The sequence below is a fragment of the Scleropages formosus genome, chromosome 22, assembly GCF_900964775.1.
Source record: "Scleropages formosus chromosome 22, fSclFor1.1, whole genome shotgun sequence".
Lineage (NCBI taxonomy): Eukaryota > Metazoa > Chordata > Actinopteri > Osteoglossiformes > Osteoglossidae > Scleropages > Scleropages formosus.
The window spans coordinates 12,425,543-12,934,415 of NC_041827.1; the positions used below are offsets into that span (position 1 = coordinate 12,425,543).

Consider the following 508,873-nt stretch of genomic DNA (forward strand, 5'->3'; position numbering starts at 1 on the left):
TTCCCAATACAACTTTTACCTCAATTCAAGAGCTGCAAAATAGTATCAAAGTAGCAACAGCAAAACATTTCTAAAGGAGTGACATATACATAAACATATATGCATTCATATATATATATATATATATTCATATAGAGAGAGACATACAGAGAGAAAGAGAGTCCGTTTCTACTTCATTGCTAAACACATTGTCACATGTGATTCATGCACCCAGTATCTCAGTATGTGTTATTTTTATAATGTACTGGATACTGGAGAGTCGACTTCTTATAGTAAATTCAATACATAATGTAAAACACCTAAGGCCAGAATAGGATTGTCTCTTCTGTTTTTTTTTTCTTTCCATTTTTTCCTTCTGTATTAGGAATATATATTAATTTTCGTATCAAATATCAATTTTTATTCGTGCTTCTCTCTGCATTTTTTAGCTCTGAAAATAATTCAAAATTCGAGATCAGTATTGTCAGCTTGACAGTCTAAGCCTGGGACCGGCTTTCTCATTCAGCTAAGTAAGTACGCCTGTGTCAGCTCTGCCTGCAGTGCTTTTGGTGAGGTGGGAATTTACATCATCACTCTTCTAGTCCCCCCTCTGCATCACAACACACTCCTGACCCACAGCTTAGTCTCACTCCTCTGACTCTCTCTTTGCTTAACCCTTCTCTCGAAAAATTCCAGTAATTTTCTTCTTCGCCAAACAGAAAGGCTTGTGTAACTGAACCACGAGGTTAACATCAGTTCTTTTGGCTGAACAGCTGAACAACTGTTTATACTCTTTTGCTCAGTATACGACTTCCCAGCCAATAAATGGTAGAAGGAAGGCAATCACAAAGATTTTCACAAAGGAAATACTTCTCATATCACTAAATGTTTCATCCAAACATGGAAATACAAGGTTGATAGTAGTTTAAAATACACACAACAGACTGCAAACAATAAGAAATTCTTCTGTGGAGAGTTAAGGACATGCTGCGGACTTTCGTTAAACTGCTTTTGTTATTTAGCTTTATATTTATGAACATGGAAATCTCCCATAATGCAATGTTGTAATAATGTTATTCATCATCATATTATTTTATTCAGCTGGGTACTGCAGCAATTCATGGAAGACACCTGGATTAAGGGCACTAAAACGATAGCAAAATAAATCAGATTTTGACACTTTAAATCAGCTGGTAGATGACTAGAGTCTGGCTGAAGGAACAAAATACAACAGGATGGGTTAAAACTTTCTAGCCTGGGCCTTTGTATTTGCCATGTCCCTTAATTATGAGTGTGACGCCTTACTAGTTTATATGAATCAGGCCCCGTTTGACAAGTTCCATGCTTTCCTGGACCGTGAAAAATATAGTGGCCTAACTAAAAATTCATCAAGACTGGCTTGTAAGTGCATACTGTTATATGTCTTCTAGTGTACGCACCGCAAAAGAAAAACATTTACAAAATGTAAACCATGGCATTTTTAATTATTGGATTTCATGACAATACTGCTTTGTAAAAAGTAAAAAAAAAAAAAAGAAATTAAAAGAAAAATTACAAAATTGCATCTCTCTTCAATTAAATGATATCAGCTTTGGATTACAAGGCTTACTTCCCTTGTGAAAGAGTTTTCTTTTTTATGTGTGTTTTCTAACAGTGCTGTTGAGGACTGTTATAATCTGAATGGTGTATGGTGAACAATGATCTGACAGGAACAAAGGAGCAGGTAAAAGAAAGATGTAGGGAGGCAGCAGTGAAAATAACACCACCATAACAATCCTCTGTGTTCCTGAGAGGAGCTACAATCATCCCTTGTGTATGAGCAAAGTTCTCAAGGAATCTATGATTATGCTAAGGGGTTGTTCAGACTTTCAAATTTGAGAAATGCACCTGGACCTCTGTTGCAGAGTACCTAGTAAGAGTGTCCTCCTTTTCCATGGGCAGTTTAACACAGTTGGTTCCAAATTGTCTCCGTCAAAAGCAGAATCCGCATTCCCAATTTATTAACAAACGTCTTTTTAAGCCGATCAGTTAAATAGGACCTAATCTGACGGAAAACTGACATGCTCAACCTTAGGTAGGTGTTTACGAATAAATAAAAAGAAACCTTAATTCCATAGCAAAAATGAATATGCTTACTTCCCAGTGTATCTCTTTTAAGCAACATGTGTCCTTCAGAGGATTGTGTATTTCTAGAGCATGCAAAAATAATTTGTTTTTCCTTCATTTTTTATTAATTGTTCCGATCCTACTGAAGTGGAGAATTATAATTACATGAACACTGACTCACAGGCTAATCAAACTTTAACCTTGTAATCAAGGTTATATGAATTCAGTTATAATTACTTAATTATTAGATATTTTAAAAGCAATGTCAGTAACGGATGATAAAAAATAAATTGTAAAATGAATATTAGAAGTTAGTTTTATTTTTATTGCATTATTATGGCACTTATTAAATATTAACTTGTGATGAAAATTACTCAATTAATCAATTGACTGAGTGTATGAGGACATTACAGTGTACTACGGCTATCTGGTTTTAGAAGGGTTTAGGCCCCTGAAGAGCCGTGATTAAACCGAATAAATTTAACACAAAATGCAAATAAAGACTGTTTAAATGATCTACACCTGAAAACATGCATAGATAAAAAAGACACATTTGCTTCACAGGTAAATATTTAATATGTAAGAATGGGTAATATGTAAATGTAATTAGCTGAATCCACTTCAAGTCATGCCCTCCTGGAGAGAGATTCCTCTGAGCCAGTTTGCACAGACAATGGTAACTGGAAAGCACAGCAATGCCCATGAAAGAATGAACTTTAGCCGGGTTCAAGCTCCATGGAGCTTGTAACCGCAATGAAAGCTCTTCTGGAGGATGTGCTCAGGCTTCACAAAGAGCATCATCCCTCTTTTAGAGGACTGCTACAGCCGCAGTGACTGGATCTGTATTTTCTGGGTACCATAAATGCTGTGTCCAATTGATATGACAAGGCTGTTATCTCATCAGACAGCAAATTCACTACAGTTCAGAAATTCCTGTCACTGATCTCCTTCTCATGTGCATTCTGCAAATGAGGAAAAGAATCACAGTTCAACGTGAACCTCCGCACCATATCTCTTCAACACCAGCTTCTACAGGTACAGCGTCAATTCACTGTGTATATGCCAACAAAATCCATAAAGGCAGATCTACGAACAAATCCTCTTTTTTTGCTTTCATAAGAAATCAGACAGTGACAGAAAAGGGTGTAAGCATGTAGTGATATTATGAAATCTGGTTCACCTCCATCATGATGTGTTCTGAATCCCACAAACAATGACTTCACCTGCCTTCACTTCTTCTCTGGTGTTAACAAAAAATGCCTATGCGCACATCATAATTTTAGTCCTGGAAGCGCAATTTTAGGGTCAGGGGACCCCCAGCTGCTGGCTGCCAGCCAAATGATGATGATAATGATGATAATGCTGGCATTGGGTCACATGGAAATAACAATCTGAACTATTCCTTTTGTTTTAAATGGACTTGTTTTCCCAACTCCAGATTTTCTTCCACTCTCCTGCTTCGTTCTGACCTCAATGACTTTTACACACCCAGACACACCCCTCCTACTTCACACATACACACAATTCCCTACCCTTCCTGACCCGTCCCTTTTTTTCTTTTTTCATTTCTCTTTCAAAAGAGCAATGTCAACATGTCGACCTCTCTACACCCTGACCTTCCAAAGAGGAAGAATGTGATTGGAATCTGAAACTTGTCTGGACAGAGGTAAGCCAACCCACAAAAGAGCTGGAAAACAAAGAACAAAACTTTTCCTTCTGGTACATCTCTCACTTACATGGCAAATATTTGTGGACAGGAGAATGGAATGTCATCACAGCTATAAACAAGGGAAAAGGAAGTCAGACTGAGTTTGTGTTCTGCTGTCAGAAAGACGAGAAAAAAAAAGCAAAAAGTCTGACATACTGATTATATTTTTAGAACACCAGTGTGGTCCTTTGGGTGTTTAATGTCTCATTTCATGCACTTTGGGTAAATTATTCAAATAACCTTATGTTTAAGTCAAAGTATCAGAATAAAGGCGCAGTGAAATCATTGCATACATCCTAGAACATGCAGTATTTGCTTGTGAAATAATCAGTACATTGGTAACTGTACAGCACGAATGCTCTCCTTGATTCGGTACCATTTTTTATTGTTTAAATGAAGCATTGTAATATTAAAGGATCCACTTTCAAATTTTTATATTTTGCTGCTGTATTAAATGTAAAAAATGTGATGAAAACTGGATAAGATACATATTACGTTTTTGCATCATGCTTCAGAAAGTGTCATTTTTTGCTAAATTGATGTTACAGCTCTCTATCAATCTTTATTACAGTCCGCAGCTTTTAAAACTTCCTTAATATTTAGACTAATAGCGTTGTATAATTCAGTGAATCAGGGCAAATATGTCACAGAAATAAGAAAATTCCTAACTGTCTAATGGCATGAATAACCCTACCTGCCAGTCTATGCTGCTGTAGTGCAAGGAGGGGAAGAAAAAACTTTGTCAGATACAAAAACAAACTGTGCTAATAAATCTGCTTGAAATTTTTGATGTATAATTAATCAGACTCAGTCTGGAGGAAACATGCTTTTATATTATGCTTCAGTTTTTTGGAACTAATGAGTGAAAACCACCACAACCAGAAAAAAAAGAAAAAAAAAAAACAAACAGTCTGAAAACAGTATTTTTCTGGAATGTGCCATGACACGCCTGGCAGGCCCAAGAAGAGAGGGAGAGAGAAGGAAACAGGGAAAGAGGGGCAGAGAGAGAAAGAGAAAGAGAGAGAAAAAAGAGAGATGTCCATCTGCTGAACAGGGGGGTCAAGGTTCCTGGGTTTTGATAGAGTGCCCCTCCACACTCCCATCCAGATCATTCCCGCTCCTGTCAAAGGCCCCGCTGTGCGTCAGCCCAGGAATCACGCTTCAGTCCTCCTCCAGATCTGTATCACGGCCACCGTACACTGCTGCTCGCCTGAGTGACACACAGCTTTGCGAGGCAAATGAACCAAATGAACACCCGCGGCTGAGACACACAGCACTGCAGTCCCCCACACGTACGTGGCAACAGGTGTACTCTCAAGCAAAGGAAAGGGCAGGTGTTAAAGCATCACATGCACAAGCAACTTCGTATGGAGATGATAAGTGCAGTACACGTATGAAAAACAGGGATACAATAAATTCAACACACCCAGTCAAAATGATTTTGTAACAATAAGGTACTTGATTATGTCAGAATAACTGCCGAAGACTAATTGCATGCTGCAATTTGCACACTGGTGTTGCTATAAACATAGAAGACTCATGATGTCACGAAGCATAATTAAAGATTTTTTTATATATATATTTACAGTTTGAGTTTACAACATGTGTTTGCGTTACTTTATATAGTAATTATCTGTATCAGTACTGAGGCTATGAGTAAAATTGCAGCTCCCCCATTCTCTTAACACAGCTGCTGTTCTTTCCATTTAGAAGAACTGCATTATCTCATCATAATGTCAGCGCTGCATGGGAGGAAGTGTGACACTTTCTTAATCAAAACAAACTGTTAATCAAACATTGCAAAGGCAGGCCAAGAATGTTTTTATACAACACATTATACATTTTAATTTTCTTGGTGCAAATATATTTTGAGGCCAGACAATAAAATCCCGAGTAGAAAAATCATTAACAACCTTTGATGAGTAACTGGCTCTTGAAATGAAAAATAACAAATAGTTTCAGGTGTAATTTATATATATACTTTATGTTATTTTTTCCTCCGTTTTCATTTTATTAACTGTTTCATAGTCTAGCAATTCTGTATGCTCTCTAAAGCTATTAATAACAAGGCCATGCTGAAAAATGCTTAAAAAACAAGAGCGGCGGATGAGCTGTATCGTGACATTCTGAGACAGACAAACAAAATTGTGTGACAAAATGTGCTGATATCTCTTACCAGAGGTTGAGACACAAGACAATATGATGTCTTTCAGTCTGATGTCCTACCAATGACAGCCACAAGGAATTACATTTCCTTTTGTTGACATCACACAACATCAAGAGGTTGGTCAGTGACAGCCCCTTCGCTTCTCTTTATAGCTAGAACACTCTATGACCACAGACAGAGGAAAATACAAGAGTTTTAAGTGGCAGTTTAAGTGACTGCCCTCTTATAAAGCACCTGGTGTTGCGGCCAGAAGATGTCAACCTAAAGGCCCAAGAGAGGAACTCTTCCTGGACCCTTTGTGAAAAATATTTACATGAATTGCATTGTACCCCAGCAAATCATTAGTCATTGAGTAACTAAACTACATGAGGGGCAGCAGGTACAGTATTGGTTAGAAAGAGATGTGTTGAGATTCTTGAGACTCTTCCTGAGTGCTGAGAAATATTCAACAGTTCTGAGAGAGAGGAGGAGCTCATTCCACCACATGGAAGAGAAAACTAAGAACCTCCAGCTTTTGATTTTGAGCTTCTTGAATGTGGAACCATCAAATTGTCAGAAGATGATGTCCACATTGGGTTGATTGGGACTTAGGGAGTGATCAGGTCCTGTAGGTATCAGGGAACAGATCTACTGAAGTTCTCATAGAGCATAACCAGAGCAACCAGAACTACTTTCTCGTTAATGAAGGTTATGTTATGATAAAGTCATCTTTATTTTTTCCATTACAACATTTATCATTAAATATAATTCAGTTTGTCTTTGACTGTTAAAACAATGGCACCCTGGTTTATGAACAGTAGCAAGATGAGAGGAACTTGATTCACAATTAATGCCATTATGCTGGTAGGCAATGGACCATAAATCAAATCAACCCACATAATTTACCACCGAGATGAGCCATGAAGAGGAAACACGTTGTTCTGACCAAAAGTACCGCACCTTATTAGGCTGGCAATATACCATAAATTTAATTTTATACTAATGAGGCTTTTGCTTAGGCTTTGCAGAGTTGAATATATACTGGACTTTCTGTGAGGCACGGGCAAAATATTTTTTCCTCTGTACAATTGGCCGGTCACTTTAGGATACAGTATAAAGGAAAATGGATAAAGAGAAGCAAGGTGGTGTGCATAGTGACTGGGTGACAGATCTTATTCCCTCTATGGCCTGAGGTGTTGATAATAGAACAAAGGATTTCTCACAGTAATTTACACACTGGATACAAAGCGGGAGCAATCCAGAGGATGCGAATGTGGAGACCTGCATGGCAAATACTGTTAGTCATGATGGCTTATTTCTTTTATAAGCGCCTCCTGGAACTTTAACTACACTCTTGAAGCCATAAAAGGGTTTTTATAGGCTCAGCTATCCCATAAAAGGTAAACATCTGGATGATCCTCATATACTACATAGTAAGGAGGCATGAGGGACACAGGTCTCCTACAGTGGCCGTAGTGTCTGGTCCAGAAAAAAACAAACATTCGCCCAAATTTTGTCAGTCTTAATATACATACAATATAAGCCATACAATTGTAATAAAACTAGATTTATTTATGGCTCTTTTCAAGCAGTTATGTTTATGTGTATGGTATAGATTTTCATATAAAACATATGGGGGTTGTCAGGTTGTCATTTAAGAGGACTAAGTTTGAATAAATGCTATAATTTCCAAGAAGGAACACTATATCGTACCATAAAAGCGAATACATTATTTTTCCTCAGTGTCGTACCTCAGCTGAATCAATCATATGTGAGCACTGTCAGAGAGATGAATATAGAAAAAATGACTGTGACCTCCATCAGAAGACAAGCACAAGGGTTTTGTGTTGAAAATAAACCCACTGCAAACTAACACAGACATAAAGGCACATAGGTTTAGCATGCTGAGTCAGAATCACAGCAAGACAGTCTCAGCATCAGATCAATGGCATGAGTGTAAAATTGTATTCAAAAATAATCAATAGCTGCCCGAAGCCCTTCCATTCTTCTTTTTGTGATAACAGAAAGCGAATGATTCTATACCTATATTAATATTTAATTTCTGTTTTGAATATCTTAAATACCATGCACAGGAGCAATCTGGTCAATCGGGACTTTTCTGGTGTTTCAGACTGGCAAGTTGCTGTTGATCTGGGTGAGGCCCTGACGTTTCCTGTTCACACTGCCACCACAGATGAACGACCAGATCCGATTGTGTGGGCAGACTCCATCAAGCATGTGCTTCTGGTTGAACTTGCAGTGCCCTGGGAGGAGAACATTGAAGACGCATTTGAGCGCAAGAAGGCAAGGAATGAGCAGCTCCGCATGACATGTGAGGATGATGGCTGGTCTGCTTCTGTGTGGCCAGTGGAGGTTGGATGTCGCAGCCTTATTGGCAGATTCATGACTTCTTTCCTCTCCCAATTGGGTCTCGGTGGTCGTACCATGAGAGTTGCCTCTACGTGTCTTCAAACTGCTGCTGAGAAAGCATCGAGCTGGAAATGGTGAAAGTCAAGAAAGCCACTGAAAGAAGTGACCTGATGTCCATGATGTGGCCATCAACATCAAATACCCTCCAGCGGCATTATGCTGCTGGTGGTGCCAGGGATGGCAGTACCACCAATAGCCACCGAAACTATGTTATCATCTCTGGTTGATGGCTGATGAGGGGGTGTCGAGTAGCAACTGGCTGTATGTATCTCTCAATACCGTACATGTTACTACCATTGTCAAATCACGTGTCAGTGTGTGCCATTCTCTGTTCAGTGATTGTCCTTGTTACATGAAGTTGTGAGGCACATGACATTGTATGTTCTCAGTTTATTGGCATGTCTCATTACCGTTCATACACGCTAAAGAAGGCCTCAGGCCAAAACGCATTTCTCCTTAAATTTCATCTGTTGTAATTCGATACTTAATAAACGTGGTCACAGAGGTGAGTGTCGCTCTATGTATACTTTACTAAGATTTCAACAAAGAAATGTTACTTTTAAAATCATTATAATCTTTGTTATTATAGCATGTTATAATAACAGATTATAACATGCGCCAATGTTATTGAGACACAAAGGCATAATAACATACAACAATACAAGTACTTAAAGCAGGCACATTTTTCTGTGGGAAAGCATGTATCATATATGCAAGCGTTTAAAAAGTTAAAAGGCTGCGAATTGTTCGTGTCCCGCATTAGCATCCACCAGAACCTAACGTGCTAGAAGACTTTCCCCTGAGTTCCAGTGAGAGAGTTTGCAGAAGGTTTTTATTCATCTCTTGGCGAGAGAGAGGGAGGAAGCCTGTTACTTCCCTCCTCCGTGCTCCCGAACAGTGTAACGTTACTGTTCCCGGGAGGCCTGGGGGCTACTGACCTGACAGTGTTATGGCCTCTTGCCCCGGTAGCTGACAGTCTGCAACAGCTTTCGCTGCGCACAGCCACTCTGGTGACCACGGTAGGACGTGTGTGTGTGTGTGTGTGTGTCAGAGGGAGAGGAAAGGGGCGGGTGACTACTTTGAGTCCAAAGGCACGACGAGCTTCCCGCTGCTTGACTGACGGCGACAGGCCCGCACCTCGGCGCCAGCCACAACCCTGCAAAGAGGGCATGCGAGGCGACCGGCTCCACGGTTGTCACTCGAATGTACAAACACAAACCAAACATCACAGGCCTTTCGCAGCCATAGAGGTGGCACTAGTAACCGCTTGCTGTTTTCCATTAAAAAGTAGCATGACTCGACTGGTGATAAACAGCGAGCACATGAAAAGGAAATGGAAATGAATGTACATGGTTTATATGAAAAATCATCAAGCAGCTATGTTTGAAACATCAAATAATTAAGCAGAAGGAGAACAAAGGTTGAGGCGGCATCAAAAGCCTTTCCTTATCCATGCAGTCAATATTACTTATCAGATCTCATTATCGCACAGACAGGCATAGAAAGATATGGGGGTGAGGCGTAAATAGGGAATTGCACAAGTTCTACATTATGCTGACAGTGTTTGATTCCATAACGCCTTCCTCCCCTGCAGAATGGCACTCTGCGGCAGTAAGTGAAACTTAATAAAATCTCAGAAAAATCTGACGACAAAGATAATTATGCACAAGCATTATTATTCCGGTGTCGACTCACCCATACGTGTCCACTTCGCACACGGTATGAAAAATGCTGTTGTGTTATTTAGTTAAAATTAAATGGAGGCTGACCGAAGCTGTATTTGGCACTATTTTGCAACTGTGCAGTTAATTGCCCTATGTAGTGTTGATGTGCAACTGCCCGTCCCCTGTGCCAAAAAGTGACAGCAGGTAATCAAGTATAATTACACCACTGTGATATGCAAGAAGCTCCTTGGGCAAACAGACATCTCCACAGGTCACTGGTGCTCCAGGACTGCATCGCCACAGAACCTTGCTGGCTCCAAAAATATGCTTTAAGAAGTCCATCGGGACATGTTTGAAAACAATTATTTCCATTCATTTGTTTTCGTTAACCGCCTATCCTGCTCAGGGTCACGATGGTCCAGAGCCTATTCCAGAACCACTGGGCACAAGGCTGGGGGGAGTACACACCAGACAGAATACCAGTCCATCACAGGGTAGCATCACAGGCACACTTTGACACACTACAGGCAGTTTAGCAGCTGAATATCGTTGGAAAGTAGGAGGAAACCTGAGTACCCAGAGGAAACCTACGCAGATATGACGAGGACATATAGATTTACACATGGACTGCAGAGCGTTTAAACCTACACCCAAACAGCCCAGGTGCCGTAAGGCATCAGCACTACCCACTGCACCACTGTGCCACCCTTGAAAATAATAAATTTAACCTTCATCTTTTTTTAAGCCGAGCAATCTTAAACGCCCTTAGAAGTACAAAAAATTAGTTATTAGACGACACTAACACACAATTCAGATTTAGCACCTTGCTCAAGGGTACTAAAGCAGGATGTGGGATTCAAACCTTCATCCTTAAAGAGAAGAGAAGGCAGCTCTTATCGCTAGACAACTTGCTGTCCCTGTTATTACTACAGCCTTGGAAGGGTGATTAAAGCACTCTGCTGCACTTCAGTGTTAACAAAAGACGAGTTTGTGAAGAGTCAGAAGTCATAGGTCTGACCACAGCTAAAGAAAAATTTGACTGATTAAGATGAATTATCTTCTGTTAAATCAGAGCAAAAGGAATTTTTAACAAAGGTTTAATCCAATGGCCGTTTTTTCATCACTGCAGTTTGTTTAACCAGTCATTACAGAAGAATCTTGAAATAGGCAAATATATATTAAAAACTAAATATATTCAATGACTACCATGTAAAATTATTTCTTAAAAATTACTCTGGAAGGTTTAAATTAAAAATGAAATTAGGTGGAGATAGTCCTTTACAAAAGTAATTTGGGTAATCCTCATTACAGCAATATTTACCCGATTTGATTAATATGAAGTGCTCAGTGCAAGTAATTTCTCCTTTATGCATAGAAGTGTCAACATTAATTTGTGTTTACACTCGGTGTTCATGGACAGCACAGTGACACTGAGTTGAGAAGCTGTCATTTAGCGTGTCCTTTACTGCATCATCACCACAGCACATACTTTCGATGGCAAGAAAAGCTGGGGAAAAAAAATGTCTGAGTCCTCTTTGTTTCTTTCCAACAAGAGAGGAAATTCCTGAAGTGACTGACTGATTTGACCTGCCAAAGTGTTCCCATGAATCCACCCTCCTCATCTCTCTATCTTCCTGTAGCTGCATACAAGACCATCAATGGTTTTCCTTCACAATACCTATAGGACCTCCACCTCTGGCTGACTGTGACTCCACACACAACAGGTTTAAAATCAAAAGCTCAAAGGTTCTTAATTCTGGCTCCAGTTTGGTGTGAAGAACTCCCACTCTCACTCAGACCTGCTGAATCCCTATCTGCACTCAAGAAGGGTCTCAAAACACGATTCTTTTTGATTCTTTCGGACCCAGTATTCCCTTGATCTCCTATCTGCTCCATAATTCTTCTCTACTTGCTCCCTACCCGTTCTACATACAGCTATTCATGTAATGTATGCAATTCATGTAAATTATCATTTATCCAAAGCTTCAGAATGCAGCAGTTAGGGAAGGGCACTATGACTCCTCTCAGTCTCACCTTTATGTAGTCCAATGACTTTGTGTCAGCAACAGTAGCTAAATCACCAGGGATTTCAACATGAACTGGGCCTTGGTCTGCTTTATACACAGGTGACAGCACTGAGATCCTCAATGATTAGGTACAGGGATCACACTTTCTCAAACGAGGAAAGGGAGGATCCAGATTATTCAGGACAAGGATTGCTTAATAGCAACAGCTCAATGCATAGTTTCCATCGCTGTGTTCTCTCTGTCCTCGCGTCAATGGGAAATCAATGCGCAAACAGGAAAAGTGTCAGAAGAAAGCTATCTCCACATCTAGAACCAGCATGCCTGGAATTCCAAGGGCAGCAAAAGTTCAGTGCAGGAGACTGATTATTGATTTTGCACAATATACTGTAAAAATGATCAGTCTCTAAGAGAACTGGTTACAAAAGTGAGTAATTTGCCTTTACCTGCCCTTTCATATTTCTGAAGCTTTTGAATCGGTATCCTCTTGAATTTTGGCAGACACCATATACCTTAAAGGAGTCGCACAAAAGTGCAATATTAATTTTGCGTGGTGTTAAGAAGCACACACAGTGCTCATAAACATGGCTGATAGACATGTAGGTTCCCTAAGCTAAGCAGAGAGAGCAAGGCTGGAACAATTGATTGTTGTGCTGGGTTGATTTACCCTCACTCTTACCTTGCACTCATCCTATCACTTTGTCACATGTTAACAATATTATTAGGAATCTACTATTTGTCTAATGGTGGACTAATGAAAGAAGTGTGGAAAATGGAGCGTACTTGAACGTTTTGAGTTTGAACTCAATTTAATGACAGCGACATACAAACTTACAAATATTGTGTACAGCCGAGACATCAACAAGCTACCGAAGCAAAGCAGTAAGGACAGAGTGCACATTTATCCAACTGAAGTGGGCTGTCAGGATTTTGTGGTTGACCCTACAACCAAGTCCCTAAAAGGCTTTGGGGTCCATGGTCTAATAAGGGCAGGCAGATTGAAAACTACAAAATCTCCTTGAAGTTGCAATGGACAGGATCTCTTTGGGGTTTATGCACACAAATCAAAAGACCATAAAACAAAAGATAGCTGTTTAGGACTATCTTACAATGGAGACAGAGGGGGTGTGTTCCTCAGCTACAAGAATTATCATGCTGCCCTCTTGAGGTGCCATGCACTACGTGATGAAATGCTAAGGATGGGAACTGTTCACCTGAGGAACCCCATGATGCAAGTCCCAATCTTAAAAGATGGATGCATTCCAAAAAACAGTAATACATTTCAGTAAACCACATGAAGCCAAAAGATATGTGCATTATCACCTGGAACCAGTCCGACTGTCTCAGATGCTAAGGGATCATAGTTTGCTGTAAGAATAAATCTGCATATATAAGTAAAAAGCTGAATTAAATTAAGAGATTTAACTGATTTCCCCTGTTGTTCTGGATTGAATTTCCTTTGAATAATAACTACATGCCTTTTTCAATTTTTACTTTGGCTATGGTTTTACTTTTGTACTTATTCATTTAACAAACGCATTTCTCCAAAGCAATGAACACGGATTAATTACAGTCCTTCTTGAAAAGAACTTACAGTGCTAGATACACTACACTAAACTCCTTACAATGTCATCTGAACACTATAGCAATGTAACACGTATATACACAAAGGCCATTTAGAGTCATCAGTTCACCTGAAACATTTCTTTAGACTGTGGGAGGAAACCTGAGCACCTATGAAAATACATGAGCATGCATGCAAACTCCGCACATGCTGACTTAGGAATCAAACCAATGTCCAACCGCATGAACTGTGAGACACTTGTACAACCTAATGTACTGCCTTACCACCCTGACTTATTGATTATTCATTAATTGAATATTAATTATTTGTTGGATCAGCTCTCCAGTGGCAGTTTGCAGCAGCACATACTGTTAGAATGTGAGAGTGGAATGGGACTGGTACAAAATGATTTATTATATAGTGTACCCAAGTAACAACCAGTGTGGAAGAATACAACTGAATTCATCAGCTTGTGACTTGAGCATTCAGACTGTTTTTGCTTTGTAATATTTTGTAATATTAACCAATTAATGTGGCGCATGCCCCTCTGAAGAGTAGCTTCAAGAGCATTAAGTGTGCCCTGGCTATCAATGAATATTAATGGCTCAAGATGTCAAGGAAGAAAAATTTTCATGCCAATTTAAACAAGCCAGTTGCTGTTTACTAATTATACACAGTCAAAATGCAAAACCATTAAAAATTAAAAACTGCAAATCAAACAATACCCTAAGCAAAAAGAAAAATATATATATAAAAAGCTACGTGCACTATGATTAAGAATAACCACAGGGAACCACAGTCTGAACCTCACTTCCTGCTGGGCAATAATTGAAAAGTTCACCAAAGAATCAGTCAGACATACACAGGCGCATTCTAAACACAGATAACATGTTTTCACCCCAGTTAACACCATCTTACTGTTATAATTGTAAAAGGATTTTTACACACCGCTCAATGCAATGCAGTTTGACACTCCATCCACATTTGTACCTACAGCTTTGAATAACCTTTTTTATTTAAAAAGGAATCACAAAAAAATATGCATTTACATTGTCCCAGTCCAATTATCTGTTGGTTTGACATAACTGCAGTAAATGCCAAAATGGATGTATGGACAGGTTTTCCACCGCCATCATATAGTTGGCAGCACTTGCACATGAGGGAGAGGGGAGATAACAATCATAGCCAGACATGATGCCCTTGGGTTGGATGTTGGAGGGTGTGTCAAATGTGTTTAATAAGTCAAACACTAACAAGTTTAATGCCCCAGCAGCACATGAGAAAAACAGAACTATGTGAACAGTCACAACGACAGTTAAAGAAAATGTCAAAAACCGACAAATGCCTCTCAAGCCTACAATTAACATATGGTGACAAGACCGTTTCCTGTTTATTCGACTGGCCACACATTGGAGCATTAAGCACATCCACCCATGCTCGACCACGGGAGGAAATTAGAATGATCAAATCGGCATGACTGAAACTGTGATTAGCCAAATCCTGAGCAGTCCCTAGAGAGTGTGAGGAAATATTGCGAGCAGGCAAACAGACACTTTACAAACAAGGTTGACAAAGCCAGTAACACCAAATAGGCTGGAACTGATGGGGTAGCAGGGGCCACTAAATAAGTATACACAGTCAAAAAAAAGATTTTAACAAATGTAGCCCATCTGTGCTCATCTCATAGCACTCACCACTGCTGCCTATCTTTTCCTAAAAGCATCCTAATATAATACCACTAATATTTTCTCATTTTCGTTATATGGTGAGCTTCATTTGACTATGGAAGTGCCAGATAAACAGAAATAATAAATGCTACCATCATACCATCATCTTGTAATCCATTAAATATGGTCAAACAGCATATTAATCCTCTCTACACTATTATAACGGGTGGGAATGAAGGAAGTTTCTAGTAATATGCTTTACGTAACATTCCGTATTATGATATTGTGATATTTCATATATAGGGGTTTTTCCATATTGACAATGGTTTTACATTAAGCTCATTATAATTATTCATCCATTTGTACGGCTGCGTAATTTTTATTATATCAATGCTGGGTGAGTACCTTCCTTAAGGGTGCTACAACAGGAATCGCATTTTAACCTGGCTCTTCAGACTTCATTTACGTGTCCATTTATGCATTTGACAGACATTTTTCTGCAAAGCAACGTACAACTTAAAGGAAAGGTGTAGCTCTAACTAATTCTAACCACAGTACAGTACCTGCTGACCAAGCTGTTGTCTTATACACTCACTCATTTTCTTTAACCATTTCTCCAAGTTAAGGTTGCAGCCATCTGGAGCCAATCTTGAAGGCACATGGAGCAAGGCTAAGCACAGTACACCTTGCATGGAATGCGAGTCCATCGCATTGTCTTCACATCAGCACACATGCATTTCACACATTCGTGCACTATGGGCAATTTAGACTCACCGGTTCACTGGAAACACATCGTTGAACTGTGGGATGAAATAGTAGCATCTGAAGGAAACCCATGGGAACATGGAAAGAAAATGAAAGCTCCACAAAGACTGGATAGGGGTCAAATTTATGTCCTGTGTGTTATTAACCTGTGTAGACACACACACATTACCTGAAACCTCTTGTCCCAAGCAGGGTCGCAGGAGAACCGGAGCCTAACCCGGCAACACAGGGCGTAAGGCTGGAGGGGGAGGGGACACACCCAGGAGGGGATGCCAGTCCATTGCAGGGCACCCAGAGTGGGACTCGAATCCCAGATCCACTGGAGAGCAGGACCCGGTCAAACCCACCTCGCTACCACACCACCCTGATCTGTGTAAAGCTATGTGTTATTATTATTGTTGTTGTTGGTGGTGATAATGGTTCTCATGGTGTTGATGATGGTGTTATTTGCATGTGTGTTTGCATTCCTCTAATGAAAGGTTAACCAGAAAATCTGTGACAAAGGCATGTTGCATGACTGCTGCAACAACATTGTAGAATAGCCAACAATATGAAAGGGGAGATGCACAAGCACTGTAGACACAAAATTAAAAACCATGCAAAGGATCATATTTACGAAAGCAAATCTTATCGAAAAAACCAGGAGGCATACAAATCAGACCTTAAAACTGCAGATTAGTTTTTTGTTTGTTTGTTTTCTGACAAGATTTGTGCATATTTATGGGTTTCATCTCTTCTAAATTGTTAAAGCAGAGTTAACAGCTATTTTTTTTTAATTTATTCAGAACAATAACTGTAAAATTGCATCATTGTCATTTAAAAATCTTGAATTGAGTACAGGGACTGGGTCCAAACTGCATGTTTTTATTATAATCCAGTATAATTTTCACGAGAATAAAATGATCTCACATGCAAAGAACACTGAAATGTGGTGAAAGGCTGTGGAAAAGCAATTAGGTTATTCAATTCTAGAACTAAGCGCCATGGAGGCGCAGTGGGAAGTGCTGATGTCTCACAGACCCTGGTCTGTGGGTTTGGATGTGTGTGTTCAAATCAGGTGTAGTCTGTGCGGAGTTTGCATGTTCTCTCTGTATTCATGTGAGTTTCCTCCAGCAATCCACAACAAATGTGTTTCAGGTGAATTGTTGGTTGATCATACTGTGTGTATGTGTGTTGCCCTGTAATGGTCTGGTTACCATGAATAATCGAATGAATGAATTGTAGAAGTCATCCATATGTATTCTCTATAATTTATTGACGTCTAGAGGCACAGAAGCAAACTACAAATTTGACAGTGAGCCCAGGGCCATTAGGACAGTTGAGTCAGAAAATCCTTTGATTCCACTATCCACATCCAGAGCATAAATATATTATTCCTTAGTGCTTCTTAAAACTCTCGTTGGTGTGCATTCCCATAAAATAGCAAGCTGACAAAGGAATGCAATTAACTGCACCAGACGCGCAGTGAACTGCGGAGTATTTCTCATTGTGATGATTACAGCGGTGAACAACAGAACAGCAGCAAAAGGTGGGCGCATTACTACCAGCTGTTATTCTTAGAAGGAGGAGTCCGGGAATTGGCTAATGTCTGAATCAAACTTTGCGGGAGGGAAGAGAAGCAGAGATGAATCAAAGAGAAAGGCTGCCTTAATTTCTGGCAAGGAACTACCGTTGTACTCGGCACTTTCTCCGAGGGAGACAATAGCTAATTAGTGTAATCGCCGACAGCTGGTTGTCGTTAGTTGATTGCTTCCTGTCCGGGCGCGGTGGTGATAGTGAGCGAAGACCACGAGAGGGGGCCAGCAGTCTAATCCTCGAGGCCATGCCTTGGCTGCTGTGACTGACCAGCCCACTCCACCCCACCCCACATCCTGCCATGTTACCGACAAATTCTATTACTATCAATTATTTCTCCAGCGCAGCCATTCATCGTGTTTGTCTTTGTCTGTCTGCGGAAGGAATGCAAAGGGTCATCAATAACACTAGAATGACTTCAACATTAAAGAAACAAGCTGGGTAAATAACTGTCCTTATGTGTATTTTATTCAGTCCACTCCATTATTGACATTTGTTGGTTTTCCGAAGTATACTTTAGACTATGAATATAAACAGAATGGGGCTGTGTGGCAGTAATTTAGCATATGTTTCATACAAAATAGTATCTGTTCACTCAGATTTATATCTGAATTTCCACCTGAATCTAAATGATTCCTGTACTGTGTTCATTTTCAAAGAATGCACAACAAGGTCCAAACTCGACAAGTTCGCACTTGGTTGTCAATGGCTCAGCCACTTGTGCCTCTGTCTCTGGCTCCTTTCCATTTGCACCCCAATGAAACCACTTCATGATATCCATCATGACACCCATGAGCTACCCAGCCAAACTAGTTTAATCTATATAGTTAATGGGGTTATATTTCATCTTTCTCGCAAGCAGTGTCACCTGGTGAGGATGACAACAAAAATTCCTTTGTATTCCAAAGCGCTTTTGACTTGCCTTTAAAAGCAATGGTGAAGCTAGTTGAAAAAAAAATAAGCACTTCATATAAAAATAACAAAAACCCGAAGCAACTATTGTGAATAAAAAATAAAGTGGTAATGACTTTACTTAGCTATTATAACTGCATAAGAAACTTCTGTATATCACTGGTACTGGTATTCTAAACAGACTATTTTTGTATATTGACTGGTCTAAAGAAAACATTATTTAACTTCTGATATTTCTGAACATATTATTAGCGATATAACAGTGTACGAAATGACAGTATATGCAAGTACTTCAGCAAATTGTTTAGATAACACATTTTATCATGAGCTCTGTTTATTGCATCATGCCAAAAACTATTCTGGAAGTAGCTGCTTGGTGGTACATAATACACACATATTTAGGATATGTGATGTACAGTATAATAGTTAATTGACATTCAAATACACCCTGTAACATCCAATACTGTAACAACACATAAATATTGGAGTGTGCACAGCCTATGCTGGAGATCAGCAGGTTCCTCCCACACCTCCTTCTAGGGGAAGGCCCTGAGCAGCATGGGACTCTAATATAAACTACAAACAAGACTGGTGAAAGCTATTAAAATGCAAGAACTATCCAGTGTGAGTAAAGCAACAACAGAAAATGATGAAGTGAATTTTATAATCAATGTAAGAGCACAAAAGAGTGAAGTCAGCTTTTGGAAGCCCCTCAAAGTGGAAAAGACATCATCAACTGCAAGATTTGATGAACACTGAAAGGGATTATATCCTACATAAATAAAATTAATACTGAAAGTCCCTTTAAAATGGTTTGCATAAATCAAAGCTATTGGTGAGCAAAGAGCTGTTCCTCAAATATGCAGGTAATACTTTTCTGTAAAAAAGAACATATAATATACCTAGTAGTATTTAATGTTTAGCATTTAAATTCTCTAGGTTGCTCCAGAAAAAAATGTTGTTTCAGAAAATATATCTAGTCAGTGAAGTTTCTATGTTAATCTGGTGTTATTTAGCTCCTAATATCAATCCTTTTCCCACATACATGCACAGAATCTCAAAAAGTGTAATAAAATAAAAAATCAGGAAGGATTCCAATTTTCCTTTAAAGAATTCTCTTAACAAATTAACTTTCATCAGTCCCCCATGCATCCCCTAGACCTAGTCTACAACCTGAAAGTCAGAGATACTGTTGGTGAATGTTATCGGTCAATCATGCAAGTATCGTGGTTCTTTTTGGATATGCAGATAAATCAACGACACTCAATAAATATGTTGGGCTGTATCCTAATGCATATTTTTTGGGTTATAGAGATGACCCTGCATGATACTTTAGACTACTATATCTTGAAAACAAGATACTACAGTGATTGGTTCAATAAAAAGAGCACAGGGAAATGACCTAGCACATGAGGGTAAAGCATTATTTTATACTGGGTTCAGACTAAATAAGCTGCCCGGAAACAACACAGCATTTGTTGCATCAAATACGACCCAGCCTGGGGTTACTTTTAGTCATGTTTTTTTTTTCTTTTTTTTTTTTTTTACAAAGCCAAATGCCTTCCCAGGCTAATCGTGGGAGAGTCAAACTCCACCCACAGCTGCAAACCGCCATTGATTACCTTTGCGGAGAAGAAGCAGCAAAAGATACTGGTATTACTTCATTTTGTCATTTATGACAATAACAGTGTATAATCTGTCCTTTTATGTCACGGGTGATAAATTTATATACCATGACAAATAAATGTGTACACATTCAAAAGGTCGTTAGTTACATTACAGTCTAGAGACTTTGGCTTGTGGAAGCTTCTAAATTTTAATTTATGGATGGCTCAAGGAACTAAATGTCTTCAGTCACTAACTGGTAAAGGATGCAGGGAGTAAGGAGAGGGGTAGCTCAGGATCATTTTCACTTGGCAACCAGCCCTACAGAAAAAGAAAACCCGTTGACATAGGTTTATCTCCCAAGATGTATATCTTTTTAAATCCACACATCAGAATTATGCTCAATCTTCCAGTTCAAGAGTATCTGTGAGCTGTCATTAGTCCACTGCCACCCAATACAGTCCCCGGGTTTGATTAATTTAAAACCATTCATAGATCAATAAGTAGACTTGAAGGACGGTAACCGTTAAGCAAGATTCAAGTGCCAAGAAGGTGCCAAAAAGTACCCTGGGAATAAGAAGGAAAGATAACTTTGTTAAAGGGCTATGTAGAGCATGACTAAATACTCAAAAACATGGTGCACTGATGAAATTTCAGCTGTGGTGTGCAACAGGGGCAGTGTAAAAATGCTGTCGAAAACAGTGAAATGACAACTTGATGGGGTGTGACATTTACATGTAGTATTAAAACCGCATGTAAAATCTTGGCAACAATTGTTTCAGTAATCCAAGCAGTCCAGATAATGGATTGCTGAACAATGGAGGACCTGACAAGTCATCCTTCATTGCATACATGATAAATGGACACATGCACTTGTGATGACAGTCCAAGTATCTCAAAATCCAATAAAGTAAGTTTCTGACCATTCAATAATCACGTTGTGTTTTGCTTCCTTGGGTTCATTCACTAGATGGCTGTTGCTGAGCAGTACTGTATTTGCGTAACCTCGTGAAGACCTTATCCATGAGATAGTACCAGTTTTAGCCATATCGTGACTCACACTTAAAAACTTTATTTTAGGTCTTTGGTTTTAACACTGAGCTAAACTTTTTCCTTCCCAAATTCCCAGCCTAAGTTGTCTCAACTGTCAGAATTTCTGTTTGAATAAATTTCTATGTCCTCTAGCTGTTGAACAGAGCCTGCTTCCACTTGGACAAAGCAGCACAGTAGGTATAATGTTCCTTGACTTCTCCAGTGTATTCAATACCATGCAGCCTGGGATGCTGGAGGATTAGCTTCGGCCAATGCATGTAGAGCCATTCATCCATTGTGTCTGGACTTTGGGCTACTTGACAGGTGGGCCACAGTTTATGTGCCTGTAGGGCTGTGTGTTAGACATGACCATGAGAAGCATAAGGGTTTTCCAAGGAACAGAGTTGGGTCTCTTCCTGTTTACTCTGTACGCCTTTGGCTTCAGGTATGATATGAAATAGCATCATCTTCAGAAGTTCTGAAATGATACAGCAATAGTTTTTTTTTTTTGGGGGGGAGCAAGAGGCCGGAGGATGAGTACAGAGGTTTGGTGTAGGATTTTGTTCAGACCCATCTGTCACACTGTATTCTGGAATAGTGGCAGTTACTTCTTAACCAGGAGTAGAAGTGTCAGAATGTCAAATACCATGGAGTGTGTCAGATGATGCACATGGAGACTTATGCTGACCTCACCCTCTCCTCTGTCTGTATGCATCCTCTTTCACTCAAATCTGTCAACAACTGCCAAAAGTCCCCCCAGCGGTGAACCTCAACCTCATACTCCACTGTCGTCCTTTGACTGACACTGACAATCTGAGCAATGCATCCAAACAGCTAGTCAGTGAAGCACATCTAGGCTTCAGTTATCATCCTTCACATACCTAGGTTGCAAGGAAAGGATAGATTGCTTCTGGAAATTTATTTTTTGGCTTTGTAACCTGACTGTAGGGTAGCATGGCTATACTTGAATAGATGGACTTAACAAGAAACATAAAACTGTATGTGTTTTATTTTAAGAATCTACAGTGCATTGAGTGGGCTACTGTCCAGTTGTATAGGGTTACACAGAGATTCAAGAGATTACAATTATTCTAAGTGCTCTATATTTTCAGGTGATTAGCCTGAGGTTGTTTTTTTCCCACAAGTTTGCATGTCAAGATACTGACGGTATCAAAATTTATCAAGGCCTGAATTTTAAAGTTCAACATCAACGACGACATGAAGCCGAACATTTTTACATACTAACTCAAATGCAGCGCATATCTAAAGTTAGTTGGTTCAATGTGAAAAATGACAAACCCATTTCTCTTCTTGTTTTCCGACTGCTGACTCAAGGGTAAGGAAAATATTCATTAAAACGAGGTGACAAATTAGAACCCTGGGGAGTGATTTATATTTGAATTTTTAAAGCCAGGTGTACAGCCTGAAAGGATGATAAAGTGACGCACATCAAAGCTGATATTTAATGTCCTGTGACCTTCATGAAATAGTTGTATAGTTAAAGCTTTGAAAAAGTCATTTCGTGTTCATAAAACCTTAAGAACTAAGGTAAAGACTACAGTACTGTAAAGAATTCCCTTTTTTCTTACCAATAGCTTGAGGATAGTATAGTTCATAAAACCATGCTAAATTTGTGTAGCTGCTTTGCTGCTACACAATACTTCTACCTAATATAATTTATTTACATGCGTATGATATGAAAACAGACTTGAAATATACTAAACTGTAAAGGTATGGGATTGAAAACATCAAAAAGAAAAAGGGAAACTGCAACTCCCCTTTATGATATCCAACTGTATCTTTCAACAATTTTTTTAAAAAAAATATACAGGTGTTATAACAATTGCATTACCAAATAAAAATGTTGCATGTTAAAATCATGACAATATCAGGAGGCGGCCAAAAGGACAGAAAAGACATAATCCTGAGTTTCACGTGGACAACAAGGAGAGAATTTTCATAACCCATGAATCATGACTGAATTTTAAGAAATTGAGTTGATCATTCAATTTTGAAGTAGCAGTGAATAAACTCCTTTAGGCAAGGTTGAGTGTTATGTTCACTGGGATGACGGAGTGATTAATTTTTTAGTACTAATTGATAAATATCTGTGTGAGTTCAAACCAACTATAGGTAACATACGCTTTAACTCAAATTAATTGGTCAAAATTTATATGTACATTTATTCATTGAGCAGACACTTTTCTCCAAAGCAGCATGTAATTTAGAGCTCCGTGAAGCTCTCAGTAAACAAATTTCATCGACAGATGGAAAAAGATGCAAACTTAATTTATAAACAGTTAATCCAATATCACTGTTTTTTGTCACATACATTACACATCATAAAACTAATGGGAGTATTTTTTACATTTAAGTAGTTTAGGTATTCGGAGAATATAGGAGATTAGAAGGGTATTGTCAAGGTCAACATTATTGTCATTCTGCCTATATGTGAGTTATGCTTACAAGAGAACGAAATTCCATATCTCTTTGGACCTCTGTGCCTCAGAGAACATACAGTGGAGTAAAAAAGATAAACACAACAGACACAGATGTGTGTGAATCGTGTTCTGGCGATATACTATATGAACATTCTTACCTTGATTAGCTCTGGTTAGACTACAGTGCCGTTTCAAGGGGTTGAATTGTAACAACACTGCAAAAAGCCTTGGACAAAGTAATATCAATTAAGTCTCTGGAATCTATTGTAATAAGATCTCTGGAGAATTTCGGTCGACTCTGACAACGTTGTAGTCACTTTTAATATATCAAATATCGTTTAAGCTCTCAAACATTGTTCCTGAAAGTTTCTTGTCTGTTGGAGCTAAAGATAAAATTTAAACATTCAAGCATAATTTCTATCTCTGACTTCTCTGTTATGCTGTATGGGCCATAGGAGCTCAATTTTAGCATCGCCAATATATTTAAGCGATAAATGGCAGGGAGATGTAAGAGATACTTATGCACATCAGATTCCAGAATTATTGTCGTATCAGACATTCTGCGAAGCAGCACATAAGTTTTTGATGTTTGATTCAACAACTATCCTACAGGAGGAGACCAAGGCTGTTTACACTCATACATGTAATTGCAATCCTGTCAAACCTGTTCCCCATTAATGCTTAAGAAATTCTAAGTAGTATTTGGCACAAAGCAATAACTCTTCATCCTAGTAGGCACCCTCTCCTATCATCTGCTGCCATATTGAAGCCTAAGGAGGGCTAAGTCTCCACACATGTTTAGCATTTTCCTATTTCTGTGTTTCGTTCCTCTGCCGAGCTTGAACAACCACGCGGGAGAATTATATGCTATGCTATAGACAACCTGGTGACTTCCCCCACTGCCGGCCTTTCCGACAGCAGTTGTGCTGAGCCTCTTGAAAGGCCCCTACAGGACGGGCAGCACATGTTCCATCATGTTGGATCTTTAAGCCATTCAGGTGGTACTCTGGTATTCAGCCATGCAGTGAGGAAAGGGAATGATTCATCCTCAACACAGCCCAGACAGCCTAATTTACACCTGAAATGAATGCAGGTCCAGAAAACAAACATAAAACACACAAAGCAGGTCCAGATTATGCTGCTATGCCATGGTCATTTGTGTAAACGGGTAATAAAGAACACAGCAAGACAGGTTAATAGAAAATCTCGGTGTCTCCGGACTATTTTATAATTAAATAAGACATCAGTGGAATTAAATTTCAGTTTGCATAAAATTTTTTTCAGTAAAAGATTTATGAACGTTAGTACATGCAGAAAGAATGCAGTGGGAATGAAATTAAAAGTGCACAGTTTTTTTCCCCCCCCCCCTCAAATTCCTTTTGTGGTGGAGACTTCACACCTCAAGACATTCAACTAATGCTACTGAAATGTAAATTGTATCAGATTTCAAATTATCAGTTAGAACCTCCTGGGGGTGCAGTGGTGCAGCAGGCTTGGCCTGTGCCTGCTCTCTGGTGGGCCTGGGGTTCAAGTCCTCCTTGGGGTGCCTGGCGGCAGACTGGTTTCCTGTCCTGGGTGTATGCCTTGTGCTGCTGGGTTAGGCTCTGGCTTGCCGCAACCTCACTGAGGACAAGCAGCTTCAGTCAATTTGTGTGTGATTTAGAATCTTCAGAAGATTAAATTTAAATCCATATTATTACTGCTGTTGTAAGATTTCTGAACAATCTATTTCCCTGCATACAGTCAATGTGAGTGGTTATTTGCGTATAACATACTCATGGCTTCTCATCAATGGATCGTGCAGGTTTCTTTTTTTTTTGCTTTTTATCAATATTTTTATGGTGTCACATTTCAGTCATTGTCCCTACCTTGATTCATTAGTTATTTTTTATTTTTGTACAACCTTAACATAATTAGGGCTACCCCTGTGGTATGATTACCATTTCACCGTCGCTCTCGACCATTGGTCCAATGATATCTGTTGCACGGTCGCGGTACTGAATTTAAGTCACTCCTTAAGAAAGCTACACGCAGGCTGAGGAAGGAACCATGCTGAAATGTGGCTGTATTGTACAAATTGGTATTTACATTTACTCATTTAACTGATGCCATTCTCCAAAGTGACTTACAATGTCAAGGTTACATTCATAATTGTTCACTCACTTATATAACCGGATAATTTTACCGGAGCATTTTAGAATAAGTACCTTGTTCAAGGGCACTACAGCCAGAGGTGGGGATCAAACATGCAACCTTTGGATCCAAAGGCAGTAACTCACACCATTATTGTGCTACCAGCTCTGAGCGTTGTATTTATACAGCATCTGTTTCACTGTGCTCGAGCATGCTCTTCCGACCAACTTGCCGAAGATTTTTGGGATTCATACCTTTTGATAAGTCCAATTCATACACTATTTAAAACTTATTATGTTAGGTTTCATTCAGTAGCCACTTAAAGTACAATGATTCTGTCTATATTTTTTGTCTTCTTGAGGAAATAAATTCAATTCCAGGTCTGTGAGTACCAGTGGCATTGCTGTGATTTGCACACCCCTGGAATATGTCCAGTGTACCAAGAAATAATAAAAATCTCCCCACAAAAATCTTTATTAATATAAATGTTACTTGGTTTCAGGCAAAATAAATTAAGTGAGGTTTGTCTGACGGACTAAGCTGTCCCAGTATGACTACTTACGTGCACTTCTAGAAACACAGACACACACGTGGCGGAGCTGCATTCTCACCATATTGTCGACAAGGTCGCAATACCGCGTTTGTTGGTGTACGCACAAACACAGGGTTAGGCCATGTTGTTACTTTTAACAGATTCCATTATTTCATTATTGAGTGATTCTGGTAAAAAGTCCAATAACCACGTGCAATTGTAACACTTACCTTTGTTTCCGCTGTTTTGCCAAACTGTGTCTGCAGCCTCCTAAGGATTGTGTCCTCACTGCCAAACAGAAGCCATCCATTTGGACTTGCTTTATAGTGCATCATGGGAAGTGTTCACACTTTACTGGGAATGTACCATTATGGCAGGAGTGTTCGAATGTATTGGAAAATGTGGTATGAAGTGAGTATCTGATTAAGTTGTATGTGTTGAATGAAAACTTATATGTATTGTGGTTTTTCCTGTGTATTTGATGTTATTTTATATTTGGCGGGGGGATGAGTTGTTGTACAGCTCCTGTACATTGTATTGTACTATGTTTTATGTGATTTGTTTGTACTTGTAAATATTGTAAATAGCCTGAACTTCTCACAGCAACACTAAAGGTTCTCACTGGCACTGCCCTTCTGTGTCTGCAACTTTGCCATCTAGGCAGGGGTTTGAAACTGGCCTCAGTCTGTGTCAAATTTCCATGTTCTCTCTGTCTGCTTCGGTTTTGTCCCACAGTCCAAAGACATGTTTCAGCTGAATTGTGACCTTAAATTGCTTGTAACATGTGCATGTGTGAGTGAATGAGTATGTGGCTCTTCTGCAATGGCATATGGGGTTAAATAATGAAAAATCTGAAAATTCCATAAAAACTGCAGAAAAACACACACGGTCTGAAACCCTTTGTCCCAAGTGGGGTTGTGGCGAGCTGGAGCCTAACCCGACAACACAGGGCGCAAGGCTGGATGGGGAGGGGACACACCGGTCCGTTGCAAGGCACCCCAAGTAGGACTCAAACCCCAGACCAGTCAGAGAGAGGGACCCAGCTAAGCCTGCTGCCCCACTTTGCTCCCCACTTTATACTATAATAACTTCAAATTCTGTAATCTAATATTTAAAGTAACAAATATGACACCTAGAAACTAACAAGGCCCAGATATTTACTCCAAATTATGGCCATTTTTTTCCACAGTTGTTTAGAATGCTTTTTTTATCTATGTAATTAGGATCCTAATGTGATAATGATAGGTGTGAAATTATTCTCTGATAATTTTCTTGTCTCCACTGAGGAAGCACTGTTGGGGGTACAGATGTCTTTATATAAAATGTAACCTGTGCATTCTGGTGAATATTCTAACTGACCCTGATAAGTAGTAAGAGCCCATCATGTAATCCATGGACAAAATAGAAAATATAATTTTCCAAATAATTTGAATAAGCAGTGTTTCATGTAGCAGATGTTACAGATTACGTATCCGATGTGGGACTGACAGGGATGTTACACACGTTAGTAGATAATAATAGTATAAAGTCTTCTGGCAGATTTCAGGGTAGAACGAAAATTCATTCCTCCCCGTATGTCTGATGAGTTGTACTGAGTGAATGTCTTGCAAACTGACCACAAGTTCCTTTAAACTGACAAATAAACCAGGGAACAGTGACTTGTGAGAGGTAAGCATAATATTATATTTATTGTTTCCATTGCACGGGGGTGCGGTGGCGCAGTGGGTTGGACCACAGTCCTACTCTCCAGTGGGTCTGGGGTTCGAGTCCCACTTGGGGTGCCTTGCAGCGGACTGGCGTCCCGTCCTGGGTGTGTCCCCTCCCCCTCCGGCCTTACGCCCTGTGTTGCCGGGTTAGGCTCCGGTTCCCCGTGACCCCGTAAGGGACAAGCGGTTCTGAAAATGTGTGTGTGTGTGTGTGTTTCCATTGCCTTGCATTTCCATCAGTCTTAAAAATTACATATTAATTCATTTAATTAATTTATGATTCATGTGGTGTTGATGGAAATGTTACGCAGCTAAAACTGTTTCTGAAATGAAATCACTGACTACTGTGTAGGAACAATGTTGTAAAGCTGATCTAATGTGAGGCCAGGATATCCGAAAAAATCACACCATACTATGGTGTAACAGTTTAAAACGTGTCAAATAACTCTGAGTAGACATGGTAAAATGCAAGTTTACATAATCTTCTGTAATATTGTGTTTTTTTTTTAGAACCCATGATTTAGTTTTTAGGGTTTTGGATCCATATTTGATCGTTTTATTTTAGAATGTCAGGAGATGGTTTCCAAGGATTTCATCCTGCTTCTCACTGCCTGGGGGGGAGCATCTGCAGCCTCCCGCAGTTCCCCAATTTAAAGTGGATGGGGAGGAATAGAAGAAGGGAGTGTCCGAGGAGATTAGGATGGCATGCCTGGAGAGACAAGGTGAGAATGAAGCCTCGATGGTGGGAAGGCATCATCATGTGACACTGAAAAACCAGCTCAGTGGCACCTGGCGGGTTTGTCGAGAAGGCTGAAATAGGCCTCGGTATGAAAACGTTCCATCAATGTCAACCACAGAGTTTGCCCATAGCATGGGGGCTTCCCTATTTATTGTTATTTACTTCCCATTATTTTTGTTTCAAGGTGAGATTTAAATCCTAGTTTGCACAAAAAAAATTCCTCCAAAGTAAAAACTTTTGAGAACCGCATGTTAAAAGGTCAGAGTGTAACAATGGTCTTTCACTTTCGGATCTCGAACAATAAGACGGAAGGAGATGAGGATCTTCCTCACCCCTTTTGTATTATTTGTTGGTCTGTAGGTGCGGTGCAGCACATTGTTAAAGGCTCAGTTGTCGTAAATGCTGTGTCAGAAACAGGGAAGGACTGGTCAGATAACTAAGCTAAAGAATCCATTTTCCCAACAATACAAAGACTTGTTGAACAATTCCTAGCTTTAACTCCTTGTCGGTTAAAGATTTTTTTTTTTTTTTAAGCCTACGGTCAATACTGTGCCTGAACAAGTTCCCCTGATGTGTTCAATGGCTGGCCTTTCGGAAGGCGTGAAAGCTGTCCTGTTAAGAGCAGCTGTGCGACAGTTCACCTACCCGTCCCGTTTCAAACGTCAGAACCCAACCACGGGAATCAAAGGTTACGTGTTGTCTTTCTGTGACAGTGGCACCACACATGGACCGGCCACACGGAGGGAGAGCCCATGCTGGTGGCTTTACACCACAGATCAGACAAAATGGCAAAATGCCTGCAGCAAAAGTAGAGTCCACAGAGGATGCTCAACAATATCGCCATCGCCAAAAAGTGTCGGCACACGTCATGAGCAGATATCCAGTGTTCATTTTCATATTTCAACACTGAGGATCCAAAAAAAAAACCCCTTTTTTTTTTACTGCGTTGCTTTCATGCATCTTTAAAATGTGACGATTTGCAGGAATGAAAACTCCCTTCATACATCTAGCTGCTTAATTTTTGTTGAATAAAAGTGTTTTATTTCTTCCTCAGCAGTACTGTCATGATGATAGCTTAGCAGAGCATAGAAAAGACTTGAACTTCAAAACATAAAATATTGAAGGGCATCATGCACAATTTGGTTGAAAATTGCCTAAGTCTTTCATCTGTGCTGCATTTGATCTAGGCTAATTTGGCTTTAAACCCTGAATTAATATGACAACCGTGCTCACTCTGCCCCTTCTTATCAAAATCCACTGTTCCATATTATTATGTGATAGCAAAATGCTCTTTTTCTGGGCAATGTAGCTTATAGAATTTCTCCTTGTCCTTTGCTTGTAAATAAACAGGGCTTTGTATTAAAACCATAAATTGTGCATTGTATAGAACTGGAATGCATGCCATGCAGCTCGGTATCAACGGCTCCTAATCATTAATATCAGCAGCAAGCACACAAACCCTTTATCATGAACACACTGCCCAGGAGGTGGTTATACATATTTATTGCTGTGTTTTTAGACCAAATCTCTAGCAGCCATCAGAGAATGTGAAGATTAAAAGACCTGCATGCTTTTCCAACAAAGGATTTGAATCTTGACAAGGGTAAGACGAGGCATGTTTTGGATTTATCTTCAAGACATGAACTTTTCTAAGCTCACAACTTTGTGAATGATATGGCATAACAATAAAAAATGTAAGACATAACATCTTACATTGAATGTATGTTTTAATTTTGAATTGTACCAAAGCTCTGAAAAATTCTGAATATTTCTAGTAAATATTTCTGAAGTAATCGATGCTGTGTAAGTTTCTTTGAAAAGTATGTTAAAACAGTTTTAGAAAGATTGACATTGTTCTACATCATAATGCATAATTACATGCAATCATAGTTTGTGACAGGCAGTTTGTACTGACTTGAAAAAAAATCCCTCTATGGTGGCCTTCATAGCAGTGCATTTGTTCACATTTCCAGTCTTTCATAATTTCATCCTTTTAATGTAAAATGTCAAGGAAAAACATTATAATTTCAGATATTCAGTGCTCTATCAGTTATTTTTATTGTTCTTTTTTCAGTTTTCAAACTGCTGTGCTTGCAATGTCATATGACAAAAGATAATATTACAATTTGAAGGAACAAAACAATATAGTATACAGTACATACCATGTAGCAGCACTGCCGAAGTGTCACTGTCACATTACACTGAGTGGTGGAGGTAAAACTGGCTTAAATTTCTTGTAGATTTCTGAATGCACAAATCCGACAATTGCTTTTCTGTGAAAATATTCTTTTCAGTTTCTTTCAAAGAAGTGCAGTTCAGTTTCTTTAACAGAATCCTTTTAATGAATTTCATTGTGTTACGCTCTATGTCCCTTTACTTTTGCAAGTACAATAAATTCAGCACAAATTTTTATTTTAAGATGCATATTTTAATAATTAATCCCAAATTGATTTAAACAGTATTGCATTGAGCATTTCCAAATATTAAATAATAGGCAATTTTAGGTGTTGTTTTCAAAATTATCTATATTTTTTTAAAATGTTTAAGTGGTTTCCGTTTTTAATATTTTCCAATTTCAGTGTTACCATTTTAATAGGTTTTGTTTTATTGTTACGAGATGTTAAATTACTAGACACATACGGATATTTTGTTACATGCATATGTCAGTACAGTAAAATAAATCTGTAACAATTTAAATTTGGTCAATTAATTCTGTTATAAAATATTCCAGTGATGAAAAAAGTCTAGTGGAAAAAATTAACTGTCAGTGTCACAGCCATTAGCGTTTCTAAAATAAAACAGCACTCTTCCAACAGTGAAGAGTCTTATAATTAGCTTTCTTGTATTGTTATGAGTCAAGGCTGCGTTGTCCAATGTCCATGACCTCTACTTGATTAAAGGTTTTCACTCTTTCTTTTTCTCTTTCTTCGTTCTTTTAGCTTCTGCTAACATTGAACACTGAAAGGATTTTACCTGATCATGAAAATATGCAAACTCACAATGAAATATTGTGTACATACTATTAATTACCATTAACTGAACAAGAAAGAGTAATTTCTTCCAGCGAAACAATTTGTTAGAAGGGCAGATGTCTAATGCTGTATACAGCTTCAAATAGGTTGTTTTTGGAAAAGTATTGAAATCGTAAAAACATATAGTCTTTACCTTTTCTGTATCTTTAATCTTTCACAACTTATCGAAGAGGTTACGTTCAGCCTTTGTGTTTAAAAGTTGTTTATTATCAGTGCTGACATAAATCCCTATTTCAGATATAAATGGATGACATTTACAAAGTTTACTTGTTTCTGCCAAGTAGGGTATTTTGAGCACATTACTGAAAATTGGGGGGGAAACAATGCAGCTGAGCTCCATTGTTTCCCCTCCAGAAAAATGCTATGTTTAGTCACTACTATAAAGACCAAAATTTTTTGACACAGGAAAAACTGTGAAAACACCTCGAATATTTTGAGGTAGTCTATAAATCAGCAATGACTATGACCAGGCTAGTAATCCATAGCTTTCATGGATGTGTAAGCTATATAAAAACATTTTGCTGATTTACCATAGATGTGTTATATGTTTTACTTATTAAACTCTGTTATAAGTAAAATATAAGGCTTCAAGATCTTTCAAGCTAAAAAGTAATTAATTCGAGTGATTGTAACATCTATTCCTTCAAATTTCCTTAAATCAGGAACAGCAAATTTTACGTTAACTGTAACTGCCTAATGTACCTGTACTCTACGTTAAAATGAACATGCACAAGGATCAGATGATATGTTATATATGTCATGTAATATACGATTTCTATAGCTCTGATTCACATATTCTTTCCATAAAGACCAAAGTCTACATATGCTTTGAAATGTATTTTTTCCTGCCCATATTTAATTAATCTAAGCTGTCTGGAGGTTTAGTTTAGCTTTAGAAAAAACAGAATGTGTTCACAGGTCTTAGCTTAGCTCTTCAAGTTTCTCAGTGCCTCTGCTATTCAAATACATAGACCAGCCCTGTTGTCGACATGTGTACCAATCCCCACAAGTAATTACATGTTGAACGTTGCTTATTCTACTCTGGTTATCCCATTTCACATCACCTTGAGTCCAATTACAGTAAATTGCATTTCTTATTTTTGAATTTTCAATGTCTCATTAATGCTTACAAGAAAATTTCATGTCTTTCTCAACTGCTTCTATAGAGGTTTCAACAGCACTAGGGAATTTCAAAACATGTTTTGTCAGTTTTTGTAACACAATTATTACGAGTTCCTTTACAAAGCAGGTTCTTTTTTTTGGATAAAAAAATGTTTTAACTTCTCTGCATGTATATTCTGATGAAAGCACCTGAAAAATTAGTGTGTGTATACACACACACATTATCTGAACCGCTTGTCCCATATGGGGTTGCGGGGAGCCGGAGCCTAACCCGGCAACACAGGGCACAAGGCTGGAGGGGGAGGGCACACACCCAGGAGAGGACATCAGTTCATCACAAGGCACCCCAAGGGGGACTCAAACCCCAGACCCACCAGAGAGCAGGACCCAGTCCAACCTACTGCCCCACCGCACCCCTTTGAAAAATTACTAAAAATGTTTTAACAACACCTGCTAGATGCATAGTATTTATCTTTAAACAATTTTAGTAATGACACAGTTCTGTACACGCTAGCTATTCACACTGAACAGATACATGATGATGACTAAACAAGTATCTGTAAACGAATTTGTGCCTAATGTTGTTTGCAACAATAACCTACATAAGTCTAAGCAATGCATCAGCAAAATAAGGCATTTTACAGTGCAGGCTTTTCATTACTGCTGACTAAAAACAATATTTACAATTAATTATTATAATTATAATAAAAAAATTATTATTCGTATTACAGAAAGTAATTTGCAACATAAATTCTACAGTGCAATCAAAGTGTGAATCTAAAGATGAAACAATTGAACGTGTTTCTATGATACTTTTGGAGACAATGCAGATGGGGACTACAAAAGATGAGAGCACAGACTCCTGTTCACAAATCCCACACTGGAAATCTTTTTTCATGAATAGTTCAGATCCTGCAATTGGCTTTCAGGACCTGGTAGACCCTGATTAAATGTGATGAAAGCACCCGAAACACCTCATTCACCAATTTGTGTTCTTGCTGCCCCATCAACAATAAAGGCTAGTGTTGTACGTCAGGCAGGGATTCAAACCCCTATCCCTCCCACAGAACACATAATCATCACCACTAGGACAATGCAAAAGCTTTTTGAAGTTTAGTTCTGCTGTTTCCTCTCATGTGTGCCTGCTTCCTCAACCAAGTGTGAGAGTGACAGGAGTTTGCATGGCAGCGAGTGGACAGCTGAGATATTGTCTCCATTTCACCTTCAAACAGACTGGCAACAACCATCACCCATGGCCATTCACACTGCTTTTTGGATTGAAAATACCCCTCTCAGAATACTCCAAATGCTCTATATTAATCATTGCTGGATAAATGAGGCAGTTTCCCAGGTGCACTGAATAATGGAGTCAATGGCAGTGGCATCCCTGGGTTGGAAATATACAGAGTTGACTTATCTAGCAATCCTCTTCATACACAGGGAGCACAAAAATGAATAAGTCATATATTGTGTGCCCAGTAAGACTTAATCAGTGTTTTCCTTTAACTGCTGAAGTATAATGAAAATTTCCACAAAAAAAACACCTTCAGCTCCCGAACTATTTTAAAATACATTGGGTCAGAAGTGAATGTCCAGTTTTGGGATGTTCTGGTCGCTTTGAATGACGGTATACAGAAAAGCCACTTTCACCTTTAAGACATAAAAGTTGTATGACTTATTGTCAGCTCGGTCAAAGGTGTCTGTAGCAGGGAATCTGGAATCGATTTTTGGGTTGATGTAGTTGGCAGGCCATTAAGCATGGCTACCAAGACGGGGATCCTGCCATAAAGAGCTGGCATCAATTTGCAAGTGTTACAGCACAACAGGTACCCATAAACCATTAGAGCCTATTGTGTTACACTCAGCAAGTAAGAAGATGAAGGCAGAAGCAACGAGCCCAACACTGTGGAAGAAAGACAAAGAGCATAAAAAATATAACTCCAGAGGGATGGATCCACATGGGTGTGCATAGGACCAGGGCTGTAGGCAAATGTGCCTTTAGGAAGAAGATGTGTTTGGCTTGTCTGTGAGGATTAACAACACTGTCTACCACCCCTCACTTTTAATTAGAACCAGAGCATGCTTGGAGATATATATATATATATATATATATATATATATATATATATATATGTGTGTGTGTGTGTGTGTGTGTATATAGAGAGAGAGAGCGAGAGAGAGAAAGCTAGTGTATCTATGCATCTATATGTCTATATGCATATATATGTTTATTCATTTAGTTGTCACTTTCCACTGTGTATGATTGAAAGAATTAACTTCAGATTTATTTTAAAGTGATAGTCATGTTAATACATGCCTGGTAATATTTTAAGAATACAGCTAGGCAATAATTTTAAGCAATTGTGTGATTTGCTTACATTGTTTTCTGTCTTTCTGTTTCTAATATATTAGCTGTTAATTTTTCAATGGAAAATATTTTACAGTATGATTTTGTACTCTAGAAAATTCTGCATCATTACAAGTCATTTTGGTCTTTTACTTTACATAAATATTACTTTTGAAATAAAATGGTAAAGGAGACTCAGGTTAACAGCTATTCTTTGTATACCAAAGTGTACCTGATTGTATAGTAAAGTCTGAACAGGTTCTGACCTGTGTTCGTAAAGGCTTTCAAATTCCTTTCTAAGGCTGTTTACTTACTTTCTAAATGTAATACAATGTCCACTATTTGTTGTATGTTGCTAGTTCTAATGCCAACCCAATGTACATAACTTCGTTTTAGAGTTAGTTTTATGGTTAGGGTCAGATCAATCCAGGGGGTTCACTTCATTTCATTTGTAACATAACCAGTAAATGGAGCAATCTCCCTCACACATGCAAAGGATCTTAGCTAATTGTGCAAATTCAAATAAACTCTCAAGCTTACTGCTTTTCTCACAATCACTTCTTTGGATGCAGTGGTGCTACAGGCTGTATTTGTCCTTGGTCATATTCTTTTTGTCCTTGCATTCTATTACCTGTTCATCAGTGCTGGTTTTTCCATTAGGCACTGCAAGCACAGTGCCTAGGGCCTACCTACAAAATTTGTTGGGCTTATGAACGAGGGGAAAAAAAATTAAAAAGCAAAAAAAAACAAGGAAAAACAAGCAAAAAAAGAAAAAAAGTTTATAACCCGGAAATCTAATGGAAATAAAACTTCAAAATTACATTTCAGAAACATAATTTTAGAATTTCTAGGCATTTCCCAGTTTCTTTCTGCAGCTTCTCCATCAATCATTGGGTTCAGCATTAGAACAGTTAAAGTGCATCATGTCAATTGACGTAATTCAATTGGCCCCTCTTTTTGCACATTTTGAAAAAATGTGCCTAGGGCTCATGAACACCAAAACCAAGCTCTGCTGTTCATGAATCTTCACTTTCCTGTGCCTTAATTCTGAGCTTTACTGATGGGCATGGGAAGAAACAGCACAGGGTCGTTGTTGAATTGATTTATAGCTCTCAAACTATTGCTTTGTAGCCAAAAAAGGTCCTGTCTCTGCTCCACATACGCCTTCAACAGGAATGATGCATTTACGCACATATAATAAATGTATCAGCTCTGTTATTTCTTCTTGCACTTTCTAAACATTTTTATGCTGACAATATTTTAGGATGTCGTTATTTCATTTATCTCTTTATGCTTTACAGGTATTTGAACTTGTTGTAAGATATAACAAATATTTGTCCCTAGTCCTCTGCAATGTCACAGCAATTTTCCAGGTTTCAAAAGGTGTTCCACATGGCTTGTGGTTTGGAGTCTCATCATTTCTGATTGTTATTGTTGTACTTATTGTTAGCTCATCCCTGTTCATGTATTGTACCAATGGCAATAAATTCTGGTTCTTGCACCCCTCTGAGTATGCTGGCTTTTTGTGCAATTTAGCATTTAATTGAATAAATCACCATTAGAAACTCAGGCCACCATGGTGGTTTAGCAGGTACAACTAATGCCTCACAGCTGCTGGGATCTAGGTTTAAATCTAGCTGAGTCTGGTGAATTGCTGACTGTATATTGTGTGTGTGTGTGTGTGTGTGTGTGTGTGTGTGTGGGTGGGTGTGATTCCCATGTGGTAGACTTGCATCACATCCAGGGTGTCTCATACCCTCTGCCTCTGCAGTGGGTCCAGAACACAGTAACCATTTACTGGACAAGCAGTTATTGATGTTTCAATGAACTGAAGTTTAAAAATTCTACAAAAATGCTTCAGCTGATCAGAAAGAGAAATAAATTTGTGTTCAACTAAAAGATGGAACGATCTAAACAAGATAACTACAAAAACATCTATGCAAAATTAAAGTGATGATTTATTGTGATCACTGATTAAGAAATAACTTATTTTTCACACTTTATGGAGCTTATCATTACTTCTCATTTTCTCACTGCTGGTCTTCTAAAATAAACTAACTGTTTTAAATTGGACATGATTTTAATCTTGCCATTTATTCAAAGAAAAATTCAGGTGAGGCTAATTAATTATAAGGTCCTTTTCAACACAACTCGGCACACATGTGGCAGTGCAAATATCAGCACTGAGAACAATTATATTATTGAACGATTTATCAGTAATACAGAAGCCAGTCTAAGCTTCATATGTCTATTGCATTGAGATATTTACCTACCTACATCTGCAGGTTACCATCTCTTTTAAAACACTATATGCGGACACCAGTCAATAGCACTTTAAATGTAAATCGCATTGAGCTGTAAGATGTTATATCCGACTCCTGCATTCACAGTGAACTTAAAATACAAAAAAGCAATCACTTGTCTACAACAAAATAATCAACATGTGCTACTTCTTGCTGATATCAGTATTGCATTTCACAGTAGCCAGGGTAGTGTTGACATCTCAAAAAAGAAAACATCAGGAAGGTGTACTGCATGTTTTTTATGCCCTCGTAAAATTAAATGAGTTGGGGATTCAGACATAGCAATACAAGAAATGTTCCTTCTCCTCGGCCTTTCACTGTATACACAAGGAGCGTCAAAGTTAACACACAAATTAAAAATGCCCATATATTCTAAGTGGATGATCTTCAGTGGACTTGTGTGACCTGAATTTGTGACTGGTCTAGAAAACAGGTTTTTAACCCTTGTCCTGGTGGAGATCTGTGCATGATGGTTTTTGCTCCGTGTGAACCTTGTGACAACATGCTGTGCCTAAAGACAGAATAATTAGTGATCTCAAAGTTGCTCATTCAAGTCCCAGACCTTGCTATTCCAGTTGTGCTGTTGATCAAGGTTCCCACCCTGCTCTACCAATGGGCAAATAGCAGTTTCTCTGGGTAATAGATCAGCTCTGTGCTTACTCTGGTATGACCCAACCGGTTTGTTTTCTCAAATCAAGTTCAGTTTTGATCGGTGATGGCATTTTGAATAATCAATTGCTGAAATGCTAATAACAATTAAATATATAACATATTCTACACCCTGTAATAATGTTCATTTACACTGTACTTTTTAACGAGAAAAAAGACTTATCTGTGATATTCTCACCATTACAGTGATTTCCTTAATTACAAAAGTTTTGTTTTGTACTATTAAAAATAATGGTGATCCCTTAGTGAATGCGATTCAATGGTTTAACATTAAAAGTTAACTTTGTATTAATTTTACTACCCTATGCACATACAAACACACACATGCATGCATACCCATACACATGAGAGACTGGCCTTTAATAGAGTTGTGGCACATCCTGCATGGTACCACCAGTAACCAAAGTGTACCAAACAGCGCTGACAGATAGAGCTCTGTACTTGAATCCTTTTCCACCACCGAAGCAGCATATTTTTGCAGTATGATAATGTCATGGTAGTCTTAGATCTCCTGCAGTCCCACAGCTGAGGATCTGGCACCGCCACTAGCCAGACAATCAGCATGAGGTCGATAAATAACCGTTATACCAGGCGCTGGGGTGACAGTAAGCAACACACATGGGGCACAAGAGGGAAATGGAGCTGAAAAGACAAAAAAAAATTGCAGAGAAAAAGGAAAGAAAAAAAAATCTCAGGAGATGATCGAGTTGGTAAACAGGCAAGAAGAACTCATCCCAAAGTTAGACATCAATAATCCACACAGTGGCCCCTCTGCTGAATCTGTGAGCTCAGAATAATAAAATAAACTGATTTTTAAGAGCTGTGGAGCAAATGCTCTACTTTCAGCAGCACCCCAATGAGCACTGCTGTAGAAGCAGAGCGAAGGAAAAGTCTTTTGTTGAACAAGAAAGTTTTATCCAGATTACAACACAGCACATTTGTGTGACTGGATTTCTCTTCTTACTATGGTAATTCCAATTAAGTATCATGCCTAATTGAAGAGCAGCAAGATATCGTACTTTCCACACTGGAATTATAGTAGTTCTGATATACTCGTTTAGAACCTTTCTAGAAACTTTCAGTCTGATAATTCCACAGTTTCTATGCCACCTGCTGCCTGTTCTGAATTAGGAAATAGTTGTGCAAGTAGGCTGTGTGACATTGCACAGACAAATAAACAAATAACAAATACAAAACGGACTGTGCACGATTGCGCTTTTCGGGCAACGAGCAAGTTTTTCATGTATTTTTACAGATTTGTTTTAGATTTTGTTACTGAACAAGTCCTGCCTCCCTGTTTAAGGTGCGAAGCGTCTGTTTGGGTCTTGAATTCAGACAAACGCTGCATTAACCAAGACCCCGTTTCAAAGCGGACTCCAAGGAATTAGGACGTAAAGATTTAGGTCACCTGTAATTTGACCTTAATGCATTCATGGGTGAAAGACAGTGGAGGCACCTGAGCTCTGGGTGAATAATTGATGTTAATTTAAAATAATAAAAGAAGAAGAAAAAGAGAAGTGCTTCCAGTGAGAGGAGGAGGAAAGCCACATCCAGCATGAAATACTGGCTCTTGCCCAAAAGGTTGCTGAAATTCCAGAGAGATTTATCGATGCAGATAGCGTTATCTCGTCTCCAGAGCGAAAGCTTCTGACAATGCTTAAGCTTTGTCGTTTGATCAGTGGGGTTTAGTTGGACCAGTGGTTATTCCCTCAGTTACGCTGATTTAAAGCGACCTGTGATTCAACACACATACACGATGTCCTCAGCGAGGACGTGTTATTCCCGGGAATCTGTCTTCTGCTTTTCATAGTCCATCACTCAATCCAGACTGTGAGTTAGTCCCTTGGAGGCAGATTACGTTCAGTCTCTTCTTAACATATAATAACTGAGCAGCGTGCACTCAAAGTACACAAACCCAGCTGATGTTCTTCTGAAGTTACAGTTTTGCATGTGAAACATGTGCCCCAAGGATGAGAAATATTATATTGTGAGTCTTTTACACGTCAGTGAAAATAATTTAAGCGGCATTCATCGTCACGTCGGCACAGCACGGACTTGGTACTGATGAGGCAAGTAGTTAATTTTAGCCAGAATGCCTTGTTATGGAATTCACTTTGAATCTGACAACCTAATGTTATGGAATGAGACAGAAATACAGAGAATGTAATGCTCTGACATGCAGGCAAAAACCTACTTTTCTGAAATACATTTTAATTATCCTAACTTGTTAAGCCTCTTGCAGGAACGGTTCATGATTAACATCCCTAGCAATTTCATACTTTTTTCACTATGATTGTCACATAATAACACTGTTTGGGCAATTACTGCTCCTTTCATGGGGGAATTACTTTTGCATTTCATTAAAAAAAAAAAAAAAAACTGCAAGTATAATTGCATGTCTTTCTTATCCCATTTGCCATTTGTATGTGAAGTACAGGGCATTTTCTCATTCTTCCATATTTCCTTCTCCCTAAAAAAATTAAATATCTGAAATGCAAACAGCCGAAGACAAAATGAGTCTGCTAGCGCAATATCACAAACCACACAGAGTCACCGTCTCTCTGTGCACTTAATGACAGTTTGGAGAAGAAAATCCAGTCCCACCCATTATTACGCTGTCAGTTCTCTGTGGCCAGAAGTTGTTTATGCGACTGAGTTGTCATAACATGTGCTTTGCTTTCAGCTGTTCACACAACGCATAACATCAGACAGTTTGTCCAACTTTCTGCAATATGTAACGGGATAATTGGGTATGTGGATATGGATGAGCACATAGATTAATTAATGGCAACTCGGTAAAAACGTAGCCATCAATACTACGTCGGATTATGTCCCTTCTGTTTTAAAAGCAGCAAGCTATGTAAACTAGGGATCCAAAGTTTAGAACTGCTGAAGTTACCATTTGCGGAAAGAGATATTTTTAAAATAACGGAGTGTGCTAAATTTAAACTGATATATTGCGTATCATTACAATTATCACGCATTATTACAATTATTATATTATTTTTACGTTCTGATTGTTGCTAAATGTATAATCATTACCAGGTATTAAATGAGAATATAATGAAAATGCATCGGATAGCAATCTGTATCGTAAATGTTTCTCAGAAGTCTTTCAATGCCAATACTATAATGAGATGAAATATGATAACATATCACAGATGAGTCTAAAACAAGAGCTGTACTTTTGGGCTTCCTGTGGAACTGAAGAGGGGCTTTGTGGGGAAAGGCATCGCATAAAATGTATAATTGCAGAGCTCCCCCTGGGGTTGCCTGAAAAAAATTGCAGGATTACGCCCATCGTCTCACAAACCTTTGCGGCAATGTTCTAGGAAGTCGGCCGTTTCCTTGCCTAACCTTCCATCTGTTAGACGTTACATGCGCGGATGAATTGCAATGAAGCTTCGGAGTGCTGTTGCCCTGGCAGCCTTGTTTCTGAAGTAGCCGAGGCACCGCCGAGACTCAAACACACTGTGTGCGCTGCGCAAACAAGACACGGGAGGTCTTCTTCTTCTTCTTCATCTTCTTCTTCTTCTTCTCCCGTCCGCGTCTTTCGCTTCGTTCATGTACCTGCGGAGCCGCTGTCTGCCTTTCAGAAGGAGCAAAGGCAGCCTAAGTGTTTGCTCCATTTCAAAGCAGGAGAACGCACAGTGACTCACAGGACCTGCCCACGTTGGGTGACAAAAAGTCTGTTCAAAAGGAAGAGCGTATGAAATATGCCAAAGAAATATCCTTTCTAGAGACAGAAATGCCTCTGTTGCTTTGACTGTACATTCAGCGGGAAGTTACTGCTCGGTACTTGGAGCCCTGTCTGAAGCGAGACACGGAATACTGATGCAAAAGAGGTGAGCAAGTCCATTTAAATGTTCACATTGACCAGAGGAGCAGCATTGCAATTAGCGTATTAATTCTTCAGTTGCTGCTTCTCCTTTATTATTTCTGAAATGTACACAGTTGGCCCCCTGCTGACAAACATAGTAAGGAATTGTTCGCCGAGATCGACTTTTCCGATAAACATTTGCTGTTTATTTCTTTGTGAAAGACAATTGTCGTACCAACTGGAACCGAGCATGAATGCACCGCTCAGCACGCTACATACACACATCATCCGAAACTGCTTGTCACATACAGGGTCGTGGGGAACCAGAGCGAGGGGCAAGACGGGGACGAGACACGCCCAGGACGGGACGCCAGTCCATCACGAGGCACCCCGAGCAGGACTCGAACCCCAGACCCGCTGCCGAGCAGGACCCAGTCCAACCCGCTGTGCCACCTCACCCCCTGCCTCAAGGCGCTAAAAGGAAGCAAATTGCCGACAGTCATTTCTCAGCGGTGTGGAAAGCGGAGAAGAAGCAAAAAGAAGGAGAACGAGCTGTGGATGATTCTATACCTTCTACATCTAGCAGTTTTGAGTTTCGAGCCCATCGGTGGAACGCTGCCTCCCTGCCATCCTCCGCATTCACGAAATACCTCCAGCTCTAAATGAATGCACAGTTGTTGTCTGAGCTTCAAGGTAAACAGTATACAACTTACACTGTTTTTTTAAACTTCCAATAATTATGAACTCATTTCTCATTATTACACTTGTATTCGGTGTAACTGAGGTTTCTCTGAGATGCCAGCGAGCACTAATACTCTGAGGTAGGTTTTTGCTGCATTTTATTTTCATTTTAACTTTATTTTGCATTTTATTTTGCAGCACAGTCCAGTTGCACAGGAAAGTACACGAGGCTTCCCAGCTCACCACTGGAAGGGGTTGTCTCCCCCTCACCTGCACAGGCATTCTGTTACTTTCCGAAAAATCCTGTTGCTCCCATTCACCCCATGGAGCTGTCTGGGCTGCTGATAATTAAATAGCATTTATTCATTTTAGCAGATGCTTTTCTCCAAAGGTAAACAGAAGTGCATTTCGCAGCAGACAGCGATGCGGATAGAGAAAAAACGATTCTCGCAGCACAGTCATTTTCTCCAATGGCACCATTTTTGGCACCACATATTACACGGGTACCTGCATATTGAACTGATAATAAGCCCAGGGCCCACTCAGTGTTGCATTTGAGTAGCAAGCTTTTTGAATAATGAACCAGCTCTTGATCCCAATTAAGTTCACAAGTAGGGTACCAGCTGTATACTGTATATACATGGGTGTATAATCACTAACTACAAAGAACCAACATGGAAAGAAAATATTTCCAATGCAAAGTGTGTAATGCAAAATAAAAAATTACATAGTTTTCTATGTCTCACAAACAGAGCCTGCTGAGGGTTCATTGCCACAGGCACCATTATCTCAATAGAGGGAATACAGATTCTCTGTTGCCATAGGCTGTATTTCGATTTTGGTTTGTTGTTATATATAAATGCTTGACAAACTAAAACACCATGTTAAATTTTCTGTTAAAGTAGAGAAAAATATACTGTACATTTTAATATAAGAAGCAGAAAACATGTTGAATCTTCTTTTGCAGAGGTAATTAATATAAACGATTTTATCGAAAACAGTGGCTTCAGACTGCATTTTAATTTTATGCTTTGTAATTAATATACAGGGGAAGCTTTGGCATTTGTGAGTTTTACATTAAGTTTAAGTAGACTATTCACAACATCCAGAATACAGAGTGATGTGAATGGTAAACCACTGACTGTTCAGATAATTTTCAGCACTCTAATAATTTTTTTTCCTTTTGGGAAATTAGCATTAGGCATTTTTGAGGTTCCGTTATAGAGGCATTGTTTACATGCACCATGAAATGCAGCCCACAGTGAATATTCATATATTGTATAGTCATGCTAATAAGAGAATTCCAGACATAATTCTGAAGCTCTAATGGTGTAGACTGCCTTGAAAAATGCTGGCTCTAGCGTTATATGGCACATTATCTTTCCGCTGTTGTTATTTCTATATTTATTTACTCCTTGTAAGCCCATAAACCATGAATATAACCAAAGGTAAAGCAAAAGAAATCCAGCCATTAGATCTATGGCCCAACATTGCTGGCAGTGGTCCAGTGGACAGGGAAAAGCAGAGATTTAACCCTGCTTTTGATCTGCTATTTAGCAGCTTAGATTTAAAATGCACTGAATTATTCAAAAGTATGATTTCTGTGAAAGAAGACAAAAGCACAAGGGTGTTAATGCCTTCCTGGGGAATGCCATGGGGTTATAAATACATTAAAACGCTACAATGTTATCATTAGTGTATGATTTATAATTCAGTCCAAACCCAGAATACACAACAGTGCGGGATTGTGATGCATTTTAAAGAGAACAGCCCAGGTTCGACTCCCTCTCCTACTTTGATAACCTCCCAGAAACCTGCCAATCCTCTAAAGTACTGTTCCTGTCTTTTTGTTGGTAATGCAACTGTCCAGGGAGATTTCTTACCACACATGGCTGTTTCCTCCATATTGCTCCAAGAATAAGACCGGGCTGGGTTAAAGCGCATAATAAGCATGAATGATTCAGTGGTTATTTTACTATTTGAGTCACAGCGTTGTGGTTAAGCAGTGCGCTTTGAATCTGTTTCTACAAGAACTGGGAAACTGTCTTTGCTGGAGATGTGGGAAAAGATTTTAATGCACAAAGAGGGAGCCATATAGCGCGGTGGTTCGAACTGGCGCCTTGGACTTGAGCACCTAGGCTGAGACCTCCCGTTGTAGTACCCTTGGGCAAGGTACTTACCCTGAATTGCTCCAGTAAAAGTGACCTTGTTAATAAATGGGTGAGATCATTATAAACAGTTTAACATTGTGAGTCACTTTTTTAGGAAAATGGCGAGTTACATAAATAAATGTAAATATTGCTCATTGCTGTTGAACCCAGGCAATAGAGAGGGCTAAAATGTAAGAGCGGCCCTCCAGGGTGTGAAAGCAGGTTGTAACAGAGTTGCTCATCTGGGAACGCGGTACAACATTAACTGGGTCAATATCAAAATAATTACAAGTATAAGTGAGCAGTTGTGGGGGAGGGAAGCCGGGAAGTAATCATCACACCAACAATTCCCAGATTAGAGTAAACCTGCGTGCTCCCAGCAAGGCTGCAGTAGCCAAGTTAATACTGATAATTAAGTTCCAGAAGAATGAATCTTCCACAGGAAAGAGCTCCTAGACTCCCTCGTGACGCTGGGAAGGTAATTATAACCTGTAAATCAGAACCTCTCTCTCACTGTCTCCCTCCATATGTGTGTTCTCCTTTTTTTGTTCTCCCGCTTAATGACTCTTAAAAACGACCGAATGATAAGTCATCAAAGCATGTAAATAACTGTGAATGAAAGGGACTGATATCAAATTGTCCTTGTGTAGCCACCTGTACCAGCGCCTGCCGAGGGTAATATCACCAGTGTTCCACTGCGTAATTTATTCTCTTGAATAAAAAATGATGGATCCACACAGCTGTAATTATAAAGAATGCATCGAGCATGTTTTCATTTGCAGCCATAGATGAAGATGGAAGGTGTTATTTTTAGACGTTACATACACAGTGGATGCATTACTTTTTTACATCGCCATTAAAATATGAATTATAGCAGCATTGCATATTGAAATCGTTTGCGATAGGCCTGAAGTATCGCTGCTAAGACGTCGTGAGTTTGCCAAAGTAACCTAGTTTCAGAACGAAGAAGTTACCGTAAAACCGGTTTTTCCCTTTGAAAAATTTGTTTGGTTTTTGATCTTTATTATCCATAAGTCACAGCAGTGTGTGTATTATTTCTATTACTTCTTGTATTTGAATTCTGTAGTTCCATAGTAAGTATCTGCAGTCTGATTAAAAGCGAGACAAGAGCTTAATCTCTTTCACTGTTTATCGAGACGCAGTTCGGATTTACAGTATCTGCAACCAAAACATCTTTGATCTTCTTCTCCAGCTGCATTACTGCAAAAAAGGTGAGGAATGTATGAGTCTAGTGAGAAATATTAATGCGTTGGAAGCATCACCAGCTCCAGTGTCCTGCGGCCAGTTTTACCGAAATTCACTCACCGGATAATTGTCCCGGTCCCCAGGTGGTCTGCGAGAAGAGAAGGAACTAAAGAAGCAGAGTGGCATACGCTGTATTTCATGCCAGGAACCCACAGGGTATATGTTCAAATACTTTATAAAAATATGAAGATACACTAGTGGTATGAAGGCAAAACAATGTGTCATTGGCACGTAATGGCACCATTTTCAAATTGTGAGGGGAGGGGTGTGCTGTGTGGACGAAAAAGTCAAGTGCTGCGACCAGTGGCCAAAGAACAAAGTAAATGTGCAGTACATCTTAATGTATTATTTACATAATGTGGTATTACTCAGACATACAATGCCCTGTGCAGATAAATGTACATTTGACACATTAGGCCATTTGTCTGCACTTCTTCTTCGATGATGATGATGATGATTTTTTTTATTAACAAGAATAAAAAGGATGAATAAATCATTATGTCATTGCACCTTTCAGTAAAATATTTCTTAACTCAAATCCCATAAGAGACCAAAGAACTTCATCTCAGTACCTTTCATGGAACATGTGCAGTTCCTGTGCATCCTTTATTACACGCTTATTATTATTACTGTCCATCCATCCATCTAATTTTAATAATTGCTTCCCCTGAGCAGGATCATGGTGAACAGGAGCCTATCCCTGAAGCACTGGGCACAAACCTGAGATTCGGGACATCAGTCCATTACAGGGTATATACTGTATGTATGATTATTTGCAGTATATATACTAAATAAACTATGTACTCTCTCTCTCTTTCATTCTCTCTCACTTTCCCTATGTATATATATATATATATATATATATATATGTATATACATGTATTTATATATGCAGATATGTATAATTTTACCATGCTATTATGTCCTTCAAAGTATCTTGACCACATTCTCTCACCTTCAGGAGCACAACCATAGTACCAGATATTCTCCTCTTCTTATTGTGCAAAGCATCCCTTGGTTGCCATCTCATTCCCCAGCTTCATGTATCACAGTATGCAGACAGCTCTTCCTTCCCTGAGAAACACACACACACACCTTCTTTTGCATCAGCACATGCATGACTGAAAACTGCACTCGCGTTTAAACCACCATTTGCAGCTAAACATGTCCCAAGAACATTTACAAGATACTTCTCATGTCTGTGTGTGCTTCACCCATGAAGTCACCTCAACATGAGCATCACAACAGCATTGAAGCCTAAACCCACTACGTACCGTGGTGTCATCTGCAACGGGCATCTCAGTCTCTCCTAGAACACAGCATCAATAACCCAGGCACCACTCGGAGGACCAGCTACTGCATTCCTACACTGGTCACCCAGCTGCCTTTCGAGGCCATGATTACCACTGTTGTGAACAAGTGCATCCCCCACATGGCCGCAACACCAGCATGTGCTGTCACATTATTCCAGCGAATCCAGAACGTAACCACACAACTTGTCTTCAAACTGCCTACACTCACTGCACCGGCTGTGCTGCAGTTAAATAAAGCAGGAAAGTCTAGGACATATTCATCACTACCCTCACACACACACTTACTTCTGTATTACTTCTGAATTATGGCAGCCCTCATTTTGTTAGTGTGGATTCAACAGTACGGTATTTTAGTTTTAAATAGGGATTTCCTAGGATGGGTTTATGATGCTTTATTTAAATATAGGGGCATTTGATTGTGGGGGGCGTGGTGGCGCAGTGGGTTGGACCAAGTCCTGCTCTCCGGTGGGTCTGAGGTTTGAGTCCCGCTTGGGGTGCCTTGCGACGGACCGGCGTCCCGTCCTGGGTGTGTCCCCTCCCCCTCCAGCCTTACACCCTCTGTTGCCGGGTTAGGCTCCGGCTCCCCGCGACCCCGCGTGGGACAAGTGGTTCAGACAATGTGTATGTGTGCATTTGATTGTATTTACCATGGCTGTTTTGTGACTTCTCACTCACTATGTCACTTTTCGTAACCACTCCTCCCGGTCAGGGTCACTGCAGCCCAGACTTTATTCTGTAATGAATGGGTGGAAGGCTGGGGGGGGGGGGGTACACCCTAGACGGAACCCCAGTCCATTGTAGGGTAGACATGCTCCGAAACACTCAGCCACCCACTGACACACCACAGAAAATTCTGAGTGGCCAGTTCTCCTGATATGCATGTCTTTGGACTGTGGGAGGAAACCAGAGCACACGGAGGAAAGCCACAGAGACAGGGGGAGACATGAAAACTCCCACTAGACTGAGCTGAACTGAACCATACACCCAAACAGTTTTGGCACTGTGAGATGGCAATGCCACCCGCTGCGCCACCATGCCACTGTTTTGTGACTTCTGCTATTATATCATAATGCGAAAACTATACCTGTGTGCTGTAAAATTTTAAATTTACCCACCTATCCATCTATTTATCCATCCACATATGGTGTCGCCCTGTCTATTGATCAAAGAATCATGCATGGTGGCAATGTGAAAGTCGGTAATAAACCCGTAGTATCAGAGCTGACCTCCGGCGCACCAAGAGGTTGCTGATGTTTTCCGCTCGTTCTCGGCCACACGCCAGGCTTTGCTCTACTCCTGGCTGCTCACGCTAACACGAAGCCGCCTGCTCGCTCCTCTTCGCACAAGGAAACAATAAAAATGGCTTCAGGTTGAATTGAGGTGAGTGGCTATTTTCATCCATTTCGCCATTCTTGCCCATTACTGGGGAAAAGTCTCCACTCTGCCATTACTTTGACTCAAACTAGCTGTTAATGTCAGCTTTGTGAATAATTAAACACTCGGTAAATGCCTGTGTCTGCATAAAACCGTCATTTGCATTCTCGGGTGGTGCCTATGTTTTTATTGGCAAACATCCAGTGTGTGCATTAATACTTGTGCAAATCAGGCCGGCCTGCGAACTTTCATCAGAGTCAATACACACACATTAAAGATGGTCGTGTAAGGCGAGTGAAATGCACCATTGCTAGTCTGACACTGTGTTTCCTTTTGTCTGACAATTACCATGAAATGTCCCTCACTTAGGCTTCGTGCAAGATGCAGATGCGCTTCAGTCCTGTACTTTATATGGAAAAATGACACCATATGCGTTCGCAACACTTTGCACGGCATACGTTCCGTCTTGGTATATTTTTACGCCTGTTTATTTAGCTGATGGTTTTCTCCACAGCGGCTTACACCACTTTACCCGTTTGCACAGCTGGGCACGTTTATCCGCAGTAATTGAAGGTAAGTAACTTGATCAAGGGTGCGACTGCAGGAGATGGGATTTGAACCTGTGTCCTTCAGGTACACAGACGGCAGGTGGAATCAATGTTATACCTGCTGCCATACACAGCACTTTATACTTTATGTGCGCTATATATACTACTTATATAAAGTGTGTACTTCATTAAGCATAAGCAGAACGCACGACTTTGTGTTTGATGCAGAAAAATTGCGGAAGCAAAGGCACACACACCGACCCCGCCCCACCCCCCACCACTCTCTTGTGGAGAGGAATTTTCTGCATTCTCACTTCCCACGCTGGAGCTCACGTGTCCCGGCCTGCCATCTTGAGAACATGATTAAAGCACCCCCCCCCCATGGGGGGCAGAAGGGAATGGGGGTGGTTCCCCTGCATCTGGCACACTCTAATGGCCCACGACAGCCAGGGGACCTGTCGCCTCAAGGCCTCGAACCATCCCAGCGTTGCTCGGTGGCACCGGAGGTTCCCACCTCGCCCCAGATCCAGCGGCTGGCTGGGGATGGCTTTTCTGTCAACCCGAAGCTGGCGCAGTTCCACACGGGTGCCCATCACTGTATCATCCATATCCCTCAAGTATTTAAGTATGCTGGCAGCTAAACTTTTAATCTCTTCCCTTATTAAAATATCATAAAGTACTCGATGAAAAGTTTGATGGGCGTTTTGAAATCTATTGCTGTTGTTTAATTTTGCATCCTATCATGCAGCTATTAATTTTGCGCTCGTTCATTAGATGTAAAAATGCAAATTTGACTTCCAGGGATGTACAGTGGTTTTCAGCGTTACATTTCCCTCGATGCTTAATGAAGGTTTAAAGAAGTAGACAGCTATTGTTCTCTGCTAAGTAACTTTGCCCTGGATAATCAGGTTCTGCAAAACCCCTTGCGACGGAGGTGTGCGAAGGTTCTTGCAAATGAGTCTTTGTTCTTTTGAAATTTAAAATCCATAATCCATAATATAGTCACATTAAACTTTTTTGGTTTAAATGCAAAATTGGTCAAATCCACAGAAAGCAGGTATTTTGTATATTCACTGCTTAAAAATGCTGTTATATAATACAACTGAACATTAATAATAAGGATGAAAATATTGTTAATTATTATTGTCTTGGCCGGCAGTGTGACATGAGGGCTTCTTCTGTGTGCTCCAGTTTCTTCCCACATTTCTGCTTCTTTCATGATTGCAAGTTGTGTTTTGTGTACAACTGTCAGTGGATGTGTGTGTGTGTGTGTGTGTGTGTGTGTGTGTGTGTGTGTGTGTGTGCGTGCGCGCGCACTGGACGTTGAACAAGTGGTTAAACAAACAATAAATGCACTGGACAAGAGGTTACTAATAATAACCAGATGGGTGTTATTGCCTTTCTTAATTTGATGAAAGTAGTCGACAGAAATTCTTCCATCCATCCAGTTTCAGGAACCACTTCTCCTGAGCAGGGTCAAAGTGAGCCAGAGCCTATACTGGCAAAAATAATTTATTAATTATCCCTTTTTAAAGGCATAGTTTGTAATATCACACAAAAAAAATAGAAAATATATGTCAGAAAACATATCAGTAAATCGGTGCCAAATGTCAAGTACAGAGCTTTGATAAAATGATTGTTTATCCTGTAAACTGTAGCCAGTACAACTGCATTGCAAAATGAGAAATGATGTGACACACTAGTCTATATAGTATTATTCCATCATATTGTATCATTATAACAATCAACAATGTTGATGAGTTTTGACATTTTTCTTACTTTACTATGGTATCTTTTGATGTCAATTCAGTAAAAGTACTATTTAAACCTTTTTTAAAACTCAATAAAAAAGTACAGAACCTGGAACTCTTGTGATATTGCACTTGCATGGTCGTCCTACTTAACAGAGTGACTCTCTTCATGAAATGCCTTTAATGTAATGAGCCTTTAATGTAATCCTTCTCATAATCATGCGTAATATGCGAAAGTATGCATTATAAACCCATTAAACACTGTAGCAACCATTGTGGCAGTTTTGAAGGAAAAGATATCTGTGCAACAAATATGTGTGTGTGTGTGTGTGTGTGTGTGTGTGTGTGTTCATATATGTCTTTTTTACTACAACTTTAACGTAGTTACTCCAGTACACAACAGAAATTCATACCAGAGCACTATGCTTATTGAATCTATACAAGCATTAACTATTATTAAAATTTCAGAATGACTAAAATCAGTGTGAGAAACCATATCTGTAATAGTTCTGCTATAATTCATATCATAAATCAAAGTGTACTATTTGTCCAATGGAATGCCTAATTTCTAAGCATTGTTTCTGGCCGCTGAGAGCAACATGAAAAAGCTTAGGCCTCCCCCTAGTGTTCACTGATTTTGAACACCAATGTGTTGCTCTGTGAAGTGTTGGTTACTGGGTGGTGTCTCTGTTTTTCGGTTCCAATCTGTCCCCCGAGAGACAAATCTTGCCCACCCTCCTATTTTTATTACAGAAAAGTGCTATTAATGAGGGGGGACGCAGTAGCGCAGCGGGTCTGGGGTTCGAGTCCCGCTTTTGGGGTGCCCTGCGAGGGACTGACGTCCCGTCCTGGGTGTGTCCCCTCCCCCCGCACCCTGCGTTGCCGAGTTAGGCTCTGGCTCGCCGCGACCCCGTTCGGGACAAGCGGTTTCGGTGTGTGCTATTAATGACAGTCAGACAGCCTTCATGGTGAACCCCACCATCCTAAAACATGCTGCCATTTACCTGTGATCCACTTCCAGATCCCTCCTTTATATTACATTATTATGTAACTAATTTGGCCTCACATGTCACATGGCTCCAGCCCTCTGCACACATGGAATATTTTATTGTAGCTGTTAATCTCCAAGTGTGGTTTTCAGCCTTTCTGTTTCCTTACATTGCTTGCGGTTGTGGTCTGCATCAAGTTTGCTTCTGCTTCACCAAGTAACAAATGGCTCAAGATCTCAACACCTTCTCAGTGTCGCCAGGTCTTAAAACTCTTCCAGACCATTCCAGTCAGCACCTTCTGGGCCTTCTGTGCTTCCTGGTCTCTGGGGTTCATCCTTCATCCTTCATCCTTCCAGGTCTTGTCTGGAACTGCAGTTCCTTACTACAGTATTTTAGTCACAAACCTACTCAGTTCTCCAAGTGCCCCTCCCACGTAGAATCCAATTGGAATCCAATTGGAGTTCCACTGAATTTGAAATATCCAGCACTTAATGCAGTGTTACTGAGCCGCTCAATCATGCAGGCTTGTAAATGTAGGTGGCCGTGGACTGAATGCATCATCAGTTTTTTACATCCACTACCACTGAGAGGGCCTTCAACGTGGCCTAGGCATTTCATAATTTACACCATGGTATCAAATATTAAAGACAAAAGTCCTGTTTACTCTAAATTAGAAGTGTTCACATCTTGGGATATACAAAGCCCAGTAATTTCAATGTCAAGTTCCAATTCATTTTCATCCAGATACGTAAAGCTTGGGTTAAACCTGCATTCCTGAGGCCAGTGAGAGAGAAAAAGCACTTCCTCTAGTGTTGTTTGGAAGTCATTTTGTCCTCAGTATGTGAAATTAAATCTTTCACTTTCACATACCTCTTTAGTTACTGTTTTGTTTGAAATTACACTTCTGTTGTCTAGCCTTAACATTCAAATATTGCACACAGATATTAAATGCACAGGACTATTATTTGCTCCTGCACTCTAGTATTTTTTTATAGTATGTTGTGTTTTCAGTCTTTTTATCTCTTGTTTTGCTTACATGGAGAAATAGTTTTTTCATATATAGTTATGCTTTTATAAGAAATCATAAAAGCTAGTTATACTTTGCATTGATTCATTTAACCGATACTTTGCTCCAGAGTGTTTTATAATGTTATGCTGCTTACAATGATTTACCCATTTATACAGCTGGCTAAATTGGGGTAAATGCCTTGCTCAGGGGCATTGCAGCAGAAGGCGTGACCTTCAGATCTGAAGGCAGATGCTCTAACTACTATGCTGCCAGCTACCCATTGTAATAGATTAGTAATGATAGTGCTTATTGGTAGCTAACAAGATAAAGATTGTAAGGTGTAGATCATACTGGTCAAATTTACTGTTGAACTTTGCAAAACGCAGTGCAAAATCATTTAAAACAACAAGGAAAGCTATACAAGTAGCTGAGTCCAGCCGAAATTGTTTCTAACTGTGAAACATTTGAAAATGAACAGAGACGGTTTGCAACACTGAAAGACCAACAATGAGTTTATTTTCTTTAAAACATGTTTTTGGGAATGCGCTTTTCGAGCTCATGCTGCAGGTTCGAGGACTGTTGCTCACATGTCCTGAGCCTCTGGCCTTGTCCTCCTCCCAGCTGTCACTGTCCATCAGCATGGTTCACATGGTTGGAGTTTCTTACGCTGGTACTTTGTAAGACACTCAAAGTTCTCACCTCCATAAAAAATGCTGCTGTATAAATTGATATGATAATACGTGTAGGCTAAGTAAGTCACACTGGATAAGGGTCACTTCGATAAGTACACAGGACATTAAACTGCATTACGGCTTAATGCCACAGCAGAGCTTTCGCAGCCGTGCCCCCCAACGCCTCCCGGCACTTTTATCCGCAGTGCTCTGTGTACTTCGTCTAAGGTATTCAGACCACAGCACTCAGCCCGTCCTGAATTATTCAGTTTCCTGCATGCGCTTAGAAGAAGGTGGTGTCTGCTAAGCCCCTGTGGCTCATAAATGCACCCAAGCAGAGTGTCAGCAGGACTTGGTCCATGTAAAACATTTCACCGATGCACTAATTACGACTCCATTAATGCAGAACTCGGCTGTGGTTGTAGCACTCAGGTACTTTAACCGTGACGGTTAAGGATATTCTAAGGATTCGTCAAGGAATCAATGTACATTTTGTGCACCGACCTGCGCTGCTTTAGTCTACATCTACGTGTGTTTCCCCTTCCACATTTAGAGACACAAAACCAAAAACTGCCTTATACTTGTGTTGTAGCACAAGTCACTATTATCTCATCATGAGACAGAAGTCGTCAGCTGAAATCAGTGGTTGTGAAGAATTACATTTGACTCCAAATGATGATTCGCATAACACAAAATGCTCACTTGCTGACTTATTCGGGTACTTACATTATCTCTTGTTTGTTTACTTTGCACACGTATGTACACATATGTTTACATTTACATTCATTTATTTAGCAGATACTTTTCTCCAAAGCGACTTCCAGTGAACTCTATGTAGTGTTATCAACCCACGCACCTTATTCACCAAGGTGACTTACACTGCTAGATACACTACTTACAATGGGTCACTCATCCAAACATCAGTGGAGCACACTCTCACTGTCACTCACACACTATATGTTGTAGGTGAGTACGTATGTATATTATACATTGTAAGCTGGTGCAATAAAAGTGAATTTTCCTTTATTATTAATAAAGTTACGGGCTGTTCGTTCCCTGTATGACCGGAGCAGGAGCTTGGTTCGCATTGCCGGCAGTAAGTCAGACCTGTTCCCGGTGCATGTTGGACTCTGCCAGGGCTGCCCTTTGTCACCGATTCTGTTCATTATCTTCATGGACAGAATTTCTAGGCGCAGCCAGGGAACGGAGAGTGTCTGTTTTGGTGGCCGCAGGATCTCGTCTCTGCTTTTTGCGGACGATGTGGTCCTGTTGGCTTCATCGAATCAAGACCTACTTAGGGATAGGGTGAGGAGCTCAGTCACCCGGAAGGAGCTCGGAGTAGAGCCGCTGCTCCTCCGCATCGAGAGGAGCCAGTTGATGTGGCTCGGGCATCTGTTCCGGATGCCTCCTGGACGCCTCCCTGGGGAGGTGTTCCGGGCTTGTCCCACTGGGAGGAGGCCTCGGGGCAGACCCAGGACACGTTGGAGAGACTGTCTCCCGGCTGGCCTGGGAACGCCTTGGGGTTTCCCCAGAGGAACTGGAGGAGGTGTGCGGGGAGAGGGAGGTCTGGAGTACTCTGCTCGGACTGCTGCCCCCGCGACCCGGCCCCGGATAGCGGAGGAAGATGGAATGGAATGGAATTAATAAAGTTTCATTCATTCATGCATTCATTCATTCCCTTGTATCAAACCAATGCCGCACATCTTCTAGTCACCAACAGAGGGCCTCATTTGACAACATATATAGTCTGGAGAGGTATAGTACACTGTTTTTACTGATAGAATTGTAAAAATGGGTCTTTAATTTACCAGCCTGTGATTCCAGTCATATGTTTCCCAATCAATGCCTTGTTCCACTATGTTTTAAGATGAGTTGCTGAGACTGTTGGGGAGGGGGGGGTGTTGACTTCAGTGGAGGTGACAGGGTTTCCTTTGACAGTTTATGATTAACGTCGTGGCCTCAGGACTGAAACCTTACTCTGTGTCTGCAAGCCAGCTATTCACACATGGGCCAGCTGTTGTCCGGTCTGTCACTGGAGCCACTGTATTAGAGAGTAAAGAGTTACATAGCCCTCGCCAGGACCACACAATAGCAGTGACCGTTTAAAAATAGAATTCTGACTTTTTTGTCTCCTGGGAGAAGTCAGACATTGTGTGTTTGTTGACCCTTTTACTGATTCCGTGAAAAAGGCCTGTCCTCTTCTCAAGCCATAGCCTGAAATGGGAAAGATCTCCATCTGTATGACAGTATGTCCATGGAGATCATAAAGCTAATTCATCAGATATGGTTATGGATTCTTTTTCTTTTGCAGTCAGACTATTCATTACTGATTTTCAGTGCTGTTAATATCCTGTTCATACCGGTTTGAGGTCAAAACGACCTTGTAATTCATTAGCCGTGACTGAGTAGCTCATTGTATGAATCCCAACATTCGAATAAAGTTAAATGAAAAGGGTGCTGTTATAAACTCTATGATGAAGTTGTAAATGCCACTTTGAATTTGGGCTCTTACCGTAGTCACCAAATTACCATTATTGTGCACCTCTCTAGCCGCTCCTCTCATTTCATGACCTCAGTCAAGTGGCCGCAGGGGTCTGGATGCAAATGAGGCTGAGGTCCGAAACTGAGAGGTGAACAAGTGGCACTTACCCGCTCAGAAGCATTCAGGCCCACTGTTTAGAGTGAAACTGAAACCACTTTTGTGGTCTCTTTGACACCAAGTTCTGGTTAAGGCCACCCTTGGAAAATTGGCCTCCTTCAGCCCTGTAAATTGGCTGCTGAAACCATGTAGTCTGTGGATTGTAGCTTTGTTCCGCTGGATGACACTCCTCCCAGCCAGTAAAATGCTGCATCTGGGAATACAGACAATAGTTCTTCCATCGCATTGAATGAAAGGACCGAGAGCATGCCAGAAATGTTCTCTTCACACCGCCGCATTCTTAGAGTATACACCCAGGAGCTGGCATTTAGGGTAGCTGTCGTTCTACGTACACCATCCCATTTGTCAAGTACATGGCGGCATGGTGAAGGACACTGATGAGAGTTGCTGAAGTCTCTTTTTGGAGCCATTCTGACTTACAACAGCGTTGCAAACACCAATCAGATTATATTTATATTTGAAGAAAGGACTTCTGGGAAGAGCTTTACATATCTAACATGCCACTCATGCATATTGTATGGGTCACTGTGTACTTCGCATACACCTCGAGTGGCCCTTGTACCATTTTGTACCCTGTTTTGCCCAATACCTTTAGGTGTGAGGTTTGTTTTGAGTGAAAAAAGAGGCAGCGCAATTTTGTATCTCTGAAAATCAGAGTTACACGATTGTTTCATGATGGCCTTAGATGATTGTTGGATGAATTGGTTAATATGTTTAAAACATGACCGGCTTTGAAGTTATTCATACATAAAATACACAGCCCGGGGACACGATCACTGATACTGCAGTCTGAATTATACATAACAGAATCAGAGACCTTCATATCTATATTAAGAGGCACTACACATTGCAAGGAAGACGAAGGCGGTCATTTCTAAATTTTCACTAGATGGCAGCAAATAACAACAGAAAATAAAAACCGACCGACTAGTGTTCTCATGCACTTCTCATAAGAACAGGGGCCTCAGCAGAAAAACTTGTTCAAAATGTCATATTGTTACAGGAAAAGTTTCAGAAACTTGAAATATTTATCTGAAATATTTAAAGCAATAGTATGAGACAATGGTTTAAAGGTTTTCAAGGGCACGTGTGCTTTGCTACAAGTTTTATGTCAAATAAACAGTTTTGTCACTGAATCCCCCACCAGAAGGCTAAAAGTGAGCATACACAGAATATAAAATATTAGAGAATATATATATATAAAATTACTCTTTTATTACTATTATTGGGTGTGTATAGGCCGTACTGCACCAATACAAAGTACTTTGATAGTAGTCCAAGAGAAGGCAAACCTTAGGACATAAGAGAAAAACCTTAAGGCATGAACTTCGGATTGGTAACAACCTTAAACACTACAGTACCTGATTCCTTGTTACTTGTAGCACAAAATTTGGCCTGTTACTGAACAGAGAGCGATGTGTTCAGTTGTGCTGCTTTTTCAGTGAAGTTCCATTATTTAATGACATTATTAGTGCAATTATAACCTGAGCCACAATAAATATAATTACACCGAAGTAGGGCAGGGGGGCGCAGCGGGCTTGGCCGGGTCCTGCTCTCTGGTGGGTCTGGGGTTCGAGTTCTGCTTGGGGTGCCTTGCAACAGACTGGTGTCCAGTCCTGGGTGCGTCCCCTCCCCCACCAGCCTTGCGCCGTGTGTTGCCGGGTTAGGCTCCGGCTCACCGCGACCCCGCTCGGGACAAGCGGTTTCAGTCTGTGTGTGTGTGTGTGTGTGTGTGTGTGTGTGTGTGAAGTAGGGCAGGCCGTTATGAGGAAAAAAAGGTGGTGCTGAGATAATTTCAAGCACCAATACAAACTCATTACTACTACTACACTGAGCAAACTTAATGGATATTAAAGATAACACTACAGTGGTTTGGCATAACTAATAATTACACTAATTTGTGGGCTGTTAAATGCTATCAAAGCCTACAATCTGACTGATCCATTATCCCATTCTCAATCAGCACCTGCTGAAAACTGGAACCAGCTGCAGTTTATCATTGTAGTTTTTCAGTTATCAATTATCAGCGCAACTAACACGAATTAATGGCACTGTGTGCCTTATGGGGCTGGTGTTTTCCAGTAAGTGCCTGGCTGCTGGCTGACACCACATGGTCCATCAACCCAAAAAGATGACATGGAGCACCCTTGTAGGTTCTTCATCAGTAAGGTGAAGTGTGGGAGTTTGGTGCAATGCCTGTCAGGCAACAGGCCGAGATAGGACACTTCTACACAGGTTAGAGCAGCCTGATGAAAAATTGTTCTTGGTACATGGAATGTCACTCAAACCTGGGTGTTGCACAGTGGTTTTTGTCCCAGTGGATGAGATAGTCCTTTCAATGTGGCTGGAAGACACATGGAGAACGCTCTGATGGTTGGTTGTGCTTATGAACCAAACAGTTACGCATAGGATTAAGTCTTTCTTGATGCAGTGGATACGGTGTTTGCAAAATTACCACTTACAGAATGTGTAGTCTGTTGGGAGATTTCAATGCACACATGGGTGTAAAAACCTGGAGGGGTCTAACTGCTGGCCTGAGTTGAACCAAACTGGTCAGTTGTTATTGGACTTCTGGATGAATCACAGATCGGCCACAACAAACATTGCACTACGTCTGAGTGCAAAGTAGATCACAAGGTCGATGATCAGCTTTCTAGTTGCATCATCTTACCTTGAGTCTTATATCATGGACACTTGGGTGAAGAGGGATGCTCTGCTGTCAAATGATCATCTAATCATTAGCTGGATCAGACAGCTGAAGAGACCATGGAAAAACCAAGAATACCCAAGCAAGTAGTAAGATGCCCTGGGAATGCCTCATGGAAATCCCAGGTCTCATTGAGTTCAACTGAAGTTCCACTTCCACCTCTGGAAATGCAGAGATGTAAGCTGGAGACAGGAAGTCTGAATAGATCAAGTTCAAGACTGCTTTTATGCAGGCCACTGCAAAGACCTGTAGGTTTAAGGTGGTCATTACCTATCACGGTGGTAAACCAAAAACCTGTTTGAAGACATAATCTGTAAAAGAAGGTGAAAAAAAAATTTTGGTAGGAGGGTATCAGGATTTGTCTATCCTGTGTTTTATGCACTTACTTGAACGATGAACCGAACCTCAGTGCAGCAAGTGGTAGGCAACAAACTAGGTTTACTTGAGTCACATGTCTGCAGCTGTGCCTTTCTCTTAATGTAATGCATAAATTGTACTTTTGCTGAGATGTACGTCGCTTTGGACAAAAACATCTGCTAAATGAATAAATGTAAATGTAAATGTAAATTTCTGATTAAAGAAGGACTATGAGGCATTATTAGCATGAGAAACTTCAGCAGGCAGCTTCAGAAAGCCATGGCATAAGCAAAAGCCAAGATATACCAGAGTTTGGTAAGGCTGTTCAAAGTAACTTTCAGATATCCCTGGAAAGACTTGGGTAAGATATTTGCAGGAACTGGAAAGGAAACAAGAATCTTGTCCAAGCTAAATTTCAGCAAGGTTAAGGCTGTAGTGGTGGATGAGATTTCTCAAGAAATGCAGAAAGTACTAGATGTTGGTGGGGTTTCTTGGATAAAATGCCACTTTAACACTATACGGAGAGCTAGGACGTTATCAACTGACTAGTAAAAATTCTTGAGAAAGTAACACCATGGGATATCTTCTAATTATCGAGAGATCACACTTCTCGTAGGTCTGTGAACAGTCTACAGCACGCATGTAGTGCTGGAAAAGATGGTACTGCCAAGCCAAGTCTCAGATTAAGTAGGAACAGTGCAGATTTCATTCTGTCTGTGGAACAGTAGACTACCACTTTTAAAAGGATACTGAAGGAGCCATGGGAATTTCAAGACCTGTTTACATGACATGTGCCAACCTGGAGAAGGCCTGCAATTGTGTGTTTGGCTTAAAGTATAGGAGGTGCTGCAGGTACATATGTGTGCCAGGACCTCTCCTTCATGCCATTTGTTCCCTGTATCGGCAAAGCAAGCATTGTTTCCATATTGTTGGAATTCGATATAGGTTTTCGACTCCAGCAAGAGTGTGTCTCATCTCCTTTTGTGGCATTACTGTACAGTATATCAAGGCACAGTCATGATTTGAACATCATTGCTGTTTTCGGATAATGTGATCATTTTAGCCTCAACATATCACTAAATTATGAGCGTGTACTAGCACAGTTCACAACTAAGTGCAATACACTCGGGATGAAGTTTAGTACTGGATGCCATTTAGAAGTAGAAAACACCAAAGTATTGCTATTACATATATGACTTCTTAAACAATGTGATTAGATTTTTTTTTCTTAATTATGGAACAATCTGATTACTTTGACCAAAACTACCCATGGTTTCCTGCACAGTGCATTTATTGCTACATACTGTGTGTGTACTTAAAAATAGTACATATCAGTCTTCAGATATTAATTTGTGGCTATATGTGGCCTGTTGGAAATGAAGAATTTTGTGTTTTTCTGTCTAGATTGTGTTGGTTGTTATTATTATTATTATTATTATTATTATTATTATTATTATTATTATATCAAGTGTAAACTCACTCAGTCGTTATGGTGTGGCATAAAGTCAGCATTATTGTAATTTCTAGTGAGTTGTCCATAAACACATTCTTCCTCAGTCACAAATGCCCTTAAGTTACGAGACCAGCACAGTAGACTAGTCTCTCGTCGCCCACGTCACACACACTCAGACTCACTCACTCACTGTGTGTTCACACACCGCAAACGCACACTTCTCACACTCCTTTCTACCTGAGTGTGTCGGTGACACACACGCAGCGGTCGAGCCGGCAGCAGTCGCACACACACACTCCTCTCTCGCCGCCGCCGGGCTGCGAGGCAGAGGGGAAAAAAAAAAAAAAAAAAGTGGCGGCATTTTAGAGCTCAAATATTAATGGCCTTCGTGCCAGCGCTCGCGCTCGCGCACGCGGCGGAGCTCGTGAAGTAAAGGAGGCGCCCCGCCGCCGCCGCCGCCGGGGCTCTTAAATTTCCCGGCCCGGGTCCGGAACCGGAGGAACGCGACGAAGCAGGGGCAGCCGTGAGAAAACAGTGAGTGGTGGAGGAATAAGGAGAAAATTGTGAAGAAGAAGACGGAGGAAGCGGGGCTCATCGCTGGAAGGTGCGCTTTGTTTGCACTGAGCCTCTCATTTCACTGCTGTAACAGGATACCCGCGCTCTCTCTCTCTCTCTCTCTCTCTCTCTCTCTCTCTCTCCCCTCTCTCTCTCTCTGGTTTATTGTTACACACACCCACAGCACCACCAGGATTACTCCTTACAGTAAAAGCCTCTTACTGACAATGTGGACACCAGCTGAGGATATATAACTCTATATCTGCTTTTTTTTTCCTCCTGGCTTCTCCGACCTCCATGTAAACAGGTAAGACCGCATCATTCATTGAAACAAAACAGTCACAGTGTTTCTTAGTAACGCCGCGGATGGAAAATGATAGAGAGTAACGTGCGTGTCGGGTACGTACAACATATTTCCCAAACGATCGTGAGTCCCCAAACACGTTTGTGTATGCAGAGTCTCATATTGTCATATCGATGCTGTGTAGTTTTATTATTGTTATTACTAGTATAATTATTTTTTATCCTCCGAATATATACGCTCAGCGAGGTGCACGAGCCGGAGGTTTTACCGCTGAACTTTGATTGAACAAGTGCTGGTGAGGGACGAATACTTATGACTATATTTTAATACAGTACACCGACCGACACACTCAGTCAGTGTGTGTGTGTGTGTGTGTGTGTGTGAGTGTGAGTGTGAGTGTGATGTGTAGCGGCGCTCTCCTCTCATACTCATATAGGAGCGCACCGGGGGACCGGCCGCTTTATCGCTCACTGTTTTATTTCATGTACACTCACTCAGTGTCGTTATGTCATTATGTTTAGATGATGGGTGTTTACATATACACACACACACACACACACACACACACACACACACACACACAGAGTCACAAAGAGTCACAGTATACTTTGCATGGGCTTAACAAATAGAGTGATGTGTGTGTGTGTGTGTGTGTGTGTGTGCAGGGGGGAGCTTAAGATGAGTTCAGCTTCCGCAGACATATGGCCCCATGTCGACAGATGTTGTCGGAAAACAGTGGTTTATCGGGACCACTGGTCACTTTGTGCCTTTGTGTTAATGACATCGTGTGTGCATGTGTGTGTGTGTGTGTGCGTGCGCTTGGTCCGATTCGGACTCCGAATTACTCTGGAAAATCCAATTTCATTATGAGGTCCGAAATCCCTCCTAGATTAAGGTGACCAAGGGCCGAACTGAGAGGAAACACACTAGTACTTCTAGGGACATCATAGCTGTTAACGAAACTGATGTAATAATAATAATAATAATAATAATAAATTTAATTCAGTGTGTGCGTAAAACTCCTCAACCGTAAGAGATCACACAACTGAGTCTGAATGATCAATGTGAAGTTATTAAAGATCCATAATTAGTTGGGTGTTTTCACCAGTTCTTTGGAGCGTTCATTAATAAAGGATGCTTTAAAAAACTGCGGCATCTTTTCCCACCAATAATGTAAGTTGTTTTCGAAAACAGTCTCAGTTAACAGCATCTATTTCACACAGCCATAATATACCTCTAAAATATTATTATGTATCATATAATATTATAAATGAGGAAAGGAAAATAAAGGAAGGTGATAAAGGCAAGGAAAATAAACCTTTTTAATGGCATTATGTGATCCGCTCATAGATACCGTGTCTTGTGATGCTTTACAACTGCTTTTAAACCCTCAGGCACAATCACATCAAGTCATATGATTAAAAACCAGTGATTAAAAACCGCTAATCGTATAACTATAAATGGAGATTGTTAGTACATGGGAGGTTACACTGTGCTTTCCCTCTGAGGATTCTCATCATGTGGTTATTTCCCAAGGTGTGTTTTGTGTTACAGCACAGATCTTGGTCCCTTGGTGACATTATGGACTTGTATAGGACCGTGTCTGATACTGTATCGTGCTGGTCATGGGAGTCCTGATTCTGATCAGAATAAAGGCCTCATAATTACATTTCTTGAGGTGTTTGCAGTGAGAATAGTTATGCTCTCAAGATTAATTTTAAAATCACATGTATTTGTCTCTGTAATACTGTGAAGTAAATAAGTGTTACCTTTATTGTCCCAAATTAATTTTCTTTGTAATTTAAATTACTTGTATCCCAAGTTCTACCAAATTAATCTCTAACAGGACAATTATTCTGTCCTCTGTATGTGGGGGAGAAAGACAATGAGGGACCATGAATTCTAAATTAATAAAATTCACTCTACATGAGAAATAGGACTGGAGATACACTCACATCCCAGCGGTTTCAACTGCCACGCATAAAGCGAAAAACGCCAGGCAAACAACAAAGAACCTGCTCTTGCGATGTCAAAACAGAGATTAAAATGAAAGTTTAATCTTTTTTTTCCTTTGCATACTTACATTTCAAAGTACTGCCCTATTTTTAGCACAACAGAGAAACAAAGAAAGGGCTTCTGGGTTGCAGTTAGCTGTAAGGAATGCACTTATTCACATTCTGATAAGGATGTAGTTGATTCTTAAAAAGTTATTTTAGCATGCGTTAGTCTTGAGTACATATATTTGTAACAGAGTGTGTGTAAAAGTAACGCTATTTTTTCTTTATGTTCTGTAGTTATATATACAGTATGCATAGTTCATTAACTTCTGTTTATCTGTCACAAAGTGACTAAGAATTTTCGCTTTACACACTAAGCTACTTTACTCATGTAAAAAGTCATTTCAATATGAGAAATTGAGGATACCTACCTTGCTTTAAGGTACTACAGCATGAGCAGGGATTTGAACCCGGGGCCTTTCCGAGGTAGTGGCTCTGACATGTACATTACCTTGTGCCCCCTAAGAGCAAGAGCCCAGGACACTCTCCGCCGACCCAGGCGCTGCGCTCATGAAGCTGCTACGATGTGTGCCGTATTGGCCTTCCAATGAACGTCCTTGTTCTGCGATGCAAGTGGAACTTTATTTAATTTCCTTCCACTGCTTGATTGGTCGGGTACAGAACGATGGTGCAGAACATTTAGGAAAGTTCATATTGTTATTGTATTTGCAAAAAAATACACTGACAGAGAAATTGCAAACTTCGCACTAAGTAACGCAAAAGTACTCCTCAGCTCGGCGCAGTTAGATTCCTTCTTTTCACTGGAAGAAGGGCTCCGTTTCAATGCAGGAAAAGAACTGACAAAAAAAGTCCTCTACATTGATTTACCGTTCTGCTTTAGGCTCTAGTTCTGAGAAGAATTGTTATTTAATATAGGCATCCGGCACGGTACACCGGCTGTCTTGTCCTGTTCTTGGTGAACATAAGAGGAAGACACATTGGTTGCCCCTTCCTTTGGCCTAGCAGCTGTAAACCATTCTTTTTCCTTTCATGATTTCAGTTAAAGAAGTCGATGTTGGGGAAAAAGCACAGTTTGTTTACTGTGCATGTACACTCGGCACTATTTGCACACAACATTTATTATAGATGCTGTCTTGCAGCGGAGAAATGTCACCGACGGTTCCATACCGTTCACTGTATCACGTTGTCTAGTTATTGCGCCCGCCCTCCTTGCCCATTACCAGCATGTTGTCATTTAATAGGAGAGGTTTTTTTGTCTGTTAACTCTATATATAGAGCTGATTTCCATGAGTTTTTTTTTTAGTCACTTTTTTGTCTACTTCACTTGGAAATACTTAGCCATCATTGTCTGTTCCCCGTCTCCTCACATCTCGCAACACTCAACGCTCGCCACCCTCCACCCATGTTGGCACGCGCGCTTCTGCTGCTTCTGTTATCCTTTGAAACATTTTCTAGGTGTTGTAGCTGAATGCTTTAAATTGCAATGCTCAGCACCATTGCGTCCGCTGTCGCGCGTCTGACTCATCCTAGCCCTGCCAGGTATTGTTCAAAGCACCCTGGATAAAGTTACGCCAGATGACAACGTCTCAAAAGGGTGTGGAGGAGAGCAAGAGAAAGGGGAGTAGATTTGGATTTGTCTCACAAAGCAGTCACTGCGCAACATAATAACAACGGATAGTTCCTCCGGTGCAATATGTATGTTATTGTAGCGAGAACAGCATCATAAGAAAGGATGTTTCGCACAGTGTATTGTGATGTTCCAAATATTACTCTTTGTCATCAAGCTCAGCTCAGGACATCGTAATTAACATTTCCAATCACTTCCACTTTATCGCCCTCAGTTAAGAAAGCATTTTTAGGCTCCGATAATGCTGTGTAAAAATATTTAGTCGCGTGAAGGGCGACTATTTATTGACAATCAAAAATGCTTTTAGTTTCTCTAGGATTACGTCTGGTTTCGAGTCACTGGTGTCTTTGACTTTGGAGTTTTACGGGTTCTCTTGACTGAAATTGTGACACCTGTTAATTACTGACACTTTTTTCCCCGCTGAGCGCTCCCCTAAATTAACACCACTCTGTTTTTAATTACTTCATAGATAATTCACAGTTCAGACCTTAACTGTGCTGCCGTTCAGCTGAAATCAAAGCCTGACTTGAGAGATGTCCACAGAGAGACAAGGGGACTCTAATTTGCAAAAGGTTTCACCATGACATCACTGCATTAGAAGAACAGACCCTTTCAGATGCATTGCTTCAGAGAATACGACAATTGTTTTATGTCCGCAAAAGTCTTAATGAAGGACTGTCCGCGTTGTATTTATTCATTGACTGTAATAACACGATCTGTTTCTTCTACTCGATGCATACAGTTGCCAAACTCTTTTCTTTCAGTCTAAAAGCAAATTGCTGTAGTCCTGCCTCTGTACCACTGGAGAGTCCAGAGTTCGTTGAAATGAAAGGTCACTTTGTGGGTTTTTTTTTTTTTTTTTACAAAAAAACTGGAGTTACTTTTCATGCAGTTAAGCAAGGTGTCTCAAAGTCCCTACAATTCACAACCTGCTCCCACCTCTACTAATACTGTGGACACTTGGGCCAGAAGCAGGTCTAGTGGCTAGTATTGTAGCCTTTCGGTCGGAAGGTCTCGGCTTTAAATCCCCCTCCTGCTGTAGCACCATTGATTGACGTACTTACCCTGAATTACTCCGGTAACAACGCACTGCTCTGTAAATGGGCACGTTTGGTAAGTAGGTTAGTGTACAGACATAACAATGTAAGTTGCACGACAAATAAATAAGTAGACGAATGAAGGCTGATGTGTTTCATTATCTGAAAAATATGTGTGTTGTACAATAACCACTCCTTTCTTACTGGGTACTCATTTTTAACAATTAACAGGAATTACATTTCTAAATAGGGGTTATGAGGAAATGTGAGGAATTATGAGGAAATGTTGACGTTTCTGCATGAAAGTGAATTACCAATTCGAGAGCTAAAACAGTAGGAGCAAGAGTTTCTTTTTTTTTTTTGATGACGGAAGCAAGCTGCATATAGTTGTTTTGTGAAGATAATGCATGGTTTAATGTTTTCAGATGCAGAATGACAGATTCCTACTGCATTTGTGAAACTGGAAAGGACAGGTAATCTGTTTTCTAGCAGGTGTCTGATACCCTTGTCAGTACAATTAAATCTAAATGCCATTGTATAAGAAAATTTGGTTTTTCAATGAAGAGTTTTTATACTCTAGAAAGTCTTTTTAGGCTGTAAGACAGGATATGATTTAAAAGTGCTTTTCAAACTCTGGAAAATGAATGTGCTTTTAGGTGAATTACGTACAATTAAATATAATTTCAGGTATTCAAATCAGGATTCTCAATTTTTCCTTCATTCTGTCCAGATATGAAATAAAGCAAAGTGCAGTGTTTTATCCATAAGTATATTTTAAGGTATTATATTAAATTTTGGAGTTTATGTAAGGGTTGTCCTGGTGTACTGTGGTAAATAAAGCAAATCCACTAATAGAGGCATTGCTATTTTGAAAATAATATGAAAACAATGCATCCATTCACAGGTAATTAGAGCTGGAACTTTTTGATCTTATTAAAAACTTTTTTTGTTCATTTAATACAGAGTGCTGTACTGGGAGACAGAGACACCCACCAAAATCCCTCAGCCCAGCATTATGGGCTAAAACCAGCAGGCCTGCAATCCTCCGCCTAATCGAGTTTAGCGTGAGCAATGTTCCTTCGTCTCTAATATGGAGTTTTTCCGAGGATGTAGGTCAAATGGCGTCTCTCGTTAATAGGGGGAAAAGCATGGTGGTTGGGTCCTCACGAAAGTGGGTTAGCAGCTGATGAAAAACAAAAGCGAGTCTTGTCCTGATACCCATTTGCCTGACTTAGGCATGACTGCACAATCGCTTCAGAAGGGTACCATAGAGGACAGGCGAGATTTGTGTCACACGGAGCTGTAGGGCTCCTAGAACAATGATCACAATTATTCTGATCATCTTCAGTAACCCTGCGGTCTCTCGTGACATATTTGCTTTTCTTGAAGATAGTGCGATTTAAGCTGCAATGTTTATGTGCAACATTGCCTTACTGTACAGATGAAATACAGGACCTCTGGCACGTTTTAGACATTCATGACCAATGAATGATTTGCGCCCACAGTCGCATCTGTTCCTCTCCAGGCTTGGCTGTTCACGTGACATGGATAAATCCCCAATGTTTGGGCAGTGACACAATTGCAGTAGAGGTCACAGCACAACAATGTCATTGGGGAACAATAACAAAAACATTGATTTATTTTAATTTGAGAAGAGGCTGGATTGAGACTAACTGCAGTTGGCAAGAGAACTAAAATGTCACTGGAACTTTTTGTGTCTTCCAGACTTCATTATTGCGTGTGTGTGTGTGTGTGTGTGTGTGTGTGTGCATGCCTGCGTTTTTTTTCATTTATCATGTCTGAGAGTCTTAGTACATCACTTTTACTGTTTTGCTGTTGCCATGTTGGCCATTCTATTTTTAATTTCTACTCTTATTCATATTTCTACTTGGCTCATTGTCTACCAGCAAAGCCTCTTTGTTTTCTAGTATCAAAGTTCTCTTGAATTTCTTGAATCTTTAATTGAAGTTATATTATTACAACCTTTTTATTATCTGCATAGCAAAGCAAATAGATGTTATTCCCTGGCTTGCTACACTTTTCTACCCTTAATTTATTGCAGATTTAGCATGTGTGGTTAATGACCTGTACCTGCAACCTCTGTGTTCAAGTCCCACGAATTGGAGTTATCTCTTGTGTGGCTTTATAATGACAGTAATTTCAGTAATCTGTTTAAAAAAAGTCTGTTTACTAGTATTTACTAGTATCCGTAAGGCTACTAGTACTTTGTAAAAGGCGGTTTTGATGACTTGTTCGTAAATTGCATTTTCATTTACAAAATATTTCGTTCTTTAACTCATTAATTTTTCAGTGATTACGGGAAGTGTTCTTTGCTGTTGTCCAAATGTAGCGTGCAGTACCGAGTTGTAGCAGCAGTGTTTACGCGACCTTGGGAACGGCTCGGTTCTGTATATGAAGTAATAACACACAGGGTTGAGACGCCGCGGACGTGAAGAATGTTCTCCGCTCCTGTGGACACGGAGGTCGGGCGTGGGCGCGTGCGCATCTTTATTCATTGATGCGCTGGTGGAATGCGCGCGTCAACAGAGCAGCACTGTTTTTGCCTCTGCGCCTGTTTCATTCGGGGACAAGGGACCGCTTTGTATCGCGGTCACGGGGTTCGGTGGACACAACAGAAGACCGCACAGAATTGGCGGAGTGGACCAGAGACAGAGAGTGGGAAATGTCAGCCATCCCAGGCCGCCAGCCTCCAGATCATCAGTAGGATCCAGGGGGGCGGGGTGCTGTTGGGAGAGGGCTAGAAAAAGGGAGGGAGAGATCGAGAGAGAGAGAGAGAGAGAGAGAGAGAGAGAGAGAGAGAGAGAGAGAGAGGGAGAGGGAGGGAGCACAGCACAGCAGCTGCCAAGGCAGAAGCAGTGACTCACATCCCGTATTTAATTTCCTAATGCGCTCCTGGAAGCGCAGATCTAATAAGAGGGAGAAGGGTCCTTTCGATAATGAAAACTAGCCAGCATCCATGATGGTGAAAGGAGGTGGTGGTCAGTGGGGGTTGGGCTCGGGTCTGTACATTCTCATAAATTACCAAGTCAGGGACTGACACTAACATTTCCAAAGACTCGGGCAAAGCCAATAAGCCCACCCGTCATTTACGCCGCAAAGATTGCACGGCTGCAGACTGAGACGAACGGGTGTAAGTCGAAGAAAATCTCTAGCTGGAAAGACTGCTGAATAGCTGTCTTGGTCGTCCAGAGGAGCATCTATCATTGCGACTTTCGAGCAGAATTTCTCCATGGTTACTTGTGCCCTGCGCAGATGTCCGCGACTGTGACGACACAGCCAATCCCTTAGTTTACGAGGCTACGAGGACAGCCGTGTCATTGTTAATTAGGCACGGCATAGGACCCTAGAACTGAACGCTCCTTTTCAAAGATATAATCATGTTCCCTTGTGACGCTTGCGGCGGTTTCTCCTCTCCCCGGCGTGTTGAAATGTCTCTGGTAACAGAACGCCGTTTCTCCGAAAAGAATTGATTGGGCTGACCCAGTTCTGATCACACATGTACACATGCGGGGAACAAAGTGTCACTTTGCGCACGTTACTGGGCCTCTAGCAGTTCCAGTACTACTTGTGTTACTTTGGAGGGAGCGAATGTCCCGCAGCTTCTGACTGGCTGCTAAATGAAACTTTATGCAAGAGGAAAAAAGTGCCAAAGTTGCATTAAAATCTTCCCAAATGTTGTTCTCTGCAGTAAATTCTGTAGCGTTGGGTCAGCTTTAAGAGAGTTTTAACCCTTGCCTTGTGTTATAGTGAAATGTGACCCTTGTACAACTTGTATGTATCATAAATACGGTGCCTTTCGTTGCCGCACAGATCCATGACATCCTTCACACACACACACACACACACACACACACACACACACGCACTGACTGAAACCGCTTGTCCCAACTGGGGCTCGCAGCATGCCAGAGCCTAACCCAGCAACACAGGGCACAAGGCCGGGGACACACCCAGGACAGGATACCAGTCCCCCACAGGACACCCCAAGCGGGACTCGAACCCCAACCCCACCAGAGAGCAGGAACCCGGCCAAACCCACTGTGCCACCGCGCTCCCCGCATACAATTAATGATCACCAGTTTCATTGAATTGTATGTGTTTCATTCATGTTTCATACATCTGCTGTGTGTCTGGGCAGATCTGGTCGGCCATAGGATGTGAATGGGTGAAAATATAAAAAAGAACAAAGAGCATAAAAATGACCGAATCAGGAGTTCACGCACGAGTGGTATCATTTCGGCTACAGTAGCTCTATAGACCGCAAATTCCAAAAAGAAGTGCAGAACTTGTGACAATCACTAGTAATGAAGTTCCTTAAAAGGTATAACAAAACAATTAGGTGATAATCTACGTTTAAACACTGGTTTGCAAAAAATTGTAACGGAGCACCCAATTTTGTGCAGGATAACCCAAAATAGAAAGCTTTCTCAACCACAATCCAAGGGTTAAATCAAGTTAACATACTCTGACATCTTACAGGGCCAGTTCAACGGTGTTGATTTTACTCTGCGGAAATCCTTAGGGATTTAACGGAGTTTGGGGAACAAGCCGTTAAGAGCTTGGCTGGATGAGAGCGAGTCCTTGTGTATGTGCATGTCTACAGTTATTCATCTAGCAGACCTTTCTTCCAAAGCAATGTAAAATTATTATTAATAATCAGCTGACACCTTACAAGGCTTCATATACAGGACTAACTACCTACCTTACAGAACACTTTTATACAGCAGGATAATGTAATACAGCTGCTCACTCATACAAACACACACTATGGGCTATCGCCAGTCCACTTGAAACACACGTCTTCGGACTCTGTGAGGAAACCAGAGCATCCTCAGGAAACCTTCAAAGGGAGAGGACATGCAGACTCCACATAGATTGAGCCAGGTTTGAGCCGATGTCCAAACTCACTGCCCAGATGCTACCTGCTTGGCCACCATGCTGTGTTTTGTGTAAGCATTACCCTTATCCCATTAATACCCCTATACTTACATGTGAGGGTGAATAAATGAGCTGACGTGTACTGTATGTCACCGTGTGGCTTTTCCGTGCAATCAGAAACATTGGCTTTCACGTCACCACCTGACCTTGCAAAGATCGACTTCATCTCTTCCCCTGGAACAAGTGAGGTCACACCAGCACATGGATGATCTCCTGCGTCATGAAGCAGGGTCCAATGAGCAGAGGCTGTGGCAGAGATCTGGGCAAAGTTTCCAGCCTGCCTAGACCCTGTCGGGTTTGCCTGCATTTTGATGGGAGGGAACTGGAAGTTCAGCTCTCTCACCTCCCCGGTTCCTCTTTAAAACCTGCGTTAGCAACAAACCGAGCATTGCCTCTGTGACGTGGGGGAGTTTCTCAGCTCTAAAACAAGTCCCGTTTCCTAATACGGGATAATCTTTTATCCCTGCCCCTATTCCAGCAAAACAGTTCCTAAATACTTACTGTTTTGGGCCGTGTCTGGCGGGGGCTGAGCTGGGGGTTCACGCTACCCTTTGCACCAGGCCTTTGCCTCTCATAAAGCACTGCAATGAGCATAATAAATATATTTATGCCCTTTAATGCAGGTTGCCTTAATCGTTCTGCATCACTGTGTTTTTGTTTGTGGTTCTGGAGGTTTTTATCTCCCTTCTGCTGTGGAGTGCCTAAAATATTTAACAAGGCTTGTGCTATTTTTGGATTTCTGCTCAGTATTTTTTTTTTTTTTAGCTTATGTTGCAATAGCTTCCTTTTGCTGCACACCATGCCACAATCCATTTGCGTGTCCTTTATCACGCCAGTAAATGTATGGAAGTAAAGTACATTCACAGCCCTAGTTTACCTGTTTAATTACTGTGGAGGTGTGAGAATACATGCAAATGTGAGGGTATTTGTGCATTCAGGCCCGGGATGAGCATTCAGCCCGATGACCCATATGGCAATCACTTTTGTTATATTGCATAGTTTTTCCCCCATCCTTCTTTCCTCCTGCTCTGCAGCTGTCTGTCAACGTGACAGACAGCTGGCTTCTGAAACCAGCTGCGGTGAAACCTGGCGCCGTCTCAAAGAAATGCCTGTTTAAGCATTGTTAGTCCGAGGTATGTGGCACGGCTGTACAAATCTGACGAGAGACGCCTGGCATGGACTTTGAGACAAAAGGTTGAGTGCTGGAAGCTGGGAAATCACAGGGAAGCAGGACATGAAGTGGAAATGTACCTGTTTGTGAGGAACCCCTGGGAGCTGAGCTGAAGATCGTTGTCCTCGGTTCCTGGTGTGTAGATGTGCGCTCTACGCTGACACTCGTCTGCCCCGAAGCTGTGTGAGATACAGCCCAGATGTTGTGAAATCTGGGTACTTCTTAATCCCAGACCCAGTCTCTTTTATATCATTGATTACATTCCTAAGCAATAGTTGGGGGTCTGTAGATTACAACCAGGCTGTGTTTGTGAGTAGAGGTGTTATGAGTAGAGGTTATTTATTCAAAGTAACTTACAGTCTGTGGTTTTGCATTCAAAGCTGTTTATTTACCCATTTAAACAGCTGGATATTTTTTTACTGAAGCTATCTAGGGTAAATGCCTTGTTCAAGGATACTACAGCAGGTGGGATTAAAACCTGCATGCTTAAAAAGCAGGATGACAGCTCTGACCATTGTACTACCTGAGTGCAACTCTACCAAGAGTACTGACCCATAGGCTTACCACGCATGTGTGAGAGAGGTAGGCTTTGGTCCACTTTGTGCTTCAGTTTCCTGGTTTTTACTGATGGAAACATTGTTTAGGAAACATGATATTATTCTGTGACTTCGGTTCAGCAAAAAATGCATTGTTTCTTTGTCAGATGGTTAACCAAATATTAGATTATTCAAGCATTCTTAATTCATTGTCTTGATCTGCAAACTTTTCAGTGCCAATCCTTAGTCTAAATTTACACAGAGGAAGGCACACAGAGCACTTATATTTACAACAAATGAATGGGATTGGCACGTTGACGTTTTTCAAAAATGGAAGTATTCTTGACAGTTGGTTTAGAGCAGATGGATCTTCACAACAGGATTTGTAGTCAAGGTCAGTAACAGATGTGATTTTTGTGATGGCAGTATCTTTATTATTCTTCTTTACTCGTGTAATCAACATCTCTGCTCAGAGTTACAGGTACACTCATTTACAGGTCCTGGTGTTTTAATGATACCTTCGAGGCAAAGGTTTTCCTATTTCTGTGAAACCGTAAAGCTTTCTTTTTGACATCGAGAGGCTCTACATCTTGATTAAAGACTAAGAGGATTGTGATGTGAAGTCCTCACACAGTGTTATGAAGAAGGAAATCAACAAATATGAGACGTTTCATTGTGTTGACATTTATGAATGAAATTAGATGAAGGCAAGGCTTGTTGATTACTACCCGTAGTTCAGCGTGATGTGTCAATATCGAGATGAATAACTACCTGCTTTAGGAGAAGTCAAGAAGTATTAGTGCAATCTCTTGGCAACACTTTTTTATTCTGTGCAGTGGGCACCATGGGGTGGCTAGATTGCCTCATCTAAGATCAATCAAAGCTGCTGGAGATATTCTATCAGAAATTAAATTCGATGCCCATTAGTTTTGACATTAATGAGACAGAAATATCGTTTTTCCTTTGCTGTGAAACTGCCTACACACCACATTGCAATATTAAGAGTATTAGAAAGGGAAATTGCACCCTGTTGACTCTGCACATGATAGGCCCAATAATTTGCTGTTTAACTCTTTCTTGGAAGGTTATGCTTAGGCACCAAGAAGGCAACTCAGTGATAAATATAGGCCCAGATCTGTGTAACAAAGGGGAAGGACCACAACTGAATTGCAGATGAAGAACTTGACCCAAATGCCTTTTAGCCAATGACTCACCTTAAAAAGACAAACACAGACAATTGGTGTCACTGTGACCATTTCCTTAGTACAGATTGAAGTTGTTTGTTTGATAGCACAGAAGTAAGCTTTCTTGACCTGATGGCCAAATTTTTACTTTTTCAACATAGTTTCATATTTCAGATGAGAATAGTAGCAACAAATAAGACTGCAAAAAAAACAATATCACTTTTTTTGTTTTGCTATATATCACATAGCCCTGTGGCTCTTGTCTGTACCTGTCGTGCTTCCTCCCTGCTTGTCTCACTCTTAGCCCTCAGGATGTCTAAACTTGTTTGTGAGCAAACTTTGCCATATTGCTACGGCTTATTGTAAAGCTTTTAAAACTTGACTATGATGTAAAAATGGATGGTAATCATAATTTGACCAGCCTCAATGCCAAAGCAAGTTTTTTTTTTTTCTCTTTCTCTTCATTAATTTACAGGTGTGTTCTCCGAAACTGTTCCACAGACTACACTAAACTTGTGATTTTGGGTTTTTCATGATTGAAATCCTGAACATGTGGGATGGTATGCATATGGAGTGTGTGGTGAAAGCAGGTGAGAGCTTGCTGCCAGTGGGGGAGGAGGGTTCCAGTAAGCAGAGAGAGAAGAAAAAGAGCTGGGTCCGGAACTGCTGGGCTGTTAGGAGTTATCGATCAGGCCCCACTCTCTTCCTCCCATGGCTCCTCTCTGGTGGGGTCTCAAGTTCTCTGGCTCGTTATTCAGTGGAAAAAGAGAGGGGGGTGGGAGCTAATACAGCGGATGGAAATGGGTGTCCTTCTCCCGACGAGAAAGGTCATAGGGCTCCAGCGATATGACTACAGACTGGGAGCATGCATATGTGTGCACAGACACACATACACAGGCACACACCCTAACTAGAATGCATCCTTGTCCTGGGTTTGATGCACTGCATCAGAGTCCAACACCCTCAAGGGTAGAAGCTTTTATCGTGTAATTACCCAGTCTGGGGGGATTTGTCACTTGAAACCAGCTAATTATTGCTCTCTGAGGAGTTCTGTTAAGGTAGCTTGTCATCATGTTCCTCACTTAGTTTTTATGGCAAGGGTAGAATGTCAGTAGGTGTCTGGAAGGCCTTTCGTCACACTGTATGTAGGAGAGTTCTGTCCCTTTTACACGTCGTATCTCACAGGGCTTCTTGAGCCAAATAACAATATGCTGAGAGTCAGCTACCCATACACCCGTCAGCTTTGTGCTTTTCAGTCAGCCCGTATGGATGCTCACATGCTGCTGTCATCGGATTCCTGGCCAGAAAATGACTCATGTTCAAGAAGTAATTGAAAAACCTTTTTGAAAAGCCAAAGCCAACCGTTGTTATAGACATCCTACCAAAGCATTTACAAACAATATTTAAAGTGTAACACATCTTCTAACGTCCTCTCTAACATGTAATGGAGGTAGGCATCAATAATGCTTTTATTGTATACTGTACTTAGAGAATAAATTATTTCACAGGTATGAGCCACAAGAGTCTTGCGATAGAGTTAGACTGCTTTTCAGAAGCTATTAAGATATCCATTGCGGTGTGGTTCTTCAAATGATAACTTAGTTTGTGTTGCGGTAGGAAAAGGACCTTTGAGGCCAGCCAGCTTTGAGCCAGCTTCAACACAGCTACGTCTTTGGGTGCTAGATCTGTGTTTACCTGATCTGAGCAGTGCTAGACAATGCAGAACTTGAACAACAGCATGCTAACCCAAAGTGTATGAAAGTGTTTTTTACAGCCTGAGAAAGATCAGAAGCGATAGCTGTTCTGATGTCTCTTCGCTTAGTTGTAGGCATGGAGAGCAGGCACTGCGAAAGTCTCAGGAGATGAAAAAGGGCTGAGGGGCCAAACCAAGCAGAATTATTTTACTTTATCTTAAGTTCAAGGCACTAACATGATAACAAACTTCCCATAATGTGCTAATGTTGTGTCACCCCATAAACTATTTGTGTCCTTTTGCAGTCCCCAGCACATTGTCCATGTACTATACTTACTGTTGCTTGGTTATTTATGAAATTGACATGCATGTCAGAGAGTCATAAGAAAAATTCCACTCCAGTCACTGCAGAAGACAGGAGGTCCCCCCCATCCTGTGTTATTCTAGTGAACAGAGTTATTTTTACATGTGGTGATGAATCCTCTCCACTGGGACAATGGTCTAGGACACGAAGACATGGAGCTCAGGGGCTTTGATCAGTCTGTGCTCCGCCAGGTCTCTGGTTACCAGCTAGTTTGTTTTAAAAGACACAATGCTTATGTGTCTCTAAAAATTACGCTATTTCATAATGAACATGTTTTGTGGGTTTTTTTTTTTTTTTTTTTCCATTTCTGCATTTTCTTTAATATGGTTGTAGTGCCGTTTTTCAAATTCATTGCTTGAGATATCAAGGAAACGTTTTGTAACTGGCAAACTAAAATATATATTTCTTATACGCATATGCTTGGTTTAATTCTTTAATTGCCATCTTAGATTGTTACTGAGAGTTTTTCCGATTTGTTATTTATTCAGTTAGCACACACCTTCGTTGAAACAAAGTTATATTTTTAAGGTACAATCATTACATTTTACATTTATACAGCACTTTTATTTTTAGCAGTTATAACCTCTCCAGCAGCTATTCTTTGTTTCAGTACACAGTATAATAAATTTAAATTGGTGTACATGTTTCTGGTCAGGAGGGGTGCGGTGGCACAGTGGGTTTGGCCTTTGCGCGCTGTGTGGTGGGTCCGGGGTTTGAGTCCTGCTTGGGGTGCCTTGCGATGGACTGACATCCTATCTAGGGTGTACAGTATCCGCTCCCCATTCAGCCTTGCGCCCCGTGTTTCCAGGATAGGCTCTGGCTCTCCACAACCCCGCTCAGGACAAGTGGTTGTTGACATTGGTGGGTTGGTTTTTGGTCAGTGGTCAGATTTTCTTTGGCCAGTAGTGCATCTGATTGTTTCTGTTCTACATTTTTTGTCTAATTTATTGAAATACATTTACATTCCTCCTGTGTAAACTTGCAAAGCATCTCAGTAGACTACATATGCCTTCAGTGAATAAAAGAGTTGGTGCCGCATGGGGTCAAGTTACCTCAACAGATGAACAGCACATAAGGTACTTAGGTTGGAGCTAGGGATCAATATGTGCTGAGAGGGTTAATGGCGAGAGGAGCAATTGGCGGCTTCTCTTGACAGCTGCACTCTTAGAATTTACTGCTGGAGTAAACGCTGCAGTCGCAGGCGACAGACTACAGGGTGGGGCGTCTCCCCTGGGAGGGGTATGGATGGATGACAGTGTGGGGGCAACACCGCCTGGCTTAACACCCCAGGAGCTTCAAGAGCACTACAAGGAGCCAACTTCTCTTCCTGCCGATGCAGGCAAATTTGGCTAGTAAACCACAGAGACACGGTGATCACTTCCAGCTCTGTACCTCTGGGCCACACCTTGTCCTTGGAGTGCCTGATTTGTTCACGTACATGGATTCGGGTGCGTACCTGGGTTCGGAACCGCTCGAAACGAAGCTGACATCTTTCGACTCAACAACAAGTCCTGCCTCTGCAAGCTGCCATTGGAGGTGGCAGAGAAAAATGAACTGGGGTGGCTGGTTTCAACCCAAGAGCTCGCAAATAGCTGCTCAGGTGGCACAACCCATCTGCAAACACAGCAAGATGTAATTCATTCGAAAGTCTGAATGCGCACTAATGAGGACGAGCTATTCAGCTCCTTGGAGCACACATTTCCTAATGGCTCAGGATTTCTGACAAAGCATCAAATCACAATTAGAGACATTTCTCCAAACAAGCTTTGTTCCAGTCACTGAGTGTGCTAGTAATTAAATGAGCTAAAGTAATTATCATTAAATATTGTGTGTATTCTCTCATCTAACTTGTTAGCATTGGGCTTTTTTTGTCTTTTCTGTTGAATGTGATGCGTTGTTCTTACAAATTGTTGCTAGAGTACAATAAATGCCCCTTATTTCAGTCATCTGCAGAAATTCTGAAGCGACGAAGAAAACCTGTTTGTTCCCACCACCGTTTGCCCACCAAGTAATAAGAAGCACACTAACATTTTCATAACATAATTTGCATAGAGTAAGTGAAGCATCCTCTATTTCGACAATGTAATTTCGAGGCAAGATTTATAATACTATATTGAAAAGCTGCTTGCATTGTAATCCAGATAAATAGGTGGGTCACCTTCACTTAATTAACTACACCTCTCCAGCGCACTCCAAGCGACTGTTCGTACACTCTTGCTGTGCTCTGACAAAAATAAAGACACGTGTGTGTGTGTAGACAGACGCAGCGGCTCCCATCGAAACACACAGCCGTTCATTAAACCAGATGATTTCTGTGTGGCTCATCTGACAAAAAAACGAATTCTTTCTCCTAGGCTTAGAGCAACGTGATAAATCGGTGTGGGGGCATTGAAGCGCTGCCACCTAGCAATGTCACCAAGGGGAAATGTCTCTGTGCGTAAGCTTCTGGATTGGGGCAAGCCATGAGACAATGAAATAATGATCACATAGTTATAGAGATTTGTTGGGAGGCTTCTTCTGTGCTCTGGGAAAATAAAACTTTCTGAGCCTCCAGATCCTGTTGAAACACACTGTACTGCAGGTTTTGCTTTTGTTTTTATCTCAGTCCAACTTAAGAAAGGGTAACCTGTGGAGAATAAAAGCGTAAAGGACCTTCATATTCAGTGTCAAGCTCTGGGAAATCTGAAATACGAAAAAAACAAAAAGAGAACTATATCTAATAATCTAAAGAGACCCCGTCAAGGGGTTTCTGACCCTCTCAAGAAGGGTTCAATCATTGATGATCAGTTTAAAGTGATTAAGATATAGCCTATGTACTACTATTTCAACATCTCAGTTTAACCCTTTTCCTAGTAACATTTTGCACAGTGAAAGAAGTCACAGATAAATCTGAGTCTGCCTTAGTTATGGAGGTGAAGTGGATCTTAAAAAATTCCTTTAATGACGACAAATCATGTAGTATAACGAGAAATCCAATCATATGTGTAAAATGCAGTTTTACATGACAGACTTTTTAGGTGAGATTTCAGATAGCTCTGAAAGACACAGATTCGTGTCACTGGTACAACAATTGGTCTCCCAAACCCCCAGGAGGCTGCCTGGGCATCTTCTTTCTCCTATTGATGCAGTTGTTCTGCTCCTAACAGCTGAGCGCTTCCGCAAAGATCAGAGGCACATGCCTGCCTCGCGCCGCTATTGCAGCTGACAGACCCACGCCGTCCCCAGGCCCCATCCTCAGGCCCCTGGGCTCAGCTCTCCACCCCCAGATTTTCTAAGCTCTCATTGGGCTCAGACAAAAGAATCTGTCCCTATGTGGTCAGTAGCATTTGCTGCTGTTATAGGGCCCCAGCCAGTACAAGATATCAAGTCAAGCATTGCCAATGCATTTCCATCACAAAACTGCCACAGAAAGCTTCTCAGAAGCACAAGGACTTCTAATGCAAATATCTTGAATATCTAAAGCCTTCTGCTCAGGAATTAGAAAATCATAAAGCTTTTTGCTCTCTAATTTAAAAGAATAAAGCTTTCTGAATAAGATATTTCACATGTATTTAGGTCATTGCATGTCATATGAGAGCTTAAAAAATTTTAAATATTGTTTCTGCTTTTTGTAAAGAAAAAAGTCCTTTTGAAAACTGTTGAAAATTATTTATTCAGCAGTGATTTCTCAGCGCCTATATAATGCAGTAGTAAGTAGAAAAGGAAATGTGCAGAGAACCAAGGGATGACAGTTTTTTTTTTCCATTTGTAATTTAAAAAAAAAAATCTTTGTAGTTAAGATGGATAGGGCACATTAATGACAAAATAACAAAATAAAACAATGGCCAAGTTTGGATTCTATTTTATTAAACGTTTGAGGTTGCTTGAGTCCCTTTTTCCATCTGTTGGGATATTATTTTGAACATTACCAAGATTCCAGTAGAAATTTTTATAAAAAATTACTTCTCCAGTCTGTTTTTACTGCTTATTAATGTTTTGTTACAAATGTTGTACAATAATTTTTCTAGGAAAAAATCTCACCCAGAAGACATTTTGAATAATATGTGCTTTTATGGTGAGCAGAATTTGTTTCACTTTGTTAATCACATTTTTGCAGCTACATTTAATCAGTGGAATTATTGGTCCCATTAAGTTACTGAGGTCCTTTGCAAAAGTAGTTAGCTGATGTTTCACTCAGGGACTGAGAAATATTCATAAATCAAATATACATATATATATATTTCAGATACATTCAATTTTTAAATATTTATTTATTCATTTAGCTGGCAACTTTGACCAAGGTGACTTACAAGGTGTGAATAATAAACTTACTCCAAGGAGAAGAAAGAACCTTCGAAAATATATGGAACCCCATCAATACAAATTCATCACTTTGTAGAGGGAAGGTATGAAAATTTGTTGTTAAAAAAATTGTTAACATGTGTTCACCCAGACATGAAGAGGCTCCTTCAACCTAAACCTACCAGTCTAAGAACATAACAGCCAGGAGTGAACTCTTTTTGGAATTGAGTCCCACATCATTTCACTGCAAAATGTTCAAGATAGCTTACTGTATAGCACTTTAGTGGTGAGCAAACACTTAACCAAACCACCACATATTGACGGAAAATTCCAGATGGAATTTTCCAGCCATTCTGAATTCCTGAATCGTTTGCCGGAATTAAATGACCATTTGTGTTGAAGACAGAAATTTCTGGGGAAAAAAAAAAAAATTTAATGGGAAAATAAAGTTAATGAGAAGAATTGTTTGGCTACTTGTGCTTATCCTTTGAGCCCTACGTGAGTTTGTCTGTCACCACGCATGTTAGGTAATACCCACCACTTTTTGAAAAGCAAGCCAGGGCCTAGAAGATCTGAAGACAAGAAAGGGTATTTCCTCCTCAACGCATCATTCGGTGGAGCGATCACTACGGCACTGCAGATGAGACAGCCGGAGCTGTAGCTAGAGGGGGAAACAGGACTCGTGAGCAAGGCAGAGAAAATCAAGTTTCTTGCCGCAAACTCAGTGCTTATCGTCAGACTCAGGAGGTGTAATCAGGCCACTGGTTTTGTGAAGCTGTCTAATTACATAAAATATTCTCTTTCAGGTCATTAACCTCACTTGCTGGATAGAAAGTCAGCCTGTGTGTAACATCAGTATACAATTTCAGTACACACTTGGGTGTGGACAGGCGCAGCTCTGTTCAGTCTCGTTTTATGCATTGTATAACATGTTACAAATATACGTGTACGTTTTCATGAGCTTGAATGCATGCTTTGGTCAAGGAATGTGCTCACGCGTGCTGGCTTTTTCCCGGAAATGGGGCCATATGCTAGCTACACAGCCAAACAAGAGTGCAATTTCAGTTTCAGGGCAGGTACAGCAGACACCTTGTACTTTAACCTTATTTTCACTGCCCTGTTAATCCCTCTCCAATCTGATTGAGTCACGTCTTCATCAAGGTCACTAGTAGCCAAGTAATTCCTAAGCCTTTGGACAGAATGCTAATTTAAGCAGAGCTACAAAGAAGGTTTCTGTTCATCTGCAGGGCTCTCGTGCTTTTCATTCTATGGAAGGAGAAGCCCAGAGAGGCACAGCCCCTTCTAAATGGTATAGGACAGATGTCTTATAAGTGAACCAAAGAAGCAACGCATCAACATCTCTCAGGGATGTTTATTCCCACTCTGGATCTGGTCCTAATTAGTTTAAGTAGCCTATAATGATTGTTGTTTTGTATTTTCCTTTGTTTCCCAACTCTGTGTAATTTTCTGTCTATGGTTTGAGAATGCCTAACAGGTCTTCCACGAAGTAGCGCATTGCCTGGTCTCAGAATCACGATGGTCATGAGAATGTGTCGGAATGTCGCTGCAAAAAAATGCTCAGCATTGCGGGTAAGATATCACAACGTGCTTGTATAACTGTACGATGAATTATTCAGCACACTGATGTCAGCTGAGCAAGAATGGCTGCTAGAAGGAATAACGGGGATGGCAGAATGAGTGGAACAGTCCCTACTTCCCAGTCCCTCCTTTGTTTTGTCACTTCAAGTTTCTCCTAAAAGTGGACGTGAAGATCACTTTGAGGATGCTGGCTTGTTAATGTCTTTGGTTGTATGATCTATCTGGGATTATTCTTTTGAAAATAAGTATTTGAATTATATATTCAAATATTCTGCGGTTGCTGAGGCTGAATATTCTAATTGTCCCCGAGCAATTTCTTTCTGTGTAATCAAGGAGTCATTGCGGAGATCCGCACTCACTCAGTGAAGGCCTTAATCTTGAATCTGGACTCCAGCTTCAAAATTTTAATCTTTTAATAAGGGAAAAACATGAAAAATTTTGGAAACTAACCAAATTAATGTATTATTATCTCTCACTTTAATATTTAAATGATCCATCTTGGATCTCATCCGAAGAATAAACAAATTATATGAGTTACATTATCATGTGATTCATGGCTTCGGACAGAAAACCTTGGCATTCTTTCGTTAATTTCACGAATATATTTTCCCACTCTCCTGAGGTCTGAACAAACTGAAGACGGAAACACTAACGCTGTACTGACGGTACCTTTGAATGCTGCAGTTAATTTCAGGAATAATGAGTCTAATATGATAAAGATAGGAACTACAATAACCGAAACAACATATTTTGATTATATGGAGGTTGTAGTGGTTATGAAGTATGTTCTGTAGTGAGTATTAAGCATGTTGTAGAAACTTCTCCATTTCTATGTGTGACTGAGCATTGTGTTTGGACAGGGCAGTGTCATACTTAGTTCACACTGGACACAGTTTCCATCTGCAGAGCTGCTTTGCATGCACTCTTGACACCAGACTGAAGGCACAGATTCTGCATCCAGCCCCTGGCAAATCCACAGTCCTAGGCATAAATCTCTGGTGGTCATGAGGCCCCTCTGAAGCACCCAAGGTCACCAGAGCCATTTATGTCTCTGTATTTGAGCACACACGTCAGTCAGCACACAAAAGCTTTACAAAGGCCTCTGGTCAGTATTTAGCATTCATTGTGGGGAAAGAAACCACCGGTCAGTTTCCCACTTCAAGCTGCTGACTTAGTCAGTCCATCGCAGTACTGTAGTTCTCTGGAAATTATAAAGATGTACAGTATATGCTGAAATTTTCACGTCAGAACTGCACTGATGATGGAAAACTACTTTTTTTTTAGAAACTGCGGCAGTGTTCCAAGTATCTGCCTATTTTGTCTTTTGTTTTTTTTTTTATTTGCTCATCAGATTCATCAGCAAGTTTTACAAGTGAAAGATGAAAGAATAATTGTGAAATCTGGTTTGTAAATATATAAAAAAAAAAAAAAGACTTTGTTTTCATCTCCCAGTAGTTTTGACAGTTTTAGTAAGTTAAAAAAAAGAAAAAGAAAAACTTCAACGTGTATTGCACTAAATCATGTCTTCTGCAATATTGATTTTATAGTAATAATCATTTACTAGAAGAATGAATGTGAAATTCGCCAATCTTGGTGGCAGCTTTTAAAAGAGTCTTACTCGGAGGCGCTGGGGAGCTGTCGCTGACTTAAGCAGGGATTCCCATTTTTCATACAGTAGCAGCACTGTCAAGTGCATCACAACTGCTCTAATCAGCATAATTACAGTCATTGTGCCTGCTGTTTTCGTGACCGAGGCAGACAGAGGGAACAGGCAGAGGCGTCCCCGCCCGATCCCGTCCTTCCTGTCCCAGCTCCATCAGATCAGCAGCAGGTTAAGGCCCTGCTGCTCTGGCTTTAAATAGAGAACACTGTCACCCCTCCACCCGCCACCCTGCCCGGGCTGGACACGTGTCCTTCCAAGCGGCTCCCGGGTGTCTTCGGGCACCATTACATCACCACATGGGAGCATCACACATCAGAGCTCAGCACCCTGGGATCATACCCTGCTTGCAGTGCTTTGGAGGGACACCCCTGAGTCTGCTTAATAACTAAAATTTAATATAGACTTGACAAGACGTATTTTGTAGATATTTCTTAAATGTAATACAATTTCTGTATTAAATAGCCCAGATTTTTTTCCTTAGACTGTTCCCGAGGATGTAATAGAGACTGAGCCATTAGTGGCAATGAGGTCTGGGCGCTCCGTCCTCTGGGAGACGGGCCCCAGAGAGCTGCCATGAATCAGTCACGCGGGGGGTCAGCGAAGCCGGTTGTAGCAGGATTCTTAACAGAAATTCCGACCCCATCCCACGAAGCTTTTCAGCATGTTTAAATTATTCATATCCTCGATGACAAAGTGCCTGGGGCAATAATAAACATTCTGATCTGCATCTTAAATGGACATGTGAACCAGTGCATCTCCTCTGACTGAGAAATTAATCCTGTCCAGTTAAAAAAGAGATGACCAATATCTCAGTGATTTTGTGTCTTAAAACCATAACAGTTTGCCACTTAGCAGGGGGTTAGGCATCCACATGCTGTCGGGATGGCGAGGATGCAGCATGGCGCGAAATCAAGAGCGTGCAGCTCTTCTGCAGGAGTCTCCCAGAATTCTTCCAAAGGTTGCACGTCACATCTCGCGGGTTTAATTCGGGCAGAAAGAGCAGTCGTGGCCACAGTCCAGCGGATGTGCCGCTACGCTTCGGTCCTGTCGCGGGGATAGCTACTAACTGGAAGGGTCTTTGTCCACTGAATTACCTGCCAGAATTGGGTCGAACACATAACACAGTCGCTGGGGTCAAATATATTCCGAGAGAGTTAATTTTTTTCCAGGAGAAAGTTTGTTTTGACACTGCAGTCACACAAACCGGTTTAATGCTGAGTGTACGCTGCAGAGATGCTTTTCAAATTTGCCGGAGCTCGGAGCGGTTACTTGTAAAAAGAATCACCTGCATATTTTAAGGTGACAGGTCTGCTGAGAATAGATCTCTAAATAGGGTTGTATATGTCAATCTTGTATGTATCTGTGTACAGTATATGATTTCCCCTTATGTGCTTCCTCTTATTTGACACGTTTACAAGCCGCATGCTCTGATATAACCAGTTTCCCCGTCTGTCAATCTGACTATGCAATTTTTCGCCACCTCACATGCAAATAGAAACGTACTGCTTTAATCATAGCGCAGCCTGGCCCTTGCAATATACACCGTAATGATAATGCATAGTAATGCACCTGTTCTGGGTATCTATTTACTAGCAGTAGCTGCCCACACATACTGTGGAGGTATAGGTGGAATGCACTTGGCTCCAGAGCAGGAAGAGGCCTGACATATTACACTATGGGGCCTTGACAGATAGAGTGTGATATTTGAGCCACGTATTGGGAACAAGTGGAAAACACAGACCGTGTAACTCGTGCCTTCTTTGCGTGTGGCATGAATGCTGATGCACGTGTTCAGAAGGAATTAATGAATCTCGAAGCTGGTGTTTTTCCCCAAGTTAGACATTTGCTCCACATCCTGCTTGAGGCTTTCGCTCACGTCTACGTCGGGTCCATGTGCGCGTCCAGAATACAGTTACCGCACCGAATAAATCGATGAGTGTCCAAAAGATCATATGTACAGCTTACCGATTATTTGTTCCCTGTACACACGAACACGTTGTGCATGTATAGGTGCATCACCCTTATCCTCCCTTCTAGCAGTTCCACCTTGAGATGCAAAGCAGTATTCTTTATGTATTTCTATAAGTGTCATCGAAGCAAACATTTTACAAGTAGTTTTCATTTTAATTTGGTAACAGCAGGGAGGTCTTTGATGGGCGGGTCCAGCACCATGTCCGTCTTCTTGGCTTAATTTTGACTTCATATTGTGAAGGATTCTCCCGGGCGCTCGGAGCAATGCTGCCATCCATTACACAGAGCCTGACAACATATGTGCTCTGTCACCGCAGGAAACGGGAAAGTAATTTACCCTCTGCCAATTGTTCTTCATTAGACTGAGTGCGGTAGCCTGCCACTTAGAGGCAGAGAGTGGGAGTTTTCGTGCTGGGGCACGTCAGGGTGCGTCGGACTGTTACCGCGCTGGTCCAGGAGCCGCTGCTCACTGCTCACTCCGGTGCCTCAAGCGTAGCCAAATTAATGGAGCTCTGAACCGCAGAAGGAACCGATGGCCGTCGCGTTGGCTGGGGTCTTGTACAATTGGCCGCGACAAAGTCGAGCGGCACGATATTTTCAGGAAACCCAAAAGACTAAACACCGACTCCGTAGCTTGTTCAGATTTTGTCACACAAATTGATTTCATATACAGGCACACACTTCTGACCTACTTTGGGTGCAGAACTTTTGCAGGGATATCACAGGAGAAAATACCCCTTCGCTGTTCACACACACCCACACCTCTAATTACACAGGCTTGACAATTGCGCCTTTAATTAAATTGTCAGTGCCATTTGAAACAAAGGAGCTGGAATCTGGGTTTTGTTACAGACCTTGTCTAAACATTTGCCTCCAGATACATTCTTGACGGTTTGAGCACATGCTTTATTTGCATGCAGACATGTTGCTCCCTGTGCTATTTGTGGTGTCCTCTGGATTGTTCAAAGTGTTCTTTGCGAGTGGCACATTCATCTAGAAAGCTTATTTAATTCACCCTGCAGCTTCTAACAGACTTGCCAAAGAATTTAAAAATGATTATGCCGCCTTGTTTTGGAAAAGCTTGACACTGCAAATTAAATCAATGCACAGAAGCACTGACTCAGTTTTGTACTGTGCAGTTTCTTGACAAATAGCACAATATTTAACAATATTTTAACAGTATTCGTCATAGTTACCATAACGGAACAATTATAGCGTTTGGCTTACAGCGGGGTTCCGCTGTGACTCCCCTTTCTTAAGTTAGCTTTCTTGTAAGTGTAGAATGCTCTCATGCGGAATGTGTCGATAACCCTGTAATATAATATACCAATAAAGTGTGCTATTACTCATCACCCTAACCTACAATATTAGGGTTGTATGCCAAGCTACTTACAATGATTTACCAGTGTACCTGGCTCGGTAATTTCTATTGTATCTGTTCAGAGTAAGTACCTTGGTGAAGAGTATTACAGCGGGAGTCGGGATTCGAATCCAGCTCCATCAGTTCCAGTGCAACTATTGTAGCAACTATTGCACATGCTGAAAGTGTGTTTTAACATTTGTTTTATCTCAGTTTCAGAAAAGTATCCAGTCATCCAAACAGAATAATAACAGCCAAACACAGATGGAAACAAAGCTTGGCATTACCAAAATGAACATTGGGACCAAAGTAATAACGAACTGCTCAGTCCTAATATGGTTGTGCTGATTTGTGCTTTAGAAAACTATCGTCCTGCTCGCTCATTGCTTGGGTCCTAAGACTTCACATCCAGCTGTCACTAAACAAAAATACAATAACGGGACTTACGGGCCTATCGTCAACTCGTATGTGTTGCAAGTTGAGGGTCGACTGTGTATTGAAGGATATAAAAATCGTGATAGCAGATACATGGAAAGATAGTTTGGCTGTAGGTATCTCACATCTGAGAGTCATGCACGGATGCAATCTCAAGAAAAGGGCCGAATCACAATTTACGTTTTTTTTCCGTGACAGCTTCTACCGGCTTCTTGCTTGCTGAGGATCAAAACCTTTTAGAAGCAACCCAGCAAGTCTGCTGAGAACCCGAGATGTCTTTGATGCAAACAGACACACATGCAAGGAGCCTGCAATTACCTTGCTGCCAGAGAGCAAGCAGCTATTCCCTGAACCCTGTGCTTCCCGACTTCCGTGTTGCTATTTCAAGTTCAGAAGCGGAGTGAAAGGAGATGCAGCGAAAGTAAACTCAAGAGGGGGCCACGGTGCTCCTTCAAACAAGCTCCACTTGGGAGATAGTCTGCTGTCCTTCACTGGGGACACCTGACCGTCTAGAACAGGGGTATCAAACCGGACCTGGTGTATAGCGGTTTTTGCTCCTTCTCTGCCTCAATTAATCAATGAGTGCAATGAGTTTGGTATTTTAGTTTCTTAGTGTAAATGACAAAAACCATTGGATAATTAGAGGTCTTGGTTCTCAGTAACTAGTCTCGCTGTTGCTTTTCTCCAAAGTGACTTACAATGTTAAACTACCTGTAATGATTTACCCATTTACACAGCACGGTCATATTTTCCATAATACCTTTCTCAGAAGCACTACAGCAGGAGGTGGGATTCAGAACTGCAACCATCAAAAAAGGCCGCGCTAACCACTATGTTACCTGCTGCTCCGGTGTTTTTCAAGAAATAGAACGTATGATTATGTTCCGATGAAACACTACTAATTCGGCCAGCTAAGAAAGAGAATACGTTTGGAATAAAAACCCGACCTTTCTTAGAATGAGTCTGAGAGCTATGGTCTGGTTGCAGGAGCTTAACTATGAATGGCCTTGACCTTGGCCTGTGTGTCCGAGGAGGACTCTTGCGTAATGTTTCACCATGCACTTCTTCCCTCTTGTGTTTTCTCACAGCTGTGACGGGAAACGAGGACCCTCTTCCCTTCGAGTTCTATCCGCTGACAAGCGCCTTTCATGCGTCTCCCTGGGACAGACTCCCACGTCAGAATGAACTGTGAGCAGGACTTTGGAGAAGGGGGCATGAACGTGACGCTCACACTCAGATTGCTCATGCACGGCAAGGTGGGTCCACCTGGGAAAAACCTGGTTGGAAGGGAGCAGAGGATCAGCACTGGGTGACAGTAACACAGCCAGGGCTGCACTTTGGGTCTTACGGGCTTGACAGGCAGCCCCCAGATCTGAATTCAGGCTCATCGCGGTCACAAGAGATGTTGTGGCTCATTCATAAGAACAGAATTCACATTGTGCCAAGGCTTCATCTAAAGCCACAGGGAGCGTCTGGAGGAGCCAGAGATCAATATGATGACATTTGCTTTGTTTTCTTCTGCAGGAGGTGGGCAGCATCATTGGCAAGGTGAGCATCCTTCTGTTTACTATTGCCGCTTTTTTGTTTATTTCTGTATTACAGCAACAGTTATATGCATGAAGCTCGGAGGTTTACTTAACAGAGACAAATGTTGAAATAGGATACTACATGCCACTTAATCATATTTATGTAATATGGAAACTGGAAAAAGGAATGAATCACATACTGAAGTATGCTAAAGAAATTGTTTTAAAAATGCTTCTGTAATAACACACTATAACATTGTGTCCATTGGGTGATTTATGCACTTTGCAAACATTTGCCTCACAGTAGGGCAGTAGGAATCGTTATTATACATGGAACCAAAAGCAAACTATGGCCTTCCACAAAACTACCATCTCCAAAGCCTGGGTGTGGTTCTTCTGGTCCGTTTTTGAGTCCGCACTGGCACACGAGCGCACTAAGTTAGAGCCTGGTATGGGAAGCAGAGGAGTCTCCAGGGCTATCCTGCTAACATGGCCCTGAACCCTCAGCACACTTTCGAAACTGCAAATGTTTCATTTCACAGCAACAATGCTAATTAGCCTCATTGCCACGGTAAAAATATGAGCATCCTTTTATGGCTTTGTAGATAGCACACATTAAAGGTTTTACTACATTCAACTCACGGCGCTGGTTTCAGCACAGCTAAATGGTATGTCATAGCTTATAATTTAAAGATGCAGTTGAACATTGGAAAGTACATCACTCAAAAGGAAAACACACATTCCAAGGTTGCTGTGTTGCTGTGTTATACTAAGGCACTCACAGCATTGCACTGACTGCTTAATGATTGTTTCTTCTCTCAAATGAATCTGTTGTCAGTTTAATCGCAATAAATACAAACAATTGTGCAGTGTTGTCTTCTAGTATAAGTCTGGGCCTTATGTCAGGGACAGTAAATAGTGTAGTGGTTCAAGCTGCTCCCTCTGAAGTTGGCAGGTTTGAATCCCTACTCATGTTGTAGTGCCTTTGAGTAAGGTACTTACCCTGAATTACACACACACACACACACACACATTTTCAGAGCCGCTTGTCCCATACGGGGTCACGGGGAACCGGAGCCTACCCGGCAACACACAGGGCGTAAGGCCGGAGGGGGAGGGGACACACCCAGGACGGGACGCCAGTCCGTTGCAAGGCACCCCAAGCGGGATTCGAACCCCAGACCCACTGGAGAGCAGGACTGTGGTCCAACCCACTGCGCCACCGCACCCCCTACCCTGAATTACTCCAGTAAAAATTTATGGAAAGGGTAAATAATTGCAAGTATGTATCTTTGAAAAAAGCATCAGGTAAATTAATACATTTAAATGTCTTGTCATACTGGGCTAAGTCTTACCATCATGTGTATAAGATGCTATAGTACTACCTGCATGGCTTTGGCGCTTTATTCCTTGCTCTTGAGGAGTTTTGTGGGAGGTTATGGAGGGTGATGTTTTGGACCTCCTGACCTTCTGCACCCACCACAGTCTCTGCACTCAGTCATTGCCATATAATAAGGAGACTAAAGGTGAGCAATGAAAGCAAGCAACCCTTTGGGAGCATGTACCATTCCACGTGTGAATGCTATCCCAGGCCATCAGAACATGCCCCTCCTCCCCGATGCGGAGCATGCAGAGGGGACTGTAGAGCTGGCATACCCACCACACAGATACATCCCCACTGCACCATCAGAATATTACCTGCTAAGTGATTCCTGGACAACCTCAGAACAAAAACTAGGCCCAGCTAGTTCCAGAGGGATCCATTCATGCAACAGCCATATTGTGATGGTTGGGAATTAATATTCATCCGAAGCATGCTGGCACATATCCAAACCTTTTTTAATTAGAGCGAGATGCTGAAAGGAAGTCTCTCAGACAAAGCAACTGAAGAGAAATCAACTTGTTCCTCTTTTTTTTTCAGAAAGGAGAGACGGTGAAAAGGATACGAGAAGAGGCAAGTGCCTTGGTTGTCTTTCATTCTGCTCACTCATCACACTCATCAGCATCACAGTGCTACTCATCCAATGGCCTGATTAAGTACCATGCTAACTCTTCGCATCCCACAAATACAAAGCCTCTCATCCACCACGCGTAGCTGGGTTCTACAAATTTGATCAAATGAAATGCGATAGGTTTATACAAATAACGGCATTGATAGGCTTTACTAATAGGGCTTTAAATATATAAAAGGCCCAATCAGTAAAGGTGTCAGCTATATATGAAATGTGTTCCCCTGAATTGGGTCAAATTATGACATTTGCTTTTATGAAAGCACCAACTAACGAAAGAATGGATTAACAGTACGTGTAAATATTTGTGGTGTCAATCTGAATATGTTGCATAAGAGGTGACTTCCCCCCACATTTCTGAAAGAGATTGTTGCTGAACTTTGTAGTTCTGGCCAATCCATTGATCCCTACTGTATGTATGGGATTAGGCTGGAGTCTTCGTAACGCTAGCGGCTGTGGAAAGGAGCAGGGCTAAACATAGCTTTCCCATTTTCACATCCTCATCACGGAAAGAAAGCTGCTTCTTGCCTGTTATAAAATTTGAATGCGGAGAGGAATCTCTCTGGAGAAGGTTTTGGAGTTTCTGAAGAAGAAGTATGTTTCTTCTACTGATCACAAATGAGCGACAGAGAGGTCATGTGGTTTGTTAAAAATTTAAAGGTGCTTTGAAATCTTGTTTCTCATGGCAACTGTATTGCAATCACCTTTATTCACATGGAAAATGTAAAAATAACAAAATATATATAAAAAAATTGTTGAAAATCTGTTCTATTACTTCTGTACTCCACAGATTAGCTTAACAATCTGTTAATATGCCTCTTTTTTCAAACTTTTTAACCATACCCTACAGCTGTTACTGTTTTTCAGCACTGTTAAGTATGTGACATTAATGATGAGTTGAGCTGAGCAGAAGGGTGAATCAGAGGACATGTCCATCCCTGGTTCCTCTTTGGGGCTGGACTTCTGCTGTGCTCATCTTTTGGGACACACAATTTATAGAAATACTCAGTGAGTCAGCAGGGTGCAGGGGACACTCACCGCCACTCTGTCCTCCGGGTGCAATGTGTTCCTAGAACACACGGAGGCTTCATTTGTCTCGACTCAACATAAATGCAGAAACAGTGTGACTGTGCCAACCGCTTTGTCTAATTCTGCTTTTCCAGAGGTCCGAGGTGCGAATCATTGTGTCCCTGTTTCACCCTCACAGAGCAGTGCGCGCATCAACATATCGGAAGGCTCCTGTCCAGAGCGGATCATTACCATCACAGGCCCCACGGAGTGCGTCTTCAGAGCCTTCACTATGATCACGTTAAAACTGGAAGAGGTAACCTGACCCAACCCTTTCTCCAGCCAAGGACCTGCTCCACACAAGCAGATGCACACATAAACACACAAATTCTCATCCTCAGACACATTCCCCGCTGCAAACACAGACCCCACCACGTGACAGTTACCACTGCAAACATGGAATTAGTTATCATTTATGTAGCTCTTTTTTAGGTAAAATGAAAGCACAGAAACCACTCCATATGGTCTACACCTGCCATTGAAATTTTCCCATTAAGTCATACATCACCATTATTCCATTAGTGGTATTTGATCAATGTAAAGTAAATGAAATTGTAACTGCTGTCTCCTTCTGGTTTTACAAGTAGGCAATTAAGCATTAAACATCTGTTAGGGTTTTCTGCCCCAGCCCCCTCTTCCTCCAAAACCTGGTGCCTTTCTTACTTGTATAGTTGTCATAGTAACCCCTGGGTTAGCATGCAGTGCTGCCTTTCCCAAGCATGTGTATGTCTTTAACTACTTAAATCGATAAGAAGCTCTATCAGGGGTTGACCAGATATAAAAATTATTCCATTCTGACAAAATTTGTAATAGCTCAGATCTAAAACACAACACTGCAAAGCAAACATGCTTTGACCTACAGTCTGCGTATTCTGTTAAATGTTGTTTTTTTTCTTTTTAAATCTTCTTAAAGGATGCAGTAAATACCTTATATGAGCCATATTCAGTAACTGAGAAACCTATATGCTCAATATACTTGACAATAATTGCCAAAATATTTTGCTTAATTTTTTTAACAGGCATGGCTGGTACCCTAGTGGTTAGAGCTACTGCCTTTAGACCCAAAGGTTGCAGGCTCAATCCCCACCTCTGGCTATTGTACAATTGAGCAAGGTACTTACCCTAAATTACCCAGTGGTAAAAATGGGTAAATAACTGTAAGCTTGTAATAAATGTAACTTTAACATTGCAAGTTGCTTTGGAGAAAAGCATCAGCTAAATTAATAAATGTAATAGGTCACTGAAAACAACATAACTCATTTTAAGTTACGGCAATTGTTGATGTTTTATTATTCTCCACTGAAGAAATACAGATTAGAAAGGAATATCTTTGTGTATGAGCAGCACTTGAAACCCACTGAAGCCTTTCCAGTGATTTGCTGAGAAAACTACTGGATGGAAGGGATTATGCTGTTCATAGCTATTAAGACGAAATGCATATTTTCAAATTAAATCTACAAGGTGATGTTCAAAGCATTCTGATCCTGATGAGGAAAGACGTGCTTCTTTTGAAATGAGATTTTTATAAAGAGCAAATCCAACTGAAGAAGAAAATGCAGAACGTTTATCTTGAGCTTATTTCCAACCATCGTTTTAAAAATAATGGACACATTTCTGCAGTGTTTTGAGGGGTTGCTGGGTTCTTTCAGTACGTTGAAACACCTACTAGGAAACCCTTCAATGATTTTGAAAATAAATGCCTGCTTTGCGAGGAAAAATATCATCTATTACATTTTGGTTGGCTTTTGGAGACAATTATTCACCCCGCATATTCAGATCTCTATCTATGGGCAGCAAGGCTGCACATGCTATTTACATTTCAAACACTGCAAGATTTTCACTAATTGATTGCTCAAGTCAGCAGCCACGATTGAACCTAATATTTATTACCAGGTTTAATTAAAGAAAAAGCCAATCTGAAATTGCAGCCTTGGCCACACCAGCAGGAATGAAGCCCTTTCCCTCATCCTCTGTGACAGGACTCTGAGTAAATTTAATTTTAAAGGGATATGAGCTGGTTTAGACTGGTCTGACAGAGGTGTGTCTGGCAATGATGTAGAATCTAGCCTGCAGGAAGCACTGCAGATACTCCCTGAGGATATAGTGAGTAATGGAAGTCAATATTGTCTATAATGCCTGTGAAACAATAGTATGACTTTTTATGTTAGTGCGTCCTTGCTAATGGCTGTATAAATTAATCAAATCTGTGTAAAAATGTCCTGTGCTCTAGACACCACAAAGCACTTTCTTTTCTTTGTATCCATCAGGATCTCAGCGCTTTGGTCGCCAATGGTACTATGACGAGCAAGCCGCCTGTCACCCTGCGGCTCGTCGTTCCTGCCAGCCAGTGCGGTTCCCTTATCGGCAAGGGCGGCTCCAAAATCAAGGAGATCCGAGAGGTGAGGAGCAGGCCTCACACTGCTGATGCAGTGCAGTTTCATGTAACACACTGGATTGTAGGTCAGGGATCGTTGATACATGGTGGTTGTAGCCATGGGCAACGAAATCATGGATCTGTACACTGGATATGTGACTGTATTAAGTGCCTTCGATGAAAAGTTGTGTTGTGCCTTTCCTTCTTGCAGAGCACAGGGGCACAAGTACAGGTAGCAGGAGATCTATTGCCCAACTCTACGGAGCGAGGGGTAACGATATCTGGGACACATGAAGCCATCATCCAGTGCGTCAAGCTCATTTGCACCGTTATCCTTGAGGTATCCGCTACCCTCTATCCATTTTGCTAACCCCTAGCTCTCATCACTGAAAAAAAAAAAATGTCAATTATTGCTTTTGTCATTGTCAAAGATTTTTTTTTTTTTCTCAGTACCTGAAATAACCACAATTATCAACCTCTGAAGGAGAAAAATACTAAAAATGATAAGTTGTTTTAGATCAAATCAAAGTATTAGTAATAGAAACAAAGAAGAATAAATTGAGTTTGCCTACAGTGCCCATGACAGATGAATGTGATTTTCTGTCTTTTCCCCTAATGGGTCTTCCACCTGTCTTGTATACATGGATGTCTGCAGAATCTCCTCCGACCCAGGAAGGACTAAGCTGTGTTCTCTGATGCATACTGTAGTCCTGACAGTCAAATTGGTAGTTTGTTACTTTGAGTCACATGACTCTGCACAAGAAAGAATCCATCAGTTGCAGGAAAAGTGCAGAAACCTCTTGAGAAGCTGAGATACTGTGCCAAAGCACAGGGAAGTTGGGTGCATTCCACTACTGTGGAAATATCCAGATATTGTCAGGTCATGGTACAACTTGGCCCGACACTCATTCTGGATGAGGACTTAAAACAGGCTAAGTCACCACTTATAAGATATATAGGCTTCTCTTCCGTAGTGAACATACGCTACTGAAAAGCTGCTTGTAAAGAGAATTTTCATAAAAGCAATTTGATTATGAACTACAAAGGTTTGACTCATTTTTTCACCAAACATAAAATTCCTGCATTGTCTTTTAAACATATAGAACATTTATTTCAAACCAAGTCCTTTAAATATAGGGTTAAGATTCAGAGTTACATGTTAATACTATAACCTTCTCCCCGAAAAGTGGAAGGAAAATTAACTATGGTCATACCACATTTGTGTTCTCCGTTTTTGCATCTTTCTCCCCTTTATCTCTCATCATTTGTTGGTTTTCTGTTTTTTTTTTTTTTTCTTTTTTCATTTTATTCTGCTGTTCTTGAGCTGCACAGTGACAGATCAGGTTGCAGGTCTGAACCAGGCTGAGTTTGTGTGGGATTTTCATTTTGTCCCCATGTTCACTTGGATTTTCTTCGAGTGCTGTTTTTCCCTCCTAAGGTCTAAAGATGTGTTCCTAGTGAATTGATGGGTCTAAATTGCCATAATGTATGTATTTTTGAGTGAATGAATGTGTGCACATGTGCGTGCATGTGATTAAACCGCAATGGACTGCCATCCAGTCCAGAGTGAGCCCCACCCTATACTTCCATTACAGGCTCTGGACGACTGACCCTGAATTGAACATGCCATTATTAATCATAGATGGAATATTTTATTCTGTTATTGTTGTAGTTTTTAAATAGTTTTGTTTTAATTTTTATTGTTTTATTGTTTTGTTCTTTTTGTCGTTTTTTTAATGCTGATATTCATGGTAAATTGCTTTCAAGTTACAACCCATATAATTTTTCTTCTTTATAGCAAAGCGCCTTGAGGAACTGCTTTTAAATGCGCTATATATAATAAAGATATTATTATTATAACTACTAAACTAGGCAATATTTGTAAAATAATTATTGTCATAGATCATAATGCTTGTCAGCACTTTTTCATAGTTTTTTTTAAAGTAGAATTTGCAATAAATTCTAAATCAAATCAAATTGTGTCACATATTCAGTTGTTATTATGCACTAGAATTTAGCTGAACACTTTTATCCAAGGCTACGCATGATTACAAGTCATTTGTAATGACACTGCCTTTCAAGAGAATTATTTGCATTTAATCACTTTTTCAACTGTAACCCTTTGCCTTTTAAGCTTTTAGAACTTTGCTTCCTGTGTCATTATTACTAGAAATGATAAAAAGTCATGAGATATGTAAGATACGTTACTAGCTGCCTGAATATAAGACAAATGACGTGGGCAGGGGAAACCACACCCATTCTTGGGGGGGGTCTACTTTCCTTATCATATTCTTGATCAGATTTTTACGGTATAGATTTAATTTCTTTGCAACTCAGAATTTTCATAAATGGAGCCTTTTGTTGTATGAAGGAAGCCTGTATTTTTAGCATGAAATTAAATCCTTCTGTAGTGTCACTAGACACTTGAGCTGTTGAGAGATGTGTTGTAGCTCACTTTGTACATATTGTTTCTTAGACAGCAGAACTCCTGGTGGTATGCAGTTCATCCAGCAATTAGTGAGGTTTAAATTGAATTTCTAACCGGAGGGGTATTCTTTATCATCTTGAGTATATAAATTAAATAAAGTTCCAGATTAAACCTTATTTTAAAAGGAAGATCTCAATTTGTCTGTAATAGGCAGAGAGTAGCTTTTAAGTAAGCTGTTCAGCTGTTCAGGCAAATATTGTTTCTTTGCTGATTTTTATTTATCATTCATTTTAAGTGAATCGTAGTGCTTAGGGTAAGGGTTAGGTTAGTTTAGTTTATTTATTTATTATTTAGCTGAGCACCTTCTATGACCTGTGTTGTTTTTTCAGGAATGTATCCTGAAAAGTGACAAGTGAACCGTTATTATTGACCAGTATTTACCTGAAGTCCATCCAAGTCAATTTACAATGCTAAATACAGTAAATGACTTACATAGCATTATTCCATTGCTGTGCGTAGCAGAGCAATGTAACACACCAAAAAGTAATTTAGAGTAACCAGTTTACCTGAAGCACATCTTTCTGGACTATGGAAGGAAACCCATATGAACACAGGAAGAACATGCAAACTCTACTCAGACTGAGCTGGAGCTTAAGATGACACTCCTAGTATGTACACCACCATGCTGCTCTTGCATTTATTCATTAAGGTGATGCTTTTCTCCAAAGCAACTTATAGTGTTAAGGCTACAACTATTTACCCATTTGTAGAGCTGGGTAATTTTACTGGAGCAATTTAGGGTAAGTACCTTGCTCTAGGATATTACAGCCAGAGGTGGGGATCGATTCTCCGACCTTTGGATCCAGAGAGAGCAGCTCTAACCACTATGCTACCAGCTGTCCCTGAGCTGTACTCTTATCAAGAACAGCATTAATATTTACTCTAAAGAGAAGTTGTGCTGCAAAATAGGCTTTTCATATTTTACTCTTTCACTGTTTTCATTTTTTCAATAGAGCCCGATTCAAAGCCATGTCCAAATACGCATCCCAGGAGCCGTGAGACACCAGCACTACCCACTGAGCCAGTGTGTCACTTAGTCTCGCATATGACTCATTCCTTCTCTAAACTTTTTGTTTTTCTACCAGTAGAAACAACACATTCATATTCATCATCTCGGCTCATTCTCAGGTATTTGCTGTGCTTCTGTTGCACCCTCTACACTTTGAACACCTATTCTTGTTTGTGTCTCTCCAGTCTCCTCCTAAGGGTGCTACTATTCCATATCGCCCCAGTCCTTCGCCAGGAGCTGTCCTTCTCTCTGGAAGTCAGGTGAGTACGGAGAACTTCTCCCGACATACGGTCGTTTCCCCTGGAGTTCAAGTAGCAGCATAACACAAGGGTCTCCTTGATTTGCCCTGAAATTCATCTAAAAGATCAAACAGTGCTTGCTCCCCTTATGTCTATAGTTAGGCATGCTGCTCTTTGACTCCAACAGGGTTAGACACATGTGAAGACCTGGTAAATCCAAGATCAATGACATTCGTGAATATTCAGAATCATCGCGTTTCATTTGCACTGTTGTAATTAGGCATACTGTCGCACGCTGCAATTGCCGAGGTGAATGTTTAAAGTACTGGCTACATGTGATATTGTTTCATGACTTGGAACAGCTCAAAACATTACTAATGTGAATTTTTTCACTCAGTCACAGATCATCGTAAAGCTAAAATCTTTCTGAAATAGATGTAAAATGTTAAAGGGCAGATGCAATGCAAACCGCGTCGTTGAAGAGTTAAAATGAAGCCGTGGTTTGTTCTGTTTCTGTTCCCTGTGTGCCTTTCAAGGTTTTCGAAGCTTCTGAGTTTGGGTCACACCCTCTTTTCTCAGTGGCTCAAGGAGGTCTGGATCTGCAACAAGTAAGTATAAATTTAAGGACAGGAGTCATGCCCAGTGTTTCTCTTTTTAACACAACCTTCCCTGCATCTCACCTACGCAGAGGTAGGGCGGGGTGATGGGGATGGAAATTTTTAGTCACGATCGTAGTGGTGCGTTGCATCCGGACAACACCTTGAGCCAGAGAGAAATAGGGACAAAGAGAGAAATCGTGGATATGCAGTAGAGTGACAGATAACAAAAAATAAACAATCTCTATGTGAATAAACAATTAAACACGCCGTGCACAATCCCTCGTTTTACCCATTTTTACCAGTGTCCAAAAATGGCAAGCTCTCTGATCTAATAAACTAAACATGGTGCTGTGATTCATCGCAGCCTGATCTCTCCGGCCTTCCGGCACATCTGCGCCTCCCATTGCACTATGGCAAAATGGGACAGGCACGCAGCACGAGCACCTAAACGGGAGAATGCGGCCAACGTCTGTCCTGCAGATCGGTCGGTGGCGACTGTCGGCATCCTCACAATTGGGTTTAGATAAGTGCTGTCTGGCAGGAGCCTGGGGACTGTCAGCATTGCAGCCGCTCCCACTAATGAAGGCTCGGCATGGGAGCACGGGGGCAGAGATTACGCGGCGTTAAGTGCTTCTGCAAGGCGATTAATGCTTTTATGCATTATTTACGAGCGTGCAGAGGACGGACAGGAGGAGGGAGGAAATGAATGTAAGAAAGCAAATAAATAAGGTTTGGACGAAACCTCCTGCTCCCCACCCTACTTCCAGGGCTGAGGAAATTGAGCCCCACTATTCTTGCTGGAGAGACAGAGCAACGAACCGGCCGAAAGCTGCTGGGGTCCGTAGACCACCTCTAGAGAGGAGCGGCTCGAGTGTTGACAAGGAGTAGTGTCCACCACTCCCTTAGATCTCTGGCCAGCTGCATTCATGAAGTACACCTAAATAGCAGCCACAGCGTTCGGAACTGCTGGGAGTAATGCTGCTCTAGTGTTCAATGTGTCTTAAAGATATCTTTATGAAAGTGGCCTCTGAGCACTATGTATGGCATCTGTTAGCCCGACACGGAATGGTCAGAAGTACGTCGTCTATCATCTGAGTTAAAGTCTGTGTAAAACTTTTTTCTTTCTAATTTGAGAGGCCAAAACCTGTTATTCCTGGAAAAACCCTTTATTTGAAACCTGTTTTATTGTTCTCTTTCTTGCAGGCCTATACTTTACAGAACCAATTTGGCATTCCACATTCAGAGGTGAGGTGCTTTGTTTATTTTTTTCCCCGCTTGCTAACTAAAAATATGTTCCGCGATCATAATTACATGGTGACTCATGGACTCATGGACATTATATGTGCATATGTTGGTCAGTGTGGACTGTGCGCTCTGTTCTCAGCTGGCCAAGCTTCACCAGTTGTCTATTCAACAAGGCCTGGCGCCCATCGCCCAGCCCACCACCGCTGTCCTACCTGGTATGTATTCATACATGGACATGCCCTCACACACGTACACACTCGCACTCACAAGGCACCGGTCTGTAGGAGAGTTGACCCATGTGCCACCTTCACCTGGTCTGTAAAACCACTTTGTTAAACTTGTCCTGAGGTTTTCTGTGTTTATTTGTACTCTTACCACCCGCAAACATCCCGGGGAACTCATTCAGTCAAAAAGAAGGCTTTGTTATGGCTTCCTAAAATAGACATGAAAAGCGCCTTCATCTGGTTGGACACGCAGCAGCCAAAGTCAGGACTGACAGCTTCTTCATTGGCAATGATGCCGTATCGTCTTCCAGAATGGGCTCCTGTACGCGGAAGGGCACCTTCGGCTGCGTGTAAAAGTAAGAGATAGAGGAAATCCTATGAGTCCTCCATCAGCCCGAGGCCCGAGTCCCGCACCTGTTCTTTCTGAGGCATATGGTCGGGGTAGATTAGCCCGACAAGGAAAAGACAGCGCTTTCAGTGGATTTCGCAGCAAACACAACAGCATTTAAAGTCAACTTAGAACTTTACAGGGAGCGAAAAGAGGGACTTCTGCAGTGGATTTGTAATGTTTTCCCTTAGTCATTTCCCATTTATGATGCCTCTAGCAGTCTTGTTCAAAAAATGTATTTATAAATTAGCTGGCGTTCAGGGTTGAATACAAAAGGGAAAAAAAAAAAAAAAAACAACAGTATACGAATAAACACTGAGTTGAAAACGTTTTTAATGCTTTTAAGAGTTTTCCACCCCTGCATATGTATTTATACCATACTCCAAAGGCTTTTAAAAGTTTAAAGCCACAGCATATAATAGAAATGTAAGATGGCTACTGTAGCTAGAGCAGGGACACCGGATATGGATGGGAAATCTGATTATATTGCAGTTAAAAGCCCATCAGTCACGGGCGCATTTCCGTCTGTTTAAACGGCCCTGTCTCTTCCCAAAGCTGAGCAGCATCCCCGCTGCGAGCCGAGCGGACGTGTGCAGGCTGTCGGTGTCACTGGCATTGGGGAAAACAGGTGATAGCATCCAGGTCGTGCTGACAGACACCATGAAATATTGAACGGAGACAAAGGAAAAGGCGCACGAGCGGAGATCACAAGGAGCGATCGCACGGACACGCCGTTCACAGAATGCGCCGCGTCCCGCTTCGGAACCGATTTTGTTTACGGGCGAAAGGAAGCGTTCATTCTTAAAACGCTCAGACCCCACGCTGTCGTGCTGCGGACGTTGTTCATTTGCCTCCTCCTGTGGGATTCTTGCTTCTCTAACTCATCTTTGTCTCTTTAGGGATCGAGTCCAATTCCCAGACTACATCCCAGGAACTTCTCATTCCAAATGACGTAAGCACACACTCTTGCCCGCTTTCATTCGTGGACGGTGAGGATAGTACGTGTCGCGACCAGGCAGCACACCGAAGCCAACATGCACAAGACAGCAGGTGGAGCAGATGAAGGGGTGAATGTTTCTTTAGATCACAAGGAAGAGATAGATGGCGCATAGAGCCCGCATTGCAGCCCAGGACGCCGGGGGATTTAACGCAGGGCCTCGCCACCCAGACATTTCACTACCGCCGCCCGTTCAGCAGTCTCACAGGGGCCTCTGTGAGTCGCCATTAAATCCCCTCGTGATGTCTGACATGCTTAGTGCGTCTCTGCTGTCAAAACAGTGCAGTAAATAAAGAGGGCAAGAGCCTTTCAGCGTGCCTCTCCGCACAATACGGCCCTAGCACTCGGAGGGCGGCTTAGCATGCAACAGATGCTTTTAACGCGGGGCTGCCCAAGTCCCCCGGCTTGCCGAAATCCCTGACGCTCATATCAGTCTCCCGGCTTGCAGCCAGGCTGTTACATTAGTCCTGCTCCCTGCACTACTTGTTAAATAATTTATATGTTGTTCATAATATTAAAAAGTGTTTGCTTCAAAGGCTCCACTCGATAGAAAATTGTATAAAATTTTGAGTAACTGTCAATAACCCTCAACATCTTTATAAAATGCATTCATTTCAGGGGAAATAGTGGATCGGAATCATAGCAATTTTGAAATTAGTTTATAAAATGTAATATAATTTCTAGAATTTAGTGGAAAAATTAATGTTGATTATTACTTAAATGTTCATTTGTTAATATGAATTCTTATATAAATATGCATTTATGTAATAATTTCAAAGAAATTATTTACAGTACATTGTGTATACGGTAATAGGTATCACTTACCATTAACGCAACTGCACACAGGAATCGAACTAATAGAATTAAGTCCTTGTGTCTATGTTAATACGTTAATAAATGTATGCAATATGTGCTGTAATGTTATACACACAAAATGTGCTCTTGACCCAGAATCATGTATTGCTGCCTTACAATGTTAAATGTATGGTGGTTAATACCTTACTGTCTTCGTTTTGTTGATGTTTATGGTCACTACCAAAGAATCTAAGCAGAGTCAAGCTGTAATAGCTGCCTTGCCTGGACAGTGCATCTCATAGGAAACATCATGGTGTGAAACACCCGAACCAGCGGCCTGGTAGACTGGTCAGAGGCAAGACAGAGATTCAGCAAACGTTTGCCTGGAAAAGCTGGATCGGGGAGAAATAGTGACGTCTATCGCCTGCAAGGCTTTTCAAATCACAACTGCAACAGGGAATCCCAAAAATAGACCAGTTACTATATCAGCAGGCTGCAGTTTTCTTTTTTTTTCTGCAGAGAATAAATGGATGATGACATATCCATCAGAATTGGTTTTAATTCAAGATATTATTTCAGCTATGAAAATACGACGCAATAATATGGATGTTAATTAATCAGAAATAAAAAAAAAACAGAGATGATGTAAATTGCGTATGGGGCAGAAGCAGGTCTTAGGGCGAGTGTGGATGGGTGGTGCTGGGGGGCAGTTTGTGGTCTTCCTCATTTTGGCTCCCTGATCTGGCAATATTTTGCAAGCATTTTGGCCCTAAATAATCAGCAGTGCCATTAATAGCCTGCGGAGCGGAGCGCGGCGGTGTGACGAATCGGGCGCTGTGCAGGCGGGTGACTTGTGAGGAAAGGAATGCCGTGCCCGGTGAAGCACAGGGAGGCACAGAAAGTGGAGGGGCGGAGTGCCGATGGGTGTTGGTTGGTGAACAAAAGCGGCTGTGTCCATCAGCCACATGCCGAGCTGCCAACACATCCATGTTGGAGTGGCTGCCTTATTGTCCATGAGAGCGCCTACACCTTTGGATGGATGACCTCACGCCAGGCCCCCTGGGTCAAGGTCCTGACATCAGCCTTTTATGTCCATCGCTGCTTGTGCACGGGGGACAGAGAGCCGTTATAATCTAGACAAAACAAGACGTAATCCACACAAAACAACAGGAGTCACGATTCAGCATAATTAATGGATTCTATAGATGTTTGTTGTTGTTGTCTGTTCTCATTAATCTTGACTGCTTAATTACGGAGAGAAACGTTATTTGCAAGGAGAACTGATGAAGAAACATGCACAATACGTATACATCAAAAACCCTTTGAACATTTTCAAATTGTGGAGTAGCACTAGAGAGAAACGAGTGAGTTCTCTACGGCCAGTTTTTTCTTCGGGGCGTTCGCCATCAACTAGCTGAAATGAGCCTTTCCTAAAATGAAGACATCCCTTCTGAAGTTACCCATATCTGGCAATCAATAACCACTTAGCCACACAGATTGATGAGAAGGAAATGCACACGTGTACATCTCATTTTACAGAATCTGGTAAATTTGAAACTGACAAGGGAATTTCGAAAGAGATATTTGCTAGCCCTTATAGAACGACTGACCTCTGGTGTGCCTTTATGGGACAAGTGGCGTAATGTATCCATCATCAGCATCCTTTATAGTGCAGGGCTGAGGTGGTATGGAGCCTATCCTGGAAGCACAGGGTGTGAGGCAGGGTGCACCCTGGAGAGGATAGCAGTCCATCGCATGCAAGAGGACACACGGAATACCGGCTCCTTCTGTTAAGATCATTGGCATTGTTGATTTATTAATAGTTGCATTTTCTTTAGTTATCTGTCTCCTAAAGTTTCTGTGCCTTGCAGAGCGGAAGTGACCTGCATTTCCATGCCTAGCTCCTAGCTGACTGTAAAGCGCACCAAAAGAGCACAGGCGTCCAGGGCTGCCTTCATTTAGATGTCTTTCATCGTTAAATTGGAGTTTGTGGAGACAAAGCATTTTATTTTTCAGTCATTTTAAACTCTTAATTTTTAATAATCCTTGAAGTTAAAGAGTGTCAAAAGTATTTTATAGGTATTATAGCTTTATCCAAGACTTTTACAAAACTTAGCCTGTAAATAAATCTGGGACATCGGTATTATCATCTTTGATAGTGTAGATAATAAAGATTAGTGTCCAGACACTGTACAAACTTGTTATATGAAGTGGTCGATTGTCAGGATTAGGTAATAAGAGGTTCTGGAAATAGCAAATGTTCTGTTTTCAGTCACTTAAAATTAATGTTTATTGTTATTTGATAATAAAAACTGCTGTTACAGCTTTTACTGATCTTAAATTAGTGGTAATGATTTACGAACAAATTTCCAGTCCCGATTGTGTCTTTAAGCTGAGGGACCAGCGCATACAACTTTTAAAATTGTTCTGCATATAAGACACATGTTGGCTGCATACAGAAGAATTTCTCTTCTGTTGAAGTATCAGACTAGTGAGCTAACAGCCATAGGAATGAAAATGAATGTATCTCTTCATTTATGTTAATCAGCTATTCATGATTCATAAATATTTAGATAAGACAGATTGACTAATGAGACATGTTGCAGCTTTTTCTTCAGTTATCAGCGTGGCTCTCGTTCTTCCTCTTTCGCAGCTTATAGGCTCAATCATCGGCAGACAGGGCACCAAAATCAACGAAATCCGGCAGGTCTCAGGGGCACAGATCAAGATTGGCAGCCAGCTAGACAGCACCAGTGACCGGCACGTCACCATAACCGGCTCCCCCATAAGCATCAACCTCGCTCAGTACCTCATCACCTCCTGGTAAGCTTCAGAACCGAGGGTGAAAAGAAGCGGGTCCCTCCGCGGAGTTTCGGCAGCAGCCAGGGACCACGGGATTTCACAGTCTGCAAAACCACCTTTATTAGTAGGACTTGGATGGAGGAGAAATCAGTTCCCTTCAGACAATAATTAGATAAGTATGTTGTTAAATTTCCATCAGCAGGAAATGCCAAGGTCCATTGAACCTTGAGGCTACAATTTTCTTCCATAAAAGAAAAACATTGAATCCCTCAAAAGCTTTACAGCAGAAAACAGATACATTTTTGTTGCTATATAGGTTAACTGCTTTGTGTTTTATTTTCACTTGTGACTAGTAAATCAGGTAAGCTCAAAACAAATTCTGTTTTCTGTTCACTATCTCTTGATATTTATTTTATTTGGGGAACTGTACTTCCATGCCATTTGTAAGAGGAATTTGTACAATTAAATATTTATTATACCACTATTTATTATAGCACAACTGTCACATTGTCGGTGGTTTGGAGGCAAAGCACTAGATTAATCGTTGTTTTAGTTTGTTGTGCAATATACTGAATTTTTTGCACTAATAACTTTCAAGGAGCGCTGTATCAATAACTGCCTCTCAGTGAAGTGTTATTAGTTTATATATTTATATATGCATATTATATATGGTATGAAACAGGATTATTAACTTGCTGAAAAACAGATTTGTAAGCATGCCACCACAAGGTCAAATGTTCTTGATTTAGATTCTGATTTTTTAAGACACTAAAGTTGATCAGATTTTGCGTTTACCAACCTTATATGTTTATTTGTGGGGGACGGGTTAGGAATCGGCTTTTGAACGTCATTTGAAGTTCACATGGACTAATGTTCATGCACTAATCATAAACTTAATGGAAAGCCCTTCTGCACAACACATATTAGGTGTGGTGAAATGTAGTAATAAGTTCATGTTTAGAAAAATTAATGTATTGAATTTTGACATTTCACAGGAATTAACAGTACTACATTACATTTAGCTGATGCTTTTCTCCAAAGTGACTTACAATGTTAAGGTTACAATTATTCACCCATTTATACAGCTGGGTAATTTTACTGGAGCAATTCAGGGTAAGTACTTTGCTCCATGGTACTACAGCCACAGGTGAGGCTTGACCCTACAATCTTTGGGTCCAAAGGCAGTAACTCTAACCACTACACTACCAGCTGTCCCCGTTAATTATCCACTGCACTTCACCAGACCTGTGAATTAATGTAAATTGAACATATATTTTTATTCCTCATTCTGCAAAGTGTAAATGTTTGGTAGCTAACAGTGCGATGCTTTTTAATGAGGACTTTCGCACCCTTTTTTGATGTGAGCACATTCCTTCGTACAGCCAGCTAAATGGGGACCTCCTCGTCACTTCAATTAAAAGACCGTTATCCAATCGTAATTTCAATTAGAACCGTATTACCCAGATAGCACTGCATTAAGAGCAAGTCTCTCACAGGACGACTGATAAAGCAAAACTCTTGATGTCCTGCTAAACGTGCCTCCCATCAACACGTTGTCCATGAAAAACGAGCCATATGAAAGTGTCTTTTTGAAACGTTTCCATGAGACACGTTGCCTTCAGAATGAACCCCACTGCTCCGCAGCGGTCAGGAAATTTGCTGCACTTCAATGTCATGGGAACTGCTCTGCGTACAGTCATACCCACCATATGAAGAGATGTTTACATTATGTTTGACAGTTTAAAACTATTTATATAGATTTTAGAACTTAAAAAATTCAAAGTAATTTAAAATAATTTTGTTTCCTCTCCCTAAATCCCCACCCGAGCCATCTCCCTGAATTAAACAGCACCTTCCCCATGAGTGCCAAGGCCCACCCTCAAATAATCTGTTGCAACCTCCAGCAAAACACACCTCTCTTATGATTTTTTTGTTTCTGTTTTTACTTTATTTTATTTTTTTTATTTTATAATTTAATTTCTCTCAATTTCTTTCTTTAACATGTCTTTTATTTAACCTTCTAACCCTTTTCCATCCGGACCCCTTTCCCTTCCCTCTTCCTCCACCTCCTACTCCTCCTCCTCCTCGTCTCCCTTCCCCTTGTGCAGTTTAGAGACCGCCAAATCCACCGCCCAGTCCTCCTCCATGTCGACCCCTGTTGACCTCAACATGAGCTTCACCCAGCCCGCCTCCCCTGCCTCGTCCTCTGCCGCAGCCCTGGCAGCGATGGGCGGCCTGCCCCACGCTCCCGTGCTGGGTGCCCCCTATGCCCTCCCCCTCTCCAGCCTCCTGGGAATGAAATCCGTCCCCTTCCTAGCACTGTCCACCCCCGCTGCCACGGCCGCCGCGGCAGCCGCCGCGGCTGCCCCCGCTCACGGGACACTGGCCTCCTACACTGCCAAAATCTCCTCCGCCAATGGGATCAAGAAGCCCGAGAGACAGAAGTTCGCACCCTACTGATGCCCCGTTGCCCCAAACTCCTGGCCTGTCTGGAGACAAGATGGGGAAGGGCCTCTTTTTGTGTTCTACCCCCCTGCCTGATGTAGCTGTATAGTAAGAGACTGTATAACAACTTTTTTGCTTTGTTTTGTAGCTTTTCCATTAACCACGAAGAAACCAGGATGACGTTGGCTTATATAGATAGCTATATTTATGTTATTTGCCAAGTTAGCCTCTTAAGCCATAGACTGTTTCCTCCACCTATTTGCCCCCTAGCCTTTCTTCCATCTCCTGTCCACTTTTATTTATTAACAGTAAAAAAGTTTAAACTCCCTGAGTTTATAAAATTAAACACTGGTGACCGATGCTAAACTCTGTGTATCAGCTTTTATACAATGATGTCTGTGTATGCTCCTGTATACAACTTCCTGAGGGTTTTTTTTTTTTAATATATGAATTATGTATAAAAGAGCAAATGTTTTTAAAAAGACAACTGAAACCTCTCTTTGTGCTATGTTTTTATGTAGTTTTGTCACATTTATTTGAAAACTGTAATTTATTATATTTATTGTGATTATTTCTTTTATTATTAATATTCATTTTCTGAATAGACACCAGGTAAATACACACACCATTTTGTTTTTTTTTGTTGTTTTTTTTTCCTGTCCTGCTCGGAATCATGATTAAAGAAAGTTTTTGCTTCTGAATGAGTACACATGCAGTGCTTCCTAACAGCAGCAGTGAGTTTAAAGAAATATATTAAAAAAATAAAGATTTCTTTTAACGAGTAAAAGTGTGTTTGGCACTTCTGAACTGTAACCAGAACTTTTAAAAGAAAAATCTGAATAAAAAAATACTAAAGCCTTGTTTTTTTTTTCTTTCTTTTAATATGACTACGGCAGCAAGCATTTTGAATGAAATAACTCTCGAGAAATACCCTCACAACAAATATAGCTACTACCACTATGCATGGTAACAGCTCCTCCAGTGTCACGGAAAAACGCTGCATGTCGACTCGTCTATACCTATACCGGGCTCACTTTGCTGATAAATTTATCAAGCAGCTACCAATGGCATAATAAATTGGGAACAAAAGGATCCACATTGTCATATGAGCAAAATTCAATCTAAGAAATCAATAAACAGAAATCTTCAGTACTTAATGCAATGCGCTCTAATTTGCTGTTGTGTAGTCTTTTTCTTTTTATACTGAAGTCACATGTTTTACGTAAAACCAGACCTTTCCAGGTGAATATGTGCATCGTTTGGAAAATACAAATAATTCCAGTGTACTGAGGTGTGTGTGCAGACCTTGAGTTGTTGTTCTATTTCTTGCCAGCTTTCACTTTAAGAATTTGCATTGCGTTTAATGTCTATGCAAAATATCTGTCTGTGGTTCATAATAGTGTTTGAAGTTATGCAATGTTGGTAGCTTTGTAGCTACTTATGGGGAAGGGCTATCGAGGCTAGTATTAAAGTGTTGTAAACAGGTGTAAACAATGCTCCTGCTTTGTGAACCAAACGATGACTAGATATCTATTCTCAATGTCAGGTACTTCACATAAAACTTACTAACTGGAAGAATCACGTATGCTTGTTACACAATATAAAAATTATATTTTGCAGCGAAGGCCAGAAGTTACAATACAATCACAGTTTTCCGGCAGAACATTTGTGTCCACATCATTTTGTCGGTCTTTATTTCTTTTCATCATTGCCATTGAAAGAAATAAAAAAAAAAACATTATTGTATTACAAACTGAATGTGTCACATTTGTCAACATCAGACTGAAACAGTAATTGAAAATAGTATTTGACCCTTAACTAATTTTTGGTATGTTGGCATTTACACATCGCAAAGCAACCATGAAGTGGCTTTTAATGTGAATTAAGTTATTTACTCATTTAAATTTGATTATGAATATGATTCATTTTTTACCTAATTTGCCCAGCAAATAAAAGGCATTAAAAGCATACGTAATAAAAAGCTCTATCGGTAAACAATTAAGCACCGTAAGAGGGATCTGGTTGCTCAGACATAAGAGAGAAGGACCAGGTGTAGAGCACTTCCACCAACGGGCAGAACCCTCCAGCAATTACCGGCCGGGCATCGCTCCGGCCCCACTCTCCAAACCCTATGTAAGCCAACTATGTATGAGTGCGCTTCAGCAGCTGTCCAAACACAAACACGTTCTTCTAGGTGTCTACTCTGGGGTGGGCCGTGGCCTATATGGAGAACATTCCCGAAGGTCACACGCCCTCACCCATCAAAAGGAGACATGCAAATATCCTGAGAGCAATAAAAAATTATTTTGACTGACATCACTGTCACACCATGAAAAAAATTATGACTCGTGATTGGTGCTCTATCAATAGCCAGCTATGCAGAGCAGAGTCACAGTGGTCCAGAGTGTATCGCAGAAACAGTGGGTATGAGGCAAGGTACAACCTCCAAGGGGAAAGAGTGTATTAGAAGGCACTCATGTACACATACACATACACATACACACACAAAGGGCAATGCGGAGTGATCACCTGAAACAAACATCTTTGGAGTGGGGGCGGAATCCCACGAATTAACTGAATCTCAGCTGAATCGACACCCCGGGAGCGTTGCGGCAGATGTCCTGCCAGCTGCTGCGTACTCCCTAAAACATAAGCACACATAAATAAATCCAAATTAATAATTTTACATTTATATAAAGACAAGCAATGTAACTGTCACAACCATTTCAGGTCCAGGTTTTGGATATTAAAATACCTGTATAAAAATATATACCTTAGAGTTTGATAAGACTATAAAAACAATGGTATAGATTAGTATAACAATACAATCATAGAACAGTAGCAGAACAAAAGTGATGCGAGGGAAAATCTCACATCGGAGAAACAAAAGAAAAGCAGTAAGAGGAGGCCACAAGCTGTGCTTTCAGAAACACACACGCTGTTATGAATTACAGTAACTCCATTAGTCCAGTGGAGGAAAGCTGTACCACACATTACACTGCGGTACGGGACTATGCGGCGCAGACCTATGTGTTTTGCAATTCAATGTGAGATTAAACGAATGTATAAAGACACAGGGAAAACGCTCAAGATCAAAGTTCCTCCAATTCATTTTGCGGTGATGGCTTAAAGTCGAATAAGATTTATTTCAAAATGACAATCCCAGCAGCTGTTCGCCAGAGAACATTTTATATGATCAGACAAAAGGGGTGTTATTGAGCTGAGTGTCAAACGAGGGAAAACGTACAGTATGTTCTGAGATTCTTAATACCGTTATATTGCTAATGTATCCTTCATTTGTTGGGGTTGGAATAAGAGCAAGAATGTGTGCTAGTTAATAAAATAGAAACAGGGTGGTAGGCTGTGTATTGATTAATGCATTTCTTGAAAAATTTCTAAATTAATTTGCATATTTAGAAATGCTAGCCCATTGGTGGAGAGGGATTTCTTTGGTCCTGACTGGCAAACCCCAGGTCTGGCACTCAGATTTGCATGGTAACCCCCTGTTAGTCGCCAATAGCGATCAAGTTTACAACCACAGAATAAAAGCAAATCCAAGCAGGAAAAAAAAAAAATATTTGCATCCATTTTCAGCAGAAACTATACTTTGTTGCATGGGCTTGCATAAGCAGAATAAACACATTTCTAGATCAAAGTGTGTTGCGAAACAAAGTTGGTTAAAAATTCAGGTTGAGTTCTTCAGTCAGTACGAAAACCCTGTTACTTGGATATCTCAGATTGTGCAAAAGCCTTAATAGGATTTATACTGTATGTATGACGACACTTTTGTATGTATAATAACACATTGGCATAGGTTCAAATCTCACTCAGTTTGTTTGGAGTTTGCACGTTCTCCCGTGTGCATGTTTCCTCACACAATTCAATGACACGTGTTTTAGGTGAGCTGGTGACTGTAAAATGCCCTCAGTGTGTCACTGTGTGAGTGTGTGGCTACCCTGAGATGGACAGGTATCCCACCTGGGCTGTAGCCCTCCTGGGGTTGTACCCAGTAATTTTGGGATAGTAACCGGACCCCTGCTGCTCTAACATAACCAAAAAGCTAGGTAGTGTAGTGGCTAGAGCTGCTGCCTTTAGACCCGAAGAGCACAGGTCTGATCTGTGGCTGTAGTACCCTTAAGCAAGGTACTTACCCCAAACTGCTCTACTAAAACTACCCAGCTGTAATAATGGGCAAATAATTGTAAGTTGTTTTTTGGGGGAAAAAAGCATCAGCTCACTAATTAAATGTGAAGTGAGGGAGTGACCTAGGGTACCAGGTGCTTACAGTACTTATACAGTCAGTGATGTAAGATATGTCTTACAATCTGAAGATCCTCGGTTCGAATCCCACTTTTGCAGCAGTAACCATGTTCATACACCCCGCTGTATAAAGGGAGAAATCTTTCTAAAGTTGACTATATACCTCCTTGGACAGAAGTGTCAGCTAAATAAAGGTTTCTATACACTAACACTCTATAAATATATCCATTTTTTAAATACTTCAGATATTGACAGTTTGCTAAATGACCTAATGATCATAATGGCATTAACACAATAATTAGTCTGACAGATAATATGCATCATCACTGTACTCAGAATGGCTTAGACTGAATAGAAAAGGCTCTTTAAGATGTAAGATTTATTACTTTCTATGTTCTATAACATGCTATACCTTGAAAGTAATTAAGGTGGAAGCATCAGACCTGTGAGGAATCTGCTTGGATGCATAATTGTACACTTTGAGCAATGTAACCTCCAAAGGAAAAGACCTCTGAAAAGAACTGGAAGGAAAACCTACCTAGTGTCCGTCTGGAGCTCCGCTGTGTCTGTACTGTACTACTGTACATGCATGTTCACCTCGCTGGCTGAGCTGGTTCCCAGTAAGACCCGTGTCTTTCGCAGGCAGGGAGGCCCACGGCTGTTCCAGTTCTGTTTCGTCCTTCTTTGTTTTATTTTTAATTAAGTGTTTCATTTTAATGAGCTACCTGCTGGAAATGTGATTAATGTCATGCAAAAGATAAGTCTGTTTTTACAAAAAAAAAAAAAAAAAAAACGAGAAAAAAACAAAAAGGACTGCTTTCAAAAACGAAAAGTGTACTTAATTAGATTTTTACCATTAAAAATTCTTAACGAAATATGCTAGGCTAAACGATGCTGTTTGAAGTAACGCATAAAGAACAGCGATAATGTGAATGAAAGATCTATGTGCATAATACGCTGTGGTTATTAAAAAAATGCGTTTTTGCATTTTCCTTATACGAGCATTACATCGGAGGCAGAAAACACCTAGGGCAAAGTTTTATTTCCTAACAAATATCTTTTTTCTATAATATATTGTGTAGGAACCTTAGCAGAACCAGTTGTGAACTGGGGTAGCAGGTGGTGGGGTGGTTAGAATCCCAGGTTTGAATCCCACCTCCACTTGGGGTACCCTTGATCACGGTACCCTGCTGTATAAATGGGAGAAACATAGTTAGTAGCATGTAGAAAAATTGTCACATAGGAGACCAAATGATAGTTTAGAAGTGTTTTTAAGTATTTTTCATTAGATGGCTGTCTCCTGACCACTTTGCCTGTAACTGGCAAAGTAGTTAAAAACAAAGAAGGACAAAAGCCTCGTTGTCCGCCTCAGTAACCGTCCAGACTTCAAGAAGAGCAGGAATTTAATGCAACATTTGTTTTTGGCACAAACCACAAATGGATTTATTTTGGGCCGATCAAAGCTGTTTATTTCCCGCAATGTTGGTTCGGTCGTTTTTTAATTTTACATCTGATTTATAGCGCCAGAAGAGCGGGGTGTTTTTGTGCTCGATTCAGGATGCATATTCAAACCTGATTAAGGGTTACAAAAAATATATTCAGGCCTCGTTTTAACCTCCTTGGAGCAACTTAACCCAGTTCAAGTAATAGTGCACCCCAGGCTAAAAGGCACAGAAATGCAGTTTTCACTTGAGGCTTTTCAATCTTATGCAATGTATCTGAGCCGCATGCAAGCCTGTACATATTTTTCCTTTAATTGCTTCAGCCCAAATACAACAATTTGTTAGGGGATTAACATTTATCATAAAAGCCATCTTAATAAAAGAGACAAATTACTAAATCCATTTCAAAGCAGCTACGCCCTCTTTGTAAATTCTCTCCAAACGTCCTCAAACATGACCAAATATGTAGATTTTGCGTGAGCAACATTCATTTGTCATCTGTGTGGCAGTGAAGATGACGATCCACATAGGCCTATCCATCTTTAACGATGGGTTCAGAACGTACAGTAAACACGTCCTTAGCGTACAGACAAGTGCTCACTGTCTCCTCATATTTTACTATTCTTTTTTGGGTTCTTGAAGAACATTACAAAACGATGGCAATTGTGATTATACCGCTTTCCTCATTCGCATATCATTAATTCTGTCCATTGCTATCATGGAAAGACCTTTCACTGTATTCTACCTGAGACTGTAGGCCTACCCCAGAAGGAAGAGATGGGAATGAAGAAGAACAAGGGCAGTATTGACAATTCAACAATTGAAACTGCCTCACTCCTCATTCCGGCCATTTGGTGGTAACGCACACCAGATATCTAAAACCAGACATCTGAAGGTTCTTGGGTCAAGTTCCTGTGTGGTGGAATAAGGTCCCTCTCTCCCTCAGAGCTACTGAATCCCTCTCAACTTTGAAAGGGCTCAAAACAGATCTCGTTTGGATTCACTTCTGTCCTGATAGCCCATGTGTTGCATAAAGCTTCAATGCATCATCTGAGAATAATAATAAAAATACTAATACATTATTTATTCATTTGGGGGTGTGGTGGCGGAGTGGGTTGGACCATAGTCCTGCTCTCCGGTGGGTCTGGGGTTTGAGTCCCCCTGGGGGTGCCTTGCGACGGACTGGCGCCCCGTCCTGGGTGTGTCCCCTCCCCCTCTGGCCTTACGCCCTGTATTACTGGGTTGGCTCCGGTTCCCTGCGACCCCCATATGGGACAAGCGTTTCTGAAAATGTGTGTGTATTTATTCATTTAGCACTTTTCTCCAAAGTGACACATCTCAGAGAAAAATACAATAAGTGCACAAACAATAGTAGTAGTAATAATAAAAGTAACAATAATTCTATTAATCGTATATGTAGCTACTCGTGTAATGTGTACCTCGGAAAAACAGCGGTATAGATTTCTCTCTCTCTGTTGTTGAAATGCACTTTTGTTTACTCTGAGTTGCATATTGCTTTGGAGGAGAGCACCTGTGAGATGAATGAATGTAAATATAAGGTGTCTGAAGTCTTGGGGTCTTCCCTCTGCGATGCCATCTGCTCATGGCTTTGCCTGAAAGGTGCTTAGGCAAACACACACACAAATCATTTTCTGCCTTTCCAGATGTAGTATTTTCTCCACTTCCATTCAGTCCCACACGACAGTCCAGGTCCAGCCTTGTCCTCTCACATCAAAGGTCTTTACTCTTCCAGCGCAGGCTGATCTGCATGTAACACACATACAGCACATTAGATCACTGCATCACAAATGGGTAGGACAGCTACAATGGCCTAATGCTCCATCTACGTTGACCATGCAGGGGAGGGAATTTTCATCGATTTTCCTCTTAATGGATATTATTGGAGACTTGATGATTCTGCATTAATATTTCATTTCCATTTCCCCCATTTCCGGGGGATGTAAGAGCTGGTGCCGGCTTACAGTGGGCAGCTTCCAGTAAGCCAACTGGAGTTGCCCAGGACACTGAACACCACCCAGCGAGACCTCGTCTCAGGGCATCATTAATCTTGCAAGTTTATGAGAGCAACAATTAGGCGTCTGCATCACTTTAATCAAATATGCAGGATGGAAAGTGAACCGAGGGTATGCGTCCGATCAATAACACTGAAAGCGTGGTGCACCTTCCAACTGAAAGGATACATAAAGCAGGATATTTGTCCTCAGTCCAGCAACAAATGTTTACAAACTATAAAAATGTATGAAAATGGATATTTTTCTAATCTACAGTTACAAAGGAGCTGTAGCAGTTTTTTCTGCCTTAACCAGCTTATTATTACTGTTTATTATTCTTCATATAGCTGACAACTCTGTCCAAGGCAGCTTATAAGCCAAGATATATCCTCTTGAGACTCAACTATTTGTTTTTGTCCACTGCACAGGACACGTCTTCTAAACTGCATATATTACAATGCCAAGTCTTAACACACCTTAAAAAGGACAGTCTTGTGAGGAGCTTGAGAAGCTCTCCAGAAATCTATCCAAAAAATCTTTTGCTGGGTCTCAGGTTATACAAGACAAAACACTGTAACATCCTAAGAACAAAGCCTTAATGAGTTAAAAATGTACCATATAATGGTCATGACCTGTTGTACTGTTAATGCCGGTCATTCCGCTGCCGCTGACACGCCTTTTCTTGTTTGCATGTCAAAGTCACCACTGACCAGATTTTCTTATCGAGGCACAGGATTCTGTAACATGGCAAGGATAACACCATTTACTGGCTTCACTTAACCAACTTTTAAAAGAATATTTCTAAAATACCTACTGTGAAAGCACTGCCAATTCCTCCTTTTATGTACTTGTCATTATTACAGCCAAAAACACTGCAAACAATTTGCAACAATGATATCAAATGGTATTACCATTTTGTTTGCACAGATGGATTTATAATAATTAGAAGAACACAAAGCATACCTTGCTATTTTTTCAGTCATTTAAAGTTGGTTTCATCATTCTGGTACAAAAGAGAGGAATAGAAAGTGCACCACTTTCCCTTTATTACAACCAGTGGGAATATGTTCCCCTTGTGGCAATTACCCATTGCTTTGAATCTACATAAATGTATCAAATTCAGCAAATTGGACCTAAAAAGCAAAGATTTAAAAAAAAAAAAAAAAACAGTGGCACTCAAGGAGTGAATTACCAAGAGATGGTGGAGAGGCTGCAGTCTTCATAGCATTACTTAGATAAAGGTATGAAGGTGGGAAATATACAGCAAAGAGATGTAGGACAAGCCTGAAAACAAGGCCAGAAGCCTTCGTGAGAGTATCTCTTCCTGTTTTGATGTCACACACCAGAAGCTCACGCTTTTTAGCAGAGCTGTTTATTTCCTCGTGCCACCCCCACCCCTCAAGGACAGACATGCACAAATCCTGTAAGCACCAGGAGATCGGATTCCCCACTGTCCGTATCTCCGTACAGGAAAATCAATTAAGACCAGAACCCCCCCCGCCAACTTAGATGGGAGCACTCCTGTCTGGGGGGGGGGGGGGGTAATCCAGTGGGAAGGTCAATCATGTGGTCAATTTTCAAGGAAGTTTCAAGACTGCTTAATTGAAATGTAACTACAGGAATCTTCTTCCCATGGGGTGAATAACTGCCAAAACTTTTGGCAGTTCTTACTGTATTCCCAGCTGCAGACAAACTGAATCATTTAACAACAGCGTGAATTAAAACAAAGCAAAGTTGCACATATGTACATTTACATTTCACAACCAGTCCACTACTGATTGTGGTCCAGTTACAATTTACCATAAAACAACAGATACCATTTAGTTTTTAATTCAGCTTACTGTGACGTGGCCTCATAGAAGGACGACGCACACTAGCATCAAGCATGAACTGTCACCATGTGAATGTCCTTCGCTCAGTAACCTTGTCTATACTGACCCCTAGTGATTACAACGTACTTTAAAAGACAACATTGCTCGTACACTTTTTATGATACCAACACCAGGGTCCAGTTGCCTGGATACTCTATCAGGTAACTATGGAAACAGAACTACTTCTTTTTGCCTACTAACAAACTAATGTGCCTTTGCAAACAGCCATTATGCAGAGGATTTCTTCTTGCAAAAAAACATGGGTATGAGACAAAACACCCTTTGAAATGGTTAAAAAGAGTTTACTGAGTTCCATTCAGCATACAGATCAAAAAGAAAAACATATCAAAGCTGTAAAACAAAAGAGGCTATAAGGTTACTTTTCATTTCTCCTTAAAGCCCACTGTAAATGCTGCTGAAAAGTGAGAAGGAAACAGTTTGCATTTTGTGCAATGTGCAAAGGCTGAAGGTAGTTGTAGTGAAGTTAATGAGAAGCCTTGGCAATGACCCTTCTTTTGACTAGTCAAAATCCTGGCTTCCATTTTGGCTTTTGTGTAGTGTGACAGGCTGGACTGAAGGAAATCTTATTTTCGTAGTGCTTCCATACAAAGGTCAGTGTTGACCTTCAACTTGTCTGTCAGTTCACCTATCTTGCAATTGCTCTAAACAAGTTAGTAACATCAATTTAAAACAGTCTGCAGTTGCAACATGTGGCAAAACAAAAGAAAAAACTCGGATGGGATAAAGAGGTCTCTGTTGTTACAGCTGATAAAACATTAAAGGTGGTATTAGGAGAAGTCTTCTTGGTAAACCCCAACATAGCTTAACTAAGATTGTAGTGATAATCCTGGTCTTGGCACTGGTCATTCACATGACTACTGAGCTGAAGTTGAACTCATATTCAAGTTACATTTATCAGCAACTTACAGGAAAGATTAAAAAAAACATCATTAAATGTACACATTTGTAATAACTGCACCTCAGAGGTAGTTAAATCTTTACATATCTTCACACTTAAATGCTTCTGTTCAAAGAGAGCGTATTAAGGTTGAACACATCTTCCTAAATGTCAGACCTACTATCACAACAAATGTTTACATTCCATCTGCTGTAATCATATGTAAAGGAAACAAAAGAAGTTTGAAGTACAGAACAGTTAGACACTGACATTAACTCAGGCAATAAACCCAAGACACAGTACAAAAAAGATTTAAAAAAAACAGGCTCTTGGAATCGCCCCCTTATTCACTTCAATCTAATACAAATCCATTAAACTGGATCATCTGAGAAAATATAAAAACTTCCAGCATGCAATACTTGAAACAAGTTTTGTTTTAAAATTGTACAATTACAAACAGCATTAATTTCCGGAAATTAAAAAATGAAGTAAGAAGGTCGTCGTTGTAACTATATTTATACAGCTGAATTTCAGGATGGACTCATGAAAAAGTGTCATTAAAAAAACTATGTTCTAGTGTTTCTCAGTACCCAAAGACAGGGAAACTACTTGGTCAGTTTCTTAAAATCGCCAACCCCCAAAAGTACATGAACGCATTCTGTTAAAAAGCAGCAGCGTCCTCAAGACACTACTGGAGAAGGAACTCCAGCTTCCGACTCTCTCCCCGAGAAACCACAGGAGCTTATAAGCTGAATCTCTCTAAAAACAAACAAGAACAAGGAAGAGCAGTTCCTGCAGCGATGCCTCAAACTGAGTCCCTGACAATAACTATCACCAGATGCTCCTCCTCAAGCTTGCCTAAAGTCCTCAGAGCATCCTGGAGGTACTGCTGGGAGAACTCACAGGGAGGGAAGGCATACAGCATTCCTCCCGTCTCCCGCTCCTTGACGCCCCCTAGCGGAAGCCCAATCACTCCCGCAGCCTGTTTGTTCCTGAGGTAAGTGACCAGATTCCGCAGGAGCCGTCTCTGCAGTCCAGGCTCGGGAGGCGATGCCTCCTTGTCAACCGGGCCCTGCACGGCGAGCAGCACCGCGTACCCGTCCGGGCTGCCCAGTTTTATGCGCCTGGTCACCTCATCCAGCTTCGGCTGATCCAGGCGCAAGCGCTGGGCGATCTTCAGCTGCATGATCTCACCCCCCTGGCCACTGTTGTCCTTCATGAGTGAGCTGAGGAAGGTAGAGCCCCCTTCCAGCATGTGCATATTGGTGGGGAAGCAGCTGTTTTTCAGGACAAGAACACCCTGCCACACACAAGTCAGAGTCTGGGCGTACTCAGACAGGGTGCTCACCTTCTTGTCAGCCTTCTGCCCATCACCTGGTGCGTCCGCCTCACCCTCAGTGACACGGTGGTTCCGTTCCACCTCTGCTGCTTTCTTGTGACGCTGCGGCGGATCATGCCCATCTGGCGCTGAGCGATCCTCACTGGAGTGGTGACTGCCATCAGGTGTCAAATCCCTTGTCTCCCTGGTCTCTGTGGCCGGCTCAGAGGTCCTGCCCCTTGGTCGGTCCGGGCTGTGGTCAGGGGTTGTTGCTGCTGATCCTCGCACCTTGGGCCGAGCCCGCTCCTCGCCCAGCCGCTCGCTAGAAGTGCTTCGGCGTTTGCGACGCTCCTCCCAGGCCTTCCCTGTGCCACGCTCACCCTCTCGCTCCTTTGCCCACCGCTCCCTACTGCGGCTGCGTGCCCGTCCTCGACCAAATGCCTCCAGGTTGTTGCGGCGCTCCAGGTTCTTGGACGGGCTGGTCCACTCCTTGTCCGGCAGGCCCCTGTCCCGCTCCCGTTCGGCAAACAGGCCATGAGTTGGCGTGCGGTCCCGGGCCCTAAGCTCCCGTTCCAGGCTACGGTGTCGAACATAGCCGTCCGCCAGCAGGTCGTAGTGCGCCGGGAGCACCGCGGTGGGTTGGTACTGAGCTGGGTAGCCACGTGCCTCTTCAGCTTTGGCAAAATCCACACGCAGCCGGCGCTCAGGACCGCCCAGTGGGAAGCCACGCATCTGCGCACAGGCCGCCTGGGCTGCATCCAAGCTCTCGTACTGGATGTAGGCGAAGCTGTCACCCTTCACATAGTCGATGGTACGGATGCTGCCAAAGCGATCAAACTCGCGAGCCAGGGCTGCAAGAGAGGTGCTGGGGCCAAGCCCCCCCACCCAGAGGCGCGTTGTGGGGTTGGCCTTCCCGTACCCGATCTTCACCGGGTTGCCGCCGATTACCCGGCCTTGCATGGCCACCTTGGCTCGGTGGGCCATGTCCAGGTTCTGGAACTTAAGGAAGGCATAGGCGCCGCCTTGGCCCCGAGCAGGGCGTTTGATGACCACCTCCTCGATGACGCCATACTTTTCAAAGCCTCTCCGCAGCTCCACTTCCGACACGTTGTGGTCGAGGTTGCCGATGAACAGGTTCCTGGTGGCTCTCTGGTCGTCCTCAGGCTTAAGGTCCTCCTCAGGCAGCTGGTAGGCATAAGCCCGCGCCCTCTCGTCTAGCAGGCTGTAGTAGTCCAGGGCCCTCTCCCGCTCCCGGCTCAGCCCCAGGCCCTCCAGGGTGTAGTGCCTCAGTCTGGCATCCCGGATGCTGCTCCCCCCAGGTCCCGGGGACAGAGACCTCTGTCTGTACTGGTATGCTCCGTGCAAAGGGATGTATCCGAGGTCGGGCGGCGTGCAGCTGCGGCGCCGCACGTACACCGGTTCCACTTTAAGCGGCCGATCGTACAGGACGAGCCTGCCTTTCGAGCGCCTCGCCTCCTTCGCGTTGTCGGAATGCCTGAAGTTCACGTAGGCGACGCGGCCCAGCTCCGGGGTGTGGGACAGCTTGACGCTGACATCACCAAACTTCTTGAACTCGTGGAAGAGCCCATCCTCCACATGCTCGTCAGACAGCTGCGAGCCCAGGTTGCTAACGAGCAGAGTTTTGTACTCCAGGGCGGTGGCGCCTCGGCTGCCCAGGAGCTCCACCGCCGCAGCCGCCGCCACCACCTTGCTCTTTGGAAGCACCGCTGTGGTCCTCAAGGGCGGCCGGCCGAGCAGGCTGAGCTCGTGGAGATGCTGCCGCTGGTGAGCATCCGCCGCGCCTGCGCGGTCCTCTCTCAGACTCAGCCGGGGCTTCTCCGTCTCCCCGCTGCGGCTCCGCGCCTGGTGCTTGTGGTAACTTCTGCTCTCCGCCAGCAACACGGCCAGCGGAGGAGGAGGCGGGCCGTCCTCCCGGCGACTGCCCTCCCGCTCTCGTTCCCGCTCCCTGTCGGCGCGCTCCCTCTCACGCTCTCTGTCGCGGTCTCTGTCTCTAATCCGTTTACCTGTAACTCTCGCAGGACTCGAGTCCCGCTCGGCCTGCCTCTTCATTTTTTTTTCTTCTTTCTTTTTTATTTATTTATTTTTTTCAAATGATGCTCAAACTTTTTTTTTTTTCTGGCGCCAGCGAGGATCGTGCACAGCTCTCCGAAAGAAGTTCTCTCAACTTCTTTCAAATTTTTTAATGAAAACCGGTAGCGCTTAAAATAAAACGTGTACGTTTGTCATACAACGATATTCTGTATTGTTTTTAAATGTTTTCTTTTTAAAAAAAAAAATTTAAAAAAAAAAAAATCTAGCTAGCATCACTAAACCTGCACCTAAGCCGCCATCTTGGACAAAAGGAATGTGCGCGCTCCGCCAGTGGGCGGGGTTAGTGATACGTAGCACGTTGCACTCCCGATGACGTCAAACGCAACAACTGGCAAAAGCTCCTGTGAAACAGCTGTTTAACGTCAGTGAAAACTATACTCTAAAAAAGCTTTTGTAACAGAACGTAGATTTAGAGTCATTTAGAAGCATAGAAAAAAAGTTTGTACATTTCATTCTTTCTTCACTCAGTTCTTAGGATTAGTACACGTTTTTTTTTTTCCTACAAATAAATTACTGTTATTAATACTATATTTATTATAGCTACTGTTTAATGTTTCTTTGCAGAACTACTGATTATCTCCTGTGTTTCTTTATACCTTTTGATTCTTCCTATGTTATCACATGAATGAGACAACCCTGAGCCCCATCTGGTAACTGGATGCCTTGAACTGTCATTACAAATATATTAGTAATAATCACAATAATTACACATGGAGAAACTTTGCATGGCTGCTGTTAGTTTACTAGGGAATGTGGTCTGAGGTAATATTTGCATCAAATAAGTGGCAAAGTGAACACTACAGTTTCAGTTTAATTGAACACAGTAAAATCCAAGAAGACTGGATCCACAGTACAGGCATATGTACTTTCGCATTATATTAAAACTTTTTCTCAACCAAAAAATGTATTAAAAAGAGAAAACTGCCTGTTCCAATAAGAATATTTCCACAGCAGTAACAATTTGGATTGAGGAAAATCAGCACCATTTGACTACTTTGTTTGGTATCTGTAGAATACAGTGAATCGTTTTCCAATCACTGTTAGGGGGGGAGAGAATACACAGTTCCCAAGTTGTGGTAGGACCACACACACATACAAAGAGCTCTGAATTGTACAACCCATTAAGTGTTCAACAGACATGTTAGTATAAACATAAAACTCTAAAAACCCATACTTTCAGTGACGTCATAACACTACTGGGTGATTCTGGAACTAAAAGTCATTCATTAGGGGTGGGATCAAGGTACTCACATCTGTGGACTGAGTTTGAAGGATTATATAAGGCAACTTACTGGAAATCACATCTTAGATTTTTAGGCCCTATAAATGTTAAGGTGGTACACCTATTAAAAAAAAAAAAACCCTTCCATTATATTCTTACACTGATATATTAGCACAGTTTGAGGGCTTTTTGTATCTGTGCCACAGTACCATACAGTATCTATATTTACTCTGCACTAGGGTCAACATTCACAACCATTTCTGGAGGAATAATTATTTCACACTGCTTAGAATTATTCACTTGCTTCCACAGACATACGCAAAAAGCAAATGTTCAAAGCAATGCAGCTGTTCTTTATTTTTTATTTCTAAAATAAACATGCATATAATGAAATTTATCAAAACCTATTTTAAAAAGGATCTATGCCTCGAGAGAATCCAAGTAATTCAGTTTGCAGCTCTGTATATAAATATCAGCAAGTCCCCCCCCCCTCAAAGATGTGCTCAGACCGTTCTTACTCATTTACTTTCAAGTTACGGCTTTGTTTAAAATTGTTTTGAATACTGAAATCCCAACCCTAACGAAAAAAAAAAACACTAAGTCAAATCCCTACAAAGCTTAACAAAAGATGGCCTTTATCAATATGATCTGCAATTCAAAATGCAAAAAAGACCTCCACATATTTTACAGTGGAAAAAGTATTACCCAACTTTAACATGGTATACATTTTTGATCAGTGTAAATTCAACTGCATTCCCCCCCCCCCCTCATGGTTTCAAATCAGGAAATGTCCCATCAGAAAGAAAACAGATTGTATGGTCCAAACATCGCACAACAAAAATGGTGCGCAAACAATTTTAATGCCTCTGGCCCTTTCCCCCTCCCTTGGTCAAAGTGGTCATTACAAATCTGTCCGTGCTTTCGCCGCATTGGGCGCGTACTTGGGCATGAGTTCGTTGATTTTGCGGATAAAATCTGATTTCTCCACACAGCCTTTGCATGCCTCGCCCCATTCTTCCAGGATCTTTTTTAAGTCTTTCACCTTCAGCTTCTTTAGGTCAACAGAGGTCAAGTCCACTTGCTTTTCTGTTTTAAAAAAAAAAAAGAGAAATTGTCCTGAGAAGATTTTCCTGACTCCCTGTCATACAGTAAGAAAATGCAGGCTGTGTTTCTCCCAAAACATTAAATTATTAGTGTTTAGACAAGACACACGGTGGCTTCCACATACATAAAGAATAATGTAAAGGGTTTTCCCCCCTTACAATTCTGTATAAAGTGAACAAAAAGTTGATGGATGCAATACAGATAAGAACAGCCTTAGTTAAACTGTTCCAGTTTTAAAATTATAAGGATTAGTATTATATGTATAGACAAGACTTCCATTTGTGTGACACATACGGAAAAAACAGTCTGGCTGACAACCGCTTATGCAACATCAAAATTGGACAGCTTTTGGCTTACCATATTTCAGCTCGCAGATCTGAACATCCTTCTTCTTCAGCTTCTCACAGATCTTGTCCACAGGTATGTGAGAGCTCAAAGGTTTGGAGACTTCATTTGTTATTTTGGTGGCCGCATCACTGGTAGCACCAATGTAGTAACACTGAATGATCATAAGATGATATGCTTAATGCTTGAGCCCCCAGTGGCTTCAATCATTTGATCAAACTGCATCTCTTCAAGACTTACCAGCCTGTTCTCTTTCCCCTTGGCATCCTTACAAGTCTTGATCAGCTCATTCTCTATGGCTGCATTGTTCAGCTCCTTTCCTTTCAGAGACTCATAGAACCTACTCAAGAAGCTCACACACACTGAGCGCGTGTGAGGGGGAAGGGGGTAAAATTGCATTGTTAATCTAATCAGACATGATCAAGCTAAATGACTACAAATTCACATACACACACACATTTATTGACAATCTCAAAAGATGCAGCTGGAACTGGCCACTGAACTTGATTCTAGAAGATGCTACTGGTGGAGGATCTGTAACTACAGCAACTAGCTCATTCAGAAAAAAAGACAACTACATCATTTTAACAATGGGGGGGGGGGGAGCTGTACAATCAATCATTTACAGCCTTAAAATATATGTTTAGACTTACTTCATTCATAGTTATCAGTATCACCCAATAGCTGGCAGATGATCATCATGTATGCAGAATCATGCCAGCTCAGCCTCAGTAATAAACAATAGCTCATAACTATTCTATTTGCGAGTCATCCTTAGGACCTACTACTGTCTGAACTTCAATGGACTTTTCAAAGGCTAACAGTAAATAGAGCAATTTCAACACTATTCTCAAAACTGGAGTCTGAAATGATAATAATTTCACCTATAAGTTATATATATATAGTATATTACAGTATCTACCAAGAGAATGAAGAAACTCTCTCACCTTCACACTCCCCCTCTTTTAAAGCTTCGCTGCTACCTGGGACCAAGGCCAGGGCCAAAGCTACGGAGAGACCACTCAATCCCAACATTACCACTGATAGCTACGAGGATTTATATGAGAAATGAAGGAAAAAGCTAGTGCGCTTGCTTATTTAACAATTTCAGACTCCAACGCGCCTGGTGTTCGCCGGTATTCTACACACTAGCGCCTAATGTTTCGATGGAGCAAGGCTCTTCCGCCTGGAAACCCCGCCCAAGGAGAAACGCGATTGGGTTAGACGATAATAATCAGTCCAGTTTCCGTGAAGCTACTTGCTATTTCTCTGAGAATCCATGCAAAGTTAACGCCGATTGGACAGATATAGTATATTCGCGGGCCATGGTCCAGTTGGCGCCTTTCAATTGGTTAAAACAATATTATAATATTGCGCAACGATGACGTATTATCTAATGCAATTCCGGTAACACTCAGAATGATCCCGCCCCACCCCATAGGGACGGTACAGCATTGCGTCTTGAACCGTGTAGCCTTACGGGAGCTGTAGTTTTTGATTACTTTATTTGAATTCGCGTTTAACTACGGTATTTAACTATTTATTTAGATATAGCATCTGTTTACAACCGTCACATGTCATATTGCTCCGTTTACTTACAATAAAGAGGCACTTACCCCTGATTTACGATGGCTTTTTCCCATACTGATCAGTCAGAGGTTGTCTGTAGCTATACTATATTATACAATATATAGTATCAATAACACAGAGCATTCATTCATAGCTCCAGTTATCACCTTACTTCAATTAATCAGTATATATATATATATAAACCACTGCTGAATTAGTTTCTATAGATTCCTTCAGCTGACACCTTTTTCCAAAGCAATTTACAATTTGTTACACATTTAGAGATGGGTAATATTACTAGAGTAATTTTAGGGTTAGTACCTTGCTCCAGGGTATTACAGCCAGAGAGGGGATTCAAACCTCTAACCTTTGGGTCCAAAGGCAACAGTACTAACCACTCTGCTACCAGCTGCTCGATTATTAGATGTTTTTAGATGATGACTATGACCATTACCAATCATTGTTGAAGTCTAAATATGGGAACTAACTGCATATGTACTTGTTTCTTTTGTGCGATCAATACACTTCAGCAATGATAAAATCAGATGTTTGAGACACAGAAAAAACGGGGCAGTGGGTCAAAAGAAATGGAGGCTTCAGTGAGTCCATAAAACATTTTTAATGTTAGGCATTATTAATGAATTCCACATCAAAGCGGTTAAGTGAGTAGGAAAAATGTGTGTATTTACATCTAAAATCCACATCACAGTTTATTCATGCTAGCACAATATATACAAGAAAGTACTTCCCGAATGCTTATACAAAGGGTTTCTTTGATAATCTTCAAACTTAGCTTGTCCACCAGATTTGTCTTCAACGCAAAATACACAAAAGAACAGTAATGAATAGGCATTTTGAAGTCACATACTTTTTGTTTGTTTTTTAGTTTTTAACACATTTACATCATAGAGTACAATGCAGACAATTAATCACAATCTATACATGGTTTGCCCTTCTTAAACTTTATAAATATGCAGCTTTCGGAAGGATTATTTACATAAAGTAAAGCCAGACAGAATGGTTTTAGGAACTGTGATGATACTCTGAAGGGTTTTCCCCCTACTATACTTCAGTATTCCATATTTACAATGGCATCTGAAAATGTGTTTCTCAGTTTATTACCCCACCACAACCCACATTATCCCCAGGAAGCTTACCTTTAGCTCAAAATTGTGTTATATTCAATATACACCCGACTCCTGAAACAAAATGTAATGTTCCCACCCCTTGTCAACTGCTTCCAGTCTCAGTCCGCACACACACACACACACAAAAGAAAAAAATTGTAAACTTCAGACTCATTTTTTTCTTTTCTGCTTTGTAATAATTATCTCTAAATATATTCAGAAGTCCAAAAATTATTTTATTGAAGGAAAACCTGATTCTCAAATTCAATCATTCTTTCTCTGCCATTTATCTGTCCAAAGCTACATGTGAGGAAGACAGGTCTTATTAGCTCTGTCTGACCTTACACAGTTAAATCTGTTTCACGTAAGCACCTACTGCAGAACAATTAAAACTGTCATTATTAATCATCAAAGCAATGGCCTTTTCGTATTTCCACCACAGTTATCAATTATAACGCAAAAGGAAAAATGCAGAAATCAAAAAGACTTAAATCACCACAATGCCTTTTTGTTTAAAATATGTAACTTATGTACAGAGATTTTACATTTGATTTCAAAATGTGATGGTGTGAAAAATTAATCCAGAATGATATTTTTACATTACACTTTCAGAGATCAAAATGTTGTCAGCACTTCTACAGTGAAATAAATTTTTAGGAATATGTTCAAACTCCCTTGAGATACATTAATGATCACTAGTTTTTAGTAGATAAATAGATTGAAATTTCAATACTGCACATTGCTCAGAGAAGCAAGTAGCCTCTAGTTGGTTTCAAATATTTGCAAGCAAATAAGTCAAGGCCACAAAAACATATTAAAACTATAACAGTTTCAACAAAAGAAAAAGAAAATTAAAATATGACCAGAGTAATAGAAAAAATCGAAAAGCTAAATGATACAAACCAGTGATCATAGAAACAAAAAAAAAACAGATGGTATTTTTAAACACTCTGAAAGTTGAATTTTAAAGGAATTCTGACATTGGCGCAATTAACATTTTACAATAAGAAAATAATATCAACAAAACACTGAAAAAAAATTGATTTTTCTGTTTTTCCACCAACGGAGTCCTATTTCATTGTAATAAAGGAAACGTGCTTTCACATTACATTACTCCTTTTCTTACTAAGACCAACAATATTAATCTAAATGCTGTCTGCGACATCTTGGTAAGAAGCAAAAAGTCAAACATTTAAAAATGTTCCAAGGGACTTTGTTTTCTCCAACAGAAATTGTAGTTGCTTTAATGAGAGTGCTGTTAAATACATTAGGTTTGATTGCAGCAACATACAAATACACCATACCTATTAGCACAATTAAAGCCAGTTCTGCTAAACAGGCACTGAGAAACTGAATGGGTGGGTACACTTCTACAGTGGCAAGATGCAACACAGCATCGCTACTTAAAGAAATTGATAAAGCAAGATTGGTATTCCAGTGTCTGTTTGAGGGGATTATCTGACTAGTAATGCATTCTTCTTTTTCCAGATCGAGTAAATTGATTGGTATCGAACAAAAACTGTACACATATCCACAACACTCCTCTCTCTCAAAATGTCAAACCATACAACAATGAATCATCAACATGACATTTATCCAAAAATAAAATATACATTAATATGAAAAGGACTCCATTGTTTTGACAATTTTCAAGTACGGTAAGGGTTACATACAATTTCTATTAAATGTATGCATATCATGGAGTGAATGTTAAACATTAGTTTCTAACAAATGCAGTATATAAGAAGCCCTGAAGGAAATTAATCAAATAACAGTTGTTAGAGGTCAACCATGTAAATCTTAATGAAATGCACAAATGTCTGTACTCTTACCATACACAGAGGCAAATACATGTGGACAAAATCTCCCTTCCATCAACAAAGCACTGCGGTAGGAGATGAGTAAAAGACAAACCCAAAGAGTATATTATAAAATAACACATTTCAGATCCCCCAGTAAACCTCCTTTACTGGTGCTTGGGGGGCAGAGGTGGGTGACTCATAACTGAAGCCACTGTCACTCCTCAACTCTCCATTTTGGAATAATGCCCTTGAAAAATTAAAGTTGATACTATTTCAAATGTCATCTCTTGTCTGAAATAAATTAGCAACTCAGAATCCAGTAAGAGAAAAAAAAAACTATATGTACTATGTATGCTATATTATATGACATAATGTATAGAAGAGAGAATAAAAGAGTCCAGCAGAAGAGTGATCCTGTAAAATATAGGTGGAGAAACTTTCTTCTTCCTCTCAACTGGGACATCCATGAAGTTTGCAGAGCCACATTCACAACACGCCAGTAGAACCAAAAGCTCAAGGAAGCAAGATGAACAGCAGGATCCACTGAACGTCCACTGAAGTAGCTATTGGGTATCAAGCAGCACTTACTAGTAATTTTTTTTTTAATAAGCAGGTTCACAAACGGTCGCAGCCAATTTTCTCATTGAGAAGCAGGGCAGATGATGCTGATATCAAACCCCGAGCAACCAAGTATCAATATTCAGCAGATAAGAGTTGTATACCAAACAGAGATTACTATATAAAGTGAGAGTTTCGTCACAGTCTAGCGCAACCCCATCTCAGCTGCTACCTGCAGAGAAGCAGGTAAGGTCAGGTGAACTGGAGAGCAGTATCTAAGGAAAATAACTTATTGTTGCACTAAAAGAGAAAAAAGTCATGCACACATAATAAATGTACAAAAAGTTTAAATTGAAAAAGTTAGAAAAAAATGACATGTACAGCAGTTAGTTATTTTGTTTGTTTAAACAATATCCTCCAGAAAATATCTTCCCCTTTCCCATGTTCCAGTGCACATCATCAAGCAGCTAAAGGGCATGCAAAGCCCCCGTCTTGCATATATTTCACACAGAGAACCATCCGTCCTCCTCAGTCTGTTTATTCACTGTATATAATATATCTATGTATATAATAAAATGTGGCGGTCTAAATTTAATCTCTTAAAAATATATATACTTTCCTTTATTTTCCACCAACTAAATTAAAAATAATTCAAATTCACAAAATAAAAAGTAGCCAAACTTTAAAGTGACTTTTTTTTTTTTTTGAAAAGCCTTTGAATTAGCAGTCCCTTTAATGTTCTAAATCATAAACTGTTTGGTGGGTGGATGATCTGCGCTTTTGCAGCATGGCAATAATATGGTATAATAAAGCTCAGCTAAAGTCTGAAAGCCTCTTACAGTGCTGGGGAAATGTATCTGTCACAATGAGCATTTCAAATGCTGTCTGAATATTTTCAAACGTATGAACAGCTGGTCAACTGGTCTGTTTCTTAATTATTGTGTTTTTTTTTTGTTTTTTTTTTTTAAATTCACCAACCTGCAGTTGTTTTAGTACTTGTGTGTTGTTGTTACAAGAAAAAAATAATTCAAATGCAACTTAAACACTACAACTTAAATGTAACTGAAACCCACAAAGTTTTGGATGAAGTCACAAAGACAGCCATGTGTACTTTTATTGTTTTGCAGCATTCGAAATCTTTGAAAAAATAGCCACCCGCTTCTTTTGCTTTTCGTTTAATATTTAAAGTATATATGGACAAGACATGTTTGGAGATATAGAAGGAAGTGCTTACGGGCTTTTTAAATTATTAACAAAACTGAGTAAATTATAGCTAGGTTATGACTAAGGTCTTCTTCTAACATCACTATTGTGTTTAATTTCAAATTAAAAAATAGATGTAGGATGCCAGTGCATTCAGTGTAGTAAAGATAACAATGGCTTTGATATTCAAAGCTTATACAAGCAATTAAAGAAAGAGAACCAGGTGTCACAAAAGAATGACATTCAAACACCTTGATTCTGTGTTAGCAAAGGACATAACGCTTAGGTGTTCAACTGCATCTGAACAACCCACTCATAACACTGCACCAAAACGCTGAAATTTATCTCAGACATGTTACGCCAAACCTATTAACAAGATGACCAAAAAGGAAACCAGTGACCGATGCTGAAATACAGTACATCCTCACCCCAGATGCTGAGCTCTTTCTACACCGCAAGATCTCCTCCTGTTTCGCATACACAAACAGGCAGGGTAAAAAAGGTGACAGAAATGTGACAATGGCAATTTTGGCCCACTGTCTGCATGAATAAAGATATTTTCAGATGTGTTTACATGTCGGAAAGATTGGAATGTGATGAGCACTTTGAAAATACCAGAAAACATGTTGGAGGACTGGATGTAAACCCACCTCTCCTGTCACATCCCTTTGGGCTTATCCATTTCCCTAACCTGTCTCCAGAACCGTTATGCCTGCAAGCTTTTCCCCCTTCCCTGTGGCCCCTCTACTCCTCACTGATGCCATGCTCCCAGGCCACCTTGGCCTGCTCCTCCTTGTTGCTGAGCAGCGGCTGGGAGATCTTGCGTGGCATGGGCATGGGCCGGGGTATAGGCCGGAGGTCCTCTTCAGGGATGCAGCCCTCTCGCAGGTAGGGCTTGGGGGGCAGGGCTGGGGGTGGATCATGGTGGTAGTGTGCGTGGACATGGTGGTGGAGGTGACCTTCCTGGGGGGAGGGCACCACTCCACCAGGGGCTGAGTGACTGCGGCATGGCGGAGGCTTGATGGAGTCGAGGACGTCAGGCTCGGACACGCTGTAGCGGACGGGCAGATACGGTGACTCCACATCCTCGTCTGTAGTCCAGGCCTGGCTGGGCATGGAGTCCAGAGTATCGGTGCGGGCAGGCGGTTCGGAGGACTGGCCGAAATTGCTCTCGCTCAAAGAGGACACGCCGCTGCTGGCACTGCCCGACAGTGTGGAGTTACTGCCATCCAGGCCGGACTGTGGGCTGGTGGGCGAGGCAGGTATGGGGTGGAGAGGAGACTGGGAAGGTAAGGGTGGAGATACAATCGCACAGTGAGATGCAAATCAGCAAGGGTACAGATTCAGTGTATTCTTTAAAACGTTACTTTTACACAGATTGGAAATATTATCTCCTTTTCCATTCTGTTGACATCCACTGATGTCGGAACAGTATGAATTTCCGGCGACGTGACTAGGTACCTTGAGCCTGACTAACAAGTAAAAATGCACCGCAAGCTTCAGACCGGACTTATGTATTTAAACACATACAAACGACTGTACAGAATCAAGTTTTTGGCCATTTTCCACTGTATTTTTAAAATTACTCAAGCACATTGTTCCAACCATTGTTCTTTCCAACAAAAGAACAAACCACTATCTGGCAACATCTACGTAAGGGTCAACAGCGAACTGCAGCTCTTCCACTAGGACGCCGAGCGGCACACACTAGCACAGGCACACGCTGACACTTCGGCATGTTTGCGAACAGCACAGCACAGTTCGGGCTCAGACTCGGTGAGAGAACCGTGAGCGAGATGCACGGGTTGAGGGTTTCGGGGTCAGGGGTCTTCGGGGTGAGGGGAGGCAACGGGGTACCTTCCGTAAAGAGCGCGCGGGGAGAGCTGGAGGGAGGTCGCTGATCTGGTGGTGGAAAGCATCAAAGTGCATCGAGAAGTGTCCTAAAGGGGGAGACATAGCAGGACAGAACAAGGGTTGGAAAAAGACACACAACTAACAGTAGATCTGGAGGAGGTAACGAGATCCTTCGATGAGCTCGTTCGACCTCTGGGGGTGGGGATGAGGGGCAGGTCGATGATGGGGACAGGAGGTGGAAGGGGACACAGCTTAGGTATTCCCCCTGGGTGGTCACTTTCACGAACACACGGGACATGACAAACATCTACAGTACAACACAAAAACGAAACTTAGGGAAGGGAAGAAGAAAAACTTCCAAGATCTGAGATGTCAAAGAACATAAAATGAGACACAACAATATGAATGGTTTCTGAAGGCAATGACTAATGCTTTGAGATATCTTACTAGGGATTACTTCTCTCCCTCTCCAACTCTCTCTCAAACACACAGACAAACTCCCCTGAACGTACAGTCACACCTTTGAGCAACACTTTCATCATCCTAACGGTGAAGAAAGCCGCAGATGAAATCGGCACACAATGCACACGTTACAGTATCCAGACCAGCATCTCTCTAAAGTTATATAATTTACAGTAGGCAGACGCTTCTCGTGTGTTTCCCCTAATATTTTTTATTGTAGCGTGAGACCAACGAGCTAATATGCCCAAGGAGTAGTCCCTGAGATGAACCAGACCAAAGCAAACAAGTGAAAAAGGTAAGCAGCATGAAAACGCCTATTTGATGCAGATGGGTGGTTCATGTACGTCCCCATACAGGGTGGCACAAGAGAAGGTGGGGGTCTTACCAGGGGGTAGAGTGCGGGGTGGGACCGGCGGCACCATCACACTCCCCACATGGGCAGAGAGGAAGGGCAGTGCTTCCCTGGTTCCGCTGTCCAAACTCCAGCTGCTCGGAGCTGCGAGAACTGCCAAAGACACAAGCATTTCAGGCTCAGCGGGAACACTTTTTGATCCGTAAAAAGAATGAACACTTACATGATGCCTCATGTATAGTTATAACAAATTAAAACGACAGAAAACAAACAAAACATCCATATTATTAAGCTTTACTGGCTGTGAGATAGTGCTAGAGACTTCGGATTCACCAACAAATTGAGGTACGACTAGACTCGGGTTAAAAATTGTACTCGTAATAGCCAGTGTATATGGGAGAACGCATCGCCCAGAGCTTCTTCACGTAGATTTATGGAAGACGTCATGATTTGTATAATCTCGATAATGCCACCATGCGTAATGAAGTCAACGCTCAAGATGGAGCAGAAGCACAGTGTATGCCCCAAAAGGCAGTAAACCGGCCTGCTGTGTCTAGAAAAATACAATCCAAGGTGTGAGAGCAGGAACACATGGGCTGGAGCACTTCTATTGGAAATATCACTAGAATGATGGAGACCTGACGTGTGAGTAAAAAGTCACCTTTCTCGGCCACTGAGAGATTGGGATCGCTGCACGGCTTGCAAGGCCCTATCACCTGGTGGAAGAGTGCGCGCTGGAGGTTGGCTGGCTGCAGACAAAGGAAAAGAAACATCACACAGAACGCTGTACCAGCTGATACAGGATTGTATGAATAGAGTCCAGAGGGCCCTGCCTACCTGTCCATTTTCAGTCATGGTGGGATACATAGCGCTGCTGGGCCTTTCCCGGTGTGGCGGCAGCAGCATCAGCATCTCCCTGTTGTGCCTGTATTTGTCTGGCAGCGATGGGGAGCCTGCCACAGAGGAAGAGGATGCACGGAGGCAGAGAGTATCAAAGCATGACAACATCCCTTTATGGGCCGGTACGCAGGGCGCGGAGCGTTGAGTGAATCACGGGCGGCTGACGCACGTTGCGGTCCGACTCATTTTAATTTAGGAGGAATAGCTGCCAAGCTGTCACCTACCTCTGGTGCTAGATGGGGTGGAGTTCATCATCTGGGAGGGGGCAGAGTGAGTGGAACTCAGGCTGGAGGAGGAAGGGCTGGGCTGAAAAGGGGAATAAACAGCGCATAAAAAGGCCATTAAGCAAATGAGGGGAAAAAAAAAGATGTGTTCATAAATAGGAAACGGATGTGCTAACTACAAGGGAGGGATTAATGACCTGAAAAAAGAGTGCACAAAATGCTGCAGGGTCATGAACGACAGCCCGATGACTGCTTTTTCTTAATTGGCACTGATAAGATGGAATAATTCGTGGCTAAGGGTAGTTTCCTCGGTGGAGGGAGGTGCAGCCTCATGGCAACAGACCTGCATCCTGTAGATGTCCTCCGGGTGCTCCACCACCATGCCGTCTGTCAGAATGACCAGGTTGCCCGTCTCGCTGGAGGTGTGAGAGGATAGTGAGGACGTGGAGTGGCGGACAGAGCCCAGCAGGTTCAGTGGGCTGGAGAGAGAGACAGCAGGAGACGGGGACAGGTGGAGAGGTGGTGGCGGTGGGGGGGGGGGGTGAAGTGGGGGCGAAACGTGGCAGACAAGTGAAAGGAGAACAAGTGGGAGATGTGAGTGACGGAGAGAAGCAGAGTGACGAAGATGAGGGAGTGAAGCAGATTGGACAACATTGGGGTTAGCCAGCGACAGAGGAACAAGCAGAAGCCACGTGGAAAAAGGGGAAGGATCACAGTGTCTAATGGGTGTACATCCGTCCTCCGTTACTACGACACAGAGTGACTTCAGCGTTATAGACCTCCAGGTGAGCACAGATTTAAACTTGGAATTTTAACCTTTGTCCCAGTTAAGCTCATTCACATTAGATTCATTTGTTTTAAATCACTGCGACTCAACCTTGCATGTGACTGATTCACCTCCGCTTTTGTCGCACACCCTTAACTGTGGATCATTTACACGAGTTACGTTACACACACCTGCATGTGACTGACTCATGCGTGTTTTTACGTCATCCGCTTTCATGTGGCTGATAGGGCAGCTGCTAGCATAGAGGTTACAGCTGTTGCCTTTGGACCCAAAGGTCACATATTTGAATCCCACCTCCTGGTGCAGTACCCTTGATCAAGGTACTAACCCTAAAATTGCTCTGGTAAAACTACTCAGCTGTATAAATGGATAGATGAATGTAAGTAGCCTAGCCCTGAGAGGGAGGTGTGGTAGTGCAGCAGGTTTGGCTGGGTCCTGCTCTCTGGCGGGTCTGGGGTTCGAGTCTTGCTTGGGGTGCCTTGTGATGGACTGGCATCCTGTCCTGGGTGTGTCCCCTCTCCCTCCCTCCAGCCTTACACCCTGTGTTAGGCTCTGGTTTGCCACAAGCGGTTTCAGTCAATATGTGTGTATGTATCTGAGCTTAACACTGTAAGTTGCTTTGGAAAGAAGTGTCACACACACACACAGACACACACACACACACACACACACACACACACACACACACACACACACACACACACACATTTGCAGAACCGCTTGTCCCATACGGGGTCACGGGGAACCGGAGCCTACCCGGTAACACAGGGCGTAAGGCTGGAGGGGGAGGGGACACACCCAGGACGGGACGCCAGTCCGTCGCAAGGCACCCCAAGCGGGACTCGAACCCCAGACCCACCGGAGAGCAGGACTGCGGTCCAACCCACTGCACCACCGCACCCCCCTCGGAAAGAAGTGTCAACTAAATGTAAATCATGCATGTGTTAGACAAACTTGCAAGTAACTTATTTGCCTTTGTTTCGAAATGTTTTTATTTGTTGTTAGCATGTGTGATTGACCTGTGTTATTTTTTTGTACTGTATCTTCTGTGCTTCTGAGCATGTGACTCAGCCTGTCTTTCTACATGCACTAGGTTCTTAGGTATGACTCGCTCGTGATTTTTGAATGTTTCACTCACACATGCTGTCCAGTGCGTGACTCACCTGTGCCTGTGCATCAGTTTGATGCTCTCGGGACTCATGGGACTGTGGGAGGCCAGGATGCCCCGGGGGTTACTGTTTCCAGAGCAGGCTGAGCCCATTTTGTCGAAGGCAGGGAGCCCCTGCAGGGCCACGTAGAAACACTGCTCTGAATATTCACACTGCCCCAATCGCCCACCCACTGGACTCCAAACAGCATCTCCAACTTGGGACTCGGATAGAGAAAGTTGAAAATCTACGCAAGCTGTTTGAATGTTGCTGCATGATTCACTATAAATGACAGACTGAACAGAAGCATATGATTCATAAACATAACTCACATGGCACAGGCTGCTTCTCATCATCTGGAACTGATCTATGAGCTTTTTGTGAAGCGGACGCATTTCTGGGTGCACCAATTTTTCATGGACAGCCAGACCCACTCCCAAGATGTGAACCTGGGACAATTAATACGGATAAACCTTTAACACAATTTGGTCATAAATGTAACATTTTAGTTTCCTACATGAAAATATTAACAGTTTCATCATGTTACGAATACCACTGGTAGTTGTTGATGCACTGCCCTCACCTGTTCCTGCATGAGGTCTTTCAGCTGGGTGATCTTCTCCGTGTCCTCTGGGTGACTGCTAATGTATTCCTTATCGAAAAATGCCTGGAAAAGTACATACCGTTACGTTCTGTAGATTCATACTTAGTTCCTCAGACAGGTAACTATTTTCACCCGTGAGAAAACTTGTCTTTAATCTCCACTTGCTCTTGAATATATTTTTTATTATTCATTTTATAAACAGTACTGGGTCACAGCAATAGAAACAGTACGCAGAAAAACTGCAAATACGTCCACAGACAAAAAAAATAAGCCCAAAAGCTCTAAAGGTTGCAATATTTCACAGGTATGTTCATGTAGTATGATCTAATAAGTTCCATGAAGGTGATTAGGCATTCTGGAATTCCGGTGAAATGCCCTGCAGATCAAATATTAGTTTTTCAAGCAGAAGAAAGTTAAACACTTTGGTCAAGCCCATATTTACACAGGGAACTTCAGGTGCAGAAAATAGCAATAAAATAAATTTCTTTGCCAAGTATGTGAAAATAATCAGATTGCATTGCACAGTTGCATCAAAATAAGAGTTTGGGTTGCGGTTAAACAAGGAAACGGAGGGAAACAAGTTGAATATTTTAATGAAGTACCATGATTGTATTTTCATATTGTCCTGTTGATCAGTTTATGGATGATCTGGCTGCAACTTAGAGGATCTGAAAGACTTATAATAATAATAATAATAATAATATTCTGTAAGATGTACATAATTTTGGAGAAAAGTGTCTGCTAAATGAATAAATGTAAATAATAACAGCGGAATGAGATCCACCTCTTGATATCTGGCGATTCCGCCATTGACCGCAGCATCAATGACCCCGTTGAGACACATGCTGAGCAGGTTGATGTTCCCGTGCAGCTGCTTGTGCTGATACTGACTGATGAGGGTGCGTAGCTCTTGGTTCTTATTCTCCACCACAGAGATAGCGTTCTCCAGTGGGCTCACTTCCACCTGTAACAGGCATATTGGCCCCACATTCAGACACTGCTGATCCATTGCGAATTTAGCCTGTTTCACAGGTCAACACAGTTATGAGTGTAAACTCACCAGCTCTCTCTTCTCCACCTCAAACCAGCGGGAGATACCAGGCAGAGGATGTGTAAGAATCAGTGTGGTCCTCTCAATCCACAAGCTCTGGAAAGGCACAGGAGGAAAATATCAGCTGAGATGGAACATAGACATTACCTATGAATCCACTGCTGAATTCTGAAGCTGTTCAGCCTCTGCCATGCACTGCAGATGGGGATTCTTGACGAACTATGTAATAAACCGCGGGAGACCCGATAAGATGAAAATTATCACCCTGTCTCTTGATCTTCATGAAATTTTGCTAACGGTGACAGTTGCATTTATAGAGAAAGGGTGATTTAACAATTTACCTTGAACTCGTTCTCTCTGTCTTTAGGGACCTTATGGAAGGGGCGGTCGTAGCGGAAGCGGCGCACATTGTTGACACGGTAAAAGCTTTTGATGCGGTCCGGCACACGGTCCAGCTGCAGAACATCCGCACTCTCAGGCACTGGCGTTACGGCGTAGATCTGAAGGTCTAAGGTGTATTACGTGAAGGAAAAGCCATCATATATGGTATACAGTGAAGGAAAGACTAAAGGACTTCTAACTTGGCCTGATCTGAATTCAAAATGATGAGCTGCACATTTGTCTTACAACTGAACATTTAACACTCATGACTTGGAACCTGTGTTACTTAAAAACGAGTCAGTGTTATTTCTGTGGATTTACACAAAGGAATTTTCATTTTAATCATTGCTCTGCGTGTTGCACTTAATAAAAAGTTATTGATTTGGAAGACAGCTTAATCTGCGGTGATCAAAACAGGCAGTGACAACAAAACAGCTTCGCAAGTAAGGAAGAAATGATAATAAACCAACACAACAAAAGACAAAACAAGACAATTCCCATAATCCTGAAAAGCAACAAATAAAAACTGAATAAAAAGAACCTCTACATTAACCATAGGAGCGGCTGGTAGTGTAGTAGTTAGAGCTGTTGCTTTCCACTCAAAGAGCACAAGTTTGAACCCCACCTTTGGATGAAGTACCCTTGAGCAAAGCACTTACACTGAATTAATACAGTGAAACTTACCCAGCTGTATAAATGTGTAAATAATTTTACGCTGCTTTGGAGAGAAGCATCAGCCCAATAAATAAACATAAATAAAACCTCCAAAGTAAGCAATGTGCCTTTATACAAATGCCCACATCATGCAGTCATAAAGAGAAATGTGCCATAAAGAATGTATATTGTCTCAACATCCCATCAATAACGTGAAAAAAAGTTGTAAAATGATAACAACAGCTGCATAGTAAAGCAAGCCGAGTGAGATGTTGCACACGCCAACTGAAAACATAAATGATCCGTTTAAGAGGTCTTTGCCGGGAAGTAATTTTTGACAATTTTTAAATTAAGTGTTCACAATATTTAGAATCATAGTCCTGAACTCTGGCTTGAACTTCGGTGACTTGAACTCACACTCCGACTCAAGGGATGGTGCAGTCCATGACTAGTGCCTAGTGCCTAGCGACTCCAACTTGGACAATGCCTTCGTGATTTGGGTTTAGATCGGAATGCAAGTGACTCGGACTTGACTCTGGACATGAGAGTTAATGTCAAAAGAAAATGAAATATCCAACAACCATGCACACATTCCAGTTTTCAGGAACTCTTAAGGATACACTGGGCATCACTTTGCAAAATGGACTCATCAGGCTGATTGGGATGTTGCATGGCGATGGCTTGTGGGAATTCACCCAGCATTCTCTGCTGAAAGGCTTCGAGCCTCTCATAATCATGCCCCCGGCAAACAAACTCCTTGTTCTGTGAGAAAACGAACAGGGGGGAAAAAAAATAAACAAAAGTTAAAACTATCCTTCCTGCACAACATTCAGTGTCCTTGAGCAAAACATGTGTCTGACTCACCCTGAGGAAGAAAGGGAATTTTCTTCCATAAAACCCCACTCTGAAGAACTCTGGTTCAAGTCTCTGCTGCTCCATGATGTTGTCGTAATAAGCTGCTTCCATTTTCTGCCGGGGGAATAACAGAGGCTATCACGATTATCACGATAAGCTTTATTTGTATGCGTTCATGAAGGTGATTTAACCAGTAGTAGTGTTCGCTCTCAATGGTAACATGGAAGCTTTTCTGTGATTAATAAGAAATACGTATCTCCAACAACAATCATGGCCTACAGCAGACTTATTACTCACCCGTATCCAGCTGAGGCTTTGATAATCATACAGGGCTTCATATTGGAATGCTAATTCCCGACACAGGGGAATCCCATACTCCCAACACTGGGGGTAAGAATTGAGATAAGAGCTCATGGAGGAAGTAAAAGCTGCTCCGTTCCCTTTAAATCTTTATATATACATCTCAAAAAAAAATTACTAGGAAGGTGATCAGGAATCGTCGATATTCTGATAAAGTTTATGAAACTTCTAGTGTGATGAACACTGGTTCATATGGTGGAAAGAAACAAACTAACTGTACTTAAGAATCACGTCTGCAACTATGTCTCTCTTTTTCCTAATATAATGCACTCATTGTATTTCCTGTGAGATGTGTGTCACTTTGGAGAAAAGCGTCTGCAAAATGAATAAATGTAAATGTAAAAGATTTCATTGGGCTTTACAAACAAGTGCTCATTGCACAGATCAGGGTATGTGAACTGGTAATCTGTCATTTCAAAAGAATAGAAAACATATTTTGAAAGATACAATACTAGGTGTTGTAAATTTTGGGAAAACATACGAGGTCTTGTCGTACATTCACCAACAACTACAGAAGCAAATTTTACAGAAGTAATTCTGGGACATTTTTATCTCAGGTTTAAACAGCCTTGCATAGTTATTTCCAGATCTGTAAACTAGGTAAAAGTTTTCAAGTTCTAAGTATGCAATTTTGAAAGAAATAATAATAAGCACTGTAAACTACGGAAAGCATCTTAAGTCCTTTAATACATTTAAGAGAACATTTCCGGGAGTGCCTATCCTGCTGTTGCATTTCAAACATACGCAACCAAATATAAAAACAATTCCAAGAAATGTGTGTGAATGTGTGCGTATTACCTTGCCCTTGTTGAAGTAGTGGATGACCTTGCGACACAGACCCTCCTTGCGATGCCACTCGCTCTGGGCCGGGTAGTGCAGGAACTCCCTAAGCGGCCGCTCCTCCCAGTGCAGCAGCTCCCAGTACAGCAGCAGTGTGAACGCAGCCTCTGAAGGCCAGCGTCCATACAGAGGTCACCGGTCATGGTGAGACATCTAACATCTCATCATTACTCAAGTGGTAAAGCAGGCAGCAGGTACCAAGATGGTCAGAGCTGCCACTTGGCCCTCTCAAGGACCCAGGGTTGAATCCAACCAACTACAGAATGTTTGGTCAAGGCGCTTACCTTGGGTTACAGCAGAAAAATTCATCTAGCTATGTCAGTATGTAAATGAATGCAAACAGCTGAATAGACATATTGAAATAGGGGTAGCATAGTGGTTAGAGCTGCTTCCTTTGGCTCCAAAAGGTCCTTATCCTAAACTGCTCCAGTAAAATCAGCCAACCGTATAAATGAGTACATCGTTATAGGTATTTCAACATTGTAAGTCCCTTTGGAGAAAAGTGTCAGCTAAATGAAAAAATTTCCAGTAGGTTCAAAAACAAACAGAATCAGCTCATGGGGAGCCAGGTTCTAAGTGAGAAAGTCAACTCCAGAGGAGGGATCTCACCTGTGTAGTTCTCTGCCTGCAGGTGCATGTCGCACAGCTTGTGGATGTAGCGAATGTACATCTCCTCTTTATTAATCTCTGACTTGTAGAAGTTCTGCACAAGACAAATACAGATAAACTCATGTGATGCTCTGATGAAAAAATGCCAACTGTCTCTTCGGATCAGCAGAAGGAAAAACAGCGAAACATAAATGCACAGAATGATTTATTCTAGGCTTGGTCCATAATCAAAGGGGTGCGGTGGTGCAGCGGGTTTGGCCAGGGCCTGCTCTCTGGTGGGTCTGGGGTTCGAGTCCTGCTTGGGGTGCTTTGCGATGGACTGGCGTCCTGTCCAGGGCGTGTCCCCTCCTCTTCCAGCCTTGCACCCTGTGTTGCCAGGTTAGGTTCTGGCTCTCCTCGACCCCGCTCAGGACAAGCAATTTCAGGCTCTGTGCGTGTGGTTCATAATCATAGTGCAATAGCACCATAATTCTGTTTCAAAGTGTTTACAAAAGTTGGTAGAGGTCAGTTAGCTCACCAGCAGGTTCACAGTGCAGCCAATCTTCTTATTTTCTGTCTCATCCCCTTTCATGCAGTCCCTGAGCATGAAGAGTTCATACAGTGAGTTCATACGTGAAGCTGTTCAGTGCAATCTTCCTTCATGCTGTGCGAATGCAACTCCCCTGCTTCCTGTAGTTCGCGCACCTGTAGTCGAGCAGACGTTCCATGAGACGAGTGACAGAGGTGACGAAGGAGATGCCCGTCTCTCGCCAGGTCTCCTGCTCGATCTTCTCAAGGAGACTGGAGGCACAACAGAAAGAGGTGAATCAGAGGCGGCTTAGTACACGAGTACACACGCTATAAAGACAGAGCCTGGCTGCTGGTATTAGTGTAAGCTCGATGAAAGAGAGAAATGTGTTATCTTACCTGGGATAAGGCCCAAAGAGTTGGGTTCTAATCCCGGCAGCAGAAAGTAAAGCAAAGACAAGAGGATTACTATCCGTGAAAGCGAGAGCAGGGGACGCTGTCCCTGGACTTGGAAATAGGGAAGGGACTGGGGCAGAGCGAGTGCGTGCATCCAAGGGGTGGAGCTTACAGCAGACTGAAGAGCTCACGGTAGTTCTCATCCCCTTTCCCCTCAGACACCAGGCTGTCCAGCTTGTCGATGAGCTCTGCTTCCACCTGTAAGGCCAAGAGAGACAAAGAGATTCAAAAAATAACATTAGAAAACCGGCCATGCTCCTCAACAAGCAGCAGGTGGCACAGCAGTCAGCGCTCCTGCATTGCACTTGACGGATCTGGGCTCAAAATCTTATCTCCGGCTGTAGTACCCTTGAGCGCGGTACTTAGCCAAAATTGATGCAGTTAGAATTACTCACCTGTATGAATAGGTAAATAACTAAGTAGTGTAATGTTTTAAGTCACTTTGGAGAAAAGCATCAGCTACTGCAAATGATCTTGCTGACTCAAAGGGGTTACATTAGGGTAGCATCTGGGAAGAGGTAAATTAATACCTCCTGAGTCCAGGTCTCATGGTTGTATCTCCAAAGAGGCTGGATTCATCACGACAGCATTTGGATCCATCACACATAATATGCCAATTCAGGACACTGACTAGTAACCTGAAGATTGTTGGCTTAAATCCTATAAGGCAACCTGTTATAGCATTATACCCTTAAGCTAGGCAATTTACTCATTTTGCTGTAGCACAGTACCTCACTCTATTAATGGGTATAATGTTACACTTACGGTACAAATAGAGCAAAGAGGCAAAGAGAGGAGACTGGCCTGCTTGAAATTGCCATTCTTGCGCTGCTCCCAGTCCATCATATCATGGAAGATGGGGATCATGATGTTGCGCACCTCCACCTGTGGCACCAGAGTGACACCCAGGAATGGTCCTATCATACCAGGGATGAAGTGGATCTTGTTCTCTCCTGCATGAACAGAGGAAACAATCACACATAAACAGTTGACTCAATGGGTCTCACACAGTACCCACAATGGAAGCATAATTATGTGTAAAGTTTAAAAATTGTTTTTTTTTTTTTCTCTCTCATCAATCCCGCTAAAGCCCTGTACAAAAAAAGTGCAAGTATGGATTAGCAAATCATATAATGTGCTAGAACTGATCTCTTTCAGATAATCTGAGTTTCCTTGGAGTCTCCATAATGAGGCACAATAAAGCTTTAAAATGGTTTATTACAGTTCTGCAGAGTCTCACCAGATGTTCTCCACCACAGATGTACATATCTCTTCACAGTCTTTTTATATTTTCCAAAACTACCTACTTGTGCCAATGCCAAGACCATCCAAGGTGCAGAAGTGCTTTTTTTTCTAGAAATTTCCAAACCACACAAAGACGATACAATGCAGTAAGGATGATGTAACAGTAAAAGACACAAATGAATGCCATATGTTGAATTAAATAAGAAAGAATAATTAAGAGTAACTCACACTAAATAACAATGGAGTTAAAAAAGTACACTGCAACAAGTAATTCAAAATCAGACTTGTAGAGGGTAGTAACGACAACTTTATGGTGCCCTGTGTAACACTAGGGCCTGTTCGTGTGTGTGCATGTTTTGCAATTACAAATTCAATAAATGACCAAAATCTGATGCAGAGTCTGGGAGAGGAACTGCTGTCATATTCACAAATTGCACTGCGTTACTCTGGTAAAGATCTGCGTGAACGTTTTGAAAAGTGCAATTCAGACTTATGGAAATGCAAGTCGAGGATGAAAGGACACGTAGAAGAACTGAAAGTTTAATGTGTGTGATAGCCGATGCCTGCAGGTGTGTGTCTGTGTGTTTGCGCTGGGGTGAATCTCACCGAGGTTCTGCCACATGCTGAAGAGCTCATACGCCATCATCACCCTCATGTCGCCGTATCTGGCAAAGGACAAACCGACACATGTGAGCTAAGTTCCTGCAACAGAGCACTGGCAAAGCACCTTTGATGAGGGGGTATGACAGGGAAATAACATTTTTCATTATTCAAGCAAATGCATGAAAGGAAAAAGACAAAAAAAGGCCACTCATTTTTTTTAGATAATTCTTTGTTAAGATGACAGGTGTCAGGTAGAGGAAGTGCAAATAACCGTGTGCACTTGCTCCAGTGAGCATGATGCCCGTGTGCGGATGTGTTTCGTGCTTCGCTGAGCATGTGCCTGTGCCTACATTTGGCCTGTGCGAGTGACACAAACAAAGAGAAGGACATTTGCATGTGAGCGTTCCCGATCCAGAGAGCAAAAGAGGCACGGCGAGACGCGGTCACCTCACCTATGCTCCGGCATGTCAGCGTGAACCCTCTCTGAGATCACAGCGCTGACACCAATGACTTAGCGGTCCCAAAACTCAAAAAATACATTCAAGACGTGTCCAGGGCGGCACGCTCATGCTCGCTCGAGGCCACGATGCAGAGAGGAGTACGTAGACACAGACAGCACCGCTCTGCAGAATGACGGTGGGTCACGTCTCCAAAAGCATCCTTCCTAATTGTAGCAGCTCGCCAAAGGGGGCGCTCTTGCGCTTTGTTTTGCAGCCCACCGTTCCCCTCCATCAACCCAGCATCGTCTCTATTCTTAATTTCACCCCCACACTCTGTCGTGCTCTTTCTTCTCTTTACACATCCCCGTGCGCACGCTTTATTCCAGCCCTTCACGCCGTCTCCCCATAGAAACCCGTCCACCAGCTACAGGCTGCGTGAAACGCAGGACGGCAGTGCGGCGAGCTTGGCCCAGGAGCACGGTACGATGACTCACTACAGTTATCACACGGGGGGCACAAGGACTGCAAGTTCTCAGGCTGCTCATATTAATAGCACGCAGTCCAGGCAATAAGAACTAACCTACCTATTTTTAGGCCTAGATAAAAAAGCCTTTTAGGAATTTCTATGTTAAGGCTTCATGTGCTGCATGCTACATTGGAGCTAGACAAAATACAGAAAGGTGAGTTCAGCTGCAACGGACAACTGGGCTAAAATCATCTCGAAAGGTGGATTTGGAGCAGGGAGAGGTGAAATGATATGTTTTTATGGTGGGCAGCGTGACTCATCGTTGGCTATTAATACTGCCCCATAGACAATGGCAGTGCAGTATGATAACGAACGCCTATTCCTTAATGGTTTCTCCCGTTTTTTTTCTGTAATTTCTGGAGCGCTGTATTGTATGTATCTGCGGCCAGTTGATTCCTTGTTACGAGAGAGCAAGGAAATTCACGCTATGTTATGTGTATTTTATTGTTACATATAGGATGCTGAATGTGAACTTCAGAGGGACTTCAGAGAGAGAGCTGGGATATTACTGTGCCATTAATAAATGTGCTCTTTCGATATCTTTCAGTGACTCCTCATCCTTACCTCTTCCATGCCTAACCAATGATAAACGTACTACTTTTTGAGTCATAAATTTTACCTAAATAACAAAACTTTGTAAACTAAGTAATTAGTAGGAAATGGAAGATGGTCTTACTTGTCCAGAACTTTCTTCCTTTTGGCAGGTGTGAGGTTCTCCAGCTGCAAGCTGGGCTGGTTAATGAAGAGAATTGCCAGGCTGAAATAGGAGTTCCACACCTGTAAAAATATATGATATATCTTTAGCTGAAATTGTACTGCGGTATAGAGCAAGTCTGTCAGCTTTTTTGCAAACACAAACTTCAGTCTTTAGTCCATTCTAATTATATAGTCAGGTTGGAGTGCAGAGGTTCTTGGGTAAAACTGCTTTATAATGTTGTTTTATATTGTTGCCAGATTTCTTTTCCATGGCATTAACTGCTGGCAGTGCAGCACTGTATATACCAATAAACCAACACTATGTAAATAATAAAGGATTAATTCATCTTTTGCACGGTTCTTTCAAACACAATCAAAACAAAAAAAAAACATTGGCGTAAGAGAATAACAGACAAAATTTCCCCTATTAAAACTTAAGAGGCTACAATAAAATTTTTTCCCGAGTTAAAACAAAACCTAAGAACAGAGCTTTGTTAGCTTAATTTCCTTACAGGTGGATTCAATATAAGATTAATGGAGCTACATGTGTTTAACAAACGAAAGTCAATGCATAATCACATCTGTTTTTCATCTTTCTACAAATGATTAAGCTCTTTTACAGTGACAGATTTTTTTTATTTCTTTCTACCGCTGCAAGGGATAAAGAAGTCTTAAATAAACTGTGCATTAAGAGCTGCTCATGTTTAATTTCATAAGTGCATGGGTCCTTCGACTGAGTGAAACGACAGGAGTGATTGACCAGGTCCAACATTAAAATCCCTTGATCCTTCAGAAACTTCCCCAACGTCACGCACCTTGAAGTCAAAGTCTGCCTCGGTGAAGTTTTTGTGCAAAGCCGGGGACAGATACTGGGCCGTCGTCACGATGATACTTCCGAAAACAAAAACAAGATAAAAGTCACGCCGTGTGAGCAAAACAGATGCTATACCAGAACCATTCTCTGAAGCTTTTAAAATAATGAGCGCATCTCATCTGTCGGGTTATCATCAGCATTCTTCAGTGACAGACAAAGACCTTGCACACTTCAAATAATGAGCAATCAAATTATAACCACTGACACTGCCTTTCTGTTTGCGTTCTATCAATATACCATAGTTCAAGACCACAAACTCTAAGGATCCCGAAAAATGTCAATTCTCAGTTCAGACTACATCATAAACAGCTGGAATTTCTTCATCATCCTGCTCCCATGTTGCAGTGTCATTCAGAAACACAAACACCATGGTATATTTTACAGGGCAGAACTACCGGATCAAATGTACTGTAGAAAAACCAACCTACCGATTTCTGCAGGCAACGGAATGACCTAATTTTTGTTTTTATTTTTCCAGCACGGCAACTTATTCACATTACAGGAAGGACAGGGGAGAAAAAAAAAAAAAAAAAAAAAACAGCATGGGGTAAAATGAAAGTAAAATCCATAATTAAATTAAATTCCTCAGGGGTGCAGGATACACACGAAACAGGCTGCAATTCTGCCTGCCTGGAAAGAGACACAGCCTGTTTACTGCCACTCACAGCCAGACTCAAACACATCCCGTACGCAACACTGCTGCCATAGCGAGGACACTGACGCTTCCTAACACGCTGTCCTCAGGATGTCCGCTACCTGTGAGTTTAGAACAAACTCAACACCCAGACTTATGTGTGACACCCTGACACGCTTAACCTTTTGACACGAAGGATGGCCTCAGCGCCACTTCTAAACAGGTGTATAGATCTGGGATGTTGCTCCACGCTGAATACCGTACTCTCCTCCTGCGAGCTGGCAAATAAAACGGGTAGCGACGATGGGCTTACTTGCTGGTAAGGAGCCTCATCACGTTCCAGTCCCTGGGGAAAATGCTCAGCTTCATCAGATTGCGAAACACGCAGAAGATCTTCAGCAGGAACTCCTGGGAAGGAGCACTTAGTTAAGTTTCCACTCCAGCTGCTCCAGTTCCGGCCCCTATAGCGGCTAGAATTTGCTCCACAGGCATGATTTACATCACAGTCATTTCTGATGGTCGGACAGTGCTGCTCTCTCTCCTTCCGAGGTTCAAATGAGTACCGAGAACTGACGCTGCCATTTTTATATATCCATAAAGGCTTGACAAAATGCATTATGTATTCATTATAGACTAATGAGGACCTGACACTGAGGCCTTGGAGATTCTGGTTTATCCCCATGGTTCATAATAAGAATTTAAAAGTGGCTCATATCCAAGGAGAAGGACAGGGAGCTGCACCGTGCTCCGAAAGGGTTTGCCGGATTGCGATCTCACCTTGAGTTCCTCCTTGCTCTGGAAGTTGTCCAGCAGATGCTGGAAATGGATGTCCGACATCTGACGCAGCAGAGACAGGAGGCAAGACACATACTCTCCCTGGTAGAAAGGAGCCACGCAAGCACATATTAACCCATCCACTTGTCCACTGCATAACAAAATGGTCAATTTACCAAATGGGGAATAGGGAAGAGGGTAGCCAGGGTGAAGGGGTGGGGGCGGTTCTGAAATGGACTCAGTATTGTTCATATATTATCCATAAAAAGGACACTGGCATTTGCTTTCAGAAAATTATGCTTACAAGATTTCCATAAATAACATATTCTCCTAGGAAATGCACTTTTAGTGCAAATTAACTGTGTAAATCAATGCTGCGCATAATATTCATTTAATATACTGTACTTATGTATATTACATGGAAGGTAGTCAAACTAGCAATTAAAAAAAGGGTCACACTTGTAAATTACAGAAACAAATTGTTGTACATAAATACCAGCCAAGTAAAAAAGCAATTTGTCTTCTCACTCCAACAAGCAAAACATTACTGTGATTTGTTCTAAATATTACACAGTTCTCTTGGGTCAAGCGCAGCTGCTTAATATTAAGCCAGTCAGTACGTCTTTATGTTTGGCTCTATAAATTTGACCCTCCACCAACTGAGAAGAAAATTGTCCATACATACATACATGCATACATCGTCATTACCCATATAAGTCCCATTAAGAGAATAAGTGGAACTGAAAAATAATGAGCTGCGGTATGCAAACAAGTACAAGGAGCAGGAGAGCTTAAAAATACCTCTGGGCTTCTCAGTCCAATGCTCGTATAGGATTCTACAGGGAATACAATGTATTTATTTATTTATTTGTTTATTACAGCCCATTATTATTATTATTATTATTATTATTATTCATTCACTTAGCTGACACCTTTCTCAAAAGCAACTTACAGGGCTGTATGCTACTTAAAGTGATGCACCGATTTATACCGCGGAGTACTGTTTATTGGAGCAATTCAGGGTAAGTACCTTGCTCAAGGGTACTATAATGGGAGCAGGGATTTACACCCAGGTTCTTTGACTGCAGGGCAATGGCTCCAGCTACATCACCACCTGTTGTCCCTTGGGACTGAACAGCGCTGTTTCACTGATCGGTTTCAGGAACAGCACATGGGCTATGCAGGTGATCTTCAGCTGGAGTAAAGGCTACCTGACGACCTGGCGAGTGTCTGAGAGGGGCGGAATGAGGATGGGGCGAACATGCTGGGGCCGAAGTGGAAGGTGTGTGTCGGTGTGTGGTGAGAGGAAGTAGGAGGGCGAGGGCTGATGGCTGGGAAAGGCAGGGTGGGTGAAGACGAATAAGAAGAACCAGATTGTTAGTTACTAACAGTGATCTCAGCCGTGCACTGCGGGCAGCGCTGGCCTCTTACCGCCTCCTGGGACTGAGACTTGCTCATGATGGCAAGCAGTGTCTGGAGAAGGACGTCTAGGAGGCTCTCCACCATCATCTCCACCTCCTCCTGCACTGACGTCTCCTGAGGGAGACACAGGAGGCGCAGAGGAGAGAGGAGGCCGGGTAAACAGAAAATGAGAATTTGTTTAAAAATGTTTTTCTCTTCCACACCTAACCCCCCGCCCCCCCCCGGATTCAAGTTACTCTTCAGCGTTGGCACTCCTTGAAAAACATGATCAACAGCCTAATTCCCCGCTGTTGGATTACTGGAGCTTTCGAACAGGGTTTCCTCCTGCGCTGAACCAACAAATGCTATCCAAATTAAAAAACACCTTCCAAGCATATAAGGCTGTGAAATACAAATCCACACAGTCCCACGGTGTTTATTCCTTCCGTTCTTCTGTTCACACCAGAAACAGGTAGAAATCCAGCAACAAACCGTGAGCCCTTCTCACGCAGGAGTCCATACGGATCACTGCTGGATGGCATCGGGGGGCTCTGGGAAGTGAGCCCTTGAAACCCGCCAGCCTAACTGCTAAATGAATGGTCTCCTGTAGTTCTTCATACATGAAAAGCAGACCTATTTCCTCTCCATCACTGGCAGAAACAAATGATGTCAGGACACAAGGCGATGATACTTCTTGCGTTTTATACATTTATTTTGAGACTTTTCCGAGTGATATTATATTATAGTAAAATAAAAACAGCATTTAAAGGAGCACGCATAACCCCACATTTGAATCAGTTCATCAAGGGAAAGAAAATGCAAAAAGTACGGCACAAATAAGAAACACAACGCAATTTGAGAAAAATCAACAGTAAATATTGTTCTGTTCCCTTTTTACATGACACATCTTGTACATGATGCTACATGCATAACATCATTGTTCAGATGATGAACTGACATGATTGCAAAGTGCTTTACAGCTTTTTTGTGTGGCAGGAAAATTACTTAATTGTGTGGTTATCTCTTCAGCTCATTGCCTCCAATTAAAAGGCATTCTTTTTGAGAGAGGCAAAGCTGCACATCTAACAAGGTTGAGAAAAAGCATTTGAGTGCATCAGTGGTGGCAGAGGGCTGCTTAAAAGTCCCTTCTGCTTGGTGCACCTGTGCGTGTGTGTGTGTGTGTGTTTGTGTGGGTGCGATCAGCATGCTTTACCAGAGAGCTGGCCTTGATGATGGAGAAGATGCTGCTAAGGATTCCGGAGCAAATGAGCAGCTCCTTCTGCTGCCGCAGGTGCAGGTGGATGTGGTGCAGGACCACGGGGAGCAGGATCCTGCGTGATTCTGAGGGCCCAAACAGACGAGGTCCGGTGGAGGTGTGGGAAGATGGATGGAGATTTTACTGCAGCAAGCCAACCCAAGGCTTACAGAACTACGGAGTGGTGGTTCCTCAGAATACTCATTCTGTCAACCATATAACCTCGAAAAACACTCCAGATAAATACACAATTTTAAGAATGAGAAAAAACAGGCACAAACTTGACAAATAGCCCTGTGACAAACACACATGGTCAAAACATAATTTATGTGCCCAATATATCACAAGCCTATTATTCTCATAATTAATGATTAATTTTCTGGTGGGCCACATGAAAGGGACTATGGACAAAAATGAGTAAAAGGAGATCCAAACTTGAGAAACAGCCCCGTGATGAATATTCGTGGCTAAAATATAAATTGTATCTATATCGCAATTCAACATATCATAAGCCTATTTTATTATTTTTATAAGAAATTATTAATTTTCTGGCTACATGAAAAGTATTGTCTTTATATAACAAACTATGTTTGAGTTTCTGCTCCGTGACGCTGCCCCTGTGAGAGGACAGGGCTCTACCTGGGAAGGAGAAGAGCCTGCTGTCCACAGTGCGGGCGATGGACTGCAGCTTGACCACGTCCATGGACTGGCCGATGTGCACTGTGCTCGGCATGCTGCCCAGGGTGCCCCGGACGAATTCCGCCACTTCTTGCACGGTGAACATCTGCAGCAGCTCGTCAAAGATGGCCGGAAAGGAGTTCAACAGCGCCGCCTGTGGCACACGGGAAGGACGGAAGAGACAAAGAGGGAGAAGGAAGTGTGTTTTGCGTGCGTTGCGTTCATGAGGTTGGGGCACCATGCTCCGCTCTGGGTCGCTCAGGTGCGGGAGGACTCTTGGGCCTGAAGGAGTCACCTAAAATCTATAGAGCAAAGGAATCACCTACAACCACAACAGTCAGGCTTCTTACTGGTCCGTTTTAACTTGAATTGGGTACGATTATATTGTCCTGAGGGCAAATGGAGAGTTTCCTGTGATTTCCAACACCCACGTTAATCTCATAAACTGAAAAATGACAGGGAAATTAAATGTGTAGTAAAATATGTATTTTAAACCTACTAAAACAACTCTTGACAACAATAAGATGTTTCTGTTTCTAAGAGTGTCCACTTCACTGCTTAAAGGGCTGCACAGGCTTTTGTTTAATGTCAGTTCTTAATTGTTTTATTAATAGTAATTATTTGTACATCAAGTCCTTTGATCTTATATTGCAGGTATAAAGAAGGTACAGTTTCATTGTCTTCTCCAAAGCTCGCTGGATGGTGACATCCCAGAACCAGGGTTGACCTCATCTCAACAAGACTTAAAGGATGTTCTTCCCCATAATCTATAGATCTTTTGCACAAGGTTTTACACACTCCATTGGCACCAGCTGTCCAATTTCCATGAGTTATTATTCCCTTGCACTGAGGCTTCGTGCAACACCCAAGGCCCAAGAGTCCAATGACACGGTCAGTTCCTGGTAAAGTGATGTTGATCTCCAAGCAAGGCATCACAAAGGATGCTGTGAGTTTTAGGGGAATGACACGTGGAGAGATATGACAGCGGGAGTAGTTTTCCAAAGGTTAGAAATAAAATCCACAAACCATATTAGAAACCCAAAAGAAATCAAATCAAAGAGAAGGTGTGAAGTTGGATTCCCCTTTGGTTGGTTGCTGGCTTTTGCTGACACAGGGATTGGTGGTGGTTTTGGTGGGGGGGTGCTGGATGGCAGGAGCGGCAGGACTAGGCAGAGAAAGCCCACTGCAGAACCGGGTGCAACACAAGGGGGCACATCTACTTACTGAGAGCGGAGAAGGCCGAGGAGCATTGGAGCTCCAAGGCTGCGTACAGCTGACCGCACCACTGGCTTGTCCAGCAGGAGGCTGAGGAGCCTGAGACACAGTTGTGGGAGGGCAGTGAAGGGACGGGTAGGAGGAGTCAAGAAATCAATAAGGGGTCACAGGTCAAAGGTTAAAGGGGTAAATAAAATAAAAATGATTGTTAAAATGAAATCAAAGTATGTATATGTTGATAAAATTTAATTTTAACAGAAAGGTGCCCCCACACAGGTAAAACGAAAGCGTGAAGTTCGAGGGGTTTTGTTTTTAAGAGTAAAAATGTGTAAAAGTACAGCGAAATGTCCCGTGTCCTATCGCTTTTCTTTTTATTTCCTGATAAAACAGAAAATGATGGTCCTTGCGGCAGAGGAAGGACAAGTGAGAAGAGTGTCGAGAGGATCCACACGGCAATAGGAAGGATTTCTTGTTAGAACTGGATAAGAGAGTGCAAAATCAAAAGCAAAAAGCAAAACGGAAATAATTCTGATGCCAAATAGGAAGTTAATGAAGAATTCAGATTCAGAACCAGTTAAAAAAAGCTGATTTAATTAGTTGTGCAACTCTTTGGCTCATTTGTACATAGGGAGTATTTTACATGCTCTGTCAACCCAGTCTTAGCAATAGGGCTGATGGGCTGAAGAGTTTTTAATTATTCATACTTTGAGCAACAGGATCCGAACTGAGCCAGACTAAAACTGCGTGTTTGAAACAGATTGTGTCTTGTGTTAGACAAACTGGGAAAAAACTGCATATTAGTGCTAATATATTCAGGCATGGCAGATGGTATTAAAATGACTATAACAATAAATCATACGTTAACATCGACAAAAAATACTCAAGTCTTTGAAAACACCTGAATTATCTCAAGTGCTGATTAAACATTAAATAACTTTCCCTTGGTCACTATTGCAGTTCTTGTTATTTCTGATGACATATAACAAATTACTTGATTTTTATTGTGCTAAGATTTGCACTGTATCATTTTACAAATCCAAGTGACTTTGGGACATTAAGGAGTAATGGGACATAATGGAGTCCTTTATCCTGGGGCTCATATTGCTAGCCAACAAGATCTATCTAAAGAGTGCTGGTGGCACACAGATCCTGGGTAGTGGGTTTAAATCCGCCTCCCTTTGTATGGAATTTGCATCTTCATCTCACTTTCGTGTGGGTTTCCTCCACGTGCTCCAATTTTCTCCCAAGGGTCAAAGGCATGTGTTTCAGGTGAACTGGTGACTCTACGTTGTCCTTAGTGTGTGAATATGTGAGTGATTAAGTGTGTCTTACACTACTCTATTATTTAAGTGGGTGAATGCCTTACAGGTAGTTTAGTGAAGTACACAGTGTTTCTTGAAAGTATGTGAATCCCTTGTGTCCCTTACTTTGACCACAAAAGGGCTATTTGATGAGAAGCAGTCTTTCTCATCTGACATAACAGGTGTGTAACAACCAATTCCATATGTTGCTTTATAGGAAATCATATATGTAGTGGAAGAACAGACTAGTGCAGGTGCAAAAACAAGTGAACCCCAAGTTGCATTGGATAAACCACATAGGTAAGTACAAACAATTGTGTAAATCATAATCATTATTAATTTTATAAGTTTTAGTTTTAGACTTTATGTTTATTCCAGTATTTTATACAAGAATAATGCCCATCCCTATTGGGTTTACATACTTTCAAGCATTGCTGTATCTAGCAATTATAGGCTGCTTTGGAGAAAAGCGTCTGCTAAATGGACAAATGTAAATGGAGTTTGTCCCATGGTAAAAGTGGGACTCCAACCACAAAGGCTCTTCTGAGGCTAAGCTGCTTTTACTCGATAAAATCAAAATTAAATGTGATGCAAAAAAATTAGTTTTTTGGTGCATCTTTACTTTTAAAGATAAATAAATCTTTGAAGAATAAACATTTTTCCTTTCTAGAGAGAAGTAGCAGTGACCATGGGTCAACACAGTGAGGAATGTCTCTTGGTTATCTTAAACATTAAACTAGCGGTAATGTCTTGCAGATAAGAACAAATACACCAAGAGCAAGATGACATGCATGCAATAATTCTTTGTGTGGCTATACTACAGATCCACATAGCCAATGTATAGACAGTATTTTACAAAGAAAAAAAGTGCAAAATAAGCAATGCCCTTGCTTGAAAGGGTTAAAATGTGAGTGAAATGCAGGTACCAGAGGGTGAGTCTCCACAGTCCAGGGTAAACTCCATATACTGAGGAGCAGAGTTAGCTGCTATGAACTGAAGAGTAGTGGGAAGTGTAAAGGTCAGCAGAAGTTCACCCAGCCACAGGCATCGCCATCCCTCAAAGGCTGCCAGCTGCCATTGGAGCCCTGCCTTTCCTACACATTTCCCCCTAAACAGGTGTCTGGCGAATGAAAGAAGTAGAACAGACTTTATCTGGCACAGGACGGACGCCGGAGTCCCCTGTGGTCTCATGAGGACGAAAGCTGCCAAACCCTGGACCAGCTCAGACAGCCTCTGATTTTGGCTGGGATTCTACCTGCAGGCTGCATGTTCTGCCTGTTGTGCACCGAGTGAAAGTAGCGCCAGCAGGTGAGCCAGTGCGGCCCACCCCCCTCGAGACTGCGTTTGCCTTCCAAGATGCTGACCTGGGTGAAGATTAGCGTTTCCGAGCTGCGGCTGTCCAGGCTCAGCACGAAGCGGATGGACTGGAAGAGCTCCTGGATGCTGGTGCGGAACTGGTCCTCCTCCATACCGCAGGTGGCCCGGGAGTACAAGATGCGGGACTGGACAATGAACTTGAACAGGTATTCCAGAGCCTAGCATAGACCAAGGTACAAGAGAACGTGATCTGCCGTTCTCTTCAGACATAGCTAATCTTTGGCAGGACCCCAGTTATTTCAGTGTAATGCAATGCAGTCTGACTGACAAATATGAAAAGTACAGAGCAGCACTGGCTCATACAAGTACCCTCATGGCCTCCTGGATGTGGTCTTGGCGGACGACCTCGGCTGAGCGGTCCATATACCACTTCAGACAACGGATCAGCTCCCTGCAGACAAGGATAGACTGTTACGTCCTCAGCTTCACAGAGCGGATACCCAGAACTAGACAAAGGTTTGTTTCGTAAATATGATAAAACAATGATCCCACTTATTTCAAATAGAGAACACAGAGACATGCGTGTAGATGCCAACGTCAATGCTTCAAACTCTACATGCGATTGACTCCTTTCTCGGCCGTATTTGTTAAACTCACTTATATGCCAGGGCCCCAGCAAAATGCTTCTGAATGTAGGTGTCCATGACAGGCCGAAAGTGATAGTACTTGCTGTCTCGGAGCAAATTAATGATGAACACCTGGCACGGAGAGAGCAGGAAAGACGAAATGGGAGATATTAAAGGGTTAAAACACTAAAGAGTTGACCTGTTTTTAATAGGATGGATTTAATTCCATCAGCTTTCAGGAAACAATATATTGAAATTGTATCACATGACTTTTATTTGCAGTTTTAATTTGGGGAAGTCAATTTATAATGGGCAGCATGTGGCACAGTGGCCCACAGAGGCACACAAAGGCACACAGCCTAGTTTTGAGAATGCTTAAATTACGTATTCAGTACTCACAAGAAGAAGTATAACTGTTTGTGTATTACAAGTTTAAGCAGGTTTTGTTTGTCTATTATTGTCACTTAGTTTAGCATCAGACCACATTTTATGAGTAAGTAATGGAGAAATCCAGGTAATTCACAAAAACACTTTGGAGAAATGCATCGGTTAAATGTAAAATAAACTATTTTGTTGAGTTGCTTCACTGTGTTATATAAATTTAATGTAATTTCTCTCTTCCTTTAGTTATGTTTTGAAGAAATGTGTGATATTTTATTCTACCTGGGAGAATTTGTTAATAAAATTATATTACTCCTCTGTCATTTTCTGTTTGTCTAAGGGTTTGGTGGTTCAAGATCTGTTTGCAGACACAATGAGAGCACATTGTTTGTATGGCTGTGGCTGTCACTGTCAACTTGCCCAACCCCAATAACTTTTGTTCATGCTACAGTTCAGCAAAATAAATTCCACAACACGACTGTCTGCGACTCTCCCCCTTACAGCCCCGGTTACATTGCAAAATAGGAGAGAATGAACATATTTAGGTGATGTCAACCTAGAAAAGAACTTCCTCATGTTCAGATTTGCCATCCTTTTTCCAAGAAGATGACATAAATGATGGCAACCGGTGCGTCGCATTAAAACTATCTGCACAAACCTGCCCCCGAGGGTATTGCACTAATATCAGATTAATATGTAGGGGAGAGCAGTACGGGGGAACACACACAGAGCAAACTGAAGGTGCAATACGCTATTTTTCCTACAGCTTTAGGGAACAGGATGATGGATATCTTTGGTGAGACATCAGGGATAAATCTCTGACTCTGTTTAAAGAGATCACTGTCATCTAAGTACCCCCTTGAGAGCCTAACTGCAGGCAGAGACTAAATCTTCCCAGAACCAGTGGCCCAGAACTCGTCATTACCAGGTTCAGTCAAAGACTCTAATGGATGCTGCAGTAGCAGCAGGACAAATTCATAAATACAAATGCAGAGCGATACAAACAAACGTGTTGGCACACACACATAAACACAAACAAAATATGAATGTGTATACTGTCCCGCACACATACAGGAATGTATACATGATAATGAAGTGGAAATGGAAATGAGAAAAAAATTTAATTAAAACTATTCGCTGTGCTCTTGGTAATATTCTGAGAGAATCATTAGTGAGCACTGCTGTACGGTTTGCAAAAACTCAAGCCCTGATATAATCTTACCAGTGACTGGAAAACCAATGGGCCATATTTGTCAGTGTTGTCATCCAAAATGGAAAACAGGGTGTCTAGGATGTCTTGAAGAAACTGCAAAAGAAGATTTGGACATTAAATGCAATCATAAGCAATCTGACAATCCTATTATTTCAGACTAAAGTGCGTTTCCATATCACTGCAGATATCTGCAAGACTATAAAAAAAACTAAATAAACACAAATAACAAAATGTACAGCATATTCTTAAATATAAAATATAACAAAATACAAGACAAGAAATTGATGGAAAACAGTTTTTGCATTTCAGCAGGAAAAGAAGTTACTTGTATAGATTTTGTGATTACACTTTCACATGTTTTTGTAGCTACTAAGACAGAAGGGAGACTGGAAACAGTCAAAATCGTCCATTTAGGGACCCTAGATGACCATTTATATTGACACAAATTAAAAAAAAATCTGAATTATTGAATTTAAATTTGTTTGCTACGTTGGACTTGACAGTAACATGACACATCAGCGCAACTCTGTGAAAGTCACTCGCCTTGACGATTTCTTCTCCACTGACATGGCGGAGTCGGCCCAAGATGTCCATCACCCGGTCAGGGTGAGCTTTCCACTTTAGCAAGGCAAGCAGGTCCACTGGGGGTGACATACATTTCGAGACTGTTACAAATACCTCCCACATTCAATCTGAGTTACGTGACAGAAACTAGGAGCTAAGTGGAATGAGAGGGCCATCCACCACTTCAGTTCCAAGGCTGAGAATCTTGACTCCATAGCCCAGCTGAGGCTAGTTTCCACAGTCAGCAAAACTACCTAAAAATAGCACAACGCTCCTTCCATTCTCAGACTCTTAGTTCTACTGGACCCAAGGCCCTCTAAAATCCGAAGCTGTGGCTCACGTTTTTGTCAGACCCCCACGAAGACCGTACAGTACCGCTCCTGGTTCTGCCTCGTTAACCAGCATGGTCAAAAATGGGATGAAAGATAGGGAAACGAACCTCTTTTACACATAGCAAGGTTTCAGTCGTGCCCTGTCTGGCCACTAAAATATTCAGAAGTGTTTCTGGAAGGTTCTATGAGCTGCTGGTTCTGGGATCTCTTGGAAGACTTACCATTCTGTGTGAGTTTGGTGGACGAAAGCTGCGTGGAAATCCAGAGTGTCTCCTTGGTGCTGCGCTGGAAAATGAGGCTGGAGGGAATGTTGGGGCAGCCATTGAAGTCATCCTTGCAGCAGGGGAGGCCCAGGTACAGAGCGTGGTTACTGAAGGTGGTATTTTCATCACACTGTAGCATAGAAAGACACACTGGGATGTTATTTTTCCGGGAAGTCAAATGGATGATTTCAGAATACACAAGCCCAGTGGTTTTAAACAAGATATCATGACAGCGTAACGTGCTTTTAAAAGAGGGTGCGGAGGCGCAGTGGGTTGGTCCTGGTCTTGCTCTTTGGTGGGTTTGGGGTTCGAGTCCCGCTTGGGGTGCCTTGCGACGGACTGGCGTCCCGTCCTAGGTGTGTCCCCTCCCCCTCCGGCCTTACACCCTGTGTGCCGGGTTAGGCTCCGGTTCCCCGTGGGGTGAGTGGTTTGGACGGACAGTAACGTGCTGTTGACAGTGTCCAGGAGTGTCGCAAGATTGTCAGTAATTTTGTCTGGGCTTCATCATCTTAATATCCTCATAAATTTGTATGTTTAATAAATTGAATTGAATAATTTAATTGACACAGAATCCTAGAGCTTATTATTATTATTATTATTATTATTATTATGTTCTTGGATAAACCGGTGAAAAAGAAAATTGACTAGGGGTGTCATGGAACAGGATATATATGCGGATGTCATAAAAAAGTTGAAAATCACTGCACTAGCCAACATCTAAAACACATATAAGCCATTTTTAAGAGTATATTATTTACTACTTTCAGTATTATGTACAATAGTGGTTTAAGAACACAGATGAGAAAATTTAAGGTTGCATTTTTTAAGCCCCAGGAAGAACCCTGCTGTTCTATCCTCAAGAAGGAAAGTTAGCATAAAAAAACTAACTAAGCTGTACAAATAAGCAAGAATTTTACCCAGTTGTTCAGCTGACACTTCTACAAAGCAACTTGCAGTGTTTAAGTTACCTACAATTATTTACCCAGTTATAGAGCTGGGTAATTTTTACCAAAGCAGTTTAGGGTTAGCACCTTAATGAAGTGTACGGCATCAGATCCAAAGGTACCTGCTGTAACCATCACACCATCAGCTGCCCTATAACAGTAATATGCTTAAAAACGGGAGATTTTCAAGCTGAACCAAACCCTTGAGACTGCCTAAGTGTGTGTGCAGGAGAGAAAAGAGGCACGGGGAGGTAGAGAAACCTCTGACCTTGTAGACATACAGCTCGTGGGTCTCATCTGACAGGGTGGTCCCGTCCTCCCTCATGAGCGGAGTGAAGGAAAATCCAAACAGCTTCTTCTCCCCCTTGTCCTTGGCTGCGGAGATGGGGGGGATGCACTCGTTCATTCACATACACATAAACGCACACCCATAAGCACTAATCACACCCACCCGGTTCTTATAAGAGGTAGCGTGATGGCAAGGAAACTAGACTCGACACGTTCAAATACCAGGACCAAACCGAAAAGGGGAGCCTGTTCGTTATTCTTCTCCACATTTCAGTTGAGCTGCGTCGTCGCAAGCTACGTACATCACTTTAGATAGACGCGTCAAACTACAACATGGCTCCAGAACCGGGAGAAAGAGACGAGAGGGGTCCTCACTCACTGGAGCAGTGGCGGAACTCGAAGCGCAGATGGGAGCCCCGGAAGCGGTCGATGGGGATGGGCAACTTGACCACCTCGCTCCAGCGGGGGCCGTTGTTGTGGTACAGCACAAAGGAGCGGTACTCACTGATGCAGGCCTCCCCAGAGCCAAGGCTGATGCAGTCCTGTGGGGGGCGCATGTGGAGGAATGCTCAATCAAGAGCTCGACCAAGGGGGGTCTTTACCACCTCTTCTGTAGGATGCTACAGTATTTGAGTCATCATATAAATATTTATCGTGCCTTTCCGATGTTTCAGAAAATGTCACGGACTTCTTTACAGAGGGTGACAACGGACCTTACTTACTTTCAGTACCTCTCCATCGGCATACAGCACATAGACGGTGACCTCGATGTTTTTCTGGACGCTCTTTCCGCCCCTCTCAAAGTCCCCTCGCTCCAGGGTCAGGTACAGGTCATTGCGAATGTCACCTGGGACACGGACAAAGGCAGGCCTTTGAGATTCACTCCAGATTTTATTTAGAGTAAAAACTGGTTGGCTACGATGAACGCCTGCTAACTGTCATCAAAGAGCGGGGAAAAAAATCTGATTTTAATTGCCTGGTTTGAATATGTTCTATGTAATGACTAATGTTACTGTGTAAAATTCTCATAGCGAACTCACCTTTGCATATAAGTGTAAATCACGGGATAGTAAGGAAACGTTTCAGCCGTGAGTCTGATTATCCTTCTATCTCTCGGCTAAGCGATGGGAAATTTAAACACCTCAACGCGTATTAAAAATTTAACACAGACAAACAGGGAAGACAGGTTTAATTAACCGTAAAGGTTAGAGCAGCAGCCCTTTCATCCAAAGTGTTCCCTAAAGCTCTGTTTTCTTTGCTTTTTCACCAGGAACCTCTCATCATCTCAGGCCTTTTTTACTCCGCAGCGCATGCACAGACCCCACACTTTCCCTTTCTGCAAGGGTAGAAAATACCTTTTCTGGGGGGGAGAAAAAAAACGGTCAAGACAAGTAATTTGCTCTTAAGCTTACCTTTATAGCAGTTGTATAAAATTGAAAGATTTCACACATGAACTCAACACTTCCAAATAAAGATGGAAAAAGTTCAAAAACTAAAAAAAATAATAAAAAAAAAAACTGTTAACAATCGTAATATCTCTCCTTCCTGTCCATTTGTTGCTGCTGTCATTTCCCTCACTTTAAACTCCCGATATTCCTTGTACCTTCGAATTACACTCTCCTCTCCCGAAGTGCCCGTAATGCTGCCTGTTTTTAGCCACCCGCCCCCCACCGCAACGGAGAATTTCCAGTGGGTAATTTTTAGACCTCTTTTGCACATATAACAAAAGATACATTAACACATTAGATAATGTCTAGCAGTCTGGATCACAGAAAACGCTAGAATGCACCAGAGACCCAGGGGTGTGATAGAGTGTCTCACCTACTCACTTTCTCTCTCTGCCCTTCCATTCAGCACATGACCTTTCTCACTCGGTAAACAAAATGCTAATTGAACCTCCACTGGTAGACGCCACAGCAGCCTGCATGCACTTTCCATTGTTTATTGATTCCAAGCGACTGACCTATTTGCCCATACATTTACCACTGCCGTGTGGCAGTAGGCCAGACACCGGAGTAACTCAGGGAACTGGCAACAATTGCAGAGAATCAGCACTGTGTAACCATCTTCTGCTTTCTCTCTTTTCTTCTTCATTTTCAACAGAACACATTCCTTGGATGGGAAGCAGTACAAGTCAATGATTTCTACAATGCAAAACACTTTTGATCTATAAAATCATTATATTGATATATTTAAAGGATTTTCCATGGGTCTGCTAGAAGGTATGAAGGCTGTGACTCATAAGAATGCCTCTGTTATGGAAACTGTCTCATAAGCCATGATGGTGAGCTATTTCCAAGATCTCCACATAATTTCAGTCCCCATTGGCACAGCGGTGAAGCGGTTCGGCGATGACGATACCGGTGGTTGTCGGGTGCGTCAGAGACCCACAGAGTAGAATGGCAACATCTTACCCCACAGTATATATTCCCTGTTGTCTCAAACCTGCTCCAAATGTGAAACAGTGAGCTGCAGAACCCCCCTTCGGGGATTTCTCAGCCCCTCTTGTTGAATATTTTATCAGAGCAAATGACAAAACTCTTCGGGGAGTTGGATGCACTGCGAAAAGACTCCCTGCACCGATCTAATCCATAAAGCATCCTTCTTGTTCCCTGGAAGGAGGCCATGAACGCAAAGCCACCGGGACAGCCTGCTTTCTTGAATGGGGGGTCTGCATGGTTTATTAATATCTTTCAGGTTATACAACCAAGTGGGTGCAGATGAGTACATGTGCCAGTTGGTTAGCAGCGCATTCCAGGACATTGTGAAAACCAGCCCGGGCATCGCACACTGACCACGCCACATTGCATCATCACCTGTCACACATTCATTCTCCAAAAGGGATCGTGCAGTTCTTCATTGATCACGCCAAATATGTTTACACCGCATGACTGAACACTACAGCAGCAAGCAGTCATCCTCAAACCCACTGCAAGGCAACGTTTAGTGGTTAAAAACACCTTCACGGTCCTGCCGCATACATGAGCTATGAAGCAGAGGAATTAATGCCGCTCAAGCTGCCGAAAAGCCGCGCGGCGGAAGGGACACGAACGGCAGGCAGTAATCTGGTTGAAAAGTTCATCGAAACGGAACGAACGCGGTTCCTCTCTCGAGTTGCAGGCGGTGGGTGCTGCTACGTGCAAAAAACGAACTCAATAAACCTCACTCCGTTTGTCTGCTTTATTGACAGTGTCCCACAGTCTCGCACCACACCGAGGACGTTATCAAGCATCCGCAGAACGTTTCCGCGTTGAATAATGTTCAAACGGGGCCTGTTGTGTACTGGCGCGGTTCACTAATAGGCTGCTATGCACCTCATTACTGTCTCTCTCTCCCCCGGTGTTGGCCTTCAGCCAAAACACATCAATTTCATCTCCAGCTGTCATTGTGATTGATTTATAAACGCCTCCTCTAACACTTCAGACTCCTGCAGTTGCGTAATCAAGCACAAAAATCCGGATGGGAAATTCAACATAATTTACAAGCAAAAAGATAAAAACAGGAATAAATGTATATAAAAAAAAAATCGAGGGAATGAATGCACTGACTACATGGTTGTCTGGTTTATATCCGTTTTGCACCCTGAATTTCACCCCATGTGTTTTATTTCATTTCATTTCAAGCTTTATTGTCATAGGTATTCAACGAACACAACAAAATTCTTGTGCTATAGTCCTCTCCTCCCACAATAAAATACACTAGGGGGTAGACAGGACAGAGGAGAGCTGTGGAAAATGTATAACAAGAGTAATATTATACTCTTATATAATGTAATACTCATAACATGAGTAAGCTGCTTTAGACAAATCTATTCTTAACAACAAATGAAATATACAGTGGTCATGTTTTAATGTGCTGGGAAACGGCCAGGGTCGAACTGAAAAATGATATCCAGTCTAGTTGCCATTTTTCCAACCGCAGTCTTATATGATTGGAAGCTATTAATGAGCCTCACTTCACCAAGCATGACTCAAGGATGCTTATGGAGAGGTGATGTTTCAAAGCGCTCTCTCATACAGTCGTGGCTCTGGCTAAACTGTGTTTTTGTGGACAGCAGCTGTTAGCAAGGCAGCTCACGGGTATAAGGGCGAGGAGCAGACAGGCCGAGACACCGACGTGCAGGACACTTACACTCGACTATCTTCATCTCTAGGGTTCAGGGGCAGGAGCACGTAAATGCAGGGGTGACGGTAGAATCATGAAAGAAAGAGACACACGCACACACACACACATACACAAACAAAGACATACATATCGCTCAATATTCTGGCGCAGGTCTTGTACAATGACAGGGAATTTACTTTTGCATGACCTGTTTGTTGTGGAAAATTTAAAGCATTATCAAATGTAATATTCTCCCTCCTAGGGTTGTTAAGAAACTCTAATTGAGCACTGCTCGAGACTCTGCTGTGGTCCAGCACAGGGTCTTACTAAGTGATTTCTGCTACAACTTGTTCCAAAATCCAGAATACAGATGCGTGACCATGGTAAGATGCTTAGCATGGAAAAAAGGAAATAGATTTTCAGTTTATATGAAAGCCCTAGTTTCACGCTCACTTCTCTTCAAATCTCCAGGCTCATCCATATTTTCACATTGCATCATTTGTCACAATACCTTTGCATTCCTTCTATGCAGCTATTCGTGTAACATTATTGTTAATGTCACCCGTTTAAAAAAAACATTGCATTTCAATAAGCATTGCAAACAGACTGTATTTGGAGATTCACATCTGCTGTCCCACGTGTCTATGTCTCTGTGTCCATTTGTTGGTGAAATTAACTTTTGTGTTTCTTAAGGTATATGTCTCTTTGGAGAAAAGTGTCTGCTAAATGAATACATGCAAATGGAAAGAGGGAAAAGGATGGCTGAATAGATAAGAATTCCTCAGAATGCTTACGGAAACCAGAGGGACTAAATGAACCCATGTAGCAAAAAAAGGAAAACCATGAATCTCCAGCTTGCTCTTGAACAAGGGAAATGTTTCTGAACTCTCCACATTACTGTTCCCTCATCAATGGCTTCATTCAAATGTACCATTACACTGGAATTCCTCAACTTACACAGACAATTAGTGAACTTTTACCTCTTCAGCACAATGAATAAAAGCTGAATGATAAAAACATTTTAAAAAATTAGGTTCGGCAAAAACTTTCGATAAAGCTATAACGAATAAAAAAATAAGAAAACTTTTATTTACAGGATTAAAAAAACTGAACAACACCTTAGCATATCTTTATTATTTTCAACAGTTTGCAACTTGAATGTTCGTAACACAAGGACCCAGTGTATATCTCAACCCTTAAGAGCAGAAGAAGTACTGGTCTCTATAAACACCTCATAGAGTGAAAAAGATTTATTTTTATACAGCACTGTTCCTTAAAGATTAGGCTCTTCCTTGCACACCCTGTCAGAGGCTAAACCCACACCATACACATGAAAACAAACACATACTGGTAGAATAAACTGACTCATTTGTCTGCAAGCAGTGATTGTGAAACAACAATTAAAACACTGGTCAACTAATTCAGCAAATTCAGTGTATTTTAATGCTGTGTAAATAATTTGTGTTACAACATGTCAGCTGCAGTCGCCATATGTTTGAATGACTACTCTGGAATTCTCTTTTTCCATTGTTTGAAACTTATACTAACTGCTTTTCCACTTTTGATGCTCAGGGTCATACAGCATACCTGGAGTGATCAATGGGCAAATGACAATAATGAGAAACTACAGGGACTTCCTCTAGATGTTTTTTTTTTCGGAAAGTAACAAGCTTACTCACGAGTAAACAATTAATTCGTACGGTGAGAAAGGAGAAGGCTTAATAAAGTGTTTTTGAGGCTTGCTAGCTACTTAGGTGTACTGTGCTAATCAAAATCTAAAAAGGAATTAGGCATTATTTTGCAGTGTTGCTGGTCGACACAATGTATGAAAATCACAGACTGTTCTTTATATTTTTTCGCATAATATACCATCAGTAGTTATCTCACCTTCTACTGGTGCACTTCCTTATCCTGTGATCAGCAACTTCGCCAGTAATCAAATTTGTAGGGAAGCATTATACCACCGGTCACCTCCCGGCCCATGTTCCTGCATCATGGTCTCTCACCTGGCATGATGACGTCAGGGAAGCCCAGCTTGCGGGTAATTGCAACTCCGCGATTGAATATCATCGGGTTCTCCCTGCGGATCTGTTCCATGTCCCCTCGCAGCAGCTGGAGGGAGATGATTAGTCCTGTGGGGACAGACAGGTTAAGCAACGATAAGAGAAGAAAAGTGCTTGTTCAGAATGAGTCGAACACGAGGTCTCCGAAGGAAAAAAGGCTCGTCAAAAATAGGGAGGTAAACTGCGAAACTGTGCTATATTACTGTGTCAGCTGTACCCTACAAAAGAAAGAAACTGGATCCCACCAGTGACACCAACAGAAGGTTCTCCCACTATGACACACACACACATTTTCAGAACCGCTCGTCCCATATGGGGTCGCGGGGAACCGGAGCCTACCCAGTAACACAGGGCGTAAGGGACACACCCAGGACAGGACGCCAGTCCATCACAAGGCACCCCAAGCGGGACTTGAACCCCAGACCCACTGGAGAGCAGGACTGCGGTCCAACCCACTGCGCCACCGCACCCCCCATCCCACTATGACAAGAGACTCTAAATCACAGTTTCACTTTTGATAATGGAAACATTTTTAATTCCTCCAGCAAGCCTACTGCTTGTTATAACCATTTAAGACACAAATGATCCAGGTAATCTCTCCAGAACAAGCCGAGCTGACATACGTTGTACATACTTGTACGACCCCAAGCAGAAATTTTTGCAAGTGTGATTCCAAGATTCAAAAGCACTGTAGCACGTCAGTTTTTTTTTGCGTCATGTGCATTTCCTACACTTACGCTACTCATCATGCATGCAGAGCAAAAAAATTACTTTCCATATAAGCAGAGGTGACTGTTGCTTTGAAAGTGATTTATTGATGCTGTACAAGTGTCACTTAATATACTTTTTTATTATTATTATTATTATTATTATTGTTGTTGTTGTTGTTATTGATCTTATTCTTCTTACATGAGAGACATAAGGCAGTAATTAGTTCTGTTACCTTGCAGTCTAAAAGTTCCAGGTTTAAACTACCTGCTCCTGTTGCAGTAACCTTGGTAATCAAGGTGCTTCCCATCAGCTGATAAGGTAAGCATACCAAGCTGTACAAAAGGATACTACTATAAACTACTTTGGACAAATAAAAATTCATAAAAAAATCAAAAAAGAGGCATTTACCAAAATGATGCATTTCATTCAAATTATTTGTAATTGTTTACTTGTTATTGGCGACCTGTGTAAGGTGTGCCCCCTTCTGCCTCGCACCCAGGGATTCCAGAATCGACTCCAGACCCCGGGGATACACATCAGGACAAGGGATTAATGAAAACGGCTCATGGATGTTTACTTGCAGATTGCTTATTTGAAGACGTGTGGAGTTTGCACGTTCTCCCCGTGTCTGCGTGGGTTTTCTCCGGTTGCTCCGGTTTCTTCCCACAGTCTAAAGACATGCTGTGCAGGTTCCCCCATAGTGTGTGAGTGACAGACAGAGTGTGTTTCACTGATGTATGGATGAGTGACCCATTGTAAGCAGTGTATCTAGCAGTGTAAGTCACTTTGCTGAATAAGGTGTGTGGGCTGGTAACACTACATGGAGTTCATTGGAAGTCGCTTTGGATAAAAGCGTCCGCTAAAATAAATAAATGTAAATGTAAGACATGTAATCCTGCCTTTTTATGCTGGGAGCTTTAAATGACTGCCATCTGCATCACTTTTGTTCTAGTGCTCCATTTTCATGTATGGAAGCATGAATGCATCACACAGAGCTTGTTCTTTCCATCACTATGATTTCCTGTGTGGGGAGATACTGTGGGATGGCCTCTCATCACCACACAGTAAGTGACTGATGTATAAGTCAGCGCAGTTGGGAACCCATGTGAGTCGTGTGCTTCATCACGGCAACAGCCTCATTTCATTGTCAGCTGATGCCCTGTTCAGCTCCTCTGACAAACCCACGCATGCCTCACGATAAAACCGCGGATGTCTGGACTCAGCCTAAGACGCTGAAACCCAAAGGCCCGGGAAAGACCCTGCCAGCGATAATGTTTTTATAATAAAAATAAGGGTGCTGTATCAGTTACAAGGCTTTCCAAACATGAAGCAGAGTTGCTGAAGGCATGAAAAAGAAAGGTTGTTTGTGATCAAAACCGGATGAAAGCCCATGATTGGAGTCCTAGGCACATACAGCGGAGAATGGTGTTCCTAACATCCCCCACCCCTGGACCCCCAGGCCCTGACAGATAGGCTCGCCATAGCTTGATGTAGCACTGTGTGTGGCAAACACTAATGAATAAATAAAGGAGCCACTGTGTGCAGTTGCCTCTATTTGTCAAATGAAATTATTCAGTCGATCCATTCATTACGTTTCTGCCCGGCCCATCCTGGAAGGCTCCTCTTTAACACTTTGGACCAGGGGAAGCAACGCTTCGCTGATTTTTGGCACGTAGGCATTCACTTGCATTCTGCCTTGTCTATTTTGCTCCCCTGTAGTCACAGTGAAATACTGTGTGAATCACTCAACAGCAAAAGACACTGCAGCTTTGAGCTCTGGAAAATGTATATATTTCTGCTGTGAGCTAACTGTGGAATGTATATTGTGACTTATTAAAATGACTCTTTATATTTTCAGGAATACATTACTGATGAATTCAGATGTAAATATTACAAATATTACATATAAAAACAACTTACCATAGTTGGTACTTGGAGCCGTGTACTTGGTGCTGGATTTGCGGATGATGTTCTCATGGATCTGATACCATTCATTTTCATTGTTACAGCTTGGGGGTGGAGGGAAAAAAAGTAAAAAAAAAATAATCAAACGGTGACAAACACACATATGCGCTCACACACAGTGTTTTTTTTTCTTTAAAATGTTTCCTGCTTCACTGTTCCCCTTGAAACACCACGGTACTTAGTATAATGCAAGTGAAGTGGATAATGGCATGAGAGAAGAGCCGTGAAAACTGCGACCCAAAGCAGCACTTGATTCTCCAACGCTGCCTCCGCTATGGACAAGCACTGTCCCCTTCCAGAAGAGAAAGGATAATCAGACAATTTTGATTGAACATGTTTCTATATCTATAGTCACCATCAGTGAGGTACAGGCAAAATCAGCTAAGGAGAGGTGTTACCACTGAACAGCCAAGTGGACAGGAAATGAGAATACAGTGGCAGATCATAAAACCTTGCTTTCCTGCATCCACCTGGAATAACCACTAGTCCTAATGCAGGATCACAGTGGTCCAGAGCCTATCCTAGTACCACAAGGGCAGTGTACGCTCTGGATGCGATGCCACTGCGTTACAGGGCAATGACACAAACTCATTCACTCACAAATAGAGTCAACAATTCACCTGAAACATGTGTTTTGGACTGTGGGAGAAAATCAGAGCACCCAGAGGAAGCCCATGTAAACATGACAAGAACATTCAAACTCATGGCAAGAACATGCAACACACACTGAGGTGGATTTGAACCCACATCTATACCCACAACCCAGGAGCTGTGAGGCACCAGCGCTACCTGCCATGCAACTGTGCCAGTCCCTGTTTACCCTGATGGTTGGCTGAGGATAGAGAATGCCCAAAGAACAATCCCAAGCTGAAGATGCGTGATAATGAATTTCTCGGAACAGGGTTTGGAAGCACACTCCCCTCGCACTGTACGTGTGTGTCATGTTCAGTTAAAAAGGCAGTATCTAACCCTTTGGAACAAGTTAGCACAAATGGCTTGTTGTCACACATATTCCCCGTAGAAATAGGCTCCAGACGAGGTTCTCCTCTTTGGCCATTAATATTTACACTTGCGATTGAACATTTGGCAAAAGCTATTAGGAGCAATAAGACTGTGTCCCGTGTGAGGGTAGGGGAAGAGGACCATCATTTTTCCCTTTATGCTGACAATGTACTCTTGTACCTGAAGAACCCTGAAACATCAGTCCCAGCAATTCTGCGGATGATATCCTATTACAATAAACTTTCACGTTATAAAATCAATCTTCTCAAATCTCTGGCAGTGCAACTGAATAATCCCCATAATTCTAAATGGTGGTGTCCCTTTCAGCAATTATTTTGGAGAATAAATCATTTCAGGATGAAATAAAGTCTGAAACTCTGGAATATCTGGTAACTCTTTTGAAGGAAGACACATGTAAGTAATACACCACTCATTTTAGAAATGTGCATAGAATACACCCACAGAATTCACACATAGAATACACCCATTCTTTATCTAACCGAGTTAATTGCTTTCATTAAATCACTTTTATGCAAATTCCTCTGGTTATTGGGTCAAATTACTAATATTACTTATGAAGAAAGAAATTATCGGTTGAAAAAATACGTAATCTAAAATCAATTAAAGTAGTAGAATGAAAAGCATTTTTATAAATGACAGATGATGGCAATACATTTATTTGTAATACAAGTTTCCCTCATATAGCGAAGGCTGCTTTTACGAAAATTCAGAGTTTCGAGCAAGTGTTATTTGTACCCAAAAACTCACATAAGGAACTGAAGCTCATTCTGAAGCTCATTCACATCTGAAGCACAGCTGATTCAGATGTGCTGAGTTTGTGCCCGTGTGTCACATTTTTAAGTGTACATGTGGAATACACATCCTGAACAGAGACATTGGGGTAATTTGGCTTATGAATATTTATGGTACAAAGAAACGACGTTCACAAAATCACTGCCTCTGTCTTTCACGCTATAAAACACTCTGCCACTAGGGGCACTGTGGAGTTGTAGCAGGAAGTTCTGAAAGGTGCTGTCTTGGAGTCAAAGGACCCAGATTCAAATCCAACTTTATAGTCTAGTACCCTTGAGTAATGTACTTAACCTAACTTGCTAAAGCAAAAATTAGCCTGCTGTATAAAAGGGTAAATTACTGAAAGTACCTTAACACTGAAAGCCATTTTGTAGAAAAATGTAACCAAAAGGAATTAATAATATGTAACACTGATAGTCCTGAATTTGCCATTTCAGTTGTGATGCTAGTTTACATTAACTGATGGATGAGATTGTCAATATGATACAAAGTAGTTCTTCCATGTTGACCTACACGACGTGTAATTCAGTTTTTGTACTTAGTTAAATGAATTTATTGCACCCAGTAATTTTAGTTAAATGAATTTATTGCATCCTGTAATTTTCTTAAATTTCCCATGAGTGTTTAGCCCATATGTACTTTATTATTGCTGTATTGAATGACTCATCTGAACTGATAACCAGCAATGGGAGTTGTGCTGTGTTTCTTTGACTCATGTGTGAGATTATACTGTTCGTTGTGTTTTTGTTAAGATTGCACGAAGGGCATGTATGAGAGTATAATGGCCGCATTAAGGTGGGAAAGTGCTTTTGTAATAAGCCTGCTGCTTGAAATGGGCATATATTATCATAAACCATTGTAGAGGTTTTTGTTGTATATTTTATGAGGGTTGAGTCTAGTCATAACGTTTCATCACTGCAGATTCTATAGGGAACCCCATCACAAAACCCTGTGGTGTGTGATACAGTGGTGTTTTCTCTACTCCAAGCAAACTCTCCCAGTGTGTTAATCTGTCTGCTGTGTCACCCCTCCGATCCCTGTTCACACTGATGGTTATACACCAATGGTCTGTGTCATGACATTATGGCTGACACGCAAACTGCAACAGTGATGATCTTGTAATTATAATTTTGACATGCTTGGGTTCTCACACTTCTTCCAGAGTGACTATCCTGGTCATATCCTACAAGGGACGCTACGACTCTGGTCTGGACGGCCTTCTTTTTTGTGTACCCAGCCCACTCCAGCTCAGTCACTGTGGCTGCATATAGTAGTTTTCCACTTCCTTAGGTGTACATGTGTTACCAACATTTTCACCTGTCCCCAAAGGCTACCACTCACTGCTCAAGTGAAGTGAAAACCCTCTTTTTCTCTGCCAAACAACAAATGCTTTAGAAGTGTAACATTTATTCAGGATGCCATGCCCCTAACCCTTGACGCTAGTAAGGTGTTTCTCTACCATGGGCCAGTGTGTCCAGGATTTATTCCTTTTCCAGCATTGCTCCCCAGTGAAGAAACCAACTTAAGAGCAACTGTCAAAACAGTTTGTTCATTAAACTCTTTCAGAGGCTGGAAGAGCCTTAAATAAACATTTTATAGCTCACTTTTGCTATTATTAATATTATTATTAGATTTACTGATGACTTTGTCCAAGGTGATTTACAATGATACACAATCAACTTCACAGTGTTTACTTATTCATACCGCTGGATAATCTTGCTGTATAAATTCATGCTAAGAACCTTTGATAAAGGGCAGGATGTGGTGGCACGGCGGGTTTGACTGGTATCTCGTTGTTTGCAGGTATGGGGCTGGAGCTCTGCTCGGGGTGTGCGGCGGTTCCGTGTTTCTCCCCTGCATGTGTCCCTCCCCCCAACATACAGAAGATGGCACTGGCAACCCCCTTCTGTTCCTCCCTTGCCATGAAAACCTCGAGGATGGTCGCTATCGGTCAGGTTTGAGTCGATGGCATCAACAAGAACAACTTTGATAAAGGGTAGTGCAGCAGGTATCGGACTCGATGCTTTAGATTGCAGTGACAACGGCTGTGACCAGTACATGACATGCTGCCCCATCACAGGTACAGGTTCCATGTTACAGCACTAGAGAAATGTATTATACATGCAAGGCATATTGCAGTGATACCTTTCCCCATCCTCCCCTTTGTCTACTGGGTTAACTAGATAATGCAGTTAACCTGATTTTGATTAAAGAGAATAGTAATTATGTAAGTTGATTTGGATGAAAACTGCATCACATCTCTAAAACTCTAAAAGACAATGCATTCTTCATCCTTCCTGGAATTAAATTTCCGATTCTCACGCGGATCAGTGACAATTAGATCTATCATTGCATACGAATATTTGTCAGTGACCAGCTGGAGATGATGATAAATTAGATTAAGTAGGAGAGAATAGAACACCATGAAATTGTAGCTCTGGAGAGAAACAGAAAAGAAAAATAAAAATTTCTGCACTTAAAAAATGCAAACCTTTACCAATTTTACATAGAATTTTCTATGAAGAAAATGTTTTCAGACTTGCTGGTTTAAGAAAAATTATTGTTTCGTAAAGAGTGAAATAAATTCAGTCCTTTTCTGAGAGTGGACTATTTTATTTCTGACAATTATATCTTTAAACAAAGAAATGCACAACAAGTCAACTGCCGGCGTCTTACAAGCAAACTCTTTTCATGCAGTTTATTGGATCAGAACAAATTATTTTGGTCATGGAAAATTAAATGAGAAAAATAACAACACAGAGTTTCACAATTTAGCAGAAACCTTCTTATAAATCTTTTTATTTCAAATTGGTCACTAATTAGGTGTTAATTACAAGGATCTGCAAAAGCAGCAGCAGTCACAGATCTAACAAAGCCTTGTTGCTCATGTCTCAAAATAAACACTGTTTTATGTTATAATAACCAATTCCCTCTTCCTGTTAGACTAAACTATCTCCTCTACCTTGAATGTTGTATAATTTTGGTTTTACAAACATGGTATGAGATGTAAAGCAGTAGAGTAACAGTGAGGCCCAGCGCATTTTGGTTGCGGCCAGTATGAGGAAATCAAAGCTCTTTCCACTGCTGCAGTACAATCCAGTATAACATTAGCTTCACTCTGCACTTGGTGGCCACATTTTCAGCTGCTCCGTCAAGCCTAAGACTGCAGGCTAGACAGACAGTTCTCAGCTATTCCTTTTTATCTTAAAAAGCACTGCCGTAACTGCACATAAAAGTATATTTTCCATGAGCTTCTACAGTCTTTGAAATGCACATGAGCTCTATCAAACTGGTGCCTTCCGGTCCCTTCCACAGGTTCTCTGTCGGAGTTCCTAAGCACCTCGCAGTGACGCAGCAGCGAGAAGCACTGGCCCATGCAGGTGACACATTAATTATTCTCTGTGTGAGAAGTATTATGCAGCTGACAATAAGATGCTTGAATAAAAAAGCAATAAATAAAGAAATAAATTATGAAAAATATTCAAAAATTGAGCAAATTTTTGAGTCAAACAGCAGTAGGAAAATGCTACTTTGCTGAATCATTTCACTTTCTGACCTGGACTTATAAAAAATAAAATCAGACAAGAAGTGAAAAATCTGTGCCGTGAGCAAATTAGTTCTCTCTGAAATGTCCTTCCCTCACTCTTTTGCAGAAAATGTTTAAAGCTAGTAAAACCTTATCCAAGAAACAATGAAAAATTAATGAACCCTCAGTTCAGGATATGTACTTAGTGACACAAGCGTTTGGCGAAAATATTACGGTACTAATAGTTGGTCACACAAAAGAGGCCCAAAATCAAAAGTCCAAAGCTCCAGTGTGCTGAAATGAGTTCCCTCTCCCACTCAGAGCTGCTGAATCCTTCTCAACATTCAAGAAGGGTGTCAAAACAAATCTCTTTCAGACCCAATTCTCTCTAAATCATCTGTCTACTTCATAAATTTGAATTATTTCACCTGTCACACATACTTTTGTATTTCCTATCAGATCCATACGCTTCTACTCATGTAATTTTATTGCTAACGTAATATTTTTAAAAAATGTTTACGCAGCCACCCATGTAATGTACGCTGGTTTAAATGAAGACTCCAGACAAACTGACTGTACTTCCACAACTGAGTGTCTGCACCTGTATCTCTCTGTTGGTGAAACAGAGACTTTTGTTTTCTCTGAGCCGCATGCTGCTTTGGAGAAAAGTGTCCGCGAAATGGAAAAATTTAAATGGAAATGTAAATCACTTGCTTTTAGTATGATTAAGCAAAGCAGAAACACCTGTGCATGGCGGTGTCCAGATTATGCCGAACATATCGTGCCGTTGAGTAGGAGTGAGCACCAATTGCCAATGTTGTCCTCGGCTGACATCAGCTGGAAATACTGCATTGGTTCCCTCCACTAGATGTCCTAACATCACTGACGCAACGTGCCACCCACATCCAACTGCTTCTCTCGCACTCCTGCCTGCCTCCCTCTTCCCTTGCCTTCCCTTGCCTTCCCTTGCCTTCTGGCAAAGCCCTGTGCAGTGAGGAGGCACTGCCTCCCCTCGTGGTTTTGTACTAGAAATACCGCCTTTCCTGCACACGACAGCTCCTCTGAGGAACTGCGGTACGATGAAATACGGCAGCGCGCTGCGAACGGTAACATTTACGCTTCATCTTCCGTGCCGCGCAAATCGTACGACTGATTTCGGATTAGCGGTTAACGATCCTTGAGACCACAGTGACACGAGGCTGGATCTAACTCTGCGGAACACCGGAATCGGCAGTAACTGACACAGCAAACGGCGCTGTCTGACAGACAGCCGCATCCTGCAAGTCACACGTGGCTCACAACATCCAGCTGCCAAGTGAACATTTACTGGGACAAAGGCCACCCGCTGAAGGTGGAGCGTGAGCCTGGCTACATTTGTTTCGCTACGCTACGCTAGCAGAAAAGGCGGGAAGCAGCAGAGCGCTGCAGGGAGCAGAAAATGATGCTCCCTCTGCACGGCACGAACACATCGGCAGCATGCTGCTCCCTGGGGAACGCGTGGACCACGGTCGGATTTGGGTAGAACTTCCACACCACGGACGTGACTTCATATATGGATCCCAAGCCCAGGCAGCCCTGAGAGGGCACACTAGGATGGAGGATCACTTACACGTCACCTGAAACCAGTCAAAAAGTGTGTAGAGGCATTTGCTAAGACCCTGGAACCAACCCAGAACTTTTGTAGGAGTGCCTGGCAGATGGGAAAGTATTTTAACACCTTCCTGGCTACACTAGGAGACACCAGTCCATACTCTATCAGTTACTGTTTTGTCTAGTGCAGGGTCATCGCGGTCTGGAACCTTTCCTGGGAGTACAGGGCGTGATGCAGGGTACACGCTAATGCATTGTAAGGCAGTCACACACACTCGCCCGCTCACTCACGCACACACTACGGACAGAATCGCACCTAGCTCCGCCAATCCGCCTGACCGAGCACGTCTTTGGACTGCGGGAGGAAACCAGAGCGCACGGAGGACAAACTGCACACGTGCTGAGCCAGACTGAGCTGTGGCACCGCGAGGCACGCTGTGCCGAAAGATGACCGGAGAACTTGATGCAATAATGAGAATTAGATGTGCAGAAACCGAAACGCATAAGAACTAGAAGCCGAGAGGAAGCGACCGAGCTCGCGCAGCAAGAACCACGTCACAGGACACACTTTGCGAGGGAGAAGGTGCCAATGAAACGAGGAGCAGACCGATCCCTGGAAGACGATAAGGGATCTCTCACTGGGCCTCGCGCGGCAGCTTCGGGGTACAGTTTGATTCCGCTTCATCTTCTGTCAGCAGGACTGTTTTGATTTCACAACAAATCGCCTTCACCAGCTTGTACAACGCAAACAGTGTTGAAAACGCCCGTGCGAGGTGGATTAGGCTCCACAAAACTCCTGCTTTAGAGGAACTTTCAGAACATAAGATGAACTGAAATTTCCCAGCCAGAATAATGCCAATAGGCAAGGAAACTAAAGGCGTTCTATTCAGCGACATTAAACTCACAGCGCCCACTGATACCGGCAATGAAATGAGCGCGGGGATAATGGAAAGCACATTTCCCTCTTTCCACAACAGATGTTCTCAAATAGTAATTGTTCAAAATGCACTGACAGAACAACGGCATATTTTGTTGAAAAGTGAAAACAGCTGCGGTTACAATCACTCAATCATGTTAACATGCTATGTTTGCTTCCGAGTGAACGATCACTTGTCATCGCTCATTCTGACGGCAAAGATGGCGAGCAGCAAATTAATGCAACAGGTGTTGAACTGATATTATATACAACACTGTTAGCAGAACACCTGATTAAGTCCATTAACGAAATATGCACGCGTGTACATCCATTGTACTTACGTATAGACTTTCAGCACAAAGTCTTTCTCCTCCTTGAGTTCAGATATCGTCTGAAGCACGTCGCTCATGGCGAGCACCGCACAGCCATACGGGCGCCTGTACTGGACATGAGGAGGGCCCTTCTTCGAATCGTTCAGGAGCATCCGACCTGCAGGAGACCTTAGGTAAGCACCGATGAATGATTCCATCACTCATCGCTTCCTCACTCATTTATTTCGGTGTTCGTGTCGGAGCTCATTCAATTTGCACGGCTCCTTCCTTCACGCTCATCCTTGTTTAAGCACCGAAATCAGCATCATTCATTCCTGTTCAAACGCAGATATGATCAGGAGGCATCCTCAAATTTTCAGCAAGATAAATTCCAACCTAATACACATGTGCATATCTGTCACAGTGAATAGCAACTTGCCTCATGGTCTATGCAGTGTAGTGACAACAAGGCTGTCTATCACAGTTCAAAGACTCTCTTATGTGCGAGATAGGAGATCCATCCTTCACAATCTAAAGAGACAGCTAGTGTGCTTAACAGAACATGCCAGGGAGTTTCAGGATATTTCGACAGACACGCACAGCGAGAGTTCTGTACAGCACCAGCACCCGGAGGTCTGCGTTGGGGGTTAGTGTGACACTTGCATCACTACACAGTCAAATAATGTTCCTTCATCTTCATAAAATACACACTGTTACATTAAAAAAAAAAAAAAAAAAAAAAAAAAAAACTCTGCTCCAACGTAGATAGAGATTTTCCCACAGACGGCTTGTCTGTGTCTTCTGGTTTATTTAGTGTAGCCCTCCCTCCTCACTTGCCGGGCCATCTAAATTGAAATCTAAACTTAGGACTTGTGAAATGAAGGTGAAATAAGAGCCCTGGTTGCATCGGACCTGCAACACAGCTCTTTGCCTTCACAATCAATAGAGCAATAAGGAGCAGGTCACGGTCCCCGACGGTGCGCTGCGGCCCTCCTTCGTTCCACTCGGATTACATCATCGCCCTGTATCCCATTTCTCAAACCATCGGTGGTATCAATCATAGAGACTCTGCCAAGGGGCTGCCAGGAGGGGGGTGATGGGTTTCTATCTTTCTCTGAAGGCAGCCTGGTGATTACAGATCTGGTGCACAGCCTGGCAGGTCGTCGGTTTTAGACTCAGGGAAGACCTTCTGGTTACGTCCTGACGCAAGGTACTCAACTCGAACGTCTTCAGAAAAATTTCCATCTGTGCATAAAGTTTACACTATTAAATTGTTGTTATGCAAGCCCCTTTGGTTAAAGGCACACACTGTGCAGCTAAGCATTGAATCTGAAGTGAGAGTACGTGAGTTGACTCAAGATGTTATTCTGCACAACGCCCATGTCGCGCAGCAGACTAGAGAGGGGTTGTGATTGCTTTTTCTTGCAGATTGTGACGGGAACACACAAAGCCAGACACACCATAATGAAGCATTAATGAGTGGGAGTGGAACACAGAGCCATATTCCCGTTTCCACTGTCGAGCCTTTCAGTGCACCAGGAACACAGCGAGCGGCAGTCTTACATAACAGCACTTGAAGTGCAAATGACACAATTCATTCATCGGCAGGTGAATCGAGTGGGTGTCTCCGACAGAGGCGCGTTTACCTCGCATCGAAAAACAGGATGCATTGATTTATCTCATTAGTCGGCTTCAAAACATTGTGCGGAACATATACATGTGGCTCACCGGTTCTGATGACATGTGAAACAATATACAGATCCCTCTTCATGTCCTTGTTGCTCAAATCCTGTGGAGCGAAAACATCATGTTATTCCCCGATGGTGATAATTATCGTGATTAAAACACATATTAAAATCTAACGCTTTGACGACGCGTAAGGGAAGTTACCGTGAAAAGGGCGCAGAGACGGTCAACCTTTTCCGGATTCCTAGGGCCTCCATTCTTGTTTAGTCTGACCATGAACTTCTCGCTGAAAAGGCAAAGACAGGAAAAACGTAATGCCTCCAGCCAATTCCTGTGAACCAGTCTGGAGGAGCTCCACGCTCCCAGCATACTGTGAGATCAATGGAGGAAAATTCTGGCTGTGAACAACACATCTGAAGCGCAAGTTCAGATTCGGACGACAGTTCTGATATCCCAATCCTTTCACAAAAGGGCAAGATAACTCGCTGAATACATTTGGGGCTGTGGATATAAAGAGCCGCTGAAAGTGACATTTCAACACCGAAAACAATGCATCTGTCCAGATGGCAACTTTGTAAAGCAGTCATGCACAGGATCAATATCCATAGCAACAGCGCTCGCCTTGTGCTAGGAAAGCAAAGCCATTAAACATGACATATCTTCCGCCGAGGGTCCGATAAAGTTGTCTTTGTGACTGATACAAGGACAATTAGCAAACGGGTTAATCTATCACGCAGTGCTCGGTATTAGGTGCTGCGGGCTGGAAGACTCCAGCGCTTTATTACTTTCTCATTTATAAGGCTGAAAATTGAGCATTAATCTGCCCATCATCAGTCCAAGTCACTCGCATGGGAGTCCAAAGCAGATGTCCCATGGAACAGGGGCACGCTACCGGAAAAAATTAAGGGCAAAAATCCACTTTACTCAAGAAAAAAGCACAAAATGTATTAGAGTAAAACCAAGCCATCCAGCACCCCTCATTAAAGCTGAACATCAGATTTGCACGGAAAAAAAAGGAGTTTCTTAATGTGACACATGCTATTCTCCCAGCAAAAAAAAAAAAAGAAAAAAAGGCTGCATCATCAAAAGTTGAGATAATTTGGGACGGGGAAGGATTGTGCTATCTGCCTAATGTTTTGGAGCGGCACTAAAAGAGCATCCAGCCTGCAAACTGCAAACATTACAAATGAGGAGGAATCTTTCATTGGACTGGCCAGACCCAATGGCCCCATTTCACGGGATTGTCTGGAAATGAGTGTCCGGCCTGGGTCAGATTGACAGTGCCAGTCAAGCAGTGATAACTCCCCTCGCTCTCATACTGTCACCAAGCAGTGTCATAGGACAGGAAGCCTTTCGGTAGTCTTGAAAAGGCCCTGGCTTTGGCTGCCGTCTGTCCTACTGGAATTAGGGGTAAACAACCTTTAGAAAGAGTAGAGCAACATCCCAATAATCCCACGTGATCCGCAAATAATCCCTCAGTACCTGCACTGGGTGCTGCAGTGCGACTCAGTGATTGACAGGGCAGCACACATCAGCATGGATCTGTATTCCCAAGTGAAATCGTATTTAACACAATTGTTGAAAATGACATACTGTAAATAATAAATAATAATAAATACCGTAAAAACATCGAATATCAACAAAGTCTATGAAGTACACCTTTGCCACTCTTAAGGGGAGTGCTATTATATGGGGAAAATGCTCTGTGCCCTATACGGTGCAGTATACTGTATTTTCATGTTTTTTGAATGATGTGTTTGCAGCTGACACCTTGTCACTGGCGAAAAATACGGATTTTGGCTATTCAACCTACACTATTTTTTTTAATACTGTGAATTCTTTGTAATGTGACCGTAAATTTGTTGAATATTTGGAATTTAATAAAAAGTTTAGAAAAAATTTCACTGCTGTATTTGCAAGGCCCAGCAGAAGGTAGTGGCTCCAGGGGCAGCACAAAAACAGGAGGGACACAGGAATGCCCAGTACTTGCGGAAGTGCACCAAACACCTGCCATGATGGATTAAAGCTCAAAAGTGACCACCTGGACAAGGGCACATCTGTTTCAGACGAATTTGTACTCGAGCAGAACTGGTATGCTCCACTTTCTGCAGATCTACTGCGAGCAGCCTTCTTTTAATTGTGATAATCGTTTATCTTAGGTATCAATTCATATCTCAAAATTGCAGGTTTCCCTAACAGGTCATTGCATTAAACTGGTAAAGACAAAGGTATAGCTCTATGAAGAAGGAAAAAGAAAGTACGCACTCCTGGCACCATTCAGTATCTGTCGGAGCTGAATGTGACACTGCGTCTTCAACCTGGAAATGAGTGCAACCCGTGTGAAACTGCAGCACAGGCCACTGATGACGCTAATAGGTCGAGTTCTCACTGCAACTTTATCTCGGAAACTTAGGGCAACAGACGGCAGAAAACAACAGAGAATATTGCATTTTCTGGAGCTGCACTAAAGATTTTCACTCTTCTCTACATGTTATGTTGACGATAATGTGACAATAAAGCTTGATTTGATTTGATATTTGAGATGAAATTATTAAATGCCCATCAACTAACTTACTCGGTTCCTTGTAATACATTGCTCTGAGGGTGAGTAGTTAAAAGGAACAGCACACACAACATTATGTTTCGTATTCAGCATCAAACTGAAAGCAATAATAATAAAAAAAAAACACATTTTGGCATTATCTCTGGGTATTCTAGAAGAAATGTCAAAATTTGCTTAAGAAAAAGCTTTGCCACAGAAAAGAACATATATTAGTACACAACACAGTATTTATTGTTACAATAATAAGCAATTATTTTTGTTCATTTCCCTACTGTTGCATAAGTGTGTACTCTCAGAAACAATAGGCTAAAAGAACCCGGTCTTTGGAACTTTGACCGTAAACCTTCACTGTCGTGCAAAAGTTCTCCGTTTACTGCAACACAAAGCTCATAAAAATGAAGAACTGACCGCAGATGGCTTCTCATAGGAGGTTTCCTGTTACTTACTACAAAAGGCCAAACTGGATTACAATGAAAGGCGAGGCACAAATTGCTGCATGACTCATATTATTGATATGATTCATATTACTCTATATAATCATGGCTAAAACCTAATCATTTCATTATAACAGGAGCTGCATGTCCTAATGCTGTCTAGGGCTTGGGCTCTAGGTGTCCACCAGCAGTTGTGCCATTCCATAGACATGAAGTGGTGAGGATGGTTGAAAATCCACATGATTTTTAACAAATGAAACCATATTGTAATACAGGTAAATTATTTTTCTGATGCCACTGCAAGGAAATAATAATGCTAACGTTGGTGAGCAAAAATAATAAAGTGCTGCCCTGGACTTCAGTCAGGAAACTTTAAAAGTGCAGCCTTGGAAGAGAACATTATGCTTGGAATCCAGACCCATGATTAAGTGCACTTTTACATGCAAATATCAGGCTTCCATCAGTGTGTCTTCACTAATCGTATCCAGCCTTGGCCTGCTTAAGGGTCAACATTAGACTTGCAGTCTCTGGAAGGCATTTTACCAAAAAAGTGACTGCTGAATTACCTTTGGGTTTAAGCACATTCAGAGGGAGGCCTAGAAAAATTTAAATTCTACACATAAAATTTAAGCTCACGAAATATAGGAGAGGACCCTCATGAGAGGGTGGGGCTTCTCTACAGATCTCCAACTGCAAGTTCTCACTACATAAGACTTGTGGCGGCGTGGATCCGAGCGAGGCTTACACTACAATTCTGAGTGTGTATTCCATCCTAAATGTTTAAATGTTCTGTTACAGTGCTCTATAAATAATACATTAAACCAGAACACATCTAATGTAGAAACAAATACTGCTGTCAGTGTTAGCTTTGTACTAGTATTGCAACAAGGGGGGGCATGGTGGCGCAGCAGATTTGGTCGGGTCCTGCTCTCTGGCGGGTCTGGGGTTTGAGTCCTGCTTGGGCTGCCTTGTGATGGACTGGCGTACCGTCCTGGGTGCGTGCCATCCCCCCCTCAGGCCTTAGGCCCTGTGTTGCCGGGTTAGGCTCCGGCTCGCCGCGACCCCATTTGGAACAAGCAGCTTCAGCCAGTGTGCGCGCGCGTGTGTGTGTGTGTGTGTGTGTGTGTGTGTGTGTGTACGTGTGTGTGTGTGTACTACTGTGACAATATACTTGGACAGCATAACATCGGGCTAATGTTAGCATAAAGAGAACATGCACAACTGTCCTTCTTCTTCTTTTTTTCTTCCTCTTACACTTTCACTCATGTTTGTCAACCATTTGTCCTTATCAGGGTCACAGCAGTCTGGAGTCTATCCCAGATTCACTGGGTGCTTGGCAAGAAGGGACACACAATGGGTAGGGTACCAGTCCGTCACAGTGTTTTTTTTAAATTTATTTATTCTTATTGATTTTGTCCAGTTTCACTTACGTTTTACCCATTTACACAGGTAGATATTTTACTAGAGCAATTAAAGGAAAGGTTTGGTACCCTTCTCAAATGCAGTAGAAGAGGGCCCCTTCTGGGACTTAAACTGGATTTTACAACTCAAAAGCCGATATTCCATTGCCAAGTGACGTTTTGTAGCAGGTGGTATTCGATCTGCTAAGTCTCCTTCCAAGCTGGTGCTGAAGAACAGCTCCTTGCCTCTAGTTACGCTACCTGGCCGCCCTTCACGAAATGCACTGCACAAAACATTGTGCTGCTCTGCATTGTTGGGTCTCTGCCAGCCAGTGTACAGACGTGCAGAGTCTGTGTACGTGAGCTTGTGTGCGTATGTGTGTGTGTGTGTGTGTGTGTGTGCGTTTGTACGATGAGAGTAAGGGATCACATGAACCGTGTAGGTCATATTTCAGCTTGTGATTAAAGAGGTCAACTTTGCCCTTTAATGTAAACCTTAATTGACATAAAACAAATTTATTCAAGAAAAATTAGAACTTAAAAGACTTCTAGAAATGGAGCCAGAAATCATATACGTGTAAAGAAAGAGAGAGGACCTGGACTATGCTAGACTATAGTCCTTGGGACTTGCAGGTTGGAAGTACACACCGGCAGGCAGAGAATGTGTCTGTCAAAAGATGAGATCAATGTTAAGTCATCTCCTCACCCCTAAGCTACAGCACCTTCATGAACATGTGTGCAGAATATCTTATCCTTCCTTTGATTTGTCCTTCCATGTCAGAGTAGAACAGCTACAGCTTGTGATGTCTTGCTGGCAGGTACAGGATCCACAGCCCACCTCCAAAGCTCTCCTGCTATGTCTGTTGACCCAGAACTTTGGCAGAATCAACTTGATGTTCTATTTTAAGTGTATTTATAGGCTGCTGAAGCATCAGCTGAAAGGAGCAGTCGCTATATCTTGAAATCCCCCCCGCCCCCGTCAAGCCCTTTCCTTCATATAGGATGTAAATATGCGCATAAGATCACCAAGGATTAAATTAATGTTAAATTGTGCAGGGATTATAACAGCTGTTAAACAGAACTTGGCAGACTTACAGAAGATTGAAAAACACAACTATGACAGTTATTCTGTTATTTAATTAAATCAAGGTTATGTTACCAGGGGACTGCTTCTTGTATCAACTTTCCCCCCTTAAAAGCTGAAACAGAACCACTCCCACGGCGCAGTACAGATGTTACGCCGGGCGGACTTCAAGGTCGATATTGCAAGGTGGTCGCCATTAAGTCGCTCCCTCCGTGGGGACAGGTGCGTTGGGAAGGACTCCAGCAGCTCTCTCCAGGCCTGGGTGCGTGAGCTACATGTTGGCGGGATGCATACAGCACTAATGCTCCCCTCCTTGAGTTTTCCCTCCAGAGACAATGCAGCTTTAGAGCAGGACGGCTCTACCGCAGCCCTCCTCTGTTGAGAGGCGCACAGGTGGAGTCGATAAAACAAACACCAACAGGATATTTTTGTCTCAAGGACTGTGACTACTGAGTGAAACTCATGATTTTTTAATATGTCTGAGCTTTGAGTTAATAATCATATTTCCAGGTAGGTCATGAATACACCAAGGTGAAATTCTTTAAGGAGAAAAAACTCACACGGGACGTTTACTTAGGTTGTGCAAGCTAGAATTTGAAAAATGTACTTATACAACAGTGTAACGAAATTCAGGCATTTAAACTTTGCTAAATGTCCCAAAAAACACTTTGAAACACTGCACAAACAGAAGATACTTTCACAGGGAATATGTCACCCAGTGAAGCTGTTCTGACTTACACTAAGCTTCAGTGCTGTGATATACAGTCACCCACAAGTCACACCCATTCAAAACAGGAGAACTAATCTTTATTAAGAGTTCAATTTAATAACTCTTCTTGAGCTTACGAGGTGTTTCTTTGCATTTACGAGGACCAAATTTAGATTTTGGTTCTTTCCGATAGTTGATCAGCACAAGACATTTATGCATTTAGGGGATGTCATTCTCCAGTGCAACCTGCAATAATTATTATTAACTCATATCCAGTTGATAGATTAATCCAAAGTGACTCAGAGTGATAGAAACACTACACTGAACTCCATAGTCATTCACCCTGGAGGAAACCCACACAAATACAGGGTGAACATGCAAACTCCACAGAGACTGCGATCAAGTCCATGTCAAACCATACAGCCCAGGCATTATGAGACACCTGACACCTGCAGCACAACTAAAATAACTGTGTCCGTTTCAACAAGATTCACTGACATTTTAGCATACATGGGTGTCAATTATGGGGCTCAGGAAAACGTCATTTTTATCAGTGCAAAAATGGTAATTATATTTTCAATTTGTTAGAGTTCAATTTATAAATGGCTTTTCCGGGAATGCATTACCTTTTTAAGAGAGGGTAGAGTCACACATAAGGAATCCTATAAGTTGGAAGAAGTTAGCTGAAGGCATTATTGTTACTGACGCAAAAGCGAGCTACAACACTTGCTGTTAGTTTATACACGTTATGGTTGGAGGCATTCCTATGGTAAATACTAGCATCAACCGTCACGACTGTTTGATTACTGCTCACGTGGGGTTCACCCAAGATGCACAAGTGCCCCAGAGGCATGAATATAACCAGCATTATTTCAGAATAAAGAGCTGCTCATGAATATTGTGGAAGGATATGAAAAGACTTTCTCCATAATATCTCCCCCGAAAGTCATATTTTCCCTCTGACAAATACAAACAGCAACTTATAACTGGCTATCTGTGTGTTTGTGCGTGTCACTATGTGTTTATGTCTGCCTGATTCATAAACCAATTTATATCCTCCTGTTGTACTTTTATAGTCACAAAGTCAGTCAATTTCCTTTTTGCTTGTCCTGGATGAGGTTGCATTGGGACAGTACCTTGAAAAAGCATTTGAAAATTATGATTTTCCTCCATCATTGCAAATTTTTGACACTAAATATTTTCAAGAATAACCAAAAGTGAAAAAACAACGCAATTCAACTCCAGCTAAATCTCACTCATTTCTGGAGCCCTACCACTACAGAAGGCTCAAGGCTCACACTTCCTTCCACCACTGAATAACCTCACCAGAACTGGTCAGCATTTCCCTAGCCTGTGCTTCACACAACAAGGGCAGGATCTCACCTTCCCCTACTAAGGTACTGAATGGTTTGCAAGAAAAACTCTGAAACCACCCACCAATCTTTTTTCTCTGGCCTCTCCAAACACTTCTCATGCCAAAGACTTTGTTTCAGCAGTCATGTTTGTTTCAGTACTCCTGGCTTGCTGGTTACTCTCAGCCACATCTCACCCTAACCCGGAGAACCCTTTCTTCACCCTAACACTGGTGTCCACCACCAGATCTTAGCATAGCCGCCATGGAAAGTACAAACTGCTCTTAAAACTCTTAGAGCATGTATACGATTGAGATCTTGAACAGGCTCCATTCAATCGCAGCATCCTCACTCGGGACAAGGGAAAAGTTCTCTCTGAAGACTTCGCACCTGCCCAGGGCCTTTCATAAGGAGGAACTCTGGAGGAAAAAGACCACCCCAAATCAAGAAGTTTGGTTCTACAGCCCATGCTACATGTGGAGTTGAGACCAATCACCAAACACTCAGCAGCAAATCCCACCCTCAGGGTTGGCTACAGACATACAGCCACAAAGCGAATCATTAAACTCTGGAAAATGTGGTGTATTCTGGGTGAACAATAAGTGCTTTGGTTCTGTTACTGATCACCCATCACCTCTCAGTAATCCACAGAAGTGCCCCACGCCACTCCTGCAATGATCCATGGCCAGAAAGAATATTGCTACCCTCTCTCGTCTATGTCCTCTTGTCTGATCTCTCTAAGCAGCGTCATGTCCCCCTTACAATTTGACCGTCTCCTGATCATCTTCTTCTTCATCTCTGCTCTGCTCTTAGCACTGGCTGTTTCAATGAAGTATTTCAACTTGTCCGGTACCCTTGTAAAAGACTCACCACAAGTTAGTGTTACATTTTTTCTAAAAAATAACATTTTCTAAATTTTCCAGTTTGCTTTGGCTGAGTGATTTCACCATTTTTTAAAAAATATCATAGATTATTTTGACAACAAAAAATAAAATTTTCAGGAGACCTTTTGTTTGCAGGGTTCTAATTTGGAATATTTCCTAATAAAAGCGATTTTTTTCTGAATAAGGATGCGTTTATTGTCTGTATCTATAGGTGTGCATAAAAGCCACAGATGCATTAAACACCATTCACACACATTTTTAACACTCAGGCCTTTTATAAATTATAGTCATAGTCAACACAGAGATGTCTTAGTCACAAAATATATTGTCCCACAAATTGTATTCCATTGCTGCTATGGATTTGGCAGTGGGTAAATGTGACAGTGACAGAATCAGAATGAAAAATAACTAAAGTATGATGTTCACAATGGATCTATGCACTGTCTGAAGCCATTGCTGACAGGCCGCTCACCTGATCTGTTTACCCTCGCGCATATCATACAGGGAGAAGAAGATGTCTGTATCCTCGCCGATGGAGTTGTAAGTAAAACTCTTGAGGCTGACAAACAGGTGGTGCGGAACCGGGACACGGCAGGCCTCGCCATGACGCTGGCGAATACTGTCACCCTGGAAACGCAAAGGCAAAGAAGGGTTCCGAGCGCCGATGGCACCTACAGCGAGCAGTGTACTGCTACCCTATTCATACTGTTTGACCAAAACACCTTTACCTCATTTTGATTTAATATGAGTGCCATGTAACTGTATATTTAAGTAAGTATATTACTTAAACTCATTCTTTTCTAAGCATAGTCTTGAGTTATTAAAAAAAAAAAAAAAACGTACCTGGGATGTGCTTTGCTGAACACTGTGCCGGCTGGACAAATGCTGAAAAACATGAGAAAATGGGAGTTATTTTCTTTAATGTGGGATCAAATCAGTCTGTCATACCATGTACTGTCAGAACCCTGCCGATACACACATCGGTGTCAGGGCTGCTTATAAGAAGAGTGAACTGAAAGTGTAGAACGAGACACTCCACATGGACAGAGACAGCAGACCATGATAAACTTCCCACAAGGTTTACATAACATGCTTCATAATGTGCTTCAGTCTTGGACGGACAGGAAGAAATAAAGATCAGATGTGCGTGCTCATGCTGACAGGAACTGCAAGTAATGAAAAGGAACCCAGCAGCCACATGTTCACACAGATGCAAAGACATGTATGATCACATACATACAACCATACCTTCTCCTATTAGGTACACCCACTAAGTTGCTGGATCAGGCTGTTACAACATTTATTTTCATCTTGAATTCAAGGAAACAACTGCATTACTACCAAGGAAAAATTACTAAATGGCATAATTAAGACTATTTCAGCAATGTTCAGATATATGCATAATATTTACTAATTACTCATAGGTCTGGGAGGCAACTGATTGCATAGTGGTTAGAGCTGCTGCTTCTTGATCCAAAGGTTTCCTGTTCAAATCCCAACTCCAGCTGCAGTACTTTTGCGCAAGCTACTTATCCTAAATCGCTCCACTAAAATTAAGAGGCTATATAAATGGGTAAATAACTGTAGGCAGCTTCACACTGTAAGTTGTTTCAGAGAAAAGAAGCTTTTCGTGGCAGAATGGCTGTGGTATAATAATTTGCCTTTGCTGACCTTCTCATTCACCTGAGAACACCTCTGTGTCCCAAGGGCTACAGTATAAAGACATGCTGGAGACTTCATCCTCATAATGCTTGACATTCATCATTCCAAAATAATTATCGTGGCTTAAGATTTCTCGAATTAATATGGGGGCATGACGCCCGTTTCTTTCTCTCCACATCTATTCCTCTGCATCTTGCAGTGCTTATAATCTACTTGAAGTTACATCTTCATACTCATTACAAAAATCTTCCAATCAAGCTCATTTGTCAACAGAGAGCTTCCAGAGACAACCGCGTCTCACCTCAGAGCGACGTCTCATTTCATAGTCAACGCTCACCTGCTTTCACCCACCACTTTGTTGAAGGTTTGCATTGATACACAGTGTACAAGGCATAGCCAAACCCTGAAATTCACACAACACCAACATACAAACAGGGTTCCACTGGCGTTCACAAGAATTCAGTGGATCATAGGAGAAAATCAGAGCAAACCAGCTGGAGAAAAAGGCATACTGATACAAGAGGAGTGCAAAGCCACACACATACACAGGGCAAGATTAAAAACCCTGCAGTGTGGTGATGAGTTCACCACAAGGCCACCCTGCAACACCATGCGCAGTTTAGTGATTTCCCAGTGTCCCTCTGATTTGGATTCCTTCTAAGAATGCCTAAGGAATCAGGACAGATTCCTTTGAAAGTATGAGTTTTCCCTCCTCTGTAATCTGTGGCATGAATAAATTATTGTCATAATCAATGTTAATCCTTGCCTGCGAGCATGCCGGAAGTCGCTGCAGAATTCTGTAGAAGAACTACCATGAAATCACAGATTAAATGTGGGCAATAAAATGTATGAACTAGAATTTTGTCATGTCTATTCTAGTATGCCTTCCCTACATGTGAGGGTGGAAGATATACAGTTACACAGTAGATCCAACCAGCATAACAGAAATAAAGGGAGGAAACCCGACTCCAAACACTAAGGCTTCTTTTAGCAGCTTCAGTTTAGAAGCGTAAAAACAAACACCCATATGTTTTCTCATTTCATCATTACGAGGAGTAAATGTGCTCCTCATAGGCCTTCTGAACCTGACGAGTGTCCTTGCCATTTGAAAATTTGGTGGATTGGAAGGGGTGCACGATATGGCAAAGGTCAGATATTGCTAATAGATGACAGTACAAGATTAAGGAACTCAATGAAGCCTCACAGTTGTTGAGTAAGTTTGTAATGACAGTGTTTTTCTGGAAGGAAAAGCACTTAGATAAGGTGGGAGTCAAAGGTGGAGCATGGAGGAGGTTTGGATGCATGTAGCTGGTCATCAAACGTTGCTGGAAATTAAATGGGATACTTGCAGTTTGGATTGAAGAGATGGAAGTACGAAATGTTCTTCAAAAAGACATGATGAGAGAGGGGGTAAAGATTTAGAGGAGAATAAAAGGCACAAGATGGGGCAATGGGATGATGAGGAAGAGAGCAAATACCATGGACGTCAGCAGGTCTCAAAGGGCAAAAGTGGTTTTCAGTATGCAGAAGTGAAACAGTATTCCAGATCTAGCTTTTAAGCTTTTTAGATTTAGATTTATTCATTTAAAAAATATTTTACACTGGGAGAATAATCAAGACTGTCAACATCATATGAAGTATTAAGTAGGATGTATACAGTTGGATTTAATACCTCTGAAATATGAGCTTTACAAAAAAAAGAAAAATAAAGACTGATTGAACTAACGGATAGAAACCTTAATGGTTTGAGACACCAAGAGTCCCAAAAGGTCAGATATGAGTTGTTATACAGAATAAATTCGCTGAATGCTTTAATGCTAAGGAATCTTCCCATCCACATGAAAAACAGCAGACTGATTTGGGAAGAAGTTAAGGAGCTATAACGCTAAATTTTAAGGAGCTACATAAAGGCATTTCATGGATTCAAAAAAATCTAAATTCAGAGTGGTTGGGGTTGGACCATAAATGCGATAAATTGTTAAACCACTTATACCCCTATTTACTCAAATCGACTGATATTATACAGGACTGACCTGCGAGTATTATTATTTATATATACTGAGCAATAATTCTGTTCTCTCAGGCAGACAACACCGACTAATAAGACTAATGTTAAAAGTTATCAAACAACTTTGTAATTAATAATTATATAAGTGATTTGATGAAAATTAAATAATAATTGAACTGACTACAATTAAATAAATTTGGTATCTGACGCTAATGTAGTCCTATTACCCGACGCTCCCCCAGGGTCACACATTAGTCTGCAGTGGGAGATTCTCAGTAGGGCGTCTTTCTCATCAGAGCTTTGCTGTAGACTGCATTGCACTTCATTATCCTCTCTCGCTCTCAACAATTTAATAATTTCACTGTGGATTTTCAAATAACAGCCAAAGCCCCATTCCCAGGACATGACTGCACAAGCGACGCATTTACATGTACTTTTAAGCATTTTGGAACAGGCTTTTCTCCAAAGTGCCATACAATTCAGAGTACCAACAGCATATCCCACAAAAAAGAAGCATCAGACTTAAGCATGTGACTTAAAGTAGAGTCTGTTAGGTTGATACTGGCATCTTCTGAGCAAACATATTCAAGAAGCTACCAATAAACATGACAAATGAACAACAAAATATGCATGTGAAATGGACAGATGGTAAAGGAATAACTTAAGAAAATGGATCTGAAAGAGGTGTGCTACTCTGAGCAACACACTGGAGGAAGCATGAAAAAACATAATGTAATCCAAACCTAACTATTAACACCCTTGTTGTCAAAGTACTTGGTTTTATGTATCCACAGCCTTTCAGCAGTACAAGGTTTTCAATAGTGCCCCAGGAGCTTTCGAAATATGCCCAGACCAATAGAAGTTCTCTCTTGATCTGTACCCCTACAGTGTAAATATCGGGCAGTGTACGCTAAATGTCACTGAGCTTTTACATAAAAAGTACTACATTTTTTAAATTTACATTACCAGGTTTGGATTAATATAAGAAACTGCAGAAAAGATGGCGATTTCTGAAAGATATTAACAAAAGAAGTTCTCCACATCACCCTCACTTTCACTGAGCTGTGAGACAGGATTGAATAATTTTTTCAGTAATTCCAAACTCGTTGCTTCCATTGAAGACAGAAAATAGCATGTTGGAAAAATGCCACAGATGAGAGCTGCAACTGTTAAGTCATTAACACTTACTTATCAGCATAGTCCCAATGTCTAAACTGTCTGTCAGCTTTTGGCAAAAATTACCCACGCTGGTACATAATTACATGTGAGAAGTCAAACCTCTTCACGGGGAGTGGAGGTGAAAATAAGACCACCGAAGGACAACACACAAAAAAAAAAAACGACTTGGGAGTAGCAGTGACGGGACCGGCGACCTGCCTCCGGGCAATGTGACCGAGTACATGGCTCTTTGTTCGTCTCTTCCAATTAGTCATTTCACACAAGGAGGATACTTGGAATACTAGATACATGTACAGTAAGTAAGAAAACAGATAAAAGTCACAATTCCTCTCATGTTAATGAATGAAATTCAAGTTCATAATTACATTCATACAAAAAAAAAAGAGGACGATGAACTTGTAAAAGTAACTCCAGCAATTTTGTTTTTGGCCTGACGTACTATAAAGTCTGAATTTTTCTTTGCCTACATTTTTGGATGACTGCTAGGTGGAGTAGACCTCTAGAGGACAGAACAGAAAAAGTATACCATTAAGTGGCCAGCTCATAATCAAAAGACATTTCTGCCGCCATTTCAGCTCTTCTGTACATACTTCAGTTTTCATGGATGGCAAAATGCTTGAATACCCGCATGAAAAATACGGATACAGATCCTTCGATCGTGAAAAATTATTTTGGATATTTCTTTCTTTCTATAGTCTTCTATGTCCAACATTCCTTAAATTCTGAAAGTATATTTAGAGTATGGTTTCTTTGGGGATATTTTGGAAGCAGTGCAAAATCAATATTCTTTAATAACAAAGCAGTTTTTCCTCAGCCAGTTTGGACACTCACAGTTACTAGGCAACAGCAAAGAATTGGGCGAAATACTGAAACTTGAAACGATGTTTTTCTCCCTGAGTAAATGTTGCTTCCAGCTTCAGCATAGTAATATGTCCATTTCTGTGTCACTCCTTCGTTCTTTCATACATCTAATGCAGAGCTGAAAACATGGCAAAGGTCAAGAGTAACAGGCAGAATGTGCATCCCAGGGCTCTCGAATGGTGTTTCCAATAAAGATGTCCTTCCAGAGTCCAGATGCTCTAACTATGGCTTGACTATTCGCTGTCTTAGTCACTGAGTTCTGCAGTGTGGAACATAATTAGCATAATCTATCCGCCACAAGGGGGGTGTGAGTAAGTGAGTCAGCCTGGCTATGTTGGCCGGACACTGCACAGCATCCCGACTCCCCACCAGACCTGTCAGGAGCCTGCAGGTTTCTACTTGGCCGCACGAGGTACGCCAGTTCTCTGGCCTACTTCCATACGATCTCTGTTGCATAACGAAACCAATCGACTTGGATGTAGAACTCTAAACTTCTCAACAGGGGTGAAGACATGTGTGTTGTGCGTGTAGGTGTATATCCGCGTGTGTGTGAGATGGAAAGTACAGTCTATAAAGGAAAAACAATTGGATCGACTTTCATACACATCTTGTAGACTTTGTATTTATAACTATGATATGAAATGTTTTATGATTTCCATTGTTGGGGCAAAATATTATTCTGCCTTAGGTCCTACAGCAGCTTGTAAAATACAAATAAATCTAATTCTGCACCAATAAACATGTACATTGTAAAGATAAGGAATGACCCAGGGAATAAGCGTACATATGGTAGTAATCAACCAAGTAAACAAGACTCAAAACACCACAATGAAATATGAACAATACGATTCACCTTCAAACATCATGCCTACTCAGATTTGCCGACACATGTTCAGCACAGACACTTATTTTCACACCCATTCATGCCTCAAACCACACGTCTGAGCTGACAGGACACCAAACAGGCAGCGCTTCGCACGTGAGAAAATGCTGACAGACTCAACTCCAAACTTCAAGTTCACCTACCATTTTGTAGAGGTCAGAAACACTGATTTGATCAGGGTCCACCATCTCAAAGTCCTTCCTGGGTACAAGGTCTAAGCCCAGGTGCCTGTCAGAACAAGGAAGAGTGAGAGAGGGATGGAGTTAGAGGTGGGGAGAGATTTTATCTGAGTCAAATGAGATGAGTTTAAAATAACTTGCACGGACGATCGGCATGTGGCTGTAAAACTCCACCACGTCCACTGGCTGCAGGAGCGATGTGGCACATGCACAGCTGCCATGTTTGGGTCAGAGCCAGGCCTTTGGGGTCAACAGGGACAGCCAAACCACGGAGAGGCCCTTCTTTCCCAACTCTGACAGCTGCCGCCCATCAACACGAGGCTTTCTTCACTTGCTTGCTTACTCTTGTTAAGGTGATCGAAAGCCACCAACAAAGTAAGCAGCCAAACATTACTTGGGGCTCTGACTTTCACATGTACCTGATGTGGAGGGAGTTGGCTGGGGAACGGGGGTGGGTAATAAGCCTTCAACAGACTGCTTGCAGCAAGCAACATGCAGCCGCTATAGTATCATACCCCCAAAACAGGTGTCTCTCCTGTGTGCAACACTTAAAGGCTAGGCTTCTGGGGAAGAGTAAAACTGTCTGTCAAAACTCATTACAGCTTTATTCTCAGATTTGATCTGATTTAATCTTCCTGCAATAATTCATGGTTTCCCGTGGCTCTGGAAGACAGCACAAAGCTACACGGCTCAATAATGTGTATTTGGCTCTTTACTCAATGATACAGGAGGCATGGTGGTAGAGTGTGGGTTCAACTGGTGGCTCCTGAGCCATGAGTATGATCAAGGGTTTAAATCTGGCTCAATCTGTGTGGAGTTTTCATGTTCTCATCATGTTCTTTTGGGTTTCTCCCCCACAATCCAATAACACGTTTCTGGTGAACTGGGGATTCTGAGTAGCCTTAAGTGTATGTGTGCAAATGAATAAAAATGTGTGATTGCTCTGTGATCCACCGGTGCCGCTCCGTGTACAGGTATACCCTGCCTCACACCCCATGCTTCCAGACCACCATGACTCTACACTGGAGATGCAGCTATTAGGAACGGATGAATGGTTATTCAAACAGACCAAGCTAGCACATTTCTAAAGCTGGATGTTAATTGATGTTAGACACCTTTGGTAAGGAATATATATCAACTCCCCTGAAAAAAAACCTTTAAATCTCAACTCTAGTTAACAACCATGGTGCCTCCTGCCCTGTGGACAGCAGTTTTTTGCTTGTGATATGTATGGACCTGGTATGAAAAAGTGCTCCCTAAACCCAGCATTGAATTTCTCCCAAGTCTATTAATTTACTTCAAACTATGTGACACAGACATAGAGTATATACAAATAATTGCATAATACATATTCACCTCCCATGCAAACATATAATAAAGAATTCTTAGTTAATCTTCTACAGTGGTCAGAGATGTCATTTTTAAATAAGATGGCAATAAAGCAATTATCAAATAATTACTTAAACTAGGGCAGCACTGATAGACAAATGTGCTGATTAAATGCACTAATAGGACAGCTGAGTATCTCTAATTAAACAAAACAGGGTATTATACATGAATACATTAAAGTTCTTTAGACAAGATGCACTAGAATAATTGATACCCAAAGGCATGGTTCCAAATACACTTTTTCATTTTTTTGTAGGTCATCTTTGCAAAATTATATTACAATTAAAATCAGTAATTAAACATTAATTTTTGTTTCCTCCAGTGTAATGAGTCTTATGAAAAAGGATAATGAGAAAAGGGGTTTCTAATTACAATCAACATTTTTCTTTTGTTGTTATACAGTTCCCAAGGTAACAGTGGGGAAAACTTTAGGCAGAAACTCCATAGTCAACCATACCGCTGCAGCGGGGGAGTTAATGGATCTAAGCCACTTTGCCTAGAGGCAATATAAATATAATATAAAAAACACCACCAAAATAAAATCAGTTTATTTCATAAACAACAAACAAGCTGTTGTACACAAACTGGCAGGAATCCCAACATGCTGAGGAGCAGGTTTGTAGGAAAGGGAATTCCAGCGGTTTCCCCCCTGGTAATTCCACACTTTATCCTGCTAGGGTATGAATGTGTCAGCCATCAGAATGCTTATTCCAGAATTAGGATCAATATAGGTTTAATTTTAAAGTACACTGCTATACAGCAATCCAGAAAGCAAGCAAAAGTGGGCAAGTATTTCTATACAATGTAAGGTGTTATAAATAAACCAAAATGTCTACTTCAGCATTTTTTATGCCTTAACAGATCTTACATGGGTAGTAGGTTGGGAAAAATGTTACCAGAAAGCCAGACATAACGCAGATTTAGTCGATTTTGTCAAAAATCTGATAAAGCGAGGTCCGTTAAATTAAGGGTTTACTCAACTTTTCTTTTTTTACTTCTTCAACGCTTTTCACAAAGAGCTTATCTACTACAGAGTCCAGTGATCTACAGCCAATCCCAGGAACATACACATTAAGGGCAATCCAGAAATCTCTGGACTGTAGCAGGAGGCTAAAAAAATTACTGGAAGCCCACAGAAACACATGATGTTTCGTAAACCATCGCTGGAGGCCTCCACCACACCCAGGGTGACAGGCAAAACTAACTAACATAGAAACACAGGGAGAATATTGAACCTCCACACAGACCCAGCCAGAACCAGACTGGAACCCAAAGCCCTGGAGCTGTGAGGCACCTGCGCTATACCCAATTAAACCACGATGGAACCCTGGTGTTCAAGTACCAGAAATGGGCAAGCATCACATCCCAAAACATTATTATTCTGGTGTATGATTCTTCCCTTGTTCACATATAAAATGACACACCAGGCTGCCAATCTGCCAAGCCAAGAGGCATCAGGTCTCATAACCTTTACAAACAGCCTGCGGGATCCTGGGATGCAGACACAGACCTTTTAAACAGATATTCAGTCCATATCCCATAGCTGACTACAGGCAAGACAGATCGTTGAGGCTCACCTTCATTGACTAAAAACCTGAGTGCAACCAGCGATTAATTTCTAACACACAACCTAAGTGTTTCTGGACAAGAAACATCAGTTAATACTGAGTCAGTCTAATTTGTTGCACCACATTTGCTTTATTGAATGTTGAATGTAGCCAAAATTTCTACAGGATCAAGTTGCCAGAATGACTTTCTGTTCATATAGGTCCCGATGTATTCAGTTATCTACGAAGTGGACGATTTCTTGATATTATCCCAAAACAGCAGTGTTATTCCCGTGCTGAATGGCATGAGGATTGCTGAGGTTTTCAGGGTTTTATAACAGGAAAATCTTGAAAATGTAGACTGCAGCAAATTCCATTACATATGGGAATTGCTGCCACTCACTTGGAAACACACATCAAGAACAAATTGAGTGACAGATGCTTAGAGCTCTTAATTATCCTCCTGCGCTATTGATGGAACTGACTGCATAAGGGCACTACTTCAGAAAGATCATTTGGAACAATCAACATTTCATACAATAGCTGAATCAGAAAGATCGGGGCTTCAGAACTTTCACTGTTTCAGAAATTCACTGCTAACGACAGCTCATGGAATAATAAATATTAATGCGTCTGAATTTTCACTGTTTGAAAACAGTGAAAACAAAATCATAACTGTTTCAAAAAGACTGCAGCTTCCAAATAATCACTGCTTCAGAAGAGGGGCCTATTTCACACTGATTTTTTGACCAAGGCTGGTTTTGTAATCAGGTGAACCTGGGCAATTGCCTAGTCCACCAAAGTTTGAAGGTGGCAAATTTTCCTAAGAAAATCTAAAAATAATCTTGGAAAAAAATAATAAAAACCTTGCTTAATTATAAAGGAACACTTTTTTTAAAAGAGAACTGAAGGTCTGCCATTTTATGTATTATGCAAAAATTGTATGGTGCAGCACATCGCAATGTAACTTCATAGGTAGCATTTTCTATTAAATACACTATATTAGTATATGTAGTAAATGCTATATACTTATTTATTCCCCTAATGAACATCAGTGAAAAATAAGTTTTCTTCTGTCACTCAAGGATTCTGTGCCTATATAATGTTCACATATGTGTTATCATAAATAAGTACATAAAAGTAGCTTACTTTATCTATAAACTCAAGTTTCGTTTTCGCCTTTTCATGATCTGTATGTATCTGCATTTAAAATAAAAATAATTTGTCATATATATGCATGTGTACCGTCATTCATTTAACAGATGGATTTCTAATGGGCGTTGGATTGCTTCATGCCCGAGGCGTCAAAAACAGGAGCGCAGATCTTGATTGTGCCACACTGCTGCTGCCGGAAAAAAGGCTCCTGTACCAGTAGAGCTTACCGGCTATTTGTATGTACTCTGTGTCCATGGGACCTGCGCTTCCTTCAGGACATCAGACATTTCAACGTTTCTAATTCACTTCGTGCAGAAAGCAGCATTTTCCCCTGTTCGCCCCTTTGTCAGTTTCTTCCACTTTTTTGCCTGCATCAACAATCTCCAGTATTGCACGGTCTATGTTGGCTAATTAGCCAACGTAGAAAAAATTTAATGAGCCCCAATTTAAGAATTCACTCAACAGAAAGAGAGAGGACACTGAGAAGGAGCTTATTTCTTTTGTTCTCATTCTTTCAGAAACACTGCTTTACAGGAAGAGGAAAAGCTGAAAAATCCCGCTCTGGGAGTTGCACTAGTAATTACCCAGGGAAAAGACAGGGAAATTGAGCAGCAATTACACTCTATACCCCGGGGGGATTGAGCGAGATGCAGCCTCCATATATGCTCGTAGAGCTACAATGGGATGAGGAACGCCAACAAGGATCTGCAACTCGGGGAACAACAATATGGCTTCTTTCAAATTCTGTCTCGCTGTCAAGTGTTTCTCTCCTAGAACTTTGGTAACCAGATATTATCCATGGATTATGCAGACATTACACAGGAATATGCTGATTTTCACTTATGCTGTACCTTCTGCTTGCACTCTTTGGTGCTATATGACATTTTGATCATATGTACAGTATAATCAGAAGTCATTGAATCACAAGCTTTCTGGCGATGACAAGCAGGACAGGCAACAAACTAAAAAATGTCATGTTTAAAGAGCACAGAGAAAGACTTACTGTGCTGCTCTTACTGTGCTGTTGACACCTGTAAGGATACTGCAAGAAGGGTTATCTTTGGAGTGGTGATAGACAGAACATGGAGAGTTCCTACCTTTGCACTGTATGTTGCCCCTCGAGATAAAAGTATGGCCGACAACTGGAACTGGGCAGTCGTGTGGCCCAGATGACCTAAATCATATTGCCCATCCCCACAAACACTAACAGAAAAGGAACTTCTTGGGCCTGAATCTGTGAGTGATGCAAAAGGAGGAATTCTGACAAATGTCACAAAAAATGTCAGCTGAGATCAGACACACACATTGACTGAAAGCCTCTTGTCCCAAGCGGCGTCGCGGCAAACCGGAGCCTAACCTGGCAACACAGGGCGCAAGGCTGGTGGGGAGGGGACATACCCAGGATGGGACGCTAGTCCGTCACAGGACACCCCAAGCGGGACGTGAACCCCAGACCCACCGGAGAGCAGGCCCTGGGCAAACCTGCTGTACCACCGCACACCCCCCTCAGCTGAGAACTGTTTAACTCAATCTTGCTGATGTTCAAGAAAGTGCAGGGTCAGCTGGTAATGTATTGGTTAGAGCTACCGCCTTTGGCTCCAAAGGTTGTAGGTTTCATCCCCACCTCCAGCGATCGTGCCCTTGAGCGAAGTACTTACCCTAAATTACTCCAGTAAAAATTACCCACCAGTGTAAAATGGATAAATTAATTGCCAGCTTGTAATAACTGTAACCTTAACACCGTAAATGAGGTAAACGAATAAATGTAAATGTGTGTTAAACTCCAATATGTCAAGAGCGGCGCAAGAAGGGAATAATGAACAGAAAACAGATGGGGGAACACAGAGGAAAGAAGAATGAATCTAGATGATGAAACCACATGTCAGGTTTCTGAGTGCATCATCCTGCAGGGTCCAGATTAAGCCTGACTGAGACTTGCTCTCTACAACGATACAGAGATTTGTGTGTTTGAGCTATCAGGACGAATGTTATATGTGATGTAGAATAGGGTGTTTACAACATTCATGGATAAACGAAGCATAAGACATAAAGTGGCAGCTGAGAGGGACTCACTCGTTGCCCCAGTCCAACCGGACGGTGATGTGCCTTTTGACGTCACGGATCTGATCCTGCGTCAAGTGACCAGAGAGCATCTGCCGCCGCAGGTCGATCAGCTCATTCATCACGTGACGCAGCTTGTAGAAGAGGTCCACTTTGTGCTTCTGCAGAAAGAGGGAAGAAAGAAAAAAGAAACAGTAGTGAAGGCACCACAGCACACTCTTTTAAATGGCTGAGCTCCATATCAACAATACATGGCATCCTCACGCTAATTGTTGGGCTGCACAGACATCATGCTGCTTGGCCCAAGGCGGACGTTCATCCGGGTCACTAACGAAACACATCAGTTGAGATTGCCTCATCTTGCTAACAACGGCCCTCAGGCCCTATTGCAAGCAGCTTTCTTCTTCAGCACAAAGACAGGACAGACTCTGCTGGTAACAAGGTCCAAAAAAAAAAAAAACACAGTTCCATGGAAACAAAATTCAGTAACGACCCCTGTATATCCAGGTCGCCCATCAACCAAGTGCTTGAAGGTCATATACTGTACAGCATCGTTTGAGCAATGGGATTGAGAAATTTGGACTGCAGTTCAAATTGGCCCAGCTAGCCTACCAATCACCCTTGAAGATTAACAGAAAAGACAGAACAGTACACAAGTATAAAATGAGACCTGAAAGGGTTCCAAATCTTTCCAAGTTTATGTACCAGCTCTGAGGTATTCTAAGACAATCACAATCCTGTTTTACCAGGCATGAAAATATTCAGGCTTTACAAAATTCTTATTTGAAAATGGTACATTGTGGATGGCCCATGAGTCCAGTTGCATAACAATATGTAGAAGTCTTGGAAGGTAAATCCTTGGCATGAATTATTATTGTGTAAATTGTGAGCAATTATTAGGTATTAGTGTGATAAGCATTAGCATTCAAAGCTTGCTGTTTTCAGTGTACTTTGGTGTAATTTTCAGTTTATCTAGCATAGGGTGCACATTGCCAGTCTTCGTTATACTTCACTCGGCATTCAACAATTCAAGGCAATTCAAGAAAATGTCTCATTAGTGACTTGACTGATAAAGTAATATAGGAGAAATAAGAGTTTTCCATATAAAGAAAGGAAACGTGGCAGCTGGGAGCAAAGTGGTTAGAGCTGCTGCCTTTGGACCCAAAGGTTGCAGGTTTAAATCCTGCTTCCAGCTATAGTACCTTCAAGCAAGGTACTTACCCTAACTTACTCCAGTTAAAAGTTACCCAGCTGTATAAATGAGTAAATCAGTGTAAGTAGCTTAACACTCTTAGTTGCTTTGAAGAAAAGTGCCAGCTAAAGTATAATAAATCATTTAGTTACATTAGTTACCCTACATGAAAATCTCCAAAACTATTAGAAACGCTTTGTATGTTAAGTTGGAGTAGTAACGCCAGGACAACGCCATAATTACTGACAACACAAACAGATCCATTTTTATGAAAATACAGACTTCCCTTGTAAAAAAAAAAAAAAAGAAAAAAAAGGCTTTTTATGAGAATTTGAACTTACAACTCACTTGTATTGTTCAATCTACAATATAAGCTGTAAAGCAAACAAGTTTTAAAAAAGTACTAAAAAGTGCTAAGTTGTAAAGGAAAGCCTTACCTCTCGATTTACGACCTCAAGTGATAAAACATAGAATTCTCTTGAAAGTCAATATTGTTACAAATTCCAGCTGTGCCATCATGTTCCACAGTAACAAAGAATAAAACGACAAAATAAAAAGAGAAAATAACAGTAAAATAGGGAAAGGGAAAAAGAGGATAAAAAAAGTATGCAAACAGGTATCTTTCAGACGGAGAACTTTTCCGGCGTCATCACTAATACCCGAAATGTTTCACTAACTAACAAAAGGCATTAGTATGAATACAGCTGATGGTTGTTACACAGGCTGTGCCATATTTTAGCACATAGATCCAGCACCTTCTTCTGGCAACTCAAGTCATGACTAGCACAGAAGAACTACACTACAATACCGGAACATCGCAATAAATGGTGTCCTCATTGGTATCCACGGCCCTGTTTTCTATTGCTCTGTCACCGAGCACTGTGTTTTCGCTCTCTTCCTTGCTGACAGTCTACAGCAGACCGGCACCTCGACTCAGGTGTTGTGAATTAAATCACAGGATTTAAGAGCAAACACTCCAGGTCAGATGGGGACAACACATTGTATAAGAGCAGAAAAGTACAGCATGGGGCCACTCAGCAGTGTATCTACAGAAAGGTAGTAACATGTCCTGCTTACCTTACTAGGGTGTAAAAAACATTCCAAATAAAATGTACGAAATGGAGAAAACCTTGCTTCTTCCAGGCACAGTGCTCAAAAATGCTGTACAAATACACAACACACGTACAGCTCAGGCATTAGTTCCATTTTCGGTTTATACCATCTCATGAAGGAAAAGAAAAAAAAACAAGCGAATTTGCTTTTATGTAAGAAAGTGAGGAAACTCACAAAAAGTTGTCTAAGAAAAGTGAATTTGTCCTTTCATTGCACCCTCGGCACAAATCAGCTGACTGGAAAACTACATGACTTAATTGTCCTGATATTTAAGTTAAATGTGCACGAGCTGCCAGAACTCAGTACGTGAGGTACTCCATGGCTGAGTGCAATGAACAAGGGTGTTTTAAATCAATTTGTTACATTCCCCATCTCTCCCGCGAGTCTAGGAATGTGAGAAGACAGCAGGAGGCATGTTCAAGGTCCATGGGAGACGACTTTGAAGGATTCATAACTGGCTGAGTTTAATATTCAACAGAGCATTTGATTGGACCCAACTGATGGAAATGTGACTAGGCTGACCTTTCAAAATTCACTCTGGCATAAATTGGCTTGATATTGTTCGCACACTGTAGAGGAGCAAGCACCTGCAGAACATCTTCACGCGTGGGTAATTTCTCCAGGCATGATTGACTGTTTCTACGATGTGTGTGTACAGCATCTTAACAACATGTACTGTACTCACCTAGAGAAACTAATACTGGGAAGGACTGTTGCTTCACTTTCAAGAGGCTTTGCTGGATTAAAAAACCAAAGCCATTAAAAACCAGGTAAAAGCATGTGATGGTTAACAATTTTTACAGCCTTTCAGAGCGGAATGATAATTCAAACATGATCTCAGAAAAGGGAAAAATATTTTCTGCTTGTCATTCCATGTTTTTAAGTAATAATTGCTTGTGTTTACATTGTTACACATCACTAAAATTTATGAAAACTGAATTTTGTTTTTAAATGAAAACCACTCAAGTTTAAGTAGCAAACAATTTAACACATTTGTTAATAACAACCCAAGTGATAGACTATCAAGAGTTTTGCATAACACAAGAAAAAACACAGCTTGATGCTCGCTCCAAAATCAAGGATACGCTGTACTGTCGTACAGTAAATATTAAATATGCTCTATACCTAAAGAACTCAGGCTCTCTCAGTCTCTCAGGGTTTCAAAGTTCCAGCTTGCACATTTATATTCCTCAAGGCAAATAAGTTCAAGTAATTTGACCACGAACATGTTAACATGGTAATGTTAGTGAGTTTAGTTCAGTGTTGCACCAAGTATGGTGCTCAAAACACTACCAAGGTCCCCATCCAGTATAAATACTTTGATTTCCTCGCTTTGATTAGGTGCAAGTGACGGCAGTTTGTCAAGGTGGGGAGGGGTAATGTGCTCATCCCTCCCAACCCCCTCTGCGGACCTCTGGGGGATGCTCCAGAGAAGCTTGCCTTTGGAGATCAGATGATCTTTGAGTCAAAGGTGGCTCCTCTGAAGTACCCAAAGGTCTTTTATTTTCAGTGCTGCTGGGTTCTCTGGGGTCAGCCAACACACAAGCTGATTAGAAGGGGAGCACAAACTCACTGGCCTACCCGCCTTGCCCTGTATCTCGGACCATTAATGAAAAGGACATCTTCCAGCAGACTCCCAAGCTCTACAAAGAGAGTAGACAGTTATAAGATACTTTCAGTAGGCTCTACTAAGTCTGGAGGTCAGCTGAAGATGGTATAAATTCAGCCTAAAGGTCTAGTTTTATGTCAGTCTGGAGCTTCTGTTGTCCAATTAATGAATGCTTAACCATCACTTTATCATTATAAAGTACATTAGCGATGACTGCATTTCCTGTATTTATTTCTAAATACATCAATAAATGGAGTTCAAACCAAGAATGGGAAGCCAGTGAAAAGCTGGGGCTGTTTTGTGGCTCTAGTTTATTGGTAACAATAGTGTGTTAAAATTGGACGATCTGTTTCCATCACTTTGGGATTTTTTTCACAAACATTAGAAATTTAACATTTTTTTAAATAACCAATATTACATACACAAAATAAGCATGTGACTATTTTTATGTCTTCAGATTTCACTGACTCACATAGGATATGATTTTACAGTTTTCCTATGGCAGCTTGGATTAAGCACCTTACTGAAAGTGCGAGTGGAGCTTTTCTCCTGGTGTAAAGTCCAGTTCTGTGTCAGACAAACTACCTGTTAGGATCCTTCAAACACAGCTTTCATATTAGAGGCAATTAAAGCCTTTTACTTTCGTTTGGGGAAGGTGAAACAGCTTTTTAAAATTTTTCATTGCTCGTATCCTCCAGAAGATGAAAGTTAAAGCTGTCGGCTACAGCTGCTCGTTAGATCATCCGTTCATTCGTTCGTTCATTCATTCATTATTCCTCAAACCTTTTTCCAAACAGACACAGCAATTCAAATCCAATCCTGAAATGCACAGTGCCAAAAAAGAGCACAACCTTGATGGGATGCCAGCGCATCTCAGGGCATTCACACTCCATTCACGCTCAGCAAAAGGGCAATTCAGACTCACAATCATCCAACCTGTTCCGTGAATTGTGCAAGGAAACCCGAGCCCAACGACACATGGGGAACATGCATAAACACTACACAGACAGAGTCTGGGCAGGATTCAAACCCACATCCCTAAAGCTCTGAGGGGTCACCGCTAACCACTCCTGCCACCCCAAATTACTACACTTAGGATGAAAAGTGGGACGGTGGCAATGATAAGGGCAGATTTTAAAAGTCCAGACAGCTCGCAGTAGTACAGCGATAAGCTGTGGGGCTGATTCAGCTGGCCTTGCCCTACACAGAGTTCGGTAGCTCCAGGAACCTTTAGTCCATCATAGAAAAGCTCATTTGAGACAACTCAAAGTACTGTGAGTGAAAACCCTGAACTCGACCTGGACTCAGTGGCCTCGTGCCTCAGTTTGTGTGCATTTACATCTTTACTGTGTCTGCCTCTGTTTTACAAAGCAATGCGCAATGACCTGACACCCCAAAGGCTCTCTAACTACCGTGAAGCACAAACACTGACCTAGCCAGTTTCAAACACTCACTGGCATCCTTTTCCAAACCCAACTGCATCTAAACTACTGGGCAAATTTTGTCAATATTGTGCCATATCTCACTCTTCTCTTACACTGTTTCTGTTATCTGATTGCACACACAGCCCAGTTCTTGTCCATAAACATAAACCTCCATGCAGCAGAGGATTTGTCAATTCAGTACATCTTTAGGATTTGTTTATTTTGGGAAAGGTGGGTGCGAGGATTGAAGCTAAGACACTGTGCAAGTTAAAACGCACTGTGGGTCTAAATTTCACATTTTGAGCAACAGATGTACCCACATCAGAACACCAGTGCCAACAACAATGTCATCATTACCGAGGATATTAAATTTTTAAGATCTGTAAATTATGTCCTGTAAGTTCTTCAGATGAGAAGAAAAAAGAAAAATCCACTACAGCAGAGCACTGAAGAATTTTCATGAAAGATGACTTGTACTATCTCTGTCTATTGCCATCTCCATCCATCCCTGAAGCTGCTTTAGATCTCAGAAACATCATAAAATACCAAGTTCAGTGTCATCCTGCTGGGAAAGAAATGTCTCAGCATCAGCTTTAACACACTCATGGCTCAGCTGCCTCTCACATCACGTGTGTTAGTGGGCTGCCTACCTCATCTTTTATAGATCGGGAGGGGGTCTGGTCATAATTACCAGCATGCAAATTCTTTACCAAGAGAACATGACTCATGCTGACTGCTGCGCATTCAGGGAAATCAACGAATGTGACTGGCTTCAACCTAAGAACTCGTTTCAATTTGCTTAAGGGAATGTGCCACATTTAGTAAAGGGGAAAAACTCCTTGCCAAGATATGAAGCCCCTTAAAAAAATAAAATTAAAAAAGCTCTGTAAGGCAATTAAACTATGGATTGGAGACATGCACATCTCACTCTCCTCACCATCAGCTGCAACAATGACATACCGGCATTCAACTGGTTCTTGTACAGATTTCTGCAGCATTTGGCTGTATAATGCAACCTATCCGTGATGTTATTTGCTCATTAGTAATTGTTTTGTGTCTCCTCTCATCCTAATCCCCTCCATAAACAGACACATCACTTGCATCGACAAACAAGGGCTGCCACTGTACTGGCTCAGTGAGACCCGCAGCACATCTGAGCTCGATGAGCTCTCTCTCCACCCTCCACCCCACCTCCCTGCATGCCATCACCATCCTCCCAGCGCTGCACCAGCATACGAGTGGGCGGAGAGAAGCAGCAAGTTTCACCCTCAGCCACGTGATGCACATTTATAACCCACTCTCGAGAAGGCAGCATGGAACAGGAATTTTCAGAGTAGGATGAACAGCTGCTCAGTCCCATGACCTCAGGCTGCTCACCTTTATGAATCATTTGCCCAACTCTGGGGGACACTGACAGACTATGCCCTTAATTATTGACTCAGCTTCAATTGGTGCGTTTTTCATTATTACTAATGTGGTGTCTGTTGTTTTTTCAAGACAATGTGACAGAAAAGGAAGCTGTGGAGTACAATCAATTGGAAGAAAAAAGACCAGTATGAGTTCAGCCATTTAATCTGAACAAAGGCTGTAAAATGAATTATGCAAGTCATTCTAAGCCTGAACATTATGGCATCTATATATCTAACATAATTGCAGGGAGACAGAAATGGCTGCAAAGGCGCTTTTGAGAAAGCCTGTTCTCATTATTGCTGTGTTTGTTCAGTCAAGTAAGACTATGCATTAAAGCTGTTAGATTTATTCTGAACACAGTGGCCTTTAAAAGTTCTGCTCTGTTGGCAGCCTTACCGTCAAACTGAGCACATGCACAAGTTGCACGCCAGCACCACTACTGTTAAAGGTCATTCTGTGATATGTGGATTATAATTGCCCATTTTCTATTACAACAACCTCTTTTATTATTGCAGGTTTGTGTGCAGCTCTAGTATGTAGTAGTAGTGAAATGAATGTCATTGTATTGCGAAACCTGGAGCAATCTGGGTATCATTCCACTAGTCTTATGTGATTTTAAAATGTTAAAGTCATATGTGTAGAACTGATGACCATGCAACCTCAACCAGTAATCTAATCGCAGAAAGACTAATGAAAAAATTGACAGGTTTTTACTGAGGTGTTGAGCGCTTAGCAATTCGTTTCCTGTAAACACCTCCCCCAATTCGTGGATGATGAGTCAATTTCACACCGCCTCTCCTTGCCTTCCACAGATCCTGCACCACAGTGGGTGGAACGGAAGCATGGCTCCTTTACAGAAGCCGATCACTGCTAGCTAAACCCATCGACTTAACTGCCCGCAGCGGGGGGCTCAGAAGGGCACGACTCTGCCGATGGGAGGTGATAAGGATACGTACTGGAGGATCCATTAATCCTGCTCCTGCTGAGATCAAACTATTTCGTGACCTTTCGTGAAGACCTCTCATAATGTCTACCCAGATATCGCACTTGATATTCTAAGAGTAAAGTTTAGAAACGATGTTTCATTGTCATCTGTCAGTTTCAGTTGATTTTATATTTTCAAGGTTTCAAAATCATTAGCCTTTCTGAGTGGTGCCAAGTTATCTTTCATTTGAACTTTCCTATATTGGAGGAATCTGTCTGACACATTTACAGAGCATGTGGACCTGCATAAAAGTGTTCAGTATTTCATCTGTCATGTTGGTTCACTGACCCTCATCTTCCTGTACTCTATCTCAGTTCAAGTCAAGCATGCTTCTTCATAAAGGTAAGATGATCTGTCAGCTGACCCTCTGTACTATGAATACTGTCTGAATCTAAACAAACAAAAAATATATATTTGACTTTTCTAATTTTCCACCTACATATCTGTCAAATGTGATTTGATAATTGAGGTGCTACATATGTCATTAATCTCTCATTTCCATCCTGTCCGTTTAATGGTGGAAAAATATTCCACCTTGGTCAGACCATCTGCATCCTTTCCACTCTTCAAAGGCACCTCTTCAGACAATATTCCACCACTAAAAACGACTCCCATTTGGCACAGCTGTATACATACAGCTAACGATCAGCATGAGAATCTTCTAGATTTTTATGGTTGTCATGGAGCACTATAGATGCTCTGACCTTCACTGCTCTGAATGGAATGACATTGCACTTCAGTGAATTAAAGCTAAAGACTCTGATCACACAGTACAAATTGACAGGGGGAACAGTTTCGCATTCCGTTAAGGCTATGATCTCACCTTACAACCCATGTAGATTGATAAATTCCTCCATCTCAAGACTGTGGAGACCCTCAAAAGCCTCAAAATGAAGGGTATCAAAACCCACTCAAACACTAACTTGGATCTCCTTCCGTCTCGAGCGAGTTCCTCTTGCTTTTGTATTTACTTACTCCCTTTTTCTGTATTAGGAATTAATTCAGTAATAAATGTTACCAGAATCGTGTAAATAAATAACTGTACTTATGTCAATTAGGTGTCTGTATTTGAAGATCTGGTCTGTTGTGGAGTGAACTCACTGAACTTACTGTCTCCTCAGAATCACAAGCCACTTGAGAGAAAAGCATTTAGGAGATGAATAACTTCAGATCTGAATGTAATTAACTATATGTGCTCCACATCTTTGTGTAGGTATAACCCCAGTTACTCTTTTTTGTATTTGTGTACCTGTAAATACTGGAGAAAACTGAAGCTGCGCCCAAGGAATCTTTTGCTGAAAATAGTTCACAGCAAATAAAATTACAGGCAGTCCCCCGGCTTACAAACGTCCGACTTACGTACAACCCGTAGTTACGAACCACCCCCAGTTTAGAAAAAAATTATTACTAGGAAGGTGATCAGGAATCATCGATATTCTGATAAAGTTTAATGTAGCTACTAGCGTGATGAACATTGGTTCGTATGGTGGAAAGAAACTAACTGCACTTAAGAATCATGCGCCTGCCCGAAATCAGAGCAGCGGGATATAAAGAAGCCGCACCTGCACATCCTGGTTGCGGAATCTCATTTGAGAAACTCATTTCTCCAGCGCTTTCGAGTGAACCCATGACAACCGACCTGTCCTTCCAAGTCCCTCGTTCTCCTCAATCCCTCGTTCTCGCTCCTGATGTCCACGGCTCCTGACACTGCATGGCCTCCTCGACTACAACATCGGATTCTCCCCAAGACTTATGTTCGTGCATCGACCGACCCAAGCCTGTCCCCCTATCATGAATCTCACCTGCTCCCTTGTGTACCAATAATAAAGATCCCGTGATTGGGTCCACACACACACACACACACACACACACACATCTCAGTGTGGTGCCCACTCAGTATGACATGGACCACATCGCTGTTAAGTGTCTCATATGTGTTACTGTATTTGGCTTTATTTGTTTTATCCTCTTAAGGTCACCTTTGTGAATAAGGTGTGTGGGGTTATAACACTAAATACAGTTCACTGGAAGTTGCTTTGGAGAAAAGCTTCTGTTAAATAAGTAAATGTAAACAAATAAATGTAAATGTAATTAAACATGACACCAAACCATAAGTGTGATGCAAGTGATGGTGATGCATCAAAGAAAAGGAAAATGATTACGATTGAAACTAAAGTGGAAAAATAATAAAGTGATCGGAAAAAGGTGAAACGCCAACCAACATTGGAAAAACGAACACTGAAGTTTCTTTAATGCTTTTTATACCTACAAACACCCACCCACACACACACACACACACACACACACACACACACACACACATTCTCTCTCTCTCCACTTCCTCCCCCCCTTTCTATTATAAATACTGTAACATTTATTATCTCTTTCTATATCTCTCTCTGTTATAAATACTGAATTTACATTTATTATTGTTGTTATCATTATTATCATTACATCATTGCATTGTATTATATAATAATAATAATAATAATAATACCGTACTGTTATAATAAAGATGTTTTAGTGTATCCAGAAGTGTTTCTTTTATGTTTCTTATGCATAGTCGGTATACGATATACTATACAAACATTTGACTAACTGACGTGAACTGTACCTAACTCTTCCGACTTACGCACAAATCGGACTTAAAGACAGATTTATGAACGGAACTTGTTCGGAATCCAGGGACTGCCTGTACCGATAATTTAACTCCTTTACCTATCCAAAGAGAGAAGCTGTACTTGTGTAACTATACTTTGCTTGTACCTGCTACAACAACCGTAAGGTGCCCGGAGAGCGTACGCAATGCATGGAAGTGAATGACTAACAGCTACTCACACCTCATCTATGTCTTGCCAGGTAATTGATGACCAGCTGCTCTCAACTGAAACCTCATCGGCAGGGACTTATTAAGGCAACTGGCTGGCAGCCTGTGGGAAGCTTTTGGTTAGTGTTGGCAAGGTGCTGCAGGGCTTCCTGGAAGAGGAAGTCCAGGGATGTTTATGGGATTGCATTTGCCATTTTTCTGTTGATGTTGCCTGTTTTGTACCTGAGTTTATATTTGTTCAGAGCTGTTTTAATAAAGTCGTGATGTCCTCTTTGCATTCTCCTGCCTGTGAGGCCACCTCTGCCCCACAGCAGGCCATACAGCATTAATGCCAAAAGTCCACTTCCTTAACCACAATTCTACATTTATATAACACATTTTTGAATTCAGGGGGATATCGCTGTGCACATGTGTGTTTGCCTTAGGCTTTGAATTTGAATGATACAGGAAGAAAGATATTCTTCAAGTCTGATATAAATGAAAAAACTGTTCTTCCCAAGAGTCTGGCGACATAATGCTAGAATTGAACATTCATGCCATGGCGATAGCGGCCCGACATAGTAACAGCTCGAAGGCTTATAGCATAAACTCATGTAAAACACTACATTAAGAACACACATAACGGTCTCATAAAATACAAAGCTTTGAATTGTGAAATCCATTCCTTAGGTTGGATCACAGGTTGACACAAATTCCCAACCACTTTCTCAAATGGATTTTTCACTTGACAGATGTTCTTAGTTCTACCCTCTGCCCACTGTCAGCTAGCATTAAATTTGTTATCAGTGGACGGTTCAAAGTTATGCTTTAATCTGGGTTTTTCTTTCCGCCTGCCTCACTTGTCCCCCTTCTTGGCACATTCTGCAGGGGTGGTAGCTCTGTGAAGAGTGCTACTGGACCAAAGCACACTATGCACTGACAGACAATGTGCTTATTATCGGCTCACTAATTTATGCCATTAGCAAAGGCCCGCACTCACACAAAGCGCAGTCCTGAATTCGTCGTCACTCCCCGTGCAACACGCACTCACAATTCAGACACAAACAGTGCAGTAGTACTCTGCATGGCACATTACTAACAGTGCATTATAAAGAGCACAGGATTGGAAATAATAATATGTGTAAGACAAAAGGTTTCTGCATGAAAGCTGCAATTGTTTGGGTTTCGGCAATAAAGCTACATCATAGGCACTAGGTCTCAGTATGTGCGGTGAGGGAAGATCTTGAGTCTCTGAGTCCAAGCTCGGCTTGAGAACCTTCCTGCTAAATGCCAACTTTTCCCTAATCTGTGCCCCAACGTAACCTTTCAGAGGGCCTTCAAATCACCTTTCCAGCAGGTCGCAGCATGCTAAACTATATAATTCCGAAATAATCCGAAAACATAAAATACCGAAACACGTGTAGCCGAAGCAAGACAAGGAAGCAGGTCTACGAAAAAACAACAGAACACAAAATTTAACACAGGACAAACAGGAGTATTAAAACGCATCAGGTTTCTCATCAGAGCATTCATTAGTTCAAGCAGATAATTTTGTCCTAAATTAAACAATTTACACAAGTCCAGCCCGACATATTTATAAAGTTGGATCAAAGTTTTTTCCTTGGAACAATTGAGGTGAAGCTCAGCAAAGCCCCTGCCTGGACTTTAACTTGTAATTTTGTGGTCTGGCTCTGTCATCAGTAGGTCACACGTTCTTTCAGCCTGCCTCCCTTAAAAGCGAATCCCTATTGAGTATCTTGGACTTGACAAGAGTAAGACAATGTTTTTTAGTAGTTTATCAGTCTCTGCATAATTGTTATACCGATGAACAAAAAATACATTTTTCAGTCTTAATACTCACGCACACATTTTCAGAACCGCTTGTCCCAGACGGGGTCACGGGGAACCGGAGCCTACCCGGCAACACAGGGCGTAAGGCCGGAGGGGGAGGGGACACACCCAGAACGGGACGCCAGTCCGCCGCAAGGCACCCCAAGCAGGACTTGAACCCTAGACCCACTGGAGAGTAGGACCCGGTCCAACCCACTGCGCCACTGCGCCACCGCACCCCCTGTCTTAATACTCAGTTTTTTCAAATAAATGAACAAATATGTTTTAAAAAAACACAATTCTTATATGCCAGCCAAGCTTCAGTACAGTACATAATGACCATACTCACAAGGTTCTGTACGAACACAATCAAATGCACATATTCTCGCTTAAATTTGAGGAGCCAAAGTCATTTGGCAGCACCATCATCTTCAGGAAATAATGCATGGCAGAGAATAACCGCAGCAGGGGATAAAACGTCCCTTCATATTCTGACTATCGTACAAACCCACTGGTGGGGTCACAGCCATGACACTGCACGGGCCTGGGAAAAGAAAACAGTATGCTCCTAGTTTCCACATTAAAGCATGTCAGTCATCTCTTGGTTCATCAAACCCTGAGGGCCAGGATAAAGATCCCCTCCTTCAACACCACCCTCCCACCCCCCTTAGAAACTTGTTACTGCTCTACCCCCAGCCAAGAAGTCCTCCTCAAAAACAGCCCCAGGTACTTACGCTCTCCAAGCAATCGGCTTCCTCTCCCTCTCTCTGAGCGCTTCAGCTGTACGCCTGCAAACATGAGCTTGTACGCTGTCGTGGGGAAACAGCAGCTTGTCAAACAACTCTCCAATCCTCTTCCAACAGCACTTCTTTCGTTCTTTATCTCTCTCCCAGCTCCTTTACCCACCTGCAACAACCTTCCCCGGTCAGATATTCCTCTAGTAACGTATAGATGCAGAACCTGTCACAGTATGTAAATAAGCAGCCTACATTATCAGCCTTCCTGCTCATTTATCAGCCCTTCCCTTCCGTTTCAGTTCTTAAACAACACATATTACATGCAGCATCTTTCAGCTGTTCGTCTTCCAGTTCTCTCCTAAACTCCTTTTTCATTTTTTCCCCACTGTCTATGTAGTGTAGTTACCTAACTGCCATTGCATGAAGCTTTCACCAGCCCACACAAATACACACACACCCTCCCTCTCTGTGTCAGAAGCATAGCTGCAGAGAGCTAGGGGAAGATGCCATTGGCTGAATGTAATGCCATTCTCTGAAGAAGCGCTATGCTTGTGCTTCTCTCAACAGGCTCTTTCGTAGCAAATGGGAAACGGCATACGGATCTAACTTGATCGCTTTTCCACTCCCAGCTGGTCCTTGAAGCTTTGAAGACACCTGTTTCCTCCATTCAGGTTATCAACTGCAGCTTCCTGCAGACCAGATTAAACCAATCGTTATATTAAAAGTCATCAAAGATGAAAATACAACGTTGGGAGAAAACTGGGATAATTCATCCCATGTTACTGAAGAATGACTTTTTTCAAGAAGGCACTGGGAGATAACATGACCAGCAATAGTTTTATTGGATAAATGCTCACAAAATTCTTTTAAACCTCAGTTTGGGGTGGTCTAGTAATCTAAGTTGACCATATACTTACACCTCAATGTGCATGAATGCTGGCTTGCAGATAAAGAGGCTTGGACTTTCATAAGTACCCTTATACCTAATCAATGATGGAACGTGCTGATGAAGTGGTTCTGTACTACCAGATAATCTCCTGAGCTAATGTGCATGTTTAAGCACTTCACTTTTAAACATTCCTGACATACCGTGCTGTTCAATTCTGGGAAAAATCCCTTATTTGGTTCATATGAAAATTAAATTAATCTTGCGGTTAATCAAATACATTCATTAAAGAGTGTCTTAAGAACCCTTAAGTGTATTGGACTGAAAAGACAAATGTCTGCAGGGTACCACACTTTTCTAATAAGTAAACATATTAAAAATAACTTTTGATGACAAAAAAATGACTTATCAGTCATGCTATTAATCATCACTGTCGTGGAAAAGTGGCTTCCCATTTTGTAAACCATATATGAAAGCCAGTTAAACAATTTTTGTGAGATGTTATCTGAAGAAATGTGGTTAAAAAAAGAATGCTGTTGCACAATAAAAATGTTCCAAAGGCATAACAAACACAAGCATCATTTAAAATAATAGCTGTGGGAGGTAATTACAGCTGGTCTGGAGGTCTGGTCTCTAGTGAAGCACTGAAAACGTGGACTGTATTTCAGATGTACAGTATCTTCAAAAGCACTTCTGCATTCCAAGTGTAGTGATTAATGACCAAAAGGTCATTTAAGTCCCAGGATGATTTCTGCTGTTCACAGCACCTTCCCTTCTCTTTTCGGTTATGATGTGCTAATGGAAGTATCAATAACATTACTGCTTTGGCCAGGTGTAAATCCCTCATGCTGTCCCTCATAAAATAGGAATATACCAGCAGTAGCTCTCTAGACCCCACATACCAGACCTCCTAACTTTGCAAACAAGGCTGTTATTGAAAATCTTATTCATTTCCCCAAATTACTTATTTTACATTTTGTGTCATGCTTTTAATATTATGTTTGACTACTGATATTTTGAATATTTATATCTGATATCAGAGCAGGACACTTTCAGAATGCAGCATTCGGTACAAATCCATATAGAACAACTTCATGGAATATATGTCATGAACAGTAGCTGCAGTAACAATTAGAGGTCCAGTTCCGATTCAGCGCACCTCTTCTTAATACCAGAACAAACTTTACAAGGCAAGCAGGAGGCTGGAGCAGTTCTGGATCCTTGGTTAGCATTAAACAATGTTATTGGTGAGCACTGAGCATCTCTTGGTCTTGCAAATATTTTCCAAGTTTCCATACTGGTTGTTTTCGCATTGTCCGGATCCGTTTTGTCCGCACCCCTTTCCTTGAGTTTTGTCCCTGGTCCCGTGCTTCAGTTTTATTGTTCTCATGCTTCTTGTCCAAGTCCTGCCCTTGTACCTCTGTTTCACTCTAGGTGCTTGTGGGTAAGCACTTACTATGTACCTTTGTGCCGTGTTTATTCTAGCATGTTGGTACTTTGTTTCATAAGTTGCACGGTGCACTTCACTATCACTCTGCCGCTGAGATCACCACACCTTCAGAAATTACAGTAAACAGTGTCTGCGCCACTGTCTCACCTGGACACAACATTACGTTGTAAAGGACAAGTAGACAAATGAGGGTTCCCCAGCACGTAGGGGTTCTCTCTCCAGGGTTCTTTGGGCTCTAATAAATTTCAATTTCAGCACAAGTCAGGAGTGTGAATTACAGTTCCAAATCCAGAATATACAAAGTCAGTTCATTGTGTCGCTGCTTCTTACGTGTTGAACCTGCAGACGTCACTCTCAACCTAGAACATGTGGTGAAAAACAGAGGATTTACAGTAAAAGCATTTTCCATGGTTCCCGTACGGACAGTGGGTTATATTTAATACAAGGACCCTTAGTAACAATATTTGCATGTATGGTAAAATATCTGCCAAAACAAGAACAGATATATTGTGGGTGCATAATAATACAGATCTGTCAACTGCGTGCAGAAAGCATGACCTTCTTTAGTTTACACATTACTGGAAGTGAAAAGCTCAAAGTGCAATAAAACAAAGAATGAGCTCACATAGCAATATACAGTATTAAAACACCGGCTGAACGACTCACCAGGGGTTCACTGCTGGGGGGCAAGCTTTCATTTCATAAATTATGTTTCCACCCGAACAATCACACATCTTTCAATTATCTTTAAAATAACTTATCAGCAATTAATAGCCACTTTGTGGACATGCAATACAGTAAGAGTATTACGCAGCTGCTTTCAGGAATAATACATTCATCTCAGCAGGGGCCGATAAGCACATTTGATTTCATGTGGTCTCTCTACAATTTAAGAAGTAATATGACAAACAGCGAATGAAAGGTTGGAGGAAATACACATATATACCAGTTTAACTGCCTGGGTCGCTCGTTTCACAGAGGCTTGGACCCATAATGGTCCATTTGTACTCATGCAGAACAACATTTGTCATAGCTCTGACTGTCCAGTGATCAACTGCGTTTATGCTTTGAAGGAAGAGTTCCCTAAGTATGCATATTAGATGGCTCGAGGTAACTGTGCCTCAAGCTAGGAAATTAAGGCACGAATCAGAGACCAGGAAGTGATGCAGCAGAGAAGCCTTGCTGCATGTGCATCTCCACAGCTTGGCTCCCTCTAAAGCTTTGTGATTTCCACTCACCACATTACCACCAGTTGCTTAGCAACCTTAAAAATCAGTTCGGAGACATAGAAGGTATTTTAATGGCAGGATGACGAAGATGTTTTTCTCCTTTCCGTAATTTTCCTTCCTTTCGTTTCTTTCTCTCTGTCTGCCTCCTCAACTTCTTTGTGAGGAGTTTCACACTTCACTCAGAAGACTCCATTTAAAGCAGACTGGCTCCAAATGAGCTCCGATGGCAGATTGCTCATGCTGTGACACAGTGGGCACTGCTAGCTTCTCCACTGCTTGCACGACTTGACATCGGCAAGTCGCAGGAAGTAAAGTGCTGAGCTCCAAATGCACAGCATCATGGGAGTCTTTCCAGTAGCGACAAATTGCACAAAATGCTAATCTCAACCATAACCATAATTTTCTGGAGCTTAGTCTAAGATTGCAATGTCATGTATCCGTCTCAACTAGGATAAAGGCAAAGTTTCCATTAGCCAAAGGCACACATTTTTTTCCTCCCAAAATTGCATGTTAAACTGATTTTTACTGCCAAGTTTGCAAGCAAGTTGGAAACACATTTATTTTCCAGCAATTTGCAACCAGAAAAATCTGGAACAGAAAGGCAAAGTGGAGTGTGTAGGAGGCTTCTCTCATCCGTGTACCACAGTCATCTGTAGGGAGAGCATGCAAAGCAGGAGTCAACAAGAGCCACTCCACACAGGCCTCCACGAGGGCAATAAATGTGTGTGTGTGTCTCTGTGTGAGTGTGCACATGTTTTAGTAAGCTTTTGTGGAAGTCCCAATCATTTAAACACTTAATTGAAAAGATTATTTGAAAAAGGAGCAACTTCTCCCATTTTTTGAGTTCTTTTAGCATGGGAGTAGAAATTATTTATCGTAATTACATTAAAACTAATGTGAAGTCACCACATCGACATGTATATATCTGTGTGTGCACATTAGAAACATCAACTAAATGTTTTCATCTGTCTAGTAAAATGTATGAATGTGTGTCTGTGTCAGTTTGTGTATATGCGTGTGTATGCTGCAGTGCAGATGGAGGTGTGGCAAGGTGGCAAAAATTATTCCTTCTGTCAACAGCGACCAAAACCTGGACAAATCTGGATTATATCAAACACTTGCCTGTGCATACACAAGGAAAATAAATAACAGAACAGGTGTAATGTGAAAGCACAAGAAGGCAATTTCATTTCAAAATCAATCCTTTTTGAGAGAAACGAGCTTCATTTTACGTTAATAGCTGGACATTTGCGGAGCAGATCCAAGAGAAGAACCACAAGGGTAATGCATTCAAATTGAGCATAGCACATTACTCGGGCAAGGTAAACCAGAAACATTTGAGAGACTGGATTTCACTGATATCGCCTTGAGTAGACAATAGAGCAATGCAGATAAAGGCAGTAAGTGGAGTTCTTCTTAAGAACTGCATTAAGAAGACACATAACACCATATATGGCCTCCTGAGCAATAAAGGTGAGGAGGATTTTGTCTGGTTTGTCTGGTTTCTCCAGCTTCCACGACTGACTCCCCACTGTGGCCAATTGTGATATCTGTTTCATATAAGTGAGCATTATTGAGGAAGAGAGTGTGTGGGAAAAAGGAAGGAGGAGGTGAGAATGCAGAAACACGGGAAGCTTGAGTGCTCTCAGAACCACAGCTTCAGCCTTCAAAAAACCCAAAACCATCACTCATTGTGCAACAACAGTAGCTGCTCACTTTAACCAAATGAAAACAGCTTTTAGGTAAGCAGGTAACACAGAGGTTGGAACCACTGCCTTTGAATTCAAAGGACCCAGGTTTGATTCCCATAACCTTCTGCAATACCCTAGAGCAAGGTACTTACCCTCAGTTGGTCCAGTGGAAGATGTCTAGCTGTATAAAAGGTTAAATCATTGCAAACTGCTTTGGAGAAAAGTGTCAGATGAATAAATAAATGCAAACTGGGAAGGACTGAATTTACCATGAGTGCAGCAAATCGTATTTTACGATGCACCATTGCTCAAGCAAACACCAGGAAATCTGATGAATGATCAAACTGAACATCCTACAGAGATTCAATACTTACAACTTATTTGACATGTAGAAAAAACTGCAATAATGGAAAACTACCACCTGTTAATGAAGGATTATTTCCAATTAGATCATACCAGCTATGCCCCATTAACCAGAGACACATAATTTTAACGACAACACGCATTTTATTTTGATGCTAATTATTTCTTGTGCTCCATCTGGCAGTAAAATCAGTACTGCAGAAATAAAAGGGAGTATTTCTGATGGCAAACTGACAGGCCAGATCATCTTGTCACCTGCATAGAGCGGGGTCTGCTTCTAGCTCTTCTCACCCACAAGTCGACAGCTTGTGCTAACGTGATACAACCGGCTGTCATCTCACTAACAACGGTGACCTGAAAAGTGGGCCAGATGTGTGGTGTGGAGGAAAAATTTGGGAAAAAAAACGAGAAGGTGAGACAGAGGTTAAGAACCTATGATTCTGACTTCCTGTGGCTGCCCCCCCCCAGTCTCAATTAAATCTGTATTTGCATTCAATAAAGTTGTGTGTAATACAGGTTTATTTGTAGATTCCTACTGGCCATGCTATATAGCTGCTACATAACTGAGCAAAAGAGGTACTGCAATTCCTTTGTCTCAGGTCCGTCCATAGAAGCTTCTTGCTAAAGCTTCAGATGACACAAGCAGAGCATGGCAAAAAGCTCAGCCTCTTCTAGAAAACACCGGGTTCCATTCCTGAGCTCTGCACGTTAAGAAGAGTGCGCCTAGTGACTGCTGCTCTCGCTCTATGTCACCGTTTCATGACTTGATGTTCCACTGGATTACGCATCTGGAAGGAAAGCTGTAATCTGGGCAATGTGAGCAATGCAGCGAAGAAGCTGTCAGCGGGAGGCGACATATCCCATGCCGGATGTAGCATGAGCACTAAACCAATAAATGACTGAATTTCAAGGCAATCTCTTCAATTCTCTAAGAGCATTATTGTGTTAAGTAAGTATTTACAATGCAGATTTCCTCTGTCCAAAACACATGTAATAAGGGATTTATTATATAAATTATTCATAGCACAGATTATTAAGAAAGAGTACTTCGCCTCCCAGTTGTGCTTCCTGAGAATTTCTGCTGAGAAGAGCATGATGAAAAGAGCTGGCTGCTGGCTTCTGTCTGTGGAGATGACTTGGAATTTGCTAACTTCACACCACACCAACATCAGCCAGTTTTCTCTGGGTTCGGCCTACTATCAACTAGGCCGATGTGGCGAATTAATGCTGACACTGGTGGCCTTGGCTTTCCTCCCCTTGGGGTAAAATCTGTAGCTAAACCAAGGGTCATGTCATTACCTATCAGGGTGTCCCAAGAACGCATGGCACGTGCTTGGTCTTGGCCTCTCTGGTCATACCACTTACATTACCACATTGCCTTTTCCAGAAATTTGCATCCTTGGCAGTAAATGGCTAATACTGTATATGAAATAAAAGTGATAAATTAATTTGCTCTTATAATTTTGCATCTTACATGCATTGCTGCTACATGTGCTGCTCCAACAACTGAGATTTCAGCTGTAATAGCTCATTTAGTTTAGTTAATAATGTGCTTATAAAGTTCTCTAACAGTGAAATATAAGAAATACACATTTTCATTAATTGCAAGAGAATCTGACATAGGGGTAATAAAAATAATAAGTAATAATAATGCCTGTCTGTTGTAATTACACTACAGATTGAATTAAGTAAGTAAAGCAGAACCACCACACAACCAGTTACGCTACAATAACGTGAAATGTTGCTGAGCAACTGCAGTTTAGCTCGCAGTTCAAATCTGAAAATGTTATTGTACTGGCAGCCTAACGTTTTAGAATATTTTTGAAAAGGATGGTATTTCCTACAACTTAATGTCTGGGGCTGTCTAACTTTTTGAGGTCAGCAGTCTGAACTCGCAGATGAGCAGTTGTTTGTTAGACAGATTTTTTTCTTACACAATCAAAGAGAATTTGGCCACAAAAGGAGGTTTTGTGTGGATACTGTTTACAGGATATCTGATGAATCACTTGTCTTCTTTGCGATAGCGGATTAAAGGTCTCTGAATAATTTCCATTCTGATAATACCAAAGTACAGCATGGTTCTTCAGATATTCAATGCGGGTTACCTCAGCATGATCAAGTGCTTCAGATTTTGTGAACCTTAGCCTATTTGACCTTGAACAGGTTCACATGCTGGAACTACAAAGCAAAAAAAAAACTACACACACACACACACACACACACATATAGTATAATGAAGGGTATAGTATACAGGATACAGTAAAACATATAATAAATATGGCCTGATGGATGATTTTACCATAAACTAACACAAAGAAAGAATACCTCTGGGTCTTCCTGTTTTTCTCCATTGATCTGGAATGAACAGGGTTGTTTAAGAATTTATTTTTCTTGAGCACCTAAAAATGCCAAGTTACATTTACGTGAAAGCAACCAATCCATGTCCTTTCATTCACCAGTTTGGAATATTTGCATTTTTTGCATTATTCCATCTACCATACTCAACATAATAACAGGCATCAACGAATTACAAATGTCCTGGATGTCGGAAATATTCTAGACTTGACAAAGACAAAACACCACAGTGGAAGCTGTGGAAAATTATAAAGATGATCTGCTCATCAGACAAGCTGTTTAAGAATTGGAATAATAAGGAGAAAAGGTCACTGTTAGAGCTCAGGGAACAATATTTAAGAAACGTGAAAACTTTTCTTAGTCAAATATTAAAATCCCTTCTATCCTGAGGGAAGTACATGTTAAGAAGTGAGATAAAGCAGGTTTGACACACTGTATGTGAAAAGCCCTCTTCTCTTCTTCATATCGTTGTTTCTTCAGCAAGCTGCCGCAACACCGACGTCCATTCTAGGTGCCACACCCGTGGCGTACATTATAGAACACCCATGTACAGCCTAGAGGTGAGCCAGACGGCGCTCACGTCCTTCGCAGCTGCCGCAAGCCCCCCGTTGAGCACTCGGCCCTCACTCAGGACATGAGCCACTCAAGCGTGAGTAAACGCACATGACAACTTATCACTTCCACTCTCATCACCCCTTCAATGAATTCCTCTTCTCTTTACCTCCATGTATTCTTACATTGAGCTTTCAGATATATGTATTTATTTCATTAATTTCTGCAAAAAATTGGCACCGGTCTAGAATGAAACATGGCTGGTTTTAAGGGTGGTTTCCCTCTAGCAGAGCTTACATTTACATTCCCTAACCCATGATTCCCTGGAAGACACTTATCATAATAAGTAGCAACTGATATTGATGGACCCCAAATGAATTTCTCATCACCATCTCTGAACAGGAGTATAGCTATAGATGAATCTGCACAGATTACTTAGGACTTACTTTGTGAGTTGTTGGTGAAATGTCTAGCGCTGTTTTCACAAGTCATGCACACATGCACTTTACGTAGTCTCTGTAGTCCGTGTCCATAACTGCGTTGTTTTATGTAGCGCCATGGTCCTGGAGGAACGTTGTTTTCTTTCACTGTGTCCTGTACCAGCTGTATATATTTGAAATGATGATGAAACCTCTCTTGTCTTGGTGCTCTATCCTAAACAAGAAAGTAATAAGAACTATTCCAACTATATCCGAACCGCCTGTCCCATACGGGGTCGCGGGGAGCCGAAGCCTAACCCAGCAATACAGGGTGGAAGGCCGGAGGGGGAGGGGACACACCCAGGACGAGACGCCAGTCCGTCGCAAGGCACCCCAAGCGGGACTCGAACCCCAGACCCATCGGAGAGCAAGACCTGGTCCAACCCACTGCATCACTGCACCACCGCACCCCCCTTACTCCGACTATATACTGAACCAAAAATTAATACAACAGAAATGCAGAGTTAGCATGTTCTGCCTCTGGTCACGATCCAAAGGCACACGCAGAAGAAGGTGATGGTAAACCATTTCTGTACCGTTCAAAACCACGCAACTGGTCCGCAGGAACTGAATTCAAATTGACAGGATTTACCCCCCACCCTCCCACCAAATACTCCTAGTCCTGGAATTCAACAAAATAACCCTGCTACACAAATGTGTTAATAATTTTAAGTTGCTTAGCATACAGAAAACATCATAAGCTGACTTGGAGAAAAGCATGATTGATAGATAGATAGATAGATAGATAGATATGATGTGAGGCCACAAGTTATGATATATGTCTGTTTTTGCCATTTGTTTGTTTTCCCCTCAGCAAACATTGTGTTTTGAGCCAAATAATCCCCTTTGCATTTTTTTGAGCCCAACATCTGCCAGTGACCGCTCATTGACTCTGTACAACAATGCATGTCTACCAGAAAAAAAAAAATATAAATGATTCCTGTGTTTTGCCAGTACAATGGACAGTCTCAAAGGAGCGCAGTCCAGGAACAACGCTGCAACAGAGATCCCAAAGGCAGCCAGCACAGGAAAAGCAATCTGTCCTAGATGGGGACAAACTTGGATGTGGTCTTGGACCTGTGTTTCTCTCAATAATTGTGTCAGTTCTAAATTCATGTCAGAACAGCTACTGAATGAGACACAACCATCAAAATCAGCCCATCTTCACCCAAGACACCAATGCCAATAAAAAAAAAAATGGAATACACTTATTCTCCCTTTACTGGTCCCAATTTGTTCCTGAAAACTAACGAGAAATCCAAAAACTGATAGCGAAATTACTTATTCTATTGTTTTTTATGGGGCCCACCTATCTATAGAACAAATAATAAATTATATTGTTATTCACTCCAACTCCATCCCAAGTTCGCTACAAAATCACCCTAAATGGTGCCTAACATCATAAGGAAAAAAGTCATATTACAGAATTTTACGTGGTCTTACTTTGTTGCAGTATGTTGCAGGAATAAAGTTTTAAAAATTATTATTTTTTAATTGTATAGCCTCTGTGGAGCATTTTGGAATCAAGCGCAAGTCTACAAAGCTATTTTGAATTACACATGCAGTTGCAGTATCAGTCATGGTACCCTGCCTCAAATACTTCTCCTCTGTTCTAAGTCTGAGAAAACATCTGAGAGGTGTTTTCGTCTATATTTGGAATCCAAGTAAGAACAGAAAATTTTCTCTGTATTTGATTATATTTTAATGGTAGCTTCTTTTCTCATTGTACTTTTAGTTATAAATAAATCATAAATCCATAGCCAATAACCACTTCTCCCAAGCGGGGTCACGGCATGCCGGAGCCTTCCCAGCAACACTGGATGCAAGGCCAAAGGGGTGAGGGGTGGTACACCTTGGACAGGATGCCAGTCCATTGTAACACACCAAGGAGGACTTGAACCCTAGACTTGCCATACAGCTAGGCACTTGACAAAACCACCGTGCCACCGCACCCACTGAAATCATAAATGCACAATTTCAATTAGAAATGCAGAAATTAGCTAAAGGTTGGTTCAGTTTTCAAAAGGAGTCTCTCTTTATTGTGCGGGACCAGAGCAAATTTGGCAGACTGTATACATGACAATACGCACTGATTACTGATAAGTGGTTTAATGATCTTAGACCGAATACAAAAAAAACAGATATTGAGAGACCAAATAACGAGTGGACACTGTTGAGACTATGGAAAAAAATCTACATATAAATTCACCAAGTACAATAAAACTCAAAGAATCAGAGGCAATTCACTTGAGTTAAAAACATTTTGTACTTGTGTCACAGCAACAAGTCAACTATGTGCAGTATGTGGAACAAGGCACATGTACTCCCAAACTGCATACGTACATGTACCAGCAGGGTGAAGTTTACAGCAGTAACCTGTACAGTGGCAACCGCTTTGACCTGAGTCACAATAAAGTCACTTTGAAAACACACCCTTCTTCTCTGCCGTCATCAACTCTTTGAAAGTACACACATGGAAATTCTGGAGAGCTTGCAGAATGGGAAGTGAATGAAAGGAAAATAAACTCTCACATTGTGACCTGTTGCTTTTACTGTACAATTAGCATTTGTCACGGGCTCTGGATTTGAAATTAAACGTTAAAAACAATTTATCGGCACGTCAGTAAATGTACAATACTTACTTGCTAACCACGCTGCATTGCTATTATATTCATACTGATCACCAGTTGTTTACATATGCATTTCCATGTATGAATTAACATTTAATCTCTGCTTCCATATCTATTACTAATTTATTTTGTCTATATTATGTAACTTCTTTAAGAGCACTAGCAGAACAATTTGTTGGGCTGCCTGCTTTGTGTTCCCTGTTTGCCATCTTATTTCATGGCTCAGGACTCTGTAATGCCCTTTTGAAATGAATGTAACATTATTTAGTATCAATTGGTCATGTTTTTATGGTTGTTAAAAGATCTGCTCCTTCATGGTCAATGGCAAATGAAAGCGTGATTTGTACCTCTGCAGCTGAATCCTGGTTGGAAATCCATAAGCAAACATAATATCATATTCCCAATAATGAGCGATTCCAGCTTTTTTATGAATCTGAAGTCCGTAACTACAAGTCATCTGAAACCACTTGTCCCATACGGGGTCGCGGGGAGCCGGAGCCTAACCCGACAACACAGGGCAAAAGGTTGGAGGGGGAGGGGACACACCCAGGACAGGACGCCAGTCCATCGCAAGGCACCCCAAACGGGACTTGAACCCCAGACCCACTGGAGAGCAGGATCTGGTCCAACCCATTGTTCCATTGTGCCTCCCTCTCTGTAACTACTTTGGGCTTAATATTAAGTAATGTCTAAAATTTAACTACACTTATACAATGCTATGACTATATCTTTTTTTTAAGGTTAATATATAGTTAACACTTATAAACATGAATCAAACAGTGTCCTGTTAACATTATTCTTAAATAATGTTAGAATAGAATAGAATGAAATACTGTTGAACTATTGCTTGTACCACCAGGTCATTACCTCTTGCTATAATTTCATAATAAAATATTAGTGATATCAGAGAAAGCTCAAAGACATGTTTTCCCATAAAGGATGCTGCTTGTAGAAATTAAATTCAAATAAAATACGTACAGTATTTTATTCAGTTATGTGCAGTGTTTAATCAGAGATCAAGATATCAGTTTACTGAAATAAATCTTTTAAATATATGTCATTACAAATTGGGTATTTTCTGTACTATATACTGTAACTTGTCGCACATCACAGTAAACTTAATTTCTCTAAATATCACTTTTAAAAAATTGCAGGCTTTACATAACTACACTGATTAGATATTTTAAATATAAATTATGCCCTCTAGCAGTTATTGACAAAATAGCAAAGGCAGGAAAGAAAAGGGGAAACTACAAAATGAAAAAAAAAATCTATATATATATGCATATTTATTTAAATATTAAAATATTATTTATTTAAACATTAAATATATATAGAAATATATTTAAAAGCATGTCTGTCATTAGTGTGGTGAATCTTAAGAATGACACCTGGTTGGTTCAGTTTCTTTGGGCCATACCTGGAGAGGACCCACAGAAATTCCAAGTATAATTAATTTATTTAATTTAAAGAATGGGCAAAGTAATATTGTTTCAGGATGGCCAGAATTCCTTGTTACACCCTGTTTAAAAATCATATAGGCTACTGCAATTTGTCATTAGTACTCAGGCAAAGAACTGCCTTGAGTTGCAGAGATTTTCTTTCGGCGCACCTCAGAAAACAAACCTGAGAATTAGCAGATGAGGCGATGAAACTGCCCATTAGGAAACTTAAAGCAGTTGAGTATATAGCTGACCATAAAATGTGCAATTTTTATCATTTTTACAATTTACTGTGTTTACTGAACTGAACATTTAAGGACGAAGCAAATTAGACAGAAGGGGGGTGCGATAGTGCAGCGGGTTTGACCGGGTCCTGCTCTCCGGTGGGTCTGGGGTGCGAGTCCCGCTTGGGTTGCTTTGCGATGGACTGGCGTCCCGTCCTGGGTGTGTCCCCTCCCCCTCCAGCCTTACGTTCTGTGTGTTGCCGGATTAGGCTCTGGCTCGCCATGACCGCGCTTGGGACAAGCAGTTTCAGACAATGTGTGTGTGTGTGTGTGTGTAAATTAGACGGATCTTTTTTCAAGTACGAAAAGCGGAAGTGCACATTACGTGACATTACGGCTCAAGGACTTCGGAAAAGCAAATGTTTAATTTTCATCTACATCTAAAACAAAATTTGACTCAGTGGTTCCATTTTAAAAACACGGGATATTTTGCGCGCGTGTCTTTTTTCGACAGTATCTATTGGACGTCATGTGGCAGAATCCATTTCACAGCAATGACTCGGCTGTGGGTAAACCGATCCAAAATGTGACAGGTGTTGCTCAACAGTTTTCCAAACACATACTTTAGTAAAACAGCAACTGTTTTGTGAATAACTGCCATAAATAACTAGAAGAATTCCCTCTTTCAATAAGGTGCGGACAGGGAGCACTCGGAGAGAGGGTAACTTGTACCACGCTTTGAGAACCCAGCTGTGGGCTGCCTTACTGTTACCAGGCAAAACTGTCTCTTCCTCCTTCTCGACTAAACAGCCACCGTTTCTGACGGCCCGTCCACAGCCGAGCCGCAGCCCGGCTCTTCATTACAACTGCATTTATCAGCAGCGAGACAGCCGGGCTGCCCGGGCCGAGGGATGCGCCAGGGACTCGCAGCTGCCGCGAGAGGGAACGGATATGAGATTTAACACTTCGGAGCTGCAAAACAATGACAAATCTAGCGAAGGAGAACGAGTGAACTTTTTTATTTTATTTTTGATTTATTCGGATCGCCCTTTAATGAAAAGAAGAGCCTCGGAGAGGGAACGCTTGCCACCTCGATCCAACCGCCGATGCGAGATTCGCACAACGGGGAGCGCTGAGACCGGCCCCCAGCTGTGTTGCGCTGCTGTTTTAACTGTGGGAAGAAATTTATGCAGCGAATGTGAGTGTGTTGTTTAACAAGTGCTTTTGGAAATTTTATAGATAGCCACTGTAGATTCGGCAGGACAGAACAAAAGCGGCAAATATATCAGTACAAATCAGTACTTGAGGCCCTATCGCCCAAGAACCGTTCATGCCATCCAGACCATGCCTGGGGCACACTTACTCCTTTGAGCATGAAACACTGTCACTGCTAATGCCTAATAATCCTCCCTAAGAGCTTACATAAAGCAGGCTGTCAAACCCCATATCCTTTTTATCGCGGATATTCAATTGAATTTTCCCCAGCACGCTCAGCGCCCTCGATCAAGCCCGTACGTTATATCCTTTACGGACAATTCTAGATCATTTACCCTGGTAACTTTCACAAACAAGCATTCAAAGCAAGTTTAACCTGTTTGATTAGTATGAAATCGAAGTACACGGCCGTGGCTTACAGCAACTGTAGCTACAGTTGTGTGGCCACATTCCAGGGCCATTGAGCATAAATGAGCTGCTCTAGAGAGTCACGTGTGCATAAATATGTATATTGAGGAGCATGCGGCATAAGATTTAAGTATTACAATATAGCAGCCAGGATATGTTCTTAATGGATGACATCCATCATGTACTCTCAAAAAATTATCCTCGCTGACATTATTACTGTTTCAGTGTTGCTTGCAATATATATATATATATATATATAGATGAATAACTGCATCTATATATAGGTACATAAAAATCTGACTTAACAGAACCAACTAATTCCGCATTCCAATAAAAAGATTCTAAATAAATGTTTTTAATATACATATCTTTGTAATAACCATTTCGCAAATGCCAAAGAAGGATTTAAAAGTATCAACCTATGCTCAGATTTATGCATCAAAGCTTGGTTACAAATCATTTATTTTATATCACTGCCCCACTTAGATTGTCGAAATGGTAAAATAGTCACACGGACATTTCATACGTAAGACTGCAGGGTCAAGTAAAAATCTGGTGGATTTTTCTTTTTACTCACCACGTAGAGCTGTTTCCAGAGGACAGCCCATTCTTGCAGCGTTGTGGTAACCTCCGTGACGATGGGGTCTTCCAGAGGTACCACAGTCTCGTACTGCCTGTGACCAAAGACACAGCGAAAACAGCTTGTCACTGGAGCAGACCAACCACGGCCAGTGCAAAGACCCGCTTGACACCGTGATGGCTGCTTCCTCGAACCCTTGTGCACAAAGCAATCTCAAGGCATCTATCACTTTTAAATCATACAAAAGCCAGATGGCAATAAAATCTGTTTATCCCACCAGAAACGTTATTTCCAATATTAGCACCCATGATGCCCATTCATACGTTCATCTTTTTTCAAAGTTCCTCAACCTCCACATCGATTTCTACCTTCTGACTGTTCCTCTGTTTATCTGCCTTAGGAACAAAACACACACACACACATTTTCAGAACCGCTTGTCCCATATGGGGTCGTGGGGAACCGGAGCCTACCCGGTAACACAGGGCGTAAGGCTGGAGGGGGAGGGATACACCCAGGACAGGACGCCAGTCTGTTGCAGGCACCCCAAGCGGGACTTGAACCCCAGACCCACTAGAGAGCAGGACTGCAGTCCAACCCACTGCGCCACCGCACCCCCAACAGGAACAAAACAGGGTATCCAATTAAATTTGGGTTGTAATCCTTCCATGTTAAGATTTAGCGATATCTTCATGCGGAGCTTTTTAGTGGATTTCACAGCAATTCGAGACACCTGCTGTACATAATGGTTTTACTGTACATCTTTCTTTCCCAGAAAAGCTTTCTTTTATCACCAATCCCACTTCTTTTGCCACGGTTCCCTGTCTCAAACGTATTGCTGTTGTTACTATTTGCTTCAAATGCTTTTCTTATCCTTTAACAAAAGATTCCTATTTTTCACCCATCATAACGTACGATATTTTACTTTCTATTACATTATATTCTATTTTTTTTCCCCCAAAAAATATGCTTGGTGTGATTTACTCAAAGGACATTTCTCAACTTCCATCCCAGAACTTGGCAACTTTCAGAACACAGCTCTCTCTATTACTTTCCCTGCTGCCCTTTAATGTCTTTGACTTTGCCGGTGCACTCCGTTTGGTTATCCTTCTGAAACCCGTCCTGTTCTTCTCCTCTCTAAACAAAGATCCTATCTGCTCTGTCTTGGCACTTGCATCAGCAAGGGCTTTCTAATGAATTTAAAGTAAATTGTGAGGTCTTTTGCCATCCTATTATTATAGGATATGAGAGCGTAAGAACAGCACAAAGGAGAGGTCCACTCAGTCCATTCGGCTCACTGGATGCTTAATCGCTCCGAAGAATAGGGAACACCAGGTGGGACGGAGCTCCTGACTCCAGCGTATACCCTGAGTCGCTGCACATGCTGCTCTTGAGTTCTGGGTTGGGTCCCACCTGCCCAGCAGTTTCAGGGTCCAGTCCTCCTTTAAGTCCAGAAGGGCAGAGAAATTTGGAGAACTTTGTATGGTCAAGCCCCCCTTTATTGTTCCACCCCGCAATATAAACCTGTATTACACTGTTGAATACACTTAATTCATATTGATTTGGGGAATAATGCCTGCCCAAGGAGTAAAGGTAAATTTAAAAGTGAATTACACTGCTCTTGTAGATACAAACAAACCACACACAAATACAGTGGGAAGAACACAAACACAGCAGCATTATTACTTTACAAAATCCAACCCACACTTTCCTAGCTCAAATCCATCCATACACATATTAGTCATAGTAGTCAACATTAATAAGCAGTGTATGATTTCATTTACTCTGTGCTTTCTGATTTTTTGCCCTTTACTTAAAAGAAAGCTTCAGGCCATACAGGACCCTCTTTTTTGAAGCAGCAGCACCCTGAGCAGCACCAGGAGACTAAAAAATGGCGAGCGTGAGAGTTAGGGGAGGTGCGGTGATGCTGACGCACAGTGACAGGGGAGCAGGAAGAGCCTGCAGTGGTAATGGGAGAGGACGGGCCAGGAGAGGGGCTGCAAGACATAGTATGGCAGGACAAGCCACACCATTGACCAACTGCACGCATCATATATACACACACACACACACACACACACACACACACACACACACACACACAGTCTACAGCCTTTTCACTGCTCTGTGTAAAAAAGAAGTTACACAAACTGATGCTGTGAAGATTGAGCTGTGTCCCAGGCCTGTATTTACCCAGCTTTTGCACGGGGTTCAATCCTACCAAATCATTGTGGTTCTTACCATGGATTGTCTTCTTTTATGCATATAAATGATGTTATTATGAGAGTTTTTCTCTTTTTTTTCTTAATAATTACTCCTTGTGATGTTCACCTGGATAAGTTAAGTGGAAAATTGATGCACAAATACAAAATAACATTTGTTCACAAATATTTTCTCTTAAGCAACAGTATTAAGCTTCTTATAATTATTTGCCCACTTAAATAGCGAGGCAATTTAGGGTAAGTACCTTGTTCATGAGTAAAACAAAAAGTGGGATTCAAAGCTGCATTCTTTGAGTCACTATGTTCCCTGTTACCCTCTGATGAAGTTGATCAAAGTCAGTTATGACTCCAACAATTATAAGAGAAGAAAGATGTGTACTCTTATTCCAGGCTGAAATACTTATGACCATTCCCAGATCAAATCACCCTCTACTTGGCCCACACTTTCACAAGAAAACAGCACTCCTACATCTGCGCTCCTTCATGACTCAGAGTACAAGAGTGTGAACAGCATCAAAAGCACCCAAGATGCTCTTTGATTGGCATGGAGGAATAAAGAGGGAACATATGCAATATCAGTCACCACATGAGCCTCCATTCTTGATTTATCTCATGCATTTTGTTTATGCTTTGACTTTTTATTAATTATTCAAAAGCACATTATACCTGTGGTTTTCAGCAATTTTTCTGCTTATTTTTATTGTTTTCTCACAAATGAGGATTTACGAAAGCTCGACAATGACTGGTGAATGACCAAAGAGAAGTAATTAGCAGAACTGATTCTGTTGTATTAATTACTTGATACCCAAACATTGACATTTACCTTAATTTATATAAACAAATTATAAGTGGTTCAGAGGGTACAGTCAGTGTCACGGTGCCTTGGCTGTGCAACTGTATGTGGGTTTAAATCTTGCTCAGTCTGTATGGAGTTTGCATGTTCTAACCTTGTACCCACAGCCCAAAGATATGTGCTTTATATAGACTGGAGTTTATTGTAGTGTGTCTAGCACTGTAAATTGCCTGGGCTAAAGGTGTCAGCTAAATATATATAGTAATCATGATATGTCTCTCGAGAAAATAAAAATCTGCTAAATGAATAAATGTATATTTTACCTAGTTAAATGAAAAACTCGGTGATTTTAGAGGCTCAGAAACTCATTACATTTCACATTTCAATTAATATAATTTAAGCATCAGTTTCTATGAGCTGAAATTAAGAGCAGGTGTAAAAATATACTACTGCTGTAAATGGAGGTAAGGCCATATTTCTGATCTAGTTACTGTTAACATCACCATAAATTCTTTACATTTTTCTTAATAATTTTTGAAAACTTTCCGGGAAAAACTCCAGGATGAACAGATAGACTAATTGACTACTTTTGGAAACCTGAGATTTTCACTCTTAAATACATTGCTTTAACTACTGTTATAATATTTTCTTTGATCTACATTGAATGGTTCAAATCAAGGATTGTATACTGTTCTTTTCTGTACTGTAACTCAAATTACAATTTTTCATTAGTTCACTGCAAGCCAATGTACCATTTGCACACACAACCACAACAAGTTAACATTTGTTTACAAGTCTAATTAAAGTGTCATTAGAGTCCTTTGGATTTTCCTCCTACAGATGTGTTTAGATGTGTTTAAAGATGACTTTAAAGATGGGTTTTGTATAGACTAAAGCAAAAAAGTGTGGCTTAAAATATACCTCTCAGCTCAGAACCTTCAAACAGCAGCAAAGGACACATTAATCTAAGCAGTGGGAGAAATTAATAGATTGAGCCCACCGGCCAGAGGACTGACACAAGCCTGTGTTGTTCATGAGCAGCCCTCTGAGAAAAAGTGAGAGCATCCTCTCGCTCTACAAAACATCCTGCTCCACAAAATAATTCATGACGAACCACCTGCTGAGGGGAAAAAAAAAATCTAAACATGGAAGAAACAAATGAATGTACTGGTGTCCCTGGCATTGAAACTCACGGTCCCTTCCTGGAGCCTTCCCAGTGGGAGCTACAATCCAAGGCTGCAGAATCATGGATTTTTTTTTAATTTGATTTGTTCTCACTTGACACAGTTGAGGACCCAGTTAGTAAGGAGACATTAATCTTTATTTACTGTATCTTATGTCTATGTACAATATGACTTACTACAGTGGGATCTTAAAATTATTAGTTAAATTATATGAATATAATTTTTTATTTTTTTTTTAGATTATACAGGTGGGTGTGGATACATTCTTATTGGATTACTGTTTGTATCAGGGCAGATATCTTCACCAAGGGTGTTATAGCAGGAGTGAGATTTAAACCCAGAATGTTCCAGCTACAAGGCTAAGGCTTTAATCTGCTACCCAAGATGTCTGACAATTGACTGCTTAAGCAATGATATCATAGATGTGTTTTACTCAATGCAAAATAACACAAAATTAAGTTAAATCACTTCTAAATCCCCAAGGTCAGTGCGGGGCTGAGCCGAGATGCAGATGAAATAATGGGGAACTTGCATATTTATAGCTCTATTTTACTTATATACGAAATCCAGAAGGCAATTTTTCAATCCTGACTCATGTTTACATCTATTTCCTGTTGAGGTGACACCTGTATTCCATGTCGAACGGTGATAAATGGCCATGTGTCATAAGCCAGAGGGATTCAAGAGTGGTCAAAGAGCGGCGGCAGCCCCCGTTATGAATAATACGCAAAAAATTCCAAAATTATGATAAACGCAACAACAAAACACAATACAATAAAATAAAAAATATTTTTTCAACGGAGGTGTTTACGATTCAGTATGTTACGACAACCTTAACATGTGGTCCTCAAATCAGTTTACAATACAGACTGTGACTCTTTTCCAAAAGAGGCTGGGCATCCCTATGCTAGGCTAACACCAGAAAAAATGAGAAGCTGAAAATAAATATAAAAACAATCACTTTCAATGTGTTGAGCCGTCACAATAATTCATCAGTGAAGAAATGTACTTTGTTTTACAGGCAAGATCCAAACACTGTTTTTTTAAATGTAAGTCAGCCATGCGTAATGCGTGCGTGTAATGTAACATTTAACAAATTCAACTGTGGTGTAGATCAGAAAAGGAAACATTCATAACTAGGATCCGACGGGCTCACGCAAAGGCTAGTAAGTCGTCGACCTTCATCGGTTTGACCTCGCGACCGCTCTGCCTTTACGGGGGACCTCACGGGGGGCTTTATGCGATTTCTGCAAGAAGACCAAGCTGCTACTGACAGCAGAGCATTGCTGTGCTCTCCAGAGGAAATGTCCACGGGCAGCTTGTTTGCAGAGTACCTGGCTTTGTATGACTGTGTCCCCCAGTGCCTCCTCTGGGCCGCGTGCTAATGAGGGCCCCATCTGGCCACCGCCACACACCAGGCCCCAGCGACTAAGTGTCCTTGCCAGAACCCGTCGTTTAATCCCAGGTCCATTCTCTTCTGGCCGGTGCACCCAGTTCCAGTTTTAACATGGCTGGGTTCAACGGCCACAAACAGGGGCTCAGCGTCGAACTATGTCCCGCTCAAAAGGCGGCGGCGGCATTTTAAACAGAGCAGTTATTATTAGAACATTTAAAATGAGGTTTCTGCCTAGCAGCCGTGCTTTATTTTCAGGGTGCAAATGATTCATGGTTTTACCAGATGGATGGACTATGATTGACTAGGTTCTTTTAAACTTCAGTTTCTCTAAAACTTCACAGGGTGAGTGGGTGCTGCGTTTCATTCCTTTTTAGCTAAGAGCGGCGTCATATTTATATACCGTTCCATCACAATAAAAGTAGGGACATTCTCCCGAGTTTTTAACTGTAGGTTTGCAGATATATTGTAACACTTGTAACATTTACAGCAAATGTGAAAATAAACCTCATTTATCTTTGTACAGATGAACGAAAAATTGATTAAGTTTAGTATAAATACAGGTCAAAGTTAAGGGCAACAAGCCCTCAAAAATGAAAGCAGCCTTCGGCTAAAACTAGGAACTTGAACCTTGAACATCTGAATTCTTACTTGACGCCCTGCTAATTTGCTGGACTGCTGGTCTAATCTGTAAGTCTTTCTTCATGAGAGGGCCAAGAAAGCAGGTAAATGATGTATTGTACTCAGCTAATGTATATTACCATCTGAAGCTGGGTTGTTCTGCTTTATATAATTCTGAAATACAAAGAAGTTCTACTATTGCTAGCTTTCAGGCCTCCTGTATTATTACAGTATTTAAACCTTCTTACGGAAAAGTTTCCATTATCCTGGAAACATAGGAGGACACTGATGACAATCTTTATTGTTAAATAAGATGAAAAATTTCTTACTGGTACTTAAGAGACTCTCTCACTTATTTTCATTATAGTTTGTCCAAGTGAGGGTAGCAGCAGCCCGGAGCCTATCCCGGAAGCACATGGCATAAGACTGAGTAAGGTACACCCGGGATACAACGTCCGTCAATCACAGGCCAGTCACACAGGCACTCATTTGCTTATAAAGGCACAGGCAATTTAGTGTCCAATTCACATCTTTGGACTATGGGAGGAAACTAGAGCAAATAAAGGAAAGCCACACAAACACAGCAAAACACATGAACTCTACACAGATTGAAAAACTATGCAGAGAAACAAGTATGTCTCAAGACCGCATCATGTTGAAATTTCTACTACAGCCGTTAACCACCATCATGTATCAACTAATGAACAATTATTATATGGTCCGCGTAGGGGGTGCGGTGGTGCAGTGGGTTGGACCGCAGTCCTGCTCTCCGGTGGGTCTGGGGTTCGAGTCCCGCTTGGGGTGCCTTGCGACGGACTGGCGTCCCGTCCTGGGTGTGTCCCCTCCCCCTTCAGCCTTACGCCCTGTGTTACCGGGTAGGCTCCGGTTCCCCCGTGACCCTGTATGGGATGAGCGGTTCTGAAAATGTGTGTGTGTGTGTGTATATGGTCCGCCCACTGCCATCCTCCTTTCAAATTCAACCTTTTCAGGGAGAGAATAAAATCTGCCATAAAATGGCAATAGCAGCAACTCAGAATGAGTTCCATCCACGTGTGTTACGTCACACGTAAAATCAATTGCACTTTACAGCAACTGTTTTAACTAGATTCATTATGTTTGTACAAAATAAATTGCTGATTAGATTCTTAATGGTGTAGTATAATGTCACTTGAGTCAACATCCGCTGGTGTGAAACTCATTGTTAAAGAGAAGGGATTGAATGAGCTGTAGCGAAGCCAGCAGGTAATCACAGCATCACAGGGAAGTAATAAGCAGCAGAACAGAGAGAAGATTTCAGGGTTGTTCATGCTTTAAAGAGCTGCCTCTGTCATTCAGGTCCTTTACCAATGTTTTTTAGGAATAATTTTCTAGAAATTTAAATTAAAAAAAAAAAAACTACCTCTTTGCTCTTGCTAAAACTAAGAAAAAAAGTGATGGTCCCTTTTAAAGAAAGATTCTTAACTAAACCAAATAAAAGATTTTTTCAGTCCAGTAGTGAATACAGACACCTATTTTGGGTTAACTGGTTCACAAGTAATAATTTTTTTTTGTGGAAATAAATCAAATCAGTTTTAATATAATTGGATTTAATTAATGCAAAAGCAGTTTTAAATACAGACTTCCTTTACTTAATGAGTGCAAACAGTTCCTGAAGACCTGTAAAGAAAATTCATGTAAAAAGAAATAATTAATATTAATTTAAACTGGTAAAAAGAGACAGCCGGATAATGTTCGCCCATTTTTTCCGACATGCATGCAAAAGGCTTGCATATCTCTTAAATACAGAGAAGATCTAATTCAAACTTAAGTTCGGAATATCAGAACTGCTATGGGCACCAAAGTCAAAAGACCTGTAAGTTCAAAATCTCCTTTCCTCTTTAATAATGGATAGATATTATTTTTTCATTGTTGTCATTTTTTAAAATGCTGGTTTCATTGTAAATTGCTTTCGAACTGTAATCCATTTATATTTCTCATTTGTTGTGAAGTGCTTTGATAAGCTACATTATTATTTGCAATGTAAAATAAATATGATATTTATGCATTTGCAGAAGGTTTCTTTCAAAGTGACATACAGCAGCACAGATTGTTTTTTCTGCATATGAGAATTTTCCATTTAGCTCAGGCTGTTCTCCAAAGTAACGCATATTGTTAAGACAACCAACTAACATCTAGAGCCGCTTGCCCCGAGAGGGCTCACGGGGAGCCGGACCCTAACCTGGCAACACAGGGCGCAAGGCCAAGGGGGGGAGGGGACACACCCAGGGTGGGACGCCAGTCCACTGTAACGCACCCCAAGCGGGGCTCAAACCCCATATCCACCACACAGCGGGCACTGGCCAAACCTGCCATACCACTGCCCCCTCTTACTGTTAAGCTACTTAGTTATTTTTCCATTTAAATGTGGGTAATTTTTACAGAAGAACTTAAGGGTAAGTACCTTGCACATTGTATTAGAGCAGGAGGTAATATTTGAACATGGGTCATTTAAGTGCACAGTACCAGCTGCAACCACTACGCCACCTGTTGCTCTAATACTACTACTACTAATAATAACAATAATAATAATAAAATTCAACCTATCCAGAAATATTTTATAATAACTGAAATCGGTCATAATGATTGTAGCCCCCTATGCTGAGCTATCCATATTTGTAAACTATCATTTGCAATAAATAAATTTTGAACCAAATCACTAAAAAATCATTTGTAACGATAATGCCATTCAAAAGAATTCTATGCATTTTATCAATTCCAGTTTTACTTAAGATTTATCTTTGCCTTTCAAGCTTTTAGCGCTTTCTAAAGCTTGCAATTTTTACACGCTTTGATTCTGGCATAGGCTTCAGACCTCTGCAACCCAGACTTGGACAAATGGTTTACAAAAGGAAGTGAGACTTTAGGGCTCTTTATTATTATAGACGATGAAGAGTCTGCTAAATGAATAAATGTAATGTAAATGAGTCACAAAATTTTAGAGATATGCTTACAAGCTGGTGTGGTTCCTTATGTGTACAAGAGAAGCCACGCCCCACATGGCAGGGATTCTGCCTGCTTTGCATGATGGTCAGGTCACCAAGATTCATATTCTGAAATGAAACATTTTCATAAGGCTTCTTTTCTGAGAGTAGAGAGCTTTGCAATTTTGAACAGACATTTCCCAAAGCATAGATTTCTCACAGAAGGAGCCTTCGCTATACATGGGAAGCCTATGTTCTGCAGGGTTCTGTGCTAGGCCCCTTACTCTTCTCTATCTTTACTGCTTCCTTAGCTCTGTATTGCCTCTCACAGGTTCTCCTATCATTTCCAAACAGATGACAGCCAGTTATTCTCTTTTCCTCCAACTACCACAGAGAAATCCTCTTGCACTGCAGCTTACTTCTCTTTCATCACTCATAAGATGACTTTCCATCATCTATGACTCAGTCTCTCCAAGACTGAGATCCTTCATCTCCCAGAAGTTCTACGCACCTGATGGGAACTCTGTCAAACTGGACAATCAATTTATTTCATCCACTTTATTGGTCAGCAGCCTGGAAGTAACAAGTCTCAAGTTCCTACTTATCCCATTACTTTGAAGCCATAGTCCAGTTCTGCGGACACCTCCTGTAAAACATCCACAGGATCCTTCCCTACCTCTTAGCATATTCTACACACCTCCTAGTCTAGGCCATAGTGGCACCCCACCTGAACACCTGCAATTCCAAGCTATCTAGTCTTTCAGCCTTTGCTGTCAAGTCTTTCAAGCTGATCCAAATGCTGGGGCAAAAGTTGTGTCTGACTTGCCAAAGCATTTCAATGTATTCACCCTCCTCATCTTTCTCCATTCCCGTGCTATAGATTGTCCGTATGAAGACTCAGTTGCAGCTTACAAGACTGTCAAAGAATCTGTACCTTGATACCTAGAAACTCTGAGCACTCCCCAGACTGCAGCAAAACCTCTACACTCCTCCATCATTGGCTGCTTGGTGGTCGCATGCACCATAGGTCAAAAATTGAATGAGCACCTGCTCTCTATCAGAAATGCTAAATCAAAATTCAGTTAGGATCTTAAATGTATGTCTTTCAGACCCACTTCTTTGAAAACCTCCTGAATGCACTAGAAACTTAAAGGAGAACATGTGTCACAATCACCTTTGCATTTTCCATGAATTCTATAAGCACCTATTCATGTAATGTGCACTGGCCAAAATGGTGGTATCGGACAAACAATGTGCTTTTCACAATCACACAACTGCATCTGAACCTCTTCTTCTGTTATGAAATGCACTTTTGTTTACTCTGAGTTGCATTTTGCTTTGAAGGACTTCTGCTAAATGAATATATGCTTTGGGTACTTATGTTAAATGAATAAATGTAAATGTAAAGGTAAATGTAATCCAGCAAGCAAAGCTACTGATACCACTGATACAATTTAGAGGACTTCCTGCATCATCATAAAAGTTTTATGTTAAATTTAATTTGGCAACTGGCCATTTACAGGTAATCCATTTACTGTAGGAATGGATTCAATAATATAAATTTGAGCTGGTTGGACCTTCTGCTATAGCAGCCTATGAAGTTAGATGACTGAGGTTCATCACATTGTGGCTATGTTATACTTCAACAGAGCTGCTACTCAAGAAGCTCATTATCTAGCAAACTCAGATAAATGTTACCAACATGTGTTTATTAATTGTGTTCAGACAAGAAAATGGACTGTCAAGTCAGTTAGGTAGCCAATTCTTATTTAATATACAGGTATATTTGAAATTCCTTGCGACGGACTGGTGTCCCGTCCTGGGTGTGTCCCCTCCCCCTCCGGCCTTACGCCGTGTGTGCTGGGTTAGGCTCCGGTTCCCCGTGCCCCGTATGGGGTGAGTGTTTTGGATGGATGGATATTTGAAATTAATGCATGTCTGACTCTACGCAGAAACTAGAACCTTCCCCTGACAAAGAAATGAGATTACACTCAAGTAAAATGCAGGTAAAAATATTTTTATTACTGCAAATGATTGTTAGCTAACAAAATAAGTCAGACTTATTTATTTTATTTTCACAAGGTATGATTTCAGAAACGTCACCTAAGTTTTTTCAACATGTAAACATTTTCTGGCAACTCCTTGCTTTGTAACATGTTTCTGGACGCCTTACGGAGTTTCTTTATTCACTTTTCTGTATGCTGCAAGGATGAATGACACTGCAGCAAACAAGGATCTTTTCAAGCAGAACTGAAGTGCTTAAACTGATAGAGCCTCCTATCTCTAGTGCACTTAAATGTCTGAAATATTATGAAAAAATAAATGGCTAGTGATCAAATTTCATTCCTTCTGAAAAATCAGTTTTACTTTATACTATAATTAAGTATTGAAATTAGCTAGGAAACTAATTATATAAAATGACTGACTGGTTACAAAGAGGAAAAGAAAACACATTCCATTTTTTAAACCAAAATTTAAGAGTACTGAAGCTAAAATGCAAAGAGAACTAAGAAAACTAACTAAGAGAACTAAAGGGTCACTGTAAATGAAGCAACCACAAAATTAATGACTAAGGAAATTCTGGAAACATATACTAAAATAAAACTCAAAAAAAGCAATGCCTTTATTGTACGTGATGGATTTGAGGTTTAGCATGACAGTCTGCAACAAACTGGTTTTACTTTCAACAACAGAGTATTTGTCTTTGGACACTTCCTATTCTCCTCCCCAACTGATACAGCTATATTGTCATATGTTGCCACATGTCCAATCTACCAGGATAACTTATCATCATCTGTAGCGCAGTCTTTCCAAGACTGAGATCCTCCATCTCTCAGCAGGTCCATCCACCTGTCAGAAACTCTCTATGAAACTCGACAACGTGTTCATCTCATCCTTCCAGGAAGTCAAAAGGTGTGAGTGAACTCAAGCTGTGTTCAACCTGAAAAAAGTGTCCCCGTGTGTTTCTCCTTATTGTGTCTCTCCATTGCAGCTGCTCACATCAAGTTCAAGACTCTGGTTAAAACCTACAGAACAGTAAAAAGACAGCTCAGTGTCTACAGAACCTGATCCATCTCTACTCCACAGCAAGAATGTTATACATTGCCCCCTGCTTATCCCCCACACAAGGGGTCCAAAGTCTAAACCCTGTTGGCTCTGTTTGCCCCAATGTGTCACGACAAAGTCCCTCTGTTCCAGAGAAATGCTGAATCCCATCCAGCTTTCAGAAACCATTTGAAAATTAGTCTCTTTTGGAGCCATTTCTATCCTCAACTCTTGACACCTCTGTAAGTTACTCCACCACCAACTGCTACTCTAGCTGCCTAATTTAATAAAATTTAAAAGATGACAAACTACCAAGTTAAAGTAAAAGATGTACTGGATTGATCTTCATTGTCTATATATCTCATCCAAATTGCTGTTTTCCATGGGCAGCTCCTGATTTGTGGACATTTCTCAACCATGATATTGTGAGAGCTACTAAACAGCTCATACTTCCTTTCAAGAAGAACAGAATACTAATGATGCCACAACTTTCGTTCTGACGGTGGGGCAAAGATATGGCAAAAAAAAGCAATGAAAAGCCAAACAAGTGGTAATGGCACTCTTTAAACATTTCTAATCCTAAGAGTTGTTATCACTCAGTTCACATTCTGAATACTAATCCCACAACAATCCTTCAGATTTTTATTATTTTTGATTTAAAAAACAGCAGCCAAGATGAATTCCCCCTTACCATTTACCACAGAAAGATACAAAACATCTACTAATCAGCATATGGCTTCTAGCTTCTTATATATGAATGTAAAAGTAATACAAAATACACACAGGCCATGTTATTGCTGCCGGGTACGTCAAAGCACTTTAAAAAATAATAAAATGAAGTGAATATGTAGATGGTATTTTAAACTGACTGTCATCTGTGAAATAAAGCTTGGAGATTTTGCATTAAGTGTAAAGGTGTAAAGTGCATGTAAAGAAAGGGAGCTGTACGGTACACCAAAGAGAATCAATCATTATGAAATACATCAGAGAGCACAGAATGTTAACATTAATTAAGAGAATTAAGACAAGGACACTATCCTTTTACATTTCCCAGAAGGGAGTCTTGAAACAGTAAAGGGGTGAAATTTTAATTAATTTGACACTATTCGCTTTTGAGAAGGGTTTATGGAAATCCAAGATTGCCCCACTCTCAGAATATCAAAATTGGAAAACAAACCTTTGAAAACATGTAGATTAAAAATTGAATTTCCGAATTTGAAACTGAATAGGATCACTGTGGTTCATAGGTCCTTAAAACTCTGGGATCCTACAGGTTGTTGACAAAATTGCATTTAAAAGCATATAGCTATAAAACATATAGCTCAATAGACTCAAGATACTTAATGAAAAATAACTATACGTTGCAAATTGTATTAAATTATTATCCGTTTCTCGTAATGAAATCGTAATTACGTTGCTTCACTTCACTGAAGCACTACTGACACATTGTGTTCTGACATGAAAACAATTCCTGCCATTTGCTTGTTCTTATTTTCTCTTAGTTTAACTCTGCTACCTTACCAGCCGATTCAGGGGGAAGTCATTTGACTTGTAGTAAGGCTGTTTACTCGAAAAAAAAAAACATTTAATATTATATTAGTGGTTTATAGAACAGAAGGAGCACTATTAATTGAATGCCTCACAAGTATCTAATTTAAAACTACTTAATTTCATTAATTACCAAGAGCAGATGTGAAAAATTCTATTTCAATCTTTAACAGGTCATGACAGTGCAACTGAAAGCTATTTTTACATATCACTGTAGTCATGTACTTCTTATGAACTGTTTACATTCCGTATATTTTCCCCATAATTGCATAATGACTTAAATAAACAAGCGTCATCTTAACAAAGAGACATAGCTCACATTCCTGCAACCTTTTTAACATAGAAAATCGCATAATCCATAGCAATGCCAGTTTTAAGGTAAAAGTATACTACGGTAATTTGACGGATGTAACAGATAATAAATTGTCCTTACAGCCCCAGCTTCAAAACCTTTATGCAGAAACTAAGCAGCTGTTTTGCATATCTTTTCCATCAAGAAATAACCACAACGTCTATCTTTCAGGGTTTACCGTGTAAGAAAACAAATACATACACATGCATGTAAGCCTACAAACACACCCAGATATGACAGGGGTGCAAAATGACAGTTGAAAGTGAACTTCAAACTGAAAGACTTGAACACAAGAGTAGATCCTGCTGGGAACAATGTGTAATTCTGTACGAGCCAAACACCCTATCTTGTCCCTGAATCCAGTATACAGTGGGTTCCTGATGCATCGTAACTATACCATAGTGTACTTCCGCTTCACCATAAACATACTTGGAAATAAAGCTCATTCAATAAAGCTCAATAAAACAACAACTGGAAACAACAAATCCTGGCATAGCTTTTAGTAAAAAGCACTTAAGGAGACAACATACAGAGGACCTGAACCAATTATGTATGAATGATTGCTGAGAGGGAGGGAGGAAAGAAAGAAAGAAAGAAAGAAAGAAAGAAAGAAAGAGCAGCTTGTAATTCACAAAGGTACTTACCCTCGATTGGTTATAACTGCCTTCTTCAAGTGAACATAGTTTGCTGGGAAGATCCCCTAGAAAAAATAAAGAAAGGATATGAAATAGGACTCTTTTCATGTCAGAATTCTTCCTATTAGCGCTGATGTTTTTCTGGTTTTTTTATGTGTAAAGCTTCCAGACAAAGAAAGTATCAGTCTCAAATGGAGATGAAGAGTTAGCTTCACGTGGATTCTACAAGTTGTCCACCTCAGCTCCATGTCATATAGGTGTGCTGAGCTGGCAGGTCTTCCATTTTAAGTCTGAAATGTTAACTCTTACAGTATGAAAAAAACTGCTAAACTGAAATTCAGATATAGTACAAGAACACTTACCAATCAATCGATTTTGGAAAAAAAAAGACAAACTGAATTGAATGAATGCGTACAACACTGTATCTGCTGACTCTAGGTGAATTTGAACTACAAGTGGAATGATACAAAACAACTACATATTTTTGACGATTTTCACATCTCAGGTAGCTTTATTAAATATAATATCATAACAGGCTTTTAAAAAACTTCCAAAAAATACGATTTAAGTCTCCTGCCGTTAAAATATATTTATTTTAAAAAGCTATTTTAAAAAGTGCGTACCTTTCTAATATTCTAATAATAAGCACAGTATTTAACATTTTGCAAACAGAAAGAATTTGTAAACACTTAAAATAATATGCAATAATATTTACTTGGCAATATGTGCCTGGTCGCACTGCTGAATATAGCCATCAGTTAATCTATATAGACTGATTTAATGGTATAGGTTCCCACATGGCTTTGGTATCTCCAGCATTATTAACATACATAAGATGCCACTTTGAAGTTACTGTCACATGGGTAAAGTATGTTAATGAGATTTCACTCCACATGGTGCATTCCCTCCAGGTTATACTGTATCTCTAACCTGGTCAATACAAACCAACTACGTTTGCAGAAAGACTCTTAGGCTAACAAACTAAAAGAAATAAAGGGGGAAACTGCAACTTGATTGCTTGTATATAAGTACTGAAAAAGCAGCATAGCTGACAATATTCCCAGGCCAATTAGTTTTACCCGTTTATACAGCTGGGAATTTTACAAATGAGGCCAAGTTTGTACACAACAGCACAGCTTCTCCAGAGATTTCAAGTGCATCAGGTTACAAGTCCATCCCTTAACTGCACCATGAACTCCAGAAATGTCTTTTTTTGCTGCATGCTGTAAGATCTAGAATCAACACAGATTTTCATATATAAACAGCACAGTACTTTGAAGAATACCTTAAAAAAGGTGCATAATGAATCGACAGTATATTGAAAGACTTACTGAACAGGAGGACTGAAGAACTCTACTGGAAGTGCGGTTACTGAATTACATATTTCATAGGGAAATACTTAATTTGTCATAAATTTGTTCCAAATCATCTAAGCCATATTTGGTGTTTTTGGAAAAAAATATAAAAAAATCAAGAGTGATCTCAAGGATTGGCTTGAAACATGTACATAGCTGATGACTTTGCACAAGGTTATTTACAGCTTGTGCAGAACAACAAGCTATTCTCAGTTTCTTACATTTTTTTTAGTTTATGCAATTCCAAAGGAACTGACAGTGTTAAGCTACTTACACTGAATTCCCCATTTATAAAGCTGGTAATTTTGATTTGAGCAATTTAGGGTGAGTACTTTGCACAAGAGCACTACAGCAGGAGGTGGGACCTTCAAACCATTCAAACCTGGGACCTTCGAGTAGGAGGCAATCACTAACCATTACGGTACCTGAAGGAACTCAGGGCAAATTCCAGAGGGTTTGAAACAGGGACCTTCAGCTTGCAAGAAAATGCCCCCAATCACTATACAAGATAGAGATCCTGAAATGTAATGTCGGAGTGCAACGCTGAGATTTGAAATTAGCAGAAATATCAGACTGATAAAGACTAATAAAAGTTCATGTGGATAAGCAACGGTAATCTTTAAGTGTTTGTTAGCTGTCAAACATACTTCTTCAAAGGCAGCACTATAATTCAGTTAATCAGCTGGAGACAGCACAAAGCGGAGGGAACATTATTGTTGGAATGAATCATACATGCATAACTTGCCTTCTTCATCTCAAAAGTCTTTTTTGCCATGAAGTCAGAATGACAAAATTCCAACAAATGCACAAACCAAGTGTCCCAACTGTCTCCGCTAAAAACCTGGAGATCATTCTTAGTTTGTTCCCTCAAGCATGTCTTGCTGCTGTCATTTTCTTACAGTAACTGCACATGTCTGTGCATAACACTGTGCAGGATTTTATTTCTCCAGGTCCCCTAAAAGCAGATCAGAGTTCTTTTGGTCATCATTGCTATTCTCACCTGCTTCTGCTTCATTGCTGTGCTCCCTGTCTATTGGTTTTATCTGCTTGATATTTTGGTAAATTGTTGGTGTTGCTTTTGAGTCCTTTTCTTTATCATTAATGTCTCACACTTTCTCACACTTCGTGCATTATCTGCCATTGAGGTCATCGCCCAAAGATTGACCTCTCTATCTCTTTGCCCCTCACCTTCTTAGATTGAGATCTTTGTTATCCTGTACTATTAATGAGGTACACTACGCATTGTTATCACCCACAAAAGCTACACATATTTGAACGTTACTCCTTTGCTGTATGCATGTGTATTAGTTGAATATCTGTATTGTTTTGCTTTTTTTTGTTTGTTTTAACAATGTTCTGGTTAAGTGTCTCAGTAAGGCACGTGCTGACCACAAAAGTACCTTTTTTTCATGGTACCATGAGATATGCGGTGCATCATGTAAAGAAGACTGAGTGGGATGCAGGAATCAGGGAAGCACTTTTCAAATGCCCTCAGCCTCTGTGTCAGAAACCAGGATGCAATAAATGCAATCCGACAAAAAGAAAATGAAATGCAACACTTTATTTTTCTAATCAGCTTCCATGAATCGTGGTTGTATATATTTTGACTAGTCATTACCCAAAATATGCTAACGTTCATGCTCAGTTAATGGATGTAACCCTAAAAAAGTGACAGCGGAAATCATGTCTAAAGAAATACTTTAGAGCTGTTAAAGCATATAATAGCATATACTAATCATCGAAAGGCACACTAAAATATTAACAAGATACAGTAATTCCACTGGTTGCCCTACAAATCAAATTGTATTTACACAGTATAATAACTTTAACCAATTAAAAATTTGAGTTATCATACCCCTTGTTCCAACAACTATCTTTAACTTTTTATTAATCTTACCAAGCATCTGGTTATCACTTGGATTTGGTGCATGTCTGTAAATTGGGTCTTCGACAAAATCAGCTTTACAAGTCACGTAAAAAATGTCCTGTAAAACTTTCACTGAAGTCATTTTCAGACAGATTTAGAAGATATTTGCCCCCATACAGGGTAAATTCTGCCTGTAAGAAGGGAGCACAAGAATCCTGAAAGGGTCTTTTCGGCGATTTACTGCTGACACAGGTCTTGCCAAATAGCTCTTCGAGGCCCCTGTCAGCAACCGTAACCCATGCAACCTACGTTTTCTCAAGAGGCACCAGCAGTACCAAAAGCCCAGGCTGAATAAACGTATGAAAAGCACAGAATGTGTCGTTCAGAAAGGAGGCAAAACTGCCAATGTTACTTTTTGACCACCACAGACCATGCGCTGCCACTCACTCTCCAAATTCTCCATATTGTTCATTTCAGGTAAACTGCTACCTACTGTTTTTTTTCTATTTTATGGCCAATTTCAGCTGAACTTCATTAAATTTACGATGTTATGTATACACACACACTGTCTGAAACCACCTGCTCCGAGGTGGGTGGCGACGAACCGGGGCCGAACCCATCAACGCAGGGCGCAAGGCTGGAGGGGGAGGGGACACACCCAGGACGGGATGTCAGTCCGTCGCAAGGCACTCCAAGCAGAACTCGACCCCCAGACTCTCCAGAGAGTGGGACCCAGCCAAATCTGCCGCGCTACCCCATCCATGTTATACATAACTGCTCAAATCTGTTTTCTGTATTTTAAGGAGGACCCAAATTATTTGGAACACAAAACATACAAAACAATATACAGTATATGCCACGTATTTTCAGCAATCATGTACCATATACATATTAATTATATGCATGAGTCTGAGAGTGCAATTGGACACCATTCTTAATTCCTCCAAGTCCATGCAGTATAACAGTGGCGGGCACTCCATCTGCGGGGCCTTCCCCAAGCAGCTGTTGAAACAGATCATTTTAAACTATTTCTGTGCAACACCATGTTGTTCTTCACTCTTGTTTTTTTTTCCCCCCCTCTTTTCCTCGGGCTTGCAATTTTAAAGCATCTGCATGTAAAAATTTGTCATTACACCAGCTGAAATTTAACCAGTCGGCTATGAAGTCCTGGAGGCCACGCTCACTGTGGTATACCACACGAAAGCCTGTGTACTGGATTAGCATGCAATGACCTGGGATAAGATGCCCTTGTTTGTCTCTCTCGCGGACCCTCACAGTTCAATAGATGGGGAAACACACATCTCCACTTCTTCTTTCAGTTTCTAAAAATATTTGCTTGGCAGAAAGGTCAATGCTAAGATGAGTGAGAATAAAACATTAGGCTGAAAAAAAACTGCTTTTTGCTGTGCAACCTCCACATGGCAGAATCATTCCAGGCAGATGTTTATCATCTCAAATATCTAGTCACAAATAATTGAACACAGTAAAAAACTGATTGTGACATATGGAACATAAATGGCCTAAAGTGAATATCATTTCAGTCGTCCTGATTAAAACGCATTTTCTCAACGTCAACAGGCCTTGCTGGATTTGATCAGTTTTTGATGTCTTTCAACAGCTTGACAGCTGTGAAGAGGAAAAGTCCAGATAGATGAAAAAAGGCCGTCAACAATCCTGCTCTACAGTGAACTTTGTTAGTAACCATTGCAGGTCGTTGTGTTTAACTACGACTCAAGGGCAATTTTCAAAAATTAATAAGGCTCTTTTTGTTTTTTTAACTCAACACTAAAAGCACACAAATCCATCCTAAACCAAAGAGAGCAAAATGCATAAATTCAAAAGAAAAAAAGTTTGTAGTTGATCTGCACTTACTTTCAAATGTTCAAAGGGGATCACAGCAATGCTCATTCGCAGGTGTGCATCTCAGATAAATGTCGGAAGCAGCATCTTGACCATGCCCACGCACAACTACATGACCTTAATTTCATGCATGGTCAATAGGGTTCATAATGAATATGGAAAATTGTACTGGAATATTCTAGCCTATCAAGAATACCTTTCCGGGTGAGACTGGAAAACATCAAAGAGAAGAGTTTTGCAATGGTCATACACAAAATGCATTTGCAAAAGAGCAAAAAGATTCATAGGGCTACTGTATCGCCCTTTAAACTTTAAGGTGTGATAAGATGGCAAAACTAGAACTTGAGTTTGCAACAGGAAGGAATCCTGTCTATAACATCTTAAAGAGATAAAGCAAGGAGAGCAAATTCCAGTGTTTCTCGGAAGTGATCAACCGTCATTGTACAAGTGCATCCTATAATTATATTAACATCTCAAGTGATCATTTTAATTTAAGTTTCACTTTTACTTTACAACAATAGTTACCCCAGAAATAGAGATTTTTTTGCTCAGAGCCCAGTGTAGTGGGCAGGTATGCTTCCTCCCCTAACTCAATCCAAATGTGAAAATAAACTGCCTCCTTATTTAGTTCTACCCCCCTCAGATTTGTGCCCAATGATTCCCGATTAGGCTCCGGATCACTGTGACCCTGCTCAGGACAAGAGGTTATTGAAATCGGATGGATCGATGGATTATTGCCTTTTTTTTTTTTCCACAAGGACTTTGGTTAAGTTTGATGTGGAAAGGGGCTGATATGCCTTCTGACACTCTTCTGCTCCAGAGAAGTAGGACACCTGTTGGTCGCTTGGCTCCCACTCTTCTGTCTAGTCTGCCCCATACAGGTACTGCCCAGGTTGCCCAGGTGTTTTCACACTATTCACCGTCCCTCTACGTTTCAAGATGAATCTGTAAACAAGAGCAAACTGAACTGTTTGGATGTAGATCGAGCAACAAGCAAACACAGTGAACAGTCCCTCAAGTCAGCAGCTCTGTTGAACACAAGGGCTGAGGGGCTCATAATGTTCCTCATAATAAACCTTTCAACTAAGGCAAGCTGTGAACCAAGACCTGATCATTCAAATTTGATTAAAAATTTGTCTAATTTGTTTAGTTTGTTCCCTTGTGGATTTTTTTTTTTTTTAAATTCTGGTTTGTGCATAGTCCAGAACTGTGAAATGAACAAACTTTTTTAACAAATGCAATTTTTGCAATTTGTCTGCCTACTGCAACAGTGTATGAAATCTATTATTACAATAACACTGTTTGCAAAAATTTTACTGCCACAGCTCAGGAAAATTTAATTCAAGCTAAATGCAATAAAGATATATGCAATTGAATATAGTAGTATATACAAAATAAAAACTTTACTTAGTCTATCGGCACATAATGAGGAGTGTGTCCTCCTGTGAAGACCCTTCTTCACAGTGCACCTCTCTCACCCCTTTCTTTCCCTCTTTTTGCGAGGGCAGGTACCATTCCCCATATCCCGGTCCGTCGCTGGATCTCCACTATACTGTATCGACCACTCTGTTCTGCGTGCCCCGCACCTGGCGGCTCATTCTGCCCCTTCTGAAAGCCCTTCCATTTCCTCCTCGACGATCGTCCTCTAACCGCTGAATCATCTCTCCCCTCCTCATCTCCTTCCTGCGTACGCATGTGTGTATGAGCGCCCATGTAACAGCGGGTCCCGTCTCTTCCGCCACGAGTCATGATCTGCTCTAATAAGCAGGAATTCATCTCCACAGAGGGCGCTGATGCAGACTGGCTGAACCAGGATAACATGACATAAGAACAGATGTGATCTATTCATGAGAGAAACAAAAGTTCAACAAAACAAAAATAAGTGGATGATGCTGACGTCTCTGAAACTGCATGCTATGCTGGCGCATATATGCTATTTACACCACACTAAAGGGCATATGCTGTTGCTAATTGGAACAACAATAATTATTATTAACCTTTATTTAAGTGATTGCTTACAGTACACGATAATCAACATTTTAATAATGATTCAGCCATTTACACAGCAGGACATTGTTGCAGTTAAGTGCCTTTAACAAAGGTGCTGCAGCAGGAGTGGGACTCAAACCAGGGTCCTTCAGGTTGCAAAGGAATAGCAATAAATTTATCTCAAATATACAGAAATACGACATTTACTGCATAACGAACCTAGAAATATGAGCAAGCCTTAGCGATTTACAGCAGCTATTCAAACATTTATGGGAAATTCTTGAGATCCGGCAACTTCCGTACAGCCTCTGAACCAATAAGAGCAGGGCATCACAAGTAATAATTATATTTTCTATCAATCACATGGGGGAAAACTTATAAAATTCTGTACTTTAAGATGGCTCACCACTTATAAGACACCGAGCCGCACTGCTGCAGTCCGTTTCTCCGTCATATTTATACATCTTCACCGTACACTGTAGGCGAGACAGGAGAGCACACTGCGCGAAGAGCCACTTCTGTGTGCTTTAGATATCTGAGCCCCATCAGATCACTGCTCTCCCTGTCTTTACTCGAGATGCGTGCGCAGGTCCCAGTCCCCCGACTGCCCGTCTCACCTGCTACACTTTCTCCCGTGCCTCCAGTGATGGAAAACGACATGAGGACCATCCCTCCCCTCAAACCCCTTGACAATATCTGCAGGCCTCCTATTAAAAGAAGGTTTCTTAAAGTCCTGGTACTGGCAGAAACCATACCAGCAGCTGGTGTTTGAAAATTCCACATGAAAAATGCAGAAATGTCCAGATTTTCTCTGTTATGTGCTCTGCGGAGGACAGAAATAACAAAGTATTTTTTTTAAAAAAACCAAAATGCCCATAATTTTCATTATTTCAAGCCCCTCCCCACCAAAAAAAAAAAAAAAAAAAAACAGCTGGAGTGTGGAAATACCATCTGCAACCGAGCTGTACATTTCTTTCAACAATGTAGTATAAAGCCACAGTGACAGCAGTATTTAATTCCTCAGACTTTGTCCAGGTGTGGAAAGAGTCCAACAGTACTTTGAGCAAACAATACATGAATAAAGGATATCAGAAGGCTTTCTCTGCTTGGCAACTGGCAGAAGAAAGCCATTCTTCCAGATTCCTTTGGTGGCAGACTGGATTTATCATACGCGGATGGTGTGACAGAAACTAGGAGGGACACATCTGAAACACTTGTCCGCACCGTTTTATTCTACTTTTTTCTTTAAATGTGATGTGAACAAAGAACAAAGGCATAATTGCAATGCACACAAGTAAAAGTATATAATTTAAAAAAAAAAAAAAAAAAAAAAATATGCCCAGGACGGCATGTCTAGGAAAAGTAGCAATTATATCACTGTTGTGTGATTATTCATCTTTTAATAAAAAACCTATTTTGTTGCTTTCTGTTAAGACGCATTGTTCGGTCCAGAGAAAGAGCGTGCCACTCATCTGTCAGTCGAAGCGTGGCTTTTCGCTGCATTCATTGTATGGCTTGCGTCCTTATCGTAAGGATTTTAGTTTGCCTGCGCTATGTGTGTCTTTATTACTGTCAAGCCGTGGAAAAATTTAACTGGAGACGACTAAGAACTTTAGTTTTAATACTAAGAGGACCATCTAAGTGTGTTAACAATTTACATTAACAGTTACATAGAAAGGGTGGCATGGTGGCTCAGCGGGTAGTTCCAGCGCTTCATATCTTCTGGGCTTTGCGTTCAGATGTCGGTGAGAATCTGGTTCGGTTTGTACGGCATTCACGTGTTCGTCTGAGCGCCACTCCAGATGCTCAGGTTTCCTCCCACCATCCAAATCATGAGTTTCACATGAACTGGTGTATCTAAATTGCTCGTTGCGTGTATAAATGACTGTATGTGTGTGATGACCTTGTATCCCACCCAGAATGTACCATTCCTCACACCCCGTGCTTCCAGGACAGGGTCTGGACCACCGCGATCCTGCATTAGGGTGGCTGGTTATTAATAACGAATAGATTGAGTTACACAGGGAGAATAAGAAAAACTGCAACGAAGACCGCTTTTTGATTTTTTTATGAGCACAAGTAAACAGCACCGGTCACTTCTCAACACACAGAGGTCTTTGTAACAGTTTCTTTCTCTGGGGATGTCACCGAGGTGGTGTTCAGCCCTTCAGCTGAACCCGAATCATCAGCATTAAAGCAGCACAGCAGCACTTAGCAGGACTGTTATGCCTTTAAGAAGATGCTCCGACACCCACACCTACAAAGACACAGGAGCACTTTCCATCCCGCACCCCTGCTCCTCTCCCACTCCCACACAAACACAGAAATACACACACATGCACGCACAAGAACAGCACACAGACTTAAAAAAATTAAGTAGTGACACAGCTGGGAGCCCCTTAAGAGAACGAGAGAAGCCTCCGTGTACGGTAATAAATTCCGCTACTGTACTCCCTGTGGCCGTGTCTCGTACCCGCAGACACGTACACGTGCACACATGCTTGAATGTAAATGGTGACAGAGCTGGGAACTGAGAGAGTTAAAGAAGGGAGAAATGCCCCGATGTATTAAACGCTGACTGCTATTGCCTCTCTCTTCTTTCTTGCTCCCACACAAACACACAAACTCGCACACACGCGCAAACTTAAATAATGACAGAGCCCTGTACAGCGTCATTGAGTAAGACAACTCTTGTGAATTCAGCACTGCTATTCCCTGTCTGTCTTTTCCCCTCCCACACACACACACACACACACACACACACACACACAGATGCAGTCAAACTGAAATACCGAGACAGCAGGCAGCAGCGCGACAGAATAACAGAAGCCCTCATGTATTAAACATTGCTTTTCCCACACCTCCACCTCTCTCTCTCAGATACACACACACCTCTGCACGTGGGCACTTAAGGCAAACCGGTGACTCTAAATCGTCCTTTGCGTGTATGTGTGTGTACGTTAGACTGCTCTGCTGTATAAACGGGTGAATGATTGCAGGAAATTCACCGTAAGTCACCTTGGATAAAGATCCGGTGTCATGTTGGTGGAAAAAACTCCGCCAAATGAATAAATGTAAATGGATGCCGTACACTTACGCACACACACACGGACACGCTCCTAAACGGCAACGTAAGTGGGAGAAACAGGGAAGAGGGGCCCCCAGGTATTGAGCATTTCTATTCTCTCCTTCCCTCAGTCCTTCTCCTTCTCTAAATATCTCTGCACTCTCGCTTCACCATCTGCCAGGCCTCAGTGACAGGCCCCATCTCCAAACTTGACCCTGCTGACTCCTTCTGCTAGAAAGCACACTCAGTAGGTGGGCCATAGTGGGCGGATAATAAAAAATTCAGTTTAAAAAAAAAAAAATTAAATCACAATTTATAAATATTGCAGAAACTGCCACATTATTAGATTTATGTGTAATTGAACTGAAAACAGTTATTGATAATATTGCTCAAAATATGAAAAAAGGAAAGAAATCAGAGGAGAAATGTAGATGCATCCAGGAGGCTCAACTGTAGGAAGCAAATTCTGTCATTATTATGTTATGCCTTTATAGCTGTGCCACAACTCCGAGATACCAATATGTTCCAGGGCGCCAGTGATTCTGCGCATCGTCACAGTGGCTGTGTCTCTGAAATCCATCACTGCGAGCCCCCTGGGGGAAGAGGCGTCATTCCCAGATATAGCGCAGTAAATCACTGAGCCCGTGTCCATGCGTACAGCCCCCTTTTGCTCAAGCTTATGTTGCAATCATTGAGGCCGTGATATATTGCCATCAGTGTCCATTATGTGTTTTCACGTTATAACCTCCAAGCTTGATTTGGATGAATCAAGTACATATTTCTGTGGCAGATATTTCTGAAAAACTGTTTTTCCACATAATTTCAAAACATTACCAATGAAAAACTGGAAGTAAGTTACAAGTTATAAAAACACGGCCGGCGTTAAGTAATCCGAGGTAAAATTGTGTTAAAAATAAGGATTTAGCAGATAGAAGACAGTTTTAAATCAGGCATGACTACTGATTTTTTTTTTTTTTAAATGGCCAGATGATAAGCATTACTATGCTGATGATTATGATTTTTATAATGAATACAGTAGTTCCTCAATTTACGAACACAAGTGAGGCCGAAGGTTAGTTCATAACTCGATTTCTCTGTCACAGTTAATAAACATCCTTGCATTTATTCTACATTAAACTTAAAAATTATTTAAAATAGCAAAAACAATGTTGGAAAAAATAGATTCGTGCATCTTCATCAATCCCGATTGCTGACCGATTCATCCCACAAACTTGTGCAACATTCATCAGCTTCTAGCAACATTTACTGTATGTATTATCTGCACAATAAATAAAAGCTTAATAATACAGATATCCCATAATTTACTTATGAGTAACAATTTATTAAAATTTTGGATATAGTCAAAACAAACAAAAATACCTTAAAAACCTCCTGATTTTCACATGTAATTTCACTTAAAAATGAGAAGTTTTCATTTTAAAACAGTGAAATTAGAACCAATTTACATTGACTTTAAATATAAATATCTTCAGTCCACAAAGTTCTATTCACTGCCGATTGTTGACCAGTTCATTCCACAAAAATATTTTTTGTCATAATGTTTTGTCATCTTATTGATTACTGACACTCAAGAAGAGAGAGACAGTAAACACTGTGGAACTAAAATGAAACAAGTCGCACGGCTCTGAGTGCATTTTACTGCCAACTAATGGCTGAGTCCAGAAACGCAGGTTTCGATCACTGAAAGAAATTTTAGACAAAGTAACACTGAGAAAATTGTAATTTAAAATAAATCACACTGAATTTTTTTGTATCTTTGTAAAGTCATAATTTCAACATTATTAACACTTGTAATGATCTAATTAGATTAAGATCCTGTCATCAGCTCCAAACAGTTGAGAAAAAAACCTTTTTTGTTGAAATCGTGCTTCAAGAACCTTCAACACAATAGAGGATGGATACATGGGTCCATCATGGGCTTCATACCCTAGATCCTACTGCTTCAGTCTAGGATACAGACACTGTTCACCAAACCAGCTTTAAAAGAGCACCGAACATTTACTATAATCTTACAGACTGACTTAAATCATTTCACAGTCTCAACATTTGTTACAATACGTCTTTTTCTCAGTGAATGCTCAGCCCTGGCCTGTATCCAGCATGGAGTAGCCTAGCATCACCTCTATACAACAGACGAATACAAACGGAGGCAGCAACAGCAGGATTGTGGTCGCTGAGCAAGGTGGAGCAGGTACATTCAGCAGGGCTCTCTGATGATCTGCCAGCTTCCACGGACCTGGAGGCAAGCACCGCGTGTCCACCTGGGAGAGCTTATGCTTCACAGCCAGCTGCAGATCACATGGGTGTCCTTCCAGACATACATCCTCTACATCAACGCTTCATATAATGAGTATATTGGAGCATAACTGGGATGTATCTGAACTACTTTTTGTGGCGGCCTAATTTTCTGGGAGGCAAGAATAAGGTATGTTAGGTGGGAACCTGTGATTTTAACAGCGTCACTACTCACGATTGGACTGATCTCTGCAAAGAACATCAACGAAAAATCAAAGGAGTCACCTAGTGTAGTGGTTAGAGCTACTGCCTTTGGACTTAAAGGTCCCATGTTTGATCCCTACCTCAGGCTGTAGTACCCTTGAGCAAAGTACTTACCCTGAATTGCTCCAGTAAAATTACCCAGCTATATAAATGGATAATTGATTGTGAGCATGTAATAATTGTGACCTTAATGTTGTAAGTTGCTTTGGAGGAAAGTGTTGGATAAATGTGAATGACATAATATTGTATAAAGGCAGGTAGTCCTTGATTCATGATGTGCAACTTCAGACAACCTGGCTTTACCATGGGCATCCCATTAACCTTATTACATCATTCTTGGGTACCGACGTTTGCTTTTAAAACCTAACTTCATCTTCGTCAACACCTACAATACGCCGGCTAGCCGCGCTGCACGACATCGATACCTATTACTGTTTGGGACTCGGTGAATGTTTGGGTGACTAGCAACAACTGCATTTCGATTACGAACATTTTGTTTGTGTTCTCACAGAGCCGGAAAAACGCAGAAAGGATTTAGGAATGAAAGCGAAAATAATAAAAACCTGAAAATATAATAATAATGCTGAACTTTAAATTATTCTTATTATTACTCTATATTAGTATTATTCATTTATATATAATGTGAAAATTTAGTGGAAAAAAAATACAACAAAGCCTTTTTATACAGCACAGCTTTCATGCATGTTAATTGTTTATAAATCCTTAAGGTTTATACAAGACAATATAAGTGGATATTGAAGAATAGAAATAATAGCAATAGAAATAATTGTAATGGAAATAACTGTTGTTCACGTTTAATATTTTGGTGCCTTTCAATGGCAAATTATGTATTTCTTGGCACTCCGTGATAACTGAAGCAATAAGGAAAATCTTAAGGGGCAAAAAGTCTCATAAAGACGAATTTTCATTCATTAAGTTGCCTGAGGTCTTACATCCCTGCTTTGTATTCTGCGTATACTATGAGATGCTCCTTCCTATGTAATCTGTCCATTACTTTACAAAGGTCACTGCAATCACAGGAGTTCCTGGAAGCTTTTATTAGCTGAGTTGAGTTCACTTTTCAGTTTTTGAAGGTTTCAGCTTCTCAAGGACAACACGTCCTTCTACAAAGCTGACAGGAAAAATGCTCTGAATTACTTTTGTTAGACTGCATTTGAAATTTGCCATCCTGGGCATTCACTAAGATTATATTACATTATATTACATATGAAACAGGACTTCCACTCCATCAGCACCACAACTCCTGTATTTATTGTACTGATTTTTTAAAGATGACCGCTCCACTCTCTGTGTCACTGTGTCTCATTAGAACCGTGTATCTTAAAGACAAACACTGAACATAACACATACACAGCATGGTAATAAATGAAATACCGGTGCTGTGCTTCTGGTTTTTTTTTTTTTTTTTTCAATCTGGACTTTTACCAGAAGCAATAAATTCTGACTGAAAATATACAAAGTGCACTGCAGTAAAATGTTTGATATTAACAGTGTGCATATCAGGACAAGGTGCTATTCTGGCAAATTCACTACTTTTACAGATTAAATGCGCTGATTTAAAAATAAATAAATGGTACCCATTTCTACACAAACATCTAACAGCAAACTAATCCCTCATCTTTCATGTAGACACAGATAGTCCAACGGTGGCCTGTTTCACATATTAATGAAACAAACAAGGCCTGAAATAGCAGCGCTCCCTTTTTAACTGTCAGGCTGCCTTCTCCTTTCCTTTCCTTTGCATCCACAAATGCTACATGCTCCGCATTCACGTGTTTCAATTTAGGCAGTTCCCGCAGAGCTATTGTGTGTCCACACTTACTGGAAAAGCCCGTTTTCGGCAAGAAAGATGGGAAACAAGCGGCATTTTCGCCGCTTGCCTTCAAAGCGCAGCTGCATCTCGGTTATCTAACTACCTCACTAACAATTTATGTAACACACTGTGGCAATATTCTGGCCACTTGTGCTCAGATCTTGTAAGGATGAAAATATTTATTGAATTTCACAGCATGGTGGGGAAAAAATATAAAACTATTATCGGTAATTTTGTGTTCTTGCAACATGCACATTGTGAGGAGGCAAAATATACATCTGTATTATCGTTGCTAGGATATTGTGGAGTAAAGTTGTGGCTTTCATAAAACACAAAAATTATACACTGACCATATTCCAGCCAGGTTATAGCCCAAGTCTTATAAACCACATTTTTTGGTTGGAACATGATGTTCTACTGACACTGTAAGCTATTCAAGAATTATGTCACATTCATATTTGCCAGCTGCACTGAATAATTTTATTACATTTAAATGTGGTAAATGTGACTGAAAAAAGAACTCCATACATTAGATCAATATTATCTGTATGCACAACAAATATAAAAATAGGAAGGCATAATATATCACCACACTAATAATAGGATCAAGAGGACCTTAAAATCCTCTTTAAAAAAGGTCAGGGTGGAGACTGAAAAAAATGGGGCAGTGATTAAATCAGAGGAAAACTAAGGTCATGGAAACTGGAACAGCAGCAAACTTTAGTGCTGACAGTAGAGGCAAAGAAATCATTGACAATTTCTGTCTCTCGTGATCAGGGATTGAAAACAAAGGATCTAGCAGTCGAGAGACACACAGGACTGGGACACAGCAGAGATGCGAGGAAAGATCTGAATAGAGTACTCAAATGTGAGGACGTATCTACAAGAATGGAGATTAAAACTGTCCGGGCAATGGTGTACTCCACAACCCTATAGGGGTGTGAAAGTTGGACAGTCAACTAGGCAGAACATAAACTCCACTGAACTGTGGTGTTGGAGGGGACTTCTAAAGGCACCATACATGACCAGGAAATGTAACAGATGGATGCTGGATTAAATCAAAGCAGAACTCTCACTGGAAGTATAAACAAGGAAACTGAGGTTAGCACACTTTGGACTTATTATACAAAGTACTTGGGATGCTTGGGAAAGGTGAAAGTAAAAGAACAACAAAGAAAGAGGACACCCTACATGCAGCAGAATGTAGTCAATCACAGCAACAATGGACACATGCTTGTCAACCCTAAGGACACAAGTGGAGGACAGAAGTTTCTGAAGGCACCAAGAGTCTCCATCAACTCAACGGGACTCAACAAAAGATTTAACAAGTGTTATTGTACTGTATTAGTTTTATTGTAACTGGGGATCATTAGTAATTTTTATCCTTGTTGAGAATGTCTTTTTTTATGAAGAATGTGAACTTTATTCATAATAGTTGGATAAACAAAGGTTAAAAAATACACGTTTATGGATTACTGCCCTTTTTCTGAATGCTTTTGTATAGGTGTGTGTTGCTGGGCTGAACTAAGGCATCCAAATATAGCAAAGGACGATTTAAAGCCCGTTTCATGCCGTTTCCTCTTAGCAGAAAAGACAGGAAGGTTCTTACACCTGAGCTGCTTCTCTTCATCTCACTATACTGAACAAAGCACATCACGCTGTCCTTCTGCTCTTTACAAGATCAACAGAAAATGTATGCACTTTGGGTAAAGCTGGCAGTTTCATAACACGCAGACATGCTCATTCCAACAGAACTTATGAACGAAGCTGTAGGTGCTTTGAAAGAAACATTTTGTAGCTCATCTGATAATAAGGGACAATGCAAATGTTTCCGAATAACTAAAAACACTGTAAAAAGTGTGAAAAATAGCTGAATCACAGCTAAGCATTTCTGACCGGAAATATGTAATGCAAAAAGTGTCCGTCCTCATTACCTTCTGTGGAACAGGCTGCTACAGGTAATAATGCCATTTTAATTTCCCATTCATTCTCATCTCAGATCAACATTTAATGGAGTCAGAATGATGAATACAAAGCAAGGTAAGGTATTTAAGGGGTCTGAGAGGATAAAATAATAGAAGATGACATCAAAAGACCTCTTTTCCTGTACATTTTGTACTATACTATGAAAACAAAAACATTAAATATTTTTTAAAAATTCTTTACCTTCACTGTGGGCTTCCTTGTTGAGAAACCTCTGTACCATCCTGTAAAAGAGCAGAAGATACACTACACTTAGTACAAAAGCGACGTCTAATGACCCACTAAATTATTAAAAATCCTACTGACTATTGCTATAGTGCTTTTCTTCAGTTGCATCTTACATAAGTATTCATGGGTCTTAAGGGCTTGGAAGGAAACCATCTGCAGCAAACAAAGTCACAAGGAATATCAAACATTTTGGACAATTATGTACAGCACGTGCACATTGATTAATGCATGAGTGCTTGCTGTCAGGCTGCAATAACAGTGATGCGGCATACCAATTTTTCCATACTCATTTTTCAGCTGTTCATGGCCTCTAAAGAAAGCAGCTGTCTTCAGGGCAGCCTCTTGACTTAATCACGATGGCATCCCTCCCACTTCCCCACAAACACAAACGCACACACGCTATTTCATTTCTACAAGTGCAGTAAGCCATGTACTGCAGTCCTGAAAAAAGAAACGTGAAAAATACAACATAGTGGACCTATTGTGTTGTTAGTTGAATTTTTTCACCAGTTTCGGTCCACGCGCCCTAACCCGGTCATACATTTATCAAAATAAATCTGATTTTTACTGGCTAAAAGTTCAGAGAGCACACCATTCTCAGCCAGATGGTTCACATGGCACTGCAAGACAATTACACGGTTTCTGCTTTTGAAATCATCTTTTTACTGTAAGCTATTTTTCTATTAAATTCTCACACACTATCATGAAACACTTGCCTTGTCAGAATTGCAGGAGTCCGGATCTCATCACTGAATCACTGGGCAACAGACTGGCAGGGAAACAATCATCCTGACACACTACGGGTAATTTATAGACACCAATTCACCTGAAACATGTCTTTGGACTGTGGGAGGAAACCAGAGCACCCAGAGAAAATACACACAGACATGGGGAGAACACACAAATTCCACACAGATAGCTAGATCAAACCTATGCCTGCACAGCACAGGCACTGTCAGGCAATAGCTCTACCCACTGCGCCACCTTGCCAGTCTCTACTATATGCTATAAACATAAAAATCACTGAAATCCGCTGAAGTGGAACTCTTTTGTGGTACCATACAATATAAGTTTGTGGCAAAACATTCTGTAAATGCTGCTTAAAATTCTTAACAGTCTTCTTGTGATCAACAAGACCTTCCTAAGTTTAAAGCAGAAGATGCCTGAAGATGGAGGAAAAACACCCAATCAATATCATATGAAAAAGGGTATGAATGACTGTTCCTAAGGGATAGGTACACCATGATTTTTGCACGACATACTCAATTTAGACATTACAGCGTATCCCAAAGTGTTGAAATTTGCCACCTCAAAAAAATCATAAATATGTTTGCAGTGCTCCAGATCTGATTAAGCATGTCCCTCAGGCTTATGCGCAATTAATTTGCATTTACATATTTGTACCTGTTGAAGTTGTCAGACTCGATCTGACTAAAATTTTATTCAAATAAACTTTTACTATTAAAATAATTATCAGCAAGGTTTTATGACATGGCAAAAAAAAAAAAAAAAAATCTGAGCTAGTGCTCTGCACTTGTACTTGAATGAATCAACTGTCACATTACAAACAAAGATTTTCAGAATTTCATTTTATTATTGGGTTGCTTTACACAAGCAAAGCCATATAACCCATGGTTAAAACAATGCACTACTATAATTATGTAGGTTTTCTTGCAGTTCCGAGGCAAAAATGTCATCTTCAGCTGTTATGCCAAAACCGTTATTTATAGGACAACTTTACGGCTAATGTTACCAATCCCCCTTTAGCTCAAGCAGTCAAATGTACATTAAGCTCCGCTGTTCATTCTTTAAAACACACCGAGTGAAGCCATTGGGGCCACAGTACATGCTGCAGTCTTTACAAGTGTTTGCTGCTGCCCAGCTCTACATATTTATAGTAGCATGTATGTTTTCCCACTCGACTCTGGATGCGTTTGCACCTGGGGAGAACACCTCCACACTGATTTGCCCTGCTTAACCCACTAGGTTAGTGTTAGGGTTAGTAATTAAGGGTTAGGATTAAGGGTTAGGGGTGAGGGATCCAGCTACCTACCAGAATGTTCCAGAATCCGTCTACATAATACTATTTTTTTCTCTGTCTGTCGAGCTGGGGTGAGCAGCCAGCTGGCCTCAGTTGTTTTTTATCTGCTCCTATGTTGCTCTTTGGTTTTTTATCATATTTGTTTTTAAACGTGCATCCTTGTTATTATTCATGCTAATTGTTGCATGTATTATTCTGTGATAAGCACTCTAAAGCAATCTGTTGAAAAGGGAATTATACATAAATAAATTAAACTGACCAGAACTTAATTGAACTGCTGCTTTTTGTTGTTGTGTTGTTGGCTTTAAACATTGCACTTTTTAAGATAGGCTACTGTCAACAGTTAGAAATGTTTGTTGTGATCATTGATAAATATATCAATTTGCAGAAGATATACTAATAAATTTCTCGAAAAATGTACCTTTTATTGGTGAAGTAACTATATAAGTATCACAGTACTGTACAGCACCTGCTATAGGAACAATGTTTATAATGAGCTTTCAGTAAATTTGGCTGCATTGACATAGTCAGACGATGGCAATACTGATACAAACTGGCATGAATAAATGATTCTGGAATCTGAATACGGTTCCTTATAATTCAGTAATATGTTTTGTGCCGATATCAGAAAAGGTCTAAGAACAGCTGAAATTCAGCCCAAGGAGGTTTGCATTGCAGTCACACTATTTAAATTACCGACAGATTTCTGGTAAATTTTGTATAGTTCATGGCAAAAAATAGCAGCAACATACAGTAACAGGATCCGTTAATGTGACAGTCGGATCTGAATAAAATCTCGGTGCTTTTAGTACTGAGAAGAGACTGAAAGGGGTACAATGTGCAGATCACTGTCTGCTGGGACAATAGACACACACACCTTTGTCTTGCTACCGATCTCCGACTAGCATTCACCTTACGTCCACAACCTGTTGGTGGATACAAGAGTTTTTGTGTGGCTGTCTACTAATTTTCCCCGTCACATTTTCCCCGAGACAGATATCACTAGTACAAGCCAAAATTTGGTGAATTTGCTGAAAGCTGCTTGAAAATCCTGTTTGTATAGCCACACATTAGTGTCATTTCAACACTCGGGGAAGCACTCTACCTCTCTAGGTGTGTGGCCTTGTGCCTTCAACGGTACACACTGGCAACAATGGCCATTGTCAGATCTTAACAGCAGGCGGTGGATCAGTTCTGCTGATAACAATGAGAGTAGATGTTGATTCTAAGTAAAAAGCAAGAAGGGGACATGTGGCCAGGACTCAAGATTAGGTCAAACAGGAGAAACTGGACGAATGGTGTAATCAGACTGTAGAGAGAGACAAGCATCACTTCCAAAAAAATTACAGGGCAAGTAAAATCTGGAAAATCCGAACTATAAAGCAAGGGTGGAAATACCTAAAAAGTTCAAGTGCCAGGGAACTGAAACTCAAGACTCAAGTCTTCTCATGCTGAATCAGAGCTCATAAATAGCCATTTACCAACATTATAATAACTTGTTAAACACTGGCTTACAAATTGTTATTTTCTAGAATGCCCAGGAGGGGTGGGAAACCACTGGGCCGTGGACCCCAGAGGTTTTTTTTCCTCCCTCAGCCTTCAGTTGGGAGTTTTTGTTCCTTTCCCCGGTGGCCAGTAGGTATACTTATAGCTCTATAATAAGTTCTTCATTATGGTAGGCATTAGTTGACTGTCGTCTTTGTTTGTATCAATTTTTCTTGCTGCATCCCTGTGTTAAAGCACTCTGTCACTGCGTGAGAAGAGCGCTCTATAAAAAATAAAAATAATAATAAATAATAATAATAAATAGCCATCTTGTTAGAATCAGATAAAGGTGTGCAGCTCAAATCAGGTGCCATGGCTAGGTAACTCACACACCGCTGTGCAGTCAAAGTGGTTCTGGGAAAAGGAATGTGGTGGGATTTTTTTGGGTGGAGGAGAAAGGTGGGCAGCAATACCCTAAGTATTACAGAATGTATCAGATGGCACTATGGTGATATAAATTTCATTTTCACTGGTGTATGGTCTATAAAAAATACTGTTTGTAACAATATTTATTACAATGTTCTTCACCATCAATGTTTACCTAAGAGCAGCTTACCTTCATAAAAGGTACTATAGCAGCATCCCTCAAGCAACAAAGTGATCAAACAACATCCTTCAGGGTACAGATAATAAGTTTTTGGCATAGATTTATACACCAATGGCATACTTTTGGAAAAACTATATAAAGATATTTACAAATAAAAAAACACAAACGTGCCACATAAACCCTAAACCTGTGTTTTTATTTTCTATTACAAAATAAAAACATTTAGTTGTTTCAAGTGCGTTTCAATTTAGTGAACTTAATGGAAGTTGTGTAAATTTTTTTTTTTGGAAATTTCATATGTATGTCAGCGAATTTACAACTGTAACCTCAAAGTACCTGCAGTAATCTACCAACTCCCATTAGCAGAAAAAAAAACATTTCTGATAAAGTAGAACGCATTACGTTTCATGTAACGTTTAAAAAGTGTCCTATAAAGAGCACAACATGGTGATCAAATGGCTGCGCAGCCCAGTTCATCAATTATACAATATAAAATAAAAGAGAAATGTTTTGTTATCAAATATAAATAGCCAATTACACAGGAAATTACACTGGTAGTGGCATTTTTCAGACTCACTTCGCAGAATCAACCACATGCAATTCAAACACACAACAAACAACACAAGCTTCAAAAGGACTAAAATTTCAACAGCGACTTCTTCTCCCAGCAAGCGAAACAAATCAGGTAATTTTCTTGCTGGAGACAGAACAGAGAAGTGAAAATAAATTTCAACACACTGGCATTGCTAAGGCAACCTGTCGGATATTAAAAACTTCCTTTCTATAGCACTCACAGTTACATTTATTCATTTAACTGATACTTTTCTCCGAAGAAACGTACGACATTAAGCTACTTACACTTATAGAGCGAGGCAATTTTCCTGGAGCAATTCAAGGTATGGATCTTGCTCAAGGGTACCACAGCGAGAGATTGGATTTGAACCTATGACTTTTCGCTTCATAGGCAGCAGATCTAACCCCTAAACAATAACGACATCACGCATTAAATAATTCCAATTTCAGTAAGCCGTTTACTAAACATCACTTTGTATGCAAAGACCGTATCAACCACAAAGGGACTCAAACCCTCAAACTCCTGATCCAAAGTCAGGCCCATCTCCAAGCCCTGCAGTTCTTTTTTCTGTTACGTCAAACCTATGCACTTTCTGTTTTCTTTTTACATCATACTCAATTATTTGGTATTAAGGCTTGATATGACAAGGATTTATTTGCTACCATTAGCCAGGTAGTGTTAGCTAACCAGGAGTTATACCCCACTTCAAGCAGAAGAAGTTATAATTAAGGTAGAGTTTCATTTGTGTTGTGTTTTTGCTTGTTCATTAAAACTAGAATATGGGCTTGCTAAGATAACAGCAGGTACTTTAAAGACCTTCCCTGCAATCACCCCAAAGACTCCTAACTTTGCCAAGTTTTTTATAGCATGTGCCATTTAATTTAATTTTCTGTTTTATTTTTCAAAATACTCATAAATTCACAATTAATACGAGGTTGTTCTACTGCAGGATCACAGTGGTTTGGAGTGTATTTCAGAAGCACAGGGGATAAGGCAGGGTACACCTTGGATGGGATGGTAATCCATCACAGGACAGTCTCACACACAGGCGCATGCACACATCCACTTATACATTTCTTTGGACTGTGACTGGAAACCACAGCAGCCAGACGGATGCCACAGAAACCCAAGGAGAACATGCAAAAATTCAACACTTCAAAAACTGTGTAATAACACATTATAAAGCGTACGGATACAGGGCATGTAGTAAATACTTTTAAACAATTTTCAGTGTTTAGTGATTTCATTCAAATCTATCTTCCCTCTGACCATTTTTTCAACTTTATTCACTTTCACTAAGAGATGTTGTGGTGTGAAACAAATAGCTCTGACTCTATGCAGCCACTTACATTTATTTAGCAGACACTTTTGTCCAAAGTGACTTCCAGTGGATACTATGTAGTGTTATCAGCCCACACCTTATTCGCTGTGGTGACTTACACTGTTAGATACACTACTTACATTGGGTCACTCATCCATACATCAGTGGAACACACTCTCTGTGTCACTCACACACTATGGGGACCCTGAACAGCATGTCTTTGGACTGTGGGAGGAAACCAGAGCACCCAGAGGATACCCACACAGACACAGGGAGAACAAGTAAGCTCCACACAGATTAAGAGGGGATCGAACTCATGCCCTCTTGCACCACCAAGGCACTGTGAGACAGCAGCGCTACTTGCTGTGCCACTGTGCCGCCCAGTTAAATTTACAGTATGAGTAAAATTAATGTGACCGTTAGTTTGAATACATACACACACACACACACACACATTTTCAGAACCGCTTGTCCCATACGGGGTCACGGGGAACCGGAGCCTACCCGGCAACACGGGCGTAAGGCCAGAGGGGGAGGGGACACACCCAGAACGGGACGCCAGTCCATCGCAAGGCACCCCAAGCAGGACTTGAACCCCAGACCCACTGAAGAGCAGGACTGCAGTCCAACCCACTGCGCCACTGCACCCCCCAGTTTGAATACAATTATTAGCTATTTCAACAGGTAGCAGAGAAATCTCTGCAGTAACAGAAAAAAATTAAATTTAAACCATCTTGTAAAATCCCAAAGAAAAATCTTATTAAAGATTTCCCTTAACTCTGTTCCTCACTCATGGCCAAATTTGTTAGGTAATATTGAAGTATTTCCTTAAAATGACACCTGTTCACAGAATGTAAATGTAAAATGCTGTGCTCAGACTGTACTTTGCTTTCCGTACACCTTACACTGCCCAACTGGTCCTGGGTGTGTCACGGTTGACTTTGCAAAGTACAGTCCAGCAGGCCAGAAAGAACACAAGCACAATCAGGTTATAACCAGAGCTGCCAACTTCAGCCAAGCTCCCGTTGTCCAAAAGAAAAAACTAGCATCTCTACGATGTAGTCTGACATGTCATGAAAATAAAAAATGAACTGAACTCAGACAAATCTCCCAAAAATCCACATGGGGCATAATTTCATTTTTCATATTTTGAATCCATAGGTATGACTATTAACTACAATAATACAGTACATTCCCAATCCCAAATGGTGTAAAGTCTCTCAGGCTGAATACATGACCCAGTTCCAGCTGCACTCAGGTTTACTAGGGACCACATTAGCCAGTTTAGCAATGTTCCCCAGTGTTCCCTGCTGTTTCATTCAGGCAGTATAAAAGAAGCTGATTAGCAAAGAACATCTTTCGTAATTTTCTTAATGACCAAATATCTCTCATCGCCGTGAAAGACTTCAGAGACGATAAAATGTTCTGACAAAAATATCTGGAGGACACGAATGGAAAGCAGGTGAAATCTTCATCGATGAAAAAGCAGATCCGAAAAAAGGGCTTTTGTCACGGTGTGTTTGTCAGCCTCTGAAGCTTATGGTAAAATACAATCTGGATCTCATGATCCCTTGACAGAGTTCCCAAACTGGCAGCAGAGACAATATCTACACAAGCTACTATTATTCTACTGGTGTCATGGACTAAATCAAAGCCAAACGGGACACCAATAAAACATTTCAATTTCGTCTCTCTTACAGTGCAACATTAACGGAGGAGTATTATAGTGCAAGAAAATAACATCTGAAATATAAAACGTAATATAAAGCCCATATCATCTTTTGGACTAATGCAGCCCATTCTGTTCAGCTGCACATTGCTTCCGAGCTGCAATTTATAAGGGTTCCTTAATAAAAAGAAGAAACGGCGACGAGAATTTGTACATACTGGAGGATCAGTGATTGCATAATGTGGATCATTCATTTCATAATGTTCGGCATTTTGTCTCCTGGGGTGCAGACAATAAAAAAGTGTAAACTTTCACACCAAGATCACGCCAGTTTATCTTCACAACAGTGAAAGGTAGGTCAGTTAAACCACAAAATGAAATATTGTCCTCTCTTTAAAAAATAAACACCAAATCTTCTAGCATATGAAAGCATAGCCAAAGGCTACATCCAACACAAGAGAAGAAAATAACCACACAGCTAAGACGAAGGTACTCATGCAAAATAAATTAGATAGATAGATAGATAGATAGATAGAGCAGGGAAGGATAACCTTCTCACAGTAGAGGAGAGGTTCACTGGGTCATGAAGTTCATGCTGGTTCAAGGACCAACTCCAGGAGAAACTCAGTGTGAGAAAATGGGATCCTGCCAGCAAACAGACCACTTCAGCAGACAGAGGTATGCAAGTATAGCACAACAACACCCAGTTGTGTGCCTTTCTGCTCAATGGTTTATTTAAAACCGCATTCACCTACAGACTGCTTGAGTTTAATCTCATCCGGCTTCGCCCTCAAAACGCCTGGGTTCCTTTTCCACAGTAGCGCTCTCTTTCCCCTCCCCCCCCTTGGAAATCTTTGTCTGTTGGAACTCCTTTGAGTACTCTAGAGGAGCTGCGGTTGGCTAATTCCACTCCGAAAGAGGCTGTGGAGCTGTCAGTTTTTTCCTTCTAAATCCCAGGCTTTAATCGCCAAAGGGAATTCATTGTTTTGGTGAAACAAATTATGCATTTCTGCATGAAACTATGTCAGATGAAACCCAACAAGTGTGGTCAAAGAGGCAGAGTTCCTGCTGTTCTTACTTATCTTCACATGAATATGTGTGTTTGTGCATGCATGCGTGTTGGCTTCGGATTGTGAGTGAATCATAGAGGATGGTTGGAGTGCGTGACTGGCTGGAGTCCATCTTCGTGCAGCAGCTCATATGGAGACCTCGGCGCTGATTCCCCTTCTGCTGAAGTGGGACGGTACTGACTTTAAAATCTACATTACCATGTACTCTGGTGAATTAATAGTTGACTCACTTGTTAAAGTGACCGTTTTTTGCCAACAGCAGTGTGAAGGACAGACAAAAATTTCAGACTAGGTACTTCTCATGGAGAACTTTGAAAACTTTCCAGCATTCTTCCCTCAGCTATATTAGAATTACTCTTATAAATATAGATATCACCAAACAAATTAATAGGTAATGCATTCCATGAGAACCAACTTTGATGACGACGGGTATCAGAGCAGTGGGAAGAAAGTTGGTCTGTGTTACATGATACTAGACTTTGAAAAGATTAGGCAGCAGGAGATGAATGCAATTCAAGTGCATAAGAGAGCAACCCCCCCCCACAACCCACTGGTGATTCAAACCTGCTGTTGTAGTGAAAGATTAAGCTGAGAGTGATTGGCATCAGACTGAATAAAACATCGTTCAATAGGTCCACACTGACATCAATACATTGTCATTTGTTAAAAGCAGCAGAGGCAGCACATCACCTATTCTGTCAAGTTAAACTATTCAGCTGCAGCTGAAAATGTTTAAGACAAAACAGTGAAAATTTAAAAGAATAAATAAATATTAAGAAATGACCTATTTGCACCACACAAACTGTAGTGAGGGTTACTTTTTGATTGTTTATTGCCTAATATCATATGTAAGTTTTTCAAAACTTAGTTTTTTGTACATATTTTTGACAAAATGAGTAACCTTAATCTTAATTTTAATACTCATCGAATCTGATTGTGCAAAAGCTGTTTATATTCCAAGTATTCAAATATTCTAAGATGTACTGTTAGCAGTTTACCATACTACTGTTGTAAAACTGCAAATATGCAAAATTAATGAACTGGAACACCACACACACACACACACACATTTTCAGAACCGCTTGTCCCATACGGGGTCACGGGGAACCGGAGCCTACCCGGTAACACAGGGCGTAAGGCCGGAGGGGGAGGGAACACACCCAGGACGGGACGCCAGTCCGTCACAAGGCACCCCAAGCGGGACTCGAACCCCAGACCCACCGGAGAGCAGGACCGTGGTCCAACCCACTGCGCCACCGCACCCCGCTTAACTGGAACACCAGTCACTGATAAACAAAAACAAACTGGGCTAGTATTTGTTTTTTCTATGGATCACTGTCAAAAACCTGCAATTATGATAGCTTGTTAATAGAATCATCAACACAATCATCTCTATAATTAGCATCCTCATGATTTGAGAATTTCAACAATTACTGCCAACAGGTTTCCAAGGTGATGGATCTCAAGCATTTAAGAATGAAATTCTTTCTATTAACTATTGACTGTAAGATGGGACAAAAGAACGCAATTGCATCAACTGTTTGTCAATTACCCTGTGGACCATACTTGTGTACTAGTCATTAAAAAGTAAAGAGGCAGCAAAAAAAAAAAAAAGAGACTGATGGCTGGTGTTTTCTGCAGTAGTTGGATAATGCTGTTGCTTTGACTTGAAACACGATGGCATGTTACAGTCTTTGAAGGCTTCGATTTCCAAGAGATGCATTACATCAAATGCTTAGGATGCCAGGAAAACAATCAATGAACACACTGAACTGCTTATCCTATCATTGGCAGTCTGATGACCTCAGGCCACAGCACATCTCCTTTTCAATACCTGTCACTTGTCTACCTATCCTCACTGTACAAGCCAGGTTGCTCTTTGAGAGAGCTGTATTTTTATTTGTACTTTCATTGTTTACCAATGTAATGCACAGATTGAGTTAAAACAGTCTATACATACATTCTGAGCAACCAATGACCTTATGAAGGTACTGGTGACCCATGTCCATCCTTGGGAAAGTGGAGAATAACTTAAGCAATGTGAAGAGAAAGGTCACTCTGGCAAACATAAGCAAAATTTTGATAGCGCAATAATGATAATTCAGAGATTGGTTAAAAAAATTCTTACATTTTTGAACGTACAAAGATTGAAGGAACTGTTAACTAACAAGGGAGGTACAACAACTCTAAGAACCTCATCACAGACAGAGCTTTGCTGTTGAACATATAACCTTGGAGCAACTCAGCTGCCTAGCAGAATTATGTTCAAAAAAAAAAAAAAAAAAAAAAAAAAAAAAAAACTTTTCCCAGAAATGAAAAACTTATTTGCATTAGAGAAAATAAACTTGGCTGACATTCCTCAACATACAAATTATACAGAAGAGCCTGCTGAAATAACACTGAGAGAAGATGCTAAAGCCATGGATGCTGACTTTGCATATAAAGTCTCTAGGAACTGAACCTGAGAAATGTGCGGAAACAGAGTTCGCGGTGGCTGAGGGGGTCTTGAAATCCCTGCTCAGTCCTCCAAGTATTTGCTGTGTTAGACCTTCTCACAGTCTCTACCCCAACTCAACTGAGTGACAATTAGCATTACATAAACCAGACCACAGTCATTTCCCTAACTGTTGTTTTTCTCTCTTCTTCACACACACACACACACACACACACACACACACACACACAAGCAAAGTACTGCTGGAGAGGCAAATGAATTTGCCTCGCAAGACTGGGCACAATAAATCTACGCCGATCCAAAAGGCTGCACAGGTAGGGGCTTTACAGACATACAAGATTCAGTGAACAGAGTGGCGTTTCAGTCGAGGTGTATTTTTTACACCTGAGTCACACCTGACAGAAACTGAACACAGTGAAATCTCACCATTGCCAGCCTGCCAAGAGCACTCTCTCTCAAAGGAGGAAGTGTATTCAATTTCCATTCTGGAGGCCACATATAATGAATTGACAGCCTTGACTACATATTTGTCAAGTGTCATATTTTAACCAAATTCCTGAGACATGTCTGTGTTAGCTGTTCATCAAAAAGAGATGAATAACAAGAGAAAGGAATGCTGTATGCAAAGAAATTCTCGATATTAATGCTGTGGGCATACGGGGTGTAAATTACTGTCTGTCTGTCTGTCTAAGCCAGCTATGTGGATTTTGAAATGAGCTTTTCACCAATAACAGCATAAAAATGTGCATATTGCACATGCTCACTAAGGTAAAGTTGCCTTATGGTTGCCTCATTCGTGTTTCTCTGACTGGAACCAACAGCCCTCTTAACCACAATGGCATGTGAACACCAATACTACAGTAGCCAGAGTCAAACTGTTGAGTCTCAAAAGTATTTTACACAAATTCCCATTATACAAACAGTCACTATACAAATACTCAGTCATCGGGATTTTTGTACAAGTCACCACAGTATAAGCACCTCCTCTGAATATCCAGTTTTCAGTCTCAAAACTGTGCCAAATCCATTGCAAAAGACCCCTGGCGACACTAACCAAACGAGCCACCCACGTTGATGGATAACTAGTCCCAGAGAATGAACACAGATATCTGTGTGTACAGACTGAGGATGCTGGAAAGGGATGCCATTCAAGTCAATTTTGAGATGAAGTGCTGCATTTTATTCTCCTGCCCACATCTTTATTGTCAGTGTTCAAGCATATAAAAAGAAAAAAGTTGACAATGCCGGTGATCTGCTGCACAAAGTGCTGCAGAACGTGTTCTCCTACTTATTCTCCAACACTTTGCATTGAAGTTAAAGCCCCAGAAATGACTTTATATCCAGTTTATGTTGGTGCATTTAAATTAGCGAATGCATTTGTGAAGAAGGAAGGTGTTAGAAATACCATATTGCTGTTTCCATTCAACACTTAAAACTGCCATAAAACCTCCATTATGCCAGCAGTATGTCAATAACACACCCACTTCAGTCACATCAATGAACTCTGACAGTATTATTAAACTAAAAAATAAGTCCAACCGGTTTGATAGAAAGGACCTTCTTTATAAGAATTAAACTGAAGCTATTAATGACAGTGTATGTTCTGAGTCATTTTCAAGTAAACTTGAAAAACAAAAACTATGATCACATCAAACATTCCCCCAAAAGAAATTAATGGATTAGCTACACCACTATCCAAACCATGGTCGTATGACCAGATTTTCGGGAACGTAAAGGCATACAGACCCTTACTTATTTAAAAAAAATATATATATAGTGTGTGTGTGTGTGTGTCTATATATTATTAAAATGAGAAGGATTCTTCAAGAAGTCTACATGTTTAAAACAAGATAGAAAGATTTGTTGAAATATGGGCATTTTATCAAGCAAGCAGACTGTGAAATTAACTTTGCGAGAGCACTTGTGTGTATAATCAACATTTGATCTAGAACTAAACGATTATGACAGTAACAATGTTTGTGTGCAAAGCCATTTTTTCAGTAACACTGAAACATAAATAGAGTATATGGTAATAATTCAATTTACGTATCATTTAACGTAGTGTTTTTGTCTTTGCTGTCACGGAAAATAATTACCAATACTGATTTGTTGGCTGAGCTTTCACTTCTGTGCCTTCAGTGGGTCTTTGGGGACGAGTAAAGGCAGAAGAAAAAGGTTTTACTGTCCATATGAGGTAAAACCTAAATGCAATTTTTGGGTGTGCCACAACCATAATAAAAGGACAAGGATCTATTGGCTAATATCTCTGCAGTGCACAACATGTCAAGCAGTTTACCTCTTGAGTTTTATACATCCTATTTTCCAAAGTCGTCTCGAAACACCCAGCACACTACAGTACTTCAAAACTGTTAGCCTTTTCTCAACCTGAGCACCGATCTCAAAATTTCTGGAGCAGCCTTGCCAAATATAAGACTATTGATATTGCTGCACATGTATATGCCAGTCAGTCAGGTACAGTCACAGCCAGGTTCCATCACACCTTCTAGTGAAATGTAGATTTCCTTCTTCAGTAAAAACAACAGATTTTTCATTAGAAATGAAATGTGAGCAATGTTTCCTGATGAAAAAACATAACGATTACATCATAGCTAAGTTGTGTTTGACATTGGACCACTGGGATCCACACACACATACACACACACACATTTTCAGAACCGCTTGTCCCATACAGGGTCCCAGGAAACCGGAGCCTACCCAACAACACAGGGCGTAAGGGGGAGGGGACAAACCCAGAACTGGACGCCAGTCCGTCGCAAGGCACCCCCAGCAGGACTCAAACCCCAGACGCACCAGAAAGAAGGACCCACTCCAACCCACTCCGCCACCACGCCCTCTTCCATTGTGATCCATTTTACGCAACTGCATTTGCAGAAGAACAGCACCATTTATTGATATGTTTTCGTTTATGGGCATTAATGCAGTAAGTAAATCATGAACATTAATATTCCAAGTCTCCGACTTATAGCAGACGCACTTGATCCTGTGAGGCCACAACATCCTCCCTACTGCGTATGGAAGCATTGGTTTACAAGCTACTGCCGGCCTTGGAGAGCCATCAAAAGCACTTTCTTCCTCCAAGTCAGGTCCTCCTTCATCTCTTACAGGACGGATGAGGCAGCCCTAGGGACAGCATCTGAGCCTTCTTCCACCCTGATCAATATGTCCAGCGAGGCCAAATGCTGCACTGTCATTCTCATTACGCGGGGTTCAGCACTGCCCAGACAGGGTGGGCCTCAGACTCCCAGCGCATATAAGGAGTGCAAAATGGGCCTCTGCGAGACCGCTGGAGTGGCCTCGGGAATTCTTGCCTCTCCAGCATCGCTTCGTTTCACATGCTGCCCCGCTCCCTCACACCTGCTTTTACAGCTCCCGGTCACAGCCATACTAATCCTGCTGAGAATTCGCTTTGTTGCTGTCTACCTCCAAATCTCAGCTGCAGGAAAGGCATGACATCCAAAAGGATTTTTTTTAGAGTGATTAATGGGATTTTTGTGGATGACATGGCTGAATAAATTCTACATGGCACATAACCTGTAAGAATAAATTATACGTGGCTCTTATTTATTTTAAACTCTAACCAGGAGCTAGCATGAAATTGGCTCAGCACTCTCAAACTTAGTGATAGCAATAAACTAATTAGTTAGTTAAGTGCCATCGACTCGGGTTCGAGTCATGGTGACTTGGTAAATTAAAGATCTAGAAAGAAATTGATTTTGTGTTAGTTTGACGAGCTCTTCCAGGGTCGTCTCTATCAAAATAAATATTGAAATAAAAGTAAACAAAGATTTACTTTTCACAAAACACGGATGTGTTTCGGCTACATGCCTTCACCAGAGAGCATCTACATTATGTAAAAAGAAACATACAGACTATTAAACAAGTGACTAAATCCTGTAACTTAGTGGTTAGGGTCTGAAACCGCTTGTCCCAAGCAGGGTCGCGGCGAGCCAGAGCCTAACCCGGCAACACAGGGCGCAAAGCTGGAGGGGGAGGGGACGCACCCAAGATGGGATGCCAGTCCGTCGCAAGGCACCTCAAGCAGGACTTGAGCCCCAGACCCACCAGAGAGCAGATCCTGACCAAACCCGGGATAAAACCAGTACATTATAAACATGATAACACCAGTGGTTAAAATAGGTAAAAAATGAAGAACTAAAAAATCAAAAAAAAAAAAAAATTACAGAAAAGATTACAAAAAAGGATATAAAGAAGTCTTCTCATTGAGCTCACTGGTTGATACGGTATTTAAAAAGTGGATTTACCAAGTCTCCATGCTATCTTTGCCCATTCAGCCTAACAACGATGACGTCATAACCAGTCATAGGCCATGTGCACTGTATATTTGTATATTTGTTCTTTATGTGGGGGGCGCGGTGGCGCAGTGGGTTGGACCGGGTCCTGCTCTCTAGTGGGTCTGGGGTTCGAGTCCCGCGTGGGGTGCCTTGCGACGGACTGGCGTCCTGTCCTGGGTGTGTCCCCTCCCCCTTTGGCCTTACGCCCTGTGTTGCCGGGTAGGCTCCGGTTCCCCGTGACCCCGTATTGGACAAGCGGTTCTGAAAGTGTGTGTGTGTGTTCTTTATGTAATATACATGCACTCTGATGAAGGCACTCAGCCAAAACACATAGCAAAATGCTATTTTAACAAATTTAATTGTTCATTGCTCGAAAAAACTTTGAGTGCTGTCCAATCCTTTTTTCCCCAACAGAATACAACCAGCAGAGATTCCAAAACCCTCATAAATCTCATTCTTTAATTCCGTCATCAAGTTGGGCACATCTCCTTATTTAGGAATGCACTACAAGATCACAACTGGTAGATCCACTGTTGGCGTTTGGTGGCAAAAGAATTGAAAATTCACATATGCACGCAGCTAGAACGAGTTCTCTTCTTTGCATTAGCAGTGAAACGGAAGACAGCCTTATCCACAGCCGTTTGCATTAGAGGTCAAATCCCACAGAAGACAAGCAAGTACAACAAATTACACCCATCTGAGCCAAATCACTGTACTTGAACCCACAGGGACCTAAACCACAGCGGAGAAAAGGGAACATATATTGTTTCTCGACCATGGCCTTGGGTTTTTGGATGCACAAGTTCCTTTAAGGGATATCAACTGTTACCAAATTGCCATGTTTTACCACAATCTGGAGCCCTGCTCGCCGCAGAACGAGAAGAAACGTGTCCACGGGAAACGAGTCTCACCTTCACACTTCTCGAGGATCTGGACGGTCTCTCCGATCTCCAGCGTCAGGCCTTGAGACAGGGAGCCTCGGAAGTTACAGATCACTGCGGAAAGAGAGACGGGAACGGGGCGTTAATCCATAGCTCGGCGGAGGGAGAGCGGAGCTCCGCGTGTGCGTCTCGGCATCCTTTACACTCCCGCTGCGATCGCTTCCACAGGTGACGTGGCACCATTCGGGCGCCTCACTTCTGCAAGCCACACTTAGCTTGCGTGCCGACAAACAGTTCCCCACAGTTATCTGTGTGCTGTAGCAGCTTGGGCCGGAGACGTGCCAAACGAAAAAGCGCGAAACTCCTACAGCCAAAACAATAGCAGAATTAACATTTTACAGGCTTGTTCATTGCTGAAATGCGGAAGTGCTCCACGTAACGAAATAAGCTCCGTGAACAGCTGAATTATTCATACTCTTCTCTGTCTTTTGTGCACAGCCCCTGAAACTGTAGCTCCCAACAGCCTGGGATACATGCAGTACGTGAATAATGATACGCCGCTATATCTTTTAGATTGCTGTGGCCACTACGTACACAGTATATCTGTCAACAAAACAAAAATGTATTTTCTGAATTTGGGGATTCCTCTCATACTGGTGCCTTGCAATCAAAGCGCCTGGGTTTGAAACCCCAGTCCCGCTGCGGTACCTTTGAGAAAAGTCCTTACTCTGAAGTGATACGGTAGGAAAACCGTGCTGTATAAAAGGGTAAATCACAGTAAGGCTGATGATCTAACGCTGCGAGTCACGGTGGAAAAAACACTCATTCAAATACTGGATAAAAAGAGTTACAATAACCAAAAACTTATCTGCATTTGTGAAATTTGCCTTCTACTGGGTTTCTATTTCTGAAAACGTTTTGCACGACAATTTTATTGTTTATGTTTTTTGTCTGGAACAAGGTTTATACTCGTCTTAAACAGCGTTAAATGCTCCGCCAGGGCTGACTTTTTCAATACTGCTACCGTATGGAAAAATCCCGATTGCCATTCAGATTTTCCATTCAGGGCATGGAATGTCACCAGCGGCTCTCCAGTTAACTACCAGGGCAGACAGAGCAATCTTAAAGTTGTCAATGAAGCATACGGTAAGCGCACTTGTTTCAGATGAAATATTCCTGTAGGTCACGAGTCTATTAAAGCCTAGGGAGTACATCAATGTCTGTACAGAGTCTGGAGAGCCTCTTGGCCCCGCATCGTTTTTATGAGGCTTGGCGCAAATAAACAATACTTACAAGGTGGTACAAACATCTGTTACGAACTCCCCGGGGCCTCATCCACAGGACCTGTCCCTCAACTGGCAGCAGCAAAAATCTATCCAGGGCACATGGACAGTTTTTGAACGATGACGGTCCATCGTAACCCGAGCTGAGCTCCACTCTGGGAAGAGCCAAGGTCATGTCCCCCTCTTGCAAGCCAAGTCACATGTCTGCGCTTGGTGACTTTGACAGGAGAACACAGGCAGGGCATGGGGAAAAGAGGAATCGGATACCCATGACGACTTCCTAGTAGCTGACAAACTATAGCTTTGAGCCGTTTTCATAAATTAATAAATAAACAAGTGACGCAATCGGGAAACCGTTTCTGTATCCACCGCTGGCACGGACCAAAGACCGTGGAGGCTGCGGCCAGCAGCGGGTGGCAGGTCGTGCCACTGAATTGTAAGGTTAGCCCCGCACTGGCACGACACACAGACCTTCCATTCACTTCCGCAGTCTTACTCCCTCTGTGTGCTCAGCCTTACAGCAATGCCCCCCAGGATGAGCAAGAAGCAGCCTGTTCTGAGTGACACAACCCAGTATTTCAGCAATTAAACACAAGAAGCCTTAACAAGGAGGACTAAGAAATCACTGAATCGTTCTTGCAATTGCTTAAAACACACAGGAATCAGCCTGCTTTAAAACAGTCATTAACTGTGTAAAAATATGAGCCCATATCGACACACACACACACACACACACACACACACACACACACACAGTGCTGCTTGAAAATATGTGAACCCATTCTGTCCCTTAGTTTTACCATGAAATGGTTATTTTATGAGAAGCAGTCTGCATCATCTGATATAATAGATGTGTAATTATCAGTTACATATGTTGGTTTAGAGGAAATTATGTATAGTAGAAAAAGGGAAGTATCGGAGGTGCAAAAATAAGTTGCACTGATTAAGCCAAGGGGGTGCGGTGGCGCAGTGGGTTGGACCGCAGTCCTGCTCTCCGGTGGGTCTGGGGTTCGAGTCCCGCTTGGGGTGCCTTGTGATGGACTGGCGTCCCGTCCTGGGTGTGTCCCCTCCCCCTCCAGTCTTACGCCCTGTGTTGCCGGGTAGGCTCCGGTTCCCCGTGACCCCGTATGGGACAAGCGGTTCTGAAAATGTGTGTGTGTGTGTGATTAAGCCAAGTAGATAAGTAGAATCAGATGTGTAAATCATCATTTATTCATTTTATTTCATACAAGAACAAGTGTGAAAATAAAACAAGTATTTCACACAAGAACAATGACCACCCTTTGGGGTTTCAAGCAGCACTCTATATATGTCACACACAAACACACACTCTGAGCAGATTTATGCTGTATATTTCAATATAGGGATGCATTTTGATTCAGTCACTGAAATCCATGAGAGCTTTAACTATTCTCAGCTCCCTCACTATGCTGATCTCTACATATTGCGCTCAAATTGAGCTGACCATCCAGCTGTGATTTGAGAATTATGTAATGCGAGACACAGTGATGAAGAGAGACCAATGGCTGTGTGACCCCTTTAACTGTCATTACAGGGTCTCTTTAACACTCTCCCAAGCTTATTTAACACAGGTCTGTGAATCCGTTTTTGTGCTGCAATCCAGAACAGTCCAGCTATGTGTTCTGCAATCCAGTGGAGTCAAAGGCACCGTTTCTCCATTTCTGCCTGTCCGGAGGAAGAAAAAAAAAAAAAAAAAGTTTGTGCTGTTGCCAGGCAACCACTTTGCTACTGCAGATTATTCCTGAGTTCCCAGCATTCTGAAACAGCATTCTGTTTCCCTGAATCTGAACAAGAGTGACCTACCTAATAGTAGTTGCCCTGTTAAAAGTCGCACTCCTTAAAGACCTAGAGACTCCGTTTGTTCCACGGTACCATCTTCATCGAAAGTTCAACATGGTACTTCGGCGTCCTTATACGGTTTTTGCCCAAATCTGACCGTTTTGTCAGTGATTCTGAAAGTATGAAATGTAAGCACATGTGAAGAATGATTTGCCATCAAACCACTGTCCAGAGTCCAGAACAATGTGTCCACCTTTGTGCCGACCTACAACATGTCAGCTTAGGACTTGTCCGTCCGGCAAGAATCACGATTCAGCCCTATCGTGCAGTTGACGTGACGTGGGTCAATGCCCGTGAGATTCCACAGTGTAAACCTTTGACTTGGCAAAACAAAACTCCAAGGGCTGATGTCCATCTCTGACCATTCACCTAGCACACACATACCCATCAGAATGTGTTCTACAGTCCAATAGCTGGGATGTCCCACGAAGCCTCTCGGACCCATTACCTATTTCAGAAAGGGCGTCCGACGCTGTGCCGCAACTAACGATGTTACTTCGAAGGAACCGGTTTCATTTTTAAGGTTCGTTTTAGAACCTTTTCACCGCCAAGTAATCATTTAAAGGACAACTCCCCGCACGACTAATTTTTATCAATAATTCAAGCCCAGACATATTGTGGGAAGAACAAGTTTAGAAGAATAATTTAAACAAATTTGAAAAAACCATAATTTTCTGGCAAGTTGGCAAAATATTTGAGCATCAGTAAAATCAGTATGAATGTAACTGGGACATTTTATACAGTTCCTGGCCAAGTCTACAGCGCTGAAGTTCTAACACATTTGTATAGCAAAAATATTGGCTTACAACTGCTTACCATCAGCTCTAATTAAAGGACGCCACACTCCAGTACTAGGAAGTAACACACTCCACTCTGCACTGAACAACTGCAAGGAGGTGAAAAAAAATGCATTCATTTAGACCGCGCTTCTTACCGTGTTTTTTTTTTTTTTGTTTACTAAGCTCCTTACAATGATTTACCGTGCTTGGGGTAAATATCTACAGAGGGGATTCAAACCCAGGTTCTTGTCGGCCAATCTGGAGCCCAGGTGGCATCCTTTCTCCCTCCTTCAACTCAGCTGGGGTTCCAGATAGACTGGAAAGCCAAGAGCAGTTACTCGTATGCAGTAATCCTCCAGGTGGAAGAGGACATAATGCCTCAAACGCCTCTTGATCGGAGTTTCTGCTCAACCACCTGCCATGGGCCGTTTACAGAGCTGCAATCATGATTCATACACAGCAAACGCTGGAGATTCCGACCCCTCTCTAAAGCTGCGGAGCTTATTGAACTTACGTAGAAAATACTCCCCACTTATCGAGTCAGCGGCGCACTTGCGCACGATGATGCAGAGTCTCCTCAGTGCTGAAGATTACTGATGAGTAAATTAAAGGGAAATTAGGTTGTTGCAGTCAGAGCATCAAAACCAGCCAGAAGATACTTTGAAAGAACCACTTCTTCGCCGCCTTTTATGAGAAATGTGAATATATGTAATTTACTGTCTGATCGCATTCTCTCTAACAGAATATTCATAAAGTGTTTCCACAAAGTGAATCCCAAAGAGCAGACCAGGACACGTTGCTTGTACCGAATGATGCTGTACGGCATCTCAGCCTCTCGGCAGGGCAGCAAACGAACCGAGGAAAACCTTACGCCGCACACTGTAAAGTCCCTCTTTAACGCTTTGCCGTCCTGGTTTATATACAGTGCTTCTTTTAATTCTCTCTTCTTGACGATGGTATGAAAAATTGAACGAGGAGCCCTGAAACGGAAGCTCTCCATGTGACAGTTATGGGAGAAAGGGGTCAAAAGTACAATGAAATCCATCAACCGTGAGCTTCCCCTCTAAATGTGTTTTCTCACTCGACTAAATGAATGGTTATGTAGCAGTGCCTCACTTGTTTTGCGGGATAACTAAATATTTTTATTCATATTTTATTTATAGAGAGTCATAACTGTTTCACATGCTGTATATGCAGTTTTCCACATTTAAAAAATATGGTGTGTGTGTGTGTGTGTGTGTGGTATGTTTAAAAAGCTATTCATCTATCACTAGATGGCAGTATGCATAATCTGTGTGGGGGGGGGGGGGGGGCTGTTACATGTTTGAAGTAATTTCTATGGTTTCTATGTACTTACTCTTACTGTTGCATACATGCTGGTAAAAATAACCTGATTTCCACATGTAGGAGGCCACGGAAACAGACAATTGAAGCCAGTTAAAGCATCAGGGCAGAGGATGCTGCTGGGTGTCATTATTTATTAACAGAGCTGCTGAAATGAACACAAGTGTTCATTCAGCATCTAAATAAATCTATAATCATTAGAATGAAAATTATCAATACATTACTTAGCAAGTCAACGCATCGGCGATCCAAAGCAGTTTTATGCGGTCGGCTACTTTTAGAGAAGCATTTAAGATGAATGGCAGCAGGGCTGTAGCGTCTGAAGTGTCGACTTAAGAGCTGCAGTTTACCACATGGACCAGAGAATTAGTGATAAGAGTGATCAGGCGAGGGGCGCGCAGTGGGTTGGACCGGGTCCTGCTCTCCAGTGGGTCTGGGGTTCGAGTCCCGCTTGGGGTGCCTTGCGACGGACTGGCGTCCCGTCCTGGATGTGTCCTCTCCCCCTCCGGCCTTACGCCCTGTGTTACCGGGTAGGCTCTGGTTCCCCGCGACCCCGTATGGGACAAGCGGTTCTGAAAATGTGTGTGTGTGTGTGTGTGTGTGTGAGAGATCAGGTGAGACCTCAAAAACAGTTATTGTGACCTGGACCTAATGAGCAGCACAGAAACACATGTGGGGGGCCTTTCAGGCACCTTAATTAATTCTGCAAAGTCCAGCGTCACAAAACAACAGCTGCGGGGCCAGAGCTGAACCACTTAAGAGAAAAACACTAATCTTGTTCGCTGGTGCAGAAAATAATATGCAGAAAATCACTGGAAAAAGCGTCTTTCGCTGCACTTTACTTATCTTTATGGCACTTTCCTGCAGGAAAATGAGGGCAAGTCAGACGGTCTATATCCGGTCGAGGAAAACGAAGAGCCTGGGAGCGTCCTAAGTAAACCATGTATGATGTATGGATGAGTGACCCAGTGTAAGTAGGGTATCTAGCAGTGTAAGTCACCGCGGTGAATACGGTGTGTGGGCTGGTAACACTACATCGAGTTCGTCGTTCTGGAGAAAAGCGTCTGCTAAATAAATAACTGTAAATGTCAACGGTCAAAGTCCTCGATCGTCCGACCTGCTGTTCTGACGCCATCCGCACCGGTGCCGCTCTTCTCGCGGACTACCTACCATTAGATCTTAATCTGCGATACACGTGATAGAAAGACGACGCAATTATGATGCCTTTGCGTCGCCGTGCATTTGATGAATGAAAACAGGAAGCGAACAGCTGTCCCGCATTGTGCGCCGTGTCCCTCCCGTTTAAAGCCCGCTTTGTCCGAACACTTTGGTCTTTTATTTACACATTGGGCACAGCGCCCACCGCCAACTTAATTAATTGGCTGGGCCGTGCGCCCGAAAGAAAAAAGCCGGACTCTACATCCATCACGCGCACCGAGATTTACATAAGGAAGAGCCATATTTCGTACCAGCAAGCGCTGGAATGCTTCGAGAGAATACCAGCATCACTTCATTCCTCTGCGCAGTGTAGGATTACAAAGAGCGGGAGAAGCTTCTGTTTAGGGAAATTGCATCTTCCAGCCTGCAAGCTCAGCCTCTTCTTCCCAACACAGCAGTATTTACAGCGACCCGTAAGGAAAATATAAAATCTGTACCTAAATGACCTCGCTCGCAATTTCCATTTATTTAGCTGAGCTCTCCTCCCAAAGTGACGTGTTCTCACCCTTTATCCAGCTGGGTGAATTTTTATTATTTCAATACAAGTAAATAAGTACCTTTCTCAAAGGCACAGAGCAGGAGGGGGGGGGGGGGGGGGAGGTTCAAACCCGGGTCCTTTGGGGGCAAGGCGGTAGCTCTAACCATTACGTTACCCACCAAATGGTGCAACTGATGTACAATTTGTTTCTCCATCCATCCTGCAAGTACTTCTCCCATCCATCCGTTTTCGAAGCCACTTTTCCCGTGTGATGTCACGGCGGTCCAGGCACGAGGCAGAGTACACTCTGGGTCGGATGACCGGATACGACGCGCGCGCACGCACGCAGAAAGGGCATTTCGGTGTCACAGACTAAACTGAAGCACGCCTTTGGACTGTGGGAGGAAACCCTAAAGCACAAGGAGAACATGCAAACTCCGCACCCAGCGAGCCGGATTTGAACCCAGATTCGACTCAAGACTCTTTAGTTATCGAACTGATGCGTTTCGAACGGGGAGTCGTCTCGCAGGTTGCTGGACCTTCTTCTCCCACCCGACGCAGCCTGCCGACGGTCAGCCAGAGCAGCCCGGGGCAGAGCGGCGCGCCCCCCCCTTCGACACCTTCGGCCCTGCCGAGCGACTGACGCCCGCAGCTGCGGCATGAGAGGACGGGGCAGAGTCACATTCCCCCCACTGGGTTTGCGACCGCATCCCGGTTCACGTGCCCCCCCCGCCCCAGCCGCGGGACAAGGCCGAGGGGCTCCGCAAATACCAAGGCGCCTAAACCGAAATACCGTGCAAAGAAGTTTGCTCTCGTTCCAAAACCCTAAATAAAAGCCAGTACTTGTGGAAAAACCGAGTCAGTGCACCACATATGCATATTTATGCGTTTCGAGTCGTACATAAGATACATTAGTAATCAGCAAAGGCATTTATTCATTGCTGATTTATTGGTTAATTCCTGACTTGATTACTTGGCTATGGCTCCTTCATCGCGCCCGTTGCAGAGTTTTCAAAATACGAGCGCTCGATAAACAACGGAAGCCAAGTAGTTCTTTAATAATGTATAAATTGTTTCCTTTCTTTCTCTCATTCTGAGCTGAACACTATAGCTCCGCCGGGAATTGTCTTCGGGGAAGCAGCGTAAGGCTATAACGGGAAAACTCCTGATAAGGATGCGCAGCCACAGTGAAAGGAGGCGCAAAAAAACAACAAAAAAAAAAAAAAAAAAACAAATCGGTAAATCCTAATCACACGACATGACTAACAGAAGGTGCAGTCAATAGTAGGCTGTGTGAAAAAAATGACTAAACGCTGCGACTTCACCCACGACCGAGCTGGGTCCGTGAGAAGACACCGACGAAGCGCTGTCCCCGGGCCGGACGCCGCCACGCGGGCCGCACCGTGCGCCTTTGTTGTCGTCGTCCTCGACAGCCAGCGAGGGTCACGCCAGATTAGGGAGGCGAGCCGTTGTCATCAATCGGAGAGCAGGGGATTTGTAAAGAAAATTGAAATGTGAAAGGGCTTTAATCTCTGTGCCGACGATGCCCGGCCAGTTTTTTTCCGCAGGTCTCCGCGAGCCCATACATCACAATCCATCCACCGCAACTTTACAACTACAACGAAGCGCCTCTTCGCCGGACCCGTCCGCCGTAACCGAGCGGCCCGTCGGGAATGACGCGTAGCGCCGACCTCCATCTGCCATGACTAAGGCACGGGGAGAAAGATGATGCGACCGAGGCCGACGCGCTCAACTCGGTGAGCCGCACATGCATCTCGGATCTTTTCTCAGCTGCGTCTCTTCACCGCCCCGCTCGAGGGGAACCCCACGCGAGTTCGCATTTCCCTTCCTTAAATCCCACGCCACTTCGGGGGGGGAGGGTGGGTGTCCGGACTTTAATCAAGACGCTGTTTCGCTGGTAACCGAGTTTGATTAAAGAAAATTTCATAACATCTGTAGTGCAGCACAGCGACGGGACATTAACAGTCCGAAGGGCCTGCTGGGTTACATTTCTTCTCCTCCAGCATTAGAAGGTATTCATTTCACCTGTCCATCATCACATCGGTGGCTCCTAAGGCAAAACAGCTGCACGTATGCAGGATGCACACACGTATGCTGTGTATGTATATTTACTGCGTATGTATATATTTAGTGGGCTTAGCAGTCATCGGTAGGCAGTAATTTTTCATCGTTGACACACGGGTACAGGATCTCTGGCTATTCTCAGCGCTGTCAAACATAGCACATGGCAGGATGGTACATGCCATCAGAGAGATCTGCTCAAGCTAAACAAACGGCCCTAAAGGCCTCGGTGTGAGGATGCCAAGGAAGGGGAACGTTTTACGCCGAAGAGAAAACCGCATGCTATTGATAAATGCAGCAGTTGACGGTCTGCAGGCTGAATAACGAACGCGGCCGGGGACGCGCAGCCCCGAACGGAGCAGAAACGTGCAGCAATATTCAATTACTCGTCCGAGCGAGGTCACCAGACTGAACATTAGCACAAACCTTTTTTTTTCTGGTTAATAAATTACTTTAAGGGACCACGTAAGGACCTGAACTAGTTATCGGTTTCGTGAACTTGTTCAGTGTCATTTAGACCAAGGCTTCTCCCTCTCTGTGCACTCGGATTTTCTCATTATTTTCAAAATGTTCCTTGACATCTAAAGACCCACCTCTGCTTCCTCGAGATCCAACGCAAGTAGATCACTGGGAGTAAGACAGCAGGGGGACCTCAAAATCAGCATAATCGTCATATGTGCACATAGAGACCTCCAAGGAGGAAGATGCCCGGCTCCGAGTAATACTGATATGTGTGTGTGTGTGTGTGTGTCTGTGAGACAGTCACAGCCCAGCGAAGCTCATTTCAGCGGTCCTAATACTCACTCACCTTAAACGGTCACAAAAAACAAAACATCGTACATCAGTCAACCCTCACGATCCACACACACACACACATTTTCGGAACCACTTGTCCCATACAGGGTCGCGGGGAACCAGAGCCTACCCAGTAACACAGGGCGTAAGGCCGGAGGGGGAGGGGACACACCCAGGATGGGACGCCAGTCCGTCGCAAGGCACCCCAAGCGGGACTTGAACCCCCGACCCGCTAGAGAACAGGACCAGGTCCAACCCACTGCGCCACCGCACCCCCCGTCACGATCCAGGACTAGAAATATTAGACACCATCCACACGTTGTTGCATTAGCACCTGTTGTGTAATATTATATATAATTAACACGCTTTGCTTTATCGTATGAAATTAGGGACCAAGTTTTTAAACATAATTTTGGTAACTCACAAAGGTTTTTGGGAAGCAATACTGCATATCCTATGTCAGCTAACTGTAAGGTTCCCGCACTAGAAATATTCTCACATTCATATATTACTGTTCATTCTATTTTGCAGCACATCATTAACAAGCTAACTTTATCATCATGAAATTAGGGGAACAACTTACACATACACTTTCTGAACCGCTTGCCCCATACGGGGTCACGGGGCCTGACCCAGCAACTCAGGGCGTAAGGCTAGAGGGGGAGGGGACACACCCAGGACAGGACGCCAGTCCATCGCAAGGCACCCCAAGCGGGACTCGAACCCCAGACCCACTGGAGAGCAGGACCCGGTCCAACCCACTGCACCACTGCACCACCACACCCCCAGGGGAACAATTTTTAAATATAATTTTGGTAATACAGTCTTTTGCTAAGCAAAACATCCTTCGTCAGTTAACTGTCATGAGTTAGAACTAGAAAGATTACATCAAATCGTTCTGCTTTTTTCTGTATGGCATTTTGTATTATTACTGTATATCATGAACTATTTGCGTCACCTTCCAGTCTGTTGGATACACTCTAAACTGTAGTAATTTGGAACAGATGTGGAGGAAAATGACACAGTTTTGTATTTCAAGAACTCGTGGCTCTTAAACCTTGGCGTTACTTCCAGAACTGCACGCTGACATGTGTGCTCACGAAAGTGTGAAGGAGTAAAAAGCAGTAAAGTAAACCTCCAGCACCTGTAACTCTGGTTAAATAAAAGAGTGTGATACGATGTGTCATCGATTTGAGGCAACACAGATAAAATTGTCTCCACCAGGAATTCCCCGCGTGGCTTCCGGCGGAGCAGGACAAGAACTTCTGATGGACAAGTCCTACTGTTCTGGGGGTCTGGCTGTCTCAGTATAGTGCCTCCTGCAGGGCTGTTGTGGATCTGCAAGGATGCCAGCATCATGTGAAGGTCCCTCTTTGAGCACCGCCGCAGACCCGCAGGCGACCTGTTGCGTGCTGACCAGACCAGAGAGACCAGCAGCCTGGCGTTACGATCTCGAAGCTGGCCGTGGGAGGCCCTGCAGACGGCGGAGCCGTCCGATACAAAACTGGAAACCGATAAAGTGGGACAGGAATCAGTGAGGGAAAAAAAAAAAAAACGCTATAATCAATTCAACACCATAATTAGATATTAAAGGAGTATAAAAAGCATCAACATATAATTGACTTTGGTTGAAATTCTAAAAATAATTTTCAGTCTGTAATTTTAAATAACTTCAATTGTATGTTTTAAAGGAATTCTGCCCATTTGGATGATGTCCACAGAGTTTAATTGTATCCCAGTTGGGTAGAAAGGAAAAAAAAAATAAAAATATTGGAATCCCTAAAACCTGCCCAGCAGCAGCACAGATTGACTCCCTGTTGCAGCAGTGCTGCGCGCACACACACACACACACACACACACACACAAAAAAAACTATTTAAACAGGATTTTAAGAGATACTCCTAACCGTGGACATGCCTATTTGTCTCTGACAGCGCGATCATCACATCCCAGCATGCCAAAATCATGCCACAGAGGATAAGCATAGAAATAACTAGGTTGGTTTGATTTTCTTCCATATGGCCCTAAGTCATGTGACCGGAACTCCGGCTCACAGTAGCGCACAAAATAACTGATCTGCTCCCCTGGTTATACTCTGGATGATCTCTTCGTTTCTGGCCACTTAGATTTTTTTCTTTTGAGAAATTAAAAAAAAAAAAAACAAAAAAAATAGTCAGAAGCAAATACCTGGCATAGTCAGACATATATTTTAAGGCATTTTTACCACATATGGCATGAAAATTAAATGGTTTCATTGTAATTAAAGATACTTGTGTCTGTATAAACTGGGATAACTTCCAACACAAAAGGACAGATGTCAAATAATTCGGTGTCAGCATGCTGCCTTCGTTGTTTTATTTATTTATTTTTTTATTTTTGTCAGACGTCTCCCTTCAAGATTTGAAAACCCTCAGTAATTTACTTCATTATTTCAAATAATGCACCACTGCACAAATGAAATGCTTTATCCTGCAGTGCATATATGGCCAAAACATCAGGAAAAACAGTAAAACAACTGTGTTCTATTAAGTGAGGAACTCAAAATACAACAGAGCTAATTTACCAAAACAACCATAAATGAGACAAATGCTCAAAATATTGAGGTCCCTCAATAGCTCTGGGCTCTTGGAGGCAAATGTTCATCTGATTGTTGTAGGTGGCAAATAACAATTGTGCTCCTAGTGCTATTTTGGTAAATTTCTTATATAATTTAGAATATCTTTTTCGAAAGCAAGCGGGCAAGATGTTTTCATAGCTTTAGGTCAGTCCATGTTTGACAAATGATGTGGTCCCTGGTTCGTAATTATTTGTAATTAGGACTGACCTTTGTAAACGTTTGACTGGAAACAGCTGATCGCAATCTGACGGAGCTTTATTGATTCATTCTGAATCCCCTTTGAGGAAATGGTCATAGATTGTAAATGTTTCCAGGGACACAAGCAGTATTATAGGGATTAAGGAAGAATTAGGTTGAGAATTCTGATGGGCAGCAACAGAAAACGCAACACGAGATTAACGGCATCTGAGGCATCGCTGCACGCGGGTGTTGCTTCGCTGCGGTTTTGTTCGACTGCGTGGTTTTGTTTGAGTGCGTTTTTTTTAATTTTTTAAAAAAAAAAAAAAAAAAAAAATCTGTGTGGTTTTATTTTATTGTGTGGTTTTGGTCCAGTGTCTTTTTTTTGTTCAAGTACGTGGTTTTGTTTGTCTAGTTTTGTTCTAGTTTAGTTGTGGTTTTTTTTCTTGGATGTGCGATTTTGATTCAGTGTGTTTCTATTCAAGTGCGTGGTTTGGTTCGACTGCGTGGGTTTATTTGAATTTGTTCGTGTTGGGATTTTTATTGCTTTATCTGAATGTTTATTGTTTTACTTCGCTGTGCAATGGTATGGTGGTGCAGCAGGTAGCACTGTTGCCTCATGGGACCTGGACTGTGCAGATGTAGGTTTGAATCCAGCTCAAGCTGTGGGGCGTTTATATGCTCTGCCTGTGTGGGTTTCCTCCAGGAGCTCTGGTTTCCTCTCGCAGTCTAAAGCCATGTGTTTGAGATGAACTGGTGACTCCAAATTGACTGATGTATGACAGTGCATTGCTATCTTGCAATGGACTGAAGTCCCACCCAATGTGAACTCCTCTAGCCCAGTGATTCCAGGATAGGCTCTGAACCACAATGACCCTAAGAAGGACAAGCAGTTAGTGAAAGTGAGTATTTCACCAGGGGGGTGTAGTGGGTTTGACCAGGTTTGCTCTCCGGTGGGTCTGGGGTTCGAGTCCTGCATCGGGTGCCTTGTGATAGACTGGTATCCCGTCCTGGGTGTGTCCCCTCCCCCACCAGCCTTACGCCCTGTGTCGTCAGGTTAGACTCTGGCTCCCCGTCACCTCGCCTGAGACAAGCGGTGTTTCAGATGATGTGTGTGAGTATTTCACTGTGTGAATGTTTGAATTTTTATTGCCTCATTTAAATGCGTGATTTTTGTTCCAGCACCTTTTTTGTTCACAGATGGGGTTTTGTTTGAGTTTGTGGCTTTGTTCAGTTGTGCCGTCTAACGGCAGAGGAAAGGTACTGACCTGCAGGAATGTGAACAACAACAGCTCAGTGCAGTAAAACGTACCTCTGCTTAACCTCAGCCTCTGGTATGCATCTCCCTGCAGCCTCTGGCTACTGGATGCCATTCGTGCATCCACCAGTGTTCCACCGAGCAACTCAGCATAGTTTAATTAGTTTCAAAGAGCAAAAATAAATAAAGAAAGACAAACGAGTGACTGTCAAGAACAAAAGGTGCTACCGAGCCTTCGGAGGGAAACCGTTCTGTCCAACTTCCTCGGCGTCCTTCTGGCCCCCGTTGTAAAGGCAAGGAGGCACCCATGAGTCGCCAGCTGTGAGAACTTCCTCTGCTGGTTTGTCTGGAGAGAACAAGAAGCCCGAAGCCTCTGCGTGGGAGCTGCTGCATTCTGTTTGGTTACTTTAGCAACGGTGCCTCCACACACACTGGAGAGTTCAAGCCTGCCGTAGGATTAGTACATTAACCAGGACCCCCGAAGATTCTCGATTCTGGCTCCCATGCAGTGGAACGAGCTCCCTTTCTCACTCACAACTGCTGAATCCCTCCCGCCACTGAAGAAGAGTCTCAAAGCACACCTCTTTGGATGCACTCCTCTCCTTATCGTCTATATGCCCCATAATTTGCTCCCTATATACAACTACATGTGTAATGTATGCAATCGCTGGTATTGGGCTAACTGACAGTACCATCTGCATCAGTCTCCATCTGTTGGCGAAAAGCAGTTTTGTTTACTCGTAGATGTGCAGCACGTCAGTTTGCAGAAAAGTGCCTGCTCAATGAATCAATGTAAATTTAGGACTAATAGCCAAGAAAACACAGAAAAGCTGCACACAGACTCGGAAACATCCTCCAGTGTAAAGTGCAAGAATGTCTCTCCTCTTAAAAGCTTCTGATAAGGCAGAGTAGTCCCTGTAAAGATATCTTGGCCTGCACCACGTCACAGGCAAGAACGGCACTGATGCCAGCTCCTTTCTCAAAGGTCACTGAGGTCAATTTAAGAGAAACCGTGTACTGACAAAAGAGCAAGAACAAATAAAAACAGCACTAGAAATCTTATTAAAATACGGCGCAGTTACGTCAACCTTATGGACAAAAGGACTTGGTAGCAGATCTGTACACCTGAACGCAGTTAAACCCCTCCACAGAGGAAGGAGAACATTCAGCTGCCTACAAAACCCCATGCATCCAAATTATTTTATAGGTGCAACAGCATTACATGGTTTATTGTAACTGTAAAGGCACACAGCAGTTATTTTTTTTGGCAACACAACATACCTAAAAGACAAATAAATTTGCAGGTAAAGCAGTTACTGGGACACAGGAAAAGAAAGTCGGTATGGTCTACGTGACACCCGCCACTCACAGCCTTACAGCAGCGTCCTGAACGCAAGGAGGTAATGCAATGGGATGTTCACGTAAGCGTAATTACAGCAGCACGCAGGTAATAAACTCCTGTAGGGCCCCGCTTGCTAAAATGAGGAAATCGTATCAGGTTGCTGGCCTACACAAATTCATCTTGAGCAAGTAGAGCAGAAAGCCCATCTCCGTCGCGCACGTCTGCGGTCGCGTCTAAAACGTGCGCGAGAGCGTCGACGGTTTGGAGGCCTGTCCTCAAAGGCTCGGATGACCCGTCGCAACGAGTACGCAAAGTACAGTCATACAGCAACAGCCTGGGAAGCCGTCCGCAGAGCCGAAAAATAACGGTACGCCTAGTGCACAGAACAGCGGAATAATCCGCGTAGCTCTAGCGCCGCCTTCGGAGGCGCGACGACTCAAACCCGAGATAAACGCGCTTCCTCCAACAGAGTCCATAAACAAGCCGAGACCACTGAAAAAAACTGCGTGAAATAACTGGACAAGGTCAACATTTCGGCATTTATTAATTACGGGTACTTGCGGTCGATTGCTACGTCTCATTAAGAGCCTTCGGAAAAAAAAGCCAGCGAAAGCAGAAACATGAGAAGAAACCTACTTTCGGGATAAACGGGTACAAAGAGCAGTTAAGACTAAGCTGACATGTCTCGAATGGAATCTCATGCATAATTTAAGAAATAATTTAAAACCTATATACGTATCACATTTTGCTGATTCACACACATATGATACCCACATGAACTAGGCAGCTTCCATTGTAACTTGCGGGATTTATTACACATAGGAGCATCTATATCACGCATCTTTTGCGACTTCCAGAATTCAGATGGTTTCCCGAATAAGGCTTCACCAGCTCATAAAAACACCTTGTAAATGAGTTCAGTGGGCTCTATAATCTTTCACATCACTGTCCCAATTCTGCTTGGGAACTGGGCAAAATGTGAAAGTGATTCTGGATACAACTCAAACTGAAGTATACAGTAAGACAAATTTTAATAGCTTCACAGAGTAAAGCTTGAAAGACAAAACAGAAAAAAAAAAAAGCGCATCGTCGAGTCCCGGTGACTCAGCCCCTCGTAGGCGATGCCTCACTAAAACCCTACAAAATGTACAGTGACTTCAGGCAACACATGCGCATAGGTGTGACTTAATCTGTAGTGATGGCTGAAAGCACGGGTCTGAAACCCATCTCCATACACCTATGTGCAGGCACATTTACACTAATGTTTTTCCAAATCATCGAAAAATTTTATTTATATATCAATTGATCATTGCAACTTTTCATGTCCTTTTATCTTACTCATAACATATTCTACATTATGGGTCCATAATGCAGAATATGTTATGAGTAAGATAAAAGAGATATATAATATATACACACACATACACACAGAGTATATATATTATATATATTAATAATATATATATTATATATACACATACATACAGTGTGTGTGTGTATATATATATATATATATATATATTACATTTCTATATATATATGTAGGGGGGGGCACGGTGGCGCAGTGGATTGGACTGGACCGGGTCCTGCTCTCCGGTGGGTTTGGGGTTCGAGTCCTGCTTGGGGTACCTTGCGACAGACTGGCGTCCTGTCCTGGGTGTGTCCCCTTCCCGTCCAGCCTTACACCCTGTGTTTCCAGGTTAGACTCTGGCTCCCCACGACCCCAAATGGGAGAAGCAGTTCAGAAAATGTGTGTGTGTGTATATATACACACACACAGTGGGAACATATGACAAATTAATGGAGAAGGAATGAGAAAGAAAATAAAGGAAAACAACCGGCACTTAAATAGCTCTCCAAGGTCTGAGTTTGTGACCCGGTTCAAAAGGAAGAACATCTCTCTGACCTGTTCTGTCATTATGACCTCGCATGTAAAATACCACCCCTTTTACTGCTGATACATTTATAATAAGTGGCAGAGGGAAAGTTGACATTTTATGCGGGCCTTTAATCCTGTTACAGCGGGCCCATCCCCGGGAGGTCCTGCGCTGCCAGCGACGAGCGTCGCCCTTTTTCGGCCGACGGTCGCCACACGCATTCCGGCGATGGGTGAGGAGACCCTCCGCGACTGCAGGATCCAGACTCAACCGCTTCTGCCCATTTTAGACCTCTTCCCCAGCTTCCCACTTTGTACTTGGAGCTGGCAGCCTCTGTGTGTGTGTGTGTGTGTGTGTGTGTGTGTGTGTGTGTGTGTGTGTGTGTGTGTGTGTGTGTGTGTGTGTGTGTGCAGGGCATGAACATTACGGTTGTTATGCAATGGAAATTACAGTGATTAAAAAAAAGGTTTTCAAGAGTCACTATAACAGGATTGCCAGCGAGCCAAACCAAACGCACGCCGACCGTACATATTTAGCAGCTGTGTTTTCAATGGCAGCGCGACACCAGCCCACCCCCCCCCAAAAAAAATAAGAGTATTTCATCATTGACCGGGTGAAAACGGTCCCCTTTATGCTGGAGGTCTGGGGAGACGTGACCGGGGATGCACCGCACAATGCCGCCTCTTTCCGGGGACTGATTATGCAATTGGCAGATAGACAAAACCCCCCAGGCAATGTGTTTTGCATGTCAATGACTCGTTTCTTGATGAAGATGAGCCGACGCTTCTCCGACAGACAACAGCGCCCAAGGAAGAGAGGGGTGGGGGGGGGGGGGGGTGTCGCTCTTAATGTCTCAAACGGGCTGCGCAAAGGATCGGTTAAAGATTTCGTGGAAAACTGGAATTTTTTTGCGATGCCGGGGCACCAGAAGAGGCGGGTGCGAGCTGCCGGGGCAGTCCTAGAGCATTTCGCAAAACATTGAACCGGTGTCAACGGGGACGCGGAATGTGCAGCGCGAGCACTCCGTGTTCAGCAGCGCTATTGTGCTATTGTTTTTCCATTCGTTTCGCCTGCCGACAACAAGGACGGCAGCAGCACAATGCAGGCGGCCATAAAAAGCAAAGCTGCACGGTTGTTTTAACAAAGCAAAGCGCAATTTTAAAAAAAAAAAAAAAAAAAAAAAAAGGACAAGACACTTTTGATAAAAGCGTCAGCTAAGCAACATACGCACGGCTATCGCCACGGCCGACAATCTCTCACTGTCGCCTCCGTGTTGATTTACTTGACAGCTTCCGGGCAATATTTCATGTCCAAAGAAGCGCTGCTCTATCCGCTGCTTTGCCAGGTTATACAGACCCAACAGCAGGCACACGAGTCTAAGTCTCTGAAAGTCTACAAAGTCAGCCTGATCCTCGTGTCTCTGGTCCAGGATTACCACCCTTGTAGGGATGGGCCAATAGGTCCTAGACAGCTGCGGCAGATGGCCAGCGCCCGGCGCTCCCTTTCCCCCCACCAGGGCTCCCTTGCAGAGGACAGAGCGCTTTCTTGTGCGGCCGAAACACGCAAACAATTCGTGCAAAGGACAAGGAGCGCAAAGTCAGAACCTGGGGAAGGCCTTAGCCGTGAGAAGGAAGGGGTTTACTCCAAATCAGAACAGTCGTGGGTTTAAAGGGCGGTACCAGTCAAACCATCATAAAGGTGTCTTCCTGTATATCTGCAGACGACGACGTTCTTCGTGCATAAACCGTACAGATTTTGCACTGAGCACCGATGATGTCAACCTCGACCGGTGGTGAAACGTCTGCGGTCCGAATGCCAAGCACGGCGAACACCTGGACATCTGAAATTGTACAGATCTCGTAAGTGCTTTTGAAAAAACGTCCCATTAACTGAATAAACGTATTAGAATACCAGCTAAACCTCCCCCATCCCGGATTACTGTTTGCCTTGTGAGTGGGGTATGTAGGCCTGTATTACACACACATTTGTTCACAGGTACGAATATGCTAAGCGTGAGAGAAAAACTGTCAATTGAAAGGTCTGCACATCCAAGCTGCATATTTAGCACTTTCAGTACACGTATCAACAGCATTTTATTACTCTAAGGAAAAGTATCTGGTGATTTGAGTCCCGGTAATACACTCTCCAAATTTAAGCTTCACATGGAATTGGACAATAGCTTCAGAATTCATTTATATTTACATTGATTCACTTAGCAGACACTTTTCTCCAAAACAGCTTCCAATGAACTCTATGTAGTGTTATGAGCCCACAAACCTTATTCACCGCGGTGATTTACACTGCTAGATACACTACTTACAAAGGGTCACTCATCCATACATCAGTGGAACACACTCTCTCTGTCATTCACACACTATGGGTGAACCTGAACAGCATGTCTTTGGACTGTGGGAGGAAACCAGAGCACCTGGAGGAAACCAACGCAGACAAGGGGAGAACATGCAAACGCCACGCAGTCTGAGCGGGGATCGAACCCATGATCTCTCGCACCACCCAGGCATAATCAAACATAATCAAAAAAACGGCAGGTTACCATAACCTTAGGTGTTCCTAATCTAATTAAGGTTACTGAAATGAAATGTATCCAGTGCTAAACATCACATGAATGAGTCGTACGGTTTAGAACCACTTGAAATAATCGGACACAATTCATTGCTGCTCTGAACAAAAAGCGTAAGCTGAGTAACAAAGTGGTAGTAATAATGGTAATTTTCACTGGTATGAGCTGGCAGGAAAAGGAAACTCCACTAAATATTTTAAGGCATGAGCTAAACTGCTTTTCCACAGCAATTACGGGAAACATTCAGCAGTGAGAATGAAAGAAATCTTATGTGAAACATAAGAGCGATAGTAACAAACGGGGTGTATGGGATGTCCACTGTGTTGCCTATCGGTGTCATACACAATTTACATGCTAATAATAAATAAGAAAATGTGTTCTTGCAGGGCGGGTGCAGTGGCACAGTGGCTTTGAGCGGGTCCTCCTCTCCAGTGGGTCTGGGGTTCAAGTCCTGCTTGGGGTGTCCTGCGATGGAGTGGTGTCCTGTCCTGGGTGTCCCCTCCCCCTCCAGCCTTGCAACCTGCGTTGCCAGATTAGGCTCCGGCTCCATGGGACAAGCAGTTTCAGACAATGTGTTCTTGCCAAATGCCTAAAGCTATGTGAAAATGTAAATGCCTTGAACAGAAGTACATTTGAGGGGTGCCTATGCATTTTCTGTGTGACATCGGTAACCTGGGAAAATCTCCACAGTACATTATAAATACCTGTAAGAAATAAAAGCATATTGTCCCTCAAAGGACTCACAATGTAGAGACAGTGTTTAAACCTCTAGGGCCTTGATGTTGCATGATTTTTTTTTTTTCTTTTTTGGGAAGTGCATGTGATTTATATTCTTGATAACACCACAATGTTTTTTTGCTGATGATGCTGCAAAGCCTTAAAACAGGGGAACAACTGGTCCAATATCTGCGCTGCACAGAGAATCTGTAGCGAGGGTTCCAATCAGAATGCAAGTAAAGCAGTTTAACATATATCTGATAATTGAAATGAAAGGATAAGGACCTCCTCTGTAGCAGGAACATACATAAAAATCCTTTCTTACAAATTGCTCCCTTCTACATCGGACCCCTGCGGGTTTCGGCTTCATTCCTTCTGGTAACAGAAGCTCACCAAAAAATCTTTTTATATATATATATATATATATATATATATATATATATATATATATATATATTTTTAAACATTTTTCCATTTTGTAAGGTGTAATACAAAATATGCAAAATCACTTCTAAAAAAGAAACGATGTTCTATGAAGGGTCATGTTTTTCATTTTTAAAGGGGTCCTGCTCTCAGGTGGGCGTGGCCTCACATCCGGAGCCGTCTTGCGCCACCCGTAAATCATCAGCGCACGCAGCTCAAGTGAGGCTTTGACAATGCTTGGTAATCTCCCCTCCACAGCCTGACGGTGATGGATTTTTATTGAGGTCAACAGCCGTCTCTTCCGCCCAGGGAGGTGAGGAGGAGGCGTCGCGGGAGCCAGGTGCTGCCGCTTACCGAGTCGGCCCAGGGAAATGAAACAGGGCAGAAAGCACCTCTACTTCCTTCTCTCTCTCTCTCTCTCTCTCTCTCTCGCTCTCTCTCTCGTAGCTGTTCCAAAACACACGGGCTTGGGGTGATGCTGGCTCGGCCAAGCGTCCTCCAATCAGCCGTGAATGGGGCACGGAGCCCCTCGTGGAGACCGCAATCTGTCAGGCTGATCTCTCCGGCGATGCCGGGGCCAGAGGAGCGCTTAATGAGGTCAGTAGCACTTATCAGCAGACGCCGGGGGCGTCGGGCCGGGCCTTACCACGTGGCGCCGGGAGGGAGGTTTTCGGGCCGGAATTAATCGCAGGCGGTCCCATGCACATCCCCATCCTTCACCGGCGACGGCAGACCACCGTGCCGCACGCCCGCTAGGGCCCGTTCTGCCGCACGTACACAATTGCGGCAACATCCGTCCTTTGGGCACGCACACGGTGGAGCAACCGGGCAGAAGCGTGCCACCGCATGACAAGCAATATGTTCTGAAAGCCAGTGTTAGAAAGAATGAAGCTGCACGCACAGCTAAATGGTACACGAGACATAAATGATGAACTAGATGCCGTTCTGCTCAGCGGAGGGAAACCCTGCTGAATAAAGCCGCAGTTTCCGCCGTGAGGCGAGGGCCGTGTGTCAGGAGACACGGGCTGATCGCTGACCATCGAAACTCGGCCTGTTTCGTCGGCAACGGAATGAGTTCCGCATTACAGCGTGAGCTTTTGTGTGCATGCATAATAAACGTTCCGATTCCAGAAAACGGAAGCCTAAGAGCGAAAGTCGGAATTTAGGATGATTTAGCTTGTCGCGTGTCAATCCCGGTGGCGACTTAACAATTTATCCTGATTAATGTTTTTATCTTTATGAACAATTAATCCCATTCAAGTTAAGGTTTTACAAAAAAGACGTTCACCATTGACAAATTTGCACTGATGAAAGCGAATATGACATTTCACTCTCAGCAACTGCCCGTACTACTCAGGGTCGTGGTGGTCCGGAGCCAATAGCAGGATTCCTGATCACAAGGCTGGGGGAACACCCTGGATGGAACGCCAGTCCAACAAACTCACACACACACACACACACACACACACACATACACATTATCTGAACCACTTGTCCCATACGGGGTCGCAGGGAGCCAGAGCCTAACCCGGCAACGCAGGGTGTCGGGCTAGAGGGGGAGCGGACAGATCCAGGACGGGATGCCAGTCTGTCGCAAGGCACCTCAAGCGGGACTCAAACGCCAAACCTACCGGAGAGCAGGACCCGGTCCAACCCACTGCGCCATTGCGCCACTGCACCTCCCTGTCCAAGAAGCTACATTTCCAATTTATAGATAAATACCTATATATTTTTAATTTTCTATATATAGATTAGGGGGGCGGTGGCGCAGTGGGTTGGACCGGGTCCTGCTCTCCGGTGGGTCTGGGGTTCGAGTCCCGCTTGGGGTGCCTTGCGACGGACTGGCATCCCGTCCTGGGTGTGTCCCCTCCCCCTCCGGCCTTACGCCCTGTGTTACCGGGTAGGCTCCGGTTCCCTGTGACCCTGTATGGGACAAGTGGTTCAGAAAATGTGTGTGTGTGTGTGTGTGTGTGTGTGTATATATATATATATATATATATATATGTTGTTTGTCCCTTCACTGATCAAAAGTCATGAGCAAATAAAAAAATGGTTCACTGGTCAGACATCAGCTGTGCATTTCCTGCTTGTCACATGTCATAGAGTTAATGGTAAATTATTAAGGATGTATGCTTTCAAAGCTAAATATTTAATGATTTTGTCATAGTGTCAGGTTGGAATATTTCAGTTTTGTGCCTGCGTTTCTCCTCCAGCCCGGCGTCCTTGTCAAACATAAAGAGGTCCCAGACACCCGAGATTAGGCTACATGACAATAAGTACTCCATGTTTTACACGTCTCCCTGTGTCCACGTCTCACTCTATCGCTGCCACCTCTAGGACCCAGGACCATTACCTCTGCTTTGGTTTTCAAACATTTCAAACTGACAGCTGGTTTTAATGTTTTGTTTAAAAAAACACTAATTTAAAGGTTAATGCCATCAGGCTAATACTGTCCTTCTTGTGCATTAGACTAGTGACTGTGTGCTTGTATGAGGGACTGAGGGAGACGGGAGAACGACGTAAACGGAGGGCAACAGTTGTTCAATTAATACACTTGTGTAAACATAGGGGATCGTGAAGAAAATGTCAACTGGATTTAAAATATATATATCATGTGAAAGGCTCATTTGAAGTCACCTAATATATGATCCAAATGTTCACTTGTAACGGTCGTACAAATGGACTGGTATTAGAGCAATATGGCAGATCCTTCTTAAATGTAGAGAAAGATTCAGCAGTTCTGAGTGACAGGGGAAGGAGACAAATGGAATAAGGTGAACCCGATCTCAAGAAGCTACACCGGAATGCACCGTTAGCATCTGCGCTCTCGGATCTGCCTCAAGAACCGGTCTGGATCTCCAGCCCGTGAGAGCTCGCAGTCCTTGATGAATCAGGAATCAGACCGTGGTGTGGTCTGACATTTCAATTGTATTATATCCATTAAGCTGGCACTCTTCTCCAAAGCTATGGATCGTGCATAATGCTTAAAACTATGTACTCGTTTATACGACAGGGCAATTTTAACTGTGTCAATTCAAGGTACGAACCTTGTTCAAGGGGACAACAGCACGAGGGGAATTCAAACTTGGGTCCTTCCGGTCCAAAGGTAGCACCTCTAACAAATACATAGTTGGATGATCTGCCACAGAGATCATTCTCATCCCGCTTTCCTATTTTGTATAATTTAGCACTGCGCATACCCCCGTCCGCTTTCTCTGTGCAAGGCAGACCAAAGCCCGGCGACTTTAAGGTCCAGATGGTCATCCCTCAGGCTAACTGGACCAGTAGGCTAAGCCACCATTATACAGGCTTAAGTCACGGTAATCATTTCCCTTCCTAGTGTTAGGGTTACAGTGACACTAATAAACAGGAGCTACAACCGACCGCATTAAAGACATCAATCGGAAAACCGGGGAGACAGAGACACGGTCATGCTTTTGTTCACATAGCAATAAAGAGAATATGTACAGTACACGATGTTCTCCTCTCCACGTCAGCTCACAATCGAATCACTCCATTATTATTCAACCACTATTTATTTCCCGAGAAGGTTCCGATTCTACTCATCGGCAGGATGAACTGGCATATCACACATGTAGGTGTTGATACCCATTATGCAACATGATTACAGTATACGTAGGCTTTGCCGCCGAATTCGATGACGCCGCGCTCAAGTCCCAGGGTGCAGGAAAGCAGTCGCTTTGCTTTTTTGGCAAAAATGGCTTCCCTATAACCAAGCCTCAGTAAAAGGATTAATTAAAAACTCCCCGGGTCAAAGCAAACTGCTGCCACTGGGAAATAGCTCTGCCCTGCGGTGCAGCCAGACTTGGCAGGAGGACGGCGGGCAGCCACCGTCCGTGTCTGCCACCGAAAAACTAACAGGAAATTCCCCGGTGCCAACCCCGGCTGGTGCGACCGTCTGCCGAGCTCCTGCGACGAAACCTCTGACCGGGTACGGACGCCGCTCCTTGGACGGCAGAACATTTCAGATATTGAGCGTAACAACGATTTTTCTGGTTTTTTTTTTTTTTTTGGTTAAGGAAAGCATCTCAGCACAATAAGCCAATTTATCCTCGGGTTTCCCTTCTGGAACGCTTCACCGACCGGGGTTTGAGATTATCGGAAAATCACACAGAGCCGTACGCAATTACGGCCTCCACCGTTCCACCTCGGGAGGCTGCAGGGTGTCAAGGGCAGGATATTAATCTGCTTCGCTGATATGCTGGATGCCCAGACTCTTTGTCTTCTACCTCCTACAAGGCCCGATGACAGACGCTTCATGCAATTACAATTCTTCGTTCGCCACCGGCAATCCCGTCTCCCAGACATTCTTTATCCACTATTACACGGAATTTTTTTGGTGCGCGCAGTACATTATGTCACGCAGAAGGACTTAACTAAAATGCATTAACAACCCCCTTTAATTCCCAAATGAGAAAAACATCATTTCTATGTTATATAGGTTTATTCATTTTATTTATTAGTTAAAACGTGATCTAAAACTCCTCGAGCACATTCTTATTGGTTATAAACCCCAAACTGGTTAGAAACTCCATCCCTCTAACATAAGATTTGAACAGATGATCATGTGCTCGATGTAGCCACAAGAAATATATCTGGACAGCAAAGTATTTTATGTTATGATAATCTCTCCAAGTGATTTACGTCAAGGAAAATACGTGCCAAGAAATCTGCAAACAACGACACATATTCCTGTTAGTGCATCTTACTGGACAGCGTATCGAACTGCAAGGTATCAGTATATAATAAAATACACACTGGTGTGACTGTTTATACTGTTTTACACAGTCTTAGCATTAATATGAGAGCAACACGCTGCCGACTGGCTTGGACGATTCGGTCGACGAATAAAATCCAATTACGCTCCATATCAGAACCGCTCTGTGAAACTTCCCTATTAAATTCTTATTTCTGTTACTTGAAAATAAAGTGGGTTAATAATTGTTTAAACGAAACAAGCGAAAGCCACAAAAACATTTACATTAAAAAAAGCACTCAGATTAATATTTGCATAACACTTACGCTGATTTTTGCCTGTTTATCCTGTGCTGAGGCGCAGAACAAAAAGCAAAAACCATTATACAAACAACCGCTTCTGCAAGTAATGTAACTTTATTAAAGCGGCTCTGCTGGGAACGGCCTGTGGCTTGAATTAAACCGCGCTCTCCCACGCTGAACCCCGCGACCCTGACCGCACAGATTCCTCGCGAGGCCTCGAGGATCTCTTAAACACGCGGTGAAACGCAGGACTCGACACGATGCTACAGAGGACACGCGTGCGCAGAAGTGTCAGCAGTTGCAGAAATGCGAAATGAAACCGCCATCAAAGCCATCCAATCCTTTCTTTCTTCGGCTGTGTTAAGCGCCGTCATTTTTACAGAGAGAAAAGGAGAGGCAGAGAGCAGCGTACAGTAAGAGGGGCCGGAGGGGGTGCTGAGCGCAGAGAGGGCGAGCCTCGGCCAGATGGTGCTGGCACATTCGCAGATTAGCGGAAGGGATAAAAACGTAGAGTGTCGGGAGTTACCTGGGAGAGGACAGGTAGAGACAGAGCATCGGCACCGAAAAAACATTAGAAAAAGAACAATAATGGTAAGAAAAACAGGCCTGGCCGTTCGGAGATCCAGCGGGGGCAACAAATCTCCGCGTGAGCCGAGGCGCATTGACCCTGGGGTCCAGACGGCTCCGCGGGGGGTCCGATAGGGCCGGGCCTCTCGCACCGATCCGGACAGTTCCGGATTAAACTGCGGCAGAGGAATGCCCGCAGCGACACCTGATAAATCCTCCGTTCAGTGCAAGTGACATGACAAGGGCAGCCCTCTGCTAAAGCTCGCGTGAAGGCATGGCGAATATTACTTACGAAATAACAAACGGGCAATATTCGTGCTTATTCCTTCATAACATACTGAATTTTTTAAATAACTTTGCCCAACACTGAAGGAAAAGCATGCGACAGAGACAAAAGAAAAACCACCCGTCACGATTCAAAACTACATAATTTATCTTAAAACCATATTGTATACTTTGTACTTCTGATACGAGAGAAAGCACAACAGCGGCGACGTAATTTCTCCGTTTGGCGGTTTTCACAGCTGCTCATTTGAGGCTTTTTTCCAACCAAGCGATCATCTGATCATCTGTAGGGGTTGGCCGCCCTGTTACAAAATACCAATCTTTGTGTTACACTTCGTAAGGATAACAATCCTGATACACACCTTCGCATGGCTTTCTGCGTAACCATTAAACAGAGCATCTGCCAAGCAATCCTCCCCCGCGCGGGATGGCACAAGGCAACGTGCAGAAGAGACAGTGAAATGCGTCACTGCTGGCCAACGGCAACTCGGGAGGGACGGGCATCCTGTCCAGATTGTACCCGGCCTCATGTCCCGGGCCTTGGGGATGGGCCCTGGACCACCGCGATTCTGCGCTGGAGAAGCAGCTACTGATAATGACTTACTGACAGAACAAATTACTCACTGAATGAATGAATGAATAAATGAATAAATGAATGAATAATGAGGTCTTATGTTAAATGCTGACATGAAACCCCTGCTGTAACTGGAAAGTCGGCCGAAGAGACGACGCAAGCAGACGCGATGCTGAGCGTTAAATACGTCAAACGCCGCCATTCAAAGGTTAAACGGTATCAGCGCTGCAGATCGAACGCAGTGCCATAACAACTAGAAATCAGACTATCCTCGAAATCAAAATGTATCCATTTGAATAATATCTGAGCCCATTAAGACCGGAAAAAAGCCTCTTATTCGCTCACGTTTTTTTTTATATAAATGTAGCTGATAGTTCTGATATGACATGGTGCTGGAACACTTGTGGGTGAATCAGAATTCGGTACCGTGTGCACTCCTCATGGGTAGCCCAGCAATCTGCTCCTTACGCTGTGTGGTTACACAGGACACTTGTTTGGAGTGCAGCCTCGAAGGGGGAGGCCAAGGGGACGGAGGGTGAGCGAGCTGCACCCCCGCAGGACACCGAACCCCCCCCCCCCCCCCCCCACTCACCCACATGGACACTTTTCTCCATCCAGCTCCGACCGTCTGCCGACCATCGCCTCGCCTCCGCGGCACGTCGGGCTTCCCGCCCATCAGGACCGATGAAGCCCTCTTCTCCTCCACAATGCGGCTCCTCCGCAAAGCGACCGTGACGTCTCTAAAGTCGCCGTGTCCTGCGCCTCCAGGGAGAACACTCACAGCCCCAAGAGCTTCACGCACGTCACTCCGCGGCATCTTATTCGTCTCCCATTACCCCGACTGCCGGCAGCGATGCGGTGCTGACAGCTGTAGGGTTCCGAAACTGATCGGGGAGGCACTTTCAGAACTACCCACCACCCCCAGCCTCCACCCAGTCACTTTTACAGAAATTGCTTGGCCGTCATTAAAGGGAAGCACGGATCAACCTGACGGGAAAGCGCAACTACCTCTAAGAGTATTTCAATCAAACCCTGGAGAATCCCGTCACTGAAGGGCCAGGTTGTCATCGGCTGTCACATCAGCCGCCCCGTACGCCACGTGGGATCGGAGACCGAGTCGGCTCCGCATCGCTCCGGGCCTCCGAGAACTACATTTACATTTATTCATTTAGCTGACGCTTTTCTCCAAAGCGACTTACCATTTATACAGCTAAGTAATTTTTACTGGAGCAGTTCAGGGTAAGTACCTTGCTCAAGGGAACTACAGCCAGAGGTAAGACTTGAACATCCAACCTTTGGGTCCAAAGGCACTTGTTCCAACTACTCTGCTACCAGCTGTCCAACAGTGACATGTATCTTCAATTACAGATGTTAAAAGTGAATAAAAACAGAAGCCACCTTACCTCCAGAAACAAGGGAAACCCAGGGTACAGAGATGAAGGTTTAGGATATTGTAGGTAATGTCACCGTTTACCCATTTCTGCAGAAAACGTGAACGTTCATGAGGAAATCACTAGCTTTTAATAATGCTACATTCTCCACTTCTTTTATCAACTGGCATTTGCATTGATTGTCCAAGTTAAATATTAGCGATTGACCGTTTGACTTTTTAGTTGTTGTGCATTGATTACTGTGTGCATTAATTACTGCTTTTGTAATATTTCTGCACAAATCTGCCACACAGACTGCTGTAGCCAAATTACTTTTTTAAAAATCAAATAATGCGGATGCCGAGTTCATCTACGGTAATTTTCAGTAGCTAAGGATTATTGTGAGGATTCCGTGGGATAGATGTTCAAACACTTGCAGAAGAATATACAATATAAAAAGTTATTACATATCCATTCTGGGCTCCTTACGACTGGTTCACTTGTCATAAGGGAATTTTTGCCCACCCGCGTTAGTCACCATGCTACTGCTGTCTCTTATTGCATAGCGGCAAGATGTAGAACAAAATAATGCCAACAAACACACTGTAGATTGAATCAGTTAATGAGATTTGTGCAAGGAGCCAACCCCAGTGTAAAGCGTGCGTTACCAGTTTTAGGGACTTCTCGGGTTATATCTACTGCTTTGAAAGTGTCGCCCATATCTGCATATTCAGTCCGTATTTATTTTAAGCTATCCAACTTCAAGCGATGAAATGTCATCGATTTAATACTCACTGTTCTCCAAAGGCACACACACACACACACACCTTCAGAACCGCTCGTCCCTTACGGGGTCACGGGGAACCGGAGCCTACCCGGTAACACAGGGCGTAAGGCTGGAGGGGGAAGGGGACACACCCAGGACGGGTCCAAAGGCACATGCAAAGATTAAATATCTGACACATTTGTCCAAGGTGACCCACAATGCCAAATGAATTATACTGAACTCCTTGTAATCATCTACTCTTATGAAGCAGAGAAATCTAACACACACACACACACACACACACACACACACACACAGACACACACAAAGGGCAACTGAGATTCACCAATCAATCTGAAATACACGTTTTCAGTGTGGAAGAGCAAACACACATGAACACAGGGAGAGCATGAAAACTTCACCCAGGCTGCGCCAGGTTTGAACCCATGTCTGAGTGCAAAGTCGAGGCAATAGCGATTCTCCTCGCCGCTCCACCAGGTCGGACGCAAACCGAACGCAACATTTAAAAAGAGAATTTACAGTTGAAAACATGCCATTTACAACCTGATGTTTGGATATTTATCTCTCGGAGCCTCCGACAATATTTACAGTGCAACAGCGAATGTGGTGCTATTACTGTACCGTTGTGGGTGGGGTTTCCAATGTGCACATGCAGGGGATTTAACGCAAGCTCTAAATCTGCCGTCTGGTGCACTCCGCAGAAAGCCTCCTGTTGTACCAGGCTTATGCTCTGCTCCAGCAGATTACTGTTTTACAGTTATTGTGCATTGGTATCAGGACTTGGATTGAAATTTTCTTCCCCGTTTTTCACTCATTTTGCAAATGCGGAGGCAATAATTATGCTCAGAATGGGCGATTGTGAAGGAGGAGAAAACAAACAAGACTCTCATTTCTATTTTCTGTTTTGCTCTCGCTCCGTCAAGCTAAATTAATATTTTTGGATTAAAAAAAAAACATAGACTGGATTAATAAATTTGGGTACAGTCAAAAATACAATACTGAGGACCGATTTACAGGTAATTCCCTCGAAATTTGAGATCACATCTGCAAACAGACCTCAGATAAGCAGTGTAACAATAACAATCACAACAATAATAATAATGCTCATAAATAGATATTTCTTAGCATTATTCCTAGAAAAGTATCAGCCAACAGTTTTAGAAGATTAAGGAGCCTTTGTGTCCAGCTTGATTGTTAGACTAAGAAGATGTGAGGAGAGCAGATGCTGCTGGACACTTGATGTGTCAGGAAGACGTTGCGTTCGAATGCAGGGGGCCTCTGAACTCATTTCACTGGGAGGACCTCGCCCAGAGCATCCGCTGTAAAAGGTGACTTTTACATTCATCTCTGAAAACAAGACACTGCTTTACAGCGATTATCACAAGAACAACAGAAGTGCAGACAGCACGTACTGCTGTCGATATTAATTAACTCACATGCACATATAAGAACAGAATGTTGCCTCGGTGCGTTAATTAGGTAATGAATCCAAAGGAGGAAGAACAAGAGCACATTTTGATGTTGCGCTCATAGTCAGCATGTTTCCGGGAGCCTCCGAGCCAAAGATTACGCGGAGCTGTCGCTGCGCGGTGCATTAGCTTCACTCAGCCGCCTGCGTCTCTCAGATCGCCGCGTGTACGCAACCGCACAAACACGCAGCCTTAACCCACGCAGCAACACAGCCCCTCTCTGAAGATGAAAGGTCCAAACAGCAGCGCATGTTCGGGAATGAGATACGAGTCCATAGTCCCCCCCCAATGAAAAAAAAGACTAATAAATGAAAAGCAGACCCCAGCCTAGCACCTCACACCAGGAGACAACACGAGGACACAGCCTTCTCGATGCAAAGTAAAAACAGGGCAAAGCCCACGGTTCACAATTACAAACACTCGTGCTCAATTAAAGGCCACCTGTCATGACAGCAACAAGTGTTTCATTATTACGCCGGGACTAACACAACAGAGTCCCGCTAATGGCAGCGAAAGCGTGACGCGTATGTGCCAGTCATTAACATAAGCTTCTTGAGCCCCGATTCCAAAGGCAATCCCCTCCCCACTCCCAACAGGACGTACAACGGATAACAGGCAAGGGAGGGTGGACTGTAGCGCTGCCATTAACACAGATGAATCTCCTCACAGGGCCGCTTGTTCACTCGATGGCTCTGAGATTTCCTGATGGATGGGGGACGGCGGCACCAGGCTCTAATGGGACTCAGACCTACAGAAGGCCCCCTGTACAGTACCGCTCGATACAATATCAACTGTACTGCTCCCTGATCTCTATACGACTCAATAGCACATTAACATCATAAGAGAGTCATGTCCCTCAGCCAACAAGGTTGAGATATACAGGTGACCCTGCTCCACTACTCCACCAGGAGCCCAGAGAATAACACAACCAGGTGTAACATTCTCCAAACAAAGAACTATACAGTTCACTTGGGACACACGGCCAGGCCAACAGGAGGCCCCAAAGGACCCAGTTTTATTCAACATTGCCGCTGGAAACTGCAACAGCTTCCTGTGGAGAAAGCAAATTTGAAATTTGCCCCCTTGCAGAGAGTGAGACGAATCCATGGAGGTACGAGACATGCGCTGATAATTTTCCCTCATCAGTGAAACAGTAAATTAAACAACAGCTCTACATGGACCGCAAGCACAAGTGAGCTGTAAAGTATGCTGTTATTTCTCCTGTCACCACACGGTTCCTCCCATTCAGCAACAAGAATAACAGTGTTCTTTGTTAACTGTTAGCAGTCATTATATTGCAGTATTTCAAGGATCACAAAAGAGTTTGCGAAAAGCAAGACCATCCGGAAGCGTTTGTTCAAAAAATGGGGACAAGTGTAGAGGAATTCCTATGAAAGAGTAATTAAAAAAAAAAAAAAAAAAATACATGGACCACAAAGAAGTGCAAGACTAAGTATTCAAGCACCATTGTGAGGGTAGACAAATGGATGAAGGGCAACGTGTTACCGTGATGCTGCTATGTAAAAACAGGTTAGAGGAGTAGCGGTTGGTGGCAAAATAGAGTAGTAGAGCTATTGCTAGCAATGTCAAGAGCAGTGTCAACTGAAAGTCCTCCCAAACTAATACAAACCCAAAATGTAAGGAAAGCATGGCTAGATATTGATGTTTGCAGGCTCCTTCCAGTCCAAAATATGCAAAGAGGTGTTATACGCCAAATGAATTGCAGTGATTGATATGATGCACTTTATTCTACTGCTAAACCACATGGCTGATGGAGAAGCCAAAGAAAAATTCTTAGGAAATGCATAGAAGTTCTTTAACTATATTCTTGCAACATCATTTTCAAGTTGAACATCAATTTAATGTCCGTATTAATCTTTTTCTTTATTTTCTGCTTTTTTAAATTTTTACCCTCCTTTTTGGGCCCTAAAAATTTTGCACGCCTCACACACGCCCACAGTGTCTACGGGGAACTCCAATACTGAGTGTAAGAATGAACAGAAGGCACAGACCGTCTACGTGACCTTGTGATGGAGACAGAGGAATCAACTCGGGGCTTTCTATAAAATCCCCCTTCATTCGATTACAAAGAGTAACAGCACGTAGTCGGAGTAATGAATCCCTTTTGTTCACTGCCATTAAGAAACCTTTTGCTGGATACAGAGTCCAAGTAGTGGCATACCACACCAGTCAGCATTTTCAGTCTGTATGCTATTCACAGTATTTAAGACATTCAGTAATGCAAAACCACTACAGACTGATGTACGTATTGAAGATGAACACACAACACTGCAGAGGAAGCCATTAAAGACAAGGAAACTTGGAATCATAATGGACGTAAGTGTGGAGTTGTTTACAGAAAAAATACGTGAATTTCAAACTAGAAAAACAAAACGACCCATAGGATATGCTAACTTGGATGGGGCAAATGGTCAAGAGCTGGCTGAGCTGTGCACACCGAGCAAGATTCCACGAAGACTGCCTCTACGGTTTCCCTATGAAGTTCTCACACCAGGCAACGTGGAACCAGTGGCGCAGAGAGACAGCTCGGGTTCGGTGAAGAAGGAACTGTTTTCATGGGGCATATCCACAGGAACCTCTTCAAGGTACACAAGATCCATAAAATAAAAGCCCGTACACATTCAACGGCATCCGACACAGTAGGGAACTTGTATTCCCCAGTCATCAGTTCCTTAAGGTCTTCCTTGCTGGTAAGTAAGTCTTCCTGCATAACAAAGATCTAACAGAGTTCATGCGTTGCCACCATGCAGATGGAGAACAAGGTGGACAAAACTACCCATCTTTTGAAGCTGCCAGGCACTTTCCACTTTGGCCTCGATCAAAATTCAAGAGAACCAAACAACAAGGCTCTTTTTAAGAGATAAAGCTGTGTAGGAATGGCATGCAGTAGTGCCCTCCAGCAAACCGTGCATAGCAGCACAAGTGTAGTGTGGATATAAAAAGCTTTTTAAATATTTATAACTCTTAATGTCACAGCACAATTCCATTAGTGCAGGCATTGAAATGGGTCAACCAGATTGCCAAAAACAGGAAAAAAAAGAGACAATGGCCATTATCTGAAGAAAAACAAAAGTGAAAGAAGGGGTGCAAAGTTCTTGGTCCATTATAATTTGAATATTTGTGTTTTGTGGTTCCTCACCTCCTTTGTTTGTTTTCAATTACACCTTGGGCAATTTTACATAAGGTTAGGACCCCACCTGTTAATTACAGCCTATTAAAATTCAGCCCTTTTCCACAGATAACAACCTCCCTCGTGATGCCATTACTCTTCTTCACAGTACTTTGATAAGACTTCAAGCTTTCCAAGCAGCACTGCTTGACCCTTCCTTTTTCAACAAGTTGTGGTACAGAATGTGGATCCCCAGAGCTGGGCTTAGCTAGAAGTTGCTTCATATATTGTCTCAGTTTGGCGCGATCATAATCATCAGTACAATAGTGCATTACGAGTACGGGGGGAAATTTGGTGCTGAGAAGAAAAAAAAAAAAAACCACACACACACAAAGCACTAGTGGAATCTGAAAATCTTGATCAAGACACACACTCACAGTCTGAAACCCCTTGTCCCAAGCGACACAGGGCGCAAGGGGACGCACCCAGGACGGGACACCAGTCCGTCGCAAGGTACCCCAAGCAGGACTCAAACCCCAGACCCACCGGAGAGCAGGACCCAGTCAAACCCGCTGTGCCACCGCGCCCCCTTCTTGGATAAAGACAGACAAAGTGTTTTTCGAGAATCTTGAAATCTCTTAGGTTGCTCCAAGTATTGCAGCGAAGTAAACTCATGTATCTACTGCAATAGTGCTGGCAAGACTGGTTTATCCACCCGATCCATCCATTCATTCATTCTATACTCAGAAACTAATCCCACAAAGGATAACAGTGGTCCAAAGTCAATGCTGGCAAACACAAGGTGCAAGCCAGGGGGACACCCTGGACAGGACACCAGGTCATTTCAGGTCAATCACACACATATTCTTAGTGTCTTGAACTAGTAAAAGTGAGCTGTACAGTACCCCGAATGCTGTGGATCGCCATATGTAATCATCACATCTGAGTGTGTCACAAATGTAAGGTGTAACATTTCTCCAAACACAGACCCACTAGACACAGACACACACGCTGTCTGAACTGCTTCTCCCATACGGGGTCGTGGGGAGCCAGAGCCTAACCCGGCAACACAGGGCATAAGGCCAAAGGGGGAGGGGACACACCCAGGACGGGACGCCAGTCCGTCGCAAGGCACCCCAAGCAGGACTCGAACCCCGGACCCGCAGGAGAGCAGGACCTGCTCAAACCCACTGCGCCACCATTGCCCCCTCCACTAGACACAGCTAAATCAATTTATGAAACTCATATATACCATATAATATAATACAACATACAAATCGTGAGCCATTAAGAATTTGAGGTACGACTTTGCAGTGGAAATAAATCGGTATTTGGCCAAACATGCAGTTAGTACACATGAATCAGCTCTGAACAAAAGAAATACAGCCAGCAGTCACCTTGCCTTTACGCTGGGCAGGACTACTGATGTTAGCCTATAGTGTGGATAAGAGTCGAATCACTAATCGTTCCTGAAGTTCTGCTCCAGAGAACTGAGTCTACAAGAACTGTCAGCGATGAAGATGAAATAAGAGCTGAAGCAATGCGGTGAAAGCAGTGTCCAGAGACCCATTCTTCTACTCTGGACTGGCACGGCCAAAGGCCCGGTGCTGCTCAAGATGATTTTCCACCTAATAAAAAGAAATATTTGCACTGTCAGCTTACTAAATTTCATCTGCACAAGTCTTTATTTCTTTTAACCTGAATAATTATCTTCGGCTTGTAATATAATGCCGCAATGACCTTCCTTTCTGCGGATAGTGATGGACATGAGGTCTGCAGAAGAACGGGTTGCCTTGTTTTTGTACACCATGCAACATGGAGACAGCCATGATTCCTTGAATGATGTGGGAACCCCCCACCCATCCCTAATGTACAGATCCTTAGCCCAGCCTTCATGACTTCCACCAACACTGATCCGGGTAGCATACAATGGTCCAGGCAGCAAGGTTTATGCAACCATTAACAAAGTCATTTAGACCCAATCAACAGACAGGGAGGCCACGGTCACAATTCAGGAAACAATTAGGCGTCATTGTAACAGCTGATTCCTCACTTCTATTCTGGAGGAACAGAAAGGGTAGAGTGGGTATTGATGTGGGCGTGAGAGGCTCTTGGTCTTCCTCCTTTTAACAACAAACCCTTATTTAAAGTGTCACTCTGAGAGGGGACCAGGCAAAAACCACACAGGAATGGCAGGCTAACCCTTCTCAACACATTCCTCTATGCCGGTCTCACAGATCTCCAGAGTTACGAAGGCCATTTAGTAAGATATACTGCACAAATTCAAATTTTCTTTTTCTAAGCAGTTTCATTAAATCACATTCTCATTCAGAGAAAAGCTAAAGACTTTTTTTCCCCCCCAAGTGCTCAGTCTGAATATCTACAGACGAAATTAAAGAGTCACACTTCAAAAGTGTTTTGAGGTTTTTATGTGTGTGCACAGCTTTCACCGCGGAGTTTCTGCTGACATTTCTACCTTGCACATTATAAGCCCTGAAAAAAGGTTTTTGCCACTTCTTTGAGATGACAATGCAAATTTGGCTGGATTTTTGACTCCAGAGTCCGCTGTCGTTATGGTGATGCCAGAATCACTCCGCCTGCTTTGTTGTGGCTGAGCCGTGGAGTTCCACAGTCATCCCAAAACCCGCCTCTGTTTCACTGGCGTCACCATAACAACGGCGGAACTCGCTGTCAGAATCCCACAATGTTCTGCCCCTTCAGCTGGATTGACTATGTAATTGACAACAACCCCCACTCTCCTCTGGGATACACTGACCGACAGACAGGATTGCACTAAAATGCAGCGTTTCTCCTTCACATGTAAAAATGGGGGAAAAACCCTGGTATCCTGCAGAAGCAACAAAAGTAAAACCAGAACAGACAGTATGCTATGAACCTTGCATGGTTTCTTACTATGCAAGGGCAAAAATTAAATTCAGTCTCACATATAAAAGATAGCTTTAATTCTCAAAATCCCCAAGGATCCTGGAAATCAAAGCTTCAGCTAAATTTCCAGCATTGGACACCGTTTGCACAAGGATGCACCTCCAGGCATCAACCTTGAGCTGAACCACAAAGATCAAAAGAATAAGATGCCTGTTTTAATATTTCAGAAAAAAGAATCATACCATAGCTGTGCCTAGATGTCAACAAGCCGCTGTGACATCAATCCTTAGAATGTAATGGGGGGATTTGAAATCCAAATTGTGCAACACAGTTAAAACAGTGGGACCATGTGGCTAGTTACAATTACAGTAATTGAGCCAAATAAATCAGTTCCTTTAGTAACTGCTAAAATAATTTACATGGGGACTTCTCATCTCATGAACAAATTCCAAAAAAACATATTGCCAAGGAATTAACTTTGAGGCGGAAAAAATCATGTTAGTTATTCCAAAACAAAATATTAAACGATGTATTGTATATGCTGCACTACATGGAAAAAAATCAACATTCATATTGTTGTTTGGGTCAAGGTTGCCAATGAATTGGACTTACATCATTAATCAAACAGGTGACACTATGAATACCAAGCATTCATTTTCTGCTGTTGGGGATGGGTGGAGGGTGCCAGGCTTCTACACAGCCTGAATCTGAAATTTCCATCCCTATTAAATTACATTAATAAGAGCTGATCTCCTTAGAACAGTCTTTACTGAAAGTTCATTGAGGTCAAAAGCAAGGCCAAAAGAAAAAGCCAAGCCAAACAGCTCAGGTCTCTGTTGTTGGTCATTTACATCTAAAGAACTGTAAAATAACCGCTGTCAGGATTTCTGAACTCGTTACACGAAAGGCTCCAGGTTAGACCCTTCATAAACACAGTCATCTCTGTTCAGCACCATGGACAGCACTCAGTATCCCCTACCCCCATGGTGCATTTTTTTTTTTTTAAATCATCTTTCATAAGTCTCAACCAACACTGACCCAGGCCCTCTTTCTGCTCTCAACCTACCTTGAACCCACCCTATCGCTTCACCTATCGGCAATCAGCTGCTCACAGTGAAAATTCCAAAGAAATGGGTCAGTCGGGCTACTTCGTCTCGAGACCTTAGGAAATTCACAGACCAGAAAGAACAGTATGACACAACGCACCACTTCAGCAGTTTTGTTATGACGGTAAACTTATTTAACTATAAACTAAATAAAAAGTGCTCATCAGTCCCATAATTTTGTGCTTGCTGTGCCGGTTAAGAATCTCCTATACTCCGAATTCACTGCTGCCGAGCGTTGATCGCAGCTGAACCACGAAGTGCATGTTTACAAAACCCAAGCCAAAATGCCCAGGAGCAACGGGGTAAAATGGAGCTTTCAGAACGCATCATTGGGCACAGCTGGGGAGGGGAGAGGGGGGTCAGAAGACAAAGAACAAGAGATTTGCAGATGGAGGGCCGAGCTCACCAACAGTTGGGGTTTCCCTGGATGGCCCGCAGGGTCCCCAATGGGATAGGGCTCTTTCCTGTGTCCAGCAACTTGTTGAACTGACTTATTAAAATGGACTCAGTCAGTCAGTAGACAAATTATGAGCAGTGGAGACCTCTGACTAATTAAACTGCCTGTCTCTGATACGAGCCATTTGTGCATGTGCATGTGTCCATGTACCACCGGGCAATTTATTCCAACAGCCCCAGGGCAAACGGTAACGGTTCACCACTTCAGGGCAAGTCCACCCTGAAGTTGGTCAACCCACCACTGTGGCATGCCCACTCCTTTAACTGTTCCCCTCTCCCAAATACACAAGCCACACACTTAGTTCTGAGTATCGCATCACACCCACTACTACACACACGATCATAAGCCGCTGCAGAGAACCTCCTGACTCTCGCAATCAGTACCACGAAGCTCATCCCCACACTTTTGTACAAATTTCACCACTAACTGATTTGTTTTGCTATTCATGCCATCAATGTGTGGGGTTTTCTTTGGCCTTTTCCCATCATGGATACACTGGAGCATTAACTCTTCATGCCTACAGGCTTGTCAAACATGTGCTTTCAAGTACTTCCTCAGGACACACACACACATTTTCTGAACTGCTTGTCCCATACAGGGTCGTGGGGAGCCAGAGCCTAACCCGGCAAAACAGGGCATAAGGCCAAAGGGGGAGAGGACACACCCAGGACGGGACGCCAGTCCATCACAAGGCACCCCAAGCGGGACTCGAACCCCAGACCCACTGGAGAGCAGAACCCAGGCCAACCCACTGCGCCACCGCACCCCCTTACTTTCTCAGCAATAACATTATCAAAACTTTGCGGGTCTTTTTTTTCTTCTCATTCAGCATCATTAAAAGATCTCTTTGTCTTCATAAACACAGCTTACCTTGGGCGGTCACATTATTGAAAGCAAATTATGGAAAGCATCTGTTACCACTTTTTAGGTTTCTGGATGAAACTTCTGAGATTAAAGAGGAGCACCAGACTTTGAACACAAGTTTTCACCTTCAGGAGTGCGGTGGCGCAGTGGGTTGGACCACAGTCCTGCTCTCTGGTGGGTCTAGGGTTTGAGCCCCGCTTGGGGTGCCTTGCGATGGACTGGCGTCCTGTCCTGGGTGTGTCCCCTCCCCCTCCGGCCTTATGCCCTGTGTTACTGGGTAGGCTCTGGTTCCCCGCAACCCTGTATGGGACAAGCGTTCTGAAAATGTGTGTGTGTGTGTGTTTTCACCTTCATGGAGGACCTGCTTTTGAATAACTCATAATAACAATGAAAGCAATCTGTGCGTAGTGTTGGTTTCGTTTCTTACGGCACACAGGATAAAGGGAGGGAAACGAGGGAAAAGGCTGAAACCTTTAACCTTTTAACACCATTACTCTGCTGCTGAAGTAAAACTTAATAAGAGCAGCAATTAGTCTCATGCTAAAGCCAAAACAGTGCAGTTGCAGAATAATTGGTTGTAATACTTTCTATAAAACATCCAGCCATCCATCGGCAACAACCGCTCGTCCCAAGGAGGGTCGCGGCGAACCGGAGCCTAACCCGGAAACACCGGGCACAAGGCTGGAGGGTGAGGGGACGCACCCAGGACGGGACGCCGGTCCGCCGCAATGCACCCTAGGCAGGGCTCAAACCCCAAACTGGCCACACAGCAGGCACCAGCTGAACTCAACACGCCATCACGCCCACCTTCTGTAAAACAACCAAACTCAATTTAAGTTACAGCTTTGATTATAAAGCTGAGAATACATAATGAAGAATAGTGGGGAAGCCAGCAGAAAACAATACCATCCATTGCTACTTCACTGATTTATTTTTTTATTTATCACTCCGCAAATTTTTGCCCGTCATCCAAAACGAAAGTGAATATGCTTCAGACTTGTTTAGTGAGAATTCTCTGCAGGATACTTAAAGAAAATCCAGATGGTTATTATTTTTTCCACTAACGGGCTCCATTAGTTTCAATCTGGGCTCCGATCATTTCCCATAACATCCTTTATCCAGCTCCCTACAGAATCATTTCTGTCCTAGTAAAAAGCCGCTTTACCCTCCAAACTTTCATTCTGCTCCCTGACCCCCAAAACAGTTAAATTTTTGCTTTTGCTTTCAGTGCCATTTTCATGTTTATGGTGTCTTATGCTGCCTTTACTTGCTATTTTAATGCCCTTCAAGGTGGTCTTTTCTGAACATTTTGTTTGAGTTTGTGCTTCGGGGGGTGAATGGCATGGTTTGCTTCATTTTACCAGGACTCATTCTTAAATATGGGTCTGTCTGTGATGCTTTAATATCTCTGTTCATCTTAGGTAGGCTTCTCCTTCCAGCACCAATTCAACATGTATTGCATAGTACAGGGGTGTCCAATGTGTGGCCCGAGGACTGCATGCAGCCCGCAAGGTCATTTGTAAAATTTTATACACCATACCAACCACACATATAATAAATACTTCTGCATCATACAGTTATATTGTCTATATTATATACTGATATTACAGTTATAGTTAAATATGTTTTTCAGTTTAGACATTTGAGGTTCAGTATGTCACTTACTATGATTTTTTTCACGTGTAGCCCTTGGACCAGTTCACAGTTATGATTGTTTCCCTTTGCCAAAAAAGGTTTGACACCTCCGGCGTAGTAGATCACAGCAGCTGTCAGTGACCGCAACTAATGGCTGTCACTACATTAAGGAAAGCAAGGTGGTCAATAAACTGCCTACGAATTAAGAGAGACCGGTTTTCAAAGGAGCGTTACCGTAACATGAACAGTCATGGGCTTAACATTCAGGGAAAATAAATAACACTGGCACACAGCACCGTGGGTTTGGATGGGGCGAAGAAGGACACAGAGGTAGCGTTCGTCTGAAACGTTTTATTGAACACCGGCAGACAGCGAAATAACGCTCTCGATCCGAGGATCCGAGGACCCCGGGACCTCCGGGACCTGCGCTGCCAGCCAGCCTTCCCAGCCTGCTTAGCACCCCCAGACTTTCCCTCAACACACTGGAAAAACAGTCACCACATTAGTTTCCCCATAAATTGCCCCCAGTGGTTGAACACTTACTTTACTCATTTTCCCATAATGCAACTATCTACATTTAACAGATTTCCCGCCTAAACAAACTAACGCGGGTTGTTACGATACTTTGCACCACTAATTGGGCTCAGCTGCATTTTACAGTAAATACAAGTAAGCAGAAGCGTACATCAAGCACTACATGTGACCTTCATCGTAACTGACAACAATGCATAAACTTTATACTCTGGGAGGAATTCTAATAGTCATTCCTTTTATCAGCCTGAAACATTACTGTAATTAAACCCCAGCTAATATTAGCACAAGGGAATTAATACTTCTTAATAGGTTTAAAGACCGACGGCATAACAATGGCGTCTTCAAGAGCTCTTCCAATAGCAGATCCCTGTTGGCATCGGCTCTGCTTAATGTATTAATTGTTTGTTGGTGTCTCCGCAACGCAACAAACGAATAGTCGAGGATCCCCAGACAAAGCCTGTACGACAGATTCCGCAAACTACACTTTGATGAGGATTAAATCAGGGCACAGAAGAGTGTTCTAAGCTCTCAGCTACAGGTGGCGGACAGAAGGTGCTACAAGACCGCAGAGACCATCAGCTACACAAAGTAGGTTATTTAGTTGCTATGCGTGCAAATGGTAATAGAGAAACAAATCGCTTAGCAGCAGTTTACTCGTGGGCCGCACTTTAGGGTCAATATTATGAATACAGCTAGAGAAAGTCACTTTTAGTCTCTAACTTGTTAATAAAATGTGTGGAAGGCACCTTGGTGACAACGGATAGAACGGCGACCATGGCCTAAAGAAAATATCTGAAAAGCGATGTCAAAGTGGGGAAGAAGAAAAGGGAAAGACATCATCATGGAAGTGCAACCTCAGAAGAAGGCATGCAGTCACTGTCCAGTTTGCAAGCAACCGTAGACAAGCTGCTGAAGAAGATGGGTGTGAAGCTCGAGAGCATCCAGTGGTTACCGATAACCAGCCCTTGTCGGTCACCACCAAACAACACTCAACTGGTCACAGCAGCTCTACGAAACCCACTCCTGATTCAAAATATCAACGCGCACCTCATCAGCGGTAAAGGAGTAACTGGCACTAAATTTAATACAGTACATGCAGTAGGAGCATACATATGTATGTGCAGTGTTACGCTAATCCCACTTTCATTCCTCATTTCTGAGATAGTGCTTTCACTCTAGCCCGAGTTAGGAAAAAAATGCCAGGACATGAGCTTTAATCCAGTTAGGGATTTACTGTGTCTTGGATTAATTAACAGGGCGCTTTTCAGAGTGTGTTGCCAGGACCAGCCCTGCCAGGGTGCCCTCCAAGGAGCGGAAGAGAGACACACACAACCTTCCGCGCACAACTGAGACGGTGCTGGATCGGAATGAGACGGGGGACAAGAAACGGGGGTTAATGTCGCTTAAGGAAAATGAATTATTTCTCGTCATTCTAAGGTTTGAACATGAGAACAGCGCCTGTGCGGTTTTACGAGTACACCTGGCTGGCTCAGGGGTGGCAGAGGCACACGATAGCACAATAGAATGCGCAGGAAATGAACTCTTCAAGCATAGTCCCACGGATCATTTGGCGAGACGCTCAATAACAAAGGGAGGGAAGACGCTGACGTATCCAAAACCGATATGACAATACAAATAACAACACGGAGAAGGGGCGCACGGCCAGCCGCGCGAGAACGTGTGCTGGTAGACAGCGGGCGCGACGTGCGGTGCAGGGCCCTCTGTGGCTGAGCCCCGATGTGGTAAGAACCCACGAGGCCTAGCAGCCCCCAGGGGGTAGCGCTGCATTCACGCTGCCCCGTTACATCACAAAGATCCATTCATTAAGCGGTAGAGTGAATAGCCGTTTTCTCAGCCTGCCAGAAACTTCGGGGTTTTTGGAGGGAGCCCAATGCGTTACCTCCCTGTCCGGGCCTGGAATTCCGAACTCCTCCAGTCCCATTAAATTCGGATTTGTTTACAGCGAGGCTGCAGCCTAGGTTTTCCGTTCCCCCTTTTCGGTGCTCCTTGGTAACAGTCATTGGCACAGCAGAGTCATGCATGTCCATTTCTGGGCCTCCAGGACCATGTGAATTCTCATCCCCCCCCCCCTTTGTGTGTATGAAAGCTTTGACTCTGAATTCTCGGGACTGTCGGCAGAGACAGAAGGACCCCCGATCCGCTCTGCCTATGAAGCACGGACAAATAACACGTGGAGGATGCGCAGGACACCTGGTAGATTTAAACAGCTGCGGCCTGTCGGGACAGACCTCAGCAGAACAGCCCAGACATCCGTACCCCGCTTTGCAGGGCTCCTTAAACATTCTTGAGGCCAGGAGCAAGGAACCACAATTATTTAGAGACATAAAGCATTCCGGTGTCTCTACATACTCATGTTTGTCTGGCAAAATACTCCTTCGGGGCAGAGAAGGTGTCCAAGCCTGAACAGCCTGAAGCAGCAGCTATAAGGCCCCAAACAATTAACTAGCAGATCCTACGGCAGCATCCCTCTGAAGCTATGTGGAAAGATATGTAGATGCAATGCATATTTTTTATTGTCTAATGACTCATTTTACAGTTGCATCTCTCAGCCCACCAGCATCAAGGAGTAAACAAAGCGCAAGGTCACCGGTCCACAGGAAAACATAAGCAAAAATAAAACCACTGTAACTCAGAGCGGAGTCTGATTGAGTACTGTACATAACGCTAAAACAGTATCTCGTTGTCTGCATGCATGCAAATGTTTTGTTCAGGGAATATTCCAGTACTATATTGTTCCTTCCATTTACAGTGGCAAAAATATATAAGACACACCCACACTGCCTGTGCCAAGCAGGGTCACGGTGAACCGGAGCCTAACCTGGAAACACCAGGCACAAGGCTGGAGGGGACACACCCAGGATGGGACGCCAGTCTGTCGCAAAGCACCCCAAGCGGGACTCGAACCCAAAACCCACCAGAGAGCAGGACGCGACCAAACCCGTCGCACCACCGCACCCCCGAAAACATACAACTTAATCCGTAATTTAAGCGTTTCTTTTTGTTTCATGGTGCATGGAACAGAGGGTCTAGTTGCCGGTATCATACCGTCATATTGTTTAACACCAAGGACACCCGTCAAATTGATGACGAACAGAAGGACATAGTGGGGACCCTTTTTGATGCTGAGATTATCAAAGTATAAATACTATGCAAAGTTGCAGGACCCTCCTCTTAATAGATGCAAATAAGTGCCTACAAATAATAGCCTTCGCTTTCCTTTAGATATACAGGTAACTGTCCATCGACTAATAAAATCGAATTGGTGTAATTATGGGGTGCAAGACAAATTCAAGAATTTAATATATACGTTACTGCACATTCTTCAAAGCTTAAAACTGATGGTTTTTTCCCGTTGAATTGACCTGTACTTTAATGTCACTAAAAGTAACAGTTATGCCTTACTACAAACTAGCAGGACCCAACCGAAAGCGGTAAATTACTGTAAACGTGGTCTCCAGATTTCACATAGGAAACTGTGATTTCTACTCCATATTGGGAGGCTCTGACATCCTGATACAAACTCGCTGCCGGTACATGACACATCTCATGTGTCACATCCGCTTTTGAAGATTACGTCTGATCAGACTGGCAGGATGCTTCCATCGCAGGATATTAAATTAATTTCCATATCGCATCTCAAATCTGCCATGTACAGCATGAGAAAGGTAACCAGAATTTGCAAGGATTTTCAGAAGTACAAAACCTAAAACCGGAAAGCATATGTATATATGTAATATATAAACAAATCTCCACTCAGTCATTGCTTAAATCTATTAATGTGTTAACTATAAAATTAAACTTAATTTGGAAGTTCAGGTTTTTTTCCATTCCTATGAATGAGTGGAAAAATTTCAATATATCCTCATTCCTTTCACATTTTTAAGGGGCTTATTTATTTATTTATTTATTTATAACTTTTTTCCAGTTCAACTGCTGAGCACTAAGTGGAAAAAATGTGGAACACAGTGCAGTATCCATTATGGGACTTGAACCTTCAACCTTCTAGTATGAAATGATATTTCTTAGCCATTTCACCACACTGCTGCAATGACTGCGCATATATTTATTTATAACTGACTAGTGTCTATTTATACATGTCCCAGAATATTTATAACATTACTTTTCTATTAATTATGACTTCTATTGACTTCACCATAGAAGTGTTGGGGCTTATTTATTTCATTTAAATTATTTATATTAAGTGTGGCAGCGCCTACTGTGCTCTCCAAGGTTCCCGTTAGGTAACTCTTGCTGGTTGCACTGCCATTGCACCAGAATTCACTGAAGGGCAATTTTATTAATTTTCCGAAAATAAAATTTTAAAAATAAATAAGCAAGGAGAAAAAATTCAGAGCAGCACTTGCGACGAGATTTGAGAGCCAGCGTGCAGGTGTGAATAAAGGGGCGATGGTAACGCTTATAAACTGGCGCATTAGCCCCTCTTCACCATGGAAAAGCCGGAATACATTCACGTCTGTTTCTGCACTTAAGGACAACAGCTGATTTAAGGAGCAAAGGGTTTTCAGCCTCAATTTGTCAATATCGAAGCTTCTATACAGAACCCGAGAGGTAATGATAATTCACAAGTTGTTTAAAAAAATGAATTAAGTACACTGATTCTGTGTTAATAAATCTAGACATAAGCCTGTATGTGAGCAAATTCATTTTTGACTGAGACATTTACATTTCTTTTAATTTTCTTGCTAGACTAATAGGCGGTAATGTTGCTTGATCCATCATTCTGATGCAAGTAAGAAGGCAGCCATTGTGTTTCTTCACTAATATTTCAAAATTAATCAATGAGCTTGCTGAGCAAGAATTAACGAACTAACGAATATTTAATTAAACATTTAAGCCACTGATGTAAACAACTATTAAGTTCAATAAATAACTAATGAAGTTTAAAAAGCAACACCCATTATAAATAACACTTGATAACATTTCCACAAATTTTGTTCTATTCATGGAAACACAGACCACTGCACTAAACAGTAATTATTCATATTTCATTTTGATGTGTAGTTAGAACTCAAAACAACTGTAAAGTACTCAGTTAAAAACTGCATTCAGGTATTGCTGTTCTTTCTGCTTCACTGCAGTTCCTTCCCCATCTGTGCAAAGAGTGAGTGGCACAGCAGGTAGTGCTGCTGTCTCACATTGCCTGGGTGGTGCGAGAGGATGTGGGTTCAATCCTTGTTCAGTTGGCATGAAGTTTGCATGTTCTCCCTGTGCCTGTGTGGGTTTCCTGGGGGTGCTCTGGTTTCTCCCCACAGTCCAATGACATGTTGGTTGGTAGGGTTCCCCCATAGTGTGTGAGTGACAGAGAGAGTGTGTTCCACTGATGCATAGATGAGTGACCCATTGTAAGTAGTGTATCTAGTCACCACAGTGAATAAGGTGTGTGGGCTCATAACACTACATAGAGTTCATTGGAAGTCACTTTGGAGAAGAGTGTCTGCTAAATGAATAAATGTAAGAGCGCAAAAAATTGAAGTGATAACTCACTTTTCAGTATACTTTTGCATACAATTTGTAATCATGTACAATTAAAGTGCTTTAGAATCTGACATACGTCACTGTTATATATAGGTTGACATCTCTGAGATGTCAGTCAAAGGGAACAGAGATGTGGAGAATAAAAGAAACATCATGGTTAGGTTCAAGACATTTTATAACAATCTGCCTCACTGACAGTCCTTCAGAATTACAAACAAAAACATATAAAGTGGTTAATTCCGTCTCCTGTTTGCGTCGTTACTCATTGTCTAGTCATATCACTGTCTAATTTGTCACTGTCTGAAAGAATCAAAGGAGCAGTTTCAACACATATAAAATTTCATGATGGAAAAGTACCCCGAAAGGACTAATTTTGACACTAATTTTTCCATTACAAAACAAACTTAAGAACTTAGACCAAAGCAATTACTTAAACATTTCATCTTTTCAATCCATGACGAACTGAACATGTATGATCAATAAAGTTCATGAGTAAACCATGTATATGATTTACTCATGTATACTTTACATGTAAAAAACTGTACTAAAGTGTGCTACTTTCCATGAGTTTTTATAAGGACATCCACAAAGAAAATAAAATATGACAGTCCTTTATTAAAATGCCACAGGAATTGCAACTAAATTATGATGTGGTGAAATATGATTTTTTTTTTTTTTTTAAGAATGGCAGCAGTACCCTGGCACAAAAAAAAGAAAAAAAAGTTCATTGCTTATTTCTAAATATACTGCCATCAAGGAGTAAATTCCCAGTTTTCACACCTCCATGATTATGAAGCGTAGAAAATGAAAATTAGTACACAATCAGAAATCAGTGCTAAATCACTCTTCAATATCAGTACTGAACAAGATTGACAGTGTAACATCACTTGTGAGGGTCACACAGTTAAGGGATAACAACATGTTTCTGGATGATTAATCATGTAATACTGTAATTGTGAAGACATGTAGACAGAATTAAAGTGGTATTAGAGGGGAAATATCTGTTATATTAATTAAATTCCCATAGTTCATAACACTTTTTTCATTTTTAAACAATATCTGTTCCAAGTCAAAAATATCTCTTTTCGACTTGGCTGAACAGTCAACTCATCACCTTGAAGGAGAGGAATTTCACATCACTTCCCACTTTCACACATACCGGTACAGTGGTACTATACTATATTTACTGTAATATTCTCTTCGGTCTTATAACTGTACTGAATTACTGCCCCCTCACAGCACCTGGGCTCGTCTCGATGTTGGTTCGAACCCAGCTCAGTCTGTGCGGAGTTTGCAAGTTCTCCCCTTGTCTGGGTGGGTTTCCTCCACACTCCAAGCATGGCGGCGACTACGAGTTGCCTAGAAGAGTGTGTACATAAGTGATCCAACGTCTGTGTGTGTGTGTGTGTGTGTGTGTGTGTGTGGCTACCCTGTGGTGAACCGGTGTCCCATCGAGGGTGTACCCCCCAGCCTCGTGCCCTGTTATTCCAGGAAAGGCACCAGACCGCTGCCACCCTGACAGGGAAAAGGGTTTCACGTGACTCTTCTTACACTAGGAACTACTTTGTTTTGTCCCAACACCAACTGTACTACATTCACTGTACTATTCTATACTTATACTTATTATTATACTTATTATTATTCTATTTAACATGCTATTCTTTCTAGTACTACCTGTACTGTATCTACTGTATTACTCTGCTCTAATATTAAAATAGCACACATACTGTACTATTCTGTGTAATACTAATTGTAGCATGTGTATTCTACTATTCCATCCTAATACTGACTGTATTCTATGTGCAGTGCTATTATATCCTAATACTGACTTTACTATATGTACTATACTGTTCTATAATAGACTACTATATGTACTATTCTAGCTAATACAGACTGTACTATATGTACCGTACTCATTCTAATAGACTTACTGCATGTGCTGTACTGTTAAATCCTAATACTGACTGTACAACATGTACTGTACTATATATACACTGTACTGTCTAAAAATGACTGTAGTATAGACACAGTACAGTTCTAGCTTAATACTGACAACTATATTTACTGTACTATCATATTCAGTCAGATCCTAACAGTTCGGTTCTCCTATCTGAGCACATCGCACCCCAGGTGGGGATGCAGGCTCCAGTATGTAAGGATGCAATGTGCTGTAGCTATTATCTCTTGCTAACCCATCCACTGGAACAGAATCCCAAGAGCACTGGCTGTGCATTTACAGAAAACCACAAAAACGGCACGAGCAAACAATAACCTGCTGTATCACACAGTTAAGCCAAAATCCTTTACTCTCTCTCTATCATATGTCGTCAACACGGTTTCGCAACACCATGAATCGCTGGTAAACATATTTAGTTAAAATGGCATTGATATATAAAATGATCTGTTAGTATCCCCGTTCCGTTCTGCCATTGTTGTTGTTATTATTATTATTATTATTATTATTATTATTAATAATAATAATACAGTATGTGCCTAGCGATGCACCTGTTGGAGAGCCGCTCGTTGCGAGCGCCCCCTGTCGGTAGGCAGCACACTGCCGCACTCTGTTTTGTTCCATTCTAACATCTTCACCTTTTTTCCACACCTTGGGTCCGTTATGAGACCTTTTCCCTGCGCTGAGATCTGCACACTTCACAACAACAAAAACATCTCTGCAAATTCCAGAATACATACGGCAACGCCAACACAAATCAGTGCAGGGTGCCGAATAAAAAACAGTTTAACGTTCGACAACATTAATTTAAGACATGTGTGTGAGCAGGAGTGCTTTCCATTCTGTACAAACAAAGCCGGTCTTTCGGGGTTTCTTTTGTTGTCGGAGAGACAGTTGTCGAAATAAGGCAGCGGTGGGGTGCGCGGACTGGCAGGAACAGACAGGGCGCACAGACGCGCACAGACGCGCTTTCACGCTCGAGCACAGGGACAAGCTTGAAGCGAGCGCGCGGATCATGATCATGATCATCATCATCATCATGCTATGTGTGAAACTGCGTGTTTGTTTCGCTACGTTCGCTGAGCAAGTGCTCCACTCACCCACTCCGATCTTCTCCTCCTCCGTGGGGGTCCACATGATGCTGGCGGTGCGGGTTCCCGCTTCGCTCCCTCTCTTCAGTCCCGCATCAACGAGTCAAAGTTAGCGGCTCTCCTACCCGCAGCGGAGCGCCGGCCGCATCCCAGCGCACGGAACGGGAAGGGAGGGGAGCGTGGGTTGGGGGGGGGGGGGAGGAGGAAGAGAGCCCAAAGTGCGTCTTTCTCACTCGCTGGTGGTGGTGGTGCCTCGGATCTTCTTCAGCATCATCAGCATCCCTCCGCTGGCCAAACTGACGACCGTGGTCTGCGCCTCACTAGTACTCAGTCTGTGTGTGTGCGTGCGTCGCTCTGTCTGTGTGTGTGTGTGTGTGTGTGTGTGTGTGTGTGTGTGTGTGTGCGTCTCAACGGCGCAGCGTCAGCCTCTCCCGATCGAACAGCCAACACACACTTTTTGTACAGTACGTATTAATCCCTGCGCTCCGGCGGATTCCTGCGAAGCGCTTTTTCTGGCGGTAGCCGCGGCGCAGCCCCGGAACGCGCTGCTCTCCTCGGACGTGATAACTCGCAGGACCCGCGTCGCTCTCGCTCCTCCGGAGGAGTAAACAGTAAATAAATAAATAAATAAATAAAGGAGAAGAAGAGGAGCGCTGTGTCGCTGTGCGCGCCGCTCGGAGAAGCGGACTCCTTCACCGTGTGACACAGCGTGTCCGCCGCTGCGCCATCTTCTTCGGCCGCTCCGTCACATGACGCCGCGCAGCGCAGGTCCGCGTCCCCGTCTCCGTCCCCCGTCCCCGTGCGCCGGGACAGCAGCGAGCGACAGAGCGGCTCGAGCCCCGGCCCGTGTGCGTGCGCGCGCGCGCGCGTGTGTGTGTGTGTGAGAGAGAGAGAGAGAGAGAGAGAGAGAGTGTACAGCGCGCTCGTGTCCGCACTCCAGAGGGACCCGGCACTTCGCTCGAGATTAAATTGAGAGCATTACATAGTCGGATGTATCTCGCCTTCCTCCACTTAGTATTTTATTTTTATTGTTTCTTTAAAGAGGTTCAGGGACGAATTTGGCGTCTCGAGGTTTAGTTTCATACTCTTGTTATGAATTACATTTATTTAATATACTACTATAATTAGAACCGGTGTTAAGTGCTTTATATAGTTTAAAAAAGTTAAACACATAACATAATGTGTTAGAAACATAATATATACACACACATTCACTGGGCACTAAAACTTGTACACCTGCTCCTTCGTGCAATTAATTATTAATTATCCAATCAGCATGTGGCACGAGTTCAACGTATAAAATAAAACCCAGTATATTAGAATGGTGTGTGTCAGTATATTTATCATCATGTATATGAACACATATACAGATATACAGTATCTAAATAGATACGCTATATGATATCACTTGCAGCACAAAAAGCAGCTGGAAAAACAAGACATAATGGACAGAATACATCCGTCTTCAACTAAAATCCAGATCCTCGTTCTAAAACCATTTTATGGTTTAAATTCTATGGAGTAATATAAAATGGTTCTAGTTCTAAAAGTCTCTATTCTTAGTTTAGTAATTACTTGCGTCCTGAGAACTTGAACTTCCTGGAAGGCTTTAAACTGTCCTGAGTTTAAACTTGGAAACTATACTTTATGAGGCGTTGGAGTATATTGGCTATCCTGGAAGATTGATCACTGACATGGAAATCCTGATCGTGATTAACGTTGTTGTGAAATGGGCCGATGGTCTACAATCCTTTTGAGACATATTACTAAAGGCTTCAGTCAGAGTTTTGACAAAGTATGCCTTATTATGATGAATTTCCCCCATGGTTATTAATAAAATACCATCTCACCATGTCTTATTCATGGTGCCGTCTTATTTATCTGTTCTCCAGGATTTTCCCACGGTGCTTGGCATGTCTGTATGATTTGCCCTCGATTCCACCGAAACGCTGCTCCATTGTCGGCCAGCAGGGGGCGTAGTGGTTACAGTTGTGACGTTAAAATGGTTTCTATTTCAAATATTCCTCCTGCTGTAAAATCCCCGGTCAAGAAATTTACCCTGAGTTGATAGGTAAAGAATACCCAGCTATATAAAGAGGTAAATCATTGTAATGCTGACTCTCTAACCCTGTAAGTCGCCTTGGTCGAAGGTGACAGATAAATAAAGACTTGTAATGAAGCAAATGCTTCACCCCTCACACTTCAGATCTCTGATAGCTGCTGATCGCAACATTCCCCAAAGTTTTATTTGCTAAATATGTCATTAAACGTCAGTCAGCGCAGCCGCCAAACAGAGCAGCTGGGAGGCGTACAGTAACACCTTCGCTTATTTTCGCCCAAATTTGTTTAGATTGAACGCATAACAAAAAAGTGCGACCAGTTATGAAAATGGGCGTGAGAGCAGCAGGAGGCATCCGGGCTAATGGAGCCAATTGTGGCAGCGGTGATCATCAAAGCCTCATCAGCATAATTCTCCTTTAGAAGTTAAGTCAAGGTTGCCAGAACCCATATGGTTTGCGACCCACAATTGGAACTTGAGTAAATACCGCATGTGCTCAGTGTTGCTCTGGGATGCCGAAAGGAATAATGACACGAGCCTTTGATCTTAAACTTACTGGCAATTACCTTGACAACTGTTAGTGTGTCACGGCGCTTCATGAAGGCAGGATCACCGTTGCTGAGTTGCGTATTGTTTCTTGCACACTGATGTGCGTTGTGCCCACATCCCCCGGTGCCTTGGGGGGGACTCCCGCATCCGGCTCCTCGAGGCAACTCCCGCCTCTCCGGCCTCACACCTGCCCACATGGGGGGGGGCGCCATGTGAGCGGAAGGCGGCAGCGCGTGCGAGTGAACCCAGATCTCTCGAAAACACGCTTCTCCAAGACCCGGCACTGTCATTTCACCCCAGAGGCTAATGCTTTTATTCGTGCGTGAATCGAGGCCAGGCGTCTCCGGGTCTCCGTGCCGTGACACACGATGGCGGCCGAATTTCCCGCCGGATTCCGGTACGAGCGCCACGCTTTGGAGCAGCCCTTCGGAGAGCGTGTGCTGTTTTGGCCTGATCGAGTTGATCGTGTCCCGCTGCACATTCGTGCGCCTTTCTCCACACATCATATAACTGGAGGCTTATGAATTTCAATGCTGATCCCATTTATAAGTTCCCCGTATGACAGGCCTACTTTTATATAACCTGTGCTATTTTCCCTTGTCGAAGAACACCTAAAAATTACATTCATGTCATAAGCACTTATCCCAGCACTAAAAAGAGGGGGGAAATGTAATGCAAAGTAATTAGTCCTTTTACCAGTGGACGGCAGGTTTGTTACAATAAAAGGGCATGAATTTCCATTTTAATTCACACACTTTGGGTTTCGGGTGCTTTTTGATGTGTCTCGCAGACCCACCTGGACAGACTAATTAATTTTACTATTTGAGCACGAGTTTGGTGAAAACTGGCAACCAGGAATGGCACGAATGTGTGTGTGTCTGTCTGTCTGAAGTGTTGGAGCTAATGGATTCATTGACCTCATTCTGCTAGACAGAGCGAAGCATCTGGTCACCTCTCCAGCATCTGACACATCCTGACTGTGCAATATCCCGCAGCAAAAGCCTGATGCAGCTCTTCCTATGTCTTATATAATTAACGACACATAATTGGGCCAAATTCTCTGCGCGTAAGAATCTTGCTCGTTACTCCCCTTCCTCTTCTACATATGTGAGGAAATACTTCTGCGCAAAGCATGTCTCGCGGAACACTTGGAGCGCAACTTGTTGCACGCATAAAAGAGCAGCCGGGTCCTTGCGTTCCTATATATTTATATAGGTAAATTCCTATTTATGCCTTTTTTTTTTAAGCTGTTCATTGTTACTCTGGTTTATTCATTAAATTATTTTTACATGTTTTTACATGTCTCTATTGGAGGGGGTGGGAGGGTTGGGGTCAAGCTTTGTGCTTACTGTACTGGACAATGTGTGGGTTTCACCTCTAGGAAACTCTCAAACTAAGTCTTAAAAAGCAATAGCAGGCAGTACAAGTAACTGTAGGTGGGGAGTTAAGAAGCATCAAAACCAAAATATATAGACTAACAGTAACTGAGTAATAGACAAATTGGTAAAGGGGCGGCATAGTGGCACCGGCGCCTCATAGCACCTAGGCTGTACGTTCGAATCCTGCTCAGTCTGGGTGTGTCTCCCCCCATGGTCCAAACACATGTGTTTCTCATCAACTGGTGATTCTAAATTGGCTGTAGTGCGTGTGGTTGCCGGGAATGGCCTGGCATCCCATCTATGGTGTCTCTATTTAACCTTGTGGTCTTTCAGGATAGGCTCCAGACCACCATGACCCTGATTAGGACAAGAATTTATGGAAAGTGGAAGGGAAGCAGAGGATCAGAACCTTGATCAGGTGCATCATTCCTCACGTGGATCCTCAGAGAGGAGAGTTAATCCCATGTTCATCCAGAGATCTTTGCTTTTCATTTCTCTTTTGCATTTATTTATTCGGCCGACGCTTTTCTCAAGTGCAACTGGCTAAAGGGTAACAGGGCATGACGTGGGATTCAAACCTGAGAACCTTGGAGTAACCATAGTATTACCACAACGCTACTTGATGCTCCATTTTCAAGTCTCTTGCTTCTTCTCGTGAGGGTTCCAAGCGCCTTAGGAACCTACAACGGCTGCCTGGAGGCCGCTGGAAAAATACACCATGTTCCTCAAACCACATCCCCTGCTATGGCTTTGGCTTCACACTCTGCTGCTCCGACCTTAAATCAGGAACCGGACGGCTATTCGTGGTCCCAGTGGAAAACACCAGATTGAAATGTAGTCGCTTCTGCAAGGTCTAAACTGCCGTATGAGAGGGAAACGTTCCGTGGCACCTTCTCGCACATGTGTTTGGCTTTGTTGCCGGTGCAAAGGGGACAGAAGCGATAACTGTGCTCTGCGTGTCTGGATCATTTGGACGGAGCACGACGTCCACCTCCTCCTCCGGTCGATTGCGCTTCTCCGCATTCGCGGGGAGATTCATTACAGCGCAGGAGCTTTCATGCCGCAGTCCAGGTACGCAGCTGCCCCGGATGGGGGATGGCAGCGGGGGCGGCTGTCGTCTGCTCATGATTAAGACAGAGAGGCAGCGCGTCGGCCGTTTAGCCTGTCGGGCCGCCTACCGCTCATTCGGCCGACAGCGGGACGGAATCAGCGTTCGAGGGAAAGCAATCAGATGTGGAGCGTGAGAAACAGAGGAGTGTGTGCGTGCGTCCCGTTTCTCTCCCCGCACACACTATCCACATTCACAGCCACAGCCTGCCTTCCTGCCACACGCGCACATGTCAGTAAGGCCGCGAACACGGTCCACTTCGCACCGTGACACGCGTGACATCACGTTCTCCTGCAGCGCGTTGGAAAAATACCTGTTGTATCAATAGGGGGTTTCTATGGAAACTGAACGAAAACAAATCATTTCTGCGGCATCTATACGATACGAGAGGCGACTTTACGGAAACGCCCACGACGAGCTTCGGCATTAAACGGGCGCTTTGAGCATGAGGTAACCATGGTGATGTAACGGCAACTTGCCTCACTTGCCGAAGACAATAAGTAAACATTAACAGCGGTGCACTTTCTCGGCCCGTGCAGAGCGCAGCCACAAGGCACCGTCCGCCGAGATGATAGTGAGCTCTGCTGGCAAGATAATGCGTAATGACACGACGCTAACCTGAAAGTGGCCAGTGCCCTGTTCGAGTCTCACACACAGGGGGCCCTGCTGTAGTACCCTTGAGCGCAGCACTTAATCCGAGTTGCTCTAGGGAAACATCCAGCTGTATAAATGTCTTTAATTGTATGTTGCTTCGACAAGAGCGCCGGCGGAGCTGCAAAATAAGTAAATGAAATTAGCGGCTAACGCCGAGCTCTTGGGATACAAGCTAATTAGTATTCAAACAGCACGATGACTAAATAAAGTATGACGGGGTCGCCGACACTTGACGGCAATCACGTGGCTCTTAAAACCAGGGATGTTCCACATGAATTGTTCCCATCGGACCTTTTATTCCATCTCCACACACTGACCCCGCTGCCTCCTCGCCATGTGCCAGGAGGTAAATCGGCGAGGACAGGCCGACCGCACCCTAACCGGGATCTCGGACACAGGAACGCCCGCAAAAGCCAGAAGCCAGCAATTGGGAGCGCAAGGCTGCGATCAGAGAGCAGCACCGGTCTGCAGAACGTTTCACCGATACGGCTGCAACGGGCGGCACGATGTCTGGTTACACGCACCACAAATTCAGAAAAAGTTGAAGATTAATGTTATTTTATATACACATCACAGGTTCATCATCAGTTAGCACATGAAAGAAATGTGAGGTGGTAATGGCACAGACGCTGACCAGGGCAGCGGGTTCTCCCCCCCCCCCTCCGTTTCCAGTAACGGCTTGTCTGGTAAAGGCTGCCCATGGTCCAGAGCCTATCCCAGAAGCACAGGTATGGGGGCCTGGTGCACCATGGACAGGATGGCAGTCCATCACAGGACTATCACACACACACAGAAATTTAGTGTAATGCAGTCACCAATTTACCTGAAACACGGGTCTTTTGACTGGGGAGGAAACCCACAAAACATGGGAAGAACACATCAGTTGTGCTCAGATCCTCTTTCAAACTCAGTGTAGGAGGCATAAAGAAGGAATGTTACCTGCTGCATCACTGTGTCACCCACGATAGGTCTTGCAGTACCTTTTTCTGCTTTGCACTGGTAAAAGGTACAGTACGGTAAATCAAAACAGAAATGACAAAGGGTCCTATCAGAAGATGGGAATGGAACATTAAGTGCTGTAGCACTCCTATTTAAAATCCTTTTAGGTTATAAAACAGTGCTTAATATGTACAGTACACAGAGACTGTCCACAGCACTGTAAGCAGAAGAGCTGCCAGGGCATCTGTCCTGAATAAATTATGATCGTTGTATGAAAACTGAAAACCTGGCCTTGCCGCAGGGAGGACTACTCCCCCCGCACCTAACCTCAGTACTTCCCGTGTGTAAACCTTTCATACACCTTTTCCTTTCATTTTCCCCAGGATAAAAATTGTCACACTGCCACAAGGTTTTCCAGCAGAGCAAACACCAGTCACTTCCGCTTATCGCTCATCAAAAGCGTTCAATCAACGATGGTGTGTCTAAACATCTAGGAAGGAGGGGGTCATACCCAGGTGTATATCTTTGCTACGGCAGGAAAAAAAAGGTTTGGAATGCTGAAATGTGAACTACAGATTCCACCAAAAAAAAAAAAAAAAAAAAGGAGAGGGAAAAACCCCTCAACCTAAATGAAAAAAACATAACGATCCGTGTAGTCGTGCTGCAGTTTTTACCATTATCCCTGTACCTCTTCATAGTGAAAGTTCCTGCTGTGTTAAAAGGGAGTACATCCTAAGACAGCAGCTGAACACATTAAGCATTCAATATTTTAATTACTTTCTTTACAGTAAAAATAGTTGATACATTCTGTACAGAGCAGTTATACAAATCTATACATCTGTGGCCTTTTCCAGTTTCTCAAATTTGAAGCAAACGTGACAGACACACTAAACCAAAAACAGGAAAAACAAGACGTAAATACAAATAATTAACAACTTGAGCACTTTGGTATATGTACATAGTCCCAGTTGTCCATATTCCTCGTAGGAATGCACAAATCATCAAAAAAGGGATATGGGCAGAAAAACGAATTTTCAGAATTATAATTAAACACAGTTAAATACTGACTCCTATTGGTTCCCTGACTGCAGGCACACAGAACTGGGCCTGTATTTCAAAATTAAAGAAGGAACAAAACAGGTATTCAAATCAATCTAAAGCAAATGTCAAATTGCAAAAGTGAAAATATTCATAAGTGCATGGATCTGCAATGCTTACCATCCATTTCTTCCTGTAAGGAAATTTTAGACAATACCACACATTAAAATTAGCATGATTAAAGACAGGTTTACCATTCCGGAGTATTCTTTAATTTTCCAAAAAAAAAAGGAAAAAAAATTATACAAGACCTTCAGATGACAAAAAACTGATTCACAGCATAAAACTATACAGGCACGGACATCTGAAAACCATAAAATAAAAAAAGCATTGCTTTGTGTTTTTAAAGCAGTTCCATACATATATTCCATAAGACTACACAGTGAAATCCTGAGACTCCAGAACAGACCTCAGCATGAATTGCAGACACATGATAAAACTTTTCTTTGTGATTTGCAAATGCGTCTAAACATGCGTTCAAAACTGGAGGAGCACCTTGAGACGAGGGGGCATGGCTCAGTGTCCCTGATTTCACCACTGTCTACCGCAGCTGCACAAATGGATGCTGTGGGCAGCGTGCTCTCAGCTTCTGGCCTGCCGTACAGTCTGTGCCACTGCATGCCGGCGTTTCCTTCTGCCAGCCCATGGCACTGTGGTCGCCGTGGTTACAGTGCCACTGACAACACTATCGCTACAAGGCAGCGAGTAGCTATCAGTACGAAAGGACAATCTGAGAAAATACAACTTGAGATGACTTAGAGCCTTTTTATAGAAAAAAGGAAAAGTGAGGGATAGATGTGCTTGCTGTCCACAGAAAAATGCATTCTTGCAGTCAGTCACACACTGAATACAAAACATTTTGTATGAAATGTCGTGCTTGTTAAGAATAACATTCAGTTTGTTGCTAAGTGAAAGAAGATGGCTTAAGAGACATCACTGCCCCTCATTTACCGAACATTTGCTGAAATGTTCTCAATGTTCGGAACCGCAGTATTCTTTGCTTCCTCTTCTTCACTTGTTCCACTGTAAATTTCCACCATCCTTCTTAGGAGGTGAATACCTTCAGATAGATATGGGACAGAATCCCAGGACTGTTGCACCACAAATGGCTCTTCACTCGTTTAGAGACAGGATGATGTCATCTTCCAAGTCTGAGTTATCTGAGCTGTCCGCTAGAAACACACACATTCAATGAAATCAATTTTTAAACAGCCAGGAGAATACATTTGAACTAGAATAGGTTATTAAAAAAAATATATATATTATATACCCTTCTTCTGTGAATATTTTATGCAGAATTAGCTAAATACATTAAGAGCTAAAGTAGACACATGAATGTCTGAAGCAGACGACACCTTGTACTGACATCAGGAGCAGGAATCTAAGTAGAGCAGATTACTCACTATTGTCATGGATAAGCTCTGCGTCTTCGTCATTGTCATCAGAATCGTCGTCATCTTCGTCATCGTCGTCATCTCCATCTCCCTCCTCATTGTCTGCCTGCAACAATCGTGCCACCTCTTCATCATCGGAGAGGGAGAAGTCATGCTCTCCATCCTCCTCGCCGCCATTCTCATTCTCCAGCTCTGCTAACAAGGGGTCCGTTTCTATGTCATCTAGATCATCATCCGAGTCATCATCATCATCATCCTCTTCCTGGTCCTCATCCTCCTGTTAAGGCATGGAAACATTGCACACAACACACAAAAGGTCAAGTATACACAATGAGGGATGATAGACTGAGCAACCTAAGTTTGTAGCTCTTTCTCTGTCTCCCTCAGTCACCAGTCACTAAGGCTGTATTCCTGAAGACCACCTACACCAAGAGAAACATGTTTATAGCATATAATGACAGATCCCTGGTCACATCAACTTGTTAGCCTAAAAATCATACAGAGTTCAAAAGGAAGGAGTGGCTTTTTTCACCTGATCTTCGTCATCTTCCTCTTCCTCAGCCAGCCGCTGTCTTCCCACCTCGTACAGTCGGCACACCGTGTCCATATTGATCGAGTCCTGATTCTGTCAAGGGGACATTCACAGCTTATGAAACAGCTAGTTGTACACTAACTGCGGCTATACCCAGCTCTCCTACAGCCGTGATTGTCTTCTCTAGATGTATACTTGATGGCCGACTGTGGACTTTAACATTAATATCAATGAGTCATTAGGAAACAAAACCCTCTCACCTCAATAACAGCCAGGTAGCAATCCTTGGTGTCTGTGCAGAGGTCAAAAATGTTCCTTTTCACATCAATAGTAGCTATGAAAATGACAAAAAGTTACAATAAAGTTTGTACATATCATCAGTTCATTCCACTTGAAAGTGTCCTGCTACCTTGCGAGAAACAACAGTATGTCATCACATCGCTGAAACTGACAACTTACATTTTTACCCATTTACACAGCAGAATATTTTTACGAGACCAATACAGCTCCTTGCTTATAGGGACTACACCAGGACCGGTTCCAGACATGAAACTGGTTATAAGCTTACAAGTTCATGTCCGTGAACATTCCTTCATCCATTCTTTATCAAAAACTACCTGTCAAATGCATATCCTTATCTTCACCCACCAATACACAACAGTACACCAAGACAATTTCTGTACATGTGCTGTTGACTGCACCAGCTGGACAATGGGATGAGGTCTCTCCTAGAGTGTGATGGGCCTCACCGATGGGTTTGTAATCGGTGGCGTCAAAGGTCCTGAAGGACGAGCCAAAAGGACTCTTCATCTGCTGTTCCATCATGTCATCCTCTTCGTTGGCCTGTAGCATCGCTATAGAGAGAGACACGATATCCTAAACACATTCCCCCTAGGAGTCTGACGGAACAAAGCGAAAAAGTGGAAGCAAACCACCAAGGCACTGTTTATCCACAGGGCTTCGACCTTTCTGTCACTGAGAACAAGCGTACTTGTTATTCTGCTCTCATACTTCCATCTCCACAGCACAGGAACATCTTCGAGACAAAACTCCAGTCATTGCTTGACACTTTCTTTCACGTCTTTCTAACACAAATACCCTTATCTGAACTTACATTAAAACCACATCCAATGGAACAAATTCTTGGAGTGCCAGCAACCTTACAAAGACAGCAAAAACAACTCAAATTTGTGTTTTTTTAAATAAATAAATAAAATAAAAAAAAAAAATTTGCCATGTTGTGGTTCAGCGTTGTGCTTTCATGACTAGATGCATGCACAGCGAAAACTGTAAAATGTAACCCTGGAGGATCAGCCCTCACCGCCATATATGACAGTGCCGTTGTTGTTGAAGACTATCCTGCACTGGTCCAGGGCTGGTACAGTGTGCAGAAGGTGGTACGTGCGCAAGTCCCACTGGTTCACACGTCAAGGGCAAAAACCTGAGACTTCAACCATGGAAATGAAAATCCCACCACCAGGTTACGTGTACAAAAGACTGTATCTTAAAAGCCTAGTAACACCTGAGCTTATGAAAATATTTACAGCAAATAGGATACAATCTCTGTGTTGATGATGACCTCTAAGCCATTAGGGTGGAAGACACCGCTGATGTTCAAGTTGAACTTGTCAAACTTATGTATGGCCTGGGCAGAGCGCACATCCCACATCACACCATCATTCAGCACCAGGTCATCTGTTGGGTTAAAGGTGGCACAGTTCCGCTTGTAGTTGTTTGCCAGACCAGGGTCGTTCAGTGTGAGAATCTTCTGGCCAGTCTGGATGTCGTAGATCTGGATATCACATCAGCAGCATTCGAGAATTAGCAAAATCTTACAAATTAATCAACAGACTAAGACCTTGCAGAGGCTGAGAAAGACTTACATGAGCAATATGTTCCTTTGTACCAATAACCCTGTCCTGTGAAAGTTTGCTGAACTCCACATAGTGGTCCTCTAAAAAAGAATGCCTGAAAAAGAGAGGTGTTGTCTCAGTTCCAGGTACTCATTTCTCACTGAGCAACCAAAAAGGATAAAGCAAAGGACTCCACATGAAAGCTGAAAAAGCCACTTTGGGATTAAATAAATATAAAAACCCGCTGTTTTCTTTGAAGGCAGGATACCATCCCTCGGGCAGTTACTGGGAGATGAGAAAAGCCTGTCAGCTCCTTCTGGCTGATCACAGTCTGATGCGGGTGGGTAAGTATCTATGGAGATAACCCCTACCCCACCCTCGCAACCGCATGAGAGAAAGGAACTCTTGAGCAGCACATACTTCATCATGAAAACCGACTTCATTCCCCAGAGTGCCGACAGCGGGTAGCTCCAGGAAGACGACGTCAGCAGCAGGGAACCGTCCTAAGAGGGGGAAGACGAGCGCAAAGGCACAGCGATCACACAGAGGTCCAGAAGTGCTGGTTGCGTACTAGGTAAAAACCAATGGAGGTAAATTTAGACCAAGAGAGCCTATGGAACAGCTCTTAGTTAATCTAAGTGCAAAGAATTTAAATCATCATAGCCAGAGAGAGAGAAAGGGTGAGCGTAGACTTAGTCACCATCTATAACCTAACAAGTTTTGAGAGAGCACAGGCGTACAGACCCGTGAGGGCTCCAGGTGTGTGATGGCAGAGCTATGGCAGCTGTAGCTGGCCTCTTCCTGCCCTGTGAAGATATTGTAGAGCTTGAGTTGCCCCGTGCAGGTGCCCAGCATGAGGAAGCGCTCACGCGCCGAGAAAGCACAGCACACAAAGCTGCTCTCATCTTCCTCCGCCTCCCTGAACACGGAGATGGGCCGGAACCTGAGGGGAAGTCATATAGGGATAGTTTGCCAACAGCTCTTTTCCATCACATAATCAAAATTACTTGCATGGCTTACAAATTCAGTGTGCTGGCAGAAGCTCTTTACTTTTCTCATGCACAGCTGTACCTACTCTCAAAGGAACTGGATCAGAAATCATTTACATTTATTCATTTAGCTGACACTTTTCTCCAGAGCGACTTACAATGTCAAGATTACAATTATTATAAGCTGACAATTACCCATTTACACAGCTGGGTAATTTTACTGGAGCAATTTAGGGTAAGTACCTTGCCCAAGGGCATTACAGCCGGAGCTGGGGATTGAACCTACTACCTTTGGATCCAAAGGCAGTAGCTCTAACCACTACACTACCAGCTGTACCCATCAAATCAGATGATCACAAGGCCAGTTCCATAATCACTACATGCAAGAAGAAAACGTGACTCGTACTACCCCTAACGGCAACATTACCTGCTGAAAATAAGGTGCCTGTCAAAGCAGCCCCCATCCACGCCACCATACTTAGGGTAGATTACTCGGCGCATGTGGCGAGGGGCAAAGTTTATGGGTGCCTGTCGCCGCTGCTTGGGCTCAGGGCACTGGTGAGGGGTGAAGAGGGAGAAGGGTGGACAGGTGGTGACTGGGTTTTTGCAGCGGGCGTGCTGTTCACGCAGGTACTCTGTGATAATGCTGTCCAGTGCCGGTGGCGAGGGCAGGTGCCGGTCCAGCTGCTTCTTTACAGCTGGGCTCTGGCTGAAAGCACCGTGGTCAGACTTCTGCCTCAGAAGGCGGGGCCTCTTGCTGGCTGGGGCACAGAGCAGGAGTCGCTCACGAGTAAAGAGGATGCGGCCCATCAATCCAGAACCCTGGCTATGTGGGGGCGGGGTAGCAGCAGGAGGTGGGGGTAGCGTAGGTGGAGGCTGGGAAGCCGAGGGGCGGAGTTGGGTGTGGACAGAAGCCGGTGCTGGACAAAGGGAGATGTGGCTTCCGAAGCGGACGGCCATGCTGTTGACTAGCCGGGGAGTCCGAGGGAGCACGGAGACAGGAGAAGTAGGGGTCACGGGAATGGCAGGGAAGGAGGAAGAAGAGTGGGAGAGGTGCGTCATGGGAAGGTCTGCCTCCTTGGTGAGTGTGCAGGCTGTGTGGTGCAGGCCTTTGGCCACCAGATGGTTACGGATGAGCAGCAGTAACTCTTTCTCGGGGAAGGTGATACGGGACTGCGCAACCACATTGGCCCGCTGCAGCCGGGCCAAGGACACATCTGTTCCGATCAGCAGGGGCTTCCCCGATACTCTCTCGATGAGCTCAGCAGCAAACTTGCAGAATTTAACATGCTCGCTGCGCTTGTCCTGCAGCACTGGTTCCTTCATCAGCTGCTGGATCTGACTGCTGCTGAAGAGTGGCAGTTTGCTGATGATCTGCCTGACAAATGCACTACGGGACAACCCCGCCAGTGCCCTGCAGGCCAGCGCCCGGATCTGGTCTGCGTCTGTGATAGGCATCTTCACTGTGAGCAGTGACAGCAGCACCTTGATGCCATTGTTGGATTGTACCACATTCCACATCTTGGGTAACACATTGTCAAAGGCCCAAGAGGGCTGAGGAGGTACGCGGTAGCACGACATGGTAAACATCAGCTTGCCAAGGGCAGGCACAGGCCTGTCAGGCCCGCACACACAGTTGATCAGAACCTGCAGAGCTGACTTCTGGATATCGGCATCATTGACGAACACCTCGCCCTCCGCCACGCCCAGGATGATGCTCATCCCTGCAGGAAATCAAAGTGTACCCTATTAGACCAAAGACCAGCATTTAAATGCTTTTACGCTGAAAAAGTGGTTTTGATAGAATCATTCTCTTAGACACCAGAGGAAAAAAAGTAGCACTCTACTGTGGTGTGTGTGCTTTTCATCCTGAACTGCTAAAATGTGGTTATTAATTTAACAAGATCAGAACTGCACCACAAACCATATTCAGAAAGCACTGAATTATTAAAAAAAACCAGGAGGCTGAGAATTATTCATCCAGTACGTAATGCCATCAGTTCAACTATTCACTTTATGGATTTAAAAGGCTAAAAAATGTAAGGCATAATTAAACTTTGCTTTTATTTCCAAATACGCCTGACATCAAAAAACAAAGTTAACTAAAAATGATCACACAATTAAAAGGCGATCCATACTCCGATCTGTAACAGATGCCACCTTATTCTGCCTTTACTAGGACATTCACGGCTGAGAGAACAGCGTTTATCCCAGTCGTTATTTTAAAATTCTCCAAATGCCACATCCTCAACCATGTAGGGAGTGACTAACAAAAGGTGCAAAGAACTACCGGTTAAGGATCAGACAGAACTTGCACAGGAAAGTGTGTTGCTGATTATTTAGATATGACATGACCACAGTGATTGAGGGACAAAAACAAGGTATCTGGACGTAAACAACAATGGTGTGTCAACTGACCCACGGTGCTGACGACAGAGCCACCCTCATCCAGCACGTCCACAGGCTCAGCCAAGAGCACCTGGGTCTTGGGTACAACAGTGAGAATGCCCAGAATGTCCAGGGCATAGCGTACTGTGTCACTCCTGAAGCAGAGACACACCAGCAGAACCACAATTCAGTTTAAGGAAGTAAGCTAAATAAGTCCTCTCTCTCTTATTTGGAAAGGACAACTGCATGAAGCAGACTCCTCTCCTCAGGAGTAAACGTTTAAGCACCTTACAGGAAAAAGTAGGATACATTTACTCTCTCAGTAACAAAGCAGTCCACACAAGGGGGGGGGGGGGGGGGAGTGCACCACCAGCAGTTGTGCACACCTGCCGTAGTAGGTCCTCCAGTCGCACGCGGTGGAGATGAGCTGCAGCAGGAGCTGTACACATGAGAGCTTGTGGAAGACCTCGACCGGCTCCCAGCAAAACCTTGCTGGGCCGCATTCGATGAGGAACTCCATCATCTCCACCACCTGCTCGCGGGTGTAGGAGCAGGCCTGGCAACACGGAATACAGCAATTGTGACGGCGTAAATTAGTCAAGCAACTGACAGGGAGCAGAAGAAACTCAGGGAGATGGTAAAGTAGTAAAACCCGTTCAAGTACTTTTACCTGCAACTACACCAGCTTATCACTGTGAAAAAGATAACATCACTGTGGCTAAAGCATGTAAATTCAGGGCTTCAACACGTATTTCTTGCAATCTAAACGTACAACTGTGTTTTCACAGGCTTACCTTGTAATAGGGCTGTGGGTGAACAGGGGCGCCCCCTTCTGTTCGCTGTAGGGATTGCTTCACCTGCTCCACCTTTATTGCCAAATGAGCCTCAAAATACCTGCGCAAGGCCATGCAGGTGTGCTTGGCTGTCTGCCGGCTCGAGAATATCTCATCGTCACTCAGCAGCGCCCCCTGGTCTTCAGGATTTAGGATCTCCAGTGTGCTAATCTGTCAGTTAGGCAGAAAGTACAATTTTATCCATTTGTCCTTTTTTTAAATAAATCAATTAATGTAAGGTACATGAGGCAGCAGGCAGCTTAAAAAATAAGCTCTTAAAGACACAGCAACCTTCACATCATAAACTTGGTTACCGTATCTATCAATTACAAGACAATTTTTTAGCCAACAGAGTAAAACCACCACAGGAGCAGGGTATTCACCAGGTTGACAATCCTCCGCAGACCGTCACGCTGGTCGAAGAGCTCAAGGACAGCACGGAAGGCAAAGGAGATGGAGAAGAACATGGTGGCGTGACAGCAGCCTGACGCGTGGGAGCACTCAAGCAGCCAGAGTGTGTAGCCCACCACATCTGACAGAACGGCGTGTGGCAGCATGCACACCTGTGAGGATCGGTCACACCATGACTCACTCATAGTAAGACATTTACTGTTTTTCACTTTTGGTTCACTGCTATGTAGTGCTAATCATCAGTCAAGCAGGAAAACTGATCCACACCTTCAACTGCAATGTGACGCTGCAAAATCAAAATCTATAGGAGAGTGAAATAACACAAAGTAAATAGATCTAGCTAAGTGTGGGGGTACGGCTTCTAGGGGTGGGGCTCTCACCCGCTCCATAGCATCCTGGTTGTAGGCCAGGTAGTAGAGGCACAGGGAGACTCCGGTAGCAGCCATGGAGGGCCGAGGGACCTCCAGCAGCTTCTGCACACCGCCATGAGCGACAAACTCAGCAGCAAACTTCTTGTGCAGGAGCAGAGAGGCTAGGTACTGCAGAAAGAAACCGGTGGGGCCCATTAAAAGAGGTGAGAGTAAGAGAAACTCATATCTCTGCTGGCCACCAGAACCTCACCCAGTGCCCGGCAGTTATCAGCGATGCACTGGAATAGCTGCTGGGCAACTGGCATGCAATAAATTGTGTTTACATGAGCACCGAGCAGTAGTTCTAGTAGCTATTACAAAATGTCCTGAGACTAAATGGTGGTCCCATGCAGGTTGCATCCTTACATCCAATGTTTCTGAAGCACACTGACAAATTATTAGATAATATAAAAAATACACAATAAAATGCATTAAAGTATTAAAAAAATGTTTCAGGCAGTTAACAAAACATCTATACGTGAGGTGTGACACAATGATGAAGAGAGAGAGGTTACTTTCAATGCCTCGAAGGTGAGCTGAACATCGTTGGTCTGCTTGAGGTCGATGTAGTGCATGAGGAGCTCACGGGTTCCCATCTGCATAAACACAGCCAACAGCTGCCACACAAAGGAAGCAAAGGTGTGTTACCCACTACAGTCATATCATTTTGCAGTGATGCTATTTGCATAAATATGACATTTTCCATATGGAATTTAGGAGTAAGATGAGGGTAGATGTAAACAGCCTGTCTTCTGACCTCTTGGTACTCCCCCAGGGGAGTGAGGTACTGTAGGATGAGGCGTTGCTCGATGGCAGGGGTGAGGGGATACAGGTGATAGTTGTTCCCGATGACCCAGGGGCTCATCTCTGACCAGCTGCTATTGGAGAGCTCGCTGAATATGCGCTCTGGCTCAGGGAGCAAGAAATGCAGCTTCTGCTTGGCTTTGGTGCCGTTCGCACGCTCCATGCGGCTCTGGCCCTGGCCACCTGCAGCCCATCTCCTGTCTGGCTGCCCTGCCTGGTAAAGCGGCTCAGAAGCAGGCTTGACTGACGCATGACCACGGCTGCCGGTCTTGTGGGAGGAGCTAGGCTGGAAGAGAGGTTCATCCTCCTGGCTTGCCCGTGATATGTTCCTTTCATCCTCCTGCCGTTCTTCCTCTCCCTTTCTCTCCTCCGCACCATTCCTCGAGGGGTTGCTGACAACCTCCAAGAGAGCCTCTGCCACCTCCTTACCTGGCGCTAAGGGTTCCCCAAGCATTTTTATGGGGCTGGGCTGTTTGAACTCCAGTGAACTCTTGGCCCCCTTGTCATGCAGCTCACGCAAACGCCGGAGCATCAGGGGGACCTGGAGGACCAAACCAGCTAGAGTTAATCAGACTTCTTAAAGCGGGAAATGATTTCACACATCCTTACAAATTCCTAAATTACTCATAAGCAACACAGAAAATGGAAGAAACAGGTTCAGCAAAACATCATTACATTATTACATTATGGACCAGTTTAGCAGATGCCCTTAAAAACTAATTTTACAATTGAACTTTCTGCTTCTGCACACAGAAGGAAATTCACTGAAGCTATGACTTCAGTACCTCCCTCAATGGTACAACAGCAGCCTCAGGGCCTCCCAAAATTAAACAGCAGCTGTTTTGTAAAAAAAAAACAAGTTTTGTAATTGCTTTACCAAATCACGCTGCATTTACTCACTGAAGCAAACCATGCAAACTTCCTGTAAATTTACTGCAGAGCATAATAAGAGCCATAAAAGCAGCAAGTCACCTTTTAAAACAGTTGTAGAACATTGAGAAATGTTTAAGCACTTAGATTTAGCTTTAGGTTAAAACACTTCCAGTCAATTTGTATGCATTAATGTAGCGTGGGCAGCGCTCCCAGACCACACGTTCACTGACCAGCTGTGAGTTCTCCTCCCTGTAGTTGGCAGCGATGTCCTGATTCTCCATAGCTCCTGCCAACAGGCCTGTGGCATAAATGCGCAAGGGCTGCTCAGCCCCCTGTGCCCACTCAAACAGCTTCTCCACCACACCTTCCTGAAATGAACGTTGCACAGTGTGACACCAACAGCAGGAAAACTGGACCTCAAATGGTGTCACTGGAGCCCTTTTGGTTAAGTATTGGCCTTGGCATTCTGATCAGTGGTCAGTTTCTCATTGCTGAGCTGACTCAACTGGTGATGTACCTTCTCCTGGAACACAACAGCTGTCTCCAGACCAGGCATAATGTTCTGAAGGAGACGGCAGGCAGCAGTGTTAAGGGAGACCTCTCTGCTTGTCATCACATATGTATTCAGCAGCTGCACAGGCACAAGACACAAATACAAGTGCAGTTTATAGCAGAAGGTATCAGAACTGTCTTCAGATTAGCTAACCTCAAGAACAGTTCTTCTAATGCCAAACAAAAAAAATCAACACCAAAGACTGGATGCCAAGCAAAAGATGTCTAGGCAGCAAGCATTATGTTTACCGCATTGGTGAAGCTGTCATTCTTGAAGAGGATTTTGAGCAGGTGCCCAAGAGTGCATTCTGGATCTGCTCTTCCTGGAAAAGAAAGTACACATGTGTAAACTGTAAAACCAACCCTGCTCACATTTTGCAGACAGAGACAACACATAAGATACAAAATAAAAAGCAAATCTGTCATTCAAAGTTATTCATAGTGTTGTCAGGTATCTCAAAAACACCATATTTTTAATCTGTTATGAGAGAGTTAATGATTGACATATGGCCATAATTTAGTTGCACTAGGATAAAGGATTCCACTAGCCATAATTTTAGTAACCATAACCATTCAGTGCCTTTCAGCTGCCATTAGATAAAGATAAAACATTGAGAGAATCAGAAGCTAAAATACTAATCCTATTTATCCACACTATTTAAAGAAAGTAATAAAAGTAGGGTTTAACCTGGATGCCGGTCATCAAAAGGATCAGGATCTGACTTGTGGTATTCCTCTGTCTCCCGCTCAATCAACTCTGAGATCCTGAACAAAGGAATAATGAATCAAAAACTGAATATACTAGGTAATTCAGATCAGCCCAAAGATGTATACCTTAGTATCTGTTATAACGTTGCCGATTAGCAGGTTAAAAAAAAACACGTCTCACAAAAGGAAACAAGCAGTGCAATGCTAGATGCACTCTCAAACCCAGCTCAAACCACAGTGGAGCCCTGTGTGCTGCACTAACTTGGTCAGGATGGACACCAGCTCATCAGCGCTGCCCTGCTGTTCCCTCTCCCATTGCTCCAGCAAGGAAGACAGCTCCGCCTTGGAATCCACACTGGGAGACGGCGAAGCCATGGCACAGCCTGCGGGAGGAGAAGGAATGGTGTGAGACAGGGTAGAGGGGGAAAAAAGTGGGGAAGTGAGGGGAAAAGAAGCGCAGAGGAAGAAAGAAGAAAAGCACAAAAAAAAAGAGCAATGTAGATCAAACGCAAGAAAGGGAGACGGGAGACAAAAAGTGGGCCATGGAAAGAGACATTTAAGCCTTCAACTCATATTCCAACTTTGAAAAGTTACACTGCTCAGAGCGCACTTTATTTTCATGCTGCCGTAATAGTGCTCGTGTTGAGAGAGCACTGCTGAAAGGGTTCAATGGAGACACTGGGACAACTGGGACACCCTGTCCAAACCGAAGAGCTTAATGTCATTTCCATTGATGCCTGTAATGTACGGCAGCTTGAGCTGCCAACGGCTCAGAGTGCTCTGGCCGCCCACAAGTAATTAGATTTCCCTCGGAATTTCTTTGAGAGTCATACATATTTAAATCATTTTTAAAAGTAAGGCACAAGATACATGTTCAAGCATCCCCTCAACTCAGGTAGTTTTCTTGTTTTTGAGGATAGGGCACGGTAAGTACCATACCCAGAACATTATATTTCATGTAATTGCTGAAGCAGCTACACTGGATTAGTCTTATATATATATAATGGTAACAAAGTATTTTTAAAGCCAATTTCAATATGAAACTTAAGACGCTGCTAGACTGGTGTTCCGTCATAATTTTCTGTGAAACTGGTTATGCTAAGTCAGCAATTTATGCCAGTTTTCTATTCTTAAATTAAAAACTGTATTTTCCTGGATGTTAGACTTGACAGAAAGGTCTCTGGGTTCCATGAAATTAAGAACATGTCATTTAGATACAGTACTTTGATATAATATTGTAAAAATATAATATGAAGATGGTGGGCATCACTGTAATTTTTTTTTTTTTTTTTTTTTTTTAAAGATGGGAACAGATGAAATATTTCAAAACAAAGGGGACACAAATATAATCAGCAAACCAAACAGGTCGGTCAAGGTCAAACACAAAAGAAGACTTAGAACCGCAGGTGATACAGCGGTCAGGGTTGACCGAACGCTGCCGGTTCAAATCACCCCTCCTGCTTCAGTACCCTTTGTCAAGGCACTTTCTCCCAAATTTGTCAAGTTTCTCCCCGTCTTGGCTTCCTTCCACAGTCCAAAGCCATATACACATTTCAGACAAACTGCTGACTGGAAATTATCTCTACGGTGTGTGTGGGTGTGAGTGCAAGTGCTGCTCTGCGATGGACTAGATTCCCATCCACAGCGTTTACTGACCGTGCTTCCAGGATAGTCGCCGGATCGTCAACGGATCACCGCAACCCTAACTCCGAGATGCAACCGATGACAGCGAGCGAGGCAGCAGTAGTAGAAAGTGCCGGAAGAGTACGCGGTCAAACATGCCTACGTGTGGATGGGCATATTATAAGGGAAGGCAGTGAGGAGTTACAGATCCAACACTGTTCATGTGGTCCAATGCTTAATGTTGCCTACTATAGTTTTAATATTGTACAGCAGGGATCGATCAAGGAGGTGGGATTTGAACCTGCAAAGCGGCCGCTGCTGTAACCACTGCTCCCCCTGTCCCATCTCTGAGCCCATATATTAATTATGAAAGTAATAACTGCTGCAGGAAAAAGTAACGAATCTCAGACATTTTAAAAACTACTTTTAAATTAGGGGCTAAGTTAAAAATCCATCATCATTTATTAGCAATTATATAATAGGGCGAACAGGTTTGTCCCTATTCCCACACGTGACAGTCAAACAGTAGACTAGTAGTTAATGAATACACCACGTGACGTGAAACTTTTAGGTGTGGAAACCACACAACTCCTGGCACGGCGGCAAAACGCTAAATTACACAGAATTTCACTCAGTCCGGCTCATTCATGTTCGGATTAAGGCAGAACGGGCTTTAAATTATTTAAAGTTTAACGTAACGGTCTCGTCGGCGTGCGAAGGGTTAACGAGCTGGCCAGCGCGCGAGCGGATGTAAAGTGTACAACACCGACACGCGCGCGCGCGCGCACACACACACACATAAAAACACAGCATCGTATGTGTGTATGTTATGTCAAGGTATGTCACATACATATTATGAAGACACGGTGAGGAAAACGAAACGCGCCGTTCGACCGCGCGCCGCCTAGTCAAACTGCCACCACCGCTCACGCACCGAGCACGAGACACAGCTACCACCTGACCTGAAAGCTCTCTCTTGTGTTGGACACAGAAGAAGACTCTCTCTGTCACTCGCTGCGGTGTCCGAGTGAACACGCTTATATATATTGTCGCTTTCCCCTTCCTCCCCTCCTCGCCACACGTGTTGTGTCTGTCACGCAATCGCTGCGCGCTGCTTCAGGGCTCGCGCCTACATAACATTCCGCTCACGTGCGACCAGGCAGGTGCGGCGCGCTCGCTCGCTCGTTACAACCAGAAGAAGCAGAAACGTGTGACATGAAGAACAAGTTACACATAAGCGTTAGGTCACGTCCTCGAATGAGGAGCGCGGCGCACCCTGAGGAAACAGCCGAAGCACCGCCGAGCCTCCCTCACACGGAGCTACCGGCTGCTGGATGAGCGCAGAGGAACTCCACTTCTTCTGTGAGACACAGAAAGAGCTGAGACTGAGCAGCTTGGCGTTTTGCCGGACGCCTTACCTCACGCGGTCCCCACTCGGCTTCTCCTCGCCCTCGTACAGGCCCCCGACGTTCACAACTGTCAGCGCACACTTGCCAAACAAATTGTTTTTGCTGAGTTTTTTTTTTTTTTTTTCTCGCTCAGCACCTTTACAACCCCTCACAATTCGGCTTTCCTGTGCACACAGGTTTATTATGGCGAACACGTTGAAAACGTCACATTGCAGGGACCGCCGTCTGCTTCTGATGACGTACATCGAAGCTTCATCTCAAGGCACTCTGGGTATTGGAGTTAATACTCCAATGTAGCTTCAGGGAAATGCGCAGGATGTCGTTTTTGAATGACTAACATTAACTTTAACAAATTCTTAAATTTGAACTCCATAGCATTGCAGACAAAGAATCGCTTTAGACCATTTTTAGCTATCAAGGAATAACGCATATTTTAAACTGATCAGAACACGTATAATAAGCCTTGTTTTGGAAAAAATGAAGGAAATTTGTTATATTAATTTGTTAGGTTATTAAATACACAAATTTCATGTTGTGAACACTTTCTGCAACTTAAGCACCGTGTGTTTTATCCCAATTGATCACTGAGGTGTTATTCATACCATACCTCCAAAACTGTTTCACAGAAAAATTGAGCAGCTAAACAAATGTCTCAGTTTTTGCCATTATGAAATAATGTAAAAGTTTCATATTTAAATGCAAATGCTAAAGTATTATTGTACATTACTATACCCAAGTTATGGGACACATTTCAAGACTTTCCCATGGTCACTGACAGCCAGTATCTCCCATAGCAAACATTGGCCATCTATGTAGTTATTCTATTAAAGAGGAAAAAAATAATTCACAAGCAAACCTGTTTAGCAACTGTAATGGAGAAACTTTTAATATCTCATATTTTACATGAAATGTGACTTGGTCAAACACAGTACACATACACAGTATACAGCACTGTTAGCTGCATTCAACTAGTAATACAAAATCATGGTCACATCAATAAATACTGGGTGTGTCCTCATGTAGTTGAAAACAATTACCGCTAGACAGAGCCGGTTCGTAGTACTACATTCTGTTCCAAGTTGAATGTACTTTATTTTTTACATTATAGTAGACCAACAAAATCATTTAAAACTGCTTTAATTACTGTAAAAATATGAACAGCACAAATACAAATGCAGTTATCCAACTTCATTAATCCATTTAGATAAAAACTGCATTGTGTTGAAGAAATATAATTTTGTGACAATAATTTATAAGCAGTTGTCCATTTTCACAGAAGAGAACATACAAGCTGTAACAAAAATACCGTTATGTATGAAGTGCTATAGACGTCTTTGTAAATGTTTGTCCTAATAATGCCCTAAAAACACATTTGTTAGTAAATGAAATTTAACACTCTTCTCAAAGCATATTAATTTCTATGGATTGAGACACACCACAGTCAGAAAAATATTAGAAATGATTACTCCTCATAAAGGGCAAACCTGTTATATCGAGAGGTATTTAGAAAAAGAAACTAACGTCTGTTTTTGTGATACCGTCAGTAAATATCCCACATTCTATTCTGTCACCGGCTTTCAGAGCAATCTAAAAAGCCCTGTCTAAAATGATTAAAAGATTAAACTGAGTCAAATCTTTAAAACTGAACCAGATTCAGATCTGTTTTTGTACAAATTCTATTCAAATAAAACCTTTAAGATAATTGATTATAGAGATTGAACATTATAAAAAGTGATTGAAATGAATGCATGTTGACATATAGTGGATGTGCTATACAACATAAGGAATCAAAAACATGCACTGGAGGGTTCTACAATGTGAAGAGATCAATTTCCATACAAAAACAACATCTGAAAAAGTTCTTTTACTCCAAATGTGCCTTCAAATGTATTACTTTAATACACAGGCTTCCTAAAAAGGACTGGAGGGAACCTCATCGCTTTGATTTTACTCAGCTCCTAACGTTCATATTTTCCAGATGCTGGAACACTGAATTCAGAAACCCGCTGCCCTTGAGCAGCATCCTCAGCCTGGCTGCTCAGAGTGGTGCCTTGCAAATCATTGCAGCATGAACTGTTTTTGGCAACTGTTCTATTTTTAAGTTTAATGAGGAGACATAATTTGAGCTGCAAACAAAAACAGATTAGCTCTGTGCAGTTTTTAGGCAGAATTCTGACAGCACTGATTACTGCAAAAGGTGGTTTTAAAAAAAAAAAAACTGAATATACATCCTAGAGTCAAAATGAGTGGTGCAGGCAGATTATGGTACTTGTGTGAAAAATGACAACTGCAAATGCAACTTGCTCAGCTTTGGTAATGGCAGAAAAAAAGACTTAAATTCACACTGTGGAACGCTGAATCCTGTGCAGAACCGCAGTGTCTCAGTTACTAGATGGAGAGGAAGAAAACGTCTACAGAAGCCATTCCCAAATAAATGTAAAATGTGTGTGAGGTGCTGTAACTAAACTGTGCTGCTAGCAATGGCACAGATCCTATAGTCCCTGCAATGCCTTTATCTCCTTTATCCTTTATCCTTCAGCTCCTTTATCTCCCAAATCCAGATTTCCACTCTACTATGGTAAGGGGTAGAGGGGGTTGTGTCGTCGCACCCTGGCCTTCCTGCTGTCGGCCGCTTGTTTCCACTTCAAGCTGCGCAGCTTCTGCTGTCGGCGCTTCTCACGGTACCACAGCTGCTCACAGTACTCATCCACGCTCAGGCTGCCCGTGCCCATCAGATGCCAGTCCTTGTAACTCTTAGGGGGCTGGCCATACTGGGGCAGAGTCCCGCTGTTCCCTGGCTCTCGGACGGGTGTGCTGACCACACGCTGCCGCGGCACCACTAGCAGGCGGTAGCGGGCCAGTATGTGGGAGAACGTGTGCTCCTGGGCCAGGCATGTGTACAGGCCTGCATCACCTGGGTCCAAGCGCTGGAGAAGCAAGCCCCGTTTCATATGTACGACCCGTTCCTCCATTGGCAGGAGCTGCGAGGAGCACAATGCGTGTAAGGAGGAGGCAGAACAGGGGTAACCAGTCTGACTCAATAAAAATGATCAGTGCGCTAAATTGGTACACATCTGTTTTATATACGTCTGTCAATATTTTATGTTTTGCAGTGTTTTTGGGAAAAATTTTCCCACCACTTGGGTGACCTGGCAAGGCTGCTGAAGAAAAACATATGAACGGTGATTCTGTGGGAAAACAGAGTTGGGACAGCACTCACATCCCTGCTGTTGTGGGCCAAAGGATGCTGCACCGTCCACCTGACTGCTGTCTGCTGGGACCTCGGCACACACTCCAGGAAGGTGGAGTTGCCCTCTACTCCATAGATCAGTCTCTCTTCAACAGCCTTTGAACCTGCAGGTACAGTTGTGTGGGAGAGTTGTGTATTCCTGGGTTCTTTCCAAGTTCACCACTAGAGGGGGTGATGAAATTGAGCAAACTCAATCCAATTTGAAATTCGGCAATAATCATATGACAATTACCATCTTCCATGTCGCACTGGTTCCGGGGATCTCCGTACCTGACGTCTTGTCGACGGGCACGTCTATGCGGAGCAAAAAGATTTAAAAGTTACTTCACGCAATGAAATACTGTGAGCCAACAGTACATTTCAGTAACACTGGATAAAGTGCGGGGGGGCGCGGTGGCGCAGTGGGTTGGACGGGGTCCTGCTCTCTGGTGGGTCTGGGGTTCGAGTCCTGCTTGGGGTGCCTTGCGACGGACTGGCGTCCCGTCCTGGGTGTGTCCCCTCCTCCCTTGGCCTTGCGCCCTGTGCTGTCAGGTTAGGCTCCGGTTTGCAGCAACCCTGCTTGGGACAAGGGGTTTCAGACTGTGTGTGTGTGTGTGTGTGTGTGTGTGTGTGGATAAAGTGCTCAATTTGGAAGAAAGGCTGATGGTCTTGGTCAGTCTTACTTCGTTGGACCTGTAAAGCCATTCTGCAGAACCTACCTCTGGTTCCTGGTTACAGACTATCCAGTCTGTTCATACAAAACATACAGAGTGAGTAAGTATATTAATGATGAGTGAGGAAGTGTAGGTAAGAAAAACAAGGACTCTTTTACAGAAGATCTCTTACTGGCATCCATCAGTCTTACTGGTATTAGCCAAACCTTGAAATTACTTTTGGATTCCTAAATTCCCCCTCCCCCACCCCAGACTGTAGCATGACAGTTTCAGTTACTGTATCTGGGCAGATACGACATCAATGAATTACTCTAAAACTTGACCGAACTGACTCGTGTTATACAAACTCCATTACCATTTATGGTGCCTAATTCAAGAAAAAAAATCCAAATTATGATTCCTCCTTCACACCCCTTCCGTGCACTGCAGGTACTGTATAACACCCAAAGTTCTGCGCCCGGGTTTAGTCCTGGCAGAACCCCAGTGGCATACTGTATGCAGAAGCGGATGCAATCATTGGTTTGAAACAGGTAAATAAACATGAACTGTCCCTCCTAAATTACTTGCCATTTCATATGTTGGTTTGCAGATTGGGTTATTAATGGGAAATGAAACTATACTTAACTGTAAGTTGTTGTTTGTGTGTATGTATGTATAATGTAAGGGCCAGTCCCACACTCTGTTCTCTGCCACAGTGCCCGTGACTCACTGGGGCTCACTACACTTTGCTCAAGCAGGATATACAGTGAGCCAATGTCTTGGTACTCGCTGGATCCGCATGCAAAGAGCACTTCCTGCTGTAGTACCCTTGGGCAAGTACTTACCCTGAATTGCTCCAATAACGACTTCCCAGCTGCGTGCACACACACGCACACACACGCACACACACGCAATGTCTACAACCACTTGTCCCGAGCGGGGTCGCGGCGAATCGGAGCAACACGGGGCGCAAGGCCGAAGGGGGAGAGGATACACCCTGGACGGGACGCCAGTCCGCCGCAAGGCACCTCAAGCAGGACTTGGACCCCAGACCCACCTTCCCAGCTGCATACATGGGTAAATCGTTGTAAGTTGTTTCGGAGAAAAGTGTTCAATAAAGCCTCACCTCTTGTTGCTGGGGAAGTAAGTGCTGCAGGTGGTGCCATCCCAGGCACAGTAGGGGTCCCTGGCCAGGCAGCAGTCCATGCAGGCCTGGCCATAGAGCTGGCAGCGATGGAGGGGCAGCTTGGCTAGTCCTAGGTCACTGCTCACGTACAGGAGTTGCTACGCAGGAAGAGCGGACGGACAGGTGGAATCAGGATCCTGCTTTTCCTCTCAGTAACATTGTTTCCCATCATCTGCGGCTCGGTAAGTGTTGCATACAAATATAGTAAAGTGCATGAGCGTCATACCATCTTGAGCTGGAATTACAATAAATCTCCCGTTTTTCAGTCGCAGCATGGGTCAGAAATAGAACATTCCAGCCGAATTGCAATAAACAATGCTGAGTGTTTTCTCAAACAATTTGGGCGCTTCGTGTACACGAGGCATTTCACTCGTACGTCACATTTAATGCCCGGCACGTACCCGTTTCGTCGAAAGCTCGATGTTGAGGATCGGAGTCAACTTCTGTCAGATCAAGAGAAAAGCGTCAAAACAAAGAAATTAGCATGACAGTAGCAATGATGAGAGTACTGAGATGTGGATTGAAAAGAGGCACAGAAAATGCTCTTAGTCACGTTTTATTTCTATATAATGCTTCTCAGCTCAGAGGGGGTGCAGTGGCGCGGCGGCGTTGGCCGGGTCCCACTCTCTGGTGGGTCTGGGGTTCGAGTCACGCTTGGGGTGCCTTGCGACGGATTGGCGTCCCGTCCTGGGTGTGTCCCCTCCCCCTCCGGCCTTATGCCCCGTGTTGCTGGGGTAGGCCCCGGTTTGCTGTGACTCCACTCAGGATAAGCGGTTTCGGACAGTGTGTGTGCTTTTAAGCTCATTCAATGGTGTTCACTAGTGTAATACTGTGAGGTCACAGCTCAAACTGGGTTTTCTTGTCAGGTTTGGACTCAATACAGCTGTACTAGGTGTCCATAGAGCCTTTCGGTGAATCTGTGCCAAGGCCTGGACCCTCAGAGGGAGATCCCCTGGCCCCCTGGTGTTACCGCTGCGAGACTCATTTACCACCCCCATTCCTTCACCTCCCTGCACGTGCTGCTCGGTCTCCTCAAACCATCCTCACTCAGTGTCCTATTTATTTTATCTTTTCCAGCACGGTCGTGACAGGACCCCTTTATTTCTTGTTTTCCTGAAAAGGGGTTATCTGCTGTTCTAACTCCGATGGAAAATAAATACATGGCTGTTTTTCTGCCCTCGTCCCTTCTGCCTCCCCACTTTGTTCACTTATTTAGAGGCCTTGGGAAAATGTGGTGTATCGGTCCATCTTTGTCTCAGCGGTTATCGTTCTTTAATTAGACCGCTCTCACAGAAAACATCAGCGTATGCTGGAGGCACGGAAGAAATATGGGGAGAATCGGATGAGAAGAGCAACAAGGGAGTCATCGGGGTCAAGTGCTTACTGCAGGTTAACTGTTGAGCAGCATACCTGAAAGACAGTCAGCTCCTCCAATATGACCTCCTCTGTCTCCCAGTTCTCCTTGGGAATGGAAATGACTTTCAAAATCTTGCTGTCATCTGAGGAGGAAAGGAGAGACCCATTAAAAGACATCTGCCCACAGGATAGATCAGTTGTGCAGGCAGCTGATGCCATTTTTACCTTGATGCAACACTGCTTATATTTAACAGGTCGCATTCTGCAACAGTTTAGTATGGAAAATCTTAGGTCTTTTCTCATATCATGTCAGCATTCAGTATATATACATATTTTTAAATTTATTTAGCTGAGGCTTTTCTCCAAAGAAACTTACAATGTTAAATTGCTTACAGTTGTTTGCCCGTTACAACAGGGTAATTTTTTTTTTTACTGCAACCCTTACCAGTACCTTACTCAAAAGTACTATAGGAGGATGTAGGATTCAAACCTGGACCCTTCAAGTGCAAGGCAGCAACTGTAACTGTCACTGCTCATTGGATTGTACAGTAATATATGTTGAATTACTGCCTTTCCATGCCTTGCAAAAGTAATTTCTTGCTTAAAACCCTTCATATGGTGAATCTTCATAACTCAAATATGCAATAAAAATTAGCTCCGATGGTAAAAATTTTTATGTATTCCAGAACCACAAAATTGACACCCATTAATGCTAAAATATTATGAAATCCCATTAAAGCCAACACAATTATTTCAGTAGTTATCATTATTTATTATAACGTGACATAAGGCAGATATTAATTGCTCTTTAATACTCTATGGCTGTCTACCGGCGCTCTTTCGTAGCTATGACCGTGCACTTAAATGCTCTCAAATGAAACATACGTACATACATTTGATACTCGGTGTGAATTTATTAATTCAGCCAATAATGCAAAAATGCAAAACAGAAAAAAAAAAGTTTAAAAAAAATTCACTTACTGACATTGTTTGAAATTAAATGTTAAAAAAAAGACATTAGCACAGCTCTTGGAGAGAGACCAGCTTGCTTAAGGTGATATTTTGAAATAAACTGGCAGATACTTATCAGTTAACTTATGGAAAGATCAGACAATACATACACTAGTTAGCTAATGCTGGGTGCGCATACTTCTTCCATCAATAATTTTGATTGTCTAAAGCATGCTCAATAAATGTCAGTCAAAAATGTTGTCTGTTAAATAACACCATATTTTATTATTACTCTGAGTTAGATGAAGTTCAGACCGCACGTGAAGAGCCGTTCATGCAGAAATCCAGATAATTCCAATGGGTTTACAAACTATCTTTACTACTTTTAAATGATGGGTCACAAGGGTCTCGTGTGCACCTGTCCATCAAAGCTCTTAGGTATAAAAAAGCCGTTCTCTAGAAACTCTGTAATGCCCTGTAATGCTGTCAACAAAAAAAGTTTCTTTAGCTGAGTGATCCCACCATTCCAGCCTGGACCCCAGAGAGAAAGATCCCAAAACAAGGAGGCTTAGAGTGAAAGCAGCCATGAGAACGGCCCAGTGTCCATACAAGGATGCTGCTTTGGCAGAGTCTACCTCCAGTGAGGCCATGGGATTGCCGAGACAGTCTGCACCCTAAACTGGTTGTTTACTCCATTTTTGGCCTTTGAAAGATCTGATTTTGAAACATATTCCCCACGTGATCGAGACTCAGACAGGCATGTAATGATATCAAATTCTGCAGTTTAATGTCTTCTAAACTTTGGTTCAAAACTTCAGTTTAATTATGCAATAATTAAAAACAACAAACTTTACCCTATAACTGAAGAAGGAATTTCTGTACTGACTACATAAAACAATGGTTCACATATTACCCTTTGTAATGCCTGCCAATATATTAATAATTGTTTATGTAAACTGTTCCAGTCAGTTTAATGACATTGTGTATGAGTTAACCCATGAACCCTTCTAATTTTAAAGGGGAGAGGCGGGATCTGAAAGCTGAACTCGACCGGGAAAACTACCGACCTGGAAAGCCCTCTCAACTGGGGTCAGCTTCCTGAAGTTAAACATTCTGCTTCATGAATCAGCTCCTGACAGCTCTCACAGACTTCCTGTGATGCCAGAGGTGTTACAGCCATGTAACACAAACACACACACACACACACACACACACACACACACACACACACACACACACACACACACACTGTCTGAAACCGCTTGTCCCAAGTGGGGTCACGGTGAACCGGAGCCTAACCCAGCAACTCAGGGTGTAAGGCTGGAGGGGGAGGGGACACACCCAGGACAGGACGCCAGTCCACCACAAGGCACCCCAAACAGGACTCAAACCCCAGACCCACCTGAAAGGAGGCCCTGTCCAAACCCACTGCGCCACCGCACCCCCCTCTAGCCATGTAACCAACATGAGAAATAACCTGAGTCACATTGTACAGGTGACACTGTAATATTCCACGTTCCATGGTGTTTCTTAAGCTAATATTCATAGGTGTATCACCTATACATTTTTTACTGTTGGGAGTAGCTGGTAGTGTAGGAGTTAGAGCTGCTGCTTCTGGACCCAGTAGTCACAGGTTTGAATCCCACCTCCAGGGCGTAGGGCTGGAGGCGGGGGAGGGGACACACCCAGGACAGGAGGCCAGTCCATTGCAAGGCACCCCATGCAGGACTCGAACCCCTTACCCACCAGAGAGCAAGCCCCACTCAAACCCGCTGCGCCACCGCACCTCCCCATTACCCTAAATTGCTCCAGTAAAACTTGCCCAGCTGTATAATAATAATTGCTGGTAGGTTCACATTGTAAGTCACTTTGGAGAAAAGCAGTAGATAAATTTATTCATCTGATAGCTTCAGTATTAAGTTTGAATACTAACCTACTTACGGTAATTTATGAAGCTACATTATTTTCACTGGAACAATTAAAGATAACTACTTTGCTCAAGGGTACTGCAGCAGGAGCAGGGATTTGAACCTGGGTCCCTTGAGTGCACAGTGCCAAGCCTAACCACTGTGCTACCTGATGCCCACTTGTCAAGAATCACCGTTTCCCATTGTGTTTTGATGTATTTAAGCCATTGACACACCCCTTCGTCTTATTCGCTCACCTGTGCCCAAGTACAACACATCATACTGGCCATCTTCGGCATCCACTCTGTCCACCACTATCTTCCGCAGACTGTAGGGGGCGCTGACTCTCATAAACACAGGTCTCCTGTTGATGGGTAGAACTGGTTCCCACATAAGCTGGTGCGCTCTCATAAAGCTGATCACGTCGTCCGGAAAGTCGCGGGTGGACTTGTGGAGGGGGTCGTATGTCTCACTCGGGCACTATCAGAACGCACGCACGCACACACAAACAAATGCAAAGTTACACAAGCCATCCGCCACAAAACTGGCCTTAGTCATCATGATGACCTGCAAATATCAAACATAAAGCCTTCACTTTATACGTATAAGGACTCCGTGTATAATACACCAGTCTGAGCCATTGACCAATCACGGTATGCTTTACCGTAACACAATTACAGTGTACTCCAAACGGATTATTTCCCAATGACATGTTTTTACAGTACAGATATAACATGTATTACTGTTATATAATTTTAACTATGAATAAAATCTCTCTTTTTGGAGGTAGTTGCTCTTTTCGGCTCTCGGCTGCTGGGGCAGAAAGTTTTGCCGTAAATTCGGTGACTCCTGGGAGAGGTTACAATTGCAAAATTAAAAGCGAACAAATGTTTGCAACTTAATACGGAGCAGTGCATTTGAGAGTTGCGGTGCCAGCTGCACTTCCTCAGAAAAGAACTCCACAAATAACACCGCTTGGTCACTTGTAGGACCGCTGCGAAGGTGCTCCCAGACATACCCCCGATTTCCCCGAGGAGTACGGAGGCGCAGAGTGACGGCTGGCGGAAGCACATGTGTCACATCAGCTCTCCCTCCCTCCCTGGTGTGTCCAAGCAGCACCCACCGTGCCAGGTCTTGGGTACGGGATCCTGCCCTTGTACTCCACCCAGCGGTAATCGGGACCCTCCTTGTGGGAGAAGGGCCCGTTGAAGGCAGCGCGGATGGAGGCCATGGAGTACACGCACACAGCTGAGCCCTTGAACACGGAACTTGGGCAGGACAGAGGAGAAAAAAAGGCGTGAATCTCACGGACCGGGGGGGGGTTAATGATAACACAGCCGCTCGGGCTCCTCTATCTCCGACACCAAGGCGACCCTTGGGCTTCCACGCTCTCGGGCTGTGTCGGAAAACAGTTTCCTCTGACATCCTTTTGTCTCTTAAGGGTGAATCTCGCTGACTGGTTAGTTTTCGCAATCGCGCAGACAATGGGTCGCGCGGATTTTATTAGTCAAATTTGTGCGGCCTTCCTGAGTATGAAACAGGCCTGCATTCCAGAACATTTTTCCCCTGTCGTAATCTCTGCGGATAACCACTGTTCAGCATTACTTTTTAGCAAATGTAGTGAATGAAGATTGCAAGCAAACACACACGCACTGCCTGAACCACTTCTCCCATTCGGGGTCACGGCAAGCCATAGCCTAACCCGGCAACATAGTGCATAAGGCTGGAGGGGGAGGTGACACACCCAGGACGGGACGCCAGTCCATCGCAAGGCACCCCAAGCGGGACTCGAACCCCAGACCCACCGGAGGGCAGGACCCGGTCCAACCCACTGCGCCACCGTGCCCCCTTGCAAGCAAATGGATCATTTTCATCTTCTAGTAAACAGGTTGCACATTTGCGTAAAGTTCTGAAACGGTACTGAAGAATGGTCCCCTACCTAGAGGTGGAGAAGACTCCGTATATGACAGGATTCTGGGGGTCTTTAGTTTCCAGAACAAAGACATCCTCTGAAAGAACGTAGAGGGTGACAGTGAGCGACAGTCTCCTGAGGCCCAGAACTCAGAAGAATGAACACCGTGTGATATTTTCTCTAACAGACTGGCTAGCGAGCGGTGCGCTGCCGCGGTGTACCCAGCTCATCGAAGTGCGTGTCCAAGCCGTCCGGTCCTGGTACTGAGCACACCAGCCTGGCCTTCAGGAAGGTGGTCCACCTGTTGATCAGTGACCTTTTCCCCCCAATATCATTCTAGGAAAAGACAACATAGAAGCAGCTGCTAGCTCAGCAACTCTACACAAAAGAATCTCATCTCTAGCGGTGATCATACAGGATGAATGAACCGGTTGAAATCCATCACTCCGTGAGAAGAGCGTCCACTTATTCTGGCTTTTTTTTGGTTTTAATTACGCAGCATCAGACTGAGAACGTTGTCTAACACAAAGTGGTCGATTAAAATAGAAGCAAAGCGATGGGATTCCTGCCTGAAGAAAGACTGCCACCCTGCGCTCACCTTGCACACCCGGGCCACCCTGCTGTAGACGTGCCTGTCCCACTGGCTGGACTCCACCGCTGTCTCCCTGAAGAAGAAGTAGATCTTGTCATCGTCCGGGCTGTGAGTGTCCGGGATGGGGAAAGACCCCACGAACTCTGGTTCTGGGGAAACACATAGTACACAGATGGTACACAAACTTTGAACCGAACCATGAATGAGACAAGCAAGTGAGAAGATGAGGCATTTGTTTATAACAGTTGGTAGCATGGATTGTGACCCTATGGCCGCTGATTCACGTAGGAGTTATGCTTCTGTAGCCTTGATCAATACGCTGTCCGTCCGAAGCACTCGCCCCATGCGGGACACGGGGAACCGGAGCCAAACCCGGCAACACAGGGCGTAAGGCCGGAGGGGGAGGGGACACACCCAGGACGGGACGCCAGTCCATCACAAGGCACCCCAAGCAGGACTCGAACCCCAAACCCACCGAAGAGCAGGACCAGGACCAACCCACCACGCCACTGTACTTAGTATGAATATCAACACTGCAGCAATACAATGGATTATACAAAGGGGTAAAATTTCAAGTGAAAGGATTTAAAACAAAAAAATTTATCCTTTTATTAAATACCTCAAATACTTATCTCAGAAGTACCCAATCGACCACGCCGTACAAGTAGTGTCGTGGGAAGGTGCATCAGAAACGAAACATTTGCCTTCACGATATTAGACATCTGCTCATAAACACAAGTTCTGCTCACCATTAAGCCAGTGGTCTTGGTAGGCCTCGGTGCGGATATAGTGCGGGCTGCTGCCGTACACAGATGTTCGAAAGATAGCTGCATTAGTGCCCATGAAGTCCACAGATGTTCCAGCGTAAAGGTTTCCATCTGGCATTGAAGAAAGATAAGACATAAATCTAAACGCTAATGTCACCTTGTTGATTTCCTTCCGCTTGTCCTGGTGAGGGTTGCGGCACACATTACTCAGATTTGTTCCTTTTTTTTCCATTTTTTCAAATAATTAAAAAAAAAAATATATATATAGTATATATATATATATAAACGCATATTCTCCAACACAGGCAAATTAATTTTCCAGCAGAGTTTAAAGAAATAAAAAACAAGAACACAACAACAACTTATTAAGCAGAACCCAAATATCAGAGTTCACAAGATCATTCTGCAGACAACACCTTATTTTGGCCAAATGGGCTTGTTTTCTTTATAAGGAGCATGAACTCCGTATGGTCTACAGTTTACAGTGCTGATTAATCCCAAGCTGTGCTTATATTTTTTTTGCCACTTCAAACACATGTACTGCAAAGTAAGAAAAATATTTTTGACCAAAAACTCTTTTTTTCCTCGAAGGATGGCTTTTAATTATATGCTGGCATCCCCGTAGGCAATGAAGAGGGAGCGAAAAAGAAGCGATGCGGTTTCTTTCATTTCCTCCCCACACCCACAGACAGCTGGCAGGCAAGCTGACCTGAGGGTGTGTTCCTATTTCCCCTTTCAGTGTGGCAGAGGGGCGACAGAGACGTGTGACGCAGTGGGGCTTGGAAAAGACAAGCTCATCCGGCTTGGCGCCATCCATCACATCATAAAACACGAGATATTTTAGGGCCATCTGGGCTAGGGTACTGTAAATGAGCCTGGGTTCTTGGTGATATCTGGGGGCCTGGAAGCTGCTCGGTATGGTAGTGGGAAGGCAAGACCAGGATCATGTCCATGACCCTGTCCAAGAGCAGGTCCAGGACAGGAGCAAAACTCACCAGAGAGTCTAGCGGTGAAGGGCTCCAGTGGGCTGTAGGGACACTTCCCCCTGCCGGACTCCACCGTGTGGGGCGGCAGCTGGAACGAAGGCTCCTGCGATGGACGTAGACCACCAAAAAGTTGGTTAACAATGATTCGTGGACTGAACCTTCTTCCAAGAAACTAAAGAAAAGAAGTTCTACCAAACTGACCCCTGGTTCAGATTTTACAGTATGATGTTACGTAGCAGAAGCTGGACGGAAGTATAAGGTCGACGGTAAATAAAATTATGCTAAAACAAGCATTATGCTAGACCAAGGGTGTCCAACATGCAGCCTGAGGGCTTCGTGGGATCTGCTGAAGACCTGGCGAAGGAACGGGTGACGGGATGAAGCGCAGCCGCAGTCGAGCGAGCTCACCGACTCACCGAGACGCTCGGGTTCTCTCACCTCGGTTCCGTGACCCAGGTCAACGAAAGCGCAGACTGGGTGGTACGCGCCGGTCCCACAGACGTACGCATGGGTTTTATTAAAGGGCTGCAGGAGCCTCACGTGATTGGCGCAGTCCGTCTGTAAGAGAACACGCCGCTCAAACGCCACGCAAAGGAGCGCAGTTCGGCGCAAAGTAAATGTACGGCCGCGTCCCACCGCTGTTTTCATGATCTCGCACGTCTCTCGGGTATGCGCCTCGAGACAGAGAAAACAGCAAGTGATAACCAAGGCACGCTTGCTTCTTGTGCCCAGAATCAGCACACGTGTTTTCATTTTCATTGTGGCAGAGATTAATGACCGATGCAAGAGGCAGAAGAGCTGCTCTCCTTCCTCCTACGTCTCTTAAACCTTCAGCCTCCCCCCCCCCCCGCCGGAGAGCCATAAATAACTAGAGTATTTCAAGCCTCGTTCCACTTTAATCGCTGCAAGAACGTGCGGAGTTGAGTTTTTTTTCCAGCGACTGGGATTTGCTGGGCTGCCGACGAAAGCTCCTCGTTCACCAAGAAAGCTTTCGGGAAACCATTGGCTTGTCGCTTCTCTGCCGAGCGTACTGCCGTTCCTTACCAAGACGTTCTTCCCCGCCTGCCTGCAGTGCTCGACTTGTTCCTTCGGAGCAGGCCAATAAATCTGCGCGGAAACAAAACACACGAGTGAGGCACACGCAAAGAAATTATTTATGGATACGGACGCACGTCGGCCCGGATGAGTCACGGTTTTCGAGGCTCGGGGTTTTGGATGAAAAGAAACGCATGCGATCGATGCGACGTCTAAGAGAAGCGGGACAGATGAAGATGGTTAAGAGGAAGGAACGTGAAAAACATATGCGAGAGATGTTCTTCTGGTGTCCTTGGTAAACTTGTCAAAACTGCCCGGGAGCCATTCGCGAAGCGGCTTCATTCGATCGAATATCTAAGCGGCTGAAGATCTGAACAGGGGCGCCTTCGCACCTCTGAGCTTCAGTGAAGCCGTTTGTCGGGTCAGCGTTTCATCTGCGCGCACACACACACGCACACACACTCAGAGCGAGCAGGGCTTTCTAAGACAGCTGTAGCTGCATGAGCACTCTTGCAGGTCCTGACCTCACGTGCCAGCTGCTCCAGGTTGTCACAGTGCAACATGTAGATGTGGTCCCGGCCCCCGACCAGCAGCCAGCCTCGGTCCTCGTCCAGAAGCAGGGCCTGGTAGCCGCCGCTCTCCCCGTCGCCCCAGAACGCAGCTGAGCTGTTCGCAGACCGCAAGTCTGCGGAAAAGAGCACGTTTTTGAAACTTTGAAACTGCGGCCTATGGTTTGACCGAACATATATTATATTCCTATTTCATAATTAAAGAGGCCACTCGGCTCAGACAAAGACATCCAGTTTTCCATAAGCAGACCTGCGCCGCAATGGTGAGCAGAACCCTACGCTGCACCGGCCACCGTCCTCAGGGACCGTCTGTTCGACCAGGCGTAAAACGACTCGCTCGATCACTCCAAATTAACCTGGCCTGACCTCCACAAGGCACCCCGCTCAGGCCTCAGAGGACCCGCTCCTCCCTCAGGTTCTGAACCTGCACAGCAGCTTCCCAGCCTGCTGTGACATTTTAAAGGACCCAAAAAAAAGAAGAGCAAAGGACCTACGAGAGACATCTACTCCTAGTGCTGATTTACATTTAGTTTACGCAGAAATTACATTTATTCATTCAGCTGATGCTTTTCTCCAAAGCAACTAACAGTGCCAAGGTTAAAATTACTTATCCATTTATACACGTTTCACATTTTCTGAACCGCTTGTCCCATCTGAGGTCGCAGGGAGCCGGAGCCTAACCTGGCAACACAGAGCGTAAGGCCGGAGGGGGAGGGGACACACCCAGGATGGGACGCCAGTCTGTCGCAAGGCACCCCAAGTGGGACTCGAACCCCAGACCCACCGGAAAGAAGGACCCAGTCCAACCCACTGTGCCACCGCACCCCCTCTTCCATTTATACAGCTGGGTGATTTTTTTTTTACTGGAGCAATTCAGGGTAAGTACCTTGCTCAAGGACACTACAGCCAGAGGTAGGGATTAACCCTGAAACCTTGGGATCCAAAGGCAGTAGCTCTAACCACTATGCTACCAGCTGTCCCAAATGGGATGGAAATGAGATGGTTGTAGTTCAACGGAAAAATCTGAAACCGTTAAGTTTGTCCTGGGTTATTCGTGCCATTCTGAGGTTGGACTGCAGAACAAAGAATACAGCTGGTCCTCAGCTTACTGAGGTGCTTAGGACTGAGAGGTGGCTCATTACCCGAAAAGTCTGTAAGTCGAATGTGACGTGGTGCGGGCCACAGGCTCGTCATCAGTATTCTGCGCCCCTGCTCCTAAAACGCGCGTTGGCAGAAACGGCGCTATCACGCCAAGCAACCAAGTCACACGTCTGCACCTGTATCCCTGTGTTTTGTTTGTCTTGCACGTCGCTTTGAGAAGAGCAGCCGCTGAGTGAATAAGCGTCAATGTCAACAACCAAGACGGCTCCAAAAGCGGGAGCCGGGGTCTTTCGAACATGACTTGAGCAGCACCAGACTGTCCCTCCCTCTCATTCAGCAGATTGTGGACAGCAGGAGGGAAGACAGCCCATCATTATGAGTCCTCTGGCCCGAGTATTTGTGACATGGTGTGAATAAGAAAGCCCAATAAAGAACCAGACCAGGGTACTGGTCTACACATAGCACAAAATTCACAAATACCCAATGCAAGCAAAGCAATGATGAATATAAGCATGATCTAAAGAATTTTTTTATGAATGACGTAAGCTGCATGTTATTTACATCGAATTTCAGACAGCACCTGTGCATTAGCTCACAGTTGGAGGTATTACGTGGAGGTGCAGGATGGCGGGGAGGTGGTCGCTTCACCATCTTAAAACCAATAGATGTAGAAGGCGTTGGACCTTCCGCTGTTTGTTAACCTTCTGTTTGCTTCTTTGCCACAGCGCTTGGGTGGTGCAAGAGAACGTGGGATCAATCCCTGCTCAATCTGTGTGGAGTTTGTATGTTCTCCCCATGTCTGCGTGGGTTTCCTGTGGGTGCTCTGGTTCCCTCCCACAGTCCAAAGACATGCTGTTCAGGTTCACCCGTAGCGTGTGAGTGACAGAGAGAGTGTGTTCCACTGATGTATGGATGAGTGAGCCAGTGTAAGTAATGTATCTAGCAGTGCAAGTCACTGCAGTGAATAATGTGTGTGGGCTCATAACACTGCATAGAGTTCATTGGAAGTCGCTTTGGAGAAAAGTCTCTGCTAAGTGAATAAATGTAAATAGGACAAAGTTAACATTTATGAACGTTTTCATATAACATTTTCAGACAAGCTATGAATTTAAAACAGCAAAAGACCATTTTTGGTAAGCTATCAATCATTGGGCTTATTTCAGTTGATATAAAGAATATACAGTTACATTTTTTTAAACAGCACTTTCTGCAAACACATTTTGAAAAATGGTTCAAAGCTTAATCTTGCAGGATTAAAACCTTCAGTTCAATGTGACTTTAAATACCCATTTTACTGTCACTCTGGATACATTTCATAATTTAATGCTACCAAAACTTGCTTGTTAAGAGGCAAGATTCCTTTTGTACATATGAAATTTCATAGCAAGATTACAAAAGCCCCATAACAAAGTTCCGCATTGATTTTTGCTACTGCAGCTGTCACCCAGGCTTCTTTTTTGTCAAGAAAATCTCTCCCCTACATTAGTGTTCCGGAATAAGTCGACCATCCGTGCAGGACGATGTGGCGATGGAGATTAATGGGGCTGGGAGAGGGGACCTGCAAAGAAAGCCTGATGATAAAGTGTCCACTTCACTTTGCCGACCTCGGGGCTCCGTGACAGGCATTTGCATTCCGCAATGGCACGCCAGGATTCCAGAGACTTTTAAACCAATTCCAGGGAGCTGATGGCACACTCATTCGGTCGGAGGCTCGCTGGAGCCAAGACCATTACACGGTATAAGAGAAATGAGTACACCATGGCTCTGTCCCTGTACCGTGAGAACTTTGCTGTGTTGTGGAAAACCCTGAACCGGGAGTAATAACCCGTCATTTGTTTCAACTAATACCACATTGCCGCTTCAGACACACGTGCTTTACATCAAGCCACACTACAGCAACCTACTTTGTTTTCATTTATTACGATGTTTAGGGTAAATGGATAATGTGGATCAGTCTTTGGAAACATCAGAACACATGATCTACAGGATAGTCAGTGCGGGGGTGCTGTATTCAAACAGCAATCACGTATTACAGGTAACGTTGCATGACGGTTCAATATTAACAACTTGACAAAGCATTAAGTCACAATTCAAGGATACTTTATGTACAGCTCCATTTCAACAAAATCTCTAAAAATCTTAGATGGAATCCACTTTATGTCCATTTATCAGTTCTTTGCCTTGACTGCATCAAATCAACAATCTTACCCACCATGGATTTCTAAATATCATCTGCCTGTATGTTTTAGCAAATCCCGATGCAGTCTTGACACACTATCCAAACTACATGGTTTCAAAAGAGCAGGCAGCTATGTAGAACTGCTAGTAATGGGATTTGCTAAAACAATTCAGGACATCTGATGACGATCTATGAACCATCAAAGATACAACCAGACTGTTGGATATTTATTATCAGTGAACATACCTGGCAAGAATATATGGACCAAAGTTGCCAGACTGAAAAATACACCATAACCTCAGGTCTTATTAGCATGTAGAAGCACCACGTGACCAGAAGTACGATGTAAGGAGTACGATGGGTCCTGCTGTTTTGTGTATGATACAGTACTGGATCTGATCAATGTACAGTGTATATGTAATGCAATAGGGTTTCATCTCAGTTCACATTCATTCACTACTAACATCTAACTTTCTGCTATTTGAATTGTACGAACATGATTTTACTATTAACACATATGCCATTTCACTTGCCACTTCACCCATCTCAATCCTAACATATTGAAAGGATTCAGGTGAGCTTCTGTCCATCAGACTTAACTTCCTGTAATTACGTTAGATTTTCCAGAGCCCCAGAGTCAGCCTTCCTCAATTTTATTTAAACCTACAGTGTTAAAAGCCAAGCTGCTGAAAGCTTTAGGATTTAGGGGTCAAAGGTGAATACTCGAGAATGACTTGTAATTCATAGAAAGTGTCGGATCTCTGGATTAGGAATTTGACATGACTTTGGCCACCAGAGGTTTTCCTTCCAATGTCCCTGGACCCGTTTATAAGACACACTAATACGCAAAGTGGATAAATCAAACTTAAATCCCGAATGCATCTAATTAGATCCAAAGATTTTTCTTCTCTTCTTCGTTCTCCTTGTCATCATTGTCTGCCATAAATAACATTCCAAATTTACACAATCTATCGAGCATAGATCTTACAAAACAGAATTTTAGATCTGAAAACATTTTGGGAACATACCCATTAGGTGCACTCAAAGCAAGGTTATATACAGCTAGGACTGGTGATTGGATAGTGGTAAAAGCTATGTAGAATGCCTTTGGACCCAAAGGTCGCAGATTTGATTCCCACCTCCGGCTGTAGTACCCTTGAGCAAGGTATTTACCTTAAATTACTCCGGTAAAAAATTAACCAGCTGTGCAAATGGGTAAATAATTGTAAGTAAGTTGCTTTGGAGAAAAGCATCAGATTACATTTATTCATTTAGCTGACGCTTTTCTCCAAAGCGACTTATAATGTTAAGGTCACAGTTATTACATGCTTATAATTATTTACCTATTCATACAGCTGAGTAATTTCACTGGAGCAATTTAGAGCAAACCTGTGACTTTTGGATCCAAAGGCAGTAGCTCTAACCACTACGCTACCAGCCGTCCTCCAGACAGATATAAATATACATTTATCAAACCTTGAAGAAACAAAATTATGATGCAGTTTCTAATCAGTGCATTTTCAACTCCAATAAGCTCAAGTAACAAGCAGCCTGGCCCATCCACGTAGCAGAAAATTTTAACAGAAGGCAGCTGATTGTATTAGAATACCCCGACATTTAAATAAATAAAGTAACAGATGTGTCGGTCAGTAAATAGCTGCGAGGAATTTTCTGTTTGCCCTCTAATCGCCGATCCTCATCTTTAGAAGTCTTTAGCTGTGGAGAAACCACAGTGACTAAGAAAACAAACGTGGCATATTATCTAAATCACTGTGGAAACAAGTACACACCAAAAGTAGGCACGAGTGAAACGCACACCTAAGGAATTACCAAGTGGCAATACCTTTGCATCAGGGTGAGTAGTCTGAAACCAAGATCAATATACCATCACCTATTTGCAGGAAGACACATGTACAGTATTATCACACCCTACCCTTGTTTAAAAAAAAAAGAAAAAATAGGACTAACTTGTTTGTTAAGATCGCAGAGAACATTAAGTCATTTGGCTAGGAGCAGAACAGGGTCATGCCGTACCCTGACAGCAGTGGGCTTAGACTCCCTGCCTGGATTAACTTGTGCGTCTGTGTTGTTTCAAAGGACCAAGCAGAGGTCTGACACGTCGATTTGGAAACACTGGGAGGAGACGCTGTGCAGTTTCCAACCTGCTCCCTTCGCCAACTGGTGAACAGCTTCATGTTTTCAGCCGTAGCAGTGAGTGAACCACCTTATTGCCTTTTGCAATGTCAGGAAGGTATCTCACGTGACCTTCTTGCTAATACACCAGCTGGGTTGAAGTAAAACTAAAGTATTTCTTTAAAATGTGACGCTATGTGAAGAATGAGAATAGAGGAAAGTCTAAAAACCTTTGAATCAGACACAAATGTAATTTGTAAAGGAACAAATTCCATTTGGTGCGAAGTATGAACTTCCCAAGTCTGACCCACAACCTGAAAAGCGAGACCCTCCTTTGTATGGCTAATATTGTGTTTCTTCATATGGAATTAAAAGAGCAGCAACAAAAACGACCGACATTCCATTTTTTATGCCTCTTGAAAATATTTTTCATGCTCACACATGTTCTGTAATTAATAATTTGAAACCCAGAGTAAATAAAAGATTTCCTATGGTCAAATGCAATAACTGGTGTCTCTTTCAGGAGGCAGGAAACGGTGTGTATGTGAGCCTAGACTCCGGCTCACGCGTAGGAGGAAAGCCTACACTGGGCAAACAGTTCATTGCAGTCAACACTCCGACTCCAAAAGTTCAGCAGCTTTCACACAGAAGCACACCATTACAAATAGCACACAAATATGAGTTCAATTTGCTAGAATAATATCAACAAATATACTAAAGAATCTCGATGACAGAGTGATGCCCGTGCCTTCCAACTACCCAAAGGTGCTGCTGTAATTTCAACATTACACACAAGCAGCATTTATGATAAAACATAGATAGCAGTTACACACATAAGTAAAGAAACGTTAAAGACAGTGGAACATACAAAATGTATACAACCGAAGGGAGATTTACTTTAGATTAATAAAAAGGCCACTATCGAATAATGAAAACTTTGCATAATGAACGGTTCCCTGTAATCAATTCCAGAATGGCCTGCATAAAAGTTTGGGTGTTTTGAAAGCCGGTAGTAGTGGGAGCCATCAAAGGTTCAGAAATATCTACCATATTAAGTGTCAAAATCTGCACCCAATCCCCAGGTTTACTGGAGGATGAACAGCGTGATGCTCTGCAGCTGGAACCTCTTTGCAGAAGAGAACTACTGCAACCTTGATATTATCGATGGTCTCATTCTTTGCCGATCTTGTTTCTTTTCTAAGTAAGCGTGAAACCTGTTTTTCAAGAGCCATTCCTTTTCATTATTGCCCAATAATAAAAGTAAATTAGCTGGCTTCACTCTCATGCCACTCTTTTTTCCAGCTGTAACAAGCGCTCTTATATCCTGTAGCATCGAGTTGAACTCACTATTGGCTCTTTGGATTCACTCCTGTTGCGACTGGCCTGTTCCGGTACGGCACGGCTCCGAGGTATGTGCGGTTTGGTGTATTCCGAGGTTCCAAATTAGTGTTACCTAGGCAACGGAAAGGGCAACAGTAAACACCTAATGAAGGACAGGGCCAATAGCAACTGCTGAGAAAACAGCAGCTTATTGAACTTTCATTGTGCAGCACACTGTGCTGCGGTGGAAAAGCAACAAAGACGGTGAATACGCTGCAAAGGACGGGAAAGCTTGCGTTAAAGTTCTCGCGAAAGTTCTCCTCGCGTTCCAAGAAAAAGCAACGTATTAAAGATTGTGAGTTTCCTGGGTTGCGGGGGTGGAAGACACCAACTTTGCTCGCCATCTGAAATTCATTCCACATTTTACGCTGTCTCTCCTTGTCCATTTCTTCCGCACATAGTTTCTTTGAAGATGACAGAGGTTATGTCTTAACCCCCCTTTGCTCCTCTAAACTACCTAGGGGGCCGTTTCGGAGGATATGCTCAAGGTGAGCTGTTTATTTGAGCAGGAGAGACAAATAAGGAGAATGAATTAAAGGAGGAAGCTGGTTCCACTTCTTTTTGCTGTAAATCAGGCACAAGGTGAGGAATATGAGCAAACTTTTTTAAAAAAAAATTTTTCTAACACACACACACACATTTTCAGAACCGCTTGTCCCGTACGGGGTCACAGGGAACCGGAGCCTACCCGGCAACACAGGGCGTAAGGCCTGAGGGGGAAGGGGACACACCCAGGACGGGACGCCAGTCCATCGCAAGGCACCCCAAGCAGGACTCGAACCCCAGACCCACCGGACAGCAGGACCGTGGTCCAACCCACCGCGCCACCGCGCCACCGCACCCCCCAATTTTTCTAACACAAAAAACCAAACACTAAAAATTGGGGATGAATGCTTGTAAAAAAGGGGGGTGTGGCCGGTGCCCGCTGTATGGCGGGTCTGGGGTTCGAGTCCTGCTCGGGGTGCCTTGCGATGGACTGGCGTCCCGTCCTGGGTGCGTCCCCTCCCCCTCCAGCCTTGTGCCCTGTGGTTCCAGAATAGGCTCCGGCTCACCGCGACCCTGCTTGACTGAAATGGTCACAACTTTTGCTTATCCATCGATTTCACTTGCGACTCCGATCTTTCGTTTCACTTTGACCGTCGATGCTTTCATTATTTTTCCCCGCTTCTTTCGACTTGTGTAAACTCAGCTTCTGGAGCACCCACAATTAGGCGTGCTTTTTGTTTCTTTGACTCGAACCCGCATCCTGCGTCCATCTTCTCACTCGTGACTGACAGGCTTTTCACAGCAGTGTTTTGCAGTGCTGAGTAGTTGAGCCAATAGAAGACCCCAGTGAAACTCCATTCTCACCAGCAGGGTCCTTCCCCTTGAACCGAGCCCAAGGATATGGCATCACATACCAGTTCCGGCCCCAGCAGGACTGAAGCAACTGTGTCTCTATAAAAGTAACCAACAGTGGCCTATTCAAACCTTCGCTGATTAATCTTTCCTGGTTTTAAAAAGACCATCTAGTGCTTTTTTATTTAAAAAAAGTGTTATTTGTACTACAGGGGATATTTAGTACAGCGCTGCTTAATTACAGTACCCACAATTTTGTGCGTGCGCAAAGATTTAAACTGATGCCCTGTTATTTTCATTTGAGCGTGAGCATTGCGAAGTAATAAAAGTAAGGGTACGGGAAGCCGTAAGGGGACCGTCATTGATTTTTCTTCTTAAATCTTTTGGATTTGCTTCTTAATCCAGAAATGAATGAAGACGCAAGCAAAGAGACCTGCGGCTGAGCCACCAGAGTTGCAGTACAAGGGCGACGGGGAAGTGGAAAGTGTTCTTCTCAGAAGGGACAGCTCCTGTTTGGAGGACATGTGCTTCAGCGCTTCTGATCCTGATTTTCTGTAGCCGTGTCCGGTCACTCCCGCTACAGATTAACTCTCTCCAGCAGAAAGAGGACGTAGGAGCCGGTGGTAAGATACGCTCCTTTTATCATCCCATGTTTGCGTTGAAACTTTGCCATCAATCTGCTTCATTTTATGCGAATTCCAGGCCATTTTCACAATGGTTTGCATCTGGTATTTCTGACAATAAATAATAACATGCATTAAACCGACACGTGTTGACGTCCCGCCAGTTCCGAGCTTCTATTCGCAACCTCCGATGCGAAAACCCGAACGCGAGGCATGCGAGCCGGCTGAATAAACACTCTTTCTCCCGTTGTATTCGCATACCTTCGACGACCAGTACGCCTCATCCAAACCCAAACCTTAACCGTGAGTTACGCTCCAACTCAAATGGGTGCAGACAGCTGCTCTGCGTGCTGTGACCGCATGCAGGACGGTCCACTATAACTAATAAAGTTGTCCCCCGGATAGGACACAGACGCTCGCCCCGGCCCACACTTTTCTTCTCACGGAGAAGGTTGACCAGACAACGACTACCAGTCTGCTACGCCAAAGGGTTGCCGCAGAGGGGCTGGATGACGTGAGCCGTCCCGGGTTCCACAAGCCGACACGCACGACGCAAAGCAGACACCTACGCGGCCTAGCGCCGCACCAGGTTCTCCTGCAGCACGCGTGCTTTTCCTGCGGCTGTGAGAAACAGGAAAGTAAACAGAATTACCATGTATTTCCTCTTATTGTCATCGTTCACAAATCTATCCACAAACAACAGCCAACAAACAACGATCGGTGCTGAAAAATGCTGTCTCGCTGCACGGGGCGGAGCGATTCCTCACACCGCACAATTCTTATGAAAAATCGAAAAGATGTATAAAACGCCATCCCGGGAAAACGTCCAGAAAATCAGAGGACGACGAATATGTTGATTTGCTACAATTGTGAAGGTAGAACCTGAGCATTAAGGAGGGATGGTATGCCTGAGCACAGCTTTCCACAAAGGCACTTCCGCATACATCTTTATACAATATTTTTCTTTGAGAATTTCCGATGTCAATTTTATACAGTATATTTACTTTTTGGCTTTTATTCTAATTAAAATTGCAGCTGGTAATTTGAATAAGTATATATTACAAAAACATACATGTGCGTGCAAGTGCATTTTTAAGTGTTTTCATTTATTTTTTCATTTCAGCCAATTCTGGAAAACTGCACTATTTGCTGCATACTTTGATTTTTTTTCTTTTTTTCCTTTGTTTGTTCAGTCGGTAAATGTAAAATGTAGTAAAGCCGTTTCACGCTCTCCCTTGAGGATTGCGTTTCTCAGATCAACAGAAAATATGACTGGAATCAAAGTACAGCCATTCTGCACTGGCCCTTGGGAAACAAGCAATATTATGCCTATCAGATTGGCAAGGGCTCTTTCGAATTTCACAGCCTCCTGTGTGTTTTGTATAATTTTGTATAAAAGTACTTGTCTAAAATGTAAAAGGAAAAAAGGTCAAGTTAACCTTTTAAAGGTGAAATGGGTCTCTTCGCTCTAGTCTGCATAAGGACTAGTCTTATATTGCACATCTTTGTGGAGTCAACCTGTGATATATGAGGAACACTGGAGCAAAATATTATATTAAATGCAGATTCTATTTCTTTAAGCTTTTGCTATAAACTTCTAATAAGTCTCCCGTCCCTCTCTCACACACACACACACACACACACACACACACACACACACACACACACTCCTGTGACTTACTGCTCATCTGGTAATTTGTCATTTTCCCGCATCTGTTTCAAGAGGTAAAAAAAAAAAAAAAAGCACAATTTTTGTAAAATTCCTTAACTGGCCTACTGAGTTCCCAGGTGAGTTAACAAATTCTTTCCAGTCCTGCCGTGCTTTGAGAGACCTAGCGGTACATAAATTATAGTTGCTCCAATCTGAATTCTTCTCATATCCACAGTTTGTGACTATTTGATTTGCTCTTTGCCCAAACAGCTGTAACAGCGTGTGCTCTACAAAAATTCCTGCAGAACCAGAATTTGGCAAACACACACACACTTTCAGAACCGCCTGTCCCATACGGGGTCATGGGGAACCGGAGCCTACCCGGCAACACAGGGTGTAAGGCCAGAGGGGGAGGGGACACACCCAGGACGGGACGCCAGTCCATCACAAGGCATCCCAAGCGGGACTCGAACCCCAGACCCACAGGAGAGCAGGACCCAGTCCAACCCACTGCGCCACTGCACTCCCTTTCGGCAAACATCGTCTTATAATAATGACTTATTCAAGCATCCACACATCAATTATTTCATCCATTTTCACTGCAGGGTCAGGATGGAGTGGAGGCCATCCCTGGAGCATGTGGTGCAAGACAGGATACACGCTGGAAGGAATGCCAGTCATTACAGGACAAACACACAGAGTCGCTCACACACATACACTCTAAAGGCAGTTTACAGACACCAGTTCATTTGTCCTTGGACTGTGGGAGGAAACCAGAGCACCCAGAGGAAACCCATACGAACACAGAGAAATGTGCAAACTGATTTAATCCCATGTCCAAACCTGTGCTACTCACTGTGCCGCCGCGGTACACAATTATTTGCGCGTTGTCAAAAAGAAACCTCGGATGTTTTGTTTGTTTTAAAAAGGTCTGACGTAACATTATGTGCCGTAATAGCATTGAAGCAGTTCATTCACAGCACTTCCACACAGAGCAGATAACCAGCACACAACCAGGATGGTGTGGCCTTTTTACGCAGAACAACTGAAATATTTAAATATTTCAACAATCTTTTTGAGTAAAACTGAGTGAATGTGAGAAAACACCAAAAGAGGTTAAACTCTCAGGCCCATGGGATGTGAACTGAATTTCTTACATCGCCTCCAGCTAACTTTCGGTATGCCCAGGGTTGCCAGAACGGACTAGCTTTCCTTTCAGCTGGAAACGGTCCCATAGAGGAGGCTTTCTTGTTCCTGCCTTGAACTGGTCCCCAGAGTCAAACCTGCTCCAGCCTTCTAAGTGCACGGTCTGAGCTCGGCTGAATCCTAACCTCAGGTATGGGAGTTGTCCCAACCCTGCCAGTGGTCCAGCGTATCAACCCTCGGTCCTTCGGATCCAAAGACAGAGGCTCTAACTGCTATGTTACCCGCTGCTTTAAACAGACAAACAAACAAACGAACGAACGAACAAGAACAGCCACAGCCCTACAACATTTGGGTGGCATGCTGGTGCATCAGGTAGAACTGATGATTAATCTTTGGCTGTAAATTTGGATGCGAGTTTGAATTTGCCCCAGCCTGTGTGGAGTTTGCGTGTTCTCTATGTTTGCGAGGCTTTCCACCGGATGCTCTGGTTGCTTACCAAAATCCAAAGATGTGTTTTTAAGGCGAACTGGTGACTGTAAAAAAAAAAAAGCCTGCAGTGAATGTGTGTGAGCAACTGTATTATAGTATTCTGCTGTGTAAATTGATCAATGACTATAGAGAGTGCATCTAGAACTGTAAGTGGCCTTGGCCAAAAGTGTCAGCTAAATATTAGTTAATAATTTGAAACACCTGCTTTCCCAGCTTCAAAGAATGGTATGTATGTGTAATTTTGCATTATTTTCAGTAACGTTGTTTAGTGCTACACAGGGAGGTGTGGTGGCGCAGTGGGTTGGACAGGGTCCTGCTCTCCGATAGGTCTGGGGTTCGAGTCCCGCTTAGGGTGCCTTGCGATGGACTGGCGTCCCGTCCTGGGTGTGTCCCCTCTCCGGCCTTACGCCCTGAGTTGCCGGGTTAGGCTCCGGTTCCCCGTGACCCCGTATGGGACAAGTGGTTCAGAAAGTGTGTGTGTGTGTGTGTGTGTGTGTGTGTGTGTGTGTGTGTGTGTGTGTTTAGTGCTACAATCTTGTTCAGCGCTCTCTGTCACTCGAGTAAGAAGAGCGCTCTGTCAAAATAAATTGATGTATATAAGAGCAGGAACCAAAAGCGCTGTTAAATACCAGTAAAGGTAACAGCAGCAATGCAAGCAGCCCAGTGGAGTGTGACCGAGTTCTGCAATGAGTTCATTCACCACTCTCGAGGACACGAGCCCCTAATTAGCAACACTCTCCTCCAGCCACGGGTTCTGGCTCTCGTCCGAGCTCATTAGAGCCTGCTGAAACATCCGTAGCCCTCGCACTTATCCACAGCACCTCGTTACCATGGATGCACACGGGTCACGAAGCCAAAGGTCACCGCACGAAGACGCGCTGCAGCGCCTGGCCCTATCAGGCGGCGCTTTCTCTGGGTCACCTCGGGGTTAACATCCGAGATGTGTCAAACAGGCCGTAACTATTGAAATGAGTTGTTAAATCCAATAGTAAGCGTAAGGTTTTAAGTCAGTGGCTGTGATTTAAAGCTTGTTTTTCCACACTGTATACACGCAAGAATTGCGAGACGCTGATATCAGAGCTCCGGTATCTGCAGTACGTGTTGCCGCCATTTGTCACTGGGGCTGACCAGATGAAGGGTAAGCGTGTGAAGCTGAAATCAGCTTTGTTCCCTGATATGAAGTCATTCCTTACTACGGGGCTGTTTACTTTGGTCTTCATCCACATTTCGGTCGCAAGCCTTCGGAATAAATTGCCCGGAATTCCATTTGCGCAAAATGGAACACGGTTGCACAAGTCACTAGATGGCGTTTTTCTTGCCCGTCTGTCAGCAGCATTTTGACATTTGAGGTTAAATAAGCACCAAGACAGGAAGTCAATTCAGTTTAAAGACAATAAAACTATCTGTGCCAGTTATCCATGACACTTCTTTGAGCCAGTGAATCTGCCCGCTGCCACTCCCCGAAGACTACAAGAGGACGAGAGTGCAGTCATGTATCATTGTCACAGGATTGCACAGAAACCAGATTTCTGAGGTTAAAGTGAGCCATTGCTCAGACTGCCACCTAAGCTGACCCGGAGACTGAAATTTGGTGTGATGTAACATGTACATCCAGGTGATGATGAAAGATGCTGAAGGATACTGAAAGTAGACCACACATCTCCCGTCTCGTGCCAGCTAGCTGATGGTCTGCGTTTGCTTTCGTTACCACTAAATTCTTTCCAACTCCCTCGTCTGAAGTCCAAAAACATGACAGCTACAAGAAAAACAAGTCTCTCCCCAACACTAAAGGAAAATAAACACCCTCAGTGTCAAAGTGTATGCGCCAGCCTTCCTACATTTTTTTGTGTGTAATAAATATACAGACTTTTAAGGCCTATGTATACCTGGTCCCTAAAGATAAAGTTAAGCACGTTGGGTGTTGAGCTAAAACGCCCTTCCAACGCTCTCCTCCCCCAGACTTTTCCACCAGGAAGTGAGAAGGCCCTGTCAGGCTGAAGAGGTCAGCTGCGAGGTCAGCTATGACACTGAGATAATGACAAGCACCTCCCAGTCCATGTCAGCATATGGTCATGAGGTCATTAAATCCCTCTCAGAAACATTTTCCTCCGCTATGGGGGTAAAGGTGCATCTCCTTTTCAACCCAACGACAAGCATCTCCCTTGGCAACGAAATTGTGTTTTGCCATTGAAAACATTGCATTCAATCAAAGTCATACATAAAATCAAGTCTGCTATTGGCCATGCGTTCACTTCCTGACACTTTGAACTGTGGCAGATTAATTCCATGCAGACTGATGTCAACTCCTTCCAAAGACAGCAAAGCATCAAGCTATGCAAAACAGTGTAGAACAGTGATTTCCACAACTAAAGAAGCAAATGAAATAAAACAAATGCTAAGGGTCACCAAAAAATGCTAAATAATACCAAAATGAAGCAAATGTGACGTGGCGATTTTTGTCTCGTTCATTTGATGGCCAAACAAAACAGCAGTCAGGAATGCCTTTGAGGACAAAACACTTATTGCCCAGTATGTCATGATGCCACTAGTGACACCACAGGATTGTATGGGAACAATGCTGTCCAATTCTTTTCCCACTAGCTTTACAAATAACTATGAGCTAGTCGTTTCCTACGTTTTCCAACACACTGCTGTTGATGTGGCAGTTATGTTCTTAGAAAAGACAGGACCCCTTGGAACTCCCCAGAGGAAAGCGGAATAGGACAGCACCGGTGATTTTTGCTCGATCTGTCCATTAAGACCTTGAGTTATTTGGATCCCTCATGCATTGTGTCTCTGGTTTCCATGGTAAAACAATGGTAAAAGAAAAACACTGCAATGGTTTCAGACATGACGTCACTGACATAAAAACAAAACATATCAAACCTTTGTCCAGACTTTCGCTGCTCCCCATTGGGAGCGTATCCTTTGACTTCACCGACTGATGAAAGTGCAAATTATGTAAGCGCCTACATCCTAAATTTGAAGGAGTAACAATGGGAAGAAAATATGAAAATTCTTAAACTAAAAAGTTTTTGTTCAATGAAAAGTCTTGGATGTCATTTAATGGTCTTTAGAGCTCTGTAGTTAATAATTCTATATTCATTAATAGGTAAAGCTGGCTGTGAAATCACAATAAATTGACTGCACATTTCAGGTTATTCTAATATTAATATGTGATTGTACACCTGAATCCATAGCATCCATCTCTCCTAGGGGGAGATCAGGAAGGAACAGACCTGTGTACGAGAGCTGCAGTCTAGCCAGAGCCTCTTGTCGGGTATCAGAGATGGCAGGTAGCAGCAGCAGCATCAGTAGAAGAAGTACCAGCAGACAAGGTCCCCTGAGCCACAGGGTTTGCGTCCTTCCATTAGCCTGTCTCTGCAGTGCTGCAGTCCCCATGTCAGGCTTCTTTGCGTTACAGAGAGCACTAGGTCTTCTCCTTCACATCAGCTTCCAGACAGCATCTGCAGCATCTGGGCAGGCTAGGGGACAGAAGGGTACAGAGGTTACCAGGGTACAGTGAATACATAAGTAATCACATCCTGCCTGGCTCCCTGCACGTGATGTAAAACCAGGGACAGTTAGCACCTTAAAACGTATCCGATGGCCTCCCTCAACAAGGTCAAAAGCACGTAGAAGGCTCCTGTGACTGCTATGAATTCAGAACCTCTGTTTCAAAATCACTGATTGCTATATTGAGTGACTGCCAGGAAATGACTCTCATCTGTCCAGGGACATCATAATTTCTGCTAACGGGCTCAGGACGTGAGGTGCAGCTCAAAGTTATTTACTGCAATTTTTTTTTTTTTTTTTTTCTGCGGGAATGGTGCCTTTCCGGCTGCTACGGTACACTTGGGGGTTGCATTTCTTCAGCCACTTATGTTAAGAATGCTTTGCCACGTCATCCAACGTTCTGGCCAGAACAATGACACCGGAGCATTGACGTGCGTCTTGCGTTCCAGACAGAAGCTTGGCTGCACACATCCTTCCAGCTCGAGCACCTCGACTCTCTGTGTTCTCAGAGCTGGGGGGAAGAGAGGCACTCAAACAAGTATTTGTTCCTGGGTTGGTCATTCTTGTTCTTTGGAAAGGTGCTCGGGCTGGAAGAAACTGTAAACACTTTGGGAGACAGAGGCAAAATGCTTATAGCTTTACAGAGCTAGAGGGGAACTCGATATTGGTGGGCTGCACTGGCACGAAGGGTGTACCAGCCCAGATGCAAAAGGGCTCATTTCAGGTTGGGGAAAAAAAAAAAACACATTGTGTTGCTGGAAGGTTCCCATGACTAATCAGGTCAACCATCTTTATTTTCATTTCCTACACAGGTCAAAAAAGTAAACAAAATTGTGCCACTACATTCAAGCATATTACCACTTTCTTTCTTAAGTTCTCAAATAAAGATATAAAAACCAAGCCCAGACATGCCAATGAAAATAACAGGAAATATTCTCTTGAAAGGCTGCAAAATGTATTGCATTTGTATATATAAAATAACCCATTTATAGAAACATGGCCATTTGAATCACATAAAATATGAAATATGTTGTCTCCCCAAACAAGTTTCTTGTGCAGCTGCCAGAGATCAAATCCCAAACTGGCAAAGCATTGACCAGATAATAATGTCCAGAAAAATACCATGTCAGAGCAAATTAGCTTTGAAAATGTTTTCAGGTTCATCTTTGAAGTAAATAGTAACCCTTTTATGTTTTTATTTGTATTTTCTATAATTAGCTGATCATGTGTACACATTCTGAAATTAAATGTCAAGTAGAAATGGCTTTCAAAAGTCTAAGGTCTGAGTAAGTTTTACAGCCTTTCCACAGTAAATATGTTATAGCTCCAAAATAAATCTCAATTCATATTCGGTTCCAGAACTCACTTAGGTCGGGACTTCTGCTTGGAGCTGAAGATAGATACTTTGGCAGCTGTCAGGTGAACCGTAGGAACCCTGTATATGAAGTGTCCCGCATCAGTCAAACAACACTAATCCAGTCAGTACTCACATAATAAACACACACACACACTTTCAGAACCGCTTGTCCCATACGGGGTCACAGGGAACCGGAGCCTACCCGGTAACACAGGGCGTAAGGCCGGAGGGGGAGGGGACACACCCAGGACGGGACGCCAGTCCGCCACAAGGCACTCCAAGCGGGACTTGAACCCCAGACCCACTGGAGAGTAGGACCTGGGACCAACCCACTGCGCCACCCATATAATAAACATTCTTCAGCTTATGTATATGTTGTCAATAAATGTTCTTAATACAAATTGTTTCCCTATAATTTGTGACACTTCAGCTTCTGCTCCATAACTTGCCGAGGTTTCCACATCGCCAACACAAAACCCACAAAGGACAAACAATCAGAATTACACATAACAAGTTATTGTTAAAACCGTTTCCTCCATAGGATGACCTTGATTCATACCGAATAGCACAGGCACGGTTTCAATCATCATTAAGGACTTAAAGAGGCTTGTTGACATATAACAGAAACTGTGGGAAGCAAATGATTGCCAGAAATAAATTCTGTAATGTAATAGCTTAACAGTCCATTGAGAAATCACAGAATTTCCTAGGTGATGGACCTCTGAAGCCTAGACTGAAGGCCTGCTTTGTACCATGAAGATGGTGGGAATACATGGGAAATAGAGAAAATTACATGGGCTTTGCTGGAAGAGGAAGCACTTGATATTAAGTCATTTCCAGATAGCAGGTCTGTTCAACACGAACTAGAAGACACAGCCCGGGCTCAGGAAGTTGAGCCAGTTTCCTCACAAAGCTTTCAAAGCAATTTTTTTGTGCTAGAAAACAACTCCTGACCATGCACCATAGGTTTAAGAAACAAGTGACAAAATTCAACAGTATGAACATGTCAAAGACAACATGATATCTTACCGCAATATCACACATGGTATAGGTAAAAAACAGTTGTGTTGATGTGCAAAAAATGTAAATAGGTCATGCACATTCATTGTGGATAAATGAAACAAATCATTTGTACAGTTTCCTCGTTCTCTACCTTCATTAAGAAAAATAAAGAAGGAATAGATGGGTGGTCCCGCACACGAAAGGTAAAGCACGGAGGTTCTCAGTTCTGGTTCCGTTGTGGTGGAATGACCCCCCCCCCCCACTCAGAACTGCAGAAACTCTGTCCAAATTTTAAAAAATGGTCTGAAAACTCACCTTTCCCAGATTCACTTCGCCCAGGATCTCGCCAGCTCATGTATGGCGTAAACGTTCATGCACCGTAACTTTATGATCACCCCCCAATAAACCTTTACACAGCCCCTACTCCTTATAAAAAAATTTTTTAAAAATTGTAGGAAGGTTATCAGGATTCATCTATCCTGCGTTTTATGCACCTACTTGAGCGATGAGCATCAGTGCATCAAGTGGAAGGTAACAAACTAGGCTTACTTAAGCTATAAGCACAAATTGTATTTTCTCTGAGATGTACGTCACTTTGGAGAAAAGCGTCTGCTAAACGAATAAATGTAAATGCAATGGAATAATAGAAAAAATATATAATTTTGTATTAAAAAATACTGCTTATCCAGTAAGACTCTCATAAACTCATTTATGATTATTAAATTTAATTTTTAAACCCACACTTTCATCCTGCAGGGTTAAATACAGGTTTTTAATAGTTACTTGTGAAGAATGGAAAAAAATTCCACATAAGCAAGTTCACAAAGCCTCTTAGGCTTCTAAAAGTTTATGCCTTCTTACTTCAAGCAGGAAAATGTTTGGATGACATGCTTTAAATTTAGGTTTTGTGCTGCAAAGCAGGTCTGAGCAGACATGCAGCTGTGCCTAACATTGAGCTGGGGAGCAGGCAGACAGGAGAAGTCTCTGTCATGGGCTGAACGGGAGGCCCTGTGCTCTTGCTATTGACCTCGCTGAGCTGCGAAAAGGTCTTGCGCGCTGAAAGGTTGAAACATTGAACCCGGCTTGCTAAAAAACAAAGAACGCAGCCCTACACCAGCCCCCTGCCCCTAAAAATGCAGAGGGGTGGGGGATGGGAATGCTCGTGGGTGATTCAGCGATGGTCTCGATCTTCTTCTGCGAGTCATTTCATGTCCCAGAGCAGAGCCTTGGGGAGTCAGCTATTGACATCCACTAGAGAATCCACCAGAGCTGGGCAAGCTCACGTGCTCAGAACAACAAGTCTCTTGGCATCATAGTATGAAGTATTTGGCTGCTCTCTGATCCTCACTGATGCACATTTCAGCAGGAAATGACAATATAATTTGTCACTCACAAGGCCCACTGAAAAAAAAAATCATGCTCACTATTCCAACAGGTGGAAGGAAAGAAACTCAGTGAATTTTCTTTGTTTTCTCTCACATTGAACCTACAACATACTTGGCGTTGCTATGAAACTGTCTTCTTGGGCTCTCGACACCTTAATAAACCTATGAGAACAGTTCCGCTGCAAATATCAGTACTGGAGATTAATGTTCAGATGTGCATTGTGTGCCTCTTGAAAGCATGCTGTAAACATTTTTACATTTATTCATTTAGCAGATGCTTTTGTCCAAAGCGACGTACCTCTCAGCAAAAGTACAATTTATGCATTACATTGAGAGAAGGAGACATAGCTGCAGACATGAAAGTCTCAAGCAAACCTAGTTTGTTCCCTACCACTTGCTACACCGAGGTTTACCGTTAAAGTAGGTGCATAAGACACAGACAAATCCCAATACCCACTCCAATTGTTTAAAATTTTTTTAAATTTAATATTATAAGATGGAGGGGGCGTGGTGGCGCAGTGGGTTGGACCGGGTCCTGCTCTCCCGTGGGTCTGGGGTTTGAGTCCCGCTTGGGGTGCCTTGTGACGGACTGGCGTCCCGTCCTGGGTGTGTCCCCTCCTCCTCTGGCCTTACGCCCTGTGTTGCCGGGTAGGCTCCGGTTCCCCGTGACCCCGTATGGGACAAGCGGTTCTGAAAATGTGTGTGTGTGTGTATTATAAGATACACAAATGAGCAGTACAATACCAGAGTAATGGCTGAATAAAGAGCTCAACTGCCATGATGACAACATTAAAATACCAAAGACTGAAATGAAAATGAGCAACAGGTAATGTAAGGGTTGTGGCTTCTGCCTTACAATCCCATGGTACAATCTGAAGGTGCAAACCCAAACTACTGTTAGCATCCTTGTTCAAGGTACTCAGTTGCTTCAGTGAGAATACCATGATGTATATATGGGCAAATCACACACAAAAGGGAAAAAAAAAAAAACTCAAAGGTGTCCGCTAAGTTAAGGTTAATGATAAACAATTATAATAACGACAATAATAAAGAGAGGCAAGAGTAGGCCAACGTGCATAAAAAAAATGTCTGCTGCCGATTCCAGAAATCCATTTAATGCAGACTGCATTCTCCATTTAACTGAATAAATCATAAAAATAGCATAGCTTCTGGCAGAAGAAGTAAATAATGGTTTTTCTGCCTTGGTTAGGGGCAGTGAAACAGAGCAGTTGAGTGGGCTGACCGGCTGACTGAGTTCTAATACACCAGTGTCCCATGCATGAAAGGCTATTTCCTTTTGACAGCTTCATTGCACCAAGGCTGAGTACTAGGTCATGTCAGGGTCACTGATGCGCACAGATGTGAAGGAAGGAAAAAAAAAAAAAAAAAAAAGAGCAACAAATCGAGTGCCTCTTCAGTATGTCTTTACGTTGCCACAGATGTCACATCTCGTGTCTGGCCATCTCGAGTCCGGCTCGTATTCCACCCTTTGAAGTGCGGTCCACAGCCCCAGGGCCCTGGTGTTTTTTGCGGACAGTCGTGCTTGTTGTGGATATGAGTAAGTGTGTTTTGGGTGGAATGAGGCTCCGGTGCATTTGTACTTTAGGCCCCCTGACCTTGGTGGCCTGTAAACCCTTCCTCCTGCGCTCTCGCTGGGGGACTCACTTGAGTAGAAATCAACATGCACCAGATCTGAACACACGGCCTTCCTGCGCATACCAGGTGCCGAGTGTTAACAACTGGCAGATTCCTCCACCCCTGATACCAATATCTGTCTCCAGTGAACCAGGAGTGGGTTTGAAAAGTTGGGGTGGAGGTGAAGGTTGGGGGTGGTCAGAAAAATAAAGATTTACAGTCCTTAAGGTCTGCTCCTTGGATGCTTTGAAAGAAGGCAGCACTTGCCATTAGGGTGAAATTGGATAGCTGGCTTTCCTAAGCTCCATTTCGAGGTGTCTGTTACAAGCTTATTCCTGTCCGTTCAAGAACAAAAGGACGTGATCAAAAAGGCGAGGAGACATTCCTTGCTAAAGTGTAAAAAAATACAGTTGGGCACACAACCTGTTTTCATACTGCACTTATAAAACTTTACTGTGGTACTTTGTTTCATTTTCACAGGTTTCTGTTGGGTTTACAGCATTTGCCTCCTATTCTGCCGACATTACTGCTATGGGGTGTTCTATTGTCCCCCGTACACAGAACCATGGAGTCTCGAAGGCAAGTCTTCACTTTAAAACTCAGGCTCATTTGCTTTCATGTCCTTGTTACTAGTTAACCTGTGTAGCCTCGGTATAAAACTACAGACTGTAAAATTGCACCAAGCCAAACTTCCCTGGACAATATGGAGGTACTTACGGAGAAACTTAGTTTATGCTTGTATTTGATTTTTAATTTTTTTTTCTTTCTCTAAGCAACGCACTCGCATAGAAGAAAAGCTCAGAGCTCAAGCGTCAAGAGAACTATTCCAATATGCCCACAAGTCTCTCACCTGTTAAGAATCAATGTTCGAAAGCACAGAAACACAGTGTGATTTTTAAGTGCACTGTGATTTAAACATTCCAGACTATGGAATGTATTCATTACCATTGATGAATGAGAAACAATTAAACTGTGAAATCATTTGACTTTTCTAATGGGGGAAAACTTTAGATTCATGTCATTGAGTTATATTTTTCACAATTTCTGCTTATCATATTATCTTGTTAAAGACAACTGTCCCACCTTATATGTTTCCTTTAATAACATTAATGATTATACAACAATTACTGCTGTAAGCAGTCAGAGGGCTGTGGAAACAGTGAGGAAAGACCTAGAACAGGAACCTCAACCCAGCCTTTTTGGCAGCTATTATTCAGCTGGCTGTGGTACAATGTAAACTCTGGAAATCACTAGAAATTGGATTTATATTGAAGGACTGGGAAATTTATTCCTCTTTTATTTTTTTTTTTTTTTTTTATTTAATGTTGGCATTCTCCCAAAAAGCTAAGTCTACACTTCAAGAGGAAAAAAATAATAATAAGATTATAATGTAAATAATTCATCAAGTCCAAGGAAATATAAAACATATCTTTCAGAATATTTCAAACAAAAAAAACATTAAAACTTCATTTTTTCAATATATGTTCTATGCTGAAGTCTTTCTCAGCCACAAATGTACATACTGAAAACGGTCACAGGATTCAGCCTCTTTTTAAACGGTGTCTTTAAGAATGCATTGGTCAACATACAGTAGCAGCAAAAAAACAAAGCCTCATGCACATGGTTCCAAAATGCCATATAATGTTCTTTTCTCCTGTCTCAGGGCTGCAACTGAACTGCTGCTACTGATCACCTTTTCTCAGAGACCTTTGTATGCAGCCTGCTATCCTGTTCAATCCTTGCTAAAAAGAAAGAAAATTACACACAAAAAACACAAATCTCAGACATGCGTCGGCCTTTATGTCACATAGAGCCGACCAGGAGGGCATAATTTTCCAGATCCAATGGTAGGGTTTTCACGGAAATTCATTTGGAATTCCAGGGAGTCCAAACTCTTTGCAAATGTGATGAATGATGACTGATATTGGCACAAAGAATTCTTGTGAATGAGGGGCCCTCTCCCTCTTGCCCTCTCCTGTGGCTGAAGAGTTGTACCCGGGACCTCCTATTGTCTGGTGCCATAAGCATTTTTTGAGTCTTGCTTTGCTGGATTCTAGGAGTTATGGGACACCGTAGCATGTCGGCAGGACTGCTTACGGGCTGGGAGACACTCATGGCTGAGCGACTGGTGAAGAACTCATTCTCAGCAAAGTTATATCCCATTGAACTGCACATGCTGAGGGGCAGAAATTTATCCCAAGGAATTGCAAATAAGCAGACCCTGTTTGTATATTTAAAAAGCTGTTATCTGTGCATGGAAATGATGGAACGGTAGATGAATTGTTTAAAAATCCATTGATTCAAATAAATAACTTTGCAAAAGAAAATATATGTGGTTCACTTTGCCTAAGAATTATAAAAAGTTTATTGGGGGGGCGCGGTGGCGCAGTGGGTTGGACTGGGTCCTGCTCTCCGGTGGGTCTGGGGTTCGAGTCCCACTTGGGGTGCCTTGCGACGGACTGGCGTCCCGTCCTGGGTGTGTCCCCTCCCCCTCCAGCCTTACGCCCTGAGTTGCCGGGTTAGGCTCTGGTTCCCCCGTGAACCCGTATGGGACAAGCGGTTCTGAAATGTGTATTTTATATGTAAGAAAAGACAAATGTGATAAATGCAGCAAATTATGTTGCCGATTTCTATTCTTGCCTCCAGGTGTACAAGAACGTTGAGAATGTTTCTATACAGCATAAAGGTTCCATGATAGTGATGGTCATTACTTTTCCAATCACAGTAATTCAAAAACAAGAAAAAAAATCTGTTAAAGTTATTCCAAAACAAATGGTACTAGCGTCATAATATTATATACTATAGCACATTTTAGTCCACTTGTAATATTTGTACACCAAAATGTATAACCTTCTACGTTCAGATCAACGTCTCTGATGTAGAAATGTGTTTGTGGATTGGAACAGGAAAGCAGAGGACAGCAGCAGAACAATACATCAATATTCCACTTCCCTTCCATGCATAGTAACGCAGCCGTGCTTCATTTGTATTCCCGTTTTACGCAAACAATGCACAGACGCTTGATCTTGCGAACCGCCGTCCTCAGGGGCCCACGGGATGGCCGTCACGTCCGGCGACAGCGTCTCAAGATGTCTTCCTGTGTGACCGTCACACCGCCCCCCCGGCCCCGCTAACACACACAGCCCCAACACCATGGCCAAGCAGGTGCAGAGAGTCAGAGGGGAAGGAAAAAAAAAAAAAAAAAAAGACCACCAAGTGCGCGTTTTTCGTAAGGACGCATTTCAATCATGGCCTTGCTTCTAGAGGAGAGCCCTCGACACACACGGCTGTTCCTGCTCTTGGTTTTGGTGTATCCCATGCACCGCAATCGGGCTGCGGCTCACTCCCCCTTACCCAAATATATCAATACGAACAAATTCTGCCAAGCGCAAAGTTACACCGCGTTTTCTCGGAAAACACAAAATCAGATTAGGAGCAAAATAGTGGTGTGGTTTTGGACAAAAACTGAAAAGTGACCAAAGAAACAGCACGATAAAAAGAGCTCTTACACAATGCAGTGCCCAAATACAATGGGACCAACACACCACATTTACATTACCAATAACAAAAACTGCCACCTCTCCTCAGCGGTTTTCAAAAACATTTGTTACAAAGAAATGTGACATAAATTATGCATAAGCAGCATAATTATTTTATGAAACTTAAAGATCTCCAAGTATGGGGATATACAGTATGCTCAGCGACAGCAACATTTTTCTTCTGGCAGCATCTTTTTTTTTCTACATGCATTGTGAACAACATAAGTTAACAGTTTAATTTCTGTGGTATATATATATATCATGCTCACCACAAACCTTCCCTTAAGTGACCTCAAAATAGTTCCACTGAAGAAATGATATACAAGCCAACGTACTTAAGATGTGACTGTCAACACTGCATCCCTGGTGGTCTCAGGAACTCCATTCCATAGAGTCCACACACCATAACAAAGAGCATATTCTCACAATTGCCTTCCAGATTTTCAAAGATGAAGAATCCCAGCTGACAGTGACTTTCACCGTTGGTGCTTCTTTATTTTAAGTGTTTTCCTTTCTCCTTCCTCTCAGCGACAGTTTGGTTGTTTCACAAGGTATAGTGAGCAAATCCGTCCAGGTTAGAGATGCGCTCTTTTTTTCCCACCTCATCTAAATCCTGATTTTAGAATTTGTCTGTAGCACAGTTTGGGTAACGTGATGTTCTGCTGCAAGTCTTGAAACAAAGTCTTCTGTGCAGGTTTAACATGTGTGCAGACCGTGCTTTTAATACGGCCTTCTTGATTAAAATCCCCGTTTTTCACGCGAGTCGTCCCAGCCTAATTGGAAGGAGAGGGATTTGCCTTGAGTCCCTCAAGGCTTTTCCAGAGAACCAGCTTGTCTGAAACTGCATCCCTTGGGAATAAAGACAAGTTTCACTTAAAGCTAGGATGAACATAAATTAGAGGATAAAACTGATCCATCTGTTTTCGTGTCTAATTCAGACAGACCAGCAAATGGTTTTATTTAGTTATTAAAGAAATGGAACAGACATAAATGGAAGAAAGGGACTGGTTTCTAATGTGAAGCTTTCTCCTGCCAAGAAAGAGAAAGCCATCTACCGTAACCTTCTTCACAGAAGTGAACAGCTATGGGAGGTAGATAAAATAGCAACTTCAAAACTGTGCACAAAAAAAAACGAGTTGGTGTACAATGATAATACCCCTGGAGCGTCAAATCAGATTAGTTTTTTTGAGACTTGATGCAAACAAGAACATCTAATTCCAACCAGACTGTGCGGAATGCAAAATTAGGAGGCAGTCCTTATTCCTTCCATTTTTCTTTTTTTTCAGGTGTTTGAGATTTATGCCCAGCTGTTTCTCAGAAATCTGCCACTCACATATACACTTGAAACAGCGGGGTACTTGGGGGTTGGGATAAATCAAGGACAAAGCCTCGCTCTGACAATAGGTCTTATCTCCACTCGGAGCCCCTTTCTGAGGTGTGCTCCATCATAATCTCGCTCCTCCTGCCCTCAGGAATTCCGGTCCTGGTACTTATAAAGGCAGAATGTGAAACAAGTGGGTGACCCAGAGCAGAGCAACGGACCCGCAAGCATCCACACTGATATGCTGAGGAACAGCGGGGGCCACACCAATCTCCTGCCTGGAGACATGGTCATAGCACAGACACGATGGAAAATTGGGGGTGGGGGTCCTCTGGAAACAGAACGGATGCTCTGATGGTGTGAAGAGGGATCAAGGCTGATAGGATGCCATAGAATTGTAGAAGTCAAGAATTATCTGTCTACCAGAGAACCCCCCACTGATGTGGAAATCCCTTTCACAAGGATGTGAGCTTGGGATGCGGGTGGAGTTTATCAGTGAAGAACCACCCCGCCTGGATCAATGGTTCTTGGGACAGATGTGCTTCACCTATAATCTCCGTTTCCGCTCCTCGGTGACAGCTGGCAACTTTTGTTGTCATCGCGGTTTGTTGCCACATGGGGCCCTTGTGATGTTTAAGCAATACCTGTAATATATTTTCTGGGCTACGGAGAAGGCCGCACACAAAGTTATCATTGCCCACCAGCTGATCCGACGAAACTGCAATAACTGATCAATCCAAAGTAACCGCAACTGAGTCTGCGCAAGTCCAGCAGGATGGAAGCAGAGGCAAAATGCAAAGTTCTGTGTACTTCTGTTAACTGCAGAACTGGTATTTTTCACTGAATGAACACTACTATCAGGGGCTTGAACAGGTTGTGTTAACTAAAGCTGTAGATTTAAATGCTGACCAAGGCTGAGCAAACTTTAACCCAAAAACTGTTAATTACCCGAACCGGAATTCCTAACGAAGAAAAATATGGAAACATTTACATATGACTTTCTACCATAAAGTATTTATCCAAATGGGAATTATTTTTGTACAATTTAACAAATGAGCAAAAAGAACAGACTTCACAAAGACACCTCTAACAGTCATGCGTGAAACCAGTGAATGAACGTTCTGTAGATGCCAGTCCTGTAGGACTCAACTGGAAGGCATTGACATGTTCGCTGTGGCCTTCCGTCACGGATCTGGGGATCCGTCACACTCACCATGCAAAGGAAATACAGAGCTTTGCAAACACAGTAGACTGAAGACATCCACAAGATCAATGGCAAATTAATTATGGAACAGAAGCACAGAGATTTCTTAATGTTTGTCTTCTGTTGGGATATAGACGCGTCTTCCACTATTCTAGAGCAAATGTAAATGTACACCGTACCACATGGGTCAAAAACCAAAGTAATGAAAATAGAGTTGTGTTTTACTTTGTGTCTTTCCTCTGGGTAACTCATATTCAGAAACATATTTCGGACGCCAGAGTGGCGTTGCTAGGGAACCCGATCTCATACTTCGGCCGCATCTTAGCACTATTTACAGAACGGGGCAAATCGTGTGTAAAAGTACACATTGCTGCTGATAGTTCACCTGGAATTTGGGCTATGTATGTACAGTACGTTTATGCAGATTCCTCTATGAATTCCAATTTGTTATCATTTCATCTGAGGTTTCATGCCTGAAATGCATCGATGCACTTGTGCACTTGCTTTTTCCCGTGGAGGAAAAAAAAAAAAAAAAAACAGTAAATTGTCATAGCTACGTGAACATATACAGAAGTTAAACGCAATCTACCCTTCCATGACGCCTATGAGGGGACCCGGATGACATTCTGTTTGGGTGGTCTGTGTCTTCCCGTCTCTCTCCCTCTCCCATCCCACGCACACAGGAAACACTGGGAGCGGAAGGACAAAACCGTCTGGAAACAAGCAGAGCAGTAATTACAATGCCCTATTCACAAAGGATTGACTGCTCATTGTAAGTTCCTTGCTTTAGTAATTTCACCTCGGTTGGCCACCCTCGGCCCATCTCTTGACGTGCATGCACAGCAGATGCAGACACGCCCCAGCCCAAACATACATTCATGTACCCATCAGGAGAAAGATGGGGAAAAATATAAACCTTCTGGGACAGGGTGGAGGTACAGGGGGTGGTGGATTACAGAAGTGTACCATGCAGTTTATATATGTATATATTTAAAAAAAAAAAAAAAAAAACACTTTACAATACTCCATCGGCCTTTAATACGGACGGACATGCCTGACAGCAAAGTGGCAGCTAATAGACAAAACACCTTCCTTGGCAATAATAAATCTCTAACACTAAAACTAATGACTTTACTGCTGCATACTGACTTCCAAACTTCTGCAGCACATGCAAAGCACAGCCGGTGTAAATCCAAGCAAAGGACCCTTGGGAGGATTTCTCGTAATACATAATTAAGATACTTTTCTTCTGACCCCCTGAGGCTGTTTTGTTGGCAACAGTTTCCATTGAAACTCACTGAATGACTAAATGGAAGTATTAAATACTTGTGTGGTTATAAAGGAGGCCTGCGGCTGTACTGCTCTATTTAAATCACAACGGCAGAACCGGCGAGCAGACCCCAAGCAGACCGAAAAGGAGGAGGCTTCGCATCAGACACCCTCGCTCTTCATTGAAAGTTATCGACCGAAATATAGCCTTTCATAAATAACACAGAATTTGTATAATATTTCAAGAACTTGGACAGAACCAAGTGTGTCAGGAGTGGAGCTGCAAAGTGCGTATGATCTGCTCTTTACTTATCTTGACGACGCACAGCGAAGCACTCCAGTTAAATAGACCTCTATAAGTGGCTGACATGTGCTTCTCTTAAGCAAATAAATGTACGTGCTGAGAGAAGCCAGTTGCACGCTGCTGTATTTCTTCTTTAATCTGTAAAACGCCACACTTATGGCACAGCCATGTAGAACTAAACACACACACACACACTGTCTGAAACCGCTTGTCCCGTACGGGGTCGTGGGGAGCCGGAGCCTAACCCGGCAACACAGGGCACAAGGCTTGGGGGGGGGGGGGGGGGAACACCCAGGATGGGACGCCAGTCCGTTGCAAGGCACCCCAAGCGGGACTCGAACCCCAGACCCACCAGAGAGCAGGACCCGGTCCAACCCACTGCACCACCGCGCCTCCCCACCAGAACTAAACACTGAAACAAAATTTAAAAAAAAAAAAAAAGAACTAAACTATACAATCATTCCTATATGAAAATATTCCTTATATAACTTATTTGTGAGAGCTGTCTTTAAGCCTCTCCGAAGTGGTGCAATGAGTTCACTTGGATTCAGAGTTTTGCAACGCGAGGTCATGGGGGTTTCCTTGGCATCTGAGTGGTGCCAGCGGCCTCAGCCATCCACATCCACCCCCAAACACATCTTTCTCTCACTCGCGACCTCCTGCGGCCCTGCCACTCCACGGTGAGGATAAGCAGAACACACATTGAGCTGTGGGGGGGGGGGGGGGGGGGGGGGGGGGAGGAGGAGGAGGAGGAGGGGGCAACAGAAAGGGAACATCTGAGTCTGAATCATGATGAGGGGGGTTGCGTGGGGTTAATTGGAGGGGGGACAAACCCAGCGGGTGAGGTGCTCGGCTGTGGTGGTGAGGGGTGGGGGTGGGGTGGGGGGGTTCGAGAGCCCCGGGCTCCATCCGAGGCCTGGTAGAGTCTCCTTAGGAAAACGCAGATGATTAACAACAATAAACTGAGGCTGCTAGAAACAACACTGCCCCACTCTCCTTCGGTACACTGGGGGCCTATTTGAAACATGCGCAGTGATTTTAATAAATCAGGAAGCACCCACACGTGGCGCTTCGGAAAGCCTCTTTCTATTAGCGCGGCATAGGCAGGGCTCTCCGAGGGGAATGGGAGAGGGCCATGCGTGCATTACGCAAGACTAGCACTGCGTATGAACTGTGTCCCCTTGAAAGAATTCGAGTTCTCTCAAAGAAATGCCACGACACTGCGTATTTATGTCTTTAAAAGGTCATATGGCAGCACTAAATAAATACAGATCCGTAAATGATGAAAAACACAGCACGAGGACTATGTATTTATTAATCGCTGCTTTGCGGGGATATGAGCGCGATATTTCCCGGGGAGGCCTGTGGAGAATATAAAGCACGTTGGAAAGCATTTATTACACGTGAGGTTTGAACGCAGACAAAAGCAATTCATTTAATCGTGCAAGTGGAGTAGTGGGATAAAACTCTTGTCAGTGAATTTGAATCCATAAATAAATTTTAGAAATCCCCTAAAACCCCTCTGTAAAAACCGAGTCATTACCCTTTGTTAAATGTTGCATACATCACTGTTCAGCAGAGTGCAAGTTTATAGTGACGTAGTTCGTGTCTCACAAAGCTCAGATTACTAACATCAGGAATAAGTACGGAGGGTTCTACACTAAGACTAGAACGTTTGAACAAATGAGCAGATTGAAAAAGGGATGTATGATTGGATGGATCTTAGATTCATAATCTATCATCAACTATTTCTTCTGGTGTGTTTATCATGGTCATATTTCCCTTTCCCTCTTGCCTTTCTGAAAATGTGAATTGAACAAGGGGGGAGAAGGTCGTGCAGCGGTAAGAACCACCACCTTCGGAGTTGAAAAGCTGTGATTCAAATCCTACATACTGCTGTACTACCTTAAGATTCAACGGTTGCGGGTTTGACCTCTGGCTGTAGTATCCTTGAGGAAGGTATTTACCCTAAATTGCTCCAGTGACATTACCCTGCTATACAAATGGATGTGTGGAAGTTCTAACCACTTGGCTCCAAACATTCGTGTGCCTTTTTTCGGGCAAGGGAGGAATGACACTGCCTTCTTCTGTATATATCCACAAGGGTGCAAACATGGCGAGTGACGTACAAACTCTACGCTCCCTGAGCTGCCCTCAGATCCTTGTCTACCAAGCAGCTCAGCGGTTGCGAGGCTGCAGGTTTACCTGCTTGGTTACCATGTCCTCCAATAGATGGGCAAAACACTGAAAATAGCTTAACATTGTAAGTCACTTTGGAGAAAACCATCAACTAAATGGGCAAAGGTAAAATTACCCAACTGCATAAACAGGTAAATCACTGTAAGGACTGTGAATAGTAATATGAACATTTACTCAATATTTAACTAGACGCAGTAAAAGCACGTTGCTTCGCATACGAAAAACACGGATTATTAGTCGTTCCAGAGTTCTAATAATGTGCCGCGTTCTAAACAGCGGATGCGTGTGTAATTGCGGCAGTGTGTACGTCACACTCGCCGCACCTTGTTAACCATAGCAGAGCACCACGGAGATAAGCAGTGACGGCATTGACAGACACAGATAAGAGCAGTGCTGGGGGGCTACAGCCGTCCGAGACCTAGTCATGTTGGGATGCGTGTTGAGCTCTGAGAACGGAGAAGCCTGCCAGCGTTGAGCAGTTAACAGATGAGCTTATCAATATTGTTATGACTAATAATCTGCAAAGGTGCCAAGGTGGTACAGTAAGGAGCACTATTGTCTCACAGCACCTAGATGATACGAGAAGATGTGGGTTTGATCACCACTCAACGTGGGTGGAGAGTTCATGTTCTCCACATATTTGCGCTGTTTTTCCTCCCGCAGTCAAAACACATGTGTTTCAAATGAAGCGGTAACTCTAAATCGCCTGCAGTGTGTGTGTGTGTGTGTGTGTGTGTGTGTGTGTAATACAGACAGTCTATGTTACATTGTGCTGATTTACATTGTGTATACATGAGTGATTGACTATAGGTAGTGTATTTAACATAGTAAATCACTCAGGATGGAAAAGGTGCCAGCTAGATGTTACATAGTGTTCGCTGTGAATTGCTTTGGAGAAAAACTTTTGCTAAAATAATAATGGATCTAAGTGGACATTTTTGTGTATCGTTGCATACAAACTGCGCAGTGCTGAAAAGATATTTAAGGAGGTCATCGAGTAGGTTAAACACCTTCTCGAGGATCGCCGCAGCGTCTAACCACCGGGCCGCTCACCGCCATTCACAAGTAACCTACTTCAAAATTTTACGAGGCCCTGCTGACGCTGTCCGCGTCTTTCTCCTTTTCGGATGTGATTAAAACTCAGCTATTGGTGCAGTTTACAGAATGCACTATTGTCTAGAGAACAATGTCACAGACCTTTATGTTTCCTGTGGCCTCCGCAAACAGAGACAATAGCATCATAGCGTCATAAACGTGGCAGGAACATACAATACCTCCCTAACACTCAACAAACCCAGGGGAGCTCACAGTTAGGAAGTTTTAACGATAGACACAAAAAGACGTGCGTGTCGGTGTACTTCAGTCATCTGTCCATCTGTTCATCTAGGGACAGCTGGTAACGTCATGGTTAGAGCTACTGCCTTTGAATCAAAAAAAAAAAAAAAAAAAAAAAAGTCACAGGTTTGATCCCCACCTCCGGCTGCAGTACGCTTGAGCAAGGTACTTAAAATTGTCCCAGCAGAATTACACAGCTGTATAAATAGGTAAATAATTGTAAGTACCGTAACATTGTAAGTTGCTTTGGAGAAAAGAGTCAGCTAAATGAATAAATGTAAATGTAATGCAGGGTCATGGTGGTTGGGTGCCTATCCCAGGAAATACAGGGTGTAAGGAGGTGTACACCCTGAACACGATGCAAGTCCAACACTTATCAATCACACACACACAAAATAAGGCAATTCAGAGTCACCAATCTATCTGAAACATCTTTGCACTGTGGAAGGAAACCAGAGCACCTTGAGGAAGCCCTGTGAACTAATAAAATCCAGAAGTGCTTGTGTTTTTGTAAATGTACAATTTCTTTATGAAAATGGAAACTCCATATTCATATTCAACTCCATCCACTCTAGCTCTGGTAAACCTCAGCTAATCCCAGGACTGTTTATAATTTATTATAATTCTGTACCATTGTTACCTGGAAACAGACGTACTTTCTTCCTTACATCGAAAAGTCAGGATGTTGACCCAAAAGGCCTCGACACTGAGGATGTTTACGGCCAACGCTGTGCGTTTCGTCCTTTTCCTGTTACAGCATCACTTAAGATTCTTGAACCAGCATTGTGTGAATGCTGGTAAAAATACACACCGCAAGAGTCAGGATGCCCAGCGAAGACACTGCAAAACAAGTGAAGTCGGAAAGGGCAGTCACATATGTGGAGAGGACCCCTATTTACGAAAAAAAAAAAAAAAAAAAAACATACTCAGCTTTCCAAATATCCTGACAGCACTGCTCATCTAGCAGTGGGGAGAAAAACTTCCTCATATTTCAAAAACCACAGGTATGACAAAGCAGAGGCAGCGTCCAAACAACCACGCGGTGAGGCCGGGGGGCATCCGCTGAGTAATGGGGAAGTGGCACGGAGAGGAGGACAGGAGGAGCAAGGCACAGCGGTGCAGCGGGGTCTAAACTGAATGCAGAACAAAGGCTGTGTGGGCCCTGCACACACTCCTACACACACATAATGGGAAATCTATCAACAATGACTCTATTTTTACTGCTCGGTATAAATAAGTCAGAGAGGTGGAGGTCAGCCTTGGGCAGCCATTGTCGTCATAACCACCATCATCATCATCATTATTATTAGTACTGATAGATAGATAGATAGATAGATAGATAGATTTAGAATGTCAATTTTTTAGCATGAAGAACTTGGCAAGTCCTGGTTTTAAGAATAAAATCACAACTTAGCCGGTGTTGTGAAGACAGGTGTGAGCGCTGGAGTGCGATGCTGTGATTTTTTTTCCCTCCCAGAAACCTGCTGTTATGAGAATATCTCAAAAATTCCGGATGAAAAGTTCTGTCTTAAAACAGGTTTGCATAAACACTTCCAGCTATTCAGCTAACCGAAACGCCGAAAGGTGCATTTTTATATTGTCTGCTACCGTGAAGGTCTGCTACACACAGGGAATTTTATGTGTTTGGGCTAAGATGCATTTCCTAGGCAAACGTCTACTTTTTCAGAACGAAACGCGCAAATGAGATAATAAAAACCCGTAAGACATGATTTAATAGTTTTTTGTTTTCAAGTGAAAAATTAAAGGGGAACACTTAAAACTCCGACATGCAAACTACTTGTATAAACCGCGGCGTTACTCTGATATGAATATACAGAGGATATTTATGTATAAAAAAAGTCACTCACTCACCTCTTTTCTCTGTCGTGTCGAGCCCCTCACGGGACAGAATTCCCGCAGTGGAAATGAGCGCTGTCACTGCTGTCACTGCTGTCACACAACCGCGCTCGTCACTAAGTGACCCGAGTCTCGTGGCCGCCGCGCATAATAAACACACGCGCCGCGTGCGCCCGAGGCCACGCCCCCTTGGCAGCGGCTCCCTCGCGCCCGACTCCGCGGCACCGAACATCCGACGAGGCTGCCGGAGCGCAGCGGTGCGTCGGGTTCAGTCAGTGGTTCTCCCGGTCCGCTCCATGCACACATCCCACTACATTTTGTAGTAATACACCCACACAGTGCGACGTGTTCACTTTTACTCTCGGTTTCCCTTCTCATAATCAGGTTGGGCAATTTTGCAGTTTTTTTTTATTAATTAAATTAGCTGATTTGAATGGCTGGTTAACTGGCTGATAAATGTATTCGTTGATTGATTAAATGCCTGGTTGATAAATTAATTGATTGATTAGGTGGCCGGCTGGATAGTTGATTCCATTTTGCAAATTGGCTTTTTTCACAAGAGCTAACTCTAAAATCTGTATTGTTCACGCTCCTGTGTGGTGGCTTAAAATGAAGATAACACTGCAAGCGGCAAAAAGTGCTTTGAAACACGTTATATACTGTAAGTGAGCGGTTACACTGTTCCGGTTCTGCCAACCGCTGTGTCGGAACCATGTGATGAGAAGTTGTGCTGCACATACGTGGAGAACACATTTCAGGAAACCTCACAGTAACAAGATTCATTAAAATCATCGGGATGCTGGAAGAAAAAACCAAAACAAAAGCTTACAAAAACTTTACTTAACAATGCCGGCTGACAGTCACTTTTAAAATAGATTGAGAAAAACACATACAGTGCACTTTATGTCCTACACACCAGAAGACACAAAGGCTACTTTGCAAAAGTGTCCCTGGCATTACAGAGATGATGGGAGTAAAAAGCAAACTTAAACTGCACTTGTTTTATTTAGTTTTACTTTTTAAGAGATTAATTTCTTTTTTTCTTCCTTATGTGACACAGTGCAGTACAGTAGCTCTAGCGAGAACTGTCCGCAATAACAAGTAACAATGACATTCTTCTCATCTTTTTGTAACTCTGAACAAGTTTCTAACTGTGTAGTGTCACTATATGTCTGACAGTGAATATTAAACGGTAGCTTTTAAATTCAGATAATTCATACATAAGTTAGAATACTGCAAAGTTAGAAAACAACTGACTGTGTATATGTAACAGTTTAACAGAAAGGTAGTCATTTTTTCATAACTGAAAAAAATACATTAGAAAACTAATTTAAAAGCATATAAAATATATACATACTGATATTTTGTAAAACAGGCACATATACCGTATAGTATTAGATGAATATTCAAATGATTGTGGCTAGAATACAAAGTAATCACATTATTTTGACTATATAAATATATGTTAATCTGTCATAACTGGAAACCTACAGACACTACATTACATGCTGTTTATTTAGTGGAATGACCAGGTTCATTACAGAATTGAGCAACTGGATGGATACTTTGGAGCATGAACCTTGTTTTCAAAGCCAAACACAAAGTAGTCATAGTTCTTTCCATTGTAGGAATAGAAGGCCTGTGTCAGGGGGACGACTTCAATGGTTTGACGCTGTGGAGCAAAAGGAAAAAAGATAATTAAATGGGGGTATTTAAACCAGGGGAAATTTCTTTCCTGTGAACGGTGGCATGGTGGCACAGCAAGTAGTGCTGCTGTCTCATAGTGCCTGGGTGGTGTGAAAGAATGTGGGTTTGATCCCTGCTCAGTCTGTGTAGAGTTTGCATGTTCTTCCCTGTGTCTATGTGGGTTCCCCCATAGTGTGTGATTAACACAGGAAGTGTGTGTTTCACTGATGTATGGATGAGTGACCCATTGTAAGTTATCTAGCAGTGTAAGTCACCTTGGTGAGTAAGGTGTGTGGGCTAGTAATACTACATAGTATCCTTTGGAGAAGTGTCTGCCAAGTGAATAAATGTAAATGAATGTTTCCACCTGCACCATCTTTCCAAGTGCAAGTCATTATGAATAAATACTGACACCTACTGGAATTTGCGTGCAACTGCCCACAGTTTTTGTAAAATTATTGTTAACCTGCATGTAGCTGACACCTTTATCCAAAGTAACCTTCTTTACAACTGAACTTTATTAGATTACTAAAGCACCGCATTTCTGAAAACTATTAGTATCCAAATAGTTTTCTGGGTAATTATAATTTCCCAAATACACACACTGTCTGAAACAGCTTTTCCCAAGCAGGGTCGCGGAAAACGGGAGCCTAACCCTGCAACACAGGGTGCAAGGCTGGAGGGGGAGCGGAAACACCCAGGACAGGACACCAGTCCATCACAAGGCACCCCAAGTAGGACTCGAACCCCAGGCCTGCCAGAGAGCAGGCACAGGCCAAACCTGCCGCGCCGCCACCACCGCCCCACTTCCCAACTAATAACTGATTTTTCCAAAGTGTACCTAAAACACTCTTGGTTGTTCTGTTTTTCTGGGGGTGTCCTTGGGAAAGCCTTAAACATCTATAATTAATTAACAGCAGTCTATGAACAGTGTGATCCAGTGTCATTTACTGAGCCTACAAAGCGCTACTAGCTGCAGGGCTCCATGCCGCATTATATTCTGTCACAGGTCCAGACACAAACTGTCCTATTTGATGAGTACTCACCTGCTGAAGGATGCGGCTCATGGAGGAGAATTTGTTGAGATGTTCTTCAATTATCCTCCTGGACTCGCTGCAAATGTCTTGATCTGGGAACCCCACGATCGGATAGACCTACAGCAAGGGAGGTCATTGCTTATGGTAGTAAAATGATCTCATTGAGAATAGCCCCAAAAGCAGGCCTGTGACGAAGTGCACGGGACATGTTCATACCAAAATACTTTCATCGATGAAAAACGGGTCCCCTGACACTTTCTCGAATTTCTTCACAGGGAAGTCAGGCACGCGATCCGGAATGAACTCGAACACATGGTTCTTCCTGGGTAGCAAACAGGAACAGGGACTGGTTGCCAGTGACTTGTCACTGATGGAGTTTTACGCTATCAAAAATGAACCCTTCCCAGTGAACGGAGGAACATTGTTTCGTTTCACTGTATACTGTATCAGCTGTATATGGTTAAAATGACAATAAAGCCACTTTGATTTTGATCCACCAGACTCCTCACGTGGGCCTCAGCTGCAGCATTCTCAGCCTAACATAAACTTTATTTGATATGAATTAATTAACGCCTTCAATTAATTTATTATCAATAAGCCCTTGTCCTAAGATAGGATCGCGATTATCCAGAGCCTCTCCCGGAAGTAGAGGGCGTGAGTTAGCGCACACCCTGGATGGGATGCCAGTCCACCATAGGGTGCATTAATACGCAGTTTCACACAGACACACACACATACACGCACATTCACACACATTGTCCGAATGAAAAAAAATCTTCATGCACCATGTACCACCCTTTAACTGCTTTAAAAATTTAAAATTTACAGAATATTCACCATGTGATGGTCAGAACGATATAGTGCATCAGGTTTCTGTGTCCAGAGCAGGAGGTACAACATCTGTGACCTTTAGCATGGCAGTGGTTGCACCTATGAATAGAGCAGAATGAGTGAGTGGACTTTTACTCTGGAGCCCAACAACAGTCACCAACACAAGTCATGGTGCACGTATTTAGCTCTGGTTGGGTTTCAGCACCAAAATGATTCTGAGAAGGACTTAAGTAGCAACGATAGTGCATTTGAAGAAATAAGCAGTGCAGCCTCCAGCATTCCCACCTTTTTCTCCCCGAGCCGTGGCAGTGTGTGCACCGCTTGTTCCTCGTTCGACCACTGCCATGACAAAATCCGCACCACGTCTGCGAGATTGAAGATAAAAGCCTCACTGACTCCAAAATGCAAATAGCTTAATGTTGCCAGTGGCACCAGAATACTAATCACAATCAAGTAGATATAACAGGTTTTAAATTATACCCCAGAGTTTTAATGAATTCAGACAGTAATGTTACCAAGACATTGAACTAGAACGTTAATTCCAAATCCTGTTAGATGTAAGGGCACGCTGTGCTTACACTGAGAGAGCCTTCAAATGTTCTCTATTTACACCTATAGGGCTCAGATAATGTTTTTAATCTTAGCATCTAGTTGTGTGATTTGTTTGTTGTTTTTAAGTGTCATCCAGTTGATGTCGACTCTTAGCAACCACATAAATAGTGTCTCCAGAAACTTCTGTGCACCACTTGTGTCCTTAGTGTTGAAAAGGGTGTGTCCAGTGTTGCTGTGATTGAATTCATCCAGTTGGTTGCTGATTGTCCTCTTCTCTCACCTTCACCCTTCCCAAGCATGACAGTATTTTCCAGGGTCTAATCACCATTATTACCTGTTATATGACAGTTCTGGCCTGATTTGGCCCAACATCCATCTTTTTGTTTTCCTGGCTGCTGTGTCCTGAAAAATCCCCTCCAGCACCACAGCTCAGAGGAGTCTAAGCTGTACGCTGTTCTCTCCCTGTTTTTTTTTCCAAATTGCATTTTTCACATAACTGTAATGTTACTGAAAACACACACACACACACTCTCAGAACCACTTGTCCCATACAGGGTCTCAGGCAACCGGAGCCCACCCGGTAACACAGGGCATAAGGCCAGAGGGGGAGGGGACACACCCAGGACAGGACGCCAGTCCGCCACAAGGCACCCCAAGCAGGACTCGAACCCCAGACCCACCAGAGAGCAGGACTATGGTCCAACCCACTGCGCCACTGTGCCCCTCTTTACTGAAAACACCATATACTGAACAGTTCTAATATTCATTCTTGTAGATATGTTGCCACATTTAAGGACTGTATCTGGATCTTTCCTCGCAGCTCCGCTAAGTACAAGTCCTTGGAGTCTCTCACCAGCAATTTGACTGTCGATGACTTCTATGTCTTTACCATCAGCACTAAAGTTTGCTGCTGGTTCAACGACTGGTTTACGTGAAATGTTTTTATTCTTACAACTGACGTCATTTAACCAATCCCTTCTTCACATAATGAGTATTTTGTCCAAGGCAACTTACAATGCTGGATACACCGAACTTTACAACTGTTTACCCATTTACACAGCACAGAAACGGCACATTAAGCAAAAACAGAAGGTCAAAATAACTAACTCACTCTTTTTCTTCCATGGCAGTGATTACATCGCACCCTTCCTCGCCCATGACACCGGTGACATGCCTATAGCAATATCAAAAATTCACAAACACAGACACACACAGACACACAAACACAAAAATCACTGACAAATCCTCATATATAATCATACTGACACAGACATTGTTCTTTGTTTGGATACAGTTGTTTGTTTTTATCCGACTTGTGTCTGTTTTCTAATTGAATATCTTCCGAATATGTATTTATTATTTACTGGGAAAGAGACACTCTATGGGGTGTCCATAATAATTGCAGATACTGTCAGGCCAGTGACAGCTGGCATGTAAACCACACACACAATATGCAGGTATAAGATTGGTCCACATTTGAATCCCATCTCGTACAGTGGTACCCCCTCAAGAAGGTACATCAGCCGACTTTCTCCAACAAAAATTATGTAGCTTTATAAACTGGTAAATCATGGTAAGTCGCTTAATATTCCCTACCTGTTGTTGTAAGTTGCTTTGAAGAAAAGAATCAGCCAAATGAACAGATAAATACATTTACATTTATTCATTTGACAGACACCTTTACGCAGGGCGATGTACCATGCTAGACTCCCTACAATCACGCACGCATTTATATGGCATAGGTATGTAACACATTGTGATGGAATACAATAATAACAGGCTGCTTCCTACATTAACATCCTTAACACCATTAACAGAATATTCTGACTGATCCAACATCCTCACTAAGGTGTTCCCAGGTGCGCTCACCTTGACAAAGGAGGAGTGTGGAACGCGTACTTTCTGAGTCAAATCCGTGTACATGGGAGGTCCTTCGACGGCCACAGCCCAGGGAGGAGGGCTCTGTCCATACTGCGGTCCATCTACAAACTGGTCTGAAGGAATCAGAGGCAGTGTTTCTTGTCTAAGTACTAGGACAACTAATCCCCGCATTACAATTCATGCTATTCGTGCAACTTTGAAGGAAAACTTAATTTCTTCCAGTGTTTGGAAGAAGAATTCTATATTTATTTAACATACAATGAGTGAGACTTCACGCTTATGAAAAGGCTGAAAGCTTCCTTCGCAAATAAACCTTTTTTTTTGTTACGTACCGGTGTGTGGTTCACAGTCCCAGGCACTTGATCTGGATTCTGTGTACGTTTCCAAGCGGTACTGAGAGAAAAAAATAAAACATAAATCCCGAAAGATAACATGTCATTGGAAGTATAAAAACGGACTAAAATCCTGTTAGACTAGCAGGTACTGTAATGGTGAGAGCTGTCACCTTAATATTAAAGGGCCTGCTGTAAATATCCCTGAGCAAGGAATTCACCCTGATTTACAGTAGAAACTACCAAGCTGTATAAAAATAATTACAAATAGGTTATCATAGTCTACTTAACTCACTTTGGAGAAAGGCATCGCTAAATGAATAAATGTACTGAAAACAGTTCTATTGATTACATGAACATATGCGATTTTAAAAAAAATCAACAATAAGACTCATATTATGTGGTTAAAATGTCTTATTTGCGGTATGGGCTAGAACTGCTAATTTCCTGCAGCTCTCCTCTGAGCACTTACACGGTACACAGTGTAAGGCTTAAGGTCTTTGAAGACCAGGTTCCTGGCTGGCTTGCTGCTGTAAGTCCATTTCTTGCCCACAAACTTTAAGAGGGCTTCTCTGGCCATGTCTTCTGACACCGAAGGCACCCTAGAAGACACAAAGGGTTGACGGAATGAAAAGGTTAAATCGCACATTGCTTTGCATTTCTGCGCACATTGGTTTATGTGCATTACAGCAACTCCTTAGGAAAAGGTCCAGTCAGTTCCCTTGTTCTTTAATGTTGGCCATATGCGATGTGAGCTTTTGGCTTCACCTGACATCAGGAACAGCCGATTTCTTGTCATTTTCGGGTTTAGGAATGTAATCCGGGGGAGGGGGGAACACCTTGTCTGCACAATCTGAGAGAAAAAAAACTTCACTGGCATCTGAGGGACTACTGAATGGAGATTTGTGGAGGAAGGGCTAATTGGATCTCAAGGGCAACCACTAGATTATCCATGAGCTGCATCAATTAATAGAATGTATGTTTATGTCATCCTATTTTTTAATGTCATTCATTTTGGTCTTACATTAAATTAGAGTATAAAAAGATTATAGTTATAAAACATAAAATCACTGATGGCGAGTACTAACCTTTCTCTCCAGGCAGTTCCTCGTATCCCGTAACACTATCTAACCAGCCGGGGGGAGGTGCGAGTGGCCCTTCCTCTGGAATATCTGGATCAATGTCCCCTATGGGAAGCAAGAGGCAAGCAAGCGGCAGGGACCATCATAACCGGGCGCGTGTCCAGTGAACGCTATCAGCCGCGTCCTCATTTTTGTACTGTATCACTGTGGGCGGCAAATTGCGTACAGGGTATTTGTGACACCGAACGTATGTGTCGCACAAAGCTTTTAATGAACAAACTATCCAGGTTTCACACTGTCAAAACATTTCAAAATGGATTCCAGTAGGAAAAAAAGAAAAAAAAAAAAAAAACAAATCCTCAGGACTTTTTTGAGTTTATGCTTAGGTCTTTGCATAGACAGCGAAGGGCTAATCTTTAGTTAGAGTTTTGCGGAAAACATCCCGGGCGGACCGCTGTGTGGCCCCTTGTATTCATTCGGTGTGATAAATTACTTCCTTGCCTGAGGGATATTTCATTAATCACTTTGCTGGACTCGGGAAGAGAAAGCAGGGGTTCGAAGTGACAGTGTTTCCTCCTCAAGTGCAGAGCAGAAAACACACATTCCATGGGCGTATCGGAAAGGCACGAATACTTTGCGCAGAGGGTTTATCAGAACAGAGACCCCCCCCCGCCCGCCACTCCACACACACACAAACACACTCAGCAGATTAACATGCTTGTCCAGAGTTGTACTTTAGACAGGCCTCTTCTTCACCACCAACCACAACAAATAACACCGTGACCCTCAAGAAAACACCTTAAAGCAACTTTAAATGAGCTTATTGTATATATCAACTACACACACACACACACACACTGTATAGAGAACACATTATAATAATGCTGTAGTTTACTTAGTGGAATGTCAATGCTTAGGTTAATGATTAGAAAACAGAGCAACAGCTGGAGGGATATATGAGGAATGAGCATGATAGATACATACACACACTATGATCCATATATTAACAATGATTGTCATTATCTCACAGACATTTATTTTTAACTGGAATGCGTTTGAAGTTCTTGAAACATTTTTGGGCTCCTCAGCAGATGACTAGCCTAGCCTAGGACCTAGGAGGAGCATGTTTTACACACAAACACAAACAGGCTAAAAACACTTGTTTACTCGACTGCACACACTAATTTGTAATCATGTGCCTTTCGTGGTAACTGTCTTGTTTTTAATTTCGCCTCATGTTTTTTTTATGCGTCTTGGCCGAGGCGCTTGTGCAGCGGAACCAGAACTGCCAGAACTGAACATTTTTCGCCGCGTAAAAAAATCTCCAACTTGTCTCGTCCACAGTTGCGATTTGGCGGCCACACACAGCACTGCGAAAATGACCACTTTCTCCCTTTATCCCCACGCACACGCACACGCACACTTGTTTCGCTGTCGTGGACGCGAACACGAAGCGTCAAGCGAAGTTCGGGCGCGAATCCCTCGGCTCGCGCCGCGGCGGCCGAAGCGCGAGCGAAGCTCCTGACCGTGTTCTTCAACTTCAACGTTCAAGTGCGCGGAACGAAGCGACTTGTCGTCAGGGCGGGAAAGAATGGAGGAGCTGGGGAACTTACCGAGCTCTTCTTCTGGACTGTCCATGGCTGCACGAGTTTCAGAGTGTGAATGAATACCCTGTGTTCCGTCGGCTAACTCAGCACTAGTAAAAAACTGCGCTCCGGCTTTGACATTTCGAGCGCTGGACAATAGATGGGCTCGGGAAAAGAGCCACGCCCGATGCGATGGAAAATGGCACAAATACGCGCGATTCCCCCCCAGCTACGGACACAGTAGCGAACAGAGCAATGCAAAGTGTGTTTTATGTCCCCAAGTCCAAGTTCACCCTGTTTTCATTTGACGAGATGCGATCCAGCCTCTGAACTTAAGCATATTAATTTCTCATAACGTGGGCAAAGCTCTTAGCTCCTTTTTACCTGCTGAAACAATGCCACCGGGAATTAGGAAAGATGCCAACGAAGTGCGTTATACATTGGCACTTTTCAAATAATATTATGAACAAATAATGAAATGGTATGCGATACTGTATACCCTCTTGGTTCAGAAACAAGGAGTCGTACGCAGTTAAAACGAAATCAGCCGAGCTGCGCACTGAACAGAAACTTCCTGCCACATGATGAATAACAGTCACGCGCCGCTTATACGACGGTGCTCCCATAAGATAAAGATTAGACAGTATTATTGGAGCTGAAAAATTCCTATCGACTAGCGACGTCGTAGCGCCACGTGTTACTCACGTGTTCGTGGTGCTGCTGCTGCGCTGCCAGTCGTATAGCACATACAATTATGTACAGTACATAATACTTCATAATGCTAATAACACTCATGACATGTTACTGGTTTATGTATTTGCTGTACTGTACTTTTTATCGTTAGAGTGTAACTTTCTACAAAAAAAGTTTACTTCAACAGCATACTATGCGGTGTTACGCAGGCAGCAGCGTCATCATAAATGTCGCGTTTACCGCGTCTCTTGACTGCATCGAGGCTATACTACCGCGTAGGTTTCTGTAAGTACACTCTATGAGAGTCTATGATCGAGGCTATACCGTGTAGGTTCGTGTAAATACACTCTATGATGTTCGCACAACGATGCATTTTTCCGTATCCCCGCAGTTAAGCGACGCATCTCTGTAATTACTCCCATTCACTATTATAAATAGCGGTTACTTTGTACTAAAATTATTAGTCTTTCTTTGTATGATCACAGTATAAATAGGTAAAGGAAGTAAGCAAAGAATGCGCATTGTGAGGCTTAACGATGTAAGGTTATTTTTATTTTCTTCCTTTCATGCATAATACAGTAAGAACATATAAAAAGATTTGCTTGGGAAAATCTTGACAGGTTTATGAGAGGAGGATTTTTTTTTAAACTGTATTTTGCACTAATATTACACAGTAGTATTTTTATGAGAACATAAGCTGTCAGCTAAACGTAATAATGTCAGAATATAAAAAAAACTGAGGAAAAAAAAGTATAATTTCTGGGACAGAAAATCCAAAATGAGGGTAGAAAATACTTAAGAGTTCAGCTGGTTTAAAAGATTTTCTCTACAAAAAGTGCTTAAATGTTACCATGTTTTAACTGCATCCTACTACTTAACACAAAAAACGTAGTAAACAGTGAGAAGAGATTCATAAGCACAGTGCTCCTGCGGAACTACTTTACAAAATGGAGCAGCAGCAGCACTTGGCAGGGTAGTCATCGGTGTGAACCTTGTGCTCGGCACCGAACACAAAGTAAATGTAGGTTTTATTCCTCCAGCTGTAGTGCACCCGGGTGATTGGGATCAGCTCAATGGTCTGCCGCTAAACACACAAAAGAAGAAGAAGAAGAAGAAGTGAAAATGATGTGAGGTAACAAATGCATTTTAAAAGTTATTTTAACCAGCATTGTGTGCAGTTAGGTATTTCAAACCACAAGACAATGGGCGACATGCAAAGTTCTGACCAACAGGTCACAGTCACGAACAAAGTTCTGGGATTGGCCTAAGTGGGCCTCTTCGTTTGACAGAGATCAGTTTTTGTTCGTAAGAAATTCACCGGCTAGAAACATGAGCAGCATCAGTGGGTCAGTGGAATCACCAAAATATAACTTGGCTGGATGGCCGAGTGCCCTTACTTGTTGCAGGATCCGGCTGGTGGAAGCAAACTGGGCCTGATGCTCCCTCACCGCTTGCACAGAGGCCCTGTTAATGGCATCATCCGGAAACCCAACAACAGGATACACCTTGCAAAGATAGCCATGATCAGTGGAACGAATCAAAGCATAACAGCGTAGCACACGCAACAAACTTTCATATCATCAGCATATCCGTATACCCACCACAGCTGAGGATGGAATGAATCTCCACTTTAAGTCACTGGCCAAACACTTGCCTCTGTAAGCTGTATGTCTTCACCATGAACTCAAATTTCCATTGCCCTTGGCCAGATGAGTCAGTGCCTAATGTAATGTTCCATTAGGGACTGAGTTATGTCCTGTAACTTCATTATGCCTCTGAGCATTCTCCATTAGAGGATTCGCATTGACTATGTCTCTAGCCCTTGCCCAGCAACATGCACCACCCCTACATATCACAAAAGATGGAGAACTCTTGGGTTTCTGCAGATTTTGTTTCCTCCCTGCACTTAGAATTTTGTACTTGGTATATTACATTTTGCTGTAATGATCTGCAACCAATTCTGGACAGAAATAACACCTGAGATGAGATAACCTGGATTAATGTCAATTGGTACAATGCAATGCAATGCCTACAACCGCTTGTCCCAAGCGGGGTCACGGCAAGCCAGAGCCTACCCAGAAACAAAGGGTGCAAGGCTGAAGGAGGAGGGGACACACCCTGGATGGAACACCAGTCCGCCGTAAGGCACCCCAAGCACGGCTCGAACCCCAGACTCGCCATACAGAGGGCACAGGCCAAATTCATCGCCCCCCCAGGCCCCCCAAATGGTACAGTACAGGTTAAATGTAAACTCTTACCCGTGCATTCATGTCAGTGAACATGGTCTCACCAGTGACCTTGCTGATTTTGTCAATTGGGAAGCCAGACTGCTTGTCCACCACACATTCGTACAAATTGTTTTTCCTAAATGTGTTAGAAATGGAAAAAAGCTAAGACAAAACTAATAATAACAATAATGTATGGGTAATCATATCAACTATACATGCATTATGAAGAAAGTTATAGTGCAATAAGTGACATCATGCAATATATTCTACTTGACAACAAATTCAGGATTAAAATAAAACTAAATACAATGAACCAGCTTAGTGCTCAAAGTAATAATAATTAGCAAGTGAACACAATACATAACCCTACTGCAATTAAAATCCAACTACAATTAAAAAAGATTCCATACCATTTCACTGTCAGCTTTATGTAACAAAGCAACTGGCCTTTCCCTTTACAGGTTTTGCATGTGAGCGAGCCCACACCTGAACAGATAGTGCACCTGTAGGACATAGGACAGGTAAACGTCAGTGAAAACCCTCTTCCCTAGTAACAAGAGCAATGGATGCCCGCTCTTACCTGACACGCCCTGCGCCAGAGCAGCGGGTGCACCTGTCATTTAAGTTCCTTCCTGACCCATTGCAAACAGAGCACTGCATCTGAAATCACATGAGTGCAAATGCAACACACATAAACACTACTTTTAGTTAATGACTTTTCAACATGACATGCTTTAATAAGCAAATACTTTTTAATGAAGTGAGACTGAATTCAGACTGGTTTTACCAACCCTTCCTGATGTCACACATCTCTCGCAGCCTCGTTTTCCAAGAGATAAGCATGAGTGACAACCCTGCAATAAAAAAAATTAAACAAAAGAAATGACTTCCCACTGCTGAACAAATAAGACACTTTTCATTTAAACCTATGAAGGACATTGAATATATCATATTTTAACAGTGAAGAATCTGTTTCTTAAAGGCATGGAAGTTAGATTTATTCACTGAGTTGTCACTTCCTTCCAAAGTGAATTACAACGATTTACCATTTATCCAGATGGGTCATTTTAACTGGAACAATTCAGGGTAAGTACATTACTCAAGGGTACTACAGCATTAAGTGGGATTTGAACCAGGACCCTTTACCTTCAATGACCAAGACTGTAATCACTACATTACCCAGTGCATCACAGTACATTTTCCAGTGTAGTGCCTATACACTGAGTATCATACATATGTATGCTCTGTTTGTGAGCATTTCTTAAGTGTGTGATATGTAATAGCAGCAAAAGAGCTGAATGAGCACAGGCAGACAGTCATACAGTTTTATAGAGTAATTAATGAATTAGCTGCCTTGTTACGTTGTGTTATACCTAATGTTAATTGGATTATGTGATATTTTACAATAACATTGTGTCAGTTTCTCAGGAACGCATCAAAATTGTTTACCATTGAAAGTAGTAGTAATTATACCATCAAATTATTAGAATTCACATTACTAAGGGTTTTGTCACGGCTAAGTGGCTTACCTTTACGGAAGATGTGTAAGGAATACGGACTTTCTCTGACCCATTCTGGAAGAGGGCAGGGACTGGGACATTCAGGTCCCATGGTCCTGGTGCCACACCCAGAAATCCATCTACTGTTTGACCTGGGACAAGGAATGGTAAAGATTTTTAGCTCTGCAGTCATAAATTACTCAAATTTTTTTTGAAGGGCTAAAGCTTGAAATTTGTTTTGAAGCTCCTTGTAGCCTTTTCTTTCACACAGTTTAAAGGGGATCATAAGAGAACAGGGCAATGATATGAAAAAAAAATATCTATATTCATTTTACTTTTTATGTTCCAAAAACATAAGAAAAAAAATATACCATTAAAAGGCTCACTGGCCCATGCAGTGGTTCTGGTTTCCGTAAAAGTTTCTAAACGGTACTGTGAAAACAGAAGACTTAAATTAAAAACAGTATACGTGCAATTGCGGCAACTCAAATACAGCAAGAATACCATTGTGTGAAAATAAAATCCATTTATTAAGTATAACAGAAAACATGGAGGAAAGGCATTGTTTGGAAACTTTTTAGGTTTTGTCTAACAGAGGGTGTAAATTTCATATACCCGGTACGTGTTGAGAGATTGCAGGTCAGTGAAAACCATTTCCTTAGCAGGTGTGGCACTGTAGCAGCATCGTTGGGAGGCAAACTCAATAAACACCTCCTTTGCCAGTTCTTCACTGATAGACGGAATCCTGGGAAAGGCGAATAAGCAAAGCTGTACGTGATAATTTCTATTTGGCACAACGTTAAACAATTTCACGGAGCATGTGTAGAGTAATCGGGAAGACAGTGGAGTCCATATGAGCCGGAGCATAAAATCCAAATGCCATATTTAAGATTTGTTATTTAAACATTTACACGAATGGCTGCTTCCAGCTGATGCATTGTCATAAATTATTATTATGTTGCTTAACTAACATTTTCATTCAGATTGACTCTAGTATACTACTGTATTTGACCCATTTATGGAATCGGGTATTTTACTGGAGCAATTCGGGTACACCCCAGCCAGACTGCTGCACTCCTCAAGCTCATCTCTGCTTGTTGGTGCCTCACACAAGAGGTAGAAAATCAAAACCCACAAAGATCCTTGGTTCTGCCTCCAGTGTGGTAAAATGAGCTCCTCCTCTCACACAGAACTGCTAAATCCCTCTTAATCCTTAAGAATGGTCTCAAAACACATCTCATCCAGCCTCACCTCTCCAGATCTCTTTTCTACTTAATACATTTGCATTACATAATTTGTCGCAAAGATACTTGTACTTCCTATCAGTTCTATATGCTGCTACTCATATAATGTTATTGTCCATGTTATCTGTGGAATAAAATGCATTCTGCCAATTCTATATGCAACTACCAATATAAAAAAATTAAAGTAAAGAATTTGAATGAGCACAATATTCATAAAATGAAATTCTCCTTTATGAAACATGTTAAGGACTGCTTACTGCCAGGGAGCGTTTGAGGGTTGTGGTGTTGGAACTGGAACCTGAGATGGGCCCTGGATTGGTGGAGGAAAGTCTGTGTGTTGAGAGAAAATAGAACCATGACTTAGAGAGGGAGTGTACTTTTAAACAGGGAATCCAAAGGATTACAATTACCTCCTCTGCACTGAAATGGTGCACAAAGATGGAGCACTCACTGTGGCCTGCAGATCCAATGCCCTCGTACCCTGGTACAACATCCATCAGTTCTGCAGGGGGTGCTGATGCCATATCCCCCTCACCCTTGTTGGGGTCATCGGCACCTATGGACAGCAAAGAATGGCATGCTTTTCATTTTAGCAGTTTACCACCTTCTCCACCCATCCAACTGCTTGGCCATTGCAGGGTCCCGGTGGTTCAGAGCCTATTTGGACCCATAGTTTGTGAGGCAGGATACACCCTGGACAGGATGCTAGTCAATTACAAGGCAATCACACATACTCATTCACTCTCTCACACACACACAAGGAGTAGTTCAGTCACCCGTTCACCCGAAACACATCTTTGGAAACTGGACAAAACCAGTGCAAACATGGAAAAACCTGGAAACTCTACACAGACTGAGCCACATTTGAACCCACGTCCAAAGCCACTACCGGGGGGGGGATGTGAGGCATCAGCACTACTCATTTCCCCTGGTGCCAAAACTTTCCTTGATATGATATATAAGGCCACAATCGTTTTAGAGCACACCCTGTGCAGCATGTGGGCATAAAAAGTTTCATATGTTTGCATGCAGGCATTAAAATAACATACAGTACAGAAAATACACACTTTACCCTGGATAATAATGCACTACTGATGTCATACACTTTTGAAAGCCTCTCGCTATCAACAGCTGCCTGACCTTCTGTTAAACTCTCCCTTCTCCATTTTTCCCAGTTTAACTTTGAATGTTTGCTCAGTTCCTTATTTTCACAATCTGTTGCAAGAAAAAACATTAATAATAGCAACTGAACGTATCCAAAGTATTTTTTTGTGGAATCATATTAATGTGATCTTTGATCTTTGCATAACTAAACTGCTGATTATCTTGAATTTCTACCCCATTTTAAATCAATTTCTAAGCATTTGTTCTAGGCAGCATGTTGCAGTGTGAGTGGGTTGGGTTTACACTGAGTACTCTGGTTTCCTATCACAATCTAAAGACATGCAGTTCAGGTGAACTGGTGATGCTAAACTGCTTGTAGTGTGTGTGTGTGTGTGTGTGTGTGTGTGGCTCCTGCAATGGCTTGGTGTCCCATCCAGCATGTACCCCTTTCAGCCTTGTGCCCAATGAAAGGCTTTGGATTTCCCTGACAGTGATTATTAAAATGTGGACAATGCAATTGTTAAAATTGGATACATATTTGCTCTTCTCAGAAAATCTAGAAAAGTGAACACACACACACACACACACACACACACACACACACATACACACAAACTGTGTAAACCGCTTGTCCCATACAGGGTTGCAGGGAGCCAGAGCCTAACCCAGCAACACAGGGCCTGAGGCTGGAGGGGGAGGGGACACACCCAGGATGGGACACCAGTCCATCGCAAGGCACCCCAAGCGGGACTCGAACCCCGGACCCACTGGAGAGCAGGACCCAGTCCACCAACCCACTGCACCGCCACGCCCCCCTCGAAAAGTGAACAAGGAATTACTAATATTCTTCCTTAAATACATACCAGAGTCCTCGTGGGAGTAAACATACCTGCAGCAGCAACTGCTGGATGCTGCTGGTTTGGGGTTGTACCACCTGTGGCCTCATCTTGGTCACTGTTGATACAGGGATAAAGAAATGAGGTTTTAGTACATTTTAAATGATATTACATTTATTGCACTGAAAATAGGGGGCATCATTTTCTCAAGATGCAAGGGACTGCCAAAACAGCACATGGATCTCAGAACTCAAGTTTCAAAAACTTCAGTCTCTGTGATTAATATTACAATGAAGGAGGGAGGGAATGTTCTCAGACAACGAAAAAAGCGGTTAAAGAGTTATTCCTATACGTACCCACGTTGTATGAGGTGTTTTGGAATACTGGATGCTGATGTTACATGTTGCATATGGGAAGACAGTGAACATACTGATGTACAGTACACACCATACACACAGATTTGAATGGAGCCTTAACACACTACCGTTACAATATTTGGAACATGACCCACAAAACAGAAAGACCTACACTTGCTTACATTTTCATTTATTCATTTAGCAGATGTTTTCTCCAAAGCAATTTACAATGAACACTGTGTATTTAGCCCACAGCTTTTCACCCAAGGTGACTTACAATGCTAGATACAATACAATACAATACATTACCTACAGGGACTCACTCATCCATACACCAGAGACTCTCTGACACACTATGAGCAATTTAGAGTTCACTTGAAACACATGTTTTTGGACTATGGGAGGAAACCAGAGCACAAGGAGCAAACCCAAGTGCACACAGTGAGAAAATGCAAACTCCATAAAGACTGAATGGGGCTGGAACCCACATCTGCTCACACCACACAGGCGTTGTGACACTCGTAGTCTTGCCACCCTAACACATACACATAGTTACTATTAAACAATCAGTTGCCATGACACCCAGACCTTATTTATTTGGATCATGTTTGCCACTTATAATGATGTGACATATAACATTCACTGTACCAAAATGAGTTAAACTCTTTGAAGATGCTGTCTGGGGATTCAGTCCTTCCACTTTAATAGCTGTGACAGTTAATGCCTGTTGTAATGAGACAGCATATATTATGTGACACAAAAATAGGCCAAAGAACGTGTCCTGTTACTGCTACAGTCTTCCCACACACAGCAGAGAGACGCCTGCAGGTGATCCAGAACAACCATGTCTTGGTTTAACCCACTCATATGATCATTTATTAATGACCTTTACCCAGCCGATGCCTTTGCTCAGGCAGACTTACAGTGTTAGATAATCAGCTTCACAGTGATTTACCCATTTAAACAGCAGGGTCTTCTTACTGGGGCAATTCAGGCTGGGGACATTGCAGGGTACTACAGCAGAAGCGGCATTGAAATTGGGGACCCTGGAGTTGTAAGAAGGAAAGAGCCTCAACCACTATGCTGTGCAATACCCCATATGTACAATCAACACACCTGTCCAGGAGGGCAGCGGGTAACTCTGCTGCCTCGGGACTCAGATGTTGCATGTTCAAATCCAACCTTCTCCAAAATCCCTGGGCAAGGTGCCCCACAGAAAATAACCAGGCTGTCAATATGGGTAAATAACTGTGGGTACTTCAAAGCTATAAGCTGCTTTGGATAAGATCCTCACCTAACTCTGTCTTTCTCTCAGCACATTGAAGTCACAACCCGGACCTGCAGATAAATGCTGCATAATATCCGCAGAATCTGTCCTCTCCTCACAACTGACTCTGCCCGACTACTTGTCCAGGCCATGGTGACATCCTGCCTGGACTACTGCAACTCTCTCCTGTCTGGCCTTCCTGCTACTGCCATCAAACCTCTACAGCTGATACAGAACGCTGCTGCCTGAGTTGTGTTTGACTTGCCAAAGTGTTCCCATGTATCTCCTCTACTTGTTTCTCTGAACTGGCTTCCTGTAGCTGCCTGGACCAAATTTAAGACCCTGCTTATGGCCTAAAAATGCATCAATAGAACTGCTCCCAGCTATCTACAAGACATGATCAACCGCTACACCCCAACCAGACCCGCTTCGCTCTTCTACTTCTGCCTGCTTGGTGGTCCCACACATGAAAGGTAAAGCATGGAGGTTCTCAGTTCTGGCTCTGTTGTGGTGGAATGACCACCCTTCCCTCCCACTCAGAACTCCAGAAACTCTGTCTACATTCAAGAACGGTCTGATAACTCATCTTTTCCAGACTCACTTTGCCCATCCCCCCCAGTTTTGTGCACCTACTCGTGCGATGAACATCGGGGCATAAAGTAGAAAGAAACAAACTAGGTTTACTTAAGAATCACATGTCTGCAACTATGTCTCCCTTTCTCCTAATGCAATGCACAAATTGTATTTTCTCCGAGATGTGCGTCGCTTTGGAGAAAAGCGTCTGCTAAATGAATACATATAAATGTAAATGAAAGAAGATATATTGGCTTCTATATGTGCTCTTTTTTAGACTTCATTTTAAACAGTGTGAATGGTACAGTCATGTGCTTTAGATCACCTGATTCCACCAATAAGGAAGTAAATTTTATTGCACTGTGTCACACTACGACTTGGGTCATTCCAATGTGTCTAAGCAATTTATCTAGCGCTCACTTCCACCTCGACCCCCGACAGCGACACTGACATCATGGCTGGAGCCCACGTGCATTGTACCACCTTGTGTTTTGTGCAGTTCTTAAGTCGATTCAGAGAAAACACCGGAAAACAGATTAAAAACAATAATTAAACAGAGGTATTTGACATATTCTTGTAAAAGTAATCTTTCCAAAAGCGGTGTCAGCCACATATTCAGGAAGATTGCAGAACTGCCTTTTCCTCTTTTTATTATTTTTAGTACTTCTCTAGTGGTGATTTTGTGTATTCCTGTAATGTCACTTTCCGGCATCCATGAAAAACTCAGCAAGAATAAAAAAAAGAAAAACTGCCATACTTTGAAGAAGAAAGAATTTAGGTCAAGCATCTTGTCCTTGTGTAAAAGGCGACGTGGTGAAACATTTCAGTAGAATATTAACTTAAATTTCAGGTGCTGTGTTTGTACGCAGGGCTCAAGGCCCTGACCCACAGTACATGAGTCTCATGATGAGAAACAGGGCCAAGGCTGAATTTTTATTTCAGTATAGTTTCTTTCCGTGCCCACGCTCCACATCACAAAAGTGCCTTTTTTGCTAAAATCATAAAAATGTCTTTTTCAGAGCTACAGATTATGTCCGTGTGAGACAAAGTTACAAGAAAACTCTTTCTTCTAATATACATGAAGCGCAGTTTCGACAGTCTCTGACAGCACGGTAGGTTATAGGGTCAATGCACTTTGGGAATTTAGTGGAAGACGGTGTTTTTTCGTGGTGAAAAGTTTACTGCTATTTTAAAAGCTGTAATATATATATATATGAAGATGAAAGATTTTGCCGGTGGTAGATACTAGGTAGGTGCGCGTGTGTGTGCGCGCGCTCACCTCAGCAAACGTTGCTGGTCCATGATGAGTCCCAGGAGGAGCGCGCAGAGGAGCCGAGTGTGTATTCTGTGTGTGTGTGTGATGTGTTTGCGAAGCGCTCTACTGTAGCTGTAGCAGCAGCGGCGGCGGTAAAGCAGCGCTTCTCTTCTCTCCTCTTTTCTTCTGCTTTTACTTTCACTTCTGCGAAAGCGACACAAGCGCTACGTCACGCGCGCGAGGCGGAGCACACCGCGCGCCGCGCACACTCGTACTTCGCGCGCTCTCCACGCGCCCTCGCGTTCCAAGCGGAGCGGAGGTTCTGCGCTTATCGGAAGGCGGTTATGAGAATATGGAATTTGATTATATTTGTGATATGATCATGTTTGCAACTGTTGTTTATTTTGTTCGTTTGTAATTTATTTTCTAAGAGTTCATTAGGCAAAAGTGAGTTATTTTGGAAGTTAACTGTATTTGGTGTTTTCTAAAGTACTGTATTGAAGTTTAAGTTGTAAGAACATTTGATGAATGCTAAGGACCCCTTCTAGAAATGCCCATAAATAAATTGGCAAAAAAGAAACTTATACCATGGGTAGTGATAATATAGCATTCCTTAGTTTTTTTTGTTAGAAAGCAAGGCCCCCTGAGCTCCCTGCAGTTCATCCACAGCCCCCCAAGGGCCTCAAGGAGCCCAGGTTGAGATGCCCTGAAATAAATAAATAAAACCAAACAGGCTTATGCCCATTGTTCAGAAAACTGCAATAATTTTATGGTACAGTATGGGGGTTCTTGACTGGAATCCCACTCCTGCTGTTATACCATTCACTGATGTACTCACGCTGAATACAGTAAGAATACCCAGCTGTGTAAATGGGTAAATTAGTGTAGAGTTCATTACCCAAAACTGATGTGTGGCTTTGGACAAAGGAGTCAACTAAACAAAAATTAAATATTAAGCAATGTGAGCATTCACATGTAAAAACAAGCAAAAGACTGGGAAAACATAGTACATAGTAAGGAGGAATGAAACATGAGGTGGTTTGTTAGCATCTTTGTCTTCATTGGTAGGATACTGTTTAAAAAATATAACCTCTCCATAATTTGCATCAAAGCCTCTAAAACTCATCTGGAGGATCTTATAATCCAGAATATTGCTTGTTTTGTATTTTTGATACCATCTATGAAACCTAAATGTACTCTTAAGTGATAAAGCACCACACTGTAGAAAAAACACATTTTATTTATGACAAAAACATTTCAGTTTTTCTAAAACTACAAAGGCCTACATAAGCATGTCAGATTTTTCCATTTTCCTACAAACACATTTGAAGCATGGGCTAGTGACATTTTAAATAATGTAAAATGTTTCTCAAATGTTAATAATTCATATTAGTAATGGTGGAAAAGACAATAACCGTGTGATCAACAGGCAAGTCAACATACAGGCAGTTTGCATAACAGCATAGCCATCTTTGTTCAATATATGTATAATGCTATCACATTAAAAAGGTATATGCTGGAAAAAGATATATATGTTGACACGGTTGTAATGCATACATATATATGTAAATGTATTTCATCATTTCACTAATGTGATGCATGAATTCTTCATGCATATTTAAAAATTAATGCATTTAGTTACTCTGGACTACATTATCGTGCAGCAGCAGGTATCTGGATAGTCATCAGCGTTGACCTTATTTTCGTTCCCGTAGACCAAGTAGCTGTGAAAGGCCTCCTTCCACTTATAGTCTACCTTTGTGACAGGAATCAATTCAACAGTTTGTCGCTGGAGAAAAGAAAAGAATTTCCACAATGAATTATAATGCCAAAGAATTGCCAAAAACATTAAATCTGCAATTACATGAATACCCTAGCAGGTAGTGAAGACACTGCTTTTAATTTGAGCATGGAGTTAAGCAGAGAGCAGGACAAACATGACTTTTACACTAAATTTTCATTAATTCATTCATTCCTTGACATTAAGCGCTTGTCTGGAAGTCTATCCTGGGATTGTACGGCACAAGGCAGGGTACACTCTAGACAGGAGGAAACCCATGCAAACTCAGGGAAAACAAGTATGTTTGTAATAATTTTTTTTTTGAATGTGTTTTCGATCAGAGGTAATTTTATTAGTTTATCTAGATAATTTTGAAATAATGTTTTTGTTTACCCACAAATTCATGTCAATGGAGTTTAACAAATAACAGGATGTTGCAAGAACTGTGGGGACTTCCTCTCATTGAGCTGAAACATTTAAATGACAAGTCCTATAGAAACAAAGTGTATATTTACATTTTTTTTTCTCTCCTTGTGTTGCCAGGAGCAACAAGAGCAAGACCAAATTACCACATGTCCGAAACAGAGAGGGATGGTTTACATGTATTTCGAATAGACAGTAAACACTGGATGTCACTCCAGTATGACAACATTGGGCCCTCACAGAGCTGCAAAAGGGTATTAAAGATCCCTACGTTTTTCAGTGTTAGTAGGGTAAATTACACTCAATGACACCTGTTGGAGAATGCGGGCTGTTTGAGAGAACTGAGTGTGATGCTCCTTCACAAGACGATCAGCAGCCTGATTCACAGCCGGATCCGGGAAGCCCATCAATGGGTAGACCTAGGAAGACAGCACATTAGGTGAGCTACTGTATATATGTGGATTTTTATTCTCACCTTCATACATATCATACAATGCTCAACATGACATCCATGTATTGAGTTGTCAGATATCCTCCATTACCATATACTGGGTGTCTTTGAAGAGTTCCTTCCCAGTAACTTTACTCAGTTTGTCCATCTTCAGACCACTGGACTGCTCCTCAACAAACTCAGATTTATTATTAGTCCTAGAACCAATACAGAGGTTTTTCTAAATTACAGGCAGCATTTTGATGAGAAATATCAGCTGTGTTCAGCTTCTCAGAACTGATTTTAATAAACAATGACAGAAGTGCAGAATGTAGAACAGTCGCAGTTCAATAGTTTTTCAGAGGAAATGGGTGTTATTAACCTACCATGCATTATGCATTTGTTTATGCGTGAAAAATGTTGTTAATTTCACCTTGTTATAACTTTAAGCCCTTAATGATATTAACACATTCAACTGATAATATACTGTGGTTATATTCTGTGGCTAAATTTGCTGAAAGAAAATTCAGACAAACATCTTAAGTCGAGAAAGAAGGAATTTCTTGTTTTCACAATCGCAGCAGACAACTTTCTTTCCTAGAAGATCTCATACATCCAATAAAATCATTACATACTGCTGACGGTAGTGTGTCCTACAATCACTTAAGCAACAGTAATCTGTAAGAAATAATTTTCATTGAAAAAAATTACACACCATTGGACTTTGAGGTTGATGAACACCAGTAGCTGCCGTTTCCCTTTACAAGTGTCGCACAGATTCACTCCTTCACCTTTACAATCCGAGCAGCTACAAAGAGACGCACAATGGAACACATACGTATAACAGGAACAATTGTAATAAAGCTAATTATCTAGACCTGTCTGTTTTAGGATTGCTGACTACACAGAACTGCTTAGTACAGAGGGAGTAGAGACACACACACAGACTGAAACTGCTTGTCCCAAGTGGGGTCACAGCGAACCAGAGCCTAACCCGCCAACAGAGGGCATAAGGCTGGAGGGGAGGGGACACATCCAAGAGGGGACGCCAGTCCGTCGCAAGGCACCCCAAGCAGGACTTAAACCCCAGACCCACCAGAGAGCAGGACCCAGCCAAACCTGCTGTGCCACTGCTCCCCCTTAAGGGAGTAGAGAGCACTCTACAAATACTTACTTTACCCTGCCATTTGATTTGCAGTGGTTGCATCTCTCCTCCCCAGATGAGGTCCCAGAGCCGTTGCAAAAACTGCAGACTCTCTGGATTAAAAATCCAGATAAAAAAATAGATAATCAGGTTCCATAAATCCACCTGAACGAAAATGTCTGATTGTACTCTGACAGACTGAATTCATACTTTTGCCACCGAACACACATTTGGGAGGTAATGTGCAGTAACTATTGAACGGGGCGAGAGAGTGAAACGGCACCGCTGTCTTCTTACATTTCCGGCACCGGAGCAGTTTTTGCAGGGCGTTTTTCCTTTGCCCTGACAGTCGTGGCAGTCCTACAAACAGAAACAGTGCCGTCATCTCACCGGCCCCAGCACATAGAAATGAGGGACTTCAATTAACTCACATTAGGACACAGTGAAAGATTACAGTGAAATCTGACACCCCAAACACTTAGAGTTAATGACTCGCATACCGCAATACTTCACACATATTTAAAATTGCTAAAATCCGCAGCAAATGCACGTGAGCACTCTCTTTATATGTTCTAACCTGAACAGTGGTATCAATCTATACATTTACAGACTAAATGCACAAATTTACAATTACACAGGTACCTTCACAGATGAGGTGTAGGGAACTTTAACGACTTGGGTGCTGTCTTGAAACACGGAGGGGGGCTGGACGGGAATAGCCCAGGGACCTGGCGCGGGTTGCATGTATGCATCAATGGGTTGACCTAACAAGAAAAGCAGCGATGAAGACAGACATAAAAAAAAAAAATGACAGTAACAGTGTCCACAGCCACTCCTACAGCAAGGACACCAGAGGACTGGACATCTATTATTTATTTTTGGATGCATAATTAAGTAAACAGCTTCAGAGAAAAAAAGGGAAGGCTTATAATTGCACAAGGTACAAAAAAATAAAAAACTCCATCGTTGCTCTGTCTGAGCGCAACCCAGAGAAAACAAGACAAAGTGTCAGGAAGACAGAGAATGAATGGGGAAATATGAGATGACACTGAAACCTGTTCTTCAAGTCTACAAATGTGGGAGTAAAGGGTGAATAGCATTTTTTTTCCATTTCTGAATGCATTGAGAACATTTACATTTCTTCATTTAGCAGATGCTTTTCTCCAAAGTGATGTACATCTCAGAAAATACAACGTATGCATTACATTAGCAGAAAGAGAGACTTAGATGCAGGCGTGTGATTCTTAAGCGCAGTTAGTTTTTTTCCACTATGTGAACAGAAGAGAAAGTTGCCAATATACAGTAGCTGTGTCAAATACACAATAAAATCTTGGGGAAAAGTTCTGAAAAATGGCAGCTGACATTATTGCACTGTTGCTGTGTTGGGTTGTGTTGTGCTCTGCGGTTACCATTGAACGGCTCGTGATTCCACTCCGTGGACCTTGACTCTGTGAAAGTCTCGAGGCGGTACTGCAAAAAAAAAGCACAGAACATCAGGGTCACTATGGCCCTCTGACCTTCTCACACACACACACACACTGGCTGAAGCCACTTGTCCCCATCAAAAAAACACTAATAAGAGCAATCTCTCAAATAAGGATAAGGAAGAACTACACAACTTCACTGGTTTCCACACTGTAGGCCATGAAATTTAAGAAACCCCTTTTCAAAAAACAATTCAAAGATATCTGTTCAAACTCCATGATGTTATTTCAATAGCAAAAAAATCAAGAAAACCCACTTATTAATGTACATTCTAATTAGTTCAAAGCAAAGCTGGGTGGCATGGTGGTGCAGTGGGTCTTGCTGCAGCTTCGCAGCACTTGGGCTTTTCGGACGTAGGTTTGAGTGCATCTCAGCCTGTGTGAAGTTTATGTGTTCTCCCTGTGCCTACGTGGGTTTCCTCCCGTAGTCCAAACATGTGAAATCGTGATGCTAAATTGTCTGGGGGTGTGTGGCTACTCTGTGATGGCCGAGCATCCTGTCCAGGTGTAAACCCCCTAGCCTTGTGTCCAACGATTCCAGGACAGGCTCCATGAGCCTGACTAGGACAAGCTGTTAGCGAAAATGAATGACATCAATTTCCTTTAACTCATAAGTAAAAAGTTATGAGTCATAGCAGAGCTTTTTCCAACCATTCTGTGTCTCAGCAGCCGATCCTACGCTACACTGCAAATGCTACAAATGAATAAGTCCATTGATCACCCTGTACGTGTTCAGCGCCTCCATATTTGTGATCACTCCCTCGTCAGCCGGGCCCGAGCCGTAGCAGCATTTACCCGACACATACTCCTTGAAGGCAGCGTGGGCTGCGTCCTTACTCATTAATGGAATGCTGAAAAAGAAAACAGTTCCAATATAACGCTTCTGTTCTGAGCTAAAGGTACTCCTCTGATTCGAAGGAGCTCAGCCATTTAAAAGAAGACGAGTGCATCTGGATGACATTTTAGCACTACAGCCAAAGAAGGTTATGTTACGATAGAGGGTGTGATAGAAAGTTCGTTACGTGTTTAATGTGTGTGATTTATGGTAAGCGTTATTAAAATACGAACACACGGCCACCCCCACCCCCATACAACGACGTGGCCTTACGTCCAGTTTGGTTCATCCGGTCTTGGTTGAGGTGGGGCAACGGCAGGAATAGGTGGAGGAAGGAATCCCCCTAGATGTGTTTTTGAAAAACATTTTAAATTACACTCTGAATAAAAAAAACACTGGTTCCTCAGGTCACAAAATTGAGTTACACACTTTCAAAGATACAAACACTTTTTTTACTTGATTTTTTAATATATCGATAATAGATGTTTTATTTAAATTGGTTTTCTAAGTGTGAGACTGCATTTATTCAACTCACTCCCATGATGTTTACAACTCATGCACTTAAGTATTGGACCTCAGTAATTAGATTACAGCTAGGGAGCTGTGATGGCAGAGTGGTTAAGGTGTTGGACTTGAAATCCAACGTGGTTACCCCGTGCAGGTTCAAGCCCTCCTTGCAGTAGTGTGTTTTATGTCTCTCTATTGACTGCTCTATGTAACCAAATTTCCCAAGGAGATCAGTAAAATATCTATTCATCTTCATTGCATATTGTAGAGGGGGGCGTGGTGGTGCAGTGGGTTGGCCCGGGTCCTGCTCTCCGGTGGGCGTGGGGTTTGAATCCCGCTTGGGGTGCCTTGCGATGGATTGGCGTCCTGTCCTGGGTGTGTCCTACAGATTATGTTTTATTAAAACATTTATCTGACACTTTTCTCAAAAGTAACTTACACTGTTAAGCTACCTACACTTACCTACCAATTTATACATTGGGGTTTTTTTTTTCACAGGAGCAATTTAGGGTAAGTATTTTGCTCAAGGGTACAACAGCACGGGGTGGATTTAAATCTGCAATCTACATATTCAAAAGTAAAAGCTCTAACCACTATACTATCAGGTGTCCTGTCAAAGCTGTCGTTCAGATTTGTACCGAATCTAGCCTCTGAATAAATCAAATGACATTATAAATTTTTAAGCTTTTATTGATTGACTTATTGGTTTATTGATTGACAGTTGGAGCTACAGATTTACAGTCTTACTTGTGTTCAGAAATTTCAGAGCCAGTATACAATGTTCTCTGTAATCATTGAAATGCTTAATTATTAATCAACTCCTTCTCCAGTGCAGGGCTGTGGTGCATTGTAGCCTCTCCCAATGTACACCACAATGGATAAAGCTCACACCTCCTGAGCCACTAGGTGGATGGGGGTTTTGTGTACTCATGGTGTATAGAGCTTGCATGTTTCTCCCCATGACTGCACCCCCAAGAAGTGCACAGGAGTAGGTACTGGAAAACCACCTCTGTACTTCCCTTGTTGCGAAAACCACACGAGTAGTTGCTAAGAGTCAGGATTGATGCAAGGGCACATATATTTTCACAATCAACTTATCACATTTTATGGGTTTTCAGCAGTTGCTTTAATAGTGTAAGACAGGCTTCAAATTAAACTCTGAAAGTGTTTGTATAAAAATGCATGACAATTTATAAAACGGGGGTGTGGTGGCGCAGTGGGTTGGACTGGGTCCTCCTCTCAGGTGGGTCTGGGGTTCAAGTCCCACTTGGGGTGCCTTGCGGCAGACTGGTGTCCCGTCCCGTCCTGGGTGTGTCCCTTACGCCCTGAGTTGCCAGGTAGGCTCTGGTTCCCTGCGACCCCGTATGGGACAAGCGGTTTGGAAAATGTGTGTGTATTTATAAAATTTACAGAACAAATTTTAAAATTACATTTCACTTTAAGAAATATAATAAGGGCATTTTGCTATATGCACTCAGCATAATTTTTTTTCTTAATTTCTATTTAAAAAATCATGAAGATATCAAGGGAGAGGTCATAAAACCTGCTTCTTTAATGCCCCGACTGGTAAGACTAATATGAAGGTGTATCAACAACCTATACTGGTAATTATACTTTGTATCAGTGTGAAGTTTGCAAAGTTGTTAAAGCAGGAAATATGTCCTCATCAATGGATATTATCATGTTCTAAGTGGCCTAGACATACAAAATTCTATAGTTTTTTTGTAGCAAGTGTCAGCTAATGATGTTCTGCTTAAGTTATACCCCTTAGTGACTTAAAATGTTTGGTTTGCATATGTATGATGTTTACAGGGCTTCACCCATTCATACAGCTGGAAAATTTTTCACTGAAGCTATTGAGGATTAGCACTTTGCACAGCCATAACAAAAGCAATAATTCAAACCTGGGATAAATAATTATTATTTACTATTTATTGTGATTTACTTTTGATTACTATATCAAGATCCTGCTCTCCGGTGGGTCTGGGGTTCGAGTCCCGCTTGGGGTGCCTTGCGACGGACTGGCGTCCCGTCCTGGGTGTGTCCCCTCCCCCCTCCAGCCTTATGCCCTGAGTTGCTGGGTTAGGCTCCGGTTCCCCATGGCCCCGTATGGGACAAGCGGTTCTGAAAATGTGTGTGTGTGTGTGTGTGTGTGTGTGTGTGTGTGTGTGTGTGTGTGTGTGTGTACTATATCAAGATTACTGTAATACTGTGAGAACAGTAAAAAAAAAAAAACAATGTTTTAAGCTTTCTTGTGCCTTGTTATTGAAACTTCAAAGAACCCAGAATTGAAAAAAGATCAAGTGCAAGAGGGAAACTCCAAATACTACACCACCTGCTGCTGTGAAGTGAAAAAACTGAAATAAGCTGTAAAGCAGCAGGCAAACAAGCAGTATTAATAATATAAGTATTATTCAGCAGTAATAATAATATGTGAGTATTAATATTAATATAAATGAAGTAGAAAAGAGAGAAGTACAAATGCAGACCTGCAGTCCCGGGCATGGTTCCCTCATAGCCTGGCACAGTGCCGTAGAAGCTGGCGGGCGGAGCGTTGAGACCCTGGTAATTTAACACCGGAGGGGCCATACCTAGGGTGGGGGGAGAAGAAAAAACCTTCTTTACAGTTCCCTTTCAAGTCTTAAAACGAGTGTGGGAATAATGAAGTTCACAGTTTTACTGGAGAAGGAAGGGCCTCTGGGTAGATGCGGCTTTTAGAAATAGAGTTTATTTGTCATTTCATTTGCACAGTTACTGGACTGGGTACACTCACTGGTACACTGGCTACACTACACTGGGCATTGCTAGTTGTGACGAGGCTCGTATTATACGTGACCAGACATGAACAAACATATTTTGTTGAACAATAGCAATTTGAAATACGACACGACAGGACGTGGGGGCGACCTCGCACACACAGTGAATACGGTAAATCACTGCTAATGGACAAGTTACGGTACAAACTGTTATTAGAGTGCGAAAACACACGGCACGGTGTGGACCAAGATTTCTTCGCGCAACCGCGAAACCAAAGCGATTTTGCACTAAATTTAATTTTTTTTTTTTTAATTAGTAACGCAGAGCTCGCGTTTTCACATTTACACGAGTGGGGTAAAAAAAAAATGCACCGCGGCTAAAACTAAGCGCAGAGAAAGACAAGACTCAAGAGCCACTTTATTAGTCCTACAAGTTTCTCATTTCTTTTTTTTTTTTTAGAAAAACAAGTTGCGGGTCTTCGGCTGCTTCGGGCGCAACGCAAGCGGGAGCGTCCCGATTGTCCGCGCGCGCGCACGCACGCACACATGATACATACATGATGATACGCACATACACTTACCTCCTGGAGGATAATACATCCTGCGTAATTAGTGTGCAATAGAGCGCAGAGAACAGGTCGGTTCGTCACTCCTCTCGCACGCGTCGGTGTGTAGAGCCTCACACTTCCTGCCCTACCATTTATTTATCTATCTGCACTTACACACTTGTTCTACCAAGCGCTGAACTAGCAGCCAATGCCCAATCCCTCGACGCGGCTATATATATATATGTGAGTGAACTAGTGATACTAGCGGTAGGTCCTTCTGGAGCGCAGCGCTTATAGCGGAAAGCGGAGCGCCAGGGAGGCGGGCTGTAGTGTAGCGCTCCTCCGGGGTGCGTTAAAAAGAAGTAAATTTAAGGGGAAAAAAAAAGCGGGTGGGGGCGGGGCTATCTACAGTAATATATCTGATCGTAATTTGAGGTTTAACCTCCTGCTGCGCGCAGTGTATCGTACTTTGTATATTCCAAATAACCTTCAGCAGCTGTTCTTCCGTCTTCTTTCCACAGCCGCGACCCCCATAGGCTATAGAGTAATAGGTTTTCACTGTGGTGGTCATGTCCCAAGAATGAAAAGGCGTATGTTTGAAATACCATAGGACAGCTGGTAGTTAGCGCTACTGCCTTAAGATTCCAGGGTCAGAGGTTCAATCCTTGCCTCTAGCTGTAGTACCCCTCAGTAAGGTCTTACCTTAAACTGCTTGCAGTAATATTACCCAGCTGTATAAATGGGTAAATAACTGTAACCTTAACATTGTAGGTTGCTTTGGAGAAAGATGTCAGTTAGATGAATGAATGTTTCAAACCACCTTCGGAAGTGAGGAAGCTTTCCTCTTAAGAAATCCTCACACAGACTGTTAAATTGCTAAATTTCATAATATGCTCCTCAGAAACAAAATGTATTCAACCTATTGTTATCATGGCTACTAAATTGTTTGCCGCACTGACTGGTTATAACTGTCCAGAGAGGAGCTAAACCAAACTGGTTTTACATGTGTTCGTTATGCAGACGAAGCCCAGAGGAGTGGATCATCATGGTTTGTAGGGGCTTTGGGGCTCAGGTGTTATTAGTCAATATTTATAGTGGCAGAAGAAAGAAGTCTAAAAGTAATCTGCCCTCTGGGTTTAGGGAATTCTCGGTATACAGCAGCACTTGAGATATCTTGCTCTTGAAGATAAGCAACAAGTGTTGATGTGGTCAAAGTTTGTCAACAGAAAAGAACTCTGCAGTGTGGATTATTACCTTGTTATAGTAGTGGCACCATGGCACAGCTAGTAGCGCTGCTGTCTCACAATTCTTGAGTAGCTTGTGAGAAGATTGGTTTGATCCCCACTCTTTGTGGGTGGTGTTCCTTCCACAGTCCAAGGACATGCTGTTCAGGTTTGCCCATAATGTGTGAGTGACAGAGAGAGTGTGTTCCACTGGTGTATGGAGGAGTGACCCAGGGTAAGTAGTGTATCTAGCAGTGTAAGTCATCTTGGTGAATAAGGCGTGTGGGTTGATGACACTACATGGAGTTCACACACGTTTTCTGAAACCGCTTGTCCCATACGGGGTCGCGGGAAACCAAAGCCTACCTGGCAACGGCCGGAGGGGGAGGGGACACAGCCAGGACGGGACACCAGTCCATCGCAAGGCACCCCAAGCAGAACTCGAAGCCCAGACCCACTGGAGAGCAGGACCCGGTCCAACCCACTGCGCCACCGCACCCCCCCCTACATGGAGTTCATTGGAAGTTAATTTTAACAAAAGCATCTGCTAAATAAATAGATATAGTGGCTTGACTCCCTGAGCAGTTCCAGGAAATTTAAAGCATTCAAGATGAATGCCTCCTCTGTGGCCTTCTTTGCCCCATCCAAACCCACAGTGCTGTGTGTCACATTGGTGTTAGAAGTGGGATGGGGCAAGATGATGACAGGCTGGACTCAAGAGCAGTTAGGCACTGAAGAGGAGGAAAGGGAAAGCAGCACCAGAACTGAAGCCGGTGGGAAGGGAGAACGACATCTGGAGAAACAGGAGCCTGCGATCGCAGAGGGTGAGGTGGACGAGCTGTTGCGGAGCATGGGTGTCCAGGGGGACCCTGGGGAAGCGCATGCTGTGGTGAAGACAGCGGAGAAGGGCTGCGAGGTGCTGCTGGAGACGGGCAAACTCCTGTTGCAAAAATTAAACCCAGACTATTGCTAAAAATACATTGTCATTTGCACAGTTACACTAGGCACACTGGCTACACTGGGCATTGAAATGCTTGTGATGAGGCTCATATTAATACATGAACAGACATGAAGAAACACATTTGTGTTGAACAAATATGACAGAAAAACCCGCAGATCCATAGGGACCTGTGCTGGGCGCATGGAGGATAAAGAAGAAGAAAATAATGCTTTCTTTCTCAGTCTTGGTCTTTTTTAGGAATCTAGCTGTTTAAATTCTATATAAGTAAATCTGATGCAAAAGTGAAAATATGACAGACAAGGAGCAACTGGAATAACTCAAGATTACAAGGAAATTTCAACGCCTTTGAACATGCCTTGGTAACACTGTCCAGTGCACCAATGCACTACTTGAAATTATTTTGTACCAAAATTATTTTGCACATGATCCAAACTTCATGACATTCCAATGACTTGCATTAAATAGGTAACAAGATTTTTTTCTATTTTATTTGCATGATCTCTCATTGCTTGCATGCGTTTCCTCTAGGTGCTCCTGTTTCCTCCCACAATTCAAAGACACGTTTTGGTTGGTCTATCAAAATTGTCCTTTGTTGTGTGTGTGTGTGTGTGTGTGTGTGTGTGAGAGATTGTCCTGCAATGGACTGTCATTCCGCCCAGTGTGTACCCTGCCTCATGCTCCATGCAGCTTCTGCGATGGGCTCTGGACCACCATTACCCTACAGCGGACAACCCGTTGATGAGAATGCAAAAACAAAAATAAGTAAATAAAACAATAATTATTATGGTACGCCACAGCAATTCTAAGCTTCTCTCGTTATAGTATTACAATTATTATTACTACGACTAGTATTATAAAACTGTCCAACAAAAAGCTTTTTTTTTTAAGTTTTTTCATACAGGGGAATTAATTTGCTTTCTAAAAATTTTTTAGAAAATTTTTTACACACAGCAGCAGATGGGTATTTCACTTCCACACGAACGCGTCACGCAGACATCTCGAAAGCGAGTAAAAGAGCGACCCATTCGTCACACGCACTACCGTCCTGTGAAAGACCACAAAGTGAGGGAACCTAATCGCACAACCGCCATCCCTCACTCTTTGCAGCGCTTCTTCGCCGCTTCCACATACCGCGAGGAATACAGGAAGTGACGCAAGGAACGAGTTCGTCAACCGGCTATGATGCAGAACTCGTTGTCGAACTCAACTGACTTCCGGTCACATCTTTTTTCCCATCGTGCTTCGCGCGCCTCCACATTGTCGTGTGTTCCGGCAATATTAGTGACGGATGCAGGCTGTCTGGTAAGTTACAGAACAAGGACGTTTTTCATCGTCTCCGAAAGAAGGGTGCATTTGAACATTAACATTATTTAACATGTACTTATATTAACAGCTCTCCACTGTTCCCCGTGCAAATGCCAAATATTTGTTACTGCAGAAGCATCCACAGTGGGTGGCTAATAGTAATTGGACTTCAGTCAGTCAGTCAGTCAGTCAGTCAGTCAGACAGACTATAATTATTATTATAACTATATTCTGTATAGGTGAGGCCACAATGAATGTGAAAATCGTGGTAAACTGAGTTAATGCAGCTGAAATTACTGACATTAACTTTTTTTACTGGTACCTTTGTCCAAAGCAACTTAGTGTCAGGTTGTCAACTTTGCAGTGATTTGCCCATTTACATCAAGGTACTTACTGTATGAATAGTGAATAAGACCCTGATTGATAAGAGTACTACAGCTGGTGTGTGATATGAGCCAAAGACCACTCTATTAATTTAGTGTAAGGCAAAAGCCACACTAATATCACATGCCACAGTACCTGCTGCTCCAGATGTACTGATTCCTGCTGTACTAAGGCCTGTAGTCTTTAATTCAAAGTAAACCTTTAGTTTGAGCCAAACTGGCTTTACATGTGTTCGTTATGCAGACAAAGCCCAGAGGAGTGGATCATCATGGTCTGTAGGGGCTTTGGGGCTCAGGTGTTATTAGCCAATATTTATAATGACAGAAGAAAGAAGACTAGAAGTAATCTGCCCTCTGGGTTTAGGGAATTCTCGGTATACAGCAGCACTTGAGATATCTTGCTCTTGAAGATAAGCAACAAGTGTGAGGATTGGTGTTGATGTGGTCAAATGTTGTCAACAGAAAAGAACTCTGCCGTGTGCATTATTACCTTGTTATAGTAGTGGGACTGTGGGACAGGGAGTGGCGCCGCTGTCTCACAGTTCCTGAGTAGTGTGTGATAACATGGGTTCGATCCCTGCTCAGTGTGTGGCATTCCTCCCACAGTCCAAATACATGCTGTTCAGGTTCCCCATAGTGTGTGAGCGACAAAGAGGGAGTGCGTTCCACCGATGTATGGATGAGTGACCCATTGTAAGTAGTGTATCCAGCAGTGTAAGTCACCTTGGTGAATAAGGTGTGTGGGCTGGTAACGCTACATAGTATCCATTGTAAGTCACTTTGGAGAAAAGTGTCTGCAGAATAAATAAATGTAGTGGCTTAACACTCTGGGCAGTTCCAAGGAAATTTAAAATGTTGATTTTTTTTTTTTTTTTTTTTTTAGAGCAGAATCTGGAGAAAGTGTGGAGCATCAGTTTAAGAACTAAGTGCAAAGTTTTTGTAGATGAGCTGACGTTGGAGCCGATCACGTTCTCTCATTTACTTTGCTTGGAATTTAGATGCATAGCATGTCAAATCGGAAGTAGTGTTTCTCAATCAGCAAGTGGGTTTGAATAACCATTAATGTTTAATTGTTAAAGTGTTACTTATCAGTAGCTGTAGCTCTGCTCCATGTGGTTGTGAAATGTTAATTGACATATCCCCATTTGATTCAGTTTATCACTCTAATGCTGCCTGTTAGAAACCCAAAATAGGGTACACCTACTGTTTTGATTTATTCAGTTGTACAACTACTGTAGTCGGATTGAGTTTAGGATCACAGCCGACTGCCTCCTCAACAGCCCTGTGGAGTCTGTCATACTCTTGTCAGGCACAGAAAGGAGGGAGAGCACAGCAGTGGAAATACCCATTCCATCCTTGGCTCATTTGATAGCCAGATGATGGAAGAAAACCTGCAACAGTCCCAGTCTTGTTCTCAACAACTGTTAATTTACTAGATGCTTGCTGGGAATTTTTGGATACAGGGGTTTGATAGATGTACTTTTAATAGATGCATGCTTAAAATATTTTTCGCCTGTATTGTGTTTAAAACGCTCTACCTGGTAGTTCTATGTAATAAATGGGGGGGAAAACAGTCTGTGTCTTTCAGTGTTTCATGTGGCACAGGTAAAACTGATGAACTGACATTGTATGTTTGCCAATTAATTGCAACGTAACTGGTTAGAAAATATGTGAATCTTTCTATGGCCCGCTGCACGGATTGCACACTGTCTTCTGAGAACCAAGAACTGATTGTGGAGTGACCTGCACAACTGGCTATCAAGATCACAAACCCCAGTGCCAGACTCTGCAGTGACAAATAGTGCTTTTTATTTATCCAATAAAATTTAATATTTCATGCATTTTGTATCTTTTTTCATTTACTAACCTATTAGTAAGTTACTACAGCAAAGAAATAAAAGTCTCAAACCTGCTGACAAATTAAGCATTTTTTTTTACGTCTTGGCCCAAATTAAATTTGTTGTACACGAGTTGTAGTTTTAATACATTTTCTTGAAATATTTTTCAAATTCCACTAAAGACATAGATCTGAAAATGAAATGCTAATGTTTAAAGAAATCTGAATGCATTTAATATGGCTAATCTGTGGAATAATTTCAGGTGTACTTGCGATTTAGATGTTTACGGAGTTCTAGAAGAACTTTCATTCTAGCTGGTGTCCATGGTCTCTGTGGCACAGGCGGTTGAGGAGGTGTCCTTCTGGATGCTCTCGAAGATGGTGGCCATCTCAGTGTTGGAGTGGATCAGACTGGCAAAGTCAACCATGACAGGGCTCTGCTGAATTTCTTTGATGGATAGGAGTGCTGCCACTGCTCTCATTGCCGAGCGACGCAGCTCTTCTTGTTTCTCGAACTCCTGCTTCACAGAGCCAGCTTTCACCTGCAATAAATGGGCGTGGCTGTTTGACGATGCATTTGAGTCTGTTCAATTCACAGCTGCCTTGTTGGTGTAGTAATGTCAAGTCAAAGTCAACTTTACTGTCACTTTCACAATATGTTTGGAACATAAATCAGAGTGAAATAAGCGTTTCTCCAGAACCACGGTGTGACACAGAGGACAATGTATACATACATATACTATTACTACTACAGTACAATACACAATGCTAACTACTAAACTAAAAACAATAAATAGAAATGTAAACAGATTTAATTTCATGCACATGGAAGTATGGTAAAAGGCATCTGAGGTAATGCCAGATTTCAGTTACTTTGGTAGTGCAAGTCGCCCGAAGTGGCTCAACTAGTCGGTCCAACCTCTGAGTCACGGCAGCTGGACTCAAAGCACAAAGTCTGGCCAGCATGATGAAGGTCAGCATCTTGGAGGACAAAGTAAAACTTGAAAACACTAAAGCAGAACTTATCTTAAAAAGTACAGAAATTGAATTTCTCAAATTCATATATACTCAAAGCACTGTGAAAGGAAATTCTTATTTTGCTGTAATTATTTTCAAAAAATGAAAGTTTAAAAATCACAACTCCGCTACTTTTTTTGTGCATACCCGTATGTCATAGTGGTCCTTTAGACCTTCTTCCACATGATTCAGGAAGTCAAAGATGTCCAGGCCATCCAAGCAGCTGTCTAGCAGAGTGTACATGCACTCAAATGCTGCTTTCCTTATATCCAGTCCGTCGTCGACCGTGTGCTTAAAGGGGCCCATCTCCACCTGCAGCGGGACATTTCATTCGCTATCAAAACATAACTTAGGTAAACAATTTTCACTTGTATAAGCAACAGTTCTTCGATGACTCTTAGCTGCCGAATAGTTACCAAAACTTTCCATATGTTTAGTTTTAACACGGACTGAAACAAGTATTGTTCCTGCTGTCAATACTCTTTTTCATTCAGTAATTCATTATGTGATTCATTGTCAGGAGACACTTGTCTGATTCATAGTTGCAGTAGTCCAGAGAGAAAGGCACACCCTGGGTGAGACTCCAGTCCATCACATGCGATCATACATTTATTCACCGACACATTCACACACTGTGCACAATTTTGTCACTATGTGGCACTATCTATGCACTAATTTTGTCACTGGATGGGATGCTGGTCCGTTACAAGGCAATCACGTGCACTCATTTGCATGCACATTTACACTATGGGGAATTTAAAGTCACTAATTCACCTGAAACACATGTCTTTGGACTGTGGGAGGAAACCAGAGTACCTACTGCAAAACCACACGAACATGTGGAGAACATACTGACATTGGATAGACTGGACTGGAACCAAGGTCCAAACTCATAGCCTATGATCTAAGACACCACTTCTACCCTCTGTGAATCCGTGTTGCACCAGTAATTATCAGTTAACGATTTTTTAATTAGTCGCAGATGTGTGCTCATAAATGAAGTGACAGCACCTCACGGATAAGCTCTTTTCTTATCTGGGTCTCCTTGTAGAGGGCAGGCAGAACAGTGCCCAGCAAGCGACGAATCAATGCAGGCTTATTGTGGGCAGCTGAGTTGAACATCACCAGGGCGACGCGCCGTACATTCAAGTCTGGGTCCTGCAGTGTTTTCAGGAAATCGCCTAACAAGTGGAATATTATCTTGGATATCAAACCTGCCATTACACAACCACTTTGGTGACCGCTTTCAGCAAAATACGAAAAAAAAAAAAAAAAGAAAACCCATTCCATGCAAAATCTTACCGATGCAGTCTTTGAGCAGTTCATCTATGGGCATAGGCTGATCAACAATGGTGAACTTGATGGCTGTAACCACAGTACTGCGTGCATGGGGAGAACCTGAAACACAGTGTTGCTTATTTCTTACGCTGGCCACAAAGATGATGTTTTTTTGCAGAACACCTGAAGTCATTTTGTTACCTGAGGACAGCTGTTTCTTGAGCTGGGGCAAGAGCTGAGCGGGGTTAACCAGTGTGAGCTTTCCCAGGCACTCTGCTACGACATTGCGCGTCCCCTCCTCTGCACACTCGCAATGTTTGAAGAGCAAAGCCCAGATCTCCTCTACGTGGGGCTTCAGCTTCTCGGCCGTGGAGGCGCTGATCACTTCTTTCAGGGAGTGCAGTAACAGGTACTGCCTTTTTGGCTGGCTGCCGATCTCCTTCAGCATGAAAGGGAGGTACTCCTTCAAGTTCCCCACACAGATGTTTCCGAGGGCACAAGAAGCAGCTGACTTGACCTCATCGTTTGAGGAGGAAAAGGCCTCCAGTATAACTGTTTTGAGCTCCTTCTGTCCTCCCAAATTCATGGATCGACCCATCTCCCCAAGACACAGGAATGACAGGATTCTTGCCGACTCCGATGTCCTGGTCGCCTTGACTTCCTGGATGAAGTTTGAAATCGTAGCTGATGCTTCGTTGGGGCAGGCAGTAGATAGTGCAGCCACGCATTTTGCCACAGAGTAATACGATTGCCTGTGAACTGGTTCTGCGGACTTCTGGGAGCCAAAGAAAGGCCCTGTGAGAGATTTAACGAGTTCATTGTAGCTAATGTTGCTGGCTTTATTTACCACGAGTGCTTGGAGGAGCTCAACAATGGCTCCCAGAGCTCCGCCCTGTAGTAAAGGAGAATGGACCAAGTGGAGCACTTCTGGCAGGACAGTACCACCAATTTTGGTCAGAGAGGAAGGACAAACTTTAGTCATGCAGGTGAGTAGCGCAATGGCCATTTGGGACACGTGAACATCGCTTTCACTAATCAGAGCTGGAAGCTCATTCACAACAGACTCCATCATTGAGGGCTTAAGGCTGTCGCTATAGTTAGTCACCAGAACAGTCAGCGCTGACAATGTGCTCAACTTGAGGGCTCGCTGGTTCTTCCTCAAGAAGGAGCCGAGAATCTGAATACCTTCTGGCAAAACAGGTCGCAGGTCAATCTTGAGGGGGGACGCCGTTATTAAAGTCAGTGCCTTCACAGCAGAGAATCTCGTAATCTCATTCTTCAGCCTGTCCAAGAAGATCTGGAGAGTTGGCTGCAGATCAGCACCAAGTTGGTCTCCCAGGTGGCATATGATGTAGCCCATACAAGAGATCGCTCTCTCTTTTACCTCCTGGTCAATATCTGCCGCCTTCAGCCTTTGAAGGGTGGCAGAGAACAGATCCTTCACGTATGGCCGGACATCAAAAGTCATAGACGTTGGCTTCTCTAGGGGCCTCACAATCTTCACTATCTGCTGGGTGACCAGCAGAGCCTCTGATGTGATTTTGTAGAAGGGGTCTTCAGTGCAACGCACCACAGGAGGTAGGAAGATCTTAATATGGGGATGGAAGACCTCTGGAGGATGATTGCAGAGTAACACGTAGAGGAATGAGAGTGCATCAATCTTCATGTTGGAGGAACTAGACTTATCGGTGAGGGAATACACAATTCCTGTGGAGAGCAAAACATTCTGTGGGTTGGTATTAATAAGGATTCTTCTGTTGTGTTATTAAAGAACTAAGGGTTTGTTTTAAAGAAGTCATAAATAAAACAACCTTTAGACTGTTAATGGCACATTTTTTTGATATCAAAAATTACTAGAACACTGAAGAACATCATCAGCTCAGAACAACTGCTGGCATCCCACTCTCCATTGTAATTATTTAAACAATTTTTTCCACACAGCCTCTTGGAATTGCATGCTGGGAGTTCTGACATGATCTGAGATGGAGCACAGGGGAAGGCAGCCACTGGGAATGCTGCAGTTACCGGGGATAAGAGCCGGTATGTGATCGGCGAGAGCTCCAGGGGCTACGCTGGCCAACTCCGTGAGAAGGCTGAAGCAGCCCTGCCTAGACTTGATGCTCTTCTCCTTCAACTGTTTGTGCAAAGCCTTCACAATGGAGGGAACCTGTGTCCAAAAAAAAAAAAGCACTTTAAACCACAAACACAACGCGACGTCTCATATTATCGAGGTTGAGGTGTTCAGATGCTATTCGTTACCAAACGGTTAGTTATTTTCACTTTCAAGAAAGTGTTCTGAGCACTTGGTGAAGAAGATAAGAAATGGAACTCCTTGGTGCACCCCTTCCAAGCAGTGACAGGGTAGAGGATGGTAGATGAAGTGTCTCAAGAAGGGTCTCAAAACGCATCTCTTTCAGACTCGCTCCTTTCCTGATCTCCTACCTAATCCATGAGCTTGTACTTCATTATCTGTTAAAAAAAGAGTACAAAGTATGTACTCTATACCCATTATTGTGCTGCTATTTGTGTAATGTCTTCTGGTTTAAGTGATGGTGTTACACAGAGTACTTTGAGAATCGTGTGTGTATCTGTATCTCTCCATCTGTGAGTGAAATGTCCTCCCCCCCCCTCAGAGTTGTACATCGCTTTAGAGAAAAGCCTCTTCTAAAAGAATAAATGTGAAAGTACATTTGATATCTTTATTCGAACAAGGAACCCTGACTGAAGACTGGGGGGCCCGCCGTGGATCTGACGACAGAGGACGTGCAGCATCGCTCCCCTCGCACCTGTTTCTTCAGCTGGGAGAGCGCAGGATCCTCCTTAGCTCCGTATTCTGTAGGTGCCAGGTGACCAGGTGGTGCGCGGGTCTGCCGGAGCAGGGCGATGAAGGCCAGGAAGATGTCGGTTCTTACGTTCTCCTCGCGCTCTCTAAAGCGGGCCACCAGGGCTGGGGCCACAGACCCGTAGAGCTCGAGAAGCAGGTCCCTCCTCGTGCTGATCACGGCCTCCAGGCACTTGGCTGAGGAGCGCCGCACCTTCCAGCTCATGTCGTCGTCGTCGCTGTACTCGTCATCGGACTCTGAAGGAGCCACGGAGTTGGGGGAAGCATGGACAGGGAATAGAAACAGGGAACACTGCTCATTGAAAACGTCACCGCAATTCAGATTATTTTCAAGAACTATTTTTTTAGTGGTTCATCAGGTAAAATAAATTTATTTATAAATGAAATGATTAACAGCATATATTCACTTACAAAGCTTCTTACAGAGTGATGGAAACAAAGTAAATATAAAACCTTGCTCTTCATTGTCAGTGTCCATAGAGTCATCCTCATCTTCTTCGTCAGCATCATAGTTGTAGTTTGGGTCGTAAGTGATGTACTTCAGACAAAGTTTGACAATTGTGGAAATGTGACAGGACATTTCCTTAGGACACCTTTAAAAAAAAAAAAAACCACAAGAGGACTAGCTGTATAAATGGGTAAATGATAAGTATCTTTGTGCACAAACCTGAAAGTGTAAGTGGTCCTGAACAAAAGTGTTGGATAAAGGAATATATGTAAATGTACATTGATTATATTCCACATGTACGGTCTAAAAGAGGCTTTACCTGCGCACAAAAGCCTCAAAGGCCTGAAAGCAGTACTCCCGAAGCTCATCGTCCTCCACGCTGCAATACTTCACCACCAGCGGGATTATCTTCTCTAGGTGCTCCCCTGCGAGACCGGTGAAACACTGTAAATCACAGTCCTGCACAGTACTGCTCTCTACTGGCTACAATGAAAAAGAGATGTGAACCAAAGACCACTTTATTCCAGTTACTGAACATGAAAGAACAGTGCAAGTTTTGAAGGATGGATGGACGGATGGATGGATGGATGGATGGATAAATTATTTTACTGATCCAGATGGAAAATGTACAAGGCTACAGCAGCATAGATAGAAGAAAGGAACACATTAGGATAATGGCAGAGTAACTGAACATCTATAATAAGGATAACCAGACACTTGGCTCACCTACTCTGTGGCCACCCTGTCTGCTGATGGTGGCGAGGCACTGGATGTAGGTGCGGGTGGCCGAGGTGACCTGACCGCTGGACAGTTCGGCAAGCAGGTGCTCCGCCAGCTGTGTGAAGAGGGCGCTGCTGCAGCTGGATACAAGGTGGCTCAGGGCGATGATGGCCCGCTTCCTGACCGCCAACCTAGAGCTGGTCAACAGGGGTAGCAGGCTGCTCAGGATGGAGGCATGGAAGCTGACCAGAGTACCACTCAACCTGCAGAAAGAACAGAAGATGCAGGGAAGTAGGTGGTGTAGGTGTGTGTAAAGAACAGAGATTTATAAAGATAGTTTAATTCCCTAGAAAAAAATAACGTTGTAATAAAGCTGCTAGTTTGGACCATGGTGTAGTATTGATTAATGAAGGTGCCCGAAATGTTCAGCAGAAATTCCCTTCGCGTATTTGGCCGACGTTTAACGGCATTAAGCTACCTACTGCTATTTTCCCCATTTATTGGGTAATTTTCACTGCAGAAGATCAGAGTGGGTACCTCACTGAAAGGGAATATAGGTGGAGGTGGGATTTGAACCTGGGTCCTTTGAATAGAAGCCTGCAGCTCTAGGCGCTCTAGCTATTCCACTATTTTACACACCGCACACCTTATCCCAAGCGGGGTTATGGTGAATGGGAGCCTAACCCGGCAACACAGGGCGCAGGGCTGGAGGGGGAGGGGACACACCCAGGACGGGACGCCAGTCCATTGCAAGGTACCCCAAGCAGGACTCAAACAAACCCCAGACCCACTGCATCACTGCCCCCCTCCCATCCAGTACAACCCGGTAATATGAAAAGGTACAACCACATGCCAACTAGCATTTCACCCAGAATATGGAAAGCACAACTACAATATAAAGCAGAGTTCACACACACGTTATTTGCTTTACAAAAGATCCTTCTTTTTATTAGGTTACTGCTCCAAAACACCACAGATCCAAGTTAGAGGAAACCTCACCTGCTCAGCATGTCAGACAAGATGTCTAAGGCCTCAAGCTGCACGGACACATCCTCCTGCTTCCCTATGGCTCCGATCAGCTGCGACGTGATCTTTTTGCAGACGTTTACGGTAAGGCTCAAACCTGGGATACACACAAAACTGTCAGCAGTGTACTACATAATACACTTGTACCTGGCGTTACAAACATCCAACTTACAACTTTCAGAAGCTTTTATGACTTTACACTGTAAATATAGTTCTAGTATTACTTATCCGTCTCCCAGTTTGTTTATTTTTAACTGTAGTGATTAATTGTAGTTTATTTAATTGTAGTAATTAATAGTAGTGGTTAAAGCTGCTTCCTTTGGATCCTAAGGTTACTGGTTCGAATCCCACCTCCAGCTGTAGTACCCTTGAGCGAGGTACTTACTCTAAATTCCTCCGGTAAGAGTTACCCAGGTGAATGAATGGGTAAATCACTGTGGGTAACTTAACACTGTAAGTCACTTTGGAAAAAAAAAAGCATCAACTGAATGAATAAATGGAAATGCATTTTCTCATCCGCTCAATTTTCTACAGATTTTTTTTTTTTTTTTTTTTCTTTTTTACAGTGAAAAATAACCCGCGTTTCTGCTCGCTGCCATTGGATAGCGTCAGAATGCACTCACGGAGAAGAGGCCCAAATGGCGCTGTGGGGAAGTGGGGCAGGGGGAGAGGGCACTTCATGACCAGTTTCAGTCACTGTATTTTTGAAATTATTAGTGTTATGTTTGAGACTCTTACAGAAATGACCCAGCAAATAAACAGAGGTATGTTTCAATTATTATGTTTTTTAACTGTAAATTTAAATTAACCAAATGCTGACAAAGGTTGGCGCAGAGGGTTTGGCCTGGTCCCGCTGTCTGGGGTTCGAGTCCCGCTTGTGGTGCCTTGCGATGGACTGGCGTCCCGTCCTGGGTGTGTCCTCCCCCCCATTCAACCTTGCACCCTCTGTTGCTGGGTTAGGCTCCGGTTCACCGTGACCCTGCTTTGGGCAAGTGGTTTCAGCCAGTGTGTGTGTTTAGATACAAGACAGTATTTGGCCATCCAAGCTGGCAAGGTGGTTAAGGGTCAGCTTGCGTGACGAAAGGACAACCAGTTTAAATTCTAGGTGGAATTGTGCTGTTACCCCAGCGACCAGGACACATACCCTGGACTCCTTCGATAAATATTACACCACGTAAACAAGGTCATTATAACACTCTGATGCAACTGAAATAATAAGGATAGGGTGGAGAAACATAGGAACGGAAGAACGGTCGTTTCAGGGGAATGTGGAGTCGCCGTGCACCTGTGGATGATGGGGGCAGCTCTGCAATAATCGTCTTCAAGCCCATGCTGGAGATGTCCCTCAGAGGCTCCTTCTCCGACATCATGTTGGAGCACAAGGTGTCCACCATGGTCTCCACCTGGTACTCCTTTACCTTGTTTACCAGTGGGCCCAAACTGCACAGCAAAACAGGTGTACGCATGAAGAGACACAGAGACTACTCTAGACTCTACACTACATGCCAAGAAAAAAAACACTAAAAACTCTGGGCTCCTGCTGAACTGCGATTTCCTACGGTTCCCGATGGTCATCTCTCACCACTTGACTGCCAGGTTCTGCACCTCTCCGTTCTTGTCCTCCAGCAGCTTCAGCAGCATGGCCACAACCTTCTTCTCACTGTCCTCATCCAGCTTGATGGAGTCCTTCTGCAGCTCCATCATCAGGTCATTGGTGGCCATGAACCTATGGCAGAAAAGACACTTTCACCATTATATTTACATTTAATTTAATTTATTTTATCGTGTGATGAACAGTGGTGCAGATGATGGAAAGAAAAACTGTAGTTAAGAGTCACATGTCTGCAGCTATGTCTCTCCTTCTAATGCACACACATGTTTTCAGAACCGCTTGTCCCATGCAGGGTCGCGGGGAACCGGAGCCTACCCGGCAACACAGGGCGTAAGGGGACACACTCAGGACGGGACGCCAGTCCGTCGCAAGGCACCTCAAGCGGGACTCGAACCCCAGACCTACCAGAGAGCAGGACCGTGGTCCAACCCACTGCACCACCACACCCGTTCTCCTAATGCAATGCACAAATTGTATTTTCTATGCAATTTTACATCGCTTTGGAGAAAAGATTCTGCTAAATGAATACATATAAATGTAAATTTTTGTTCCTTTAACAGACGCTTTTCTCCAAAGTGACAACTCTAAGATCAATACAAAAAGTGCATTACACCAACAGAGCAACGATCACCTTGGCATACGATGTAAATACACACGACTAAGAATATTTTACAATGTTATCAATCTGTCATATGTTAAGCATTCTATGAATTTAACTGAAATTTGAATAAGACAAGAGGTACTTAGAGAAAATGCTAATTATTAAATATGCATTACAAGTTTAAAAAAGCATAAGAAACAAATAAGCATGAAATTTAAAAAAAAAAAAATTCTGGGAACTTTTTAATAATACACAATATAAGTAATAAATCAGATGCACTATATGACTATAACCCATACCAGTGTAACTTCTAATTAGCCAATTAACCAATAATTAATAGTACAATGTACAAATTACTTTCTGAATGCATTACACATGCAATGAAAATAAAAACATTGACTTAAATTTTGTATTGTTTTTTTTAAATTTTGTATTGTTTAAAATTTCACGAGTATAGAACTTGGCAGATGGTAGTGTACATTTACATTTACATTCATTCATTTAACAGAATCTTTTCTGCAAAGCGACGTACGTCTCATAGAAAATACAATCTGTACATTACATTAGGAGAGAGACATAGTTGCAGATGTGTGATTTGGAAATTATCGAGAAGACTGGTGGTCTTCGTGTGATTCTTGAGTACGGTTAGTTTGTTTTTCTCCACCATACGAACCAATGTTCATCACACGAGTGGCTGCATGAAAATTTATGAGAATATCCACGATTCCTGATCACCTTACAAGTAGTGTTTTTTTTTTTTGAGATACATATAAACATTTATGTTATATTATAGGAGTAGCTGCGTGAAGGGTTACCCATTGTTTAACAGTTATGATCTTAAAGTTATGGTGCACGAACATTTATACCGTATGTTAACTTAAGAGATGATGGGTGAAGTGAGTCTGGAAGAGGTGAGTTTTAAGACCCTTTTCGAATGTGAACAGGGATTCAGCAGTTCTGAGTGACAGGGGGAGGTTGTTCCAATGCAGCCAGAACCGAGAACTTTTGTGGTTTTGCTTTTACTGCAGCGTAGTGTTAGTTAGTGTAGTGCAGTGGTTACAACTGTCTTTAGCTACTATCAAAGGTGGCAGGTTCAAATCCCATAAGCACCTGTAGTACCCTTGAGCACTATACTTACCCATTAAAACTCAGACAAAACTGAAACAATGAAAAGCAACTACAGAAGCTTTTTTTTTTTTAAAATATATTTCCAAAGTTAAATAAAGATGACCAACTCTTTATGAAAGTGCAGACTCCATGATTCACTTCTTTTCCTACACATGATAATTTGTCCCAATATTCCCACCAGCTCCAGGGCTGGAATAAACATGAACTTATTATGTCTCACCTGAAATCTTTGTCAGTAGATGTCATTTTCTCCAGCAAGTTGGAGATATGATAGGACACACTGGCCATCGCGATTTCTTCTCTCTTTCGCTAATACTTTGAGGGCAAAAATAAAATCTCTAAATCAGATCCTCCAGGAACCGAGAGCAGCTCAAGAAGAAGAGAACAATCCGCGTGCAGGAGGAGGCACCATGACATTCTCGGGGCAAAAAAACAAACTGGGAAACATGACACGGAGCGGTCGGCAGGCGCGAGTCTATAAATAGAAAGGAACTGGCCTCTGCTAGCGCCCCCTTCAGGAATTAATGTGCAGTGCGGTGCCGTGCCGGACAGCGGAACGAATTTTTTCCGGAACCGTCAAAGCGTCGGGCCGTGTGGTCACCCGAACACGGAAGTGATGCGCACGCCGAAGTGAGGCGGAAGGAAGCCGGGGGAAGGCCGACGGCGGGTCTGCCACGTCGAAACCGAAGAGCGAGACGCAGCCGGGCGACAAGTAACGGAGAAAGTTCGGAAGGAGAGAGGCAGCAGGACTTCCCAGCTTTCGGTGCACTCGGGCCGTGTGGAGCGCAGCCATCATGGTGAGTGAGTGTGGGGGCCGCCGCCGAGCGGCACGCTCCCCCTCCCTCCGCCGTGCCGCGGCTCGAAACAAAAAAAAAAAAAAAACGTGATATTTATTTTATATTGATTCTGCTACTACTACGTTCCTTTGGCTGGAATGAAATGGTGTGACTTACGGTACCCGCCTTAGTTCTTTTACACGAACTAACGCCGTTACGGGGTCGCGGCACAACCGCCGTTCGCCTGATCATGACGATGCGATGGTCAACTTACTTCACTTGCGTGTCGTTTTCATTCATTTTTTTTTCCTCGAGCAGCAGCTCAACTGACTCTGTCTCGGGTTTTTTTTTGACTGAATCTGAGCTCCTCCAGAGGAAACCTATTTTTACTGTTTGATTCGTGCATTGAATGATTGACCTCATCACACATGTGACATGATCATCGTGATGATGATCACACAGCAGCTTCACTTGTCCAAACTCTGAGGTGCTGCAGGGAAGTTGTTGGTTTGAATCCCAACCAACCCTGTCCTGCCCACCATGTGAGTGGGTAAATCGTTGTAAAAGTTGTCTTGGACAGTGGTGTCAGCTAAATGGAAGAAAAGGTAAAAGAGGTGAATAATAATTATTATACACTACTACTACTACTAGTGTATCCTTTTCCTACTGCCTGGTCCCATGATGGTGTCCAGGACCTCAGCAGCGCAGACTTTGGTCTTGTTGTTGGCACTAGTTCCGGCTGAGGTTAAACATCATGCCGTCATTTAGTTTCCCGGAGATGGATAAGTAATACGTCACCTTACTTGCTGACACTTTTCTTCAAAGCGACCTCCAGTGAACTCTGTATAGTGTTATGAGCCTAAGCACCTTATTCACCACGGTATCTTACACTGCTAGATACACTACTTACACTGGGTCACTCATGCATACATCAGTGGAACACACTCTCTCTGTCGCTCACACACTATGGGTGGGTTTAGAGTCAACAGTCCACCCGAACAATGTCTTTTGACTGTGGGAGGAAACCAGAGCACCCGGAGGAAACCCACTCGGACACGGGGAGAACGTGCAAACTCCACACGGGCCGAGTGGAGATCGAACCCACGTCCCCTCGCGCCACCCTGGCAGGTGCTGTGAGACAGCAGTGCCAGTCCCTGTACCGTAGTGCCACCATAATAATAGAGCTATATTTATAAACTGTATATAGCGATAAGCTGTTTTAAAGTGTGCGGAATGTACTGAGGAATGAGGGCAAAAAGTGTACTTTGTGGAAACTTATTCGGTGAAGTTCAGTTCATTAGATGTGTCACAAAATAGTCAGGCATTGTACTGACATCTAAAATTATTGCTGCAGTTACGTCATTGAACATTTTGCGTTTAAGTATTCAGACAAATGGCAGTTTTCAGAAGTTCCGTCCACTCAAGGTCACGATGATCCTAAATCTCACCACCATGTTTATTAAGATTTATTTGATTTGGAAGATTAATTTAAATGCTTTTAATAAGTCAGTTTATTTAAATGCTTTGCTCATTTGGCTAAGCTGTTACCTTGTTTCATTTGTACGTTTCTTAACTTGCAGGTTTCGGTTATCAACACTGTGGATACGTCCCATGAGGACATGATCGTGAGTATTGCTGTTTAACCTTTACTATATGAAAAACGTTGCCCCTCAAGCAAAACTTGATGAAAATTCAGTCTCTGGCTGCTCTGAGAATAGATACATGTGTATTCTTTGAGAGATATTTCTACGAAAGTATCCTTAAGTTCCTAGATCTATGCATTCCGTATAGACCTATAAAATAATTGTCATTGTTGTAGCTTTACCTTTACACCATGTGACAACTGCTTGGATTTTTTTTTTTTTTCCTCAGCATGATGCTCAGATGGACTATTATGGCACAAGGCTGGCTACGTGTTCTTCCGATAGATCAGTGAAAATATTTGACGTGAAGAATGGAGGACAGATCCTTGTGGCTGACTTGAGGGGGTGAGTTCTTTGTCCTTTTTTTTTTTTTTATTTTTTTTTTTTAACTCTGAGATTAATTTTTAGCTGATGCTTTTCTCCAAAACAAATTTCAATTTCAAGGGTACAGTTATTGCAGTTAGAAGCTTATTATTTACCCATTTATACAGCTGGGTGAATTTTTATTTTTTTTTTCTTTTAAAAACTGGAGCTATTTTAGGATAAGTACCTTACTCAAGGGTACTACAGCCAAAGGTGGGGATCGAACCTGTGACCTTCAGCTCCAAAGGCAGCAACTCTAACCAACCAACAGCTGTCCGTGATTAACCGTTGTGTTAATATTCCATACTGTTGCCTCCTTCTTGTGTCACCATGACCACTGTTGCCTGGCCCCTCTTGTGAATTCATGATGTTCACATGGGTGGAACATTAACTGCTGCAACTTTTCCTGCAGTCACGAGGGCCCCGTGTGGCAGGTAGCCTGGGCTCACCCCATGTACGGCAACATACTGGCCTCCTGCTCTTATGACAGGAAGGTGATCATTTGGAAGGAGGAGAACGGAACCTGGGACAAGATGTATGAGTACACAGGCCACGACTCTTCAGGTTGGAGCACGCGGTGCTTTTATGGGACATGTTTCCACTTGCAGATTTCGTTTGTCGTCTTTTTTTGTTGGTACATGGTGCTTAACATGAACAAGTTTCATTGTCTGAAATATTTTTGTGTTAGGTGCACAAGACTTTTCTGCTGATTTTACTGAATATGTATACCATTGAGAAATGTATCTGCGCGTGTGTTTGAATTCCACAGTGAATTCCGTGTGCTGGGGCCCCTATGACTTTGGGCTGATTCTAGCTTGTGGCAGCTCGGATGGTGCCATCTCCCTGCTCGCTTTCTCAGGTGATGGGCAGTGGGACATCAAGAAGATCACTAATGCGCACACTGTGAGTATTGTGATGTTCTTCTATGGAGTTTCTTTACTACAGCTAACGATCTGGCTGCATACTTGATGTACAGTGTATTGTGAAAGTATTCGGCTTCCACGTTTGCATCCACGTAGTTCCCGTTTACCGTTGTCACTTGATGGCAGTTTACTGGAAAATGGTTTTCTCTTTGCTTTTCTATAAAATTCACTGAACTGAGTGGAAAATGTTCGTTAATTGATCATTTTTATTTCTGTCTGCATAATTCTTTTAGGATTTGTCAGGGAATAGCTGTTGTAGAGGATCTGAAGTATTGCTGAACTTTGCTTTTTCTGTTATGTTGCACTGAAGTGAGGTGTTGATCTTCTGGTGGTTTCTCACCAGATTGGCTGCAATGCGGTGAGTTGGGCTCCGGCTGTGGTGCCCGGTAGTCTCGTTGATGTGCCATCGGGTCAGAAGCCAAACTACATCAAGAGGTTCGTGTCAGGAGGCTGCGACAACTTGGTCAAGCTCTGGAAGTAAGTACGGAGAACTTACTTGCTGTCCTTTTTGCATTCGGTTCCCATTTGACATAATAGAAGAACGTAACAAAAAAGTAAACTGTGAAATGTCATGATGTTTTCCCCCAGGGAGGAGGATGGACAGTGGAAGGAGGACCAGAAACTAGAAGCCCACAGTGACTGGGTGCGAGACGTGGCCTGGGCTCCCTCCATAGGACTCCCTACCAGTACTATTGCCAGCTGCTCGCAGGCGAGTCTTCGCAGCTTCTCTTTCTGTCATTGTGAATTTCCTCAGGCTATCCTTTGTGTTGGTTTCACAGTAGGACCCTCCACCATTATGCCTCGAGAGATACTATCAGCTGACTAAGAGCTCTGCAGCAGCAGAATATAATTTGTTTTTCATGCTAGCAGAATGTGTGAATATTAGTGGCCTATAGAGCCTTGGTTGGCTGCTCTAGGAGTGATTCCTGTGCGACTAACAGTCAGAGCTGGGCCGCTTCTTCAGTGAGCACCAGCTCTCTTTTGCAGAAAAGAAAGCACAAGATTAAAAAAAGTGTTTGCTAAGCAAGTAAATAATGTAAAAAGTGCTAGATTAGTGTCATGTAAGTGGCTAAAATGAGTATTCTGTAAACGTCCAGCTACATCAACTGATAAACTTTATCAACTTTCAGAACTAAATAATGCAAAACTGTGTGCTCAACAAATGGTGTATATTTTGCTTTTACCTGCACATAGATTACTAAGATTTTAATAATGTATATAGTGACCTGCGGTATGCTATTAAAAGTGATAGGAGTTATGCATCTGATTTGCAAGAAAAGGACAGTTTGTGTTCCCTGGTTGTGTATTTTATCATTACCATTAGCATGATGAATAAGCAGTTCCACTTTTATATTTGCTTTATCTTTTCATTGTGTCTTAGTTCTTTCTATATACTCCATCTAATTTTCTAGATGGGATTTAATTTGGTTTAGTCAAATGTTTGTTTTCATGATGTCCAGTTGTTGGTATGACTGTTATATTTGGCTGCAGCTCTAATTTTTATGGAAGATGATTAATTACTTGGAAACCATTCGTGCTGAATTGTAATTTTCAAAAGTATTTTCTGGCAGCCTGCAAATAAGTGTGTTGCAGTTGTCATTTGGCACAAAGATTAAAGAATGTTTGGGTTAAGGAAAGCTGTGAAAACGTTGTATGATGGTCCTTCCTTCTCCCCTGGGTTCAGGACGGACGGGTCTTCATATGGACGTGTGATGACCCTGCGGGGAACACGTGGACTGCCAAGCTGCTGCACAAGTTCAATGATGTGGTGTGGCACGTGAGCTGGTCCATCACTGGCAATATCCTGGCTGTCTCTGGAGGGGACAATAAGGTGAGTGGCATGGCACCAATTCTTCTCTGAGACCTTGACTGGGGGGGGGGAAATCCATTGTTGTAAATAATCATATGAGATATGAGCAGGAAGTTCTAAGATGTATCATTTCTTTCCAATAATAGTTTACGTTCATCATTTTTATGTGCTTCGCCTTTGAAGTAACCCTGTCCAGATGATATGCATTTTTCCCAGGGTCTTGAAAATTTTTGGCATACTGAAAGTCTTCAGCAATGATGTCATCACTTTAATTTGGATGCTGTTGATGCTTGCTGAAGAGGAAAAAAACATTACTGTAATACCGTGTTTTTTTCAGTTCCAATATCAAAATGAAGTTAAAAGGAAGTATATTTGATGACATTCCAAGCATCCATAATAATGTGAAAGGGGAGATTACTTTGAAGTGGAGAACACATAAAAATGATTTATGTACACTATTCTTTGAAATAAGTGGTATTTCTTGGAACTTTTTCATAAGCCCCTGTATATTTCAGACAATCAAACAAATATTAAAAGTGTAACTAAATGTTGACGAATGTAGTAATATGTATAAGAAATGACATGGAGACGGGCTGAGCAACTGTACCGGCTAGCATGGAAAAGATGTGGCATACTGCATTTATCTCTGATATAGCTATTAGGTTCTGTAAGAATTCTTAACTTGTAAATAAATGGAGCGATGTCTGTATTATTTAGCTTTTATTGATTGCACTGTAGTGGAAAGAATTATATCCAAACCTATTTATGTGTGAATAGAAGACCAAGTATATATGAACGTTTATTACTGTACTTTCAACTATAAACTCGCACTGCTGTGACGTGCACAGGAAAGGAAGGCACCTTAAACACACCGCCATAAAAGCTCTATAGGATTAAGGTGTGACAGGAAGGCCGTGAACAGGCTTGACTTTGATCTTGCCTCCGTAAGCCAACCGGACACAAGGCAAGCACTTCTTTTCCTGGAAGATACCCCTCCCAGCAGGAATGAGTTTATGCGTGATTGTTTGGGACGTGAGGGTCTGCTGCAGCAAGCCTGTTTTCTATTGGAGGTGACTCATGCCATGTCAAATAAACGCGTCCCGCTTTACGGCTAACCGCTGGAACCCTTCCGTGTTGGAACATTCGGCACTCAAGGCTGTAGCGCTCAGTAGGTTGTCGTCACAAGCTCGGACTGCAAACACAGGGAAGGAAGAGTGGTCCGCACACATCGGTGTCTTCAGTGGGGGGCCTACAACTGACTTACATAACCTACTGCTGTTTCAGGAATTTCAGTTCTAACGGCTGTAGCTCTGAGTATTTTAAAACCTTGAACTCTTACCATTGTCATCTTAAACATAAAGCAATATGTTGAAGACACCTGTAATTCTTTACAATGATTTGAAAATCCTTTTTTTTTTTTTTTTATTTTATTTTATTTTATTAAATGCTTTCTTGGTTATTTTTGATTCTTACAAGCATGTTCATTTGTGATCAGTTGAATAGTGTTGGTTAAAGGTGTTCTTTATCTGTAGTTAGGAATACATGGTTAAATTTTCCAGCTTGCCTCTTTGAATTTCTTTACACGCAGATCTACTTACTTAGGATAGACCACACAAGAACCGTGATGGATATGCAGAGTCTAAGATGGGGTAGTAATAGTGACAACCTCTAAACTCTGGAAGAGCAAGAGTTTGAGTGTTTCAACATGGAGAGATGGTTGATTTCCCAGGGGTTCTTGATAGCTTGAAGATTTTGAGCATATCAGAGACATCAGTCTCTTAACAAAGAAGTTTCTTAAAGCAGAATAAAGAGTTCTCTAAGTCACTGGTGTCAGCCCTGATCCTGATGGACCCCTTTCGGGCAATTGTGTTCCACATGAGCTCTTAATTAATTTGTCGTGATTTAGATGGAGATTGAAGGAACTGCAAGATTCAAACCACGTTGGGAGGAAAAAAAAAATGTTAGCAGAGGACTATACTTTTAGTAACATGAAGCGATATCTATCTTAGTCTGAGAACTGGTTTTTGTGACTGAAGTGTATCATTTATTTTCATGGAATTATGGTCCACTAAATTATTTAGTACTGAGCTGTCTTTACACAACTCAACCCGTAGTTATTTACTGAAAGAGGAGCAGTTGAGTGTAAGTGTTGTAATCATGGGGGGGGGAATGACCAATGTATCATTCATTGTAAGGAAGAAATTAAGAAACATCATGGCTGCACAAATTTGGTTTAATGATGTTTAAAAAAAGGTTGTGTGTTCTCAGTTGACACATTCAGGTTAACATTTCACTCCCAGTGTGTTCAATCAACAGCATGACCAGAATTACAAGGTCTTATGGAACAATAACAAGCATACATAAGGTTCTGCAGTAAGCAGTGAAAGATCCTGATTGTACCCAATGACGTAGAGATTGGACTGAAACTGTTATTTTGATTCCCAGGACAAGGGTTAACATATATCCACTACACTTTACTCTGAGAAGAGAAATATGCAAGGTCAACCAAAACTTTAAAGCTCTGCATAGGTCCAATCCCCACATACATATAGGTTTCCTTCCTGGGATCCTTACGTATTTTAATTTTTATGAGGTTACTCATGGGTCAGTTTGTAATTACAGCCATGTATGGTAAACTACCCTATGGTGTAGATTCTTGAGAAACAAATTTAATAAAAAAAAAGAAAAAATCAACTGATTTTAGAAATATTCTTTGTAATGCATACCTCCACTCTTGATGATACCATACCCATCACGGAGAAGATTAAAGCTACAAAGGCACAGTAATGAGTACCATAGAGAGTGCATCTGAGAGAGCATGCTGAGATAATACAGAGTGATGCAATTGGTGCCTGGTACAAGATATTTCTGTGCATAATGTTATGTTACAACTGTAAAGGCAAATGAAAATGTTACAGTTGCTCTCTTAAAACTGAGGTGCTCTTTTAGTTGGGTGGATCAACATCTGTTACAAACAGCATCTCTTTAGGCTTGAGAGTATAACAGTATTTTAAGTGCATAACACTCTTGACTGACGTTTTAATTTTCTTGCACACTTCTTTAAAAATATACGTTGTATAACATTTTTTATGTTTGAATGTATATATGCCTATCTGTTTTAGGGACTTGCTGTAATCTTAAGTACTGCCTTGGGTTCACTGATGTGCCTGTCACTTCCAAGCAAATTGTGGCATTTTATTCACTCTCTTTCCTGTACCCACAGGTGACATTGTGGAAGGAGTCTGTGGATGGCCAGTGGGCCTGCATCAGTGATGTCAACAAGGGCCAGGGCACAGTGTCCTCCAACACAGAGGGGCAGCAGAATGAGCAATGAGGTGGGGCTGTGCAGAATGGGAGTGTCTCTGGCCTCCTTGCCAATGGGACCTACAAGCCAGAGTTGGCGCTGCCTTCAGGGAGAGGATTCCAATGGCCAACACCAGAAGGAGCACACACTCCCACAGAGACATTGGTTTTATACCCATTTTCAGTCCCTGCCTGTAATGCAAAGTTATGGAGCCCAACCAGTCCATGTTGCTGAGATCTTGAATCAAACCTTAATTATTTTGCTAAAAAGTTCCTTGTCTTATTGTCATTTGACCTCACCAAAATAAGGTATTAATAAAGTATGTCAATGTTTCACTTGTATGATCTGATTAATGTTCCAGCCTTTGTAAAACCAAATCACTTAACACTTAAGTGTTGTGTTTAATTATAGCACAGTAAGAAGAATGTGAAATCTCACAAAAGTTAATGTTCTTCAGAAAACTGGGATCAGAATGTTCACAAATGTATTACAGCAGGAATAATGGGTGTTTCACAGACTTCTCCACCGCTATGTTGAATTAAATATAGTAGTGAGATTATAGTAAGAGCTGTTGTTGATTAATTTCCATACATCACGGAAGAGTTCACAAGGATTACCTCTAGTGTTCACTACATCTTTTTCAACCAGCAACAGTTGTCACTAGCTGCTCAGAAAAGCAGGTAGCTAGAAGTCTGCCATCAGATTGGGTGAAGCAAGACAGGTCTTGTTTCTAATTATTACCATAACAGACTTGCAAAATGTTTTTATAAATGTTCTCTGTTAATGAAATCTTCTGTTTTTTTTTTCCCCCCCTGTTTGGCAAAGCTACTTGAGCACAGTATGACTTTGTACAGCTCAAGTTTCTTTTGGAATTATCAAATGTGCCATATCATCTTGTTCTCCACAAACATGATTTGTTGTGATTTGGATTCGATCAATTTATACTTTGTTTCTAGACTCCGCTGTCAACATACTATCACACCATTTATGAAAATATTGCCTTAAATATCCTTTAAAGTCTTTTACATTAACATGATTAATTTTGGATTTTCTTTGTTAGTGCCATTGTATTTTTAATATGTCAAAGACAATTGTCTGTTAATTGTAGATTTAAAAGGTATATTTTGATAGAGAACATTTTCCTCCTACACAATGTTTACCAGTGCCGAAAAGTGGGAAATTACTGAATTAATGCATTATCTCATGTTGTTGTCTCACGAATACTAGTCATTTTGTTGCCTTTTGCCTTGATTTATGAAGTTAAGTAAGCAGAATAATGGGGTTTTATTGCTAAAGATGAGTTGGTTTTGCCATCTTTATAAATTAAGAATACGATTATATGCTTTTACATTGCTGGTCTCTGGAAAGTGGAAGGTCCTTGAGAGGGAGTCCTGAAAAAACCCTACAGAAGGAGGGAGGCTGCTGAGTTTGCTAAACAGTGACAATAGGAAGGAAGGAAGCAAGCAGTAGAGAAGCGATCTCGGAAGGAAATTATCTAAGCCCGGTGTGCTCCGGTTATACTTCAGGCAACTTCACCTTCCCTCCAAATCTTTGGGTTCCCATCTGTTCTTTTAAATAAAAATGAACATTAAGCAGATATTTCACAGCAGTCTACTGTTTGCCAATTCCGACATGAGCGGAGATTTGTGGAAACGCAGTGCGCGTTTCCAGATGTCCGAGCCATGCTCTTGAAGAGAGCTGCTGGCTCTGCACAATGCCCTGACAGACTGCGTGTTCATACCCCAGTATGTCATGCGTGAAATAATGAGCTTGTCTGGGTCTTTATTAGTGCTCTCTAAGTCAGATTGCAGCGGTGGTCCCGTTCGATTCTCGTTCGGTTCATGCGGTGCAGTTTGCTGTATCTTCATTTACTTTATTTTAAAGGAGCTTGACTCTGGCTGTTTGGGCTGAGATAATGTGACCTATATTATCAAGGCCTTTGTGCAACTCGTGGTATTAAAATCATTACCTGAACGTTCGGTCAACGCTGAATGTACCGGACAGTTATGCTTATTATAGTTATAGACCTTTCTTCAGCTAATGCTTTGTTCCAAGACTGCCTTTACAATGATTTACTTATACGGCAGGGTATTCTTACTAGAGCAATACCTAGTAAGAGCCTTATTCATTGGTAGTAGAGGGATTCCATGAGAACTTTCACATTGTAAGACTATGCTGCTAAATACCGACACCAGCAGCCGCTTCAGGTGTGTGACTACCTGCTCTGTGTGAAGCGCAGAAGAAATAATCAGACTCTAAGCGGTGGGGGGGGGTTCACCTAGAGCTAAGGGTGTATGAAAGCATAATATGGAAACCAGTTGAGCCAGAGCGCCTGCAGCCAAACAAAATTATACTGGCGTGTGTTCCTTGAATAAAAAGCACATACCGTTATTTACACTGAAATCTTTTAATCTCCCCTCCAAAGCAATGAAGGAACCTCACCTGAGCTGTATAAATGCGGCAAGATGGGGTGGGGGATTAAAAAAAAAAATGAAAACTATATATGTATATACACACACACATAGACACACAAACGCGCGAGTACATAATAGAAAAAAAAAACTTATACTGAAATGAAATAATTTGAAGGTTAGTATTTATGCCAGGATTGCTGAAATAAGTGGGAGTTTGACGGAATCATTATGATAGTGAAAGTTATCACTTCCCGATTGTGCGGCTCCACTGCTTCAGAGAAGTTATCCCTCGAGCTGCATGAAGCCAAATGAGCGCCACTAAGTGTTTAAGCCCCTGCTTTCGTTCCGCTGCCGTCTGAAAAGGCGGTAATAACTTGTTATACGGAGGTTGCGCCGTTAATCGCCGAGCCGATCGATGTAACGCGGCAGAGTAACGCAGCGGCCGCACTTGAGAGTCGAACCCGGGCCGGGGAGAGTGATTGTGAAGGTTAAAAAAAGACTCTAAGAAGGGCTAAAAACCAAACAAAAGTGGAAACCCCTGGCGAGTGCCGCGAAATGCGAGCGGAATGGTGGCGGAGCTCCGCCGCGACCTTTCGCTTTTTGATACGTAACTCAAGTGAGTCGCGTGGCGACCGCGCGCGAAGCGGGAGCCCACGTGCGCGCGTCCCCGGGAGCGCGGGACGAAGCCGCTCTGCGCGAGCGCCAGACGGGGAGATGATGCGGCGGTGACCGCGGAGGACCACGGCGATGCGCCGCTTCGCGCGTGCTCCGGAATTGCGAGATCTCCCCCCCCCCAGCAGGTGACTTGAGCCCTCTGAGGGGGGCGGCGGGGCTCGGCGCGCACTTTGGGCTCCAGACCTTCCTCTGTCAGCGGTCATCGCCGGCGGTCACCGTCGGTCGTCAACGGCCATCCTCTGCCGTGTCCGGCTGACCAGGACCTTCCGATCCAGCCAGGGTCCCGGTCCACGCAGGTCTCGCTGTCCGGCGCTCCGTCCCTCCCTGTTTCGCCACCGCCACGCCACGGGCGCCGTCTCGCGCTCACCTGAGCCAGGCGCATCTGCCGCGGCTGCCGCAGAGGGACCTTCTTCTCTTATCACCGTACTTCTTTTTTAACTCCTCTCATCATCGCCGTCATCGAGGAAGCTGCTCTTTCCGTCCCATCTGCCTTCTTTTGTGAACGTCAAAGAGAAGGCAGAAGCGGTCGACTCCGAGGCGGTGCGCGATGCCGGGCTGGAGGAGAAACCTCACTCTGTGTCTGCAGAGGATGCACGAGGAAGGTGAGCAGCGCAGCGCTCCTCTTCGTATGCTGCTGGGACGGAGCTCACATTTATTCTGATCTCACTGAATACTAGGTGCAGATGTCCGCACGAGTCACAGATGGCACACAAGCACACGTGGGGACACGTATAGTAACAGTGCGGTACAGTGTGGTACAGCGTGGTACAGTGTTGGTGCTGTTGTCTCAGCGCTGAGATGCTGGCTGCTCCTCATAACTAGATTAGAGGGATTTTTTGGGTGTTCGGCTCTGTGGTTTTGCAGATGCAGATGTGTGTGTTTTCACTTTGCTGTGGGTTATGCTGATTTGCCGGGTTCTTTCAAAACATATGAAGAGGGTGTCACTGACATGGGCTCGGTTCGGGTGGCCGCAGGTGTGTTCCGACAGATTCAGCTTTGCTTTCACTCCGCACCACACACAATCCGCCCATAACGTTCACCTGCATCTTAGTTCTCAACTCCAGGTACGGTTTCTTACAGGAGCCGGTGCTGAGATTTGCTGTTCATGTTTTCTTGGGGGGGTGCCGTGGTGCAGCAGGCTTGGCCGGGTCCTGCTCTCTGGCAGGTCTGGGGTCCAAGTCCTGCTTGGGGTAGCTTGTGATGGACTGGTGTCCCATCCTGGGTGTGTCCCCTCCCCCTCGGGCCTTGCACCCTGTGCTGCTGGGTTTGGCTCCGGCTCGCTGCAACCCCACTCAGGACAAGCAGCTTCAGCCAGGGTATGTGTGTGTGTGTGTTTTCTTGGGACAACATTTTTTTTCTCTGTGATGGAGGCTTCAGAATAATGGCGCATTTTAAAGGGTTACTGTAAATGCACATCGCACGTGAGTGATAATTAAAGCAACAATCCTGTCACATCTCTGTGGAAGTGCATGCAGGAATTATTACAAATAAAAAAATGAAAACATAAACGTGTTTGTAATATTAATGAGAAGGCCTATAGGTCAGTTCAAATTGACATTTGGAGCTCAGTTCAGAAGTGTGTGTGTGTGTGTGTGTGTGTGTGTGTGTGTGCGTGTGTGTTCTGTGGTCCACTGCACAGCGCAGACCTGTGAGACTTATTAAGCGTTGTGGATCATATCTTGGGGAAGTGCAGCTGGGCCATTTGTCTCTAAGAGGGTTTCAGACTGGTGTTAGAGCTTATCTCTTGGTCATAACATATTAAAAATCAGTAGTTTTTTCTTTTTCTGTATTTGATACACATGTTGTTTCACTGGGAAGGTATGGTGGCGCAGCGGGTTTGGCCTGTGCCTGCTCTCTGGTGGGTCTGGGGTTTGAATCCCGCTTGGGGTGGCTTGTGATGGACTGGCGTCCCGTCCTGGGTGTGTCCCCTCCCCTCCAGCCTTACGCCCTGTGTTGCCGGGTTAGGCTCCGGCTTGCCGCGACCCCGCTTGGGACAAGCGGTTTCAGACAGTGTGTGTGTAAAAAGGAGAAAAAAAGAGAAACAGAAAGCAAAGTGATATCTAAGTTTAACAGAAACTGGGGTGTCACTGTGATTTAACATGCTGTCCTCAACAGTGAGTATTACTCCTTAAATTCCTCCACATCTTATGGGTGCTTGATTTTTTTTACATTTTTAGAACTTTATTTGTACTGTATACATGAAAAGTAAATGTAATTTGATAACTATACTCTATTTGGAATCGCTGAGATTAACAGTTGTTTGACTCACTAAATTTAACACATATAGAATTCACATTTCCTTACTTAGCTGACACTTCTCTCCAACACAGTTTACAGTTATTTACCCATTTACACACACACATCATCTGAACCGCTCATCCCATATGGGGTCACAGGGAGCCAGAGCCTAACCCAGCAACACAGGGCGTAAGGCTGGAGGGGGAGGGGACACACCCAGGACAGGACGCCAGTCCATCACAAGGCACCCCAAGCAGGACTCAAACCCCAGACCCACCAGAGAGCAGGAGTGGGTCCAACCTGCTGCGCCACCACACCCCCCACTACCCATTTATAGAGCTGGATAATTTTACTGGAGCAATTTAAGGTAAGTACCTTGCTCAAGGGTACTACAGCTGGAGGTAGGATTTAAACCCGCAACCCTTGAGTCCAAAGGCAGTAGTGCCAACCACTGCACTACCAGCTATACCCAGTTTTTTTTTTTTTTGAAAACACATGAATTCTTCACCACATGTGCACAAACACCAGAGAAGAGTTCCTGAAACTCTTCGTAGGGTTTCTATGCATTTCGCTCTTTAGTGAAATCATAGTGCATGACCAAATATTCTCTCCATCTATCATCACCTCCATTCCTAGTTTGGTAAGCTCGGTGAAGTTTTCAGTGAAATCAATTACTTTTAGAAATACATTTGAGAAGTAGTAAATAAGTTACATGCCTTATAAGAAAATGAGAGAGAATTTCCTGCCTTTAACGATGCGTCATCCCCTTGAGAAAATAAAATTACATATTTAATTTTAGGTATAAAAATGATATATTTACATTAATATATATTACACGAAGAAATAAATAAAAATTAAGCCCAGTGTGAGTTCGCTTTTTAGTAGTTATTTTTACTGGGGGTCAATAGTTTTATTCTAAACTTGTACAGCAAATGCATAGCAAATCTCTGCCAACGGTGTCCAACGCTGCTGGCCTGTTGCAATGAACAGCATATGGTGTTTTATTTGACCTTTTACTTGGCATAATGGAATGCATTTGCATGGACTAACAGAATTTTGTGTCGAATGCTGCCGATGGCGTTAATGCAAAGCTCCCCAAGAGCCCTCTCTGGGTCCCTTTAGATATAAATAACCCTCCTGACAGCATATCGTCCAAGTGATGCATTATTGCAAATGACACACCTTTCTTCAATGCATACCCCCGCTACTTGTCCTCAGCATCTCACTCGTGAGGCTGTGACAGCCTAACTAGGCCCTTAAGAGAGCCTTTTGCCAAGCAGAGGATGGGCTTGTCGAATTCAGCTAAACTGAAGCTAACACTACAGGGCTGTCGCTCTCCAGGCAATGACAACCTAAGGAGGCCCTTCAGAGTCTTTTACCAAACCTTGACTTTTGTCCTCCTATCCCAAAATATGTGATGGAAAAAGCAGTCCTGCATCTTAAAAATATTCCAAGAGATGATTTTAAGGTTTAAATGCTTAATCCAACAGATTGCAAAGCCTTCCTGTAAAGGAGTTATAAACTGTTTTCATTTTTTTTTGTTGTTTTTTTCTTTCTTTTCTTTTTTGAAGGTTTTATAGTGCAGCGGATTTCGAAATTGTCAAAAAAAAAAAAAATCCCCGTAAATACAGTTTCTAAAAGCTTTTGTAATGAGAAATGATTTTTTCTCAATTAACAATTATCAGAAAAGAACTCAGTAATGGCAACACAGAGTTAGAATCAGTGCAGAAAAAATAAAAAAAAAAAGATTATGGAACACAATGCAAGGGCAAAAGCTTACAATATTTAGCAGGGGTGGTCATGTAGCACTAACAATTTCTTTGAGCATTTATTAAAGATATATTTACATAATTTCAGTTAGGGCTTATCCTTCTGAATCCTTTCTAAGCAGGCTGACCTGACATAGATAGTTAGTTCAGTCTATTTTTTTGTTTTGATGACGAGAGCTGAAAGTTCTTGTCATGTCAGCATCCATGTACAGTATGCGAATGAATCCGGATGCTCTTCATATCACAGTACAAATCTCTGTAAGTTCCATCTTTCATAGGAATATGTCGTGTTGAGATTCTGAAGGGTAATTTTCAGTTGGACTTCAAATGCGTTTGAACCGAATGAGCCATAATAATAATCATTATCAGAAATTTTCTTTGCACTAGAAGACTTTCAAAATCTGTGTTCCGGGCAGTCTGGATGCTGTGGGACTAGGAATGGGGTAATGTTCTAAATGACGAGTGGAATCAGAAAAAAAAGGTACATCTCGGTGTACGCGTCCTCGTGTTCTGGGGTAACAGAAGCACACTGGTAGGGGTACAAAAAGGGGGACATTAGTTTTTCAGGAACTAGAACCCCCAGCATTAAAATGAAATTTTGGAGATAGACTACAGGCAACCCATACCGTTGTGGAAGAGTTGGAATAGCAGGATATGATGATGATGAAGATGATTATGGTAATTAAGCAGTTTTATGCTAATGAACTTAGTACAACTTCAGTCGTATGTAGTAGTTATTTTAAATAATTTAGGTCCTCAAGGGTACAACAGAAGGACTACTGTTAGGACTTGAATCGGCAACCTGTTGTTTACTATTACTCTACTATTATTTTATCAAATTCTTTTTTCTAAAGTGTTTTGACACTTTATCCACCCACTTAAAAGTCTCAGATTTGTAGATGATGCCACCAATGTCCTCCTTTCAATCCTGTCTTCCTTCCATCTCTAACTTCCAGACCAGCACGTCACACCTCCAGCCCATGCTTATCAGATACACTTTGTGCCAACAGAACCACACTCTGTGCTGCTAAATGGAAATAGAGGAAGTCTAAAAGTCTCACAAACTTAATAGCTTAGCAGGAGCTCCTTGTGTCCTTCCGCTCTGCTATCTCCTCAGCAAAAACTAATTACAGCTGCTGCAAACTATAGTCTGTAGCCAACAATCCCCACAAACTTTTAAGCGCTTTTTTTCCCCTGCTCTCTCCTCCTCCTCCTTCTTCAATACTAACTTCTGCTGGTTTTGCATCAGTCTTGAGAGGCAAAGTCATTTTCATGACCCACAAGTTCTCAACATTCTCCTCCCCCACTGATCAGTGGTGCCAGGACCCTCAGCAGAGACTTGTTCCTTGTAGTTTGGCCCATCTCTCAGAAAGTGAACCCTGACCCCTTGTTCTCACACCAATGCCCCGTGCTCCCTTGATCCCATATCTTCTCCTCTTATTCAGTCCATTCCACCACCATTTCATCCTTCCATTCTTCCATCTTTAACTCCTGTCTCACCTCTCGTTGTTTCCTGTCTGCCTTTAAACCTGGCCACATCTCACTGCTATGGAAGAAATCTTTCCTGGATCCAAGCTCAGAACAGAACTACCAAAAGACCATTAAGTCTTTTCCCATTCATTTTTAAAGTGTCTGAACATGTAACTAGTTGCCTTTATTTTCTTGGTTCTTATTCTCCTTGACTTCTGGACATCATCCACTGCTTGATCCTACTCTCCTCCCTAAAACAGCTCAGAATCAAAGGATAGCCATTGAAATGACTTGAGTCTTAGCTGTTGGGTAGATTTTACCATGTGGGCTGGTGTGGCTCCCTGTCTTCCCCTCATTCTCTCGCCTGGTGTTCCACATGGCTCCGTGTTGGGTCCCTATTACACCGATGATACTGAGTTCACTAAATCACCACATATGAATTCTCTCACATCACATTTCCTACCTGGTAATATATACCACCAAAAATGGTGGTATAGGACAAACTAACTGTACTTTGACAATCACTTGTCTGCATCAAAACCTCCTTGCCTATTATGCAGTGCAGTTTTGTTTACTAGCAGTTCTACATTGCTTTGAGAAAAGCATCTGCAAAATTAATAAACGTACCCATTTTGACAAACGAGTATTTTTCTGTGGCCATTTGATTTCTCAGTACCTTTCCCAAGGGCACTATAGTGGGGTTCCAAGTTAGGCTTGAGCCAGCAACCTTGGCTGCAAGTGAAGTTTATGGAAAAAAATGCTATCTGATCTTTTCTGTATAGAATTCCCACTTTTTCTCACTAACAATAACATTTTTTAAGATTCCTGTTTAGATTAAACTGTCTTCACAGTGAATTGTACCATTGCATAGCTGTTAACGGAGACGGCGGATGCTTTTAACCGTCTGTTGCTGTTGTGCCACTCATAAACTTTTGAATTCATGTCATCACTATACACTATGCAGACTAGACCTAAAATAAGAGAAAAAGATTGGTTTGATAAGTGCTTGGACAGATAAACCTTCTTTGAATACTTATTAGCTTTGAGCTACTTCACAGGCGAAAACTTGGTAAGGTCAGTAAACAAGCCATTTAAGAGAAATTAATTTTTCACTTGTGTCATTGTAAAAATCCATATTAATAATGTGTTCCATTATGACTGGAGAAAAATTTCATGGAAGTGCTTATATTTAGCTACAGAGTATAAGTGGTTGTTTAAAGCTTTCTTGCTTTTATAACACATTATGACTATTTTTTCCATCTTTATAGCCCAATGTGCTTCATCTTCTGTATTAATGTCATGGATTGTTAGCAGCCGGGTTTGAGACCTAAGAGAGATACATATTTGTAAGAGTTTCCAGAGAGAGATAATTTGGTGTCTTGACAGTCCTTAGAACTTTTCATCATTGCGGTGCTGAAATGTTTCACATGGTTATGTTTTCTCTATTAATCTCACCATTAATAAAGATCTCGCATAGCTACCAGTTAATCAATTAAAAGTTCATTTGATGCAGAGCTGTACATAATTTGAAAGAGCAAAGGTCCAAGTTCTGTTTCAACTCACAATCTAATTGCAATTCATTTGCATTGTGACTCGTCATTTGGGTTAGCTTGGCTCTAATCTGATGAATGAAACTGTTCTGAAAAATGGATATATAGCGTAAGCCTACCTGCATTTCCATTTATAGTTAAACGAATAAGCACAGCTGATATGCATTTATTGTTTATGAGCTGGCCCACTGATTCTTCCTTCCAGCCTCCACAATTGTAAGGCCTGTGGTATTAAATCCATTTTATAGCACCTTTTTATTTATGCAGCAGTATTGTACAGGCCTGGTGTCTGATGCTGAGAGAATACAGAAATGTTTGACACGTTACTGTTTTCAAAGGTACTTTAAATATCTGAAATATTCCTCGCTTATTACATTATATTTCTCGAATGTGAGAATTTTACTACCTTCCAATATACATGTTTGTTCAAAATTGCTTTGAAATTGACATAGTAATTGATTTTATGACCAGGTATTGCTTAGCCACTTGGACGAGCTTATAAAACCCAATTTGGAGATCATCAAAAGGAGTGGAACGGTAGATAGTGGCGGGAGGAGGGATGCTGTGAACAGCTCACTAGAAAGACAGAAAATATATTCTTTTAAATATGTTTTGTTCAGAATAAACGAAAATATATTGTTTGAAAACACTATCATGAGTAAATGTCAATGAATTAGACAGGACAGCACTGGTAATGGAGCCACATTTCAAGTGGCATGTTTTTTGCCCATGGCAACAAACATTTTACACTCAAAGAAAATGTCTGGTCCTCACAGCATAGATCTAATGTATGTTTATTTATATACTTTTACGTGTTCCAAAACTTTCTTTTCTATTAATGTGAATAAAATCAATTCCTTGTATAGAGATAACTGCTGTTTTGAACTGTGCCAGTTATGTCATTTCCTCATTAATATATGCATTTATTTGTTATTTTTTTCTCCCGTGACAAGCTGACAAAATTTGCGGTAGCGCTTAAATTCTTAACGTCTATAAAATTTTATTTTTATTTCACAAAAGGTTAGTACCTAGCGGTTGTGCAGTTCCATAAAACCAACTGTCAAATGTGCCAGTAGATTTTCCAGAATGTATCAGAACATTTGTAAGTATTTCTTGTACAGTTTAATAGACCTCGGATAAAAGTGCCAGTTCAATTAATGAATAATAATAGTGAGAGTAAAAGGATTATGACTATGTGAACGTAATTGCATGAAGTCCCATTGCAGCGAGCGGACCCTGAAAATGTAAAATAACTGCCACATGGCATCTGTCTCCGAGCGTGTTTGTTTCGGGAAAATTAGCTTGCACCCACTGTGTGTAGTTGGAGTTTGAGGTGTAAATGAGAATACGTTGACTGTTTTTAGCCCTGTTGTTTTTCAGCTGTACAGATGGCAAGTCCTGCCTCCATCACAAACAGCCCTAGGGGTATGGTTGCCTCCAAAAGGAAGCCTCGCAGTCCACTGCTTTACATCACCCTTACTCTCTCATACTGTTTAATGGCCTAAATCGGCACTTTTAGCGTCTGCTGTACTTCCTTACGATTCATCTGAGCCGTACATTTTCTAAATGAGCTGCTATTTCAGTTTTCAACTGAGCTCCATATTTTTGCTGCATGAAGGTGGAATATTGTGCCTACGTGTTCTGAGGTCCTGTGACATATGCAACGACATGTTGTCACATTGCTGCGAATGAAAGGTAGATTGCTCATGTAGGTCAATCACGGGAGGACAGTAATGTGTTCTGATGACTTAAAACAACAGCTTTTCACGTTTGTGCTCCATCATACAGAGATGGTTCTTTCTCTTTTCTGTCTCACAATTAGCCAGCATGTCCTCAAGGATGTACTGTCATTTCCTCTGTTTTTTTTTTTTTTTTTACAATTTCTCACAATATTTGTGCAAATGAAGCTTTAATAATGATTTTTTAATAAAGATAAATCCATCCTATATATATGATTATATATTTTATTGTATATATACTGACTATATATACACACACACATATATATATACTCTATATAAAATTATTTTTCCTGAAGGTTGGCACCTTTACTGCAGTGCTTCTCTTCCTCAGTTACCACATTTAGCCACATCCAATGCGATTTGCCCTCCATAATAAGAATCAAACGGAGATGGATCAGTTATTCAGGTCATCCTACAGATGAGAATATCTCACAGTAAGAATCTATTGATGGCAGCATAAGCTTTTCAGGAACAAATTGCTTATCATTATCTTCAAATAGTGCTGCTCTTGCGTATTTTAACAAGAACGTTGATAGCTACATTTTCAAGAAGTTTCATGGGTAAAATTAAATGCATGCCAAGCAACTTTTTCATGTCCTGCTTATGTCCTTTGTACTTTTCTGTCCCAGTGAGATAATTGTGTTCTCAACAGTTTTTAGTAATGCTTTGAATTCCTGTATCCAGTTCCATATTGGTACAAAGAGGTTTTAAATTACAGACAGACTCAACCATAAGAAATGGTTGTTTAGGATTAAAAAGGAGCCTGCTGGTCTTGGAACAGAGCTTAGGGGCACTTTCATGCCTGTGAACATTAGTATTTTATAGTTTAGTGGTTCATTTTCAGGGGGCGTGGTGGGTTTAGCCTCTGCCTGCTCTCTGGCGGGTCTGGGGTTCGAGTCCTGCTTGGGGTGCCTTGTGATGGACTGGCGTCCTGTTCCGGGTGTGTCCCCACCCCCTCCAGCCTTGTGCCCTGTGTTGCCGGACTAGACTCCAGTGCACCGTGACCCCATTTGGGACAGTGTTTGTGGTTCACTTTTTTTTTTACAGATAATGAGAGTAGGGTTGCATCTGCGAAGTTTACATGCTCACACAGTCTCAGCTAAAGATGACGGTTGTCTTCACTACCACTCACACAAGTACTTTTGTGATTATTTTTGTTAACGAAGGTGAAACCATAAAAAAATCCAAAAAATACAAGTAAATTGTCCTAGTAATGCCTCTCAGAAAGCTGGTGGTAATGAATATTTTACTCTTTGACAACTACAAGCTTTGCCATTGGTGCTGATTGTATCTTTCCCACTAGTTATCAAAAACATTTTCAGCATAAATGGAGAGACGTACGTTACTTTAGATTTTTCCCTTACAAACACAGCGGTCAAAAGCAGCTTCGCTTAGAAAAATTCTGCATAAGTTCACTGCTCAAAGGTACATTCGACACTGCTGTCTGTTGAACTCCGCTCACAACCTTCTGCTCTCAGATAAAGAGGCTTAGCTACAACAGTATTTTTATTTTTATTTTTATCTATTTAAGCCAATCCTTCCTTTCAATGTCTCATTTCATATTTTAGAAAATCAACATCCATATTATGACAACACTGGAGTATTGAGACCAAGGTTTGTCATTGGTTCTTTTATTTTATGCAAGTGCAGAACATAGCTCCATCATTATTACAGAATAATTATGATACAATCTTTATCACAGAAATCTTTAAGAAAATACACCAGGCTTATTAGCCATAACTAAGAAAAACATATTTGCTACAGAGCAAGGCATGATGAGAAGGATCCTCTTGCTCTGTCATTAAAATACATAAGGAGATGCTTTTCCAATGTGAATGTACAGAAAACCTCAACTTTTTTGTATAGTCATTCAGTTTGCAGTCTGTCTGCCAACATCGTCCAACGTGGTGTGTTATCCTAGCCAATGCTGGCACCTGCAAACTGGCTTTGGTTGTCAGCACTCAAATTTGCATTAATTTTCAAAGTGACAAAACCTGCCAAAGATATACATAAATTTGAAACGAGTCTGTGCCGCAGTCAAAGTTCTTGATGTATACACACTTCATTACGAAGAATTCCTGTTTTCCGAATCAGCCTGATCAGCAAATACAATTATATGATCTCTAAAAGTTTCAGACTGTCGGGGTGGTGCGTTGGCAATGGCAGAGTTGTCAGGGTTGGCCAACTGCCACCACTGCATGAACTAGATAGATGTGTGCAGCCTATATACTGCAACAGTTTCAATTGCTTATCAAGATCCCTATTTCCTACCTTCTCCGAGGTGAAATGGTAAGGCTGCTTGGAGATTGATGGATGAGGCCATAATATCGCAGAAACAAATGGCCTCATTTATTTTTTTCAAAATTCAATTACCCCTGCCTCTGGGTAAGTGATATACCTCTGTTTGTATGTGATATAACTGCCTCTCCCGTGTGAAGCAACTGCCTGTGAACGTGTGGGGTTAAACGCAAGGGATAATTCTTGCGGGCCCAAGCAAGTGTCCCAGAGCCTGGACTTAATTAATGAGTACTTGGAGGTCCACGTCGCAGCAGCAGGCTTTTGTGAGCTTATCTAAATGTTCGGTTCTTTTCCCTGCATTGTTCCATTACTTCATTTTGTTTCAAATGGAAAAAAGAAAATCTTCTAGAAAAGTCCAAACTTGCTGGAAAAGAAATGCTTTACTAACCCGATGTTCTTGTAGGATGTGCAGTAACGTGAAGGATATCGATGGAACGTTTAGCGTTGTGTGTCTACGGTATCGTTCCGTGATCTTCCGTGTGATCCTTAATACTGTGAAAGTGCACGTTCGGTACCTATTAAAAGTTTGAGTAGACTTGATCGAAACCAGCTTTTCCGTGGGACACTCATTTAACAGGTTTGAGCAGGAAATGAGCCCACATGTGTTGCCAGCTCTTCCGGAGCAGGTCCCAGAGATGTAGGACACTTGCGCGTTGCTTTGCTTTCGCTCTTCTGCCCGTTTCATCTCATACAGGTGTTTCCCAGGTGGTGCAGGTGTGCTCAGACTTTTGACGGATACTGTATACCATTTTCCATTTCACTGTGTGCCGGTGTTTCAACAGGTGCAATTGCGTTTTGGCCCCTTGCAATATTCCCCATAATATCGGTTGCACTCATTGCGTCTAAGTAGATAGGGATGGCGAAGCCTGGTGTTTCGAGCAACACATCACCAGGAGTGTGACAGGAAGGTTCAGCCATGAACAATAATGTTTCCCCTGCAGGGTTCCATAGCTATTTGTTCTTTGTTATCGAGCAGCTTGTCCTGATGAACTGTGCGCTTTTGGTGACATTGCTATCTCTCAGCCGGCTCGTTTTTCTTTAGCTGCCAGTAAGGAATTATAGGTAAGTGCTCTGAACTTTTTCTTGGTACAAGAAAGGTTAATGGAGGATGAGGTTTCAGAAGCCACCTCCCACAACTGCTGAAAAAGATTTTTTTATTTCGGTAATATTTGGATTCTTATTTCTTTGATTTCATTAGTTGACATTTTTCTCCAGAAGAACTTTCAATATTACTTTTGTGCACTAGGCTACTGTTTTAACCTATGTATAGAGCAGGGTACTTTTACCAGAGTACACACACACACACTGTCTGAAACCACTTGTCCCAAGCGGAGTCATGGCAAACCGGAGCCTAACCGGATAACACAGGATGCAAGGCCGGAGGGAGAGGGGACGCACCCAGGACAGGACGCCAGTCCGCCACAAGGCACCTCAAGCAGGACTCAAACCCCAAACCCACCGGAGAGCAGGACTCGGCCAAACACTCTGCGCCACTGCATCCCCCTTGCTTGCATAAATGATAATGGTAAAATGTCCAACTCCAGTGATGTCAACAGTTATAACTGACATCACTGAAATATCTGTGCTCCCTTGCAAAATTTCAGACAGATAGATATCAATCTATAAATGCATAACTGCAATTACTGTGTCGCTATTTAATTTATGTGTTTACCTAAAGCCACTTATATTTGTATCAATAGAGCTTTTTATTTTTAGTGGAGCAATTCAGGTTTTGTGTCTCACTGAAGGCTTGATCACTGTGCCAATTCCCTACTATCTGCTGAGCACCTGGAAAAGTAAATGAGTCGTATTAAGCCGGTAAAATAAGACACTTATGTGACTGCATTCACTTTAAGAACTGACATATCTAGGCTTTCCGAAAAAAAAAAAAAAACAATGCACTCATTACAGCCTCGAAGTGAGCCTCTGCCAGGCTTTTCGATCTTTTTGGATCTATCAGATCTAAAAATCTGAAACCTTTTTAGTCCTTATCCCATTTGGGAAATACGCCTTTTCCTGCTTGTCAAGGTTAGAGGAGATAGCATCGCTCCAGCTATGCCAATAAGAAACCTGCTAAGTATTTTTTCCTGCCTAACCGCAGAACAAGCTTTTTTTCAGTTTCTTTGGTGCTTCCACTCTGATGGCTTTGCTCCTGCAGCATGTGAAGTGAGGGCACACATTCACTGAGGCTTCAGGGGCTTGTCACTTGCCATTGAGGCCTTTTGCTTCATTTAAGCAATATTCAACCTGCCCTCCCCAAGCTTCACATTGAATCTGTCCGCTGTGCAGATTTTTCCAGGGATCCAAATTTTGTGTATGCATCTGAGTGTGTGCGTGTATGTGTCTGCTTTTTGGTTGTATGCAGGTAAAAGATTTTATCAAGCTGGGGTTGTCACGCAGGAATTATATAATTTATGTACATTATATTGTGTGTGTGTGTACTGTTTTATATGTATATAATTTTTATATATGCATATATATAAAATTCATATCTGCTGTACTGCTGTGCTGCTTTGTTGATGTAATAATTCCTATCTGAGTAAAAGCCAAATGAATATATCAGCATATTATAAGGGACAAAATGCTCACTGCAGTCACCTCCTCTCTTCGGAATGAGGTGGTACCTTTCTAAACCGCCACTTCTTTCTATAAACGCACATACAACAGTAGAGTACTATATGTACGGTGGTTATAACGGGGATCTCGCGCTTGTTCGGATAAATGTGAAAATACCGTTTGCAGTCTGACGTGGCCTTTAATTTCCACAAATAGGAATTTTTAAAAACTACACTCTTAAATAAAGGTACCATTCGTGGCTTTTTCCTGAAAGCTACGGCAATATCATAGTGTTTCTGTAATGACCCCTGTATAGCCTTATATAAGACCTGTGTAGTATCATATAGGTTTTCAATAGCCTATTTAACCTGGAGTATGAAGTTGCACAATTGGACATTTTTTTTTTAACGGTGACCTGGCAATAAAGTGAGCCGGCAGATAAGAATGTGTTGTTGTAAGCTGAAGGTTGCTGGTTTGAATCCCACGCCCTGCTTCTGCTGTAGTACCAGCTGCTCACCCAGAAATTCTCTGGTTATAGTCGCACACAGTGATTTTGTTATAAGTAGTCATTACACAGGATTCCTTTTTGTGACTTATGAAAGCCTTTCGGTGGTAAAATGGTTAAATTATGACCCTGGAAGAAAACAGAGCTCTGTTCAGTTAGGTTCGAGCGGACATTCTGTTTTCACGTGGCCACATGGTTGCCCCTTCTCTGGCCCTGTGCCTTTCTGAGTGGACCGCGGTGTGTTATAAGGAGGTTCGAGTCCGGTTACGCCACAGTCAGGGATCTCTGGGAATGATCTGTTGACAGAAGAGCCGGGGGTTCTCGGAGTTTGGAGGGATACGTGGGAAGCGGCGCTTCTGCGCGCTGACATTAAAGGAGGCTCCGGGGCGGGAAAAGCCAGCTCGCGAGTTTAGTATCCCTGGGAGACGAGGAGCATAATCGGAGATGAAAGCCAGAATTGCGGCTGCAGCCTCAAACCCACGTAGTTTTGTAACTGCACAGCTGGCGGGGGTCCACGTGAGCCCTGACCGGGGCCACGCTGTGAGCCACGAGCTGGACTTGGCCTGTCTTAACCCGGCCAAAAATGCACTGGCAATGGACACTGCTTCTTTTGCACACCACATTGTGTGTTTTGCGTGTTTTCGCAGACGTGTCGAATATAAAGAGAAAAGAAATACAGTGTGTGTGTGTGTGTGTGTGTGTGTGTGTGTGTGTGTGTGTGTGTGTGTTTTGCTTCTCTAAAGAAAACACACCGGTTAGATGTTCTCTACACGGTCCGGTCTGAATCAAGTGCTTCAGGTGCACTGCTTGCCGAACCGGTTAACGGTCGAGAATAAAGCAAGTGCGGACGCCGTGGTAACGGTCGCGTGTTTGTTGCGATGCAGCCGGGCGTTTGTCTGTTCCCCTTGAGTGATGCCGGCGCAGGAACACGCAATCGATCAGCCGAACGAGGCGCACGCTGGAAGGAGGAGCTGAAGAACGGAGAGAGGATCCATGATGACGCTGCTTCTCAGAATCACCGCAGACCCCTCCTGGCCACCCTTCCCCATGTCAGACTTGGCCTCGTTTACTAATTGTTCCGCTGGCCTGTCTGGTGACCGTCTGACACACACTCGTGCATTCCTCTTCCCCCCCACTCCTCTCTTCGCTCTCGTCCGTGTTACTGTACTGTCTTCTAATAAGAACTGAGCCACTGGCAGTAGCATAAGTGCGTGTGTATGCATCTTTGTTCGTAAGTGTCTGCCTTTATTTGGAATATTCATTCCACTTGGCATATGTAAGATATTGTGCAAATTAAGTTCTTCCTGTAGCAAACACACTGCTGTGGTTTATTACTCTTGTTTTTTACTTTTGTGCTTCTTTTTTCCTCCTCTACAGTATATGTCCTCTTTAATACACTTATTTTGGCCTAGCAGATCACTGAACCATGTATTTTGTGAGAGAGCGGTAATGCCAAGTCAGTATGTATACAAATAAATTTCCAGCGTAGCCTGGAAGAGACATACATTTCAACGTGCTACACACCATCATTGAGCTGTAATTCTGGAGTCAGACCGCATTTGTCATCCAGATCTCGGCGTTTGGCTCCGTGTTGCTGGATAAGTAAAGCAATGCATCGCACAAAATGCTTAGATGGAGGCTGTATCTATCGAGTTTACTCTCCATGTTTGGGATTAAATTAATCAATGCCAAAAAAAATAAATAAATCACCAGCTATGGTCAGAGAACCGTGGAAGCTCAAAATTAGATGTCATGATTGGTAAAATTGTGGATGGTATTCTCAGTTTTGGGTTTTAACACCATATTTAGACAAAAAATGCATCTTCTTAAAGATTCCTCCCAAACACTATTTTTTTCTTGATTTTTTTTTTTTTATTAGAGAGGAACTGGTCTTGAAACATCTTCTATATATCCTCTTTATTCTTAAAAAAAAAAAAAAGACTGTGGAAGCAACACCCACTACTGTACCGTGCTTATCTCACTCGTGCCTAATTTCATGTTCAACCCAGTCGGATCAGAGAGGATTTTCTACACGGTGGCGTTACAATGAAGGACAAAAAAATAATACATAAAGTGTCTGTGAAATCTGTTGGAGCATGTAAATTGAAAAGTCCTAATAAAACTCCTGTCCCCATTTCTGTACTTTTTAATGGAATACGCAGGATTTGATACACATTTGATATGTGCAACTGAACTAAACAAATTGAGGTTAGCTCCAGGAATGTGCATAGAGAGAACACTTACATTTATTTATTGGAGAAAAGCAACTTACAATGTTAAGGTCACAATTATTACCTGCTTCCACTCATTTATACAACTGGGTAATTTTACTGAAGCAATTTAGGGTAAGTACCTTGCTCCAGGGTACTACAGCCAGAGGCGGGGATTAAACCTGCAACCTTCGGGTCCAAGGGCAGTAGCTCTAACCACTCCACTACCAGCTGCCCTCCTTTTTAGCACTTATTAGCTTTTATCCAAAATTTTTACTGAAGCAATTCAGGGTAATACTTTGCTCGAGTGTCCTACAGCAGGTAGTGGGATGTGAATGTGTGACCTTCAGCTCTGAAGGTGGCAGCTCTGACTTTATTTCTTCCCTGCTGATTTCTTTTTTGTTTATTTCGAATACACTCCAATAGCCAGTTATTCTTTTATTAGTAACTTTATCAGTTTCCAGCTTTTTGACACACTGCGTCTGCTCTCCCTGCACCTGATTAGGTGGCCCGGTGGCAAGGGGTGCGCTCCTCCGATACACTCTGTCAGGACCGTAGCTCCATCCCTCAAATTGTGGATTATATGGATCTATTCATAAGCGTTAATGCCTGTTGGGGGCGTGGCATATCACTGAACTGCTGAAGGTGTCTGACAGGTCTGATAGGTGTGTAGGAAGAGCTTGCAGTGGTTACCTTGTATTGTACATTCTAGCTCATTAACCCTCTTTTGCTAGGGTGAGACAAAGAATTACATTTCTGGATTTTGTGGATATATATTTCTGTTACACCTTGAGTGACAAAAGCAATTAAAACAACGAATATCATCGTTGGTTATGTGTCTGTCCAGTGTGAGGCACATTCATTTTTTGGTTTGATGTAATACAAATTTTGAAATTATTTTGGGGAAGTGCAAAAAATGGATGAACACGTGGATTTGGTACATTACTGAGCACAAAAATGGGTTTTAAAAAGAAGCAAGTGTAGAAATAACAGAACATGCTGCAGTAAGTGAACTGTAAAATAAGTTATTGAACATTTTGGAAATGCCTCTGTCTGCTCCTTGATTCCAATTGCAGGAAAGGTTGACGCAATGGACTACATCCACAAGAGAGTACAACAGAAAAATCATAATCCCATCTCAGTACTGTAGCTGTAAACCGACTTTAAGGTGTTTACAAAACCCCAGTATAGTTATTGGTATGACCAGCTGGAATCCCATATAGCCCATAATCTCCAGATTCCTTAGCTCTTTAGAATCAAAATGCTGAATAAATATTGTTTTTATGAAGAGTCACGTTGACTAACAGACAAGTTGACGACTACTATCGAAATCCCACTGTATTAATTTTGACTAGTGTTGTCATTTTGGAATCAGCACTGAAATTTTTTTTAAAGTCTCATCTGTCAGGTAGGTCGTACCAGGTGGGTTTACGCATGGCTCCCTGTCTTAGTCTCTTTCAAGCGATGTTCTCCAAGTCTTGGTGCTGGATTCCTTACACTTCTCCATCTAAATTGCTTCCCTTGGCTTTGTAATTGTCCTACCACTAGGACATCCTACCACTGTTATGCTGAGCATACCAAGCTCTTCTTTTCCAACAGCTGTTACAGACTTATCTTCACCTTTTCCGCTTGCCTCTTGAACATCTCTACTTGGACGACTGATCACCATTTACAGCACAACCTCTCCAAGACCGAGATCCTTCACCTCCGAGCTTGTTAGTTCACTTTTCGGGAACTCTCTGTCTAACTGGAGAACTTGCTCATTTCATCCTTTTTATTGGTTAAGAGCCTGCGAGTAACGAGCAACAAACTGAAGCCATAACCTGGTCCTGGAGATACATCCTGTATATCATCTGCAGGACTCACCCTTATTTAACAACAGATTCTACACAGATTCTGGTCCTGGTCATAGTGATATCTTGTTTGGATCACTGCAACACCCGCCTCTCTGTTATTTCAGTCTCTGCCGTCAAGTCTCTGCAGATGACCCAGAATGCCCCTTCTTGAGCTGTGTTTAACCTTTCAAGGCATTCCTATGTATTTTTTTCCTTGTCTCTCTCCATGGGTTGCCTGAAGCTCTCTATGCCAAGTTGAACGCTCTGGTTATAGACTGCAAGGCGATAAATGGATCTTCTCAGCAATGCCTACAGGACCTGATCACCCACTATTCCCCAACCAGAATGCTACGCTTCTCCACCTCTGGCTGCTTCATGGTCCCATGCACATGAGGTCCAAAATCAAAAGCCCAAAGATTTCCAGTTCTGTCTCCTTTGTGGTGGAATGAGTGTCCTCATGCACTTAGAACTGCCGAATACCTATCAACGGAAGGTTCTCAAAATATGTCTCTTGCAGACCCACTTCTTTTCTGATCTCCTACCTGCTTCATAAACCTTCAATATTTATCTGTTAAGAAAATTTCTTCCATATGAATTTTATGTGCAGGTATGTGTGTAATACATGCAGACAAAAATGGTAGTGTTGGAGTAACTGGCTGTACATGATGAGTCATGTGGCTGCATCTGTAGCTCTCCATCTGCTGGTAAAATACACTTTTGTTTACTTTGAGTTGTGTGTCACTTTGGAGAAAAGCATCTGCCAAATGAAGAAATATAAATCTTCCTACCGATTATGGTATACAGAACAGAACATCTCAAACTACCAGTCTATAACTAGTGCTAAAATGATCATTCTTGAACCTCTACAAATGATAGGTGAATTACTAAAATAATCAGAAGGGGTTTTATAGGTTTCATAGCACATATAAAGGAGTAGTTTCTGTGTTGGAAAAGTGTTCCTGTCCCTTTGTGGGTGAACTGAAGTGAAATGCATTTCTGTGCTCATTCACAGTTTGAACTCCTAAGTGAGAATAACTTTAGGTCCCAGTAGAATGGATCTGGTACTCCTCCACAGAAAATTATATTTCCGTTTCATTATACCCTTGGTCTTTTATTTCACACAAAGTATTTGACAAGGTCTGCAGTTCTGTTTAGTTGGCATCTTGCTTTTTTTCCAAACTGTCACAAAGGCTGAATCTCTCAGGCGATTTCCCCTCCTGCTGGCTTGGAGGCTTGAGGGAAAACCAATAAATCTGCTATCAGAGAGATTTCTTCACAGCATGGGAAGCCGGGTCAGTGGAGCTTTTCTTGTAGTGAGCTTGATTTGAGCCTCATCTTGTAAAAAATTGGAATTCTTTTCAAATACTCCAAGATAATCAGCATAATGAAAGGCGTTTTACTCCATGTGACGTTTAGCTTCATTTTCCTCGCCCTGTGATTGAGCATGTTAGCACGCAGGTCTTATTGGAGAATAAGAGGGTGATAATTTAGGAACAGAGGGCAATATCTGAACAGGCCACAAGCCAAGTTAAGATGTATAGTTTGATGTGTACAGCATCAAGATGACCCCATCATAGTAGCGAGCAGCTTTACGTCTTTTCTCTGCTGGGTGGGAGGGGTGGGGATGGGGGATGTTAGTACGTTCAGTGAAGCGCTCATGTGTGGCTTCTGTTTGCCATGGACAGACAGTTGTGACGATGCTGTCCCTGCCTTACAGCTGTGTTGTCATGCATGGCTGGCACTGGCGGTTTTTTGGGCATGCTACATCCACAATTATTCAGGCCACTGACACTCACAGGCCTCTAGTTAATTCAGGAAGGCTTTGCTTAAACACTAAAGCTGTACAGAGATCTGCCAGCTTGGATGACGAACATAAAATTGCGAAAGACAAAAAAAAAATAAATAAATAATGCCAGTGCAGATTTCACATCAGTATGTTGTAACATTTCTGGGCAAAACAACTCGGGGTTGTTCTAATTTAAAAGTAAATTAAGTCTATTGAATCCAAAAGGTTATATTTTTCTCTGCCTACATTTGCATGTGACGATCCTGGCATCAGTTAACTGCTATATTATGTCAACAATCTGCTTAATTAAGATTTGGTGAAAGTAAGAAGACATTTTTATTAACAAATTACATATATTCCAGGTAATTTGTACATCATTTTCTTTGACAACATTAATGCTGCATACAACTAGAATTTATTAAAAAAAAAAAAAAAAAAAAAAAAAAAAAGCAAGAGGAAAGACAAAACCGTGCCTACTTTATCAGTTGGAAGCTAAATAGATGGCCGCTAAGCTTCATACTCTTATATATGCTGTTTTCCTGTTTTTTGTGCAGTGCTGACAAGCTCTATAGCCTCACTTGACAGCAGGTGTGAACCCTAGAGCAAAGGTGGAAAGTACCCTAAGCATGTGCCCAAATGCATGATCCCAGTCTACTACTAATAGAAATTGCATTAGCTTTCATTATATGCAAAACATTTTCAAATGTGAGCACTTAAAGTTTACAGTTTAAATAGCTGGATGTTTCAAAAATTCAGCTTCAAATCTAATCTCATTCAGCTACCTTTGTTGCCTATTTGGAAACCTGTTTTTATTGTGGGCTATTGATTCCTCCCAGTTGGAGTTATAGTGCACAGTGGTGCAGCAGCTGTGAGTTCAAATCCATCTCAGTCTCTGATCCCTGTTTATCTGCATATTTTTTCCAGGTGCTCCAGTTCCCTCCCACAGCCCATGTTTCACGTGAATTAGTGACACCAATGGTCCACCATATATAATCCTGTGGGTGGCATAGCTAATAGTGTTACTGGCTCACAGTGCCTGGGTGGTGCAAGAAGAGGCAGGTTCAAGCCCCACTCAGTCTCTGTGGAGTTTGCAGGTTCTCCCCATGTCTGTATGGGTTTCCTCCCTCAGTCCAAAGACATGCTGTTCAGGTTCCCCACCAGTGCATGAGTAACAGAGAGTGTGTTGCCCTCATATATGGATGAGCAACCCAGTGTAAGTAGTATATCTAGCAGTATAAGCCACCTTGGTGAATAAGGTGTGTGGGCTCATAACACACTGTAATAGCCATTGGAAGTCACATTGGAGAAAAGCATCTGCTAAAGGAATGCAAATATTCAGCAAAAGGCTTTGTTTATTTGATTGCAGGTCTTTTTACAATATTGAAAAGCACAAACACCATAACACTAGACACAAGGTGGGCCCCACTACCTGATCACTCACCATAAAGCTCTTACCTACCTTCTTTTACAGCCTTCCATTATGCACAGGGCCACCTTATATGCCACAAGCTCCACCCCCCTCCATTTAGACGATACCATATTTAAAACTTAAAAGATTACAAATCATGACCATATAGGCACAAAATACCTAAACACAGCATACAGATAAACATTCATTTGACAAATAAAAAAATCAGAAATCAAAACAGATATCTAATATACAATTCACACCGCAGTTTGCCAATACATTTGCAAACTACTGCCATAATGGTACATTCCCCTGAAAGGGGCGGGGGGCACTTGCCATTAGGAGCTATAAGGCCAGTTCAAAGAGGTTGCCACTTCTTTGGCACTGAGGATCTTCTAAGCAATGCTCTAAAGAGGCAGTTTGGTAAAATGGCCAAGATAAAGAAAAGGATTATAGTAGGTCTACTGTAAAAATTATATCCTTTACAGAACCAATAAGTTCATTTTCCTTAAGCTCTGAATGATGTGATCTGTAGCCTAGCACTGTACTCAGTGTACCCACAAACAGTCTTCACATGTTCTACAGGTTTGGTGTTTGCTTTTTTGGCAGTATGAGCGTGGTTATAGTGGTGTGTGTAAGTGGTGATACTGGAATAGCTTAGTCTGTTAGTGTATGAATGAATGAATGAATGAATGTGTGTGTGTGTGTGTGTGGCTATCCCATGATGGACTGCTCTTGTTCAGGGCGTGCACTGCTTAGCCCTGCACCCCATGTTTCTGGATTCTACTCTGCCGCAACTGTTCTGGACAAGTTACCAATAGCAAGTGAATGAAATATTGCCAGAAACAAATCACCTGCAATCAAATTACTCTACATTTGCTTTTTTTTTTTTTATAGCCAGTATATGAGCCTTTACTGTGATTGTGCTCACAGTAACTCCAGCATATGAGAAAAGTACTTAATTCCACCAGCCTGGGTCCATTGCATTTTCAAGTGCTTTGTCTGAGACTTTGTGAATTAAATGAGCATTCCTGGTTTTTCTGTGCTCATGGAATAAAAAAATGAAATTATAACTTAGTACCTAGGAAACTGGAGGTTATATATTTATTCAGTCTTTCCCTACGCAAGACTCGGAATCAGCACTTCAGGTAAGGACAATCTGTTACATGCAGTAAAAGGAATAGACTGTAGACCCCAGTTGTTGCCAGGAATATGCAAAGGTTTAGTGACTCCTGGCAAAGTGTCTGGTTCACGTCCCCTGAGGTAAGTGAGTGAAATGCTCATGAAGCTTGGACAATGTTAGAGCAGAATTTGTTTGCATTTTGACAACTTTAGGTAACTTGGGTTCATTAGTGTTGGTATGAAGGTCTCATTTCATGTGGTTCTCCTGCCATTTAAATGTAAAGCACATGATTTGTGTGATAAAACTTTAACAGATCGTATAATCTGTGATGTACTGGAATCCTGCCCTGGGTGTACCCTCTTAGCCTTGTGACCTTTGCAGTTGGGTTAGGCTCTGGACTGTCACGAGCCTGCCCTGGGCAAGTGCTTAAGAATAGTGTGTGAGTGAGTATTATAATACTCATCCAAAAAAGTGCAATATGAAAGAATTAGTGTAAAGACTCTTTGAGTCTCTGTTTCAGATTTTTATAGAACAGGTTAAATTTTGGTCTTGTCATACAAGTGGATTTCTGTTTCTTTACTTACTACATGTTATACAGCACAACTACTGCAGAATGCCAGTACAGTTTACCCTACTCCTGCTGATCAATGCCAGCAAGACCAATAAGTATAGCAAATGTAGCAGCCAAGTAAATTTTCATCTGTTACTACTACATTACGCTTCTAAAACTCCTCCTTGCAATGGGCAGGTACCATATAAACCATGTAAAATGTCTTGCCATATAAAAATGTCTCATGACTGTACTCATGAGACATACTCCCCAAGGCCTTGTGGAACCTTTGATTGCCTTGAAATGTTCTAAATGATCAATTGAGACAAATATTGTTTGAATACATCTCTGTGTAGAGCTTGCATGTTCTTGTGTTTGCATGTTTGCTTGGAGTGCTCTGGTTTCCTCCCACAGTCCAAAGCCATGTGTTTCAGGTGAACTGGTGACTCTAAATTCCCTATAGTGTGAATGAACCTTGCATCACTCTCTGCAACTAGGATAAGCTTCACACTGCTGTGACTGTGCATTGAGTGTTGATTACTGATAATGAATGAACGGAGTGTTGAAAACGCATTTGAAAAATGTAAATGCAGAATTTGGGGTTTTCCAAATTAAATCCTGTATGTGATGCAAAGTAGAAGGGGGTTTCTGGATAAAGTAATCAGCTTGTACCTTTGCTGCTTGGAGCTGAGGTGAAAAGAGATTCCTTAAACAAAGTGTTATGTAAATAAACTCCATGTAGTTCTTCTTAAACAGCGACATCTCTAACATAAAGAACCGTACCCTGAACATCGAACCATTAGCATAATCAGCTACTTACCCAGCTCTGCATCAGTCTTATTACAGCTGTTATATTTTTATAGTCACCTCCTCCCACTCCTAGACTAATGGGTGCACATCCTTGTGGTATTTGAATGTAGATAAAGCAGAACTCGCTGTAGTAATTAAAAAAGTCAATGGAAAAGGATTACTGTGTATTTTTAACGAGTGCATTATCAGCAGCATGAATGTCATTTTTTCCCAAAAGCTGCAATTATATTTTTTAAAAGGGTTTCTAAATAGCTGGGAATACGTATGTATATGTGCAGGTCTAAAAACGGCTGAAGATTTTTTGTTTGACATGGATTTCCAGGGCTGGAGAATGACGAGGTACCCACTGAATGTTCATTAGACATTGTGTTTAAGAATCCTTGTCTAAAGGGTTTCTAGCATAGGATTACTATGAGTCATCCTTCATTATGGACTGTTTTTTTTTCCCTAAACTGGAAAGATGGTGTGAGTAATTTTGTATGTCTTTTTTTTTTCTTTACCCGAAACAAGCCTGGAGAATGTGAATTTGATTGTTTTCTCTTTGTAAGTTTTATTACCTAAAACAATTTAAATGAACCACTAAAATTGCTTCTGCCAGCTGCCCAGCTGTATTTTGCATATTTTATTTGATGCACGTTTGAGGTTTAAAGGTGCACTAGGAATGGTAGAGGATTCATCGCAAGGTTATTGGCAGTGATCTTTTTTCCTGACGTCTTTCAGCCGCGTGCTTCACAGCGTGCGAGTGCATGCCCTTCCTAAAAGTTGATATTTGTTGGCGTAACTGGTTATACAGGGAAACAGGGCAGCTGAAGACAGCAATGCACTGACCAAGGGGGGAGGTTAACCTTTACAAAGAGGAGCTTCCTGTCATGAAGAACAATGCAGTTTTCTTGATCCTTCAGCTAAAGTTGAAGGTGCTGAAAGCTCACATTTTCTCCTCCATGCTCAAGGCAGACTTGCTTGGATGTTTCCCGGTTCCAAATCAGTTAAATGTGGCTCCTGTTTTGTTGATAAATCTGCCAGTGGATATTCACTGAAGATTTTGATGTACAATTGTAATATACAGTATATGTAGACTTCGACTTATGACAAGATTCTGTTAATATGGCTTAAATCGTAAAGTGACTTTGGAAGTCACAAGCCACCGCATACGCTATTATAAAAAAACATAAGGATATATAAATAATTAACATAGAACAGAATATACTTTATTGTCCCATTTCTGGGAAATTTGTCTTGGACATCCAGTGCACAGCATTTGACTCGCATAAAACAATACATACCATAACATACAATAAAATAAGAAATAAAACAATAAAAATATATTTAAAAGCCTACTGTATACCAATCTAAAATCTCAGCAACATGCGTCCTATGTTGTGTAATAAGGCTTTGTTAGTTTTCGTACATACACACACTGGCTGAAACCGCTTTTCCCGAGTGGGGTCGGAGCAAACCGGGGCCTAACCTGCCAACACAGGGTGCAAGGCTGGAGGGGGAGGGGGACACACCCAGGACGGGACGCCAATCCATCTCAAGGCACCCCAAGCAGGACTCGCACACAACTGCACCCCCCATAGTTTTCATACATACTCAAAGAATACTAATATAGAATACACAAGACAAGTCATATATAGTCAGAGTATACGGTACAGTATTTTAAGTGGGGGGCACAGTGGTGCAGCGGGTTTGGCTGGGTCCCGCTCTCTGGTGGGTCTGGGGTTCAAGTCCTACTTGGGGTGCCTTGAGATGGATTGGCATCCCATCCTGGGTGTGTCCCCTCCCCCTCCAGCCTTGTGCCCTGTCTTGTCGGGTTAGGCTCCGGTTTGCCACGATCCCTGCTTGGGACAAGCGGTTTCAGACAGTGTGTGTGTATTTTAATTAATCTTTAATCTGCTTTTGTTTTTCTGCACTGTTAGAATACTCATGTTTTCACATGCAAGCTGTTTTAGAGTAACTTGACTGGAATCACAAAATGCTCTGTAAATAAAAAAATTTTAGTAAAAATGCGATCACTGATTGACACACGGTCAGTAAGAACTTTGGTGCTTTGTGGCAGTGTAGCCAGCTGATGTTATCATACAGTAGGTGGAGTGGTTGTTGCTTAACGTTACACTCAAGCGCTGGGACTGGAATACATAATAAAGTTGATGGAACGGCCATCATGAGTAGAGATCATCGAAAATGGCAAATGTTGTAAGTCAAGGACTACTTGTATGTAGTGTGTTCTAGTTATGTTGGGATAATTGCTGCAGTAAATATTAACTGAACAAGCAAGTCAGTCATGAATCAAAGTTTAAGGTTTATGGGCCCATCAGCTCTTAAAGCTTTTTCTTTTGGAAATTAGTTTTTCTTGGCTGGTTGCAGTTTTGATGAATGACTGGCTTTCATTTGGAAACAAAACAAAGGATGTACTTTTTTGTACCTTTTTTTAAATTAATGGTATGGAATGTATTGAAGTACTTGAAGAACAAAATATTTTTTCTGTAATGGAATTCTTCACATGCCATTTGTTTTCGTTGCTGTAGAAATGTTAGTTCAACTGATAATACCTCTTTTAAATAACTTCAAGGACACTATTGCTTATTAAGAGTTAGTCACTTCTCTTACGCAGGTTTTGGTTGGGTCATAGAAGGGGAATTTGAGATAAAAACTGTAATGATTATTGCACTAAGGTTGCCCTACAGGAAAATATGTCGACAATACAAAAAGGTTAAGAACCTTTCAGTTAACAAGGCAGTCTCGGCGGGGGCGAGGCTCCGAATTTAAATATATAACCAAACAAATCTCGTTTTTCGATCACACTTCTCTCAGGTCACCTTTGAACTTCTCCTTGCATAAAGTTAACTAAAACCTAATCAGCTGCCAAGTCCGCCTGTAATGTAATTTGTTCTTAATGTGAGCACTGGACTGACAATGTGTTGCGTGTGCAGTCCGGAATTCTAAATGTGTTGGCTATTTATGGAAATGAAGTATACCTTCACAAAGTGCACATCTTTAAAAATGAATTATAAATTTAGGCAAATGTGCTGTCAAGGGGCCCAAAAAGGGTGCCTGAAGTTTTTTATTTTTTTGCTGCACTTTTGTCCAGCATATTCTGTGAAGGATATAAAGACAACTACCTCTGAGTCACTCATACGGTGAACTTTAATATACTGTGAACTTTGATAGACAGAACTTAAAATTTTTTATAGTGAATCATTTATTCACCAGTAAAAGCTAAGATTTATAGTAATCTTCACTGGCAGTGGCACATAATGTAGATAAATGCAATCTGATTAATCTTCCTTCTTAAACTGATAAATGGTCCATATCAGCTGAATGACTTGCAGAGATTGCTTCGGTTTGACTACATAGAATTAATGCTAGCAAATGTTAATAAAGTATACAAGGCATTCTTCTCTTTTTAGGTACTCTAGAGCCATATCATACTGATGCTATTGTTGGTGGTTGAGGACCACTTCAGTGGCTTTTTGCTGAGTTGTCCAAGAGATCCTTGCAAATTACAGAGAAACATTAATCTTCATGAGGGTTATGAAGAACAATCTGAAAAGTCACCTTAACAAAGAGGAATATTTGAATAGTACTTCAAAGCATCATTTACATGTATTCTAATCAGCTGTGTTTTTCAAAAACCAAAGAACTGAATACAGAAATGGAGACCTTCTGAAATAAAGAACATTTCACATTGTCACCTTGTAAAGACTCTCCTTAACTTACGACATAGCAGACTGATTTTACCATCAGAACTGAAACTTCGGCAACAGTTATGAATACAAAAGACAAATCATTAAATCAGTTGTGAAGATGTGTTCTTTGACAGTGCACATCTCAAAAAAAAATGCAGGATTTATAGTTAAAATGAAACATTTTAGATAGTCAAAGATGTTTTGGTGATTTATGGTGAAACAGTAAGAGATACAATTTTCATTAGGGATGTTGACTAAAATGAGGTCACCCTTTTCAGAATAGCTCCGTTCTTCCTGAAATGCAGTCATACAAGTCCCCTGCCGTTACTGTTGGGGTATAAACATTTAAGAAGGGAAGCCTTCTTTGATGGATAAAGGGCTGGAAATGTACTCGATAGTCTGTACTCCAGCATGTTTGAATGTTTTGTATTGTGATCAGGAAGACCAAGGGAAGGAGTCTCACTTCATCAGTTTATCTTGCAAAATAGTATGCAAGCATGCAATTCTTGTGCAGCCAATTTGTCACAATTCACTGTATAAACCATGATGCATTGCACAAGTAGCTGCGTAGGGTTTTTAGTTATTGAACAAGTTCTACACTCGTTCATCGAAGGAGGAGGTCTGAAGTGAGCCACAAAGATGACTTTTTGAGACCCTTCTTGAATGTGAACAGTCAAGAGTTACAAGACCATGGTGAAGACTCATGTGTACTTAATGCCCAGGTTATCTACCACAGCAAGTTATCAGCATACTGTTGGAGGGAGTCTTTGAATAAGAGAACTCCTTAGACCTTTTCTTTTTTCCCTGTGGTGTAGGGCTCCACATTTTGTCTACATTAGCCTTTGGTTTTTAAAGTGGTTTCTGAAAGGCAGCCCTGACACTGTTCTCTTGAACTCTCATGCTACTTTACAAATTCATTCTAAAGTACTGATTGTCAAACCTCTTACAGTTGATATACTGGCCAATGGTATAAAACTTAGCCACTCACTTGTGCAGCAGATGTTGCAGTTGTGATTTGTTTTTCATATTCTGTTTTTTTCATGCCAAGTCTTGAATATAAGATGTCCCAATGTAGAGGGTTCAACAAACCTCATGTGATGCAGGTGGAAGCCCCTCTAAAGACCAAACTGAAGAACACAACATAGATAAGCTAGAAATAATGTTACAAATATGTTGCTGCTGTCATTGTCATGCACAAGAATCTTTTTTTGGTCTTCTAATTGTAGGTGATCTCTTTTCACCTGGGAACCAAAAATTTTTCATTTAAAAAAAATTCATCCTATCACAATGGGAATTTGCCAAACAGGTTGATTTCACAGAACAAATTAACCTCATTGAGGGATAAGTACTTTAAACTACTGCAATGAGACACATACATGAGACTGTAGGAGAAAAGACCAATTTAAACTTTTGCTGAGTATTAACTGATTTTGTGTAGATTTCATTTCCCAGGGATAATTTTTAAGGTATCTTGGGAAGGGTAAAAATAAATATATTTACTGTTTTAGTGCAATGGAAGCTTGCTTAAGTTTACTTCTGTCTCTGACAACATTTTTATTTTATTTTTTTTTATAGAGCGCTCTTCTTACACAGTGACACAGAACGCTTTAACACAGGCATAAAACAAGAAAAACAGATACAAAGAAGACAGTTGACTAATGCCTACCATAATGAACTTATTATAGAGCTATAAGTATACCTACTGACCACCGTGGAAAGGAACAAAAATGCCCAACTGAAGGCTGAGGGAGAGAAAAACCTTTCTAGAAAGTAACAATTTGTAAGCCAGTGTGTAACAAGTAATAATGATGTTGGTAAATGGCATCTTGGATCCCCAGCTCGGCATGGAACGTCTCGATCGTCATGGCAGATGGACATCATCCTCTGTCAGCACGGGATTCGTCTGTCACCACTGGCCAGCCTCCTCAGGTCTTATGTAGCGAGGTAGTGCTCAACGAGAAGATGGAACAGAGTTAATTTACTTAAGTAAATTTAATATGCATTTTTATAAGGGTGATAAACAACCAAGGCAGGTCGAATTACATTACGAGGTGGAATGCCTGAGTGAAGATGTAAATCTTTAGTCGGGATTTGAAACATGGTTCCATGCATCTGAAATTCATGGTAAACGGATCTTACTTTTGAAAATAAAATATGTTGCAGAGTATGTAGACTAAAGGGGGCGCAGTGGTGCAGCAGGCTTGGCCAGGTCCTGTTCTCTGGTGGGTTTGAGGTTTGAGTCCCGCTTGGGGTGTCTTGTGATGGACTGGCGTCCCGTCCTGAGTGTGTCCCCTCCCCCCTCCAGCCTTGAACCCTGTGTTGCCGGTTCGCTGCATCCCTGCTCAGGACAAGCAGCTTTGGACAGTGCGTGTGAGTATCTAGACTACAAATTGTATTGTATTTTAGCCTGTATGAGTTGAAGCATATTTTTGAAAGAGAATTTTCTCTAATTGAAGAGATCAAAGGAGAACTAGATGTACTTAGTGTTTTGATGTAAGAAAATTCATTTCAGAATAATAAATCACCTTCACATGTCTGCGCTATAGGGCTGTGCAGCTCCTAATTTCTGGTGGCAAAATACCTTGGCCAGAAGTTCCGTGATCCGATGTATTACTGGGGTACATTACATGGGATTCTGCCACCTTACTGTGAGGCAGACCACTGATGCAGAGGAAGCTGCGGAGTTCCGTTAAGCAGGGCGATGAAATCAAATACTCTTCTCCATGTTGAGGATTTGATTACATCCTGGAGACTAATCTCAGAGATAAACATGTTGCTTCATTGATGTTAGGTTCCCCGCTGTCACCTCCCCATTGAGCCACAGCGCACTCACATGGGCACTGGTGTGCTTGTTTTCCTAAACTAGGTTTATTTCGGTTATCAAGTGTCAATTTACTATAGCATAGTTTCCAGACAATCAGCCTGTAAGCCATCTGGACACAAATATATATATAAAAAAAAACCACTAATATTCTTAGTTTCAAAGACAGATTGTGGTTCTGCCTTAATACATTTTTGGTATTATTGACAGTTTGCTATTGCTGAGCCACAATGCACTCACATGGGAGTAGCTGTTTGTTTTGCCAAACTAGGTTTATCTCCAATATCAAGCTCCAATTAACTGCAGCACCCCTTCCGTGCAATCAGCCAGTAAGCCATCCACACATGCACACAAACAAAAGAACCAGAGCAATGCCTACCAAACACTGAAGTTCCGCCTCAAAACCATACCTTTTTTGGCATTACCGTGCTTTGGCTCGGTACTTAAGCAGCACACAGAGCGGTAACAAGAACCAACTCTAGAATGGCGCACGTGTGTTTCGTATCCTGCTTTCAAAATGCATGTTTAATGGGAATAAACACAGGGGAATAAACAAGTGCTTATCTGAAATCAGATTTACACACTTCAACTCCTTTCTTATTTGCTTGCTCCGCTTAACTCTTCATTTGCATACCCTTTTAAAGACCCAAGTTTTTGGGTCAGCAGGTATGTGCGAGGTAGCAGGTGCAACGTGGTTAGATGTGCTGCCTCGCACTCAGAACCCAAGTTGGAATCACACCTCCACTTCTAGTACCCTTGAGCTAGGTATGCTCTGAATTCATACAGTAAAAAAAAATACCTTGCTTGTATAAATGGGAAGGTCACTAAGTGGTTTAACATCACTAGTCCCATTGGAGAAAAGCATCTGCTAAATAAACGTGTAATAAATCAAGGAAGAACATGGGCCTGTGGATTGTGTGCTGCAGGCTGATTAAATAATGCTTGATGTCAGCTTTCCTGGAGGAGTGACCCATAGTTTTTGATCGCACTGCCCATTGTCAAGCTCTCCTTCCCATGGTTGCATGTTTCGCTGTCAATGCGCCGAACACCACCTCTTTGCTGGGATGCTTTCGGATATGCTGGACTGTAGACCTGGAGAAGCTGCTGTAGGAATTCCTCAGGGCTCTTGTCTTTAGCAGTCGTCATAGATCACAAGACGCGTTCCTCTTTCAAAACATGAAGCACCTCTGCCAGGTGCTGCAGGGGAGACCATCTGAAGACTATCCTACTGTTTAATCCCCGCAGCAAAAAAATACATTCTCGTATCTTACCAGCGATTTTATCATGTCAGCCTTTTTTAGAAATGAGAATCGCTCAAGACCCACTGAATGACTTCCAGGCGTGTGATTTTGCTTTAAATGTTTAATATTGATTGTTTATCGAATAAATAAATATCTGTTACTCTTCCATTACTTGTTTATTTGCCTCCTTCGTGTACGTTTTCCCTCCTTTGTGGCCACACCTGAATTTCACACAAGGTCGTTTTTGCAATTTGCGCTGGCAGCGGACTGCATGATAGTGGGCATAAACATTTCCTGAGGCTGTCCAGACAGGCAGAATTTAAATGATCAAAATGAACAAAACTGTCAAAATATTTTGACCATAAAACTATTCATTTTGACAGCACTGAAATAAAGGTTTGAATTTTTCTTTTTTTATAGTCCTCAGTAAACGAATGCTTTTCTCCTTGTGCTTCATATGCTTCAGTGCAGCACTTTTTAGGTGCATAGTGTATGTCCCTTTTAAAATTAATTTGTGTTTATTAGTCATTTCAGGACAGTCAGTTTGCTGTCAGCTAGCTGTCAGTTTCATTAACTTCAGTAAAAAGAAATTAATAAGGCAAGACAAGTCACCATCTTACAGATGATTAGTTCATCAAAGGGTTATCTCAGAAGCTTCTGTGAAGGTTTGTAATTAATATTTTATTGAAGTTGTTAGTCATAAATTTATTTTTGTGGATGATTATTACCTTGTGTACATCCCCACCCTCCTTCCCCATTCCTAATCATTAGCTTGTAGTTCTATATGTATATTTGTAAAGATTAATTAAAACAGTTTGATCCTCAACCAAAGGAGCTTTACTAGGCTTTCTGAACTGCTTTGGCGGTCAAAGTATTGAAGCCAGTAGGATACATCATTCTGTCACTTGCTTAGCTGGCAGAGTTACTCTAGTTAATGAGGTTCTCCATGTTTTGTGATTATAATTAACCCAGACCGATTATACCTGTCCTTGTCATAAAGGGGTCAATTTGTCCCACGTCACCCTGTTAAGTGAATTCCTGATGTTAGGGGATCAGTTTATTGTGTACAATAAATAATGGGCTCCCAGACAATGTGAAACTCCAGGAGGTGTTTCCTACATCAACCCGTTTCACCTCCTTGGATCCTGGTCCTAATTCCCTGCAGTGGTTGCACATAATGCAGTCCAGAAGGTTTTTAAGAGATGTGGAGCAGCCATCCTACACAATGTTGCTCAGTGTTTCGGTGCTCAGTGTTTCGGTGCTCACTGGGACCGAAAATATTTCCCAAATTCCAGTGTGTGGTTCAAGTTCACCATTGTCTTCTAGTTTTAGGATAGAAGACCATTGTCTTTCAGTTTAGCATCCGGGTTCATCACCATTCAAAGCCTCTCGCAAATGTTTCCTAAATTCAGTAAAATAGTTATATTCATGCATGACAATGATAAAACTAACATTTTTATAAAACTTGTAACAAGTGTTGTTCCTAGCTCTTATTTCATTAAGTATCCTTTCCTGGTTGTGCTAATGCAGGGTTGTAGGTTTGGAGACTACCCAGAAGACATAGGGTTCAAGGCAGGTTGTACAATGGACCTTGACAATTTGATAATTTGGCTCAGATGCTTCTGAAATAAAGAAATAAAGCTCGCAAGGCAACTGTCTCTTTCACTTTGCAAAGTATGCAGACATTTTTATTAACGTGTCTGTATGGGTTTCCTCCCACAGTCAGACACATACAGTTCAGGTAGACTGGTTACTGTAAAAGTCACCCATAGTGTCTGAGTGACAGAGTGTGTTCCACTGATGTATGGATGAGTAGTGTATCTAGCAGTGTAAGTCACCTTGGTGAATAAGGTGTTGGCTGGTAACACTACATAGTTTCCATTGTAAGTCGCTTTGGAGAAAAGCGTCTAAGTGAATAAATATAAATACATTTGTATTAAGGGTCAGCAGGTATCAGGTTTTGTATTGTGTAGTCATCTCCTGCTGTAGTAGTTGCAAAAGGTTCCTATCCTCAACCCCACACACACACACACTTTCTGAACCGCTTATCCCATACAGGGTCAAGGGGGAACCAGAGCCTACTCAGCAACACAGGGCGTAAGGCCGGAGGGGGAGGGGACACACTCAGGACCGGATGCCAGTCCGCGGCAAGGCACCCCAAGTGGGACTTGAACCCCAGGCCCACCAGAGAGCAGGACCCAGTCCAATGCACTGCGCCACTGCGCTCCCCATCATCAACCAATGTGGTAAAAATGACCCAACTGCAGGAACAGGCAAACTGGAGAAAATTATTGAAATGAATTGCATACAAATATTGACAAAAGTCCAAACTTTGTATTAAATAGCTGCAATGTTTGAACAAGAAACCAGTTCATATTGAGCCCTGGAGACCACACTTTAACACAAGCTGCAGGTAGCATAGAGATTAGAATTATTGAAGAAGTTACTTATTTTGGACTGTTAGAATAAAAAACTCTGCAGTATAACTGGGTAAATTACTGTAAATTGCTTTAGAGAACAGATAAGTAACCAACTCAACAAGTACCAAATATGAAGAGAGAACTGGACCTTATAAGTCCCAGTAGACATTTAGTTAGTAGTTTGCAGAACTGAGAACATTTTACTCTGTTCCATACCATTTTAGTCCTCTCTTTATTGTGGGAAAATAAGTTTTACCGTACATGAGTAACTAGTGTCAGATTTCCCGTATACTGCACTGTTTAGAGAATCTGGAGTGAGGAAACTTGTCATAAGAATGCAAGTTCTACGAGAGTTTCTTGTCCTTAAATGACCTTAAATCATTTGTAATACCCAGCAGGTTTATGTATTAAGTTCTTTGCTTGGCAGAAGAGATTAATCTCACCTAACGGTGCTAAAAATTGCTCAGTTCAGTCATACACCGCTGTGCCAACAAGATAATGCTCTGATGTCTCAACGTACAATAACGTCTTTGGTTGTGTTTGCTCCTGGACTGCAGGAGTTGAGAGACTGGAGACACTTAACAGTCTTCAGTCCTGCACCACTTAGATGCTGAATGCTCAGTTTAACTCTTTACCATCTTTCGGTGGAGATTAGTCTGCGTGGCTTTCATAGCAACTAGTGAACGATACTGTGGCACGCAGCGCTATCTGTTTGGAGAGGGCAAAGAAGAACACAGAGGCAGCGTTCACGAGGAACAATTTATTCAAACACTGGCACAAGGGAAGTGATGCTCTCGGTCCAAGGACCGCTTCCTCCAGGACCTGCGCTTACAGCCAGCCTTCCCATCCTGCTTAGCACCCCCAGGTTCTCTCTCCACACAGTGGCAGACACAGCCATCCCATTATTTTCTCCGTAAGTGCCCCCTGTGGTTACACACACATTTAACATTATTTCCCATAATGCAACTATTTACATTAAACCAGTAACGCGGGTCGTTACAATACATCTGGTGTGCCTGGGGTTTGAGTGGTGGGATTGATTCTGGCTTTTTACTTGGAGCACTCATTTTAAAATGATCATTTGCTTTTTAACATTGTAATGTTGGTGCGCACCTTCCTTTCTCTCCCAGGAAAATCTCAGTGGATCCCTCTTTTTTTACATATTGTAAGCGAGGGTTTCGGACCTTCGATTTTTCAGCTGATGTTATGGGGAGCCAACGGTCTCTCACATTCATACCGACTTCAATAATCTGCATTCCACTCCGCTCACCGGCATTACTGCACCTTGTGTTCCTTGGCCTCATAATTGCAATACCATGAACTAACAAACTGCAAAGAAATATACATGGAATGCCTCTCCTGTGATATTTATTAAACATGAGTATTATTGTCTATGTTTACTCATAATCTACATAAATACTGTATATAATGTAATACGTGGGTACACAAATTTTTTGGAAAATGTCATTATCTAACATTTTTACGAAATGACCAATAATCCTGAAGATATATTCAATGGATAAGAGTACAGTACATCTGTAAGAACAAATGAATACTTACATATTACATATTAAAGAACATGTAAAATAACATCTCCTGTAATATATGCACAAACTGGGGGAAAAAAAGAAAATGTGATGCATGCACAAATCCATCTGCACAAACATAAATATTCTGATTTGCTGGCCAGCACAGCAGCAGAAATAGCAGCGGGCACATTGTGGAATTTATGCAGTTTTATTTTAATAGAGCTGTCACTATCAATAAAGTGCCTAGGAGGAGTGAAACGCACTGCCTGTTGCATTAAAAGGCCAATGTATTTTTCTGGAGCTGAGCGCTTCTGGGGTTTCGTTCCATCGACCAGGGCTACAGGTTAGAGTCCTACCATTGACCAGGAGTGGCTGTGAATCACCAGTACACAAGTTCCGTGGTGTGTCCTGATGTCAGATGTCTTCATTCTGTACAAGGACATTAGGTAATAGCAGCATTATGAGTAACAGCTTGAATGCTGTACATTATGGTTCACTTTCTGCATCTCGTCTCATCGATAATTATATTCAGATAAATTATTCTTAACCATCACTGATAGACATAATGCAGCTACGTCTGTGATTTTAAATCCTAAGGCCAGTGGCATCACAGATGCTCACATGATGTTCTACTTCTGCATAAATAGCTTTTTTGCACATTGCTTTTAGACACTTTTGAAGTATGTGTCATAGGGATTCTCGACTACAGATATGTAAAGTCTCAGATTAAATATATGCATGAACTACATTGAAAACTGCTATGATAAAAGGTGTTTTGCACCATATGACATCACGAATGAGAAGTAGAAAATGACATAATACATTTGTGCAATGGGTCAAAATAACCTCTATAAGTGAGTATGGCTATCGACAGGGGAAAGGTTCACTTTGTTGACACACATGATGTGAGGATGAAACACTGTAAGCTTAATCTGAGGCTTCCAGCAGAGTATGGCATGTCTCCACAGCAGTGTGTCTGTGCGGAAGTGACCCAGCCTGCTCGGCGTGTGTGCGAGAGCATGTAACATTAGAGAGGCGGAGTGTTTTTGTTTTGTTTTTTTTTTGGTTTGTTTCCCACCCCCCCCCCCGATCTGAAAACCATTTTTATGCTTGCCTGTTTTAATGTGTGCTTGCCTGTGGATATGTGGCTTGATTCTGTGTGTGTGTGTGTGTGTGTGTGTGTGTGTTGGTTGGAGCTTGAGCCCGGCTGGTTTAATTATTTGTGGCAGGAGCCGAACCTTTTGGTCCTGTGCTGCTCGCTCTGACCAACCAAGAACTCTCGGAGCCGAGGGACACGATATTCCGAATCTATTTTTTAGCGGCAGCAAAACATTTAACACATTCTGCTCTTTCCCACCAGGAGGGAACCAGCGCGCCGGCAGTCTGATTGCGATGTTGTGGGTAATGCGGCTCTGGAATATGGTGACGGCACTGTGCCTTGATAGTGACGGTAATGAAAACGAACATGAGGATGGGGGCACATTCAGTGTGTGAATCCAGAAAGAAGTGAGGAAACACAAAGGCTCTTAAGTAAAGGCCTGAGATGTGTAAAATGTTCCTGAACGTTCAGAGATGCTCTGATTTTAACTGTTTTTTTTTAGGTCCGCATTGCATATAACCCTATCGTGTGTACATAGGGGTCCAATACAGCTATTGTACGGATATTTTTGTGGAGCTGTGCGTCCTCGGTGCTCGTTTTGGCTTGTTTTTGCGCTTTCTGTGTAGGTTTACAGTAGTATCAAACTAATACATTCATGTAAGAATAGAAACTGAAAAGGTGGGCACCACATGTTCTTCGAGATTCCTCGATCTCATTAGCTGAGACGTACACATTTTTGTCATTTTGAAAATTAAATATCCTTTTCTGCTCTGACAATGCGTAACAGATGTTGTGAAATTGCCTCTTGATGGCAGCTTTTGGCTTCGGTTTTTGGACTCCGAGTGCTGTCGGTGGTAAGTCGGAACAGTGAAATTAACAACAGATGAAAAATTTCGTTTTTACATTTGACCACAGCTAAGGTCTTAATGACGGCGCCACTGAAAAAAAAAGAACACGTGCCTGTAGTGTGTGTTGTGGGCCTGCTGCTGGCAAACTGGTGGATAACAAGAGGCAAACACTTTTGTACCTGTCAAATCAGTTTTTTCCACTTGTTGGCAGTGGGCTGATGGGTATCCAACAGACCTGCTCAAGGAAATTAGTGTCACACATATCATAATGATCTTTGTGCTCCTGACACCCATCTGCTGGAAAATTGCTCATTGTGTTTTTTTTTTTTTTTTTTTAAATTTACTCTTCCCAGGCACAAATTGGCCACTTTAGTCATCCTAGTGTGTGTATATAGTGCCTCCATTACAGATGCATTGCGTTTCTGTCGAAATAATTACCAAGTGCAGCCGTTATTTACATTTATTCATTTAGCAGACGCTTTTGTCCAAAGCGACGTACATCTCAACGAAAAATACAATTTGTACATTACATTACGAGAAAGACATGGCTGCACACATGTGATTCTTAAGTGAACCTAGTTTATTACTTTCCACTTGATGCACTGATGTTCATCGCTCAAGTAGGTGCATAAAACACTGGATAGATGAACCCTGATCAACTTCCTACGAATTAAAAAAAAAAAAAAAAACAAAAAAAAATGAATAAGGTACACAAACATTCACGTACAATGCCGGAGTAGCGGCTGCGTAAAGGCCTATCTGGGGATGCTCATAAAGTCACGGTGCATGGAAATTTATACCATACATGAGCTGGAGAGATCTTGGGTGAAGCGAGTCTGGAAAACGTGTGTTTTCAGACCCTTCTTGAATGTAGACAGAGTTTCAGCAGCTCGGAGTGAGAGGGAAAGGTCATTCCACCACAACGGAGCCAGAACCGAGAACCTCCGTGCTTTACTTTTCGTGCACGGGACCACCAAGCGAGCAGAAGTAGACGAGCGAAGGGATCTGGTTGGGGTGTAGCGGTTGATTATCAGGTTATCAGATTTTCATTATCAAAATATCTTCATACAAATAAAGTTCCTTCAGAGTTGAGGTTCTTAGCCTTTCCTTGGCAATGGACTCATTTAAGAATGTTAAGAAATCTATGGTCCCCTCCAAGAAAAATGTCTTGAAATAAATTTGTGGAAAAATACATTATGGCATTTAATTTACTGCTCTGAAATTCGATTACCTTCACGTGGAATTATGTCGTAAATTGTAATAGCATAGTAATTATTTCATTTTTAACTTTTAGTTGTAGTGTTATTTTCAGAGCAAGCCTTCACTGAAGTCCATCCGCAAACCCCCAAGGAGCCCATGGATCCTATTTTATGAACCCTTGTTTTAAACCAAAGGATATGTATTGAGAAACCGTAAATAGACCAAAAAACAATCTACTATTTACGGTAATAAACTTGCTCACATATAAAAGGGTCACGCATAAATTTAGGAAAACTATTTCACCATTCATTTATTACGTAACACATTTTTCTTTGAGGCATCTCATAATATTTATACAGCAGGGTGTTTTACTGTATCCGATCAGGGTAAGTACCGTGATCAAGGGTTCGACAGCAGGAGAGGGGAAGGGGGCTTAAATTAGCAGCACGTTTTAAGCCCTTCACAGCTACACCATTTAGTCCACATTCTAGTTTTGCTGACTGGAAAATGTCTCTAGAGTTCTGTAATCAAAACTATTTAAATTGTAATTAATTTTAATGGCCTCTCTATAGCTGGAACTAATTTTGTCTATTTGCATCGATTTGTGTGCATCTGTGGCATCGCAAATATTTTTGTCTAAACTTTAGTGTGGTGTTAATTTTGTAAATATATAAAGAGCAGCCGTGACTTTTATGTCCATATATTTTTTTTTTAGACGGGGGGGGGAACGTCCTTGAAATGAGTGTGCATTTGAGCCTGTGTGAGCAGCTTGAACATTTGTGTCGTGTGTGTGTGTGTGTGTGTGTGTGTGTGTGTGTGTGTGTGTGTGTGAAGCAGCTCCAATCTCTCTCTCTGTTTATAACAAGCACTGCATCTGTTTCGGGGTCTCAGGTGGGCCAGGCTCCTTCTTTCCAGTTCAGCTGGCTTGTCCACCCCCCCACCCCCTGGAGGTCCTTTCTGGCCCGTTATCCCACTCATTTCCCTTCATGGATACAACATCATGCGGTGTAGACAGATGTGGCGGCACGGCTGGGGGACACGAGTATGTTACCTGCCACCCACACCTGGCCCACCGCGCTTCCTGCACACCTGCAGCACTGCACTGCGCCCCCATCCCCCCGGGGAACAACACAATGGGTGGGTCTCCTCGCAGAGCCACCGCTTTTTCTCATAGACGTGTGTGAAATTCTTTCCGGCACAAGGGTCCCGAGGTGTCGGCAAACGGTTGCGCTGTAAAAAATCTGTCGAATCCTTGTGAACTGGTCCTCTCCAGCGGGGGTCCCACCGTTTCTCTGTGTACCTGTTGAGCTCTTGTGCGTTAGCGATGTTAGGAAGCCTTTTCAAGGCTTTTTTTTTTCTTTTTAATTGTGCAAGATGTAATAAAATGTAATGGAATGTCAAAGGATTTTCAGATTTCCTACGTGGATGAGAACAGTCGGTTTATTCCGAAGATCAGCAGACTCAAGGGAAGCAGATGTGTAGCCAAAAATCAGGTGTTCGCAGCCCACTTGGAACAGTTGGGCCTTGGTGGACTTGAACATTTACCCTTTCAGTCGTTTTCTCTGAACATTCATCCTGGTCGCGGTTACAAAGGTCCCGAGCCTCTTCTGGAATCACTCCTTATAAGGCTGGAGGGGGGATATACCTTGGATGGGACACCAGTCCATCACAGGGAAGACACACAGACACACACACTTTGGGCAATTTAGTCGCTAGCTCACCTGAACTGCATGTCTTTGGACTGTGGGAGGAAACCAGAGCAGCTGGAGGAAACCCACACAGAGATGGAGAGAACATGCCAACAGGTGGGTGAACAACTATAGGGAGTCTAGTGTATCTAGGAAGGATAAAGGTGTCGGCTAATAACTGCGCCGTAGTCGCTGCTTGTTGCTTTGGAGAAAAGTGTCTCCTAGAAGAATGAATGTAAATGTAAATATGCCCAGAGTGGGGGGGATCTGAAGCCCTGTGGCAGTGTGGTGTTCACAGTGTTGAACATGGCCAATAGAGGGCGCTGTGCCCCTATACAAGAGCATCCTTCCAGCACCCAGTGCATACAAAAGACCTGATTCTAATTATCTTATCCAGTAATCATGATGTGCTTAGAAGGCCACTTAAAAGTCTGCACATTTCTGGATGTCTGGGTTCACTCTTCAGTTTGCTGAACAACATCCAGCATCCCGCTGATGCCTGGCGATGGTGCTCCGCTGCAGTGTTGTGTGCGCCTCCCCGCGCTGTGGCAGGGGTCCAGTGCCACACGAGGACACCCTGGCTACCGTAGAGCATCGACGTAGAACCGACAGCGCGACACGAACCTTATTTGCTCAGCATGTTGGAGCAAAGGGCGTATTTTTTGTGGCGTGCAGTGGAGGACACACGTGCCGGCAGAATTGATGATGGTTTTCGTAAACAAATGTGGGGGAAAAAAGGGACTAAAAAAAAATAGTTTAAAATAATTATTTTTGCAGTGAGCGTTATTATAATGATTATTATTCATTAGTAGGCTGCAGGATCCATACTTGCAGGACCTCTTTTGGAAAATCTGGATGGCACTAGGAAACCTGCCCTTCAGCATTTACCAGCAAACACTTGTCGGGTTTACTTCACTTCCAGCGTGTGAACACTGCCACACACTGTCCACAGACTGCACAGTTACCAAGACTCTATGGTTTTAATGTAGACTCTTGGATTAGACATTCAGTCTTTACTACACTGTGAATGACAGGTGTGGTGGCACAGTGGCACAGTGGGTTGGACCCGGTCCTGCTTTCCAGTGGGTCTGGGGTTCAAGTCCTGCTTGGGGTGCCTTGTGATGGACTGGCGTCCTGTCCTGGGTGTGTCCCTTACACCCTGTGTTGCCGGGTTAGGCTCCGGCTCCCCGCAACCCCCAATGGGACAAGCGGTTCAGACAATATGTACACTGTAAATGTCTAAATCTCCCAACTTCCACCTTTCTAATTCTGCAAAACTATAAGGTGTATTGCTCTAGCAGAAGGTGGTATTCCTTAATTTGAAAATGGTCAAACCCTCAACTTTACCTCACCAAGAAAGTTGGTTTTGTTTTCTGGTGGGTGTTTCAGTGAGATGCAAAAATTTTAGGGATCACTGCAAAAATGCAATTATCCTTTTTAGTACATAATGTTATCATTTGTTTGTATGCTGCTGGACTGCTTTTTAACCTCTTTGTTTGGTTGCCTGTTCCTATAATTTTGCCTGTCTGTCTGTATATACGCACACACGGGGCAGCACACCCCCGGGTGGTTCGGGAGGACGGGTTTGATCCCCGCTCAGTCTGTGTGGAGTTTGCGTGCTTCCCTCGGGCGCTCTGGTTTCCTCCCACAGTCCAAAGACATGCATTTGACTCTCAATATCCCCTGGAGTGTGAATGCTCTGGATCACTGTGACCATGCTCAGAACAAGTAGTTTTTGAAACTGGAAGGATGGATGGATGGGTGTGGAGTAAACAGTGTAGCTGTTAAGGGCTTGAAACCTGCAGACTGCTGATTCAGACCCCGTTCCTTTCTCCTGCTGTAGAACCCTTGATGAAAGTGCTTACCCTGAATTGATGCAGTAAAATACCTTGCTGTACACTGACATGCTTTAGATATGCATGCATACATCAGTATGCTGAGAAAATGCAAATACACCCACGGACAGAGCAAGGAGAGAAGGTCAAAAGGCTGAAGTATTTCACAACTGAGATCATGTAGCACTTTGTAATAAGCTCCAGAAGGGTTTCCAGACATTCCGAAATTCCTGAATTCCATCATCGCTCCTGCTGGATTGCTTTCCAGAGAGGATGACGCGCGGCGCCTCCTAACCCGTGCTTGTATGCGAAAGACCTTCCGATGATTCCGCGCGCACCAGTATGGCGAACGGCCTCGGCTGCTAATTTAACGCAAAGTTGCGTCTTTGTCGCCGACAAAATTAATTTTAACACGGCTCTTTTGAAATGATCAGAGCTTCCCGTGGATGCGGAATCACCGAGTCGCGGCGCCTGTTTCAGAGCGCCTCCTGGGAGGCCGGGCGTTTGTTTCCTACCCTTTCAAACGCTCACGGAGCTGATCCTTCTGATGACGCTGGAAGCGCGGTGCTTGGCTCGCGTTCGCTTGACAGACACGCGGACTCATTAGTGTCTCAAAGGGATGACGGACGGTGTCTCTCCTCGAAATCTTAAGTGTGTCAGGGCTGGAGCTGCGCGTGTCGCACGAGGCCCATGGGCGAGACGAGAAGTCGCCTGCTCTGCAATTAACAGAGGAGCTCGCGGGGAGCCAGCTGGAGAACCATCAAAGAGGCCTGGATTCGAGAGGCAGGAACGTGCCGAGGTGCTTCTCCGTGAGCCATCTGAGAGAGCGGAGGCATGCAGAGTGAGAGAGAGAGAGAGATGCCCGGAGATGGCTCATAAAACACACGGGCTCAAAATTTCAACATGGCCTTAAATGTTTTATAACCTGCTGTGAAATGAGAATTTTGAAACTCTTCTGAAACACTTTTCGCCCGTCTTTTTTTTTCCTCGCTTCATTTTTTTTTTTTTTTCTTCCCAGAATAAAACAGGGTAGCATTTGGCTTCGTCAGATGAAAAGTTTCCTTTTTATGAGGAAATATTAAACATACAAATACGAATATTGTGTGACATGATGTCTGTTTCCCTAAATTAAAACCCCCCTGAGTAGTGCAGTCTTTACTCCGAGCAACAACAACTCTCTCGCGGGGGATTTCATCCTGCCGCACGGGTGTGGGGACTCTTGTAGCTTCTCTTTGTTCCCTGTTTTTCATAAGATTGAACTTATTTGTGCTAAAGGGCGACCAACAAAGCAGGGTTGCTGGGGCCCCGCGGGAACACTGATGAGTGTTGGCTGTCTCGTTTGTACTTCTTCACTTTGTACCACGGAGTATCTCAAAGAAAGAGCTCGAGCTCGTAGAACCAGGTAGAAGCTGGATTTTATGTTTGTATAAAGCAAAAGTGTCTCCTAAATGAATACATATTTGTTGGAACAGCTCTCATGACTCTGGCATGGTGGCACAGCGAGTAGCACTGCTGTTTCACAGTGCTGTGGTGGTATGATAGGACATGGGTTCAATCTCCCCTCAGTCTGTGGGGAGTTTATGTTTACATATTCCTTTAGCAGATGCTTTTCTCCAAAGTGATGTACATCTCAGCAAAAATACAATTTATGCATCACAAAAAGAGAAAGAGATGGCTGCAGACATGTGATTCTTAAGTAAACCTAATTTGTTACTAATCACTTGATTGGTTTGCATGTTGTCTGCATAGGTTTCCTTTGGGTGCTCTGGTTTCCTCCCACAGTCCAAAGACATGTTGCTCAGGTTCCCCCATAGTGTGTGAGTGACAGAGAGTGTGTTCCACTGATGTATGGATGAGTGACCCAGTGTAAGTAGTGTATCTAGCAGTGTAAGTTACCGTGGTGAATAAGGTGTGTGGGCTCATAACACTACACAGAGTTCATTGGAAGTCACTTTGGAGAAGAGTGTCTGCTAAACAAATAAAGGTAAAAAAAACACAATCTGAGTAACCACAACTCTGACAATGTCACAATAAAGTCTTTAAATGACCAATATTTCGTACACAGTATGCGCAAATCAGAAGGTACTGTATCTTTTACCGAGCGTATATTTGGACTACAGTTCTTTCATTAATATCATTAACCATCCAAAATTTGATGTGCCACACTATCATTTTCTAATAGATGGAGAACAAATAGCAAACGTGAAAAGGAAACAACCCCAGCTACATATAACTGAGCTGAGTTAAATGAAGTTGTAAAATGTTACCGTTGCAAGCATACATGACCGATAAATTGTTCGGTAGTTTATTATCAGACATTTTATTAGTTAATTGCATTCTTTTCTCTGGATGCATTTTATGCTTCATAACTTGTGAAAATAGGCCAGAGAGATTCAGAAATATATGGCAATGGGGGAACCACATTTCCCACATTGTTGCTGCCCACTTTTACAAGCCTTATTAGTTATTTAAACAAGTATGAAGAACCTTAGACTCTTCTATTCTGCTCTTGGTTTCTCTTAGCCTTTCATGTATCTCCCTTAAGTTCTTTCCTTCAGCTCACTTGTAAATTGAAAGTTGCATTTGTCTGAAAGACATTTTGTAATGCTTTCTGAAGTCGTTCTTTTTTTAACAAAAAAAAAAAAAACCCAAAATCACTTGGAACATATGCCCAAAGTCATTAAACACACCTGCAAATATTTGCCAGACCTGTGAACCAGTAAGAGCGAAAGGTCTGTAACTTAAACCTATGCATAAATAAGCAAGCAGTTAACGGGGGAAAAAACAGACCGTAGCGTCTCTTGGAAGACGAAGGTCTTTGTCCTTCGGTCTGGTTCCAGTTGGCGGCTGCGAGGTCCTCCGACCGCATGTGAGTTCGTGGCCCTGATTGTGAGGTTGGACCACCTCTCTCACCCCTCATACCGCGGCTACGCCGACTGCTTGACTCTCACATCTTAGTTCTGCTGCTATAATTAGTCCCTGCGGAGGCTACAATTTGGTTCACTCCGCTATCTGTATCTTCATAACGGGCTTTACCGCGACGCTTCTCTATATTAATTTCCCGAGACCCTCATTCTGTCCTTTAGAGCTCGTGAACACTGTACAACAGGAAAAAGGGCACGCACTCTTTCCACATATATTTACATCACTTTTATTACTATCTGAAGGGTAGGACTGAGAAGACAAGGTAGCAAAAATTGGTTTGCCATAAATGAAAATAATAGCTGTGGTACAAATGAAAACCTGAATAGGTGCCGTTTAGCACAGAATCATTTTGTTTAAGCAGCTAAAGATTAATTCCAAAAAATAACATTTGTCCTATTTTAAAATGCGCTGTACGTATTTTAATACATTTCAATCAGTTTTTAATGACAGACATGTATTTAGTGACTGACTACTGAGTTGGTTGACAGGAAAAATGATAAAATTTAACTTTTTCCCTGTCAGCCTTCTTTCAAAGACAGCACATTTAGATATTATTGAGATGAAGGATTAATTATTAATCTCTAAACATTGTTAACATGCAGTTTAACAAGAAAAATGTGTGAGTTTTGATAAGCGCTCTACCCCTAAGCTAGAAACGCATGCGTGGAAAAAGAGATTGTAGTTCTTTTTTTAAATGATACTAACATGGGGACATATCAGCCAGATTGATAAGACTAAATGCATAATTTAAAAGAGATTTTAATAATAAAAATAAGAAAATTCAGTTTGTTCATGCTTCAGTTTACTGAAACCTTCTAATAATTTTATTCATCTTTACTGTTGTACCTTAAAATTTACCATAGAGGTAAAAACCAGTCAGCTTTGTCTGTTTGTCCTCGTACTTTATTTTTTTCTTCGTAGATTGCTGCGTATTTCCTGCTCAGCTGGAATGGAAGAAATTCTCCACTATTATCGAAAGTGTAGGCTGGCAAGGAGTGATGCCATGTTTCCTCAGCTGGATCTCATCCTGCTGTAGCATATCACAAAATTTAATATGAAACTTTTTCCAAAATATGTAACAGTACATTGCACTGGAAAACTTCTGAATCATAGCAAACTCCTGGATCAGACCAGTTATACCATTTAATAGCACAGTTAACAGTTGACAGCGCTAGACATCCAAAAATGAACTGGCCCACTGGAGTCGTAATCATAATTTGGTATTTGTTTTGAATTCTGTGCATCAGTTACATGGAGTGCAATTTAATTTTTCTCTCACTGCAGTTCACCAGTGGGAATAATGAAACAGAGGGGAGCGCTTGGATAGAGTTTCTGTTTCTTTGTATCGAAATTTATGGAACTGGTTCAAATTCTAAACCACTGTTATTACACAGAAGGTGGGATTTTATGCAAACTAAATATGTTTAAAATAGGAATGATGAAAATGGGCAATTTGCTGTATTTGTATTGCTTTACTCATCCCTCTATCCATTATCAATAACCACTCGTCCAGGGAGGGTCGCAGTGGTCTGCAGCCTATCCTGGAAGCAGAGGGTGTGAGGCAGGGTACGCACTCAGCTGGATGCCAGTCCATTGCAGGATATTACCTGCTGTGCCGTTGTACCACCTCTTATTGTGTCATGCCTCCCAAAAGTAAAGCTATAGTATGAATTATCCTACGAGAAAATCCACAATTAAAACTCTTTGTAAAGCTTTGTATGTGAAGCTAATGTAAAGTATCAAATACAAAAAGTGCATATGCTGCATTTTGCAAGAATACACACACACACTTTCTGAACCGCTTGTCCCATACAGGGTTGCGGGGAACCGGAGCCCACCCGGTAACACAGGGCGTAAGGCCGGAGGGGACACACCCAGGACGGGACGCCAGTCCGTCGCAAGGCACCCCAAGCAGGACTCGAACCCCAGACCCACCGGAGAGCAGGACTGTGGTCCAACCCACTGCGCCACCGCACCCCCTTAGTTTGCAAGAATAATTCCAATGATATGTATTAGCTTCTATCCATATGTACTGTCCATCGGTGCTACAGAAGTGCGTCCGTAATGTCAGTCTCATCTTGATGTCAAAACAAATAGTTAGAAAAGGGTATTGGGATAAGACAGGTAAAGTGGGTCCTGTGTGGGTGTGTTAGCTGAAGTGTGTGTTGCTAGAGGACTGCTTCCCCACTCAGCATCTGGATGTAAGAGAATGGATAAAGAACTTACTAGTATGGTAACTCTGTTTTCAGTGTCTCAGAGGAAACTTTTTACTCAGTCTATACTTTAGATATGTGAATCAGAACATTTTTGTTTTCAAAGAAATGTTTAACAGTTACCAATGTATATTAGTATTTAAGATAATGTTTCTATGCAATAAAAACATATTTATTAGATTTATAACTCCAAGAATGTTTCACCACAAACTGACAGTGTCTAGAGTATTGATGTTTCTTACAATTTTGCTCCTTGATAAAGGAGATTATATATATAATATGAGTCTAACACAGCATTTCGAATCACTGTTTTACTTTGGTTTCACTAGATTTGCTTTGTTGTGTCAGATCAGGTGAATAATTTTTTCAGTATTTGTACTTTTTCACTTTTTTTTTCCCCCACATTTCACTTTTTCACAACTGAAAATAATTGACTGCTGCCTAAAGGGTATGAGCATGTTAGGGAGGGACTGACCTTTTGTAACAGCACAGGAGTTATAAAGGTTTCTCACGGCTCTTTAGGGAAAAAAAGGTTTGTCGACTGAATTTCAGTTTTTGCACGCTGTGCATTTCCAAATATGTAAAACAGGTGTTTCATTTAACCATAATCAGTGGTCTGTGCTGGAGAATTTAAGTGGAGCGTTAATTCTGAGCGCATGTGAGATAGAACAAAAAAAAAATAAAAAATGCATAGTTAATACATGGTGCTGATGATCACTGTTCTCAGGATGTGGTTTTTTTTTTTTTTTAATTTTTTTTTTAACTGTTACTTCGTTGTGTTCGTAACACGAGCTCCTCAGCTGATCGAGGCTGCTGTTTAACTTGACTCTCCCACCGTGAAGCATCACACTACATCCATGCTTCTGGGAGGAGACAGAACTGTTTGTTCCCATTTGTTCCTCTGAAAATTTGTAACTTCACGGCTGGCGTGAAGCATGCCAATGTTAAACTAAATAAAGGCAAGTTTCTGGCTTGGAAGAGAAACCAGATATAATAAGAAAGCATAAATCCTGGAATTTGTGCGCGTTCCAGATTTGCAGGAATTAGCGCAGAGAACAGGAGATGTAGATTTCTTCCAGAGGGGTGAGCCCTAACTCTTAGGAAGGGAACTGATACACTACTCTGTGATCCGGGAGAGAGCAGGGGTGTCGCAAAACACGTGAAAAAAAAAATCTGCAGGTTGCCCTTGCATTATGATTGTGGGTGTTATATTGTTACTCTGCGGAATATTTTTTTTCTTTTTTTTTGCAAAGCTTTATCCTGTTTTGCCGTTACTGCTGACATTAATCCTGTAAAACCAATTTTCTGTGCCAGGTGGACAAAAAATGTGTAAATAACAACCGCCATCCTTCTGCTGCCCTTGTACTATCGGAGATTTGTGTAGAATGGAAGGTCTTAAGCTCAGGAAACGCTCTTCTGCGTGCTGCGTGAACCATCTAGAATGGGCACGGCGCCAGGGTAGAGCGACGCTGAAGAGCCCCTTAGAAAATTCAAGATAATTTGTTCCGTGTAAAATAATCAGTGCTTGATTTTATGAAATTTAAAATAATGTGGCATCAATAAGTTCGGCTCCGAGCTTAGGTCTTAAAGTGAGGTGCGTGTGGTAGAGAGGAGGCCTCATCCGCACACGCAACCACACACACACGCCGTGGTCAGTATGGGCACAGGACCTCTCCGTGACTCAACGTAACCGCCTTAATCGTCTATCATTTGTTGGCGTAGGGTATGCTCGCCGACTGACTGATCCCATTTCACATTCCTCTATAGTCCTGACGCTGCGGCACTGCCTCTCTCAGTGGGGCGAGAAAAAAGCGAACATTATCTCTGCGCTGCACACATTTGACCTAGTTTACAGTCTTTGAAAGTCTATGTCTATTTAAAAAAATGTGGAAAGCCGTATTCTCGTCATTCTTGCTGGTGGCTGGGAACTCCCTGGGAAAAAAGGCAATTCCTTTCGGTCAAGTCCAAAGGGGGATGGGGGTGAGGCTGGTAATAAGTAATCGGGGATGAGGCCATGGCTTGGAGAGATTCGCTGGCTGACGGGGCAGAGTGCACCGGAGTGTGAGGACGGGGCTTTTGCTCGGTGCCTCTGCGATCAGGCAGCCCTGCGGAAGAGCCGCCCATAATGGAGACCACATTTTTAATGGCACTTCTGTAGGACATTGCACTGTCTCATCATTTCAAGTCATTATAAAATTAATGATCCCCCCCACCACTTTGTTTTAATGTAAAGAGGACTACTGGACTGCAATCTTTACCACGTTGAACACAGTTCACATTTATTGCACCAATACATTTAAAAAACAATAATGATTTGTTAATATGATTTAATTGAAATCACTGTCATCTGATATAAGATGTGTATTTGTTAGGAATACGATCCGAATGCACAGCACATTCATTGCTAGGAGTCACGTCCGAAATTGCTTCCATGTTTTTGTGAGGTCGGGATGCAATGCAACTTTTGCCTCATTATTTTTGACTATTGATGTTGAAAAAACATAGACGCATTAAAAGAAAGGGGGGAAAAAAAAGCCCAATTCATGAATACAATAATTTAGGATTAAATTATACAAGGGCTTCAAAGCAGTATTGTGCAAAGTCTTTCAATCTGCAAAGTCATTACCCACCTATTATTTTGTCTTACATTCATGCAAATCCGAGATAGCGCCAATTACATTTTTATGGCATAAAAGTTAAATGGCTGTAGTTACTACTGCATAGTTTAAAATACTGCTAGTAATTATTTTGATGATACTAGTAAAACGCATTTTTTAAAAAAAAGTTTTTTATAACACGGCTCATGGATTTAAATTTGCACGTTATGAATTTATACAGCGGCAAATTTTACTAGAATTTAACTTTAGCACCAGTTTTGATACAACAAAAGGTCATAGGTTTAACTCCTAATCCTGGTACTCTTTATTTGTTTTGCCATCTTGTAGGTATTTCTTCAGTCAGAAATGCGACAACAATCTTCTCAGATGCGTATCCAAAGCTATTTCACCAATTTATTATTGTATGAATATTTAATAACTTAGAGGAGGAACTGGGTAAAGCCCCTCACTTTAAAATACTGCTTTATGGCCCCTACCAATATAATTTTCATGAATATGCCGTCCTACTGTATTGTTTTCAGAACAACGATCAAAGTTTAGTTTCTGTTGAATTTCGCTGCAAGATCAGCGAGGAAACTTTTGTTCATTTCCACGCAACCCGTTTTGCTGTTTCCCGATAAATGTAGGAAGGGAAGGTATACTCTTCATAAATAATTTTCTTTACCTGGGCAAGTTGTCTGTTTGGTGGTTCTGATGCTGTCTCCTTGTTTTTATTGATGTCACGTAGAAATATGACCTAAACATTTAATGAATGTGTGTGGGCTGCAATAGCCATTGCACTAGCCATTGGCAGAGCTGCCAAGACCTGCCTTCTCTCTAGAAACTGGCAGTGTGATGAGGTCTGTCTGGCCTTGTGAGACTTGAGGGCACGGAGAGCGAAGTGAGCAGGGCTCTGTTGAAAGCTCAAGTCGTTTCCTCCCGCCTCTGATGGCCTCTCGCCTCTACTTAATTTCAGTTTACCGCAGAGGAAGCCTTGCACATTCTCGTCCTTGCTGTCCTCATGCTGGGGTCTTTATTGACCACGCGGGGGAAGAACGAGATACCGTTATCTGTACTGCTGAGACGGGAACCACTTTTCGCTACCCTCTGGAAGGACATTTTCGGTGTCACGTGATCACGCTAACGCCAGTAAATGAACAAACCAATCCTCAAATGGTGGTAATAATCACAGTATGTACATGAAAACAGTAGAAAGGTAAAGAAATCGGTAACAAACTCCTTTATGCATTTATTTACCTGACCCTTTCCATCGAAGCCTCGTACAATATTAAGCTGTATACATTCATTTAAACAATTGTACAGCTGGGAAATTTTGTACAGGAGCTATTCAGGGTAAGTACCTTGCTGAAGGGTGCTACAGCAGGAGATGGGATTCAAAGCTTGATATTTCAAGTCCCACTGCAGTGGCTCTCATCACTACACTACCTACTGTCCTATACTTATGGATAATAAGTCACAAATAAAGGAGAGCTCTCAAGTCATAAATGTCTTCATTAAAGAAAAAAAATGCTTGATGCTACGAATTTAAGTAGAAAATGCTCTACGTACAAATGATCAAATTAATTATTCTAATGTTGCTATTCCTTCTTGCCTATGATGCACGTACTATAACTAAGAAAAAATCTGAAAATGGTGCTCCTTACGCCTTAGTGTTAGACAATGACTTTGAAATATAGTGAATCATCATAAGTTGTATAACTTTGCTCTGTTAACATAAGTTGTGTTTGTGCTTACTTTTGAATTGCTGAGGATCATTCCAGTAAACACTGCGGGTTCTGAGAGACTGTTATGGTCAGTCATTGTGAAATTGTCCTTCTGGTGATTAATTAAAAAAGGCCTGTACTTCTACCTTTTGAGTTTAAAAATAAGTGGTTTGCATGTGCAGAAAGATAAGGAGCAGAATTCCTAGGTACATCTTTTAACTATATAGCTTATGACGTGTGTTACATACGTATAGCTGTCATTCATAAATACTTAAACCTTTCAGACTTGAGTTTGTGTTCAAAAATGAAGAAAAAACTTAT

At 42.3% G+C, this 508,873-nt stretch overlaps 11 protein-coding genes and 1 non-coding gene across 22 annotated transcripts; 3 read left to right on the forward strand and 9 right to left on the reverse strand.

Annotated features, from left to right (window-relative positions):
• Positions 1-61,679: 61,679 nt before the first annotated feature.
• pcbp4 (poly(rC) binding protein 4) lies at positions 61,680-108,356 on the forward strand. Of its 3 annotated transcripts, none has more exons than XM_029247921.1 (14): positions 61,680-61,811; positions 88,795-88,962; positions 89,231-89,254; positions 91,154-91,186; positions 92,449-92,565; positions 94,577-94,708; positions 94,895-95,023; positions 98,366-98,440; positions 98,956-99,027; positions 100,222-100,263; positions 100,403-100,478; positions 101,775-101,827; positions 105,321-105,490; positions 107,578-108,356. In XM_029247921.1, exons 2-14 carry the CDS (start codon positions 88,855-88,857, stop codon positions 107,927-107,929), a joined length of 1,383 nt encoding a protein of 460 aa, XP_029103754.1. In that variant the 5' UTR covers positions 61,680-61,811; positions 88,795-88,854; the 3' UTR covers positions 107,930-108,356. The 3 variants fall into 3 exon arrangements, with proteins under 3 accessions (XP_029103754.1, XP_029103756.1, XP_029103755.1); XM_029247923.1 differs by having other exon boundaries at positions 107,298-107,660; XM_029247922.1 differs by lacking the exon at positions 98,956-99,027.
• Positions 108,357-115,185: 6,829 nt separating this feature from the next.
• Positions 115,186-122,064, reverse strand: rbm15b (RNA binding motif protein 15B). Of its 3 annotated transcripts, XR_003797215.1 has the most exons (3): positions 119,746-122,064; positions 116,261-116,365; positions 115,186-115,380 (listed from the first exon to the last, which is right to left on the reverse strand). XR_003797215.1 is itself a non-coding variant. In XM_029247638.1 (2 exons), exons 1-2 carry the CDS (start codon positions 121,783-121,785, stop codon positions 116,348-116,350), a joined length of 2,058 nt encoding a protein of 685 aa, XP_029103471.1. In that variant the 5' UTR covers positions 121,786-122,064; the 3' UTR covers positions 116,244-116,347. The 3 variants fall into 3 exon arrangements, 2 of the variants coding, with proteins under 2 accessions (XP_029103471.1, XP_018602251.2); XM_029247638.1 differs by lacking the exon at positions 115,186-115,380 and having other exon boundaries at positions 116,244-116,365; XM_018746735.2 differs by lacking the exons at positions 115,186-115,380; positions 116,261-116,365 and having other exon boundaries at positions 118,654-122,064.
• Positions 122,065-123,175: 1,111 nt separating this feature from the next.
• On the reverse strand, positions 123,176-125,684 carry manf (mesencephalic astrocyte-derived neurotrophic factor). Of its 2 annotated transcripts, none has more exons than XM_018746832.2 (4): positions 125,446-125,684; positions 124,739-124,860; positions 124,511-124,652; positions 123,176-124,135 (listed from the first exon to the last, which is right to left on the reverse strand). In XM_018746832.2, the coding sequence occupies exons 1-4, from the start codon at positions 125,531-125,533 to the stop codon at positions 123,951-123,953; spliced, it is 537 nt and encodes a 178-aa protein (XP_018602348.1). In that variant the 5' UTR covers positions 125,534-125,684; the 3' UTR covers positions 123,176-123,950. The 2 variants fall into 2 exon arrangements, with proteins under 2 accessions (XP_018602348.1, XP_018602356.1); XM_018746840.2 differs by lacking the exon at positions 125,446-125,684 and adding an exon at positions 125,152-125,331.
• A 4,837-nt stretch (positions 125,685-130,521) lies between these two features.
• dock3 (dedicator of cytokinesis 3) lies at positions 130,522-327,733 on the reverse strand. 2 transcript variants are annotated; one of them, XM_018747099.2, is made up of 55 exons: positions 326,974-327,733; positions 276,919-277,002; positions 260,428-260,468; positions 243,779-243,834; positions 229,016-229,112; positions 200,421-200,569; positions 194,221-194,305; positions 188,328-188,369; positions 187,957-188,111; positions 179,263-179,344; positions 179,101-179,161; positions 177,403-177,550; positions 169,170-169,258; positions 166,482-166,607; positions 161,094-161,218; positions 160,751-160,913; positions 160,352-160,458; positions 159,098-159,269; positions 158,524-158,621; positions 157,990-158,073; positions 156,418-156,518; positions 156,130-156,211; positions 155,808-155,978; positions 153,152-153,241; positions 151,889-152,081; positions 151,208-151,335; positions 149,983-150,129; positions 148,597-148,695; positions 148,133-148,227; positions 147,127-147,202; positions 146,292-146,392; positions 144,653-144,711; positions 143,606-143,754; positions 142,914-142,999; positions 142,745-142,771; positions 142,523-142,618; positions 142,356-142,416; positions 141,839-141,932; positions 141,188-141,336; positions 140,327-140,413; positions 140,039-140,143; positions 139,795-139,936; positions 138,481-138,647; positions 138,149-138,235; positions 137,873-138,052; positions 137,068-137,151; positions 136,817-136,933; positions 136,500-136,639; positions 134,893-135,028; positions 134,550-134,631; positions 134,263-134,378; positions 134,087-134,174; positions 133,459-133,578; positions 132,615-132,697; positions 130,522-132,038 (listed from the first exon to the last, which is right to left on the reverse strand). In XM_018747099.2, exons 1-55 carry the CDS (start codon positions 327,008-327,010, stop codon positions 131,502-131,504), a joined length of 6,276 nt encoding a protein of 2,091 aa, XP_018602615.1. In that variant the 5' UTR covers positions 327,011-327,733; the 3' UTR covers positions 130,522-131,501. The 2 variants fall into 2 exon arrangements, with proteins under 2 accessions (XP_018602615.1, XP_018602623.1); XM_018747107.2 differs by lacking the exons at positions 229,016-229,112; positions 243,779-243,834; positions 260,428-260,468; positions 276,919-277,002; positions 326,974-327,733 and adding an exon at positions 213,512-213,608.
• Positions 327,734-335,774: 8,041 nt separating this feature from the next.
• LOC108931297 (DDB1- and CUL4-associated factor 1-like) lies at positions 335,775-349,724 on the reverse strand. The gene is made up of 24 exons (XM_018746977.2): positions 349,539-349,724; positions 346,760-346,880; positions 346,478-346,554; positions 346,039-346,112; positions 345,755-345,868; positions 345,468-345,605; positions 344,318-344,905; positions 344,076-344,177; positions 343,531-343,689; positions 343,123-343,302; positions 342,701-342,910; positions 342,293-342,462; positions 341,937-342,061; positions 339,946-341,242; positions 339,274-339,472; positions 338,950-339,032; positions 338,560-338,644; positions 338,235-338,468; positions 337,998-338,091; positions 337,426-337,530; positions 336,937-337,010; positions 336,677-336,769; positions 336,154-336,421; positions 335,775-335,922 (listed from the first exon to the last, which is right to left on the reverse strand). Exons 2-24 carry the CDS (start codon positions 346,870-346,872, stop codon positions 335,864-335,866), a joined length of 4,641 nt encoding a protein of 1,546 aa, XP_018602493.1. The 5' UTR covers positions 346,873-346,880; positions 349,539-349,724; the 3' UTR covers positions 335,775-335,863.
• A 2,016-nt stretch (positions 349,725-351,740) lies between these two features.
• Positions 351,741-398,815, reverse strand: LOC108931305 (semaphorin-3D). 3 transcript variants are annotated; one of them, XM_018746992.2, is made up of 19 exons: positions 398,651-398,815; positions 397,419-397,618; positions 379,952-380,197; positions 364,628-364,788; positions 364,113-364,175; positions 363,507-363,626; positions 363,078-363,171; positions 362,065-362,193; positions 361,322-361,464; positions 360,945-361,059; positions 360,751-360,820; positions 359,935-360,079; positions 359,069-359,291; positions 356,008-356,096; positions 354,999-355,040; positions 354,538-354,695; positions 353,012-353,073; positions 352,750-352,883; positions 351,741-352,510 (listed from the first exon to the last, which is right to left on the reverse strand). In XM_018746992.2, the coding sequence occupies exons 3-19, from the start codon at positions 380,112-380,114 to the stop codon at positions 352,103-352,105; spliced, it is 2,319 nt and encodes a 772-aa protein (XP_018602508.2). In that variant the 5' UTR covers positions 380,115-380,197; positions 397,419-397,618; positions 398,651-398,815; the 3' UTR covers positions 351,741-352,102. The 3 variants fall into 3 exon arrangements, with proteins under 3 accessions (XP_018602508.2, XP_029103605.1, XP_029103607.1); XM_029247772.1 differs by lacking the exon at positions 397,419-397,618; XM_029247774.1 differs by lacking the exons at positions 397,419-397,618; positions 398,651-398,815 and adding an exon at positions 380,304-380,326.
• Positions 398,816-400,024: 1,209 nt separating this feature from the next.
• On the reverse strand, positions 400,025-408,275 carry ssuh2.1 (ssu-2 homolog, tandem duplicate 1). Its single transcript, XM_018746722.2, has 12 exons — positions 407,650-408,275; positions 406,043-406,141; positions 405,723-405,807; positions 405,427-405,556; positions 404,955-405,015; positions 404,611-404,735; positions 403,853-403,915; positions 402,475-402,554; positions 402,196-402,288; positions 401,575-401,680; positions 401,368-401,475; positions 400,025-400,307 (listed from the first exon to the last, which is right to left on the reverse strand). Exons 1-12 carry the CDS (start codon positions 407,672-407,674, stop codon positions 400,173-400,175), a joined length of 1,110 nt encoding a protein of 369 aa, XP_018602238.1. The 5' UTR covers positions 407,675-408,275; the 3' UTR covers positions 400,025-400,172.
• A 621-nt stretch (positions 408,276-408,896) lies between these two features.
• Positions 408,897-418,965, reverse strand: ssuh2.2 (ssu-2 homolog, tandem duplicate 2). Of its 2 annotated transcripts, none has more exons than XM_018746776.2 (13): positions 415,583-415,767; positions 415,280-415,344; positions 413,738-413,842; positions 413,544-413,616; positions 412,658-412,787; positions 412,414-412,474; positions 412,073-412,194; positions 411,335-411,397; positions 411,124-411,203; positions 410,954-411,046; positions 410,574-410,679; positions 409,713-409,820; positions 408,897-409,399 (listed from the first exon to the last, which is right to left on the reverse strand). In XM_018746776.2, the coding sequence occupies exons 1-13, from the start codon at positions 415,633-415,635 to the stop codon at positions 409,256-409,258; spliced, it is 1,203 nt and encodes a 400-aa protein (XP_018602292.1). In that variant the 5' UTR covers positions 415,636-415,767; the 3' UTR covers positions 408,897-409,255. The 2 variants fall into 2 exon arrangements, with proteins under 2 accessions (XP_018602292.1, XP_018602301.1); XM_018746785.2 differs by lacking the exon at positions 415,583-415,767 and adding an exon at positions 418,702-418,965 and having other exon boundaries at positions 408,898-409,399.
• A 945-nt stretch (positions 418,966-419,910) lies between these two features.
• LOC108931145 (protein SSUH2 homolog) lies at positions 419,911-428,950 on the reverse strand. Of its 2 annotated transcripts, XM_018746757.2 has the most exons (12): positions 428,618-428,948; positions 427,770-427,871; positions 425,047-425,116; positions 424,660-424,789; positions 423,864-423,924; positions 423,097-423,218; positions 422,752-422,814; positions 422,485-422,567; positions 422,026-422,118; positions 421,423-421,528; positions 421,192-421,299; positions 419,911-420,466 (listed from the first exon to the last, which is right to left on the reverse strand). In XM_018746757.2, exons 1-12 carry the CDS (start codon positions 428,634-428,636, stop codon positions 420,326-420,328), a joined length of 1,098 nt encoding a protein of 365 aa, XP_018602273.2. In that variant the 5' UTR covers positions 428,637-428,948; the 3' UTR covers positions 419,911-420,325. The 2 variants fall into 2 exon arrangements, with proteins under 2 accessions (XP_018602273.2, XP_018602280.2); XM_018746764.2 differs by lacking the exon at positions 422,026-422,118 and having other exon boundaries at positions 428,618-428,950.
• On the forward strand, positions 425,374-425,455 carry trnas-uga (transfer RNA serine (anticodon UGA)). Its single transcript has one exon. It is a non-coding gene; the product is annotated as a tRNA-Ser (tRNA).
• Positions 428,951-434,460: 5,510 nt separating the features above from the next.
• cand2 (cullin-associated and neddylation-dissociated 2 (putative)) lies at positions 434,461-445,398 on the reverse strand. Its single transcript, XM_029247646.1, has 15 exons — positions 445,186-445,398; positions 443,207-443,350; positions 442,910-443,064; positions 441,598-441,721; positions 440,605-440,861; positions 440,198-440,303; positions 439,884-440,023; positions 439,375-439,667; positions 438,614-438,755; positions 436,790-438,295; positions 436,613-436,708; positions 436,322-436,491; positions 435,458-435,622; positions 435,167-435,274; positions 434,461-434,835 (listed from the first exon to the last, which is right to left on the reverse strand). Exons 1-15 carry the CDS (start codon positions 445,251-445,253, stop codon positions 434,605-434,607), a joined length of 3,705 nt encoding a protein of 1,234 aa, XP_029103479.1. The 5' UTR covers positions 445,254-445,398; the 3' UTR covers positions 434,461-434,604.
• A 156-nt stretch (positions 445,399-445,554) lies between these two features.
• Positions 445,555-454,117, forward strand: sec13 (SEC13 homolog, nuclear pore and COPII coat complex component). Its single transcript, XM_018746691.1, has 9 exons — positions 445,555-445,762; positions 447,322-447,366; positions 447,614-447,729; positions 448,160-448,311; positions 448,517-448,650; positions 449,014-449,147; positions 449,259-449,379; positions 450,355-450,501; positions 453,704-454,117. Exons 1-9 carry the CDS (start codon positions 445,760-445,762, stop codon positions 453,812-453,814), a joined length of 963 nt encoding a protein of 320 aa, XP_018602207.1. The 5' UTR covers positions 445,555-445,759; the 3' UTR covers positions 453,815-454,117.
• Positions 454,118-508,873: the final 54,756 nt, after the last annotated feature.

What these genes read in the sequence shown, in the direction of transcription:
- dock3 (XM_018747099.2), bottom strand. Translation starts at nt 327,010, where the DNA reads ATGTGGACCCCCACGGAGGAGGAGAAGATCGGAGTGG. An exon ending in CTCGGCCTTCTCCGCTCTCA is followed by an intron (nt 152,082 to 153,151) that starts GTAAGTAGATGT and finishes CGTGTGCCACAG; the next exon opens with GCGGCGCTGTTGAACTCCTT. An exon ending in AGAGCAAGGAGGAACTCAAG is followed by an intron (nt 148,228 to 148,596) that starts GTGAGATCGCAA and finishes GCTCCTTCCCAG; the next exon opens with GAGTTCCTGCTGAAGATCTT.
- LOC108931297 (XM_018746977.2), bottom strand. Translation starts at nt 346,872, where the DNA reads ATGGCTTCGCCGTCTCCCAGTGTGGATTCCAAGGCGGAGCTGTCTTCC. An exon ending in CTGTTGTGTTCCAGGAGAAG is followed by an intron (nt 345,606 to 345,754) that starts GTACATCACCAG and finishes CGTTCATTTCAG; the next exon opens with GAAGGTGTGGTGGAGAAGCT. An exon ending in AAGTCGGTTTTCATGATGAA is followed by an intron (nt 338,645 to 338,949) that starts GTATGTGCTGCT and finishes TCTCTTTTTCAG; the next exon opens with GCATTCTTTTTTAGAGGACC.
- cand2 (XM_029247646.1), bottom strand. Translation starts at nt 445,253, where the DNA reads ATGGCCAGTGTGTCCTATCATATCTCCAACTTGCTGGAGAAAATGACA. An exon ending in GCTGCCCCCATCATCCACAG is followed by an intron (nt 441,722 to 442,909) that starts GTGCACGGCGAC and finishes TGTGTATCCCAG; the next exon opens with GTTTGAGCCTTACCGTAAAC. An exon ending in CACTGACAATGAAGAGCAAG is followed by an intron (nt 439,668 to 439,883) that starts GTTTTATATTTA and finishes TGGCTCCTTCAG; the next exon opens with AGTCCGATGACGAGTACAGC.
- ssuh2.1 (XM_018746722.2), bottom strand. Translation starts at nt 407,674, where the DNA reads ATGGACAGTCCAGAAGAAGAGCTCG. An exon ending in TCGGCTGTTCCTGATGTCAG is followed by an intron (nt 405,557 to 405,722) that starts GTGAAGCCAAAA and finishes TGTGTCTTCTAG; the next exon opens with GGTGCCTTCGGTGTCAGAAG. An exon ending in GGACTGTGAACCACACACCG is followed by an intron (nt 404,736 to 404,954) that starts GTACGTAACAAA and finishes TGATTCCTTCAG; the next exon opens with ACCAGTTTGTAGATGGACCG.
- rbm15b (XM_018746735.2), bottom strand. Translation starts at nt 121,785, where the DNA reads ATGAAGAGGCAGGCCGAGCGGGACTCGAGTCCTGCGAGAGTTACAGGT.
- ssuh2.2 (XM_018746776.2), bottom strand. Translation starts at nt 415,635, where the DNA reads ATGCAACATGTAACATCAGCATCCAGTATTCCAAAACACCTCATACAA. An exon ending in AAACACCTCATACAACGTGG is followed by an intron (nt 415,345 to 415,582) that starts GTACGTATAGGA and finishes CTGTATCAACAG; the next exon opens with TGACCAAGATGAGGCCACAG. An exon ending in GATGTGTGACATCAGGAAGG is followed by an intron (nt 411,204 to 411,334) that starts GTTGGTAAAACC and finishes ATGTGATTTCAG; the next exon opens with ATGCAGTGCTCTGTTTGCAA.
- sec13 (XM_018746691.1), top strand. An exon ending in CTTGTGGCTGACTTGAGGGG is followed by an intron (nt 447,730 to 448,159) that starts GTGAGTTCTTTG and finishes CTTTTCCTGCAG; the next exon opens with TCACGAGGGCCCCGTGTGGC. An exon ending in CACAGGCCACGACTCTTCAG is followed by an intron (nt 448,312 to 448,516) that starts GTTGGAGCACGC and finishes TGAATTCCACAG; the next exon opens with TGAATTCCGTGTGCTGGGGC.
- manf (XM_018746832.2), bottom strand. Translation starts at nt 125,533, where the DNA reads ATGTTGGGATTGAGTGGTCTCTCCGTAGCTTTGGCCCTGGCCTTGGTC. An exon ending in AAAAGAGGGGGAGTGTGAAG is followed by an intron (nt 124,861 to 125,445) that starts GTGAGAGAGTTT and finishes ACACGCGCTCAG; the next exon opens with TGTGTGTGAGCTTCTTGAGT. An exon ending in GATCTGCGAGCTGAAATATG is followed by an intron (nt 124,136 to 124,510) that starts GTAAGCCAAAAG and finishes TTTTTAAAACAG; the next exon opens with AAAAGCAAGTGGACTTGACC.
- LOC108931305 (XM_029247772.1), bottom strand. Translation starts at nt 380,114, where the DNA reads ATGGGGACTGCAGCACTGCAGAGACAGGCTAATGGAAGGACGCAAACC. An exon ending in TGTGTTGTACTTGGGCACAG is followed by an intron (nt 356,097 to 359,068) that starts GTGAGCGAATAA and finishes TTTCCTCCTCAG; the next exon opens with ATGACAGCAAGATTTTGAAA. An exon ending in CCAGTGCGACATGGAAGATG is followed by an intron (nt 352,884 to 353,011) that starts GTAATTGTCATA and finishes CTGTACCTGCAG; the next exon opens with GTTCAAAGGCTGTTGAAGAG.
- pcbp4 (XM_029247921.1), top strand. Translation starts at nt 88,855, where the DNA reads ATGCGTCTCCCTGGGACAGACTCCCACGTCAGAATGAACTGTGAGCAG. An exon ending in TCACGTTAAAACTGGAAGAG is followed by an intron (nt 92,566 to 94,576) that starts GTAACCTGACCC and finishes TGTATCCATCAG; the next exon opens with GATCTCAGCGCTTTGGTCGC. An exon ending in TTGGCATTCCACATTCAGAG is followed by an intron (nt 100,264 to 100,402) that starts GTGAGGTGCTTT and finishes CTCTGTTCTCAG; the next exon opens with CTGGCCAAGCTTCACCAGTT.
- LOC108931145 (XM_018746757.2), bottom strand. An exon ending in CCGGATGAACCAAACTGGAC is followed by an intron (nt 424,790 to 425,046) that starts GTAAGGCCACGT and finishes TTTCTTTTTCAG; the next exon opens with CATTCCATTAATGAGTAAGG. An exon ending in ATCAACCTCAAAGTCCAATG is followed by an intron (nt 421,529 to 422,025) that starts GTGTGTAATTTT and finishes TATTGGTTCTAG; the next exon opens with GACTAATAATAAATCTGAGT.